This window comes from Kogia breviceps, chromosome 15 (genome assembly GCF_026419965.1).
Source record: "Kogia breviceps isolate mKogBre1 chromosome 15, mKogBre1 haplotype 1, whole genome shotgun sequence".
NCBI classification, from domain to species: domain Eukaryota; kingdom Metazoa; phylum Chordata; class Mammalia; order Artiodactyla; family Physeteridae; genus Kogia; species Kogia breviceps.
In genome coordinates this window covers 46,523,882-47,100,597 of record NC_081324.1, presented here as the reverse complement: position 1 = coordinate 47,100,597, position 576,716 = coordinate 46,523,882, and the positions used below count along the sequence as shown (strand labels likewise).

The window sequence follows — 576,716 nt, the reverse complement described above, 5'->3', positions numbered from 1 at the left end:
ACTTCCCGTTATGTATTATAACATGTTAGAATATTAAAATAATGTATTACAACACTGCATTGCAGGGTTATTATGCTATCACATTATCTTGAATTACACTATTATTTGTCCCTCCTTGTCAGAGCACACAGATATTCCAGGCAAAGCTATGTCAGTGGCAGGGGGAGGAGGGGAAGGGCGTTACACCTGTAGACTCACACTATTCCAGGAAACCCTGTTGCTTCCAGCAGCCAGGCCTTGCTGTCAGTCTGATCCACTGGGCTAAACTTCCTCCTCCCTTGTTTTCTTTCCCCCAAGTTGCTCCTTATTCTAGCTTTCGCTAACGTTCCAGTTCTTTCAGAAATATCTGTATATACTTCTCACTGCCATTTAGGATGCCTACAGACGCAAGCACCAAAACTGACCGTCTAAAAGAGTGAGGCAATTTATCTTCTGACATACCAAAAAAATCCAGATGTAGACAGCTCCATGTTTGCTTAATTCAGCAGTTCCCCGGTATCAACAAGAACGCCTCTTTCAGCCCACCTTTTGAATAAGATGGCAGCTTTGTCCTCAGAACAGCTCTCTCCTGAGCACAAAATTGTTGCCACCACTGTAGACATCAGAACTAGACAGGACAACAGCTCTTCCCAAATGTGTCTTGTTAAGAACCTTTCCCAGAAGTCCACAACCAGACCTCCTCTCAGATCTCTTAGCTAGAACTGTGTCACATGCCTCGTTCTACACCAGTCCCTGGCAACTGGTATAGCACAATCATGATTCACTTGAGTCAGCCAGAATTTACCCCGTTAGTAGTGTCCGCTAAAATACCTAACTTCTATGTAGGAATGAGATCAAACCACTTTTCGTGGTGTTCAGAGGTCCTGTATTGGCGTATTTGACGTATTTGGCCTACGAGCCTGCTTTCAAATGTCTCTGTTCATTCCATGACAATTCTCTGGGGCAAATTCTTTCCTAAGCTTATGTGTCAACTCAGCCAATATTCCCCGTTCAGTGTGGCTCTAGATAAGGAGCACTGTGTAAGCGACTGGGGTCTGAGACACCTAATTTCACTTCCCAATACCACTGGTTCAAGTTCAACCATGCTCAGATTTGGTCCCTGGACCAGCGGCAGCAGCATCACCTGGGAATTTTTTATTTTTTTTTGGCCCCATCCCAGATTAGTGACCTGAGGGTAAGACCCAGCCATGTGTGTTTTAACAAGTCTTTCAGGCGTTCCCTAAAGTTTGAGAACCACTGCACTACATACTAGCTAATGTGGCTTTAGGCAAGACATATTCTCTCTTAGGTTCACATTGTCAGTGTTTAAAATGGGGTAATAAGATCTTAGGTTAAGACTGTTAGTCTTTAAAATGGGGTCATAAGATCCCTTAAGGTGTTATTATAAAAATTAAGAAAATGTAAAGTACTTAGTACAGTGCTGGCACAAATAAACATATGTTGGCATATATTCGTGAACATAAAGCTACAAATTAATTCTTAAAATCTATATACAACCAAAGTGTGTATAAATGTATTAAATGAACTGATTATTAAACCTCATATTTTTAAATATGTACATCTGTTATTTTTATTTATTGATTTTATACCTTATTAGTAGTATATATTTTTATTATATATACCGTTCAAAAAGAAATTAGTATGAACTCCTTATAAAAATAGCAGTTTCCTGGCTGCACTACCACCACTTGGCTATATTTTAGCCAACTTTTGTTATTTATCTCCATATTACTGAATAAGATGCACAGACTTCTATTTCCTAATTTAATAATTTTAAACATTTCTTTCCTGAGGATGAGGATTTAGTTCTCTTAAGCTACCAGTTCCTATTGCTTCATCTTCCAAATGAGATGTTATCTCAGTATTTAGCTAAATCAATATTCTTTATTATTACTATGACTTTGTAAATTAGGCTTTTAAAAAAATAATTTATAGTGACAGTGTTTCTTGTGTACTTTTTCTCTTTTGGAGGCAATAACTGCTCAATATTCCAACAGCTCAACCTATCCAACAGCTCAGGAAAATTAGTATCAATAATACCTCCTACACAAATATATCAGAAATTATCAGTTCCATTTTTTTTCTAGAGAACTTTCTCCTGGCTGCTGAGATTTCTCTACCACATTCTTTCACTGGGTCGGAGGTACTCTTTCCTGACCCCCTACCTTGTCGTCTTTCTTGGCTTACTTTCAGCAGCCTCCTGACAAAGAATACAAGGGAGGCAAATGTTTCGAGTTCTTGCATGTTCACAGACATCGTCCCTTTCACATCTGATTGTCAGTTTGTGACTAGAATCGAATCCCAGGTTAGAAATCATTTTTTCATCCAAATTAGAAGGTATCATTCTAGTAGTTCCTACCTTCCAGGGTTCAGTGTCACATTTTCTCTCAGTTTACTGTATTTGCCCTCTTTTTCAGTAAGTTCTCATCTTCAGTGTTTTAATATTTAATAATGTCCCTTCATAGGAGTCTTTTTATTGATTGTAGCAGGTACTCTGTGGGCCCTTCACTGTTGGGAAGTTCTTATTTCTTTGATAATTTTCTCTCCAATTTTTTTCTGTTCTCTTTACAGACCTGTAGATATTGGATGTCCTGGCTAATATCTTAACTGTCTCACTGTTTTTATTCTATTGTGCATTTCCTTTTTTTGATCATCTAGTTTATTTTTGATTTCAGGATTTTTAAAAATCATTATTGGCTTATTAATCTCTTATCTGATATTTTTTACACATTTTAAAAAATGGTCTCCACATTGCCTGTTACCTCCAATTTTCTCCTGTCTTTTTGTTTTGGTTGGTCTTCCTGTTAGAAGCTTTCCTCAAATATCTCATGGTCCTTTGATATCTGTGTACACTGTAGAATGAGGCATAAAAATCTAATCTGATGCTCTGGGTTTTGGCCAATTTTTGAGACTAGATTTTACTTGTAAGATAATCAGGATATCAACTGGATTTTTCTTTGCAGAAACTCCAAGTGTCAATATTCTATTTCCTATAGTGTTTAGTTTCTTATTTGAAAAATCTTCCAATTTTCTACTCAGGGGTATGAGTTCCAAAAATAGATGAAGGGAGCTAGAAAAGCTGCCATTCAGTACATAAACTTAATCTCCAACACCCTCCAGAGAAATCAAGAAAATCACTCATTGAACAGAAAGTGACTAACATCTTTCTGTAGTGACCCAATTACACAAGCTCCTCTAAGACCTGGATAATATCGTGTTTCTCTTATGCATCCGAGAGTACCTGTTATGGATTGAATTGTGTTCCTCCAAAATTCATATCAAGTCCTAACCCTCAGCACTTCAGAATGTGACATTAATTAGGAATAGGGCCTTTAAAGAGGTAATTAAGGTAAGATGAGGCCTTTAGGGTGGGCCCTAATGCAATCGCCCTAATAGGCGATTAGGGATAGGAGAGACATAGAAGAGACACCAGGGATTCTTGTGCACAGAATGAAGAAAACAGCCACCTGCAAACCAAGGGGAGGAGCCTCAGAGAAACCAATCATGCCAACACCTTGATTTAGGGCTTTCAGCCCCTAAAACTGAAAATAAATCTCTTGTTTAAGCCACTCAGGCTGCAGCACTTTGTTACAGCAGCCCTAGCAAACTGATATAGTACCCACCATGCATAGAAGTTACTAATAGCATTCATTACTGAATAACCGATTTGACTAATTGGCTCATTGGTGCCCTGCCCACATGCACTCACCTACTACTCAGCAATCTCTACAAACAGCTCCCATACATGCTGAGAGCTTCCCTCAACCCCTGGAGGCCACGGGAGAGGGGCAGGCTACAGTTCATGCTCCCGGGCCCACATTCAACAAAGGGCCAGAGTGGTAGGCCAGCTTCCTCCCCTCTTAATTGAACATTTCCAGCCTGTGTCTCTCAGATGGTCCCCAGCCAAGCTGAGCAGCTTTTGACTACTGTCATCCCACAGCCAAGTCTTAAAACAGAAGGACTGCATAGGGGGAAGGAAAAAAAAAAAAAAAATCAAAGAAAAAATGCCACAACAGTTATGTATTTCAAATTATATCATCCTTTATCCCCACTACACTAACAATTCAACCTGCTGCTGCTCCAGGCTTTTTCTCTTACAGCATCAGTGGTGTCAACTGTAAAAATGGCTGCTCTCAAATCACACTTAGGTCACAAGGAAGGTTTGCATAAGGGCTTGAAAAAGAATTATAGATTTTATTATACAGTAAAATATTAAAGTTCCTACTATCTTATGCTATGAGATGTAGAAATTTAAATTTTATCAGCATAAGACATTTTGTTATACCAGTGACTCATGTCTTTTGAGGAGTTTGTGGAATGCCACTCCTCTAATAATTTGTAGCATGAAATCCTAGAGTGCTATTTAACTGTGTTTACCCCTAAAATTAGCATGATTGTTGTATAATCACATACTACAGAAAAGACACTATTAGGAAGTTTTTGGCAACAAAATGACAAAGTTCAACAGAAGTGTACAATGTGAGGATTTTAATTCCATTTTCCCTGATTCTATGATGGGCTTCAATCTAGAACTTCTCACCCCTGGTAATTCACTCTTCCCACACCTAGGTCTTAGTTTCAGTTCCTCCCAAAGCAGATTGGATGTACCGAGCTATCTGGGAAGCTAGAAGTATCCCAGCACAAGGATGAAGGGAAGAATCCAAACTTGACTGGGTTTAAATCCTCCAGAGGTGGAATATTTCAAAATGAAAACCAATTTAATTTAAAGAGATAGTTTTAAACCAGAAGAGACCAAGGTGTCTCTAAGTAACTGAATAGGTGAAGTTACACTACACAAGTAGGTTCACTAGTAGAAAATTGTAGACCGAAGTTTTTTTGTTTTTTTTTTAATCACCAATTGTGGTTTGAGACGAGCAAAAGTCTAAAGTCGTATAAGGCAGAAACAGAATCTGAGCTCTCCAAGGGCAGCGGTGCTTGCCTTCTGTTCAATGCTGTCAATGCCATGCCTAGAACACTGCCTGGGACATAGGCATCAAGGGCAGATATTGATGGGAGGGAGGGAGGGAGGGAGGGAGGGAGGGAGGATTAGGTGAGATGGGAAGGACTCCGGGTTCCCAAGAGCCTCGTTTCATTAGAAAGTTGTAAAAACAATCTTCCTGAAACCTCTCAGACATGACAAGAGCAAATTGACAATATATCCAACAGGAGAAGCAATCATTAAAAAGGTCTTGGGTATGCGAGTGCGTGTATACTATTTCTGAACAGGGAAGAAACACTTTTATTCATTCTGAAACGTGGAATATAACGTGAAAATATCTGATCAAGTATTACCGGATAAAACTTATCTTTATGAATGTTTGGAAGCTAAGTCTTTAGTCCACTAGGGCCCCACTCACTAAATTAGAACATTAACAGGTTTTCATTAGCATGCCAATTTGCAGTAGTATAAGTAAACATGTATAGAAACAAGATAGAAGCCATATATTTGGTTAAAGCACATAATTAATAAATTCTGGACTCTGAACGTGCAAAATGACCCAAGTCTTAGAAACTTAGGGACCCCTGGAGTCTGAATGCCCAGGTTTGAAACCCAACTCCACAACTTACCAGCTGAATGACCCGGTACAGGTTTCTTAACATCTCTGCAGCTCTGTTTTCTCACCTGTAAAACGGGAATTATATTAGTCTCTCATCACTAGCTTATAGTTAGGATAAGAGATTATCCACGTAAAGCATGTAGTAGATGTTTGGCACATGGAAATGAGACATGAGTCTCATTCAATGCAGGGACTTTCCCTAGTTAAGAGCAGCTCAGTTGCAACAGCTGATAATAATTTAGCATTTACATTGGGCTAGTCACCCTGCAAAGTGTTCTGCGTGTATTAACCAATTTTAAAATGTTTTACATCTCAAAATAGCCTAAAATGCCATTATTTTTTGATAGCCCATGTTGAACAAAGGACTCAAGCAATATTAGAATTTAATATGAATTGCCATTTTCAGTTTTCTCTTAGCCCTATCTTTAAAATAGTTAATTCTCTTTAAAGTACACGTAGGCAAATATATTTAACCATGGTTAAATTTAATTTTCCTAGTCTTGGACCATCATTCCAGCTAACTCTAGTCTGTTTTCCAAAATATTAAATATGACTTGCAACTTTAATTGAAAAATACTGAAAGCAAAAGAGACCCAGTGGGGCTTCCCTTCCCTGGTGGCGCAGTGGTTGAGAGTCCGCCTGCCGATGCAGGGCACCTGAGTTCGTGCCCCGGTCCGGGAGGCTCCCACATGCCGCGGAGCGGCTAGGCCCGTGAATCATGGCCGCTGGGCCTGCGCGTCCGGAGCCTGCGCTCCGCAACGAGAGAGGCCCAACAGTGGGAGGCCCGCTGTTGTGAGAGAGAGAGAAACCCAGTAGTTCACCACCAAGACCTCCTTCCAGTTAATCTATGTCAGTTGTTTTATTGTCTGATAGCCTTTAAACTTACCCAGCTGAGCCATCGTCCAGTCTAATTTCTAAACTCAAAGATTTTACCTGTAAAATGGGTGGTCTTACAGTGTTGTATGTGAGGGTCCAGTGAAAATACATTTAAACCACTTAGACTACATTACACCGTGCTAGTTTTCTTCCCTCCCCCTCCCGCCCTCCCCCTAGTCAATTGACAGTGATGTTTGTTTGGCGTGCTCGCTGGGTCTCCTAAAGAAATTGTACTTCACCATGGAATTTTTCTTCCCGTCACTAGGCTGTGGCCTAAACTAGCTGAAACCCATAGGCCAAAAAAAGGGAAAAAAAATGCAAACTCATTATAATATATCAATTTAGGTCACGACACCACATTAGAAATGTAAAAATGTGATTGGTGTTTAGTTCTGTAATTCAGAAGGATGGGTGTAACTTGTGCTGAGACAATTCCCAGCATGTCTGCCCACTCAGATTAAGAGTGAAATGTATGGTGGAAGACCTAAGGCCTAGCTCGCCTCTGGAAGACCCACTCATGCAAACATTCCTCCCCTGAGCAGGTGAAACAGGCTGCTCCAAACTCCACTCTCCCCACTCCCGTGTGGTCAGTACTCACCTTCCCCGCAGGGATGAAGAAAGCCGCAGAAGAGTCCTCACCTTCCTCCCGCACTGCGTCCTTGAAGAACCGGAAGGGCGTTCAGAGAACCGGAAGGGCGTTCAACCTCGCCTCGGCTTAACTCCTCACCTTATCAAGCCCACTGCTCTCCCCAGACTCAAGCAGCTACCCATTGGAAACACCTGGGGAGCCGGAGGCGCTAAGTGAGCCCTTGCTCCACGCCCCCGCAAGGCTGATTAATTGGCTTCAGATGTGGGCTGGGTAGAGCGATGTTTAAAAGGCAATACGATGCACGGAGAGCTGAGAATCGCTGCTTCCGAGGGCTAAGAGCCTGCACCTGATTCCACTTCTGGACTTGCCCAGGTAAGGGGGTGGTGAACCCCTTCCAGGGCCTGAGAGCGGGCTCTTGTCTAACACTTGGAAATGAATTATTGGAAGAGAAACACATACTGACAAAGCAAAAGACCTTATTGCAAAGCGGTGCTTGAGGGGAGAGCCTCAGGGTAAGAGAACCCAAGAGGAACGCTCTGCCTCCTAGGCTTGCAGTCTCGGCGTTTATGGAGGTGGGGTTAGTTTCCGGGTTGTCTCTGGCCAATAATCTTGCTCGGGCGCAAATTTAGTTCCACTCAGAGCCCTTGCTGGGGGCTCGCACCTTCTCAGTCAAGATGGATTCCAGCATTTAGTTCCACTCAGAGCCCTTGCTGGGGGCCCGCACCTTCTCAGTCAAGATGGATTCAAGCGCGAGGGTTTCTGGGAGGTAGGCCTGGCGTCATACAGGCTGGCGTCTCCTCCCTCTTTGCCCACCCCGCCCTAATTTTTTCCGGTTGATTTTGGAGGCAGCTCGTTAGTTCCATGTTCCTTTATCAGGACCTCCTCTTGTGAGACAGCTTATGCAAATGGTTATTTTCATGCCTGGCCAGGGCAGGCAATTTCAGTCAAAGATTTCCTAACAGAACTACATAGCAGATCCTCATTCAGACTAGGGAAACCTTCTGCACATCTTCCTTTTTCTTGCACTCATCCTGCAGATTCTATGCACCTACCTGGTCTCAGCGGAATGGGGGCGAGGGTTCTGTTGGGAGTTCTTCCTGCTTCGCCCGCCCTCACTAATCTCTCACCTAGATTCAGGTTCAACTCTGACAACATAATGCTAATGCAGGGGTTAATTTCATGAATTCAGCTAAACAATTCGATTTCACAGAAAGAAATCAAATCATTCCAGCCCGTTGTGTCCTGTATGTGGGCAAAAATAGAACCATTTTCTACATGACTTAGTTTTTTAACTTTTTTTTTTTTTTTTTTTTTTTCCCCCGGTGCGCGGGCCTCTCACTGTTGTGGCCTCTCCCGTTGCGGAGCACAGGCTCCGGACGCGCAGGCCCAGCGGCCGTGGCTCACGGGCCCAGCCGCTCCGCGGCATGTGGGATCTTCCCGGACCGGGGCACGAACCCGCGTCCCCTGCATCGGCAGGCGGACTCTCAACCACTGCGCCACCAGGGAAGCCCTAACTATTTTAACATAAACACCTCAGTTCTTTTTACCTAAACATAACAACTGAAAATGTCTCCCAGAGAATATTTCCCCAGATGCCAGTTTGGACAGCCCAGGCCACACATTTAAAATATTGTGAATCAGTGGATTAAATATCAGTAATAGACATTCTATTTTTTATTCACATTCTCAAAGACAATATTTGTATATTTCTCAAGCAATATCTGGGAAATAAAATGGAACAGTACATTTATTTTTTTTTTCCGAAAGAGCAGTGATTTGGTAAACAGCATTAGCTTGAAAGCAACTAGTTCTTTTTAATGCTTATCATGCTTTCCTTGTATTCAGTTTAAATGTCACACATCAGCATCTATAGGTAGGCTATTGTCAGTGACCTTTATATTATGTGGAAAAAGCACCAGGAATTTCCTTTTTTTTTTCCCCTGTATTTTCAAAGAATTGGGGGGGAAATTTCAGCCCACTCTTTCACTGCCAGCAACATTTGCAATCAGAGTCCAATGTTCCCGGTTATATGACATCACAAGTACAGTTAATAAATTTTGATGACAAACTCAACAGAACTCTGTGGATCCCTTGAGCTAACATCCAAATGCATGGGGGTGAAGGGTGGAAATCTTAGTAGGTTTTGTACTGCTTCTGCCTCTGCAGAAAATGATAACCCTAACCTAGGGTCCTGTGAATTCATGAATAATACAAAAGAAGCATTTATGTCTAAACAAACTTGTGTCCTAAAGTGTTTTTTTATATTTACAATATTATCTTTATTGAAATTATATACAATAATGGATTAATTCCAGACTATAAATTAGAAGTAATTTGTCACCTAATATGGAATAAATATTACAGAACTACAAATAACTGAAAAAAAACTAATAACTTCCCCATTTCAGTGGACATTTGTCATGCTTTTTGCCATCCAATTTCTTTTTAACATCCCTCTTTCTATTGAGAACGTTCTCATGAGAATGTTCTAGACTCATTTCTGATTTTCTACAACTCGAATCAAATATCCCTCACATTTTAGCCTGTTTTTCAGATATATGATCAGAGTCATGTTTTATAGTATGGGACACAGATTATTCATTATACCATTCACCTCATATATAATATTTTGAAAATTTTATATTTTTATTATAGCTGACAGGTTTTGGCATTAAGTTTGTTCCATCCTCCTTTTACTTTTTTTTCTGCAAAAGTGTGCATTGAACTTTTCCTTGATGTTTGGTAGAATTAACCAGTGTAACTATCTGGGCCTGAAGTTTTATTCGGAGAGTTTTCCTTTTGGTCTCTTTTGGTGAATTTACTATATGCCCTTGAAATGAATGGGTGTTCTGCATTTCTCTCAATTACTGAAAGAGTGGTGTAGCAGTCTTCTGTTATGGTTGTGGAATTGTCTATTTCTCCCTTTAATTCTTTTATTTTGATTATTCATGTAATTCTTCATGTAATTTTGGTAGGCACACACACAATTTATGTTATTTCCTCATGAATTATGCCTTTTATGATTACTAAGTGTTGCTCTTTATTTCTAGTATCACCCTTTGTATTGAAGTCAATTTCATTCTAAAGTGTTTTTTTTAAAAGTGTGTGTATATACACATATATTTATATGATGAATTTACCCTTCATTGTAAACTAACAACAAAAGATGGTAGATAATTAAATGCTAACGTTTCAAACTGGTTGCTTATGTTTTGGATTACTTACTTCGTAGTGTTAGCATTTAAATGGTCGGCTTTGAAGTTAAACAGCCATTAAGATGCATCGGGGAGTTCTCCGTTTTTTTGCAGCGATTGTTTTCATCTGGCTGGCTATGGGCTCAACAAAATGGCAGAGATGGGGTTTACATAGCAAAGGCTATTTTTGTTAGTGGGAGGGATGAAACCTTTTCTTCCAAATAAATAAATAAGAGGGATGGTCTTGAGAGACTAGCATGTGGGAAAAGCTAAATCTTCTGTCCCCCTTCCCCACCAGCCTTGAAATTTCCATTGTTATTCCCTCTTTCCCTTGAAGATTTCAATGCAAATGTTTTAGTTCCCAAGCCTTTGCCTTGTATATTGCTCACAGCATCTCAGCCCCCTTTCAAAAGGATTCCTTGGATACTGAGCCAACTGTCTATAAAATTCATTATTCTGGACTCTCTGGGGTTAATACCCAAATCCTCTCCCATGGCAGTACAAGTCAGAAGAGGAATGGAGGGGAAAAATTACATGAACATTCCTGAAGGCATTGTCTATTGAAAAGAGGGCAATAATTAAGCGATAATGTGAAAGGAGAGAGGACATTCTCACAGGATAATGGTCTCCCGCTGCTGCAAGAATGTGGGGCAAAGCCAGCCCCGTTTATGGAAAATAAATGCCACAGTGAGGGAGGTTAAGACATTTACTTTCAAATCAGAGAAGCCAATCCCTTGGCAGAGTCCTATGATTCCAAATTATCAAAACTGAATCACTTTATCCAATAGCTATTTGTGCAGAAGGGTGCATACTTATGTCATTAGTAGCCTGCAGAGTTAGAGGCCCTCTCATTCAGAGGGGGTGGGGGGAAGAAATAGCTAGCTAGCTAGATAAAATATTGGTTCTGTCTTCAGCTGGTTAAGAGAGGTACAAATACAGCAAAATTGTTAACAAGGTCTTCATTAGGCTGTGCTCCGAGTGATTCCAACTACTTAAGATTAGTCTGCATCCTATAGAAACTTCCTAAGAGCAACACCCTTTCCTTTGCTGAATAAGAATACAATTGCTCCAGAGCAGGAAGCTGAAGGATGAAGGATCTGGTAGGGTTAGGGAGGAGCAATCTTCGTAGTGGAAATATTTTAGGGCAAGTGGGCCCTTTCAACACCCTCAGATCACACAGTTTCCGGAATGAATTCCAAAGGAATTGCAAGGTTGTTTCAAATGACTATAAATGAAACCCAGATTGTGACATGGTTGATTAAGTGTTTTCGGCCATCAGTGGAATGGCACATCAATTTACTGCTTAAAAATCAAACATTCAGGGGCTTCCCTGGTGGCGCAGTGGTTGAGAGTCCGCCTGCCGATGCAGGGGACATGGGTTCATGCCCCGGTCCGGGAGGATCCCACATGCCGCGGAGCGGCTGGGCCCATGAGCCATGGCCGCTGAGCCTGTGCATCCGGAGCCTGTGCTCCGCAAAAAAAAAAAAAAAAAAAAAAGTTTCAAATAAATGATGCACAAGTGTTTGTTTGTTTTTGCGGTTCACGGGCCTCTCACTGCTGTGGCCTCTCCCGTTGCGGAGCGCAGGCTCCGGACGCGCAGGCTCCGCGGCCATGGCCCACGCGCCCAGCCGCTCCACGGCATGTGGGATCCTCCGGACCGGGGCACGAACCCGTGTCCCCTGCATTGGCAGGCGGACTCTCAATCACTGCGCCACCAGGGAAGCCCGATGCACAAGTTTTATTCAGTCTGTCAGAGGATCATAGTCAATATCACTAGTTCTGCACTCGTGTGACATTACATAATAGCATTCACCATAAACAAAGTTGAAAAGTTACATAAAGACAACAAATATTTGGTATCATCAGATGTCACTGGACACATAAGTATGAACAAGGTACCCTCAAGATATTTGTAGCACATGGAATAGAGAAGGAAAACTACCTACTTTTTATCAAAAATAAAGGAAGTGTGGTAATCCAATAGACAGAAATACAATGAGGACCCAGGATGGATCAATAAATTCTAGATAATAAAATCATGGACAGCTTCATGGAGAAGTATATGGCTGCCAGAAACATGATGAAATCAGGACCATAACACTGTTTAAAACCCCCAATGGCTTCCCATATCATTCAATGTAAAAAGCCAAAGTCTATCCTGTAACCTACAAAGTCCTAGTTAACTTCTCTGAGAGTATCTCCTACCCCTTTCTTGTCATTCATTCCACATACACTTGCCTCTTTACTGCTCCTAGAAAGTGACAGGCACAGTGCTGCCTCAGGGCCTTTACATATGCATTTCCCTCTGCCTGAAATATGCTTGCCCCAGGTATCCACATCCTCAACGCTCCCTACATCACTCTTTCAGGTTTTTTGTTTTGTTTTGTTGACAATTGAACTATTTTTTAATTTTTTATACAATCTTGAAATGTTACTTTCCATTTACAGTTATTACAAAATATTGGATATATTCCCTGTGTTGTACAGTACAGCCTTGGTAGGAAATGGGGAGGGGGAGGTACTCTTTCAGGTCTTAAATGTTCCCCTTTTCAGCAAGACCTTGCTAGGCCACCATTCTTTTTTTTTTAATGTTTGTTTTTGCTGTTGTTTTGCTTGTTTGTTTGGGGTTTTTTTCTTGTTTTTTTCATTTGTTTGTTTTGTTTTTTTGTGGCCACACCATGGGGCACGCAGGATCTTAGTTCCCCGACCAGAGATCAAACCCACGGCCCCTGCAGTGGAAGCATGGAGTCCTAAACACAGGACCTGCAGGGAAGTCCCATTAGCCAACATTCTTGAAACTAGAATTTCTCACAATTCCTCCAACATTTCTTGTTCCCCTTTCCTGCCCTTTTCTTCTCCTCACCATTTACCATATTCTAAATGACTATACATTTTGCTTATTTTCTGCTTCCCCAGTTAGAATGTGAGCCCTATAAGGGCAGAAACTTCTTTATGCTTTCTTCAGTTCGAAGAATGCCTGGTCCATAGTAGGTAATCTTAATTGAATTCTTCAATAAACAGCTTCATTGTTCTCATGTTTCTTAAGAGGATTTTATCATGGGTGCTCTAATTCTCTAACTGGCCATTTAATGCTGTTCTATAAAATTTCTCCTTGGAACATTACAGAATGTCTTTAAACAAAATGGTGTCTTCATACTATTCCATCAGACTAAAAGAGAAACTGTCTTATAATAGAAACCAATCATTGAATTTTTCCATCTGAAAAATAAAGGTGTTCAACTAATGATAATCATAATTTGACTAACAATATCAACATTTAATCAGTGCATACAATGTGCAAGGCAGATTGATCAATCAACACTTAAACGGATATTTGTGGAGTTTCTAATATAGTTAAGTCCCCTATATACGAATCACGTTGCAGACTTTCAAAAATGTGGACATGCGTTTGCATGTCCAATCACATAAGTTAGTTCACTGTTAGTTTTTGAGGCCAGGACCCGAATGCAGAACAGTACACAAAGGTTGCAGCAGCCGTTCAGAATGCAATCCAGTGCTACCATGTCATCTATGAGGAGAAAACAAGAGCTACTACCCAGACATCACTGGATCGTTTTTTCAAGAGGGTAGATAGAATTGAATCCAGCAAGGAACCAGAACGTGTGCCATCAATGTCAGGCATGAGTGAAACTGCATCTTGCCCTCCATCTCCTATTGCTGACAATCCTTCAGCTCTACCATCTCCCACCTCCTCTGCCTCCTCCAGCCAGTAACTCTTTTTGTCCGTTCACTTGATGCCAGCCCCTGTATGCCAGCTGTTGTCCTGTACTATTGTACTTTTCAAGGTACTGTACTGTAAGATTTAAAATGTGTTCTTTATTTTTTGTTTGTTTTTTATTTATTATTTGTGTAAAAAGTATTACAAACCTATTACAGTACAGTACTACTATATAGCTGACTGTGTTAGTTGGATAAGTAAGCCAACTTTGTTGGACTTACAAATAAATTGGACTTAACGAACACTCTCTCGGAATGGAACTCGTTCGTATGTAGGGGTCTTACTGTATATGCTAGCCCCTGGAAGTACACAGTGAGTAAGAAGTACACATGACTTTATTTGGCTCTTAAATCCCTCCATAATCTCATCCACTTGCTTATTCAGTCACCAAACATTTATTGAGCACCTGCAATGTGTCAGGAATGGTGAAGCGCACCCTCCCTTTTCTACAATATTTTCCTTTACTCTTGGAAGTCAGTACGATTAGCCTTCTCATTTCCTTTTAAGTGTCCAGGATGTATTCATTCCCGCAGCTATTCACTCTGTTCTCCCTGGTAATTCCTCTTTACTTGTTCAGACATTACCCCTCCTGGGAGGTGTCCCAGCTTCGTACAGTCTGGTCTCCTTTCTTTAGCTGCCTTCATCCAGATTTTACTTTAGCCCTCAACACCTCACCCCACGTGTCACCTTGCTACTCTTCTCTGAGCTTGACTTCACTTCACAATCACCTGGGAAGATGTTTTTTAAATAATAACAATTAGAATTCCAGGCAGTGACCCAAGGATCACTGATTTAGACCCAAAGTTGAAAACAAATTCAAGTAACAAATAATCGGCCTCTATTTAATAAGGATGTCGTTATCGTTTGCTCTACTTACAATGTCATCAGGTACAACAAGAGGGGATCATTCAATAAAGTGGCAATTTTCATCTTGAATATTCCTTGCCCACCAATTTAGACAACATCCAGAAAGTACTATCTAAAACCGTATTAAATGTCTGTTACACGCCTCTTCATTCCCTATTTGTAACTATAAAATAGTGAATTCTGTACTTCGTGAGTACCTCTGGTTACCTATTTCACTCACAGTTGCATTTTGGGGGGGACTATAAATATAAATAAATATATATATATATTTAAACAGAGCGGCTACAGTTCTCTTTTTAAATTTATTTATTTTATTTACATTTATTTTTGGCTGTGTTGGGTCTTCGTTGCTGCACGTCGGCTTTCTCTAGTTGTGGCGATCAGGGGCTGCGCTTCGTTGTGGTAGACAGGCTTCTCATTCTGGCGGCTTCTCTTGTTGCCGAGCACGCGCTCTAGGCACACAGGCTTCAGTAGGTGTGGCTCGCGGGCTCTAGAGCGCAGGCTCAGCAGCTGTGGCACACGGGCTTAGTTGCTCCGCAGCTTGTGGCTTCCTCCCGGACCAGGGCTCGAACCCGTGTCCCCTGCATTGGCAGGCAGATTCTTAACCACTGCGCCACCAGGGAAGACCATAAATATTTTTTAAATTAAGTAAAAGACGTGTAATAAATAGGGGCTTCAAGCTGTAAGTTGCCACCTGTCCTCCAGTGTGACAGTTTTTAGTGAAAATAATAAGAGCTCAGGGAACTTAGGACCCTGAAGTCTTAACTTTTATAGCTCTCATAAGAGTTTCTGGGTAAATAGATTTCTTTTCTGTTGAAAATGTTTTTAGAACAATTGAAAGAGAGGTCATTTTTAAAGCAATCATCACTTTTTTCAATAAATATTTGTCTTTGAACAGAGGGAATTCTAATATCCCTGGATTTCAACTATAATCTCATGACCATCATGTGATGGACTGATCAGGAAAGAGACAGAGGAAAACCAGGAAGGTGGGAGGCTTAAGGGCTGAAACTGCCTCCTGATTGTCATGTAGGAAATATGGGTTCTAATCAAAATCCTGGGTTCTAACCACACACCCCCTCATATAGTCGTATTGTGAAGATTTACAGAATATATGAGAATGTACCTAACCCTTAAAAGTTACTCAAAAGGGGCTTATTCTCTCATTTTCTCTCCATCCTATCTCGACTCTACCCACAGTCTTCTCTCTTGCAGTTCCCATTTATGAACCGTACTTGTTACCTAGGAAATGTAGACATCTGAGATACTCTTAGTATTTAAAATATGATAGGCATTCAGAAACATTATAAAACGATACATGAGTAAAACCAATTTTGATAAAAAAGAAAGCCTTTGCTGATTTACTCGGCAGTAACATGAAATAAAATATATTTTCACTTCCTCATCCGTCTCCTTCACAGAGGGGAGCGTAATCAAAGTGCTCTAATATATAATTTTTGTGCCACGGTTCCTTCACACTGCAGGGGCAGATCATGAATCCACAGAACTTCTCTGAACGTTGACATTCACTCTAGCATCTCCACATCACAAAAACTATGGAAAATGAGATCTAAACTGACATTCCCAGGTGGTTATCTATCTCAGGGTGTCTTCCACGCATTGATTCTTTCAGCAACAGAAAAATCACAAAACATTCATCTTTAAGAAGTCCAGCGCATGTGCAGTTTATTCCTGATGTGTTGGTCTATGAGATCTGACATTAAAATGGTAATTTCTCATATTCAGATAGAATACATGAAAATCATACTGTGTTACAGTACATACAAGGATTCCTAGCTGTCCTGCTTACATCTCTTACTGGAAATGTAAGGATTATGTCACCTCTTCTTAGAAAGGTCTCTGAATCTACACAGCCTTTTGGCTTTTTCAGTGAGGTTTTAAATTCTTAAACCAGAGTCCAGTCACTCTCAAATACCTACATCAGTGTCTCACCACACTGCCTGAAATTTCTGACACCCGCATCATTTTTTAGGGGCCTTTAAAAATCCTGATCATTTTAACTTGCTTTAGGCATTGGTAACTTCTTGGGAGCTATGATCGATCAGTTGATAGGATTGTTTTGTCCATATCAGTTACTTCCACAGAGAAAGCATGGTTCTGAAGGAACGGAGTGCAAAAGTTATGTAATTATATTTCAGAGGGAGAAGACGGGAGGGAGAAGCTAGGTCATCTCTGAACGGCCCTTTCGGGATGGGGAGAACACAGCAGGACAGCCTGATGGACAGATCAGAAGTCAAGCAGCTCCACAGAGTTGAAAGAGAGACTAGACTTTGCGTACTTCAAATTGTGCCCAGGCCTGAATACCTCTGCTCACCCTACACATATCTGATGTGTATTTTGTTTAAACGACCTCAGCTTCCATGAAGGCAAATGTTGACCTAAACAAACACACACTGATACGTTGTACTTTCATTCTGGAAGAACCATCATGTGGATAGCAACTGCTCGTTAAAAGATTTGGAGATTTTTTTTTATTGTTTTAAACAATATTCTGCCTGCAGCAAACCAGTAAGACGGCCACTTGTCCTATAAAATTAATTTTTGCATAAAGAGACCTAGTCTTTTGGCCTGTTACCTTTACCGCAGTCCCTCCTGGTACCAACTGCTGACTCAGGCCCACAATCCTGGAGTCCGTGCTCAGTCTTCCATAGACCACATCCAAGTCTGTGTCAAGTTCAAATGCTCTCTTCCTCAGTTTTTTTTTCTTTATTTTCATTCATGCACTCAATAAATATTTAAGGAGTGCTTACCATGTGCCTAGCACTGTTCCAAAACACTGGGATATGGCAGTGAGCAAAACAGAAGAAAGTTCTGGCTTGCACTCCAGTTGGGGCCAAAAGACAAACAAATAAGTACAATCTGGTAATTGACAGTCAAGAGGATAGGTGTGCAAGGTGGGGGTAGGAGGACAAAAGGGATGAGAAATGGAAGAATGAGGGATGACGTAGGGTCCTCAGCTTCCATGGTGACTGCTGCCAACAGGAATGGGAGACATGTCGGAGTAATCATGCTCTCAAGGCAAATGCTGGTGTAGGTCTAGAGGGGAGAGATGTAATCCAAGCAGTATAGTTCACTGTTTTGGAACCTCTTCTTTATTCTTGTAAATGATGACACAGAGACAATGGAGGGGCCCGGAAAGTGGCCTTCTTACCTAGAGCCAGGGAACTTGAGGGCTCCCTCCTGCCTCCTTTGTTCGTTGACATATTCTTTGCCAAATTCCCCAGTGGGTTCGTATCCAGATCATGTCCTCCATATTCACTGGAATAGAAAATTTTTTCTTTAAAATCCCTGCAGAAATTACTAAAAATATACATGCAAGTAAGAAAGCACAAACATTTTTTTTAATTTTAACATTTGATGGCTTGTGTCCTCCCAAAGAAATTTTTTTTTCACATGTTTACTGTAGTATAACTGCTTCACAATGTTGTATTAGTTTCTGCTGTACGGCAAAGTGAACCAGCTATATGTATACATATATCCCCATATCCCATCCCTCTTGAGCCTCCCTCTCACCCTCCCTATCCCACCCCTCTAGGTGGTCACAAAGCACCGAGCTGATCTCTCTGTGCTATGCAGCTGCTTCCCACTAGCTATCTCTTTTACATTTGGTAGTGTATATATGTCAATGCTACTGTCTCACTTCGTCCCAGCCTCCCAAGGAAATTAAATACTATCCATAACTAACTTTACTCTTTTTTTTCTTTCATTTCCAAGTGGGAAAGAAAAAAGAAATCAATTATTCCTATTTGTGGCATACTGTGATTAAACCGTGTGTTTCTAACTATGAGCTACCTAGTCAAATTGAGAAATTAAAAATGTGTTAAGTTCTCAAAGCAAAACCAACACCACAAAATTGTACCTAAGTCCCAGAGAGCAGCATCAGGAAAGGAGATGACTGGGTACATCAACAAAGGATGTGTTCTTCATAATGGATTACTGGGTGCCACACACATCAGCTGGGACTTTTCTACATGGATGCTTCTGTGGACCCTGGGGAAGGAGTATTTGGAGAGAGCTCAGCCTTGGACATTGACTAACTGATTTTCTGGCTATAAAGAAATCTGTTCTGAGCAGAGTAAGGAAAGTGGCTGAGCACAGAGGACAAAACTAGTGAGTGTACATGGAGCGTTTTTTTCTGGGTGATTACAGTAGGTTGTGTATGGAGAGTTGTGCCATGTATCTTTGTGTAGGTTGCAAGTTGCATGTGGGGGCTGAAAGGAAGCCCTCATTTTTCTAGTCACCAAGCCATTTGCTCCAGTGAGGGGGTCACACCCCACATCCACCAGGGGAGGTAATTCTGTCTAGACATTACATAGGCTATTGGAAGCGCTGTGTGTGTGTGTGTGTGTGTATGTGTGTGTGTGTGTGTGTGTGTGTGTGTGTGTGTCTTACAACACTTCCAACTCTCCCCTATTCAAACTCTGCCTTTCTCTTGGATGTTTCCACCTAGCCAGAAAGCACTCTGTAAAGTATGCATGCATTTAAAACTTAACACTTTGCTTATTCGTTCCTCAAGACAGTTTCTGTCTTTAATTCTTCTTCATTTACTGTCTCCAGCACCTGCCCCCAATTTCCACCCTACAATCTATATTCAGCCGCTCTGCTAAAACCTCAGTTTTAATCGACACCGCCCTTTCCCTTGTTACCAAATCCAAGCGCCTCTGCAAGGGTCCTTTCTTTCTGCAACACTCCACTGCCGATCAGCATCTCTTTGCCTAAATCTTTCCTCCCTGGCACTGTTCATCCTATTTGTTTCATTCCCTAGAATCACTTCTTCCCTGACCTCACTTCTGGTCTAGCTCCCTGCCTCTGGCTCCTGGAGTTCTCTATTTAGCCTTCTTCTCCACTGTCTGTCTTCTAGGAAAATGTATTTACTCCCATCATTTCAACTATCAGACTTCCAAATAGCTATCAAGAGTTCTGACTTCTCTCTTGAGTTCTGATCCCAAATATTGACTTGTATACTGGACCAACTGACAAAACCAAACTGATGCGGCTTGCAGCTGAGCCTGGCAAGGGCACTTTTCTCCAACTGGGATCAGAGCCAGAGCAGCCACAACCTCACCCCTTTTTGAAGATTCTCCAGAAAAGGAAGTTGTGAAGGAGGGAGGTAGGAAAGAAAAGATGGAGGAAGAAAGGGAGGGAGAATGATGCTCATATGGTCATCGGCTCCCACTCAGCCCTCGAAGCTTGGTTTCCTACTAAGAGCTCAAAGTTAATCTAGGAGACGTGAACTTGTCATTCTCCCATCCTTACATTTTTCTCTCTGGGCACCATGTTTATGTTAATATCAGATCATCTTTTGATTCACCTGGGTTCCAAACTCAACACAACTAGTCCCTTTCCAGTTTTACCTAACCTATATTTTTTCCATTATATCTTCTCTCCATGCTTATAGTCTTCACCTTGGTTTCAATTCCAGCTGTATCCAGCCTGGACTATTAACAGTAGTGCTGCCTAACCATCACCCCCTACCCCAACGAATCCACTCTTGTATGCCATTTTCAGAGGTCTAATCTTACTCCAAACAGTCCCTGTTTATATGGATATATTTTAATAAAGTACACAAGTTCTGAAAAGTCTCAAGACATAATTAAAACTACAATGGTTGAAAACAATATAATGAAGTTCAAAAATTTGGCAGGCAATTTCTTAAAGTAAGGTCAAGCTCTGTTTCCGGGTGCTGGCACCAAAGGGGAAGTATTATAAATATTCTTCTTTCTATTGAAGAGCATACTTTTCTTGGCTGTAAACAAGGCTGTTTAAATATTATACATAATTTATGCTAAAAAGTGTGGTTGTAAATCCTGTGGTGATCCAGAAGAGAAAGACTGGAAAAAAGCCCACCAGTGGATAGAAGATTGTGTTTGTTAGGGAAGGGAAAAGTGTACCAACTAAAGAAAGTCTCAGTAAACCAGGAAAGCATGTTATTCTGCAGAGTAAACTAGGCAAAGCTTGATGTGAGAAAAGAGAGTACAGGGAGGGGGTGTGTGTGTGTGTCCTCAGCTAAACAGAAGAGCTCTGTTTCCTCAAAATGACCAACTTTGAGTGGGAAGAAACCAAACTCAGAGTACTAAGCAGGAATTCCAGAACATAAGAAATCAATGTTAAGACTATTCTTCCTAATTAACTATGCTGGACTTTGTAAACACACTTTTCACCATTGAACTTGGCCAATGTATGGAATCTAATGACTAAATATTGAAGAGTGTCCTTAAAAAGGGGAAGGGCATGGAAGTCAGTCCTGCAAACTCCTGAGACTTCCTTCACATTCTCTGAGAATGATGCTGATCACGACAGCGCCATTTACACTGAATATAATGTGAATGGTCCCCTTGGAGTTGTGTAAGCGACTTATTAATAGGGAGTCACTTTCATGGGCCACTTTCCCATTCCCACATCCCCTACCCCCCAAAAGAACCAGGAAATGCTCCCAAGTAAACATTTGTAAAAACAGAAGCTCCCTGCTAGTGAGAGAGAAGCAGGATAGGAATCTGCAATTTTGCTTGTATTTTCCCATAAGAAGTTTTAACCATATTGGTGATCTAATATTTTATGTCCTTCTCCCAACATCCCACCTCCTTAGCCTACTGGTTCACAGTCCAGCCTCCACCTCCCACCCTCCACCCAACCCACCACACTACACCATCAATCATCTCCTTGAAGGCAATGACCATCTTACCAACCTTTGATCTGTCACTTGTGTAATATTATGTAAGTGAATGAATAAGTCAATGAGTGACGGTTCTCAAAACATGAGGTTAAAATATCAAAATATGGTACTTAATTGGACATAAAAATTATATTTGTATAAAGGTATTGCTATCCCAAATTATAAATTTCATAATTAAGTAGGAGAAGACATACACCTAACTGCATCCATTTTTCTCTACCAGATTACACCCAGCTGGCCCCTGTCTACACTTTAGCTCACGTCTCCCCAATTTCCTTCTCACTTTTTAGACCCAGCCTTTAATTCCTCCAACACTTCACAAGCTCATTGGTCTTTGTGACTCCACAGGTGATGCTTACTCTGCCCAGATATTTACCCCCTTTACCTTCTTAATACTCAGATCTCAACTCGGAGGTGATGTCCTCAGGGAGGCCATTTTGACACCTGGTTTGTTACATTCCTGAAGTCCTTCCTGTGCAAATATGCTATTAACGTATCCAGCATCAACTAAAGCTCTTTCACTATATAACCACTCACAGTACCTTATGTAGTAGATAAGTTTCCAAAAACATCGTCTAAAAATGAAATTACATTTTCCAAGTGAAGAGCATTGTCATTTCAAGGACTACATTCTTTTCTTTTTTATTGAACCTCAATTGGCGGTAGTTCTTCACTTTATGGTTCTCTGCTCTGGAATCTTTCTCTTGGTTTATTAATTATACACAAACTAGGCTTAAAAGTATTGGAGGAATAGCTATTTAAATAAATATTTAAATGAATCCTTCTGTTTTAATGAATGACACATTATTTAACCTTTGTGTAATGATTCTTTGCTAAACAACCCACACATACCTGGGATGTAATGTGCCCTTTCACTGAGAATGTTAAATCAATGTTTCATTTTTGCAATAATGACATTCAGATTCAGTTTTCCCTTTTTAAAGTTTTTTTTTTTCTCCACTCTTACATTGCCAATATTGGAATTGCCACTAACAGATTTTTCAGGAGTGAGGATGAAATGATGTGTGAGAGAAAAAAAATATGTGATAGGGAAGTTTGACAAAGTGTTTTAACTAAGCAGAGGCTGAAATTAGAAGCTGGTTATATGAGACATAGCTAAGAAGACATGACATAAAATATTCAGTGATACACTGAAACACTTCAAATAATAGCTCAGCACAAGGAAAGGTACAGGAGTTATGGTTAACTATTTTTTCCATGAAAAATAAAATAAGAATTAAAATATCAGAAACTTTCCTAATTCAAACCAGAATAATACATTCATGATTGGAACAAGGGACAGGTGAATGAGGACTTAGCCCCAACATGAACTCTGCATGCAAAAAAGCAAGAGGGACCACTGGAGAAACACTGGCATTTTTATACCTATTTCTAAAATCCTATGATCAAAAGCATTTTATTTCCTATATTAGGGAAGATTGATTCATTCACCTTTAAACTCTACCAACTCCTCAAAGAAACAAACAAAAAAAGTCATAATACATTTCACATACTTGTAGCCACAACCATGAAGAGAATGTGTCTAAGTAATTTCTTTCCATGATAGGTGACAAAAAAAATAGATGAATTTTATTTGGAGAAGGAAAAAGCAACTCAACTCAAAATATGGGCACCGAAGTCATTTATGTGGACCATATACAAAGAAGCCAGGGAAAGAGAAGAATCCGTTAAAAGGCAACCTCTTGTCTCCTACCAGGTACTGATTTATTGTCACTGCAAAGGGAGAAGCCCTGGTTGGCTTCCTATCACTACTTACTGCATCTCCCCAGGAGATTCGCATCAGCTGTCCAGGCGCTGACTTGGTCTGCACTTGTTTTATTTATAAGATCCAATGAGATTGTAGTCAAACTGATGTGACTGCAGAGTTCCTAATTCTCTTGACACACAAACACTTTGGATGTGTCTTTTTCATCAAAGACATGATCAGCCCAACTTCATGTGGTTTCTCTTTTTCTGTGTCCACGCCCCGGAGGGCAGAGTGAGCCAAGGTCATGTGATTCTACTAACGCTGGTATAATTTAGTTTGAATTTATAGGACACAAGAAACCCAAGATACAGTCTCACAAGAGCCTATTACTTTGTCGCTAAGATGACATATCTAGCTACAAATTGGAAAGTTAGTTGGCTTATATTTTGTTTGGTCCTCAACCAACCAGTATGACTGATAATTGTCACTAAAATGAATTATTTTTCCAATGCCTCACTGCATCACTTGTCTAAGTCATGAGATTTAGAAAGCCTGCCTGCTCGATGGCTGGTACCATGTGTAGTGTCTCCGTCATGCACTGAGATGCTTGGAGACCTCTAGTTTCAAATCAGTGCTAACTGCCTTAAGCCCGGGAAAAAGCTGATTAAATAGTTTCAAAGGCCAGAGCAGAAGAAAAAACTCTAAGCATCCTTGGAAAGAAAGTGTCAATACTGAGTAGCTAAATATGAATGATTCCAGTAATGCTACTTGTTAGGATTCTTAGAAGGAACAAATAACAGTTAAGTGTTATTGCTACTTGGGCTATTCCACTCCATTGGTCACAGCATGGCGTTGAAAAAGCAGAGATTCTGATTTACTACCTGAGCAGGACATGAATCTACTACATGGCCAGGGGGACATATTAAATAGTATATGTGAGCCTGACTCTCTAGCACACACTGGATGCTTCACAAATGACCCCATATATGGAAAGTCTTTCTCCCCTGTCTTCATATACAAGGAGACAGCCCTGTGTGTAACCACCCATTTGCTTTCTGAGTGTACACAGGAGGTCTGTGGGCCTCTAGCCTGCTGCCAAGGATATAGAAACAACTTGTGTCTCAGCTCTGAAGTCTCTTTTTAGAGCAGTATAAACACCTACCAGAGTCAGATCTGCATAAGCCATATAAATAAGAGATTCTTTGCTCAAACTAAATACAAACCAGATTCAAAGGATCCAGAAGAAGTATACAAAGTTAGCTAATCTGATTCAGATCCAACTAACAAATATGGTAATTGTTGGTAATACGCCTGTTATTCTTCACAACAAGCCTGTTGGGGTAGCTTTTATTATCTCCAGGTGAGAAAAGTTCATCTCACACAGTGGATAAGGTGGAAGGTACAGAGCTGAGATGCCAACCCAGAGCTGCCTGCCTCCAAAGATTTATCTTTCCATTAAGAGCTGTTGTTTCTCTCTTAAAGACAAATTGAAAAAGAAGACTGGCAGATGGGCTTCCCTGGTGGCACAGTGGTTAAGAATCCACCTGCCAATGCACGGGACATAGGTTCGAGCCCTGGTCCGGGAAGATCCCACATGCCGTGGAGCAACTAAGCCCATGCACCACAACTACTAAGCCTGTGCTCTAGAGTCCACGAGCCACAACTACTGATCCCATGTGCCACAACTACTGAAGCCTGAATGCCTAGAGCCTATGCTCCACAGCAAGAGAAGCCACCACAATGAGAAGCCCATGCACCGCAACAAAGAGTAGCCCCTGCTTGCTGCAACTAGAGAAAGCCCGCACACAGCAACAAAGACCCAATGCAGCCAAAAATAAATAAATTTAAAAAAAAAAGAAGACTGGCAGAATAATGATAGTGGTGTTAATGGAAACATTAATTACAGTTCCTGTTGCCATGATTCAAACTTATTCTCCAACCCACCTCTGTGATGATGGTGCTCAGTTTTTTTTTTTGTATTCTAATTAACATATGAAAAAAATTAAGGCCTACAAAGAGAAAATGATCTGCTGTAGTCCATGAACAAGTCACTGACAATGTTTTCACTCTGATTCCATCAATAAATCTCTCCTTACCTCAATATCCTAATTAGTAAGAGGAGATAAATGATCTCCCCTCCTCCTATGTCAATGGTCATGGAAGGAGCCAAGAAAGGAACTCAACATCCTTGTTTCTCTGTCTAAATGTTTTAACGACAAAACCATATTATATCTACATGCTTGAATTAGAGCTAGGACAGAAAAAAAAAAATCAAGAAGGGCGTGGAAAAAGCAACTCATTTTCTCCTTCTTCAAGAAAAAGAACAATGGCATTGATTCATTTGGAGGTAGAACTTTGAAAAATTCAAGAACTATGGCATTGACTGTTTAACTCTGTTTCCCACTCTGACTAGTCTGCCGCTGGCAATTTAGGGCAGACACTGCACCATAAAACATGAACCAGGATGCAGGGTGGGAGCACAGAACTGTGAGAGACGCCACACAACCTAAAATATTCAATTGCATTCTTTATTTCTGGTTCATGGAAAGGAATTGGCTGGGCGTTCTGATTACCTGGGGATTTGCTGAGACTTCTGCCAGGAGCGCTATGAACTTATTTCTAATTTACACTCCTGGACAAATCTGGAAGTTTCTGCTTCCTTCTCCCTATCCTAGAGGAACTGAGCACATATTGTGCCCATAGCAAAATCATTCAAGAAAGTTTTCATCTGTGGGTATAACTAAGCAGTGGGTATAACTATCTGGAATTTAAGAAACACAGTAGTAAGACTCACACTGGGTAGACAGTATATGATATTTTTTGGCTTCCAATTTACTCATCTGAAAAAGAATTTTAATATTGTTTTCATAAAAACAATGAAACTACTAATGAAACTGTACATAGGTCTCCAGCATGAAATGAATGCCCCTCTACCTGCCTGACGTACTCAATACACTTCGATTTAAACTTTCGGGACTCCATAATTTAACCCATTACAGCTACCTACACCCTATTTATCCTTCAGATCTCAGCTCAAGAATCATTTCCTCAGAGCAGCCGTCCTTCTCTGAATAAGCTGTCACAGTAACACATTCCTATGCTTTGTGGTCTGCTAGCCAAGTCCTAGAGCAGCAAAGGCAAGCTTCCTCCTTCATAATCACACACAGGTATCCAACACCATGTACAACACACATAAAACAGCACACACACAAACTCACTGAAACACATGTGTTCAGGCAGCTAAGCCTGATTCTATCTAGTCCCAATAGAACTCTGCAAAGTTTGATTCCACCCCCCTATCCTCCCCACACATACACAACTCCAAATCTGGATGACTGCCTTACTTAGGGGCTGGGGTGCATACGGGGTGAACATGGCTGGGTGTGTGAGGGGCATGTGTATGTTCCAGCCAGGGCTGATGCCCACCTGGAGAATTAAAAATGTAGCCTGGATCCCAGCCCCAGAAGTGGTTCTGTTTGTATAATAATATTCTAACTTAAAATTTGTTTTTACTTGAGCAAATGGTGCCTTTTTCTAATATACATAAAGACATGGGATAAAGAAGTGCCACCCAAATAGATTCAGTTCTCTCCGTCACGTCTGCTGCAACCTTGATCCTGGCTTGAACCTGATTCCATCAGCCCTTGGCTAAATCGCTCTCTCTGTTTCCACGCTTGCCTCTTTACAATCATTTTCTCTATACACAATCATTTGGAATGATTTTTTTTCAAATCAGGTTACTTAAAACTCATATCATCCCCTTACCTAAACTAGTTCAGTGGCTTTTCACCAGACTTGGAATATTATCCAAGCATTTTATGACAGCCCCTATATTGTCTGGGGCTATATAGCCCGCTATATCATACTATTCCCTCCCTCACCCCATCCCAGCTATAGCGCAGCTTCTTCTTATTCTTTAAACATACTAAGTTTGCTCCCATTTTAGGTCTTTCGGGGGACTGTTGTCTTTTCTGGAATACTGCTTCCCTGGACCTTATGTAGCTAGCTCCTTATTATTTAGGCCTAAGATTAAAAACAAAACAAAACAATAACAACAAAAGAACCCACCTCCTATCCTATCTAAAACAACCCCCGCCTCAATCACTATCACATCATATTTTATTTTCTTTATATCGATTTTCTCAGTTCAGGTTGCTATAACAAAATACCAGACACTGAGTGGCTTATAAACAACAAACATTTATGTCTTACAGTCTGGATCCTGAGAAGTCCAGGATCCTGGTGCCAGCAGATTCCATGTCTGGTAAGACCTGTTTCCTCATTGACAGCTGTTTTGTCACTGTAATCTCACATAGTGGAAGAGGGCAGGAGTGCTCTCTAGGGTCTCTTTTATAAGGGCACTGATCCCATTCATGAGGGCTCCACATGCATGACCTAGGCACCTCCCAAAAGGCCCCACCTCCTAATACCACCACACTGGGTGTGATATTGCAGCATATAAATTTTGAGGGGAACAAATAATCCATAGTAGCAATTATCACTACCTGAATTCATCTTGCCTCTTTAGTATTTATTTCCTATACCCCCTTAGTAAAATATAAGCTTCATGAGAGAGAGCTGGTCCACAATAAATATTTAATGAAAAAACAAGTGTTTGGCTCCACTAGCTCTGCTGTACACACATCTTGTAGACTTAGATAAATAGTATGCCAGCAGCCAGGATTGAGACACAAGGAGATTCATCTACCTCTTCTTTCTAAGGTTTCTCGGGTTTTTCCTTTCTTTAACCAGCAATAAAAGGCTAGAACTGAAGTCTCGAGTTCTTCTCTACATTCTGTTCTGCCACAGCCTTGGAGACATTTTTTGTTGTTGTTACTCTAAACAACATTTGCAAGGTCCAGAGCAGTGAGATAGCTTTCCCCTTTCCGTGTGGCAAAAGCATAAAGAAATTCACCCTACCAGTCCCGCTTTTCTGGAAAAAAGTCCTTCTATAGCCTACTTCAAGCCAGAGTTACTTCCCTTCCCATCCCTTAATTCCTAGCCCATCTAAAGATTTAACCTCACGCCTCTTTCCAATTCAGAAAAGACTGTATCTTACTCATATTTGTATACCCAGATGCACCATAGGAGTGAATATGTAGTAGGTGTTCTGTAATATTTATTGAAACAACTAAATATAGTTCAAAAATTAATGAGCTAAAAGAGAGAGACTAAAAAGAAAAACAAGTCCCTCCCCATAGAGGAAAAATAACTCTGTTAGATGGAATGAAATTTACTGAATCAAAATATATATAACCAGTTAGAAAAAGCCTTCCACAAGATCAAAATTACCTCCCAAAGGATATAATGAATATTTCCATATTGGAGTCACTTCAAACTATAATGAGTAATCTAAAACATGTAATTACATTAAGTCCTATAGAAATAAAAATCTGTGTTCCAAAGAAAGATGCTGGGCTTCTGATTCGAATCCATGATGGACCAGCATTCTCTGCGTTTTACTCTCCGCAAACCTCAGTTTCCACATTTGATAGCACTTACCTGTCTCCGAAGGCTGTCCGGCAGTGGATGAGCTTGTGTCTGCAATGTACATGAAGACCTTTATATGAAAGATGTTCCAGAAGGCCAAGAAATTCATCCTGGCATTTGTTTCAATTGGAAAATTCCTTCAATGATTACAGGAAAAAAGTTCCACAAATGACTCACCAGGTTTTGACCCTTTATAAATTTTAAAATCAAAAGATCTTTTAGCTTTAAAATGTAAATCTAATTATAGATAAAAGTTATAGAAAATTCTGCAGCACTGTATAAGGCCAAGGGTTCTGGTAATGGCCAGCCTTAAACACAGACATATATTATCTCTAATGGCTGTGAAAGGGGGATCATCTGCTTATTCTTTGCCATGGTTTGCAGACAAAGGGACCAGTGCTTACATCAGAGCATAATCATCACCAGCCATCCTACAGAATCCATGAAAGACACTGCAAGAAACACTACAAAGCAGATGCCTTGATTAACTCTGTCATTTATATTCTCCACTCTATTTGACTGATGGAAACAAATCTTATCTCTAAAAGATGATTGTTATGAGAAAGTTTTCCAAGTCTTCTTAGACTTCACATCGGAAGAAAAAATGCTGTCATTCTATCCTCTCCTTCTGAGCCTAATTCTCTGGAAAGAATAAAGCCATAAATCATTTAAGTGTATGTACAAAGGAGAATATTGCTTTGGTACACTGAAGATTAAAAAAAAAGTTTTTAAAATTAGCTTCTCTTCGGTTTGTATTATATAAAAGAAGATACAATAAAAGTTGTTTTTGAAATATTTTTCAAAGAATATGTTTTTCTACAAAAAGCATGCTTGCATCAAATTTTTTATTAATGATAAAAGGCAGTGGGTTAATAATAGGAAAAGCCAGATGAAGACGTGGAATCAAAATATGCTTGGATTCCATCTCTCTGACCAACCCCCCTCCACCAAAACATATGATTTTCATCAAGCTATAATGTCCCTTAGTTTCCTCATCAGTTTAAATGAGAATGTATTTGATCTAATCATTTAATAGTGTTGTTATAAAGCTTAAATAAAAATAATGTGATAATAATAAAAGCATTAGGAAAGGGGAATTTATAATATTTTTGTTTTTAAAATTTATTTATTTATAAATTTATTTATTTATTTTTAGCTGCATTGGGTCTTTGTTGCTGTGCGTGGTCTTTCTTTAGTTGCGGCGGGCAAGGGCTACTCTTCGTTGTGGCGCACGGGCTTCTCACTGTGGTGGCTTCTCTTGTTGCAGAGCATGGGCTCTAGGTGCACAGGCTCCAGTGGTTGTGGCACATGAGCTCAGTAGTTGTGGCTCGTGGACTCTAGAGCACAGGCTCAGTAGTTGTGGTGCATGGGCTTAGTTGCTCCACAGCCTGTGGGATCTTCCCAGACCAGGGCTCAAACCTGTGTCCCCTGCATTGGCAGGCAGATTCTTAACCACTGCACCACCAGGGAAGCCCTATAATATTTTAAAACAAAACATACAAATATCATGAACACTGCTGATATCTAGATCACATCGTTGAATAATTATGTCATAATGTAACAGTCAGAAAAATTATATCCAATTTCTGTTCTGTTGAAAGAAAGGAACATTTTAACTACAATTATCCTGATCCTATCTTACTTTTTGTGTTGTTCAATATTTCAGTTCTATCTTATTTTTATCCCCAAATTTGATATTATTTGTTTGACTCAGGCAATATTGGTTTAGGTTAACCTAAGGTTCACCAAATGATTTGATGAAGATTCCATTTTATGTCTCAGACCTTCCCTCAGAGACCTTCTTTCTTCTGCCTCATGAACTGCCTCTAGAGCAGTGGTTCTCCTATTGAGGACATCAAAGCACCTAGAAAGCTTGAGACAACACAGCTTACATCATACCATGGAGTTTCTGAGTCCTAAGTTTTTGGTGGGGCCCGATGTTTGCGTTTCTCATATATTCGCAAGGTGATGCTGATGTTGCTGATGACCACTTTGAGAATCACTAGATTTTGAGTGGGAGTTGGTCAGTTGTAATCCCTGTATTTGCTTGTCTGAAAAATGACTTAATTTGTCCTTTCTCTTGAAGGATTGTTGAGATGAATACACAAATCTGGGTTGTTAGGATTTTTTTTCTCTCAGCTCTGCAAAATATTATTCCATATCTGTTGGTACTGTTGACAAGTCTAATTGTTGTTTCTTAATGGGCAAACTTTTTTCTCCTCTTTGGCTGATTTTAAGATCTTCCTTTTCTTTGATAATTGGCAATTTTCCAAGCTAAGGGTTTCTTTCTGCTCTCTCTCTCCTTTCCTCCCTTCCTTTCTTCCTTCTTTCCTACCTTGGGTATGGTTTCCTTAATCTGCAGGTTCATGTCTTTCATTAGATCTGGAAAATTCTCTGCTATTATCTTCTTAAATATTGCTTTACCCCTATTCTTTCTGTCCTTATTCTTGCTGTTCAAAGAGATATTTTCTGTATCTTTGTCTCACTGGGCCACAATTTTCAAATGCATCTTCTATTTACTTGCTCCTCAAAGTATGGGCATCACCTGAGCACTTATTAGAAATGCAATCTTTTGGGTCCCAGCCCAGACCTACAGAATCAGAATCTTCATTTTAACAAGCCTCCTGAGAGACTGCCATGTACATCGAAGGTTGAGAAGCATGGCTCTGATTCACTGATTCTCTTTCTTCAGGTGTATCTAACCTGCTGCTTAACTCATTGATGAATATTATCATTTTAATGACTTTATTGTTTAGTTTATAGACTTCTGTTGGTTCTTTTTCAGACTTTCCTGACTCTATTTATAGTCTCATTTTCCTTTGTCCTGTTTTTCACTCCCTTTTTCATTTAAAAAACATTTTTAAAAGTCTATATTTTCTGTGTAATTATTCTAGTGTCTAAAGTCCTCAGGGAAAAGAGTCCACCATGGCTCTTTTCCTTGTGTTTGTCAGTGACTTTGGACTGTGAGTTTATATTTGAGTGATATGAATCTGTGGATTTGGAGGACACTGGGTTGATAGATTGTTCTTCCAGGGTGAATTTGGGTTCCACCAAGTGCCCTAAGGCAGGACAATTGAAGTCCACTTGGAATGATTTTCTTGTCTTGAGATTTTTCATAACACCCAAAGAGGGTTATTTCATCTCCAAACTTGTATGAGGAGCTCATGCCTGATTGTAGATCCTTTGGTTCAGACAAGTATCTCTGTCATTTCTTTCAGGAGGCAAATTTTTTTCTAACCAATCCCTCACTGAGGATGTGGCCCTATGAGGGTCTTTCTTTTTTTTTTTTTTTTTTTGCGGTACGCGGGCCTCTCACTGTTGTGGCCTCTCGCGTTGTGGAGTACAGGCTGCGGACGCTCAGGCTCAGCAGCCATGGCTCACGGGCCCAGCCGCTCCGTGGCATGTGGGATCTTCCCGGACTGGAGCACAAACCCGTGTCCCCTGCATCAGCAGGTGGACTCTCAACCACTGTGCCACCAGGGAAACCCCCTATGAGGGTCTTAGCTTTGTGCCAGATCTCACTTCTAACTCCCTACCTTGCAAAGATCCAAAATCTTATCTCCTGGCCTCATCAGCCAGGAGATAAACCTTATCAGCTGGCAGTGCCAATAGCCTTAAGTCCCTCATGCAGACAAATATGTTCAGGGCAGCTGTAGCATTGTGCTCATCACTCTGATCTCTATTTCATTCAGTTTTTGTCCTGGAATTTATCTGAATTTCTCCTGAGCTCAGTTTTAGTGGAAGGGAAAGAGGAGAGGAAGAAGTGAGAGGTATAGAGGGAGAGAGGAGGAGGAAGGGGAGACATGAGAGGAGAAGGAGAATGAGGGACAGAGATAAAGGAGAGGAGTAGGAATAAGGAAGAGGAAGAAAGAAGGAGAAAAAGAGGGAAGAAGGCCAAGAGAAGGAGGAGGATATAATCATCCAGCATTAGTTATTTTGTACCAGACAGAATTTTCCATTTTCATTATATTACCAAAAACTTTGCAGGAACCCTACATTATATTGAATTTATCTCTATCGTTAGACTACATGCTCTTTCACCTTTGGGCCTTCATTAATGTCTATTTAGTTTCCTAAGCTCTCCTTTACCTGGTTTATGAATGCTTTCAGGCATTCATAACCACAATGGTTTCATCAATAAATAGATTTAATTAGCTCACCTGACTGGAATCTGGAGCTAAATGACCCAGCAGGCCAGTGGTGGCCTTCCCCCAGCCACCTGACACGGAACAGGTCCAGTCACAAGACCTGACACCAGTGTCCCAATCAAGAAGGACAAGCAGAGGTCAACAATTCTGCTCCTCTTTATTAGCCCCACAGCAGATTTCCCTTTCTATCTTATCAATCAGAACATTCTCACTATATCCCTGGCTTCAGGAAAATGGTGATGTGACCCAGAGAGTGTGGATCGTGGCTGACTTACACTAAGCCTGTACAGCCTTATCTTCCCTAATTTCAAAATATCCCCATCCACCGTCTGAGCAAAAAAGTGGAATTCCCTTAAAAATGTATGTTGTCAAGTGGAGAATAATGTCTTTCTCACCCTGGAAGCTCATTGAGGTCTTTGCTAAATTGTTACTATCCCCAGACATACCAGGTCTCCTGTGACACTCTCTCTTCAGAATACTAAATTAGGTTCCCTTGTAACTTGCTTATGGGATTTTATTCTTACCCTGTGGTAACACTCTTCACACTTGACATTATTTGTGTGATGTCCCTCTTCCCTGCCAGATTGTGAACTCTATGAGTGCAAAGATCAAGACTATTTTTGTTCAGTACTTATAATACTTGTACTTACATGTATTTAGTGAATACTAAACATATATTTGTTGAAAAAAAGAACAACGGTAAAAGCAAAATACAATAGGTCTCTACCCATACTTTTATTCTCAAACTTTATGCCGAGAATCAGACCCAAATGTGCAATAGTCTACAAGACATCTCCATTCACGGATCTTCATACAGCCCTAAGATAAAACTCTCTTACAGAGGAGTACAATTTTATGATGAGATTAGCTTCTAAAGTCAACACAAAAGCTACAAAAGTGCCCTTAGGAATACATAAAGCACAGTGATATTCAGAGACACTGTCTCTCAGGTAAAACCAACCCAGCACCTAGGGCTTACTATAAAACTTTTCACAAAGCAGGTACCATAAATAGTAATTACTTATTGCATGTATGAAGTTATAGGTTTGGATGTGGTCAGGACAGCAGGGTAAACCAGAGAAAAATAATTGTATTGTCTAAAAGGAAGCATTCCAAATTCCTCACGCCTCCTAATCATGCCTGTCTAGAAAAACCTGCCGTCAGATCTAAAATGTTGATTTACATCCTAATTATGCATTTACTAAGCCCAACAACACAGCATGGATATTTTCTAGTTTTTTATTTGGACCTAAAGGATACAATCCCCATTAAAAAATTCCAAACGCAAACTACTACAGTGAAACTGCTTCCAGGCAAACAAATATACTTGGAGACAACCTGTCAATTTTGGAGACTTGTATTTAACTGTGAACACTGTCTTCTTTTACTGGAACCCACTTAAGGATCCTCTAAAGTGGTCACTTAAGAAGAGGGTATTTCCTCTTAGTGATAACTCTGTGATTTCTAACTTCTTAAGGTTCTCTTGAAAGACTGACCAAAGCTCGAGTGTTTTACTGGTTATGGCAGAGGCAGGTAGGAGATACAGCAATACATTTTTGTCAGGAAGAGCACATGGTATTCATTCAAAGTAACTAATTTAACCTGATTTTTTTCCACCATGATTGATGGAATTCTTTCATTCAGTGAATTTATGCGCTGGCACTGGGTCTAGGGAGATAAAAGAGAATAAATGGGTACAAGAGTATATCACTCTCTAGTGGGGAAGAAAGAAAATAACCTTATAGATGATAACAGCACACCAGCAGCATGCAAGAAAGAATTTTTCATTTCTTTCCCTGGTTCCACATTCATCTTAAGACACTTCTTCCATAAAATGTCTATCCTGAATCATGGCTGAGAGACACATGAGGACCATTTTCAGGCCCACCATGTAAGGACACTGTGGTTGTATACTGCACAGAGGTGTGACGTCTAGGGAGGCCATTCCCATTATGGACATTTCCTGACAAGGACAGATATGGAGGCTGAATCACAAGTGTATTAAGAGGTGTCTCCAGTCACTTCTGTCCTGTGCTTCTGCTTGAGAAGCCCAATTCCTTTCCTCTAGTTAGGCTCAAAGCTAATATGGTTGTTTCCCCTGGGTGTAAGCTCACGCCACCTTCTCAGGCCCTCCATAGAAGTCTTCCTGCTGCTGTTGGCTTTATAGGGTATGCTTGTGAGTAGGGGGGGGCGCAAGCAGGCAAGCATATAGGTACCTGTGTGTGTCTTCGGCTAATATCATTGTCTGTGGGGCTCAGGAAAACTCCCCCAGTGTAGAGCTATTTAGGTTATGCTAACTTCTTTGTTCTTCTTAATCCTATGGACCGAACAACTTCCTGTAATTCCCACATAGGTACGAGAAGCAATCATCATCCCGTTTCACTTTCACACAAACAAAACTAAACAAAAACAAGAAAACACACCTTGCCTTTTTCTTTGTACACGCTCCCTTGACAGAAGATGATGACATGACAGCAAAAACCCCCAGCATCTAACCAGCACCACCTTTTGTGCTGTGCACTTGGAAAACTCCTTTGATCTGCAGCTGTAGCTGCTATTTCCAGAGTCTGGCTCTGACTGAGGAATTCCTGGGCAGCCCAGAATTTTCACTCTGGAGAGGCCATGTCCTTCCTCATCACGGCCTGCCTGGCTGCCCCAGCAGCTACTGTGGCTTTCAGCCGGCCACGACTCCCCTGCGCCTGCCCAGTGTTCATCCATCTTTCCTGCTTGACGCTGCTTTGCTGCAGTTCACTAAAAATCAAGGAGCAGCCACAACTCTTTTACTTTCTTGCTTTTTTATCCCTCTAAGGGTGAGTTAAACACGCACAGGTAGAAACGTGAGTTTTGTTTTATAAGCACCTTTCTTGAATACACAATTTCTGTCTCCCAAGTTACCTCCCTTGACTCAGTAAAATTCTTAAAACAACAACAAAGGAAACAGCAGTGTGTAATTGTATTAACCCCCCCCCCAGGCACATAATAAAAGATCAGAAACAGATGACCTTTGTCACCTGAAGCAACACTAATTTCCACGGCTTAGATAACTACCTCATCCCCATCCAGACTGGATCCTCAATGATTAGAAATCCCAAGCCACATAAATTGCACAGCATTGGGAAATGGGAGAAAGGAGAATAACATTATCCATGACCTGGATTTGAAGGAACTTAAAACACCTTGCTTCTCGGATTTCAGGATGGCCACTGATGCATGAACCCTCCTGCAAGAGCAAAACTGTTTGAAAAACTATCCCTTTAAGGTACAGTTGATTTAGCCATAAATAAATCCTGGTGGGAACGTTCTGCTCTTTGCCAGGATGGTTAGGTGGCATGAAGTGCCTGTTCTTTCACACGGGGATATTTGATAGGCCCCAGCATTGGCTGGGAAATGTAATTTGCTCAGTGAGGCACGCCCATCCCTCTCCTCTAATTACTCCCTCCTCCTTTTACAAATGCACCAGCCCTTCGCCTCTCGGTATCCATTAGGGCTTATCTTATGCTGATAGCAAACAGTTATCAGATCGGTGATTATTTTTAATACAAAGAAAATACACAGGTCAAACAGCCAACCATGTTGGTTCAATTACAGAAATTATACGTTTCCCTCCAGGTAATTCCTAATTAAGTAATGATAAGGCTTACAAGGCTCACTGAGACTTTCCTGGATAACAGTGATCACTTAGCCTTCTTCCGTGAACCGTTTTTCTTGCTATTTCTCTTATGAGAGAAGGTTAATCTTTATCTGCAAAGTTTCAGCTGAAGGGACACTGATGCTCATCAATGTTATCACTCTGGTGAGTCTGGTTTTCATCAAGACCTTTAAAATGAATAGCCTCTGGGTTTTCTATAAACACCAAGATGCACTAATGTGAGCTATCTCTGAGTGGGTCAGGGATCGAAGCGAGTTTCCATTTCTGCCAGCCTGCCACTGTTCTTTCAATTTCTGCTCCTACCTTCGGTCTGATTTCTTAAGGTTTGTGTCCTGTAGGCAAAGGGAATAGCTATTCTTATCTCCACAGGAGTGGAGTACAGTTTGGTTCCTTCAACTAGATAACAAGCGCAGATGATTATAATTTCTCTAGATTCAAATTTAAACTTTGCTATGTAGCTAAGTGCATGATGAACACAGCTTTTTATTGCTCAACCAGAGAAAAGAGTGTCTCTACAAAGCCCCAGAAAAATGTGAATACTAAATAATGGTCTATAAGGAACATCTGTTTTTGCAAAGGAGATAGAAAGACACAAATGGTGACATAAATTGCCCTCAAATAATCCTCCGAAATTCAGTGCATCAGAGGAGACCATTTCTGTTACTGTATTCTACTAAGGAATTTTGTCAGAAGCATGTTTGGACAGGGCTTGAGTAGCAAATGAAGGGGATTGTCTGTGAGGAAAGGTGATGTGGGAAGGACCTGATCTAAATCTCTAGATACAAACCACTACCAGCTCTCCTCAAAGCTATCCGTGCCACTTTCAGCAAGTGCCTCTACTTCTGTAAGAATTTCTTTAACTAAAATAAGCCCCTACATATGAACGAGTTCCGTTCAGAGAGCGCGTTCCTAAGTCCAATTTGCTTATAAGTCCAACAAAGTTAGCCTAGGTACCTAACTAACACAATCGGCTATATAGTATTGTACTGTAATAGGTTTATAATATTTTTCACACAAATAGTACATAAAAAACAATCACAAAAAATAAAACGGTTTTAATCTTACAGTACAGTACAACCACTTGTAGAGGACGCACACACTTGACAATGTGCACCAGACACGTGAAATAACTTACGTGGTTGGACGTGTGATCGCACATTCACATCTTTGAAAATTTGCAACTTGAAGGTTCATATGTAGGGGACTTACTGTATAAAAAATATATACATATTTTCTAGGGTTGCTATAACAAAGTACCACAAACTGGGGGACTTAGCACAAATGTATTGTCTCCCATTCTGGAAGTCAGAAGTCTGAAGTCAAGATATCAGCAGGGCTGGTTTCTTCTGCAAGCTGTGAGGGAAGGGTCTGTTCCAGAACTCTCTCCTTGGCTTGTGGATGGCTGTCTTCTTGCTGTGTCTCCACATTATCTTCCCTCTATGCACGTCTGTCTCAAGTGTCCAAATTTTCTCTTTTTATAAGGACACCAGTCACATTGGATTAAGGCCCACCCTAATGACCTCATCTTAACTAATTACATCTGTAATGACCCTATTTTCCAGTAAGATCACATTCTGAAATGTGATCTTCTAGGGGATTAAGACTTCAATATATAAAATGTGGAGGGATGGATTTCAACCCATGACAGTTGGATTGGTAAAAATCTCTAAATTCCCACTCAGGTCCAAAATTGTATGGGTTTTTTTTCTTAATAATTCAGAAAAACAGACTCACAGTTGTTTTTGGAAGCCAAAAATGAGGGGTGGGTGAGACCAAATTCTATTAATTAATTACTTGTAATCGTGAAGTTATCCAGGTCATGCCTTTGCTTTTTGCCACTCTCTTTAGAGACATATAAAGTAGCCAGCAGATTCACTCACCAGTCTGTGTCCCAGCTGTCCCTTTGGGTGGCACAGGAACAGTTGTTTTTTGGTGTTTGTTTGTCTTCACCACATGGCATGCAGGATCTTAGTTCCCCAACCAGGATCGAACCTGTGCCCCTGAGAGTGGAAGCACAGAGTCTTAACTGCTGGACCACCAGGGAAGTCCCAGGAACAGCTGTTAAATGTCTGGCAGCCCTGGCCTTCCTCTGCCATCCTATACCCCAGGTCAGAACCTGTCACTGCTGCTCTAAAAGACCAGAGACTTTATTTAATTTAATTTATTTTTTTACTAACCTTGAATCGTGTTCCTAGATGTTTTTATTGTGTGTGCATTTTTTCTTGAGCTCCAGAAACCAAAGCAGGCTTGTAAAGCACACAGTAGTGGGTCATCTAACACTGTCTGGTGGTGTTGTTAAGCTTTACATTGTGCAACTACTTGCTCTACTCTGAGCCTGAGTGCAGTAGAAGCTTCTGTAACTTTCACTTATTACCTGAGTGTGTGCAAAGTATTATGTATCTAAAACATATACACTCTAGGTGTTTTTTTTTTTTAATAATGGCTATTCTCATTTTTTTTAAACATCTTTATTGGAGTATACACTCTAGGTGTTTTAATAGTTGGTGTGGTCAGATGGGGAGGGGTTGAGATGCTTTCCTAGCTAAATAGAGGCACTGGTGAGGAAGTAACTTAGAATTGACCTTTGGTTCATCTCCTTTCAAAATGTATCTGTCCTATGGGCTTCCCTGGTGGCGCAGTGGTTGAGAATCCGCCTGCCGATGCAGGGGACACGGGTTTGTGCCCCGGTCCAGGAAGATCCCACATGCCGCGGAGCGGCTGGGCCCGTGAGCCATGGCCGCTGAGCCTGCGCGTCCAGAGCCTGTGCTCCGCAACGGGAGAGGCCACAGCAGTGAGAGGCCCGCGTACCGCAAAACAAAACAAAACAAACAAAATGTATCTGTCCTAGAAGTGCTGAAGCATGTTATTTTAAGAGAGGTTTTTGGTATTATTAAAAGAATATATCTTTCAATGGAATTTGGTAGTATACCCAAGTTCCTCAAAAAGAAAATTAAGGCTTTTTTATACAGGCTGAGCCAGACTCAAAATCATCAACATATCTTTATTCTGTTCAGAGTCTACCACAAAGAAGACCTAGGTAGGGAAAAGACATAAACAACCTGGGCGTATTTTGAATGTTCACTTTTCCTTAACGTTGGGAAATAGTTCTTACTATTCTGATAGAAAAGTTACAGTGACCCAGAAAGAATTGATATTCGCTTGATTTTTGAATGAGAAATGAAGTACCAAGACATTTCATTACAGCCATGGGTCCTAGACGCATTCTGAACATGAATTCTCTGATTGGTTTCTCTATGAGAACAAGGCTCCAGTGCCCTTCTCTGCACACTTCTGATGGAAGGGCACTGTTCCTGCCCAGAGAAAATTCCTCTAAGTGTCTTCAGTGACTCCCTGTCTGAAGATGGCTATTACAGAACCACGTCTTGAAAGAATGTTAGAAAGAAACAATTTGAGTTCTTGACAAAGTAGGGAGTAACTTTTGAATCTACAAATATTGTAGTTTTAGAGTAGAGCCCAACAGATTAATAAGTAAATCCTGTAGCTAAAGTTTAGGAAAGGAGATTATTGTATTAATAAGTAAATCCTGTAGCTAAAGTTTAGGAAAGGAGATTATTGTATTATGTTCCCTTCCAGAGATAAGATTTATAATTATGTAAAAACTGCACGTAGGATCCTTTTTAAAAGGGTATATGGATTCACACTTAGTATGCTTAGTGTTAAAGCCTATGAATGCTGAAGATGAGTGGGTTAAAAGTGTAAAGAAAATAAGTGAGGGACTTCCCTGGTGGCACAGTGGTTAAGAATCTGCCTGCCAATGCAGGGGACATGGATTTGAGCCCTGGTCCGGGAAGATCCCACATGCTGCAGAGCAACTGTGCTCCACAACTACTGAGCCTGTGTGCTAGAGCCTGTGAGCCACAACTACTGAGCCCCCATGCCACAACTACTGAAGCCCGTGTGCCTAGAGCCAGTGCTCCACAACAAGAGAAGCCCCCGCTCACTGCAACTAGAGAAAGCCCACGCGCAGCAACGAAGACCCAATGCAGCCATAAATAAAAAGAAAGAAAGAAAGAAAATAAGCGATGCATCAATATATAATCTAGTCATTTATGACATCATCTCTGAATGCAGATAAATCTATTTTAAATTTAGCCCATCTAAAACTCCAGGAAGATGATCTTCCAGCTATTCCTCAAAAACTGAAAAAATAAAATAATCAGGGTTTAAAAAAAAGTCCTACCTGATTGTCACTTTTATTTATGAAGCAATCATATTATTTCATAATTTAATAAGTACATGATCGAAGCATTGAATTTTATACTTAAAAATGGCATTAGTGGTAAAAGTATGAAATTAGAACACTCCCTAACACCATACACAAAAATAAACTCAAAATGGGTTAAAGACCTAAATGTAAGGCCAGACACTATCAAACTGTTAGAGGAAAACATAGGCAGAACACTCTATGACATAAATCACAGCAAGATCCTTTTTGATCCACCTCCTAGAGAAATGGAAATAAAAACAAAAATAAACAAATGAGACCAAATGAAACTTAAAAGCTTTTGCACAGCAAAGGATACCATATACAAGACCAAAAGACAACCCTCAGAATGGGAGAAAATAGTTGCAAATGAAGCAACTGACAAAGGATTAATCTCCAAAATTTATAAGCAACTTATGCAGCTCAATAACAAAAAAATAACCCAATCCATAAATGGGCAGAAGACCTAAACAGACATTTCTCCAAAGAAGATATACAGATTGCCAACAAACACATGAAAGAATGCTCAACATCATTAATCATTAGAAAAATGCAAATCAAAACTACAATGAGATATCATCTCACACTGGTCAGAATGGCCATCCTCAAAAAATCTAGAAACAATAAATGCTGGAGAGGGTGTGGAGAAAAGGGAACACTCTTGCACTGTTGGTGGGAATGAAAATTGATACGGCCACTCTATGAAGAACAGTATAGAGGTTCCTTAAAAAACTACAAATAGAACTACCATACGACCCAGCAATCCTACTACTGGGCATATACCCTGAGAAAACCATAATTAAAAAAGAGTCATGTACAACAATGTTCATTGCAGCTCTATTTACAATAGCCAGGACATGGAAGCAACCTAAGTGTCTACCAACAGATGAATGGCTAAAGAAGATGTGGCACATATATACAATGGAATATTACTCAGCCATAAAAAGAAATGAAATTGAGTTATTTGTAGTGAGGTGGATGGACCTGGAGTCTGTCATACAGAGTGAAGTAAGTCAAAAGGAGAAAAACAAATACCATATGCTAACACATATATATGGAATCTAAGAAAAAAAATGTCAAGAGCCTAGGGGTAGGACGGGAATAAAACACAGACCTACTAGAGCATGGACTTGAGGATACGGGGAGGGGGAAGGATAAGCTGTGACGAAGTGAGAGAGTGGCACGGACATATATACACTACCAAACATAGGGTGGATAGCTAGTGGGAAGCAGCCGCATAGCACAGGGAGATCAGCTTGGTGCTTTGTGACCACCTAGAGGGGTGGGAGACACAAGAGATATGGGAACATATGTATATGTATAACTGATTCACTTTGTTGTAAAGCAGAAACTAACACACCATTGTAAAGCAATTATACTCCAATAAAGATGTTAAAAAAAAATTTAAACCTAAAAAAAAAAAGGCATTAGTGGTCATCTAATCCTTTTGCACTTTGCAGATACTGTGTTCTTTTACAAATTGAAGGTTTGTGGCAACCCTGTGTGGAGCAAGTCTATCAGCACCATTTTTCCAACAGCATTTGTTCACTTTGTGTCTCTATGTTACATTTTGGTAATTCTCACTTTTACACTAGTATTATGTTTGTTATGGTAATCTGTGATCAGTGATCTTTGATGTTACTATAGTAATTGTTTTGGGGTACCACTAACCATGTCCGTGTAAGATAGTGAACTTAATTGATAAATGTTGTGTGTGTTCTAAGTGTTCCACCAACTAGCATTCCCCCATCTCTCTCCCTCTCCTCAGGCCTCCCTATCCCCTGAGACAAAATAATATTGAAATTAAGGCAATTAATAATCCTACAGTGGCCTCTAAGTCTTCATGTGCAAGGAAGAGTTACACGTCTCTCATTTTTAATTAAAAGCTAGAAATTATTAAACTGAGTGGGGAAGGCATGCAAAAGCTAGGCCTCTTGTGTCATTCAGTTAGCTAAGTTGTGAATGCAAAGGAAAAGTTCTTGAAGGAAATTCAAAGTGCTACTCCAGTGAACACACAAATGATAAGAAAGCAAAATGGCCTTATTGCTGATATGGAGAAAGTATGAGTGGTCTGGCTAGAAGATCAAACCAGCCACAATATTCCCTTCAGCCAAAGCCTAATCCAGAGCAAGGCCCTAATTCTCCTCAATTCTGTGAAGGCTGAGAGAGGTGAGGAAGCCACAGAAGAAAAGCTTGAAGCTAGCAGAGGTTGTTTCATGAGGTTTAAGGAAGGAAGCCATCCCCATAATATCAAAGTACAAGGTGAAGCAGCAAGTACTGATGTAGAAGCTGCAACAAGTGGTCCAGAAAATCTAGCTAAGATAATGAATGTAGGTGACTACACTCAACAACAGATTTTCAATGTAAATAAAACAGTCTTATATTGGAAGAAGATGCCATCTAGGACTTTCATAGGTAGAGAGGAGAAGTCAATGCCTGGCTTCAAAGATTCAAAGGACAGGCTCACTCTCTTGTCAGGAGGTAATGCAGCTGGTGACTTGAAGTTGAAGCCAATGCCCATTTACCATTCTGAAAATCCTAGGGCCCTGAAGAATTGTGCTCAATCTACTCTGCCTTTTCCCTATAAATGGAATAGCAAATCCTGGATGACAGCACAGCTGTTAACAACATGGTTTACTGAATATTTTAAGCCCACAATTGAGGCCAACTGCTCAGAGAAAAGACTTCTTTTAAGATATTACTGCTCACCGACAATGCACCTGGTCACCCAAGAGCTCTGATGGAGATGTACAATGAGATTCGTGTTGTTTTCATGCCTGCTAACACAACACCCATTCTGCAACCTATGGATCAAGGAGTCATTTTGACTCTCAAATCTTATTATTTAAGAAATACATTTCATGAGGCTATAGCAGCCATAAATAGTGATTCCAACCATATAATTTCATAGGCCAAATATGTTGTACTATTCTCTTGACCCTTAAAAACTATTACACCTATAGCCAAAATGGTCTTTTACCACATTCTTGACAGAGTATGATCCTTGAAGTCTGTGATCCTCAGTAGGGAATGTTTGAATGCCCCAAAAAGGATTGTGATTTTGGGGGGGAAAACTCAAAAATGCAAATACAATCTGTGATTTTGCATTAATCAGCAAATTATTTTTAATGTGATAAGAACCTCTAGATATTAGAGGCTTTTAAGTTCACACATAATTACAATGAAAACATATCTATGTTCACTTGCTAATTATTGATGGGTGTATCAAAATCATAGACATAAAATAAAGTGTGTGTGTGTACATTCCTTAGAAAAATTAGCAATTCAGTGTTCTTAAAGAGATCTAGTCAGGGCCAATCTCTATAGCATTCAAACAAAAATTCAGAATGTTTCCAAATGATCATTTTATTTATTATTTTTCTCTACCAAGAAGAATCTAGAATTTTGGTATTTTTAATATACATTGTAATTGACACCACCATTCTTCGGGGTGGTCAAAAATTTATTTTGTGATTCTCTTAACATAATCTTGGCAGGAAAAAAGTTGCCAGGTGCACCTGCAGAGAGCAGATGGCAGAACAACTCTGCGTGGGGAGAGGTCTCCATTCCCTGCATGTCTCACCCTTTCCTGGGAGCAAAGCACCAGGTGCTTCACAAGCTCCATTTATATTCCATACACTCTTCATCTTCTTTTGCTTTCAAATTTGCACAAAACTATTCCTCCCTCATTTTGTATTAATAACATCTGTTTACTCTTCTTCAGATTCATTATGGTATCCTGAGAAAAGTTAGTGGGCAAGCATGACTGAAAGGGGAAAGGGGGTCACATTGATCAGAGGATAGTGCAGGCTAGAATGGGAATGGAGAAATTTCCACTGGTTCACCACAGAACTGAGAGGGGTATGGAAGAAGTTTTAAAGGGAAAAATATTAAAGAAAAAAAAAAGTTTATTATTTCCTGTTTTTCTTCTCAGTACTTATCCTACAAGCTGAGTTCATACAAATTAATAACATTACCAACAGATAAAGTGAAGAAGGCTATAGCTACGGTCATCCCACAGGGGAGATATAGATTGTAGGCAAAATTTGAAGACTAGTAATCTCATCTCATCAAAGATATGACAATTAAAGTGGTGTATCACTAACTCTCTATTAAATTATTAGAACTTAAAAATAATCATATGCAGCCCTGTTATATACTTATGTCTCACTAGTAGCAGTTTAAGTTAGAAAGTAGAGAATGTATCTCAACATTTTTGAGATACATACATTTTTGAGATACATGAAAATCTTTTGCCAAGATTTTCAAGCTGTTGGAATGTATCCTTTAAAAAAAATTACAAAAGAAAGGATGATACCAACGTACAGCATGATATTCAGTGCAAGTTATGATGTTAATATTAAATTGGAAAATAAAAACTTATATGTCCAATAAGAGAATAGTTAAATCCATTTTAGATCACTGACTTAATAGGATACTATGCTGTTAAAATATTTCTTTAACATAATATAGTAACATGGGAATACATTTATCATACAATGTTACATAACATAAATTACCTCTTTACTGTGACTATATCAATGCAAAACTATTAAATAAAACATGAGTAAATGAAAACAGTTTGGGTATTAGAAAATTGTGATTACAGATTTTTTTTCTTTTTCCATTACTTTTTTATTATATGGTTATACAGTATTTGAAAGTTGATAATACTAATATGCTTCTCTCACAAAGCCACAGTCTAACCTTTAACAAACAATTCATTCAGTCAAAATCTTCCTGATTGTCACCGAAATTCAACAGTGTAACCAAAACAGCATATATAATAAGGAGTGTTGTTCTTTAAGGAAAACCGCCTTTCCTAGTACCTATGATTTCAGTAATAATTTCATGTTAGAATGCTATCTGTGGTAGTTAAACTGAAATAAAATAACGCAAGCAACATGCATGATTTAAAACTCAGTTTGGCTTAGCTTCTTGGGAAGCTTCACTATGGCCTTTCTTATTGACTCTGGTAACTTCCCAGATTGCAAAATATCATTAAAAAGTATAAGAAAAAAAAAAGCTATGCACATCAGGCATAACTTTGTCAAAATTAAGCTGAAAGCCCATCTGGCTCCATTGTCTTATTGAACTTATCATATTTTATAGGTAGTTGAGTTTCTTTCCTAATAATCAATCTTTCCAAAGGATGACAAGAATTACCTCACAGTAGAAGTAAACTGCTACAATTGGTCACATAAACATGACATTTTCTCTCCCAGAATTTCACTGCTTATCTAAATTTTGAACTTTTTATTTTGAAGATCTCATTTCAAAATCCCCAGGAGACCTCAAAGGATTCATTTTATCTCTACCACCACCCAACTCCAGCCACCATCACATCCCATCTTGAATCTCAGACAGCCTCCTAATGGATCATCTCACATAAACTACTTCTTACTTCAATCTGTCCTCACTTTGGAGTCAGAGTGATATTTTCGAAGCACAATTTGAATTATATTGCAATCACCACAGCCTCATCCTCTATCCTCTGCTTTTCCCTACACCTTGCCTTTTAAAACACCCCAATTGCTTCCTATTAATATGGCCTCCCAGTGCTTCCCTGATCTTGCCCCACCTACCCCTTCAGCTCATCTCACACCATCCTTTCACTGTTCTTGGTGCTTCATTCCCATTGGCCTTCTTCCATTTTCCCCAGCTATGATGATGGTCCCCTCCCCACCCCCCCAGCCCACCCCAAATCACAGCTTTTTCTCCTGCTGCTCTTACTTTGCCTGAATATTCCACGACCCCTCACGGAGTGAACTCTACTTACCATTCGGATCTCTGTTCAAGGAAGCCTTTCCTGACCCTCCAGCACAGGCCAGATCCACCACTGCACACACTCTCAGCATCCTCAACTTTTTCCTGATGCTTATCACCAGTTTATGTATTTCTGTACTTATTTGATTAATGTCTTATTCTCCACTATCTGGTAGAGCAGAGACCACATTAGATTTTGTTTATATATATATGTATATATATATATATATTTGCTGCCTCAGGTCTTAGTTGAGGCATGCAGGCTTCTCTCTAGTTGAGGCTCACAGGCTCAGTAGTTGTGCTGCAGGCTTAGTTGCCTCGCGGCATGTGTGATCTTAGTTCCCTGACCAGGGATCAAACCTGCGACCCCTGCATTGGAAGGCAGATTCTTAACCACTGGACCACTAAGGAAGTCCCCCAGATTGTCTTATTATATTGTCAGCATTCAGCAGAGTTTGGCTTATAAAGTGGGCACTAAATAAATGAATGAATGAAAGCCAAGAATAGATTATATTTTCTCTCTGCTTCTTTACTTTTCTGAGTTTTTTCACCTAAAAGCCAAAATGGTGTTCTTGCTATTTACCTAACGCAGATTTTAGGGATTGCCCTGATATTACTTTAAGTGACAGATATTGATATTATTTGCTAAGATAAAATGCTTGATATACAGTAAGTCCCCTACATACGAACAAGTTCCATTCTGAGAGCATGTTCATAAGTCCAATTTGTTCGTTAAGTCCAACAAAGTTAGGCTAGGTACCCAACTAACACAATCGGCTATATAGTACTGTACTATAAGAGGTTTATAATATTTTTCACACAAATCATACATAAAAAACAAACACAAAAAATAAAGAAAATATTTTTAATCTTACAGTACAGTACCTTGAAAAGTACAGTAGTACAGTACAACAGCTGGCATACAGGGGCTGGCATCGAGTGAACAGGCAAGAAGAGTTACTGACTGGAGGAGGCAGAGGAGGTTGGAGATGGTAGCACTGAAGTGTCGTTAGCAGTAGGAGACGGAGGGCAAGCTGCAATTTCATTCATGGCTGACGTTGATAGAACGCATGTTTGCATCTTTGAAAGTTTGCAACTTGAGGGTTCAGATGTAGGGGACTTACTGTATGTATGGTAGGCCTTCAGAAAAACTTTACTGAGCAACAGAAATATCCCTATATATCTGGCCAACAAGCCAAATATGGGCAGGGGTTAAATGTAAACATCTCAAGTTACTATAGTTCAACTATAAGAGGGAATTGGTCTAAAAACCAAAAGTAGCCTCTTTGCTTCTTATCTTCCAAGCATCCTTTGGACAAAGTGTTTGTCCCATACACCGCATGGCTAGGACACATGGGTGAAATAAGCACAACCCCTGTTCTTGAGGACCCTCTGTCTCACAAAGCTCTACAGCACCCCTATAGCACTGAAGATAACTTCCAACATTTGTAGTCATAAAATCGAAAATTTTTAATATATTCTGTTTATATAGTCTAACTTAAATGTATTCAGGTTTTACAAATAGACTGATAGCCTTTGTTTCCATGATGGGAAGAGTTTAAAAACTATCTATAAGTGCTCAATAAATTTTGGTTGAATGGACTAAATTTATCTATCTATTCATCTATTTATGTTTTATAGCAACTTTAAAGCAAAATTTTATGATCACTTTTTTCACCCTCCTCAGCTTACTTGAAGATCCTTCAAAAAGAATTGTAGGGCTTCCCTGGTGGCGCAGTGGTTGAGATTCTGCCTGCCGATGCAGGGGACACGGGTTCGTGCCCTGGTCCGGGAAGATCCCACATGCTGTGGAGCTGCTGGGCCCGTGAGCCATGGCCACGGAGCCTGTGCTCCGCAACGGGAGAGGCCACAACAGGGAGAGGCCCGCGTAGCACAAAAAAAAAAAAAAAAAAAAAAAAAAAAAAAAAAAAAAAAAAGAATTGTAGCATGGAATTGTAATGGAGGAGCGATATCTCTCAGTTGTGCTCGGGTCCACTTATGGTTATGAGAAACGTTTAGCCCAGACTGGAACATCTTAGTTGCAAATCCCCACTCCCGAGTCACTACATAACCTTCAGAAAACAAGAGACCTTGAAATGAGAGGAATGAGATTGGCAACTTCAGATTAGAAGCAAATAGCAGCAGGAGTCCAAGCCAGCCAATCAGGCATGAACTAGATCAAGTATCTAATAAAAGTTCAAGAATGAGCCACTCTACTGAGAGATGTTTCTTTTGAAATCAAATGAGGGTAACAATAATTGTACTTTCCCCAAGAGTTTTCATTTATATTTGAAGAGTGATTTAATCTGATATTAAAATGTGTTATGGAAGAAAAAAATGTTCCAGGTGTGTAGGGTGTGTGTGTGTGTGTGTGTGTGTGTGTGTGTGTGGTGTGTGTTGGTTATTCTCAACAAGCATCCAGTCACAGCTTTTCAAGAAAGTGGGAATTCAAAGAGGTTTTATTTCCAAAGCTTATTTTAAAAGTGAGAAGATTTTTGCATGTTATGTTTTTTATATAACATTCCTTGAGCTATTTATCAAGGCACAGAATTGAAGAAACATGATAACAGCTGGTACTGGCTAGGAATTACCATAGTTAATTAAAAATTAGATGTAGATACTGGCAGCTTTTGTTTCATAAGATACCTGTCCTACCCACTGAGGGAAATTTAAATTCCACTTAGTACAATCAGTACATCAATACAGAGAAGTGTGTTGTAAGCAGATACTCTGCAGGAAGACAGAAGACTATCTACGGCTGACTAGGAAAAAAGACACAGAACTATAATTATTTTTACTGAGACTATTTAAATTGTGTTGGTTTTGAATGATTATCAAAAATATGTGCTCATTTTCATATTTAGAGAATTAGGAAATGTATAGGAAATAAGATTGACTCCTAGAGCTATAACAGTACTACCAACCACTGTTAAAATGCTATCGCAGGGCTTCCCTGGTGGCGCAGTGGTTGAGAGTTCGCCTGCTGATGCAGGGGACATGGGTTCATGCCCCAGTCCAGGAAGATCCCACATGCCGCAGAGCGGCTGGGCCCGTGAGCCATGGCCGCTGAGCCTGCGCGTCCAGAGCCTGTGCTCTGCAACGGGAGAGGCCACAACAGTGAAAGGCCCGCATACTGAAAAAAAAAAAAAAATGCTATTGCATTGCCTTCCAATTTTATGTATGCATATAGACATTTAAATTTTTCTCGCAAAATTGTGATTATGATTATATTATATATTCAGATTGTGAGTAAGGGTTAAATTTAAGATTGAGTTTATGGATAGACTCAAGGTCACGTTCATTGCTATGAAAACTTTATCTTATTGCAGTAAATATCTTATGACATGTTTTTAATAGCCGTATAGTACTTAATTATATAGTTATGTTTTAAACCATTCCCCATTGTACATAGTTAGATGGTTTATATGTTTGTTTGTTTTTCTCTTATACATTGCTAGGTGTCTCTAATCATTAAGATAAATCTCTAAAAGTAGACTTTTGTGGTCAAAACCTTTAAATACCATGTAAAGGCTATTTTACATGGATTACAAAATTGTTTACAGGATTTCTGATGCTCATAAGAAATATATCAAAGGATCCATTTCTTCACAAACTAAATAAAATTGAATATTAACAATTTTATCTCTCTGCCAAATTCATGAGAAAATATAAAATTTTATTATTGTAATCTGTGTTTTTTTATATACTGAGGTTGCATGGTCTTATACATATACTTTATTTTTGTAAATTGTCATTTCATATATGATTGCTTATTTTTAATAGGGATGTTAGTATTTTTATTCATCAATATACAAATCTCAAACATAGTAATAAGTTATAAATTTTAAAATATTTCCCCAATTTTTATTTCTATTTTAATATTGTTCAGAGTGCCTTTTGACATTCATTCATGAAATAATCATTGAATTCTTGCTATGGGTTGCACACTGTTTTGAGCCCTGTGACACAGAAATGAACAAAACAGTAAAAAATCTGGCCTTTGTGAAGCTAAAACACAACAGTCAAAAATCCTGGACTTCATGAAGTTTGTATTCTAGTGGAGGGAGAAAGACAACAAACAGAAAATTAACTGATGGTGTTTGTTGTTAGAAAAGACAACAAACGGATAGAAAATTAACTGATGATGTTAGAAGATGGCAATGTTATGGATAAAAGTGATACAGAGGAGGTAAAAGATGCTAGTGATGACGACTGCAACTTTCAGTAGGGTGGTCGGGGGGGATGACGTTTGAGCAAAAACTTGAAGGGAGGGGTGGGGCTAGCCAGGCAGAAGAAATAGCAAGTGCAAAGTCAACAGATGAGATATGCCAGTTATGTTTAAGGAAGAGTACAAAAAATACTGGTGTGGCTAGAATCAGTTGAGGTTGAGACACCGTTAGAGAGGTTATAGGGACCCAGATAATGAAAAACCTAGTGCACCATTGTTAGAGCTTGGCATGCACTTTGAATGAAAAATGGATCATTGCAAAATTTTACATACATAAGTGCCATGATTTGACTTATAGGCTCATTCCGGGTGCCATATTGGAAATATGTAGAAGCAGGTACCATGGTTAGGAGGATACTGCAATAATCCAAACAAAAGACAGAATAAGGTGATACTGATTCAGAATGGTCAGACCCTAGATATACATTAGGAAAGAGTTGACAGGATTTACTCAAGGCAAGGTTTTAGAAGGTGAAAACAAGACAGTGATGACTCTAAGATTTTTGGCCTGGGCAACTAGAAGGATGGAATGGTCCTTAAGATAGTCAAGTGAAAGAAAAAAGGCCATGAGATGAGATCACTCAGAGAGTGACTGTAGGTATAAAAAAGAAGAGGAGCAAAGTCTGAGCTCTAGGGAATGACAACCAGCAGAAGAGTCTGAGAAATGGCCATTTAGGAGGAGGAAAGATAGACGATTCCTGTAATAAAGGGAAAGAGATAGTTTGAAGAGGAGAGAATAACCAATGGGGCAAATTCTATTGATTGACTGGATAAAACAGTCACTGAGATTCAGACGTGCCATGAATATAATGACATGGAAGTTGTCAATTACCTTGACAGGAAGAGTTTGAGTGCAAGCCTCCTGGAATCGGTTTGAGAGAAAAATAGGGGGAAAGGAGTTGGAAACAGCAAGCAAATACACCACTTGGGTTTAGTTTTGCTGCAAACAGGAGCAGCAGTAGCTAGAGAGGAAGCTAGATGAGAGAGAGATTTGAGATGAGAGTAATATGACTGGTTTCTATGTTGATGAGAAAGATAATTGGGGAAAAGATTCAGAATAGGGAAGATTTAGTGGAGCAACATATTGAGTTGGAAAGAAACCTCAGGATCTACTAGGTTCATGGAAGACTTGACTTTAGATAAAAATATGGATCGTTTATTCATAGTGACAGGAGGAGGGGAAAGATATGGACATAGATGCTGGTATATGGGTAGACATAGTGGTGGAAGCTTGAACGTTTCCTACTGATTGGCTTTCATTTTCCTAGTAAAACAGAAGGCAACTTCATCAGCTGAGAGTGACACATGCTTTAGTTTTTTATAAGGGCAAATCTGTTGAGCTGATTTTTGTGCGTTTTTTTGTGGGTTTTTTTTGGTGATTTCTTCCATTGCTTTTCAGTTTAGGAATCCTCTCCCCTATTGCCATCAGTTTTTAAATTTCCCCATATTTTCTTCAAGTTTTTTAATATATAAATTTTATTATTTTTTAAATTTTTAAGGGAAAAACTATCAAATAAACAAGTCTAAGTATGACACCAAATCCAGAATCCAAAAATTAATAACTGATAAACTTTACTACTTAAATATTTATGCATGGAAAAAATTTACTATAAACAAAGTTAAAAGACCAACCTAAAACTAATTCTGCATCAGCTGGGCTGCATTTGTGACTTGTAAAATGTGACAGTGTGCCAGTTTTGATCCTAGGCCTCAAGATGACATGCTTCCATGTCATCTTTTGGAACTCTGCAATCACCACGTGAACAACCCTGGGTTAGCCTCCTGAAAGATGACAGACCTCATGGAGGAGAGTCCAACTGCCCTTGCCGGGACCCAAGGCATGCGAGAGAGCCGCCCCATTATGCAGACGCATTTGCCTGTAGCCATGAGAGTGAGCCCAGCAAAGATCAGAAAAACCACCCAGCTGAGTCCAGTCTAAGTCATTAACCAGTAGACCCATGAGCTAAATAAATGGTTGTTACTGTTCTAAGCCACTGAAGTTTGGTAGGCTTGTTATGCAAAGATAACTAACTCATATACTTGTTACGAGTATTTCCAAATGTTGTTGAGAGGATAAAAGATGCTCATTGGGCTTCCCTGGTGGTGCAGTGGTTGAGAATCCGCCTGCCGATGCAGGGGACACGGGTTCATGCCCCGGTCCGGGAAGATCCCACATGCCGCGGAGCGGCTGGGCCCGTGAGCCATGGCCGCTGAGCCTGCGCGTCCGGAGCCTGTGCTCCGCAACGGGAGAGGCCACAACAGTGAGAGGCCCACCTAGCACACACATAAAAAAATTTTTTTTTAAAAAAGATGCTTATTCAGCACCCTCTCTAGTCCCCAGAAAGAGTTAATTCCATAATTATTAATAAGCAGTTAGTCAACATAAAGCTGATGTTAATTATAAGGGCAAATGTGAGCTTAAGATAATCGTTCCCAAATTGTTCTCTTCCAAGCACTAGTCTTACTACGTGTTTATGAAAAGAGGGATCTCCGTGGTGAAATAATTTTAAGAAAAGGTTCATACTACATTCTACAATTGGAGCTCCACAGTGTCCATTAGCACATAAAGCCTCTAAGAACTTTTAGGTCATGGCCTAAAACCTAGTAAATACTCAACAAATGCTCACGTATTCATATCATCATCCTTATCAACATCCTTATTATTTGCTGGCTACAGATTAAATCTGTCAGTTCAGATCCTTGTAACTTTATAGTTAATTGAGTTAATTAACTTATCTCTCAGATCCTTCCAGTCAGTTGACTTTTCATCTTAATATAGACTAAACAATAATTTTAAAATAATTTTATGAAGTTACTAAAACTCTTGATTTTGTCATTTTAGATGTTAAAAGAAAAAAAATGAACTTTTATTGGTATGGCCATGCAAGTTAGTTATACAAGGCAAATTTCTCAAAAGGGAGTTCTAAGTAAATAGATACCATTTTTATTAACAGCCTGTGAACCTAGTGTTTGGCGACACTCTTTGGAATTCTCTACTCTGGGGTGATGATGGCTAAATGGAAAATGTCACAGGTGAAATATTCTCTGCTCTTTTAAAAACTGCACAGGTAAAAGGCAAAGTTAATTATCTTACTTACCATCAAAAACATAAATAACCATGAATCAAACTTTTCAAGTAATGCTGGAAAGTCCCCTTGAAAATCCAGTTCTGATGAATGCTAGTGGCCATGCATTATAATAATGAACAGGGCAAAGAAAGGGAGAGTATTTCCTCAGAGTTTAATCCTATCTATAAATGCAATGACCTTTTTTGAAACAAACAATAACAACAGTTTTCGTTTCATGTCTTTTCATTGGGCATTTCTCATTTGTTAAATTCTTCCTTTTTGGCATTGATTCTCATTGGTTATTCAATGTTTACATTTTTTCTGCCATTTTACTTGGTAATTAATTGTTATCAATCTATTAATTTTTATCTGATAGCCATTTTCATTTTTGATCTAAGCACCAAACACTTGGCAGTCTTTACCGGTCAACAGATATAAGAAATGTCCTAAATTTTATTGTTTACCTGTTTCTCCTGCCTAAGTTGCAAGAGCTTGGAAAGCAGTTGACTTAATACACCTGGATAGTAATAATTCTGCTTATTTTGATAACATCTCCAGTCAATGTTAGTCATAGGGATTGTGGAATAAATTTATTCCCCATGTTACCCTAAACCCTTATCCTAGGCTTATTAGTTTACTAGGACTGCCATAACAACAGAAATGTATTTTCTCATAATTCTGGAGGCTAGATGTCTGAGCTCAAGCTATTGGCAAGGTTAGTTTCTCTGAAGCCTTGATCTTTGGTTTGTAGATGGTGCATCTTTACCTGTGTTTTCATGTGGTCTTCCCTCCATACTTGTCTGTGTCTAAATTTCTTCATATTAAGACACCAATCATATGGGATTAGAGCCTACCTTAATTACCCATATAAAGGCCCTATCTCCAAATAAAATCACATTCCACAGTACTGGTGATTAGGACTTTTACATACAGATTTTGAGGGGCCACAACTCTGTACATCATAACTTCCTTCTTAGTTTTCCTCCTTAACTATATTACATAAATGCTCTGTTCTCTGTCTTTAAAATAAAGACAAGGAAGCAGTTAGAACAATGCTGGAAGTACCATAAAGACTCAGTTAAGTATCAGATGATACTATTTTGGACCATCTATTACTATACTCTGGAACTGTGAAATGAAGAGTAGAGTTATCAAGGGTGGAGGAAAAACTGGAGAAAATGAAGCACAGACTGCTAAACACAAAACTAGTCGATGGCATAGTGGTTAAGAGAACAGGTTCTTGGGTCAAATTAAAATACAGCCCTGCCACTTATCAGGCATAAAACTTTATTCATTGCTTTACGTTTTAGATTGCTCATAAATCAATATTCCTCATCAAGATATTGAAAAGGTTAAATGAGATTAAGCGAGGAGAGTACCATCGAGGTCATTGGCAACCAGTGGCTGTTATCAAAATTAACCACCCCAGGCTAATAAAGAATTCACTGTATCCCCGCTTAACTCTCGTGTGCTCTCTATTTAGTCCAAAGAAGTGAATGTGACTATTTACCAAACCAAATACCGTATTATTGTCCTGAAAATGATTAGCCAAAGAAATGTACCCTTTTCACTTAGGAAGAGGAGTGATGACTCTATGAATGCACTGTCTGCAAAGAGTTCTTAGGCTTACAGCTCAGTCCTTAAGCTTTGTAGGCTATTTCTTAGATTCAGCACACAATTTCTGAAAGTCCAGCAAGTAACCTCACAAAAAAATTTAGTTGATCCAAGATTCACTCACTCAATTATTATTAATAAATAATAATTTATTATTTCACTGAAAATAATAAATTGGTCTCTAAAAGTATGTCCAGGAGACCTTCAAGATGGTGGAGGAGTAAGACATGGAGATCACCTTCCTCCCCACAAACACATCAGAAATACATCTACATGTGGAACAGCTCCTACAGAACACCTACTGAACGCCGTTAGAAGACCTCAGACCTCCTAAAAGGTAAGAAACTCCCCATGTACCTGGGTAGGGCAAAAGAAAAAAAAAAAAACAGGGACAAAAAAAATAGGGACGGGACCTGCCCCTCTAGGAGGGAGCTGTGAAGGAGGAAAGGAAGCCCCTTCACGGGAGGAGACTGCGGGTGGCGGAGGAGGGAGAAGCTTCAGAATCACGGAGGAGAGTGCAGCCACAGGGGTGCGGAGGGCAAAGCGGGGAGGTTCGCGCACAGAGGATCGGTGCCGACCAGCACTCACCAGCCCGAGAGGCTTGTCTGCTCACCCGCCAGGAAGGGCGGGGTCTGGGAGCTGGGAGCTGAGGCTTGGGCTTCGGGCTTCGGTTGGATCGCAGAGTGGCGTGAACACAGCTTGAAGGGGCTGGTGCACCACGGCTAGCCAGGAGGGAGTCCGGGAGAAGTCTGGAGCTGCTGAAGAGGCAAGAGACTTTTTCTTGCCTCTTTTGTTTCCTGGGAGCCTGTGCAGCCCGCCACTGCCAGGGTCCTGTGATCCAGGGACAACTTCCCCAGGAGAACGCACGGCGCGCCTCAGGCTGGTGCGACGTCACGCCGGCGTCTGCCGCCGCAGGCTCGCCCCGCATCCGTGACCCTCCCCCCCCCCCCACCCCCCGGTCTGAGTGAGCCAGAGCCCCTCAATTAGCCGCTCCTTTAACCCCGTCCTGTCTGGGTGAAGAACAGACGCCCTCCGCGACCTACACGCAGAGGCGGGGCCAAATCTGAAGCTGAAACCCTGGGCTGTGCGAACAAAGAAGAGAAAGGGAAGTTTCTCCCAGCAGCCTCAGGAGCTGAGGATTAAATCTCCACGATCAACTTGATGTGCCCTGCATCGGTGGAATACCTGAATAGACAACGAATCATCCCAAAATTGAGGAGGTGGACTTTGGGAGCAACTGTAGACTTGGGGTTTGCTTTCTGCAGCTAATTTGTTCCTGGCTTTATGTTTATCTTAGTTTAGTATTTAGAGTTTATTATCATTGGTAGATTTGTTTATTGATTTGGTTGCTCTCTTCCTCCTTTTTAAAAAATATATAGATTTTTTTCCCCTTTTTCTCTTTTTGTGAGTGTGTATGTGTATGCTTCTTTGTGTGATTTTGTCTGTATAACTTTGCTTTTATCATTTGTCCAAGGGTTCTCTCCGTCTTTTTTTTTAGTATAATTTTTAGCACTTGTTAGCATTGGTAGATTTGTTTTTTGGTTTGGTTGCTCTCTTCTTTCTTTTTTTCTCTCTTTTTAATTTTTCTTGTTTTTAATAATTATTTTTTATTTTAATAACATTATTTTATTTTCTTTTTGTCTCCCTTTTCTTCTGAGCCGTGTGGCAGACAGGGTATCGGTGCTCTGGCTGGGTCTCAGGCCTGTGCCTCTGAGGTGGCAGTGCCGAGTTCAGGACACTGGTCCACCAGAGACCTCCCAGCTCCACATAATATCAAACAGTGAAAGCTCTCCCAGAGATCTCCATCTCGACGCTAAGACCCAGCTCCACTCAAATACCAGTAAGCTAGAGTGCTGGACACCCTATGCCAAACAACTAGCAAGACAGGAATACAACCCCACCCATTAGCAGAGAGTCTGCTTAAAATCATAATAAGGTCACAGACACCCCAAAACAAACCACCGGATGTGGTCCTGCCCACCAGAAAGACAAGTTCCAGCCTCATCCATCAGAACACAGGCACTAGTCCCCTCCACCAGGAAGCCTACACAACCCACTGAACCAACCTTAGCAACTAGGGGCAGACACCAAAAACAACGGGAAGTACGAACCTGCAGGCTGGGAAAAGGAGACCCCAAACACAGTAAGTTAAGCAAAATGAAAAGACAGAGAAATACACAGCAGATGAAGGGTCAAGGTAAAAACCCACCAGACCAAACAAATGAAGAGGAAATCGGCAGTCTACCTGAAAAAGAATTCAGAGTAATGATAGTAAAGATGATCCAAAATCTTGGAAAAAGAATGGAGATGATACAAGAAGCATTTAACAAGGACCTAGAAGAACTAAAGAGCAAACAAACAATGATGAACAACACAATGAAATTTAAAATTCTGTAGGAATCAATAAAGAATAACTGAGGCAGAAGAACGGATAAGTGACTTGGAAGATAAAATAATGAAATAACTACTGTAGAGCAGAATAAAGGAAAAAGAATGAAAAGAATTGAGGACAGTCTGAAAAACCTCTGGGTCAACATTAAACGTAACATTTGAATTATAGGGGTCACAGATAATTGAAACTTTCCAAATATTACAAATTTTAATTTATACTAAATTTCCTTTTAAAAGTATCTTGGAATCCTTTTATTTTATTTTGTAATAGAAAGGGATGAAAGGAAAATAATATTTTGGAGTGGATATAATGAAAGCTACTACTAAGATTATCTACCATCAAAAGGGAGAGAATTGCATCTAAGTATTGTATTTTGGATGTTTTATTTGCCTCTAGATTTCTAAACACAGTAATGTCATTTGATTTTACCTAACTTCCATTGAATCGAAATGATATTTATTAACATAAATATCATTTCGATTCAATGGAAGTTAGGTAAAATCACACTATAGGCAATACAGTAGTTCTCAGAAATGTGAAATGATCCCTTTTCTTTGTGCCTAGTTGCCTTTAACAAGCTTCAATCTGCAGTTTACCCATCTTTTTAATAGTAGAGACTTTGGGGAATGAATGAAAATAACTGTGAATCTAGTGAAAGAAAAATTGGACAGGAGGTATTGAGCAATCATGTTTTATTTATTCAGTTAGCAATTCCCTTTACCAAAACTTCTCTAGACAAATGAGAGGAATTCGAATGGTTATCCAGCACATTTTCTTTGAATTTCTTTTCAGCTACGCTTGGCATTCAGCAGTGTTGTGTCACAAAGGTACATCAATTGCTCCACATCCTTAGTGTTCTGAGAACAGGGTAAGGAGCATGCGATGAAATAAATGACTCCAAAGTTACATGTTAAATTTTTATCTCTATCAGAATCTTTGAGTGTTTCCATTATCAGAAATATTATTCATTGTTAGGGGGAGAAAACGAATTCAGTGTATCTTTTCTGAAGGTGAAGAGAAGTATTCATGTTTCCTTAAATGCAGACTCTCTGTAATCATACCTATTTAAATCAGCCTTACTGAATATAGCAATGTCAGCATGTTATATTGTAAAGAAGGATAAAATTATGCATCCTACTTGCTGAATTATTAACGGTGTTTAATTTCTCCAGCATTCACTTTTGATTCAAGGGTCATAAGCAGAAATGCGTTTGCTGATTCCCAAGAACAAAAATGGAAGAATTAAGGGCTTCCCTGGTGGCTCAGTGGTTGAGAATCTGCCTGCTAATGCAGGGGACACGGGTTCGAGCCCTGGTCTGGGAGGATCCCGCATGCCACGGAGCGGCTGGGCCCGTGAGCCACAACTACTGAGCCTGCGTGTCTGGAGCCTGTGCTCCTCAGTGGGAAGGCTGTGATAGTGAGAGGCCCGCACGCCGCTATGAAGAATGGCTCCTGCTTGCCACAACTAGAGAAAGCCCGTGCACAGAAACGAAGACCTAACACAGCAAAAATAAATAAATTAATTAATAAACTCCTACCCCCAACATCTTCTTAAAATAAAAAAGGAAGAACTTTCCAATATCTATAGTCAACCATTGTCCTACCTAAGAGCCTATTTCAAACCAAGTATATTATTCAGAAAAACTTTGGGGAATGAAAAAGTTAGCCTTGAGTTTTTAATGCAGAGTGGTAGAGAAGAATTGGTGTTTTGCGGATACCAAAGAAGTGGAGCAAAATCCTTTCAAGTGCAAACAATCACAGTTTACAGATATACCTGCCACTCCAGAGTTCATCAGAAAGGGTAATCAGAATTTTATAGTGGGTTTCAATTGATACACTTAAAATGACTATTAGAGTGTTTTGTCAAGGTAGCCAAAGGCAATCCTTTCATTTCTGGCACTGGAGTTGGTTTAAGTAAAGGAATAAAAGAATAAGATGACTTAAAAAAAAAAAACAAAAACAAATAAGCCAACACATCAACAAACAATAGAACTGTCTCTTGAAAATGTAGTTTTCCATAAGAATCTTAGGTTGTGTGATTTTGTTTAACCTCTCTATTCCTGCAAGTGTATATGCAAAATGGTTCTTCTGTTTAAAAAGAGTAAAATCTGATTAATTTCAGTCAAAAGCGGGAAGGAGGGGCTTCCCTGGTGGTGCAGTGGTTGAGAGTCCGCCTGCCGATGCAGGGGACACGGGTTCGTGCCCTGGTCCGGGAAGATCCCACATGCCACGGAGCAGCTGGGCCCGTGAGCCATGGCCGCTGAGCCTGCGCGTCCGGAGCCTGTGCTCCGCAACGGGAGAGGCCGCAACAGTGAGAGGCCCGCGTAACGCAAAAAAAAAAAAAAAAAAAAAAGCGGGAAGGAGATATTGTGACCTACAGGGGCTCGAGTCTAAAGAAGGAACAGTCAGGACTTGGAGAAGTTGGGTACTAGGGTAGCTTTGACGATCTCAACAGGAGGGACCAGAGACCACCCTGTAGACTCCTAGCATGAGAATATTCAACTTCAGTCTCCTGTGCCCTTCGGTATTCTTGTTGAAATTCACATTATTGAGAGAGAACCCATAGCCCTCACTTGGGATGCGAGTCTGTCCGTGTGGTAAGCTTGGGGAGTGAGGAGTTGAAGCAGGGATGGGGAGGAGAGTGGAGGGAGAAATGACAGAGGTGTGCAGGATACCAGAGTGGCATGCCCACCAGATCACATGGAAGGAAGTAGGGCTGCTCCTCCCATGAAAGGAGAAAGCTTTCTCTAGCAGAGGGAAATATTGGCTGGACCCTGCTCCCCATCAAAAATGTAAGTAAGCTACCTGCACAGTGACAAGAGCATACTTAGTACTTGATAAACATTAATCCTAATGATATATTTGCACATACTCTGGATTCTTAGGAGGCCTAGAATAAACTAAACAAACTCAAAAATGCATTTAATTTAGAGAGTGTATTTTTTGTGTGCTGCCCCAAGTAGTCTTTTAAACATTTCCGACCTTCATTCATCTTCAGTTTCTCTACGATTCTGGAAAAAAAAAAACCAATAATTTTCTTCTGACTCAACTGGAAATGAGAGGCAAGGACTTCCTTCTGCACGAGGTCAAAGTTAGACAGAAATATACTCCATGTCATGCTCATCTTCAGCACATGAGCTGCACAAAATCCTTCTGGAATCGCTCCACTGTCAGAGGGAACTCTCATAATTTTACCCACCTGGTCAGTATCTTCCTAAGCTCATTGTCCGGCCCTTTTCAAAACCTCTCTTGGGTGCTTCCTCTGGACTGTTTACATTTGAACAGAAATAAGAATCTTAAGGAAAAAGAAGAAAACCCTGACCTTAGAATTCCAGCAACTCTCCTGAGTGGACAGGATTTGACAGCTGAAGAGTCTTGTTGATGTTCCATTGGGTTGTCCCCGTTTTGGAGACTGGGGTCTTCCCAGGAAAAAAACACTGAAACAAGCAAGAGCCTGCTCAAAGACAAGCCATTCTTCTCGCCCACAAAGGCAGTATGAGATTAAGTCCTTCCCAAGTCTTTCTGAATTGTTGATCTACCAACCCCTCCAGTCCCCATTTTCAGAGTCCCATCACCATATGACAGCCCTCACATACACTATTCGATTTGAATTCTGCTACCAGGCTACTCTGGGTCACGCCTTCTGTGTTTGTTGCCTTGTATTGTATTGTTGTTTGCTCCCTTCCTTCTTTCCTTTCTTCCTTCATCCTTCTTTCTTTTTCTTAGGCACAGAAAAATGCTATACGAAATATGGATTTAATGAGGACAGGACGCAGTAGAGTGCAACAAAATCATTTAAGGAGGTAAGATTTATAGTTTCTACATGTGAGTCAGTCACTAGCTAGCTGTGGGATGAGAACAAATCTCTAAACTTTTCTGAGCCTCTGTGTTCTCCTCTCTAAATAGAGAAGATTGTTTAAAACGAATGTCCCCCCTCCCCTGCCCCAGCCAGTTCTGTGCCAAGCGGTGTGTCAGAATGTCCTGGCTGACACTGGTGGCGGGCTGGTGTTTAAAATGATGCAAGTGCCATGTTACCCTGCCAAAGTCCAGTAAGGTCCCTTTCTGTGCTCTCTCTTAAAGAACCCCTTCACTAGTTACCACACTCGATGTGACTGATGGGATATGTTGTTTTCTTCAGGGACATGGGGGCAAAGTCAAGGCTGGGAACCACTGGTCTGGACCATCTCAAAAGTCCCTTCTGACACCAGTTCTACGTAGGTTTGAGTTGGTCACAATCTTTCATCTCTTAGGATAAATCAAGGACTCCTCTCACTCCAAGAGAAGAATATATGCCAAGGACACATAATTAAGCTTCTACACTAAGGGGTGTAGCTTTTAGAGGGGAAATGAATTACAAAGAGTACAGGACTATACTCCTTCAAAAACTGCTTTCTTCACATAGCTCTATGCTCTGCTTCTTCATCTCTCCTACGTGGCTGGTATCTAAGAGTCTTCTCTGCTTTTCGAAAATGGAGTGTAGAAAACAAATTTGTGATTATCAAGGGCGAAAGGTCGGGGGAGGGAGAAATTAGGTGTTTGGGATTAACATATACACACTATTATATATAAAATAGATAATCAACAAGGACCTACTGTATAGCACAAGGAATACTCAATATTTTGTATACTCAGTATTTTGTAATAACCTATAAGAGAAAAGAATCTGAAACAATAGATATATATGTATGTATAACTGAATCACTTTGCTCTACACCTGAAACTAACACAACAACTATATTCTGTGTAAATAAATAAATAAAAAGGAAGTGAGTGGGACCAGGAAAGAATTCAGAAAAACGAAGGCAGGAGCTAGGCTTCTCATGTCTGCTCTTAGCCAAATGGACCATTGTACTGCACCCACGGAATAATGGAATAATGCAGCTCAGCAGGGTAGGGGCCCAGCCAGGGACTCCGAGCTGAAATCCAGGTGAATATAAAGACTGTGCATCTGCCTGGTGCACATTTTCTGCTTGTATTCCCTGGCAACCTAAGGAGCCCATTAACAGCTAAACTAGTATCTGAGTCAAGGATTGAGTGTCTCAGATAACCTAGGAGACACAACATAAAAACGGAATATTAGCCGGTCCTGATTTTTAACTGTTAGAATCATGACTGGTTAAAAGTAAGAGTTTTAAAATCATGAAAAAGGGAAGTGCATCATTTCTATTTCCTGACATTATTCAGGTATTAGCATCCCTTTAAAAAAAGGCTTCAGTGGGTAAAAGAGCTTAGGATGGTTTCTCCCCTGGATAATACTTAAACAGGTCTCCAAATCTTCCATAAAAACAGGTCTGTTTAATAATAGCAAACTACTCGTTGTTCATTACTTCTTCTAACTTTTATTCATTGCTACTTTTAGGATTATAGGAAGAATTATGCTTATCTGCAACAAAGATCAGTTTGGAGAAAAACAGCATATTTGAACTTGGAAATATCTGCTTATTTAGTAAACCACTGTTTAGGAAGCAGTTAGTGTATTTGGTCTGTATTAAATATTTTTTCCTTTAAAATAATGTGTGCTGATAATCAATTAAGTCCAAATCATATTCACCTTACACCTACTATGGGTGTCATATGGTAATCAAGATATTTTGATTACCTTGAATTTAGAATATAGCAAAAGAAACAGAGTTAAAATATAGAATATCTCATGTAACTTTGGTCTTATGATAGGGGTAGGCATAAATATTTTGTAGTCACTCCAATGCTAGAAATGGCCAATCTTAGACATAAAATATAATACTTTAATGTTAAAATTCAAGTCCTTTGCACGACATACCAGATTATCTCTCATCTGGTCCATAATGACATTTCCAATGACTTCCTCTTGTTTCCATTTATAACGCAGGAATATGTGTAATTTCTAAAGATGGACTATGTTCTTTTATGCCTCCATTCATGCCTGTTTGGTTGTTTATTTGTTTATCTGTCTGTTTCCCGGTTAGACTTTGAGACCCTTGCACGGTGGCTTAATAGACCCTCATAACCCCAGCACCTGTCACAGAGCCAGGCATGTAATTGCCATCCATAAAGATTTATGAAATTAAACTGAGTTAATTGATTTATTCTCCATGAGATCTTGCAAGTAAAAATCATTGCTCAGGCTTCCTTGGTGGCGCAGTGGTTGAGAGTCCGCCTGCCGATGCAGGGGACACGGGTTCATGCCCCGGTCCGGGAAGACCCCACGTGCCACGGAGCGGCTGGGCCCGTGAGCCATGGCTGCTGAGCCTGCGCGTCCAGAGCCTGTGCTCCGCAACGGGAGAGGCCACAACAGTGAGAGGCCCGCGTACACCCAAAAACAAACAAACAAAAATATCATTTCTCAGTGCTCTCACAATATTTTATCCTTCCTATCATTTTATTCTTTCTTTTCTTTATCATGGAAACTGTAGAGGACAAGATTGACGTCATTTTTCTCTTTTCTTCTTTCACCAGCTCCTTGCACAGTGCTCACCACCTACTGGCGTCAAATATATTAATTGAATTATTTATAAGTAGACTAGGCTGATCAAACACCTTACCCAGGAATCTCAATAGATGGCATCTTAGTTATTTTTCCTAATTGCCATTTTTTTAGTGCTCCCAAAACTTCAGACACTATATTTGATGCCACATAATGTAAAGTCTTATGTAAAGGATCGTTAAGATCTACCCTAGTGAGAAAAGCAGCAAAAGTTAAAATAGTCAAGTAGTTAGAGGCTCAAATAATAAAATAAAGATATATAACAAGTGTTAGACCAAGCAACTCTTAACCAAGTTATTTTCTCAGGAATGCACTCATCAAGATTATACTTTGTAGAACTTACTTGTTGTCACAAAGACAATTTCAAGCATAAATATTGGCAAATAAGCACCATCCCCAGATTCCTCCCTTCAGTCCAACATCCTCATCTCATGAGGGTATGAGTGATATTAGAAATAAATTTTAAAATATATGTTATACTAAAAAAATTAAAAATATGTAAAATGTATGTTATGCTAGAAGCAAATATATTTAATCTAATTTTCAAGAGTTTCATAAAGTGAAATTAGAAGCCAAAATATTCAAACACAAAAAGCCCAAATCTAATCATGTCTAATTCTAATCTCCTCTCATCTAATCGTTGATGTAGGTTACTATAGAGCCAGAGTCTTCCCTGGTCTTGAATAAAGGGAATGGGACTGGATGCCAAGGATACGAGAGCAGGGACAGGCTGAACTGACTGCGGGATGGAGGAGAGCAAGGCAAACTGGGAGACAGAGAGGCAAAGAAATACATTACTTTTATTCTTTGTTACAGAAAATAGCTTTTGCTTTGAAGAAGTTGCTGCATATTTTCTGCCCCTGGCTGCCCCCATTTTCCATCACCCCACTCACCACAAAATGTATAAACATCTAAGCAGAAACAGTGAACAGAAACATTAGAATGTTACCTCTTACTTTCCACATTTTTTTTTAAATCAAAAACATACGAAATGGAATTAGCTAGCTTTTAGTGGTAGGCTTTTTGAAAGGTGGTTTTTATCTACCACTTAATTGACATAAAATCTTTTGAAACTCTGCTGATGGGTGAGCACTCCAGAATATTCCCCCCCCATCCAGTTCTAACCTTGGCACTTTACTTGGGTGATTGTCAAACCTAGGAACGGCAAAGAATATCCAGGCCTTCCTTTTTGAAACAGACTTGATACTAGCAAGCCAAGGGTCTACCTTATTTTTGTTGTGGTTGTTATTTGTCTGTTTGCTTGGTTGATTTTTATTTATGTATGTTGTTTTATCTAGTATCTGACAGTGTAACAGGTACTTGGGCACAAAGACGTGTCTTCACTCTGAGAAGCTCACAAAACCCAAGTTGTGATTCAGTGACAAAAAATACATTTTAAAACTCTATCTTCTTTCCTGTTTGGAAAAATTTCAGGCTAAACTACTGGGCTTTACAATGATTATATGGTGCTTTTCAACAAATTACTTGTGGTCTCCGTATTGAAGATATCATGATTAAATTAAGGAGGAAACATTTAGTATTCATCTGTTTTTCAGTGTGGAGGGAAAGATTCATTAGGTCATATCTATATCATCCTTTGAGCAATTTAGTAGGTAAGAAATATTTTGTTGCAATTTCATTAATCATTCATTATCATCCACATTAGAATATCCACATAAGTTGAATGTTCAAAATAAACCATTCTGGACTGAGATCAAACCATATCCATCCAGTGGTACATTCTGAAGCAAATTCTGCTTATATTCTTGTAGCAAAGCAAATTCAGCTGATCACAGCAGCATAACTTTAAAACCTACTGAATTTCACTGAAGGCTTTCTCAAATTCACTTTTGAGTCCAAACTCAGCAAGATAAATTATGTACCCAAAGGTGTTTTTCTGAGAAAATTATTAGGGAATGAAAAATAGAGGTTAGCTTGCCATGGACTCAGTGTCACTACTGTTGTCCCTTAAATTAGATTTTCACTGAGATCTGCTTCTGCTATTCCAGCCTTGGCCTTGGTACATGATGTGCCATGGAACTGCAGACAGCAGCACAAGCAATTAGATCAGCTCATGTGGGTGTGTGATTCTGTTCTAAATTTGTTAAGTTTGGACTACAAACAATATTAAATAGTAGATCATAAGCTGATTCTAAATTTGATTTCTTTAATGTACTCTATTTCATTTTATTTTCCTTTTTCTCTATTTTTTTTTGGCTGCATTGGGTCTTCGTTGCTGCGCATGGGCTTTGTCTAGTTGAGGCGAGTGGGGTCTACTCTTTGTTGAGGTGCGCAGGCTTCTCATTGTGATGGCTTCTCTAGTTGCGGAGCACAGGCTCTCGGCATGCAGGCTTCAGTAGTTGCAGCACTCGGTCTTAGTAGTTGTGGCATGTGGGCTCAGTAGTTGTGGTGCACAGGCTTCGTTGCTCTTTGGCATGTGGGATCTTCCCAGACCAGGGATCGAACCCATGTCCCCTACATTGGCAGGCAGATTCTTAACCACTTCACCACCAAGGAAGTCCCAATGTACTCTATTTCATTTTGATCTTGAGGCCTTAGTGCATCTGGGGAGTGGTTCTTGGGGGATAGGCAATTGGGTCAAGTAAGAATCACCTGGGGAATTTTTAAATCATATGAATACTCATACACGTGATTCAACCCTCCATTCCAATGCCCTAACTTTCTCCATCCCAGATGTGTGTAAGTTGAAAAAAGTCGATATGATATTTTGGATACCCAGCACCGTCCAGCATCACAAATTACAGAGATTGCTAGGCTGGGTTTATGCTGTCAAACTTGGAGCCGAAATAACATGGAGTTTCTCATTCAACAAAAATAACAAAAAAGGAAAATCTTTTTGCCCCCAACTATAGAAGAGAAAATCAAAGGGATAGGGGACACAGAATCAGGATGGCTTGTGTCCCAGCAGCTAAGAGTAGCCACTGTCCATAGCAGAATCCACACCTCTAAAGTCAGCCTAGAAACAGATGATGGTTTTAAGGGTGGAAGGTATCATCCTCTTCCCACGTATATCAGTCTTGACTGTTCCCTGAAACTACGACCAAGAAAAACTAGCACAACAAATACTGTTATTTGCAAACTGTTGCTTTATGTTATTATACCATTGGATCCTTTTCTGCTTGAAAATGGGAAAAATGTGAGCAAATATGAAAATATTCTAGTGTCCTTGAGAGACCATTTACTAAAATAGAAAAGGACCTAGAAAATGACTAGTCCTGTAATGCCTGTCTGAAACTCAGAGGTGATCACTGAGTTACCAGAATTTGGCACTTGCTTTTATTTATTAAACTTTATGAATTCATGGTGATGACTCTTTCACTGACACTTTCTTTTGGACCCAGTTTAGTGAAACTGTTAAAATTTTCAACATGAAATTAAATTACTTTTTGCCATCTTCCTGGACATGAAAAAAAAGAAATCATTTACCTAGTCCTTGAAGGCTGAACATGCTGCCATGTTTATTTCTGTATCCCACACAGCATAGATAGTTTATAGATATTTTTGAACCAAAAGAACTGCTACATTTGAAGTCTTCATACATGTATACAACACCACCCCCAACCTGCGTATAACAAAGTAGGAGAAAGCCCAGCATTACAGTCTTTTAAGATTAAAGTTGTGCTGTCCCTCATTCACTCAACAGTCTTTTATGTGCCAGTCTCAACAATGTGCCAGGCTCTTTTAGGCACTGGGGATACACAGAGAATCTCACAGTTTAATGAAAGTAAAGAGAGAAAAGATTACCTAATCTAGTGCGTAGTTTTCAATCCTCTTATTTTTATTTATCTCACATATCTGTTAATAGAACATCTATTATTTGCTTTTGTGAAACAAATACACTTTAGCAACTTGTTTGGGAGAAGATGTGATTAATTTTCTTCTTGGCCTCTGTTAGACTCCAGCAGATGTCTGGACTAGTGATCTCTGCCTGTTATGGGAGTTAGGTATGAATTTAGCAAGCAAGCTTTCCCTAATTATTACCGTGTCGCACACAGACCTGAGTCGTCGAGTGGGTATCTGAGTATTTTGACTTCTCTGCTGTGAAATAATACTGCAAGGCTTGGTCATCACAGGGTAGATTGGCATCTTTCACAAGGAGAGAGTATGCGATTTGAAATCATTTGTTGGAAAGAAGAGAATAGCTGTGCTTTTTAAGGAATAGCCTCATCAACAACTTTATGCTAAAGACCAAAGCTAGAATCCACTATTAAAGAGAAACTGAAGAGAAAAATAATCTTAAAAATATAACCCACTAATTATTTTCCCAGAAAGCACTAACTCAATATAGTAAGGACTATAACTCAGATTTATAACTTGGATTTTTTTCCTAGTTTATAGCACATATGTGCAATATCACACTAGGAATACTAAATAATATTTGATTGCCTGGAACATCTTTGATTAATTAAAGAACAAAGATTTCTCACAGTTGCTTTTCACAGACTTCAAGAACTACCTAAAAGATTCTCGGGGAGAGCAGCAAAAGCATCTGAGGTAATGAACTGATATATAGTGAGGGAAATTACAGTCCACAGTGAGAAACTCAGGTGGAATGATCTAGCACCATGCAGTGTTTGGCATGTGGGAAAAGAACAGTAAGACGGAAGGAATAATATCATTGTATAAGAAAAGTCCATGGATACACCTCAGTGTTTGAGAAGCAAAAACACAACTTGATGAAAAAAGTTGAGATAGATATGCTCAAAATATCTGCAGGCTGGTTGCCAGATCCTCTGTATCGTATGGGGATTAGGAAATCTGTTCTCACAATGGCTTCATGAAGAAAGGAAAGACCTACCCAAGGACACAGAACTGTTCTCTGGTGCTGTCTTAAACCTTCATAATCAGTCCTGTACCTTCATTTTCTGATATCATTTGCCCATCCTATCAGCCTGAAAATGTTTCAGGAGCCCTCCCAATGATGTTTATGAACACTGTTATGCTTGGTAGGTACTGCTGTCTCTTTTGAAAGACTTGTATATTCTTAAGTTTAAGGGACTTATGACTTTGGCTTTAGACCATTTGGTGAACAAATTACACCAGGATTGTAAAATGTGGTCAACGTGAATAGTCACAGCTTGTCAATAGGGTCAAATCGCATGGGACTAGAAATACTAATGTCACCATTTGTTGTGGCTTTCTGACCTACAGGCCAGTGAAATGACCTGGCCAAATGTTTCCTTGGCCAATAATGCATCTCCATGTGGTAGAACTCTTGAGTTTTCCCCAGGCTCAGACTCTACTAGAATTCAAAGTATGCATGCAATTTATTAATGCTCAATGCGTCCTGTAATGATTTTATCAATATTTTCCCATTATTTGTTATGCACTTATATCACAATAATTTTAAAACAGGTTATAAAAGCAATTCTAGTTTGTGATATAATAAATTGAGGTACAGAAAATAGAAGTGAAAACTATAATTTATATGCCAGGCACCAAGCTTGACATTTAAATATATTTTATAATTTAATATTCACAACAATCAAGAAAGTTAGGAATTATTATATCTACTTTCAAGGTGAAGAAACTCAATCCCCCAAAAAGACTATATAGCTAGCCCCAAGTAACAGAAATCACTCTTTGAGGTTATTAATAATTTTGGCCCAAATAAAATTACTCTTTGCAATTCTGAGATTGTAACTTGTACAGATACTGTTTTGTTTTTGGTTTTTTGTTGGTGGTATTAGTTTTGTTTGGTATCTACTTTATGCCTACATTTTTTAAGTATGTTTCACCAAAATTGTCTGACTCCAAAACTCCATGAAAGCCATCTGAGGAATAGATCAAGAATCAATTTGCTTTATAAAAATGTAAAGAAATGTACTTCTTGGAGGAAGTCCAATATTTTGACATCACATTTGTAGGTTCAGGGACATTTCTAGGGTCTTAGAAATCTTAGGTTTTAAGGTCTACATCATTGGTAAGAGATACAGGAAAGAGTGAATCCAAAGAGGGAGCTAAAACTGAATGACACAAAATTGCTCACAGCCTGGGGACACAGTTTATTTATTCACACACATTTATTCAGTGCTACTGAATCCCCTGAGGAAGTTTCCATTTCCTCCTTTTCTCCTTCTAGGAACTTCTCTCTTGATCAGTTTAATTCCTTGACTAAATCCAGTTCTCTGCGTAGCCCATTTCTTCTTCCCGCCCTGTTAAAAACAAGGAAGAAACAAATCTATTCACATCCCTCTAGGATCATGGCAATGGAGTTGGGTCTGTTCTCAGCAGACAATTAGAAGCAGGGCAAGTGGGCCTACGGATCAGCCATTTAGATGATGACTCACTGCCCCCCAAGGAAGAATTTACCAAACCAATTTCCTAGGAATTATTTGCCTTTTGCCCTTTTGACTAGATGGGGTAAATCAATTTCAATGAAATAATTTCAGTTAATCTTTCCTGCATAACTTGTTTTGTTGCATGGACGTGAATCTTACCAGGTCAACCCCCAAATGCTTCAGAAGTGCTTAGGCTGTCAAACCAAACTGAAATGATTTGCCCAGCCGGGGTTATACAGAGTCAGAGGCTAACCTTGGAATGAATTACCTCATTCCTAAACCAGGAATCTATCCTCTCTCACTGCCTTTTTTTTTTTTTTAAACTAATAAAATTGGTCTAGCTAATTACTGGATTAGAAAACCTAAGATTGTATGAAAACATCCCCGATGGCCACAGAGGTTAAAGGGGGAAGAGGCAGGATGCATTTGTGTGCTGATTACCATTGAAGGACAAAAGTCTTCTTGAAAATCACGTTCTTCTCTAGCAACCAGCCCTTATGATGGATGTCCACCCGTAGAGATTAAAAGGCTTCAGGGCTGCACAAATAACAATAATCAGATCAGAAACTGTTAAAAGCATAAGACAGATAAACCCAATGAGAAACCTTCAGAGGGAAGCAGATAAGCACTGCATCAGAGGGAAAAAGTCAGTGAGGCTATTCTGCTCTAAAAGCTATATTTTTTTCTCTTTAAGAGAGGCACTGATTAGAAACAGAAGCACTGATTAGAAACAGAAAATTCGCATGCATTTTAAACAAAAATGAGTCCCATGGAATGCGTATCTTCCCAGTAGACTCTTGTCCCTGGGAGTCTGGGGCTCATTTTGCGTCTAACCCTGTGTCATGGTAACCTCCCCTTATCTTTTTTAAAAAGTTGGGACGGGAAAATATACATCAGTCAGGTAAAAAAGCAAATGACTGGTGACACATGAGCAAATTTAAAATGAGGGAAGACCCGTGATTGAAATAGACTCAGATTCAAAGTTGGGCTGTGGAACAGCAACAGATAAAATGCCGATTTATTTAACATTGCCTCACCCAGGTCAAAGCTCTGGCAGGTCTTCTCTTTTATTTACCTTCTCAGAATCTTGATTGCCGAGGAAAAAAAATGAAATGATTCCCTAATGTAGATACATGTTGTATCGCCTCAACATCAACACTTGCTTTTAATACTGCCCTGAGTGACTGACTCATATCTTTAACAGCTTTATTGAGGTATAATTTACATATCATAACATTTACCCATTTTAACTGGACAATTCAATGACATCTGCTACATTAGTAGAGTTGTGTAACCATCACCACAATATTTTCTCTTTGTCTCTGGGCTTTTGCAGTTTGACTATAACTTGCCTATAGGTGTGTTTTATTTGATATGCATCCTCCTTGATATTCTCTGACACTCCTGGATCTATGGTTTCCTGTCTGCCATTAATTTTGAGAAGTTCTTGGCGCCAATATTTCTTCAAATATGTCTTCCACTCCATTCTCTCCTTCTTCTGATATTACAATTATGCGTAGTGTATGGTACTCCTTTTACAATTGCCCATGGTTCTTGCATGTTCTGCTCTGGTTTTGCTTTTTTTTTTCTCTTTGCATTTGGAAAGAAATGAAATTGGACCCTTACCTAGCACCATATACAAAAACTAACTCAAAATAGATCAAAGACCTAAATGTAAGAGCTAAAACTATAAAACTCTTAGAAGGAAAATAAATAAGGCAAAAGCTTCATGACATTGGATTTGGCCATGCCTTCTTGGATATGATGCCAAAGGCACAGGCAACAAAAGAAAAAATAGACGAATTGAACTTCATTAACATTAAAATTTTTATTTTTAATAAAAATAAAAGACATTATCAACAGAATAAAAAGTCAACCCACTTGACTTTTTGGGAGAAAATATTTGAAAATCAGATATCTGGTAAGGGGTTAATATCCAGAATTTATAGCAAATTCCTAAAACTCAACAACTAAAACCAAACAGCCCAATTCAAAATGGGCAAAGGACCTAAAGAGACACTTCTCCAAAGAAGACATCCAAATGGCCAATAAGTACATGAAAGTATGCTCAACATCACTAATAATCAGGGAAATGCAAATCAAAACTACAATAAGATATCACCTCACATCCATTAGATGGCTGCTATCATAAAAATGAAAAACATCAAGTGTTGGTGAAGATGTGGAGTAATTGGAAACTTTGTGCACTACTGGTGGAAATGTGAAATGGTGCAGCCACTTTGGAAAATGTGGCAGTTCCTCAAAAAATTAAAAGTAGAACTACCATGTGGTCCAGTAATCCCTCTTCTAGGTAAATACCCAAATGAATTGAAAGCAAGATCTCAAAGAGATATTGTTACACCCATTTTCAAAGCAGCATTATTCACAATAGCTAAAACATGAACACAGCCCAGGTGCCCATTGACACTTGACTGAATAAACAAAATGTAGTAAATAATACAATAGAATATTATTCAATCTTTAAAAAGAAAGAAATTTTGACATATGCTACAACATGGATGAAACTTCAGGTTATTAGGCTATGTGAAATAAGCCAGTCACAAAATGACAAATACTTTGTAATTTCAGTTATATGAGACACATAGAGTAGTAAAAATCATAGACAGAGAGCATAATGGCGGTTGCCAGGGGCTGGAGAGAGTGGGGAATGGAGAGTTATTGCTTAATCAACGTGGAGTTTCAGTTTCACAAAACTGAGTTTTCTATATGGATGGTGGTGATGGTTGTACAGCATTATGAATATATTTAATACATGGAACTATACACTTTAAAATAGTTAAGATGGTAAATTTTATGTCATGTATATTTTAGCACAATAGAAAAAACAACAAAAAAAGAAAAGAACAACTAGGACACTATGTGATTAAAAATTAACAGGTACTCTTTTTATAACTGCTGGAACTATGAACTGAAATAGCTTCTTTGGAAAGAAAGCTGGCATTATCTAGTTAGGTTGAAAAATGTTTATATCCTATGGTCCCCAAATTCCATTTATAAGTATATGCCCTAGGGGAAATCTTGCATTTGTGCAATAAAAGGCATACTCTAGATTGTCCCAAACAGTAGAGATTGTGATAATAAACAAAGTAAAAAGAATCCAAATGCCTATCAACTGTAGAACGGATAAATTGTTGTGTATATTCTATGATGGAATATTACACAAAAGTCATAACTGAATTATACCTATGCAAAACAAAACCAAAAATTAATAATCAAAGTTGATAAGATACTAAAGCTTATGTGGAAAAACACTAAGAGAAAAAAAACTATAAGGAAAACCACCTCTACCAGATATTGAAATAAAAAGATTCTATAATTATATGTTCAGCACACTCTGCTCTCTGCTAAAGCATCTATAATTAAACCATTATGGTACTGGTGCATGACTAGACAGAACAGTGGAATAAAATATATAGCCCTGAAATAGAATCAAATACATATAAAAATTCAGCATGTGATAAAGGTGGCATTTCAAATCACTGGGACAAGATTGACTTTAAAATAAATGGTGCCAAGATAACTGTTTAACAACTTGGAAAAAGATACAAGTAGATCTATATCTCACCCCATACACAAAAATAAACTCCAAATGGTTTAGGTACTTACATATAAAAAATTAAATCATACAAACACAAGAATAAAACATGGGTAAATGAACCTTTAACTTCAGGGTAGATGAAGGCTTTCTAATTATGACTCAAAATACAGATGCAATAAAAGAAAATATTAAGTTTGACCACATAAAAATTGAAAATTCATGTTGCACAAAATACCAAAAATAAAGTCAAAAGACAATTGAACAACTAGGAGAAATATATGTGACAGACAAAGGACTAAATTCTTAATTTATAAAGAACTCAAAAATTGAGAGACAAAGATTCAAATCTTCAGAGAAAATTCTGAAAAGACATAAATAAACAATTCAAACAAAAAAGGAAATAAAATAGTTCTGAAACATATGGGAAAATATTTAAATTAAATCATAGTGAGATATGCAAATTAACACTAAATGCAATGTAAGATCCTGGATTGGAATCTGGAACAGAAAAGAGCATTGCTGGGAAAAAATGGTGAGATCTGAAAAGGTCGGCAGTTCATATATTTTTCCAACGTTAGTTTCCCGGGTTTGATAATTGGACTATGCAAGATGGTAACTTTAGAGGAAGCTGCATGAAGATTATACTACACAGGAACTCTTTGTAGTGACTTTGTAACATTTCAGTGAGTCTAAAATCATTTCTAAATTAAAAGTTTTAAAAAACTATATATTTAGAGTCACATCATTTTGGGGAACACTGTTAAAAATCATGAGGGAATGATAAGTATAAAATATAGGCTAGTGGTAACATCTGAGGGTGACAGATGGGAAATGGATTGGGGAGGGACACTCAGGGGACTTCAGCCATAATTTTAAAATTATTGTTCTCTGAATGGACATGAATACATGAGTATTTCGTATAACAGGATTATACATTTTATATATTTGATACTTCTTTTGAATTACTGAAATATATTTAATACATGCCAATATGTGAGATTCTAGCAGAAACAGAGTTTGCATTAGAAAAAGGCTTTTTGTAGCAACTTGAAGTTGCATTGCATTAAATTAGAAGACTCCTAAAAAGGCCTTTCCACGTTACAACTTAAAGTGTTAGGTTTGCTTACTCCTCCATCTGTAGGTCCCTAATGTGAACTGGCTTGCTTTTGAATACAGTAAAATCTTGGCAATCATGCAGTTTAGTTCTGAGCTCGGTATCAGTGGAGAAAGGGAAACAGTTGGAATATTTGCCTTTGGATAGAATTTTAAGAAGAGCAAATGGAAGAGACTACTTATTGGCACATACTGAGAAAAATCCCCCTTCAGTGTGTCTCGAGATACCCAATTAAGATAAAATTAAATCATGCAAATATTGATCCAGCTAAATTTGCCAGGGGTAAGTCTTATTATCAGTCAAGTTTCTTTATATCAAATAGCAAAGAACTGTAGAAAAGCCAGAAATGTTTTATATATATTTTTAAATCAGGGGAAAAGTAACAATGGAGAAGAACATACTTCATTTCACTTTTATGACTTGCATTGGTTATCGACTTGTAGTTTTGCTTATTATGACCGATTACATGTGAAATACCAGTTTTTCCCAGGTGTTTAGCACTATCATAGGTAGTCCTTTACCCTCAAGGAGCTGGCAATTTTATTTGAATAAGATACACACAATTTAGATAATTTGAGCTAAGTGCATAAAATGGAAGGCAGAATATCGGTGAGACCTACAATGGCACATGTGCTCTGTGCGTCCTTAGAAAATCTCTATTAGAGATTTTATTGATCAAAGTAATTGGTGTTACTTTCATCACTTATTGTAATCACTCTTTTGCGGAACTTCATCCAATTGTTGTAGGAAAAGCTGTACTTAATTCCACAAGAATGTTTGAATGAATGAGCATCAATTTCCTTAGTAAGATTTTTCTTTAACGATATAGTCTCCCAAAGCAAAAATCTACCTTAAAAATTTTGCAATAGAGCAAACTCAAAAAATAAAAAGCGCTTCATAAGAAAAGTACAATTAGTCCCGAATTTGCTTAATATTGTCTTCACTGTTTATATCATTATACCAAGTTGTTGGCCATAATCTAATGGGTGTGTCTGGAAGGAAAGTGGCTGATTTATTTCAAGTCTACCAAATTTTACAAGTCTGTGTGAGTACAGTCCATGTCAAAGCATTCACCTTTGGAGGGCACATTTACTGTGATGCTGACCCTTGACCAAAACACTTTGCATTTCCTCTTTTGGAATTGCTCTCTCAGAGCTCACACGTATTCTGGGAAATCCTCAGTAGAGAAGCTTAAACCTTTGACAATGGATTCGATTTTTGAAAAGAAAGTTATGTAGAGTTCAGTATGGTTAATAAAATAGGTGATGAATCTGGCTAGTAGGATTCAGGGAGGAAAATGAGACATGATGACGAATGATGGTGACTGCTCCATGAGACATTTGAGTGGATTTTGCACAAATGGCACCTTCATTAAAATGAGCACATAAACTTCCAACGCATCTATTTTGCAGAACAGTGTTCATTTTTTGTTGCATGAGTTATGGTATTGACATTTAAACAAACAGCACTTCATAATTCCCTACAGTGGGGACTTCCCTGGTGGTCTAGTAGTAAAGAATCCGCCTTACAATGTAGGGACGTGGGTTTGATCCCTGGTCAGGGAACTAAGATCCCACATGCCATGGGGCAACTAAGCCCGCATGCCATAACTGCTGAGCTCGAGCGCTTCAACTAGAGAGCCCGCGTGCCACAAAACTGCAGAGCCCACGTGCTCGGAGCCCACACGCCACAATGAGAGAAGAGAAAACCCACGCTCCAAAACTAGGGAGAAGCCCATGTGCCGCAACGAAGAGCCCACATGCCGCAGCAACAACAAAAGATCCTGCATGCCTCAACGAAGATGCCGTGTGCTGCAACTAAGACCTGACACAGCCAAAACCAAATTAAATAAATAATAAATAAATCTTTAAAAAAAATTCCTTATAGTGCAACACTGGGGCCTGGTTAGGGTTTGCTGTCTGGTTTTGGAGGAGACTTGCACGCATCTCTGACAAAACTATTCTGTTTCTGCGAGGTTAGGGCTCTTCCCTAGAAGCCACTTCAGCACTGTCACAACCATGAAGCACTGCCTTGGGTTCCCATCTCTTCTTCTAGACCAGGTGGAGCGCAGAAGATTGAAGCAACCTTTTCTCTCTTCACAGAGTTTGCAGCCTAAACTAAAGGAAACCAGAAATCAAGACTGTTTCAGAGATGGGGTAGATGACAATGAAACCCGCAGGTCAGCAATCCCCCCAACCTACCCATTTGTTGAAATTTGATTAAAATTAAATGGAAAACATGTTCACTGAAGGAAGACGTACAGCTGAGAGACAGGTTGGGTTGGAATAAGGGATATTTTCACCCACAGAAGCTAATTGTACACACATAGGCCTCAATTTCTATCCAGAATCAGTTAGCAGACGGTTTTCCTCTTCTGTTCTGACTGCAACTTTCTTCTGTAATTTGCAGCTCGCTTCCCCCTACCAGAACCCTCCCAATGCAACCTGGCTGTCATCCCAGGGTCCCTCTCGGAGCTCAGGGCAACTGACAGCTCGAGTTAGTTGGTCATACCCTGACTTTGCTGCTTCTTCTCTGCTGAACTCTTTTCTAAAAGATCAGGCCAGGGTCTTTCCTTTAGATTTTCCTATTTCTTCCTCATTACTTTTCAGGCAATAACGGAAGAGCTGAAGTGCGTGAGCCTGAATCCCAGCCTAAGACCTTAAATAGCCTTTTGATCTACCTCACAGAAGTGTTGTGAGGATTGAATGAGTTTGTGCACTAAAGCATGGTCCAGAATAGGCTCTCAATGAATGTTAGTTATTATTATTTTTATTAACACTTTATTTTCACTGTGCTCAGCAAATACAACCTCTGTGGGCCACCTCTGTACCCTCCCCTCACTATAAGCATTCAAGGATTCAAGGTCCCACCCGCTTCGGCTTGTGAGGAGGAGGGAAAAGGAATGCCTATTACCTTCCAAGACTTTTATATCTGGAACAACCTTTATCTCTTTCTCTGTGGGGATTTTCCTCAGGCTCTTTTGTCCTCTGTTTCAGAGCTTATTTTTCCTCCCTTTTGTGTTACATTTGCTTCTATGGAGGGGGGGGTGGGTAGAGTTGCCCTATTTACGAGTAGCCATCACCATGGTAACTTGGTATTTTGATACAGGCATGAAACAATTCTGAAGGAAAAAGAAGTCCCTTATTTTTCAACTTTGGCGTGCAGATGTATGGGAATCAAAATCCTTGCCCAACATTCTATAGCTGGTTCAAATGTCAAAGCAAAGAAACAAGTTTTGTTGATGATATTTTAAATAACTATTGAGCAACCCCAGCATGCTATCAATTGAGCAGAACATTCTCACAATTAATTTCTGCCTCTTAGGCACTGACGCTTGCAGGCAACATGGCATATACTTTGGTGAATTCATTCTCTGAATGAAAAAATTGGTACCCATAGTCAGACAAAGAATTGTTGTGTTCACTCAGATTGCAAAGACGTTGAAGGCATTGAAAAGGCAGTAAAAGATGTCATTTGAAGTTTCTGGGGTATTTTCATTGTTTATTGAGAGGGAACAAGACAGAAAATTTGAAAATCAGCCTGTTCTTAATGATCAGAGGAACATGGTTGCTGTATAGATAACTTACACACTGTATGTGGAACCAGGAGCAGGCTGGTTTTGATTACTAAATGTCTACTGTGTTCAAGGCTTCCTACTACGAGCTGCTAACGTTGGTGAGTGAACAGTCACTCCTGCCTTTGACACTCTTCATTTGGTGGGGAAACAAATACTAACAATATAATGTGATGTCTCTATAAAGAGAGCTACAGTACACTATCAGAGAAGAGAAGAAAAGAAGACCCCATAGAGATGAATATTGAACTCTATTGTTTACGGCGGCCAGCAGAAGACACTAGAGGAAATAGACTCTGCCTAAATACTGGTGACACTAGTGTATAGTATCTCTCTAGAATATGAACTGCTTTTATTCCCTCTGCCAAGCAAGGGCAAACACAATCCCAACTTTGGCATAATCCAATCACCTAGCTGTTCCTAGGTCCAGGCTTGCAGACAGACCCTGTGTGAATTCCCATGCTGAATTATTTCCAGTCTGCCCAATGTACCATCTTTTTTCTCACCTTCTCTTATTTTGTTCCATCTGTCTGAATCTCCTATCTCCTCCTCTTTCAACCCTACATGCTTGCTTTGTTGACCTTTAGGCCTTAGCTTTGATGTTTCTGCCTTGGGATAACCACTGCTAATGCCTGGAATGTGCTCATCCTCCTATTTGCCACTGTAGTATTCTCCACTTCCCCTTATACTAGTACTTTGTGATTGCCTGTTTTCTGGTCTGACTCATTCAATTTCACTCACTCCTTTTTTTTTTTTTTTTTTTTTTTTTTGGTGTGGTACGCGGGCCTCTCACTGTTGTGGCCTTTCCCATTGCGGAGCATAGGCTCCGGACACGCAGGCTCTGCAGCGGCTTAGCCGCTCTGTGGCATGTGGGATCTTCCCGGACCGGGGCACGAAACTGTGTCCCCTGCATCGGCAGGCGGATTCTCAACCACTGTGCCACCAGGGAAGCCCTCACTCACTCCTTTCACTCACTTCACTAGGAAGCAATCAGTTGTTCCTTTTTGTCTTTCCAGAGCCTAACCTAACTTCTGTTGAATAGATGTACAAATGAATAAAATGAGACATTGTCTATTATAACTGCTCAACAATAGAAGAGATTACCTTGTTGCATAATAATGTTTTCTTGGATTCGTTATAGAGGATCTTCTTGCAAAATATTTTGATTTTTTTGGTCATTTAATTATTGAGTTCTAAGAGTTAAATATTTTGTGTGCAAATTCTCTGTCTAAATATGGTGAAAATATTTTCTTCAAGGTTGAAGTTTGCCTATTTATTTTCTTTATAGTGTCTTTTGATGAGCAGAATACTTTAGTTTTGATGAAGCCTAATTTATCTTTTTTTTTCTTTTGCAGTTATTGCTTTCTGTGCCTAAGTCAATGCCTGCCTGTTGTAAAAATATTTTCTTCTACTTTCCTTTATAATCTGTATAGTTTTACCATTTGTGTTTAGGTCTTTGATCCAAATCAAGTCAACTTTTATGTACAGTTTGAGGTAGGAGTCAAGGTTCTCATTTTTGCATGTGGATATCCAGATCTAGTACCATTAGCTAAGAGATTTTTCTCTCCACATTGAATTGCTTTGGCAAATTTGTTGAAAATCTATTGATTGTTGTAGGAGTATTTTGTTCCATTGATCTCTTTGGTCAATTCTGTAACAATACTATACTGACTTGATTATTATATCTTTATAGTAAGTCTTGAAGTAAAGTAGTAAAAGACCTCCCAAGTTTGCTGATATAATTATTGGTCAACTGATTAAGAATTGGCATCTGAACAATATTATCTTACAATTCATGAACATAGTATATCTCCCTATGCATGTAAGTCTTTACTTTCAGTATATTTTAGATTTTTAAGCATAGAGGTCATGAATATCATGTGTTAAATTTATATCTAGGGCATTCCCTGGTGATCCAGTGGTTAGGACTCCATGCTCTAATTGCCAAGGGCCCAGGTTCAATCTCTGGTCAGGGAACCAAAATCCCACAAGCTGAGCAGCGTGGCCAAATAAATAAATAAACAAATAAAATTTATATCTAAATCTTTTACGTTTTTGTCACATGTGTAAATAGAATTATATTTTACTTCTATTTTCCAATTGTTGCTAGTATATTAAAAAAATGAGTTTTGTACACTGATATTGTATCCTATGACCCTCCTAAATTTATTTGTGCAATTAATAGATATTTTTTAATATTCCTCAGGATAGTCTATAATACGTTATCTCTTTCTGATGTAAAGATAAAGGATAAATCACTTGGAAAGTGATCACTCTCCCAGCTCTTTCTTTTTCATGAAGAAATAGTGCAATCATAATTAAAATGGTAGAATTGACATCTATTGAGTTGTTACTGTATATACAAGATACTGTTCAAAGTACTTCATACATATTAACTCATTTAATGCTGAGAACAATGCTATGAAATATGTATGATTATTAATATCTCTATTTCCTGGTTAAGGAAATTGAAACTTAGGCAGAATAAGCTGAAGGTATTTTACAGTGTTTGTTTTTGTTACCAAGAACCTGCTCTATGGATAGAGAGTGTAATCTCTCCCCCCATACTTATTTCTGGTACCTTTGTTTTACCCACTCTTTGCTTCTTTAAAACCTTGTGTTTGCCTTTTATGCATTTCAGTTAATATCATTTTAGTAATGATAAGTTCCCTAAAATCTAATTTTTATTTATGCTTAAAAATACTGTCCAATCTTGGCAAATATTCCCTTATCTCCATTGAAATGGAGCTTCAGCTCTGCGGTGAGCTTCCATTTTTGTCCTTTTAACTGTCATACTTGCCTGTCACTAATACTAATTTTGACTAGAAGAAATAATCTTTTTCAATCATAAGAAGTAATAAGCAATTTATGTTCCCAGAACAACATTCTTCAACCTTTCTTTAGTTAGTTGTCCTCCATGTTGAATTATGTGTAATGGGAAATTGATGTGAGTTACTATGCAGTAGGGATTGATTTAGTACTACCAATCTCATTTCTTCTGGGTCCTTAGGTCCTAAGACTATCCAAATGGTGATGATAGGTCCTATCTGTTTTGGTTTATTATGTCATCAGCTGCTTAAAATTTGAAGTTTACTTTTTGTAAGAGATACAGTAAAAGTTTTTACAACCTCAGAAGATACTCTTTACCAAAACACAGGAAAGCAGTACTGTGCTGTACACAAAGAGCAATTAAATAAAGATAGCTCACTGATGTTTCAACATCTGACATCATCTTTGTTCTAGTATTAAAAACTAGTAATAGTCTTAAGTAGCTCACCATCTTGTTATAAGGAGATTTAATATACATTTAAATCAGTTAAACATTAATATTTAGTTCAATCTGCCAAGAGATGGCACACACTCAGAAACATGGAAATGGCAACCAATAAAAGGAAAATGGTTTCTTTCCCTGAGATACTTATATGAGAAAATATTATTAGCAATAATGGAAGTTAGTTATTTACATTGAGAAGGCACTAGGCCCATAAGTGCCCCTGAAGCCACACATCAAATTTGCCTGTTTTTAAAGTTCTGATTTCTGTAGTGCCTTATTCACGGTGTAATAATATCAGTCTTTGAAGTGCATCCCATAATTATACCAGCAATAACCATTTCTTTTTGTTTATAAAAATAACAGTGAAGGAGCAGCTGAAATGTAATTTCCTGGAGGAGAGATCTAAGAATTGATAGCATCTTTTTAACCCTCTTTCTATCATTTTCAAACCCCAGTTCAAAAGGTCAAGATTTCTGTTTGTGTGATTTCTAAACTATGTTGCCCCATAAAGTAATGGAATTAGCAATGATTGAAAATTGCACATCAATTTAATGAATAGCATTTAATGAATATGTGAAAATATTAAAATATAAACACACTTCAGTTATTCAGTATAGTTTAAGGGACAAGACATTTTATTTCTTCAAATTTTCTGATTACGTGAGGTTTGATCCATTTGTTCTAGAAATATGAACTAGTTCACTCACCTTATCTCATTGAATCACTTCATATTTTTAAAAATATAGACATTAACAAAATACCAGTCTTGAATTTAGAAATGAAAATATTCATTGCATGGTCAATAGTCTTTGGAAAAGTATTATAAAAAGAGAAATTTAAAGTTTCCAGCAAATCCCATAAGTGAAAGAGAGTAATTTTTCCCCCCAAATTGATTTTATTTCAAATATAAATTTTAATTCAAAATGTGATGCAAAAAGAAGTTTTGGAAAACAACTGGATAATTTAGAATTTATGTAATCTTATTTTAATAGGTGATAATAAAAATACAAATATGAAATTGCCTCTGGCTCTCTTAGTTAACAGAATAAATCTTAGTTGAATATTTATCCCTCTTAATACATATTCATATTCATGCTGTAGCCTGAAAACTCTGGGGGAAAAGTAAAGGCCTTTCAAGGTATCTAGGACACCATTGGTAAACAGATTAAAACTCATGATATCTGGCAATGTGCCTTCTTCTAGTGTCTTTTTCTCATTGCCTATGCTTATGTCCATGTGGTACCTCTGTCTCAAGGTAGGCGGGATCTTGTTTTCCCCAAATGAACCAGAATCAAATTCATATTTCATGTTAATCTGCTTATTCTAAGAAATTAATGCTACCTGTCCCACATGCAGAATAACATGTCTTTGTCTGGGTGAACTGTTAGCATAACATATGGCTTTACCCTCTTGAAATGCCATATTTATTTGGGGCTCTTACTGTATAGAGAGACCAAGTTTACTAGAGATTTTTCTACTATGTCATTATGACGGTTGATTGATATTATGTATATGAAAAATATTTAAATTAAGTTTACTTTGCCTTTTGTAAGAAATTCTTAGCCCAGAATCTTTGGGGATTATGAACCAATTAACCTTCTTTGATTTCTCTTGGACACTTCCTGGTTACCAGTTATATTTCTTAAGCCTTCTTTGGTTTTAGGTAAAAGAAAATCGTTTTAAGCAAAGAATTAAATTTAGAGCCAGGATTCAGGGGTCTCTTTTGGAACTTACAGAGGACAGTGGGGCTGGTGCTAAAGAAAGTCTGAGAAGGAGGCATAAGACTCCTGTCTCAAGGAGTCTTCTATCCCCTCTGATTTCTGTCTCTGCACAGTTGCTGGGTTAGTCCATAGTGAAGGCCAGTTCCCTTTGTTTTTCAACCCATATGATGGAAAGTGGTTATTTAATAACTCCAAGCATACATTGGCCCCATTGATAGATGAGCAAGATGGAACTGAAATCTTACTTGCAATGAATGAAATGTTTTCAGAAGTAAACTGGTATTAGCCCCATCCATTCTGGCCTGAAGGCTGAATTGTGTTGCACAGACATAACCATTCCAGTTAGAAAACACGTAAATGGTGAGGGGGGTTGGCGCCAACACAATATTTTAACTCTCAAATTCCTTACTTGGAGTTTTGACTTACAAAAGATATAGGTAAGTGGAATATTAGGTCAATCAGTTCTCTTCACTGATTTTTAGTATTTATCAATAACCAATCAGATATCATTCAAATAAACATAGAGCTTTATTTAAGAGAAAGCTAGAATTGGCTTTGTAACCAGGCCTACTGAATCCTACTCTATTGTCCAGAGATGTTAACAATATTTGCTGTTTGGAATCATATTTGGTAGCAAATCACATTATTTGCTCCTTTTTATTTTAGAAATAAATAGCGCTAGACAACAGTATTGCTGAAAATGCAAGCACATAGGTTCATATGCAGTTGTATCTCTAAAATATTGTTGACCTTGGCACTCTTCTCTGATGTAATGCGGTCATATTTGTCAGGTCAAAAGGCAGAGATGATAGATGAATTGCTGAGATCATGGTGTTGATGAAGCCAAGGTCAAAGGTAGAAGCTCTGTATGGGCCAAGATTTTTGCAGAGAGAAAATGGAAAGCCTACATCTCAAATCTCACCTATTCTTGTTGATGTATACCATTAACAGGAGGGGAAACAGTGACAATGTTAAAGAAACTTCTTACACAAAAATGCATGTCTTCCTCTGTATCTAATATCAACTTCATAGATACAGGGAAATTTTCCATTTAATCAAAGAATATCTTGGTCAAGAATAAACCCAGCAAATCCACACATTCTGGCCTTTATGGAAATAGATCCTCTTCACTTTCAACTATAAATCTAAAAAATGTAAAGAACATTGTGAATTAATTGTTTAGCCATTCCCATGACCATAAAAACATAATGTATATATATCATTCCAGAAATCTATAGCATTTTGTAAAAACTATGATTTTGCTGCAATAACTAGTGATCTGTTTTAATTTGCATAATTCCAGTTCTTAGGTTAGAAAAAAGAAGCGAGAGAAGTAAAGAGAGAGAGAGAGATTTATTACTTTAGCAGAAAAGATGTCTTGGGACCTAATATAGTGCTTTTACCTTGAGAAGTCAAACATTGTGTAACTCTATCCATCTTGGATGCCCAAAGTCTCCAAGTTTTGAAACTGACTGATGAGTCAAGGGATGTTTTGGGAAAAGCAAGCTAGAAGTGTTTGGGATTTAAACAACATGCCATTATGCCCCAGTGTATATTTTCTTAGACATTTGAAGTTTTTCTTAACTAAGTCTTTCCAAACCTGTGTAGCAGTTTACCAGACTTGTTGACTTTGATGCCACAATACATTAGCAAATGCCGATAATTTCAGGTAGCTTTGATTGAAGAGCTTGACCTATCGGGGATCCGTGTGAGTAGTTTCACTGAGATAACGTAAATTAAAGCCAGAAAAGACTCAGCTAATACACACTAAGTATTTCTCACACAATTGTGAAAGGGCAAAATGATGAATGACCTGCCCACATCCTCTTCATTTTAATAAACACATAATAGGATAAAATATACTAAAAAAGTGTGATTCCTCTATTTTACATTACTTACTATGGTAATGCCCGTGTGTGCACACAGATGTATCTCGTAAGGTCTATTTCTTTTCCTGATTCTGCCTACTTCCATTTTAGGTCTGGTTTATGCTGCTGTCTGTGTCTTTGTCCATCAAGTAAGCCAGTAGGTTGTGTCAGGTAACTCCCCATCACCTTCTGACATGATTCTGAGAGCGATCTGAGTGCCATTTATTCTCTGATGTACAGATTTCCTTTTAAGCTAGTGAAGGTTCCATTACTGCAACTAGGAGGAATAGATTTGTTTTTCTACCAGAATCAGAGTGGTCTCTTGTTTCTTTGATACTGTTGGATTTTCTTTTAGGAACCCTTTCCAATTTTAGCGTATCTCTTTCCTACCCCAAAGATCAGTTATTTTCTAAGTCAAAATCTCCCTTAAAGGGCCGTATAACAATATTCATAATACATTTTAAAAATAAAACAATCACATTAAGGGCTGAACCATCCTATTAATATTAAAGTGCATGAAATAGTTATATGAAATAGTTATATACATGTGCTTTCTTTGGTCGTTGACCACAGGACTTTATGAGAATCATTTTATTTTATTTTAATCCAATTTATTTTCCAGCTTTATTGAGATAAAATTGACACATAACATTGTATAAGTTTAAGATGTATAATATTATATGTTGACTTGATACACTTGTATATTGCAAAATGATTACCCCTTTAGCATTAGCTAATACCTTCATCAAGTCTTATAATTTCTTTTTTTGCTGTGAGAACATTTAAGTTTTACTCTTTCTAGGATAAAACATAGGATTATTAACTATAATCACCATGCTGTACAATAAATGCCCAGAATTTATTCATCTTATAACTGGAAGTTTGTACATTTTGACCAACATCTCCCATTTCCCCAACCCATCAGCACCTGTTACCCACCATTCATTCTACTGTCTGTTTTAACAAGTTGGGATTTTTGAGATTCTACAAATAAGTGAAATCATACAGTATTCGTCTTTATGTGACATTTCACTTCACATAATGCCCTCAAGGGCAATCCAGCCAATTTTGTTGCAAATGGCAGAATTTCCTTCTTTCTCATGACTGAAGAGTAGTCCATTACATATTTTTTTATCCGTTCACCTGCTGATGGGCACTTAAGTTGATTCCATATCTTGACTATTGTGTATAATGCTGCAATGAACATGGGAGCGCAGATTATCTCTTCAAGATTCTGTTTTCATTTCCTTCAGATATATACCCAGAAGTGGGATTGGTGGATCATATGGTAGTTCTATTTTTAATTATTTGAGGAACTTCCATACTGTTTTCCGCAGTGGTTGTACCAATTTACATTCCCACTAACAGTGCACAAGGGTTCTTTTTTCACCACATCCTCACCAATACTTATTATTTTGACTTTTTGATAATAGCCATTCTAACAAGGTCTGAGGTGATATTTCAGCGGGTTTTTTTGTTTTGTTTTTCTTTTTTTTTTTGCAGTACGCGGGCCTCTCACTGTAGTGGCCTCTCCCGTTGCGGAGCACAGGCTCCGGACGCGCAGGCTCAGCGGCCATGGCTCACGGGCCCAGCCGCTTCGCTGCATGTGGGATCCTCCCGGACCGGGGCATGAACCCGCGTCCCCTGCATCGGCAGGCGGACCCTCAACCACTGCACCACCAGGGAAGCCCGTCAGCGTTTTTGATTTTCATTCCCCTGATGATTAGTGACGCTGAACACCTTTCATATTCCTTTTGGCCATTTGAGTATGCTCTTTGGAAAAATGTCTATTTGGTTTCCTTGCCCACTTAGTAATCACGTTGCTTGGTATTTGCTATTGATTTTTATGAGTTCTTTATGTATTTGGATATTAACCACTTATCACAACTTTCCATAACCTAAGGCATAAAAATCTAAATTCTTCATGCTATGCAGGGCTGAGCATTATCTGAACCTGACCCCACTTCAAGCAAGCCTAATTCCTTGTCACCCCATTCTATTCTACAGTCCTGTCAAATGACTTGACCGTTCTGAAAATGAGCCTTGCCATCGCACCTTGATGCTTTTGATTATGTCGTTCCCTTCTAGAATGTTCTTTTTCTCTCCTTGGGGTTTGGGAAATTGTCCTTCCACACTCCTTTAAAGTATTGCCATGATGAAGAAACAAAGTCATATATTCTTTTTCATAGTTCCAATGCAATCAGCCTTATTTCTTCTGTGCACTTACCACCTCTTGTAGTGGCTAGTCATGTGAATCGTCTCCCTGTCGGGACAGAAGCCCCTGCAGGGCAGACCCCAAGTCTTAATTACATTTATAGACTCATGCATGGCATCGTGCTTGGACAGCATAGAGGCTCAATCTATTGGTTGTTCAACAACTAAGTATCTTTCCAGGTTAACGTACAAAGTGGAATATGTTTCTTTAATACTTTGTAGTTTTTTTGCATGACAGGAGTTGTCTCTTAAGGATAAAAAAATATTTTTTATTCCCCTCTAAAGTGTTGAATTTGACAAAACCCTTTTAAGAATGCTTCAGAAAAACCTGAACTCTTTGATTTATGTGGATGACTATATTATTCTGCTGTATTATAAACACAGTTATAATATTGGCAGAAAATAGATCATCTTGGGAAGGTCAGATAATTTTAGTTTTATGTTTTTAGTTTTACTTTGTCTTGACTGTGGAAAACTAAGCTGAAGTTATAGACTTCGTTCGCAGGCTTATTCATAATGAACAACTGCAGTGATAATCACCTGTCAAGTTTAAAAGATCAAAATTAATATTTATATACATTTACATTTGACAAAGATTTTTCATATACCATTTCTTTTTGCCTCTCACAATAGCCTTTTAAATTAAGTACACGACAGGCATAGTTATTATGCCCATGGTAGAGATAAGGATGCCAATGCTAACAAAGTTTGTGTGGTTGATATGTAGTCATGGCATTAGTAATTGGCAATTAATTTGGGGATGCTAGCTCAGGACTTCTAGCCCTAAAATCCTTCTCTTTCCACTAAACTATGTAACATCCCTGATTCCATGAATCTGGCTACTTACAAACTCCTTCTAGAAGCAGACCAATATATTCCTCACTCATTCTTTCATAGATTATATATTTTTCTTTCTTATCTCTTCTTCTCCCCTTTGGACTACTTCTGCTATTTGCCAGGAACATTAGCGGCATTAAAATTATAAGGTCAGGGCTTCCCTGGTGGCGCAGTGGTTCAGAGTCCGCCTGCCGATGCAGGGGACATGGGTTTGTGCCCCGGTGCGGGTAGACCCCACATGCTGCGGAGCGGCTGGGCCCGTGAGCCATGGCCGCTGAGCCTGCGCGTCCGGAGCCTGCGCTCCGCAACGGGAGAGGCCACAACAGTGAGAGGCCCGTGTACCACACACACAAAAAAATTTGTTCTAGAAGATGTGACTTATGTCTATTAAGAATTAATTATTTGCTCTACTTCTTTAACAAACTGTACTTTATTACCTTCTGAACATTTTCTTTATCTTGAGGAACCAAACCTCTAGGGCATTTAAAAAAATTATTTCTTTAAGCAGCATTGAACAGGGCAGTGCAATGTCATATCTAAACCTCTGTATGTATAATCTAATAGAATTTAAGGCATGCACACCAATCAACTGGTATACTAACATGTAGGTACATGCAAATTTTACCAGCTAAATTAGGATATTTGAAGGAAAGCAAAAATGTTTTTAACAAGGAATTTAAAAATTCAGGGGGCATGATATCTACAATCTGGATAGAAGGAACTCCTTTAAATTATAGAACTATACCCCTAGAGGTTTACACAAAGAAGTATCTCTGTTTGTCAGGAGAATGTTTGTGGGCCTTCTGGATCAGATGACTTTTCTTTCTGTGTATATTTGGGAATGCATCCTGCATTTCCCACCACCTTTATTTCTTGGACTTCCTCTCCTTCGATTTGGCTGTACATTAGGACCTAGTGAGTTTCCCTACAGTTTCTTCCTTGCAGGCACCAAAACAAGCACGTTAAGCCCTTGCATGTATGAGCTAATTGCTGTGGGCAAACTATGGAAGTAATAAAAATAGCTGCAATTTTAGATGTCTCCTGGGGTTTTGGTGTCCTTAAGAGCTCCATTACTTCTATTTCAATCTGTCAATCCCCACCCCCCTCTGTATCAACATTTCTGCTGTATCTTTATTTGATTTCCACAAAACACCAGAAACACACAATATGACAAACAACAAAGCAAAATCCCCAAACCCTCTTGCATGTCTTTTATGATGGAAATGGAGGGGTGGTTTATACACTACAGTGCTACAAAACTGAAGTTGAATATCAAACATCCCTCACATTAATCTTTTCCCTAATGCTATTTAATCATACATACTCTCTCATTTTTACCCCTATGCTTTTCTGACTTCCACCCCACACCACCACCCTCATTCCTCTGGATTTCAAATATGATGTTCTTTATTCGCCTCTTTTATACTTGGTCTCAACCCCAAGAAGTTATGTTCCTACACATTGCCTTATTTCCTGTAAGAGGAATTTGTATACCAGGTGGTTTAATTTTGTTTTTACTAGACCACATAATAAAATGGCTAGGTACTAAAGTTTAAAAAAGTTAATAAGCATTCATTATGGTGTGCCTCCCAGAACTTTCTTTTCTTTTTTTTTTCTTTTTTTTTTTTTTTGCGGTATGTGGGCCTCTCACTGTTGTGGCCTCTCCCGTTGCGGAGCACAGGCTCCGGACGCGCAGGCCTAGCGGCCATGGCTCACGGGCCCAGCCGCTCCGCAGCATGTGGGATCTTCCCGGACCGGGGCACGAACCCGTGTCTCCTGCATCGGCAGGCGGATTTTCAACCACTGCGCCACCAGGGAAGCCCCCAGAACTTTCTTGAGAATTGGAGAATGTAGTTCCCCAGTAGCTGAGAAAGCTGCCGACAGACAGTCTTACTGGCAGTCTTCTTTCAAGATTGCCTCTTCCAGAGAGTGCCCAGTTATCTAGGTCAAAAACCCTCCTAGGGTGCCATGCATCCAGTGATTGGCCTACGTCGGGCTGTAGAGATGCAATGTCCTTGCCTCAATTTAGAACAACTCTGAAGGACCATTGCAGGTTTATAACAGCCTGACACATCAGCTGAGGTCTTCCTTGAGACAGCATGGCAGCTCATCATCTCCTTCCTAATCTGGTTTCTTTCACTTGTTTTCCACAAACATGGATCACCAGAGCCCTCCCTGATAAACTTCCTGCATGCCAATCATCTCAGAATGTGCTTCCTTCGGAACTCATCCCGGGACATGTTCTTAATTAAGTGTTCCTCTAAGTAGTTACCAACTCTCTCAAGTCAGAAAGGACCTCTACAATACTTTTAGGCAAACCTGGACTGGTTCTTGGCTTGGGTGATTTCACATGGTAGGTTCACTTGGTCAGAGTGTGGCCTAGGGTATTTTGGGATGGGAGCCAGGCATTAGTATTTTTAAAATATTGCCAGAATTCTAGTGTAGGTAAGTTCAGGAACCACTGGCCAATAACTCTGCCACTTCAAGTCTCTCTACCTTCCTGGATGTACTTCCTTATTGAAGGAACCCTTGCTATCTCTTTGGTGTTCTTGTGTTTGATTTGGGGAATAGTTTTACTTAATGTTCATCTGCGGAGCCATGCTTTTTCAACCCTGAGATCTATGAGCGACTTCAGTGTCCTTGGCTCAGGTTATAGTTTCTTCATTTTTCAAGATCTCCATGATTTATTTATGCATTGCATCTTTTCTAGAGAACTAGTATAGTCATGTTAGAATTATGATTTGACAATAGAAGAATCAACTTAACATGCAAAAATAGTAGAAAACACCATGCATCAAAGGACAAGGGATTATTTTGTCACACTATTTACTTATTTTATCCCACCATTAAGAAGTCCATAGTTGCAATAAATTATTTAAGAAAAATAAAAATTATCAAGCAAATGAATGCTGAAACAAAAGAACAAACTAATAGCTCTATCTCTGTCCTCTCTGGGTTGTGACATCAGTAATTTCTGGGATAGCTAGGTACTAGCTTTTAATACATAAGGGAGACACATATTTGAGGCTTCAATCTATGTAGTGTCTTTCTGAAGATACATATGCTGTTCAGTTTTTCAAGTTATGAATTTAATATTTGAGACCTAACATTTATACTGCCCTTTACAGTTTACAACATATTTTCACATCAGTTATCTCATTTGACATTCTCCTGTTGTGCCGAATAATTTAATAACCTGGGTAATACTGGCATTAAGTTCTTATACAGAATGTAATCATGATTAACAAAAAGCAATTTAATGTATTTGCTGCTATGCCCTATACATCCAGTTATTAAGGTTTAATGTTGCATGATGACCTAATTTTTGAAAGATTCCTATACATGCAGTCAAAGGGCTTAAGAGGAATGGTACTATTAAGAAGGAAAATATTAGAAAGTGGATTTAGAATTAGGTGAGCCAAGCTAAAATAGATGATTCTGCTCACATAGCTCATTATTAAGTCTGAATTTATTTTGCCGAAGTCCACAAAGAAAATTTCCAAAGTAATAAAGTTTTATCTCTTTAGGATCTATCATTTCCAGTCAATTTATTCAGTTTTTAGAATTTCTGTAGTTCCAAGTTTCCTGGATGTACTTGGATGTTCTTAATCTTGGTGATTAAGGGAACAGTTGATAGGTGTTGAAGCAGTCTGGTCATTGGGTCCTGGAATCATGGACTATTTTGCTTCAGTAAATTTGACTATTAGGGCCAAATACATTATATAAAATATATTTAATGCTGCTTTTAATGAAGATAACAGAGTTTTAAAAATAGACTGCAGAAAACTGAGATTTTCTTCAACTTAAAGAGGTAAAGTCTTTTAGCAAGGTAGGTGTACACCTTGAAAGGGTGAAAGAATATGTATTATAGAATCTTAAAGTCTTTATGAAAGTTCCCACTGAACCTGGTTAATAATCTTTGAAAAAATAAGAGATAACATTGAAAATTAAAGTGAGAAAGCTTTTGAAAGTGAAAGCATTTTCTTCTCTTGTAAATTATAAAAGGACATATGGATAGGTAGATAAAGATGACTATGTCTTAATGACAGTAGATAACGATAGCTAACTTCTATGGAGTGATTACTATGATCAAGGTCACAGGCACTGTCCTCCCAACAGCCCTGTGATGTACCCCTATCTTACAGACGAGGACACGGAGAGACCAAGCAAATTATCGGAAGATATGAAGCAATTAATGGGCAGGAGCACCTGAGGTTGTTGCAGTGTTCTGGCAGGCCAGAAGTTAGTACATTGGAAAAACAAACCGGCTATGTTGGATAAAGGAACAGAATAAAAGATTCATCTTTCTTAGCTGAGAAGAAAATGAGTTTCTGCTGGTAGACTGAATGTTCCCCCAGAGCCTTGGAAACGTTACTTTGATTTCCAAAATTGCTCAGCTTACACCAGAAAATGAAACGTCTGGGCTAGAGATGACAGGTGGGTCTCGTATGAATGAATAAGAGAGACTGTTGATAGAGGCTGGGGGAGGAAGGATGCTTGGAGCAGCTTTCCAGGTCTTGGGTCAACAGGGCGCAGTGCTGTCTGCCTAGGATTGGGGAAGGGATTGATGAGTAAGAATGCTAGGACTGTACCAGTCTTGGTATAAACAGTCCGAGAAAATGACTTAGTGAGTATAAGGAACGATGAAATTTAAAAATTCCCCTCTCATCTTGGGGTCTCCGACTCCCCTCCCTCCCACATACCTCCTCCTTAATGTTCTCAGTGTGTCATAGTATATGTATGTTCCCTTGTAAAATATATGATTGATTTTAAAGATTTAGGTTGCACTAATTTAAAAGTTTAACTGAGGTATGTAAATTAAAGATATTAGACTGTCTTGATATCCCCAATGGCAATCCTGTCTGGTGCCCCTAACGTAAAGGATAGTGAGCTGCTTTTTCCTTTGTTCACTCAGCCGCGTGTTTTTCCACTCAGTGCCTGCTGCCACTGAGTGATAGAGATAGTGTCAGCTCCGGAGCCAGGCGGTTGGGCTTAAATCTTGGCCCTGCCACTTACTAGCTGAGTGTTAGTGGACAAATCATGTAACTTCTCCTCTGGCTTCTCCATCTAAAGAAACTGGGGAAAATAAAAGTGACCTTGTATACCTTAATACGTATATCATAGACTCCAAGCCATTTTGATGCTACTGCTTTATTGTTGTTATCAAAAGGCATCACTGGGGAGTTTTCACCCAACTTTAACAGACTAGGATGCTATGGGGCCGTCTCTGGACAGCCACCTGCCCCCACCCTGCCAGCCTCTCATGTCCTCTGCCTGCCCTGTTGGCAAAAAAAAAAAAAAAGAAAAAACTCTAACCTCTTAGGCCTTCTCCAAGTTCTAAAGAATAAATTTAATCAGAGATGTGAGAAAATGCAGAAACAAAGGAAAATAGTCAAGCAAGGCAAAATAATAATAGTTTAGCCATTAAACAATGGCTCCTCTTCAAGGGCTCTACATGACATTCTGAGCCATATCCTTTGAGCTGTTTTGCAGGTACTGAATCCCCCAGCAGGTGGAAGAAGTTAACTGTATGCTGCCCACAAGCATGTAGACCTCAGACCGGTTGGAACCAGAAGGACTAGCTGACCAGAGATTTATGGCTCCGATAATGTTCCAACCACAAGTGAGACATGGCGGCTACTTGGAAGTGCACGATGGAGACAATCATCTCTGAAAATAGAAGATGGTCCCCTACCCAGCCCGTAGTCCGTTCTTCTTTTCCCTATAAAATATCCAAGCAAACGTAGGGAGTGGGGAGTTGTTTCTTTGGGACATGAGTCTACCTTTCACCATGATTGCCAGCTTCCTCAATAAAGCTGTCGTTTCTTTTACCCAACACCTGTCTCTCAGTATGGGATTCCTGAGCGATGAACAGCTGAACCTGAGCTTGATAACACAGCTATAGTGCTGTCCCGCCAGCCTGGGATTCACTCAATAATTGTATGATGCTTTCTGATCTTAGAATTATTACATTGTGGGGGAAAAAATGATAAGTCTATTAGAAGTGACGAAGTAGGTAATTACTGTAAGCATTAAGTGAGCCAATATGCCAAGTGACTAAATCAGTATCTTTGCACATAAAAAGAACTCAGTATGGTTAAAATTTTCCCATGTAGTTGAGTGTGTATGTGTTTTGGGGTATATGTGAGCAACAGGTTTAGTTCAATAGGGTCTATGAGGCCATATTTTCTCCAAACACAAGAGTCACCTTCAATTTCTAAGTTCATAGGGGGACTGGGAATATAGGGCATTGATTCACTTTGACTTACTCTGAAGGTCATAGAGATCCTAGTACAGTGATATGAACTAAGTACAGAAGGTGAAAAAACCCTGGGGCAAAGGAAGAAGTTTATTTCAGCCCGTGGTTGTTGATGCCTTTATTTATACTTATGATCAAAAGGGATTTAAAGGGGAAGGTAAAAAATAATCTCATGAAACAAGAAAAACATTATTAAAATACAGTCTCAAGTAGCCCTCCAAATACAGAAGCCATTTAAAATTAAAATAAACTAAATTAGAAAATATTTTCATACAAACTGGTCATATTTCTCTTCTGACTTGGATTTTACCACAATGTTTTTACCATACACAATCAAAAACCCTGTTAGAAAAAAGCAGCAAACTCTAAAATTGTACTATGCAAACTGTATTTCCCACAAAGTAGAAACTGAAAAAATAAACTGTCGCTGATATATGTGTATTAACATACAAGATAAAGGTACCATTGTAAAACTTGAAGCTTCTTACTCAAAGTACATTAGTTGCAGAAAAAGATCAAAAAACAAATTACTGCAGCAGCTGACTGGTATCCATGCAGTAATTAAGTTCATCATGCATTCCTGAACAAATAAATACTTTTAAGAATTATCCTTGAGGTCAACATGTTGAAACTTTAAATATTGAATAAATGAATCCAATATATTAAATATATATATTGATCTAGAGTAATAGAATACCTCAAAAATATCAGCCCACCATCATGTTTCTAATTCATAAAAGCATTTCTAGTCAAGAGACCCACTCCACCCCAGCCCATTCTCCATCTATGAGTAGGCACTTAAAATAATCAGTATCACAATCCTTACATGGACATATATTTTGTTAAAACAAAAGAATAAATATATTCTTACACTTTCAAGTTGTACCTATAGTCAGCACAATCATTTGTTGTAAGAGAAATGCAGGGAATCTGAATAACTTAAAATCTGTAGATAATCTCCCACTAACTTATTTTAGCTGCTAATTTCCACCCACTGAACTCTTAATTAGACTGGCTAACAAACAGAGAAAAATGGTGATATATGAACTTTCATTACCAACCTTATAGAAATGCTCACAATCAATCAAAAAGTAGTATCTATAGTAAGACTGAATTTGCTGCCTCAAGAAAAGGAGAGTTTTATTTCTTTCCTCCTCCAAATGCCTTCTTTTTTTAAAAGTATTTATTTATTTATATTTGGCTGCATCGGGTCTTAGCTGCGACAGGTGGGATCTTCCACTGTGGCGTGCAGGCTTCTCTCTAGTTGTGGCACTGGGCTCCAGAGTGCATGGGCTCTGTAGTTGTGGCGCCAGGGCTTAGTTGCCCCGAGGCATGTGGGATCTTATTTCCCCGACCAGGGATTGAACCCGTGTCCCCCGTATTGGAAGGCTGATTCTTTTTTTTTTTTTTTGCGGGCCTCTCACTGTTGTGGCCTCTCCCGTTGCGGAGCACAGGCTCCGGACGCGCAGGCTCAGCGGCCATGGCTCACAGGCTTAGTTGCTCCGCGGCATGTGGGATCTTCCCGGACCAGGGCACGAACCCGTGTCCCCTGCATCGGCAGGCGGATTCTCAACCACTGCGCCACCAGGGAAACCCCCAAATGGCTTCTTAAAGGGGGTTAATCAACTGATATTTTCCAAGAAGAAGGGTTTTTGTTTATTGTTGAACACATGGTAGTAATACACCTGTCAGATATTTTATATTTGTATCATCTCACTAGCATCTCCTATGAGTTAAAAAAAGTGACAGTTCAGGGTAGTATGGCTTTTTTTAGGTCTTCCAGTTTTTCCTTTTAATACAAAAATGATACATTTTCCCCTCCCAATGAGGAAAAAATATGTAAATGAACAACTGTAAAGTTGCAAGGTAAAAATGAGAGTGGAAAGAGACCTGTTTTTTTAATGCCTTTACTGTTTTCATACCATAGGGGTCAATCAGTTCACATGCCATTGGTCTGGAGATACCATGAAGAGCAGTGTGAACTATTAGTGGAGTTTCACCTCATATGCCCAGTTCACTGAGGTCACCTCTACAAATACATGATTGGAGGTTACTGGTTGCAGAGATGGTTAATTGTAAAAACCAAATCAAGACCAAATTGTAAGAACTATTATCAAGACTGATGTTTTGACCCATCCTCTTTTATAGTGCCTGTTTGAAAATGGCAGTAAAACAAATTTAAATTTGTATGTTGGTTGCAAGGATATAAAAGGCAAAATTATTCAAAAATCCTTAACAATAAAGAGATGGACCAAGCTATATCAAGCAAATGCTAAAACAAAACCAATAGTAAAAGGAAGACAGGTTTGGCTACATGAAGGACAGACAAAATGGAATTTAGGGCCCAAAACACTAAAAGTTGTCCATCAAGATGTTTCCCACTGATGAAAGCTAAAAACAAAACTAGAGGATAGAACAGGTTTAAGCACACATCAATATGGCCTGACATACAGAAATCCAAAATGCTACAGAAACTGATAAGTCAAAAGTAAGTAAAACACTAAATACTTGAAGAATAAAAGAAACAGGTTTAGAAAAATGTGTACCCTGTAATTAAGTGAATAAATATTCTATATCAATAAATCAAAAAGCTAGCTATTTGAACAGAAAAATAGACACTTTAAACTACTCTGCTGAAGGAAAAAGGAAAACAAAGTAAAAGACAGAAAAAAAAGGATACATAACTTTAGATATGAAACATTTTAAAAATCCTATATGGAACTTTCTATCAATAATTTTTTAAAATGTTAGCTAGACACTTTTTTGGAAGATGTAAATTGTGAAAATTGGTCAAAAAGAAGCATAATGTCTCATACACCAGTTTCTACTGGGAAAAGCCTATCCCCACAATGGTAAAATTGTAGAATTCTAACAAATTTTCATGAATAGATAATCCCAGTTTATATAAACTATCTCAGAGCACAGAAAAAATGGCAGTCTTCCTAATTCTTTATTGAGGCTAGAGTAAATCTAGGGTTAACATTGAGCAAGAATAGTGGAAAAATATAAAAGTACAAAAAATTACATGTAATTTAAAAGTCCTAAGTAAAATGGCAGCAAATCAAATATGTCAGTCTGTTAAAAGAATAACATTATGACCAAGTAGGGTTTATTCCAAAAAAGTTTGATTCAATATTAGAAAACCTAATGGCATATTTCTCTGTATTAATGGATTAATATTTCAGTATCTCTGTGGATGAAGGAAATGCATCTTATAAAATTCAACATGTACACTCATAAAATCTCAAAGTAAGCTAGCTATACCATGAAATATACATATACCTATAGTAAATGTTATACAGAATGATGAAATATACAAAACTGTCCTATAGATAAAAATAATAAAAGCTATGATTGACATTACTACTAGCTATACAGGAAATGAACTTAGTATTGATTTTGGAATAAGGAAAAACCTCATTGTAAGCAAAAATGATTATCTATCAGAAAAATCCAAGAGAATCACTAAAAAGCTATTAGAAATAACACAAGAGTAAAATGACAGAAACAAGAAAAATAAAGTGGATAAATTTCCAATACAGCAGTAAAAGAATCATTTGAAAAAAATGCTGCAAAAGTAGATTGCACTAATGAAGCAAAAATTATAAAACAGTGTAATAAAATGAGATGCTTAATAAAACTCTATATATGATCAGAAAAGCGTGGGATTATAGTATTGGATGGGAGAATAGAGAAGCTATTAACTCTTCACAGCTCTATAAAATTTCCAAGAAAATTTGTTATGGAACTTGACAAAATTTTCTAAAATTAATGTACAAGAGAAAGATTAAGAATATAGAAAATTTTGATTAGAAGAAACAACTGTGTGGACTGGCTTGTCAGAAATGACATTCTAGTATAAAGATCTAGTAATGTGCAGGGATTAAGTAAATGATCAGAATAGTCTAGAAATAATCATACACTTCTATGGGAATTGTGTATATGATAAAGGTGGGTTATGATTGGCTTAACAAATGGTGTTTGGAAAACAGACCATGTTATCTAGAAAGTTATTTAATTTATTTATTTATTTTTGGCTGCGTTGGGTCTTCATTAACGTGCTCAGGCTTTCTCTAGTTGCAGTGAGCGGGGGGGGGGAGGGGGGGGCTACTCTTGGTTGCTGTGCGCAGGCTTTTTTGTGTGTGTGTGTGTGGTACACGGGCCTCTCACTGCTGTGGCCTCTCCCGTTGCGGAGCACAGGCTCCGGACGCACAGGCTCAGCGGCCATGGCTCACGGGCCCAGCCGCTCTGCGGCACGTGGGATCTTCCCGGACCGGGGCACGAACCCGTATCCCCTGCATCGGCAGGCAGACTCTCAACCACTGCGCCACCAGGGAAGCCCGGTGCGCGGGCTTCTCATTACGGTGGCTTCGCTTGTTGCGGCGTCCGGGCTCTAGAGCGCAGGCTCAGTAGTTGTGGCGCATGGGCTTGGTTGCTCCGCAGCATGTGGGAGCTTCCCGGACCAGGGCTTGAACCCATGTCCCCTGCATTGGCAGGCGGATTCTTAACCACTGTGCCACCAGTGAAGGCCCTAGAGAGGATTTTAAAAGTTAGATTTCTACCTCATACAAAATAATTATCAGGTAAATTAAAGAGCTAAATAAGTGCAAAACCATAAAAAACAGAAAACAACATAGGATAATAATTTTATAATTTGGAAGTGAGAAGACCCTCTCAAAAATCTACGGTTGAAAATACTGACAGAGTAAACCACATAAATCAAGTGTTTGTCAGTAAAACACCACAGACAAATTTACAAGACTAGCAAAAGACCGGGAAAAAAAATGCAGGTAACAAGTTCTTACTAATCAATTGGAAAAAGCCAAGTAATTCAATAGGGAAATAAAAATAGGCAATTCAAAGAAACACAAATGGCTAATAAACGTAAGAAAAACATCACCAACCCATCTCATTAGTAATCAGGAAAGTCATAATTAGCATGAGTTTATCTTATGTTGTGTATCATATTGGCAAAATTTTTAAACACGTGTAATGTCCCAGACTGTTGAAGATGAGGATCTATAGATTTTTATATACAGTGTTGTTGGGAGTGTCAATTGGTGTAGTGTTTATTAGGGCATTTTGGTCATGCTTCATTAAAATTTAAAATGCAGACATTTTTGTCATGGAAAATAACCCACTTCACAGAGATTCTAGCACTTTGTATGCAAGTTTTTTATTGGCAATGTTGCAGAAGTGATCCAAATCACTAGAAAAGACCTAGAAAAACATGTTTCTGGATGGGGTCCATAAACCAAGTTCATAAATATAGTCTTCAAGGTTTTATTACATTACATGGTTATAGTCATTTTACAGCGTATTTGAAACTAGCATTGTGGCCTGACTCAAAGGCTACCTTCCAAACAAAAAAGAAAAAGGTCTTGGCTAGATTATCTTACATTTTGTGGTTACTATTTTGAGCAGCATAAAATCCTTTTGCCAAAGAAGGAAGTTGCTGGCTTTTAGAAAGCCTCATCATCTTTTAGCTAAAAGGCACTTTGAAGTAACATTAAAACACTTAGAATTTTAGCCATATTTAATTAACTACTCTTCACATTCTTTAATCTAGCAATTCCACCTCCAAGCATCTAACATGCAAAGAGACAGGCAGAAGGGTGTTAACTGATTGCAGCATTGTTTGTAGTAGTGAAAAAGTTGGAAACACCCAATTACTTAGGACAGGGGTCCCCAAGCCTTTGGCCGAGGACCGGTACCGATCCACGGCCTGTTAGGAACCGGACCACACAGCAGGAGGTGAGCGGCGAGTGGGCAAGTGAATCTTCATCTGTGTTTACAGGTGATCCCTATCGCTCGCATTACCATGTTGAGTTCCACCGGCATTAGATTCTCATAGGAGAATCTATGTGAACTGTGCATGCAAGGGATCTAGGTTGCGCGCTCCTTATGAGACTCTAATGCCTGATGATCTGAGGTGGAGCTGAGGCAGTGATGCTAGCGCTGGGGAGTGGCTGCAAATACAGATTATCATTAGCAGACAGATCTGACTGCACAGAGACCATAATAAATCAATTGCTTGCAGACTCACATCAAAACCCTATCAGTGAGTGGGAAGTGAAAACGAGCTCAGGGCTCACACTGATTCTGCATTATGGTGAGTTGTATAATTATTTCATTATATATGACAATGTAATCATAATAGAAATAAAGTGCACAATAAATGTAACACGCTTGAATCGTCCCCAAACCATCCTCCACCCCATTCGTGGAAAAATTGTCTCCCATGAAACTGGTCCCTGGTGCCAAAAAGGTTGGGGACCGCTGACATGGGAAAGTGTTAAACTCTATGTGCATATTAAGGTATACTATATGTAGCAATTAAAAAGAATGAAGTAGATATGTACACTAATATGGAAAAATTTCCAAGATTCATTCCTAGTGAAAAAGACAAATTACAGAAAATACATAATGTACAATCCCACTTTCATGAAAACAAAATAAAATCTTTATGGAAATGTATGTGTAAAAATGCTTTTTTGGAAAAGACTAGAAATTACATATTAAATAGCTAAATAGATGTTCCTCCTGTATCAAGGCAGGGGGCTTCTACTTTCTGTTTCCTGTTTTTTTTAAATTTGAAGACGTATTTTCACAAAGGAAATATAGTCACGAATTGCTCCCGCAAAAAAGGGACGTTTTGAAAAATACTATGTTTACATTTACTGATTGTGTATATATAAAATGCTTATTTATTAGTGCTTAAAATATATATATATATGTGTGTGTGTGTGTGTATACATATATATATATATATATACACACAAGCATACCTCAGAGATATTGAGGGTTCGGTTACAGACCACTACAATAAAGTGAATATTGCTATAGTGTCACACAAATGTTTTCTGGTTTCCTGGTGCATAAAAAAGTTATGTTTACACCATACTGTAGTCTACTAGGTAGGCATCAGCATTATGTCTCAAAAAATGCACTTACCTTAATTAAAAAATATTTTATTGCTAAAAAAATGCTAACCATCATCTGAGGCTTCAGTGAGTAATAATCTTTTTTGCTGGTGGAGGGTTTATAATATTGCAAGAATTACCAAAATGTGACACAGAAACAAGAAGTTATGCAAATGCTGTTGTAAAAATGGCATGATAGATGTGCTCCACACAGGGTTGCCACAAACCTTCATTTTGTAAAAAAAATGCAGTATCTGCAAAGTGCAATAAAGCAAAGGGCAATAGAACAATGTATGACTGTGTTAGAGATAGTCTGTGACTGAACATCAACCATAAGAAAGTAATTGGGGGACTTCCCTGGTGGCACAGTGGTTAAGAATCCACCTGCCAATGCAGGGGACACGAGTTTGATCCCTGGTCTGGGAAGATGTCACATGCCGTGGGGCAACTAAGCCTGTGCACCACAACTACTGAAGCCCGCACGCCTAGAGCCCGTGCTCCGCAACAAGAGAAGCCACTGCAATAAGAAGCCCGCTCACCGCAAGGAAGAGTAGTCCCCGCTCACTGCAATTAGAGAAAGCCCATGCGCATTAAGGAAGATCCAACACAGCCAAAAATAAATAAAATTTAAAAAAAGAAAGTAATAATGATTGTTTACCTGAGTGCTGCGAATTTTAAATGTTGCAACACTTGAATTTAAGAAGCTAGTTCAGTTTTCATTTGGAGGTACAGCAGCACAGAGGCGCAGTCTAAAAATCCATTAAAAAAAAGACTATTCCAATTAGCAAATTTAGTAAGTTTCATTATGAAAATTCCCAGAGGCAAGGTCTGGCATTTAATCATTAGAAAATTAACAAGAAAATATTGCTTACAGAGTGAATCAATAGAAAAGTAAATTTCACTGTCTAATATAAAATTATCTTTAAGTTAAGCAAAACACCACATGGAGTTAATTAGAGGAGGTATATTGTGTAAGTTTTTTTCAAAGTGTACAACATAAGCATATGTAGTGAGATAACGATCATGAGGGATTCAGGAAAACAGAGTGAGAATTTTTTCAAGTCTCTTAAAATCCATTTATGAATCATAGTATGACACTGAACAGTTTGACAAAATTGAGTAAGGTGGTTTCGCTTTTCTGTCCTCTGTGACTACATCAGGCTACTGCTGTACTATATGCTTGAAATTTGTTAAGAGAGTAGATCTTAAGTGTTCTCACCACACATACACAAAAAGGGAAACTATGTGAGGTGATAGATTCATTAAATAACGATTGTGGAAATCATTTCACAACGTATATGTATATCAAGTCATCACATTGTACACTTCAAATATACAAAATTTTGTCAGTTATACCTCTTTAATAAAGCTGGGGAAAAAAAAGGTCCAGTCAATGAATAGAAGTCAAACCAAAGTGTATTTCACTAGGTACATCAAACAATGGCTTCAACAGATTGCCTGGGAATTCCTGGAATCCGCTGCAGTTTCCAGGGCCAGCTCTATCCCTTTTTAGTGAGCTTTTCTTTATATCGGTGCTCTAGTGGGAAAGGTCCATTGGAGTCAGTTGTAACCACAAGCACGAGTAGAAGGGCATAAAGGATGTTAAGAATGACACAAAGTTCACTGAACTTAAGGATGTGATTTGTATACCACCTTCAGTGTAGTCTATTCTTGTGTCGCCCGATGTTTTTCTTCTGTGATGAGAAGGTCCACAGTGGTTCTCTCTGCTGCCCACTGGACACGGCTGCCACGCTAAGGGTTTCAGTGGTGAACAGTGCAAGAACTAATACACGCTTTTGTACTACGGTTCTCAACGCAACTCCAGGACCTGGATCTTTGCAACATTCAAAGCAGCTCAAGTAGAAAAGAAAAAGTTCAAACCAGTCACCAGATCCAAAATTAGCATTTTATTCAGAACGCTGGGGTCAGAGGTGTATCATTTATATTCTGGTACACAATACAGAGGCAAAGCTGTTGTCAGAAGTCTCTCCAGTTTAAAAGCTTTTTTTTTTCATTTTTTTAAAAAAAACACACACTTTAGTAGTGCCACCAGTGTCAGGCCACCCCTTTCATTTCTTATGTTTCCTTTTTTTTTTTTGGTACAAATTATGTAAAACATTTGTGCTAAGAACTTTTCTCCCTCCCCAAACAAAAATGAAAATAAAAAATAAAAAAAATAAAAAAATTAAAAATTGAGTATTCTAGCTACAGCTCAACAACTGAATCAAATGTCACTTTGTTTTGTAAATACTTTATCCATAACGAAAGATATAAACATGCAAAAAACCTGAATCCAGTCCAAATAATACATACACGTGTTCTGAAGTTTCTGCACTTCTCCATAGACTATGCCAATAAAACATTATGTACACATACCATTTTTACAGTGAAGTGGAAAAAATACAGTAAATAAAAAAGTGTACATGGATTAAGACCAAAATGTGTCTAACATTCTAGTTTATGAAAAAATTCAATTTTGCTACAAATTGGTGATACGAAAACTCCCTTTATTTGCAACCAGCTGCATAAGTTTTAAGATTTTAGTGGAAAAAAAAAACAAACTAAAGTCTAAATCTAGAAGTAATGTACATTTTCCAATCTCATGGTCTCATCCCCCAAGATAATAAAATTGCTCCATGAGTGGTTTTGTCTCTTTAATTCCGTATTTTTAATAAAAGCAAATGCATTGTAACAAAAGCTTGTCGAAGCATATCATGGTTTAACTTACTGCTCCCACCACAAAATATTTTGTCTTTTACTTATCGTTTCAGAAATCAGTACCATTAAAGCCTTAAACATAAAACTAATTCCAATCTGAAAAAGGTACAAAAAGGCACATAAAATCCCAGTGCTTCTGTACTGTAAAATTCAAGTGTAACTGAGCTCAGTGTCTTTCCAAACAGTATTGGATCACTGATATTCCCTCTGAGCCCAAACTGGTTTACAGCCTCTGCCAAAGCCTCCAGCAAGCACTGTGCTAGTAGACTACAAAGTTCAAGCCTAGCTTCTGAATGCTTTTTGGGAATATCAGTTGAAATTGTTTGTACTTGTCCAAAAGCGAAGTTCACCCTGAAGTTCAGTCATCACCTCCACCGTACATGTCGGCTAGTTTCTTGAAGCGGGGCCCCCAGTCGTTCAGGTAATCATAGTCCTGGTCGCCTCCACTACTGGAGGAGTTAAGGGAGCTCAAGGAGCCGGCCGTGGAACCACTGCCTTCATAGTCAAACACTAAGAGGGAGTCATACGGTGGAGCTGTGGGATCGTTGTCAGCAGCTTTAAGGCCCTGCAGTTTTGGAAGACAAGGAAAGGATGAAGAGAGGGTTGCGATTAGCAAATCCACAAGCAGACGCTAGTGGTCCCGTGGCATCAAACACTTGTTTTTAAGTTTCCAACTGCAGACCACCACATTTGCAACCCAGAGAAACTGGGGTTATCACCACGTTTGAAAGTTAGACAAAAACTAACTGTTGTCTTTCCTCTGCAAAGAAAGAACCCTCAGGAGTCTAGCTCCGCGAGGCCGAAACATACCATGGGACAGGGTTCTTTGGAGAATGCGTTTGACAGGTGACAGAAATGAATGGTCAAATGCCTGAAGCTGTGAGGGGAAGATCTTAAATGAAGTCTGGTAATGCATTCCTGTAACAGTACATCGGGCAAGACCAGTTTTGAATAATTACTGGAAGAGTAAGTCACATGAAATAATACAGAAGGCTATGAAATCGTGTGGTACGTGGACCCTAATCTATGTAGGGTCAGTCAGAGGATTCTGGCAACAAACTGGCTTAAAAGGAATTATAGGCAAGGCAAAAAGAGAGGGACATAGAAATGGGTGCCATATGATCCTTGCCCTCTGTAAGCGTACAGTCTAGCATAACAGACATTATTGTAGTATGAAATAAGTGATAAATAAGTACCAAAACTATGAAGTCTAGACAAAACTCATCAGAATGCTGAAAACAAAGTTCAATCGGCAATGAGAGCTACGTGTCCAAGGAGGAAGTGGCGTTCTATTTGACACAAATTTGGAAGGATGTCAAAGGAAGAAAGAAGACGGGCCAGATGTGATTACAATACAAGGAAAGTTATTCACTAAATCATTTATGTTCTCAACAGAACATAAAATGTGAAATTAATTGATAAATTGTGATCAGGTATTATTTGTTAAGAACGGAGTGACTTCTAGCTCCCACAGGCTTTAGAAACGTCATGAACCAATATCAATACGTATAAACACTGGGAAAGAGGATCCTGCCAATGTAAAATAAGATGTATATACATGGCTCTTAAAAAGAACTGGAAAAACAAGAATCAATGAAATGCTTATCAATAAACTTAACTCCTGCAAAAAGATGCTTTTTCTATACATAACTCATGTATCTGAAGCTCTTGTAATTCATAATTATGCTCTACAAAACTTTAAAGATTTAATACTATGTCTTTTTGCCACATACTAAGTATTTTTTATACTAAAAATACTGTTTTTTTTTCTCTAATTTTTTCCCACTTCCATTCTAGTAAGTCCAAGATATACCAATGTTAGTCTCCAAACAATCATTCTCTTTTCCCACAACTCTTAGATGTAGACATAGAAAATGGACTTGAGGACACAGGATGGGAGGGGAAAGCTGGGACGAAGTGCCAGTAGCATCGACATATATACATTACCGAATGTAAAATAGCTAGTGGGAAGCAGCCGCATAGCACAGGGAGATCAGATCGGTGCTGTGTGACCACCTAGAGGGGTGGGATAGGAAGGATGGGAGGGAGGCTCAAGAGGGAGGGGATATGGGGATATATGTATGCATATAGCTGATTCACTTTGGTATACAACAGAAACTAACACAGTATTGTGAAGCAATTATACTCCAATAAAGACCTATAAAAAAATGCCAGGGGCTTCCCTGGTGGCGCAGTGGTTGAGAGTCCGCCTGCCGATGCAGGGGACATGGGTTCGTGCCCCGGTCCGGGAAGATCTCACATGCCGCGGAGCGGCTGGGCCCGTGAGCCATGGCCGCTGAGCCTGCGCGTCCGGAGCCTGTGCTCCGCAACGGGAGAGGCCATAACAGTGAGAGGCCCGCGTACCGCAGAAAAAAAAAAAAAAAAAAAAAAAAAAGCAAAAAGCCAGTGGGCTTATGGTGGCTTCACTTATCCAAGACGTGATGAACTGTCCATCTTTAGATCAATCCTTCCAATCCACATGTGTTTTATGAGTACATATATGTTTTTTATCAGTAGAAAGGAGGAGGAAGAGGGAAAAGAGCACGAAAATTAAGGTCGGAGTCAGTACACGTAGTGGTTAAGAGCTCAGACTCTGGGGCGACACTTTGGCTCCAAGTTCCACCAGCTTCATTTCCTCATCTGCAACTGTAATCGCAGTAATACGATCATTATGGAGACCAAATAAAATAAATGGACCCAAGGGCTCACCACAGTGTCTGGCACTTGTTAGAGCTCAAGGAGTATTAGTGAATTTTTTTTTTTTTTTTTTTTTTTTTTTACTTTTAAGGTTAGAGAAAAAAAATCTTGCTTTGGAATTTGAAAAAAAAGAAAAATAGATGTGAAGACATAGCATTTTAGAAACAAAATGGCAGCTGCTTGACTTCAATCAACAACCAGAAAGAAAAGTACACCCTACTGCTTCCCCATCCCAAAGTCTGTCTCACCAACAATCCTAACCTTTAATTAAACACCACTGTTCCTCTTCTCAGGTAGACTGTTTATAACCCAGACATGCCTGTGTAAAGTAAAATAAAACAAGTCTTCCTTGCACTACTTCAGTATATAAAACACAACTAATTTTAGATAGGAGTTTCTTGATCATATTTACAGAATAATCTACAGGGCAATTCTGTTAAGATGGAGAACTGCAAACTCCCAATTTCTCAAAATTCCTAATTCCTTTTTGTGGTAGATTGTGTTACTGTCCTCAGTGATTCACCATCCTCTCCCTGTGGGTGGATCACATGCCCGCAGCACCACAAGTGCCACTCTGGAGCCAGCTGACTTCCCTAACCCACTGTCAGGCTTGGCTACCCAACTGGCGTTGGCCAATGAATGGAAGCAGCTGCGTGGAGGAGACTCGAAGAGTCTAACATGCTTCCACCAGTCCCCTCGCCTTTCCCCCTCTGCCAGGAGAAGAGCCTGCCCCAGAGGAAAGTTTTCCTTCTGCCTGGATCCCGAAATACAGAAGATATGTGAATCACGGCATCAGCACCAAACTGGAAATAGGGAAAGGTGAAGACTAAGATGAACTTGAAAGGGTCAATGGCAGGGCATCATGTGTGCCTGGATTCCCTGGAGATGAAAGCCGTGGCCCGTGTTTCCTGTGACTTAAAATAAATGCTAGAAGCTCCCTGGTCTTCACCGGTGTGTTAAAGGGCCCAAGACTCTTCAACAAATGTCTACACCATCTAATTAATTTCCTTAAAACAAATATAACACTGGTGATAATCCAGTTCCATACTCATTTTTTTCTTAAAAAATTTTTCTATCTCCTGCCCTGACTTTCTGGTCATTCTGATAGTTGTTGAATCTATGTTTTACTTCTTTTTTAAAAAGGGGTTAAGGCTATAAAACCCTTGAGAGGTCACTGTGCTAGCCAGAACATCAAACACTGCCTCAGCTTTTGATCATTACAAAAGAGCAAAGCCCAGTGAACTTTTCAAGAATTCTCAGGCAAGAGCCATCTTTCTTGGCTGAAGGTTAAGAACTTTAAGTCCCCTCCACTTGGAGAGCACTGATTTTTATCCGAGAATAAAATATGACTTTTCCGGCTGAGGCATTATATAAATTCCCGGTACTATTTGGGTAATTCTACAAAGATCATAGTCAAGTCCTGAGAAACTGATGGTGGCAGGCCGGCAACCAGGGTGAACCTACAGATAAATTCGGGAGTGGGAGGTGGGGCACAGGAGCTCTGGTCCTCCCTTATGGGATTCCTTTATTTGTACGTGTGGACACCGCTTCACATGAGGTGTGACACACTGTTGCCAAATTTACAAGCTAACTGCACGTGTTTCTCTCTCCCTACCTGGGTTTGACGAAATCTAGAAGAGGGTGTGCTTGTTTCACCTTTCCTGGAGAGGCAGAGCTTGAACTCTGGATAAATCTGAACTAGTTTCCATAGTGAACTGCCTCTGTCAAATCAAAGAGCTGTGGCTCTGGCTGAATTCTTGCTGAGCTTATATTTATAGACTTCTGATCCCATGCTTTATGGATGGAGACATGCTTTTATAGGGACTATAAAAAACCCACATTCTTGGGTGAGGGAACTCACGAAGGATGTAAGAGGAAAGAGGTCCTATTGATCCCTTACATTCAGTCCTCTATTGTCTCAAATCCACTGCCTTAGTTCAGGTCATCATTATATCCTGCCTGGACCACAGCAAAGGCCTGACTGGTCTCCCTGTCTCCGGGACTATTCCTGCTTTTTTTTTTTGGGGGGGGGGGCGTTGTGCAGCTTGTGGGATCTTAGTTCCCAGACTAGGGATGGAACCCAGGCCCTTGGTAGTGAGAGCGCAGGGCCTTGATCACTGGACTGCCAGGGAATTCCGTATTCCTGCTTCTTACTTACTAACTACTATTCGTTCCTTTCTCAGACGTTATTTGATTATTTGATGTCACATCCTCCCCACCCCAAGTAAAACTGTCTGATTGCTATCCCCTACAGCAGTGTTTCCAAAATAAGGGAGGAGTTCCCCTGGGTGTATGCAAGATGATTTTTAATTGGTGCACAAGCACTTTAAAACGATTATTTTTATTTTAAAAAAAGTTACAATTGATTAAAAGTTTAATAAGTACATCATATATGAAGTTTGCAGACATGGAAAAAACTAGGTGTGACTCAGATGCCTGATGCCTGATGTTAGGGTAAGCAACAGGATGAAGTCAATACCCTCTGAGGGGGCTTCCCTGGTGGCGCAGTGGTTGAGAGCCCGCCTGCCGATGCAGGGGACACGGGTTCGTGCCCCGGTCCGGGAAGATCCCACATGCCGCGGAGCGGCTGGGCCCGTGAGCCATGGCCGCTGAGCCTGCGCGTGCTGAGCCTGCGCGTCCGGAGCCTGTGCTCCGCAACGGGAAAGGCCACAACAGTGAGAGGTCCGCGTACCACACAAAACAAAACAACCCTAATCTGTTCACCTACCTTTTCTGTTGCAACTCTTCTCAATTCCAGCAACCATAACTGAATTATTCACTAAATTATTCACCAAAATCTCCCAAAACCTAAAAAAGTTATGTTCTTAGTGTATCTCCATGTTATTTACACATTCATTTCCTGCTAGCTGAAATGTGATTCCTTTTGTTTAAAATGTCCCATCTCATATTTTTTCATTTAATTTCCATCCATCCACTGTTTAAAGCCCATTAAAAATGTCACTTCTGCTGCCTGAATTTTCCCCTAACCATGACCGAGAGTAATTCCTGTGGTCTCTCTGGTCCTCTTTACTTTTATTGCCATGTTTTGGTTACACTAGATCGTGACATCCCTTTCTGCTGAGGTGGTGTTGTATTCATTTCATATCCTGCTGTCCAAAACACTGCTTGACATCCACTAAGTATTCTAGATGGTAACTTTGTACTGTTGTCCTGGGCTTAATTTTTTTCTCCTCAGCACCTCGTTCATGTTTATATCTTTACCTTTCAGAAGCTAGGATTTAGGTTTAAAATATCTGCAGACATAAAAGTATACCATGATCACATGACAGTGGAATTCTATGACTTATCAACGCCAACATTACTATGTCTCTTTCTGGGAAATTCATTTTACTGAGAGCATTTTTTTTTTTTTTTTTTGGAAAGGAGAGGTTTCTATCTGGTTTTTGTTTTTGTTTTTGTTTTGTTTTTTTGCGGTACGCGGGCCTCTCACTGTTGTGGCCTCTCCCATTGCGGAGCACAGGCTCCGGACGCGCAGGCTCAGCGGCCATGGCTCACCGCCCCAGCCGCTCCGCGGCATGTGGGATCTTCCTGGCCCGGGGCACGAAGCCGTGTCCCCTGCATCGGCAGGCGGACTCTCAACCACTGCACCACCAGGGAAGCCCCTTCTATCTGTTTTATTTACAGTTATAGGGCAGCAGAAAGTTTTCACTCCTGAATAGTAACTTGTAATGATAATACAATACTAATAATAATTAAGAGATTTTGTTATGCAACAGTCACTATACCAAGGACTTTACATGGATTTTATTATTCATTCCTCACTGCCATCTTAATAGAAGGGCCTATTATCATCCCCATTTTATGAATAAGAAAACTAGAAATCCAAGTGGTTACATCCAAGGACCTTGACCTTGTACAAGGTAACAGGCACCTGGATTTGAACTAAAACGCCTAACTCTTGTAGGAGAGGACAAAGATATTTTTAAAAGAACATGTTAAATTTAATTAATAGGAAAAAAAGGCAAAATTTTTAAACTTCAGGAGTTTTAAACAAAGTATTCCAGGAGCACCTTCCATAAGTTTTTAAATAATATTTATCAAAAGTCAGTCCTTTAATAGAAATATGCCCTTAGTTTTTAGATTCCTGAGATAAAGAAATATACAGAATTAGTATCGTTATTGGAGGTATGCTAATATCTACTGTCAGGCTGAGATTAAATGACATTGTTTCAACTTTTCACCATCTGAAGGTCTTGTTTAAAAACCTCAAAATAGAATGAAATTTTGTGTTTAAAATTCAAAAATGTGTGATTTGTTTTACTCTACCTACCAGTCTGGAAACGTTATCATTTTTGAGATTTATTATTTAAATAAACAAACTAGAAAATTTTCTCATGCGTTTACCTATTACTTACACCTATAAACACACTCCAATTATAATCACCGCTATATTCTTCTTCCTTTGGAACATTCGGTACTATGCTAAACCAAATAAAACCTGGAGACAAAGAAATCTGTTTGTATTTTAAATGTATTTATAAAATGTGCTTGAGTTCTTTCTAGGTGACTTCAACCACTTTTAAAACTTTACCTGTATTTATTTTTATCTGTCCAATTATAGAAAGATACTGTACAAGTCTTAATGTGTGTCTTAGGTGGAAGAATCTACACAGTGAGTCTGAATGTAATCTCTGATTTAGGCCTTTGAACAGTTTGATCTCTTTGGACTTTTCCACAGACCTGACCATCACATCCCTCGACCCTCTTTTTAGTTGTTTTCTGTGACACCTGAAATGCCTTAGACTTTCTTTTTCCTGTGTCCAAAAGTAGTGCATTTCTAGGTATAGATTTTGGGTTCCCCTTTCTACTCCATATTCCTCTGCCTTACAATCACATTCAATTTCAAGGATTCAGTAGCCATTTGGGGAATCACTTCCAAATGTGATCCTTTTGTCCATTCATGTACTCACCAAACCAGTGTGCCCCACAATGATTCCCCAGGGATACACCTCTTCCCCTGGACCACAGGAGGGCCCTGAGGGGAGGAAGAAGGGATGCGTGGGATAGGAGTCATGGAGGGAGGCGAGTTCTAGGTACATTGGGATGTTGCAGGATGGCGCCCACCCATACTCTATGTCCCTGACCCTTCTTGGCCTGGTAAAGACTTAACTAATATCTAGAAAAAGGGCAAAGGACACTCCAGGCAGGAAAAATACTGTGGGAACTGGTGCTGGCATGGAATCACAAGCAGAGAAGAAATTACAAGTAGAGGTCTCTGTTGCTGGCCTGTAGGATGCAGGTAGGGGAGGGGCCTGAGATGAAGCCAGCCCACCTAATAAGAACCAGATCTAATGGGTGTCCTGTGCCTGGCAAAGTAAGAGTTCAGATACTGGAACGTTTGCCTGGTACAGAGATCACGCTAGCTGCAGCTCAGGGAACTCACACAGAGAGAATCTATGTCTAATGTCTTATCTACACATCACTGGCACAGGATGTACACACCATAGATATTCAGTAGTTATCTGCTAAATGAATAATCCTTAACCAAGCTCAAGATGATTTCCAAATGAGCCATTTCTAACAAATGCAGACAATTTTCAAATTATGAATGGGTTGTATTCTGGAAGTTAATCTTCAAGTCAGTTGTTCAGAACAAACTTCTTCATATATGTATTCACGCATGTTTGCTACGACCTCCAGCCACTTTACAGACTGTGTACCTGGGCGCTGTTTTAGGAAAAGGCGATTCCAAATGGAAATTCCTACTGTGTACCTTTTCCTGCTGTGGCAATAGAAGAGTTGGGTAACTGAACCTTACTAACTAGATACTTTCCTCTCTCTACTGAAGAAAATCCAGTCATGTTAAAAAAAAAAAAAATGAGTGAACACACCAGACACAAACTGAAGGTACACACAAAACACACAGCTTGGAACAGCCAATATCCTCACTTCCTGAATGTAATCAGCACCAGTGAGAGTGAAAGCCTCCAGACATGGGCCCCAGTGAATCCCAGCCAAATGCAGATGGGTAATGCTCATGGCTGCATGCCCTACACACCTGCCACAGTCTTTGAATTCCTTGAAACAACAGAATCTAAGAGTTACACAACATGTTAGATGCCTAGGTTACACAAAGAAGAACGGGAAATAGCCCCCATTTCAGAGAGAATGGACTCACTCATAAGGAAGGAATAAATACTAACAGTGACACCCCATGGTGAGGGCTACTACCCAGGGAGAGTCTTGTAACCTTCCCAGGGGTATCAAAGGGGCTTCACAGAGAAGGGGCGCTTGAGTTGAATCTGAAGGCTAAATGAGTGTCTCACTGAAGGTCAAGAAGGAAGGGCTTTGCCAAAGTTATAGTTAAACCTGTGATGCTTTTGAGGAACTACAAATAGTTCAGGGCGCTGCAGCACAGAAAGGGAATGTGGAGGGAAGAGAGGGCAGGAATCAGATTACAAACAGCCTTAGAAATGACCCTTAGTGCTCGAATTTTATCACGAGAAAGGAGTGTCCTGGATGGGATGGAAGCCCACAGAACAGTGACACTTCAGGGTCTGGCAGAAACATTCAGGTAAGTATTTGCTGAATTACACCAAAGCCAGAATTCTTGCTTGAAAAAGGTCCAGTGCCTACACCTACAGTCAAAGGCTCACTATATCTTGAAACCTGACAACCACAGGAATAAATAAAAAATTTCTTGTAATGACGAAAGCTAAATTAGAAGTAAAATCATCAGGCACTCTCACATATTCAAAAATATCTAGTTATATACATATATATATATACACAAATATATTATATTTTATATAATACATATATATTTATTTTATATAATATATATATTATATTTATATCATATATATTCCTGCTAATTCCCCTAACCAGGCCTATATGTATACAAGTAATCTGGAAAAGTTGGGGCATATTTCTGTACATAAAGGAGTTACGAGCATCCTGTTTTTGCCTTCTATCAGCTTCTAAATCTTGTCTACTACAAATTAACCTATTACTAATTTAACAGAAGTGAACAGATAAGTTCAAAAAGTAGCATGTATTTTAGGAATAGATAGTAATGAATATTGTAAAGACAGATAAGCTAATTTTGTTTCAAAACTTTTCCTACAAACTATAAGAGCATCTAAAAATCTAAGGTAGATTGATTATGTAGATGTAATATATGACTATTTCAAGGAAGCCCAGGAAATGAGTCTTATCTGCAGGGGACTGAAGGCAATATATACAACAGATGCTTTCCACTCGTAAGGCACTGAGACCAATTCTAATCTTGGAGATTCTAAGAGGGAGGATCTGGCCAGAGAACACGGGCCCTGCCGTATATTCACGATCAATATCAATATGTATCATTCTCTTATACTAACAATAAAAATTCAAAAGAAGAATCGCAGTAAAACTATAGACATGATCAAAAGAAGCAGTATAAATCATCTGACTTCAAAACTTAAGGATTCAGTGTAGCAGAACTCTTGGTCAGTAATGAAATAAGAGAATGCCATAATAATTTTGACAGTGGAAATCATATCTGTTATATTCAACAGAGAATTAGCTGCCTCTTGCAGAAGCTCTTAAAACTCTTCAACTAGACAAGTATTTACATCACTTACATAATATTTAATTTAGCTGCTCTTCCTGCTAATCTCATTTGATGGACCTCTCGTTGTGGGGTAGGCACTGAATTCTCACCATTTGTGGCATTCAAAGGGTACAGTGTGAGGAAAATGAAAGTGAACTCTTATTACACGTATCAGTGCTAATAAATGAAATTAGAATTCACTATAATATCGTTAGCCTATTCATTAATTGTAATCTAGGGAAAACATCCTTTTGGAGAGAGTGTGACTGATACTGATAATATATACTGATGTCATTTACAAATGCAGAATATTAGTTGATCCCTCTCTTTTGGGCTGACCAAAGCCATCTCATCTGTTCTCTGTTACTGAAGCCACATTTCCTTTTGCATAAAGATAAAGTTAGGAAAAAGAATTGTGTTTTAATGAACTACATAGCTGTATTCCCAGCAAGTTGTGGTCTCCACGGTCCTAACTGTTAGCATAAAATAAACACCCTTATAAAAAAAAGTGAGTCTCTCTTTGCACCTCATTAATAAAGTCACCGATGTCCCCAGGGTGCGGGGCTGCAGATCGAACCGGGTACTGGGGCTCAGCGTGGATGGGTCTCTCATCCAACCGTCGGATTCCGACTGGCTTGATGGCATCCGGCTCCACGGTATCAGGCTGCTGAAGCTGGCTCAAATCATAGTCCTGCAAGAGACAACACCAACACCCCATGGGAGATGGGCATTAAGATGGAAAGTTACAACCTCTGTTTTTAAACTCATACCCAGAATGCAGAGAAATGAATGAAATTTAACATAATGGAAAAGTTGCCACTAGGAGCTTTTCATGTTATGATTAAATATTTCTTTCACGCAGCTCTTTCTTCTGTGTTTTTCATTTCGACAGTCTGTGCGCCATCTGCTTTCCTATGTTCCTCATCAGTTTCCAATGGGAAACAGCAGTGAGATGAGGTCCCACTACAAAGTGACTAAAAAACCGACTAGAAAATATAGTTGTACCATAGAAGTAAAAGTACTAGCTTAATGTTGATGGGGTTCAGGACAGGCTACCCCAAACTATGGCATCGTGGCATATTAAATAGCTGAAGCTCAAGCATTCATTCTTTCCCAAAACGGCAGAAGCAGGAACGTCACTCTGACTCTTCCCACCTCACCCTTCTTCCCTGAAACAGGTCATAACGTTCCCATGTGAAAAGCCCCCTCCTGAACCAGGAGGAGGAAAGTTCTCTTCATCATCAGAGTCTAGGATTTGGGACCTAGAACTCTGCACAAACCTTTTTTTAATGATAAAAGAATTACGTGTTTATGATATAAAACTCAGAAAACAAAAAAAGTTATAAAGAAAGCAATCTCATCTGTAATTCTGCAATGCAGCGGTCATATTTGGGTGTGTTTTATTACTATAATGAAATGTTATTTAAAAAAAAATTTTTTATAAGAGTATAGTTGATTTACAATGTTGTGTTAGTTTCCAAGTGAATCAGTTATATATATATATATATATATATATATATATATATATATATATATATACACATATATATATACATATATCCACTCTTTTCTAGATTCTTTTCCCATATAGGCCATTACAGAGTATTGAGTAGAGTTCCTTGTTCTATACAGTAGGTCCTTATTAGTTATCTATTTTATTATATACAGTAGTGTGTATGTCAATCCCAATCTCCCAATTTATCCCTCCCCCCTTACCCCTGATAGCCATAAGTTTGTTTTCTACATCTGTAACTCTATTTCTTTTTTGTAGATAAGTTCATTTGTACCCTTTTTTTTAGATTCCACATATAAATGATATCATATGATATTTGTCTTTCTCTGTCTGACTTACTTCACTCAATATGGCAATCTCTAGGTCCATCCATGTCGCTGCAAATGGTATTATTTCTTTTTCTTTTTCTTTGTATGGCAAACCTTCTTAAACTAACCCTTAACTTCCTAGTTACTTCACCATTTACTACTCTTAGCCTAAACCCTTTGTCTTGTCCATTCTTTACAAGTTTACTGTTTCTTTGTCTAAAGGGTATAAACTCTTCTTGCTCTGATCACTTCTTCAGGTCTTCATTCTCTTGTGAAGGCCCCCAAGTACAGGTAAAAGTTCCATCAAAGGTGTGCACTCTTCTCTTGTTAATCTGTCTTTGTTGGTTTAATTTTCAGACCCAGCCAGGGACCTGAGGAGGGTCGAGAAAACTTTTTCCTCCCCTACAATGTTACATTGCTTTCATATTAAACAAAAATTGTTGCAAGTGTATTTTCCTTTACTTAGAGGAAGGCATTAGTTCATCAAGGTTTCAAAACCACTTCACTCCTCCCTCCATTCAGTGGTCTAGAGCAGGGGTCCCCAACCCCCAGGGCACAGACCAGGCCACACAGTAGGAGGTGAGCGGCAGGTGAGCGAGTGAAGCTGCATCTGTATTTACAGCTGCTCCGTCGCTCGCATTACCATCTGAGCTCCGCCTCCTGTCAGCAGTATGGTGAGTTGTATAATCTTTCATTATATATTACAATGTAATAAAAAAAATAGAAATAAAGTGCACAATGAATATAATGCACTTGAATCATCCCCCAAACCATCACCCCATCCCACCCTGGTCCGTGGAAAAATTGTCTTCCACAAAACCGGTCCCTGGTGCCAAAAAGGATGGGGACCGCTGATCTAGAGTCTGCAAATTATTGTTGGTGGGTCCAGTCTGATCTGTGGCCTGTTTTTCTTGAAGAATGGCTTTTACATTTTTAAAGGATTATTTAAAACAACAGTAACAATAAAGAAGACAAAGAATATTCTACGGAGACTATACGTGACCCCCAAAGCCTTGCTATCTAGCTCTTTAAAGAAAGAGTTGTGCAACCTCTGGCCCAGAGGTAAGAAGCCAGGGAGTGTGGATTCTCTTCTGGTGCAGTCCTGTGGGAATGTCTTGGAAATGCAGCCTGTCCACTTTGAGGGGCAGAGAAGAACTTGGGAAGAACGATGTTCTGGGCATTGGTTGGATCTTCAGAACTATTTTCAGCTTTAGCATCAGCCAGCTGGACAGGAATGTCCAAAGACACTAACTATAATGTGGAAATATATCAAAAATTTTAGGTTTGGGCAAATACTTTATAGTTTTCAAACCTCTAAATTCTGGTGATATAAAACGTCACATCCCCAGCTTCACTGAAATTCTCTAATTTACTGTTGATATTTACAGAAAGTACAGATTTTCTGGTACTCTTTTTAGTTCAGGCTTCATCTCTGTCTGAAACCAGCTCAAAACTGTTTACAGTTATCTCTATAGTGGTTTTGATTCATTTGATGCTTGAATATTTACCATGTTCTGGCAATGCTCGAGATCCTTTACATATGTTCGCTCATTTAATGCTCTGAACAACACTGTCCTCATTTAAGAATTGAGGAAACTGAGTCTCAAATCACCCATGTCATCTGTCGATGGCTCCAGATCTACTGAGACACAGAGACAGGCTCTGACTCCAAATGGATTAGACTCCAAAGCCTAGCTCCTGGCGCAGGCATCTGGGAGGGTGAGTCAAGTCCCAGCTACAAGGTTGGATGGATGAGGGAGAAGGGGCAGGAATGTGAGAATGATTAAAACAACAAAGGAGTCACTGACATTCAACCCACTATGTATCAGGAGCTATACCAGCCTCCTGTAAGTGTCTTCTCACTGATACTTTCTCCTTTCTTCTTTCTGAAGAATGCTCTATTACCATAATTTTAGATGAAGAAACAGACTCGGAAAGGTTGAGTAACTTGTCCAAGGTCACACAGCTGGTATTCGATTGACATGAGAATCAAAATCAGGTGTGTCTGACTTCCAAATGTCAATCTAAAACAGAGCTCTGTTCATTGACACGCCCTAGTTGTTCCGACAACCCTTCTCTAAACAACTCTTTACCAACAAGGGCTTCAACTAAGCTAACGAGTGAAGGCACTCAGGAAAAGCTCCTCCTCTGAGGGATGGACAAGGTGATACGGGAGGGGAGGCAGGCACACAGAGTAGGACAAGCCAGAGTGAGATGTACGATTGGTACATCGCCAAGTATAAAATGCTCAGAGAGGGAAAGAGCGCGTTAGGTTCGAACCTTGAACGACACATGGGTTTGGGAGAAAGGACCATTCTGGGGGAATCAACAGCATGAGCAAAGGCATGGGGAGGCTGTCTCCTTTTGTGAGGGCAGAGTATTTCAAAGCACACAAACAAAACTTGAGTGAAAACACCTTGCACACATGGGCTCCATTTAAAATTTTTTAGGACGTGTGAGTTATTTATGGACTATCTTAAAGCAGAGCCACATAATGGTATGACAGACGGGAAAGCCTTTGAAATGTTAAAATGTTATACAAAATAAAAAGAGGGATTCATTTAGAGAATTCTGAATGCTTACACATGAAGAAGCATCGTTTTCCAGACGATGTTTAATTACATAACTATCAAGCTTAATAGAGGGGCTTAACCACGAGTAAGCTTGTCTTCTGACAATGATGGAAGCTTTTTGTAGAAAGGGAAAAACAGACTCGAAGTACAGGGATGATGACAGTTAATAAATATTTTTACACCGAGGGTGAAAAATGCTCTATTAGAAGTCTCAATTACATGAAATTAAGTAATTGAATCTTATGCTGGAGGACTGTCTTTAACCTGGTGACACATTCCTTGACCGTCCTCAGTATATCGCGACAACTCCATATAAGAATACAGAGTGATTTCTTTGGCATAACTGGAGCCACGAGAGGCATGGGATGTTTCTTACGTGGAAAGGACTAGTCCACCCCCATTTCTTATACAGCTCCCACTATATCCAAAGGTTCCAAGCAGAAATGCATTATGTTTGGTTGACAGTGTTGAAAAAATTTTCTAATAAGTTGTCAACACACAGACTTTGGGATATTTTACCTGAAAACAGGAAGATGTGGTGTAAAACCAGGCTTAACTTCTGACACAGCAATCTGTTACAGCTGAGAGCATCTACCTCCTTTGGACAAGGACAGACTGTCCACCTGGCCTGCTTCACTTATTAGTGTATACATGCATCAGCATATTCATTTACAGATTCTTACCTTTCTTTCGATAGCCCTTTCCTACTATCTTAAGAACCAGAGCAGGAAGTCTAAAGATGTCTGTGGTCAATATGTCAGGCCCATAGAAAGTGCTCACTAAAAATGTGTTGAATAAAAGTCTCAGGGATGATATTCACGCCAGATGTGTGCACAAGAGCAAGAAATGTGCTTTGGATCACATGACACGCCATGGCAGTAATTCACAATGGGGAGGACGGGAAAAAGACCCTGGGTCCCATTGCTGAGACTCTTTGCCATGGTGAGTACCTCCCCCTCCATGATGCAAACGTGTCATGTTCCTCAGACACACTGATATCTAAAAAGGAGGCACAAAACCACTGATTTACAGGAAACTAGAATTTGGGTTAAAACACGCGGCTTAACTTTTCTCTGTGATGGTTTCGCTTGTCTATTGCAAATACGGGATATGAAAATACGATGGTCGTATGAAGTGGGCAGAAGTGTCTTCAGATCACAGAGACGGGTTTTTCTGTCCACATCCATCTGTGCTATATGGCAGAGTCCTGACCTGAGGGTCCAATTTTAAGCCTTTTGATAAGGGGTCACTCTATGTGAAATTATACATCCTAAATTATATATCTTTATAATCCCATGATGCTTTACTTAAACACACAAATTACAGCATGTAGGAGAAGAATTCTAAAGAGAATTACAGAGACTGAAAACATTCTCAGGGTCACTGGGTTCATGGCCTTACTTCTGAAGATTAGAAAGAACCCAGAAGAAATCTTTATTTGGTTCCTAAAACTCTCCAGAGAAAAAGTGGATATGAAAATTCTCTTATGATTGTCAACCTTACTTTGTCAACATTAACTTCCCAGAGAAATCCAGTTTTCAAATGAAGGCCATGGAAAATCTTATTTTAACTAACATTTGAAATATGTGTTATTTGACAATGATCTTGAGACGCAGGCATGGAATTAGAGTTTTTAAATATTAACATTGCAAGTAACTGAAAACACTTCTCTTTGGCTCTATGATTTAAAATGTCTTAAAGGTGATACAATTCTGGGAGAGTCAGTAAGAAGTTAGTCAGCAGCTTTAACTCTGGTTCTGCCTTTCCTTATTAAATTCCACTGACTTGCAATGATTTATAATTGGTTCAGAAAATGATACCACGAATCGACCTGAAGGCATTTGGTTACGTTTAAATAAAATAAAATGCTGCTTCATTATAAAGTGAAATTCTAGATTCCCAGGCAAAAATTTCAGAAAGCTCTGTGGCTGGCAGAAGCTACAGAATTGTGCAATTACATCTGTTTTAGAGAGCGATGAAAATATTCATTTACCGTTTCATGAGTATCTAAAGAGAGCTTACTGGGTGCCTGATGCCATTTTTAGCTCTGAGAGTGTGAAAGAAGGAAACCAGCCTTTACCTGGTGCCCATCATCTGTCAGGAGTTACCTTAGGTGCCTCCTTATGTGATATCTCAGACGCTCCAAGCAAAATCCTGCCAAGAGAGTGTTGTTCTATCCCATTGATTCCCGTAACTTGGAGAGGTTAATGATTTGCCCAAGATCATGGACTCAGTTAAACAGTGTGGAAGGAGCAAACAGAGACCACCAGAGCAAGCAAAATAACAACTAAAAAAAGCTGTATCTTCATATATAGAGAACAGACGAGATCGGGCGCGTTCAGGGTGGTATGGCCGTAGACAAGAACAGACCTGTGGTTGTCAAGGGCGGGGTGGGGTGAGGGAGGGAAGGACTGGGAGTTTGGGATTAGCAGATGCAAACTATTACATATAAGACGGATAAACAACAAGGTCCCACTATATAGCACAAGGAACTATATTCAATACCCTGTGATAAACCATAATGGAAAAGAATATGAAAAAGAATATATATTTGTATACCTGAGTCACTTCGCTGTACAGGAGAAATTAAACGCAACATTGTAAATTAACTATACTTCAAAAAAAAGGCCGTACCTTGTTGCCTGGGCCAGTGAAGAAAGGGACAGAAGAGTTTGCTGAAGGGGGGAAAATGAGGGGCTTTAAGAGCCAGAAGGGAAGTTCAAGGTGGTTATGCTAACTAGGCACTGGAATCCAGAACTCTGGTCTGTGCAGAGCTGGTTAAAGCCTCACTTTTAGTCAGAAAGGAGTTTTCACTTGGGGGTCAACAACAGTCTGTCACGTGAGGGATGGGGAGGGCTCTCAAACTTCCTGGTCCTTTCTCAACCTCCACCGGTGAGAACCAGGGACGGAACACAAGAGCCAGTTTGGCTGGTTGGTGCAAGTGGAAAATGTTCCTTTTATAGTAGCAAAGGCAAGTAACTTTCAAATTCCCATATAGATAAGGTAAATATTTTTAATGTTTCAAGACTGAGTGAGAGAAATAAAACTACTAACATGAAAGTAAATGGACAAAATTCTCAAGGGAAAAAAAAAACGTACCCGATACCTTTTTCTTTTTCTTCCCTGTGGCACAGGTAAGAAACCCTTCAGTCAGACACAAAAAGGAAATGGGAGATGGAAAAGGAGAACAGTATTACCTCCCTCTATATAGCTCCTGGCGTTAAAATAATTGAATAAAACAGCGATAAGGTGTCAACACATTACTATACAGCTGCTGACAGGTAAGTTGAATATACTTGCACGCTTTATGTAAATTACATTACAACCTGATTTTCTTCCCCAGTGAGGTATAGTTATGACGGTAACTATTTACACAGGGGAATTGATGTGGAAAACGAGGTTGATTCTAGGGATTAAGAAAGCCCCCAAAACAAAAGATTTGCTAACAGCTTTTCTGGTTTAAATCATAAGCCGAATAGAAATAAGATAACTTGGAGACTTAATATATAGATGAAGGTCCCCCATTCTCTGTTTTCATCTACGTTTTCATCTCACTGGAGAGCCACTTTACCACTCCCCACAGTGGGAGGCAGGTGAATCTCCACTAAACAACACATCCATTGCTTCTGCTTCCATGGTTTACTGTTCATGCTGCCCTGTCACAGCTTCTTTTAAAATTCTGTTTTTGAGAATGAGCACATTCTCTGGTGCAAAATTGTGGTTCTGCTTCAGAAACTGGCACTGTTGAAATTTTATCCCAACTTATTTCCCATGGTAAAATGATGGCACGTTCGTTTGGAAACAAATGCAGCAAATATAATGCAATTCAATTTGGTTCAACAAAGACTTTCTGAAGAGTCTCTTGGGCCATAGACTCGGTTACTGACCTCATAGAGCTTTTAGTCTAGTGTCTTTTAAAAGGACACATTTAAAGCTAATATAAATTTAACGTAATAGATAAAACTGTTACAAAAATATGGAAAGTGAAGGTGTAAGGAGCTGTGAAAGAGGTGCTGCTGAAAGAAATAAGGATATGGATACACAAAGCATTTCTAGCAGAGTAACAGGGCTTCAGAAAGATGATGCTCCTCTCAAAATGTGAGATTTTTTTTTTTTTAATTTATTTTTTTTGTGTGGTACGCGGGCCTCTCCCATTGCGGAGCACAGGCTCCGACGCGCGGGCTCAAGCGGCCATGGCTCACCGGCCCAGCTGCTCTGCGGCACATGGGATCTTCCCGGACCGGGGCACGAACCCGCGCCCCCTGCATCGGCAGGCGGACTCTCAACCACTGAGCCACCAGGGAAGCCCTTGAGATTTATTTTTTATCCTAATGTTTGTAATTTCCCATTCTTTCCATGTAATTCAGTTACAGCCCTATAAACATGGACATGTTTTCTTAACTCTTTCAAGCACTGTGGGTCTTGGGAGACAAAAAGTATAGCTTTCCGAATGCATCTTCAGTAATACATTCTCACCCCAAGCTCCAACTTCTCCTTACATAAAACAAAAACGTCACCACCCTGAAAAGGTCAAAGTTATTCTATCTTAGCGTGACCTATTATTCTATCTTGGAGGAAATCTAAAGATAGGTAATAAAGTAATGGCAGTATTTGGTTGGGAATATGGTGACAGCATCAAAATCCTTCACTAGTTTATGTCACGTTGTTTTGGAATTTCCTAAAGAGATATAGTCTTTGTTTTAAGATAAATTTACAGATGAAATCAATATAGAAAAGGGAGTATTGTATTGTGATTTTTAAAAATGGATTCTGAAATCAGAGCATCTGGATTCAAATCCTGGCTCTACCCTATCGATCTGGGTGACCTTGGGCAGATTACATAAATTTCCTGTGCTAACCTTCAGAGTATTCAACCTTTGGACAAAAGAGTGAATGAAGACTTCATTAATGGAAAGAAGTCTATAGCAGGGATCAACTTTTCCTGTAAGACCTGATAGTAAATATTTCAGGCTTTTTGGGCCATAGAGTCTCTGTCAAAATACCTCAACTCTGCTGCTGCTGTGTAACAGTAGCTATAGGCAGTACATAAGCTGTGGACATGACACAAGGCCACACAAAGTGGAATTTTTATAAAGTTCCAATACAACTTTATAAAAATAGGCAACTGGTAGATTTGGCCAACTGGTAGAAGTCTGGCATATACCACTTAGTATCTTAGCTATTTTTTACATCCTGGAACACATACTTGGCATACAAATCTTTATCTCTGTATTGCTGGGTAACCTTCCATTCCTCTAAAACTAAATGTAATAAACTTAAAATCAGCCAGGAAGAATAAACATTAAGATGAATTACATAAAATATTGTGTTAATTTACGTGAAGTGATCAGGAGAGTAAATAAAGAAGTCATGTGCAAATCAAGTGCACATTAAAAATACTGAATGCCCAGTAGGGAATGGGTACCAACCAGTTCAGAGCATATGTTGTCTGTAGCCTACCAGTGAGTCACCGGGTCATGAGGGTTTTTGAAAACAGCATGAAAAGAAAGGGATGGCAGTGTGCTAACCCAAATTCCTGGTGAAACTTTCCTCTTGTGAAATCAGTGTCACTCTTTCAATAGCTAATATATACTGGTGTTTGCAGGTGGGTATAAATGGATGAAGAACTTGGGAACATATTTAAAAGAGTGTGCTTTGGCCAACAATGAAAATGTGGAAAGTGGTCTCCACAGCTGTGTCCAGAGTCAGCCATCTGCTAGCTTGTTTATAAAGCAGAATGATTTTGTAAAGCAGTTATTTCGAAGAATCAAATATACCAGTTTCATTCTCTGCTTGAGTCAGAGGGTCAGGCTTGGTTGCCCACACTGGGGCTGGTTCCTGAGATTGGTGGGTAATCTTTAGAGACCGTCTGGGCTCAAGCAGAGATCCCTGGTCTCAGGGAAGTGGCTGGTTTGGCCTCCAGGTGCTTTCTTGTACCTGTGCCTCATCCTTCTGTCTAGGTATCCAGTGTGGATTTTAGAGTTTAGTACCTGTTGCCCAGATTGTATCTCAGGTCTTTTAATAACTTGGCTGCTCAGATTGCTTTTCCAGAGTCTACATTTGTCAGTGTCAAAATGTGCTCAATTTTGCAAGCCATGCTTAACGAATTAATTGGGTCTTACCCTTTGCCTGTTCTAAAGCCAGATTACCAGTGGTCACCTAATAAGCTGAGGCTGAGCACCCAGTCTCACTGTTTCTACCGAGTAACACCTGCCTGCAACAGACAAGCAAGAGTAAATAAAACGTCTTTCACGTGACCTCCACCCCTGCGCATAAGAGCTGGGCCTCTCAAGTCACATGCACCTGGGTTTGAAAACTGGACTAATGGCAATATCTACTGCGTAGGGTTGTTGGGGTTATAGAAGATTATAAGAGACGTGTGAACTGAGAGCAGAGCCCAGTGCCTGACACGGGACAAGTATGTAATGAAACACTGGCTATGAATCTGATCATCATTTCCTGAAGCCATCACAGATTTCAAAAAATGAAAGTGAAGTTATCAGGCTGTAATGGTTCGATTAACCCTGTAGAAAGACTTGCAAACTAAGAGATTCTGGAAGAGGGCCCAATGCACAAACATTCTATGAGTGCCTGAGAGGTGCCAATTGTCCTAGATACTGGAATAAAAAAATGAATGTGACAAGTCCCTGCTCTCACGAGCTTTAAGGTCAGGACCAGGGCTGCACACAAGATCTCAAAATAGAGGCAGACACGGGATATGCTGTGGGAGCACGCAGCAGAGACACTTGATTCAGCCTGCGACCCTGAGAGATGTCTCGAGATGGAATCTTGGGGGCTGAATAGAGTTAGGTAGGGAAAGACTGTGGACTAAGCCATAAAAGTGTGAAACAGCATGAGACAGGTTAGATGTATAGGAAGTTCAATTCTACTGCGGTTTAAAATGCAAGGTGGAGCATCAATGAGAGGAAAAACTGAGTCATCAACCCGCTGTCCCCCTTCCTCAAAGCCAAACCCTGAGTCACAGGAACTGTGGGTTCTTTCCCCATCTCAGGCACTTCAACTCTTGTTAAATGTGCTTTCTGTGTCATGGAGATGCTGGGGATCTGATCTACTTAAATACTGAGACTAATTTCTAGAAATCACATAAGACATTAATTTCATTGAAAAAAATAAAAAAGCCAGTTGACACTCATACATCAGTCACATCTGGATCTTGTGGGTTTTGGAATCCCTGCCCACTAAAAAGAGCTCCTGGCATGACTCCTTTTATCCTTAAATATGTGAGTCCTTTCACGTGCAAGTGCTGGGCCTCGACCAAGAAGACCTTAGTGTCCCCCGGGGCGGCGCAGGGGCAGTGCTCTCCAGGCGGGGGACAGCTGCTCTCCCTGGATTTGGGTGAGCCCGACACACAGTGTCCCGTGTTCCTGCTGGACCTCCTGTGTCTCCTCTGTGTCCAGGGACCCACTTTTTTCTGACACATCTGGATGGGTCAGATCGATGCTCTTGATCTAGCGGTGGGTAGTTACTGCGAGAAAGCATGTTCTCACAGAACCTCAGAGAGAGTCTCTAAACTCGGGTACCTAACCAGGGTGGCAAGAGCCTTCCAGCTGGTCACCAAACCCATTTATTCTCCTCTCAAGGCAGGAGTGGAAGTGATGTGTCTCATTTCCGGGCCTGGCCCATGAAAATCTCCCACAAATCATCCTTCCTGCCCTTCTGTCACCCAGTGACACATGTGGGTATGGCTAGGGTGAACTTGGAAGCCACATGTGGAAGATGGAGGAGTCACTGGCGCTCTAAGTCCCTGAGTGACCGCGTGGAAGGGCACACGCTTTCTCTCCCCATTCCAAACTCCCATGACGCGAAACCCAATTACGGCCAAGCAAGCAAGAAATAAACTTCAGTGAGGCTTCGGTCACTGAAGTCTTAGAGCTTGTTACAGCAGCTAGCCTATTTTAACTAAGAGATCTGCCTAAATATATTTGTGGCTAATTCCCTTTCTTTCTCTTTTTCAAAAACCAACACGACAGGAAACTATCCCATGGTTTCAGAGCACTGTAGTACCTCCTACCCATAGGAATTTGGTTTTTTTCATCCACAGCATAATAATTATTATAGAGTTGAATCAGAGTCTGCAAAAAGGGGTATCTACAAAGGATAGGCGGATAACATAAATCCATAAAGCTGGCCTGGTATGGAAAAAAGGAAACCCAACAATTACTGGTACGCGCTTGCTGCTTAAAGAAGATGTCCCTGTTTAGTTTCCAACAATCACTGCCATGTCAGAATGCAGGCCATCTTTCCTTTGTGTGTGTGTGTGTGTGTGTGTGTGTGTGTGTGTGTGTGTGTGTGTGTGTGTGTGTATGTGTGTGTTTGTGGTACGCGGGCCTCTCACTGTTGTGGCCTCTCCCGTTGCGGAGCACAGGCTCCGGACGCGCAGGCTCAGCGGCCATGGCTCACCGGCCCAGCCGCTCCGCGGCATGTGGGATCTTCCCGGACCGGGGCACGAACCCGTGTCCTCTGCATCGGTAGGCGTGTTCTCAACCACTGCGCCACCAGGGAAGCCCATCTTTCCATTTTTTGAGAGGACAGGAAGAGCCAGAATTTTTTTATGTGAATTTTTGTCAGTTTTTAAACTCTGCCAGCTGAATAAAACACAGCCGTGGGCTTTTCATGAACAGACGCCCCCTGTGTCTGAACTGTGACTTTCAAGTGATCCAGAATCCAGCTTTCTGACATAGCCCCAAACCATCAGGGCTGGTAGCAAGTACCTTCTCAGAGAGCTCAGAACCATCTCTAGTGCAAAAGAAACTAGCCCAGAGCATGTCTCTAAGACTTCAGGAACCAAATTTGGGCATTCCGAGAGTCCCCATCGGCCTGGAATGTGAAGCCTGCTGAGTCCAAGAGGTGCTGGGCCTTGGGGCAAGAGACTGAGAAGCAAACAGCTTATTCGCCAATTGTGAGGCTATGCTCAAAAGCAGCAGTAGGTATGGGAATTCAGAGTGGTACCCAGTGGATAACAAGGGCTGAGAATCCCAAGAGTGACCCAGAGCAAACCAATGTGGCGTCTTCACGCAGCTATTCACACTCTCCGTCAGCATCAGCTCTGACCAGCATCAGCGTTAAACTCAAAGAGTTGACTCTGCTTGCACAGATGACAAGCCTGCTCCCTTACTGCTACCCTTGTTCCCCTGAACCACCAGCTGTGGTCCTAAGGCTCCCAGCGTCCACTGACTGTCACTGGAGAAACCTCCGAATGTGCGTAGCAGCACCTTCTTTCATAGACCCAGAGCCCCCAAACAGTCCAAGGCCTCGGGAACGGAAAATCTTTCAAGTTAAATTTTAAGAGCAGAGAAAACTACTGTAGATCCCGGAGCCTACTTCAAGGAGGGGACGGGCTTCTTCTGATAAATTCAGATGACATTCTGAAAGGCACTGTTTTCATTGCCAGGCTGAGCTTGAGCTTTGCCAAGGAAGGTACCATCTTCTTTGGGCTCAGGCCTACTGGGATTTAATTCCCACCTTCACTACTTTCTAACAGTGGGGACCTTCTCTGCTGGACTGGGGGAGGGTCAAATGAAATTATGGATATAAAGCACTTAGTACAGGTATTCAGTACAGTGCCTAATACCTGGGTTACCACACACACCCCGCCCCCCAACCATAGCTTCTGCTGTTATTATGGAGAATGAAGCTGTATAGTGTCAAGAGATTTAGGCAGAGGTTGTTTAAAGACAGCACTAGTGAGTATTATAGACATAATACCCATTCAGTATATGTTTGTTTAATATAACAGTAATCGTAATGAAGTCTAAGCTCTAAAGAGCAGGAGGCTAACAGTTTCTGTTTCCCATCCTGGGGCTAAAAGGGGATGGTTCCAGGAGAAGTGAACTATCAGGTGATTACATTGTACATTCACCCATATTTTATTAGTGATGCTGATATGGAAGGAACTAGATACAAAGATCATGAAAAGGGATACAGTGTCTGCAACCAGCTCCACTGACCAAAAGGGCACTGAAGGACATTTACTAATGAGGATAATTAAACATGACTTGATAACCACCCAAAACCCCCCCTGATCACGGCAGCGAAGCAGATAAAGAAGGGACCTCACCCTCTGAAAAGAGACTGGGCATTATACTGAGTCTGTCCAACTGCCAACAGCACTGTGAGGAAATAATGGTTGTGTTCAGAACACATCTAATGCCAGTTTCAAAGACGGGCCCAACCTAGTCACATGACAATGGAAACCAGAGCAGAATATCCACACGCACCAAGAAAAGTCTACTGTACACAAGACAAAAGATGTGGAGGTGTTTTTTGGTTTTGTTTGTTTTGTTTTTCTTTTCTTAGGCCTATATTTTTAGCTATTTTGTCAAAGAAACTAGCAACCTGTGTTTTGGCACAGAACTTAAACAGAGATGCTAATCAACAGCAGGGAAGATAAAGGCTCCCTTGTAAAGGACTGTTTTACTTTGTTTTCTTTCTAATCAGTTAGCTCCTTAAGGATACTTCCTCTGCGCAGGAAGAATAAGAATTTTGGCTAAGACAGCTTTAGGCTATGCATCATAGCCTCCTGGCGACAGCTGCTGCAGACCTGCCTTTCCCTGTAGCCACAACCCTCCACCAACTAGCTAAACTGACCTCTGAGATCTAACCATCTTTGAAAGCTGATGATTCTGAAAGACTGTCTGGCGGAGACGTCCAGCAGACCACAGCCTGATCATGACAAGCTGTCTGTTTCCTGTGGCACAGTCTCCACCCACATCTGGAGGTAACACCCATACTCTGTAAAATACCAGCTACGTGTAATAAAAATCGACCAAAACTTGTCTAGAATGTAACATGGCACCAGTTCCATTTCCGAGGCTCACTCTTGTAAAAACATAATGCCTTCAAAAAAAAACAATAAAAAAATATGAGCCGAAGTCTGTTGCTAAAAAGGCTTAATGCATGCTTCAAAGAAATAGAATTTCTAACAGGGAGCCACATGTGAATTATGGACAACAGTATACTTCACAAAACTGAACTTCTCAGGAACTGGCTATGATTTTAAGATTAAAAAGCAATGGCATCTTGTTTAGAACATGGAGATGCATTTGGCATAAATTCACTTAGAAAGTAAGAGTATTAAATAAAGTGTTTCTTTTTCTTAAGGAAAAAAAGTAAATGATAAAATCCATCCAAAACTTTAAAATAGAAATCTTGATGAATTCTATTGGAGAAAATATCCTAACAGATAGGGAGATATATTAGAAAGCTCTAGTAATGAAAACAGCATGGTATTGGCCTAAGAATAGACAAATAGGACAACTAGTACAGCACAGAGCATCTGGAAGCCACCCCACAGGTCCACACATATATAACCACCTGCTTTATGACAAACGAACCCCTTCAATGCAATGGAGATGGGTTATCTTTTTAGTAAACAGTGCTGGATAGCTAGCTAGGAAGAAAACAAAAGAGACCCCTGATCTATATCTTTTTTTAAAAAATTGGAGTATAATTGCTTTATAATGCTGTGTTAGTTTCTGCTGTACAATGAAGTGAATCAGCTATATGTATATCTATATCCCCTCCCTCTTAGACCTCCCTCCACCCCCATCCTACCCAATTAGGTCGTCACAGAGCACCGAGCTGAGCTTCCTGTGCTATATAGCAGGTTTCCACTAGCTAGCTATTTCACACATGGTAGTGTATTTATGTCAAGCCTAATCTCCCAATTTGTCCTACCCCCCCTTCCCCCTCTGTGTCCATATGTCTGTTCTCTACGTCTGCTCCTCTATTCCTGCCCTGCAAATAGGTTCATCTGTACCATTTTTCTAGATTCCACAAATATGCATTAATATACGATATTTGTTTTTCTCTTTCTGGCTTACTTACACTACATGAATAATCCATTACAGATGGATCACAGGCTTAATATAATAGGTAAAACCATAAAGCTTCAAGAAGGCAAGAGTTTTTTGGGGGGTGGGGCATTCATTAACTCAGGGAGACAAAGTTTTCTTAAATAGGTATAAATGTACTAACCATAATGGAAAAAACTGATAAATTAGACTTCATTAAAATGAAAAACTTCTTTTCATCATAAGGTACCACTAAAAGAATAAAAAAGCAAGCTACAGGATAGAAGATATTTATAATACTTTATGCAACAAAGAACTGATATCCATAGTTTATAAGGCCCTCCTACAAATCAATAAGAAAAAGACAAACAACCCAATAGAAAAGTAAACAAATAAGCTGAACAGACACTTCACAGAGAAGATATCAAAATGGCAAGTAAGTCAGTAGGAACATCCCAATTAAATCATAATGAGGCATATACCAACAGAGTGGCTAAAATTTTGAAAGACTGAAAAAACCCAAGGGCTAGTGAGGGTGTAGGGAAATTGGAAGTCTCATATGCCGCTGTGGTCGGGGGAGTGTGAACTGGTACAATCACTTCGGAAAACTGGCAGGATTGTACTGAGGGCTGCGCATATATGCATATTCTAGGACCTAGAAATTCAATCCCTGAACACATACCAGCAGAAATGTGCCAAAACACAGGCATAAGAACATTCATAGCAGTTTTATTCATAATAACTCAGCTGGATCAACTCAAATGCCAAGTGTAGTAGGATGGATAAATAAAATGTGGTCAATTCTCACAACACAACAGTATTTGGCAATGACAAGAAATGAACTACTTCTAAATGTAGCATGGATGAATCTTACAGATAAAATATTGAGTAAAGGAAGCCAGGCAGGAAAAGTACCTACTGTCTGACATCCATTTTTATGATGAAATCCAAAACCAGGTAATGCCCATCTATGGTGATAGAAGTAAAAAATGCTTGTCACTTTTGACACAGGGCCTACCACCTGACAGGGGGGTAACACAGTAAGTTTCTGGGGTAATGGAGACACACTTTGTTGATGTGAGTGATGATTATACTCTTAAACAGGGAGGACGCCTTCTGCTTCCGGTTGGGATAGAGAAAGGCATGAGATTATCATTTACACTCTAATGCTAAGAACAAGCCAGGTATGTTACTAAATCACAGATTTCTGAGAACATAAGAGAGCTAAAAACATAATGAGATCTAACTGAATGAAAATAGAGAAACCAGCAAGCCCCTTCTAGGAGAAAGAAGACCCATAACTGCTCTTATCCGCCCCCGGAGGAAGAGTGAGAAGAGTCATTCAATGGTAAAAGGACAGATCGCCCTGACTCTGAAGGAAACTTTAGTGGCCAGGAGTGGATATAGGCTTGATGGAGTCACATCCTTGGGGAGCCTGTACCTACCACCGGCTCCTTCCCATAGGCCTTTACCTAGTGCACAAAGTGGGGGTCCACTGAAGGGTGGGTGCAGGGCCACAGATCTGTCATACTAAGGAGGGAGTTTGGATTTGATAATTTCCAAAGAGCAGATGGGGTGTGCATCCAGAGACCGGACACTCATGAGGAGGCTGCCGCAGGTCAGTGATGCTTCTGACCTAAGTGAAGGCAGTGGCCTGGATGATGGTGAAAGTGAACGGATTTCATGAACCACTTTCGAGGCAGAGGAGACAGAACCTTCGGTGTAGCCTTCCTATGCTGCATATTTTATTCCGCTATTATGAGGTAAAAGCTCGAGTGAATAAAAAACCCGTTATCTAATTTTGTCACAATTTTCTCTAATGAGAACCACAAATGGGAGTCACAACAGGATCAGAGAATGGGTGGAGGCTCTTGATCTAGACTAAACTGCCATCAGAGAACCAAGAGGCAACAGAAAGACGCCACAGGAAGACCAGCACTATTTCAATAAAGAAATGAGCCACTAGGGTCCGTGAGCCACAACTACTGAGCCTGCAGGTCCGGAGCCTGTGCTCCGCAACAAGAGAGGCCGCGATAGTGAGAGGCCCGCGCACCGCAATGAAGAGCGGCCCCCGCTTGCCATAACTAGAGAAAGCCCTCGCACAGAAATGAAGACCCAACACAGCAAAAAAAAAAAAAAAAAAAAAAAAAAGTGTCTCTTAAAAAAAAAAAAAAAGAAATGAGCCACTGAGGTCAATCCCGAGCAAATTCCAGAAGTCTTTGGACTATCAAGAAAGCGGGTAGGAAGCGACACATTCGTGCCCAAGAGTTGATCTGGGAGCAGAGAAAATTTCCTGGGTCAGGTAAAGAAGAGGTTGAAGATTGATGATAGCAATTTAAATAAATCTTGCAATAGGTAAGTTTTACCATTTGATTTCAAGCATCAATCTAAGTGGACACAGTCAGTAATGGAAGTAAGTCTTTCCTAAAATAACTACAACAATAAAATTTCATTAAATAACTTCGTAAAGGAATTGGAAGGGAGGAGAAAAAGCCAGATCAGTTGACATCAAGTACCCTGGTCCAGACCCTCGGATGCTGAGAAATATCTTGGTTCTTGATTCTATGCAGCATCCAGTCATGACTGGTATCCTTCTAGTTGTTACTATTTTTACCGAAGCTTCACTGAGTTGGGTTTAGGTTTACGCCTAGAAAATTATGCACAATGACATGAAAAATAAAATGCTGAAAGAAGAAGATTTATGAGATAATGTGATCAGTATAACGTTTGGTGTTCTTGAACATGGCTCAGGAAAGTGAAAGGACAGATTAATGAGGGATTAAGCCAAACATGAATTTTAATATCCAAAGACATTTGTAAGCAAGAAACCCTGGTGTGTATTTATAGAGCCACTTTAATTAGTCAGTATTCAATACAGCTTTACACATGAGTCAAGTTTTCAACAGATTTAAAATACACATCTCTTCTAAATGAGAGAGTTGAGGTATTGTAAACCAAGCATGGAATCGGGAATTGGAAGATTCGGGCTTGAGTTCTGACTCTGCCAGTTACAGACTTGGAGAGCAAATCACAAAACCGGTTCAAATGGAAAATGGAAAAGTCTGATGGACTGCCACAAAGACGAAACACAACAATGGGTGTGAATGTGCTTTGTAAAACAAAAAGTGATGTATTAGTTATTTCCTCAAAGGAGTAAATAAGAGAAAGAGAACACGTTCAGAAATTTGCTTGAATTAATTTTTCAAGTTAGCAGTCCTATCACTAATGTCTACGTATATACTCTGCAGACAGAGTATTTTGAATTTACTGATAATGATCCAAGACTCAAGGATTCTGGGTTCTTTACCGGACTACTACCCCCAACACTTGCATTAGTATATGGAAGTGAGAGCTATCCAATGTATCTAAGAAATACCTCTCACAGTGACTGCTCATGGATTATACTCATACCTTCCAGATAATTTCAAAAGGAACTATATATTGATAACTATATAGTTAGCTTAGGCTGTAGCATCAGACAGACCTGGATTCAAATCCTACCTCTGTCACTTCGTAGTTGTATGAATTTATAGACTCCAACAATCCCTAGAATCTGTTTGCTAGCACAAAAGTGGAAATAGTCACAATACAGTACACGGCTTTCAAAGATTTAAGAGGTAACGGCATTTAATGTGCTTAGCAGAATGCCTGGTATGTAGTACAGACCTTGAAAGTGTTAGTTATAATGAGATCTAAAATGTTGCTTCCCAGCAGATAAAATTCTTCATTTTCCACCTATTGGTCCTTCCCATCCTTGAACAGGGATGCAGTTCCTCATGTACACACAGAAGCTCATGTTACTCTATAACCAGTCAGGAGCTCAACATTTATTAAGCAACTACTATAAGCCAGGTACCATGACAGACATCACGGGTACAGAGGTAAACTAGATATTGTCTCTATCTGCAAATATTTCTCAAGAATGTAAGACTCTTGGGAATTCCCTAGCAGTCCAGTGGTTAGGACTCTGCACTTTCCCTGCCAGGGCCCGGGTTCAATCCTTGGTTGGGGAACTAAGATCCTGCAAGCCATGTGCAGTGTGGCCAAAAAGAAAAAAAAGTAAGACTCTTGAGGGCAAATCTTTGTTGGCTCTGCCCACCTCTGTTTCCCCAATGATTAAAATAGTGCCTAGATTATTGAATGTGCTTGGTAAACGTTTATGAAATGAATAGTCTGTGCTTTTTCTGCCATATTGATAAATATCCAAATTCCAACATAGAAACTACTTTTACTTTTATTTTGGATATGCAATGAAGAAAAACTGTAAAGAAAAACATTTTTATCAGTATGGATATAATTAGTATTAGGTGTCAATCCTGGGCTCCTTGAATCAATGTTAATGATCTTCTCACAAAATAAAAACAATGACATTTGGCACTTTGGAAAAAAAAAAAAAAATCAATAAGCAGCACAGGTTGGAAAGAATTCACCAAGTGTCTGATAATGTGATAAAGGAAAAGAAACTTGATCCCATTCTTTTACTCTATGTATTAATATTTTCCCCACTACTTTAATTTTAAGATGATAAAATTTCACTTAGAGATTTAAAGATTTAAAACACTGCTCACCTGGTCTTCTTCTCCTCCACCTTCTTCGTCATATTTTAAAATATTATCTCTTACATCGTCTTCTGGATCAATTAAAAGTTGCTTGGCCTGGCGTTCCTTATCCCGACGTTTCATCCATACTACGAACATCAGAACGAGGACTAGGCAGAACGAGAGTAAAGACGTACAGTATTGCAATTTTAAAAACCTGACCTGTCTAACCACAGACTTCAACATTAAAAATTTATACTTACATGGCTGGAAAACTTGTAATGCATCTTCTACTCTGTTACCTATTTCTGGCCTCACATGACCAGAGACAAGACAAAGCAGAGACCCTGAGCGCTAGGTTTAGAGTGTGAGGACCTGGGTTCTGCAAACTGGTGCCCTGTGAACTCACTGAGTGGATGTCTGTCCTCAGTTTTACCATCTACAAATAGGGACAAAAACTATTTCTGTCTTTTACTTTGTCTTGCCAGAGGATAGGATATGCTTAATATAATGGCTTGTAAATTTCAGAACAGCAAACGACAGTAAGTGAAATAGTCCCTCATTATTTAATTGCTGCCTCATTCCAGTTGATCCATCATCATTCTACTCCCCAAATCAGAGAGAAGGGCACTTGTCAAGGACAGGACGTGATTGCCAAGATGCCTTTGGTAGTACACTAGACCTGGATCAGCGACTTGATCTTGAGGATTTTTGACTCCCAAGGGCCTGGGTCTTTCTACCACACTATTGTGCTTTTCCCTTTCCGATTCAACTGCATGTTTCAGGTAAGAAGGCCAGGGGATTAGTTTGAGCACTGAAATAACATTAGGCGTTCATGCTTTACATTTCTGTGCCAGGATCAGAATCATAAATTTTCCAGTGCGTTGATGTTAAAATCAGCATTGATTCATTTTTCTTCAAAGTGGCTTGAGTCACTTCTTCATGCCACAATCCATCAGCTCTAGGTCTTTCTTGATAAGGTTGGCGTACATGCCCCACGTTAGTTGAAACTGAAGCATATCCTTAAGGGTACATCTAGTGCACATTCCTTCTAAAATCTGGGGCTATCAGTTTACATCCTGAAGCAAAAGATTGAATGACTCTAGTCGAGCACATTTCTATTATTGGCCATAAAAGTAAATATCCTCCTTTTAAAGCCAGATACATGATCTCATTTGCCATTGTTCCAGGACTAAATCTAGCAAGTGGATTATTAGTGTAGCATGTAGGTTTCAAATTATAGTCAAAGTAGTCTCCACATAGGAAGTAAAAAATGCTTAGCCTTCTACAGTAATTGCTTAGAAAAAAAGGGACAGGATTCTAAATTACTAGAACACTTGCAAACGGAGGAAACATAAAAGAAACGGCCAACATTTTCAAGAAAGTGATTGGTGCGTAGCACAATCGCACAGTAAACTAAGTTTTGCTGCTATTCAACAATACAACACAGGGTTCAGGCAATTTATTCTCTTAACCTGCATGCTTACAAGTGGTTCCTAAAGTGCTTTCCAGTGGTTAATTCCTTGCATTCCACTGAACCAAAGACTGCAAAGTATTTTAAAAAGGAGCAATTCCTTAATCTAGACTTGCTCTAAAGACAGACAGTTTATTGAGCTGTGCAATCATTTCTATTATCCAATGTGCTATATGAAGTACAATCTCTCACTATTTTACACAGCCCGTCAAAAACAAATACCTTGATCCTTGCATGACTGGAGAAGGTTGCTGACTGCACTTTATATGAAGGAAAGCCAAGGAAAGCAATATACTTATTTTCCGAAATCACCAACTACGTGCCATGAATTCAGACTCGAATCCTAAGAGAAGGGCTCCAACTGAGCACTGTCTAATATTTTTCTATGAAAAGAGTTTGCTACAGCTCCCCGAGCGATCAGCATCAGAAAACTGCGACAGGGCACGAAAGAGGTAGGCCGGCTGGGTTTGCTGCAAACATGTAAGTGCTTGCAAGGATGCTCAGGGCTTTTCTCATTCTCAAGTGGGAGTGGCTGCAAGAAAATGCTCAGAGGTGGAAGTGAGTCGTTAGTTTAACAATGAAAGGTGACAATAGAAAGTTACTTTGCTAAACATCCTAGAAGCAACAAGAATTACACCTAAGAGAGAGGAAAGTACTCACTGAGCAGGATGACGATGCAGAGCAGGATTGCGATGATGGCGCCCGTGCCCAGCCCTGCTCCCACAATTCTATCCACATCTGTGCAGTCCCCGTTGGAGTCACACTGGCAAACCTTCACGCGAAGGATGGAAATATTTGACTTGGGAGGATTACCCGAATCTGTGATTATGATTGGAACTTCATATATCCCGGCTTCAAGAAATTTTATCTTTAAATTGAGCTGAGCAAAATCACCTATACAAAAAAGGGAAAAATACAGTCTGATAGTTCATACATTATACGATTCAAAAACACATGGCATTTTCCAGAACGTATTCCTCCCCAATGGTACATATAAAGCAGATTTCAACAATCCTGCACTGTCAAGTTTTTTTTTTTTTTTTTTTTTTTTTTTTTTTTTTTTTTGTCATTAAGGGCTTCTAATATCTTATTTAAACATTAAGTAGCTTTTAAAATACATTTAAGGGGAAGATAATAAAGCACTTAAAATGAACTTTTCATGCCAGGTCAAAGCCTCTCAACTGCACATATATTCAAATAATGAACCTGTTCTCACCATTAAGCCGAGTGATGGTCCAATTTCTCTTAATAGTCACTGGAGACAAAGGAAGATCAAAAGCAAATGGTCCAGCGTTTGGATCAATGTCATAGTCAAGTGCTGTGATGTTAATTGAATTGGGGTCCGGAGTTTCGCAAGTCTCTGCCTCTTGAGGTAGCACTTGAGGGGCATTGTCGTTAATATCAAGTAAATAGATTTGCAGTGTTCCCGTTCCACTCATAGGAGGGATTCCTTAAAAGGGAGAAAAAAACCACAAACGGAAGCTGAACAATTCTTTCCCTTGAGACTCACGGTGAAACTGTATGTTCCCAGCCTGCTTGCCCCTATCACTGCGTAACCTTGGAAGAATGTAGTTGCCACAGCCTCTCGGCAGACTGTTTTTCGTACAAGGCCACTTCATGCCTCTTTTGCAGGATGACCCTTGTGCTGCCCCCGCTGGGGCTGCGGGCGGTGAGGGCGGTAACAAGGCGCATGCGCACGCCTCTGGGCCGGCCAAGGGTGATCCGGCGCCCTCGCCGTCCTTACTCTGGGCCCCGTGCACATCGCGCTCCTCTAGGCACCGGGGGGATGTAAGAGAAGCAGAACCCCGGGCTCATGATCTCATGGGCCCTACTCTCTGAGGGAGAACCAAGCCATGTGCGCAAAAGAACCCGAGAATGCTTTTCAAGCTCAGACACTGCTCTGAAATATCGAAATGGTCTACAGACAAGTGATATGGACCCACAGACCTCATCCTGGGGAGGAGCCCATGGAGAAGAGACGTGGTATTTACTGATCAACCAACTACCTCCTTGAGAAAGTATTAGGTTGCTCCCTATACATTATTTCATTGTCATCCTACGAAGTAGGTTTAAACAGACAGGCACCGAAGTTTCTGTAAACTGGTCGTGGTCGCACCCTCTTAGAAGTGGTAGGGTTGCTAGTAAAGACTGGTCTGCCTGACCCCAAATCCATTCTCATTCCACTATAAAATGCGGTCTCTGTACTTATCACTTGTGAAAATTTAGACTGGTGATTTGGACTCTGCTGTGTTATAAATATTTATAAATAAATATAAAACAAATATGTAAAATGGAATGAAAACATTATTATATAAACATAATATTAATTAAATATATAAGACAATTACATTTAATTATATAATTTTTATATATTATATAAATCTAATATAATAGAAATATAGGAATTTTCTAAATAAGGCTGAATATTGAAACCCAGAGGTTTAAGTGACCTGCCCAAGGTCATGAAACTAGGAAGGTGCACACATACACTCCTCAGGAGGGGACGAGGAGAAATCTCCACGGACCTCTCTAAGGAGTACGGATGGCTCTGAGAGAAGGGAGGTTAAGGTGGAGCGGTAGGATGGCTGTTCACCATATTCTAATAGCACCAGAACCACTATGATTCTTTGTAGTTTCACATTTATTATCACATTTAATATTATTTGACGGTCATAACAACTTCATAGAATAGCAAGCAGCAAAAACAACAATCAATAATGAAACAAAGGCACAGAGACTATAATAGCTTGTCCAATTATTAAGGAGCAGAACTGGGGCTCTAAATCCAGCCTTGTGATTTAAAGTCAAGTGCATTTGCAAAGCATCACAGCTACACAGATTTAACTGCTCACTTCTTCTCTCTTGTATCAAACACCCTTTCAAGTGGAAAACAATCCACCTTGGTGAATGAAAAATCTGGTTGTAACTCACAACCAACATATATACATATAATTTTATAGCTCTTTAAATCTCAACATAATGGTGCAAGATATATTACTTTAAGTTTCACTGTGGAGAAAGCTACCACTTAACATACGGCGAGACGATATACAACAGACACGAATGCTGTGCTTTGATGTGAAATGGCAGAAGAGGTTCCTGCCAAGTTTCAATTTTAAATATTTGAACAGTAGGTCTCATATTAGAAAGGATAAGAAATATTGCTTTGGCCCTGTCACCTTGTAGATTTCTGACAGATAATGATCTCAATGAATCTTATTATACAGGATTTGGAAAGGTTCTTTGAAACTGTTCTTATCAAAAATGTTGATATGCAACGTTTTTCAAACTGCATATCTTGGCCACCAAATAGAAAAGCCTACTATTTTTATTAGATGCTAACATTCATAGTCCAACATTAAAATGATTTTAAAAGATGGTCATGATTCAGTTTTAAAACTATTAACACATACAGAAATGTTTACTGGAGTGTTTAGTTTGTGCCAGGCACTGTTTTAAAACCTTTACATGTCCAAGCCTTGTTATCTTTCCCCGTACGCGGTGAGTTATATACTGCTACCATTATCCCTATTTAACAGAAAAAGGAAATGGACAGATGTAAAACCTTGTTGCCAGTCCTGCAGCTAGAAAATGATAGAACTGGAGTCTGGACCCTGGGGGTCAGGTGGAACTTCAAAGCTTCACTCTTCAACCATGTCATATTGAGAGCTGAAACAAGTCCAACTCCAGTTTAACGTGAGTCATTTTCATCTTACATATCTAAAAAAAAAGTGCTCTCTATTAATAGCAGCCATTTAGAATCCAGCAGAGACCCAGAAATAAAAAAGATGCTAAACTATATGTTTATGCTTTTCAAAACCAACACACTAAAGCTCAAGTACTCAATTATTTCAATTTAGGCATGAAATTTCGAGTTTCCTAGCCTATGGCAGCCTAGGGGTAGGGAACTGGAAGGAGGAAAAATGCTAGATACAGACAAACTGATGGCAACAAACACCTTGTTGACTAGAAGAAACATAAAAAGACCACCTCAAAAACCACAGTGTCTGGGCCACTGAGGCATCAAGGTGCAGCAGGGCAGAAAAACCACAAAGGCTTGTGATCACACTACTAGGCAACCACGGAGGGTATAAGGACATTGGGGGAACATTCATTACAGAAGACAGGGCATGTATCACAGAAAGCCCAGTGGAAATGGAAAATAGAAATTGGGGCCTTAGAGGAATGAAGGTCAGTTTTCTAGACAATTGGGTTTTGTAGAAAACTTCATTTCCTGATGATGCATTTGTGATAAGGCTCTATGCTCTTAGCAACATCCAGGGTAATACAGTGACTATATTTAATTACGTACCATTGTCAGAAGCAAGGAAAGTAGCGTTATATATATTATTTTTCACATTTGGAGATTCTCTGTCCAAAACAGCAATTGTAGTTATCTGCCCATTCACAGGATCTATTTTTAGCCAGTTGGCAGCATCAGATAATTTTGTGTATCTACAAAATGAATGCACAACACATTTAATATTTTTGACATGACACTTAAAAAATAAAGCCTATTTTTCAGGTTTGGTCCCAGATGAAACCAGTGCGTTAACTTGCATTTTTGTAGATGATGGTTGGACATGCAGCTGTAATGCGGGAAAGCATTTCTGTGGCAGTGGTTTGGGGAGGTACATGAAGGTTGTGTGCTGCGTGGGCAGGCGCACAGGAAACATTGCATAGGTGTTCCAGGGGAAAGACGAGAAGCCCAGTCTCCCTACTGCAGGTTGGGGTTAAGGGGGATTTGACAGATCTGATTTTAAGCTGTTATCTAGTTCATAGGATAGCAACGGTGCAGAAAAACTAGCTCAAATATATCTTCTAAGTGAGCAGGAGCCCTAATGTATAGGGCTTAAGAGAAATTTTAATAGAAGTTAAATTTTCTATCACAGAACACTCCTAAAACATTTACCACCTTATCATGGTGGAGATGTGGTCACAGTGGGGAGGACCTCCCCCCCCAAATTCCCATTCCTCCTAGGATCTCCCCACCTGGGCCGAGCCTCAGAACTACACCCTTCAAGGCAAGTCCCATGGTCTGAGCAGATTTATCTGTATCAGCTTAACATCCTTTTTAATTTGGGGTGGGGATAAGCTTTTCTAGCTTGGGAAACCAATAGACAAATTGGAAAACATATCCTATGTTTTGAGATGTAAAAATTTGCAGGAGTCCAGTATACCTGTTCACTAGCTATTTCTCTATCTTGGTTCCAATGTATAGAGAAATGAAGAAGATACACAGTTATTTATCTGTTAGCAACAGTTCTGAAAGAAGTTAAATAAAATGTGAGCTAATTTTAAAAATTACCATCACCAGTGATGGATAATAGTCATGTGGAGTATGCTCTGCCAACCATCTACTCCCTCATTAGGAAGGATAAATTAGACTTTGCTGAGGCTGGAAATCTTTACAGATATGTTTTGCAAGTCCTATAACCACTGTACAGGTGAGGGATGAAAATAATTAGCTCTTATATCTTGGTGTTGGCATGAGTTTTCTTTTCCTCCTGATGTGTGGGGAAGAGATAAATGTTATAAGCTTCTGAGACTCCCCTATTTACTCACAGGAGAAACTTTATGTGATGGCTGGCATAAAAGCACAGGCTAAATTATTACAAAAGATTTTTAAAAAGGAAAGAGGACAGAAGAAAAGAGGCTGAAAACTTATTTCTTTAAATAATACATGAGTAGATCCATCTTATATTTCTGATATACTCATGGATCCACTGAAGAAACGGCATCAAAGAATTCAAAATAATCTTGTAATAAGGAGTTTGGGTGCTAATGAAAATTTCTCACTCAAATGGTGAACAGATTTTGTGCACAGCATAGAACAGAACGTAAATTACAAAATGGCATTTGATACCTAATGTTTTGCTGCATATATCGATCTGGGTCCTGAGCAGTGAACGTTGTTAACATGGTACCGGCGTGAAGACCTTCTTCTTGGCGAATGATCTTAGGATTTGGGGCAAAATAAGGGTTTTCATTCACATCAATAACTGTGACAGACACAGTTGCAGTTGACTGAGGTGGGTGCTGAATACCCTTGGCTAATGGCACTTGATTTTCTGCAGCGACAGTAAGGACATACATCCTATTTGTTTCAAAGTCGATTGGCTGGAAAAATAAAAAGAATGTTTTTAAAGGAGAAACCATATTATTGCAGGAAATAAGAATATTTGCATTCTGCAGTTTATCCTTCTAGCAACTCCATTTCTAAAACATTAATTTTTCATTCACTACACCATAGATTCCTCTCAAATTTCTGGAAAATATGCATTAGCATGGCCATTGACTGAAACATTTATCGCAATTTAACCTACTTATGTAAGAAATTTATATATCTTGGGCATTTCAAAGATTTATGTTCACAAAATAATGCTTATTACTATTGCACACTGCATTTATTTAGCTACATCTAACAACTTAGTTATTCTTCAGAACAGCACTGTTGACCAAAAATAAAAAAATACTAAATAATCTGGGATCAAGTGAGAACATGATGGTGTAGATTGTACTCTCAAACATTGGTACAAAAACCACTCCTCATTCAGGAAAGCTTTTACCAGTCTGTGATGAAGTGGACAAAACAAAAACTAGAAAATGTGATTTTTTTTCTCATAAAGCTAAACTTACTCTATTTAAAAGTATCATTCATAATTTGAAGTATACATTTCAGAGTACACACACATATACACCTTGAATAAACAGTAGTGTTTGTAGGTAGAAGGACTTTTATTTTTTCCTTAGTTAGCAAACTAAAAACTTTATTATTTCTGGCTGTTTTCCAAAATAATTTTGGGGATTTTACTGGTCTGTACAAATCCCAAATCTAAGAATGCCACTCTAGATAAAGGCAATGCGCAAATAACCTTAATGTAAATATTAACTTCCAGAGTTCCACTGAATCCCATTGTCAATAGAAAAGTTACCAGGAGTCAAGGGACCAGACTGGACTTTCCCTCTTAATTTCCCTGATCATCTTCTAGCTGAGGTGCAGATAAGCATTACTGTGCATAACAGTATGAAAAAAAGAGCTTGGAGAGCTCTCAGGCCATCCTGGAGAGTCTAAGAAGGACCAAGGGGACCACCTCCTCAACTCTTCAGAGTTTCTTCCCTCTCGCTCTACAATCCCCAGTTCAACTTCCCTTTCTGAATTATTCTCAACAAGACGGCAAAGAAGCCAGGAAAGAAGACAATTCTTTTGAGTAAGCGCATTAGCTCCCTGAAACATCCCTGACAACATTTACTTATGCTAAGACCTTTAATGGGTATTAAGCTTATTTGTCCCACAGAACAACACTGAGACTTAGGTACCAGTTATCTCTTCACTCTGTGTAAGAACCTGAGGCTTTAAAAAACCTGCCATGTTGTCACCACTACAAAGCGCACAGCTGGGATTCGAACACAGAGGGTGGTGCTGTCACTATGCTGTGTTCAGAGAATTTCCCACTCCCACCTCAAGGGGGAGATTACCATTCTACTCATGCACATATAACATTCTTGGCAACGGAGCCCTTGGTACACCTTTCTCTGTAAGACCAACATTCAGGTTCCCTTACGAATCAAGAATGTTGGGATGTGAGGCAAAGAAGCAGCTCTCTTCCCTGGGTGGCTAAAAAGAGATGATCACTTCATTTTTTTTTTGGTGATACGTGGGCCTCTCACTGTTGTGGCCTCTCCCCATCGCGGAGCACAGGCTCCGGACACGCAGGCTCAGTGGCCATGGCTCACGGGCCCAGCCGCTCCGCAGCATGTGGGATCTTCCCGGACTGGGGCACGAACCCGTGTCCCCTGCGCCACCAGGGAAGCCCAGATGATCACTTCAAAGAGCTCTTCCATCTGTTAGCACCATCTATTTGTTACCCTTGAAGTTAACATCCCTTTTACTTCTGGCGCTCAGCTTTGTCTTTTGACAATTAAGGATCAGAAGAAACAATTTCTTAAAGTCTTGAAAATAGCACTTAAAAATAGCAATGTAGGGACTTCCCTGGTGGCACAGTGGTTGACCTCCGCCTGCCAATGCAGGGGATGTGGGCTCGAGCCCTGGTCCGGGAAGATCCCACATGCCGCAGAGCAACTAATCCCGTGTACCACAACCACGGAGCCTGTGCTCTAGAGCCCACGAGCCACAACTGCTGGGGCCAGTGCGCCTGGAGCCCGTGCTCCACGATGGGGGAGGCCACTGTAATGAGAAGCCCGTGCGCCATGGCAGGGAGTGGCCCCCGCTCGCTGCAACTGGAGAAAGCCCATGTGCAGCAACAAAGACCCAACGCAGCCAAAATTAAATTTAAAAATTTAGGGCTTCCCTGGTGGCGCAGTGGTTGAGAGTCCGCCTGCCGATGCAGGGGACGCGGGTTCGTGCCCTGGTCCGGGAGGATCCCACGTGCCGCGGAGCGGCTGGGCCCGTGGGCCATGGCCGCTGAGCCTGCGCGTCCGGAGCCTGTGCTTCGCAACGGGAGAGGCCACAGCAGTGAGAGGCCCGCATATAAAAAAAAAAAAAAAAAAAAAAAAAAAATTTAAAAAAACACAAAAGGAAATGCAAGCTTATACTTAAAAAAAAAACAGCAATGTAAATTCAAAACCTTTTAAGAGCACAGGCCCTCTCCTTGCCTACATTCACCCTGTTTTACGTCTGTGATATTTTCTGGTTTGTTCCCTGAGCCAATACTCTAATAGCAACCTGTAGACATAAGAATAGTACGTGTGGGGCATCCTTCTTAATAGCTATCAATTGGCCATCAAAAATCCATGATGTGACATATCATTAACACATCCATGGCACTGACAGCACTGTTGAGGGCTGTCCTGTCTTCACTGTTAAAACTCCCCGATGGGGCTTCCCTGGTGGCCAGTGGTTGGGAGTCCGCCTGCCGATGCAGGGGACGTGGGTTCGTGCCCCGGTCCGGGAGGATCCCGCGTGCCGCGGAGAGGCTGGGCCCGTGGGCCACGGCCGCTGGGCCTGCGCGTCTGGAGCCTGTGCTCCGCAATGGGAGAGGCCACAGCGGTGAGAGGCCCGCGTACCGCAAAAACAAAACAAAACAAAACTCCCCGATGACTGAAAAACAATCATATTCCAGGGATAAAGTGAGACTATCTCTGTTGGCCTCGGCATAAGTGAAAAATAACAAACGTGATTCCTCCAAATACATTAACTCAGATTCAGAGATGTTCAAAAGAAAAAAGTCCTGAGATTCAATAACAAACTAAGGGGTAGGTGGCATATATGGGTTGCTGCAGAGTGGCCATCAGAGAGACCATCGCACTTACTTTTACTACGGTGACTAAGCCATCGTTACTGTTGGGGTCGGTCTGAATGGCAAAGCGCCCGGCGGGGTCCCCACCGCTGATTCTGTAGACGGCGTTCCAGGCTGGCGTGTGGGGCTGATCCTTATCTGTCACAGTTAGATTAGCAACTATGATATCTACCCTGTTTTCAGGGACTTCGCCATAGAACTATAAGAAAAGACAAAGCTCAGTCAGAGGAGCGACAGGCACCGCCGAAGGACAGTGTGTCTTGATGACCATGCTGCCCTGATTTTACCACCCCATTAAATCTTTATTATCCACACTAAACGAGGAGATTAGTAATGCAGGTAATCACAGCATTTATGTTTGACTTTAAAAATACTATAACTTTTTTTGGCCCTCAATTTTTTTTTTTGACATTATGTTACAGTTTCATTAATATTAAAATAAGCATCCTTCTGTGAGTATCTGGGTGATTAATGGTGGGGGGGAGTGGGTAGGAGGAAAGTACTTGTCTGAAGGAAGTCATTTTACTCAAGAGATCATAATTATATGCTGACAAAGTAGCATCTATCAGTCACGTGGTTCGTGCACCTGAAGATATTTATAAATATTTTGTTATAACAGCATAAAGTCTTTTTAGGGCATTTCTTCCAGGCAGCATGTTTTAACAACTTTATCAGTGGACTTGGAGAGAGCAAAAAAACAAATTACTTCCGTGCCTTACTTAAAACCCTGGTGTAAGTGACAGGAAACTTAGGAGTCAGTAGCCATTCTACAATGAGAAGAATGAAGCAAGTTCCAGCTCTGTTTAATGCATTTATTATTCATGACAAAACTTCTCAGTAATGGGCCACAGGCCTAGACTTCTGTGAGTGACAGTCTGTACTTACTGTCATTGCAGTAAACTCTGGAGGATTGTCATTGACATCTGTCACCGTGATGACAGCCGTGGCTGTGTTTGAAAGGCCATATGTGGGATTGCCTTCCATGTCTGTAGCTTGAATTATTAACGTATACTGTTGCACTTTCTAAAAAGACAAAGATAACAACCTAAATGAAACGAATTCCTCAAGAAGACATAACAGTTGTTCTGTAAATGGCTCTTGATTACACACGGAAAGCATAGCATTATTCACTCTGATTAACAGGACTCAAAATTTCCCAAGTGGAGTTTACTTTAACTTGTGAAGCGCAGGTCTGGTCCTTGTCTAGAGAGATTTAACTAAATGTTTTCGCCTCTACTGGCGGAAGGGAAAGCGTGGCAGATGTGTGAAATTCACTGCGAAGCTGAAACTTCCATCTGGTCTCAACCTTTCTTTTTCTTCTGAACTTCTCAACACTGTCATCAAGCATTCAAGTCATGTGGTTTGTATTTACTTTCTCATACGTTAATTTCTACTTGGTTTAGGATACTGAAAACAATAAAGAAACTTGAGAGAGAAGAAAGCATATATAATTCATAAAGTATATATGCTTTCCTTTTATAAATCCTTACAGATGTTCTTTCTATTCTAACAAGATTGATACAGTAATTTTCTCCTAATTTCCATTAGTGGCTACTATTTACAACTATAGAGGAGAGAGACATTGTTAAATGAAGTCAAAACCAGAATAAAGGGTTTATGTCAATATCCTTCATTTTGTAACACAGTAGGTATTTCATAGTTGCATACTCAGTGGACTGCTATTTGGGCATAACACTCACAGGGCCCACAGACCTATAATGAATATGGATACATTTTCATATAGATGGTTAATATCAAATAGGCATCACTGCTTTCAAATTCCAGACTGAAGTTTTTAAAGGGGAGCCATATTCAGCTGTAATGTATCTAAGAGAAAAATCTTGAGATCATCTGAGATGTCTACAGCACTAGCTGATGAAATTCTGTATTAGGAAAACCTAAACAAGATACCTGAAATCATTAGAAATCTCTGTGGAAATTGGCACAGATAAAAAATATAGATCATTGAAAAATGTTAAAACATCCTGAACAACAAAACTCACTTCTTCATACAAAAATAAACAGGCACTGCAAAGAGTAGTTTTCTCTAATTTTAAATACAGCCAACATTATGAATGGTCACTCTTGAGGGATTTCTGGAGCTTAGAGAGAACAGACACAAATTGTAGCTTTTGCTTTAGTTGTTAGTGGGAAAGGCAAGGCAAAGAAAGGGGTAGGAGGGAAAGTCAAACCTCACACATTCAATTTTTAGTGTCTGTCCACCAAGTTGCCAATCTCTAGCAGTTATTTCAGTTCCTTTTCCTTTGTCTTCAAAAAAAAACACCCATTTCTTTGATTGGAAAAAAAAAGAAACAAAGGAATAGTGCTGGTTGAGCCATTTTAATTTTTCTTAACCCATAACCCCTCACCATAATGCTTACATAGGCTAAAATATTTCTCAATGATTTCCATTCCCAATCAAGAGTGTCATTTCAGCTTAATGCTCTCACAGTTAACAAGAGAATTTTGTAGGGCATTCAATTCAGCCTCCCAGCTGAAAATCATGAAAAATAAAAATTTTTTATGACTTTGAAATGCCATTTTTGTTGGCTGCTATTTGCAGAAACAGATGAACATTCTCAAAAAAGAAAAAAAATGGAAATTTTTACAGAAGATAAAAAATGTACATAGGTATTATCTGGAGATATGGTTCTTTGTTAATGTCTACTTTACAGTGATCTTTGGAATTATATAAGCATAATATGTACAATTTTCCACTGAGCTGAAATATTGGGATCAGTAGCTAATACTTGAAATTTCCTATTGCTTCAAGCCAGTCTTCAGATATCTAAGTTACAAAAGAACACTGTTATTTCTAAAATGCAGTGTTTCTTCGAGTAAAGAAAAATACCAACTTGGTAAATAATATAATCTCCAATTTTAAGTGCCTGATTGGTAAAATGCTTTTACATTTAGTAAAGAAGTCATCACAGTCTATGTTTTAGACAACCCAACTATTTAGAGCTTCTTGCCTAATTTAGTCACTTGGCATCTGGTTCTGAATGACTGACATTTAGATTTCAAAAGGATTTGACTTCCTACCCTCATAGTTTCGCATCTGATCAAGGGGACTTTGCTTAAAGACATTTCCTTGCTTTCTGTTCTAGAAAGGACAAAGTCTCAACCCCTCTGCTTGCTGTCAATACTTCCATCTCTGTGACTCACCTTTCTCACCAAAGCTCTCACCTTCCATTCACTGACCCCATACCTTGAGCTGTTTCTATTTATCTTCCAATGCCTATCGCATCCCTGCGCCACTGCATTTGGCATTTTCCTCTGCCTGAATCAGTCGTTCTTAACCGGAGTGATTTTGCCCTACATCTCCCCCAGGGGATATTTGTCAATAACCTGAGACATTTCCGGTTGTCACAACTGGGTAGTGCTACTGACGTCTCATGGGTAGAGACCATAACAGATGCTACTAAACACCTATGATGCACAGGACAGGCTCCCACAAGAGAGACTTACCCTGTCCAAACTGTCAACAGAGCCGAGGTTGAGAAACCCTGGCCCAGAATACCCTTCCCCCTTTATCTGAGCCTAGCAAACACGAAGCTTAACGTCATCTCAGAGATGACTTCTGAAAGTCCTTGAGGAAGAGCTGTTTGCCTACTCAGGACACACCTCTATCACTGTTTCTAGTTTCCGAGGCTGTTATCAGTCCATCTGTCTGTCCTCCCCAGCTACATACACACGTGCCCACACCCCTTCCCAGGGCCATTGCTTTGCAGATGTTTATGTCCCTGGCATATAGTGTAATGCCTGACACAGCATAAGCAAGGGACAAATGCTTTTCAAGCTGTAGCTGGTGGATGAATGTATGGGAAACCTTGGGCCTTGCATTATATTATAAAAATCATTTCAGGTTTGGGAAAAAACATCTCCTTATTTACATGGCGAGCTATCATTTATTCATTAAAACATATATACTGGGAGCATAAACTAGCTCACTGATTCCCAAACCGCTAAACTGATTCATATACCATCTTCCCAATTCTGCTGTATCCTCATATTTCTACACCATGAGTCACTTACTATTTATCTTGACGTGAACTCCCTTTTAAAAAACAATATGGTAAACGTACCGTAAATGGAAAACTAGCATCACCTGCCATGAATATAACTCTAAAACTAGACACAATACAATGCCTGTGCTCTGGCAGTCTCTACTTGATGGAGTAGCATCTAAACGACTTGGGCTCTGGTTGTCCCTAGAGGCTTCCCTACGTATATCAGTTAAAACCATTATACTTGCGTGCCACACTTTTGAAACTAGAGCACTGAACTGGAGTGCTCGAACTGAACGAAGAGGTGAGAACATTCAGTCATCCATCTGGCACACATTTAATGAATGTCTACTAGATGCCAGGCAGTGTAGTGTTTACCTGGACAAGATAATGAACAAAACCAGAGATGGCTTTGCTGCCATTAAGTGAAAGAGACAAATACGAATGGGTCACAGGGCCAAATGTGCAATGCAACCATAGTGAGAGTAGGAAGAAGTGATGAGAGGAACCCTTTCATAGGGTGCCTTCAACCAGTCCTCCAAGCCTGGAGGGAGGAATGAAAGCAAGACACATTTTGGGGGTAGACTGAGAGGAACTTGACGGCTAAATCAATCAGTGGATGGAAGGCAGGGCACAGGAAAGGGAGGTATAGACCATGATCTTGGGAAACTGGGGAGGTAGCACACTGATCACATGAAATAGAAAATTCCTCACGAAGCACAGATTTAGGGAGATGGTAGGTTTGCTTTTGATGCATCGAGTTCAAGGATGGACAAGTAAGGAATAATGTCTGAGAACTTGGGAGGGAAGTGCAGGTTTGCGACTCTGTTCAAATTCTTAAACGCAAAACCCCAGTTCCCTCATCTATGAAATGGGCCTGACAGCGCTATCTACCTTGTAAGTTTGTGGGCTAAACAATTTTTTTGAATGGTTACTGTATACCGGGGCATTGTTCTAAGGGCCTTGATAATTAAAAAAATAACATTTATTGCGAAGGAGCACTAACTATGAGCTACACTATACATTGTGTCTCATTTAGTCCTCAAAATAAACCTATAAGGCAGGTGGACTGTTTTCATCCCCATTTTACAGAGGAGGAAACCAAGGCTTAGGGAGCCAGGGAAGCTTGCCCACTGACACTGAGTCATAAGCAGCTGAGAAAAGATTTGAATCCAGGTCTCTCTGAGTCCAGAGACTGTACCATGAATTGTTGCGCTGTATGAGTGCCCTCCAAGCAAGTAGGAATATATGCATGGCCTGAGTGAATCCTGAGTGGGGGAAGGAGGCGGAAAGCCAGATTCCAAGGAGACCAGGAAAAGGTAGGAGTGAGAGGTGAGTATGGGCTGCCCTTCTTAGGAGTCTGGTGTTGACAAGAAGAAAATCGAATAACTTGAACTTTTCTTCCGGGTTCCTGTTCAAGGTGAAAAGAAGAAGAGCACATGAACCTCAAGGAATTTTGGGAGTTAGAAGGCAGATATGATGTCCATGTAACACGGTCTCTGTGTATCTGGAGGAACACACGCCACTGTGTGTGCCCTGGGGAGGGGCTGAGGACCAGCTCTTGGAGAGGGAGGATTAGCCTGCTCTATAGAGAGATGGGACAGAAATCTTCAGGCAGGGGAAACAAAAGACAGAGAAGAAGAGAAAAGTTCCGATCTGTACAAGGACTGACATGTGGCCGTATGGGTGGAGGGCATCACTGGCTCCTTAGCAGGACGTAAGGAATTCTAGGAGCTTGGACTAAAGAAGGCTTTGAGACCAGTGTCCTAGAGGGTCTGGAGCGCCACGTTAAAGAGCTCTGACTTCATGCTGTGGGCTGTGGATTATGAAGGAACCAGTGGGGTTTGTAGGAGGGAACCTGCAGAGGAGGGAAGACCAAGACCACAGAAAACAGGAGAACATTCCTTCAGGAGAGAACACAGAATTGAGGGCACGAGTAAACGTATTATTTGGTGTGGAAAACAGGAAGCATAATTCTTTCTTCATCATGAGAAAAATTATGATGAGGAGTCAAAGTGATGGTGATGATCCACTGGGTGCCGAGAATGGATTTATGATGGCAGCAGGGAAAATGAGAGTTAGTATGTATTGGACACTGTCCTAAACGCTTTCTGCCTTGCGTTACGTCATCCTTACAACCGTCCCATGGAGTAGATGTAATATCATCACCCCCATTTACAGATGGGGGAGCTGAGGTTTCAGGTTAATACACTGAAGGTCAAACAGCCCATCACAGGCAAAGCCAGAATTATTCAAACCTAGTGAAGCAGAGGGTAACTCATCTGTAGTCCTGACTGAAAAGGGCAGGAGATGGACATATAAACTGTATAGTACAGGGAACTATATTCAATACCCTGTAATCAACCATAATGGAAAAGAACATGAAAAAGAATATTTTATAAAACTGATAAAAAGGATATACGTAAAACGGAATCACTTTGCAGTACAGCAGAAATCCACATAACATTGTAAATCAACTATACTTCAATAAAATAAATTTTTAAAAATGTATTTAGAAAACCAAAAAAAAAAAAAAAAAAAAAGAAATCAGGTGGAGATTAAACAATCGAAGACTGGCAGGTATGGTGGGTATAGCTTTAGGCCTGGAAAAACCCCAAGAATTGGAATTTTTTTAAACCTGGAGATGAAAGGTAACTAAAAAGCTGAATCTCAGTAAGCATTTCAGTGATTAGGAATCACTTAAAGGTGTCATCCATCCTCCACTCGACATAAAGAAAATTGTGAATTCTAATAGAAATAAAAGCATCTCCTGCCTGCACGGAGGCCCGGAGAAGTCAGAATAATGTACCCCTGGCCTCAGGCAGAATTACCATAAACCATCCAAGATAGATACATATTCCCCATGTTAAATGACTTTTAGGAAAGGAAGGTTTTCTATAATTTTCCCTAGTAACTCATTGCTGTGTTTAATAATTTCACTGTTAAGGAGCAATTTCTTATACTGTATCTAACCCATGATTCACCAGTTTTGAATTCACGTCCACATTCATTTCATGGGGTCGTGGATAGCTGCTTCCATTCACCGCAAGACATACTTACCCAGAGTATAGCCTGACTTCCGACTTTCACCCTCTAAACTAAATACAGTCTCTTTGATTTTTTAAATACAGTTGGTTTGCTTTGGCAAAACTATCTTTCATTCTCTATGCCTCTTGCTTTTCATAAAACAGTGAGGCTAAATGTGATAGGAGTATTACCGTATGAAAACAAGATGAAGTCCAATTTCTGTATCCCACAATGAGAGTGTGAAATGAAAGAGAAATATTAGCTTTGGAAGATGAGCCATACCTACTTAGTATGTGAGTAGCCTGGCACTCAAGAGACAATATTAAAAAATATACCATATTCTCATATAAAATATAGCATTCATGCTGAATTTACTGACATTTAAGAATAGTATTTCATACAGTAATGGAAGAGGTGTAAAGACATACATGTTTCAAATATCACTGAACTAAATGCACTACTGCAAAAACTAAATTTCAACAATCTCTGGTGCAAAACATTCCTAGAGGAAGAATTGTTGACACGTGGGAATTAATAAGCACAATGTAATAGCCATACACGTAACTCCTAAGTAAGGTCTCAGCTCAGTTGTGAATTAAGTAATCTTGACTGGCTCATATTACTTTATTTAAGTGTTGCCAGCACTATCCTGCGTATATAATGAATCGCAATAGTAATGTTTTCTTCAATCCAATTCAAGTGGATGCTACTTACTCAGGCAAATAAAGCATCATAAAAACCAACTCCTAAAATCCTTGTCAATAATATTTATTATGGTAGGTCTAATGGTTGGTTCCTTTTGACACACATAATATGAGGTCTTCTCACTATAAAAGCTGGCTCAGCCAGAAATCTACAAGCACGGATCTCTATGAGTTGGCACCTGGATAATTCACTCACACAGTGATTACCCATGGTTACTAATGACCTTGAGACTCTCTAAGGAAATGGTCAGAACAGAATAGAGAGAGGGTGTAAAAAAATCTGTGAGGGCTAGAGTTTTCAGGAAAGGATATAAGCAGGGTTTGAATGGCAGCGTGAAGAATTGGAAGGTTCAAGATCAAGAAAAATGGGCAAGACATTCCTGGCAGAAGGAATCATGTGAACAAAACAAAGCAGGGTGCCGGAGCATGGTGGGCTCAGGTCTGTCACAGCGAGATGACCCATCTGGAATGACTGAAATACCTATTCCCTCTCAGCCTGTGATACTACATAATAGTTCAATACTGTCAAGATCTTATGCCTTTGCAACAAAATATTAGGCCAGAAATGTGTTTCTCTGCATCTACAACTTTAAAGGCTTGTCCAGAATGAATGCCATTCTGAATGGCAATAATGCCATTAACCTGTTAAATAAGTTAATCTTAGAGTTAAAGGGAAGGAGATCAACTCTTCTGCACTAAATCAGGAGGCCACAAAAAACCTCATCATACAAGTTATTTGTAGGCTCTTAGAAATATGAATGTTAAAAATTATCCTAAATTTATGTATACTTTATTTGGGCATGATTTTTCTCTTAATTCCTCACCAAAACCTTTGAATATGAGGGAAAACAGAAAATGCCAAGAACGGTAAAAATTAGATGCCAGAGGGTTATTGGCATAACTTAGTCAATGATCACATTAAATATTACATGGACCAGCAATGATTTATCCAGTATACCTAGATCATTTGACCAACTTGAAGTCCTGTAGAAAGAAGTACAACAGATTTCTTCGTGACCGTGAGCATTGTGGGTAATCTTGCGGAGATGTTATTACCTGGAGGCAAACTGTATGTGACCCTGGGCACTTCTAAGATTACAAACAAATTCAAATACAGATGCCGGTTGGCTTACCTCTCTGTCTAGTCCAGCTGCCACTGTGATAATGTCCCCAGTCTCGTTGTTGATTGTAAACATGTTGGGCGAAGGGCTGCTTGGTGCCTGGGACAGGATTCTGTACCTCAACATCCCATTGAGGGCATTTGGATCATCAGCATCAATCGCAGTGACCGTCATCACATACGTTCCTGGACAGAGCAGACATGGAAAATGAATGGTCACACTTCATGTCAGGGTCTCCCAGACGGAAGGCATATTTACCTTCTCCATCAATCTTCATTCCACTTTTTCAAAGCAACATGTAATCATTTAGACTTGATTAAAAACACTACTGATAAGAACAGTACTCAATTCAAAAAATACTGAACATGGTTGAGATGCTTGAAAGGACAATTAGTCTTTTCTAAATTTACATGTATAACGACTCAATGTTTCCATATACTTAGAAGACAAATTCACTGTATGATTCAAAGAAAGAATCCCTTTAGACATTCACTGATATAAAATGCAAATAATAAGTAACAGAGATGCCATCTGAAACTTCTTTTATGGCCACCAATGCCTTCCCTCTGCCGTATTTTTTCCGTTATGCAGTAACATCTAAAATGACATGCTGGGCATGATTCTCCCCAATGCCTAAGTCACTTTCTGAAAGTAAGCCAGCTGCGTAAGGACACACACTCCATTTACTGAGGTCGTGAGGAATCATTCCATGCGTGACTGTTTTGGTACATTCAACAGGGAGTTTTGCATTGTGGTTCATTATTTCCTAGGAGATTAAGAGAACATTGTAACAAACTCAGGGACTTCAATTTACTAGGTATTGTGGAAAGGAAGTCTACAAAGCACCAGGATCAAATAAATTCCAAGTAGCTAGACAAACTGTGCAATTGAGAAGTAGAGAGAAAAGTAGTTACTATTAAAGACGGTTTGTTCTGTGATCTTTATAAGAACTGGATTATAAAATAAAATGTTCCATCTCCACCCTATCATCTTTGTAAGTACCCTATGGTCAGTTCTAGTTTAGAGCCTTTACTGTTGCTGTTCCCTCTACAGGTTACATTTTTTTGCCCCAGAATTAACTAAGGCTTGTTCACATAATTCAAATCTCTTTTCAGAGCTTGTCCCTCTAAACAAGACACCCTATTTGATTATATGCCAACTTTGATTATTTTTTCCCCAAAACTTTACTGCACATTTACTTGCTTGTTTGCCTTTTACATTTCTCCTCTACTAGATTTTAAGCTCCAGCAGGGCACAACTGACTTGTCACTGCTGTAGCCACAGTGCCAGAGCACTGCCTGGCACACAGCATGTGCTCTATAAACATTTGTTGAATGAATGAATTGTTAAAACAAACAAAAAAAATGTTTTGGAATCTTGAACCAAATACTGCTTACAATTCTGCATCTTAGTTTAACTTACAATATTGCATCTTAGTTTAACTCAAGATTCATGACATTATCAAACCTTGCCTAGAAGGATGTTTTCAAACTTACAGAACACTGCTGGACATCGACTCATGAAATGTCTTTATGTCTCCTGATCATTGACAGTCATTTATTTATGGGAGGGATTTATGGAAATTCATGGTCAGATGCGTAATAAATATATTGTAATGGTTTATTTTTGACAATTTTTATGAAACAATACTTTTGATAAAATTAGAAATAATAGAGGAAAAAAGAGAATGAATGATTTTGTAAAAGATCAAAAACCTTCCTCAGGCAAAAAAGCACAACGTTTATTTATCCTTAGAATATATGTAAAAGCCTTGTGTTTTAGTCAGGATATGTTTAACATGCTTTGATTTTTTTTTTTCCTGTATTTTAAAATACTGACGAACGCGACTCTGAAATGTGACTCAGAGCCACAGATGGTTGAACTTCCGGCACAGCCCCTGTCTTCCCACCCAGCTGCCTGCACACCCCACTCTTCTGAGGATACAGACAAGTGTATCTGGACCAGGAAAAGTGCCAGTTTAAGGCATAGTTGGCTATATCTATAAATTGGCTTATGCAAATCCGGTATAGATGACGAAGGAAACGCATAGCGTAAGTTTAAATGTCAAGGCTTTCTTGCACACAAAATATTAAACTATAATTAATTAAGTCTCTCTAAATACCCAAACATCTCAGGAAAGCTGGCGAAATGTTTCCTTTTACCATCTCTATCCCAACTGATTTTCTTGTCCACAAGTTTTCCAAACTCAAGAGGCCTTTCTGGCCTTGGTATTCCACTGTGACTGAAGTTTACAGGGTTTTCAGTACAAGAATCTAAAATCTTGGTCAAATATCACTTCACAATGGCGAGAGGCTTTCTGGCAACTGCTCTTTCTAGGCTAGGTCACTTTCCATGACACTAGTTTCAATGCAAGGGCTGCAGGAGACATTAGGGTCACCCTGAAAGTAAGTATCTTGTGCAGCTAGAGAACTGCCACCTCAGCTGTCACCAAGCCCCCTCTCTGCTTTTGGTTTTGCCCCACTGCCTGGTCCTAGGAACGCCACGTGTTTTAAGACACTCCAGTTGTTTTTGGTGCTGCTATGACTAATAAGATAAAATCTACGCTTTACAAACAGAAAGCCCCTGGTCTTCCAGTGCTCCCTTTCTATCTGCATCGCCTTTATCAACCTTAGCAGAATCAAACGATTGTATAGATTTTACAGTCTAGTCAGATACTGTAGCATATATTTTTTCAAAGGTGGAAAAAGTTATTGTGGGCAGTAGAGGGGTATTTTTCTGTTTTCTCTCTTCAATCTGTTTTTCCCTAAGTTACCTTCCTTTTTGCCTAAGAGCAGCATGAATGAAAGAAAATGACACAAAAGGCTCAAGTGATTTCTCCCTATCTTGCTTATATCCGTGTTGGATTACATTGCATTTCCTCAAGCAATCTCCAAATTATGATCTTTGAACTTACCAGGCTTTGATCCCTCAGGAACCGTCCCATTCCAAACCTGGTGTAAGAACTCAGGTCTGTTATCATTCATGTCAATAACATTGATGACAATGTCAATCGGGTTCTCCACTTGGTTTCCATTAATATCCACTGCATGGGCCCTCAACTGCAAGAGTAATTAGAAAACAAAACAATTTAACAGATTTAGGTCTCGAGTGAGAAGATAAAAGACAACATACCCACGCTACCAAAACAGCACAGATGGACCGAAAACCAAAAGCTATTCGCCCCATCAAAAAAAAAAAAAAAAAGGAATTCCCTGGACGAGCTTTCACTGCCAAGGGCACGGGTTCGATCGGAGAACTAAGGTCCCACAAGCAGCGTGGTATGGCCAAAGGGGAAAAAAAAAAGCTATTTGTCCCATCAAAATTTAAGTTAGCCCAACTCTATATAATTAGGGGAGATGGAGCAACAAAAGGTCACCACTTGTTATCTGCTAGGCACCCTGCTCAGAGCTCTATGGATTTTACTTCATTTAATATATATACAAAAGAGTGAGGTAGAAACAAAGCCACATTTGAAGGTAAGGAAATTGAGCTTCAGAAAAGCTAAGTAACTTTACTCTGTTTATTGACAGAGCCCCTGTCCAAAGCCAGTTCTGTCCAGCTCCCAAATCCTTTTGCTAAGTCCGTACAAGAGTCAGGGTAATTAAAAATGTGGTACTGGCCTAGAATAGTCATAGAGAACAAGAGAAAAGGAGAGGATCTAGAAAGAATTAAGTGTGTACAAGGAATTTTGACTCTTTTTTAATTGTAAAAGTCACTCACTCATAAATATTAAAAGTACATAAGACAGTTGTTCCTCTCCCAAGGTTGAGTTCTCAGTATTATAGGTATTTTTCTAGAAATTTTATCTTTTTCTTTTTTTTTAAACAAATATAATCACTCAGCTACTCTTGGCAAAATATCTTCAGAATCTTTTCATCCGGAACATAGAAAACCATTTCAATCTTTTCAAAAGCTATGTACTGTTCCACTGAATTGTTTCTTTTAAAGAGAATGCTTCTATGATTTTCCTGTTAAGTATGATGCCGGCTGCTGGTTTCTGTCGGATATGTTTTATCAACCTAAAGAATCATCAACATATCCTTTTTTTAATTTAGAGGTTAACACATGAAACAATGTAAATTTTATTACACTGGCCTTTTCAACACCTACAGAAAGAATCCCTTTTTCCCTTGACTTATTTAATATATTACATTACATTAAGAGATTCTTAATAATGAACTATCCTGGCCATTCTATAATTAATTCTATTTTGTTATGGATATTGCTCATTTATGTGCAAGTACTGAGAATCTGGAGATCAAGCATTTACCCTGAAATTGACCTGAAAATATTTATTTCCTGAATTTTAACCACAGAAGTTCAGATAGTGAGAATTCGTACAGAAGAGATATTTAGAATTTTTGATATTGATATTATTTGTATTCATAAATTAGAAACTAGTCTAATTAAGGACTGGTCTATTGTGTGCTGCCTTTATTAAGTTTTCCTATTAATGTGATGTTGTTTTTGTGAAAGGCTTGCAAGTTTTACTTCTTTATGTTTTAGAACAATATAAAAAGCATTAGAATTATGTGCTCCTTAAGGATTTTAGAAGAACTGGTTGATAGAACAATCAAGGCCTTTGGGAGGACGGATACTCCGGATTTAAAACATTTTTAGTTTTTTTTATGCTTATTTGCCTGTTTATATCCAGGGGAGTCTTGCTCTACCACATATCAATATTTTAATAATTTTCAAAACTTTAATAATCTTAAAAGTTTGTACAAGTGCAAAAATTCAACAAATATATTAATGAGAAAAATAAGAGTCTAAAAACAAACACATGCATAGGTGGAGTAAAAAGTATGGAATGACATGCTAAATCAATGGGAATACTAATTCAATAAATGGTGTTGGGATAACTGCACTGGCTGTAAAGGAAAAACAAAATGGATCTATATCCCTTTCTTCTTTTACTAAACTAAACTCCACAGAGGTTGAACATTTAGAGGCAAAAATAAATAAATAAAACTGATAAAATAGAGGAAATTAGCATCTTGGAGCAGGAAAAACCTTTATAACTTTGGAAAGCCAGAATGCCTGATAAAATTAAAACAACAACAACAAACATCACCATGTAAAAACTATAAGTTATAGTAAGGTAAAAACTATAAACAAAGTTTAAAAACAAACAACAAAAGGGTAAATATATGACAAATCATGTACTAAAAACGCTAGTAGATAAAAGGTTCTTAAAAGTACAGAAAAAGGGCTTCCCTGGTGGCGCGGTGGTTGAGAGTCCGCCTGCCGATGCAGAGGACACGGGTTCATGCCCTGGTCCGGGAAGATCCCACATACCGCGGGGCGGCTGGGCCCGTGAGCCATGGCCGCTGAGCCTGCGCGTCCGGAGCCTGCGCTCCGCAATGGGAGAGGCCACAATAGTGAGAGGCCCGTGTACCGCAAAAAAAAAAAAAAAAAAAGTACAGAAAAAGATAAACAACCCCCCGCCCAAATTCAACATAAGACAGGAGTAAGGATATCATGATATTCAACATATGCAACTTAAAACATCAAGATAATTCTTTTACCAATAGTACTGGCAATAAATAAATAATGCCTGGAATTGATAATGGAGTGGAAAGTATCTACTATATAGTGGGAAGGTAGTGCAACACAATACAACTATTCTAGAGAACAATTTCACTATATTTATCAAAATAATTCCAATTTTAGGAAATTTTTCCAAGGATATAATGCGAAAATGTATTGTGATGTTGTCACATTATTTATACAGTAGTTGTAAAACAAAACTGAAAGAACTAAATTACCCAAATATCTACCAGTAGGTAATTACTTAAAATTATCTTAGAGCAATCCAAAATGATGATATAAATAGTGATTTATTGACATGGAAAGATGCTAAATCTTATGATTGCTAAGTGACAAAAGCTGGTTTCAGAGAATGATCCCAACTTCAAAACAATACATTTATGAATCTATGCACAGAGAAATATCTTACAGAATATCACCAAAGTTAGGAAGAAAAAAAAAGAAAAGAAAATGGTTAGTTTTATGTACTGGGATTTCAAATTCTTTTCACTTTCTTATTAATACTGTATTATTTGAAAATTTTCATTTCTGTATTATTTGAAAAGTTTTTACAATGTGCCAATATTCTTTTCTAAGAGAAAATGATACTTTCATTAACAGTTTTAGTAATTCATATAGAGATTGGAGAAGTAATAAAGATCAATTTAGGTTTCTATATTAAATGCATGAAAAAATTGTTGAAATCCTGTTCCAGAAAAATGTGTAAGCATGGCTAGAAAAAAATGAAAGAAAAATGCTCTCTGGAATTTAGACTTTAATATTGGGTAATTCTTGAGTTTTAAAATACTCATTACAATATTACTTTTAAATCATTTTCAAATGAATACGTATATTAAAAAAATATGAACATATAACTATATACAAAAGCTGTTATAACTTAATAGGAAAATGAATAAAATAGAAAAATAACACAAAAATTAGCATAAGAAATATAACTAGATAATATATCTAAGAAAAGATTGCTCAGACTGACAGATTGATGAAACCAAGTATTGGCAGGGTTATGTGGAAAAGGGAAATCTTAATTTCCAGTAGGCAGATCAAAATGGCACATCTTTCTGGAGTTAATATGACCGACAAATAACAAAACAAAAATGTGCTATACATTTTCTGTGACTCTAATGGTAATAATAATACCAGCAGAAACAGATAAATCGACAAACATAAATGTATATTAATAAGAAACTGCTATTAAAATGATAGTTTATATCTTCAATGAATACTATACAGCCATTAAAAATGTTGTGATCTTTATATAATTTATATGAAATAGTTTTGACCCCTTTCATGTAAATTTGTTCTTATAAATTCTTAGCCACGTATCCGAAGGCAAGTATCAGCGTGTAAACAATAATATGATTTTAAGCAGTTTTAGTTTTTTCTTTGGCCTTGTTTGTTTTTTACCATGAGCATTCATCAATTTTATGAAAAAAGTAAACTTATTTAAAATAAATTGAAAAGGCTACAAGTACTTTTCTGGTGTTAGAATGCTCAGGATCAAAGCTTTAAGACTGATGTGAGGGCTTCCCTGGTGGCGCAGTGGTTGAGAATCCGCCTGCCGATGCAGGAGACACGGGTTCGTGCCCTGGTCCGGGAAGATCCCACATGCTGCGGAGCAACTAAGCCCGTGAGCCATGGCCGCTGGGCCTGTGCGTCCGGAGCCTGTGCTCCGCAACGGGAGAGGCCACAACAGTGAGAGGCCCGCATACCGCAAAAAAAAAAAAAAAAAAAAAAAAAAAAAGACTGATGTGAGAGGCAAATGTTAAACCCTGCACATATTTGGAAGAGTATTAATACAGAGAATTATCAGCTGGCTGAAATCTTACATGAAACCGGGCTATGAGCTCGCGATCCAGAGGCTTGGTCACTGACAGCTGACCTGAGATGGGGTTGATAATGAAGATACCAGTTGGAGGCTGGTCGGCTCCCGGCCCAGTTACGCTGTACCGTAGAGAGAGGTTTTTATCTCTATCGGACCTGATCTGAGGGTCAAGAAGACAATCACATTAAACAAGGGACTAAATAAGCTCATTATCAGAGACAGGGCATGCCACACCTCATGGTCTCTTCCAGTTACAAAGGTATACCATCTCTTCCCAGAAAACCCTTGATGCTCTGCCTGCCCTGCTCCTTTTTCTTGCTTCTGGGTGATGGGCTTCAAAAAGAGATGTCACCTATCACCAGAAAGACTGGGGACAATGTTAACATCTAAAAGAACACACACTAGGAGCAGTGCAAAAGTCAAAACTAAGGCGCATCAGTTTTTAAACAGAATCAAAGTTTCTCCTGGGAATCTGGAGGTTAGAATATTTAACCCAGTAAAAGGTGTCCAATTGAATGAAGATAAAAATTGTTTACTTTTGCATGAGTTAGGATAAGAAATCATTGTCTAACCATAGTGTAAAAGAACCTCACATGGGAACTCTAAGATTATGGTTGAGCCTGGAAGTGAGATTCCTGTACTTGCATCGGGCTGATGTTTTTCACTGCAACCAAAGCTTCCCATGTTATTTTAAGGTGGCACCTAATACTCCAAGTACTTTGTTAATAACAAAGCATGCAAGAAATGATTTTATAATATATTTCTATCACTCTTAAAATTTATACCCATTATAGGCTCACTGCCTTCTCCTCCAAATACAACAATTCCCGGAAAAATAAGGTTACAGATGAATGGTCATAGGAACAGGCTATAAAAAGGGAGGAAGGAGAACAGTACAGAGAAAGGGCCAGTTCAGCAGTACTATTTGGAGGTGATGATACGAGATATTTGTGTATTAGGTAAATACCTTTAATCCAGTAACAGAATCCAGTTTTTGTTTTGTTTTGTTTTTTTAGCTAAGGCAAAATTCTTTTCTCATTCTCCATTAAAGTAGAGACACAGAAAACACCTCGATTTGGGGGCTATGTCTTTCATTGTTAAACTGAATTATAACGCATGTTACCATAGACTATACAACACAAATAAATGACTTATTAAAAAACACAGCTTTCTGTATGTATCTATTGGAATGTTAAATTAATCCTATACAGAAACATTTACTTTCTACTAGATGGGAATACAATGTCTTCGTCTTCTTTTCTTTTTGTAATAAATAAAAGGTTGCTCATTTTACTAAACATGTAGAGATATCTGTCATTTTGTTCTCTGGGTCTGATGATATGCATTTAGAGTAACTGGAGAAAAATCTCACTCGTCAGCTCTGAAAGCCTATGTTTTTGCACAGCCCCAGGGAGTCTGTTAATGGTATCAGAGGTCATTTTTTATTTCTTTAAAAAACTCTCAAACACACTTGGTACTGGCATTTTTAGCAATGATTGCCCCTTTATTTTTTCTTTGGCCCAAAAGCTATTTGTAGAGGGCAAAGATCATCACGGGGAGTGCAGATTTCAGACACGGAAGCTAAGGTGTGTGGGAAGGGGTACGGTGTGGGTGTGAAGCATGTTGGAGCTAAGGCGTATGTATTCAGACACTGAACAAACTTTATCATCCATGAAATATAGGGCCGACCCACAGAGTGCTCTATCTATAAATAATCTGAGGTAATGAAAAAATGGAGAAGAGACTGTTTACAACACTATAGACATTTCATCAATACAAAACAAAATATGTTTTAGTACATACATGTCGTAAACTCTACCTTGTGAAAAAGAGACAAAAGCACTTCTAACATACACTTGACACATGCCATGGAGATCAGTGAAATTGTGCCACCCTACCCTGACAAGTTCTTGAGGAAAAGGCCCTCTGGAGTTTTCTGGCAAGTTGATTGGAGGGATAACCCAGTCTCTCTTCTGCCTTTGTAGGTAGCCATTGTGCTTAGTCAATTGTCTTGGGAATACTATTTCTTCAATTTCTCGTGATTCCTTTGCATTAAAATACAAGAAGACATTCCTGAGTACTAGGAAAACATTTTCTGAAAGTACATCAATATCAATGGATACCTGTAAGCATAGGAATCATGGTTTATTATGAACAAGAAAATAGGTCTGGAGGCCTTCTCCTCGTTCCCCTATTAAAATAATAGAAAACACCGTAAAATTGTGGGTGACAGTGTTCACTGAAAAATTGAATTCCAAAAAATTTATTATGTGGCACAGCTGTGTAAACTATTTGCAGTTTCTATAAGCCATCTTAGATAGTAGTTAATATTGAGCAAAATTTAATAGTACCCTTTTATACATTTCTCATTAGTTTAAACCATAGTTCAGGTAATGTGCTACTGTGTACGTTAAATTTAGATCTTGATGTGCTAAAATATAATTTGGATTTCAAAAGAAGTTTAATACATACTGCTAAGGAACGTCTCAAATATTTATGACCCTATTAAATCCCACAGAATTAATGCTGTACTTATTCTAAACCTGTGTCAGCCATGATGGATGCTGTAGATGACCCACTTTGCACATGGGGTATTAATCTCTGCTGGGTGTCAACATTTTCTTTTGTTTCTCCCTATGTCTGTAGACATTTTAGCCATTAGACCTTGCTGCTTCAATGCAAAGATCCAAGCTGGTTTGCTGGAACACAGCGAATCATCAACAACAACCAAAGCATCTTTTCACTCAGTTACCAGTTCCTTACTTTATAGTACCCAAATGACATGATTTCCCCCTAACAGTTAATAGATTAACAAATTACATTTCACATAATGAAAGTCCAACATTGGTATAAGAGAAAAAATATCTTTTTCTCTAATATTTATTCATATTTGATTATGGCTGTGTATATCACATTTACAATTAAATACCAGAAAAGAATGTGTGTATTCTTATCTCCCACAGTACAATAAATATACAAAATGTAATAGTCATAGTTCATAAAATCATGGACTTGAGATTACATTAATCAACTCAAAGGACTAGAATATTCAGAACTAATAATGTTATCATAACTTTACTGAAGAAGTTAACTTTTCTATTTAAAATTCTTAAAATAGTGCCTTACACAAAATAAGTGCTCAATAAATATTGAACTGAATTGAACTTTACCTTGTTAGAAATGTATCTTATTTATTTTATCTTGGCTTATAGCAGCTTCCACCAGAGGGAGTATATTATTCCTAAATGTCATGTCGGTAGTATAAATAATTCATACTCCCCAATTTAATTATTAAGAGACAAGACAAAAACCCAATACTGCTTGACAGAAATGCTTTCCTTCTACTACCATAAATCTGTATTTCTCATCTAATAAATTTGGCTGGTGACGTCTAACAAACAATTGTTTATTTTGTGGTTAAATTTAACACCTTATAAAGCTTCTATGAAATTTAAAACAAATGACTACTTCTAATTTAAATTAGGTTAATACAGTTTAGGATTGCTGATAATACATTTTGTCTAAGCATCTTATAAGGTTAAAAACAGCAAAATATTATTGTAGCAAATGAAGCTGATACAAAGTCAAATAGTGGCCACCCATTAACATTTCTGATCTGCAGACATAACTCCATCCAAAGCCATACTTGGATACTCTACCTTCACTGAATCCTCAGGTAAGGTTGGTTTGAGGCTCAATTTTACTGCCACTTGCCACTTTTCCTGAGTCTCTTTGTCTTGAGCATATATCAGGAACTTTGAGTGCTCAGAGGAGAGGGGAAAGCTTCTCACGGCATACACCACGCCATCTTCATCCACCTTAAAATCTGCTGGTTCGCTGCTTTCATACTGTACTTTTCTTTTCCCGTTGCAGTTGCTAAACTTCACTGCAAAAACATAAGACTAATTATACCACCAAGGCAAAAACAACTGTTCATCTAAAGCTATATCCTGATTAGGTTAAAAATAAAATGTAGCAACATGAAACACAAAAATTTTATTTTTACATTATTAAATTTTCATTAAAATTTTTTTTAAAGTTACACCACTCCATTTACAGTTATTCCAAATATTAGCTATATTCCCCGTGTTGTACAGAACATCCCTATAGTCTATGTTACATCCAATCATTTGTAACTCCCACCTTCACTCCTGTATTGCCCCTCCCCCCTTCCCCCCACTGGTAACCACTAGTTTGTTCTCTATATTTGTGAGTCTGCTTCTTTTTTGTTTCATTCACTAGTTTGTGGTATTTTTTAGATTCCACATATAAGTGATATCATATAGTATTTGTCTTTCTCTGTCTGACTTATTTCACTTAGCATAGTCCCCTCCAAGTCCATCCATGTTGCTGCAAGTGGTAAAACTTCATTCTTTTTTATGGCTGAGTAGTATTCCATTGTGTGTGTTTTATATATATATATATATATATATATATATATACACACACCACATCTTTAGCCATTCATATGATGATGAACACTTAGGTTGTTGGGTTGTGAAAGAAAATGAATTAACATTTGTTGAATGCTAGGCACTGAAAAAGACACTTAAGGTTATTTACTTTAACCTTAAGAATAACCACCCAAAGTAGGAATCATTTTATCTGTTCTACAGATGGGGAAGAAAATTTAGAAAGCCACCAATGCTCCATGCTGTTTGACTCTTAGTGGTTGTCTGCCCTACAAGAGCACAAAGGGATCTAACTCAACTTATGACTCAAGTCTTAAACTTTTAATAGACAATGAAAGTAAAGTAAAAGAGGCTTGATAGATGCTTGGGAAGAGAGTAATGCCACATTTAGATCTCTGAAAGTACCAAAGTAACTAGCATATTAAAAAGGAGTTCTTCATTTGGAGCATAGCTTGAATGTCCCACAGAGGGGAGGAGCTGAGTCCCTCATGGGCTAATGAGAGTGTGTGGTAAATGAGAAAAATTCACACTCACTGTTACTGCCACTGACTTCAGCTAATTTGGTACTCAGCTTACGTATTTGGATTCAGGTGTCAGAAAGATGCAGGCTAGGAAAGATAGAGGCCTTTGAAAAAATGTATTAGCAAAGAAGGAAAAAATGTGCCTTTTCCTACAAAGGGTCACTGCACATCCTATGAATGAGAAATGGGTGATCCCAGAGAGTCTGACATCAGAGAAAACACGTGGGAGGAAATTGCATAATGGTCAGGTACTTAAAATTGTTTCGCTTTTCTAATACCTCTGCCCCCACTGGTTTAATATTTGTTATTAAATTGTTCTGGGTTTTTTAAACAACTGGTAGTTTTCATTTGCTTTAATATTAAAATAAGTAGCATTTGGGGCATTACTCAATTTTAAAGAAAGGTCTTGTATTACATAATTCCCTTTGTACATTCAAACAGTGGAATCAACACCTCAACTCAAAGTCCATTGCCAAATGAAAAAGTTCTCCTTAGTGAAGTACCAATCCTGACTTCATCCTATGGTTGCAATTTAATGCACAAAATATGCCTGGTTCACATGCTTAATCAATAATTACCAGGTTTTACTGTTTTCAAGTCATGAAAATTAAAAAGCTTATTAATTTCAATGAGTGTTATGGACTGAATTCTGTGCCCCCAAATTCACAGGCTGAAGCCCTAATTCCCAGTACCTTAGAATATAAGTATATTAGGAGATACGGTTTTTAAAGAGGTAATTAAGGTAAATGAGGTCATATGGCTGGGCCCTCATCCAATATGACTGGTGTCGTATAAGATGAGGAAATTTGGGGCTTCCCTGGTGGCGCAGTGGTTTGGAGTCTGCCTGCCAATGCAGGGAACGCGAGTTCGCACCCTGGTCTGGGAAGATCCCACATGCCGCGGAGCAACTGGGCCCGAGGGCCACAATTACTGAGCCTGCGTGTCTGGAGCCTGTGCTCCGCAACAAGAGGCCGCGATAGTGAGAGGCCCACACACCGCGATGAAGAGTGGCCCCCGCTCGCTACAACTAGAGAAAGCCCTCGCACAGAAACGAAGACCCAACACAGCCATAAATAAATTTTTTTAAAAAAAGAGAGGAAATTTGGACATAGATGCACATGTACATAGAGGAAAGACCATTGTACGGACTGAGGAAAAGATGGCCATCTGCAAGTCAAAGAGAAAGGTCTCAAGGAAACCCAAACCTGCTGGCCCCTTGATTTCAGACTTCCAGCCTTCCAGAACTGTGAGAAAATAAATTTCTGTCATTTAAACCACCCACTCTGTAGTCTAATAAATGGATAATACACGAATTCCATTTGTTAACCATTGGTCAGTGTTTATTGTGTGTTGTTTTGTTCACTTATGACTTAGATGCACCATGAATATTTTCTCAAAATTGACCAGATTCACTTCTGCCCTAGCACCAAGCACTGAAACTTACTTAGGAGAAGGTTTTTACAGAAACATAGAAATTAATAGAAAAATGTGGAAAACCGCTATGCTATAGAATCTTAGTTACAGCACTAATACATATTTATAATTTATGTAATATATTTATTTACCATTTATGGACTTTCAAAATGGTTTTCAGGAGGACTACGGCAAAATATGTTTACCAAAAAACCTGGTTAAAAATAAAAAGGAGAGTGGACAGAAGCACTTGAAAGGGAGAAAGAGATAGTCAAGGGACACGGTAAAATTAAGATTAGATTTAAATTTTAAATTTGAAGATGAGGAAGGCAAACATCATAGTTATATATGACTTGTGAGGAGAAATATATAGTTCACTGGAACCAAGCTGTTTCTGTTATTAACATACTTTCCTAATGGATAGTAGGTAAATAATTCTGAGTAATATAATAAGATTTTCAACCTTTATTTTCCAAAATATGAAGCAGTTTGATCATTTTTTAATGTATAGGTTTTTAAGAAAAGGTGATGATACATTTATTTTAAATTAAAATGCATGCTTAGCAGTGAAACTATTCTGTATGATACTGTGATGGCAGATACATGACAGTATGCGTTTGTCAAAACTCATGGACTGAGCAACACAAAGAGTGAATCCTAAAGTAAAATTAAGGACTTTACAGTAATGTATCATTATTGGTTGTAACAAATGTGCCACATTACTGCAAGACGTTAATAACAGGGAAAACTATGGGGTGGGGTGGATATGGAACTCTTCACTTGGTGCTCAATTTTTCTGTAAACTTAGAATTGTTCTAAAAACTAAAGTCTATTAATAATTTAAAAAATACTTCCTTTAGGGGAACTAGCTATATTATTAGGTATTTAAAAGGAGTAGATAGTTGTCAATATCCTGTCTCTCCCAAACATGAGTTCCAGTGAATTGCCCCAACGTGGTATTAGCTGGAACTGGATAATATAACTGAATCAATAACTTTACATGAACACCCTATGTATGGAGATACTGAGTGTAGTTTCATGAAGTATAATATTTTACCAGACATGTAATAAAGTTGAAATTCCGTTATTTTAAAAACAATCGAACTCAACTTGAAATTTTTTTTCTGACAATCTTCTTTACATTAGAACATTAATTTTGCTTAAGTGCTCAAATAACTTGGAGTAGAAACTGCAGAATTTCAAAACATAGGAGAAAAGGAAATAAATTGCCTTAGACAACTGAAAAAACAAACTTGATCCACTGGATCATTCAAATTTAAAATAACTCTACACACAATTAAATGTTTGTGCCTAAAAACATCATCATATTAAACAAGAAATTTATTATTAGAGCCATTGCATAGTTTACATATAATATGTAGTTACTGTGTTCTAGCCTAGATAAAACTTTGTTAACATGATTAATATGAAATTAAACACCAGTGAAATAATTATTTTAAAGTACTTTTGACTCTTAAAGCAATACCTCAAATTAATGTTGACCATAAAACCATAATATCCTTATAAAATATTAACGGCAAACCACGGATCTTATATATTAAATGTATTAGCAGTTGATAGCACTACATAAACCACAGAAATGAAAATGTGCAAATACACACATACAGTTTATAATTTTTGCCTAAGTAAAACATCACCCATATTTAGAAACAATTATGAGAGAACAGTGTAAAATAGTTTTGTGCCTAAATATCCCTTTGGCTTTTTTATTGTATTTTTTTCCCACATTAATTGCTATTTCTGAAGGCATACTGGGAAAACAGAAATAGTTTCACAGTGTTAACAGACATTCTCCTTCTATGGGGACAGGGCAATATTTATTAAGGAGCTAGCTATCTATTAGTGAAGAAGTGATAGGGAGGAAGGTAGAGAACTGTCTCAACTTTAAGGATTTCATGGTGTTTTTACTTACGGATTCCAATGGAGAAAGGTTACCAAGTGCAGGTTTGCTCATAAATCTGCTTAGATATTCTTTGCTTACTCTAGGCCCTTTCTGAGTTTCAATTTGAGGAACAATTTTTCCTAGAACCATTTAGGGTCCACCAATCCTTTTCACACATGCACAATAGGATACACTAGAGACAGTTTGTAAAGTTCCATATGGACCTTGGTGGAAAAAGTCATTACATTTTCTCTATAGCATGTAATTATGATAAGAAAAATGAAATACAGAGTTTTAGGAAACATACTGACTATTAAATACACATAAAACTTCCATACAAAAAAATTTTAAAAAAATCTTTAATAAGAAATTTGAGCTTATTTGCATGAAGTGCCTTTTTAATAACAAGTTTTATGACACAGACATCAAATGCTTGATAATTACCACCAAGGCGAACTTTATTCACAAAAGCTGGTGGTAGCAAATGGGTAGCACAGAGTTCATCACTTTTTCTCCAACTGACAGAAAGTTCTTTCTTGTCATGAATCATGAGGGATACACTGATTAAATTTCTTGGTCCTTCTTTTTCTTAATTGACAAATACAATGTTGAAATTCTTGTGGAAATGCAAAAGTTTTCATATTTTTTCATTTTAAGTATTTTAAAATAAAGATAAAACTTTGACTTCAAACATATATAGGTATTGCTCTAACAGTCATTAATTTTTCCTTAGGATTTAAAATGTAACACCAACTAAATATCACAAATGAATCATTATCCTTTTTCCAAAGCTGAACTTTGCTTCAAATCCATAAGCTCGGTGAGTATGTGTAATATTATTTACATGGCCTTTGCGATTTTCAATTAAGTTCATTCAGGTGCTCCAAAATGTCAGTTAAGTAGGCTATTTTTTTCAAGCGAATAACTCTCCTTCAACAAATCTGCAGTGAACAACATTCAAACACACTCACACTCCATTTTTCTATTAGCTAATAAACTCTTGCAAAAAAAGTGTCCTTTGGACAGCTTGGGCACTTTGGTATATATCAGCAAATATGGTTTTCTAATCCCTAATCTTTGCATAAAGCTGTTGCCATTTATTTTCATAATATCAATTTATGTGGTTTTAAGATTTATGAGCAAACCTTTATATACAAGAGTTTCTAGGTGAGTAAAACTAACGTAGAATCATGGGGCTCTCAGATTAAACTCCTGATGTTTATATCTTCATACCATTTATAGCCATTATACCTTCACGCCATATGGCCAGAGCATCAGGCTTATTTAATATTTGTTTAAAAACTTGCTTTAAAGTGTTCATTTGGGTCTTTGAATATATGATTTACAAAAGTTTGTCTTCCTTTTTTTTCCAAAATGAATAATGCTCTTCAAGGATTCTAACGACTGCTATTAACCAGCATATTTATTAATTCCTTAAAGTCATCAACATGCAATGATCATCCTTTTGATCTAATGATCTTTTTGATTAGTGCTGTCACTATGATGTGTAACGTGCCAACAGTACCTCTCGTGAGCGTATTATTCAAAAGTGGCTCCTTTTCTATTTCTTCTACTTCCTTGGTTTCCAGTATAGCATTGCTGATACATATATAGGCTGGTAAACTACGAAATTCTGCCTTTGTGTGAGGCATTTTGGCCTAAGGCATTAAGTGTAAAATCCCATAAATGGCTTTTAGAGCTTGATCATGTAGTGCTATACTCAATCTCATAAAGGAATTTCCTTACTTTCTGCTTAAGAGAATCCAAAATTTCTTCTGCCTAAATTGGTTGTTTTGGGGTACAGTGACCACAAAATTAGTCCTGCATGTAGCTTCACTTGCATCAAATAAAACCTTTAGACCAAGTGTGAGAATAATTATAAGGACTCATGAATTCCAATTTGAGGGAAAACATTTGAAGGGGTTTTTGTAACTGAAGTCTTTCCATTTTCCACTGGGTTGGGAAAGTAAACATAATGTAAAATGAAATCTAAAGACAAAAGAGACTGCAGGCATGTATAGCTTCAGAAAATCTATCTGTAAATAATATATAATATACATATAATATATAAATAGTAAACTATAAGTAATATTGTCCTATAATATACGAATGAATATTATAAATATTACAACTATAAAATAAATATATTTCAGGTCTTCTGCACTGTTAAAACATTTAAATATAAGGCATATGAAAAGCTTGGAAAATTAAACATACTGTAATCTAAATTGGAATACTGAATATTAATTTTCACTTAATTTAATAATTGAAAGTCTTAAAAATGTACAAAATATAATCATTATTTACAGTTCTGGATAATCGAAAAATATTTTGAAAGCAATCCATTTCTGCAACTTACAGTCCTGTTTAGTAATTTAGTAAATTTTATGCCCAGAAAAACCAATCAATTTAATTCTAAGGAATTTGTTTCCAAAAACCTATATAAATTTAACATAATAGAGACATTTTAATTTAAAAAAACACACAAAAATTAACTATTGGTTTCCATCAAGAAAAGATTTTGACTGTTAACTTTAAAATCCAACAGAAATAAAGGAAAAAAAGCAAAAGAAGAAAGTGGAAAAAAGAAAAAGAAGGAGTGAAGAAGAAATAAACAACTGAGAAATCTAACAAAGTTAATAATTCTCTGGTACCTGACAAAAACATAAAAAGATAAAATTTATATATACCTTCTCTTTTAGAATTAAATGGAGAAAAGTATGAGCAAAAGATGCAAGCTAATTAAATTGAAAGAATAATAAAAGTAACATTTGCATAAAATTTTCACTTAGGATAAACACACTGATATAAAAACAATGATCAGGTGGACTGGGGGGCTTCAGGGGGAAAGGGGACATTTGGTGCTCACTCCATGTGCGGCGAGTACTTGGTCAATGAAAAAATCTGGGGAGATGCTATGTGGAGACTTGGGTCTATGCAAGTCTTAGCAAAAGAGAAAAATAATAAAAACTTTCAGGAAGTTTTTACAGAAAGCCATGAAAGAGCATTCAAATGTAATTTTCACTATTGTGAGTTAACTTACTGACCTGTTTTATAATAAAAATGCCTTCACATTTTTAACAGTATAAAAAAGTTCAACCATGAGTATCTACAGCACACTTATATCCCATTCTTGGCAATCTGGTTGGGAAACACTGATCTATTTTGCCGTACTGCTGAAATATTAATGCTTCACTTGGCATTGTGAATGATGACCAATAATTTCAGTTTTTCTCCTCTTTCTAAACATTCAGAAAGATGACACTTCTCATCTCCTTGGCCTTCAGCATGACCAAGTGGCTTACTTTGGCCAATAAAATCTGGGGATTGAAGTCACACATATCACTTCCCAGCAGCAGCATTTAAAAGTTGATACCCTTTACAGCCAGACAAAACTATAATTCAAAAACATACACATACCCCTATGTCCACAGCAGCACTATTCACAATAACTAAGACACAGAAACAACCTAAATGTCCATTGAGAGAGTAATGGATAAAGGAGATGTGATACATATATACAATGGAATACTACTCAGCCATAAAAAAGAAGTAAATAATGCCATTTGCAGCAGCATGGATGAAACTAGAGATTATCATACTAAGTGAAGTAAGTCAAAAAGAGAAAGACAAATACCTTGAGATATCACTTGCATGTGGAATCTAAAATATGACACAAATGAACTTCTTTATAAAACTTGCAGACATAGAGAACAGACTTGTGATTGCCAGGGGCAGCAGGGAGAGGGGTGTTGGGAAGGGATGGACTGGGAGTCTGGGGTTAGTAGATGCATGGAGAATGGATGGACAACAAGGTCCTACTGTATAGCACAGGGAACTATATTGAATGTTCTGGGATAAACCATAATGGAAAAGAATATAAAAAAGAATATATATATATATATATATATATATATATATATATATATATATATATATATATAGTGAGAGAGAGAGAGAGAGAGAGAGAGAGAGAGAGAGATTAAAAAAAAAAAAAGTTGATGCCCTCTTTCCCTGCAGTGGCAATTAAGAAAGGACATGTTAAATGCAGATAATAACAGGATCTAACAGGATCGAACCCCCAGGGGTGAGTGAGCCCGGCCATGGAGAACCGCCCTGGAGAGTCTCCTGCTTCCACTGAGGACTTCTTCTCAGGAAGGGGAAATTGACATTTTTTATGTTAAGCACAGAAGAAGAATGGGGGTAATTGTTTCGGCAGCACATCCTAGCCTATCATGATAAGGTCTCAACTTGAGTGACCTAAATCCCTCTCACTGCAGCAGAATTAGGATGAAGTGTCTATGAAATGAAATATATCAGAATCAAACTTATTGTAGATCAAATTAATACAACTAAAATATTTCTTATTACTAAAAGCCTTCGTATTTCCCCACCAAAAGCAAGAGGTTTTTATTACAATGTTCTCTAAAATGTTATAAAATCTAGAGAAGCTGTTATTTCATTTTCTTTCCAGGGCAAGTCATGTAGTATTTAACTAATATCTATATACAAGTTGCCACAAATAAAAGAAAGGAATAAACAGCTATGATATTCTTTGTGAAATTGAAAAAAATCAAAACAAGCAGTAGGGATGATAATGATTATGACATTCAAAATATGAAATTTAGATTTTCAATTGTCCAAATAATGCTATGCATATAATGTCATATATTAAATCTTTGGAAAAGCGGTAAGATTATTACATTCTCCCTTATATGCAATTCTAGTAACTCAAAAAATTTAAACTGTTCTTCTGTTCTTCACTTCATTGATATTCTTCCTCCAGGCATCTCTGTTTCATGAAATTCAATGGAAACCCTTTCTTTTGACAGAATCCAGCTAAAAATATATAAAATGATCAGTGTTCAGGCAGAATTATTCTTTTTTTTTTTGCAGAATGTGCCCATTAACAAATTACATTGAAATATCACTACCTCTAATTAATTAAATTACTCTGACAGAACACAGGTTGTGTGGAAGCTCTTTTTCCCAAATGTATGATTATTAGTCTCTGAAGTCTGATGCAATTTAGTTAGCTTCATGTTTCAGGCTACTTATGTCAACAAAGAAGGATCCTAATTCCTAAGTTTTGTGACAGGTTTTTGTTAATTTTTAAAGAAAATACAGTTCTCCTAATAAACTTTGCTGAAAAAAGAAATTCTTGCTAGGTGGAGTTTTCAAGTACACCACTAGAAAGGAAAAAACAAAACTAAACTAATCTTGTGTTTAAATCAATTTCAACAATGTGGCTTAAAAATGTGCCACAGAGACCAGAAAGAGGGAAATGTCTCCCCAGAATGCCCAACTTACTAAGACATGGGTATACCGAGGAACAAAAGGATGTTATACATTTTATAAAATTTGAATAAAAGAAAGAGGTACATAGGACATAATGTTCATTAAGCAACTCAGTCCTACAGTATGACATGATATCACATGAACGGAAATTAAAGTCCGTTGAACTATTAAACTATTAAATCCCAAATTATTTGCTGATAGTAAAGTTACAAAACAGAAAGGATAAGATTTTCATCCCAAACACTTAAAACAATTTACGAAATATTTATTCCTTTACTCGATTTTAGAGAAAAATATCCTTGTCATATATGAAGAAATGACAATGTACTGATATATAAAACAGCTCTTGAAAATCTGCCATAATACATAACTCATAATTTAAAAGCTGAGTTCCCGGGGCTTCCCTGGTGGCGCAGTGGTTGAGAATCCGCCTGCCGATGCAGAAGACACGGGTTCGTGCCCTGGTCCGGGAGGATCCCACATGCCGCGGAGCAGCTAAGCCCGTGAGCCATGGCCGCTAGGCCTGCGCGTCCGGAGCCTGTGCTCCGCAACGGGAGAGGCCACAACAGTGAGAGGCCCGCATACCGCAAAAAAAAAAAAAAAAAAAAAAAAAAAAAAAAAAAAAAGCTGAGTTCCCAACTATTACTGCCAAATTCCCCCAAAAGAAACATTGGCTCACTAGCTACTGGAAAGAACTTTGCAAAGAGCAAAGTTGGACTTTCTACAGAAAACAAACTAAAAATGTAACAAAAGCAACACCAAAACCCACAATATTACATGCGTTATTTCTAAAGGCTGTCTACATTTTTCGGAACATGCGCAACATGATGTGTATTAAGTATTTAATATATGTCGGATTCCATAAAAATGTCATCAATGTTACTATGTCTTTCACAGAGCCTATGAAGTTGCTCAAAGTAATTATATGAAGTCCCTAAGTTGCCAATGAAATTTAAGTAGTAAAAGCAATGAACAAATTCTAATGTAAATTCAATTAGGGTTGTTAGTTGGTAAACATCACCGTATAACCTTGGGAAAAACATGGCCTCCATCTTTTTATTGTCTCGGTAGACCAGTTTCCAACTTTTTGAAGAATTATTGTATAAACGCTAGAAAGCTGCTCTAGTAGCATGAATGTATTCTTCCAACAACCTAACCGGACAGTATTTCTTAGTACTTACTCTGATCTACTGCAGATAGTCACAAGAAAAACAAGGGTAAGTAATCTATGACATATAATTAAAAAAAATGGGCTATGATTTTAATGCATCAATATAATAGTAGTAAAGGGCTATTTCAAGATTATTTGGTTTTATGCAAATGCATAAATACTTGAGTAATACTCTTTTAAATGTCAATTACTTATTTATATTTAGAAATTATATTTTATGCTTATTAAATTTGTATTATAATGCCCAGAATTGCAGTCATTTCAAAATGCTGTCATTGGTTTAAAAGAACCAACCAAACAACAAAAAAATAAAACAAAAAATCCTCTTCAAAAGTGTTCCCCTCCCTTCTATCACAGCCTGAAATGAACATCTACCTCTGAACACACCAACTCAGCAATCCAAACTGCTGGGCAAAAATCTGCTGCTTCAACTGACAATAAAAAGCCTTCTACTCATTAATGGGTTGACATGCCCTCTTGGAGAAATGATTACACTTCTATTTCACCATTCTCCTTAATTATATCAAAGTGCATGGGATGAATGGTCACACACTGTAATATTACGGCCATCTCATGTATGCTCCACACTGTGATTTATCTGAAAACACCTTAGGTGCAAGAGTGTTCTGCCTGGGGACATTATTCTCACCCCCGCTTTTCCAAATGACACTATGGCACTTAGTCCAGCTCTTAGGTAAACTTATGAAGGGTCAGGGTATCTCTAAGTTTTACAGAGATAAAGATTTTGCACGTTTGATTTACCCCATGAATACACAGGCATGTATTAAAGGATTTTCACTACATTAACCAAGAGGATGTCAAGGCAAGTACTCTGTGTACATACTATTTACTCCCAACTCAACCAATTCTCAGTCTGCATGTGTTAGCTACAATAAATTGAGTTAGGCTAAAACAATATCCTTATCCCGTCCTTATAAGTAGATGCATTAAGCAGACCAGTTGGAATTCCATCTTTTTGCCTAAAAGCCCCAGCAATACTAATGTTTTAGGATAATATACTAAAAGCCCTATCTTTAAAAAAGTAACTTAGACATTTGACTTCCAGCGTCATTAAAATGAATTAAAACAACAGATGTAAATAATTGAGACAAAGACAGAAAAACATACACCTAAACAGGAATGATGAAAGATCTATTAAATGTGAATTTTTCATCTTAAAAAATCCCATTTTTAAAAAAAGAGGGATATAAAAACCAAGAACAAATAGAAATGCAAGGTATGAAGGAGACTTCTGGATAGCATGGCATGGCACAGTTGGGTCATGTTTTTGATGGACCACTTTGCTCCAAACAGGCAGCAATGATGAAGTATAAAGAGTTTTTAAAAAGAGAGAGACAAAACCTAGCCACACTCAAAAACAAAATAAACTTCTCTGTGGACCAGAAATGAACTTAATGTAAATTGCCACCTGGATAGGAAGCAGACAGGAACAACTGGAAGTTCAGCTTCTGTTGGGTTAAGGGGCTTGAAGGTCAGAAGACATAGGGCACAGCATCTAGGTTTCCATTTGACACCAGGGAATGGGCTGGGACTGGGCTCAGGGTGGTTTTGTGCAAGGGCAGAATGAGAGATGAAAACAAAAATTCCACGATCCCAAATCATCATACATCAAACAATCTAATACTAAGGACAGCCAATGAAATCAACAATCAGAACCTAACACACTCCAAATGAATGTAATTTCATGGAACATTCCTCTGGTTCGCTCTACCCCACTGGCCGCTCCTTCTCCAATTCTGTAAGATGCCTCAAGCTTCAGCCCGGGATCTTCACTTCTTTCCATTCTCACCCTAGGTGATTTCAACCAGATCCAAGGTTTTAAAAACCACCTACACAAAGAAGACTGTTGAGAAAGTATATATAAACCTTGACTGTTCCCTCCAGCTCTAGACTCCTATATCCAATTGCCTACTTGCCACCTCCATTTGGACATCGAATAGGCAACTCAAACTGAACAGGTTCCAAAGCCAACTCTTGATTCACTTCTGCCCCCAATCCCTCAACAAACGCCATGGTGAACAGTTTCACCCTTCACCCAAATGCTCTGACTACAAGACTAGGAGTTGAGCTTGACCCCTGTCTTATTCCAAAAGGAATGTATTTGAAAGTTCTGTCAGCTCTACTTTCAAAATATATCCCCATTTCTCATCACCCCCATGGCACCAGCCATTATCTGGGTTGAATTACAGCTGGAGCCTCCGACTTGCCTATGACTCCCACTCTCTGTGACAACTAGAGTGGCCTTTGAAAAACATAAATTAAATCATGCTCAGAGGCTTCCTATCACACCACGAAGAACAAAATCCTTATCAAAAGCCCTTGGCCCTGCAACTTCTTCCTCCTTTCCTCTTGGAGCTCATTGGGCAGCCACAGTCACGTAGGCGGTCTGGTGATTCCTCCAACAAGCCACACTGATTCCTGCCCCAGACCCTTTTCCATATATTTGAAATATTACACAACGCAGGAGAGAGGAGAGGAAAGAATAAGAGAGGAAGCAAGAAAACTTGGACAACAGGCAGGCAGGAGATTGATTAATTAATTGATAATTAATCAATTAATTGATTAATCAGTTGCCCAGGTAAAAGACCACTAGGTTAATTTTAGTCTTTTTAGCCTTTATAGATAAAGTTACCTTTCCTAAATTTTTCCAACTTGCTTCCTTTCTTTTTTTTTTTTTTCATGTCACTGATAGCAATACATGATTAGAGTTGACTTTTTCCAATCAAACCAGATAATGAATAAAAGGAATGCAAGACTCTCTTTTTATTTATTACCTGGGTTGACTAGGGATGAGTAACAGGAATCATCGAACACATAGGGGAGGAGCACAGCATACCATGCATCTTAATAAGAGCTACGCAAATAGAGAGGTGGCAAACAAAAGTGTTTTGATGTTTGCAGCCTAGTCATTGGCCTAATGAGCAAAACGTGTAGCCATGGCTGGGATGCCACAGACCACCCAGAGTCTGTGCTCTACTGTACTACATGACCCCCCAAACAATGGTGGTTTGAAAACTTGCAGGAGGAATGAACAAATTCCAACCAGCTCCTCAACAGTGAAGAATAAGGCAAACAACAACAGTCTAGTGGTGAGCTAGTGTTCATTCATGTATGCATGAAGTCTCCTGAAAATTGGGGACCATTAAGAATGAGCATAAAGCAACTTGTGGGTTTCAGCATCTTAACCACCAACCATAACCTGCTTCAATGAGAAGGTGGATAGCATAGCTCTTTTTTCTTTTTTTAACTTAAAAAAAAAATTGAAGTATAGTTGATTTACAATGTTGTGTTAATTTCTGCTGTACAGCAAAATGACTCAGTTATACATATATATACACATTCTTTTTTATATTCCTTGGATGACTCGATATAAAGAAACGAAAGACAAAGGTGGGGATTCCACCCTCTTCCTCAGATCCAACAGTACTAGTTAATAACATCATATGAACTTATTTTGTATGTTTGTGTGAATCCACCTATCTGTCTACTTAGTGCTGTACTCTGAATAAGTAGTAACTACAGAGTAGGTGGTCAACTTACAGAGTAACTCAGCATGTACAGAGTAAGCAGTCAACTAATACTCTCACTACTACTGTTTCCAAGTCCAGAGTTGAGAGTTTAGAATGTTTGTGATATGTCTCATTTAAATATCACCTACAATGATATAAATACTTTCATGTACTTATCTTTTCCTATTCTTTTTTTTTTTTTTTTTTTTTTTTTGTGGTACGCGGGCCTCTCACTGTTGTGGCCTCTCCCATTGCGGAGCGCAGGCTCCGGACGCACAGGCTCAGCGGCCATGGCTCACGGGCCCAGCCGCTCTGCGGCATGTGGGATCTTCCCGGACCGGGGCACGAACCCGTGTCCCCTGCATCGGCAGGCGGATTCTCAACCACTGCGCCACCAGGGAAGCCCCTATTCTTTCTTTAGTTGCCCATCTTTATACATAGGGAAACAGAAGGCCACAGAGTGTAAGTTCCCTCATCACATTGAGAGCGTGGCCACTGCTGCCCGAAATTCTTGGGGGGCATCCTAAGAAGCATCCATTACATCTCAGGACGAAGGTTGATTTCCATTTCTCCCCGAACAGCCCAATCTCAATGAAAATTAACCAAATGATTCCTTGTGTGCCATTTAAGATGAATACTGAAATGAAGATAACAAGATCCTTAATCTCTAGGAGTTTAAAATTAGGAGGAAAGGACTTCAATGACTAACAGTAAAGTAGAACAATATATAGCAAGATGGGCTAAACCAAAGCTTTTGACAATTACAACCGAAGGGAGAAAGGGGATCACTAAAGATGTAGTGAAGTGGCAGCCGACTTCTGATCTGAGCAGAGAAGGATGAACAGGACTCCGATAGGCTGTGAGAGGACAGGCGAGAGGTGGTGGCTTCAGCATGATCGAGGCATGGCAGTCTGGCAGTGATGGTTCCTTCGCAGAGGCATCAGTGTTTATGGAAAGAGTGGTGTCTGGATCAGCTCAACGGCTCCTCGCTCAATGCCTTTTGTTAAGGATGAGTATCTGTAAAGAATCTTTGGCTAGGGCAAATTTGTTTGGCAAGGAGTTTTGGGGACATATTATCTTTGTGGGGGAGGGAGTTTTATGGGCTAAAGGCTTTACTGAGAGAAGCAGTCTCCAGGTAGACTGAAATCCATTCAGCTGAAAGAAGAAATGTCAACAGAGGTACAAACGAACAATCTAATCACTGATGCACATGAAATTGGTTCACAGAATTCAGAGGCAGTGTGTGTGTATACCATGCCTATGTGACAGTAGGATTCAGTGTTAAAATTTAAATGCTATTCTAGTTTTTAAAAAAGGCTTAGCATTTCCCCTTTTCCGGAGCCCATGGGTGACCTCTTAACATGAGGAAGACCATGAGTGGCATTTTTTAAACATGGGAATTATTCAAAAATACACAATATAATATGCAAGATGTGATTATAAAGAAATAGGACTGATTCCGCAAGTCACACAGAAAAATCAGACTCATTATACAACAAGCACGCCTTGAATAAATTATAGCCCAAACAACAGGGGCACTAAATATGCACTTTAATTTGGAGTACAGTACAGAAGTAACTTCAGTTTCTAATCAGATGAATTATTCATAAAGCTAAAAGATACTAAGAAAAAAAACCACTGCTTGTATAAAGGCCAACTCTAATCTAATGTATTTTATAAGTAATCTCCACTAAAACACTCATTTTATACTCAATTGAACCATACCCTCAACTAGTCTGACGTAGTGTACTTTTTCTCTGAATAAGAAGGAACTGAATTGATGATGAGATTTTTTTTCTTATCATTTTGCTATTGTTAGTAAAAAATAAAGAGAAGAGAGGACACAAGTCAGTAAATTCAGTTCTGGTTGCGGTCCCACTGAGGCCCAATAATCCTCTAAACAGCTTTGGATCTTCATTTTTTATGGGAAAGTCTCACTGGAAGACTGCTAATATCTTTTACAGCACTAAAAATAGGCATACACATATTCTAAAATTCAATATCATAACAAATCCCTGAGTGAATATTACCACTGAACGTGATACTCGTTGTTTTTTGGTTGTTTTGTGTTGATTGTTGTTGAGTAAGTTTTAAGTAAAAGACAATGGCTTCTCCAAGACAAAAAGCAAAGGACTACTCCTACAGGAATAAAATCATTTTAAATGCATTGTTCTCTAGTTATTAAAAGCTATCAAATCCCAGAGCAAAGTTAAAATCTAAGTATCACATTCCATGTAACCATGGATGAAAGGGCAGCAACAGCTAGAGTGATCGAAATCATGACAATGATTCAATGGTCACTCTTCCTTTCAAGAGATTAACAAATTACATAGGCATTAATGAATTGTACTTCATAATCTGGTTGCTTTCTTTTTGCTAGAATTTGTATGTCAACAGGAAAAGTAAAAGAAGCTTATTCTGTTTGAAACACAACTCTTCCTCTGATAGACCAATCACCTTCTTTGCATGAACAGATTTCAGTCATTTCTGTACTGGGGTGTCACAATGAGTATACGTCTTTGAAGGCAAAAGATACAACCAATATTTCAAGTTCCGAATTCTATTCCTCACTCCCTTTAAAAATAATGAATGTCAATGAGAAGAGGTAAAGCCTGAACTTCTTTAGAAGACATTTCTTTAGAACAGTTCTTTAGAAATACTTCTCTGGAAATAAAAACTCTGGAAGATAAAAATATGCATTCAAGACAACTAAAGATGTGATCCATGATTTCTCCTAAGTTTGCAATTTTGATAGCATAAATGCTTCTCAGGAAAGATAAATTGAGGACCTACAAAGTTCCTTGGGAGGAGATTATATGGCAAGAAAACCAATATGACTATTTCAAGATGAAGTAAAATAGGTGCTCCTTTAACGTTTACATGACGTATTTTCTTTTAAAAGTTTCCAATAAAATAAACTCAGTATTTGTTATAAAGGAGACATTCTTTATTCAGTTCTTATCATGATGGCCATACAAAAACATTCTGCTGCAAGTTTTGGTTTCTAATGAGTAGCATTCTTTTTCTTTCAGGCTCAAAGTCAATTTCTTTAAACTGCTTGTTTTATATGCACACACCACCTTTTGATAATTCTTTCATGGATCACAGTTTAGCCTTTAAAACAAGCAACTTTGTTGAATATCTTATTATTTTTCTAGGCGTTTTCAAATCCCTTGATGTCTGGCAAATTTTTACAAAATTAATGAGGTTAACCTTGATTTCTCAGACTTGCAGAGTTACTTTAGGTTGACAGAGATCTCTTATTTTAAAGATGACTCATAGTCAAGGACTTTTAAATTTGACTTTATTTTGAGGAAGATCTACTAAACTCAAAGTAGATCTTAAGTAAGAGAAGTATGCAACACATTCTTAATCTTAAACACATTTAGGCAACTAAATACAGGTTAATCCTGCTTCAAATAAATTAGATTTGTAAAAATATAGACATCTGAACTAACATGTAAAGGGACTTTAATAATGTTTTTCTATTTATAAGATTCCTTTTTATAGCTGCCTGATATACTATTTTCTTACTCCTTTTCCCATGTCTGAACGTGTCTGTCCTCCTGTAAGGAAGGAGCTGAAATCTAAACGTAAACATGGCAAGTGTTCTACCATCAAGGAAGTCACAGTCTCATCTAAATATTTCTCTAGCAAATCATGTGATTTAAGATGAAGATCTACGTAGTGGGGATAAGGGAAATTAGGCCACAAAATCAAAAAGCTGAGGGTGACATTTAAAAACATGTTTAAATATAGTATTGCAAAAGGGATAAAGTTTGCCGCAAAAACATGTGGCTTGTAAACTTTTCATTTACTTGCAGTTTGCAGGAAAATGTCTACTACATACAGAAAGGGACCAACAGAGTCTGTTGCCAAGTATCAGCTGCTGGATTTGAAGATGTGCAATTCTCTATTCTTACAGCACTAAGGAAGGCAAAGGAGAAATACGGCTTTTAAGCATTCCCTCCTTAAACTACCACCCCTGCCCCACAGAATACATGTGCACAGGATTTTTGTGATTATGCGGGTTTTTTTTTTTTTTTTTTTTTGGCTGTGTTGGGTCTTCGCTGCTGCTCTCAGGCTTTCTCTAGTTGCTGCGAGCGCGGGCTGCTCTTCGTTGCGGTGCACGGGCTTCTCATTGCAGTGGCTTCTCGTTTCGGAGCACAGGCTCTGGTGCACGGGCTTCAATAGTTGTGGCTCATGGGCTTAGCTGCTCCCAGGCATGTGGGATCTTCCTGGACCAGGGCTTGAACCCGTGTCCTGTGCATTGGCAAGTGGATTCTTACCCACTGCACCACCAGGGAAGTCCCTGTGATTATGTTTTAATTTGATTTTTAGAATCACAGATAATTCATAGCATCACTGACTTCTTTTTTTTAAAATATAAAATATGCTTTGTATATAAGCCTTCTCATTTTATGCTACTTTGTTTTCTGGTTCAACCAAATCACTGTTAGTGAGAATGAATAAGGCAATTTCTGTTACCTGAAAGGAAAACGTAGGATTCTGCTCGGTTCTTTAATTTATCCATGAAGATACACACATAGCACTTTAATAAAAACATGCCATTGAATTTCCATTTCCCATAATTCCTTCTGCTTAGTGAACAAAGTCATAATAGGTATGTCAGAATAAAAACAGGGATAAAGTTCTTTCGAGCGGGCGGAAATGCTTCTGAAGCTTTTATAACTGGAATACTGACCGTCAGCAAAAAAGAAAGATTGGGTGGCTCAACAGGGTCCACATTACATCTGATTCACTGATCCCTTTCAAATTCTTGCCCCCAACCTCGGTGCAACACAAAACCCTCCTGAGCTCTGCCGGTCCTTTTGTCTGTTTGCAAAACAAAATACAACAGAATAAATTCTTGGGGGTGGGGGTAGGGGTCGGGGAAAACAGCTTTTCTCTTTGGACAAATCTCTCCCTTTGGGTTCTCTTAAGATGAGTGTTCTACCTAGTTTTGTCAGCTAGTCCCTCTCCGTCACCTGTTACTTAGCAATTCGTTAAGTAAAAAATATCTTTAGGGCTTCCCTGGTGGCGCGGTGGTTGAGAGTCCGCCTGACGATGCAGGGGACGCGGGTTCGTGCCCCGGTCCGGGAAGATCCCACATGCCGCGGAGCTGCTGGGCCCGTGAGCCATGGCTGCTGAGCCTGCGCGTCTGGAGCCTGTGCTCCGCAACGGGAGAGGCCACATCACTGAGAGGCTCGCGTAACGCAAAAAAACCAAAAAAAAAAAAAACAAAAAATAAAACAAAACAAAAAAAACTCTGTAGCTCTCATAGCTTTCTGCAAAGAAGCAACTTGGATGAGAGGCCAATAATGAACGTGCTTTGCGTACCCAGCAGCGCTCAAAGTGCTTCTAAGATCATTAAGGCTGGTAAGGACTCGTTGGTTTTGTACCCAGAATTGGGTATGAATCCAAGATTAAATGTCAAAATGAGTGTGTCAGAGACTACTTGTTAAAATACAAAATTTCATAATTAGAGAAATGCACTCTATGCTCTAAATGCACCTAAAAGGAAAGATGCTCAAAGTGTAAAACATGCCTACAAATAATTTCGCTAATGGGTAGACACAAGATTCTTAAGTGCTTTTTCTCTCAGATTGCTACAGACTTTAAACGTTCCAAAAAAACTTTATAAGGTTTTCAGATAGGGTTCTCTCGCGTGAAGGCGGAACTACTTTTAACAATGGCTAGTCAGATGTTGTCTTGTTCTGAAACATCCCCCTTTCAACAATTAACTTTCCAGTTCATACCATATGCTAAATAGTTGAGTATAGTGTGAGAGTACTGTGGGAACCAGTGAGGAAGTCTACAGAAGTATTTTGGGACAATTGTGAACCTTGGAGGATTTGGGAAGGTGAGACTAGGAAGAAAAGGAATTCTGGTAGGTAACTGAAATAAGCCAGAGCAGAGGGAAAAAGGCTTACAACATACCCAAGGAAAGGCAAAAGCTAACCACTGCTTGAAATATCAAGTTAGTATAGGGACAGAGTGGAACATACACCTACAGATTTAGTATAGACAAACTGTAGAGCCCTTGTAAAAATTTGGGAGAAAGATGCTGAAGATTTTTGGGCAGGGAAAGCGCAAGTAGTGTCTTGGGACAAATGACCTAACTTAAACACACAGGCTGGGATTAGAGTGAAAAGCCAAAGACATTTTACTGAAGAGATCAGTGTTTGAGCATGAACTAGGGACCCGAGGCAGTGATGGCAACAGGAATCCCAAAGAAGAAATACAGATTCAAAGAAGTGGTGAAAAAAGAATCCATAGGAACAGAAGACTAATTAGATGTAAGGAGGAGAAACGGATAGGAAGGAAACATAAGGAATCAAAAAGGATTCCAATGTTTTGCGTCTAGCTGACTGTTTAAAAAGAGGAGTGGAGGGCTTCCCTGGTGGCGCAGTGATTGAGAGTCCGCCTGCCGATGCAGAGGACATGGGTTTGTGCCCCGGTCCGGGAAGATCCCACGTGACGCGGAGCAGCTGGGCCCCCCCAAAAAAGAGGAGTGGAAATGGGCTAAATTTGAGGGAGGAAATAGTTTTAGGAAAGACTGCTTTCCACAACTGCTGATTTAATTTAGCATTAAAAATATATATACGAATCATGCATCTTCTGAATGCCTGACATGGGGCTAGGTGGAAGGAATTCATAAATTACCATACAGACCTTATCTGAAGGAGCTCCCAGTTTGATTAGAGAGACAGAGCGACAGACACACAAATCGTGCACTCAGCCGAAGTCACAGGGATGGGGTGAAACCTTTCAGGGAGAGTCATGTCTAATCTAAAATTTTCCTGCTGCGGTGATCTTGTTTAGTTGTCTAGTTGACAGAAAACACCTGAGAGCCATCTCATCCGCAGACATCTCTTCAAAAAGATAAAAACTTATTGAGTCAAGCTTTTGTCTTTTTTTCCACCTTATAAAATCTCTTCCCTTCTTTACTCCTGGACCTTTGGTAATTTGTGTTTTTCTCCTCTGCACCGTATTCTAACTTGCTACTACCTTTTTCAAACGTAAAACTCACAAAATTCAATTCTTAAGAGCTCCAATGCTGGTGCGAATTATTGCCAACAACACTTGAGTACCTACTGAATGTAAAATAGTTCTCAGCTTTTGTAACTCTTAGGCAGGCTTGGCAACTTTTTCCGAGCCTAAAAATCTTTGGAAGGATTAATGATCATTGAGCCATGTATGCTCCATCTCCGGTGTTGTACACAGGGTGGCAGCGGCCTCTAAGAATCATTCTTTAAGTTCTTGGTCCCTTGCTTAATGCTCTACCAGATTTATGGCTTGGGTCTCATGTCACAAAGAACCCCTTCATTTCTCTCCCTTCCACAGTCACTGAAAGTTATCTCTGGTGAGGCCACAACCTATACTGCATGAACCCAGTCCGACATGTGAGGATTCTGAGGCTCAGGGGAGGGCAGGAACATATGATGCATGGGATGGCAGGTGTTTGAGGTCAGGGCACATGAGCACTTTGGTCCCCTTCACTTGGCTGCATTCTTCTAGTGTTCCTTCCAATCTGCTCTTGGATGGGGGAGATTGGCGCTGACATTTCAGTGATTCCCAGACATGACCCTAATGGTACCTGACGACTCACTCCAGGCTGAGTAGGCAGCAACTCATATTTCCATTTTACAAATGAATTCATTAAAGCTCAGGGAGATGAAGCAACCTGCCGGAGGTCCCACGACTGTAAAAGAGAACAAACTGCCATTATTCGGGACCAAATGAACTACAAATAATGGTAGGTTTCCAGCTCACATTTAGCTGATGGCTTGTTAAATGACCTATTTTCTGCTCTATCAGTGCCAAGTCAGGATTTCACAGTCTGTATCATGTGGTTTTTTTTGGTCAAATCGAGGTTCTTCTCACGACTAATTTGTAAGGATAATTTCCTTCCAATTGTACTAGTTGTAGGGATAAGCAATTCCCCCAAATTTAGTCTTGTGTGACTATAGAACAGATCTTGGTATTTTACAGTGACACCGCAAACACAAAGGAAGCAAAGTTAAAGTAAGTCAACATTCATGGTGCAAAAAAAGGAGAGTATTAGACAACCAACAATGAGTCAATGTCTTTTAAACTACACTCTGATGATGATACATGCTTTACTATTGTCATGACTGACCAGCAATGCCCAAAATAGAAGCAAAGCCTTTTTTGACTAATTGAGCACAAATAAAAGTTGCAAATAGTTTTTATTATGATAATACCTTACGATGGTGTCACCAAAGAACAAATATCTATTTCCTTAGTTGGAGCCGGTGATGCTTATTGAACATTGACTAAGCATTTGTGCCCAGGGCCTTGGAGTTAAGTGTCCAAGCAAGTGTGTGTCATGCTGTGGTCCTTTCCACTTGCTCTGCTTTACAGCTAAGACACTGCTGTTTAGCAAAGGGAATTATATCAGCTGTACTGTCTGATTAAGATAATAATAGGACCACTACCCTACAGCTATATAGCGCGTGAACAGCTACAAAACTGCCTTCACAGAAGCAGAGAGTAAATTATGATTTCTGCTAGGGCAGTCCTCCAAAAATGTGACGCCAATGGCAAAATAATTAACTCATTTCCCAGTAGCTAAAATTCCATGAGGAACAGAGCATGGTAATTTTCTTAGGTCAATGCCCTGAAAAACACTGCGTTCCTAAGATCTGCACTCAACACAAAAATTCTTAGTTTTACCTCCTGTTAACAGAAGTGTCAGAAACAAGGTCATCCATAGGTTGCAAAATTGATAACTGCTTGAAAAACATCAGATGCAGAAAGCAGAGGAAACAGTATAAAGGAGAAGTTGAACTGACACAGTCCAGCTGAGCTTTGAAGTGGAATTCTGCAAACACTCACTACAGTGGATACCCTACTAAGTGCAGCAGTATTAAACACAGAACACCAAGATGGGGAACTCCAGTCCTGGCCTCCAGAGACTCACAGGATAGTGAAAGAAAAACAAAGACCAAGGATTCTAGCTCATCATTCTCATATTGAAAGACCTTTGGTCCATTGATTCAGTGATTATGCCAGACACACTACATACACTATCTCATTTAATCCTAAAAACAACTCTAAAAGGTAGATGCTATCTTAGAGATGAAAAGAAAAAGAAGAAAGAAAACAAGTTACAGGGAGATAAAGTACCAGGTCCAAGGTCACACGGTGGGTGGAACTAGCATTTGAACATGGCTGTGTGATTCCAAAGCCTGGTATGCTTTTTCAAAAATACCTCACTGCCTTTCAATTTTGGGAGAGGAGTCCATAGTAAGCACAAGTGGAGAGTAAAAACATAAGCCTTGCCATGAATCAATATATTTATGAATAAAACTATCTTCCCCTTAGAAACCACACTAGATTACACATTTATAAAATAATGAAATCCTATCATTTGATACATTCGTGAAACAATCTCTCTTAATTGGCATGTTCATAAAAGTGGTTTCCTGCTGTGAAAATAAGGTATCCACAGGCACCTGGGCTTCATAAATCTTTCTGACTTTTCTTAAAAAAAAAAATCACAATTCATTTAATTTCTCACTGGAATCACACATCGAGTTTTATATGAAATAAGAAGAATGGATTTCTACTGAGTACTTCTTGCTTTAATCAAAGCCTGAATCAGACCCAAGACTCACCAGGCAAAGTGAAAAAAATGGACAGTCAGCAGGCATCTGTGTGTTTTCAATGGATAAGTGTCCATGACAACAGGAAAAAATGCCACAGCAGTGCAAGCAACGCTGTTAGCAGGCTCAAAGAGATTAGGAATAGAATTAGCTTAGAGATCAATCCACCTCTTTCCTTTCCTTCTTAGAGATGAATCATTCTCAGCAGAATTAAGAAGCACTGCAGAAACAAGGACCTGCCTCCGCATCACTTTTATACCTGTTCCTGAACTGATAGAGAGCCTGTGTGCTAAGTGCTGTCCATCTGGCACTTTTTAACAATCCTACACTTAACATATTTCCTTGTAATTCGTAAGCAAATTATAAAGTTCCCAATAACCGTAAGAATGGATGAAATGAAAATGTGTGTAATACACAAAGGTATACCATTTTATCAAAATGTTTCCAATTACCTTAAGTATATAACCCTGATTTCACTTAAATACAATTTTTCCATTCATTGGCCTTATTGAGGTATAACTGGTGAATAAAACTTTAAGATATTTAAAGCATACATTGTGATGATTTGATATACGTGTACATTGTGAAGATTCCTCTCATCTAGTTAATTAACACATCTATCACCTCACTATTTTATATGTGTGTATATATATTTATTTTTTCATGAGGACCTTTAAGTTCTACTGTTTTAGTAAAACTCAAATACACAATATAGTGTTATCAACTATAGTCACCATGTTACACATTAAATCCTCAGACTTTATTCATCTTATAGCTGAAAGCTTTTTAAAATATAATTTATTGATGAAACAAATGAATTAATACCAAGAAATGATTTTCTCTTTAAATAGTTGTTCTTAGGTTTCGTTACACCCCTTTGTAGTTACAACTGAGAAACAGCTGTATACTAGGAGGGCAATCATCATCATAAAAACAGGAAATATGAAAGCCGTAGCTGGTATATTTGAAACACCAAATTGTTAATAAGCACTTTGTTATTAACAATATATGTGCTTGTATATTTTACTAATACATTTTGTTAAATTTTTTTGACTGTATGTATAAAGGAAACAAAATTCTGAACATTGTATTTAGACCGATTGATTTTTTTTCTGTTGATTCACAGACAAGATTTTGTTTTTATAATAGCCAATAATATAGCATTGGAATTACTAAAATAGTGCTTTATTATTTTACTTTAAGTGTACTCTAAGTTAGAGGTTCTTTGGTAATTCCATGATTAACCTGCCTCAGATGACATCTAAGGTGATCTGTTTGATACTAAAATCCACTCTTTATATAATGGTATTATAGTTGGTGTATCTCCATTGATGGCCTGACATTACACACCCAAAGCATATACACATCTTAAACTTTGATAAATTCTGTTGTATTCTTCATGTTGAAAATAAGTAGACAAATCACCTCACTTTAACATGTCATAAAATCATTCATTCATTTAACAATTACTTATTTTTCATTGAGGTATAGTTGACTTACAATGTTGTGTTAGTTTCAGGTGTACAGCAAAGTGATTCAGTTATATATATATATATATATATATATATATATATATATATATATATATATATATATATGCCTTTTCAGATTCTTTTCCCTTATGGGTTATTACAAAATAGTGGAGTTCCCTGTGCTACAGTAGGCCCTTGTTGGTTATCTATATTATATAGAGTAGGGTGTATATGTTAATCCCAAACTCCTAGTTTATCCCTCTCCCCTTTGGTAACCCTCAGTTTGTTTTCCGTCTGTGGGTCTACTTCTGTTTTGTATATAAGTTCATTTGGATAATTTTTTTAATTAATTAATTAATTAATTAATTATTTTTTGCGGTACGCGGGCCTCTCACTGTTGTGGCCTCTCCCTTTGCGGAGCACCAGGCTCCGGACGCGCAGGCTCAGCGGCCATGGCTCACAGGCCTAGCCGCTCTGCGGCATGTGGGATCTTCCCGGACCGGGGCACGAGCCTGTGTCCCCTGCAACGGCCGGCGGACTCTCAACCACTGAGCCACCAGGGAAGCCCGAGATTTGTGATTTTTAAGGGCACTTAAATAAGTTCTTTAGTGGCAGTGAGTTTGCATTACATTTCATGTCACTTCTAACTTTAAGACTTTTCCTTATGAAAGGAGCTGGAGAGGCCAGGTTTCCAAGTGAATGATCTCAAGTGACAGGATCGGCACTGAGGAACCACCCCCAGCTAGACTGTGCACCTCTTTTTCAGCTTCTTGAAATTTTGAACAGAGAAACAGAAACCCAGGGCCCTGCAGATAGCATGTTAATTTCCGGCTGAACCCTGGAGGGGAAATTCCACAAACTGCTCCACTTCTTGGTTGTTAACCTCTTACTTTGTTTCTGGGAGACTTTCTTGGGATTCTTCCAATAAACAATCCTTCTTGCTTAAGTTGGTTTCTGTTATTTGTAACCAAAAGAACATTAATATTATCAGGTTGGACACTAAGTTCGTTTGGGTTTTCCCATAACATCTTACAGAAAAAACCCAGACGAACTTTTTGGCCAACCCAATATATCCCTTTTCACTGGTTCATTTTGTATCCTTATTTGAATTCATTTCCTTTTTTCTAATTACCCTGCTAAAGACTTTCACTGTTCCCTACTGCCAATAAGATAAAATCAAATCTGCCAACATTCTGATATTCTCTGTATGGCTCTCCAATAAGCTTTCAAATCCATGTCCAAGTGCACACATAGCCTGTCACCACTTCCATCCCTTTCTTCCCATTCTTCCTAAAACAAAATAATGGAAAAGACAGTGAACATAATTTTTTTTTAAATAAATTTATTTATTTATTTTTATTTTTGGCTGCCTTGGGTCTTTGTTGCTGTGCGCGGGTTTTTCTCTAGTTGCTGCGAGTGGGGGTTACTCTTCGTTGCGGTGCGCGGGCTTCTCATTGGGTGGCTTCTCTTGTTGCAGAGCACGGGCTCTAGGTGCACGGGCTTCAGTAGTTGCAGCACGCGGGCTTCAGTAGTTGTGGCACTTGGGCAGTGAACATAGTTTTAATGATATATGTTTGGCTTCAATGCTGGACCTGCTAATTATTAGATGTGGAAGTTTGCACAAGATTTCTCACCTCTCTAAAACACAGTTACCCTTTAATAAAGTAAGGATAATCATATCTTGTTCCTAGAGTTATACTAAAGATGAAAAAGAATATATATATATATAAATAAGTAGCGCAGGGTCTAGCATATAGAATGTTCCCAATAAATGACAGCCATTTTATTTCATTATGACAAATCTATATCTTTAACCCCAAGCCCTTTCTTGAGATTCAGAGCCACAGATTTAAGGGTCTCTAAGACCTTTCCATGTAGACAGACCTCAAATTTCAAATTCAATCTATCCAAAAGAAAAATTAACATCTGCATTCCTTTCAATCTGGGTTCTGGTACATCCCTTACTTTGAAGAATGAAGGATACCATCATCCATCAGTCACCTAGCCACAAGTCGAATCATCTTAAAACTCTTTCCTCATCCCACTCGAACCTCACCCTGTAAAATTTACCCCCTTAACATCTCTCAAATCCGTCCTCTCCCCTTCTCCGGGCAGAAAGATCTTCTATGCCTCTCACCAGGCTTCCAACAATAGCTTCCTATCTGATATGCTTGGCCTTTGCAGTGCTCACCAAATGTACCCTCCCAACAGCTAATGAAGATGTCTTTCTAAAATTCAAAGCAGATTAAGTTTAAATCTATTAATAGCTCTCCACTGATTAGAGAATAAAGATGTACTCTTTGGACTGTTACACATGTCCTTGACAAGGCGGCCATGGCCTAGAGTTAATTCTCTCATTCTCTCATCATGCCTTGTTAGTGAACTCTGCTCCAATCACATCTACTTGCTTACAGTTTCTGGACCACAGCAGCCTGTTCCTGCTGGTCCATCTGAGTGGAACGTCCTTCCTTCAGCACCGTGGCAAGTGGCAATGCATCTTTTGAGGGTCATTTCCTTTATGAAGCCTCAGCAGATATAGCCCTCCCACACATTTGTGCTCCAACTGTAACCAGTTGCAAACGTAACCTTAAATACTTCCATCATAGCACTCACACTTGTATTTAATTTGTTTGTGTACTTATTTTTCCAAACTGAAAGGGCAGAGCTGTGCCTTTTTCCTTTAGGGTCACTGATGATCAGCTCAGGTCTGGCCCATTACAGGCCCGTAATATATGCTCCCTGAATGAAGGTAACAAACAGAAAGAGACAGCTAAGGAATTTAAAATTTGAATTTCAAGAATGAAAAGCAAAGTTCAGAGTATGTTTTGGAGTCTGAAGACACTCAGCATCTCACAGGACCCACAATAATACAGAATATCATTACTGCTCACAATTATGATTTCTACTAATTAAGAAGACATTCCATCATAGCTAGTCAGAATACCCTATTTAAGGTAACCACGTGTGTGATGAAGCTGACATGTTATTCCAAAAGGGGCTGAGTCAAGTGTGCATTTTTGTAAGATGGCTATTGCCCCTTAAATGACAATTTGAGAGACTTATAAATGTCTTCTGGTCTAAATAATTTCAATGTGGTGCATTACTGAGCAACACCAGAAAACAGCTTACTAGTGTCTAGTAATTTGAGACCATCTCCTATATTATTAGGAAATTTAGGCAACTTTAGTGTAAAGTTGCATAACTTCCTTAACGGGTACTAAAAGTTTTAGAAGAAAACAAGAAGATAGAAATGCACTGGGGGAAACTGTTTGATAGCTGATTAAATTAGAGAATTACTTCTTTAAAAAATGTTGATAAATATGCAATAATAAAACATTAAGAAAATAGGCAAAGATGTGGTCAGAAATCAAAAAGAAAAAAAAATCAGTATTTTTTGACATAAGGTGATTCCAGGAAGGGAAGTAAAGAGAACTAACAATTTAGAAGAAACTCTTACATTCCTGAATCAAATTATGTTGTAATATAAGACTCGGTGCTGAGAAAAACACTCTGCAAATTTACAGAATGCATCCTAGATAACAGATCTTCTACATATTGTCACAGATCAGAATAAAATTGATATAATTTATCCATCAGTTTCAACCTACTCAATCAAAAAATCTAAAGGAAATGAATGGACATTTTAATAGACTTTAAGAGCACTATCCATTCTAAGTTTAATAAACCGTTGAAAAATAATTGTTCAGACTTATCCAATGAACTTCCCTGGAAGCAAAACATCATAATTTTGCATTTAAGATTTCACTTCTGTTGAACTGGAATAATGGATGAAAGTGACAGGAGCCATGACCGATTAAGCAGAAGTAAATTTCTCCTTTTAAAGCTGCCTTAAAGGCAGGTACACGACATTACCTTTGTGAAATCTAGTGGAGGGTTGGGAAAGGAAGACGCTGAATTTCAAGAAGCAGGCATTACTGGGATGTGTGAGAAACCAAATGATTGTATTTGATGGGATTCCTAGAGGGATTCCTTTACCCTTCAGATCTTCTATGGCTTGTGATCTGCCATGCTCCAGGTAGTTCACAAACGAATTACCATCACTTCCAGAAGAAGTGGATTCTCAACTGTAGGAAAGGCAGCTGAGTGAAAAAGCACTAAGAGATTTAAATACCTAGAAGCTTGCTAGAAGCCAAGAAGAAATGAGATACTGATAAAGGTTCAATATCTGTCATAGAAAGCCTTGACCCTCTATATTCATTGCTGAGCAAGAAAACATGTCAAAATACTCTGCATTTTACATCCCAAGATATTTTAAGACCAGAGGGTAAGATTGGCCTCCCAAGCACTCAGCCAATAAACTGTAATACTTATGATTATCCTTTTAAAATAAAAAAATTAAAACTTGCCTTCTAAAGCCAGGCTAGACTTCAGTTCCATAATTATCAGTTAAGGTAAAATCGAGTTTTCATCTGATTATTTAAGTTCTCATTACAAAACATTTTATTTATTTATTTATTTATTTATTTTAAATTATTTTTGGCTGCATTGGGTCTTTGTTGTTGCATGTGGGCTTTCTCTAGTTGCAGCGAATGGGGGTTACTCTTCATTGTGGTGCATGGGCTTCTCATTGTGGTGGCTTCTCTTGTTGCAGGGCACGGGTTCTAGGTGCATGGGCTTCAGTAGTTGTGGCACACGGGCTCAGTAGTTGTGGCGTATGGGCTTAGCTGCTCCGCGGCATCTGGGATCTTCCTGGACCAGGGATTGAACCCATGTCTCCTGCACTGACAGGTGGATTCTTAACTAATGCACCACCAGGGAAGTCCCACAAAAGATTTCAGATTGACTAACCAGCTCATTTCCATATGCAGAATAATGCTTTGGTGAGTTTGAAATGTGGGTTTTTTTTTTTTTACCTTTATTTAGTGTCCAACGCCAAAACATAAAAGGGGAGGGGAGCTGAAATAAAATTTCCTGTTACCCTTTTGCTCCACCTCTCTGCTTCTCACTTGACATGATGGTCAAAGATTTTATCATGTTAAACATATACACAGAAACAACCCTGACAAAATATGCGTCACGTGGTGATAGATAATTCCAGTTGTCATAAAGAGTAACTGAATTTGATATGTAATGTGGGTCTAGTGTCCCCAAAGCATACAAAGTGGGAAACAAGAGACTGACGTTAACATTTTTTTTTGCATTTCTTCAAAACTACAGTGTTACTAATGACGCTATTTCCCAGCCTACGTGGAGGTGTTTCTATTTAATACATCGGAAGCACGATACTCAGGGACGTGAATTTGAATGGAAGGAAAAAACGCGGAACCCCTAACTAAAATGGCAGCAGTCTCTCTACTTCAGAAGAGGCAAACGCTGCCAGCAAAAACAACAAACGCAATTTCTGTTGAAACAATAACGGCAGAGCATGAAAGAGCAGCCTGCCATCAGACATTGGGAGTTTGATTTTCATCAATGGCAGGTGAAACAGCCCTCTCCTCCCACTTCTGTACGGGGAAAAAGAGAAGACAGACAATATTATCTGCGTGCAAGCAGAAAGACAAACCTTGCCAGTCCACTTGCCCACTCCAGCATGAAATCCCCAGCAGCCTCTGACGCCCCTTTAGGCACTATTTTTTCCCCTGAACCCATCTGATGCTCCTAGTTATTGTACATTTAGAGGGAAACACAGTTCTTTTTAAAAAGATTCTGCTGGTGTCACATCATAGATGGGAAAAGTTTTCAACCGGAGGGCTCATGACTGATTTGTTTGGGGTCATGTGGAGGTACACGGAAAAGTCTGAAAGAAGCAGCATGCATTTTAAAAGTCCCTTCTGTGATGTCTACACAAAAACGTGCCGTGGGCATGTGGTCCTTGTGCCAAAACAACAGTCGCTAGTTGCTTTACAGCTATTTCCAATTCACCTGTTACAATGCTAAACAAGCTCCTGAAACTCTACTTTCAGTGAGAGATGAAACTCTTCACACAGAGATGAAATGAACAGTACAAACACACACTGCGGTAGGACTGAAGGGCAAGTTAGATGGAGTAATGCAGATTGATAAAACAGAAAACATCTTCAGCTAGATGCGATCATTAATGATACCACAGAAGCACCAACGTGCTTTACAATTTTTATATGCATGTGTTCATTGGGCATAGTGTACTGACCAGAAGGATGCTGAGGGACTAGATTAACTCATCACGGAATAACATCCATGACAAGGCCACACGTACATTCATTGTCAAAAAGTAAACAACCAACAACACAAAACCTTTTCAGCCATATCCTGCAGACCTGTTCACTGCTTTTAGAAACTTTCAATACAATGTAACCAGATGCAATTAATAATAATGACAGATGATGATAATCATTTTAATCGTTTGAATTACTAGACAGGAAATATTCAGTCGTTTCTTCCCCTGCTATGGGCAGAATATTACTTTCCCATTCCATTGATATTGGGCTTGAATCTGTGTCTTGCTTTGGCCACGGGGATGTTTCAAGCCAATGCTTGAAACGCGCTTCCACTGAGGGGGGCCTGCCTTCTTGGTGGATGCCATCACGCTGCAGAGGAACATGATCTGGCTGCCCACTGAGTTCAGGAGGATGAAGGGACTGTGGAGCAGATAGAAACTCAGTCTGCAGCTTGTATCCAAGCCCAGCCTGGAGCAGCTGAGCCTTACCCAGTCCACAAATGCATGAGCAGGAATAATGATCGCCGTGCCTGCTGCTGAGTTTTGCAGTGGTCTGTTATGCAGCATTATTTTGGCAAGAGCTCACTAAGATAATAGTACTAATAATGATATGATTAACATATCATCATAAATAGTGTCTATATGTTAAATAATGGTATAGGGTGAAATAAAAATATAGAGATTTCGTTACTGCTGACAGAATATAGTTTAAAGCCTTAATCAAATTGGACCTTCTTAGTTTTAACCCCCTCCAACCCTCCACGTTCATGTTAAGTAGCTGCTGCCATTTCTTAAATACGAGGTTTCAGCCTCAGCGTCTCAGGCACTAAAGCAGTCACTTTCTGTTCATTTGACTCTTAAAACAATTCCCGTAATGTAACTTTATTCCCCTTCTGATAAGGGAATCAAAACTCACAGAGGTTAAGTAACTTAGACCACGGAGCTAATAGGCTGCAGCTCTCGATTTCAAGTAGGTGCATCCTTAATACTTACCATATTTCAGTAAAGTTTTTTTCTATTTAAGAATGTTTAAAGGAGGAACAAGCTGACTCCACAGAGGAGATATAATGTCTTTTTCATTTTTGTTGTTCTGTAGGGACTCATCTGGCACTGAAATAGCTCTCCCATTCCCACCCCCAGATGGTCCACTTGACAAGGAGAGGCCTCTGGGGATGCCTGAAAGCTCTCTTCTTGTAAAGGAGAAGTACAGCCTAGAAAATTCCTAAGATAGCCATAAGTTTTAGCTCAAGAGGATACTTAAGTTTACTTCTTTTCATCTATGATCATTAAGTTAGCTCAGTCTTGATAAGGGCTACTTATACATACATACTAAGAACTGAAAAGAAAACAATTCTTTCAAACAATTTTCCTTCCCCATTTCTAAATCTTATGCATATTATTAAAGAACAGATAACAATGAATATTATCCTATGAATGGTAGCTTTTAAAAGATTCTGATGCAGAGACTCAGTCCTTCTAAGCATTATACTAAATTATCATTAAATTCCTGTTGCTCATAAAATTCCTGTTTTATCAGATATATTTCCTAATATTTCAGGGTGGTCAGGCTATTTCATAGTAGTGGAAACTAAAGGATAGCTAACATGACACTGGGTAAAGAGCTTTCAAAACTTTAAGATGTAGGAAAACTAGATATTATGTTAGGAGTAAAAATGACCTTGCGAAGATACCAAATGAACTAAAAATAACACTTGCCTAATTGATAGGATGACATTATCTCTACAGTCAGTAATATCAGGCTTGCAACTAAAAATGTCTGCTCATCCTAAGAAATGAAGTCTATAAAGTAAACGGAGGTAATTGCACGTAAGATGACAGATTCTATGTCAGAATCGTTCTAATACCTATCAGGAATGCTTGACTTTTAAAAAATTAAGATTTTAGTGCTCAAGATTTTTAATAACAAAAATTTAATTCTTTGCTGCAAATGAACCATACTCAAAAATGCTTCCTACTAACTGTAGAATTGCCCTTACCCTGGTACAAGATTCTTTATGACTACGTTTCCTAGCACACAGTCTGTATCAGGCCTGCTAGGAATGCCTGTGTCTCTAGGAAAACAAACTGTATGAATCAATGTGGTAAATACTTACTGGTATATATTTTTCTATGGACTCACTATGTAATAATGATAATTATATCATGACATTAATTTTAATTGGGAATAACTGTAAAATATACAAAAAGAGAGAATGCACAATGAACTCATACCAATCACCCAGAGTGGACAATTATCAGAATTTTGCCGTATGTGTCTCTTCTGTCTCTTTTGTTGTCACTGCTTAAGTATTTTAGAGCAAATCCTTGATCCCATTGGTATCTGTCTCAAAAAATGTGAACACTTTCTTACAGAATCACAATGCCATGACAGCCCTAATATAGTCAATGATAACTGTTTGGCATCATGGAATAACCAGTCTATGAAGTTCAAAGCAAGTTTGTTTTCCCATCATAGTCTATTTCTCAAGGAAAATTACTTGTATTTCCCAGCACTACAATACTTTTCCAAAAGGAACATTGAAGAAATGAAAAAGTAATTAGACAAGTCATAATTTCCATTTTCAATTTATAACACATGGAAAGTAATTTGTGTAAGGGATGTATGACTAAGAGAAGACATAGTATCAATATGTATATCAAACTTGTAATTAAACAAAGGGGGAGAAATCATTACTTGAATGTTAGTTTATATTTAGTCTGTAACAACAGCGAATGAAAAATTGTATTTAAACTTCTCAGAGTTCATTGTCATTAAAAAGCCCACGGAAGTGAACTCTGAAGAACATCCTTTCTTAAGTTAATTTAAATAAAAAACTAACATCATATTTAAGAGTTTGCTTCTCTATAGGGTCTTACTCATATTTGTTTGGAAACTGTAGAGAGGTGGTTTCAAGTGATTAGATAGTGCCTTAACTTCAGTGTTGCAAATACATCAAAAGAAAAGAAAAGGAAACCAGCATGGGAAAAAGGCAGAAACTGGCAAAGGACAGAAAGTGAAAATATCTGCTATGACCAGGTGGCCAGGTGTTCTCCAAGGGCTTCTGCTTTTTGGACACCAAGAAATAGATCATTGATATAATAAATGCTGAAGAGAGTGTGGAGAAAAAGGAACCCTCCTACACTGTTGGTGGGAATGTAAATTGGTGCAGCCACTATGGAGAACAGTATGGAGGTTCCTTAAAACACTAAAAATAGAGTTGCCATATGACCCAGCAATCCCACTCCTGGGCATATATCTGGAGAAAACTCTAACTCGAAAAGATACATGCACCCCAATGTTCACAGCAGTATTATTTACAACAGCCAAGACATGGAAGCAACTGAAGTGTCCATCGACAGATAACTGGATAAAGAAGATGTGGTACATATATACAATGGAATACTACTCAGTCATAAAAAAGAATGAAATAATGCCATTTGCAGCAACATGGATGGGCCTAGAGTATCATACTAAGTGAAGTAAGCCAGACAGAGAAAGACAAACATCGTATGATATCACTTGTATGTGGAATGTAAAATATGATACAAATGAACTTATTTACAAAACAGAAATAGACTCGCAGACATAGAAAACAAATTTATGGTCACCAAAGAGGAAAGGGGGTGGGGGAGGGATAAATTAGGAGTTTGGGATTAGCAGATACAAACTTCTAATATATATAACATAGATAAACAACAAGGTCCTACTGTATATAGCGCAGGGAACTATAGTCAATATCCTGTAATAAACCATAATGGAAAAGACAATGAAAAAGAATATATATATGGGCTAGATCACTGAAACTAGCTAACTTGTTTTTTGAACAAGAAAAGAAATCAGTCCCTCTCCTCAGATCACTAAAACATTATATTCTGTGTGTTATGGGCTGAATTTTGTCCCTACCCCCCAAATTCATAAGTTGAAGCTCTAACCATCAATACCTTAGAATATGAGGAATTTAAAGAAGTAATGAAGGTAAAATGAAGTCACATGGGCAGGTCCTAATCCAGTATGACTGGAGTCCTTATAAGTAGAGGAAATTTGGACACAGATAGGCACATACACTGAGAAAAGATCACGTGAGGACATGGCAGGAAGGTGGCCACCTGTAAGCCAAAGAGAGAGGCCTCAGCAAAAACTAAACCTGCCAATAACTTGATCTTGGACTTTTTAGCCTCCAGAACTGTGAGAAGGTAACTTTCTGTTGTTTAAGCCCCCCAGCCTGTAGTATTTTGTTATGACAACCTAAGCAAACGAATATACTATGTAATGCCGAAAACTCTAAAACTTAAGTCACCAACTTCATTCATAATCAGGCAAGTCAGTATTACTTTAATTTTTTAATAAGTATTAAACATTTTGTAAAGATATTAATATGTATCATATCTCAAAGTGAACTGTAATTCATTACAATTACCAAATATTCAGTCAGGAATCGAATTTCCCTGTCATGTATATACATATGTATGCGTATATACATACACATTTGCATGTAGATGTGTTTCTTTCACATATAGACTTTATGTGTATTTGTATGTCTATTATAAACTTTCACACACACATACACATTTATTTGAATCAGATTCTGGTGAGACTGGCTCCTTTAATTTATAAGTTCTCCATCCCCTTTTTCCTTTTAAGTTTTTTGCTGTTGCTGAAGAAACCAGATCATTTGGGCTACAGCATTTCCCCACAATCTAGATCTTGCTGATTGTAATTCTATAATGTCATGTAACATGATCCTCTGCCCTCTGTGTTTCTTACAAGCTGACAGATCTAGAAGCTCGATCAAATCCAGGCTTATTAATTATTTTTTTGGTCAGGGGAGGCTAGTTCACAGATGATGTGTATTCTTATAAGAAGCAAACAACAGATTTTCTTTCTTTTAGTCATTGGTGATCTTTGCCCAGAAACACTATTTCAATAAGAGATGCAAAATGGTGATGATCGATTTCTGTAGTTCCTTCTTCATGTATTAGCTGCAATACTTCTATAAAAAGGAACTTACTCTCACCATCTATTCATATATAGGGCTACCATGAAATCAAGCATTATAGAAAAAAACAAGATAAATACTTTATTATTTCCTGTTATTTAACAATTTTCAAATCAGTGACCAAAATGGGTTAGTTTTTTTTTTTTTCCACTGCAGTCATTAACCTTGTTCATGCCAAAGCTGACCCAACTTGGGGAAACTTTTTGATAAGAGATAAGACTAGTAATCGTTGATAGTTGTGTTGCTGTGTGGTAGGGCAACAAGATATTCCAGGTCATCCCATATACTTGTGGACAAAGAATGTCACCTGCCATATCAGTAAACAAAGGATGTTGCAGCCATCAAGCCATCAGCCCCTGCAGCCTCAGCTGTGCAACCTGAGGGGATTCAGGATGGAGGAAATCAGGATACTGGCCTTAGATAATCAAGGTGCAAATCAAAGAAATGATTTCATTTCTAGATTCTTGCATCTTCCCATACATAGAAAAGCACTAAATTCATTAACTTGAGGTGTCTGGTTTTCTTTAATTAACAGTAATCTTTTGATGTTCCAACTACTGGTTTCGGTTGCAAAACATCCTATATCCTGGCTTCTCCCTTACCTCTTCCGAACAGTCCCTCAGAGCTATCTGAGAGGCTGACTCCCGGGCTTAAGTCCTCAGTATGTCCACTGAATAACACATAATTCTCAACCAAGGTTGTGCATCTTTTTCAGTCGACACACTTCTTGCCATTCACCTGGAATCAGCCATTTCTTCAAAGAGGTTCCTTCTGGTGAATCTCAACGTGGACCCCAGGGGAACTCATGGCTACTAGAAGGATGATCATTGTTTTCAGGTATTTTAAAGGACAGATTTAAGAAATAAACATTTTAAAGATGAATTCATTTTGATACCTCTGACTTGATTGAGGGTATCAGGATTTTTACTCAATCACATTAATCTTACACCTTCCTTCTCCCAATCAAAAACATGGTCACTTACTTGCTTTACCCCACAATTACACACACACCAGTTTCCAAAACTAACACTGCTACCAAATATGATTGTGAGAACATTTAAAATTTCTTTGCCTCTTTTGTTAGACCTTAGAGTATAATCCACTGAGGATATCGAGTCAAACTTCTGTGTCTTAGTATCATTTGAAATGATTTGTCTCTGACTGCTTAGACCAGAAACTAGATATACAGTTGAGGTGTATTTATTTCATCTGCAATGGTTGTCTTCAGTTTATTGATTTTGTTTTATACTTATGTAAAATATGGACACATTTCCAGAGTCAAATCCACAAAACACCCCCCTTAAATAAGCAGTAGCACTGTTTATTTAAGTACACTTTCCTGGGCAGGGCTGTTTTCACTTAACATTTTATCTAAGAGATCTCTCCACAGCAGTTTATAGACAGCTCGCATTCCTTTTATAGTACTTGTTGCTCAGGTGGATGTACTATAATCTATTCAACCAGTACCCAACTCAGAGTCATTTGGTTTGTTCCTGTCTTTAAATTTTACAAACAGCTGCAATGAACAGCCTTATTTTTTGCAATAAGTTTGTGAGATATTGAATCTTTTTTCTAGCCACTTATTTCTCTTTTAACTTTAAAAAGTGGCTAACGTTGTTTCTAAAGGAAGGGAATATAATGGAATAGGATAGACTCCTGGCAACTTTTCATGCACCTGTCCACTAAATGAAAGGATCTAGCGATGTTTCCAACAAAAACTATAGAACATTCAACTAACTGACAGCGATTTATAATCTAATATACTCAACTTGAGTCAATAATAGAGTCTCAGTTTTGGGTGTCTTCATTATTTTTACAGCATACTATAGATGAAAACTTTTATAATTCCTAGGCTTTTTAAAAAACAGCTCTTGATACTGCCAATCAGGTAATCCACACCATGCAGTTGAGAAATGCAAATTGGTACCACATTAACATGAAATCAGGCGGCTGCGTATATGAAAACTTTCCAAATTTTAATGGTACAACATTAAGGAAAAAAATGGAATGAAACATCACAAATCGTGAAATGCATGTTTTATAAAAGCCTAACAGGCTCCCAAATGGTTCAGACTATATTATAATATCATAAAAAAACAAGCAGGGCTTTAAAAAGCAGCTACTGCCTCTTAAGCCAGTCATTTCAAGGGTGATTTTCTAAAAAAATAAAAGCATATAGCTTTGTAAAATTCTATTTATTTCATAAAAAAGGACTTGGACAAAAATCACATCCCCAAATTATTATAGGGCGACAGCAACGTTGATATCGTTTTCTTGCATTTCGAATCTCAACCATTTTACTGAACATCTCATTACTACTATAACACAGTCACTACCTGGTGTCAAAGAAAAAAAGAAAAGAAAAGTGGGCAGGGAGTCAAGAACCAGCAACAGAGGAAGAGTACACAGACCAAAGGCAGAAGAACACCCCATTGTTTTGGGGGATGGGAGGAGAAGCAGTCTTTCTCATCTGGAGGAGAGAGAAATGGGGACCCCTGGCAAGTTATTTATGGGGGCACACACCCAGCACAACAGCAGAGCCCTCTCACCCGCCGTATGGAGCAGGAAAGCATCATTAACACACCCTAATAAAAACTTTGCACAAGGGTTCCTTTCTCATCTGCATGCAAAACTAAATGTCAGCAGGAGGCCTATAGCTTCAGGAAGCCGTAAAGGGAAGCTTGAACCCAGTAATGATCTGTAGCGGGGTGTCTATGGAGACAAATTCCCCTGGCTGGGGTAGATCTGACAGCGGAACTGTGTATATGTAAAACTTCACATCATTTAAGCTACACGTCCCTGGGATTTGTAGACAAAGTATCCTCTTTCATGCTTCAAAAAGCATTAATAGGCTTTTCTACATTTTTTTTCCTAAAGGAGCTTCCTATTATTACTGGTAACCATCTATATTCTCCAATCTTCAAAAATCGCTAGCAGCACATTATACTGCATACAACCAGCCCCAATTTATTCTATCATTAAGGCCGACTTAAGCAAAGGAAAAAGTAATACAATATTTATTGCCTGCCTGAGAGGTGTTAACAGCCAAAACAAGTTAAAATATATGCCGTCCTTCATTTATTTCTCCAGACGTGTCTGGATGAGAAACATCTGGAAATCTCTTAAAACTATGAATTCCTCAAAGTGGGAAGGGAGCGGGGAGAGCGAGAGGTTCTTTCTCCTGTCTCAAAAGGAGCTTCACCTCTGAATCTAGCATTTGTATGGAAGTGATCCCTGGGAATTAGAACAGTTTTCCCCATTCTTTTTCTTTTACTGGCTTCCTAAAGTAGAAATTTTTCCATGAAGTACCAGCCAGAGCTTATGGGGATATACCAGAGTGTACTGAAGTAGAGAATAGGAGGAGAGGAAGGAAGGGGGAGGGAGAGAGAGAGAGACACACACACACACACACACACAGGGAGGGGGTGAGGAAGGGGGGAAGAAAAAAAGAGAAAGAAAGAAAGAAGGACTGAAATAGAGACTAAAATAGAAAAACAGGGATGAATGTAACTAGCCACCTCTCCTAGTTCTGAACTTCCTGAAGAGATCTCAGAAGAAAGAGACCTGAATCTCTCAAGGCTCCAGTAATTTTGGTGATTCATTTCTCTCATTTTAAGTAAATGTTCCCTCCATTTCATATTTTGTACTTTTGTTAAACAGGGCTGAAGGTTTCTGAATACATCTGGCTTGGTTTCCACATTCATTTATTCTTTTTCTTTTTTTCAAACCATTTACTAGAAATGTTTTCAGATTACAACCTGGTTTCTCGTCCCCTCGGAGGAGACTCTGGAATAAATCCCAACAAATCCCATCACTCAGGGCCTGAAAGTGAGGGGCCTTGAACTTCCAGCTTCCTTAGCTTCCTGATAAACCTGCCTCTGCTCTCTCCTACTCCCTTGGCATGGCCTGTTCAAGAACCATGAATTTTCAGGTCCCTCCCTTCCCAGCAGCTGCCTACCATCATCAGATTTCTCAGACCCAAGAACGTCACAAGTGGTGTTGTGCTACAACTCAAGTGCTATGCTCGGTGGCCAACTAAAAAAACTATAAATTACCGCGACCACCCCCGTTTGTAGCTCATTTCAGCATGCCTCAGTCCCTCTTGTAAAGGGAGCTCTTGGGAGAAGAGTCAGAAACTCAGTCACCAAGGGGTTTATCTCCTATTGACACTTCACTGTTCAGAGAGGTAATAAGATATAAGCCAAGATCCAAACCAGGGCCCCAATTCTATTAGGAATCACAATTGATAATCTATGCAACGTAACACCCAGATATCAGGATGCAGGTAATAGGCTGATTAAGGAGTATTCAAAACAATGCTTTAATTACAGAAGATGTATTACTCAAAAAGGCGCTCAAATTGTATGTTAAGAAGAATCCCTCCCAGAGCAAATGTCATAGAGAAATCTTCTGAAAGGACTGCTATTTTCAACTATAAATGCTTCCATCTCCTAATATGGAAGAAGGATTACTGTTCTACATTCTCAGACACTGGCTCAAGTGCTAAGAATGCTGGCTACACTGATAATTCCGTTATTGTCAACTTCCAAGGAAATCCATGGTCACTTGCTATCGAACTGGTTCCTTGTTTTCCCAGAGGGCTGACATGATAAGAGCTATTACATCAACATCTTCTCCATGTAGTCATTGTCATTGTCATTGTCATCAGCAGCAGCATCACCATCCTGTCCAATTCTACAATATTAAATTCGGCAGGAGACCATAAGCCAGGGTATCTTAGAGGAAGACCTAGTCAGTCCCCTGGGTAATGAGGTGATGAATGACTCAGAAAAGCAGGACAACCACCAGCATTCATTTCTTGTAGGCAACGCCAGACTCGAATGCCGGGGGTTTGAAAAAGATCGCAAAATTAAATTTCACTCTCCCTAGGCTCTGATGATTATTCCTTAAGATACATAGTAAATCTGAGGAAGAAGGCCTCTTGGGGCTTTCTGGTTAAAGTGGGGGTGGGAGGTGATAGGGTTTGGGGCTACACCCCCCGCCCCACTTTCCCTATTTGTTCATCAAATATCTGAGAGCCTGCTAGTGTCAAGATTGGCATGTCAATTTCTGCCACAACTCTCTATGATAACCGTTTGAAGAGTACTTAATCACTGTCTTTAAAAGAATTATTCTTAAATTCAAAATGTTTATCTGAAAAGCTAGAACTCAACTGGATTGAACTGGACGGCCTATTTCAACTGCACACAGGAAAAAGACGAGACTTAGCCAAAGCAGATAATTACAAAATATAAAATAATTTTATTTTCAAAACTAGTTACAGATGAACTTCAAAACTGCAGATATTTCATGAAGAGAAACACTGCTTTTACATGACTGAAAGTAAAACTTGGATTCCTAATCAGAGTATTTTTAGATTTGAAGGTTGCCACCTTTAGAGCAAGAGTTCGAACAAAGGCTCTTGTGTTTAATGCATCAACAGTTTTCAGAATAATTCTTGATAGCAATGCATGGGATTGTATTGACAACCCCCTTTTTCCAAATAGACCCCTTTCACTTTTCAAAGGCTAAACTCTCCTTTTCTGACTGCCTATCAAACAGACAAGCATGTAATTAAAACCGTTTTACTAATTCTCTTTTCAGTTTAGGTGCCACTGAAAGGCTGGTACTACTCTACTGTTTGAATAATGATTTCTATTATAGTCAAGTTGAATCTGAATGGTGCAAAGGATAAGTTTTACCACTGGATCAGATGGAAAAAAAAATTTAACCTGTAAGTTAAAAAAATGTGTATTGTCAGAATCTGAAATCCACAATACGAGTGCACCGAGCATTCCAAAGACTCAACTCTTGCAGCATTTGCATACATGCTCCTCCAGTATGAAAGAACTGACAAAGCCCCAAACTGTAAAAGCCCAAAGTAAATTTCAAGTAACACTTGAAATAAAAGCCCTAAAGTAAAAGCATTATAGAAATTTAGTTTTCTACTTGAATCTTTCTTCTCATAAACAAACAAACCTACAAAAACAGAACCTCATAAACTGGAAGGGAAAACAAACTCTATAAATGTACTAACAAATAGATTGCATGGATTTATATACTTCCTGGCAATGGTAATAACTAGAAATTTATTTTAAAAATTCACAGAACCTGAAAGCAAATATTGGTAAACTCATATTGAATATGCAGTATATATATTCTTGTGTTTGTGGTTTTGGTTTTGTTTGTTCTTTGTTTATTTCCAGTGACACTGACTAATTTTTTCATACCTTTATTGAGATATAATTCACATATTATACAATTTACCCATTTAAAGTATGCAATTCAATGGCCTTTAGTATATTCACAGAGCTGTACTTCCATTACCACAATTTTTTTTAATCCAAAAAGAAACTCTGCCCCTCTTAGCTATCACCTCCCTTACCACCCCCCATCTCAACTCCCTACTACCGAACGATAGGTACCCACTGATCTACTCTCTGTCTCTATAGATCTACCTATTTTTTAGATATACATGGAACATATGGCCCTTCCTGACTGGCTTCTTTCATTTAGTATAATGTTCTCAAGATTCATCCAGGTTGTAGAATGTAACAGAACCTCATTTCTTTTTATGGCTGAAAAATATTATTTTAGACAGCTATGCCATATTTTATGTACCCATTCATCAGCTGATGAACATCTGGGTTACTTCCAATTGACTACTTTTAAAAATAATAACTCTTATCTAGTTATACTTTCTTGACTAAATATACTCATCCTATCAAGCTCTACAAAGCATCCTCTCCGCAAAGTAAAATAATTTACTTTCCGTTCAAGATTATGGTCAAAAGTACTAAATGTCCCTGAGAGTCCAGTTGTAATAGTTAAAAGCAAGGCTCACCACCTTATATGGGCCTCAATTTTCTCATTTATGAAATGATGGATTATCTAGTTATGGTGAAATAAAAATTATTTCTGAGTTTCAAGTATAAGGAATCTAGAAATTGATTCTCTGCCAAGGATTTCATTGGCTAAATCCATCCAGAAACAGAGGGCAAAGAAGCCCAATGGTGTAGCCCATACAGGCCAGCCTCCTGGGGCAGAGAGCCGACCTGGAGGAACAAAGAAAAGATCCCTGGTCCCCTAGCACTTCACACAGTGTTTCAAATTTTGAAAGCTAAGAGCAAAAGAGGAAAAAAAATACCAGAGTTGCTTGCTCTAAATTGTCAACATTATGAGCAAGTATGGTGGTTATTTATAAACACAAAGAATGTTCCAGAGAGTCCAAATGATAAGTAGTCAGTGTGCATTTCTGAAGCGCCAAGTAAGCGAAATTAACAAATGCATACACACAAACACTCATAATGTCACTATCAAGACCACTCTGAACAATCTGAGAAGGAACACTCAGATAAATGTTCTTAACCAGCACAAAACTTATCAACAAATTAAAAATAAACCGAATTTACTCATACAGCCGATAATGCAGACACTTGGTATTAAAAGCAGAAGAAGTGTCAACAGCATGACCAAAATAGCTTCAGTAAGCCTTGTGGCAAGGTTATGACACCTAATGTTCATACATGAATATAATGACATTAGCCACTATCACTCAGTTGCAGCAGCTTTAAGAATAAACTTGGTCTTAAAAAGGCTGACAAGAAATGCCCTCCAGCTAAAGAAGAGCTGTAGAGCCAACTCATCATGGTGAACTAGATTCCATTAACTAGTGACTAATTTGACACAACCTGATAGGCACCAGGCTATCAATAGTGAAAAGCTATTCAAGCTGAGATCTGCTTAATAACATGAGAAACTGAGGTTAAATAAAAGGACAAGTCATTCCCTACCATATAATAAACCATCTTTATTCTTTCTCTCTCTCTCTCTCTCTCTCTCTCTCTCTCGCTATTTTTGGAGAACAGTCATATATTACTCAAGGAGCATATTCCTGGATTCTCCCTTAACCAAGACTATGCCTGGTAAATGACTGAGCTATTTCTGTTTACCATATGAAATAGAACCACCATGATATCTCATTCAGCTCAACCGTTTTGAAATTGTAGTAATCTTGACACATTTTTTACTTGGGGAGATGCACATTATTTCAGAATTTATGCAAAGAATTTTCTACATATCTTAATATTACAGTAAGTATTTTCAATTTTGGAAATTCGATAACACTGACACTGTAATGTTACCCTTTGCTTGTCTTGTTAATCTAGAATTTGACATGCTTCTTCAAAATTTTTCGAGGTAACAATCTGAAAATATCTATATGATTATTCTCTAAGTGGTAAAAAGAGTCAATTTTTTCTGAACCTCCAATATTATTCCCAGGCAATGGAAACTGAATTTCATTCTTCCCGAAGGAACTACCCTCCTCATTTTGTCCTCCGTCTATAATAGTAACGCCATGTTTTTTCACTCCAAGTTTCAAGTGTCCAGAACCAAGAGACCCAGTGACAACCAACTCATCTTAACGCTACTTTCCAGGACACCTTCCAGGTGGACTGCCTTAAGCATTCCTCTCTGAAATCTTGAGAATAAAAGACAACATTTGATATCTCACCTAAAGATGAGCAGTACCCAGTCCCTGGGCTTCCACAAGCTTATTTGATACCTGTTAGTACAGCACACACACACAAGGAATAAGATGCCCCACCGGAATGTGAGGTACATGAAGGCATGGACCATGTTTCGTGTGATGGTGGAGTTGCCCCCATAATGAGCCTGAGCTGTGTTCAGTGCTGACCATCCAACTTATCTGGATGCATCTGGGGGAATGACTTACCTCGTCCTCCACCTCACTTTGAAAAACCCTGAAGGTTCCACTTCCCTGGAGTCTATAAAAAAATGTGATACACAAGCAGCCTCCCAACCGAGAATAATGCAAAAAGTGAAGGTCTACTTTCAGGCCTCCAGTGCATCCACAGCCACGAGACGCCCAGGAGGTGAGATGGGCTCAGGAGGATAAGAAACACGGTGACTAGCCAGACAGCTAACCTGATCTGCACAGGATCAGAGATGGGAAAATTGGGGTGTGGTTGGGGGATACAGCTTTGAATTAGGCAAGAACTCTGCAGGTCAAGAAAATGTACACACACTCTATTATCTATCTATCTATCTATCTATCTATCACCTTCTCTGTATATGGCACCTTGCCAAGAGTAAACGTTGCTTAGGAAGTATAGTATCTGCAGCTATTGTTCTGCCCTCTTAACAACCCTAACTGCAAGTACTGCCTTCATAATTTACAAAGTGCTTTCATAGTAATTATCTTTTTTGAGTCCTATTACCAACCAAGGAGGTAGGTGTAATTACCCTCCTTATTGCTAAGGCTGGGAAAAGTGCATAAAAGTTGCTAAGGTTCTTGTGGGGTGGAGTAGAGGCGGACTGCAGTCGGGGGTCATTCCATCCTGCATCAGGAGACAACTCCACAAGCCCAGGGAGCAGCCAGGGCCGAAATGCAGAGGGCAAAGCGCGGAGCCAGTGCATCTGGGAAGAGAACACCACTAGTCCAGCCTCTCTTCTGAAGCTGGACACCTCACTAGATCAATCCTACAAAAGAAAAACTGCTTGACTTTCTCTGATGCACGCAAGAGCCTTCTGGAACATCTACTGTGGGTGGATCACCGAGAAGCCAGTATGCCTGGTCCCAGCTCTCACGGAGCTCCCTGGCCTAACTGGAGACAACCAAGTGTAAACAAGTAATTAAACATCCTTAAGATAAATGTTTCAGCATTTATCAGACAGCATAGGTAGAGAGGCGAAATTTCAGGAAATGGTAAAAAAGCATGCCACACCGCTAATTACGAGCAATACATTAGTGGTTGGATTCAGATTAAATTACAACTAGATTTTACGTATTTATTATTCATGAGACATTCTGTTTTTCAATTATATTTTTTCCTCTTCCACATTAGCCCACCCATTTTTAAGCCTCCAGCATTAACTTGATTTCCCACCAATAATTCAAAGATAATGACTTGTGTCTTGGTTCTGTCTGCATGGATCTTCCTCTGATAATCTGGAGAGAAAATGATGTGTATCTCCCCTCTTTTCAGACAGTGGCCTTAGGGATTTTATTCATCGTGGGGGCAGGGCCTTAGCTTTTCTGACAGATTTAAGGAACAGGAAGACAGAAATCCAGAACTGAACAAATCTGTTAAACTCATTTTCTTGCAGGGTTTTCTGCCAATTTTTGCTCCCTCCCTCCCCACCCCTTTTTCCCCCTTCCTTTAAGTAGGAGGAAGAAGCTGGGAAAATATATTATTTCCCAGTTCCTGAAGGGACAGAAAAAAAAGTGCTAGTGAGCAAAAAAGCAGGTGTGTACAAGCTGGAAGGTCATCTCTGCTCTGAGCAAAAATTCAGGTGTGTACAAGTTGGAAGGTCATCTCTGCTCCCTGGAGAATGAAGCAGGAAGTTCACAAGGGCAAGTGAGTGAATGAAAGAAACGGAGATGGGGGGCACAGAGGGACATCTGTCCAAAACTGTAACTCCATCATCAATGCCTACAGCAGAACCCTGAGGACAGGAGGCCACCTCAGCCTTCCTGGGACTGCAGGACCCTGGCCCACCCTACCCTTCTCACCCCTTATCTTCCCATTAGTTCAAAAGCAGGCAAATAATTAAACCTCTTTTATTGCTAAATAAGAAACCGCCCGGCATTCTGAAAAGCCGGCATGCATTTTCTTAATCAGCAACCAACCCAAGTAATTTTGTTTATAAGCTACTTAAGATAAATCCTGCCACTTAAAAATTCGAGATGAGCCTTTCTCCCCTCACTCCTTCTCACCTTGGGGGCTTCACTAATAAACCTAAGGGTGGCAAGAATGCTGCCTATGGTAGTTCCACCATCATTAGAAAAAGGGACGGGACTTCCTTGGTGGTGCAGTGGTTGGGAATCCGCCTGCCAATGCAGGGGACATGGGTTCGAGCCCTGGTCCGGGAAGATCCCACATGCTGCAGAGCAACTAAGCCCATGCGCCACAACTACTGAGCCTGCACTCCAGAGCCCACAAGCTGCAACTACTGAGCTAGAGTGCTGCAACTACCAAAGTCCGCGCGCCTAGAGCCCGTGCTCCGCAAAAAGAGAAGCCACCGCAACAAGAAGCCCCTGCACCGCAATGAAGAGTAGCCCCCGCTCGCCGCAACTAGAGAAAGCCCGCACGCAGCAATGAAGACCCAACGCAGCCAAAAAATGTAATTAAAAAAAGAAAGAAAAAAAAGAGACTAGTTTTATGAGACTTTTTTTACTTTTAACTTTTTATTTCGTATTGGAGTATAGCCGATTAACAATGTTGTGATAGTTGCAGGTGCACAGCAAAGTGACTCAGCCATACATATACATGTGTCTATTCTCCACAAGGCTCCTCTCCCATCCAGGCTGCCACATAACATTGAGCAGAGTTCCCTGTGCTATACAGTAGGTCCTTGTTGGTTATCCTTTTAAAATATAGCACTGTGTACATGTATGGGACTTTCTCACACAATTCCTCTTCTAAGATCCTAGAAATTCAGTAGACAATAGGGATAATGATATTGCTTTTGATAAGGCCACCAATGACTGCTTAACTGCCCAAGTCAACAACTCTGTAGAGAGCTTGTCTTGAAAGATGCAGTCAGATTTGACACCGTCAATCCCTTATACCCTCTGCCCTGAACCTTCACCCTCCCACCCCTAACCTAGCTCTTGGTTATCATTTTCTCCTGTTCCTCTCCCACTTTTGTGCCTTTTTCTTATCTCTTCCTTGTCCTCTCTCTTGAGTGTGACAGTGCCCCAGGGCCCCCTGGTTGAATCTTCTTGAAATGGTATAGAGCACTTTGGCCTGTCCAAGCTAATGACCCAGCTAGCCCCAGGCTAGCTTTATATGACCACCATACTGCATGCTTTCCAGCTTCTGAGCAGCGTCCGCATCCACGTGGCTCTCTCTTTCCTTTGCTCAACCTTGGAGACTCAACCTGGCATGAATCTTCTCCATCCTCAACACAATTTGGGATCATGACTTGTTAGCTGCCTGTCTGACTCACTAGTTCCACCAGGTCAGGGACTCCATCCCTCTAGTTACCCATACTACTGCTCCAGAACTTAGCAAGTAACCAATGAAGAGTTCTGAGTAACAGAACAGAAGAGAAGGTCATATCTAAATGACAGAGACCAAAACCAAAACAAAACAATAATTTTCCATGAAACTTTTACATGTAACATGGGGAGGCTTTCTGAACTTTAGGATATATTCATCATCACAATGTATTATCTTTCAAACAGAAGTAATCTATTAAAAGACCTTAAATAGCACATCTTCTCTGTCCACTCCTCTGTCGATGGACATTTAGGTTGCTTCCAAGGCTTGGCTATTGTAAATAGTGCCGCAATGAACACTGGGGTGCATGTATGTTTTTGAATTAGAATTTACAATGGAATACCATTAAAAAAGTCATTAAAAAAGAATGAAATAATGCCATTTGTAGCCACATAGATGGACCTAGAGAGTATCATACTAAGTGAAGTAAGTCACACAGAAAAAGACAAATATTATATGATATCACTTATATGTGGAATTTAAAATATGATACAAATGAACTTATTTACAGACAGACTCACAGACAAGGTTACCAAAGGGGAAAGGGGGTGGAGGGAGGGATAAATTAGGAGTTTGGGATTAGCAGATACAAACTACTATATACAAAATAGATAAACAACAAAGTCCTACTGTATAGCACAAACTATATTCAATATCTTGTAATCATCTATAATGGAAAAAATGTGAAAAAGAATACATATATATGTGTAACTGAATCACTTTGCTGTACACCAGAAACTAACACAACATTGTAAATTAACTATACTTCAATTTTTTAAAAGGTCCTTACTTGTTTGCACCCAAGGCAATAATTTCTGCTCTATGCAAAGTAATATTTGAACATGAGTGGTATCATAAATTCAAAATAAAAAATCCATCAATGTTCAAAAGCATATGAACTCTAGTTAGATTCATGGGTACAGTTATGTGCGTGTGTGTGCCTATACACACCTACATGCATACTCACACATACACACACCTAGAGTTCCTATTACTGTCTGCGCTACCAGTATACTAATTGTCAATAATCTCACATACATTATACAGATGGTGACACAGAGCGTTTTTTTTTTTTTTTTTTAATAATCACTTTACAGATGCATATAAGCCAGAGGGTACTGCAAGAATATCAATGAGAATCATTATGCCCTGTAATTTGGATTACATTTCCTTCAGTTCTCTAGTGTAAACAAGTCTTCTTCCAAATAGCCCTATTAGTAAATGAAATATTTACCACACTGATAAATTTGCCACAAAAATTTGCTGACCCAAAATGTTTAACGTTGAGAACTTCATTTCATAAGGCATTTATTTCATATCCTTTGTCAAGGTTTACATGCAACAGAGGCCTTTAAAAAGCTTACTAGGACTGTTTTCTAATGACGTTTTTTAAGTTTTTATTTTTAAAAAAATCAGTATAAATATAAGATCTCTTAGTTGATTGTTTTTCTTTGAAAAATAAAAATCAAGCTCCTGAAGCACTAGAAAATGAAGACATTACTTTAAAATCTGCTTTTAAAGCTGACCCTGACAATGAGTCTTTAAATCTTTACATTTTTTTAAGGTGGGGGGTGACTGTTATTAAATGGGTGACCTTGAGCCTTCTTACCTTACCAAAGGTAGATGACAGTGCCACTCTGCTGAGATTCTTGTAAAGATTATAATGCATGGGAAGCATTTGACTTGGTACCTGGTACATTGGAAAGTACCCCATATATATTTATAGAATTAGTAAAGAAATGAAGCTACTGTGGGAGTATTACAGGCTCTAGAATGAAAGTCCCTGGGTGCAAAATCATTTGCTACCAGTCATGTGACCTTGGGAGGCCTTTACTCAATATGTCCAAGATTCAGTGTCCTTATCTACAGAAGAGGGTGAACAAGATGACCTGGCTCCCAGGGTTGCTGCAGGATTCAATAAGATGGTACTTATAAAGAGCTTAGCACAGCACCTAGCCATTCAGCCTCTTATTATTTCCACTGTATTAATTTCATTTAGCAGGGGCAGCAGATGTGCCCAAAGAATTCTGGGAAACTAAAAATTCTCACTCTACAAGGATTTTTAAAATTAGATATTGGTTTTTATTCACCAAGTTAGCAAGAGTATTTGATGCCCACTTGTATCCACATGTACAAAGAGGTACAAAGCAGTCATGGGAAGGTGGACTTGATATGTATAGGATACTGTCTTGTCAAGCAAAGGTCAAACGATGCCATGCCATGCTGTACGAAGCTTTGAAATCATCTGAACGAGGAAAGCAGTGAGGGAAGTTGGCTGCCATATGACACATGCATATATGAGAACACTGAACCCATTAGCGTAACATAGACACATTTTGTGTAATGCTTGTTTCAACAAAACATCATCATCCATGACACTGAATTAACACTCTAACTCCACTTTTAATGACTTTTCAGTTTGCTGGTGTGGTTTAAAATTACTTTGCCTTTATGAGAGATGTATTATAAGAAAGGCTTAACTAGTTTCATATTTTGCATGTTATAACTAACATGATAGAATTTAAATCGTCTGTGAAAGAGGCCCTTTTTAAAATTCCAAGCTTGAGAAAAGCTGTTTTTAGGGAATGCATTGATTAGTTCATCAGATCTCTCACAAAATTATACCCAAACATCTTTGCCAATCTCTGATAGGTGAAAAAGCAAAGGGCTGCGAAAATTAAATGAGATGATGCATGAGAAGTACTCTATACGGTACCTATCTCCTGTTCTTTAATAAAGTTTTGTCATTATCATTACCATCATTATCGTAATCATCAGTCATCATGATCTATAGACTCATCTATTCATCTTTCACTTTAAGAAGGAAACCTGGGTGCTATTTGTATTAAATAGCCAAATTGGCAATAAATGTTCATTTTATCTTTCCTATTTTAGATAGTTACTGTTTTCTGGTACATTGGCCACATTTTTGTTCTAAGTATGTTCAAACTGGGAAAAACCAACAACTGAGTAACAACATTTTATTCTGCTTGTGAAAAGCAGAAGTCATAATCTTGGAATAAATATTAAATGAATAAATTACATCAGAGATTTCAGAATCTTCAAATTGACTAAAAATGTAAATTTATAAAGGAAGATGTTATCAAACTAGAAATTAAAACAAGATTGATATGTCCTCTAGTAAAGGAAATCACCAGTACAAGGACATCCAAAAATTCCTGCTTCCGTTACACTAAAGCCTTCTAACAGAGTGCTGTCTGAAAACCCAGAAAGATCATCATCTTTTAACTTCCTCTAAAATTCAACAGAAAAAAATTAAAAGGAATTGCAAACATCTATCGTGTTTTAAAAGAAAAGGAACAGTGGTTATCACTAATATTTATTCTCCCATAAAGTGGAAGCTTTGTAAAATTCTAGATCTAAATCAAACCTGTGGCCATTGCAAGGGAGGCACTACTTGGTTATCAAGTTCAAAACTGATGAGGTTGGGCTTCCCTGGTGGCGCAATGGTTGAGAATCCGCCTGCCGATGCAGGGAACACGGGTTCGTGCCCCGGTCCGGGAAGATCCCACGTGCCGCGGAGCGGCTGCGCCCGTGAGCCATGGCTGCTGAGCCTGCGCGTCTGGAGCCTGTGCTCCACAACGGGAGAGGCCACAACAGTGAGAGGCCCGCGTACCACAAAAAAACAAAAAACTGATGAGGCTCTGTTCAGAGAACACAAAGTTGGATGTAAGCTTTGTTACCAGGAGACATCCACGCCGTGGCATATATACTTAACTACTTGCAAAATGTCCTTGCATACAGAATACATTACATTCCTTTTGCATTTCCAGTTGACATGAAAACACAGTTTTCAAAAGATCTTGGAATGTGCTTTCCAAGACCTACTCTGTGCCCCAGAACCCTCCAGATTAACTCAAAGGATTCTCCAGAGCTGAAAGAACTTTCCAGGTCATCTTAAGCTCCCTGTCTTGGGCAAACACTACACTTATTCAATTCGTACAAGGAAAGTAGTGATGCTCACATATAAATGAGATGGAGGATTATTAATAAATTTCTGGATTCACTAATGTCTTGAAAAAAAAAAGGAGTGGGCTTCCCTGGTGGTGCAGTGGTTAAGAATCCACCTGCCAATGCATGGGACAAGGGTTCAAGCCCTGGTTAGGGAAGTTCCCACATGCCCCAGAGCAACTAAACCTGTGTGCTACAACTACAGAGCCTGCGCTCTAGAGCCCGCGAGCCACAACTACTGAAGCCCGCGTGCGTAGATCCCGTGCTCTGCAACAAGAGAAGCCACCGCAATGAGAAGCCCGCGCACCGCAACGAAGAGTAGCCGCCGCTTGCTGCAACTAGAGAAAGCCTGCGCGCAGCAAGGAAGACCCAACGCAGCTAAAAATAAATAAATAAATAAAATACATAAATTAAAAAAAAAAAAAGAGGAGTATCTATATTTCAGCAACAGGAAAGGTAGAGTGTTGAGGAAGAACTTAAGGAAAGGTAGGTTGAGGTGGTAGGGGCAATCGCTGGTGACTAACTGGGAAACTGGGGTAAGGGAGTGGAATGATGTTATCTCCAACATCAGAACGAAGTGCTTCCTCATCTTACCAGCCTGCCTCACCTCCTGAGCCTCCCCTTCCTCACATCTAATACCCAAGCTACACTAAATTCTCCCTTCCAGTACAGTAAGTCCCCTACATATGAATGAGTTCCATTCCAAGAGCGTGTTTGTTAAGTCCAATTTGCTCGTATGTCCAACAAAGTTAGCCTAGGTACCCAACTAACACAATCGGCTACATAGTACTGTACTGTAATAGGTTTATAATACTCTTTACACAAATGATACATAAAAAGCAAACACAAAAAATATAGAAAATATTTTTAATCTTACAGTACAGTACCTTGAAAAGTACAGTAGTACAGTACAACAGCTAGTGCTTCTTAGCAGTACCGGCTAAGTCACGGCTGCTTTTACACTTACTTCCAGACATCCTGGGCTTGAAATAAAGATGCTGTACTGTTGTATTCTATACAGTACTGTACAGTAAAGTACACAAAAGCACAGCCACTTGTAGAGGATGCACACACGTGACAATGTATGCCAGACACATGAACTAACTCATGTGATTGGACTTGCGAATGCATGTTCACATTTTTGAAAGTTTGCAACTTGAAGGTTCACGTGTAGGGGACTTACTGTACCGTGTTCTTTCAAGCACTCATGCATTTGCACGTGGAGTCTTTCTGCCTGAAATACCTTTCTCCAGCAGAAAAACTCCTACTTATCTTTCAAGACTCTAGGAAAACATTTTCACACATCCACAGCTTTCTGTGCCCTTTCCCCAGCAGTTTCATCCCTGTCTTTGTGTGTGTGTGTGTGTGTGTGTGTGTGTGTGTGTGTGTGTGTGTGTGTGTGGTACGCGGGCCTCTCACTGTTGTGGCGTCTCCGGTTGTGGAGCACAGGCTTAGTGGCCATGGCTCACGGGCCCAGCCGCTCCGCGGCATGTGGGATCTTCCCGGACCGGGGCACGAACCCGTGTCCCCCGCATCGGCAGGTGGACTCGCAACCACTGCGCCACCAGGGAAGCCCCATCCCTGTCTTTTATGACTCCAAAGCCCACTGCTCAGTCTTCCATTGTGAGCGTGCTTATTACACACAGGGCTGAGCAACCAAATCTGGGATAACTTAGAATGGGAATTTCCTCTGGACACTCAAAACTTCAGTCTGCCACATACGAATCAGAGAGTAGAGCCCACCTTGAACTGTACTTGTTTACCTGGTTTTACTAGTGGACTTGCAGTTCCTCAAGCCTATAAGAATGCTTCTTATTTATCTTTGCATCTAGCAACATGGTTAAGTGCTCAAAAAATATTTTCTAAGTAAATAATGAAAATAATCTAACATTTAGCTATTTAAATTAAGATTCCTTCTTACACATAATTTTCAACTTTTAGGCTGTGTTTTTTTTTTCAGTAGACACTTGGCTTAATTTCTCAAAGTAAAGCTTGTAGTTAAAAAGTAATTCACGGGCTATCCTGGTGGTGCAGTGGTTGAGAGTCCGCCTGCCAATGCAGGGAACATGGGTTCGTGCCCCGGTCAGGGAAGATCCCACATGCCGCTGAGCGGCTGGGCCCGTGAGCCATGGCCGCTGGGCCTGCGCATCCGGAGCCTTTGCTCTGCAACGGGAGAGGCTACAACAGTGAGAGGTCCGCGTACCGCCAAAAAAAACAAACAAAAAAAGTAATCCACCTCCTCCTCCTCCTCCTCCTCCATGGGTGGGGATGGGCCATATTTCTCATCCACTGAATATATTATAAAAAACCTTGTTCTCTAATCATTCCTTCTATTCCTTTCATTTCTCCATTAATTCTTAAAATATGGCAACCTGGCAAGAAAATAAATATTATTTACAAGTGAGGCATAGTAAAAGGTTTACATTATTTCCAATCTTGTGTGGGTCCTTCCTGTCTGTATACAAATACATATTCAGCTGTATTGGGGTCTCTCCCATCATTTGCTGTTCTATAGCTCTGTGCGTTCCCTTGATGCAAATTATCCTGCTTTTTAAGAGATCATGGCTTTAAATTCCATAATCCCAATGAATATTTTTTCCTTTGTAGGAACAATTTACTTTAAAAAAAGGATGCTCTGGTCAATGGTTTAAAGTGGTAAAGATTCCCAATTCCAGTTCTGTTATCAGGTCAGAGGCAAGATGACACATACCTGAGAAGGGGAGAGCTCTGTCAACAGGACACAGTCCTCAAAACCACAGCCCTGCATTGTTAGACCAAGGCCCTATGACTGAGACTTTAATTCTAGCAGATACAGTGGGTAACCTCTATAAAACGTGAATTATTTTTTCCAGAGAAAATGTGTCATATGATCACACAGACTTAACTGATTTTTAAAACCGGGCCCGTTATTTTCTACGTTAAAAAAAATAAAATTTTAGCAAAGAGAAACAGGAGGTCAGAAAAACATCTTTCTACATCTAACATGTAAACTGAAATTCTCTAGAATGAATTTACCCAGAGTCTGATTCAGGGACCCTGAGGAGTTTTCAGTGACTAATGACAGATTCCTCGGGGCTGATATTCAAAAGAGAAAGAATATTCTGGTAATTAATTTACCAGAAGGTGGAGAAAAGACAAGGCCCTGAAGGCAAAGAAAAAAACCCAAAAAGACAGCTGCTATAAGGCCAAAGAGAAATTAGCCATGAATATTGAAGGTCACTACCTGAAATCTAACGCAAGCCCAGAGGCCTCTCAGGGATATTCTAAAAACCATGAATAACACCAGAATCTAATACCAGAATACAGAAATCTCTGTTTTCATTTCCTATTTAATAAGGCAACTTGAAATAGCCCATTCCTATTGAAAAAGAAATTAAAATTCCACAGAAGTTACACTAAGACACAAGTTTACAATGCAAACTGGTTGATTTTTGCTGTAAAGATGCCTCACTTTCTAAATTTTGAAATTGTCAGACAATACCGCATAAATTTAATAATCAGGTCTTTCAAAACTTAACAGCACAAGACAACAAAGGAAAAGGAAATACTTTAAAAAAAATCTGACACCTTTGATTATCAAAGAATGGGGAAACAAATTACCACAAGTTTTAATACAGTTTAAAAAGTTATTTTGTTTGTATAATACTCACAGCTCATTTGTGAAATCATGCTCATGTTAAATTTAAAACAATGACCAACCTAATTTAAGTATTATACAGTAAATTGAGAAAGATGCATTTCTCCTGCACACTGTCAACTAAGATACCTGAGCACCTAAGATATTCCACACCTGGTAATAAATACCAAGAAAGATATTTAACGATAATCAAAAGGGTCGTGGCTCGTATGTAAATCATTTTTCCAGTAATGCAGATTTCCTATAAGCTCAGCAGCCACTAACTCCTGGAAAGCACAGCTGAGCCTACCTCAGTAGGCTAGGAATGCTTTTTTAAGCATTCCTTCCACTTTGAATGTCTTCTTATCCCAAAGTAGCTTTGTGATCAAGGGTAAGTGACTAAGCTCTGAGACTTGGGCTCCTGGTTGAGAAAAGGCTGTTAGAAGGCTTACCATCCACAAAGGGCCTAGCAGGACCTCTTATAGACCACTGGAGTCACTTACACTTCCCCTCATCATTCTAGATCAGCTCTAGATGCTATTCGTCCATCTAGGTCAGGATAATCTCTCCTTTCCTGGATTCCTTTAACTCTAACAATTTACATTTAATTGCTTTTAAATTATTTACTCAAATTACTAATTTTCCCCAGGTATATTTTTATTCCATTAGGACAGGTCCCTTTTATATCCTGAAGTACTTCATAAAGTACTAGTCAAGATAAATATTCACTGAAGCCCAGAGTGGAGCCATTTAAAACATTTTTTAGGCAAACAGCTTATACCTAGATATTAAAATTAACTTTTAGGGAACGTTTTAAAATTACAAGGAACCCCTCACAAACGGGCTATTTTTAAAGTTTTTTTTATAAACCAGCTGTAATATTTTATCTGCTAAGGCGTTTTTGCAAGTTGCAGTATTGTAAATCTTACTTCTTAGACCATCCTACAGAAGTAATTTACTCTCTATTATATGAGTAAAGCACAACATTCATTGTATTATTTCACCTATCATGTGTAACAATGCTTCCTGGATGGTTCATAAGGCTTCAGGACGGTTCATAAGACTTTGCTGAATAATGATTACGTCGCATCTGTAAAATTAATTATTTTCTACGCTACAAGCATCAGCCCATGTCAGCATGGTTAAACTTAGTTAGCTTAGTGGCTGTGGAACCTCACATATAATTTAACATTAAGGTAATGAAATATATGTGAATAATGTTTGCCAAAGGTGAAACATTTTAGAACAGGGCATTTCATTTGATCAAAATGCACAGCATATGCAGGTCAGAAAGCGAGAGGTTCATATTTTCTTCATTGCCATCTCTTAAACAGTACCTTTTTCTCTAACAGCTCCTCACATAACATATTCAAGTTCAAAATTAAGTTTATAGTTTGGTAAAAAAAATCTTGCTGTGAACTATTTGCAAGATTATTGTACCCAAATGTCTGATCCAAATATTTTCTACGTATTACTATAAGGAACACAGCTACCTCAGGGTTGGTTTTTTTTTTAAGTTTTAAAATTGGCAACCAATCCTTTTAGGCTTGGTTGCATTTCTTCTCTGGAGACTTCTTCATAACCTAAGTCGATTCGAACTAGCCACAGTGATCAAATTCCTATGAAGTATCTTTGTCACATTAAAGATTTTAAGAGGCACCCCCATCTAGAAATTAATTTCCTTTTTTTCCTACAAACTGTTCGAAGATTCACAAAGCAATTCCTATCATTTCATTAATCCTATTTTATATTAGATTATGAAATGGGTGCATTACACATGTTGTTTTAGGACCACACAGCTGTTCCTTAAATTATTGTTTTCTTAATTGTACTTCAGCTTTAGTTTCTTGAATCTAATGCAAACACACTTTAAATTTTTTTTCATTATTTAGGACTCAAGGTAAAAGAACAGGAAAAATACTGTCAATACCCACAGGCGAGAGTGAGAGTCTTCTCTGAAGGGGAGGACTGGTCTGAACCACCTGGAAGGTTCCTTCCCACCCTGGTCTATGACCACAGGAGTAGGGTTTGTTCTTCTTCACACTGGACAAAACTAAAAGGCGCTAAAAATACTTCGGAGCAGCCTAAAAGCAAGTTACAATTTATGCCACCCCAAGCAGAAAAGAATGCTGATATGAAATTTCCTGCCTATGAACCTCCTAGGGGAGAAGTTCTAGAAAAGACGTGTGCTGTTGTTGATCTGTTTGTAAAGCCATTCCTTCAATTAGCTCCTGGAGACATAGAGAGTATAATTAAGTAACTAAAGATAACATCCCCCAAGAAACTCATTTTCAACATCAGGACAAAGCCTACAGCAGTATCTTGCCTAAATCTTATATTTTATCATCCCTGTCCACCTCTGCCTGAGGTGGTCATGAACAGACAAAGAGTCAAAAGTCACGAGACACATAGAAGACTAAGAATTTGAAAAGAAAGGGCTTTGATCCAACAGAAACCTGGGTAATCTATAGTTTTAAGCACAAGCACTGTTGTACCAGGAAAAAAAATGTGGATCACATTTACTCGAGTAGAAAACAGCAAGAAAAAAAAACAACTGTTGTAAAAACTCTTTCAAACAAACTGAAAGAATCATGAATTATTAAGAGCTGGAAAAGACCTTAAAGATCATTTTCTGGCAGAGGAAATTAAGACCCCAGAGATAAGTGACTCACTCAAGGTTACGAAGCTGGTTAGTTGCTGAACAAGAACCAGAACCCAGATTTCCTTATTTTCAGGCCTACGTTTACTCACCAAGTCCCCAGCCCCCTGAAGCTTGATTTCAACATGTTCTCTCATTCCTCAAAGGTATGACAAATTTAAGGCCGGCTGAAAATATACATACACACACTATAGTCAAATGAATTAAAACCATGATTTTCCTTAAGGCAAATGGAAACAGGCACAGATATTGCAACGTCAGGGTGGGCAATAATCACTGTCCTAAATTCAGTGTTTGGAGAACACGTTAGGTTGGTTCTGTGACCAACTCCTCACATCTACATTTTTACATGGGGGTGAGAAGGTACATATTTTGGTTTAGTTAGCTCCCCAGCTGCCTCGCAGAGTACAGCAGAGAGCAATTTTGCAGAATTTAGAGAGCTGTCTCCAGCTGGGTTCACATACAATCTGCAGCCTGTCCTGGGTAGCCAGTAAACAAATCAGCCATGAAGACTTTTGTCTGACAAATTCCAATTACCAAATACCAACGGTACATGACTCAGGGCTGGCAGCTAGCATAAATGAATCCTATTTATTTAATTCTCTGTATACCTCTTAGTCTCTGAGCTTTTACAAATATCAAAGGCAGTACCCACACTTTCTCTGTTGACTGAAAACTAGCAAGCAATATTGAAGACAGAATTCAACCCCTTACTCAGAATTCTAAGGACAGCAATGGGGTGGATTCAGCAAAAGAGTCACTGAGCTCTAACACACCACGGAAAGGACTTCTATGTTTCCTCCTTTGTTGTTTCTTCATTATTTTGCTTTCCCAGAAGACTCGAGAGTACCAAATGATGACAGGAAGAATCACCAACACTTCAGGGCTTGCTTTTTGTGTCTTCATCTGTGGTCAAGCATCTGAGAAACGGCCAGAGAATCTCCCTGTGTTTACCTGCTTTCTCCAAGCCACTATCAACACATTTCAGAGAAGAAAGGGTACTGAGAAGCCATGGCGTGTGCCCGCACACAAACACACGCACACACACAGACATCACGATCCCCATATCTAAGCCCCAGGCCGCCCTTACTAGGTTACTGATCAGCTATATGATTGTTTGTTCCATTTTGGCCTGATCTTTCAACCTCATCCACCCAGCAAAACTTGAAAACTGGGATCACTATAGCAAAGCACCATCTCACCCAGATGCAGGAAGCTGAGAGTTTCTGGAAAAAAATCTTGCAACTCTGCATCTCCTTCAATGCATGCCTTGAGTCCTAATTGGGTAACCAGTAGGCATGAAGTTTTTGATAACATTTTTTTCTCCCCCTCCTTCAGGGACCATACTGAACCTTCACTAAACTCCCGCCCAACCAACGGGTGACTTGACTTTACCTCTTACTCTCCTGGGAAGATGGAGGCCACCAGTCATGGTCAAAGTTCAATTCCCCACTCTTCTACCTATAAAGCTATCAGCATTCACACCCATTCCCAACTCCAGGATTACAGCTGGAAGTTCTCTTCCTATTGGTGACTAGCCTTCCAACTTTGTCCTTGACCCTGATTTCACCTAGAGACATAGGTCACACCCCCCCCTTCCTTTTTTCAACTACTCTTTTTACACTTTCCTGTATGCAGGCCATAAAGCTTGTTCCAAAATGACCATTTTTCTCTCCAGGCTAATCACTACACTTTCCAGGCTCTACTTGGCAGTCCCTTTCTTCCGTGCCGCCCACCTCCCACCACAGCTCATGCAAACGGACAGACACACGCACCCCACAACTCAAGCGTACTGAGAAAAGGAACTGTGCTGCCCGGCAATCACAGCATGGCCTCTACGTGTTTCACCCTGATTCTCTGAACAGGCTTGATTTTCCATCTCAGGCACCTCAATTTCCCACCCGCCCCTTGAATCTTAATATCCTGGGAGCATCATTCCCAACTCACGGCTCTTCTCACTCATCCCGAATGATTCCATCCACTACAGTATGGTATCAACAACCAGCTCCCTCCTGGGCACTTCTAGATCTGAACCTATTTGCCCGGACTTAACCACCGTCTTCAGAAAACCATGTTCAGTGAGGTACTCGGCACTGACTGACATTACCATGTTCATGGGCATCTTGATCTGAGAGAACTTTCTTCCAAGTCTGGTCCTGTACTCGCTATCCATAGTAATCCTCGAATCCCTCCTGCCTAACACTGTGTTTGGGACTTAATACGTACTTAATGTGCTGAATGAATGAACTAATTACGTCTAACATTATAACTTCCTATAAAATTAGCATTAGAGTCATGTGAACTCATAGCATGAGAGTCAACAGCGTAGGACACAGGATATAAACTCCTACTGTGCCCATCTTCTCAAAGGGGAATGAAAATATTATCCACCAGGAAGCGTGTTTACCACTGTATTATAAACTTGTTTTAGGAACTAATGACATTTAGTGACCAGACCATAGGACCTTTGAGACCCTGTTAATTTCTGCCCAACACAAGGGAGAAGCTCAACTTTCTAGCAGGCAGAAACAGCGAGGCTAAATTTGCTCTGGAACAACCTGGTTCGCCATTGAGAAGTTGATGCAATTAAGAATGTGTTTATACATTTCTAAAGAAAGGATTAATGGGGTTACTATTTTCTTAGCCTAATGAAGTAGCTTTTCAGTTCCAGAATTACCCTACAGTCCTTTCCAACACCAGAATTTTGTACTTCTCCAGTTATTGTTAAGCTTAAACAATTTCTCTCCTTCTGTTTAACTCCTTAAGTCTCCTGGTCAAACTATGCTAATTTCCTTGATTTATTAAGCCTTCATTGTTTTTAAGTTAAAAGGTCCATTTACTTATCATTCAATCACGGTTGAGGCCTTTCATTTCCCACTGAGAACAGACTGTGTACCCAACAAAAATCTTCAGAGTGGAATCAGGAATGGATAAGAAGAACAAATTTCCTGGGTCAGCCTCACATCCTGTCAAAATCAGGACTCCATGAGCTCTGTGGGAGCATTGACCACGGCTCTAAATAGTATATGAATCTGGACAATTACAAATGTATGTTTTTGCTTTTTGCTCATACACAAGCCCTACTAGGGGATCGCCTCAAGTTGAATGGCTCCTGTGTTCAGTCTGGGTTTCCCAGACCATGCCCTCATCTCATTAGAATTTCTGTATCCTCTGGTCTTGCAGAGTTCCCTTTACCTTCTTTTGTATCAGACAAAAGATGGTAATTTACGTCTAATTAACGGAACTGAGTCATAATGAGTTCTCTTCTCTTAGACAGCATTTGAATGTCCAAAATAAACAGCGAGATTGGGCTTTTTAGACTCCCTCCAGTTTAAAGTTTTCTAACACAATACTCTTATTCAGGCCTTCTACTTTGCATACAGTCAGAGGGCTGGAGGTTATCCACATTGTGAAATTCTTTGGCTAGTGATGCCCTGAGTGATTTCATATTTTCTGCTGAGCAGCTCTGTAAACAGTCAAGCTAAGGATTGCATTCTTTTTATGCCTCTTCCTTATACTCTGAAATGCTAGCTTTTGCCTGTTGATTAATTTGATAGCATTCTTTATGAGATCAATTTCCTTGAGAAAGATACAAAGGACAGGATGAAAGAGAAGTTTGATGCAAAACACACAAAGGGCTGTGCATCTGTGTGAAGAGAAGCTCAGGGAAGCATAAAGTGTTTCTCCCCATGCCATCAGGAGAGACAAAGATGGAATGATGTAAACACAACAAGCCTGCCTGAAGAAAGCAGAGCACATGTGCTAACAGAAACAGTAATCGGGTTAAAGGACTAAAAGCATCTTCTTGCTCTCTCACATGCCAGGGTATTTTATACCACCCTCTACACATGCCTGCATGCCAACACAAACAAACCACAAACTCATGCCCTCCTGCAATGACACCATTTGGACACAGTGAGTTTTTACTCCTGGGACTGTCTTCATCCAATCTTTTTACTACATTGGGTTAAAAAGTAAAAAAAAAATAAAATAAAATAACAATCTTTCTTTCTTTCTACACCTCAAATACCTCAATACCCAAATATATACTCCTTGGACATAATATTGTTATATTTTGAAAAGTGTGGCAAGGCCACTTAGCTGTCATCATCTCCTGCTGAAATACATATTTTTCCACTGCTCCAATCGTAAAAACAGCAAGAAAACAGAGCAAAAAATAATGCTGACCAGACTTTTACCATGGGAGCCCTGGGACAGGGAAATTATAGCTGTGTTACAATACAAGGCCAGGGAAATCCAGGCTAGTGATTTGTATTGTTTGTCTCCTCATCTTTTTTTCCCCCTCAGAGGGGGTAGAATATAAACTTTACAAACACTAGCTCCTCAGTGGACATGCTTGGTTCGTTCAAAACGAAAAGATGACTCTTTGGTAACTAGACTCCTCAGTGAAAATGATAAACCAGACAGTAGGTCAGAGAAAATGAAATACTACCTTGATCAATTAGGCTTAATGGATGAGAAGCAACTAAGTTATATGGCTAAATTGACAAAAATAGGTTAAAGAAAAAAGAGACTGTTTCACTTCAAATTAAGGTATATTTTTTTTTTCTTTTTTTATGGGGTGGGGGGTGTAGACTGGTATTCAAAAAGTGAATTGCATTTTTGAGTTGTATAAGCAAAAATCACTCTGGGCACTTTTAAGCAACTGCCCTTACCCAGTGAGACTGAAAATCTAGTATCAGAAATAAGACATGTGAGCCCTGAACATACAAATGGGTTTGAGAGTTAATTTACAAATCTGACTCTTGAACCACAGTTTTTATTTCAAACTAAATTGGGAATCATAGGGATGTCTCCAAGATAGCTCAGAGAATCCTTTCTAACCTAGAATCCTTTCTAAAATAGTGAATTACCAGCACAAGGCACCTCATGTACTTGAATGCATGCAGACCCTGACAGTGATGGGGCAGGAAATGTCCTTTCTGGGTGTAGGTCTGTCCTAGAGGGGTCTAGTGAGCTGGGTACCTCCTAAAATAGCAGATAAAGTTCCCAGCTCCAGCAGCGTCCCCAGTGGTTGGGAAGGGTTCCTAGGGGGTTGAAGGAGGTTTCCATGGCAGCCACCTTGCCAGCAAGTCAAGTGTTTCTAAACTGGGGGCTCTCTGTACATACCAAAAGATAATAAGGATACAAAACAGTGTAAGTGCGAACCGAGTGGAAGCAGAGCCTGCGTAGTGTGAGAGAAAGCAAGAGGTTTATGCTGGGTGTCAGGTAAAGACTACAGTGCAAATTCAAAGGGAAACCAAAGGTGACTTGAAGAAAATTATTATACAGACTATTATACTTAAGTATAATTTATAATAGCGATTCTAAAAGAGTTTTATAAACAAATAAAAACCTACTTAGTTTTATTCATTTTATTCATTATTATTTATGTGGCTTAGTTTTATTCATTTCTTCTTTCTCATAACTGAATATACATTGAATAGAAAAGAGAAAGAAGGAGAGTTTGACAACAGATTAAAAGGATGTTCCCTTTACTTGCAGTAGAAACAAACCTCCTAAAAACCTAAACGCCAAACAAGCTTCTCTGACTCTAAGCCGAATAAGGACACAATGCACTGATAACTTTCTGGAAGAAAGATTTTAGGACTTCAAATAAAGGAGTCAGAAACCACAAAATAATTACCACGGAAAAATCAAACAATAATATTCAGTTACCACTTAGAAAGAATAACCAATTGCACACATTTCTTCACATTATAATTATATAATCTTCACATCACAATTATTCTCATTGTCAACAGCATTTCCTAAAATGTGAGAAGTTTAAATGGTTGTACCTCTCTGTTTACAAGAATATCTGTTTTTTCACAATCTTCTTCCTAAAAAGCCTATAAATTGATGGTCTGTAAAGAGAGTCATGCTTCAATTATTATTATTTAATAAAGTTAATTATTTAAAAATTTTAAATAATGTAAAACAATGTCCACTGCAATTTCGTTCAGGCCCAATAATCTTTCTAAAGCAAATGGTTATATCTAATTTATCAATTTCCTATTTGGTTATATCTATAATTGTTTTTTAAAAGAAAAATTGGGGGAAGTAAGGTTAGCTGAAACCAGGTCTTTTTCTGAGAGATACAATCAGCAACAAATATTTTTTTGTCACATACCACCTAACAGTGTATGACAGGTGCCAGGAACACAGGCAGGAAACAAGACAGAGCCCCATGCCTGTCCCACTGGAGCTGTCCACACTTTGGATCTGTGTTTAGCAGACAGAGACCCTTCAAACCCACTGTAAATTGTGTTTTTATAAACTTTTTGATTTTATCCTTTTAGTAAATCTTTGAGGTTTCAGTGATAAGAAACTAAAGTGTAGAGAGCAACTTTCAAAAAATTATTGGCTGCCATAGCTATAACGGTCTTAGAGATCAATGAGGCTGCTCCTTTCCTTTTGGAATATAAGTTCTAATGTTTAATTTATAAACACAAGTACACAAAACACAGAACTGACTTCCTCCCACATATTAGTAATGTTCTTTTTAGCATCTGTGGACTAAGATAATCATGAAAGAACTATTTTGAATTCAATATGCTTTTAAACGGATGCATATTGCAATTATCTCAATTGCATCTTAATTCATTTGAAGAATAGTGGCAAACGTGTGGTATTCATATGGATTTGTGTATTGGGCAATGATTCTGAGGTCCCTAAAATGAAAGAGCCAAAAATCTCATCCACCTCCCTCATGTCACCACTGAAGGACAACTGAGGGCCAGAAATGATGGAACTATCTTGCCAAGGTCACACTCCCGTGAGCAGGATAGTTAACTTGACAACGCTGAGATCTACTAGCTTCCACTCAGGTAAAGATCTATAAACCCTGCTCCGGTGCTACCCACAATCTTCCTTCCAAAGAGGACATTTCTCCTTTACCTTTACAGAATTCAGAAGTCAACACTGTGTATATATTCTACTGCATTCCAGTACACTCTTGGAAATGCTCTACAAGATTTTCTCCTTCCAATCTTGTGGTAGATAATAACTTAACAAAACCTAAAATATAACTTCAGGGCAAAAGACAAATTTTCTTTTACTGTACTGTAGAATGTTGCATCTATCATGGCCTAAAATCACCCAGAAGCCAGTATAATATTTCTAATGCCACTTTCTGGATTGGGGAAGAAAAGAAAAGTCCATTTATTCCTTCTCACTCTGCTTACAACTAGAACATTGAGATAATAGAGATTAAGCCTTAAATTTCTACCTCGAATAGTGGTAGAACCACAAGAGGACTGAAAAAGCATTTGTCGCTACAAGCTAATATCTAATATGTTAGTCCTTTGGGCAGTTTACATTGATTTTGCATTTAATTGCATAGGTAGACTTTCCCATATTTTCCAGGACAAAGCTGTAAAAATGACAGAATCTAGATATACTCTGATATGAAGCCACAAGAAGAAAGTAAACTTAAGAGTACTAATTTCTGTAATACCTACATGATAGCAAAAAAGTTGTTTTTGTTTTTCCTACTAGAAATCAACAATTAAGGATCATAAACCAAATTGAGAGCAGAGGTGATAAAACTGTATTCTTCCCTTTCCCTCTTTTTTCTCCCATTATTCTTTAATTACTTTGTGAAAATGGCAAATGAAAAATGCCCCCTGACACTTAGTTGCCTTTCACCTACTCTGTAACTAAGTGGGTTTAATTCCCTCTAGTTCAGTTAGCCAGAGACTTTGTCTTTCAGTCTGTCTGGCAGATATTTCACAATTCTTTCAATGTGTTTTTGTAAATTGGGGAAGAAAAAAACAAGTTATTAATTTAAACCATCAAAGAAGATAAAATAATACTGTGATGGGAATGGAGCAATTAATCCTAATGATTAACGCAAATTATTTTTCAAAGTATATCTTTCCTCAAGCTTCACAGAAAAAGATACTTTAAAGACAACGTACTGATCAGCTCTCTGAAGGAGCTGCCATTGGAAAATTAACAAAATACGAATGGTTTTAGGACACTCTCCAAGGGGCTGTGAGGAAGCGACATTAAATAAAACTTTGTTTCCAAAGGAAAATGATAGATTTTTTTATTTTTATTTTTTGCGGTACGCGGGCCTCTCACTGCTGTGGCCTCTCCCGTTGCGGAGCACAGGCTCCGGACGTGCAGGCTCAGCGGCCATGGCTTACGAGGCCTAGCTGCTCCGCGGCATGTGGGATCTTCCCGGACCGGGGCACGAACCCGCATCCCCTGCATCGGCAGGCGGACTCTCAACCACTGAGCCACCAGGGAAGCCCGATAGATTGGTTTTTGTCAGTTGATTAACTGAGCTTGAAACAAGGCCCCCTGTATTAGCTTGCTAGGGCTGCCTAGCAAAGTACCACAGACTTGGTGGCTAACAACAGACATTTATTTTCTCACAATTCTGGAGGCTGGAAGTCTGAGATCAAGGTGCAGGCAGGGTTGACTTCTAATGAGGCCTCTCTGCTTGGCTTATGGATGTCCATCTTCTCCCTCTGTCTTTACGTGGTCTTCCCTCTGGGTACGTCTGTGTCCTGAACTCCTCTTGTAAGGACTCAGGTCACATCGGATTAGGGCTCACCCTGATGACCTCATTTTGACTTAATTACCTCTGGAAAGACCTACTCTCCAAATACAGTCATTTTTAGAGGTACTGTAGGTTCAATATATGAATTTGGAGGGGGACAAATTCAGCCTGAAACATCCCCACTAACCAAAACTTAACCCTCTTCATTTCTGTGTAATTCTCAGCCCAGCATTGTTTATCTCCAAGGCCAAGGAAAGAAGACTGTGGGAAAGTCAGGAAAATCACTGACCATGACGCCAAACCAACAACGGTCAGTGCTAGTCGTGGTCTAACCTTAGCCTTTTTATAACTGAAGAAATGATTATTTTTTGTGTATAAATTTGGAATGGTTATGATCAAACCAACATAAATAAGTTAGAGGAAGAGTTGGACACACACATTTTATTTGCTAACACTCAGAAGCCCAAGGTGAGGCATTCAATCCAATTGTCAAAATTCTTTCAACTTCCCTATCTCAAGAAATAGGAATAAAATATTGATCAGAGGAGAACAAAACAAAACAAAAAACCAAAAGCATGAAAATTGTAAAAGCCTTACAAAAACTAAGCAGTTGAAAATCCTAATACAGAAATATTATTTTTGTCAGAGACCATATCTTCAAGGAAACCACAGCGAGGCAAAATCTATAACCCAGGGTGGCACAAAATCACACTTCTAGTATTTATTTCTAATTTTATTTACATTCCATAGAATGTATGGAATTATAGGAGAAAGACAAAATCACAGAAATCTTCACATCTTTCCCCTCATTTTAACAGTAAAGGATGAGGTCCATCAAAAAGAAATTTTCTCGACAACCAAGTGGAATCATTCAATACTCAAGCCGAGGCCACCGCCCTACATCTAAGTTACATCTCTTTCCAAAGACAACCAATGAATCTGAATACTTTTCATATTGTTGAACAAATCACAATTGTAGGTAACATTGAACTGTCACCTCTGTCATTCTGAAGGACTTGTTCAAAAAGATTGTGACAACAGAGTTGTTTGCCTTTTCATAAGTCACCACTTTCACCTTTGAAAATACTGTTGATGATGTTATAAATCCCATTTTCCAGAAAAAAAATACATAAACATATAAAATTTGGCATTTCAGAAAAATCAAATACTCCCCTAAAAAGTGCTCAAGAAGTAAAACTTCTGACATGGATCAGAAACAAAGCCCAAGTTAGAGGATTTTAACTGGAGTTTTCTGCCCCTGAGCCCTTATCTTAACTGGAAGAGTTTCCATGTAATAAAGTAATAAGGTGGGAGTTCAAAGTTTTTGGAATTCAGTAAAGAGATACTATAGAGTTTCAAAGGTTTCTTTCTGCCCTTTACTCCATTCTAATCCCATATGGAGGCCACTGTTAGCTGTGTCTGGTGTGATTAAGAAAAATATGTCTTTATCTTTTAAAGTCTAAGCAAAGTTAAAAAAAAACAAAAAAGGCAAAACAAAACATTCGATTGTTCTTGAAAACAAAAAAGCACTTGACAAAGTTCAGACAAAACACTGTGAAAAACACTAATACTGCCAGCGGGTTGCATGACTAATACAATTTCCTTGACATAGTCTATTTCATTCTTTTACATATTATACAGAATATTGAAAAACTAAAACTCAAAACCCAGTAGTAGTTTGTTCATGTCTTTGTCACAAAGAGAACTTTAACTAAAGTCCCCAAACTTCAACCCCACTTTTTAAAAAGCAGACAGCATACACGGGAAGCATTTTTGGAGGAACACATAGGATGATGAGAGATGGGGTAGCATATGAGCACAGACTGCCCTAAAGGCCAACTGGACACACTGTCACAGCCCACAAATGAGCAAACCTAAGTTATTCTTGCATCTGATTAAAAACTCTTGGCTCAAATATGCAAAGAGGTGCCTAAAGTTCTTCATTATATTTCTTAAGAAATATATCCTTCTACATTTCCGAAATATTTTCCTTTTGAAATAAAAATCTCAGCTAGCCTGAAGTCACCACCGGTTTGCAGTTCGGCTTCCCCAGCTGTAAAAAGGAGTTTTAAATAGATGATTTCTAAGATCTCTCCCAGCTCTAAATGCTACATTTCGAGGACTTGAAGTTTTTAATGAATGAGTGTGGGGACTTATAGCTGGCCAGGCCAATTTAATTAAAAGTTCATCAAGTTTGGGAAAATAACCTTTGACGAATTTATAGCATGTTATTACATAATTTTTCCAATACTTCCTGATCATTGCTGCTTTAAAAACGTGTCTCAACTCATATTTTCTAGTGATTAAGACCCTTTTAAGCTCTAAAATCAGACTTGTAAATTACCTAGGGACCCAGGTTTTCCCTCTGTAAATAGTCTGGCCAGACTTCAGGCACCAGGGCTTTCTCATCTTTATATACTCTGTGCCCAATAAATCTTAGGGAAGCACTCAGACATCCAATAAATACTTGCTGAATTAATGAACAAACTTAGGAGGAACTGCATTGTTATGTGTTAGGCGTGGGGAATTAAAAAAAAAAAAGGAAGAATCTGACTATGGGTTTCCACCTCCCAGGAAGCATCCGGAACAGGGAACACAGACACATAAAAAAGAATTACGACGTACTGAGATTAAGTCCCACAAATGGAGAGTGTACATGAGGTATAATAACAACAGAAAAGGGATGAACAAATTGGTATGAGGCCTAAGAGGTGATTACTGTGAATAACTGGGTGCATTCCAAAGTCAGAAAATAAACTATATGGGAATTATGTCCTTTGTACTAGCTCTGCTTCTTTTACGGGTTATTATGAGGGGGGTTCAGACATGTATTTATTCCTTAGTCTGGATCCAAAGGAAAACCCAATAACATAAGGTGCAGTTCCCTCTGTACCACTAGGTCTGTAAACGTACACGTTAGAGACTTTAAATTTTACGTACATAAAAAGTATATGGGGGCTTCCCTGGTGGCGCAGTGGTTGAGAGTCCGCCTGCCGATGCAGGGGACACGGGTTCGTGCCCTGGTCCAGAAAGATCCCACACGCCGCGGAGCGGCTGGGCCCGTGAGCCATGGCCACTGAGCCTGCACGTCAGCTGCCTGTGCTCTGCAATGGGAGAGGCCACAACAGTAAGAGGCCCACGTACAGGAAAAAAAAAAAAAAAAAAAGTATATGGAATAGCTCCATAAAAAATGGAATGACCTTAATTGTGGCAAAGAAAAGGCTCCACTGGGCAAGTATTTGGGTAAAAATTATGAATAATGATTTTACACAAAATTCCAACAGTAAATACTATTAGAAAAAGGTCTATCCTTGCTAGAAGTCAAAGATACATAAATTAAAGCAAACTTGAGAGGCCATTTTATGGCCGCTAAGGAAGCAAGATTCTTTTTTTAAAAAATAACACACATAACACACGATGATGGGGTAACTATTGTAAAGAATACTATTAATTAACAACACGTTTTTGGAAAGCAGTATGAAAATACATGAGAAAAGCAATGAAACAGCTCCAAGTAATTCCACTCCTAGTAATATATGCTCTAAAAATATACCACAAGAAATAAAAAAGATGTGAGCATTAAGTTGTTCATTTGGCGTTATCTGTAATAATCAAAAAGTGGAACAAAATCCAAAATGATCAAATTAGGGGAAAATGTTAACAAATTAAAATATAGCGACACAATCTAATATTACTTATTCAATAATTTACGATCTCAAAGGCACTGCAGAAATAAACCGAAAATTCTGATATGAAGAAATGTGCAAACTATGAAATGCCACATGTACTTTGTAAATAAGAAGTAAATGGCATAAATCAACATTTGTTCTCTTGTAGCAGCAATGCTTAAAATAAATGATAAGCTAGACACGCTCACTACTCAAGAAAAATCATATGCAAAATTAAACATCTGCCAATGTAGTAGAGGCATGCAAATTTATAGCATTAGATAATTTTTCCCATTAACATAAGTCATCTTTCAATGTCTAGAGCACATGTCACCTCTTTCAGCCACCAATTCTCACAGCAGAAAGTAACATTTACTCCAACCTCTATATTTCCAGTGTATTCACCTCAGATTCCTCCTAAGGCATTAATCAGGATCTCCCTTGCAGCAGAGGGTCTATGTGTACTTGTTCTGACTTGCGGGGCCGGGGAGGGAGTGATACCCCTTCTGCGCTTACACACCTGCATCTACAAAGAACAGATGTGTGATTCTTGCTTCCTGAATATAGAGATCTCTAACAGGGCTAGAAAAAAGAAATCAAAGAGGGGTTGTAAATGGAGGTAAACAGTCTGGGTTCTCCTCCATACCTATGGGTTATAACATTCAGAAGAAAATAAAGCTATGTAGTTTGGTTCTTTTTTGGAAAGGAACTTATTTATTTATTATTTATTTATTTATATTGATGTATCGTAGATTTACAATATGTTCGTTTCTGGTGTACAGCAAACTGACTCGGTTATACATATATATTCTTTTCCATTATGGTTTATTATAGGATATTGACTATAATTCCCTGTTCTATACAGTAGGACCTCGTTGTTTATCCATTCTATATGTAATAGTTTTTATCTGTTAATCCCAAACTCCTAATCCATCCCTCCCCCCATTCCCCAGTTTGTTTCTTTTTAAAATCTTGAATTCACATTAAAATATTCAAACCAGTCTCCAACTGTATCAATACAAAGGGAAGGTTGGACTAAAAAACCCTAAGGGCTCCTGCAAGTGCATTTTTATCTAATCTGCAATTCTCTCCGTCTAAAATACACTGCACTGCAATTTAAATATATTAGAAAACAGTTGCTACAAATGGCCACTGAAATGAAAGATAAAAATAACTTTTATAATTTTTTCAAAATCCCAAAAAAGTTTTCAAAATTTGATAAAAATGGATAGTTCTTTTTGTTAATTTCCTTTTTATAGAAAAGAATACATTAGAAAGATCACAAAGGAATTTTACAAACAGCAAAATTCTCAATGTGCATACCCCGTGTTCCAAAATTTCATTTGCAGAAAATTTATCCTGAGGAAATAATCATGTACATGATAAAGATTAAGCTACAAGGATGTTTATTCCAGAATTGCATACAACAGCAAAAAGTTGGGGGGGAGGGTTAGTTACTGCTCTATAAAAAGACTTTTATTAAATAAACTGACAACTCATCTGCATACTGTATTGCTAGAGACATTAAAAAAACACCGAAGAATATTTAATGACACAGGAAAATATTCAAAATACACCATTATGGAAAAACGCACAAATGTACAGTGGAAGTTAATTTTTGAAAAGTGAAAAAACAAAAACGTTGATTCTTGTTATTCTCTGTAGTTATGTTCTATGAAATCGCTTCAAACACTGATTTAGTGAATATTTAATTATTGCTCCTAAGAGAAATTCAGAGTTAGGGTCCTGCACACCTCTGGTCATAACATTAATGTCAACTAATCAATACATAACTTTGTGGTATGTGTATTTCTGCTTAAAGACACTTATTAAACATATATTGATAATTCATTAACGTTGAGCTCACGGCTAATGGCACTATAGCACACGCCTGAATGAAGCTTGTCTGACACACCTATTTTCTCCAAAACGCACATCACAGCCTTCTTGCACTTAGGAACACTAGATAGCACTTCAGTACTATGCCTGTGAGTACAAGAAAATCACCAACAAAAAGTGCAACTAAACAGACTGTAAGAAGGACACCTGTTTACAGGATGAGGACTGAAACAAAGCAGAGTGTTGCCTTGCTCAGTATCAGCAGGGAAAGTGTGTGTTAGGTGACAAATTTTTGCCACGCTGCACTTGGCTGTGAATGACCTTGAGAGGGCTGCAAGTACTGATTAGGGGGTTACAAATAAATTTTAGGGAGGAGGTGAGTTCACAAGTACAGAATCCATGAATAACAAGGATTTACTGTCCATATACAGTGTCATAGGGGAGAACTACATGGATAAACTAGGAACAGAAGTCTCTCCATGTCACAGCCAACAAGGTCTGTCACGAGGGATATTTATTTTCTTCTCTTTGCTCATCTGCTGTTTCAAAGTAAACTTACCATACTTCAATTGTTTTTAGAAAGTACACGATTATCAATTCAAATTTTCTAGAGCAAATGTTAACTTTTTGACTAGGGGAAGAAAATGATTACTAATAAAATCCTCTAAATTATGGTGTTTCCATAATATTTTCAGAACTCCCTTCATACCATTAAACATTTTGTAATATTGAGAGTTACTTAACATTAATGATGTCCCCTAAACATTGACAGTGTCTGTTCTGTAGGAATTAAAAGGAATGCAGGTCAAGAAAATGTTATGACCCTATGGTGAAAATACCAGATTAAGAGAAAATGAACTCAAGTTATTTATATATAATAAATAACTTTTAAAATATTGATGTTGTATCTCATTTTTTGCGTTTGTAGTCATACTAATAAGTTTATTATCAGTTGGAAGATTTCATTGAACAATTTTTCATCAATTAAAATCTGAAAAGTTATTATCAACACAGTGAAAATAAAGGCAATTGGCAAGAATCCATTAGAAAGAAGCTCATTAAGGGCAGAACTCACCAAAACCAAAATAACTTAGAGTGATGAGAAGATAAATATTAGGTATAAATAAAGATATATAAAAACAAAATTAAATATAAATATTAAATACCATGAGGACAGGGGGAAAAAAGAGGCCATGGAAATTTAAGGAAAACTGAGAGGCAATGAGATATTAAGGGAAGCAAATAGCAAGTAAAATGAATGGTGTGCAATTTCAGAGAAGAGACAGGTTTAGATCCTTTTGAGTACCTTTGAGTACATTCAAAGGTAGGAATAACCTTTGGCTTGGTCCATATTTTAAATGGAAGGTTCAAAGAATATTATATTTCAACAAACATCTCTGAAATTATGGCTTTTCAACCAGCAAAAACAGAAGTATTTCCAGATTTACAAAATAGAAACTTATGATTCTTTAACTTCTATAATGAACAGTCATTCATTTATCCATCCATCAATATTTATTGAGCACTGGTGTTTGTATTCTTCTGAGCACTGTACAGACACCATGTGTGATGTGGAAATTTTGTGTCAACTTGACTGGGCCACAGGTTGCCCAGGTATTTGGTAAAACATTACTCTGGGTGCTTCTGTAAGGGTGTTTTTGGATGAAATTGAATTAAACGGGTAGACTGAGTAAAGCAGATTGCCCTCCCTAATGTGGGTAGACCTCATCTAATCAGTTGAAGCCTGAATAGAACAAAAAACGCTAATCCTCCCCTCCAAGTAAAAGAGAATCCCTCCTGCCTGACTGCCTTTGAACTTGGACATCACTTTTTCCTGCTTTGGGACTTGGAACTGAAACATTGAATTTTCCTGGGCCTTGAGCCTATGGCCTTCAGGCCAGAACTACACCACCAGCTCTCCTGGGTCTCCAGCTTGTAGACCTTGGGACTTAGCCTCCATAACCACCTGAGCCAATTCCTTATAATAAATCATATATAAGGGTTTCTCTAGAATACCCTTAGTAATACAGTAACATACCGTGCTAGACTACCATGGTATATACGAGCAAGACAGAGGGCCTGAGTTTCTCCAAATCTGGTATATGACACAATGTCTCTGGTCTTCAGCCTAGCCTGGCAGACTCTTCAACCATGAGACAATCCAATGTTATGCATATTTAAGACTATGTATCATGTAAGCATATTTTAAAAATTTCTAAAAAAACCTAAAAACTTTTTGTTGGAACTTAAAGGACTACAATTATTACACTCTCTACAGTTATTATGGTAAATTTGAGATGCTAGCTCAAGACAGGCCACCGCATGGCAATGACATGTGCTTCACCTAGCTGACACTTTACAACCCTGTCTGTCCCACTGAGCAAGAAGGTCTGAATGCGAGTAAGATAAACTCCACTAAGAGGGGTAAACTGGAATTCACTCAGACACATGTTTTTTATTTTTATTTTTATTTTTATTTTTTTTTTTGCGGTATGCGGGCCTCTCACTGTTGTGGCCTCTCCCGTTGTGGAGCACAGGCTCCGGACGCGCAGGCTCGGCGGCCATGGCTCACGGGCCTAGCCGCTCCGCGGCATGTGGGATCTTCCCGGACCAGGGCACGAACCCGTGTCTCCTGCATTGGTAGGCGGATTCTCAACCACTGCGCCACCAGGGAAGCCCCCAGACACATGTTTTAAAAAAGGGAAACTTTGTAAAATTTGTTAACAAGTATTACTATCATATTACTTATGGCACTTCATATCTGATTCTAGGACCTCCGAGTGGAGGATTCACCATGGTGATTTGGATTATAAAACATAATAGTTCACCTCTAACACAGCTGTTGCTAATGTCTAGAATTCATGCGAATGATTTAAATAACTCTCCAGTTACACTATACCTAGAAAACCTCAGTAGGCTGCTTCCCACTTAATATTTTTTATGTCCAAACTTCTGTTCGAGAATATTCAAGAGCTTCCCATGTTCCCATTTTCAGCTACAGACATAGCTGCTACCTCCCTGGCAGTGTCATCTGAGCCCTGGAGCTATTTATACGACCCTCCTGACTACACAACTTATTTTCATCTCCCATAATGAAGTTAGTGGTGAGTTTTCCCGCCTCTCAAAGCCATCTGCAGCTGTATGCATTTCTTTAACAGCACCCTCTTAACTTAAATTTCTCCAAAAGCCACCTGGAGACTTGACTGTACCCACACCTGTGATGTATAAACAAATATACCACAACACATTTCAGAATTTAATCTCACCCAGCTTATTTAATACCCACGTGCAATTTTGAGTAAAACATTATGTTTACCAGAAATAGCAGTTCTTGGGGACTCAGTTTTAAAAAGAGAAAGAATTGATTAAAGGACAGGAATAAACTTCTCTGGAATCCAGGAAAGCAAACACAATAGCTCACAAAATCTGCCCTAAGTATCAAAGGGTTTCTAATTTCCTTGATTGCTTAAGAAGGCTTCCAAATACGCAAAAGTAAAAAAATAAAATTACTTCACCCTACCAAGACTCCCTACTTTGGTCTTAATGAATATCCTATCAAAGCCAAAATTAGCCACTCGTGCACCTGTTTCAGGTTTTCTCTGCCCTCTCCATTTCCACCTACTTCTCTTCCTGTTTCTCAAACTGCTCAAGAGGGAGCCAGTGATGGACATGCAGTGTGAGAAGCTGATACATGTTTCCCTTTCCCTCGGCCACCTGCACAGAAAGGCCCCCCGCCCCCCAGTCTTAGCAACTCCATGGGAGGGGCTGAAACCACTTCTACTATGAAACTGGCCTGTGTCCTCGTTTCCCAGTAAGAAGAGAAAGTAAAAGTGAGTGGTTCCTCCCTCTCTTTGGGGGAAACTGTGATGTTTTCCATAAACCAAGAAATCATGAGTGAATTTTTGTAGAAAAAAAACCCTTATTTTTTGTAACTTTATTAAATGGAGAATTGAAACCCCAAGTGTTTGGAATTGATGGACTGCAAAATGCCTAAAGAATTAAGAAATGATGAAAAATTTCAAGCATAGCCTAGGTATTCTGATACAACTCTGCAGAATCATTTCTTGAAATGTTTTCTTTGGTTTTGTTCTGTTTGAACTAGAAATACTGGGTACACTACCATAGACCCCAATCTCTGCTTTCTGGTTCTATATATCCAGCCCGGCAGTCAAGGCTGTGGAACTTTATGCAGGACAAGAGGCCCATTCCCACAGAGTATCCATTAGTGAGTGACAGTAGCTGGTACCTTGGGGAAGGGCGGTGGCAGAGCAGATTATTATTTGTTTTTTAATGAATATGTAAATTACTCTCTTGCCTGTTTAAGAGTTTAGGCATTTTAATGTAAAGTAAACATAGAAAATCCTAAAACTTATCTTGCGGTTTGAAGCCAGTTATTGTCATTAGAGGCCTTATTTATTTGGCTTATTTGTGGGAGAGGTGGCAGGGGGTTAGGGTTGTGGCCCAAAACTACTTATCTGAGAAATGGAAATTAGAAGGAACTGTAAAGTATAAAAAGAGGCTATTAATAACTACTGAGCAATGCTAATTACCTAAGAATGCCTAAACATTGCAATTCGAAACTGGCTTTCAGATTATAAAAAAATTTAGAGTGTACATGTTTAGTCAGGAAAAATACATAAATATGTACAATGGAGCTGATTACAATCATCAAAACACAATTTGCCTAGAAAGAGCACCCTGTTTTCACTAGTTACTTAATAGGTACTTGTAGGTAAGTAATCAATGAACAGCCAGTTAAGAAATAAATGAAGTAATATAAGTAAGCATCTTAAGCCCAACTGATAAACTATTACATATTTATAAATGCCAAAAAAAAAAATTAACAGGATTTTAAAATGCAATTAAAAGTTTTGGGCTCTATAATATGAAAAAAGGCTGCACATGTGAATATCAATGGCCCAATAGAAGTTGGAGTAGCACTTTTTTGGCAAACTCCACCAGCTGTGGCCAGTGGCACTAAACTCTTGCTATACTTTGATGCCAACTGGCTGTGCCTTTTTTTCTGTCTGGCCCTCTAAGAAAACAATCACTGTTAACTCCAGTTGGTTATGTTATTGATTTTGGTTATTTAAACAGATTTATGATGAAAGAATACTATAAATAATGTTTTCACAGTTTCTGTTGGCTCTGTACCAAATATGACCGTGAAAATATTGGATTGGCCAAAAAGTTCATTCGGATTTTTCCGTAAGATCTTATGGAAAAACCCAAACGACCTTTTCAGCCAACCCAATATTTACCACAAATCTATGCACTAAAAGATTCCTCAAGCATTTGCGTCTGAAGAAATTAACTAAAACAAAAGTAATTAAATATGCACAGGTAGCTGTTCTATACAATAAAATTCAGTTACCTCAAAGTTGAAATTATAACTCTTAGTATATTGAAACTAAGGGTCATAAACAGATGATAATTAATTCTCATTTTTCTTCAAACATTTTTGTAAAAACCAGGAAGTAATCCAAGAATTTAAACTAGTTGTTTTACACAGTATCCCTATTCCTCCCCACTATCTTATGGAGGTTTTACTAAGGAGCAAAAGTCCTAAAACTGGGTCATGAAAATAAATAAAATTATCCTCACCCAAATTAACTTATTCTTATTCTTGCAATTAATTCACAAGTTGAATTAAACATACTTTAATACAAATAAAAGCATTTAACTACCTAAACATATATGTGGATGCAAAAACTAATTCACCATAATGAAGTATACTGAAAATAAAATTCACCACCCTCCAGCTTCACACCATAATATTTTGCAGTTATAGTATATTTATTGGAGAGAATTTTTCATGGTAAAAATACCTGACCTGGAGCCAAAAGTTCAGGGTTACAGTCTTTTTTACACAGCTCTTCAGCTGTGTGTCCTTGGGCAAGTCATTTAATATCTCTGGACCTCATTTCCTTCCACTGTAAATTGAGAAGGTTGTGGCTGAAAAGCTCTAAAGTTCCATCCTGTTCTAATAATCTATGAATCTGTGAGAGAGAAAGTTCATAAATATTCCATAATCTTCCTTTTACCAAAATGTTACTTCCAAATATAGGTAACCTTTCATGACACAAAGCAAATGTTATGACAAGGTACTGTTCAATTAATGCAAATTTTTCAGTTACTATTTAAAACAATTCAAAAATAGAGCAGACTCTATCAAGATGTTGTGATTTCGGATATTTCAGAACACAACATAGGGATCACATGCCAATCAAAATAAATCTGAATGAAGCAAACTATTAAGTATGAATTTTATTCATACTATTAAGTATGAATACTTCCAGATTCCTTCTATCCTTTTCAAAGTAAGACTTTCAGAAGAAGAAATACAGTAAGCCTCAATTAAACGGAAGCCATCAATTTTATACATTTAAATTTTAAAAAAAATTCTTTTTACTCTAATCTTAGAGGAAAAGTTCTATCTGACATCAGAACAAATTCGTATCTGTCATTCAACAAACCTTTTACTCTTTCCTCTAACTTCTGGGGCATGGCCGTGTCACAGAACTCTAAAATGAAAATTCAAATTCACAAAAGTATTCACCCAGGTCAATGCACAGTCCTTAATTAAAAATATAATCACATTCATTATTGGTGTTATAATAAATAGCCGAAGTCTCCTAATGCGTTTTATAAAAATGTTTAAAAATAAAGCTTGAATAGAACTAGGTTCCTGGTTAACCCCTACATGACTATAACGAACCAGGAAAAACTGTGTAGATTAGTTAATTGAGGACCTGCCATAAAAGCAGTAACTGGATGTTGTAATAAATGGGAAATGAGTAGAATGCATTCTCTTGAGTAATATCCTCATGCTATTACCTCCCTCAAAGGGCTTATTCACAAGTTCTCTGCTCTGAGATTATGAATGTGAGATTCTTGAAAATGTTTATTTCCTGCCAGCAGTCAGTCACCATGAGCAAACATGGGGTTGGAAAGTGTTATCTGTATCTTATGAGCATCAACCTACTGGGTTTTTTCTTCTTCCCAGATAGGTGGTTTGAATTTAATTTTTTATCTGAGAAAGAAAAAACTATCTATAGAAATTATCCACTAAAGTTATAAATTTATAGATATGATTTTTTTTAAATCATGTAACTTATAAGTACTCACCAGTGAGGAAGTCCACAAGATGAGCTAGTTATCTGTTTCTGAGATTCAGAGCATCTGTCTCATTTCATAGACTCTTGTTTCTGGCTTAACTAAACTATTCTTTATAAACTATTTACCTATAGAATAAGTATCTTATATATCAGCTTTTAAAAAAATCAAATTCAAGTCCTTAAAATAATTTATAATTTAGATTTAGCTTGTCTAACTGTATTAATTATATTCTTGGTCGCATGAGACAATTATTTTTTTTACAGTTCATTTAGCTACACAAATGTTTAGTGAAAATTATTTTGGATGTAAATAGAAAAATCAAAATTACATACAAAGAGGGACTAATTAGAAATGTGCACACGCACACACACAAAAAACTAAGCATTCATTACCAATTCCCTGACAAATATTTTCTGAGATGGTGAAAAACTTGGACAGTAAAATTGGAAAACCCCACAAGTCTGACAATTAAAAGTAGAGAAAACTAGAGTATGCTATTACAGTACATTTGCTGGAGTTAATGTCTCATAAAAATCTAGTACCATTTTAGACTATAAAATCAAAGCTCATCAGGAATAATATATTATCTGAAGGAAAACACCTAAAACTTAAAAATGAACCTAGACACATATTCTACAACACCCCAATACCTACATATGTTATGTTTAAAACGTTGAAAAATTAGTTGGTTCTTGGTGTGACAGTTAAGTCTAGAATGAGAGCTGGTATGCATATTAACGCAGAAACCGTGGAATCTGTGATATATTATAATATCTAAGAGTGCAGGAACACTATTTTCTAAGGCCTTAAGATGACACAAGACTAAGTAAGAAAAAGCCCCATGTAAAGAACTAGAAGAACTGAATAAATGACTTCATAGGAGTATAATATTGTTACAAGCCTTGCATTTACAAGTGGAACTCATTCCCCTAACACTTAAGAGTTAAAAATAAGCATATTAGAGTTCTTCTCTACTGTATATAAGAATGGGTCAATAAAACAAAGAGGGTTGCAGAGAAGAAGGCAGAAGGTCAGAAAGGCAGTTGTCAAAAGAAATACGATTCCCTTTGGGAAACAAAGGAAGTAAAAGTTTTTATGCATTTTAATTAGCCTGCTTGCAAAAAAACAAACAAACAAAAAACAGGTGAAGACTACTAATTATCACCTTCCAGCCCCAAAACACTTTGGAGTCTAGCAAAAAGAAAGGAAAGGGGGTGAAAAAAAAAAAAAAGAAAAGCAGCCTCTAACTGGAGGCCATTAAAAAAAATTATATATATATATATATATATATATATCAAGGCTTCCTCCAGCTACTAACAAGATTTATCTTCAAAGAACTTTCTTGTTTATAATACAAATCTTCCCCTGTGTTTCAAATTAAACCCAATTATCTGGTGAACAGTTTCCATAATAAAACCTGGTAGACAGAGGAAGCATTTCCATTTTTTCCCCCTCCATTTGATAGCCTGCAGGTTCCAAGAAGTGAAAACCATTCTTTCTTATCCCATTAGTACATAGGTGTTGAGAGAGGGCATGGAAACCCTGGAAAGATAAAAAGTGAAATCATTTTCCTTAGATCAGGTTTTTGAGACAACTTCCAAAGACCTGAAAAAGTACTGAAAACTCCCAGTTGCTTTGATCCATAAATTTAAAAACTACTATGGGAAACATAACATTCTACTGAAAAGCATCATTAACTCTTTCTGGTCCATGGCATCTACAGTCATTGGTGTATCTAGTCATTGCTGAAGGACGAACTACAAATTCTCAAAGAAACAGATCCATCCGTTGAGATAGCAAACAGATGAAATGCAATCATAGACCCTTGAATCCTGACCAATTCTCACTCATCCCAATAGACTGGGGCTCAACTTTTAACCAAGCGGCTGCTGTTAGACACATTTGTGTCCCTTTACCAGTCAAACACAACATCCATTCAACGAGGAATTTCAGAAAAATCAAGTTTATTCTATACCCTCAAAATCCATTTGTGCGTGCCTGATATACACAAACCTCAATTATAAAATTACAAACTCTGGTTTATTCCATGGTAATATTTTGCATTAGGCAGATGACATACCAGAAGGTTTTAACTGGCCATTTTCTGTTGATGTGAACTCTGCTTTGCAAAAACATAAAGGGGTACTTTAAAAAAAACAGGTCATGGTTAGAACAGAACAGCTTTCCCAAAATTTTCTTGACCTTAACTAGAAGCAAGAAATGTCTAAACAAATTTGAAATGCTTCCCTCTCTTCCTAGTCTATAGAATTCCATTTACCTGATCTGTGAAGAAATGAGAATAATGAAACCCAAGACCAGTCATCCCTCAACAGGTTCTGTCCATGTTGAACATTAAATAATACTTTGACAACAGGGCAGCGCCTTCTCCAGTACTAAAAGCAGTCTGACTAATCTTATTCAAGCAGCATCTGAACCATGGCCACCATGCAGTGGGAAAATAATTCGACTGCTAACGACATAAATACTGCATCTACAAACTCCTATGATTGGAGCTAATAAGGGTCAAAAGAGAAAGTTTGTTCTTGAAATGCCCGATACAAATTAAGAAAACTTCCCATAGAAAAAAAGATTCCTAGGCTGCAAAATAAATAAATTTTGGTAGATAGATCTGTGACCTTAAGTAGCCTTTAGTGTTAAGTTTTAACACTTATGACAGAAGGAAGTTTTGCCAATTTACAAAAGAAATGACAAATAAATAAATAATGGAGTGCCATCTAAGTTTAACTGGGGGGAATGCCTTTATCTGTACATATTTAGAAATAAAGAGTCATGCTTTCTTCCTCCTCATGGTTCATGAAAGATTTAAGGAGAAAGGTTTACTGAGCATAATGAAAACTTAAAGTGGAACTCTTTGGCCGTGTCTCCTTCTATTTTATTTATTTGTTTAATTGAAGTAGAGTTGATTTACAATGGTGTGTTAGTTTCCATGTCTCCTTCTAAGTATTATCATAATAAATAATATGAGAAGCTAACTATGGAATGATCATACAAATAAGACATTTTGCAATCTTAGTCCCCCAAACTGGGGAATGATTTATTATTGCAGATTTCAATACCATGCAAGACAGAAGCAAGTCTTCCTTCAAGGTGATTTCACAAATAGCTGGTGTCAAAATCTCTTTGACACTTTCCCCTACTACTTTGCAATATGAAACTCTAAAAACAAAAACCAAAAAAATCCCCCAGACTTTCATGTCTAGAGAAGCAGATCAGAAAGAAAGCATTCTTTACTGTTTATAAAATTATGTATTCTTATTATCATTAAAAGTACATAGATAGTGTCAACACTTACAGGGGGTTGTTAATTCCTCTTTCATACGTCAAAGCTGTATTTTCAAAAATGCTAGTTAATACACACTATTCCCTTCCTTTTTTGAATGATCAGCCAAGAATTTACATACTATCCTTCTGGAGAAAATCCTTTTTGACAGAAGGAATTATCATGGCAGGAGTATACAAAAACAGGGCCATGTGCTGTCCTTTCTTGAGATAAGAGGTGAAAGGCAATCAACCTTTTGGAGTTGACTGTCTTTCCGAATTATGAACTTGGTGTTGCCCATGCGAGCATATGAAATGAGAACACCCTCACGCTGGACTAGTTACATGCGGGACCTCTGCTGTTATCATGACTGCGATGCACTGTCGTCTGGTAAATCCTGCTTTGTTTTCCTTTTTGTTTTTTAATTTTCTTTTTTTTTTTTTTTTTTTTTTTTGCGGTATGTGGGCCTCTCACTGTTGTGGCCTCTCCCGTTGTGGAGCACAGGCTCCGGACGCACAGGCTCAGCGACCATGGCTCACGGGCCCAGCCGCTCCGCGGCATGTGGGATCCTTCCGGACCGGGGCACGAACCCGTGTCCCCTGCATCGGCAGGCGGATTCTCAACCACTGCACCACCAGGGAAGCCCTGTTTTTTAATTTTTAAAGAAAAAGAATTGTTTTTGATGTGGACCATTTTTAAAGTCTTTACTGAATTTGTTACAATATCACTTCCGCTTTAATTTTTAAAGTCTTTACTGAATTTGTTACAATATCACTTCCGCTTTATGTTTTGGTTTTTTGGCCCCGAGGCATGTGGGATCTTAGCTCCCCGACCAGGGATCAAACCCGCACGCCCTGCATTGGAAGGCAAAGTCTTAACCACTGGACCGCCAGGGAAGTCCCCCCTGCTTTGTTTTAGTTCCAGCCAAAGACTAACAGAAAACAGCGTCTCCCTACATGGGACCCTCTATCAGCCACATTCCTTAACCACATCAACTGTTTCTTGAAAATAAATCTTTGCCTCTGTTCCCCAATACTTAAAGGTCTGCACTGCCAGCTAGTGGCCTGACCCCCTAAGCAACAGTAGGGGTTATTTGGAGATGGTGAGCTTACATGCTATTCAGGAGCCAAAGGTATACAGAGGATGACTTTCTGCTACCAGATAAAGCAGTGATGACCATGAAGTAAGTGTGGGACATAAGTGCTAAAGTGAACCTGTTACTACTGCATCAAGAGTCCAAAAGAGAAAGATGCCCAGGCCTCTGTAGGCTGCAGCTGAAACTGAAGCCAGAGAGAGGTGGCCAGGCTTGGCCAAGGGCACCCAGCTGGCTACAGAATGCAAATCTCTATTCTCCAAATCGTGGGTTCTCTTCACCCAGCCACACTGCCTCCACTGTCCAATTCAGAGACGCAGCAGGACTGAAGGTAAATCAAGCTGAACTGGGTTGGTAGAGAAATTAAAGAAGAGGATGAAGAAAGAACACGCCCATCTGACAGTGGGCACCGAATCAGGTGCCTTCTTGCTCACCGTTGTAACAGAGTTCTTATCAGTTCTTCTATCAACTCCTAAGGCTGACCTTCAGTGGCTCACCTGGCCTACTTACAGGCCTTGGAAAAAGGCAAGACAGATACGGCCAGGGAAGAAAACAACAGAGCGGGACTTCTATCACCAAATCTCAAAGCCCAACAGCCTGGCCTCGGCTTCAGTGCCCCCTCCCCACCCTGACCGAGATGAAGGTGCTCAGAGCGCATGAGGCGCGTACACATCGTGTACGCAAGTCTCTCCTCCCCACCCAGGCGAGAGAATCTCCCGTTCCTTCTTTTCTCTTCGGTTTCAGCTGTAATTTGAATGTTACTTAACATAACCTTGAAATAGAAGTGGCTTTTTAAAAGATTGGAAACATATGCATTTGAGGTAATGACATTGTCCACATTAAAAAAAGAAATAACTCTTGTGCTATAATTTGTGGGAGCGCAAAAACATCTTAGGAATCATCTAACCAGGACCTATCATTTTATAAATGAAGTAACTGAGGATCAGAGAGCAGGTGTTGCTTCTTCGAAATTAAGAAAACAGATGTCTGGATCTGCCTGAAACTTTCTGAGTGAGAAGAGTCAAATGCCGCAGAAAGAACACTAAACTGAAGTGTCAGCAATTCAAAGTTTGGTTTAACCTATGCTATTCATTAGCATGGAGACTTGAAAGAAGGCGTTTACCTTCTTCAAACCGGGTTTACTAATATGCAACTTGGAAAGATTAAGAGCTTGAAACAGACAATCTCTAAAGTTTATTTCCGCCCACCCCCCAGATCTAAAGTTCTATGATTCAGTTCCAAACTCAACAAGAGTAGATAACAAGAATAAAGTAAACAACAAGAATAACAATAGTAAATAGCTTAAGGGCATTGCAGTGATTGCTTTCAAAATTTTAAGCTCACCAGGTTATACAAGTGTACACTTATTTTTGTATATATTTTCTTTCCTAGCTTCTGTCACAGAGAAAGAGTTTTATATCTACAAAACTAGAAAGACAGTTTGACCTTAGCATTTAAGGGCAGCAGACAATGACCCTGACAAACAGTTAGTGGATAAGAGATATATTTAGCATTTAAGAAATGCACTATCAGTACACTGAACGTATTTGGAGTCTTTCGTCATCAGGAGATAGAGCATGAAATCATGTCTGTGTTACTACCCAACCACTCGTTAAATCTATTCCACTACAAATGCAAGACGCTATGTCTCCAGGGCTGGTTTGTTTCATGTTTCAGCTCTACAGCCACAGACAAATTCACTGATCCAAAATAAAACCTTCTGACTTGCTGCACTCCTGTCCTCAGATGGGTTAGTGATGTCTCTGCCCGCAGAATTCCACACCAGGCTCTTAATGAGGAGAAGAGCATTCCAGGCTGCTCTCAGTAGAGAGGACACCAAATGGCCAGTGAAAAGGCCAGACCCAAATTCCTTTGAAGGAGGCACCGAGGTGACAGATTCAACAAAAGGCTATGAAGTTCATGTAGAATTTCATGAAAGCTTCAAAGGCTCTTAAAAGAAATTACCAGGCTGGTTTGAAAAAAAAAAAAAAAAAAGAAAGTTTCTTAAGACTACATTGTATTGCTTACTTGGTCATCTTTTATAAGAAATCATGTATGTGACGTCTTATAAATGTCCTCTAATTGGTCACTCAAAATTTATTTAATTTAATGTATCTATTTTATAAATTTATTTATTTATGGCTGCCTTGGGTCTTCGTTGCTGCGCACGGGCTTTCTCTAGGTGAGGTGAGTGGGGGCTACTCTTCATTGCGGTGCGAGTGCTTCTCACTGCAGTGGCTTCTCTTGTTGCAGAGCATAGGCTCTAGGTGTGCGGGCTTCAGTAGTTGAGGCACATAGTCTCAGTAGTTGTGGCTTGTGGGCTCTAGAGCGTAGTCTCAGTAGTTGCGGTGCACAGGCTTAGTTGCTCCACAGCATGTGGGATCTTCCCAGACCAGGGCTCAAACCCGTGTCCCCTGCACTGGCAGGAAGATTCCTAACCACTGCGCCACCAGGGAAGCCCCTCAAAATTTATTTTAAAAGAAGAACAAAAAAACTTCCTGAGGATCTCAGCCCACATTCAAGTAGCAGATTTACAAACACAAACAAGCAGATCAAAGTGCAGTCTAAGAACCCTTATCTTTGCAGGCTGGCAAGCAAACAAGGCCCAGCCATTGAAAGGGTATCCACTAATTCTCTTAAGGAAGAAAGTCAAAGGCATAGAGACAACACAGGGAAGGAAATCAAGGGGGCCAAATCTGTGGAACAACAAAAAAATTTTTAAAATATATTTGTCTGTTTTGCTAAAATTTAAGAATACTAGAGGAGTGGGTAAAAGTATAGGGAAGCATTCATATAATATGAAGACAGTAAACATTCTTTCCACACCATCTACATTTATCAGGCCCTGAGTAAAATATTGAATCTGGGTGCTAAGGTGCAAATAAACTAAATAGATTCTGGAGCAGTGCTGCCCAGTGGGAATATTATATGAGTTGCATGTGTAATTTTACAGCTTCCAATAGTCAGTTTTTAAAAAAAGAAGGTATAGGGCTTCCCTGGTGGCGCAGTGGTTGAGAGTCCGCCTGCCGATGTAGGGGACATGGGTTCGTGCCCCGGTCCGGGAGGATCCCACGTGCCGTGGAGCGGCTAGGCCCGTGAGCCATGGCCACAGAGCCTATGTGTCCGGAGCCTGTGCTCTGCAACGGGAGAGGCTGCAACAGTGAGAGGCCCGCATACCGCAAAAAAAAACAACAAAAAAAGAAGGTATAAAAGAAGCAAGTGAATTTAATTTTAATAGTAGATTTTATTTCACCCAACATATCCAAAACACTATCATATTAAAATGTAATCAAAAAAGGAGACGTTTTATATTCCTTTTTTTGTACTCAGTCTTCAAAAAAGTAGCCACATTACAATGTCCAGTAGCCACATCTGGGCTGCTGGCCACCATATTAAACAGAACGTTTAAATACACACATAGTTGATTGTCTGAAATTCAGAAGTGGCAAAATACTGTTGTAAGCCAGGAGAAGGAAGAAAAACAAGATGAAAAAAAGGCACATGTTCACCAAAGATGTGGCACAAAATTCTCTGCTGCCTGAGAAGGGAAGGCAAGATAGAGATAGATTAGGAATACATGAAATATGAACGATTTAAACTTAGACATCAGAGAGAACTTCATAGCAATTGGGAATGAAACATCCCTAGTGCAGACATTTATACAGATCTTCTTCCTCAGAATACTGTATAAAATGAGCATGATTTTTAAAAATAACTTAGGATTAGCTCTGAAAAAAGGACAGGGAATATGGAATACTACTGCTATCCATTCCATCAAGCTTTTCATGATGATTCCTAGTGTATATAAAGTTACCTTCCATAAAAGACTGAGTGATTTATACAAACTCTAAGGAGGCATAATGAAGATATGCATTTACCTTTTAAAAAACCTAAGGAAAAATGACAGTATCTTGAAAAGGACAAAGGAAAAAGACAATGTAAAACATGAGCAGTCATTTGGAAAGAAATCGGGTTCCATAGTATTTCGTAGTGTCATCCTCTACTCCAACAATTAAGATGTTACGTGGGACAAGAGAACCGGTCCTAAAATATTTCCAATTTAACCCAGGCCTATATGCACACACCACTAATTATTTTTCTCACTGATCCTCCAACATACAATTAGTACAAAAACATGAGATGAAATAAGAAAAAAAATAAGCAATTAAGTTCTCCATATCTGGATTACTTAAGTTTTTATTTGAATTTATTTCTAAATTTAACTGACAATTGATGAGCAATAAAATCAGCTTTACTTTCATTTAAATTGTATTCTTTTCCTCTTCTTTCTATGCCATGTAGCTGTCAAAGATGGTTTTGAAAAATGACTCATATTAAAGCTGTAGATCAATGTTATCATCATCTAAATCTGATGTCAGTAAAATACTTAGGTTACTATGTCATGAGAGGTTTTAGTTATGGGGCATCTAAAATTGTGAGGCTTTGAATCAGTTATTAATATGCCATAACCTCAGGCACATTGCAAACTTTGGCTCAACCTGTCCATCTTCTACAAAAAAACCCCAAAACATTTGTAATATCCTCTATCTAAATTGTAGGCTGTCTTCATAATGGAAACAAATATTGGAAAAATATTTTACAAGAAACAGTATTAAGGTTTAGCTTCCGTCTGTCAACAATTTTTTAGGCTCCCCCAGTTCTCAACCATTTTCCTGCCCAGCCCACCAGAGGGGTATGACACATGCCTAATAATAACCAGGAGGTCCTAAGCGGTGACTCAGTGATGTCAAAGGAGTAGGTCCATTCTCACTCCTGGAAGATGTATCTTGCCTATTGAAACTCAATGAGTTAAGAACCCTGGAGTGCCAGGTGTCTTCAGCCTTTACTTGAAGGCTGGGAACCAAAGTGATACCCTGGAAAGAACTGGGTTTACCTAGAGTGCTGGCTCCTGGCTGTAGCGGTGGCTGAAGGAGTTTATGGGAAATAGTCCTGACAAACAGTCCCCTACCCACAGGTGCCACAGTGATGACTTCCACAAGACCTGCCATGTGGGAAGGGGGCATGAGTCATATCACTTTCATTCCTGCCTCATTCTTCAAACCTTCCAAACTGGAAGATGCACGAATGTCCCCAGCATGAATCACCGTGCTCTTCTGGGTCTGACCTCTTCAGGACCCATTTGTGACTGGAAGCGGAAATCAAATGAGGCAACCCCTAAGGATTCTCAAACACAGGCCAGTGTTTCCTACTGGCTCGTGACAAAACTTCCCACTGGTCCCCATATCTTTCTCAGGGAATTTCCTGATGTCAGGGCCCCTGGCTACCCAATCATGAAGATCAACAGGGCCCTCATCAGAACCACACCAGAACCACCACAACAACTGTACTGACCATTTCCAGTCTGCCTAGAATACTCCAAAATCAAGTAACAGATGTTAAAATTATTACCTCCATTTATACAAACATGCCTATGTGAGTTCGAATTTTTACAATGATTTTTTTTCAGTGACGGAGTAAGTGGTGCATCTGAACTCCACTTCACCTTCTATGATCTTTTCCAGATCTGTCAAACGTGTATCCAGAAAACAAGTAAACTCAATAAATCTCATAAAATTTTAATACTGCATTTGTATTAGGTCAGCTTAAGTTTCCCACACTATCCTTCCTTGAGAAGCCTTATCCTTTATTCAGACATTTCGGGTGTTAAATGATGGTAATAATTGTTTAATGCAATGACTCTCAACTCTGGGTGATTCTGCCCTACAACAGGTAACACTGGCTGGTTTTAGAGGTATTTTTGATTGTCACCAAAATACTGAGGCATCTAATGGGTAGAGGTCAGGGATGCTGCAAAACACAGTACAATGCCCAGGACAGTTGCACACATCAAAGAATTATTTGGTCTAAAATGTGAACAGTGCTGAGGTTGAGAACCCGGGGTGAAAGCCTTCACTAGGCAAGTTTTTTTTTGAAATTTTACTTATTTTTTAATCCAAATGACCTGGAATTGCCAAGCTAAAACGGACAACTTGTTAGGGAGAGACCACTGGTTGACAGAGTTTAATAATCAAAGAATTTTTATACTAGAGAACTTTGAAGCCTGAGCATCTATAAGACTGAAGGTGATCACAGATGATACATTTACATAATGTTTTTTTAAATATGGTGGTTTTATATTTTATGTATTTTTATTTATTTATTTATTTTTGGTTGCAGTGGGTCTTCATTGCTGTGCGCGGGCTTCTCATTGCGGTGGTTTCTCTTGTTGTGAAGCACAGGCACTGGGCTCGTGAGCTTCAGTAGTTGTGGCCCATGGGCTCAATAGTTGTGGCTCACAGGCTCTAGAGCACAGGCTCAGCAGTTGGGGCCACAGGGTTAGCTGCTGCTCTGCGGCATGTGGGATCTTCCCAGACCAGGGATCGAACCTGTGTCCCCTGCATTGGCAGGAGGATTTGTAACCACTACGCACCAGGGAAATCCTGCATAATGTTTTAAATTTTACTGATTACTTTAACTTGTTTTCTGATCAAACTCTATGTACATTTCGAACGCCCTTTTACGAACAATTTCGGATCACACCACACAGATTTTAGCTTAATACAAAGCAAAGTTTCTCAAAAAAATAACTATTTCAGTAGCAAGTGGGTTCCTTATCACTGTAAGATTTTACATGGAGAGTGAATGACCATACATGTGCCTATTTTAGAAAGAACTCCCAAAAGGCCAGAGGATTAAACAAGATGATACCAAAGGTCATTGACATTCAAGGTTTGTCTCTAAGACCAGTCAAGAGCAAAGACTATGGGTTTCACACTTTTCCAAACAACTCTTTCATTTGTTAATAGTTTCCAAGCTATTTCCCTATTGGCCTTTGATCCTGAGCTCAGAATCAATGTGATACAACAGACACTCGATCTTTGAACCACTAGAAGTCTGAACTGACTTCCTGAAACTGAACCAGCCCTTACTAAAGGGAACTGAAAAAGTTCATACAGGCATGCTCCAAAGGAATAGTTGCTTGTTTTATGTAATAAGTACCTGTCTTAGGAATGAAGTGGGAAGAATCAGTATTTCATCTTTTTAAAAGCTAGATTACTTAAATTTTGTAGGTGGGGTAGGGTTCATTAAACAGCTTCATCTCCCACAACTGTGTCCGCAATCTGGTTTTTGTACTCTCCCTCCCTCACAAATTACAATGTGTCTGAAACAAATCTTCTAACTTTTGAAGTTTGAAGAGTGGCTTGTTTATCTCACTCATTTTTCTTCATACTGATATTGAATATTCCCTTCAAATTAAAATTGACTCTTACTACACAAAGGGGAAGCAATGACACATGAACAGAAAGCCACACCTACTTGTGAAAACTAAACTGTTCTAAATAAGATTGAGACTGGAAATACCAACCTCAAATTAAGTGAACTAAATCCATATGGCCAGACATGTGATCCAAGGGGAATATGGATAAAGGAAAAAATATACAACAGGGACAAATGTTCACAAGCAGCAGATCAGACAACCAGAGCCTGGGCATCCTCTCGTCTGTAAAGGATACACAACTGGCACGGCTGCCCACACCAGGTGCACACCCACAGCTTCACTTGTGAACTAGTTCAAAGAGATTTTATGTAAGTCCTCCTTGATCACAGGAGGAAGAGGCTTCATGCTATCACCCAGGGACCAGAGCTTAACTTCACTAGGTCACAAATTTTACTAAGGAAGAATTTAAGCTATCAAGAAAAGTGTGGGGCTTCCCTGGTGGTGCAGTGGTTGAGAGTCTGCCTGCCGATGCAGGGGACACGGGATCCCACATGCCGCGGAGCGGCTGGGCATGTGAGCCATGGCCGCTGAGCCTGCACGTCCGGAGCCTGTGCTCCGCAACGGGAGAGGCCACAAGAGTGAGAGGCCCGCGTACCACAAAAAAAAAAAAAAAAAAAAAAAAGGAAAGTGTGTATCTTTAAGGTCAGATGAATTGCACATATCTATGCACAAATCCTGCTTTGCAGAAAGTGGCTTTAAAAACTGCTGACTTTTTGTTTTATTTTATGTTAACTTTAAGATAAAAGTAACCAGTAAAATGAAAATCACAGACCTGAGAGAAATCTTAGTGATCACATAGTGCAAGCCCTGCAGTTTACGAATAAGAAAACAGGCTGACCCTGAAGCCCAAATTTCCTGACTCCTAGACTGTGGCTCTAGCTAATAGCTTAGGTTGCCTGTCATCTAAATACTATGTACCGTCCCGGGGAAAAATTAAGAGTTTTCACATACCCCAACCTAAGTGCTTGATCTGACTTAATTTATTAAAAATCAAAACAAAGATTAGTGATGTGATATCTCCATCTTTACTTAAATCTTCTCTGTCCTCCGCTATGTGTAGGGCAACAGAGACATTTTCCTTTTCTGTTTGCCCCCGTTGAGTTTTGTGTTTTCCCCATGATATGATTTGTACCGTAAAACAGAATCTTTCAAGATTTGTCTTTATGATAATTAATATCCACTTATATCTACATGAAAGGACAGAGAATAGACTGAGTTTGAAAGAAGAGTGAGAAATGAAAGGACAGAAGTGCAAATAGGAAAAATAGAATAAGGAACAAATGCTAATTTTGCCACAAATGTACTGATGCATCTTTATAGCCAAGCAAAGTGTTCCATGTTCTACTATATATGACTTTTAGTAACATCATTATTGGTCCTCACTGTTCTAATATAATCAAAGAAAATAATCAAAAATTTCAAAAGAATACTGCTAAAAAGAACAAGGTCCAAAGTTCTCATTAAAGAGAATAACAAAAACAAAGATAAAACTAGGTGACTAGTTCTTTGTTATTTTTTTAAACATAAATTATCCCTTCCCCCCTCCCCCTATGGTGACCATAAATTTGTTTTCTATGTCTGTGAGTCTATTTCTGTTTTGTAAGTAAGTTCATTTGTATCATTTTTTAGATTCCATATATTACTAATATCATATGATACTTGTCTTTCCTTTGATTTCCTTCACTTACCTCTAGGTCCATCCATGTTGCTGCAAATGGCATTATTTAGTTCTTTTTATGGCTGAGTATGTTATTGTTTCATAATACATTTAGGGTCTGATGAGTGTGTGTGTGCTAATTTCAGGACGAAAGCAATATGAAGGTCATTCCAGGTTTTGTTGCGTATGGGATTTTAAGAATCAAACCCAAGTGCACCTAAGAGAGGCTTAGCCAGTATACCTTAATGGTTATCGATGCATTCCATCAATTTGTATTAAAATTAGCCTCTAATTTCTTAAGATTGTTCATTCTAAAAAATCCAGAAGTTATAGTGTGATTAAATGGGAAATATTAATATCTGAATTGCCTAAGAAAGGAGAAGAATATGCATAACTACTAGCTAAAAGTATATTTGTTATGCTAAAAAAAAGAACTTTTTGAATCCTGAAAATTCACGAATTAAATAGACATACATAAAGTTGCTTTCCTTGCTCCCTGACATGACCAATTGACTACAGTGGGGGCAACTTCATAATATATTAGAAAATTGAAAACCAAAAACAAATCCAAGGAACAGAAAGAACCTGAACCTTCAAAAGATATTTCCCACGATAGCAACCAGGTCTAAAATGGATTGTGTTCAGGGTATACGGTACAGAGCAGACTCTGAGTGAATGGAATGAGGAAGAAGACACTTTTGGGGCAATTATGCCTGTGATTTTCACCAGATACAGCCATGATCGTCAAGGCCAGTTTTTCACAGGGATGTGGAGACAACTGTGAACACCTTAATGCTAAAGCCTATGTCCCATGCATTTTCCATCTCATGTAGTACCTGGTACAGGACCTCCACTTAGGAGAGCTTAACAAAGAACCGAAATAAATGAACTAACAGAACAGCATTCAGGAAGTCATCAGACACAGGCCAGCCCTAACCTGCTGGGAAACAAATGGGCCTCCAGCAGCAATTCAGTGCCACCCACTACACAAACATTCAATAAATGATCTATAATAATGCAAATAGAAAGAATGACATTACTGCAATTTAGATACAAAAACTCTACTGTGCCCTAGGACAGAAACTGTAATCCTATATTTATTCTTACCGTCTTCCAAAGTAACAGAACTTTTAGCTGGGCGCGCAGCAGCTCAGAATAAAGTTATTTCCCTGCCTTCCTTCAGGTGGTTGTGCTTCCTATGAAACCTCTGGCCAACAGGATGTGAGGGTCAGTGATGTGTGCAACTCCCAGATCATGCCTTGAAACAAAAGGGTATGCTCTCCCTTCCTGCTGCTTGGCCTGTAAACTTGACTATGAGCCATCTTGGACTGTGCAAATGAGGGTGACACTTTGGAAGGCAAAACAGTGACAAAGGAGCCAGTTTATCAAGCAAAGTCACCCTACCTCCCCTGAATGTACAGTGGCAACTTCCAAATGGCTACATGTGAGGGAAATAAACTTCCTTCCTTTTAAGTTATTGTTATTTCTAGCTCCTGTTTCACACAGCCAAATTTGTATCTTACGTAATTCATAAACCAAGTGAACAAAACCCACACTTTTTAATTATCCCTAAGTATTCCGTCTAAATTATATTACACACACACATGCGCACACACACGACTGAAACGATACACACAGACACACTTATATGTATGTATCATACATCTGTGTCTTATACATATATGTGTGTATGGGCCCCAGTCATTTTCGGATGGAATATTTTGCTGACAGGCCTAACATATTTCTTTTTTCTCTTTTTTTTTTTTTTTCGGTACGCGGGCCTCTCACCGTTGTGGCCTCTCCCATTGCGAAGCACAGGCTCCGTACGCGCAGGCTCAGCGGCCACGGCTCACGGGCCCAGCCACTCCACGGCATGTGGGATCTTCCCGGACTGGGGCACGAACCCGTGTCCCCTGCATCGGCAGGCGGAGTCTCAACCACTGCGCCACCAGGGAAGCCCTAACGTATTTCTTAAACTTCCTCTCCCTAATGCTTTTGTCTGGATTAGATGCTTTCAAATATGACTAGTCAAGAACTTGAGCAAAGAAATGACAGGATATTCCAACACAGAAAAGCTACAGATTTTGATACATAAGTTGTATACATTAGTTTTCTCCAGAAAGTTTTTGCTGTTACATAGTCATAGGTATAAAGCAAATACATGCTTGTCTCTGACCAAAATTGACATTGCATCCAACAGGACATAGGTAGACAGGCTGTGTGTACTGAAAAGACATGACCGTAAGAAAGAAGACAGATGAGCAGTACTACAAAAGTGACAGATATAAAAGGAAGGCATGGTTTATGCCCGAGTCAGACAGAAAACCTATGGTACTCCATCGACCCCATCTATCCTGTCCTAAATTGTAAACCTAAGAGTGAAACAACAGTGCTGAAGACATAGAGACACAACATAGAATGGTCATCCCTAGACACAGACATCACCCATCCTATCAAAAGTCGTCTTCTTGTTTTTATTTCCTTTGATAACAATTTCCTGATTTGAAAATTAAATTGTTTGGCAAGGGTTTCAGCCCTTCTCAAGGGAAAGTCCCTTTGGCCACAGGTGTAAGCTGTTACTCATGGAATTTGACTCTATCCACAGGCACTGGGACAGCTTACCGTTAACAGGATCATTACAAGTCAAGGACAAACAGAGAAATCCATGGAAACCACAGTGAAACACTAATGTTATTCTTCTGTGCAGTTTCGCAAAAGTATCCAGTACTTAGAATATGTTTTACTCAGTAACCAGCTTTCAATCAACTAAAATGACCACAAGAAATCCTCAGCCTACTGGTTACCCAGGGGTGAAGGGTCAATAGAAAACACTTAAATAAACTAAATTGTCCAGCACATTACAAATAACATGTGAAAGCATGGGAATGTCTTCTTAAAGAAACACATATTTTCATCTTAACCGCTCAATTTAAACTACTCTCAAGGGCCTCAAAGGCTGCCCATTCACCAAATGCAACCTTTTCATTATGTCTCATTTTTCTTGGCCTCCCTATAGTATTTTAACTCCTCGGTCATTCCTTCATTCTTGACATTTTCTTTGTCCTTCATTTACGTTGTACTGGTTTCTCTCCTAACCTCCTTCAGCTCCACGTTTGGATCCCACGATGCAGTCCAAGGCATACTCTCTTCTCTAGATTCTAGGCTTTAAAGCACCAACTGTAACTAACTAGATAGATTAGATTCTCGAACCTCTCTCCCCCAGCTCCAAGTAAACCCAAGCCACACTATTGGATGTCCTCTCCTCAGTTATCTTTCCAATGATCAGAATTCTTTATCCTCTTTCATTAATCCAACAGAAATCTACTGAGTATTGACTGTGTGCCCGGGATTAGGGTTACCAAGAAACAAGGTCGCTGTTGCGCCATAAAATAAAACCACACTCACACTGGCGTGATGAAGCATGAAAGGTTCAACGGAACCACACATCCTTTGCTCAGCAGAACCACAGGTGCTAGAAAAGGAGGGTGGTCTTCCCTGTTCACCCTTGAAATTTGGTCTTGGTGCTTCCTTATTTTCATCAGACGTACCAGCAGTCTTCTAGTTACTCATACTTATTCACACATCTTGAAAGTCTTAGGCTAGGCTCCCTTCTCCTCCCGGTACCCCCTACCCAACAAATGCCAAGCAGAAAATCCCAGTTGGTTTCATCAAATTCATGCTTCTGTTTTAAGGCCAACCTCCAAGGCCATGTCCACAGCAAGCCTTTCCCAACCACCACAGACACAAGGAATCACTCCTTCATGGATCCCCTAACATTTCAACTGTCTGCCGTTGTGCTCAGCTCCACTATTTGATGAAAAGCTCAGAGAAAGCAAAACTGTTTCTATCCACATATGCGCTACAGCCGTGGTCCCGAACCTTCTGGCACCAGGGACCGGTTTCGTGGAAGACAATTTTTCCACAGACGGGTTGTTGGGGGGGCGGGCTGGTTCAGGCAGTAGTGTGAGTGATGGGGGGCGATGGGGAGCGGCAGGTGAAGCTTTGCCCGCCGCTCACCTCCTGCTGTGCGGCCTGGTTCTTAACAGGCCACAGACCGGGAATGCTCCGCGGCCCCGGGGGGGTTGGGGACCCCTGTGGTACAGTATTCGTGCACAGCAGGTGCTCAGAGGTGCTGCCTTTTCTCCAGGTAGGTTTTTTATTTCCTATCTCACCCTGGCACTTATTATTGAGTATGTTCACAGTCTCATTTTACTCTGTGAGCAAAGTCAGCATAAATTAAGTTAGTTAAATTGTGGTTTACTGTTTTAATTCATGGACCCCATGGAAGCAGGGCAGGGCTCATCTAGGCCCAGTGCAAAATTCCTTGCCAGTCTAAAATTCTAATCTTTTCTTCGATCTTATAAAATATGGTTAAGGAGAAATTGTCAATATGAAGACTTCTAATTATAAAACACTGAGGGGACTTCCCTGGCAGTCCAGTGGTAAAGACTCCGCGCTTTCACTGCCGAGGGCCCAGGGAACTAAGATCCCAGGGAACAGGCTGATTGGCGGGGCCAAAAAAAAAATAAAATAAAAATAAACACTGAGAAATAAACAGTTTTAATTCAATATCCTATAAGGTGATTCCTCCAAACGTTCTTACACACAACTCTTTTAGCACACTCGAAGTCATGTACTTCATTCTTGCCTAAGAATATAAACATGAGCTTAAAACATTTCGTATAATAGAAACTAGAAAATAAAAAAATCTCCAGTGGGTCTCATATTAATGACTTAGCTGCCATATGAAAAACAAGTAATTTCTAATAAATAGGACTACCTTTATTGAGATAGACTATGCCAAGCAAGAACAATCTCAACATTTTTAGGTCATGCTGAAAGTTTGTAAAAAATATATGAAAGATGTAAGCAGCCAACAAGATGACGAATTGTGTTTTAGAACTTTATATAAGGGACCAATTTTCAGGCTTCAGTTCTGCCTGCATATCTTTTTTGTGTGTGGTACGCGGGCCTCTCGCTGTTGTGGCCTCTCCCGTTGCAGAGCACAGGCTCCGGACGCGCAGGCTCAGCGGCCATGGCTCACGGGCCCGGCCGCTCCGCGGCATGTGGGATCTTCCCGGGCCGGGGCACGAACCCGTGTGCCCTGCATCGGCAGGCGGACTCTCAACCACTGCGCCACCAGGGAAGCCCCTGCCTGCATATCTTGATGCAAAAGTTAGAAAACGGATATCCCAAATGCCCTAAAACACTGTTCCAAATATAAAAATATTTTTAAAGTTAAGATGAAAACCGCTTAAAAGTCTCACTAAGAGCAAATCCTGAACAAACCACAGAAACTCAAAAGAAAGTACAATAGATTCCAATTTGTTGTATTCCTGCTGCAAATGAATCTATACAAAAATTACAGTTGACAGATCACTTCTCTGATAATCCACAGACTTTTCACAAGCATGCAGCTAATCTGTGGGCATACTTTCATAAAAAGAAGTATTTTATTCCAAGCCATTTAGCAGTAGTCATCTTACATGATTAAGTCATAGATATTACTGAAGCAGTATTTTGCTGACACTAATTTTTCTCTCTGGAATCACATGATTTCTCTTCACGCCTTCATTATTATAGGAGACACGTCTTTAGATAGACTGGGGAGTGCGCTTGGTGGAGCTCGTCCGGAGGGCGCTCAAAAGCGCTGCCCAGTCCAGAATAATAAGAAAAAACCTCTACCATAATTTTGATTGTGCTTTAGAAAAGAAAAACAGACACCTCCCTGGCCTGACCGGAATGCTTGGAAAGAAGCTGGAACGCAGACTTCATTACACTGTATTGATCTCACTAAATAAAGCGTTCGGAATGTATTGATCAGCTCGGATTAAAGCCCTGACTGTTCTGGCACCATGTGAAGGCCGGTTCACTGAAGAAGGAGAAACAGAAAGCACTTTTGTTCTCCGCAGCCACAGAGCAGCGTTTTCCACTAAGTAGTAGATTAACATGATTAAAATAATAGACAGCATTCAGTTAGAGAAGAGGCAGGGAGATACAACTTGTATTCAATTCAAACATTTCTCAGCTTTAAAAAGGATGTCAATAATAAGTTAAAGGTAAAACGACTTTAAAAAGAGGAATATCTTCTTTGCAGACTTTAAGCAGAAAGGCAATTGTCTCCTCAAGACAGTTGTTCAATACAGTGGAAAGCCCCCAATTATGTCTGTAGTGATATTTTTAAAATTTAAATCTGCAGCAGCTTTCTCTTTGCCCTTGTCATTTTTCAACATGACTGTGAATTGATGCATTCACATGATCACGTGCATCACAAGGAGGAGTAAATCCAAGATTAATTTTAAGGTTCGTTTTGTACATCTGCTCATTTTCATCTGGAAGGACATGATTTTCTTTAGTCAAACTCAATTTTCATTCAAAATGCCGGAATATGCTGCGAACTGATCTTATTACAATAAAACATCGCTGTCAAGGAGTAAATATACACCCCTTTATCCTGGTTTTCAGAACACAGGCCAAGCATGCGTTTCCAAATTTCGTTAGTGTCTGTCTTTACATTTTCAAATTCTCGATTTTAAAACAAATAAACGAAAAACCTGTTTTTCTAAACTTCAGCCAAAGGAATATTTCTGAGAAGTTCTTCCACCTTCGCTTCCAAATTCAACGGGTTAAGTACTTTGATCCACTGCCATATTTATTCATTATTATCATCTATATTTACTACTCCAATATTACCATATTTAAAAGACAGGAAGACAATGATTTAGTACTAAATCACTGCATTCATCTCCTCCTTATCTCTTAGGTCTTTTCAACCTCACTGACCAATAATGATTAAAGGATAACTCATTTAAAAAATAAAGTAATTGGTTGTAGTTCAGAGGAGGGTGGTATCGGTGGGGAAATCTAGCCCCGGAACTGGATTCAAACTTGAATGCAATCCAAATCCCGGTTCAGCCACTAAAGGGCTGTGCAGTGCCGTACCTTAGGCGAGTTGCTATGCTTTTCAGTTTCAGTATTATGGAGTATACACTGCCTACTCACGGGGTTGGTTCTGAAATTTTAAGACAGTTATTTGAAAACAGTATTAGATACAAGTATGAGTTATTTTAAAAATTGCCTGGGGTTTAGATTCTAATATCTTTATGTCCACTTTGTCAGGAGAACGCCATAGCTGTGACGCAGATGGGAAGCAGGAGGGAGAGACTTCTACTTTAATATTTATGTTTCAGACTATGAAGTGTGAGAAAACTGACCTCTGAAGGTCGAGAAGCCAGAAACCCAGCACATGACTGCCCAGCCATCGATTAATTTAACCAATATTTACAAAGTACCTAGAATGAATAAAGTAGCTGCCCTTGCTCAATTAATACACTGAATACAAAAACTAGTATCAGCCAGCAGTGACTCCAAGAAGACAAGAGGTGGAAGAGAGTAAGACTCAAAATAAAAATTAATTTTCGTCTTCAAAAGGAGGTCAAGATTAAGTGGAAATACACTGAGGAGAGAGAGGAATGAGGAACTCAACCCAAACACTTGTTTTATAAGAATGGACTTATCTACCCTAACATATTAAATGCAAATTAACTTGATTTCTGAAAATCAAGGATGAAAAGGAAGGTGTAGAAGATAAAGAACCCTCAATCATCATAATGAACATTTATGTAGCATTTACTATGGGCAGGCATTGTTCTAAGCAGTTTATAAATATTAACTCGTTTATTATTGATCCTAACAGGTTTGCAAAATAAGGACTGTTATTGTCTTCAGTATTTGAAGGAAGCTGAAGGGGCTACATCTCAGATACAGTTATGACCTACAACTCACAGCTCCTGATTACAAAATACATATGTTTACCATTTCAGAAATATTTGGGAGTGTAGAAAATATGCAAGATGGTGTCATCATTCTCCTTAATTTGAACTGAAGATAGTATGGAAAATGAAAAACATGAAAATTTACCTTAAGTAGAGTATTTTTACAGGAAAAGAGATGAAGTCTACAGTTAACTGCATTGTTTAAACACTTAGAACTGCTCAGACCGACAGCACAAGGGTTCACATATAAAGAAAAACGCTTAATAAAATGACATTGTTAAAAGGTCATACATTGTTATTCTAGAGGAAATATCCAGACACTATGCTTTTAAAACTGTACAATTGTTTATTTTTATTTTGAAGACTGCTATCATTCATTGAAAAATGGACCATGATATCCATGACTGTTGGCTTAATTATACACTATCCTCAAGTGGATGAGATAAAACTTAAACAGAATAATAGGGGGAGAAAATATGACTACATAATAAACTTTTAAAAATCAAAATGAATCATTTCTTTAAAATATAGAGCAGTGTATACATACACTAGCCTTAGAGAGATGGCATGTAGCCTTTTGATAAAATATGGAATCTTTCAAATACTAGCTAGGTGCTTGTGCAAACTCTTTAGCTTTTCCGAATCTGTTTACTCAATCCCTTTCAAATATATATAAAATTTACCCTACTGGTTGTTAAGATAATTAAGCTAAACAACATGTGTAAGCCCCTAACACATACATAAATATAAAACACAGAGGGCTTCTAATCTCTCGTCTACAAATAATTACCTTTGAAAAAAATTTTAATATTGAGTACATCGCTCCAATTTTCTGATCTCCTGAAAAAAGAGAATGAGTGAGTGAAATCCATCATTGATTTCAAATATTACTGAGTGTGCTGTGCTTGGCACAGGAGATAAAGATGTGAATAAGGCACAGGCCAGCCTGGCAGAACTGCAAAGCTAGCATGAAAAAGTGACTTCCAACTTCCTAGAATTGCAAGGTGGACAGAGGGGGCTAGCAGGTTCCGGAGAGAAAGATCAGCACCTGCAAAGATATGGCAACGTGATCCAACCTGCAACCAGCACCTGCAAAGATATGGCAACGTGATCCAACCTGCAACCAGGACCCATCAATAATAGTTCCCTATGACGGGGCCCAGAATGTCCACAAGGGCCGTGGGGCAAAGTAACTGCAGAGGCGAGTTTCAGGGCCAGATCCTGCAGGTGAAGGCCTTTCATGGTACACTAGGCATCTAGACTTTGTCCTCACAGCACTGCTGGCCCATGTAGACCCATGGTGAGTTCTTAGGCAGGCGACAGACACAATACCCATTCTGTATACAGAATTCCAGCAGCAGTATGAAATATAACTTGGAGAGGAATTTTTATTATAAAAAAAGATAAACATTGTGTTACTTATTAAATCATCTTCTTTTGCATAGAAAAAGAATGACTGTGAAGTCATCCAATCCACCAAGCTGATACAGAAGAAATAAGATGAAAATCTGTAGGGCTTTCCCCCCAGTTCCCATGGCAGCAGTTTTGGATTTGGCTGATGGATTCAAATTTTGAGTGGCTTGGAAATTTATAAGTTTGCCCCTAATCATAGCCAATTCAAATTCTGGTAGCCAGAGGGACAAGTTCTTCAAGCCTTATCTGAAATCTGGGAAGCAGCCATCAGTACAAGGCCCTGAGGTGAAGGAAAAATATTCTTTAGTGAGCAATGGTCAAACCAATTTACCTATTCACACACACATATGAGATTTTATTTAATGTTATTAAAATAATGCTGATTCTACTTTTTAATAAGGAAAATAATCTTTTAAAAAAGCAGAGCACTAAGGCTGACTAAAATACAGTAATTTAAGCCATGCCAAAAAAAAACAAAACTCTACAAACATATATAATTAGGTCTGAAAAAAGTGGGGTTTATTATGGTTGGAAGCAGAGTTGCCCTATGTATACAAGACCTTCAAGGCTTGTATTTTAGTACGAACTTAATTAGAAAATTCTTTCATCAAGGAACAAAAACGTGTGTCATTTCCCCTTTCATTTCATATAAACACATGAACTCAGCGAACTGTATGGTTAACATATTGTGAAGCTCTACGTGCTTAGGCATCAAAGGGCATGGGTATCACTGGCCAAAGGTGATGGTGGTCAAATATTTTGCAAAGCCGAACTATTACCTATTAACTTGTAACCTTAAAAATATGCGCAGTTGGGCTTCCCTGGTGGCGTAGTGGTGGAGAGTCCGCCTGCCGATGCAGGGGACACGGGTTCGTGCCGCGGTCCGGGAAGATCCCACGTGCCGCTCCGCGGCTGGGCCCGTGAGCCGTGGCCGCTGAGCCTGCGCGTCCGGAGCCTGTGCTCCGCAACGGGAGAGGCCACAACTGTGAGAGGCCCGCGTACCGTAAAAAAAAAAAAAAAAAAAAAAAAAAAAAAAAAAAAATATATATATATATATATATATATATATATATATGCACAGTGACAAACATTTGAGTTAATGAATGAAAAGATAAACAAGTGACTGATGATGAGTAGGCTGCCATCCTGGAACACTGCTGATGTTTCCAGGACATGTGACTAAAGGAAACAGTGAAACATTGTGGTCAGTAGGCCATGAACAACTACGAGGAGTTCACGGTAACTGGTTATCACACTTCTGATGTACTTTAATAATGTTATCATGAAATTCCTTGTCAGTTTTACTTTTGGTTTTTCTGTAATCAAATGTAAAATTAAAACTAATTAATAGTTGCTGAAAAACTTTTAAAATTATAAGTTTTATAATCTTATCACCTATGTAATTTCCTAAATTATGCATCAACAATTCTGTGTTTATGAAATAAGTGTGTACCCAAAATATCAGACGCACGTATATTTATTTCTCATATATTTAGCTACCCTCCAAAGAACCTTGATAGTTAACCTACAGTATTCAAAGTTTTATTCTCTAATATGTTTCAATGGCATGAGTTAAGGAACTCACTGAACACTGGGTTTAGCATTAAGCCCGTTATTAATGAGGCTACCTCCCAAAGAAGGACACAAAAACACAGTAAATAGAAGGGGCTTTACCACATGTTCAATACATGCCCTATTTATTTGGCTCTTGTAGATACACCAGTGGTACAAGCCAAAGCCTATCTGAATTGCTGTTTTGCTTATATTTGAAAGTAAATTTGTAAACTAATTTCAGATGCAGCCAACAATGGACAGGTCACACTCATAACCTCTAATAACATCAGACCTTCATATACAGGTTTCAGGACTCTAGGGTTCAGTTGGTATCCTAGCCAACTCAAAACAATTAGGCATCATATATTATGTGATTTTTGCCCCTTCTATACACAAACAGAACTTAGAATTGCCTTTGTGTGATCTGTTTATTAGCTACTCCACTGAAAATTGTAATTTGCCTTTCAAAACATCAAGTCCAAAGTTGACACATTCCTAAGGCTAAGTTATTTTTCTCTGAAAACGAATTTGCTTCCATCACTTTAGCATTTTAAAATTACAGCTGTAAACATTTTAAACTCACAAACAAAACATAACTACCTGTGTATAAAAATCTATCCATGATTTAAATAAATATGCTTTAATTATCAAAAAATATGTGAAAGAAGATGGCCTTGATTCCTTTGGTAAACATAAACCAAAGATAAACTATCAAAACTTTCTTGTTCTTAATGAAAGTTCAGCTTCTGATTTGCAAATCAGATGAATACCAGTGAGACTCTAGTCCTGGCCACAACTTGGAAAATAAAATTTATTAACTTATAGAAAATGAATGAGGAAGGACCTCCCTGGTGGTCCAGTGGTAAAGAATCCACCTTCCAATGCAGGGGACGTGGGTTCGATCCCTGGTCGGGGAACTAAGATCCCATGTGCCGCAGGGCGACTAAGCCTGCGCGCCACAACTATTGAGTTCTCCTGCCTCAACTAGAGCCTGTGTGCCACAAACTACAGAGCCACGCGTCTGGACCCCACACGCCGCAACTAGAGAGCAGCCTGCACGCCACAAGGAGGAGCCTGTGTCGCAACGAAAGATCCCACATGCCTCAACGAAGGTCCTGCATGCCACAACTAAGACCTGATGCAGCAAAAAAAATTTGTTTTTAATAAAATAAATATAAGAAGAAAGAATGACGACTCTATATGTCAGCAGTTGTAATTTATATAACTTTCTTATTACCTATTTTTAGGAAATCTAGAACTACATAAGATAGGTGTTATTAGGTTAAAAAGCCATACTTTTGGAATAATTCAGCTTTAAGCATAGTGTCTCTTCTCTGCTACATCCTTCGCAGAATAAGGAACCTCTCTTTTCATTTGTAAAATAGATATACAATCACAGCGCTCACACCTAACAGATGATTGTAAAGCAAATGGGTGGTAATTCAAACACACAAAAAAACCTTTCATATCTAGCACACAGTGTTCAATAAATAAATACTAGTTAGAAGCATTATGACCACTTTGGAATGGCATTAGCACTAATAGAGTGACCGTGGGCATGGGTAAGTCATGGCAGGTCATTGGAGGACCACTTCTGCTGGAGTCTGGGACTGAGTACTCCCTCCATGCTAGAAAGCAGGGCGAATACACTGCTTTTCAAAGTACAGATAACGACAGATTATCGGTATAATTTGGAATGGAATGGAAAATGCAGTACATCTCAGTCAAGGGTAAGTGTACCTGTTTTGTGAAATACATATATACAGGATCATAAAATGTATTTCTGACATCTCCCAGTCATAGCAATTTGAAAACCAGTGCCCTAAAAGACATGGGTATACACCCACCCCACACAGGGCATCTGTGAAGTAATGACACCAAGCCTAGCTGGGGTCTGTATAGCAGAATTAATTGGCAACAGTCCTGAGAAAACAGAGAGCATCACAGCAGCTGAGCATGCCTCTTCCAGCAAGCCCTGCAGGAGAAGATTTGGGCTCCATCTCCAGGGACTAAAGTCTAAAATTATGTTACCTCCATTGGGGCCCTGAGAGCTGTAATTCTGCCAAGACTTTCCAAAGTGGAGTTCCACTGTGAGGGCAATAAGCCCTCTTTAAAGCAGTTGAGAAGAAGAGTGAAAGGATTAAATTTCCATGGGAGGCTGAGACTTCAGTAATCCCCAATTTTGATGAACCCCCTTTAAGAGTTAACTAAAAATTTAGAATCAGGCACATATCTGAGCACACATACTCATCTATTCAATGGAATCTTTATTTTTAAAAACGTCTCTTTTACACCATGTCCTCAGCTAACCAGACATATAACCAAAACAACAGTTCCAAAAATCTGAGAAAGCAAATGTCATTTTGGACCCACAGATACCATATAACTACACAAAAAAGCTCAAATAACATATTCTAAGGTCTACAGTGTTTGAAAGGGATGATTTCCTTTCAAGTTTCTTCTTTCCTTTTCACAAATCTAGAATTGTATATCTTTTCTTTTTCAAAAATACTAAAACTTATGTTTAGTAAATACTAAATTTTATGCTAAGAACTTGCTATAGACTGAATATTTGTGGCTCCCCCAAAATTCGTATGTCGAAACCTATTCCCTGATATGATGGCATTTGGAGGTGGGACTTTTGGAGGTGATCAGCTTATGCGGGTGGAGCCCCCATGATGGGATTAGTGTCCTTATGAAAAGAAAAAAAAACAAATAACAATGAGCTCCCCTGCCCTTTCCACCATGTGAGGACCCCATGAGAAGACAGCTGTCTGTGAACCAGGAAGCAGGCCCTCAATGTATCAGCCAGAGTCTAGATCTTGGACTTCCCAGTCTCCAGAGCAGTGAGAAATAAATTTCTATTGTGTGTAAGTCTACAGTACTCTGTTACAGCAGCCCTAAAGAACTCAGACAGAAACCAAAGGAAAAAATTTCTTGGATAGTGAATTTCCTTTCAATTTTTAACAATCCAACACTCTGAATGACATTTGCATCCTTACTTTGTAAGAAAAGAGGCCATAGGGTGAAGACGACCATAGCAAGGTTCCTATGCAAGCACCCTGAGGATTTTTAATGACAATCCCTTACTTCACTTCTAGGCAAGTTACAGGAATACTTTGATAGAGTCTTCACATAGCACATCAGTAACTGCCATGGTGACTTTCTATTAAGATCTGACCTAGAAAAAGCCCTTAACTTTTCTTACTGCACTTTTCTATCTTACAATACATTCTTGTAAGAAAATCAAAATATTTTGGAAGAGATTTAGAAAAAAAAAAAAAAAAAGGTCCATTTAGAGAGAGAGAGAAAAAATAAGGATACAGTAGAGAAGAAATTGTTCCCAAAGCAGTTTTTTTGTGTCCTAAAACAGTGAGACCCTACAGCTTACTCAAAATTTCCTTTTACCCAAATACTTTTCTTTTTTTTTGGTGGGGGGAAGCAGGCCTCTCACTGTTGTGGCCTCTCCCATTGCGGAGCACAGGCTCCGGACGCACAGGCTCAGCGGCCATGGCTCATGGGCCCAGCCGCTCCGCGGTATGTGGAATCTTTCCGGACCAGGGCACAGACACGTGTCTACTGCATTGGCAGGCGGACTCGCAACCACTGCGCCACCAGGGAAGCCCTACCCAAATACTTTTCATCAATTCACAAGCTAGCATTCCATTTACATCTTTCAAAATTGCTAAAGACTTCACTTTTCTTTTAATTTCCATACTATTCCCTGCAACAGATGATACTCTCCTTGACCTCATTTCCTATTTCTCGTAAATCTCCAAACTTTTGTTCACACTCATTTAATCTATCAGCTAGAGCTACGGCCAGGATTTGGCAGGTGTTGTGTCAGGCCCCTAGGATAACGGGTAAATAAGTGACCTGTCCCACCACACAGAGCTGACCACCATCTCAAGCCCTCAACAGAAAAGCACAGACCCCTGATCAAAGAAGCACCTTTCTTATCTCTGTCCTGATACTTCCCCTTCCTGGCCATAACCTGGTAAACCAGTTAAACCTCCCCCCGCAGGTGGAGAAGGAGCAAAATCTCCCTAAACTTGACATCATTGGTCCAAAGGTTTCCACTGCGGTCCTCGGAATAAGGCTATGATGCCTCTTCCCTAAAACTGGAGGCGGGTTAAGCTTCTCCTAAAGCTAAGAACTGCACAGTAATTGAGGAATGAATCGCAGGGAAGGCTGCCATGATGTCCACCATGCCACTGATTCACACAAATCATTCTTCACGTACTGTTTATAGCTTTTAAAGTCAGCTTCATCCATATGGTCCTCTCCAGAATCCGTAATTACCTAATTCTCCTTCCCATCTCTGGATGACTCCCACCTCAACAGCTAACTCAATCCCTCACTCTGGAACTCAAGGATCTTTAAGACTTTGTCCGATCAGTCCACATTCTGGGGGCCTGTTCTCCAGTAAAAATCTTCCTTCCATGTCCATCTGATCTCAGACACACACCCCTTATTCTATGTCACCTCCTTATCTATCCAAACTGCCACTCTCCAAAGTGTTGCTCAATCACCTCCTCCAATACCTCATCCCTGCTGGATCTGGTCCCTCACTGACCTGACTTTTCAGCACACCCTATGGAGGCAGTACAGTCCATCAGGAAGAGCACAGGAGTAGACATCCCACAGACCCAGACTCAACCCCCGGTTCCACCACTTGCTAATGGTATACCTCAGGGAAGTCACTTTAAAACTGTTTACATCTGAATTTCCTTACATGGAAACACAGGTAAAGATGAAACTTAACTTCTATAAGGACCTGGAACATACAGTCACTTGATAAATTAAAAATCTATTATTATTGGACCATGAAATCTCTTGTTTTTACAGTCTTCTTTTGCTGTCTAGAGCTCGCATATGCTAGATCTTCAATTAACTACAAGTATTCTGGGCAAACAAGAGGATTCATCTCTCTATCTGTGCCCAACGAGCTGTATCTGGCAAAACCAAGATGCTGCTTCATGAGGGCTACCTGTGTCTTCTATCATCTCCCATAGAAATGAATTTCTATTTCTTAAGTAGAAAACATTCAGGGCGTAGAGTATGCTGAGTAGATGGTGATGACACACCACAAAAACAAACAAATAAGCAAACAACAACAACAAAAAACCCTAAAACACACCTAAGTTGCTGAGAACCCATTAGAGTTCAGAAAGGTGGGGCAATTGGACCAAATGACTCAGATGATCTCACTAGGGAACTGAGCAAGGTTTTGTGGTCATTCTTATAAAAGAACGGATGAGGGCTTCCCTGGTGGCGCAGTGGTTGAGGGTCTGCCTGCCAATGCAGGGGACGCGGGTTCGCGCCCCGGTCTGGGAAGATCCCACATGCAGCGGAGCGCTGGGCCCGTGAGCCATGGCCGCTGAGCCTGCACGTCCAGAACCTGTGCTCCGCAACGGGAGAGACCACAACAGTGAAAGGCCCGCGTACCACCAAAAAAAAAAAGAACGGATGAGAAAATGAACTTGCACCTTGTCTGGCAACACAGATTTTAAAACCCCAGACAAGCAAGTAAGTACTGGCACGTGGGGGGTGAGAGCGTTGAAGGGGCACAAAATGTTCCATCCGAAGCAGCCTTTCTGAGCAGCACTGCCCTCATGAGCTGGAGGGGAAGGACTCTGTACAAGGGACAGAAATCAGAAGACAATATCCAGACCACATCCAGCCACTCATTACTCTTATGATTCCAAGTGAATCACCTCACCTCCGTGAACTCACTTTCATCATGTGAGCATAGAAATGTTCCCCTCTCCGCACCCGCGGGCCCCATCCTAGCTGTCCCTCGGAGTTTGGGGCAGCCAAAATAACATTTATGAAATTTCTCAAGAAGTATAAGATGCTATGCAAATATAATACACTTATAAATAACCAATCTGAATGCAGAAGGTAAGGCGATTCTTACAAATTTCAATGTAGCATTGCCCAAATGTGCATGCTGCAACCACCAGACATTATACATCAATAATCAGCAAAACAGAGGATGCATCCTGTTCTCAATTGCTTAGTTTATTTAAATGGTTGCTTGGAAAATAATAAATTATGATTATTATTTGAGATAGGGTAAGCAATTAGGGCATTTAAATATAAAACTACTAAACTTCTGAGAATGTGGCACTAATAGGAATTGAGAATTCACGCTATCTACTGATTTGCTAATCATTAGTAAAGTGACAATACCATACTGGGGCTTTATCAATTTGAGTGGTTAGTGTGAGATCACCTCATAAGGGAACATCTTCCTACAATATAAATGCAGCAAGATGCTTTAATAAATGTCTTCTACATCGACAGAACAGATGACAAGTCAACAAAAGATGCTACAGCGAATCAAAGTGACTGAACTGAAGGAATAATTACATATATGCATAATGTGAAAATCTGCAGGGTTTAATTTCACAAAGGAATTAGGAGAACAAATATTCAGCTCTGTCGAATTTTCTCGCCAGTCATTTCATTAAGGTGGCCCATTATTTCTGCCCTTTAAAACCACACAGAAATGCTGCAAAGAAACATTTATAATTTAAATAATTACCACAAATTGGGACTATTTTCCCCGCTACCACAACTAATAAGTGTGATCTGGGCACTGGCATTTTCCAAAGCAATGCAGACTGACTTCCTTACCCAGAAGAAAAAACAAATTTTTTTTTTTTTTTTTTTTTTTCCGGTGTGCGGGCCTCTCACTGTTGTGGCCTCTCCCGTTGCAGAGCACAGGCTCCGGACGCGCAGGCTCAGCGGCCATGGCTCACGGGCCCAGCCGCTCAGCGGCATGTGGGATCTTCCCGGACCGGGGCACGAACCCACGTCCCCCGCATCGGCAGGCGGACTCTCAACCACTGCGCCACCAGGGAAGCCCCAAATATTTGTTGAATAAATGTTGGGAACACAAATACTCCCCAGGCTCTGAGAATTTCCAAATCAACATTTTGTTAAATTCATAATACCTTAATCTGAGGACACTTAATTTGAAGTGAAATTCTGAAATAAAAGACAAAAGTAATAATGAACTAGCCCTTGTTTGTAGGGTTTGAAAATGCTGTTCAAGAAAGTGCTCAATATAGTCAAGGGCTAACAGGAAAGGAGAACTTCCAGAAAGCCAGTTGATGTCAGAGGAAAATCAAATGTAGTCTATTGGGTGCTTCCCCTCCGATAGAGATGCCCTGGGTTAGACCAAGACATCAGCAAGTGAATGAAGGGGCCAGGAAAGAGGCAATTTCAACCCTAGGAATTAGAATTTATGGGCCATTTCCTTTGATGTAACTCTTTTTCTACCAGGTAAGTGAAGAATCTTAGTCTCGATTTATTAGCACTTTTTTAGAACTTAACAGTCTCCTCATCTGGTAAAATAAATATTCAGATGTTTAAAAAAACCAAAAATATAATAATAGTGGACACAGATACGTTTGGATTGTAAACATGAACCAAGGTTTCATCAATATCTATTTTAGATGCTGATCCAAAGCTGTCCAAACAAAGACAAGAAAGTAGGCTTCTACATAATAAAGCACTCGAGAAGAGGTGATGTACAACCTTCAAAGTATAACACCTCTAAAGATCCATCTGATCTGTGTTTCTGTCATGTAAATACACACTAAGGGCCAACTGTGTAAGTCAGGCGGAAGACCACCTTTATTAGAATCACTTGGATTTCATCGGTAAAAACCAGAATGTCTAAAAACCAATCATATTGGTTAAAAAAAAAAAAAGTTAAGAGAACTCTGGAAGAGTAATTTCCTGTACTTTTTAACATAGACACTACAAACAAAAGTTACACTCGAAAGAATAAAAGCATATAAAGAGTGCAGAGCCATGTAACAGTCATTACAAGGCAGCGCAATTAAAATTTGATGGATTTGTATGTTACAGGGATACCTCCTCATAGGCTGGAAACCTTACACAGAGGAGAAACGATGCACCATCACAAAGACTGGCTGGCTGCTACAGTGAGGCTCAGAGGAAGCACGTGCCAGTGCAAAGACACACGTCTTCAACAGTGGTTGGCATTCTCAATTTCACTCTTGAAAAAACAGCGTATGATGATGATTCGCTTTGGGGGAAAAAATGAACCCCAAAGACATTTCCCCCCCCAAATAACAGCAAGCTAAAACATCCACAAAGGGAAACTAGTCCACATTGAAGAAAGAAAAATAATAGAATGAGGTATCAGTGACTTTCCCCGTAAAAGTGAGCAAACCCCTACTAGGGTGGCTCTATAAAAGATTCAATGAGGAACAATTAAAAAAGCAAACTTTAGAATCCTGCAGAGACAGCGTTCAAAACACAAAGTTACTGAAGGCCAAAAATAAAAAAACACCAAAAAAAACCAGTGCTCACATCTCCAAATGCAATAAAAGGTGCATCTCTGTTCTATGTTCTGTCAACTTAGGGGATAACCATCTATTGAGGTAAAAGTCCTCAAGATGAAATGGAGACTTTGTAACACCCATAGATGTGCTTTAATAAGATATGTGCATTCTCGAAAATAGATAGTTTTTATTTTCCGTTAAAATGAAGGAAATTCATTTTTCAGCAGGAACGTCAAACAGTAGTAACTGGCGTGATCTAAATCCCCTCTTATTTATACTACACGTATCTGCAATGGGCCTTTTCTCCACTGCCTGACATGGAGAAATCCTATTTTAAGAAAATCATAAACCATGAATTCAAATAAAATCTTAACATGTGTCTCGAAGTTGCTGTAGGCTGAAACTCATCCACCACTTTTTGGTCATTTAACAATTTAAAGAGTGTGTGAGTGTGTGTGTGTGTATGCTGTACTCCATCAACTCGGCATCTTATGTCATCTAAAATGTAGAGATGTTATCATATGCCCCTTCGTTCAAATGAGGATTTAAAAGAAATACTGAGGGCTTCCCTGGTGGCGCAGTGGTTGAGAATCCGCCTGCCGATGCAGGGGATACGGGTTCGTGCCCCGGTCCGGGAAGATCCCACATGCCGCGGAGCGGCTGGGCCCGTGAGCCATGGCCGCTGAGCCTGCGCGTCCGGAGCCTGTGCCCCGCAACGGGAGAGGCCACAACAGTGAGAGGCCCGCGTACCACAAAAAAAAAAAAAAAAAAGAAAGACTGGCATAGATTCCTGGGGCTTCTATGTGTCTAGGTTGCCAGTTGGGGTCTCCAGATGGTGTTGAAGCTAGGGCCTTTTTGAAAAAAAAAAAAAAAAAAATCTACGTATAGGTTTAACATTTGAGTTCAAAAATCACTTTTTTAAAGTGCAAGACAGTAAGCAGATCGAGTTCAAAAATCATTTTTTTAAAGTGCAAGATGGTAAGCAGTTCATCTGAAAAACACCCATGAGTGTTCGTTAACCACAGTCTTAACAGGAGCCAACAGAAGGATGCAGCAGTGCGCAATGCTAAGTCCACCTTGGGCTGCACTAGTGTGGCATCCGCATCAAAGGCGAGAAGGACACCTTGGCAGCACAGGCAGGATACAGAAGGTATGCGTTCAGTCCTGGAGGGAAGCTCCGTTTCCTCTGTTTGAAAGGAAAGAGTAAACCAGAATGTTCACACACCATGGAAGAAACTGATGTTCAGCCTGCAGCAGAGATTTAAGGAGCCAAGGTGATTATGCTCAGGTATTTGAAGGATCTCCCAGTGTAAGTTTCCGCTGCAAGGATTTTGCCCATCTTGTGACCAGCATTGCCCTGTTCCTTGAAAAGGACCTGACATGTGATGAACGATCAAAAGTACTCGTTGAACAAAAAATGATGAAATGCATTACCTCAGAGCATAAGAGAACACCCTCGCTGCTCTGTGCGGTGCTAAATGACGAAACAGGCACCAGTGGGTAAAATCTTTAGGAACATATGCTTCAGTTAAACTTTTTCAGAAATCACTTTTTAACAGTAAGAGCTCTCCAACGATGGAGCAGATTCTGTAAAGGAGTGATCCCTCCTGTGGGGGGAGGGAAGAGCAATGGTATTCTTGCAGAAACTGGATAACCATCTGTCAAGGATGCGACAACGATGAAAACACTGTTTACATCATTGAACACCACAAGGGTTTCATTTTTATCCTAGCTGCCATTTCTGTACAGCAAACCTTCTGCTGACATAAAATCATCAAGCTGAAAGGAAGGATTTTAAAACCCTTTTAGGAGTAACTCAACAAAATGGGCTAGAGTGGTGCCCAAATGCAGGTACATAAGAACATCTGTGGAGCTCATCATAAGTACAGATTTCTAAGTCCCACATGATCTCATTTTTTTTAGTCCACTCCATGAGATTGCCCTGTAATTGTCTCCTCTCTTCTGCACCATCACTTTCCCTCCCTACTGGAGTCTTTGCATCAACATGCAAACATGTTACTCCCATTCTTAAAAGCTATTCTCGGGACTTCCCTGGTGGCGCAGTGGTTAAGAATCCACCTGCCAATGCAGGGGACACGGTACAAGCCCTGGTCCGGGAAGATCCCACATGCCGCCGAGCAACTAAGCCCATCTGCCACAACTACTGAGCCTGCACTCTAGAACCCACGAGCCACAGCTAATGAGCCCATGTGCCACAACTACTGAAGCTCGAGTGCCTAGAGCCCGTGCTCCGCAACAAGAGAAGCCACCGCAATGCGAAGCCCGCGCACCACGACAAAGAGTAGCCCCTGCTCGCCACAGCTAGAGAAAGCCCGCATGCAGCAACAAAGACCCCAAAAACAGCCAAAAATAAAGAATAAATAAATTTTAAAATAAACAAATAAAGTATACAATTCAATTCAAAAAACAAACAAACAAAAAACATCCTTGGGTGGGAGAGGGTAGGAGTGGAAGTTTGGTATTAGCAGATGCAAACGATTACATATAGGATGGATAAACAACAAGGTCCTACTGTAAAGCTCAGGGAACTATATTCAATATCCTGTGATAAACCATAATGGAAAAGAATATGAAAAAGAATGTATATATGTATAACTGAGTCACTTTGCTGTACAGCAGTAATTAACACAACGTTGTAATTCAACTTCACTTCAATTAAAAAAAAAAAAAAAAACCAACATCTGGTTGACCCTGCTTCCCTCTCCAACCTCCACCCAATCTCTCTCCTTCCTTCTAAAGGAAAACTCAATCTGTAGCCAGCTTCCTTCCTCCACCTGACTGTGGAATACACCTGAGCCAAAGACGTCCAGCTACCACCATGCTGCGAAATCCACGGTGAATTCTCAGTCCGCATCTGAGCTAACCAGTCAGTAGCATTTGGCACAGGTGGCCACTCCCTCCCTGTGAAACACTCCTTCATTTGCCTTTGAAGACACCACATCCTACTGAGTTTTCCCCTAACTCCCTGGTCACTCTTTCTCAGTCTCCATTCCTCCTCTTTTCTTCCTTTTGAGTCATATCTTTAAAATAAGAAATCATAACTGTAAAGGGATGAAAATGTCCCTGCATACAATTTTAACAGCCATATATCCCAAATATTTGAGACCCTGGTCAAAAAACTATCTAAATTTTAGAGGAAATGCCCATTATCGTGCTGATAAAGGCATAAAACCTATCTTTGGGGTTTTTTTAAAATTTTATTTTATTGAAGTAGAGTTGATTTACAATGTAAACTTATTTTTTTATTTTTTAATTTTTTGTATTGGAGTATAATTGCTTTACAATGTTGTGTTAGTTTCTGCTGTACAATGAAGTGAATCGGCTATATGTATACTTATGTCCCCTCCCTCTTGGACCTCCCTTCCCACCCCACCCCACCCATCTAGGTCATCAAAGAGCAAGGTGAACCTATCTTCAGGGCAGGAATAGAAACGCAGACATAGAGAACTAGAGAACGGACCTGTGGACACAGGGGGCAAAGGGGAGGGTTGGATGAACTGGAAGATTAGGTTTGACATAAATACACTACCATGTGTAACAGACAGCTAGTGGGAACCTGCTGTTGTGTTCATTTCTACTGTACAGCAAAGTGATTCAGTTATACATATATGTATCTCTCTATATACATTCTTTTTCATATTCTTTTCCATTATGGTTTATCATAGGATATTGAATATAGTTCCCTGTGCTATACAGTAGGACCTTGTTGTTTATCTCCATACCACCTCTTAATCCTGACTTCCTAACCCTGGAGTGCTCAAAGGCACCATACGAAACCATTTCTTTCTCTCTTTGGTTTTCTCCTCCTCACACTTAGTGAAAATCCTCTTATGATTTCACCCTGGGTCATGGCTTTCCTTCATACACTTAGGACTCCCCACTCTACAGCCCAGCCCACTCCACTAGACCTCAAACCCACAACTAAATATCTTCTTACCTATCTTTGATATTCATCTCCACACACTCAAACCAAGTCCCCGATCGTTCCCATCACAGTGACTAATGTCCTACCCAGGGTTCAGACCAAATATCACGGAGTCATCCTTGACCCCTCTTTTCTCAGAACCAATCCATCAAATCTTGTCAGCTCTACTGCCAAAACATATTCCGAGAACAAAGTTGGACATCTATCTCACACTGCATACAAAAATTAACTCAAAATGGGTCAGTGATCTAAATAGAAGAGCTAAAATCATAAAAATCTTAGAAGAAAACACAGGAATAAATCTTTATGACCTTGGATTTTACAATGGATTCTTAGATGTGACACCAAAAGCAAGAGCAATAAGAGGAAAAACAGGTAAGTTGCACCTCGTCAAAGTTAGAAACTTTTTGCGTAAAAGAACATTATCAAGAAAATGAAAAGACAGCCTCGAGAATGGGAGAAATACTTACAAATCATCTATCTGATAAGGGTCTAGTATCCAGAATACATAAAAACTTTTACAACTCAAACATGAAAACCAAACAATTAAAAAATGGGCAAAGGACCTTTCTTTAAAGAAGATATACCAATGATACACATGAGAAGATTCTCAACATTATTAGTCGTTCGGGAAATGCAAATCACAACCACAAAGAGGTACCACTTCATACTCACTAGGATGGTCACTATCAAAATAAACAGAAAATCACAAGTTTTGGTGAGAATGCTGAACAGCTGGAACCCTTGCATAGTGCTGGTGGGAATGCAAAATGATTCAGCTGCTGTGGAGAACAGTTTGTCAGTTCCTCAAAAAGTTAAACACAGAATTACCATATGATCTCTTAATTCCATTCCCAGGTATATACCCAAAAGAACTGAAAAAAGGTACTCAAAAAAGTATATGTATACCCATGTTCAAACCAGCCCTATTCACAACAGCCAAAAGGTGTTAAGATCCCAAATGTCCATCAATTAATGATGGGTAAACAAATTGTAAACTATATACACATATACATACGTACAATGGAATACTATTCAGTCGTAAGACGGAACGAAGTACATATGATGCATGCTACAATCTGGATGAACCTCCAAAACATGCTAAAGTGAAAAAAGCCAGACACAAAAGATCTGTGGAACTGAAGAGGATTTGGGAGAAAATGCTTAATGGATAAGGAGTTTTACTTAGAAGTGGTAAAAATTATTTGGAACTAGGTAGAGGTGGTGCTTACAAAACACCAAAAGGCACTAAATTCCATTGAATGGTTCACTTTCCAATGGTTAATTTTATGTTATGTAAATTTCACTTCAATAAATTATTTTTTTACTATTCATAGTCCACCCCCTTTTCTTACCTCTACAACTACTACCTTGGTTCAAGCCACTGTCTTCTCTCACCTAGATTATCACTAGCCTCCTACTTTGTCTCCTCTTCCCCTCATATCCCGTTTGGAGTTTTTCTCAACACAACAGCCAGAATAATACTATTTTGTCAGTCAGATCATATCTTTCCTCTGCTGAAAGCCTTGTGATAGCTTTTTACCTCCTTGTGGTCAAAGCCTACATCCTCAGGGTGGTCTACAGGACCCCACACAACGTGGCCTGCCGCTGCTCCAGCCTCATCTGACTTTACCCCTTACTACTCTACCCCTTCCACTCTCCATGTCTTGTCACATGGAGGCTCTTTGCTGCTCCTTCAACATTTCAGACACAATCCTGCCCCAGGGCCTTTGCACTTGCTGTTTGCTGTTATTTCAAATGTTCCTCTCCCAGTTATCTATAGCTCTTGGACCATGTGCAACATCAATTCTTATTCAAATGTCTCCGATGCAATGACACCTCCCCGACCATCCTATTTAAACAACAAAACCACACATTCTCCCTATTTCCCTTCTCTGCATTATTTTTCACCATAGCATCTAGCATAAAGTAAATTTTACTTATTTATTGTGTTTATTTTCTACTCTCCACCAGATGCTTACTAGACAAGCTAAAAGGACAGACCGAGAGGGGCTCCCTGATCTTAGGAGGACAGATTTTTAAACCGTTCAGTGTCTGCTTGCTGATACGTTTGCACAGGTGAGGTGTGACTTACTTTCTTTATCAGAGATCTGGCTGCTAGTTTGTGAGACGGCAGACCTCAGTTACTCCAAATTACTGAAGGCTATGTATAACTGCAAAAGAACTTTAAAAAAAAAAAAAGAGAGACCAACCAAACTGGCTCACCTTGGTTTGCAGCATTGCATTAAGAAACCTGGACCTAAAATACATCACATTGAAAGGGATATAAAAAATTCCAAGTCTTAAATAAAGTCTAAATGATTACGATGAAAACAAGGATGAAATTTCTTAGTTCTTATGTTGATCTTATTACATCCTTAATAGTTCTTTAAAAAATAAATGCCACAAGGTATTAAAAAAAAGTTCTCCACCCCTGAGAATCTTTATTTCATTTGTAACTCCTAAGAGCCTATCGTCAATAATCAAGAGAACAATCTCAGTTCTTAACACATTTTCCCACAATCAACTGGGAATCAGTAACGTGTAAAGGGCTGCCCAACGGTATAAACAAGATGTTTAGAAACCTACCTTTTAAATATCTTAAAACATTTACACATTCAATAACAACAAAAAAGGATTTATCAAGATATAAAAAAAACACACGAATTTAAACAAAAGCCAAGGTTTCCTGACGTATTCATACAAGCCTGGAACACAGCAGAACCGCTTAAAATATAGATGACTTCCCAATTCAGTAATGTGCAACATAGACAAGCACTTATATTACTAAAGAAGTAGTGCAGTTGTATAGTCCTACTAGATAATAAAAAAAATTTCAGTACTGGTATCTAAAGATACCATATGACAGCTTCCTCTCAGCATGTTAATGCAGACGAGCCTCAATCAGTAAGTAAACTAATCTAAATCAAATTCCATCTCGTTGAAAATAATCATCATGGGCCGCCCAGAGTTGGTGAGTCTGAATGCATTACTGAAGAGCTTCTTGGTAATTGCAGGTTGCTATTTATGTTGACCAGAGTTGGAGGAGTTTACTTAGCGAGATGTCTAAGCATGCAGACCACCAATGCAAAACACACAGGAAAATCACTCTTCACATCCAGCCTAAAAACAGTTTAGATGCTCTCTGCTGATATTGCAGCATGGTTATTTCCTAGTGTCAGATACACTGCTGGTGACAGAATGAAAATTTATGATTGCAGTTATTTTATTTCAAGTAATGTGCTCCCACAGATTTTTTTCTAGTTCAGTGGAGTGTTAAGTTAAATATTCAAGACTAAATATTATTTTCTAAAGCCCTAAATGTTTCTGCTTGCAAACAGGTATGCACAAAATACTCATAGCGACAATCAATGAGAGATATTTTTTAATCATAGGGGGGTTTGTTTGCCTTAGAGTCACCAATTCCCAAATGCGTCTAGTAACACACAAACCATGGTGTTAAGTGGGAAATAAAGAAGACCAACTCTAAGATAAACTTGTCACGAGACACATGGACAGGCAGGCTAGCTCTCACTCTTCCCTGTGTTATTATTACATAATGGCTTTTTATCATCATCATCATCACTAAATTAGGTATCAGAAACCTGGGTTCTAATTCCAGATCTATAGTTAACAATCTAAAGAACTGTACAGTCATGGGAAAAGCCTATTATGTCTCTGAACTTCAATTTGCTTACCTGTAAAATGAGAGGGTTGGCAAGAAATGCTTTTAAAACAAAATAGAAAAATGCAAGGTAAAAATGATGACCTAACATATTAAAAATTGATCTTAATTTACAAAAGGCAAACAGAGAATACCACACGATAAAAAAGGAATGTTTTTCACCTGAGGGGAAGTAGGGAAATGAAAAACATTGTAAAATTCAATGGTAATGAGGATGGAGAAAAGAACTAACATACTTTCAGCCCTTCAGAGAAGAGTTCTACAAAAATGCAAAAAGAAAAAAAATACACTCTCCATTCCCTTTGGTCTATTAATTTTACTTTTGAACACAAATCCCCAAAGAAAATATCTCTCAAGAAAAATCAGAGTTCGCTAAAAATGAATCTCCACAGCAGCACAATATGTAAGAGAAAAAACTGGAAACCACCTGTAAGTGCAAAAATAGAGGCACAGTTAAGTAAAATCTGGTTTTGCTAACAAAATGGAACAGAGGCCTAGATAATCATTTTTTTTGAAGTACTGACCTCTTTTCAAAAGAGTGGAAATATTCAACATGATATAATATGAAATGTGAAGGTTTATCACAAAATACATTTGCCCTCTTTATGATTTTACCAAAAACTCACTGATGAAAACCGTAAGAGAAATTGGAGGCATAGCACTAGCTCATTGGGTCCAGTCTTTCTATGAAATTCATTACAACAGCAGAAAATAGAAGGGGAGGATGGGGAGAAGAGGATACTCTTTAGACTAGAGCCCGCCTTTCTAACATGATTATAACACGGTCTCTCTCTATCCAATGCTTGATGTTTTTCAAGCACCTTCACAAAGATTGTGACTTCACTGTTTGAAAAAGAATCAGCTTTCACGGCACTTATACACCCAAATGTTAAACTTTTGTACAAAGTCTAGTGTACCAGGAACGTACACTATGAAACCATCCTATACATACGGTTGGACTACTGTCCTCCTTTCCCCAAATGTCATCAGTGGGAAATTAAAGGAAGCATCAAGAGTTAGGAGTCATGACTTCAACAGGTTTTTAGACTCTAATGTCAACCTTAATATGGTAGAACCTGCCATGAGGCCAATGCCTTGGAAAACTGTTGCATATTTCTTATGCACAACTACTTCTTTCCTTGAACACTGTATGTAAATCATAAAACCATGGCAAAAGTGATCACTCTGGTTGGCCTTGCAATAGATTCCGCTCAGCTTTAGAATATACATGGTGAATGGACTTAGCGCAGAACGTAGAATTCGTGAATATAATTATGGTATGGTATTTATTTGGGTTCAGTGGACACACCCAACTTTGGATTATCATCTCACTAGAAACTCCAAAAAGACAGAAAAGGTAAAAAAAAATAACTAGAATTCTTCTAAGTAACAATTCTCCCAAATAAATATAACGGGTGACAACACTCTTGTAAAAAGGAATGTTGATGTTTCACAAAAGCCCTCCTCCTTCCAAAAATAAGAGTTTTTTTCTAGGAATCAATACTATGAACTTTATGTTTCACACATTGAGATGCTGGTGTTCTTTAACATATTCTATGACTGATAAGGAAAAAAAATAATGGTGTGTCAGGAGAGAAACAGTTTTATCAAAAAGGCTAAAAGATAAAAATGCTAATAACTGGGCCTACAGAAAGCATAGAAATTCTACCAGAGACTGTCATACACACTCCCCTCAGAGATGGCTAGAGCACAAAGTCAGAAGTATTTTCAATCTTTTGTATTTACAAGTCTAGCGAAGTCCCAAGTTTCTAGGTTATATTAAAACGACACTGGCAATCAGCTGTGTCTGGTTTCTACAGTCACCAGCATTATCTAATAACTAAAAAACAGGCTCTCATTTTCAAAACTATTCAGCATGCCAATGTATTTCATCTTAAATCAATGGCTTCTAGAGACAGACCACGTGTTTATTTGTAACCAGCAAATTTCAACAAGCTTTTAGAAGAAGAAAGTAGGAAAAGGAATTATCCATTTAAAAATGTATCTCAAAAATAAAATGAAAAAAAATGCAACAAATTCCACTGACATTTTTGCTCCGCTTGAATTATTCTTTAGAATCATATCGATACATTTTTTCAGCATTCAAATAATATTTAAGGTCACATAGATCCTAGGATGCCACGTAATAATTTACAGATTTAAAGAAAATGACAAATGTGCATAACTCTTAGGCTTGTATTAAGTAAAAAAGAAATCCACACACTTTGATTTGAATTAAACCTCCATCACATCAACCATTAACCACTAGATGAGATAGCAATTCAGCATTGAGACAGACTGATTTAACATTTACTCATTAAAATACCATGTGATGAGGCAGGGATGGGAGGATGTCTTTAAATAAAAGATCAACTTCAGAAAGATCACATAGGCGTAAGCAAATCACAATCAGAACAGAAATGAAAATAAAAGATAACCTGCACCACAGATGCTTAGTAGGGTCCATTTACATTTCAAAGTCCTCTGTCTATGGTATTCTTAGGTATGGTACCACTAAGGTTTGTCAGAGCTACAGAGACACTTCAAGTAAGGCTGTGTGGTAGAGCCCTGTGTAAATTAATTAGTTGAGGTCGCTCAGATTTTCTAAAAGCAACTGTCTAAAACAGGCTCAGGGAGATGCACGATTAGTGGGAAATTAGAACCTAAATACAACTTCTTAACCAATTTTTCTTGCTTTCCTATTTCAATGACATTTTGTGTAATGATAAATAAGTCCATGAAAATATTACTACCCCCAATTTTATTTGTTTTCAATTAGAGGTAACAGAAGGGACTGTGAATTTTGCTTTTGATTTCAAGTTTTATTTCAGATTTAATTTAGACTTATTGGCAAGAGTTTTCATACAGTAACTATGATGACCTTGATCCATAGTTAGATAGGAGATGACTCTATATTGGAAATTCACATATATTATGACTAAAGCAGCTACCTAGTAATTTCTATAAACAATGGCATAATAAAAATATGGATTTCATGCTCCTGTCTTGAGACTTTACCTGCTAAATGTGTTCATTATAATTTTGCTAAATATTAAAGTTTGACATGTCTCAGCAGATAATATTATAGCCATTTCTTTGATTCAAAATACTAAGTAGATGATAGCTGTAAATAATTTTTAAAAGCAGTAGAATCAGATATTTGGTAAATAAGATTTTTCAACATAAGTAAAATGTAGGCAGAAAATTGTAAAAATTAATTGTGTGATGCTTTCCACTGTAAACGAAAAATGAAAGCTCTGATGTTTTCAAGAGATCGGGAGCCTTCCAGTTATGTACATAAGAGATTCGTGAGCTCTTCTGTAATCCTAAAATAAAGTCCCTACAGTTTTATTATAGGGACAGGAAAAATTCACTTATTGTACAGTAGAGATCATTTAGAGACTTTTTTAACTGCAGCGTGGAACAGTGTTTGAAGAGCACAGACGCTGTGTGTACAAATGTATCTTTTGAGATCCTACCATTGAGAAGAGGCTGTCCTTCGAGCACATCCTGGGACAAGACTGCACTGTAAACATCTTCAGGAAATCCAGTCTTGCATAATGCGATCTCACCAGAAGCCTCCGCAGACGCCTGCAACACAAGGAAAAAAATGTGTGCGGTGATTGCCACCTCCTTCAACCGAGAAACATCCCACTTGGCATAAAGCCTTGCTTTTCCCACTATTTTGTACAAATAACCCCTTTGTTTTCAGAGTGGTTGCTATTAGAGTGTAGAGGTCAAAGGGTTAATCTTTTTGATAACTAGGGTAGAAGAAACAAATCCCACTTGTCCAGTAAAATCTAAATAATGCACATTCCAGGTTCTTCTAAGGACTGAACATTTCCATTAAAATGGTCATTGTGAATGAAAAACTCTCAAGTGAAGCAGGAGGTGGGGGGACAGCCTGAGAGTTTTGAGGCTCCACAAATCACCTTCGCTAACTTAACTTCACAAGAAACATGTATAAGTTTGAGTATATTGATTTTTATATTCTCATCTAATTCTCTATGAAGTTTGTTTCCGTATACCCTTGAAATAAAAAAAAAAAATTGCAATATACTTACTGCAGGATATAGAGTGTCTTATACCAAGTAAAACCAGCCAATCGAAAGTATATATTTCTCTAGACTCATAGACAGATAGAAAACAAACTTATGGTTACCAAAGGGGAAAGGCAGGGGAAGGATAAATTAGGAGTTTGGGATTAACAGATACACACTATTATATATAAAATAGATAAAAAACAAGGACCTACTGTATGGCACAGGGAACTATATTCAATATCTTCTAATAGAATCTGAAAAAGAATATATATATGTATATATGTGTGTGTATATATATATATATATATATATATATATATATAAAACTGATCACTTTGCTGTACACCTGAAACTAACACAACATTTTAAGTCAACTATACTTCAATTAAAAAAAAAATGTGTATCTTTCTCTAATTTGATCAAGGGCAAGAACACATTAAAAATGTAAATAAAAATTAATAGAATTATGTTTCCATTTTATACTTAAAAATGAGAAAGTCACTATCTCTTGCCATGTTCTTCTGTCTCATCACATACACAGCTAACTGCCCAGTAGGCTGAAATCTCCATCATACCAAGTGCTATCCACCTGCCGCCACCACCGTCCCCACCCCAAGTTAATTTCCCTACTTCCTACTGACATCATCACAGGATGATTAAGCCTCAGTAGAACTCATGCAGCATTTATGTTAATTATAAAAATCTTTACTTGGCCCTGATGGAGAAATTGGGACGAAGGAGACAGGGATGCCCCAGAAATAGGGAGACCTCAAAACAGTTGTCTGAATGAAGACATACAGCACAGCTTCACAACTGAAGGACTTCCTGGATGATGCATGGGAAGTATTGCAAATATTGAAGTTGTAAGAATCCAGACTAATCTAGTATTTAAAGGATTCTTTTCAGATCCGAGAAAATCAAGAGAAAAGGACATTTGGATTTTGTTAAATCTCACACAGTATCAAATCTCAAAAACATATTTGGAGCAACAATGAGATATTAGGTCAGACCCATCAAATTAGCAAACAATATTAAGTCTGTTATGGGCAAGAAAAGATTGTCTCAAGTCAAGGATACAGAGCAATCAACCCCCTTACACAAGTATCACCTTGGAGTGCAATTTGGAAAATCCTAGTAAAGGTAAAAGTAGAAATATCCTACATTGCAGGTATATTCCCTGGGAAACTCTCCCATGGGCCCTCCAGTCAACATGTGCAGCAATGTTCACTGCAGCATGGTTGTAACTGCAGGACCTAGAAACTACCTAAATGCCCATCAGTAGGAGAAATGGACCAATAATTTTCACTTAGTCAAAAAAAAAAGAAGAAAAAAAAAGCATTAACGTGGAAGAATTGGAGCTACATCTATCCACGAGGTTCCATCTCAAAACAAATACTCAGTTTCTTTAACTTTCATGTAAGGTTGAAAGAGAAATTTAATTATAAATCAACCTAGGAACAACTATTATCTTTAGTAAGTTCAAAAATCTATTCATACGACATTCCACATTCAGATTGGCAACAAGGTGCACTGCAGTCTAAATCCTGCAAACAAAACCCCCAAATCCAAAGCATGATTGATGACTGTTTCTTACATATAAGGTATGAATGCAAAGGCTAATGTACAACATACATATGTAGTAAGAGTATAAAAATGTACAAAGGAGTGATAAGCACCAAATTTAGGAGAGTCGCTACCCCAGCGGAAGGTGAGTCAGGAAAAGCATCAGGAAGAATCCTACAGGTAGCTTTGATTTTATTTGTCATAATTCATTTCTTCCTAAAAGAATCTAAAGCAAACAGGGTAAAATGTGAAGGTGTGCACAGACATGTGGGTGCAAAGTATATCATTCCCTGTATACCCTGACTGCTCTACATATTTCAAAGTGAGAAAGAGAAAATCGCTAGGACTCTCTGAGAAGTAAGAACTAGGGCCTCCAACAGCCATTGAGTTTGAGACACAGGGTGATATTTTGCTATTTGCCAGCTGCAAACATCCAGGCATTTACACTGGCCCTGGCACAGAGCAAGCGCTTCTAGTTAGCTTTTAGCTAACTAAAACAAAGGGAAGTCCCAAGTTCACCATATAAGTTGGACCAATGTGTTCTAAATCTGTGTCCCAGTGACAGGTTAGGGGTCAAGGGGCCTTTTTACCTCCAGCCTTCTGGCTACAGAGGGGAGCCATGGTGGGGATCCAACCCCAAGAGGTAAATGGGAACGGAGCTCCGAGGGGGCAGCAGGCCAGAGACAAACAAGGGTCACATTCCATCCTGTGGGTGGTAGGGTTAGGGCAGTGTGTGGTTTTCTAGGTGAACTCTCAGAGGGCAATGAAATCTACAGACTAGAGGAAAACTGTCATCTCTTCTTTAACTCCACTCCTAGTGTCTTGTTTTCTCGTGGATCTGCCCTAAGGGAGAGGAATAAGCAGCAACGTGCTCCCCACCCGAACCCACAGGAATAGGATTTCAAGGTCACATCAAGTCCATCCGTAACACGGTGAATGTTCATCTCTGAGCTTCCGTCTCCGCCTTATCTCAGAAAAGGGAACTTCAGTCCCCCTTCTCCTTATCAAGGAAAAGAGTATCTACTACCCGCATAGGGTGGCTATGAGAATTCCTGAAACCGTGTTTGTAAAGCACATCTCTAACAAATGCTGACTCCCAATATTAAACAGCCATGGGCGTCCTGTAATACTTTATGAGATTTTCATATTTTTAAACAACTGAAACTTTTCTGAAGTGTTCTTCCCCAAGACAAAATGGATCCACAAAATAACATGTTATTATTATTCTATAATGTGTTTTCTTAAAAACAGGCTCAATAAAAGTATTCAAGTACGTATTTCTCCCTATTAATTTATTATTAATTTCCCCTCTTAATATTCAGTCCAGGAATAACAAAATTAACGTGTTCCTAAAGCAAACAGGAAGCACTGAAATGAATACAATCTCCAAACAGGTCTTTTGTAGATGCGTGGATATCTCATCTAATGCTCACAGCAACCTTACAAAACGGGCTGCGACTAAGTCTGGGATCATGCGAGACCCCCGGAGCTGGTGACGCAACCCATCCAGGGAAGCCAACTCCAACTCATGAAGCCTCTAGTGCCAACAGCTTTTTGGACATTGAAAGTTTTGTAGTCCCACCCATAATGCTTCAACATTCTCCAACATTCATTCTCAACCCGGGGTGGTACTGCCCCCTCAGGGGACATCTGGCAACATCTGGACACATCTGTCATTGAAACTGGAAGAGGGGATGCCACTGGCTTTTAGTGGCCAGAGGCCAGGCATGCTGCCAACCATTATACAATGTCCAGGACAGCCCCTACCACAGAGAATTATCCAGCCCCAGATGTCAATAGGGCCAATGGTGTGACACCCTATTCCACAGCGACCCAGAAAACCAGTGACCACTACCCTTAACACCAGCAGTGTAGAGCTCACTATCTATCCCAACAGCCCACGAAACTCTTACTGGAACGTTCTCCTTTTCCGAAAGCCCAAAGCCAGCTCCTGTGGCTTCCCCCCCACACACACTAACTCATCACTATGGTGACCAGGAGGAGGGCTCCAGCAGTTCAAAGAGAGGAAACCTCCTCTCAAAAATTCCGTGTACAAGGAGGGGGCAGTGAATCGCATGCATTTTCCTAACGTGAATAATGTAGGGCTCAGCACCCGTTCCGTAAAGGGCCAGAGAGTGAATATTTGAGGCTTTTCAGGTCACAGGGTCTCCACTGAACCTACTCGGCTCTGCTTCCCAAGTGCAAAAGTGGGCAATCAGTAGATGAATAAACATGGCTCTGTTCATTCAAATAAAACTTCATTCACGGACATCAAAATTGAAATTTCATATAATTTTCAAGGGTCAAAAGTTATTATTATTCTTACGATTTTTAAAAAAGCATTTAAAAATGTGAAAAAGACTCTTGGCCATACAAACTCAGGCACCAGGACTGAAGTGTGTGGATCCCTGGAATAGGATGCTAAGTTTTCTAAGACACTGCCATCTCGCTTAATTCTCACAATAGCCCCCGAGGGGACTGTAATTATCCGAATTTTACAAATAAGCAAACAGATTCTCCCTCAGAGGTGAATACCCAAGACCTCACCTCCAGGGAGAGGAAAAGGCAAGATTCTAATCCTCTATTCTTGCCAAGTAGTACAAATAATTACAATTCATTGCAGAAACATGTTATTAAGTGTCCACCTGCCACCGGGAAACAGAAGGAAACACAGCCCTGCACTTAGGCGGTTCAAGGCTTCAAGTGAGAGCAAAATAGAGATAATTGCAATAGAAAGTAGCAATAAGAAGTAAAGGGATGCAGAGGGCATGGGGAGAGCCCAGGGCAGGGATCTGGGGGCCTCCCAAGACGAGCCCAGGAGGAGTCAGGCAGTGGGGGGCAGGGAAGCCACCCCAGGCGGTCACTGCTTGAGCCAGAACAAGGCAGCAAGAAACAGCACACTGCCTGGGGAATTACAATGAGTTCAGTGTCACGGGAGTCCAGGAAGCAAGGCAGAGAGTCAAAAGTTGAGGCTGGAGAGTTAGACAGCGTTAGATCATAGATGGCTGGGGGCTTGGGGTTATCCTGTTGGCTGTGGGGAGCCAGGCACACGTTTTCAGCACAGGCAGATTCTGTCTGATAGAGAATTCTCTGATGCTTCGTGGGAAATGTGCGTGTTTTGTTGGGGGGCAACAAGTGACAGGTTGGCGACAAGTTAGGGCACAGACTTGAATCAGGCAGGGGCTGCAGGAATGAGAAAGGGGCAGTTGTATCAATATGCAGACAGTTAAAATTGATTCCTCGGCAGGGACTCGAGTGGAAGGGAGGGAAGGGAGGGAGGGAGGAAGGAGGTTTTGCCTACGCTGAGTGGCCGTGGTCACGAGTGGCACAAACTAAGAAAGATAATTGCAAAATTATAACATCAGGAACCAAGTGCTAAAGCAGCAGAATGGGATGATAAATCTGCCTGTAGAAATCAAAGAAGACTCCATAGCTGCAGTGACACGTAGGCTCTGCCTTTAAAGATGATTAAAATTTTGCCAGGAGAAAGAGGAGGACGTGGAAAAGGGCATCCCAGGCAAAAGGTACAGCAGAGACAAAGGCCCTGTTGATTTATATTGAGCATGCAGTCAACCCAAACAACCCAGGTCTTTTTTACCAGGCAACTGTTAAGTAGTGGCTTCCAGTATCTTTGCTCTGACTTGGGGCCCTGAGGGGTAGCAATTACATTGAACTCTCCAAGACTTGATCTCGATAAATTAATAATCCCATCCAGATTTAGTCATTCCTCCCGGCTGTCTGGATCACCCCAATGTCTTCATAATGGTGCTACTCAGATGCTAAAGACGGGGCATGGCACATGCCCAGACATGGCCCTTCCCACTGACTCAGCGCCATAAACCAGGCTCTTAAGAGGGACAGCCCAGACTTTCAACACGCCAGACTGCCTGAGTTTGGATCCTGCCCATCACTTACTATCTGTGAGACCTCAGAAGTCCCAATTTCCCCATGTGTACAATATATATACTGAGACAGCACCCACACACGGGGCGGGTGTGAGGATTCAACGAGATCACATGTGTAAAGCACGAAGAATAGTGTCTGGCACATGGTTATTCAGTGTACTAGCCCTGAGTAATATCAGTACTGATACTACGATGAAAACATGATTCTAACTCGTACACCTGTCCTAAAGCTCCGTCATTCTCAACTTACTCAGCATAGCAAGGAATCTGGGACATTCAGCAAAAATTCTGATTCCTGGGTCCCAACCCAAGACTCACTAACACAGAATCTTAAGAGCTGTGGTGGATAAATCAATATGTTTAACAAGTGCCCGTGCAGCACTGGTCAGCCACACATCCAACCTAATACCTCCATCTCCCCAAACCTTTCTGAACTCCAGATATGGGCATGCCTGCCTTTCCGCCCCGGTCTCCAAGTTGAATAACTTTGCCAACAAAAGGGAATAAAGAAACAATTATTTTTTTCTGTTCTGAACAATTCCACGCTGTCTCCTTGTTGTTACTGTGTACGTCTGAAAATGCAAATTGCAAGCCAACCTTTCCTCATTACTGGCTGGAGAATTCTGCCCCAGGTCAGCATGGGGCCCTCTATTCTTTGTTTGAACACCACATTTTCTGGATTTGGCTTTTCTTTTAATTGGGACATGAACCCATCCCCAGTCCATTAGTAATTCCCCTGTTCTCCACAATTCTTCCAAGATGAAAGCAGTGGGCAAGTCCTCCTGGCCCACCAGGATGAAATTCACGCTGGCCAGAGCGTCCCAATTCATTTAGTGCTGCTCTGCCTGCTCAATACAATCAGCTCACCTATCTTGAGTTTCAATTTCCTCTTACAAGTATTTGCTCTACTCTTCTCAGGCTGAAGATCGACCTCCTTGTCTAAAAAGGACAGAAGCATAATGGGAGCAGGAGGAGTTCTGCGGGCCTGTTAGGATTGGTCTATCTGTTCTGGTTCTGAACCCACAGTGACATCGCTTTTTATTCTCGTTCTAATTTTCCCATAGTCTCAGTACCACGAGCTTTCAAGCTGAGTCCCCTACTCTTTGAGGTTCCTATTACCGTGATTCTTTTTTATAGTCTTCCTTGGGCACTGGCTCTGCTTTCCAATTTCCTCCAAGTCACTCCTGAATCCAAGCTCTTAAAATATTCCACCGAAGCCAGAGTGGACCTTTCCATCCCCCTCTTCCTCCTGATCAAGATCATTCATGGTGACTGGCTCAACGTTTTACATCTGAAAGCGGCCCAAACCTAATGGAAACTTCCTCTTTTCTTTCTGGCTCTGAAGACAGCCTACCTAAAACCTAGGCTCTGCTGATTATCATAAACTCTTTAAATTTAATCAACTGAATGTTTGGGTTTCCCCACCCCACCCCCAAACATCTATCTCTTCCTTTTTTCCCTTTCAGATGGTCAGAATCTACTAACAATTAAAGTACTGAGAAGGTAGGTGATCAAATGCAGTCCACAAAGCTGGAAAACTCTTTTTGCTTTATATGTCTGTTCCCCTTATTCTTTACGGAAACAAAGGCAGGAATGTGTATAGCAGTTAAGACCGGGGCCTCCAAGCAAACCTGCTAGGTTTAAACCTAGGTTTAAATCCTGGCTCCCCTCTGGCTACCTATGTGACCTTGACAAGCTTTATAAATTCATCTGTGCCTCTACCTCTTCCATAATAATAATAATATGGAGAAGAAGGGGGGGAGTGGGGGAGGAGAAGAAGAAGAGTAGTACTGGTCTCATAGGCTTGCTATGAAGCAAAGCAACAACACCCGATTCACCATAAGACAGGGGTTAGCTATTGTCATGATATTGTTGGGGGTTTTTTGTGAAGACTTTCATCTCTTTGCTACATAAATACCCGATAAATATTTTTAAAGAATTTTGTGAAATAGGAATACTGAAAAGAAACCAAGGTGTTGCACTGTTGGTGGGTATGTAAATAGATACAGCCACTATGGAGAACAGTATGGAGGTTCCTTAAAAAACTACAAATAGAATTACCATACAACCCAGCAAGCCCACTACTGGGCATATACTCAGAGAAAACCATAATTCAAAAAGACATGCACCCTCAATGTTCACTGCAGCACTATTTACAATAGCCAGGTCATGGAAACAAACTAAATGCCCATCGACAGAGGAATGGATAAAGAAGATGTGGTACATATATACAATGGAATATTACTCAGCCATAAAAAGGAAAGAAATTGGGTCAGTTGTAGAAACGTGGATGGATCTAGAGACTGTCATACAGAGTGAAATAAGTCAGAAAGAGAAAAACAAATATCATATATTAACACATATATGTGGAATCTAGAAAAATCGTACAGATGAACCCGTTTGCAGGGCAGAAATAGAGACACAGAAGTAGAGAACGAACGTATGGACACCAAGGGTGGGAAGTGGAGGGGGGTGGGGGTGGGGGTGTGATGAATTAGGAGATTGGGATTGACATGTATACAGTGATACATATAAAACAGATAACTAATAAGAACCTGCTGTATAAAAATTAAAAAAAAAGAAAGAAAGAAACCAAGGTGACAAAGAATAAAACTTCATTCACAAACATGTACAAAAGAAAACAAGTGAAATTCCTTTCATAACAGTTGATGTGTGGGTGTGGGTGGGTAGCAGTGGGGGGGCAGCTCTGATGATGCTTTTATTATGCCTGTATGTCTTCCAAACAATATAAGCAAATATAAGCAATTGGTGAAGACACTTTTAAAGCAGTTAGTGGGGTACATGGTAATAGAATAATGGAACCCTTCAAGACCAATTCTGCATGACTAATTTTTTTTTAATGTTTAAATCCAATTTATCACCAAACATTTGCCAGATTCTCTACATTTCACAGGATTCCATCCATGATGTGGGAGGCTATGTTAAGAAGATTATTCAAGAACTAGTGCCACTCTTTAAAGATCTTTCTCTGCATAAGTCATGCCACTGATGACACTTTGAATTTCATATCCCTGGAAATATGCTTGAAATGTGCAGAAGTTTAACCCTGGACTTTGATATTTTTGTTTTGTCACGTACTGTCCTGGAGGGAGAGCACAGCGTTTTGAACGGGTTAACTCTTTCTTGCCTTCATAATACAACCTAGACCACCTTAAGTGCAGGGGTCACACTGCCCCGTGACCCACCTTGTGTCCATCTTTATTTCAATTCTGTTATTAGTACGGGTCCTTGAATATCTCTGGTATCAGTAACTTTATTTTTTTCTGATTTTCATTTCTTTTAATCAAGTAAGGACAAAGAAAATAGTCAAACAGTGGTGTTGATGCTGGTCCAGGAACCTGACAACTGTGCCGACCTTGAACTCTGAGCTGGAAGACAGCACTGCAGTACAAATGCTTGACAGACAAAAATCAGAGTGCCTTATCGGAGATGCAGTTTAGAGTGTGGACTTCTCAGGAGCTGAACCTATCAGACGCTAGGACCATATACAAACATGCAGCAAGTCAAGTCCACAGAGGTCTGTGCAGTCACTGATCTCTTCAGCTCCTGTGAGGGGAGGCTTCCTAGGCATCAAGACTTTGTGGAATGGAGTCTCAAAAGATAGACAGGAGTTTACAATAAGCGTCTGGATGTTTAACATCAGGGGTAGCAACACTACACCTATAGATTGACTTGGCTTATAAAAGTATAACACAATCATGAGACAGTGGCTCAGGCAGTTTATGCAATTAAACTGCCACTGAAAGTTCCAGAAGTGCCTACAGCAATTCCAGTAGACGTGGCCAATCCTGCCTTTGATTGATTTTGCCCCATCAACTCATTACACTCAGCAGAGATTGCAACATGCTTTTACACAAGGTTCAAAATGTCATCAAGTAGTAGAGTACGTAGCATCAGACTGCAGTTATAATCAACTTGGAAATTAATTTAACTAAATACACTGAATATTGGTGATTGCTAATATTTATTGAGTGCCTAGGAACAGTGCTACGATGCTTTCCATGCATATATCTCAACAATCTTCACAACAACCCTACAAGGTAGGTACTATTACTAGTGCTATTTCGTAGGCAAGGAAGCAAACTGAAGGGAAATCGCCATGGGTCATTTAGCTAGTCAATTTAGGGATGATATTCAAATCTACACCAAAAGGCTTTGGGGACCACTGTTAGACACTGCCCCATCTCACACACACAGACACACATGCACACACACACACACACACACACACACACACACACACACACCAAAAAAAAAAAACCATCAGGAAGCATCCTCAGACATTGGCTAAGGGCTGGAAATTGTCCTATAAGAATTAAGACCAAGTGACAAATCTACCTGCTGCCATTGTGAATTTTTTCCTAAAATATGATTCTCAAATATGATTGTGATATATGTTAACAGAATAATTACAATGTTTCTGTTCACCATGTGAAAAAAAACGGAGAGAAGACATCAGGTCAAACTTTCATAAACATCTTGTTTCTTAAATCACCCGACTCCCGCCCTATCCCGCCTCCACCATAGTGAACTCCAAACTCTTCCAGAAGCACACATGGAAAATTATCAGTAAATACCCACCATGGTGAGTATATTCATTTTCAGTAGGTGATATATCAATGAGGGCATAATTACAGCCTGTGATAGACTCTTTGTGCACTTTATGTACCCCACACTCCTTGGTCTTCATGTACAATTAGGTCCATTTCATAAAACCTGGAACATGATTTTACTTTTTAAAAATGGTTACCAATGCTTCTAGTCCCTGTAACTCTGATTTAATTTGAATAGCTGGCCACGGTGATGATTTATCTAATTCTGAGTCCTTGATGAGATAATTATCAAGACAATTACACCATTATTCTTGTGAGAAAATCACATTCACAGCACAGCCTCCAGATATGTGCTGCCATGAAGAGGGCTCTGTCAATAACATCAGAGTTCCAAGCCATTCCTGAACCTGCTCCCAAAGCAGCACCCTGCCCGGCGGTGTTCTAGGTTAAGCCATGAAGAAGCCAGAGCACCAGCCCTGCATGCTAACCCACAGGTTACAGGGCTAATTCACCAGTTCCAGGTTCAACTCGGGGGTGGTGGTGGCTGAAGACTAGCATTTCTTCCACCTATGGTTATCTTGAGTAGTTTAAGTCTGGCATTTGGACAATTGCACTGTATAACCTGTAGAGGGGGGAGTGCATCTTCCCTTCTCGAAGCTTCTTTCCGTGTGGAAGGAACTCTGCTTTTCTAATACTCTCATCTGTTTCCACTCCACCTCTCAGTCAGACTCTGAACAGCAGTTCTCAAAGTGTGGTCTCGGGATCCCTATGGGTCCCCACGATCCTTCCAGGGGAACTGAAAAGGCAAAACTACTTCCATAATATAACAATATTCTTATCCTTTCCACTCGCATTCTCTCACGAGTGTCAGTGGAGTTTTCCAAAGGGTGAGGGATGTGTCATACCTTCACAGAGTAAACTCAGAAGCAGATACAGGAAACCCACTGTCTTCTATTAAGTCAGACATGGAGATGTGCAAAAATACAAAAGCACAATGCTACTCTTCCTACTAATTTCGTTGTTCTGCTTTGGAAAATACAGTTATTTTTCATAAAAACTGGTATTTGTGTTACATAATGGGTTTAATACTTTTAAATGAATTAAATCAATACCATACAATTTCCTCAATTTAATTTCTAATATGCTAAACAACGGTAGATATTACCCACATTACAGAAGCTCATTAGGGCCCTTAATGATTTTTAAGAGTGTAAAAGGGCCCTGAAACCAAGAAATGTGTGAACTGCTACCCTAGAGAGAAGAGAGATGAACTGAACTTATCTGAAGGCTGAATTCGAAATAACAATCTCGGCACCTGGTGCCGGGCTCTGCCCCCTGCTCCTCCCACCTGGGAGTCGCAGGCCCACAGAGAACAAGCATGGTGATCTCATTATCCACGCTGGGAGCTCACCGATCCCCTGCAGCACTTGTAGGTGGGGGGGCCGCACCACCTGCAACTGAGTGAGCTTGTCTATGGAATTCTGGGGTTCCATATTGCCAATAGACAAGCCCACGGATAAAGGCCATGCCTTCCAGCCCAGATCTCACCAGAACCATGGTGAGATTTTCCTTTCCTAACTGTTGACTCTTATGGCTTTTATTTCACTCTGTTCAGAACCTGGTTCACGGAGGAGAGGTCCCATTTATTGGGCCCCTTCAAAGACTTAGGCATTTGGTGTACTCTCTGGAGACTTTGAGAAATAATAAAAAAAAGGAATCCAGTGTTGGGGAAGCAAACAGTCCCAGAGGTACTGGGGCTCTGGGCAGGGGAGAAAGGTGCTCTTCTAGGGCCCTGCCCATTTTTCAACTTGGTGGTTTGTAGTCTTGATTGTGCAGTGTGGTGGGTTTTTATAGTTGGGCAGGTAGCTTTTAACATCAAGAGGCTTTAGTTCCTAAACCACAGGGTATTTTGATCTTGATGTGTGACCACAACTTATTCTCTAGGTTATTCTCTAGGAAAGTGCTTGTTTACAGAGGTAGGGCCCAGAGCAAAGACGATGGACTTCAGGGAAGGCCATGGACCAAAGAGACAGGCCACGCGGTGACCTCAGCCAAATAGCAAAGGCCTTTGGGTGAGGGCTGTAGCAGCATGGCCTTGGTAAAGGTCTGAGGCAACTCAGGACTCCTGGGGTTGCCCGTGAATGAGCAGAGACAGCTGAGGCACAGAAAAAGGGGATTATTTCAACATCTCCTGCCTAAAGACTAGTGAGCAGAACAATATTTGCTATTTTTAAATGGCAGTGAATTCAAGAGCCCTGTGGAGGGTCTCACTTCAAATTATGAATGACAGGTCTAGGAGGGCAGCACTGGATTGTCTGCCTCTAATTCTACTCTGCACTCGGGGGCCAAAGAAGGCACATCTTGGCTTCTTGTAACCTTACCACAGGCTCAGGGGCCAGCCTCCACCAAGCAGTCTGGACTGATCTTTATAAACTAAGGAGAAATCTTCCCCTGCAGATGGCCTTCTTTGGCCAAAGCAACCCCACAGCAAGTGGTGAGAGACAGAAAACACCTGCTCCCAAGACACTGCATCCCCCGGTCATCTACCCAACAGAGCCCACACTGGGGACAGTGGCGGACTGACAGCCTCAAGGGACTCACAGGGGAAGGCCAGGTAGAAGGTTTAAATGTGCTGGTTGCAAATCAAAGTTCATCTGGGAGAGGCTCCCTGTGGGAGGTTAAATTTAGCATTCTGTATTTATCTGGGGGGAGGGGACCCACCTATGCCTTCTGGGTTTTCTTTCAGGAAGCTGGCATTTGAGATACTGCCACCTATGTGCAAGGTTCAGAAATACCCCCGGTGGCGATCCCCATCTTTTCGGAGGTGCCCTTCCTTCTCGCCCAGCATATTCTGTCTCTGTAAGTCTCCATTTCCTCTTTGACCTCTGTGTTTAGTTCAAAGGTCACGACTTACAGACAAGAGGCTTAGCCCCATTAGCATTGGAGAAAGACTCAACCAGGGAAGGTTCTTGCCACCCATGGTGAGTCCTTCCCTCAGATGTTACCGGCTTCCGATCATGGTCTTTGGGACATTTAAGAACAGACTCTGGGGTCATAATGTCGCCTAAAAAAACTTTCCTAGGATCAGGATCGGTTTGCTTTCCAACTTTGTAGGCTGCACAACTACAGGCATACGCAGCTTTATTGCACTCTGCAGATATTGATTTTCTTTTTTACGGTGTGCATTGTCAGATGACGGTTAGCATTTTTTAGCAATAAAGTCTTTTTTGATGAAGGCATGTACATTGCGTTTGTAGACATAATGCTATTGCACACTTAAAAGACCACAGTATAGTGTACACATAACTTTTATATGCACTAGGAAACCAAAAAATTTGTGACTCCATTTACTACGGTATTTGCTTTATCACAGTGTTCTGGAATCTAACACACAGCATCTCCAAGATGTGCCCGCGCTGCTGTGACCATCTTGCGTGCCGCATTAGGTTTGAGGACTCTTTATAAAGTAAAGCTATTGATTGTCCAAGACTTCATGAAGTTGGGAGCAAGACTGTCCTGAGAGAGTCCATCTTTCCCTCTGAGGGTGATTGCCACTCTTCGTGATGAGCACACACTCAATGGGTAAGAACATAATAAACTCAATGGTTAATTGAAACTCTGCGGAAGGTTTAGTGGAACCCTTACTCCCTCCTTCCATATAGAGCTACACGAGCAATGTCCCACCTCCACCCACCCCCCAACCTCTGTCAACCTTTCTGGTCAGTTTGGATAGAATGACTGGGCACACAGAGCCTGGTCCCTTCCTCACCTCTTTTCTGTTGGGAGCCCAGCCTCCTTCCACAGTGCAAATGTTGCTATACTGTAGATGACCTTAAAACAGCAGGATCCCTAGGTGGGAAGCTGGCTCTCATCCAGCACCATTAAAGATGGAAGGTGGGTGTAGGGGGAGGGGAATTAATTCAGCGACCATATGTATGTTCTACCCTCGTCTTTCTCAGTAATAAAGATTGTACTGTGGTTCTCTATCTGCTGACTCTTTTGTCTTATTCATCCAGAACTTAGATGGATAAGAAGCACTGTTTATTAGGCCTCTTCAAAGACACCAAAATTACCAACAAGGTCTCAACATTACTGAATACTCAAAGGCCAAGGCTGAAGATCAAAAAGAAGCCAGGCCAAATAACATCCTTAGACCACCAGCAGGGCCACAAGACCACTAGGATGGCTGGACACAGAGGGTCTGAGAGCAGACAACCAAGTCTCTTCAAGTGCTAAGGGAAGCCCAAGTCCTGGGAACAGAGAATCACATGTGCCTATGCATTGCTGGGTGTCTACAGTTCAGGACCAAGCCGGCTTGAGGTCAGGAAAAACAGGGCAATTCACAGCACTGTCAACCAATCATCAGTTACCTGCATCTCTTAAAATCACCACTAGGGGTTGTTTGGCCAGAGACAGAAATCACCTACTTCCACAGCAGCCTAGCCTAATACTGGCTCAGTGTTAGATTTCTCCATTCATAAGGCCAAAGGTTGCTCCCTGGAATTGAGATCCTTGAAGTCCTCATTCTAGAGTCCAAATTCTCCTCCAGGCTGCAATCCTACAAAATCTTGAATAGAAAGACTTATCTTGCTCCCACTGGGTCAGCTCTTGGAGATTTCCAAGGACCTGATTGTTACCAGGGAGGAAGAAATACTCAAACCCTGGGAGGTTCCTAGCGGTGTGCCTTTGGGTGAATGGGTTAAGCCAGACTTTTGTAGAATATATGATGATAATGATGCCGATTTATCTCAGGACCCTGAGGTGAGGATTACATAAGACAATGCAGGCAGCTTGCTTGGCCTGGCACATAGTAAGCACTCCACAAATAATAGATTTAATCAGGAGGCAGCTTTCCAGAAGGCTCACACTCCTTGGAAAGATACTATACAAACCATGACTAAAAATGTTAGGCAAAGAGAATTGGCAACAAATAGCAAGGCCAAGCTACAGACGAGTTACAAACTTCATTCCATGCACAAGGGCTCTGCAGACACACAAGGAAGATAAAAGGCCAGAACATATATAAAAACAGTCTCCACCATGTTAGTAACCAAAAGAATACAAATTGAAACCAAAAAGAGATACCATTATGCAATCCACCAGGTCGTTAAAAATGTTAAAGCTTGGGCTTCCCTGGTGGCGCAGTGGTTGAGAATCCGCCTGCCGATGCAGGGGACACGGGTTCGTGCCCTGGTCCGGGAAGATCCCACATGCCGCGGAGCAACTAAGCCCGTGAGCCATGGCCGCTAGGCCTGCGCGTCCGGAGCCTGTGCTCCGCAACGGGAGAGGCCACAGCAGTGAGAGGCCCGCATACCGCAAAAAAAAAAAAAAAAAAAAAAAAAAAAATGTTAAAGCTTAACTAGAATATGTATACTAAGATTATGGAAAAAGAAAAGTATGTACATGGTACTGGTGGACCAGTTTGAGAACAACTCTTGCAGTAGCTGGTAAAGAAGAACAGGCACATAACTTGTAACCCAGCAATCCTACTCCTTGGGACATTCCCCAGAGCAGATCAGCATTCCATCACTGGGAGCTTGCTGGAGATTTACTGAATCAGGAGCTCAGGGGATCGGGCCAGGAATTTATGTTTAATGAGCTTTAGGTGATTTTTATATAAGCTAAAATTTGGGAAATGCAGCCCTAGAGTATCCCTGGCACTTATGACCAGGTGGCATGTACAGGAATGTCTGCAGCAGCAAAATTCTGAAACCAGACACACAGTCCATCAGCAATAAACTGAATAAGTAAATTGTACCGTATTTATAGCATGCAGTGCTCTACAGCAGTGAAAATGCATACATTATAGCTACACGACTCAGTTGAATGAATCTTATGGACATAATACTGAGAAAAAGGAATCACAAAAAATATATATATATACATATCTGTGTATATATACACACATATACATACATACACACAAATACATGGTACATTTATACATATATGCATGATATATACACGTTTATATAAACATCTCTCTATATACATTTACACATATATAAAAGGAATATATACATAGATGATAAAACTATACAGAAAATCGATGAATAATTATCACAAAAATGAAGATAACAGTTACGTCTGGGAGGAAGGGGGGAAATGTGAACAGTACTCTGGAGACTTTCAAGGCACTGGTTAATATTCTATTTCTCAACCTGTCTGGTAGTTGTATGGACATATTTTGTAAACTTTAATTATTGTTTAAACTGCATATATGCTTTATATACTCCTCTACATGTACCACATTTTACAATGGAAAAAGCTGTTTTAAAAAGTCTATCTTGCCTTAATTTTTTTACCTGCTTTCAAATAAATATCAAACCTAGGAACACAGGCTCCGACATCAGGCTGCTGGCATTTGAATCCTAGCTCCATCACTTAACAAAATAACTTTGGGGGCTTCCCTGGTGGCGCAGTGGTTGAGAGTTCGCCTGCCGATGCAGGGGACACGGGTTCGTGCCCCGGTCCGGGAAGATCCCACATGCCGCGGGGCGGCTGGGCCCTTGAGCCATGGCCGCTGAGCCTGCGCATCCAGAGCCTGTGCTGCACAACGGGAGAGGCCACAACAGTGAGAGGCCCACGTACCGCAAAAAAAAAAAAAAAAAAAACTTTGGGCACCTCAGTTTAACCTATCTGTACTTTGGTATCCTCATACATAATTGAGTACAATTTCTTTGCGAATTAAATGAGTTAATACATGTAAAGTACTTTGAACAGTGTCCGGCACATAGTAATTACTCAAAAATAATGCAATATTATTAAGATAGAATGAAACTAAGTTAAATGTAACATTTCCTGCATCTAATCATCAATAAATCATCAACATCTACAAGAACAATGAATCTACCTTCACCGTGTTTTTGCAGATTCTGTACTGGCATCGACCAGTATGATAAGACTACCCTTAACCCTCTCCTCTCTGCTGGGTCCTCATGATCATGTTAAAAACATTCAGAGACTAAGTAACCTACTCTGGTTCCATGCTAGTCTCAAAACAACACACACACACACACACACACACACACACTCACACGCATGCTTGTGTCCATAAAGGAACATTAAAGAATTAAATCACAGAAGCAAAGAGACAGACCTAGGAAGACACCAGAATAGCTCCTGTTTGATTACCTGTAATTCCCAAATCAAATTGCTGACAGAATGACACTCCATATATATTCATCCCTTTCCCTAATTGTATCAGCCTAGACAACATCTGTTAGAATTGAAGGAGGAATGTTAAAATATGCGCCCTTCAATTGTGGCTTCCGCATGCCGTCTAAGGGGCACTGGCAGCATTCCATGCAGAGGGACAAGTTATCCCCCTGGAACACTGAACACAGAACAGAGCTTTGAACGTATCAAGGACTCAAACTTATTCAAATAATTAAATTACCCCTTGATTATGTTTGTGTAAAACGAGGGTAATGATTATACCCCCAGATCTTCAGTTAAGGATCTTACATCTTGTTTACCATATGAAAGCACTTTTCTAAATGATGTATATACATTAACCCACCTACTCTTCCTAACAACCTTATGACAGATACCACTTATTACCCCCATTTTACAAACGGACATCCTGTGGGATAGAAACGCCACACATGCTATCCAAGTTCACACAACAGCCAAGTGTCAAAACCAGGGCCCCAAACAGGTCATCCTGCTCCAGAGCCAACATTCTTAACCATTGTGCACACTGCCTCGCTAGGCAATCAGCAAAACTGGAGAGAGAAAAACGGACATCCAAAAGCCTATGGCAATCTGTACTTAATAGAGGAAGCATTTGTTTAGAAAAACCAGAAGTTTTTTTTTGATAAATGACAGCTACCCCTATGTTAAGACCTCCTACTTCATACCAAATACAAAAGTAAATTTCAGATAAGCGAAATATCTCAATGTGGAAATATAAAGAGGTAAATACACTTTGATACAGCATGATGTTTGAGAGGACTGTGTTTGGAGGTGGACAGTCTCAATTTATATCTTGGCATACCCACCAAAGTAGTATTCCAGAAATACACCATATGTATATATATTTAATTTATTATATATAATTTACTCCAACATATACAACTTATATATAATATATAATACATATTACATGTTATTATGTATATTATTATATATTATTTATTTTAATTATGAAGAACCAAGACTTCAGAAAATAAGATATCAGAGTCTTGATGATTCTTAAAAAATCCATTACATACACAAACACTACAAAAAGTAACCTCACTGTTTTCCAAAATGCTTTTATTCTAGGCCATAAAATGTTATAAGCTATCTACACATAATCCGTTGTTATCTACATTCAAATATACCACTATCCCCCTTTCAAACAAAGCTTCATTGAGACAGCCTCAAATAAAGGGAAAGACCATAAACCAAATCATGGATTTAATTCAGTTTCATTTACAAGGCTCTTAGCTATAAATCAGTTGGTAAATTAAATCAATGGTTATGCGATTCTCCCCAAATGTTCTTAGCTATCTGTCAAACAAAAAAGACAGAACTGTAAATAAAATTTAATGCTGAAAACACAAACACTGTATGTAAACAATTGCTTTTATGGTAGAAAACTATGTGTAAGGGCGAAACACAAGTGAAATACCAATTAGGTATCAATAAGCTAAAACCACACAAGAGTACAATCTTTCTAAATATTGTAAAGTCCACTCATGTACAAACATAAATAAATTAGAGCTGCCTTGAAAAAAAACAGACCCTTGGTGGGCCATTACCTCTGGATATGGATTCCTTAGTCCTCATCTTTATGCATGGAATCCTCCACCTAGATTCTAGCTCTACTCAACATGTATTATAAATGGAGAGAAAGGCCCTCAGAAAGAAAGCTTAGGACAAGCATGGCGCTCTGCATCCTTCATGGCAACCTCTCAGATATTCAAAAAAGCTACACAAACACAAAAGAGGATCAACTATACCCAACGCTGCACTGACCAGCCGGAATACTAGCAGTTTGTGGTATTGTAACCCCCAACTTAACCTTTTTAAAATTAAAAACAAATCTTGATACTATGTATAAAACAGATAATTAATGAGAACATACTGTATAGCACAGGGGCCTCTATTTAACGCACTGTGGTGACCTAGATGGGAAAGAAATCCAAAAAGGGGATAAATATATATGTATGGCTGATCCATTTTGCTGTACAGTAGAAACTAACACCACGTTGCAAAGCAACTATAGTCCAATAAAAATTAATTAAAAACAAATCTGGGTAGGGCCTCATTGAGAAATGGGTCACTAGGAAGCTCAGAGAAGGTATTAAGAAGCATCACTGAAAAGATTAGTCTTAACACCCAAACCTTCTGCTTTAAGACTTCAAGTCAAAAAGATATTTAGTGCTTTGTCTCCATCCTCTTTCTGATATAGGAAAGGGCAAGAAAAGCTATACCTCACTAAATTCCAAATGTCTTTGGTTTTTGGTGAAACAATATTGCCAATTTACCAGAACTAAAGAAGAAGATATCTAGGTAGGAAATCCACAAAAGGTGTTTCGTGGTTTGACACCATAAACACTGAAGTGACCTTTAGCTGCAATGAAACAGCCTGTTTTTATTTTTGTTTTTAACTCAGTTTTCACCTTCCTTAATCCCCCAGATCCTTCTATAGAGTCCATGAGCCTTTCCTAATTTTGTGACTATTAAAAAATATATGATACAAATATACAGATGATTCTACAAACTGAGTGAAAGATGCCAGCTACAAAACGGCATACAGTGTATGACTTCATTAAGTATGGGAACAAGCTAAACTGATATATGCTATTAGAAGTCAAGTAAATAGTTACCATTGAAGAGACGGCTAAAATTGGAGAGGGTACCCCTGGGATGCTGGAAATGCTGTGTCTTGACTGGGTGCTGATTAAATACTATGATCAATTAATGAACACTCAACAGGCTATCCACTTATACGCACACTGTCCCATATACATTTGATACTTTCATATAGAGTGAGTGTGTGTGTGTGTGTGTGTGTGTGTGTGTGTGTGTGTGTGAAATTTAAATTTTGAATTTCCTGAAATATAATATGAGAAGCAAGACATGAGAACCCAATCTTGGAGTTGCTCTTGTGGGGGTGTATACCAAAGGAGCTGTGAAAGACTAACATTTTGGTTGCACAAAACACACTTTTCTTTACTAACTGGACCAGAAAGCCATAAAGAACGAACTGCAGACTTTGAACTGTTGTGTTAACCAATTAAGACAACCAAAGAAAAAAAATTAAAGTAGTCACAGCCTCTGATTTATTAAAGATTTGTGTTAAGCATAGGGATTAAATCATAGACTTTAACTTAGTAACTTTAATGTTTTTTAAGTGATTTATTTCAGAGTTCACTTAACAGCTCCCCAACCAACTAAGAGACATTTTGTTTGCTATTATAGTCAAGCCAAGTGTATCCACCCACCAACGATAGGTCAAGTTACAAACAAAATAGTTCTAGGCTTTCTGGGCAACAAACAAATCAGCGTGTACTCAGTCACGCCACAAAACAGTCACACAAAAACCTGTTGTAGATGTGGACGTATATATTTTTTAAAGATGTCAACTGATTTCATTTGTGGGAGAAGTAATTCAAATTATTCAAACAGGGAAAATGTGCCATTAAAATATTTTAACACAATGATTGAATTTACTTTTACAGAAAAGAACACTGAAAAAACACAGTTTCAAAAAAAAAAAAAACCCAAAAAACAAAAACAACCATGTGTAGCCAGAGGCTTTCTTGGCTCTTAGAAAGTATTTTAAATTCCAGGATTCACACACGAACAATTATTTTTTGAGTACTTACCAACACATTATTTGTTGATCAAGACAATTTGAAGAACATCATAAAACTGATTATGAATCATTTACCTAAGATTTTTTTTCTTCTTTCTCTAAGGGAACATATTAAAAAAAAGAATGAAAATCTTAACCAAGCATTAAATTTTGGTTTCAGATGCCAAAATAAATCAAACTATTTAAGGTCAAAATTAAATAGAGAATGTAAGTCAAAAGTTAACTACTTTACAAAAACCTTATAAACTCAATAGTGAGGAATTGAAATTTCCCTCTAATTCGATATTCATTCCCTGAATATCATATTAAAAGGGTCCCAGCCTGGTGGAGGAAAAACACCTTGGGCCTTGCAGTCAGGCTTAACTCTGCTATAACCAGATATGGTTCTACTATGGATTCTCACAATAAATACTCAGACTGTCTGACTCCCTCTTTGATAGTCTCTAAAATGGAAATAAAACCACCTATGTTACAAGGTTATAGAAATAATTAACTGAGGTAACATGTTAGTTTCCTTCCCTGCACTTAAACTTATTTCATTTTTAAGGTTTAATACTATCAGACGTTGGTTTTAAAAAAAAATTGAAGAGATGACAGCAAATATCTAAAGTTCCAAATAGTTTTATCTAGCGTGTGTGCTCTTCTGACTTATATGAATGACCTACTAATTATTACTCAAAATTAAAAAAATTGTGAAATGTCTTAGAACTGCATATGGGAAAAAAACCACTGAAAGGGCATTCCTTAGAATCCTTACTGGAAGCAGTAATAAGAATTTCGATACTTCTTTTTTTAATGTGTGAATTGTCATTTATATTTTAACCAATTTTATTGTGGTATAATTTACATACAATAAAATGCATCCGTTTAAGAGTATAGTTCAATGAGTTTCAAAAATTATACATTCACCTAACCACCACCATCAAGATCTAGAGCATTCCTGTCACCCCCAAAATTCCCTCATGCCCCTTTGGAACCAATCTCTTGTCTCCATCCATATCCTGCCCCAGAAACCACTAAACTATTTCCTGTCCCTAAAATTTAGATTTCCCTTTGCCAGAATTTTACAAATTTTTATATTTAATGAAACAGAAGAAAGTTGAATAAACTCAAAATTTATTTTAATAATGAGGATAAAGAGAGTCATTTCACATTTCTAGTTCCAATAATTTCCGGAATAATAAAGATTCCAAATTATGATCCTTTAATTTTTTTTTTTTTTTTTACTAATTCCTTAATCCACCAAAACACTAAATTATTTACAGAATGGGGGCGGGGAAACTCCACATGAATGTTTTAAATTATGACGGTCAAGTACAATTTTTTAAAAAACACAAAAACCAACATTAAAACTAAGACCATAAAAAATAAAACTATATGGTCGTATATAAGTATGCTATGGCCAAGTTAATTTTTAAAATTAACATAAAAAACAATATTAAAATAACAATATATAGTAGTACAGAAGTACACTATTACTCCAGGGTTTATTTATTTATTTTTAGTATAGGTAGGTATATTTTGCAAAAGAAAATCTAAGAACAGATCATGGATCAAATACTTCTCCAAGTTACTCGATTATGAATGCCATATTATATTTATAATAACACCTCCTTTTAAATGACTCAAGCTGTTTTAAAAGCATTACACCACTAATTCTCCCAATGCTACCTGAGAAAGTTAAATATCTTACTTAATTGAGGCTGTAGACCAAAACATCCAATTCTGATACTAAACATTCTTCTGCATCTCAAGTTCTAGGTACCAGTAAGGTCCACTTTAGACTACCTTTTCACTATCAGAACAGGTGAAAAATTAAATATTCAATCAGTCAAGAGAATGTTAAGAAATATCTTAATGTTTTAACCAACTAGTATAACATCTCGGGCACAGATAACTCAGCACAGTGTGGTCATTCCATGATACAACATGGAAACTATCTATTACATAACTACCCATTAAATTGAGCCAATCTTCCTTGGAGTTACTTATAAGCTCAGCCTGCTACAGGTTGTTCTCAACCCAACTTTAGGATGTTCTAGTGTTAGTGTAGGTCATCTTTATCTTATTTCTACTCTCCTTGATTTTCTGTTCTTCAGTTATAGCTTCTCTCTGTGGTCTATGTCTAATTTCTCTTCATTCCCTTGAAATCCCACTGATGATTTTGGCTGTCCTTCCCTGAAGCTTTTCTAGGTAGATACCTAGTGATTATGCCAAAATATTAGGTGGTTTAACAATAATTTTCTTGAACTGGAAGTAGAACTGAAATGTTTTGTTCCACACAGCAGGGGTTCTCAAATCTGACTGCACATTACTCCAGAATTTATTAAATCAGTCCCTACTGGACTTTCAGAGAACATCTAATCTGGTCTTTTGTAATTATAAACAATGCTTCAATGCCTAATGTGTAAATATATACATCATGAATACAGACATATCTGTAAAAATGACTAGAGAAGAACTTGCTAGGTCAAGAGGCCATATTCTTTTTTTAAAAAGAACTATTTTTTATTGTTAATTTACAATGTTGTGTTAGTTTCAGGTATACAGCAAGGTGATTCAGTTAAACATACATACATATATATATGTATATAAGTTCTTCTTCAGATTCTTTTCCTTAATAGGTTATTACAAGCTACTGAATATAGCTCCCTGTGCTATATAGTAAGTCCTTGTTGTTTATCTATTTTATACATAGTGGTGTGTATATGTTAATCCCAAACTCCTAATTTATCTCTCCCCCCTTTTGCCTTTGGTAACCATAAGTTTGTTTTCTATGTCTGTGAGTCTATTTCTGTTTTGCAAATAAGTTCAATTGCATTTTTTTTTAGATTCCACATATAAGTGATATCATGTATTTGTCTTTCTGACTTATTTCACTTAATATCATAATCTCTAGGTCCATCCAAAAGAGCTATATTCTTAATGCTGAATGATATCCTATCATATATGATAAACTATTGTCAATAGCCCTCAAAAATCATACTCTATCACTCTGAATACCTGAAAATCCCTGCATTTCAGGTTAGTTATTAAAGTCATTCCAAAGTCTTTGAAAAGGAATCATTTTGGGATATTTTAAGCAGCCCCAAGAGTCACAGAACTAGAAAGTCCCTTAGAGATCAACTAATCCAACCAGGCCCAAGGTTTCATTATTGAGGAAAATGAGGTCAGCAGAGTTTATGAGACTAAACTACATCTGGACCGGATTAGAATCCAGGCTTTCTGCCCTTGACACTAGCTCTTGACCTTGACACTATGTAGGGCAGCTCACTTGCACAGAACAAAATTATTATACTCTTTGTGCCCAAATCACCTTGGATGACACACACAAAGTTATCAATTAACTATCAATTGACAGTTCATGCCAAATTGTGGTAAATGTTGCAGGGAACACATGTAGATAGCAGTCCTCAACATAGGTACTGCGTATATATATATGCAACCCAAGAGCCTGGGTGCTGTAAGTACAGTTGGAAGCTCAGACAAGGAAGTACACTGGGTCCTAAAGAGGGGTAAGACAGAAAAACTGAGCCGTATTTACACATAATCTAAAATAGAGCTTAAAAACTCGATTGTAACACAAATCATAATCTTTAAGTTCAAATTTTTCAAAAGGTCCCATTTAGATCTTGAATTCGCCTTCTGCCTACTTTAAACTCATCACTTGGCATATGAAGAAGATGTAGCTCTTACTACAATATTTATCTGTATATACTTCCTCCCTGGCATGAATAGGTTTAATTTAAAACTTAACTACATTTAGTTAAATACACAACGACTAGCATCCGCTCAAATTAACTGGCATAATTTACTGAAAACTTCAAACAAAAATAAATTTGTAGAAGGAAAAAACAGAAATGTGAGGCGTAATGATTTGTTGGTACAAATTATGTTTCAGCTTAAAGTTCTTAACCCAACTTGAAAATAGATTCTAGAAGGTGTACTCATGGCAGATGTGAAATAATTACTGAAATAACAAAACAAATTCCAAATCTATCATATTTTTTAAATGGCTGATGAAATTCACCACAAGTCTGTGCAGTGCTTAAACTTGATTAATTTTTGTATTTGAGCCAAAAGAGCAAATTTGAATAATGTTAACTTGGGCAAAACCATAGAGAGTACATACAAACACTACACTTCTTAAATAACAGCTGATTTTTTTTTCTAAAATCACTCTTCTAACTTGAGACTATCCCTTTGAAAACACAGTGGGGATCAGGATTTTTTTGAAGGCGTTTTAAAGCAAGATTAACTGTTGCTTTAAGTCTTGACGTTTCGCAATTAATAACCCTAAAGCTTAATGAGGCACAACAGATTTAAGAGTTGAAGATTTTTAATGAAAACGGAAATTAAGGACAGTTTGGTGCAATACACTGTCACCAAAATAATCTGTTCCAAGAAGAACTTAGTCTCTACATGTAAAAAATACAAACTAAAAAAGAATTTCCCCTTAAAATCTCAGTTCAAACTTTTAGAAGAAGGTCAGGGTAGACTCTGATGAAGGTATGAAAATCTACTTTGTAAGTAAATTTTGAACTTGCAATTAAGGCCTAAAAAATTATATATAATTTTAATTAATATATATATATAATTTTAAAATATGCTTATAATATTTTAGGATACACAAATTATTTTTCAAATCACACCTAGAACATGTGCAATGCACCACCTGTTAGTAATGGCCACATGCCACAAGTTTAAAGAAGGGCAGAGACACATAAGTGGAATAAACTGTGAACACCAACTATGCTAATTCTCCTTACTTTCATAGGAACTTGTTAAAAAGTTGTTGAAAATCAAATAAACATGGTGAATACATATATGGTCTATACTTAAAATGATTATTGTATCCTAGATTTTCCACATTCTAAAACAAAGCTTTTTTTTACATTTCACGTGTTGAATATTAATGCCTTGAAAGTCTATACTTAATAGGTGAAAATCACATATGGTTTGTGCATCTTTTTTCATACATCCTCATCCAGGGCTGAAAGCAGAACCAAAGTAATAAGACTAAGAATCTAGAATATCTGTGAACCTTAAGGAGGTGTCCTTGATGCTTCATAACCCATACAAACATACTTAAATTAGAACAATGCAGCTATGCAATTAAAAGGTGAACTAGAAAAACAAAGCAGGCTTCTAATCTATTCATTACTGGATGGGTAGTAAAAGTAAAATTGGTTTTTATTCCTGATGATAAATCTATTTAAGGATTTGAAAGTCACTTGTATAATTTAAAAGGAAAACTTGTCATAACTTTGTGATATCCCTTGATCAGTGAAGTTTAATGCTCAAATTCTGCTTTTTTAAAAATAGGACAATGCTAATGTCTCAAGCTAAAATGAGGAAGAATAGAGAAAATCTTAAAGCTGAATATCATAATATGCAAAATTGACTAGAATTATGTAAATCTAGGTAACAGAATAACTCAACTAGTAAAAATTCTCTCAAAGTGAAAAAAAAGAAGTGTTCCAAGTAAAAGAACACTTCAGTTAATTAAAGACATAAAGTCCTTTTGAATATTCAATTATTCTTCTTTAACTGGTCTGAAAAAATAAGGTGGCTCCGTAACTACACTAATAACCTACTCATTCTCTTTTCTAAAACTCGTGACTCCTTAGTCTGGCCTGAAAACAAATGAATAAACAAACAAACAAAAACCTAGACTTTTAATAGCAGATGACTGCAGAGGGGCCATTTTCACCTTGCAGATAGATCTGTGTTATTCTGGTGTGTAAAGCAGACCATTAGCACAAAGTCATTTCCAATCTCAGTGTGTACAATCCACAAGGTGCACTTAACCCTAAAACTCATGTTGCATAAACTGCTCTGCTTCCACTTCTAATGACCTTGCAAATCACTCAATGTTATTGCTTGACTCGAACCTGTGAATAAGCCAAACAACTTGATGACAACGTTTTAATCTCCCCTTTCCTCAAGGTTTATAAAAGTCAACATGACATTGGCTTGGAAGAAACTGAGAAAGAACATACAATGGAAAAGGGAAGGGCGTGATTTGACGTTTATAAATGATATATTTTTTAAATGCTTAAGGAAATAAAAGAAAATGACCTACAAAATCCACACCTGGTTTCAAGGCAGATGACTCAGAGGAAATGAGATTGCTCCAGTGGTACACCCTTTAGTCCCATGTTATTAGCGACCAACAAACGTCTCCTCCTGTCCTAACTTCACTGCACAGTATTCAATTAAAACTTACTTTCAGATCGAAAAGTTGGTGAGCATACCATCCACTGTTGGACTCACACTCTTAGGACTTATAAGTTGCCTGTAAATAAGTCAGACCATGCCATGATATCCAAAACATAATGTTTTTTAAAGTGAGATTTGTTTAATCTATGACATATATATTTTTTTAAATCTGATGTCCACAGGGTTAAGTTTATCTTGCTTTCCCCTTAACTTCAAACACTTGAAGTAGCACTTTTCTCCTTCTTCCCCATTCAGCCTAACCTCTTCAATAAACCCCATTTTAAAAGAAGAAACAATAAATGAAGTGACAGGAGGTGAAAGAATGAGTGTGCGCTCCAAGAATAAAGGGCGGTTTTATAACAGGAGGTACTTTTGTTAGCAAGTGACTGGCAGGTCTCCTCCCCCAAGTTAGGAGAAATTCCATCCACTCCCCAAAAGTGTAGAGGCCAAAATGTCTTAACAGTTTTGAAACCCCCCGAGTCAGGAGAGAGAATGGGGGCGGGGGGGGGGCGGACTGCCGAATGGGGGAAGGGGAGAGAAAAAGACCAGCTGGAGATGATAAGAACAAAAGGAGAAACCCAAGAAAGGAGAAAGGAACGGCGGGACCCGGGCGGCCCGGGAGTCAGTGGGAGGGAGAAAGCCGGAAAGTAGGAGAGCTGGACCCCGGGGAGGAGAGCGCGGAGCCGGCGCACCATGGACAGGGCTCGGCGCAGCCGCGGCCCACACCCCTCTAGGGGGTGGCGCGAGGGAGTGTGAGAGACCGCGGGCGCCAGCCCGATCCAGCCCCCGGCGCCCGCGGCCGGAGCGCGCCAGGCCCTGACTCACGCAGACCACAGAGAGGGGCGATCCGCACCATCTGTCCCTGCCCCGGTCGCAGCGGCACTTCCAAGCCGCGCCCGCACTTTTTGGAGCGGCCACCGGCCGGCCACCCCTAGCCGTCGGCGGTGCGCTGGGGGCCCTTTGGGCGGATTCCCCTGAAGATCCGGCCCTACAGTGAAGGCGGACACGCCCCTCTCTCGCAGCTGCTTGGGGCCCCCGCCGCTGGCGGGGGCAGACTCGCGACCCCCGCCCGGACCCCGCCCAGCGCGGGTGTCGCAGCCGCGGCGCGTGGCGTAGCTTCACAAGACCCGACTGGCCAGCCGGGAGGGGCCTCGGTATATCCTCCGGGCGGACGCCGCGGGAAAGTTGGGCGCTCGGCCGGGCTGGGGATCGGCGGCGCGGAGTGGGGAGGGAGGCTGTGACCAGCCTGGAGCAGGTGCTTCCTGCCGCGGAGGAGCCTCCTGGTACCGACAGCAGGGAAAGGCTGTCTGGCGCTCTCCCGAAGGCATGAAAAGTGCGGAAGCTCCCGGTAAAGGCGCCCCCAGGACGCACGCAGGGCAGAGGCAGCCGGACAGGAGAAAAATAATAGCCGAGTAACGGAACTTCTCCCAGCCCGGCGGGATAAGGGGCGTGCGGGGCCAGGGGCTGGGTGCGGAGGCGCCGACCCGCGTAGACTCTTCGGGGCTAGGGGGCGAGGTTTTCTTTTCAGGTAGGACCGACTCAAAAAAACATTGTGAGGGCAGGAAAACAAAAAATAAGAAGCAACTCTAAGCTGCGGTAAAGACAATAGGACGGTGGAGCCCTCGGGCACCGGGAGGCGCGCGGGTGCCAGGGTGAGGTGGGGTGGAGGCAAGTCCCGTAACTAAGATACCAGAGTGAGAATTCCTACTGCAAACTCGCGACCCATCCCTGCAGAAATAAACAAACAAACAAACAAAAAATGGAGCAAAGTTCAATGCTAAGGGCGAGAAGCGCAGAAAACTGCAAAACCGGAGTGCTATCCTACCTCACCTTTCTGCTGCCTAGGGACGGCCCCCCCACCCCGCGAGCTCGCCTGACCCCGCAGGAGCAGAGGGGGCCCGCGATCGGTCCCTTCGGGACCCGCCAAGAGAGGCGCGGGAGACCGGCTGGCTCCGGCAGCCCTGCCCTTGCGCCCTACCCAAGCCTAGTGTCTGCGCAGCTCCCGGCCGCGCGGTGCGGCAACTCCCTTCCCGGGTGCGCAGCCGGGCCCCGCAGCGGCGCGGGGAACAAAGGGACCCGGCGCCGCCCGCCCCACCCCGCCCGCGGCCCGGCCCGCGGGGACCGCCGCGTACCTGAAGCAGGGCCGCCAGCAGCGGCAGCAGGGTCCGCGGCGCTCCCACTATCCGGCACATGGAGGCGGAGAGGGGCCGAGCGAGGAGCCGGAGGCGGCGGCGGCGGCAGCAGCGGCGGCAGCACCAACAGCGGCGCGGAGAGACGGCTCCAGGCAGTTTCCACCCCCTTCCCTTCCCCTCCCCACCCCACCCCCTTCGCCGCTGCTCCCCGCTCCCCACCAATGGAGAGAGAGCTGATGACAAATAGCGGGCCGCGGAGTCCGCGGGACTCGCAACACGAGTAATAAAACAGACCGAGAGATCAAGGAGCTGGGGAGGGGGCGGGGGAGAAGGCGGGCTTGCGCGTGAGGGTGTCAGTGTGAGTGTGTGTGTGTGTGTGTCTGTGTGTGTGTGTGTGGCCGCGGTGGCAGCGCCGGCTGCTCTGCTCTGCCCAAAGCGCAGCGGAAGCCAGGAGGGATGCAGGCGGCGGGGACCTTGGCCGGTGGAGGATGCGGAGGTGGAAGAAGAGCGGCTGGCACTCCCCAGGAGCTCCGCAACGCGAGGTTTCGGTCTCGGGGTTTTGCTTCCTCCGGGTCCCCTCTCCAGGGCCGCTCGGCACGACGAAGACGGCGGCGAGGGCGCTTCGGGCCGTGAGCGCTGCGCCCACAAAGGGCAGCTGTCCCGCCGCCCCCGCTGCGTGTGGGCTGAGGACCCCTCTGGGCTCCCCTTTCCGGTCCCTGGGAGAGTTGGAGACTGTTCTCTGGCCTCGGCCCGCGGGGGTGAGGCCAGGGGCCGGCGCGGCCGCTCCCGCCGCGGCTCCGTCCCGCTTAGCTGCCGCCGCGGCTGCCCCTGCTGCTTCCCGCCCGCCGGGAACCCGCCCTCCGCGATTCTCGCCCCGCGCCGCTCACTCGCGCGCGCCGCCCCAACCCCCGCCGCCGCCGCCGCCTGCGCGCCCCGCTCGTCCTCCGCGAGCGCGACCAGGGCGAGCTGCCGCCGCCGCTCTCCCCGCGCTCGCCCGCCCCGCGAGCTGCCTGGCTGCGCAGCCCGCTCCCCGCTCGGATCTCCTCCAGCCGCCGCCGCCGCCCTCGCCCCCGCCTCCCTCCTCCGCCGAGCTTCCCCGCCCGCGTCGTGGCCAATCGGAGGCCACCAAGCTGCAGCGGTAGCCGGCCGGATCCGATGCAGCCGCCCGCCCCCGCCCAGCCGAAGCGCCCCATTTTTGCTGCAGCCAGCGGGGGGTCGCCGGAGGGAGGCCTGGGGTGCGCAGAGCACCGCCCCGGCAGGTGGAGGGGCTTCGGGAAAGAAAAGAACTTGCGCAGGAACTTGATTGGTGGCGGGTTCATTTGTGGACCGCGAAGGGGAATCAGAGATTAGGCTTTGGAGAGGGAATGCCTTCTCCGTCGCCTCACGCACGCTTCTCTTTCTGTTCTGTTTTTCTGGGCCGGGGCCGACACAGCAAACTGGCGACGCAGGCAAAGCCCATCCTGGCCATTGTTGTCTGCGGCGCTCGCCGCGAGCCACCTGCGGGCCTGGAGTGGGGAGGCCCCGTGGCTTCTCTCGGGCGGGCGCACGCACCTCTCCCTCCTTTGCGGATGTGCTGGAACAGCCCAAGTTTGTGTGTGATTGTTTTGTTGTTTTTCCCTCTGGGGGGTTGAGAGTGCGTGTTATTTTATTTGAAATCTCCCGTTGTCTCTTTCTACTCGTTAGTGATACTGTTCACAATTTTTAGCAAACGGTCTAAGGGACTTTGACTCCCTCCGTACACCACCCTCAATAACAACAAAAGAAAGGAAAGAAAGAAAGAGAAAGAGGGAAACGACATAAAACCAGAACTTGCCGTGAAAATAGGATTATCTGAGACATGAATGGCTGATTCAGAGTTCGCACCAAGTAAAGGTTATTTGCTTCCTCCTTTTAAGGCATGAACTTGGAGTGATTCACAAAAAGTGAGAGACTTTACAAGTTTGGGTCACAAGCATTTGTGGAATGGAGGGAAGGGTGAGGAGCAATTGATTTTGGCGAGGTATTAAGTTTTAGTCAGAACTTTTTTTTTTAAGGTTTTTCAGGTAAATAAAAATACGGGTTTTTTTCTATGCGTTTCAGCGCTTCGGAGGTCATCGAACTTCGTTACGGTTAATGTACATTACTCTTTTGCTTCGGGTAACTGAAGTATTAAGATTATTTGAATTTGAGTTTCAGGATACTGATCATTTAAGAACTTGATAATGAATCTCTAAAAATCAAGTACTAATTTCTTTGACATAAGTGATGCAGCTTTTAATAATGTACTGTCGCTAGCTAGGCTTTTAAAAATTCAATATTCATAGGGAAGTTTATGCAATTTTAATTAAAACATAATATTGTAGGCCTTTTTAAAATGAAACTCAAAATTTTTTCCTGGATTTTCTTTTCAAAAGAATAAGGAAGGTCATGTTAATTAAACTTAAAGACAAAAGGCCCCACTTGTTCTTTCTCTTCTTTCTTTGCTAGATATTATTGTCATACTATGGCTGATTGGCCTAAAATTACTCCTTGCAATAGGGTACTTATAAATTCCACTTTCAATGAGTCATGCATAATAGTAAAACACTTAGTAGCAATATGGGGATCTCCTTTGTTGTATTCCAAAGTGGAATTTATAGAGCCCATCTCTATGCCTAAGAATTAAGCTGTGATCCTGGACTTGAGGCTTTAGTTACATCCTCACCACTCCCAGCAATATACACTGATGTTTACTGCCATTCTGATTAATGTAAAGGTAGAAGAGATTTCAGCATGGATAACTATTGCTTGTTAGTATTATTTGCTTGAAGCTTTAAACACCATGACCCTTATAAATTAAACTCTTATTATGACTTCAAAAACTGCTTTGGACTGCTTGTCAGTCAGCTAATTCTCTGACTCCAGTAGTTTTCAATCAGACAGGTAAGCATTGGCAGCATTTTATTTTTTTACTTTTTTATTTTATGTCCAACTTCCATGCCTGTCACTCTTCAGTGATTATGGACTGCTTTGGAATCTTGCCTGAGTTTAACCTGGTCACGTGGTCAGCCGAACCTTGCTAATCAGCCTTTGATCACAAGAAGGGATAGCCTAGTCTCAAATCAACTTATTGGAGACTTGTGCATCCATTTGATGCTAATGAAAGTAGATCTAGTGCTGACTTTGACACCCAACACAAATGGTACTTCCATTGCACCATTCTAAAGGTAATCTAATGGGGCCTTTCATTTCTCTGGGCAAGTGGTGACCCAACTGTCAGGATTTCAGCTTCTCCTCAAGGCATTGCCAGTCTGAAGACTTCCTATCAGCTTGCACAGCTCCAGGGCTGCAGGGGCTTAGGCAGTGACCCAGAGAAACAGCTTGATTGTGAGGGAAGGGGGGAAAGAGGGGGAAAACAAGAAAATAATAATTAAAACTAAGGCTGGACTCATAACACTGAAAATCAGCCTAATCCCTTGATTTCTGACCTAGGCGCTGCTGCCAATTTACTACAAGAGGTCTGCAAATGAATCCCTGCATCAAACATTACAGACAGACTGAATAAATGACGCCTCTTGCACGCATGGCAAGTTTTCATATGCATGTCAATGCCATGATGATTCCTTTTTAAACGTTCATTTCAAAGAAAAGTCATGATAACTTTTTGTTCTGGTGTGTATTCTCAAACAGGAGATGCTAAACATACATTGCGTGAATGTTTTTCTAAAAGGATCCTGTCTTTGGAAAGAAATGCAAACAGTAGTTGTCAAGTCTGCACACACACCCCTCCCAGCCGCACACACCTCTGGGGCAGGGCACACACTAGTCTTGGCCTCTGACACCCAGCTGAGTGTCCCCAAATGTTAACTCAAGACCCTCCTCCACGCTTCCCCCTTTCTCTCCCTGTCTCCCAGGGCAAGCTGGGATTATCCCTTGTCCCTTAGGAAGTGGCCGTCACATTTGCAGGTTCCTCCCCAGCCAGCTTTAGTCTGTTAAAACTGACCTTCCCTGGGTTCATAGGCCTTTTAGAGTCATGGACTGTTGTAAATGAAACGTAAAGGTGGTCTGTGCAACTTCCTCATTTTACAGGAACACTGGGGCTTAAAGACGTACAGAAGGCTACCAGCTGGCAAGTAAAGAACCCTGGCTGGGACTCAGTCTTACTCCCAGTCTCCCCTACGGAGTCTCTTTTAACATTAGAAAAATTCACCTATGTGGAATGAGGATGGATTAAAAACCAGAAAAGGAAAATTTAATGTTGCTGGGGATTTGTCTAGTATTTCTCTCAGGTATTTTGCTCTTCAAAGTATGTGTGATTGGAGATGTAAGTCTGCGTTTCCTTTCACTGGTCTCCGTTCTCAGGTGCCTTTCTCAGTGCGATCATCTCACGGGACTTAGTGTGATTCTGGCATTTCAAGAGTCATATCTCTGATATAACCTATAGCCAAGTGCAAGCCAGCCGCTCATCTGATCCTCACCGAGAGAAGTCATGATCTGTTCCAATACTAGGAGAAAAACCTGGCTTTTAAAAAAACAATCCACTCTAGTTTGGAAATATTATTTACCTTTCTTTTTTTTAGTATTTGAAAATGAAACTCAAAGTGTTTATGGAAAATATCAACAGATTTATCACTTGAAGTATATACAGTCAAGGAAGTGAGAAAATGAGTTAGTTATACATTTGCATGATGAGGGAAGTTATTCACAAGCAGCCCCTGTATTAGGAGGAGCGCCACCAAATCCCTTTCTGGAAGGTAGAAGGGTGTAATAAACAGATGATGGATTTGAATTCAGGTAGACTTAGCTCCATGAACTTGGGTGAGTTTCTGAACATTTCTGAGGTTCTTTTTCCCTCTCTCCCAAATGTGGATAATATACCAGTATTTCTTAAGAAAGCCTGATATGAACACAGAGCAACACAGTAGGAGCTTAGCTTTTTATCTGTACATGTATGAAGTATGATTATTTCCATTGAGGATTTGGAGCCGAGTTACTCAGGAATCTCAGTGAATGTTCCTCTCACCTCTTCCAGTTCTGTCTGCAATTGAAAAAAAAAAAAAAGCTGACACTTTTAATCAGAGTTTTATTCGGGAGGCTCAAATTTTACAGAACAACCCAAAATCTCTCATGTAGATCGTAATGGCTCTGTAAGTAACACACAGGCTGATAAAAGTAATAAAAAATTCGGTGGCTTTGTAAGATGCATAAAAACAAATCTGAGAATATGAAAGTATTCATAGGAACAATATAGTCAGTGTTAATATATTGATTTCATACAGGAAAACTAATTCATTTTTGAATTATCTTAGAAGTTGATAATAGCAAGACCAGGACTACAATGCATTTTGCTCAGAGCCTTTCTCCTGTGAACCTGGCTCTTGAAAGTTCTCGAACCACTTTCTGCCTACTCATTCCCAGAGTCCAGGTTTCCTAGTTGATTTCATGAGTCCTGCTTGAAGATCACCTATATTTGAGAAAATATGATTTGCATGTTATTCAAGAAATCTACCTTCTACAGCAGAAGCGTGAGTATTTATGGGGCACCACTTTGGATTATTTAAAAGTCAGACGGCCTATTTCTCAAGCTAAACGTCTCTTCAGAAAATAAAACAGGGCTTCCCTGGTGGCGCAGTGGTTGAGAATCCGCTTGCCGATGCAGGAGACACGGGTTCGTGCCCTGGTCCAGGAAGATCCCACATGCCGCGGAGCAACTAAGCCCGTGAGCCATGGCTGCTAGGCCTGCGCGTCCGGAGCCTGTGCTCCACAACGGGAGAGGCCACAACAGTGAGAGGCCCGCATACCGCAAAAAAAAAAAAAAAAAAGAAAAAAAAAGAAAAGAAAACAAATCATACTGAAGACTCTGGTAACGTTTAGTGGTGCCAAGCTTTTGCCCTCATGTCCTTTTAAAAGCAAAGTTCTGCTTTCTGGAAAGTTCTGAAATACAACTGTCAGTGTTTAGACGATAGTGAGACATTTTTAGTATCTAAACTTATATTGACTGTACCCTTTCCTCCAGTGAAAATAGAGGCAGTTGATAAAGTATTTATTAAACTGTGGATACCTGTGTTCTCTTCCCAGGTCAATGGCTGGCTGAATAATCTTAAACAAGCCACTTCATTTCTTTACATGTTTTTTCATCTGTAGAAGAGAAATAATTCCACTTTCCTCAAAAAATGCTGAGAGGACTAAGAAAAGGATGTCAATAAAGCCTATTTAGTTCTTTAGAGAGAAGTTCTAGAGAAATACATGGAATTCTTTAAGGCTGTGGATTCAGCTATCACAAGAGGAATGATGAACTGGTTCCAAAAGTTAAGTCACATTTTAATGATATGGCATAACCAACAAGCCACCAAGTGCTTATTAAATCTTTCTCCTTTTAAATTTTCATTTATCCACAAAATTTAAAAATGACATATTTAGCTTTCTGTTACAAAAGCAACACATGTTCATGCATAGATACTTGAGAAAATTATGTTCTTATGTGCACCATGGTCATTCACAGATGATTCAGAGTTGATTCTTTATATTACAGCGTTCTGTGGAAAGATACAATCTGAGATTTCCTTTTAAACAGTGAATGCAAAATATCAACCATAGTCCCATTTATCACAGAATTTATAATGTATGTCACTGTGATTCATTCTTTACATAGCTCAAAAGAGCTGAGTGATATCACAAATAAGCATTATCCTTCTGGGAAGTCTATTATTTTGAGTCATCCCTGAGAAAGGTTTTTCAAAAACGAGTTTGCAGGAGATGGCAATGTTCTCACTGCTGAAGTTGTTAGGATGGCCAATAAAAAACACGTATTTGCATTTCAAAATGAATTTCTCCAAGCCACATGAAATTTCAGACTCTTTTGAGGATCCCTAGGACACCTGATGTCTTCAGTTGAGGGAAGAGTTCTTTAAGGAGTCTGATCATCGGGGCTCTGAGGGAAGGGGTGAGAAGAGGCAGGGACAAATGGACACAAGTGAACATCAGAAGAAGGCAGGGACTAAAGAAAGTACCTGAGGTTTGTGCTCTCTAATGAGGGAAGGGGCTCGTATGTGGATAGAACTTGGACTATGGCCAAACTACAGGATAGGGACAAGGTCATAATCCTAGTAATTGTTCAGTAAACATTTGCTCAGTTTTTGCAACAAAAAAAAACACAGGACGTGGAATTTGGACAAGAGCGTGCGGACAGCCTTTTGGCATCTAGAATAGATAGGAAGGGCCACACAACAGGGCAACTGATAAGTAACAGTCCATCCATGGCAGTGCAGTCTGTCCTCTCCCAGAATTTGCACATCTCTTAATAAGGGCAAGTCGTCACCGCTGCCAGTTAGAAAGTTTCACTCAGACGCTTGCTAGTGGGGTTGTGAGCTGCTAACTCTCAACTCTTAAATTGTTTGCCTCAACAAATATTAAAACCCTGTTTACACTTCAAAAATTCTCCTCTTGAGTTATTTTTGTAAAGGTGGAAATGACGTAAAATGACTTTTTGGGTTTTTTTGTTTGTTTTTAAGTCAAAAAGAAGCACTATTCGTTAGTGAGGTAGTATAAGCTTTAACTAAAGAAGACATGTTGGCTTCTTTTATTTATTTTTTTCCTTCATTTTCTGGAACTTCTGTTTTTTAGAACTTCACAGATTAATCCTTAGTTTTCTTATCTCTCTCACCTCCCCCATCCTGCAATTTCTTTCTCTCTTTTAAATAAATTTCCTGGAAGATTTCTTTAGCTCTCTCTTCCAGCCTTGCTGTTGAAAAGTTGATCATGTTTTTAATTTCCAAGAGCTTTTGGTTGTCTGATAGTTTCTTTCCTAGAAACTTGCTCTTGTTTCATGGATGTGAGAGTTTTTCTTATCGCTTCACATATTGTTTAAACGTTGTCTTCTGCTTACTGGATTACCTTGATTTCTTCTCTGTTGCTTTTCTTGCAGGGTTTATTGTTGTCTCTGTCTTTGATGTTAGAGAGACTTTCTTGGGGATAATGTTCAGTATGCAGAATTTCACTTAATCCTCCCACATTTTGATAAGCCACCTTACCCTGCCTCAGTTTTCCCTGGGTCATGAGTTCAGAGTCTTCTAATGTCTGCCCCACACAAGTGTATAAAGAGTCTCCCCAGCTGGGACAGACTCTTGCCACACTGCACTCTGCTGCTGGCTTGACCTTACTTATCTCTGTCCAGATTTAATCTGTAACTTATTGCTTGACAGAGAAAAGAAGAAGCCCTCGGTTTTTCTGGAGGTTGGATGATTGCTCATATTTTCCCCTGTCTAAGTTGGTCATCTATCCCATCCCAAGGATGAGATACACATTAGTCTCAAGGGAGGCCCATGTCCATGGCAGCAGCTTAGAACTCCCACTGGGACCCAGCCCCTCCTCCAATTAATTAAGGACACCCCCATTCTCCATGTTTTAAGAGAAATAGTGTCACCTCCACAAATTACCTAGTCCCAAATCATTGTTTTAGCCCCTACAGTTTTCAACTTAAAAAAATATAAGTGCTCTATCCTCAACGTACATAATAGTTATGAAAACTATTTTTAAGGTTTTACCACATGCTGTTGAAGCAATTCATGGGTGTGTATTCACCTAATGTGTTCACTTGCTTTCTCACTAGCTAAAACAATGCAGAATGAAGTACTTATCTATATAATATGGCTAGATTCATGATTCCAGTAGACAATAATAAGATATAAATTTACAGCATTGGTAATCCAAACCTGAAATTTAAAGTAGATGAGAAAGAAGTATCTCATTAACTAATGTGTGTGTGTGTGTATATATATATATATATATATATATATATATATATATATATGTATATATATTAGTACAATTGTCTTCAACTATTTTTTTTTCTGGTGTTTTCATACTATATGTGGGTGCTAAAATGTCCTAGAAAAAAAATATTTCATTGGGGGAGGTGAACCCTATAAATGTATGTGAATCAATAGGTGCTTTTACCTTAACTTGCCCCCCAAAATATTGTGACATGTTCCTGGTGGGGACAGTCATTACTACTTTCCCCACTAACATGCCTGGTGCTGAGAATCACTGACTGAATATTTACTTGCTCTTCACTCTCACTTAGTATAAACCTTCTATTGGGTTGGCCAAAAAGTTCATTTGGGTTTTCTGTAACATCTTTCGGAAAACCTGAATGAAACTTTTGGTCAACCCAATATTTCTTCGAAGTCTTATGAGGTCGAATTTCATCATCTTGCTAATCAACAGGGTACCATCACTTCACCTTATAGGGATTTATAAAGATTTTAGCCACATGATGATTGCAAGCTTGGAATTCAGAGGGGTCTTAGCATCCATTTAACAGATGCATAGAAATCATTCACCATTTCACCAGAAGATTTTTATTTCCAGATAATCAGTTCTAAGAAATATATCTCTCCTGCTGAGAGTATCTGGTTTACCTTTCATTAGAATTGGGTAGGAAACCACTTATTAGTAATAACGAATTTATTTACATATGGGAGGAAAAAGCTGGTTTTTAATAATAAAGGAAATAATTACTCTTAAAATGACTTTTTAAAAGACTGTGCAGATTGGAGAACTCCTCTGAGTGAGAACAAACTACAAGAACAAAACTACCAATCAATTTCTTTTACCCTTAGCTCTAAGGAGGACAGGTCAACTTAGAGCAGCTCTGTACAGACTATAGAGTTTATGGGGAAAGAAACAGTGGGACAAGGAACACGCTGGCGGGGAGGGAGAACCATGGTAAGCAGGAACACAGACGATGAAGACTCTAGAGAGATTTTTCTACTCCATGTGCCTGGCAAAAGCTAGCGATGAATGGATGATGAGTTCATATAGTTCCTGCCTGAGGAAATCAGGATCAGAATAAGGAGGAAATTCTTTAGTTTGGTCAGTGGAGCCTAGAAAAACTAACCCAAGACCCGGACTAAAACCTTAAAGGCGTTCCTCTGTGGTACATATCTTTTTTCCTGTTTTTTTTGTTTGTCAATTTTTAAAACTCACAAAATCAATCAAGTTGCTTGCACATGATGTACACCTTTAAGGAATCCTTTGGCATTCCTCTGTGTCCTGCAGTTCAGACTACTGACAGCATCTCCTATAATCAATATAGCAAAATCAGATTATTATGAAAGTTAAAGTAAAAATATATTTGCTATTTTGAGTTTCCCAAAGTTAATGTTAAAAATCTTCACTAACAGTAAAAAAGACGTGATCCTCCACAACATTGCATTTATTGTAAACACCAATATCATAATTAATATTCTTCCAGAACGAAAATTCCTAACTCTTTGTGCAAAATTTTGAACATAAAAATAAATAGAAAAGACAGTCCTCAGAATGGGAGAAAATATTTGCAAGTGAAGCAACTGACAATTAATCTCCAAAATATACAAGCAGCTCATGCAGCTCAATATCAAAAAACCAAACAATCCAATCCAAAAATGGGCAGAAGACCTAAATAGACATTTCTCCAAAGAAGATATACAGATTGCCAACAAACACGTGAAAGGAAGCTCAACATCACTAATCATTAGAGAAATGCAAATCAAAACTACAATGAGGTATCACCTCACACCAGTCAGAATGGCCATCATCAAAAAATCTACAAACAATAAATGCTGAAGAGGTTGTGGAGAAAAGGGAACCCTCTTGCACTGTTGGTGGGAATGTAAATTGATACAGCCGCTATGGAGAACAGTATGGAGGTTCCTAAAAAAACTAAAAATAGAACTACCATATGACCCAGCAATCCCACTAGTGGGCATATACCCTGAGAAAACCATAATTCAAAGAGAGACATGTACCACAGTGTTCACTGCAGCACTATTTACAATAGACAGGACATGGAAGCAACCTAAGTGTCCATCGACAGATGACTGGATAAAGAAGATGTGGCACATATATACAATCGAATATTGCTCAGCCATAAGAAGAAATGAAACTGAACTATTTGTAGTGAGGTGGATGGACCTAGAGTCTGTCATACAGAGTGAAGTAAGTCAGAAAGAGAAAAATACCATATGCTAACACATATATATGGAATCTAAAAAAAAAAAAAAAAAGGTTCTGATGAACCTAGGGGGACGGGTAAGCTGGGACGAAGTGAGAGAGTAGACTTGACATATACACACTACCAAATGTAAAATGGATAGCTGGTGGGAAGCAGCCTCATAGCACAGGAAGATTAGTTCGGTGCTTTGTGACCACCTAGAGGTGTGAGATAGGGAGGGTGGGAGGGAGACACAAGAGGGAGGGGATATGGGGATATATGTATACATATAGCTGATTCACTTTGTTGTAAAGCAGAAACGAACACAACATTGTAAAGCAATTATACTCCAATAAAGATGTTAATAAATAAATAAATAAATATTTTGTAACCTTAGTTACCATTTCCCAACTTCTGTTTTTGTTTAAAATTGCTTTTGACCACATTTGTCTTCACTAAACATTTCTCCACCTTTGTTCTCCTTTGAATCAAAACCTATAGCTAATATAATTTCTTAGCTCTCTGTGATCGATGCTATCTTTAAAAATCTGTATTTCTTCTGAGTCAGCTTACAATATCTTAAAAACAAGCAAGCAAGAAAAAACAAATGAGGAGGGGGTAAGTGGGGAGGAAAGAACAAAAGGATGCTCAGCTATCACACTGTTGACTTTTTTAATGTTTTGTTTAAATGTCTAACTTTAAAAATGGAAGTGGAGTGGCCTTGCTCTTTGAACCGGCCATTAGGAGGTGCTCATACTTTAGAACGGACTCTTCCAAACCTTTAAGGCTAGTATAGTTTTTATGTTTTGTAGAACTGATCTTTAATTTTAGAAATTTTCTTTCCCTTGAACTTACCACTTGTAAAAATTGTCAAGCAGACAGCGCTGGAAACTGAAGTCATCAAACTTGTCCATAAAACAAATGTTTTTGTGGCATCTCTCACCACAGAATACCAGATAAATCCATCAGGTTCAAAGAAAAACATGTATTTGAGAAAGAACAACTTCTCAGCTACTTTACCTTCAGAGGGATGTAGTTGATGTTGATTGGTGTAGAGCAGGGGTCTTCAGGAAGTCTCCCCTGGGGCTGTATCTACTTTTGTAAAACAGAAGGGTGTATTTGTATCCTGAACATGCCTCCAGAGTAGATTCTACTTTCCTAATGCAGTTTCACAGCTATTTATTATGGACACCATGCAGACTGTTAACTACCCATTTTGCTTCCATCATTGCTGCTTTTTATTTGCTGTTACAGACCCGAACTGGCAACTTGACAAGCGTTAGGTGCAAACATGAACATGCATGGAACAAAGGAGACTAAAGAACAAGTAAAGCCACCAGAAAACCTGGAAGGTTTTCATTGCCTCTGAGGCAGTGTTTGGAGGATAATAAAGGATTTTAGGCTGGGTATTTGTAATAGAGATTCTTGTTAAGGGGTTATAGGTGTCGGTACAAGTACTGAAATTTTACAGTGCTGTGAATTACTTAACTGGTTGAACAATGGCTTCAGTAATTTTGTATCAATTATCAAGTTCCATGTGACAATCAAACATTGATACTAAACATTATTATTTTTTAAATGTCCACATTGAAGAAACCCAATGCACAAACTTTTAAAATTGTACAACTGATCAGATAGAGAGCTAATTTTTTTTTTTTTCTTGCCCATGCCGAGTGGCTTGTGGGATCTCAGTTCCCCTATCAGGGCTTGAACCTGTGCCCTCAGCAGTGAAAGCACAGTGTCCTAATCACTGGACTGCCAGGAAATTCCCATAGAGAGCTAATTTTTTAAAATTATTATTACTAGGAGTTAACGCCTGGCAAATAGGAATATGTATCTTACTTTCATACCTTTGGCACTCAACTCATAAATGAGTCTAATGAGTCTGAAGCTCAGGCTTTTTTTTAGCCATCATCGCATAATGTAGATCATGACACCTACTGGCAGTTTAAGGTTTTGCACCCTAGTTCCATAAGACACTCAAGCCCTTGTTACTTAAGATAAAGATATTTTAAATGTGTGCTTATGTTATGAGTCAACATTAAACTTTACTGGGAAAAATTATATCTTGGAGCATGACTATCAGTTTGGATAGGCTAAATTATGCTGTGCTAACAAACTTCCTAAAACTCAATGGCTTAAATTAACAAAGATTTAATTCTTGCACACACTATGGCTGTTGCAGATTATTAATGATGCAAAGTGCGAAGTGAAGATTGAAAGTAAATGCCACCTCCAACCCCACAGTTAATTACTAGCCTGCTGTCCCAAGGATAGTCACTAAAGACTTGAGATATATATATATTTTTTATATTCATTGATCAGGATCTTACTGATTTGCATCAGTTCCACACCACTTTAATTGATGTGGCTTTATAATAAACTAACTATTTGAGAAGACTTACCTTTCCCTCTTATTATTCTTTTTTTAAAAAATTACTGATTATTCTCACCTGATTGTTTTCCATACAGTTTAGTATTATTTTAAATGACTCCAAGTCATATTTGATTTTTATTTGAACAGCATTAGCTACCAATTAATTTGACAATAATTTTATCTGTGAAATAGTCTTCCCATAAGAATTATTTATATCTCTCAAAAATATTTGTAATGTTCTTCATATGTTAAATGTGTTTTTATTGAAGTAGACTCTTGGGATTTTATATTTTTGTTGCAACAATGAGTGAAATTTCTTTATATACTTTTATTTCTACATTTGCTATTACCTGCATACGGACATGCTATTGTTTTTTTGTATTTTTCCCTTGTAATAAATGAAATAATTGTATAGATTTTCCATAGGATGTCATTTTGGATTTTCTTTAAATGAATCATTGTTCTTTATGTCTTTTTATTTATCTCTTGGCTCTGGGTCATGTCTTCTAGCATTGACCAAAACCTTCTGATAAGGATGTTAGACATCATTATTGTTTTTTTCCACATTTAATGCCAATCTTCCTTGGGTTTAACTGTTAGAAATGTGTGAAAGCAACTATTTTTAATCATGTTGATAGCATACTGGATGCTATGGGTGTTCTCAATAATTGTGATCATTGAATTTTTTCAGTGACTTGCTCAAAAATTATGATGTTTATGTTTTTCTTAATTGACCTAATATTTTAATGATTTATGATGATAACGTGAGTAATACTGATTCTTTTTGCATTCCTGAGATAAATTATACTTGATAATTTTTTTTTTTTTTTTTTTTTTTTTTTTTTTTTTTTTTTTTTTTGTGGTACGCGGGCCTCTCACTGTTGTGGCCTCTCCCGTTGCGGAGCACAGGCTCCGGCCGCGCAGGCTCAGCGGCCACGGCTCACGGGCCCAGCCGCTCCGCAGCATATGGGATCTTCCCGGACCGGGGCACGAACCCGTGTCCCCTGCATCGGCAGGCGGATTCTCAACCACTGCGCCACCAGGGAAGCCCGATAATTTTTTATGTAGTGTCAAGTTCCAAGATTTTATTTATGATTTTTAAAATTCATATTCATTTGGAGATACGTTGGCTTTTTTCTTATATTGATATCCTCAGCAAAATTTGGTATTTATTTCTAAAAGTATTATTATGTTGTGTTTATTACATAATTTTATTTAACATTTGCTAATGTTATTAGACATTTGCTTTTATTCTATTTTTTAAAAAAAATTTGGATCTATTTATTTCCTATTAATTAATTTTGTCACCCAATTCTTCCTTTTTAAAAATTGATCTTATTTTCTTTTTCTAAAATTTTGGTTGGATTCTTCACAACACACAGAAAAATATTTATATTTATGAATTTACTTTTGCACCACCTTTGCTTTAACAGTTTTGTATATTACTCTTTATCTCTTCCTTGGTTCAGTAGTTTTTAGAAAGGTGTGTTTTCATTTCTAAGTGGTTGAACCTTGTTTTCAGTAACAAAAAAGTTTATATTTTCATTCCATTGTTGTCAGTTAATGTGGTGTATTGTTTTGGTTTCTTTGGATTACTGACTTTGCTTTTGGTCTGGTATCAATTGACATAGGTACTTTTTGCATCTTTTACATGAAGAAAGTTACCGGCAATGTCAAGAACTGTGAAAGGTTGGGATGTTGCCCTACTTGATAGCTGACAAGTTAGCTTCCAGGCCTATATGAATGTTTGGGGAAGACATGCCGTTCCTGAGTCAGAGAGAAAGGATTCTATTACTCGCGGCAGTAGCCAGAATGTTATCATATTTGTGTCAGTTCCTCACACTGTGATTTCCATAGGAGCAGGTGAAGAGGGTCAGGTGATACCTCCACACACAGTGGATATTTACAGGAGAGGAACCCTGATCTTAGAGAACCTGATTTTTTTTTTTTTTTGCGGTACGCGGGCCTTCGCTGTTGTGGCCTCTCCCGTTGCGGAGCACAGGCTCCGAATGCGCAGGCTCAGCGGCCATGGCTCACGGGCCCAGCCGCTCCACGGTATGTGGGATCTTCTCGGACCGGGGCACGAACCCGTGTCCCCTGCATCGGCAGGCGGACTCCCAACCACTGCGCCACCAGGGAAGCCCGAGAACCTGATCTTTTTAATAAAAGGCAGTAAGCATGCCTCTCCTTTGTTCTGGAAGGACACTGTCTCTATCTTACAAGACTTTAAGCAAGCCAACACTTTGATTCAGTGGGAGATATTCTCTCTCTCTTCCAAGGTTATTTCCTATAAAAGCAGCCTTGGAAAGATAGCCTGGGACAAAGGCATCCAGTGCCTCTGCTCAAAAGATGTGCAGAAAGGCAAGACTGCCATAGAGAATTATCCCCCAACAGAAAAGCAGAGAATAGGGGATTCCCTGGTGGCGCAGTGGTTGAGAGTCCGCCTGCCGATGCAGGGGACGCGGGTTCGAGCCCCGGTCCGGGAAGATCCCACATGCCGCGGAGCGGCTGGGCCCGTGAGCCATGGCCGCTGAGCCTGCGCTCCGCAACGGGAGAAGCCACAACAGTGAGAGGCCCGCGTACCACAAAAAAAAAAAAGCAGAGGATAAATGTTATGCTATAAAGCAATTCTACCTTATTCAGATGTCTTAAATTTTCATAATATAGACACTGATATAAAAATAGAGATATTTCATATGTCTATCTATCGTCCTTTGATGTTTAACAGGATAGATAGATAAGGTTGTGTGGTTAAAACATCATTTCCTATATTTTTAATACTTTTATGTGTTTTAAGCTGTTAAGCTTTAGGTACTCAGTATTGTTATTTTTTACTGTTTGTGGTTTTGTCAATATATAACAACGCTTTTTTTTTTTTTTTTTTTTTTGTGGTACGCAGGCCTCTCGCTGCTGTGGCATCTCGCGTTGTGGAGCGCAGGCTCCGGACGCGCAGGCCCAGCGGCCATGGCTCACGGGCCCAGCCGCTCCATGGCACGTGAGATCCTCCCGGACCGGGGCACGAACCCGCGTCCCCTGCATCGGCAGGCGGACTCTCAAGCACTGCGGCACCAGGGAAGCCCTATAACAACGCTTTTAAGTCCCATTTGTGTAAGTTGCCACCTCGGCTGTAATTTGAATTATTATTTAAATCTCTCTTAAAAGTAATAAATCACTGTATTATTCAATCAGATACATTTTGCCTTTTAAGAGGGAAGTTTATACTATACTCATTAATTTTGTTGGTCTGACTTAGATAATTTTATCTGGATTTTGTTTGCTTACCATTTGGCCTCTGTTCTACAGGCTATTTTGTTTATTTTTATATTCTTGGTGTTTTAGAAAGCAGACTTCCTGTGCTTAATTCTGTTAAGTGGCTATCTCATAATAATTAACATATATTCATAACTATTTGTTTATTAATCAAAATAGCAACAAAGAGGCTCTTGTTTATTAATTGTGTTTCCTTTATCCATATCTTCTCCCTTCCCAGTCTTCAATAATTAATCCAGTTATGTAAACTTTTTCATCAATATAGCTACATAGTCCTCGTTTGGAGAAATTGGAATTTCTAAGCTGTTGCATTTTATTACCCTAATAATGCAAATGATTTTGTGTTTTCAGCATTAGCTTTATTCTCTATAGTCATATTTTGCAACAGCTGCTGGAACACTACCATCACAGGTCAAAGGCCGCAAAAAATGGCCCTAAACTCTTCAGTTTCTCTGTGCTGTGGAGCCAAGGTGGAAGTGAAGCAGAATTCCAGTGGGTCTAGGCAGCCAGCTCAAGGGAATGAAGTTGACCCCTTTGCAAACAGGGGCAGAATGATGAGGAAGTAAGGGAAGCTAAGAGTTCCCCTCTGCAGATGTCAGAGTTCATGACATGCTTCCCAGAGCCCTAGGAATGATCTTCTCTTTTTCCCTTATCCAAAGTTTCTGTGGGGAGTTATGTCCTTATCTGTTCCCCATTCCTTTCTTTTCACCTCTCTGCTTCTTCTTTATATTTCCAGTATCATTTCACTCACTACCAACCTCAAACTTCATTGTCTAATAAGTGTACATTTTAAAGTAACCCAAATGTATGGGAGTACTTGTCTTATTCTGCTCTAGCTGCCATAACAAAATACTATAGACTGGGTGGCTTAAACAACAGAAATCTATTTCCTCACAGTTCTAGTGGCTGGAAGAGAGCAAGGTGCAAACCTGGCTGGGTTCTGGGGAGAGCTCTTTTCCTGGTTTGCAGGTGGCCTTCTTGCTGTGTGCTCTCATGGCCTTTCCTTGGTGTGTGCCCTTGGAGAAAGAGTGACAGCTCTCTCTTCTTGTAAGACCACCAATCTTATTGGGTAAGGACCCCACCCCATGACTTTATTTAACCATAATTATTTAAAAGTCCTATCATTTTAGGCGTTAGAGTTTCAACATACGAATTTAAGGGGAGACACGTAACAGCATTATAAACCCTCAAGACCTTCATTTATGCTATAATCTGGGCTTAAAAGTCCTCCCCGTTTTTTCTTAAAGGACCAAGTTGCCTTCTTCTTTCAAGACTAGTTCAGGATCATCCCCTCCGGGAAGCCCTGATAGAATCCCTTGGTGGCTACAAGCTCTGATGCTATATGTTCCTTCCCTGTGAATAGCTCTGCCTTGTTTGTTAGTGTTGGACTAGCTCCTTTTACCATAAACTCTTCAAGGCCAGAAATGATTTCTTATTTGCCTTGGTGCATTGGGCAGTGTCTAGCTCAGTATAAGCCTGTAATCAATGCTGGATAAACTTAAAGCACAGATACTAGACCATCTGTGTTGAATGAGGCATGTAGAAATCTTAGGAGAGACAAAGAGGAGGAATGGTTGGTGAGGAGGGCGGGTGTGGTACTCTGTAGGGGCAGGAGCCCAGCCCTGGGCGACTGAGCACTGCAACTTCCTGCTTGACCACCGGGACATCTTGGGTGCTGGTAAGGGACCCACAAGTTTTCCACCTGGTGATGACATTCCAAGCCCCTTTCAGAAATGAACGTTTTGTGAATTAGTAAAAATTGCCACAAAGGGTACTAGTCTGCAGTCTAGCATCTGGGAAAATCAGCTGCATAGCTAAGTTGCCCGGAGGACATATACTTCATAAAGTGGTAGAAATCAGTATAGCAAAACCGTCAGAGATCTTTAGGGAATAATATTAATCTCCCCATGCAGTCTTTTTTTCATAAAATCGCTTTGCAGTAAAGAAGGCCTTGTGGTGATAAGCATGTCCTTTATAGGTTAAATGGGGATCAGTGACCCGTAAATTTAGCTAGAAAATAATAATACATTTTTAACTCTAGTCTGATCAGAAAGATTTAATGTGCCTTTTAAGAATATAAAGATGGAAAAATTATCGCCAGCCAAATTATTTCCAGCATCACTTTGCATGCTATACATATGCATCACAGGAAAAGGGAAAGTTTGGGGGTCAAATGTTTTAGCCAGAGTATTTTCTCTCTCTCAGAAACATACTGTACCCAAACTACATTCTCTTTCCGATTTAAAAATAATATGAGACCTTTAATCAACAGATTTTTCACAAGATGCTAAACATTTGGGGTGAAAGGAAATGTACTTCCATTCTCTTAACAGAACTGCTCTCTTAGTTGTTGGCATAGATTTATTTTTGAAGCTTGAACTGCTTGCTAAGTTCCCAATTAGAAGCTTATGCTTTTATATTTCATTTTACTGCCATAAATATCTCATCTTGATTCATTTTTTAAAGCCGATTACCTAAAGAAAATAATATCTTTAAGAAAGGGCCGGAGAAACAGACTCACAGACTTAGAGAAAGAACTTATGGTTACTAGGAGGGCAGGGCTGCAGAGGAGGGATAGATAGGGAGTTTGGGATTGACATGTACACATTGCTATATTGAAAAGAGATAACCAAACAAGAACCTACTGTATAGCACAGGGAACTCTGCTCAATATTCTGTACTAACCTAAATGGGAAAAGAATTTGAAAAAGAATAGATATATGTATATGTATAACTGAATCACTTTGCTGTACGCCTGAAACTAACACAACATTGTAAATCAACTATACTCCAATATAAAATAAAAATTAAAAATAAATAGTGGTGATGATTGCACAACTCTCCAAAGAGACTAAAAACTACTGAATTACACACTTTAAAGGGTGAATTCTATAGTGTGTGAATTATATCTCAATAAAGCCATGACTTAAAAAAATTTTTTAAAAAACAAAAAAAACAAAGGGGATACATTTGTTTACATTATAGAGAAATTTTTAAAAATCAACTATTAGTCTATACTTTGTTAAATAAACCTGTATATAGTTTATAATTAACATCATTAAGAGTTTTTCTACAGCTGGTGAGTCTTCTGAGTGTGTTGATTACTACTTTTGAATTTAAGTGAATTCTTTTGCTTTAGTTCTTTTTTTCTTGAAATTGAAATACTAAATAAATGTAAAGGCCGGTGGGTCAGAAGACTGCTCTCAGCTCAGGCAACAATTTAAGCCAGATAGTGAATTGGATTTTGTTGACATAAGAAGAGTTGCAATTGTGGTTTTCATTTTGCAAATGAAAAGCACCAACTTCTCCAAAAGTTCTTGTCATAATGTTAGTTACATTGACGCTACATTCTTGTAATGCATCTGAGAGATGATTTTAATCATTTCCTAAATAGAGGATTAAGAAAAAAAGATTCAGGTGCAGCTAGGCATTCTTTTCTGAAGTGTTATAGTAATGACAAAAGGCTAGGGTATTTAGAAATATTTCAGACTATGAATGGATGCCCTGGAAAAATTGCCTTCATTGACAACTGAGTTAATTATAGTAGTTCTGTTATTCAAAGCCCTATTATTTGGCTGTAAAAAAAATCATTGTAGGTTAAAAATGGACTCACATTAGCTTCGCTGTAGGTGTAGTATTTTATGTAGTTTTTTACAGAAAGGCTTGATTCTTTTCAAAATTCACTAAATACAAACACTCTAAAACTATGTACACTCAAAATAGTATTCTGTGACATAAAATCACAGAATTATTTTAGATACCGTAATATATTTATTTCAGATTTTTAAAACAACTTTTGTAAGAATGAGCATGACCATAGTAGAAATACATGAGTTATACACATTTGAATTTGCATTTTGTAAGTTACGTTTAAGAGAGTGTTAGCGGATCTATGTCTTTAGTTTTCCACGCAGCTCTCCCGGAGACCAGAATGTGGCTATCATGGAGTCCTTCGACTTTAACAGAGATCCTTTCTCTATAACTAATTCAACGCATGGCTATATGGGTAATTTTGAACAAGTGGATCTTTCTCCAACCTGAAAGGCTGCCAGGAGGGAGAGTGAGTGAGAAAAAGAGGGTTTCAAAGGAGTCACAGAGAACCACAAAGTAATCACGAAGCACCACTGTATTGCCACAATCTCCTTACAGAAGTGCATTGAGAGGTGGTGATATAGAAAAGGAGAGGACGCATCGTTATAATAAAATACTCTATAATACCTGGGACAACAGTTGGAAATGATTTTGTCATCAAACAGAGTGCCCGAAACTGTAGAAACTTTGCCTATGTTTCCCGTGAGGAATTTTTAAAAAACTGTTAGAGTACCCATGCCCCATTATTTTACAGACTTTCACAGAGCAGTGAAATATGAAATACAGAAGACTAGAAATGTAAAATAGGAAATGCAACTGTAACCTTTATATATCACATTTAATGGGAAAAAAGAACCTTTTAGCCAAAGACTACATTATACAAGTGTATAAATTATGATGAGTTACTTAGTTACTCTAAATTTAGATATGACTATTTTATTGAATCCAAAGTGTGGGAATAAATCATTAAAGAGGATTTAGTCCTCCAGCCCTGTGATGTCCTGACAAATGGAATATATTTTGGGTCATATCATAGATCTAGTACCATAGTAAATGGAGGAAAATTTGATTTTGCAAATGTCAGTGGAAACATTTTAATAGTACTGATAAAATGAACAATTCCAATGAATTAAAACAATATCATTGAATACTTGATGGTGCTATTGTTGTTGAATGCAGAAAGAAAGAGAGTGGAGTAGAAAGAAAGCCCAGCAAATAATGATGGGGAATAGGGTAAGAATTGATTGTTGAGAATAAAGCAAAAACTCTATTATAAAAGGGCTTTTAGGCCATAAGAGTGACTTGTTTCTATGAGAATAAAGCAAAAACTCTATTATAAAAGGGTTTTTAGGCCATAAGAGTGACTTGTTTCTAAGTCTAGAGCTTTATGCTGCTTAAATATTTCTTGCCAAAGATAAGGAATGATGCCAGATCTCAGACCAGGCTGAACCCACAAATGGGGACTGCATTTTTAATATGAATCTCGTTATTATGTAAATTAGGCTGAGTGTAAGTGATAGGCTAAAAATAAAGTCTAATGCAAGAGTCAAAACCAGGTCAGGGATGGCTTGGAATTCACTCATTCATTATCAAGCATTGTATATGTACATGGAAATATGAGTTTTAGAGTAAAGACTTGTCTAAAATTATGTTAAAAGGGATCTGTTGAAAGAACCCAAGGAAGTAAATGATGTGTTAGAAGGAGTATTTTATGTAGTTTAGTAGCAGGATTTTAGTGTGAAATGATTAGCATCAGGTAGTATACTTAGGAAGTTATTACAGTGTTTCAAATTAAGGTGTGCTGTGCTAATATCTTAACATTTTAATTAGTGAGTTTGCTTTTCTACACATCCTTATACTTCCTCTATTCAGTCAGAGGTATTATTGATTGTTTAAAGGAAAATGAGGAGTATTAAGGCAAAGATGCAAAGAACCAATCAGTGCTAAGGCTTTGAGACAGAAAACAGATTTTGAAACTTTTTAAGGGCCAATAAAATTGCAAGTTAAGGTTTTCAATGATAAAAGTGGACCTTATTAGAGAAAACAGTGATTTATATAAAGAGGATGGATCCTATCAAAAATGGTCAGTTTGGAAGTCTGTGTCTAACCAGGATTTTTTTTTTTCTTTCCATAAGAAGCACAGATAAAAAACAAAACACTTCCTGACTGTGGAGGAGAAAGAGCAATGAGATAAAGAAAAAGCCGAATAAATTATGGCTCAGGAGCCTGAGAATTGGGTGTTCCCCCGTTCCCTCTCCTAAGATCAATCACTAATGAGTCAAGATGATGGAAACCCCACTGATGTTTGGGGAATTCCAGGGAAGAGATGCATGGCCCAGTTTTCAGAAAGAGTAGGAAGGTCTCAAGTTTTAGAGTAGCTCTGTGTTGAGCATGGAACCCAAGCTATAAAGTAGAAATGGCTGGAGAAGAGCACGTAAGAATATTGTGAGGTCTGAATAGGCACAGAAGTAGAGAGGAGCAGACCAGGCGAGTCTAAGGAGGAAGGAGAATGAACACAGAGGTGGCCCATAAGCAGAGAAAGGCATTTCAGTTATGCATGCAGTGAGCTGGGTGCCACAAAACCAAAGACCAGTAATGATCATACATCTCATCAGAGGCCAAGGTGGATGGCTGCTGATGAATTTGGACCAGTGCTTCCCAAAGGTGAGTACATATCAGAATCACCTGGAGGTCTGTTAGAAGGCAGATTCCTGGGTCCCTCATCTAGAGTTTCTGATTCAGTAGGTCCGTGTGGGATGGACCCCAACGATTGGCATTTCTAACAAGTCCCTGGGTGGCACTGATGTTGCTGGTTGAGAACCTCACTTTGAAAAACACTATTCTAGATCAAATGTCTTTCCCTCAAACTTAAGATGGTATATACACCCCTGAACACACACATGCACACTCAAAATTTAGATGGCCCCTGGAGAGATGTGTAAGAGAAAGAGAAGGGGACACATTCTGATAGCCTGAGAAATTACCCAAAAGAGCATGAGTTTACACCCAAAAGACAAAGTAATCACAAATCTGAGTGTGCCTTGATTTCCACATAAAATTCACAGTCATTAGCAGAAATCAGGGCTTGGGTGCTAAATTCATTGCAGACGTAGAGAAGTAAAGAAATTTACCATTTGCACACCTAAATTTCGCTACCGTGAAAATTAGTGCCCAGTCTCCTAGCATTTAGTACAAACTTTGGACTGAGATTTAAATACAAATTCAAGACTCCTGGAGAGGAAACATTCAGAAAGGATGTTTGGGTCCTTGGTTAGAGTGAAGCTTTTTTAGACGACATTTGGTTTTTTAACCCACCTAGAAGTCAGATGTTTCCGTAGCCCCGGTACCACCTACCACTGTTCTGCTACTTATCCTCTGGGCCTTGTCAGAGAACAGAGAAAATAGGAGCTACGTCTGAGAGGACAGCCCCTCCGAGAGCTACAAGAACACAAGAGCTACAAGAATACAAGAGCACACAGATGTTCTGGGCAGAACATCTGTGTGCTCAGGAACACAGTCACCGTCCTCCATCTGGGCCCCTGCTCGCACAGACTTAGTGCCCCATTAGTGACTTGTTTGGTTCAGCCTCCAGTGGAGGGGGATCCTCTCCTTTCAAGGGTCCAGAGGAACATGTAAGAGCTGGTCAGATGGCAGTGAAACGGAGTTCAGCCAGCTGGTAGGACTTGTCTCTTCAATTGCACACTGGTTTAGTTTACAGTCTGACCGTACACCTTTGCTTCTTTGCATTTTCCCTTTTCAGACAAGAGCTGTGTCAGTGATTTAGAGCTCACCAAGCTGAGTGCGCATTTGTGAGATTTAGCTGAAATGAATCTATTCTGTGTTACCTAATATCCCCCAGACCCTCAGCCTCTGGAAGTCAACTTTCTCTTTGATACTTTCATACAATCACGTGAGCTTCCATTTCAAGTCATCGATGGAAAACCAGTGCCTTCCCCAGTATCTCTAAGGATTCTTCAATAGGTGTAGGGTATATGTGCCTGAATACATGGTGTTGTCTATACCACCTACTCTGATCTCTGTATCGCTGTTTTGTTGTCACCTATAGTTGTTTTGTTTTATCTGTATACTGAGCAGTCTTCACTTCTCAAGTTTTATCCCAAACACAGACAAAACATCATGTAGACATTTCCAAAAGCACCACTAATCCAGTCATTTATACTTTTTTTTCTTTTTAACTGAGCAACTACTACATGCCAGGTGATGTTCTTGTCCTTGGATACAGCACTGAAAAAAAACAGAGGAGTGTCCCATGGTGATTTCTACAATGTATTTAGATTTTCCCGAATGTAGGAGGTTAAAGGATGACAGTTGCACCAGGGGACAGTAACAGCTAACCCCTGCATATCAGTATCAGGTATCATGATTTCTAAGCCACAGGGATTCCCTTTATGAAGACCCTCACCTTATGCTATGTGGTTGACTCGTGCTCTCACTGTCTGTAGAAGTCCTTCTTCATCTTCTCTTTCCCTCATGTCCAAGGGCTCCTGTAAAACTTTTCTCTCTTGAGCTACCAAAAGAAAATGGAAAATCAATGTTAAAAGATAAAACAAGGTCATTTAGCTTCCTCTGGTCATTTTAGTAACTTCATAACCAAAAGTGTCCCAGGACAGTGTTTGCTCAAACAGAAGAGCGAAGTATCTTGGATTGGATTCATCAGAGGTTAAGAGAAGCCTACAGAGACCTTCTTTCCGTCTTGGAAAATGCAACCCATCACATCAATGTAGTGGATCAACGAAGTGTCCTATACAACAGCAGACTGATTAAGCTCTGTGGGTTAGATTATGACAGAGGGCAGATGGTTGGCCTAGTCCTGAGTCCAAGTAGACTGAAGATATACTGCTGCCCTATTAGGGGAAATCAAATCTCTTTGCTGTGCTTTTTTTTTTTTTTCCCCTGATAACATGTTGAAAAAGCATTTGCCTGATCAATAGCCTCATACCAGAGCTCAGTGATGTGTTGATTTACTCCAAAAAAGACACTATATATGGAAAAGCAGCTGCAATTGGAGTTACTTCCTGATTATGTTTGCGATAATCCACTGGCTTTCCCTAAGGCCATCTATTTCCAGCCCTGGTCAAATAGATCCATTAAATATAAATATGATAGGAATCCTACATCTGTATTGTTCTAGTCTTGTTTTGATGGCGTGGATCTGTGCCATCCTTCAATTTAGTTGACAATTTGGAAGGGGTAAGCAGTTCCAGGGGCTAATAATCATTCCTTCCTAATATCCCATGCCTCAAAGAACCAATGTGGATGTTCTGGCATTGGCAGAGCATATCTTTGTCATGCATTCAAAAAGTGAGGCAATTACCTCATTTTATATAATGCACAGTCACTCTGGTTGATGACTATTGGTTCCTCTGAGGAATCTCTAGGAAAGTTTACAGTTTATTATTTTGGCAAAAACACAGGGTACTTTTTCAAAAGAACCTGGCGTACTTTTCATTTCAGGGACTCTGAGTTTAGAAATTGAGGGAGAGGCCATGACTCTCTGTTGTGCCAAAAACCTGAAAATGAGATCTAGAATGTTTTAAATCATAAAAATCAAGTAGTTCTATTTCAGTCCAGGGGACACTAAGATCTATTGAATTGGCCCAAAAGTTCATTCGGGTTTTTCTGTAAGATGTTACGGAAAACGTACGTACTTTTTGGCCAACACAATATTTGCCTCCACCTGTGATTCCTGTGGCTTAAGGCTTTATTTTTTTAATTTTTTGTTTTGTGGTACGTGGGCCTCTCACTGTTGTGACCTCTCCCATTGTGGAGCACAGACTCCGGACGCACAGGCTCAGTGGCCGTGGCTCATGGGCCCAGCCGCTCCGCGGCATGTGGGATCTTCTCAGACCGGGGCACGAACCCGTGTCCCCTGCATCGGCAGGTGGATTCTCAACCACTGCACCACCAGGGAAGCTCATGGCATTTTGATCACTGTTTAGCCTGCTGCCCACTTGTGAATCATGTCCACTTGTCTCTGGCTTTCAAGCCTCAGCACAGCCTCTCGGATTCTGCCTCTCTCTGGAATCCCATTATCCTGCACTGAATTTAGGAAGCCCATTTGAATGGAGTTCCTCCCTATAGTCATGCATGGCCTCATTTGATGTTTCTTCGTGCTCTGATGGAGGAATGTCCTTAGAATTCATCTAAGTAGCACAGTGACGGGGTGAGTAGCAGGTCATACTTGATGAATCAGCACTAACATTTCTATCTTTCTCTGTATAACTTCATCTATGTTATACCCTGGGAATCCTTGCACCTCAATTTCATTTAGCCTTGGCCACCACGGAGCCAGGTTTCAGTCTACTGACCAAGTAATCTGATGAGCCACAATTGTGCATCCAAACATCAAACAAACATCTTTAATCTATTATTATATCTACGAAAATGTAATTATGTTAATAAATGTGACTTAATTCAATTGTTTCTGTCTCCCTGTACTAGGACCCTCAGAATCCATTTGTAGCATTTCTCCCCAGCTTTCCACCAATGTAAATTAGCAAAATCTTCCAGTTCTTTTTATGGATAAGCTACCCCCCTCCCAAGTCAGACTTTGTTCCAATTCTCCTGTGATCTCATTGTAGTGATGGGTCTGGAAGCAATGCAAGGTAATGAGACACATCTTGTGGAGAATCAGCAACTCCAAGCAAAATATTGGGTGGGCCAAAAAATTCCTTCGGATTTTTTTTTTTTTTTTTTTTTCTTTTTGAGGTACGCAGGCCTCTCACTGTTGTGGCTTCTCCCGTTGCGGAGCGCAGGCTCTGGACGCGCAGGCTCAGCGGCCATGGCTCACGGGCCCAGCCGCTCCGCGGCATGTGGGATCTTCCCGGACCGGGGCACGAACCCGCGTCCCCTGCATCGGCAGGTGGAATCTCAACCACCGCGCCACCAGGGAAGCCCCCTTCGGTTTTTAAGTAAAAATAAAAGACACGTTTTTCATTTTCACCAAGAACTTTATTGAACAATGTATTTACCGTTTTGTTCCACTATCTTCTGCCATTTTTCCGGCAACTTCATAATTTCATCTTCCCAAAACTTTTAATCTTTTTGAGTAAAGAACTGTTCCAGGTGAATTTTACAGTCTTCCAGGGAATTGCAATTTGTTCCATTAAGAGAATTTTGTAAAGACCGAAATAAATGGAAATCTGAAGGTGAAATGTCTGGCGAATACGGCAGATGAATCACAACTTCCCAGCCAAGCTGTAACAGTTTTTGCCTGGTCGTCAAAGAAACATGCGATCTTGCATTATCCTGATGGAAGATTATGTGTTTTCTGTTGACTAATTCCGGATGTTTTTCTTCGAGTGCTGCTTTCAGTTGGTTTAATTGGGAGCAGTACTTGTTGGAATTAATCTTTTGGTTTTCCGGAAGGAGCTCATAATAGAGGACTCCCTTCCAATCCCACCATATACACAACATCACCTTCTTTGGATGAAGACCGGCCTGTGGTGTGGTTGGTGGTGGTTCATTTCACTTGCCCCACGATCTCTTCTGTTCCACATTATTGTACAGTGTCCACTTTTCATCGCCCGTCACAATTTGTTTTAAAAACGGAACTTTTTAATTATGTTTCAGTAGAGAATCGCGTGCGGAAATACGGTCAAGAAGGTTTTTTTTGCTTAACTTTTGTGGAATCCAAACATCAAAGTGATTAACATGACCAAGGTGGTGCAGATGATTTTCAACACTTGATTTAGATATTCTGAGTATTTTGGCTATCTCCCGCGTGGTATAACATTGACTGTTCTCGATTAACGTCTCAATTTGATCACTGTCAACTTCAACTCGTCTACCTGACCATGGAGCATTCGTCCAGCAAGACACCTCCGGCATGAAACTTTGCAAACCACTTTTGATATGTTCAGTCACAGAACCTTCTCCATACACTGCACAAATCCTTTTCTACGTTTCAGTTGCATTTTTACCTTTCTTGAAATAATAAAGCATATAAATATGCTTATATAATATAAATAATAAATATAATATAATAATAAAGCTGAAAATGTTGCTTGTTTTCTTCCATCTTCAATATTAAAATGGCTACACAAAAATTCACCAGTTTTGATAAATGTTTTTAAAATGCACACTGATACTACAGCTGTCACAATACAATCTAACAAAATCATTTCGAATGAAGTTAAAGACAACTAAGTGCTACAAGAGCCAGCTTATGCAAAAAACAAACTTTTAAACCAAGCCAGTAACTGCCTCAAATGCAGCCCTGTAGGTTCTTCAGATGGGGATGAGGGCTCCTTCTACTTTCAAGGTGGTTCAGTGGAATTTGGAGGCTCAAATCCATCAGAATGCACCCCAAATCTCCACTTTTCCCCAATATGTACCCTAACTTTCACATAAGATACCAAGCAAGGCTGTGAGTTCAATGTGCTTTGTAATTCTTCCATATGCATCATAGGGCTATGAGCCTAGTCTTCCAAATACATTAGTCATGCATTTGGCTACAAGGACAAGACAAACTTTAGGAAGCTCTTTTGTTTTCTGATCATGCTTTAAGCTAAAAATGTAAAACCCTGAGCTTGTCAATTTCTCTTTGTAGGAAGACGTATTGCCATGTCCATCGACAGATGAATGGATAAAGAAGATACACAATGGAATATTACTCAGCCATAAATAGAATGAAATAATGTCATCTGCAGCAACGTGGATGGACCTAGAGATGATCATACTAAATGAAGTAAGTCAGAAAGAGAAAGGCAAATATCATATGATATTGTTTATATGTTGAATCTAAAATATGACACAAATGAACTTATCTACGAAACAGAAACAGACTCCCAGACATAGAGAACAGACTTGCGATTGCCAAGGGAGTGGGTAGTGGAGGGAAGGATTGAGACTTTGGGATTAGCAGAGGCAGATTATTATATATAGAATGGATAAACGATAAGGTCCTACTACTGGGAACTATATTCAATATCCTGTGATAAACGATAATGGAAAGGAATATGAAAAAAAGTATATATATATATATATATATAATGGAATCACTTTGCTGTACAGCAGATATTAACACAACATTGTAAATCAGCTATACTTCAATAAAATAAATTGTAAAAAATAAAGAAGTATTGCAGTCAGAAGTAGATAGGTTGCTCCATAGTCCTTCTGATCATCAACTGCAACAGAATGCTTTATTATAGTGACCACTTTGCATCCCAAGTCCTCGTCTTCAGTAGGCACTTCATTTCAGGCAACTACAGTGATGTGTTAACGATTATTTTAAAATCTTTGACTATAACGGATCATGGCAATGAGGTTATTTTATCTCCTAACTTAACCAGGCACTTCTCATTTTCAAAGTCTATTTTTTTAAAATAAATTAGTTTATTTATTTATTTTTGGCTGTGTTGGGTCTTCGTTGCTGCGCACGGACTTTCTCTAGTTGCGGCGAGTGGGGGCTGCTCTTCATTGTGATGTGCGGGCTTCTCATTGCGGTGGCTTCTTGTTGCAGAGCACGGGCTCTAGGCGCGGGGGCTTCAGTAGTTGTGGTGCGTGGGCTCAGTAGTTGTGGCTCACAGGCTCAGTGTTTGTGGCACACGGGCTTAGTTGCTCCACGGTATGTGGGATCTTCCCGGACCGGGGCATGAACCCGTGTCCCCTACATTGGCAGACGGATTGTTAACCACTGTGCCACCAGGGAAGCCCTCAAAGTCTATTTTTTGAGACCACCTTCAGAACCAAATATTTTCTCAGAAAGTTCAGCCTGAATAAGGACAGCTCCTTGAATTATTTCAAGCAGGAGAGAATTTAGTGGAGGGCATTAGAAACTGTCCTAACTGCTAGAATGCCTGGGGAACCCAAGGTCATGGAAGATCTCTCTTAACTCTCAGTTTACTACTGCCTTACAGAGGGGTAGGGGATTTCAAAAGCCGTGGAAAACTATTAGTAATGATCACAGTTTCCTACAATACCAAAGTACGCAATTCACTAGGAATTACCTGGAGGTCACTGCAAAACCTCCAAATCTGCTGAAGACCAAGTTTCTACTCATAACTGACATAGAGTAATTATATGAATACTGCTTTCTCTTTTGAACCTTTCAGATCTCTCACAAATGCTGCTTATTGGTAAAATGCAACCTGGAATCCACTGGCAAGGGATTCTGAGAAATTAATTCCTTAATGGCCAGGCTTCTAGCCACTGAAAATAGGGGGAGGTCTAGATGGGAGGGGCAGTGCTGGGTTGCACACACAGCACAAACAACATAATGAGCCTTTCTGACACAGTCTATGAATTTGATTTTTTTATGACTTTGTACACAAAGAGATAAAGATATTTATGTATTTATGTCTTTACTTACATGCTACACTATGGATATTGATTAAAATGTTCATGGTTCAACTAACACAGAGCAAGAACCATCGGTGCCTACACGCATTAATTCTAAGGTTGATTTTTGCGAACATTATTTTGTGATTGGGGGAAGAAAAACACAGAAAGAATCACATCTTGTCTGATTACAGTGATGTAGAAAAAAAAAAAACAGTTTCATGTATGGCAAACAATAACAAAAAGCAAGAACAATGTAATACAGCTACAGTTTTTTTCAAAGTTTAATTATATCCTTTAAAAATGAAAGCCATATAACAGAATAAAGAAATAAATATTTGAATAAAAACAGAATAAGTCCTCAGCATCCCCAAGTAAAATCTTATTTTTGTTGTTGTTTATATCAGTGAGATAGGGTATATGTTGGATGAATATAACCTGAAAGTGAATTAGTCAAGATGGGTCATGGCTCCCATTCCATTCTTCCATCCCTAGGAAACGTAAGATTGAAATATTTATATTAGTAACAAAACTAAATCGTTTAATGATATTGTCACAATCCCTAGTGTACTTAATATGTATGGCTGTTTTTATAGTTTATAATCTTTAAATCTGTATGATATCAACTAACACAGTGCCTGGACAGAGTAGGTACCAAATACATATTTGTTGAATTAATAAAAAAGAATGCAGACTGTACATTTTAAAGATTATACAAACAATGGTAAACAGACATCCTAATGCTCTTCAACACTGGGGTAGAAATCAAGAAAGAGGCAGTTAATTTTAGCTGCCACGAGTCAGTTCATTGTGTGAAGTTGGGAAAATCATTTCAGAACTGTGTGCCTTATTTATTTTCATTATAAGGTGCTCTCCTGCCTACTCTGCAGAAACACCTGAGATAATTACTTTGCTTTGAGCTCTTTGGAGGAAACGTGAACTATAAAGTTACAATGTATATTGATGACAATGCTAGACTTTTGTAGTAGTAAACAAACATGCATTTCTTTATATATTAATGAGGTTGCATTGTTAACTAAATCTGATTAACTTAATATAAGAAAACATTTAGATTATAACAAAATTTCAAAGGTATTAAGTCTAGATTTAGGAGATTGTTCATGTATTCAACAAAGTCTCCCTAAGTAGACATGAAGCCTGTTTATTTTGGCTTTTGCTTTCACAGTTCTATGTGTCTTGCCCAGACCCCAATTCTGCTGTGGGCTGTAAGAATAATGTCGCTGTTCCAAAATAGACAGCCTTTTAACCCATCAGATAAAGAACAACTTTTGCTCCAAAGGGCCTCTACTTCTGCAACCTCTCAACCTCTTGGTAGAGCTGAGATGGTCTAACAGAGATCTTTCCTCCTCCCTAAGGATCTTATCATATAAATATTATTTCAAAATACTCAATAATGTTTAAAAATTATTAAATAACTTTTTAGATTGACTTCCATCATCATCTCCTTTAAACTTGTGTTCAGTGAGAAAAACTCTTACCTCCTTAATAGTCCAGTTGAAAACTTCGTCACTTCCATGACTTTTACAATCAATCTTAAGCTCAAAAAAAAAAAAAAAAAGATCCACAAGTTCCTCTTAATTACTAAAGTCTGAAATTAGAATTCATACCACACATAAAATTCAAAACTCTCAAACTCAAAATGTCCCCTTTCTCCCAGCGAGGACCTGTTAACAGCTGGTACCCTGTTGATGAAGGAAGACATGGTCAGCATTTTCTTTCTTTCCAACATCCTCCTCTTCCACTTTGCTGACTTGGTTTCTGATCAGTCAGGGCGTTGATCAAAGAGTGGCTGGGAAATTCTTACTTTATTCTCTCTTCTCTGACTCTTTCCGCAGTTGGTAGGAATCTGGCTCAGCTTCTCTGTCCTAAGGACTGCTCATCCTTTAGGGGACCCTTCTTTGCTGGGCTGAGTAGGACCTACCCCGTGCTCTCATCTGTGTATATGGTCTGCTTTTTGCCCAAGGAAAATATATCTCATTTGCTCAACGTAGCAGGAAACTATCCTACTCTCCCACTGAGGAAGAAATTTTTGTGTGGGCACAAAAGTCAGACACAGCTTACCGTGCCCCTCAATTGCAGGGTACACATATCAGGATTTCCCAGTGATTTGTTTGAAGCCCCTTTTGCTAAGATTGAGATGAGCAGTCAATTCCCCCACCCCAACCCCTGCCAACCTCTCTCTGGGGAGAAATGGGACTCATGACACTTCAACAACTCTCTCCTTTTATGCCCTCTCTTCTATTGAGTTTGAATTACACTACAAGTTTCAAGTATTTATTTAAATGTTTACTGAAAATATGTATCTTTGTCTGACACCTCGTTGTAGAGGCGTCATTCATATCTGCTAATTTTGGTGTCACAATAAAATTCTGGTTTAACATTCTGTTGTACTCCTGTGCGCTAGCACAGAGGGATCCCTTTCTCTTAATGTTTTACAGATACATGGAGGACTAAGGAAAGTTTTGGATGCTTAAAGGAGAAGCTGCTTATGTATCCATGTGTATTATTTCCCTGAAGATAAAGTCACACATTTTTGGTTATCGACTGTCTTTTTGGAATTAGTGACTCTATCTGGGACCATTAGAAGATTCTTACAGCTTTCCTGTCTGCCAAGATTGAAGGGATGGAAGAAAGCCTCTGTCCACTGGTTTGGAATTCCAGGGTTGGGGATGGCATCAGCCACTTTCAGGGCCCTGAAGGAGGGAGAATTCCATGTGTTTCTTCTCTTTGCTCTTCCTGGCTTCATCCTTTACTGTTTGAAAATCTGGTTAAGCCTAGACTTTCTTTGAAACCTGGTGAGTGACTGAATGCACAAAATCTCAGGTGCTTTATTTACTCTCTGTAGTGGGATCAAAAAGGAATGAAGCTATTTATTCTTAGTTATTTTCTGGAATGCTCACCTTTTGGCACAAAGGTGTTCATTGGTGGGGGAGAGAAGTGCAAGGAGTAGGTGAGGAGGCCACCTCCAAATTGACAGTCAGGGCTGCTTTAAGGGACTCTATCTAGATCTGCTCAGATAGGAAGGAACTTTGCTTCACTGTAACAATTTTGTGGGATGACCTAAAGCAGACTGTCGGCTTAGGTGACAGACGCTGTGAGGACACGCAAATAGTTAGCTCAATGTATCCCCATTTCCCAGTGGGATGAGAAATCAGAGGATGAACTGCTCTCAGGACACACCATGTGCTGGGTCAGTAATTCTTCTCTCTTGTCTTGGGAAATAGAAAACACACCTACCGATTTCAGCCAGGTTCTGGATGAATGGGTCAGCCCACCCCGCTGCTTCAGTTAGGATGCTTTCGGTTGCAACTAAGTGGCTTAAATACGAAAGGGGATGTATTGTGCCATGTAACTAAAATGTTTGGGTGTGGAGGAGAATTCAGGCAAGGTCTTGCTTCTCTCTGACCCTTCTGGATCCCCCCTCTGCAATGAGTTGGCATGATTGAAAAGACTACTAGCACCAACTAGGGCTTCACGTTTCCTTATTCGTGTCCACAGAAGAAAATAACCGATTGGATCACCTTAGACCACATGTCCACCCATCCTGTATGACTGTTGCAAGAGATATGTATTATCCTATTTAGTGAAGACTAGTTTCGGGTTGTTCCAAGTTGTACTCTCAGCCAAAATTCATGGCTACTTCCCAGTGGAGTAGAGAGACAACTGCCTTGCTTGATAATTCCCAATCAATGGGGAGATATATTTTTTTTTTTAATAAAGTAAGGAACTATACCCTAGATTGCCTCAAAGTCTCTGAGACTCCTCTCTCAGACACTCAGGTTATCTCCTGTTTAAGATGTCCCAATAACTGATCTTTATTTCCTCATGTACCTGGGGGCATGGAGCTCAGATACACTGCAATTTGGCCGGGCAAGGCTTGGACTGGAATAATTTTCCCTGTGGTTTTATAATAATTCTTTGTTCCTTTCAAAAACATTGATTTGATCCAAGATTCAGTGTTAATAGAGATTTTATATCAGTTTTATGTGTACATGTCAATTATTTAATGATTATGACAAAAATCCTAAGCAATAGAATCTTTAGCTGGTTTTTTTGCCTGATTGTAGTTACTTTAATTTTAACTCAGTACACTTCTTACAAAGCCTGTGGATGTGGTTACATGGAATTGTTTCTTAGACCATATTACCTATAAGTACAAGTAACCTATTTTGTTTGGCTTAGACTAATTTGGTTTTAATTAATTGTTTGCTTTAAACAGGTACCTGTGGTAGCTATTAGGCCTGGTATTGACCTGGCTTTATATAAATGAAATTATTATTATGATTTCTAACCATGGCAATGTGTGTTTTATTCTAAGAATACTAGAAACTGAAATATGTATTCAGGTTTTCAGCTAGCTATTAATTTTAATGATATAAAATATAATAATTGAACCTTGTTCCAATGATATAATTGAAAATAAAGCATTTCTTTAAAATTGTCAGGGTTCTTGTTTTTTAAGGCTGGGTTCTCCAAAAAATGACCCTCCTTATTTTCATAAAGACATTTTCTTGAGAAAATCAGGGAAATTTGCTTGTTTAATTTTTTGACATCCCAGATTTTGTTGATCTGATTTTTCTAAACTTTTCTTATTTTTCACATTGGCTACAAGTCAATATGACAGCACATATTACTGGAGGAAAAAGAAAACAAAGATTAAGTCCACCAGAGCATTTCTAAGCTACAATGGAGTACAACAGAGACAGAGTGAATTTAATGTAGGCAAATGTAATCAGCCACAGTATAAGAAAGCTTAATTTATTATATCCTTAGTGAGAAACAAAATCTAAGCCTAAAGATCATTATAACTGTGACATGAAGAACAAATTAAAACAAGCAAACAAACAAAACCCATTTTACAACAGATTATTCCTCAGAAAAACCCAATAGATTAAAGTTTGTGGCCATCAATAGTCCTTTTCCCCTTGAACGTGACACCACGTATTACTCATGAATCTTGAACTCAAGTCAAATCCTATACACTCCACTTTTGCATTCATTTGTGGTGTCATCAATGCATTTTTACCAGTTCATCTAGAAGTTAAATTTATTTATTATTTTGTTCAATATTTATTTCCATTGGTTCCATACTGTGGCACATTGTCACTAGAGAAATATATGGTGATATCTGTGAGGAAGGAAGGGACAATTAATTAATCTGGGATTGGAGAGAACCTTGTGCCTTTAATATTAATGTTGAAAACTCACCTGATGTCATAATTTAATAGCCTGTCAATCCTCATATATTCTACTGAGCTTCTGTTAGTGAACAGTTCCTTGGGCCAGAAATTGTGGTAGGTCCTACACATAAATGGCTTTATTCAACCCTCACAAGAACCCTGATGGCTCAGTAGGTATCTATTTTATAGATTAGACAATGGAAGATTAAAAGATTAAACAATATTTTTCATCTTATATATGCAGGGTGGGATTGGAGTTAAAAGCCAAGTACCTTTAATTACAAAATCTATACTTTTTCTCTGACACTTTGCTATTTCTTTCTAGTTATATTATTCTTTTAAAGTAGATTATCAGTTAGACTTTTCCATCCTTAGTTTATGCATGGCCATACAATCAGATTTTCCATAACCCAGAATAGATTTGCAGACTAGCTAAGGTTAAGACCTAGCTAAGAATTGGATTGTGTGATATTTCATTGATTGGAATATGCTCATTTGTTCACATTTTAGCATCTTTGAATTCAGGATGGCCTTATAATTGATGATAAGGGAGTATTTTTCATGGTTTGATTATGATAGTTTAATTTTTCTTTCTTAATGGCATTTAAATTAATGGTGTGCTTTCAATTGACAGTTCCTTAGATTACATGAAATATGGTACTTAGCTCTTCAATGAAGAGAAATTAGGCAAAACAGCGTAATCCTGATTCATGCCCAGGTCCACTCCATGCCGTTCCCTCAACAGGGCTGGGGAAAAAAGGTGCTCTGTTTAGAGATGGGGTAAATTTTTAGTCTTACCTCTCACTGCCATTGTTATCCATTTACTTTCCACATGGGCCGGTTCTACCAATGGAATTTCTTTTTTTAAATTTTTTTATTTTATTGAAGTATAGTTGATTTACAATGTTGTGTTAATTTCTTTAGTACAACAAAGTGACTAAGTTATACATATATATATTCTTTTCCATTGTGGTTTATCACAGGATATTGAATACAGTGCTTGTGCTATATAGTAGGACCCTGCTGTTTATCCATCCTGTATATAACAGTTTGCATCTGCTAATCCCAAACTCCCAATCCTTCTCTCCCCCACCCCCTCTCCCCGTTGGCAACCACAATCTGTTCTCCATGTCTGTGAGCCTGTTTCTGTTTCGTAGATATGTTCATTTGTGTCATATTTTAGATTCCACACATAAGTGATATCATATGGCAATTGTCTTTCTCTTTCCGAGTTACTTCACTTAGTATGGTAATCTCTAGGTCTATCTATGTTGCTGCAAATGGAATTATTTCATTCTTTTTAATGGCTGGGTAATATTCCATTGACAGTGGCATTTCTGCTCCTTCTTCAAAATTTCCCCAGATAATTGGAAAAATGATGTTAATTCTATAATTATTTCAAGTTATCTATATTCTTTTCCTTCTTCTTTTTTTAGTCATGTTAACTAAGAACGCTTTTTATTAAGAGTTCTTTCCATAATTTCTTTAACATATAAATAAAAATAGAATTTTTTGGCTATGCACTATATTTGTAGGATTTATATGCATATGTAGGATTTTAAGTGATTATTATATAAACTGTTTATTCTTGTTGCTTCCTTGTTACTGTCCATTTGTATATAAAGATATCAGAATTTTTCCATTATGTAAATTTCCACTATTACTAAAGGGCTTAGCGAGCTGTTGAAACGGAAACAATTTTTGTTGTTGTGTGAAGCGTGATCCATTTTGAAGCCTCTCCAAAGCCCTGTCCCCTTCCTTTACCACTTCCAAAAATCTTTCACTAATGCCCCTAGGAGAAATTGATCTTTTCATCCTCAGAACATCTTCATAGTTTATGTTTTAGAGAAGTCTCTCTTATGTAAAATGGGGGATAATGACATTACCTACCTGTCTTCTTTATAGGATAAGTTAGTTAATACATACAAAGCTTAAAACAAATGTCTGGCACCAAAGAAGCTTAATAACTATTTGCTATTATTAGAAGTCATTTGATCTATATCATAAACTGCCACTCTAGTCTTTTTTTCTGGGTATTTTACAGATCATAAATTCCTAGAAGGCAAAGTCTATGTTGTATGCTGCTTGGTATCCCTTTTAATGCTTAAAATTGTGCCTTGTGTATTCTGAAAAACCCATTTTTAAAAATTGTTGGACAAAACTCCCCATTCAGCACCCTCCCTGATTGGATCTGTAAGGCTTACCCGATACTTGTGGGAACCAAGTTGTGTAGATCTCCCCATTTAAAGTTGGTATAGTGGAAATAAAGTAGGCTTTGGACTCAGACTAACTTGAATTAAATCCCAGGTGCCTTTTACTTTGACACTGGCAGTCACTTAGAACTCTGAGCCCCAGTCTGCTTTTGTAAAAAATGAGTAATATTTACCCTATGTGGTGGAATTTAAGTTATAATAATGTATGTAAAGTACCTAGCCCAATGCCTGAAATATAGTAGGCGTTCCATAAATAGTAACTATTTCTAATTATTATTGTTGCTATTAAAATTATTACCTTTAGCAGATTACTTAATACCATTAAATCTCAATTTTTTGATTTATAAATGGAGCTAACATTGCATTATTTATAGAACTAAAAAGAGAATTAAGTTATATACATAAAGTTCTTATTAAAATGTCTTCACAGAATAGGTGTTCCATGAATGATTTTTATCCCTCATTCTCCCACTTGCTTTCTCACATCTTATTGCATGATACAAGGAAGGAGCGATTTCCTTGTTCTTTTAAAAGAGATATTTCCAAAAGTTCCCTACTCTTGAGCCTGTTGTGCTGTTGTGGAAACTAGCGAAATGAAAGCCTAAGGACTTTGGATTCTTTAGGTTAGAAAAGTTTAGGAAACATTTGGAATAACCTTGACCCATCTCCCATCACCATTACCATGGAGCACTCTGTAATTTCCCATGGGTGTCTGCAGTCTTAGATTTACAATGGTGTAGAGAGAATTGACCCTTCAGCTCTTATATATGGTATTCCTAAGGAGTCCATTATGTAGTTTCTATATTTGTTCCTCAAGGGTTTTATTGTTTTTTAGAGTTCTGGTTCCTTTGTCTGAACAAAATGAAAAGATCTTAAAACAAAAACAGAAACAGAGTGATGGACCATTTTCCTAACTTTCTGAAGGAGAAGCTCTAGGAAAAATCCTAGATGCTGTGTTTCTATAAAATTCCCCAAATAAGATGAGAAAGCTTGTATCAGTCTGCAGTCTTCAAGACTTGCCCTGGGGCACCACTGTTACAGAGGACAGAATTTTATATTGATGGCATAATTTGTCAGTAAATCATTATTATTATCTCCTTATTAAAAGATCAGAATTCAGAGCACAATTGTCATGGCTGTCAGCTTGGCCATGAAGTCATTAGCGATACTACAGTCCAATTACAGTTGTGTTTATTTCTTCACTGATTGGAACATGGCCATTTCAGAGGATGTGAAAACACTAAGGTACCTGTAAACTGAGTGGGGCTGGTAGGAGTCTCCCACATTCAGGAACACGATCGTCAGTGTGTCCATTTCAGACCACATGGCAGGATCATTGTAAACTTTTAATATTTTATGTGCCACCCGTGTCCTAAGAAGCACAGTGTGTGATATACCGATACAGTAAAAAGCTCTACCTAGAACCATAACAGCAGTGAATTTCTTTTCTGTATTCTGCTTTAGGAAGAAAGAAGCAAAACAATGAAATAAACCAATATCTGGTCAGTTCAGATTCAGTGCTCAATATACTACAGCATATTTACCTCAATAACAATTCATACTGACCCCCAGGCACTGCAAAGTCATCAATCATAAAAGAAATATTAAATTAGCCTAAGTATACTGTACTTAGCAAGGCCGTAAAGTGAACTAATGCATTTTGCAAAGATTTTTTCAGCTACTTAGATTGAAGCAAAACAGGTTTTTCTTTTTAACCCCTTGGTTACCCAGGAAAATTCTGTTCATGAGAAGTTAAGAGAACTCTATGCTTGAGAAGTTAATGGTTCCCTAATCATACACATGATTGCTAAAATGGGTCTTGCTGGGATTTTTAATTTTACCAGCAGGTATAATATACATTATGGAATGTAAAAAAAAATGTCCAAGATGGGCTCATCTTGAAGCATTCATTATGATGCCCCTAAGTCATATTTGGATACTGAGGAGAATGTCAAATGTCCAACTCCAGCATCAGTGCTGCTGTCGTCAGGAGAGGGGCCATCATTAGAGAAAGGTAACCCCGGTGCCCTATGAACCCTTGCAGAGAGAATATAATTAATCACTCCCAACTGTCCCAACCTTGCATTTGTCGTTCCTGACTTAAGTGGGATGTACTTACCATTTATCTTCATTACTGCCCAGCAACATTAATAAAAATCATCTTAAGATCTGAGCATAGAATCACTTCCTAGAGATTCCAGTTTAATTTGGGAATGTCTAAATGGAGGGAAACATCCTTTCTCTGTCTTTGAGAAATGAGTTGGTTTTCTGTGATGCCCAGCTATGGCAATAAACAAAGATGATGCAGATGTGAAAGCTCACAGCCAGTCCTTCCATTGATTACCTCCAGACATTAATTTTCCATCTAATTGCTTTGGTTGGCACTTTCACCTCCAGCGGCATTTACATATGCCTACAGATCTGTTTGATCACAACTCTTGGGTTCTGAATTATTTAATATCCAGTTTTAGAAATGTTGTCCTTCATACTCTATCCAGAATTTCTGCAGAGGAATAAATATAATGTGATATTTAATAAAGTGAACATCTTAAACCACAGATCTCCTTAATAGGTTACTATCTTTGTAATCCTGAATTATTTCCTTTGTTCATAAAACAAGCGCTTAGGTAAAATCGAAATCACAAAACACTTTGACATTCCATCTGGCTTTAAGGAGCATCAGAACACATTATACATAAAATATGATAAAAATGTATTTGTCTCATGAAACTATGGCTTTTCAAAAATTTTATTCTTTCTGCAATCTTATGATTTTTTAATTCTTATCTGTTACTTTATACATTTTAAAAACAGTCCATACCAGCCTTTTTTTTCTCCTTCAAATAAATGCTGAATTTTATCTCAGATTGAATACATAACACTGGCTAGTTCTTTCAGCATGTGTGGGCATGAGCCTCAGACAGGTTAGATGTACCAAAACAACATCTTAGCTGGGCAGATGCCATCTCCTCAGCTGCCTTGCTCTCCCTCCAAAACTACTTAATGTCATTTTAATGGCACAATTAACTGTTAGTTTCATGATTTCCTCTACTTAGTGGTGACATGACATTATATTCATTCAGTATTTTCCAAAAGGGAAAGCTCTGAGGAAAGCATATGGTATTAGTCTCTAGGCCAGTTCTTATGAATCAATTTGCAAAAGGCTTTCCCCTCTTTTCTAATAACTGTGTCTTTTAATGGGGGTATCAACTATCTTATCAAATGTTAACTTATCTTTTCTAGCTAATTTTTTTCTAGCTTTCAAAACAATAATCACAACCTTCATAGTCATAAATGCACATCTAATACACACACATTGAATTCTAATATATGTAAATACATATATGCATATATACACATTAAGCCAGAGCTATCAAAAGTTTAGATACGTTGAGAAAGCCGAGTGGCTTTAGATCTCTAAGTGACTATAATTTGCACAAATATGACCAGTTCTCACATTGATCTAGGCCAGTTTTCACATGGAGCTAGCCACTAAAGTGACTGCTTCACAGAGAAATTTAATGGAGATGTATCTAAAGAATTTGTTGAATATTTTCAGACAAACAATCGTCTTTTTTGCCTGTTGAAGCTACTTCAGTCTGAGTTCTCAAAATAATGTTTAAACTCTTTATTCTACTATTCCTTGTACACAGCCTCGTATATTAATCAGTCTGCTTTGATGGTCCTTTGAGAATGGTACCTTAATGTGTATTTAAGTACAATAAATAAACTTGACATTTATAGGAATAAAGGAAATGGATATAAGTTGAGCTGGAAAATGTAGTCTGTAGCTTAGCAGCCATGTGTCTAGCAAAAACACAAAGGAAGTTTCTACTGTTTAAAAGAAGAAAGGGAGACTAGTACTTAGAGACAAAGGCTGTGTGCTGTGATCCATGGCTGTGCCCCTACCCCCATCTGCCTTGGGCACCCTTCTTCCCATAGACACCACATCGTCCTTGTCCCAAGTAAGAATGACCTAAGTCCCATCCAGTAAACTGCATCCAACTCAAAGTCCAGGATCTCTGAGTGATGTACCAACAGGCTTGGAAGTGGCTCCTAGATGCCCAATGACCCATAAAAAAGTCATTTTTCTACCTCCCATGTCACACCCAGTAAAAAATAATGGAATACGATCAGAATAGCCCCAATAAAATTTTTCATTCGGAAAATGGAAGATGGGGAAAAACACAGAACTCACTGGTCCATAGCAGTAGTGAAATTCTGTAGGTCAGAAGGCCATGGAGAAAGTTCCTTGTTGAAACCCTGGATCCAGGCTCCGTCAGGAACTGCTTTGTTCATTGTCTTCATTGGCTCCCAGATTTGCTTTTTTAGGATGTTTTTTTCTGACTTAGATTTTGAAGGAAATCGCATTCACAAAGGAGAGAAACTATAGGCCAGAGTGGCAAAAGCTTTAGAGGGTAATTTACGGACCCCCTCACCCCACCCAGGCCTCTTAACCTGCTGTGTAAGAAAGCAGGCTGTGAAAGCTGTGTGACCCCAGAAAGGCATAATTTTGTTTTTGGCTGTACCGCGTGGCATGCGGGATCTTAGTTCCCCAACCAGGGATCAAACCTGTGCTCCTTGCAGTGGAAACGTGGATTCTTAACCACTGGACCATCAGGGAAGTCCCAGAAAGGCATAATTTTTAATGCCAACTTCTCTCCAACATGCAGACTTTTAGTCAAATGTTTCTAGTCAGAATCACTAGGGTCAAAGATCTCTCCTTCTCTTGTTTCTTGATATATGCTCATTGATTGATTGATTTCTGTTCATGACCATCTAGTGGTTTCTCTCAAGCTACCACTCGCCACCTGGAGGCCATTTGAAACAACTGGCAACTTTCATCTGCTTTTGCCACCGCCTGGCTCACCTTTGAGAACACTTAACCCAAGCCTCTGGAGAAAGGCTCTGTGCATCAACCTTATCTCCTGATATTTGGGGAACAGAGGCATTGGCTTTTCCAACCCAGCCCTGCCCCCAAATTCCTGGACGTTGAGCTAATTGAGAGAGAACTTCCTTTAGCAGAACTTTCTTTGGTTCTCTGCTTGTGACATGGGAAGTGGTTAATCCCCGCTGGAATGCTCTCTTTTTCAGTACGTTACTGCCTGGCATTGGCGGTAAGTGCACCAGCACCCTGTTGGTTTCTAAGTATGTTCCCATAGAGCTGCGGTCTTAGTCGACAAAGGGTCTGCTCTCAAGTTCTCATGGGAAGCAGTTTTACTACATTTTGACTATGGCACGACAAGGGTCACCAGCCTTCTGATCTGACCATTACACCATTTCCACATATTTGAAGTTTCAGTTAGGGCACCCCCAATTGTCCGTATCAAGTTTTGTATTAGAGCATAGACTATGACATTCTAACAGAAAACCAAAGTTCTCAGATAAGATGGAATGTTCTCTTTCTCATCTGAACAGTTCAGAGGCAGGAAGATATAAAGGCAAGGAGGGATTTTGTTCTGGAAGATCACCCGCAGCCCACCCCTACGTGTGGTTACATGGCTTCCATTTCTCTGTCATCCAGCAGAGAGGGGAAAGGAAAGAACAGCATTGTGAGAGAAATGTGATCTGGGAGTTGCCCACGTTGTTTTGCACTTGCTTTCTTGTCCCAGCCCCAACAAAATGCCATGCACTGGTACAAGGGAATTGTAGCCTTTAGCTGATTGGCTATGACTGTGCACTTCTATGGGGGAGGGGGTCCATTATGGAAAGGATGAAGGGGAGAATAGATATGGGGGAAGAATGAGCACATAACTAATCATTTTATAGAAGGTATTTTAAAAAGTTGACTCTTGATTCTTAATTTTTCTAATTTCTACATTCTGCATTTAATACACTTTTGTTAATAATTAAATTAGACCCTAAGATAATAAGCTCTATACTTACTTGAGTGTTTGGGGGATGTATTTACACACACAAAAATATTAACCTAACTATCCCATTTTGCATTGTACACACAGTTAACTAAGGATTAACTAAATATAAAAACTAAAAATATAAAAAAGTAAACTTAGGAAAAATTTTCATGATCTTGAGTTAGGTATAAATTTCTTAGATATAAAACCAAAAGCACAAGTTTTAAAAGAAAGAAAAGATAATTTAGACTTTGTTAAGATGTGATCTTCGAAAGACACTGTTAAGAGAAGAAAAAGACAAGCTACAGATTGGAAGAAAATATTTGCAAAACACATCTGATAAAGAATTTCTATCTAGAATATATAAATAACTCTTTAAACTCAATAATAAGAAAACAACGACCCAATAAAAAATGGATAAAAGATTTAAACAGACACTTCATTTCACGAAAGGAGATACACAGATGGCAGATAAGTGCATAAAGTGATGGTCATCATCATTAGCCATTAGGGAATTATAAATAAAAACTACAATGAGATACCATTACACACCTATTAGATAAAATTGCTAAGGTTAAGACTGACCATACCAAGTATTAGTGAGGACGTTGGAACAACAGAAACGGTCATGCACTGCTGGCGGGAACGTAAAATGGTACAATCATTTTGAAAACCAGTTTGGCCGTTTCTTAAGATGTTAATAATATACCCATCATATAATTAAGCCATTCTACTCCTATGTATTTGTCCAAGATAAATAAAAATATATGTCTACACAACGATTTGTCCACAAATGGTCATAGCAGCTTTATTTTTTATAGCCCCAAATTGGAAAAACAATTGCAAATGCCCATCAATAGATGAATGGATAAATAAACTGTAGTATATTAATATAACAGAACACTATCAGCTATTACAAAATGAACTATTGCTATGCCACAGCATGGATAACACTCAAATTGATTATGATGAGTAGAAGAATCTAGAACAAAGAGTGCATTATTTCATTTGTATTCATTATATTCATTTATATTGTTTCATTTATATATAATTCTAGAAAATGCTAGTGAACCTATGGTGACAGAAAGAAGGTAATTGAAAGGACTTCCCTGGCTGTCCAGTGGTTAAGACTTTGCCTTCCAGTGCAGGGGGTGCAGGTTCGATCCCTTGTCGGAGAGCTAAGATCCCACATGCCTCGTGGCCAAGGAACCAAGACATAAAACAGAAGCAGTATTGTAACAAATTCAATAAAAGACTTTAAAAAATGGTCCACATCAAAAAAATCTTAAAAAAACAATCAAAAAAAGAAGGTAATTGATGATAAGAGAATGAGTAGGAGAGATTGGAAGGGTGGGAGTGAGGGATTTCAAGGAGTCTGAGGAAACTTCTGGGTGTGAGAGATATATTATTTTGAGTGTGGTGATGATTTCATAGGTGTATACAGAAGGCAAAACTTGTCAAAACGTACGTTTTAAGAATGTGTAGTTTATCGTATGCTTTTATTTCTCAATATAACTGGTAAAATTAAAATAAACATTTAAATAGTGTCTTTATTAAGTTCTTATGGTTCATAATCTAAGCAGAAGTCCTATGTATGATAACCTAAATATTAGATTTTAATGAAACTATTAAGAATAGTTTTGTTTGTAACTCCTTGTTATAAAGGTTGACCACTGCATTTCTTTTAACATATTTTACATGTTATCAAGCTAAAAAAGGGCACACAAGCACTCATTTTCAAAAAGTATTTTAAGTCTACAAAACGATGCATGTATCATTTAAGATAATTGTTAACTGAAGTGAAAGTATATTTATTCAAAGCTGCCAAGGTCACACAAATAAGTTTAAAATAACAACAAAAATGTCTTTTTGCTTTTATAGGTATTATCACCTCTCCCATTAGATTTGGTGCCATTATATATTCTACCTTAAATTTTTATGTTTCTTTACATTTTAGATTAAATCTTTAAATACTTAACAAGTCTATATGGCCCAGAATGAACTATTTTGATATTGCCTATTAACTTTAAATCTGAGTTTCTTCCACTGAGTCTTGCTCCTTAGACACATTCATTAAAAATATATATATTCAAAAGAACTTGTTTAACAATTTAAGATAATTTTTTTTTTTTTTTTTTTTTGCGGTATGCGGCCCTCTCACTGTTGTGGCCTCTCCCGTTGCGGAGCACAGGCTCCGGACGCGCAGGCTCAGCGGCCATGGCTCACGGGCCCAGCCGCTCCGCGGCATGTGGGATCTTCCCGGACCGGGTCACGAACCCATGCGCCCTCCATCGGCAGGCAGATTCTCAACCACTACGCCACCAGGGAAGCCCCGCTTTTTTTTTTTTGTTACTTTTTAAAAACTTCTTTATTAAGCACTTGTGATTATGAGTTCTGGGAATATAAGCTGTGAGCCGTAGCCTTACTTTTAGATATTTGTCTTCCTGTTAGCGAGAAAAGGCAATGACACACACCTGAAGGTGGAAGTTAGTGGAGGGGAATGGAGGGTGGATGGCCTGTTGCTATGGATACTGCAGATGCTGGAAGGTGCAGTGGAGTCAGACACTACAGTGGTCGTTTATCAAGAATGTAGTTCATTTTCATCATCCCGAGTCAAATAGTGTTATGTTTACAGTGATCATATCCAATGACTTTATTGATTTTAAAAAGTAATCACTTTACTAGTTTCCTGTCTTCCTGAAACTTATTGTTTGTAAAAAGTCAAAGGGCCTATAATTTGATTTCTCAAAATAGCCATTAGAATAAAAATTAGATTTACAGAGGCCTTTTTCCTAAAGAAACCACCCATCCTCGTTTCTGTTGGACTGTCCCAGTTTGACCTGCACTCACTTCTTTCAGTAATCATTAAAAAGTCATGTGGCCTTGGAAAAATTATTTAACCTCTCTGAGCCTTACTTTCCTCATAGGGGTAGAGCTGCTTTGAGAAATAAATGAGATAATTGATATACCATAGTGCCCAGTCTATAATAATGGCCAAATTAATTAAAGTAATACTCTTTCCACTATCTTTAATTATCCTGAGTCAAGTAGTTATTGTTTAGTACAATTGAACACCATTTTTTACAATGAAGAAATATTTTACATAAATGTTATTTTAGTTGTTAAGGTCATATGTTACCATCAGACCAACAGTTTAGTGTATTTACCACTCAGTGGTCTTCATTATTACAAATTAAATTAAGCTACTCACAGTGATTGACTGAGAAGGCCAATCTTTTGGATGTAAATAATGAGTGATAGGGGTTGGATATAATCTTTCTAGATTTCTTGCTTTCTAGAAGGCCTCATTTGGAAGCTGAGACTGCTGTATCAGCCTCCCTGAGACAGACGGATTGCAGGCTTTTGCTGATTTAACGTTAGCTTCTGTTATCTTGATATGTTGGTTTTATATTTAGGAGCCATATATTTATTTATTTACTTATTTATTTAACCTCTTTATTGGAGTATAATTGCTTTACAATGTTGTGTTAGTTTTTGCTGTACAACAAAGTGAATCAGCTATACATATACATATATTCCCATATCCCCTTCCTCTTGCATCTCCCTCCCACCCTCCCTATCCCACCCCTCTAGGTGGTCACAAAGCACCGAGTTGATCTCCCTATGCTATGCAGCTGCTTCCCACTAGCTATTTTACATTTGGTAGTGTATATATGTCAGTGCAACTCTCTCACTTCGTCCCATCTTACACTTCCCCCTCCCTGTGTCCTTAAGTCCATTCTCTAAGTCTATGTCTTTATTCCTGTCCTGCCCCTAGGTTCATCAGAACCTTTTTTTTTTTTTTTTTTTTTAGATTCCATATATATGTGTAAGCATTCAATATTTGGTTTTCTCTTTCTGACTTACTTCACTTTGTATGACAGACTCTAGATCCATCTACCTCACTACAAATAACTCAATTTCATTTCTTTTTATGGCTGAGTAATATTCCACTGTATATATGTGCCACATCTTCTTTATCCATTCATCTATCGATGAACACTTAGTTTGCTTCCATGTCCTGGCTATTGTAAATACAGCTGCAATGAACATTGTGGTACATGACTCTTTTTGAATTATGGTTTTCTCAGGGTATATGCCCAGTAGTGGGATTGCTGGGTCATATGGTAGTTCTATTTTTAGCTTTTTAAGGAACCTCCATACTGTTCTCCATAATGGCTATATCAATTTACATTCCCACCAATAGTGCAAGAGGGTTCCCTTTTAGGAGACATATATTTAAATCTTTCAGAACAATCTCTGTTTCCAATGTGCTGTCCCATTTTACCCCCTCAGGTACACTTGGACTTATTATAGGACATGTTATGCTTTTTGGTTTTGAATGTGTTGACAGAACTCAACTTTTCTGGCTTTATCATTGCTCCACATTATGACCTTGTTCCTGGATTCAAGATCATAATGATACTCTTTGCTTTGAGCCTTGACTTGATTTCCTATTTCAGTTTCTTCATTTAATTTGCTTTGATTAATTTCTTTGGAGTATATATATTATTACTATTACATTATAGTATGAGCAAGTTCATAACCTAATTTGTGAATAGTGTGTCTTTTTTTGGTGAAGATTTGAAAAATATGCCAAAATATCTTGAAGAAACCTCAGGAAGCTCCATGAAAACATAAAGAAGGTACAGTCAAAGATCAAAATAGTCATTTGAATTTCCATGAGAGAGTCAATTATTTTGTGAAACTAGTCATTTAATTTCTTGCAAAAATCCCTAAAGATTTTTAAGCAGGCAGTCCCACCAAAAGCATGTCAACCCGTACTTTCCTTGAAGTTCACTCATCATTTAATAAAATACCATACCTAAATATTCCATCATGGGGATGAGAAATTAGATCTGGAAATTCTTGGGTTCAGTGAGTTAATATTTTTAATGATCTAAAAATTACCTACCATTTAGGTCTTAACATTTGTGATTGACTAAGAAACAACTAGGTCAGCCCTTGAGTTTTCATTTTAATTGGTACTAGTGGCTGATTTTATTTATTATATTATATTTTATTTATTATAATTAATTGGGTGTACCACATGGCAATATAAACCAGCAATTGGACCTACATCTAATATGACATTGCATTTAGTCAATGCCATTTAATTACCATCTATTATATGCTCCACATTGATTGTAGAGCTGGGACTAAAAAGACACTAGGAATAAGACACTGTTCCTAAATTCAGGAGACTCACATGCCAGATAATAAACTAGTTGACGACCTATTTGGAAAAGCAATCATGCTATTCAATGGGAAAGGCCATTATTTAGATTTGCATAACTTCAACAGAATAATTATTTGACTAAATGTTCATTATTCATTTTTAACTGGTTGCCTTGGCAATGTGACCAGATAACCTAAGAGAGCTGAAAACAATGCAAGTGTTTTGTTTTGGTCCATTCTTTTCCCATCCTCCAGGTATAGCCTTACTGTTGATAAAGAGAAGTTATTGAAGCAGTTTAGTTAAGAAGTGATGATTGAATGATCCAGAGTGGTAGCACAAAGAGAAGAGCAGGCAAGATTAAGATAAATGTTAGAAGAAGAGATGTTGAAATTTCCTGACTGATGGGCTATGGAGCTGAGGAAAGTTAATTCTGAGATGTTCATTAGACATCCAAAGGAAATTGAAGAGGTAGTTAAATATAGAAATCTTAGCCTCTAGGAGAGAGGTGAGGTCTGGAAATGGATAGGTAATCATGTTCTTGTTGAGACACTTTTGCTTAATAAGGCTGATGTCCATGCTAAACTTAAAGTGAGTGTGTTTCACTATTTGAAGGTTGTGGGTTAAGCAGACATTCAAGTTGATAGATTGGCTAGGAGGGTGAGCCTCAGAGTCAGACATTATTCAGACCAAGTTTTGCTTCATATTTTCTGTGTAGCCTGAAGACTTTTAAAAATTAAGTTGTATTGGAGTATAGTTGATTTACAGTGTTGTGTTGATTTCTGCTATACAGCAAAGTGAATCAGCTATACATATACATATATCCACTCTTTTTTAGGTTCTTTTCCTATATAGGTCATTACAGAGTATTAGGTAGAGTTCCCTGTGCTATAATGTAGGTTCTTATTAGTTATCTATTTTATATATAGCAGTGTGTTTATGTCAATCCCAATCTCCCAATTTATCCCTCCCCCCCACTTTCCCCCTTGGTAACCATAGGTTTGTTTTCTACATCTGTGACTTCTATTTCTGTTTGACCTTGAAGACTTAATCACTCTAAATCTCAGTATCCTCCTCTGGTGATGAGATATTATCGTATTTGTGTGGTTTAAATGAAATAATGCATGTAAGCACTTAGTACAGTGTTAAGTATATGGTACTCACTCAGTAATTAAAATAACAGTAATCTAAGGTGAAAGCATTAAGTATGTAGGTCTTTAAAGGGTAATAAATACAAAGAAAAGCACTTGTTTATAGTGGTTAAATTAAATGGGATTGTTTTGCATTTAAAAAGTGTCAGGAAAAATTGTGAAAGATTAAGAAATGGGCCAAAACATTATTTCTGGGCACTCTCTACCCTTCTAGGTTAGCTCCACCTTTGTCTATGAGTATTTTATAGCTGTTAAGTTGTAGGAAAATTAATAATACAAAATGATTCTTGTCCATGGAAATGCCAATGAATTTTGCCCCATGGAGATGTACTCTACATGTAAATTCATTTCAGCATTCGTGATGGCCTTTATATGTGCATCTTTTGAATTCTTCTTTGAACTGGCTGCAACATCTTACTGGTTCCCCTATAAACTAATAAATTAAATAAGATCTTGAACATCTGTTCAGTTTATATTTGCATGAGAATTATGACTTAAAAAAATCCTTTAACAAAAGTAAAAAATAATTTTTATCTATCACCCTTTAATTTGATGATGAAAAATTGTTAGTAATATAGATATAAAAAGAGAAGTTACAAAATTATTTAATTAGAAGGAGGGGTGTAGGTACATACTTTGATAAATGTTATTGGACCTGGACCATATTTCCATTATGATAAAACATTAGTCACACCTTAAAATGCTTTAAGCAATGTTTCCTGAATGTGTCCTGTGGAACATGAATATATTATAAAATGTTTATAGATGTTGTGGAAAAAAAATAAAAGAATTTCAACTTCAAATTAGCTTGGGAAAAGACTAGAATAATCGAAGTTAAATAGATTTCTTTACTACAGATCTTCTCAGTCTTTCCTAAGTTAAATGCATTGTTAATTTCTGAGAAAGAGAGAGAGGGAGACTTATAAGGCTGTAAAAACCTTTTCTTCTTTCTATTTTTTTAATATCTATTGATATTTACATTTCTCAAGGCACAAATTTAAACAAATCAATTTGTTTAAAACCTGATTTAAAGAAAGGCTTGTGAAATTTCCAGTAACAAAAGGATAGGGACAGTCTAACAGGAGAGAAGAGGTGAGGTGGAATTGTTCTCCCAGTCATCTGGTTTCTGAGGTCCTCCTTCCTCTGTTCTGGAAGGGTTGGCTCTCTCTCTCAGTGGGTCTCAGCTGTAGCACAGCAGTGGCAGGAACTGGCCATTGGAATCTTTCTATTTATGGGGTCACCTGGGTGCAGCCGTGACTCTCTTCACAGTGGCAGGGCACAGTCAACACCACAGACCTTTTAAAACATGCTGTTAAAGGACCTCATGCTCTTACATTTCTAAATCTAACATTTGTGTCTAAATTCAAATTGCTCTGTTATAGATAAGTTGTAACACTTGCTTAATATTTAAAGCCCCCATGCTGCAAGTAATTTAGAGAAGAGTTTGATGACCAAAGAAAGAAAGTGAGACAGTGGTATTTGATATGAGGGCCTAAGCCCTAAAATCTATCCCCAAATCTCTACAGCACATCAGGAAAAAAAGAAAAAATCCCATCTCGTGGGGGCTCATATAAGTCTCCCGCATTGTACTGTAGTACTTTCAGAGATCTTTATTGAAATCATTCATATGATAAATCCAAAATGTGTTTTAGTGTTCTGTTTTTTCAGTGATTAAAAAAAAACCTTTTATCATGGTATTAAAGCAAAAGAGATATATCATTATAAAAGAATAAATGAAGTAGGCATGATTTCCTCGTTAATGCAATGCTCAAAATGATATATCTCTGGGTTTAGCACTAACTGAAGGGGTTGTGGAATGTATAAGAAAAATGTAGGGGAGGCTTTTTTCACTTAGAGAAACATCTAGTCTGACTGAAGATTTAATAATATAAGTAACAAGAAAAGAAACAGTTGGGCTTCCCTGGTGGTGCAGTGGTTAAGAATTCACCTGCCAATTCAGGGGACGTGGGTTCGAGCCCTGGTCTGGGAAGATTCCACATGCTGCAGAGCAACTAAGCCCGTGTGCCACAACTACTGAGCCTGCGCTCTAGAGCCTGTGAGCCACAACTACTGAGCCCGTGTGCCACAACTAATGAAGCCTGCTCATCTAGAGTCCGCGCTCCGCAACAAGAGAAGACACCACGATGAGAAGCCTGCGCACCTCAATGAAGAGTAGCCCCACTCACCGCAACTAGAGAAAGCCCGCGCACAGTAATGAAGACCCAACGCAGCCAAAAATAAATAAATAACTTTATAAAAAAAAAAAGATTGAAAAACAACACAACAGAGAATGTAAACAAGTGAGAAGTGTGAATATTGTAAGTGTACATGCATGTGAGAAAGGCATCTGTGTAGGTTGGAAGAGGGAGAACGGAAATGATGAATTTTAAAAGAAGAAAGTTTCAGGGATATCAATCCAGGTAGGTGACTTAACACGTGTGTGGAGTAGGAGGAGGGAAGCAGAGAAAAAAAATAAAAAAATAAAAGAGGGTGTTTCTGTAACTAAAGGTTCATGCTGAGGCAAAATAGCAAGTAATCAGGATAAGATGTAGTGAAGTCAGATAAGAAATTTTGACATAGATTCTTATTTTAATAAGCCACTCAACTTTATGGATCTTTTGATAAATGTCAATTAAATACTTTGTAAGTTTTCATCAACAATAGGCACATGTAGAACTTCTACTATATGCAGAGTTTGGAGCTTATAGTACCTAAAAGCATCGTTTCATAATTTTTTCGTGTTTGAAAGAAAAGCATAGTAAAGTCCTAGTTGATAGTTTTAGATCACTTTATATTTATCATACATCATAAAATGTGGGATTCACAATCTATGTGGTAGTACAGTGTAACTTGCATAAACACTGATTTATATAGTATATAATAGGGTATAGTGTAGAATAGAAAAGGAGACAAAGATAAAAATAATTATTAAAAACTGAAATTTAGACTGCTCAGGGTATAAGCTTCCCCTTGTCCAAACACTGGAGAAATGTTTGGGTCCTTTTGTGTGGACCCAAAAACTTGCCTCTTTCAGGGTATTAGAATAGCATGTTAATTACAGTTTCACTGAGTTAAACTACAAGAATTGTTTAGATATATATTAAACTCTTTGCACACTTGATCATCATAATATTGTTCCTAATTGAAAGTGACAAACGTATTTAAAGATTCTATGTTTATTAATTCCTTATTGCATAAATTCGCAAGCTAGAATCCGTTTTCAAAAATTACTCCAAATGCCATTTTTTCCTATTTCCTACTTTGAACATTCTCTAGCAAAAAGAGGTAAAAAAAAAAAAAAGAGGTTAAAACAGGTATTTATTTTAAACATTTCTGGTAGATCTCTGTTCAGTCTTCCATGTAAACAATATGGCTTGTTGGCTTCAATGGACATTGGTTGCACTGACTATATTAGTTCATTGTCAGCTCTACTGATGGAAAGAAAAATAGCTCTGTGATTAGTTTCAAGCTAGGCAGTGAGTTAAATTACCGAAACATTTAAAATAAATTACCCCCAAAATAATCAGTTTCCTGATTATTTGGTTTCTAGGATTTAGCTCTACTTTGGGATAGTATAAAATAGAGTGAAGTCATTAAGTTTTGCAAATATCTCTTAGTGGAACAGTGAGAATTTTGTTTTCCTTCGTGTAACCTCAGAATTGGAAAATACAGTCGCGTTGAAACTTGAAGCTGATGATGACTACATAGTCCTTAATTACAGGTATATTAATGATCGTCACACCACGGCTCTACTTTAAGAGGGCTTAGGGAAGGAAGAGGAAAGAACATATGGCTTCTCAGATCAAGATCGTCAATCAGTATGTTCTTGGATTGACAAGAAATGGTTTTAGCAAATGATACATCTGTATTATCCAGCATTCTCATAATTCTTTTCACCATTGAACTACGTATAGGCCCCTGTTGTCTGGGAACTCTAAACCTGAAAGGTAATAGGCCTCGTTTTCCACAAACACAGATTTAGTGTTAAAAACATCATGGCAATAGGGCAGCAGCAGGAAACAAATGCAATTAGCAAAGGAAGCATGGGTAAAACAGTTAAACCCATAATTTTTATGCATTAGCTCAATGATTCATTTCAAATTTAGCTTTTCAATTTATGTCTCCAGGTGTCCTCTATCTCATATCTACATCTATTTTTTTTCATGGAATTATGTGTCATTGGAACAGCTGAAAAAATAAGATCTCACCCTCCCAAATTGTTTGCAACCTCAAAGAGCATAATACAGTGTCATTTTTATATAGAAAGTTCTGTCTTTTTACCCTCAGGAGCAGTTTTTAGATTTTTGACACATTATTACTATTTTGGGTCTTACATAAAACCTATCATTTGAGGGGTTTGCAATGTGCTGCCACATTAACTTTATAATAGTATTTTGGGATCACGATTACTATTATCACTTAACAGAAAGAACGTAATGCTTGTGATTTCCTTGAGAATTAGTGCTCCGTAAATGACCAGATTCTACGGGGTCTGATGATCAGTTATTTATTGAAACACCATATTCTCCCAATTTATTATTCTACCAACTAGAACATGGTAGCTTTTCTTAGACAGATAGGCTAGATAACAGTAAAATTAAATAATAATATACAAGATATTGCTATCTCTACCTACTCTGGAACATACTAAAACAAACAAAATTATTTGCCTCTCAACTACTAATAATATCAAGTTATTGTTCTGGATCTCCAAAGGGGCACAGAAATCTTCTCAAATATGTATTCTGAATCCTCAAGATTTCTTTTATGTGTAGATTATTGAATTATAAGTATTTTGAAACTAATTCTTACTTTACATTTCATTTTATTTACTGTATCTTTTCAACCTCCACTTTGTTGAAATTCACCGAGGCAGCATCTTCTGTCTCCTGCTTTCCTACTTTTAAGTCTCTATGATATCGTGGGAGTGCTCACATCTTCTCCAGAGATCACTATATAATGAGTATTGTCAAAATTTGTAACATAATAACTGAAAAAGTACCTCTGTAAAAGCCCCCTCCTGTTCTAGAAGTGATGAAGGGCGGCCACCATATGCCAAATGAGTGTGTGTCTTAGTTTAGCTTCCAAGTAGTTTTTGATCATTTCTTAGGCTATTTTACAGATGTTGGCATTACTCAACATGTCCTGCTGATATCTCAGATCCGTCAGTGGCAGCACAAAGAGATTATTAAAATCTCTCATAGAAATATAATAAAAGTATTTCTGCTTTAGAAAAAAATGCAAGGTGGATCTAAATACCAGCCATGCTCTTCCTATTTAATTACAAATTTTTGAGAAAAAGAAAAGAGAGATACTTTGGGATTATGTCAAGAGTCATGAAAATAGAATAAAATTTTAAACATTATTATTTTCTTTATGTACATCTTTTGAGAATAAATGGCACAGTTCCTTTCATAGGTATTTTTTAAAGTACTATCTATGGTGCTGTAAAAGTATTAAACACATATTACTTACAATAGTGTGTTGTAAATAACTTTAAGGTAACTTCAATATTAGATTGTTTGTTAACGGTAAAATAGCAAGAAACTAGTAGAAAACAATGTATACCAACCCAGCTAACGTGATAGAGCATATGCTTAGATATTACCACTTCTACTTATAAGAATTGTTTTTATATTTAAAATTTGATATTGTCCTTTTCCCATTACAATCAAGCAAATACCTTCATGAGTACTTTAAGAAAAAATCATAATAGATGTGTTTAAATTCATATTTTCATCGTGTAATTTTTCTTTGTATTATTTGAAAGGAAAACAATCATCAGAGCCAGCATTTTTTTTTTTTTTTTTTGTGGTACGCGGGCCTTTCACTGTTGTGGCCTCTCCCGTTGCGGAGCACAGGCTCCGGACGCGCAGGCTCAGCCGCCATGGCTCACGGGCCTAGCTGCTCCGCGGCATGTGGCATCTTCCCAGACTGGGGCACGAATCCGTGTCCCCTGCATCGGCAAGCGGACTCTCAACCACTGCGCCACCAAGGAAGCCCAGAGCCAGCATTTTAAAATCACATTTTATGTCCTAGGCATTGTGCTTTTTACACGGTACTCCTCATTTCATCTGACCACAGTCTACTTTGACACGTTTGGTATTACCATTCCTATTTTACAAATGAGATACTTGTCCAAAGTTACATGGAAGTTAAACAACTTATCTGAGAAAACAGAGTAAGTGATGGAGAGTGATTCAAAATCTGGTCTGATTCTGAAGACTATGTTCTTTCCCCTATTCAATCAAATAGGCGTAGTATTTTCAATACACAGTTTTCTCAGCACTATTTCAGAACTGTGTCTCTACAAGACAATGCTTCTTTCTCCAGTGCTACAAGAGAAGTAGTATAGCATGCAATGAAAGAGGAATGATTTTAAAAGCTAAATTTAGAAACTCAGGATATTCTGATTTGTTGCTTGAAAAGCTGTAACTTGATTTTAGTCCATCAACCATTAATAGGATAAAACCATACAAAAGATTAAAGACTTTGATGGATTGAAACTAGGAAACTGAATTAAAGTATTGAATATTTAAACATCTGGTTCATGGATTTAGTTTTTCTCTATGTCTAGAGCTGTTCTTCATCTATATATGAAGCATATATTTTATATGTTGAAACTCTGAGGCCATCCCCCAAGAATATGTGCAGTAGGAAGGGTCATGGGAGATGGCAGGGAATAGGAGGTATGAGAGAATATTTTTTTAAGATATTTTTGCCCTGTCATTTTTCATTTTTTTAACATTGTTTTAGTATAACACTCTCCAAATATCTCATTTCTTCCAAAATATGTTTAAAAATCCAAATGCACTCTACATTTCAAGCTATTGTTTTACCAAAACTTTACTTTGGATTTAATAGGGGCCATATGCTTAGTTTCATAGAAGCCATTAAAAACACAGCACATACTTTAAGACTGATAGTTTTCTTTTTTAAAAAAAGGAGAGTGCATGAGATTCAAAAGAAAGATATGTTCTCTAAAAATATTATTATCCCATCTGGGTCTGTAGAGAGTAAGGTGATTTGATTTTGGAATGTATCTTTAGAGAATAGGTAGTAAGACATCAATCTCTATTTTTAGAAAGCTAACTTTTTCTGTATGCCACATTTGTTTCCACTTTACAAATTTACTCTATTGACATCTCCTCCTTCTCTTCCTCTTCCTAATCAAATATTTATTAATCGTTAATTTTTTGCATGGAAATATGAAGAATAAGATCCAATCTCTAATTTGTTATGATTTAACATCTGGTTGCAAAGACAGGGCATTTACAATCCAGGTAAATAATAATTTAAGGTAGTGTGTCTTAAGAGCTATAACATGCATGGCAACCATGTGGACTGAGGCTGCCCTTTTCTCTCTTGTGCTCCAGGTAGACATTGATAATCAATCATGATACTTTCCTTCTGTGTATGGATGTGGGGAAGAGTGAATGTTCCTTCGTACTGAACTCTAGGTTGGTGTTACCTGTGAATTAGCATTTTCATTCAAGATGCAACCTATTTGTTATTCCTGTACTATGGGAATGGTACAGGGATATGATACAAATTCCGAGGAAAGAGCAGTCAGGGAAATGCCTACTGGAGAAATAAGTTTTGAGCTTGTACTCAAAAGATTAATAAGACATAAATTAATAGAACAAGAGAGCAGGGCATTCTAAATTAGCAAACAGATGGGAGCAAAAAAACAGAGGTGTTCTCACTTGAGATGTATAATGGAATAGTCAGGAAACAAATGAGACTGGTAGCATGACGAAGGTTGGAAAGACTAGAGGATGCCTAGCTAAAGAGATAGAATTTCACCTTGTTGCCATATATCCCTTAGAGAGAGTTCTGTGCCAGAGATATGGGAATCATCAATAGAAAATAATAATTTTAGATGTGTAGATGACATCACACAGGGAGATGTATAGAGTAAGAAAAGATTATCAGCCTTTGAAGAAAAAAAAGAGAGAACCCTGTAAAGGAGCAACAACCAGGAGATTAGCCGGTCACAAAGGTGAGAGAGGGCTTCCAGAAGGAAGGAGTGGTCAGTGGTATCAAGAGATGCTCAGAGACCCTGAAGATGAAGACTGAGAAGAATTGTTGAATTTCACAACAAAGCAAGCAGTACAATTTTGGTGGGAAAGTGGACAGAGTAATGATAGTGGAATAATGGCTCTGGAGGTGGGGTGAAGAGCAAATGCCAAACTTTAGAAGAACCTGAAAAGAGGAAGCTTAGATAATCCTTTTAAGAAGGAACGATATAGAATGGTAACCAGGAGACAAGGGCTTTGCTTGTCGACTTCCTTGTTGATAAACATGAAAGACGCTTTAGCATATATAAATGATGGAAGGGAGCCAGTAAGGAAGAGGAGGATGAAAATATGGAGTAATGAATAATTGATAGGACCCTGAGCAGGTGGGAAGCTTTGAGATCTAACACAAAAGTGGAAGGTAGATACATAAATAGGAATGGGAAGAATAAAGGCAAAAAATTTTTAACTCTTACAAATGCATAGGCTATGTCAAGCTTTGTAAACTCCCCAATTTGGATCTCTGCCACATATACCACCCCTGCATTTTAGACCTATAAATTTGTTTGTTTATTTATTTATTTATTTATGATGCACCAGATCTTAGTTGCAGCATGCGGCATCTTCCTTGTGGTATGTTTTTAGTTGTGGCATGTGGGATATTTAGTTGCGGCATGCTGACTTCTTAGTTGCGGCATGCATGTGGGATCTAGTTCCCTGATCAGGGATCGAACCGAGGCCCCCTCCCTTGGGAGCATGGAGTCTTACCCACTGGACCACCAGGGAGGGCACCGCCATTAATTTTTATATCCACAGTGCCCAGTACACTTCCTGGTACATTTTCAATTTAATTAAATTGAATCTGCCAACGATGTGCAGGATAAATTAGAGGAAAGGGTGGGGAAGAAACTGAATGTAGAGATGTCAGGAAGCCATAAGTGTTTCCTATTCATGTCTGTATTTTCATATGCAAGTCTAATCAGAAGTATATCCAGAAAAAAGTAAACTTTATTAAATCAAATTGTTGGTGTTATTATTTAGCAGGTTTTTCCTCCTTGGAAGTCTTTACTACAATGATCAGGTATAGTCCATCCATTTGAAAAATATAACAATACATGAATGAGTTTTATCTCAATCTTATTAAGATGATAAAAGAATCTTATTAAGATGAGAATGAACTAAAACTCAGGAGTTGAGAACCATAGATACTTTGCCATATAGTAAACCTAAGCATAATTATTTACAATATAATACAAATAACATACTATTTATTTCTGATATAAATTTCAAATTCCTCTCCCTGAGGAACCAGTGATAACACTTGGACAGGTATGATCTAAAGAATGATTTTTTTCCCAACACTTTTCATTCTCTGGCAAATTCTACTTATCTTTTTCTCTGCTGCTCAATATTCATTTTCCATGTGGGTTTGTGGTAGAATCTCCCTTTCTTGATTCAGGGCCATTTTCACTACTTACAGAAAATTCTTAGTCTTTGCCTATCTGGGATCACTAAGTTCACTTTAAATACTGAGTTTTAATCAATGGGGGCTTTTAAGGAGGTGTCATCTCTCAACTACGCTCTGTAAAATGCCAGCCCTAATTCCTCATTATCTTGAAATGGTTTCTTTTTCTGCCGACATGATTTTCTAGTATGTTGGGTTTTGCTCCTGGGCCCTTGATTGCTCAGAGGAGAAGGGGTTTTATCTTGCACATGCTTTTGCAGCAAGATTAACACTCTGAGAGGAGTCTGAGCTGCAAACAGTTTCGTCAAGGTCAGAAATAAGGACTTCTTGCTCTATCCTGTTTAACTCCCTTAACTACCGCCTTTCCTCATTCTCCACCTAGCAGATTGTAAATATCACTGTTTAATTTCAGTGTAAAACACAGTCCTTGCCTGATCATTTACATTTATGAATAACCCATATGGTTATATGGGAACAATAATACAAAAATAGGAACAATTTTTAAAAAAGGAAATGAATTTAGTTTGTTGGAAAAAAGAAAATTCTAATAAAGTATGTTGAAGACATGATAAAATTTTCTATATAATCTTTAGATGAAATCTCTATAATAATGACTATAAAGCAGAAAGAGATTCCCCTGCCTTTACCCCTGTTATCTTCTTGTCTTTTCAGGAGGTGCTGCCTCTAGGGAGAAGGGCATGGGTAAGGGAGTTAATATTTCATGATTACCTTTTGTGTACAAGATAGCTGTATGTATTAGCCACCTCATTTTTAACTTTCACAAAAATTCTATTACTTTTAGTATCCATATTTTACAGGGGAGAAAAAAAGGGGGATCTGAGAGCTTAAGTAATAGTCTTCAAAAGTACATAATAAATATTTATTAAAGTTTATTACCTTAGCATGGTCAGTGAGACAAGCATAATCCCTGTCCTCCCAGAGAAAATAAATGAGCAGAGGAAAAAAAAAAAAAGTTGTTTTCCAGGGAGGTACAGCCATGTATAAAGAATTTTACAGTATTAGTAAAAAATGAGCAAAAAAAAGGAAAATAGTGTTTTGGATCCCAAAGAACTTAGAGAAGGATATTTGGAATAGTTGGATAAGCCCAAGGCAGGAAAATTGCTATGATCACAGTATCCTGGACTAATTGTTGCAGAGGTGGGTGATGTATGTGAAGACTGACTAGGGTGAGTCCATGGCAGGGATGCCTAATGCCTTGGTACCAGAATATTAGAGAGCTGGTATTTGAATCCAGATCTATCTTATCCCAAGCCTCCACTCTTTCACTATATCACATTACATTCATATATTAAATGATAGATATGTAAGAGCAGAGCTCAGGCTCATAGACATGAAGATACTCCAAAAGCTTTCTGGAAATCTCTTTTACACCAATTCGGAAGCAAAACAGGGACCAAATTGTAAGGTCTGAAACATTGACCTTCAATATCCCATTCTTCATTTTGTAACCCCTTCTCAGTCTTCTTCCTACCTCCTCGGTTTTGCTTTACCAGCTCGGTGTCCCAGGGTCTCACGTACCAGGTATGACCTAGACGGAAATTAGAAATTTAAGTTATTTCCAAGACAGGCTATTCAAGTTTCCCACTAAAACAAAACTGCATTGTCTTATCATTTTAAGAAATACATTCCAATGTATCCAAAGGAATGTGTTAGTGGGGCAACTAGAAGACATTTTCTGTGTAACCCAAAGCCATCATTTCAAAAGTTCAGGGGGAGGTGCCAGCAACATTGGGCCAGAGATTAAGAAAATATGAGTGTTGCTACACAAACCTTGAAATTCCCCTCAAATTCTAATGTTTAAGAAGATATCTTATTTGCCTCTGCTTAAACCAGAAACCTGGGGTAACAGAGAAGTCCAGAGTGGGGGACAGGGCTGGAGAAATGACTTCAGCCTCAGAGAGTGACACAAGATACTGATCCTGGCATTTTCTTATCCTATACTCTATACATATATTTGCATGTATTTGCCTAATTTTGTATAGGGTATGGGGAAGCTGGAAGAGATTGGATATAGGATCCAGATGTTCTCTGTTAGACTATTTGTTCAAATTTGACTTGGATTAGTAATTATAAAATGACCGTAATAACTGGTCCTGTGCCTCCTGTCAACTGATGGGTACATCAGTCCATTTGCTGGTGGGCAGGAAGCCACGTCCCTGCAATCACCACTAACAACCCTTCAGTTGGTTCCAGGGGAGTAGTGCTGATTAAATTGGTCACATCTACACTTAGTTTATTATTCATTTTTTTTCTTCTTTAACATCTTTATTAGAGTATAATTGCTTTACAATGTTGTGCCAGTTTCTGCTTTATAACAAAGTGAATCAGTTATACACATACATATGTCCCCATATCTCCTCCCTCTTGCATCTCCCTCCCTCCCACCCTCCCTATCCCACCCCTCTAGGTGGTCACACAGCACCGAGCTGATCTCCCTGTGCCATGCGGCTGCTTCCCCCTAGCTATCCACCCTATGTTTGGTAATGTATATATGTCCATGCCACTCTCTCACTTCGTCTCCATTTAGTTTTTAAATCAGTCAATCCACTTGCTGTTGGGAATGCTTGGATGATGATTGCTTACATACTATCAGTTTTTAAGGTATAAAGAGGATTTGAATTTTTAGTAACTGTCCATTTAACACTTTCATGCTAAATTTTTATTAAAAGGGATGATTTTGACAAAGATATTCATTTTAATCAATCATAATTTTGTGGCTCTCATTACTGGGTACAATATATATTATATTTCCATTATCACAGTTTGTAACTAGGAACAAATTTACCCTGCCACAGATCAAAGGTGATTATCGTTTCAACATTTCCAGCAAAATACAGTTGTTAGTAAAAACATGGTTATGAGGACAAATAGCTCTGGGAAATGCTGAGATATAAAAATTTATAAAAATTTCTTTTATAAAAATAAGAGAAATTGTATTTCTTTTATAAAAATAAAAGAAATTGTCTCTTTTATAAAAATAAAAGAAATTGTATTTCTTTTATAAAAATTTCTTTTATACAAATTTCTCAACCCTAAAACTTTTAAAAGCCTTTAATATGCTAATACAAGTTTGGAGTCCCTAAGAGGGCATTATAGGATGCTGAGTTCTCCAAACCTGTTTGACTACAGCAATCCTTTTTAATAGAACATCTTATCAGACCACCAAAGTGAAAACACTTTGGAGAGTGCTGAATTAAGCATCCAGCCAGCCAGCTTCCAGTCACCTCAAGAGTGCTGGCAGACCCCTGCATGCCTTAGTTGCTTGGAAAACATTTAAACAATAGTTCAGTTTCTAAAATGTTTCTTTTCTCTGAATATACCTGAGATCCAGGTTCTTGGCAAAATCATGAAATTGGCCATATTTGCCTTTGGTATGTTCTCGCCATTGTTCATAGTGCTTTTCTCTATCATAATTAGTTTCCTTGCTGGCCACAACTTGTCTCTTGGCATCACATGTTCTTTTTAAAAATTATTTTTAATTTTTTAAATTTAATTTTTAAATTTTTATTATTTATTTATTTATATGTTCTTATTCTTGCTTCAGAATGTCCAGAGTCACCCACTGACACCCTTTCCTGGTATTTCTTCCCATTGGGGTACATCATGCAGGATGTAAATGCCCGCTTCCCCCCTCATCACAGTTTGCTTCTGCTGCATTCCATGGCAGCCCAGGCCTCTTTTAGCTGCCAGGTGTCACAAAACCTGTTCTGTGGTGATGTGCTCATGACTGATAAATAGCTTAAAAGTGGGCATGGCGAAGAGGAGCCAGGGACATTTGTGTTTATGCTTTAATAAAAACGGATGGGATTTCAGAGACTTCAGCAGGGTGAGGGGTGCTTTTGGTTACTGAGATCTGAAGACATCCCTCAATAAACACGACAGAAATGCATGGTCTGAAGAATGGCAGAACTCTATTGTTTTGAAAATATCTAATTTTATAAGTCTAAGACAAATTGGGATTATAATCAAATACCTTAAAAAAATCTGTTTCATTAAGTATTGAAATATCTATGAGAATCTAATTGTAAAGGAATGTCCCAGCAAACAAAGAAGTACCTGAAGAAGACAAAACACAGGAGAAAATACTATATTTTGCTAAAAAGGTTTAATTTCAGAAAATGTTTGAAAAGTTAGGATCAAATAAAAATAGAAAAGTTTATATGTATTCAGATTGCATATATAATCGTCAAACTGACTTGAATATGCAAATATTTTATGCTGAAACATCTGTCAAGCTATAAACCAATACCTCAAGATGACTTTCTAGTTGGCCTCAGATTCGAGTTATACTGTCTAGCTAAGCGAGATATCCCAAACTAAATTACCTCCTGGATGTTTTTTGACTTAATAATGACATGAAATGTAATAACAGGCTCAGTAGGGCCAGAATATTTAGTGTCTAACAATATTACCTTTTTATCACTTTGGTCTTAAACATCCATCTAGGAAAACATATCAGGAGATAGTTATAAATCCTCTAAAAATAATGCCCCTAAATTGCTCACACTGGAAATAACTTTATGTTCCAAAGTTCTAATGGATTGCTTTGCTTCATTTTGTTTTCAAAAAACAATTTTATTTAAAGAAAAAATTCAAGATTACTAAAAGTCTCTTTTATCCTATATATATACATTCACTTTCTTCAAAGAAATGAATGTTTAAAAAGAAATGAATTCATTAAAGATAGAAATATAAGAAACAATCCTGTATTTATATGGTATATAAGTAAAAACCATAATTAATTAATTAATTAATATGTATAGGTTTGCTCATCTTAAGTATTCTCATATTAAATGGGTTTATTAGTCCTTTTTAAATTATCAGTGACCCTCCTAGTAAAGTGGTTTACTTGAAGAATTTTTACATTTCTGTTGTTCAGGTTATGAGCTGAGATTTCAGGGACTTTAGCAGGTGGGAGATATACCTGTTATTCCCCAAAATGTCAATGAATTTCTACTCAGAATTTTAACTTTAGAGACGCATGCTACTAATATGTGGCCATTTTAAAGCATTGTTAGCATGATACCAAAATGCCACGCTTGTTAGCAGACATTTTTCACTTTGTAGTCTCCTCCCCCAGTGCTTAAAAAAAATTGTATCATTTCAGTTATGACACTGCTTTGTAATTTTTTTCGAAACATACACGTACATTTCTTTCTTCTGTGACCAACATCCATCTTCATCTCCAGTGCCAAGCACAGTTCCTGGCACACAGTGTTGCATTCATAACAATGGATGTGGCAGCAGTTCTTGTGAAAGAATCATGACTTGGAATGTCATCTGAAATATTCTGTGCAAATAGGTGTCATTTCAAATTATGGCAATAATGTTCATAGTCTAAATTCATCCTGAGTCTAACACATCACAGATAACTAGATTGAACTTCAAACTCCATCTAAAAAAGATTTTTCTTTATGTTCCTTCTGTGAAAAGAGTACCAACAAATAATTCCTTATTTTCTCAATTTCATCTTCCCCCTTTTATCTTTTCCCATTTGGTCAGTCAATTACCAGCATAAAGTATAATTAATGTCTTACATGTATACATTGCTTTACAGTTTACACTATATGTCAATGCCTATTATTTCATTTAATCCTGACCATGAAGGAGGTGAGGCAGGTTTAATGTCTTGATTTGACAGTGGGAAAAACTAACCTGCAGCATTGCTGTCATATCCAAAAGTCACAGTGGAAGGTGTTCAATGTCCCCCAGTACCCAGTTCCTCCTTCTGTACAAAGAGAATTGTTGTTATCTTGCAGGACTTAAATGTCCACTTCCCCATCATCACAGTTTGCTTCTACTGCGTTCCATGGCAGCCCAGCCCTCTGTTAGCTGCCAGGTGTCACAGAACCTGTTCTATGCTAACGTGTTCACAACTGATAAATAGCTTAAAGGTGGGCATGGCTAAAAGGAGCCAAGAACATGTGTGTTTAAACTTTAATAAAAATGAATGCGTCTTTTAGCTAGAATTTCAGAGACTTCAGCGGGGTAGGAAGTATTTTTGGTCACTGAGATTGGAAGACTCCCTCAGTAAATATCACAAACATGCATGGTCTGAACAATGGCAGAATTCAGAATCTTGGTGTGTGGCTGCCCAGTTAATGGCTACGTTTTCCAGCTTTACTTACAGCTGAGCATAGTCATGTGACTAAAGTTCTGTTCAATGGAAAGAAAGTAGACATGATGGGTTCAATTTCTTAGTCATATTTTTATCATGAAAAGATGCCTTCTTCTCTTCCTTTCTCTTTTTTGATGGCTGGAATGTGAAATTGCCATCTTGCATTATATGGGCAATGGTAAAGCCCTACAGACGCCAGAGCAATAAGATGGAAAGACGCTTAACCCCACATGACCTCATGGAGCGGAGACACTACCTCATCAGCTCAGATTTTATGTGTGAGAGAAATAAACTCTTATCTTTTAAAAGACATTATCATTTCGTGTCTCATTTAGAGCAGCTAAGCTCATATATAACTGAAATGGTAACTGAACAGAAGAAGCATTTTTAATGAGTCAAGTATTTGTTATGATGCTTTGTACATACAGGCTCATTTTTGTACAGTTGTTCATATCCTATCAATCTGAGAGCTCCCCATATATGGGAAGTATGTTTTGGAATGAACTGCCTTATGTCTTTTTATTTTCATACTAATTGAAAAAATGTTAATTTTTGTGTCTTATGAAGTAAAATAGTGAGGGGGTCTTCCTAATATGTTCCTAGTCTATAGCTTCTCAAAATTTTATATTTTTAGACATTTTCTTCACCTTCATTTATTACACTTCTTTCAGAATCTAACATTTAGGACAAAAGGTGTGCTTGTGCTGGTACTCCTTTTGTCTTATTCTTTTATGTTTACTGTGACTACTGTCTGGTTTGAAAAGTAGTAGAGAGAATTTATTGGACTTTTCCCTCTCAGCACAGAACAAGGAGTAATCAAACATGACTATTTGGGCAGGATTATTGTGATATGAGTATCCACCATCACAGTGCCGGTAATTTGCTGGAAGACTTAAGTTAGCAAATAAAAATTGAATTTTTGTGGGCTCAGAGCAGTCACATATTGGACAATCTTTTTAATAATCTTAAAGCCTAGAAGTTTCTTAGTTCAATAGTTTTTCTGGAAACAAAAGCAATCTTTTCGCTAATTTACATATTTTAAACCAGGTAGAAATGTGTTTGACAGCTTGATATTTCTTTTGCTTTGCAAGGTTAAACTCTAAGTTTTATGTAGATTTGTGTTATACCTCGGAAACAGACTCAGTCATCGAGAACATGTTTTATTTTGGTTCATTAAAATAGTATTCTTTCTTTAGTTGTAAATGTGGGATTTTTATAAATAAATAAAAATTGGATAGATATGTTTTGGATGTCTATTTTTTTCTTAAATCTACAGATAATTAGTATGGTGTTAAAAACCCATACAACTTTTCAGGAAAAAGAGGATAAGTTCTGAAAAAAAGGTTTATAATTGGCATTATAGCTCAAATTAAAGGATTTAGTTTACTTAGTAGTGGACATTATTTAAAATTTATCTGACCTTTCAGCTATATTCTTATTTAATGGAAGGATGTTCTAATTCTTCATTATTCCACAGTAATATGTAATTTCCTTTGAGGTTGTATTCCTTCGGAAGTAAATCCAGGCTTTTATTACAAGACCACATCCTCCCTCTCCTTTTTTGTCTGTGCTATAATATTTAGTCTTACAGATTTCCCTCTGCTATGACTGATTGGTAATCCACGACATTTAGAACTGACAAAGAATTCTAAATCAGTCATTATTTTTTTTACTTTATTGGAACTTAGCACAACCTGTGGAAATGTGCAGGTAGAAAATAGATATGCTTCAAGAATAAAGATCCCTCTTTTGATTTTAAGAAAACTTGAATATTGTATTGTGATTATTTAGACTTGATATAATTCATACATTTTAAGCAGTTTAAGGAAACAGTCTGATACTGCAACAGAAAAATGTACATATCTAAATACAAAACAGGTTTCTTAGTTTCTTCTGGTTTCAGAGTTTTATTGTTTTGTTAGTCACTTTATCCTCTTTCTTTTTTTCCCCCCAAGGTATTAGTCTCAAATCTTTCATTGCTAATCTAATCCCCAAACTACTTTTTAAAAATTCAACAGCTTTATTGAGGTGTAATTGATATACAAAACCTGCATGTATTTAAAACCTGCATGTGTATAATTTGATGAGTTTAGACATATGCAAATATCTGTGAGACCATCACCACAGTCAAAGTAGTAGACTTAGCCAGTACTTCCCAAAGTGTTCCTGCATCACTCCCTTTTTAAAATTTTATTATTTTTTAGTTAAATTTTTTAAAATTGAAATATAGTTGATTTACAATGTTGTGTTAGTTTCAGGTATACAGCAAAGTGATTCAGTTATATATATATATATATATATATGTATATATGTTCTTTTTCAGATTCTTTTCCCTTATAGGTTATTACAAAATATTGACTCTATTTCCCATACAGTGGGTCTTTGTAGATTATCTATTTTATATATAGTAGTGTGTATATGTTAATCCCAACCTCCTAATTTATCCCTCCCTCCTTTCCCCCTTGGTAACCATAAGTTTATTTTCTATGTGTATGAGTCTCTTTCTGTTTTGTAAATGTAAGACATGGAAGCAAGCTAAATGTCCATTGACAGATGAATGGCTAAAGAAGATATGGCATACATATAAAATGGGATATTACTCAGCCATAAAAAAGAATGAAATAATGCCATTTGCAGCAACATGGATGGACCTCATCATACTAAGTGAAGTAAGTCAGACAGAGAAAGCCAAATATCATACAATATCGCTTATATGTGGAATCTGAAAAAAAAAGGATACAAATAAACTCTTTTATTGATAGGAACATTTAACATGAGCTCCACCCTCTTAAATTTTGAAGGGCACGATACTGTATGGTTGACTGTAGGCACTGGGTTGTACAGCAGATCTCTAGAACTTTCCTCTTGCATAACTGAAACTTTATACCCATTGAACAGCAGTTCCCCATTTCCTCCTCCCCCATAGCCACCAGCAACCAACATTCAATTCTGGGCTTCTATGAATTTGACCATTTTGGATACCTCATGATAAGTGAAATATGCAGTGTTTGTTCTTCTATGACTGGCTTATTTCAATGAGCATAATATCATGCAGGTTCATCCATATTGTAGAAAATGACAGGATTTCTGTCTTTTTAAAGACTGAATAATATTCCATGGTGCAGATGCATACTGTATTTTCTTTATCCATTCATCTGTTGGATACTTGGATTGTTTCCATATCTTGGCTCTTGTGAATAATGCTGATTTTTACTCATTAGATTGTTTTCAGTTCACTTATCATTGAATAAAACATGGATTTGGATACTCTCCTTGCTATACAAAATGTGTCTGGAGGACCAGCAGCTTAGGAATCACCTGGGAACTCTCTAGAGAAGCAGAATCTCAACCCTATCGCAGACCCCCAGGTGACTGGTATTTAATTTTGAGAAGTGCTGCTCAAAAAGACAAGCCATCAGACTTGAGCCTGAGTGTGTGCTTGTGTATACCTTTAAGTGGGGATGTTATATTTGTTAATAGAAGTGTCAATTATCTTTGTTTTCCTGCTATAATAACTAACTTCAATTTATAATCAATAAGATCACATATGAATTGACCTATACAATTGATCCACCGCTGTTCATACTCTTGAATTGAAAATAATCAGAACTCTCCTAATACTCGTTCCTCAGCTATTAGCCACACTTCACGGGGTTTCTGATTCCCCATAACTGTGTCCTTTGTGGAAAAAAAAATTCCCTATTAGCGTCCATTTGGAAAGACTGCAGGTTGCTAACACACCCTGCGGCAGTGCATACTTTACATTTGGAAAAACGAAACAAGCTTAAATTAGGTTACTTTCCTTGCCTCCGTACACTTTCAGCTTTAAATAATCAAGGGTTTTCGGTCCAAGCTATCTGCTTTTAGGGCAGCACAGTAGAGCTGCTCTGGAGGCAAGACGTCCTGGGTTATCTGTGCTTCTGGAAGTTACATCATATAGTTCCAGCATAGCCTAGTCTTTCTCATTTGGACAGACTGGGGCAAATGCCATTTAATTTTGCCAGTATGACCATATAAAGACTCAACGTGATAACTATGAATTTTATTTGTTAATTTTTTGGCAACATTTTAAAATGATAAAAAAAACTTGATGAGTTGAATTGGTGACTTGTTTGAATCCATCAAAATTACAGAATTTCAGAACAAATACAAATAACATCTTTCAAGTGCTGTTCTTCCCTTACCAGAAACAATGTTGTTTCAAATAAATTTTAAACGTTGTATTTTAAACGAATTATTACATATCCATAACACAATCAAATACTGCAGAAGAAATTTGCCCACGATGAATTGCAACTGCTTTCTACCTTTTCCATCTAAACCTTAAGTGCAATTCTCCAAAGACAAACTATTTTCTGTAAATTGTTTTGTTTTTATTTGTTTCCTCTATAACTCTAGATATTATACTTGCCTATTGCTTGAATAAAATTTAGACAATATTTATTGACTCAGGGATATGAAAGATGAGTATTTTTTTCACACTAACTCTTTCCTTCTCTCTAAATCTTAATATATACTTTTTTATTTTTACTCCTCTTGGATAAGTTTATATATATACATGCATTTCATTTTTAAAATATTAATTAATTTAGTTATTCTTGGCTACATTGGGGCTTCGTTGCTGTGCGCGGGCTTTCTCTAGTTGAGGTGAGCAGGGGGTACTCTGTTGCGGTGTGCGGGATTTTCATTGTCATGGCTTCTCTTGTTGCGGAGCATGGACTCTAGGCGCACGGGCTTCAGTAGTTGTGGCACATGGGATCAGTAGTTGTGGCTTGTGGGCTCTAGAGCTCGAGCTCAGTAGTTGTGGCGCACGGGCTTAGGTGCTCCGCAGCATGTGGGATCTTCCTGGGCCAGGGCTCGAACCTGTGTCCCCTGTATTGGCAGGTGGATTCTTAACCACTGCACCACCAGGGAAGCTCTATACATGCATTTCTAGTTCCTGACTTAACAATTTTTGATAGTATCTCTTAGGTTTCCACTTGTTAAATAAAAATCTTGGCTTAATCTTTTCTTCTTCCTTTTTTACTGCTTCTCTCCCCCCATTCTCTAATTCAACATTCTGTCAGTTACACTTTTACTTTGTCAAGGTTGTTGATATTTACTTTATATACTGAACCACAAGCAGGTCTTGAGAGCTTTGGCCATAGTTGACAAAATATTTAAATACCCATAATCAGCATGTAGGTATTGGTCATCAGCATATGATCATCAAAATATTGTTAGTGTGGAGTCAGGTAGTTGCTAAGATTACATTTTCTTCTCCCCTAAGTATAGTAACATTTGAACGAAAGTGTTCTCATTAACACTGTCCAATAGATTCTCTTTACTTTTATCCTACCAGTTGCTTGAAATCACACCATAGTTTAATTGGCTCTATAAAGTACCATTAATTGATTGGGTCTCTCTGTGTGTGTTATTGTTTTTTCTTTCATTTGTTATTCTTGCACAATATGCCTTTATCCCAAGCTCAACATTTTTAGCATCTTTATTATACACTATATACTCTATCAAGTGGGCTTCTTTTCCCCAACCACAGATGACTCTTGTAGAATTTGTCCATCCCTCAGTCCTGCTTGAATCCTGCAGCACAACAGTTAGCTTGGAACTTTCCTTATTTATCTTGGGTGGACACCTTGCTATCTCACTCTGTCTCTGTTTCTGTCTGTCTTTTGCTTTATTCCCTTATTTGTTGTAGTGAACTCTCAGTAATATTCCAAAACATTGTACATAAAATGTATACTTTTTGAGTATGTCAGAAATTTTCTTCATTCTGTCTTTACAGATGATCAGTATCTGGGCTTAGTATAGAATTCTACACTGAAAACTATTTTGAAAGCAATATATTTTTTAAATTTTTCAACAACTGGTGTTTCCACTACAAAGTCAGATGATAATTGGCTTGTTTGATTCCTCTTTGGGAGCTTGCAAGGTCATCTTTTTCTTCTTGATGACATAACACCTCTGGATATTTGTGTGTGCGTGTGTGTCTGTGTGTGTGTGTGTGTGTGTGTGTGTATATGTTATTTATTTATTTATTTTTGGCTGCGTTGGTTCTTCACTGCTATGCACGGGCTTTCTCTAGTTATGGTGAGCAGGGGCTACTCTTCATTGTCGTGCGTGGGCTTCTCATTGTGGTTGTTTCTCTTGCTGTGGACCATGGGCTCTAGGGGCACAAGCTTCAGTAGTTGTGTCACGCGGCCTTCTGTAGTGTGGCTTGCAGGCTCTAGAATGCAGGCTCAGTAGTTGTGGCTCACAGGCTTAGTTGCTCCGCGGCACGTGGGATCTTCCCGGACCAGGGCTTGAACCTGTGTCCCCTGCATTGGCAGGCAGAGTCTTAACCACTGTGCCACCGGGGAAGCTCCGATGTGTGTATGTTATTAATTTAGACTTATTGTATTGTGCTATAGATCTTATTTTATTTCTTTTTCTCTCAATACTCTGTTTTTTAGATTGCAACATGTTGCTGTACATATATCAACTTCTACATACACAAATCTCCTCATAGAGAATTTAGGCTTTAGGTATAGGCAGAGAAAGGTGCCAGAGAGAAGAGAGAGATACTGCCTGAAATTGAGGCCACGTAGCCTAAATAGTGCCAAGAGGTAGAGCCAAAGTAAATCCTGAAAACTCAGCTTGAACCCTGGGTCAAGCCAGGTTTAGAGAGACCTACAACTAGACTATTCAGTTATTTGACCTAATACATTCTCCATTTGCTAAATACAGTTTGCACTGGATTTCTGTCATGAACACCTGAGGAGTCCTGACAAACAGGTACCTAACCCTGTATAACACAAACATAAAGGAACCGAATGCATCTGGGTTTAAAATAATATGTACACAATATTGTTGTTTTACCTCGGTTGCTAAGTAAAGATGATAATCTCTTATTGCCTACCTCTTACATTATGGCTTATATATTTCTTGGAAAACATTATTCTATTTTAACATAATTTAAAAATGTTTTAAATACATTCTCAAATATATATGCATGTGTTTATGTTCCACAATCCTATTAAGGGAAAAAAAGTGTGTCTCACTTGTGGTCATCTCCTTAACTCATGGCAAAAACTGAGGTGTTTATATCATATGCATTTAACATATTATTTATTTATTTATTTATTTATTTATTTTTGCGGTACGCGGGCCTCTCACTGCTGTGGCCTCTCCCGTTGCGGAGCACAGGCTCCGGACGCACAGGCCCAGCGGCCATGGTTCACGGGCCCAGCCGCTCCGCGGCATGTGGGATCTTCCCGGACCGGGGCACGAACCCATGTCCCCTGCATCGGCAGGCGGACCCTCAACCACTGCGCCACCAGGGAAGCCCTACTTCTTTTTTTTCCAAAACCTGATGACTACTCTAAGCAAAATAACCATGTAACCATCTTCAAAGTCAAAGTTAATCTTTGATTTTATATGTGTATGTATCACCAAGAATATCTAAGATATTTAGGAAGGAGAAGGTAGGGTTGCTTTAGTAAATGCCATGCTTTCCATCAAGTCTGTACTGAATTCATTTTCTATACAGAATGTCCTATGTAATTAGAGGTTTTAGTCTTTCAGAAAGAAGAAAGGTATTAGTCACCTGCCATCCCTGAAATCTTTCACTCTATTTTGAATGTTGGTTTTATTTCTTTTTACATTTATGATTTTTGAATTAATACTGCTTTTCTCTGTGCTTATCAATGCTTCAATAACCTTATATTCTAGCATATCTACATATTCATAACTGGGGGGTATGTCCCTTTACAGACATTGCTGCTTAGTCATTTAGGGATGGAATTGCCCATATATCTTGCTACTTATTGCTAACATATACTTTTTAAGTGTGCCTACTTTGATTATGCAAAAGCACTTCAGAATTTGTCTGTACACAGGATGGCATCTGATGATGACGATTATTTAATGCAATTGTAGTTTATCCTTTTCCCAATAACTGTTGTATGACTTTCCAATATTTTGAATTTTGGATATGGTGTCATTTCATATTTTCATGTTAATATCTTTCAATTTATACGCTCTGCTACATAAGTATATGGTATTCTGGAATAACTGTTGTCTGAGACATCTAAAGCAAAGATAGGCCAGTGTGGGCTTCCCTGGTGGCGCAGTGGTTGAGAGTCCGCCTGCCGATGCAGGGGACACAGGTTCGTGCCCCGGTCCGGTAGGATCCCACATGCCGCGGAGCAGCTGGGCCCGTGAGCCATGGCCGCTGAGCCTGCGTGTCAGGAACCTGCGCTCCACAACGGGAGAGGCAACAACAGTGAGAGGCCCGCGTACCGAAAAAAACCATAAAGACAAGGCCAGTGTGGTGACTCTAACTGCAAACCCTACGACATATTCATTCTGGCCCATCTCCTGTAGGGAGCATGAACGCGGTGGCCTACAATATTCACTGATCCTGTCATCCCTTGATTTTTTATTTTTTCCCCCTTATGCTTAGGATTCACTATAAAAGGACTTGACCTTTTATTGAAATTAACTATCCATGGTAAGTGTCAGAAACTGACCAAAGGATATAGTGTACAACACAGGGAATATAGCCAATATTTTATCATAACCATAAATGGAGTCAAACCTTTAAAAATTGTGCATCACTATATTGCATACCTGTAACTTATATAATATTGTATATCAGCAATACTTCAATTTTTTAAAAAGCCTACTGTTTTTTTCTTTATTTTTTTAGTGCTGAATGCTAAATACTATATCAAGATGATATAGTATGCTTTGTGGTTTTGCCCCCCAAAGGGGTATATACTATCTTATTTTGTTTGTTTGTTTTTTTTGTTTGTTTGTTTTTTGTTTTTTGCCGTATGCAGGCCTCTCACTGTTGTGGCCTCTCCCGTTGCGGAGCACAGGCTCTGGACGCTCAGGCCTAGCGGCCATGGCTCACGGGCTTAGTTGCTCCGCGGCATGTGGGATCTTCCCGGACCAGGGCACGAACCCGTGTCTCCTGCATCGGCAGGCGGATTCTCAACCACTGCGCCACCAGGGAAGCCCTTTAAATTTTTTTTTTTTGGTATGCGGGCCTCTCACTGTTGTGGCCTTTCCTGTTGCGGAGCACAGGCTCCAGACGCACAGGCTCAGCGGCCATGGCTCACGGGCCCAGCCGCTCCGCGGCATGTGGGATCTTCCCAGACCGGGGCACGAACCCATGTCCCCTGCGCCGGCAGGCGGATTCTCAACCACTGCGCCACCAGGGAAGCCCTATACTATCTTTTAAATTAATGTCACTGTGTTTCCAATTAGGTTCAGATTTTTCACTCACTTTTTCATCCTTTAGGAAAGTTACAATTCAGAAAGAATCAGAGTGAGACAGGCAATGTAATGAATGGGAGAAGGCAGAGTGAATCTTGCACCCAGTCAGGGTCTTCTACTTGATTCTCTGAATCCTCGCTCTTTCAGCATGAAAACTTTATCAGTTTAATAGGGTGTTCTCCAAAAGGGGAAGGAAAGTGGTGTTGCCACTTCATTGTCTGCAAAGCATGGGGGCCCTTTCACCACCATTTTATGAGTTCACGATTTTTTGTTATTTTTACCTGTTACCTCCTTTGCCTGAAAATTACTCATTCCTCCTTTTCACCTAGTTGAAATCCTAGTCATAGCTGAGGCCTTGTTAATATACAACTTCCCTTTAGAGACATCTCTTACCTTTGATGCTTATACGGGTCTAACATTCACTGAATCCTCACAGGTAAGAGTTAATAAGGTTAGTATTAAATTTTCCTGAATTGTTCATATGTAGTTGATTCAGACAGCATATAAGTTCCAGAAGAATATGGAGGTTACTCTTTATTTCTGCTAGTGCCTAGCAAAACACTGAACACAGAGTAGGTTCTTAATATATTGATTTCTTATAATTTTAATCAACTTTTATGAATATGCAACACTATGAGGGAGATAAACATCTGCAGTTTTCTCTGTTTCAGTGAAGAGAAAACTTTGGGTTCAGAGAATAGTCTAACACTTAATGACCTTTAGAAACATTAGAGCCAACATAAGTTACTCTAAGTTTTAGCTCATTTTGTTAGCTGAGTTATGTAATTGATTTATAACACTAGTAGGCTTATTTTACAGAAATAAAAATTGCACTGCCTTGTTATACAACATAAAAATATCTGGTCAACTAACTTTAGTCAAATCACTAATTGGAGTTCCTGAGCTTCTTATTTCTTTGCAGATAACAAAGCCATGCAACTTGTTTCTTTCTATTTTCACTTTTAAAATATTCTAGGAGATAATCAATTGTTGTGTCACTCGCCTTACTTCACGTATTAAAAAATGACTGCGGTAACTATTACCCACTGTGAAATTTAGTTTCTACTGCTTAGAAGTTTGAAAAGGCTTTATCTATTTATCAAACTTCAACGACTTCTATTGGTCATTTAAATTAACTTACAATGTATTTCTTACCGTTGAAATATGCTTTAAGCATTTCCTTTCCATAGTTTACAGTTAAGGTTGTATTGCAGTATCATTTGGAATAATAAGATTTTTAAAAAATGAAGACTGTATGCTTGCCCTTACCATCTTCTGACTCTATCAGGCAGTGCAATGGAATGCAAGTGGCATTTGTTGGAATTGGACAGATCTGGATGTGAAACCTAGCTCACAGCCAACAGAGGTTACTGCTTGGTTTCTGGTCCAGCCTGTTTGATTCATGAATTGCTTGTTTTGGCCTCTGGTCCTGTTGACCTCTAGGCTTATCCTACTGGTCACCTCTGCAGGTATTTACCCTTCGGCCCATCTATTCCTCACTACATCCCATGCCTTAGTGCAGCCACCATGTTTTTGCCCATAGTGCTTTTCTAGGCACTTGAGTTAAATGTGCTGTCTTTGTCTCTGACTCTTCAGTTTATAATCGGGCTGAAAAATGTTGTGGAAAGGTTAGCAACGTGCTAAGGAAATTAAATTAAAGTATTTATATGAAAGTATTAAAGTATTTATATTATATAAACATTAGTTCAGACAGAAAGGAACATGACCCAGACTAAAATCTTCATGCTCTCGAAGTGTTTTATTTCCTTGTACAGTCTTTAAAAGTTAATTTCAGATCACAGTGGTGCTCCCAAGCATAATTTGAAATATTTCAAGTTATAACCATAATAGCTGGCAGCCTGATGTATAAGAAAAAATGATCTGACCTCACAAATATGCTATTCTTAACCAATATAACCGATATTACATTTACGAGGCTTAATTGAAGAAGTGGCTAGATAGATTGGATAGAAAAGGACTTGAGGATATGGGGAAGGGGAAGGGTAAGCTGTGACAAAGTGAGAGAGTGGCTTGGACATATATACACTACCAAACGTAGGGTGGATAGCTAGTGGGAAGCAGCCGCACGGCACAGGGAGATCAGCTCGGTGCTTTGTGACCACCTAGAGGGGTGGGATAGGGAGGGTGGGAGGGAGGGAGATGCAAGAGGGAGGGGATATGGGGATATATGTATATGTATAACTGATTCACCTTGTTATAAAGCAGCAACTGACACACCATTGTAAAGCAATTATACTCCAATAAAGATGTTAAAAAAAAAAAAGAAAAATGAAGTAATGACATCTAAGGAAGTCTCTCAAATCAGCTCATCCATACATCTCATTAAAATCTCTGTTCTGGTTAGAATGTTGAGAGCGAGGACAGGCTTTGGTTCACCACACACGATTCATTCACTGAAGACAAGCAAACGGGAAAGCTGATGTACCCCTTAGGGTGGCCATTGGGCCTGCCAGAAAAAACATCCCTACAGAAAATGACCTGGCATGTCTTTTCTCATTGTCCCTACACCTACAAAGGATTTACATTAAGAATAAGGCAAAGAAAAGCGTATAACAGAGGAGATTATATAGAAAGATAAAGGTTCCGGAAATGACAATGAAGATCATGTGATATTTTAGTGGCATAATACTTTTAGAAGGAGGAGAGAAAGTGATTGAAGATAGTCCTTCTGACAGCTATTTGTATTTAGTTTATCCTGGTCTTATGCACAAGCTTTGGACAAAATTCATTTTGACAAGTTTAAGAGCGCTAGGATATAAAATACTGACTGCAGCATTTACTTCTCGGACAAGTCAACAAACGATGGCACTTTTCACTCTTCCTCACTGCCTAAGTAAATGGTAGTATAGTTGATAAAGTAATAACTCAGTATAGGGCTATTTCTCTGAAGGATAGATCGTCTCCAGTTGAACACCTTTGACACCGTGCATTTTTATTGCGATTTTGAGAACTAATCACAGAATACATGATATATTTCATATATATATGTATATATACACACATGTACAAATACATGCACACATATGTCTTTCCAGGACAACTGTTTGGCAATATGCTATTTGAGGACAGCTAGTTTAAAAATTCTATTTTAAAAGATTTTTAAAAATATTTTATTAAAAGTTGTACATAATATGTACATAAATATGTACATACAGAAAGCTGTACATATTTAGTGTACACAATTGGATGAGTCTGGAGAGAAGTATACATCCATAAATCCATCACCAGTCTATGCCATAAACATATCCGTAAGCTCCAAAAGTTTCCTTCTTCCCTCTTTAATTATTATTATCATTATTATTTATATGAAAAGTTGTTCAACATAAGATCTACCCTCTTAGAAAAATCTTAAGTATACAACAGTATTAACTATAAGAACTATGCTGTTCAGTAGACCTCCAGGACTTGTCTAACCAAAACTTGTGCCCTTTGATAATCCCTCCCCGTTTCCCCCTATGCCAATGTGTTTTACATTTCGTACCCTTGTATAATCTTCTTACCTTGGATGTGAGTAAGGCCTATGACTTGGTTCTAAACAATGGAATATGACAAAGGTGACTAGATGAATGTTATTACATGTATACAGTTATTTTAAATAAGATTGTAATGTCCATCTTGTTAGGAGACTCTCTGCTGTCTTTGAAGAAGCCTGCTGCCATGTTCTTTATTTATTCAGTTTTTAATTTTATTGAAGTTTAGTTGATTTACAATGTAGTGTTAATTTCTGCTGTACAGCAAAGTGATTCAGTTATACATATATATATTCTTTTTCATATTATTTTCCATTATGGTTTCTCACAGGATAATGAGTATAGTTCCCTGTGCTATACAGTAGGACCTTGTTGTTTATGCGTCCTATATACTATACTAGTTTGCATCTGCATCCTGTATACTATACTGCTTTGCATCTACTAATCCTAAACTCTCAATCCTGCTGCCATGTTCTGAGCAGCCATAGGGAAGGAGCAATATAGTACAGAACTTACGGCAGCTCTGGCCAACAGCTATCAAGAAACTGAAACCCTTATGTTGAATTCTGCCCACAGTCACATGACCTGGGAATCAGACCCCTCGCCAGGGGAGCTTCTGATGAGAACTCAGCCCTTGCTGATGCCTTGATGACAGACTTGCCAAGGATCCAGCTAAGCTATGCCTGGACACCTACTTCACAGAAAGTTTGAGGTGATAAATGTGTGTCATTTTAAGCAGCTGAACTTATGTTGGTAATGCTACACAGTAATAGGTAACTAATCCAGTTTTAATATCTGGAACATAGTGTTTTAGCTGGATCTGTAGAAACAAGGTACAACAAATTGAATGGCTTAAACAATAGAAATTTATCCTCTCACAGTTCTGAAAGTTAGAAGTTCAAGATCTTAACTTGCTTATTTGCAAAAACTTTATTCCCAAATAAAGTCACATTCACAAGTACTGGGGGGAGGGTAAAACTATAGTGTCTTTTGAGGAGACATGATTCAACCTGTAACAGTGAATACTGCTGTAACAATGTCTAAAAATATGGTAATGGCTTTGGATTCAGTCAGTGGGAAGACTGAAAGGATTTTGAGGACTATGATAAAAAAGCCTAAATTGCATTTAGTAGAAATCTGGAATTTGAGGGCACTTCCAGTGAGGGCTTCAAAGAAAGTAAGGAACATGTTATTAGAAACTTGTGATGGGGGAATCCACATTATGTAAAAGCTTAATGAAATTCACTTGTAATTATGTGGAAAAACATATATAAGTAATGAACTTGTTTATCTAAATAAGGAGATATCCAAGCAAAGTGTTGAAAGTACTGACTGTTCTTGCTGCTTATAGTAAAATGTGAGAAGAGAGATACTTTGAAGGAAGACTTGCTAAGCAAAAAGGAACCAGGTCTAGGTGATTTAAAATTGTTTTAGCCTCTCAAGATGGCAAGAGATTTTACAGTTAATTAATAACTTCTGAGCAGTCAGCAACCATCAGGAAAGAGATACTCTCGCCTTAACTGCAAGGAATGTATAAACTTGAAATGACTGGGACCTGCCACATGGAGAGAGCCTATCCAAAAAGCATGACAACACAGTCAAAGCAGAATTGTGGAATAAAGAGGTGATCAATGATAAAACAGTTAAATCCCTGAATTTGGCCACAGTTGTTTTATTTTTGCATTTGTGAATCAACAAATAGTGTGAGCTGGGCTTCTGTCATGTAAATATTGAGTAGAATGACTAAAATCAAACAAAAGTAAATAAAAGGCCAGTGAAAATCATCATAATAAAGCTGTGTGTGTGTGTGTGTGTGTGTGTGTGTGTGTGTGTGTGTAGGTTGATAAAAATAAAAATATAAAGTACAGAATACTAATTGCACTTCATAATATGAAATTTCTGCCCAGCAAAATACAGTTGGGAATAGAGTAATTATAACTGGAGCCAACATACAACTCCTTTTTCTGAGAGTAAAGAGAAGACTTAAGTAATTGGAGAAAGTTACGGCAATATTCTCAATATCCTCAAATTTTGTACAATGAAAGCCTAAGACATGGGTGGACCAGGTACACAACTGGGACTGCAACACCTAGTAGGTAGGTAAGTCTTTCCCTACCAATATTCTAATACTATGGTAGCACTGCTGAAAGACACAAGTCATTTCTCATCTTCTCTTAACAAAATTTTTGCTGTTCTTAGTGTTGAATATTGGCATTTATCATGTTCTAATATAAATGAATGACTCCAGACTTGGGAGTCAGGGGGAAGATTAAAAGTAGACCCTAGGAGAGACAATGACTTTTCCATAATATGACTAAAAAAGAGGGACAACATAGAACTGGATGTGCCAAAGAAGAGACAGTAACTTGGGGCTTGCAAAAGACAATGAATGTTTTAGAATTCTCTAGTCAATCTGAATTAAGTTCCTTGGTAATTTCTCTTTCTTAAAGCCCAAATTAACTTTCAAGAATAACTTTTCCCCCCAGAAATTATTCACATGACAGCTGGTAATACCCCCAGTGATAGAACAATTGTACATGGTCATCAGAAACTGACCCAACCATGAGGTGGGTTGGCGGTTCCCAAGTGCAGCAAACAATGCAAACACCTGGCCCAGGCTTTGCACGCAAAATTTTAGTTCTGAGTTCTTAGTTCTGTATTTGGGTTATTAGTTCTATGTGTGCATATAGGTTGGTATCACCAGTTACTTGATTTCATATGGGAAAGTTTTAATGAAAAGCATTCCTTTCTAAAACCATGTCCATCAACAGATGAATGGATAAAGAAGATGTGGCACATATATACAATGGAATATTACTCAGCCATAAAAAGAAATGAAACTGAGTTATTTGTAATGAGGTGGATAGACCTGGAGTCTGTCATACAGAGTGAAGTAAGTCAGAAGGAGAAAAACAAATACTGTATGCTAACACATATATATGGAATCTAAGAAAAAAAATGTCATGAAGAGACTAGGGGTAGGACGGGAATAAAACACAGACCTACTAGAGCATGGACTTGAGGATATGGGGAGGGGGAAGGGTAAGCTGTGACGAAGTGAGAGAGTGGCATGGACATATATACACTACTAAATATAAAAGAGATAGCTAGTGGGAAGCAGCCGCATAGCACAGGGAGATCAGCTCAGTGCTGTGTGATCACCTAGAGGGGTGGGATAGGGAGGGTGGGAGAGAGGGAGACGCACAAGGGAGGGAATATGGGAACATATGTATATGTATAAATGATTCACTTTGTTATAAAGCAGAAACTAGCACACCATTGTAAAACAGTTATACTCCAATAAAGATGTTAAAAAAAAATAAAGGCTTAAGGTATTCGGTATACGGTACTTCCTTCTCCCCTCCGTTCCCAGCCCCTAGGAATACTCTATTAGATTGTCCCTCTTTAGAGAAATAGAAATTGGCTATGAAAATAGACATGTTGTACAAACTAACAAATTATCATATAAGATTCAACAAATGTTTATAATTTTAATGTTAATTTTATTTAAAATGTTAGACTCGCTGTTCAGTAAGAAATTTAGAAAAAATCTATTCTAACCTATTTTAGTCTAGTGTCTTTAACAAAACCCTGATTTTCTGTCATGCTATTTCCAAGAAATACTCTTCAGCTTGTTATTCTGTGAAAGATTTGCAATATCTTTTGTATTTAATATCTTGCTGCTTTTTTATTCTAAAGCGGTGGCCTCTTTTTTTTTTCTGTACGTGGGCCTCTCACTGTTGTGGCCTCTCCCGTTGCGGAGCACAGGCTCCGGACGCGCAGGCTCAGCGGCCATGGCTCACGGGCCCAGCCGCTCCGCGGCACGTGGGATCTTCCCAGACCGGGGCACGAACCCGTGTCCCCTGCATCGGCAGGCGGATTCTCAACCACTGCGCCACCAGGGAAGCCTGCGGTGGCCTCTTTTTCAACTTAATAAAGAAAATTGAAGAAAAAATCCACAAGGAAAGTCATTATCCTAGGTTGGAATCAATACTATCATTGCTATTCAAAGGCAAGAATTAATCAGATATTAGCTTGCAGCCAAGGAAACCGTTTTGTTTATAATGGAAGGAAACAAAAGCCAAAGGCAGGTAATGCATTACGACCTGAAAGAAGCACAAGGGGAAAAGAATAGGATCACTCTTACCAGTTACTTTTTACTTTCACTTGACACATTTGAACTATTGTACTTCTAAATTATAGCAGATAGATATATTGCAGGCCATCAATCAATCAATATATTGTTAAAGCATGTGAATCTTGATAAAGTGTCATCTTATTTATTCCATACTAAATACTGGATTTTATTTTATCCATATTGGAGTATGAATATTTCCAGCTTCTAAAAATAACTTGGTCTTGTTACCTTGTTCATTAATTTGTGTTCATTCAATAAATATTCATTGAGTGCATAGTATATGCAATCATTTGGGTCGTCTTCTATATGCTGAATATACAGTAGTGAATAAAATAGAAAACCCTGCAGTGCTAATGGAGCCTGGATTCTAATGTTCCCAAATATAACCAATTTTCTCGATAGCTTAGGTTCAATGAAAAATGTTCAGGTCATTTTTTCTCTTTGTGTCTGACTCAAAATCAATTATTCTTACAGGTGCTCCAAATTGTTAAACAGATTGGGATCCAGATTTTGACCACTTATTGTCCCTGAACCTTTGAGCTGTGGATTTCTTTTACCTAAATCTTTTGCTATGTTTTTATATTACTGTTTCTTCTACTCTCTACTCCTTTCCTCCTAGACTCAACCACATCACCATTTGAATATATATATATATATATATATATATATATATATATATATATATAGCACATCTTTTAAAAAAAATTCCATTTGTTTGCTTATTTATTTATTTATGGCTGCACTGCACAGCTTGAGGGATTATAGTTCCCCAAACAGGGATCAAACCTGGGCCCTCAGTGGCAAAAGCCTGGAGTTCTAACCGCTGGACCACCAGGGAATTCCCATATAGCACATCTTTATCTGTTCATCTGTGGACAGACATTTGGGTTGCTTTCATATCTTGGCTATTGTGACTAATGATACAATAAACATGGGACTATAGATACTTAGTCTGTATCTGGTTTTCATTTCCTTTAGATATATACCCAGAAGTGGGATTACTGGATCGTATTGTAGTTCTATTTTTAACTTTTCGAAGAAACTTCATACTGTTTTCTATAGTGGCTGTACAATTTACATTCCCACCGACAGAAGTGAAACATTTCTTGTCAAGTGAGATAAAATTTTTCTGAAAGTTGGAGGCAGTTAACTAGTGACAAAAATTGTGACCTTCAATGGAAATGTGCCTCAGAGAGCCAATAGCCTTTCAAACAATTTCTGAGAACAAATCAATAGTGAGGACACTAGTATGGTTACATTTTACTACATTATGTGGTCTGAATGATTTATTAGTGTATATATTAGTGTATATACAGTGCAGTTGAGAAGACAAGGTCCCTCCAGAGAGCTTTGCTGCATGTCAAAGATCCAATGAACTTGACCTCATTACTCCTCAAAATCACCGTATATCACAAGGATTGTTCTTTTCCCTTCAGAGATAAGAAAACCCTGACACAGAGAGTTTGAATAAATTGCTCAAGGTCACACAATAAGCAAGCAGTGGAATCAGAGTTTGAGCCCAGTTCCATACGATTCCAGTTATCCCAAGTTTACAAAGTTATGAAAGATCCACAAATTGAAGAATATTAGCATCTAAGGGGCAGTCACAAGGCAAATATAATGCGATACTTTTCACAAGTTACACAAGCAATATCTAAGGGAGTGATTATCACATTGCTCTTTAAATCCCATGGTTTCAGTGATAAATCTTCCAAAAAACAAGGAATTCAATTTCTTGAGAAAACAGTTCACCTTTTCCTATATGATGTGCTCTGTGCTTTTGAACAATTGTGTTTGAAAAAATAATGAATTCCACTCCACATAATTTGAAAACCACTGGTCTAGCCTGGGGGAGAAAAATTGACATTCCAAAGTCGGAAACACTGGATTAAACAAGGGAAGAAGTTTTCCTGAAAGAAGTTATGTAATTTTCAAAGTTCACTTTGAACACAATGTCAAATGAAATCCTTGAGAAAGAGTGGAACTGAGGACAAAGAAGGAACACTGTTAAGTTACATGGAGGCTCTAACTCTGGGCATTAGTGCTTGTGTTGCAGACCATGTTTTCCATTTTTGTAAGGTAATAGCTGCTAGAGATAGAGGTAGCGATGTATTTGGAAAACATTACAAAAGTGAGTACGTCAAAGTGATTTAAGAGGGAATATTATGTCCAGGTGAAGTGCCGCGTACCAAGAGAAGTGGAATCAAAGTGAAGCATATGATTAAACCTGGCTGAAGTACTTTGACAGAGCTAATCAAAAAAGACAGTCTAGCAAAGCCAGCTAAGTACTTCTTGCTCATCCTTTCTCTGAGATTTTGGGATGTTTTGAATTTTCATCTATGTGACTTGTGAGCTCATGTTGGTCCTAAGCATTCCAGATAAAATATCACTTACAGATTTTAGTTTATAGATGAATTAACTGCTGATCGAATAGTTTCTGGGAAAGCATCAATCAATGAAGGTAACATGGCCACCCTCTGCAGTACGTGTACTTCTTAAAGCCATCGTCTTCTAGAGGTGACAGAATAATTGCATTCGTGTTGTATACCTATCAAAGAATGAGAAAAATTGTCAGGCTGATGATTTTTCATATCACATTTCATTGTGTATTTCTTGACAAATTATTATAATCATTATTTACATTTCCAAATAGACCTTTTGAAAAATAACAACAGGGTGTTCTAACAAATGACAAAATATGATTCAACTTATTCCTGCTAAATTATGAGCCTCTCGGGTCTTTGATCATGTTTTATTTATCTTTGCCTTGACCCCAGGACACAGAAGTCATTCAATAATTTTTGCTGAAATGTATCAGCAATAGGTAGACATATATATCAACTTTTCATAAATTTAGTGATAGTGGAAATAAAGCCCATCAAAATGGTGTCAGTTAATTAGGATGATGACTTCGTAAAAGTGGAGGATTGTGGGAGGAGAAAATTAAAGGCAGAACAGGCCTTGGAGTTAGTTCTTTAGTTAAAATTCTTGCTCTGTTATTTATTGGCTATGAAATATTGGGCTAATTACTTCATCTTGAAGCTTTAGTTTCCCATCCATAAAGCAGGATAAAATAAGACCAGTTTCATAGGGTTGTGGAAAATATATTACAATAATGTACATAAACTAGGATAGTACCTTTCCTTTGGTTAATTATAGTTTAAGAATAGTTAAGAATAGCTTAAGAAAAAATGCATTAAAACTCTCAAAAGGCTGACTTAAATGTTTGCATATTTATCTTATATTACTGGTGTGACTTAATTCCTTTGCTCCACGCCCACCTTTGCTGCACATGGAATGCTACACAAACCCTGCTTCACTATAATAGTATGCAAATGAGAAAACATATGCAAATGAAAGCCCCAGTAATTAGAAGTTGGGCCTCAGGGGCTCTAGTATTTCTGCCTTTGAGGAAAGTCTGGGGAAAAGTTTGAGAGGATTTTGTGCCACAAACGAAGCCCTGAGGTCAGGGAAGGGAAGCATTTGACTTATGTATGTAAGATTCTAATCTCAAGCTTACTTCTGGATCCTGCAGACCTGACCAAGTCAGGGAAGGTAAAAACCAATGAAGCTTTACTAGTTTGACTTTTCAGTATTGCTGCTTAGAAGAAACACCTAGGAACCAGAATGCGAGGGCTGAGCAAAAGCAGAGGTTTCTCACGTCCTGTGAAGCTTGGCCTGCGTTCAAGGCCAAGTAGGCTCACCCTCGGTGATCACACTCCCTGGGTTCCTACCGCCTCTAAAGGGTGGGTTGATGAAGGTGGAGGTGGGCAGGGAGAGGATCATAGGGTGTCGACAAATGGAGCATCGCATTACCCTGTGTATGAGCAAGTCACAACACAGCCACAGAAGTACATGTCCCAAAGGCTCGTGACTTCCCTCTGATGAGTCAAAGGGTAACACCACATGCTGAAACAGACATACTCCAGTATGTCAGTAGATTATCACAAGAGAAGTTGATTTTGCATTCGTGTGAAGTCCAATTGGAGGTAGGGGGGATGAAGCAGGGTGGTTATGGGCTTGGCAATCAGATTGCCTCTGTTCAACTCCTGCCTCACCATAGACTAAATCTGTGACCTTGATTAATCTCTCTAGGCTTTGACTTTCTAACCTGTAAAAGTAATAATTTTATATTATGATGCCAGGATAATGTAGCTTAAATAGGAGTGAAATAATGATAGGATCTAGGTTATAGAAAGGTGACTACTAAACAAGATAATTCATGAAAAGGATTTAAACTGTAATTAACACATAATAAACATTCAATGCATGTTAGCTATGATAGTGTTCGTTAGAATAGACAATTGCATTTTTAACCTTTTTCTATGATGCCAATATTTCTGTACTTTTGTTATTACTTAGCTCCATTTGTAGGTAGGAATTGCTCTATCTTAAACTAAAATAATGTCCAGGAATAGATTTTTAGCAACCTGTACATTGTGTCTACTGCAATGACTGTCTTTTATTGTCCTTCCTACTTCCCTCATCAGTGACACACAGTGTGAAGACTCTCTTAGGGAAAATAGCGCAGGGAACACTAATTAACACAATTATTTAACACCTCACCTCCTCTTTCTAAAGGGCAGGCATCTGCCTCCTCATTCCTCATGCTGGAAGCTGTAACTTCCTTTTCTTTCTTTTTTTTTAAACATCTTTATTGGAGTATAATTGCTTTACAATGGTGTGTTAGTTTCTGCTTTATAACAAAGTGAATCAGTTATACATATACACATTCCCATATCTCTTCCCCCTTGCCTCTCCCTCCCACCCTCCTTATCCCACCCCTCTAGGTGGTCACAAAGCACTGAGCTGATCTCCCTGTGCTATGCGGCTGCTTCCAACTAGCTATCTCTTTTACGTTTGGTAGTGTATATATGTCCATGCCACTCTCTCACTTCGTCACAGCTTACCCTCCCCTCCCCATGTCCTCAAGTCCATTCTCTAGTAGGTCTGTGTCTTTATTCCCGTCTTACCCCTAGGTTCTTCATGACCTTTTTTTTTTTTGTCCTTAGGTTCCATATATATGTGTTAGCATACTCAACAGATGAATGGATAAAGAAGACGTGGCACATATATATATACAATGGAATATTACTCAGCCATAAAAAGGAACGAAATTGAGTTATTTGTAGTGAGGTGGATGGACCTAGAGTCTGTCATACAGAGTGAAATAAGTCAGAAAGAGAAAAACTTCCTTTTCTTTTGATGTTGATCTTAATCATAGTTCACTCGTGGGTGTATGTTCAAGGGTAAGGATTAACTTTTATTCAATTTAATGTGACAAATATTTATTGAGACCTACTATGTGTCAGCTAATATTCTAGGAACACATCAATAAACAAAACAAAGATTCCTGTCACTGTGGAGTTTATATTCTAGGAGGAGGAGGTGCCTGATAATAAGCAAGATAATGTAAAAAATAAACAATGTAATATGCTAGGAGATGAAATATGCAAAGGAATGAAGCAAATGTAGAATCAGGGAAAGAGGATGTGGAGCAAAGGATGGGAGTTGGTTGTGATTTTGCATCCATTGTTCTGGTTGAGAAGGTGATGGTTGAGCTAAGACTTGACGAACGTAAAAGAGTTACTCAGGTCACTGAGGGAAGAGGGTTCCTGATAGAGGTAATAGCTTGTGCAAAGGCCTTGCGAACACATGCATGACTACCCTATAAATTTATTGTGAGGGTTAAACAATCCCCAAGGTCATCGAAATCCTTGTGGTAGAACTGGAGATGTGCTGCCCAGTTCCTTTTTCAAGGAAGGACTTGCTGCCCATGGTGGAGAGTGGTTGGCAGGCAGACTCCAGCTGTGCATTCTTTTCAGCTACGGAGAGTCATCTACTCAACATCCCATCCTTCAAGACAGTTTGCATCTGGAGCTGAGTGGTATAAAGGCTCACCCACTTTGGCTCAGTGAGGGACCCAGTGATGGGCTCCCTGCCAGGCTGGCTGAGGTCTTATTGGGAGAAAGATCTCTCTTCCCTCAGTCCCATCCTGCTTCCTTCCTTTCCTTTCAAAGGTTTTGATCTTCCAGGGAACACAATCTGCGACAGCATCAAATTAAGCTTATTATTAATTATTACAACATGGATTAGCTCTAAAAATCCATAACTTTTAGGAGGAAGAATTACATGGTAGGAAGATCATAGACTGAATTACAGCTCTCGTCATTAACTAACTGTGCTCTTTGACAAGTTTCTTAAACTCTTTAATCCTTAATTGCCTCACTGGGAAAATTGGACTAATAATTACAACTCCCTTGATTTTTGTGTGAATTCAGTTATATGATAAATATATAAGGTTCTGTGAGTGTCTTGAACACAGTTATTTGCCACAGTATAATTATTCATGTACTCTTCCCATGATACTAGCTTATGTATATGCTGTGATTAATTTTTTGAACTTTATATTATGTATAACATACATGACGAATAAACAGAAATCCATAAAGGAATTTTACAAGGCGAACAGATCCATTTCATCAGAGTCCAGACCAGTATCCAGACCAAGAGAACATTACTCAGGCTTTGGAAGCCAACCTCAGGTCTCTTTCTAGTCACTGGCTCAGCAAAGGTAATACCAGGGATTAATTCCCCCATTTTTGACTTATATAAAAATGGAATCAAACAATATGCATTCTTTTGTGTCTGCCTTCTTTTGCTTAGGCTATGTTTGTTAGATTCACCCACGTTATTATATATAGTTGTAGTACATTTATTTTGTGGTTCAAAACCTGAGAAGCTTCCTGGGTGAAATCTGAAATTGACCCCCATACACAGAGGGTAAGGAGAACTAAAAAAAAGAAGCAGGTCACCCCAGATAGGTGGGTGCCAGCTTTAATAAGCAAGGGAAATTATATACGAGGCTTGTCTTGATGGCTACAAAATAAGTATATATCTGCATCCACCTGCCAGAGTCTTAAAAATTTATTTAGAGACCTTAACTGGATTCAGATACATATTCAATTCAGATGGTCTCAACAACACCTTACTTTCTCAATGCTATGTCCTAGAAATAGCTCCTAGTGTGGGAATGGTGGGTAGAAAGTACATTCTAAGGATGGGGAGGGGGTGAGGAGTCTCTGATTGCCTGGATCCAGCTCACAGGTCAACCAGTCATGTCCTCTTGATGACATCCTTCAACCTTTTCATTACTGTGTAATACTCCACCTTGGGAATGTCCTACCATGTATTTGTGCCTGTTTTGCTGATAAGCATTTGGGGCTATCGCAAGCATTGCTGTAATGAATATTCTTATACTCATCCGTTTTGGAGAGTGAATGTATGCATTTCTCCAGGATATTGTCTAGAAGTGAAATTGCGAATTGTAAAGTAGGTATATGCCTAGTAGATATGACCAAACAGTTTTCTAAACTCAGTATGTCAATTTGCCCTCCTGTGTGAGTGTATGCAATTTCTGGTTTCTCTGAATTCTTGCCAACCCTGGACAGTGTTAAAAACTTTTTAGTTATTCTGGTGGGGGTGTACTGGTGTCATATTGTGGTTTTAATTTGCATTTCCTGAAGACTAATGAAGTTAACCAACTATCTATCTACCTATGTATTTATATTTTAAAATTTTTATTTATTGTTTTTATTGAAATATACTTGACATACATTATGTTATTTTTCAGATGTGCTACATAGTGATTTGACATTTGCATATATTATGAAATTATCACCACGATAAGGCTAGTAACCACCTGTACTTATACAAAGTTATTACAATATTATTGACCATATTCCTTGTGCTGTATATTACCTCCCTGTGGCTTATTTATTTTATAATGGGAGGTTTGCATTTCTTAATCTCCTTTGCCTATTTTGCCCACCCCTCCCCACCCCATAGCAACCACCTGTTTATCCTCTGTATCTATGAGTCTGTTTTTGTTTTTTTAGGTTCTACATATAAGTGAGATCATATGGTATTTGTATTTCTCCTTTTCATTTATTTCACTTAGCATAATACCTTCTACATCTATCCATGTTGTCACAAATGACAAGATTTCATTTTTTAATGGCTGAATAATACTCCATTTTATTTACATACCACATCTTCTTTATCCATTCATATATTGATGAACACATAGGTTGCTTCCATTATCTTGGCTACTGTAAATAATACTGCAATAAACATTGGAGTGAATATATATTTTTAAAAAATTTAATTAATTAATTAATTTTTGGCTGTGTTGAGTCTTTGTTGCTGTGCTTGGGCTTTCTCTAGTTGCGGAGAGCAGGGGCTACTCTTCGTTGCAATGCACAGGCTTCTCATTGTGGTGGCTTCTCTTGTTGTGGAGCACAGGCTCTAGGTGTGTAGGCTTCAGTAGTTGTGGCACGCAGGCTCAGTAGTTGTGGTTCGTGAGCTCTAGAGCTCAGGATCAGTAGCCGTGGCACACGGGCTTAGTTGCTCCAGGGCATGTGGGATCTTCCCAGACCAGGGCTTAAACCCATGTCGTCTGCATTGGCAGGCGGATTCTTAACCCTTGTGCCACCAGGGAAGTCCCATGAATATATCTTTTTGAATTAGTATTTTTGTTTTCTTCAGGTATATCTAAAAGTGAAATTTCTGGATCATATATGAATATGGATCTCCACATCCTTGCCAACACGTGCTATTTGTTTTCTTTTTTAAAAAAAAACTATTTTATTTGTTTATTTTTGACTGTATTGGGTCTTTGTTGCTGCATGTGGGCTTTCTCTGTTGCGGTGAGTGGGGGCTACTCTCGTTGCCATGCATGGGCTTCTCGTTGTGGTGACTTCTCTTGTTGTGGAGCACGGGTTCTAGACACGTGGGCTTCCGTAGTTGTGGCACATGGGCTCTAGAGTGCAGGCTCAGTAGTTGTGGCACACAGGCTTAGTTGCTCCGCAGCATGTGGGATCTTCCTGGACCAGGGCTCGAACCCATGTTGCCTACATTGGCAGGCAGATTCTTAACTGCCGCACCACCAGGGAAGTCCTATTAGTTGTCTTTTGATTATATTACAAAGCTAAAGTAATCAAAATAGTATGATACTGGCACAAAAACAGACATATAGAGAGCCCAGAAATAAACTCAGACTTATATGGTCAATTAAACTATGTCAAAGGAAGCAAGAATATTCAATGGGGAAAAAATTGCCTCTTTAATAAATGGTGTTGGAAAAACTGGACAGCTACATAATAAAGAATCAAACTGGACTACTTTCTTTCACCAAATACAAAAACAAATTCAAAATGTAAGACTTGAATGTAAGACCTGAAACCATAACACTTTTAGAAGAATACATAGGCATCAGTCTTTTTATTTTGTTTCCCTTGCCTGAGGAGACAGGCAATATGTATTGCCTATTATTGGTGAGACAATATATATTGCCTGTCTTCTCAGGCAAAGGAAACAAAATTAAAAAAATAAACAAATTGGACTACATCAAACTTAAAAGATTTTAATCTGATAGGAAACTATCAATGAAATGAAAAGACAGCCTTCTGAATGGGAGAAAATATTTGCAAAGGATATATCTGATAAAGGGTTAATATCCAAAATATACAAAGAACTCATAAAACACAATATCAAAAAAACAACCCAATTAAAAAATGGGCAGAGGTCCTGAATAGATATTTTTCCAAAGAAACCATACAGATGGCTAATAGGCACATGAAAAGATGCTCAACATCACAAATTTACAGGGAAATGCAAATGAAAACCATAATTAGATACCACCTCACACCTGTCAGAATGCCTATCATGAAGTTAAACAACTTTAATATACATATTGACCATTTGTATCCTCTTTTATAAAGTTTTCATTTAATTCCTTTGTCCATTTTTTCCCCTGTCATATATGTTGTCTTTCTCTTAATGTTTTTAGGAGTTCATATTCTGGATATAAGTCCTCTATTTAATATATGGGTTAGAAACTTCTCCTTTATGGTTTGCCTCCTTTTTTCCTTAAGTGTGTCTTTTGTTAAATACAAGTTCTGAATCTTAATTTAATACATTTTAGCATCTTTGTTAAGTGACTTTTATGTCTTATTTAAGAATTCTTTCCTTATGCTAATGTCATTAACTGTTTTTCGATATTTCCTCTTGAAACATTTTACTTTTCACATTAAGATCTTTAATCCATCTGAAATTGCTGTAATGTTAATTACGGGTCAAAGCACTTAAAATATGCATATCCAACTGACACACTTAATGAAAAACCTTTCCTTCTCCCACTGCACTGCAAAACCACGTTTGTCATACATAAATCAATCATTCATATACATGTAGGTTATGTTTTTTGATTGATCTCTTCCAATTTTCCATTTGTCTATCTTTGTAACAATAACACTTCATATTGTGTAATATATTTGGTATTGTAAATCCTTCAGTTTTTATTTTATTTCTTTTTGAAAATTTGCCTTGGCTATTCCTGGCCTGCTGCATTTCCATACAAATTAAATGACAACAATAAGAACCAAAACAAAAGCTGCTAGGATTTTGATTGAGATTGCATGAAATCTATAGAGTATTTGGAGAATACTTACATTTCTGAATTATTGAGTATTTTATTCCATAAATATGCTCTATCTCTCTAGATATTTAGGCCTTTAGTTTCACTTAATAATGTTTTCTAGTTTTCTGTGTAGCAGTCTTACACATTTAAAAAATTTGATTTATACTTGAGTATTTGATATTTTTGGTGCAATGATAAGTAATATCAGTTTCTAAAATGCAATTTCCTATTTCTTCATTGTTGGTTCATAGAAACACAACTAATGTATATATTGATTTTATGTTCAGTGAATTGGAATAATCAGTTATTAATTCTAATAGAGTGCCTGTGTATTTTTTTAGATTTCTAGCTACATAATCATATCTTCTGCAAACAATAAAAGTTCTCTTTTTTCTTTTCCAGTTCAAATCCCGCCCCCCCCCCTTTTTTTTTCTGGTACGCGGGCCTCTCACCGTTTCGGCCTCTCCCATTGCGGAGCACCCGCTCCGGATGTGCAGGGTCAGCAGCCATGGCTCACGGGCCCAGCCGCTCCGCGGCATGTGGGATCCTCCCGGACCGGGGCATGAACCTGCGTCCCCCACATCAGCAGGCGGACTCCCAACCACTGCACCACCAGGGAAGCCCAAATCCCTTTTAATGAGTTTTTTCTTATTTCATTTCACTGGCAAGTACTTTCAGTGCATTGTTGAATTTAAATAGTATCCTTAAATTAAATGAACATCCTTCATTCACTCCCAGTCTCATGGAGGAAGAATTATTTCACTGCTAAATGTGATGTTTCTATAGGAGATTTGGTAGCTACTTATCAGATTAAGGAAGGTCTCCTCTATTTCTATTTTGCTCAGAGTTTTGATCATGAAGGGGGTGTTGAATTCAATTAAATCCATAATATATTTTATTCTTTATTCTGTTGATGTTCAAAAAATTATTCATGTCATCCAAATTACAATCTTTATTGGTATAAAATTACTTACAATATAACTTGCAGACTGTCCAGAATTTGTAATGATTTCTCTTTTTAAATTCCTGATATTGGTAATGTGTGTTTTCTCTACCCTTAATTTGACATGCCTTGCTATGACTCCATCAATTTTATTAGTATTTTCAAAAAACCAACTTTTGGCTTTGTTGATTTTTTATATTGCATGCTTTTAAAAATTTTAATTAATTCGTGTCTGCATTTTTGATATTTCTAAAATTTACTTTCTTAACTTACTTGTTTTGTTTTATTTTCTTAAAATAAAAGCTTCAGTCATTTATTTTTAGACTTTTTCTTTTCTAATGCATAAATTTCTCTTTGGACATGGCTTTAGCTGCATCTCACAAGTTTTGATATGATGTATCTTCATTATCATTCTGTTCAAAATATTTTCTAATTTCTTTTCTGATTTCTGCTTTGACTTGTGCATTAATTAGAGGTGTGCATTTTAATTTTTAGAAATTAGAGATTTTATAATTGTTTATGTTATTGAATTCCTAGCTCATCTCTACTGTGGTCAGAAAGAATATTCAGGATGATTTGACTCCTTTGATGTTTGTTGATGCTTTTTTTATGTCAGCATGTGGTTAGTTTTGGTAAATATTCCACATGCCTGTGAAGAGATAGGAGTGTTACTGTTGAGTGCACTATTTTATATGTGCTAGTTAGATCAACTTTGTTAAATTTGTTGTTTAGATTGGTTATATTCTTCTAATGTTTTAATTTTTTTCCTACTAGTTATGGAGAAAACTATGTTAATGTCTTTTGCGGATTAACCCATTTCTCCTTTTAATTCTATGATGCCTGCTTTGCTTATTTTGAAGATACGTTATTGGGAACATATAATTTAATATTCTGATATCTTCTTGTTGGACTGACTTTTAATCATTTTGAAATATCCTTTTAACTTTAATCTCTAACAACGTTTCTTGCCTTCAGGCCTACTTTGTCTGATATTAGTTTATCTAAACCAGCTAAAACAATTTTTTTGTTTACTTTTGTGAGGTGTTGTATATTTTCTTCAGTTCTTTTACTTTAGTCTTTCTATGTTGTTATATTTAACGTGCACCTTGCAAACTACCATATAGTTCATTTCTATTCAGCCTAACACTTAATCTCTGATTATTAAGCTTAACATTATTTAGCACATATGCATTTAATGTAATAAAGACCATCTATCATGTTATTATTCCTTTACTGTTTAGCTCATCGCTTTTATGATCCTGTTCCTCTTCTTTCTTGACCTCATTTTGTGTAATCAAAACATTCAAAATGCTTGGATTATTTTACTTTTTTTTTCCTTCTAATAACTTGTTAAATGGATATTTAAAATCTTTTATTTGTACTTTTTTCTGGCTACTCTGGAGATTTCAATATGCATCCTTGTCATATTATAAACTAAGTCCAATTTTAATTTTGAACACTCCCCACTAGTTCTAAAACATTGGTGTTCTTTTATTCTATTTAAACTCCTCACAGCATTTGCATTACTTAGACACATAATGTCCCATAAAAATATATGTAATTCTGTAAGTCAATACAGATATTGTCTTTTATAGTCAATATTTCTTTTAATTTAGTCACATATTTACCCTTTCTGGTCTGCTTCATTCTTTCCTGGTTTTGTTTTGTTTGGTCTAGGGAAATCTTTCTTTTGAAGAACCCCCTGCCACCACGTTTAGTTGTCTGTTGGCAATAAATACTCTCATTAAACAGAAAGATGTAAACCATATTTATTTAATGTTTAAAGAATATTTTGGTGTGTTCAGAGTTATAGGTTAGCATTTATTTTCATTCAACACTTAGATGTCATTCCATTGTCTTCTCTTTGGAGACATTTTATTGTTGAGAAGTTGATTACTGTTGAAAGTAATCCGTCAGTCTTATTGCTGTTCTTTGAAGATTATTGTCTGCTTTAAAGATTTTACTCTTTTAATTACGTGCTTAGCAGTTTTACCAAGATGAGCCTACATGTGTTTTCTTTGTATTTATCCTACTAGGAGCTTGCTGAGCTTTGTGATTTTGTATGTTTCTTTTATATGATTTTTTTAAATGCTTGGTTATTATTTCTACAGTAATTGTTTTACCCTTTTCCTTCTCAATTCTTTTTTATACTCTAATTTTATAAATATTATATTTTCTACTCTGCCCGCATGTCCTGTAGGCTCTCTTCCATTATCATTAATTTCTCTCTGTGTTTCAGTTTTGATTTTTTAAATTTGTTTTGAGTTTACTCAAAATGTATCCTGCTGTGTTCAAACTGCTATTGAACCTATATTTTGAGCTCCTAATTTCAGATATTTTTTAAGTTATGGAAATCCCATTGTTACTTTTTTTTATAACTTCTGATTCTTCCTCATAATCCTTCATCTTTCATCATTTTTTCCATCATTTCCTCTACTTTCTTGAACTCTGAAGTTATTCTTTTCAGCTTGTTCCAACACTGGCCAATGTGTGGGTCTGCTTCTACAGTATGACTTTTCTCAAAATTGTCCCTTAGCATATCAGTGCTCTGGGTCACTTATAAATAAGACTAAATGATCTCTGTGAAGCTATAATGGCTCTTAAAAGTTTTATTCTTTACAACTCAATTAAGTGTTGTCTGGTTCACGTTATTGCATACCTATCCTTCAAGGCATTGCCAGGGACTGAGACACCTACAGAAACACATCTTGGCCTTTGTAGAGATTATAATCAAATTAACAAGAGAAAACAACGTACGTAAAATATTTTCAAATGATTAAGTGTTAAATTGTGTGATAGTAACCATAAGAGTAATAGTTAAGCAAAAAGAGGCATTTGTTTGGACTGCAGTAACAGCAGAGATTGCAGTAGTAGTCTGGAGAGAGAACCCAATTCTTACATAATATCTGGCAATATAATTTACACAGAACTGTACTGAGAGTAAATTGTCCCTTTTCAAAATCCAGAATAGATCTCTTATTATCACAAGAGAACAGTTGCTGATGACATTAGGTTCTTAAACATTCTAATAAATATTTCTGACTTTTAGACTTCTAATCTAAAATTTGATGTTAATATTGATGTTAAGTTTGAAGCCATATTGGGGTTCCAGATGCCCCTGGTTCTATCTCTTTTTCCATGCCTGTCACTAGCTCTTTGTCTTCATGTGTCTGCCTTTTTAGAACCAGAATGTGATTAAATTAATCGGTTTAAAAATACACTGTGTGTCATGCTGTGAATATTGGGTTTAAATACAATTGCAGTAGGTTGCACTAATTAATTGGTTTTTATTTTACAAGATTAGAGTTAAGGATGCTTGAACATAATATGTAAATTTATGCAGAATGTGTAAATCAGTATTTTGATTCAAGCATCCTGTCACAAAGGAAAAAAAATGAATGTAAAAAATATGATGTAAACTGGATTTATTTATCCTATGGGTTGAGTGATTACCTAAGCAACACTAAATGGGGGCTGGGTTGGGTGGGGCTGATGTGTAGGGAAGATGAACTTAGAAACCTAGAACTGGGAAAATTCAAAGTTAACTTATTTCAATAGTCATATAGTTCAAATGATTAAAGGTAGGGGAAAAGGTATTCATCAATAAAAGCTTTACTGAGTTGGCTTTGAAGAACCTGTATTTAAACCTAGACTGATAGTTCCTCTTTCTATTGCTTTGTATGCCTTTGCTCAGCCAGCATTTAATAAGCTGCTATAGTATACCTCGTACTTGTGATAAGATTAGAGATAGGCAAACTAACAGAACACAATCTTTCTTCTTGAGATTCTCCCAATTTGGGAGGTATACATGTGCACACAATTATTCTGTATTGTGATAATAAAGCTAATTAATCCCAGGGTTGCTGACAGTTCTGGTTTGAAGTGATACTTTATCCGTTCCTAGAAATAATGCTAGTAATCAAGAGGGATCTCTACTTGATTAGCTAAGAATACATTCAGTGATAAGTAACAGAAAAACCACTAAAGTGGTTTAAACAAATAAGAGTTTTCTCACACTACAGAAACATTCTAAAGCAGTGGTCAATGGCATTAGGTCAGTGGCTCAATAACTAGTATCAATAGTTAATAATAAGTCAGTGCTTAAATCCCTAAGGTTTTTTATTTTCTTGTTTTTTTACCTTCATGGTCCAAGATGGCTGCTCCAGCCTCAGCCACCAATTCTGCTTCAAGGCAGAAGGAATGAAAGAAGGAGAAAGGGGAAAAGAGCATTATCTTTAATAATTTTGCTTTTGTATTCAGGAGTAGAGGCCCTTCTCTCTTGGTCAGACTTCCCATTACATCTATTTGTCAGCCCCAGGACACATTATCAAGTTTAAAACAATCACAGGCGGCAAGAACAATGCTACTGCAGATGATGATCAGGTCATGATTTGTGCCTTGGGACTGGTGTCCATACTCTTTCAGATAAAGATCTCCCTTAACCTGCTCTAAACCTTTTTTTTTTTTTTAATCAGGAAAAAGAGGGATAGTACTGACTTTTATATAAGAAAATGTTATGGTTACCAGGCGATAAGGGTGGGGAGGGATAAATTGGGAGATTGGGATTGACATATACACACTACTATATATAAAATAGATAACTAATTGGAACCTGCTATATAACACAGGGAACTCTACTCAATAATCTGTAATGGTCTATATGGGAAAAGAATCTAAAAAAGAGTGGATATATGTATATGTATAACTGATTCACATTGCTGTACACCAGAAACTAACACAACATTGTAAATCAACTATACTCCAGTAAAAATTTTTAAAAATAATAATAATAAAAAAGAAAATGACTGTGTTTTCCACAACTTTCACCCTTTAAAGAATATTAATAGAAGTAGCTTTATAACCCACAGCAACATTTCTTAAGACTCCCTTTCATCATTTTTCCTGTTCTTCGGCCTCCTCAGAATCACACGGTTGCTCCAAAGCCTTTCTCTTTGTCCCTCAGTCTCAGATTCCCATCAAAACCCAACTCTCTCTTTGCTGACACCCAACGCTGCTCTCCTTGACAAGTCCGCAAATTCCCTTCCTCTCTCTCACCTACGCAGCCATACTGATATCTTCTATTCACATAATCTTTTCTTCCACTAGATAATTCTACTACTGTTTCCTTCTCAGAAGCCTTATTTGATGTTCCCAACTGAGCAAGGACCACAGAGGAATATAATCAGCTCCTAAACTCTTGACTGCCTTCCTCAAGAAATTCAACCTGTCACTTAAATTCTGCACTAGAAAAGGATGATCGAACAACTAATAAGAAGGTATCTTTTTTCTTTAGAAAGGGAGAAGAACAAGAGGGAAAGAGAGAGGAAAAGCAAGGACTACTTATATATAAATAATTTTGCTCTGGTTACATGATAAATTCTGTAACAGATGTTTGAATGAATATTGATTAGTCAGCACAGAGAATAAAATGGTACATTGAGAGAATGGATGACAGATTCTTTTGGAGTTAAGAAATGAAATGGGTTCCAGGGAATATGGCAAAGGAGGAGGTAAGGTTCGGTCAAATCTGGAACAAAATTATGGGATAAAATATGGAAAGATAATTTGCATACTTTCCTCTCTAAATTTATTTCCCCTTCCTTTTTTTTTTTGTGGTACGCGGTCCTCTCACTGTTGTGGCCTCTCCCGTTGCGGAGCACAGGCTCCGGACGCGCAGGCTCAGCGGCCATGGCTCACGGGCCCAGCCACTCCGCGGCATGTGGGATCTTCCCGGACCGGGGCACAAACCCGTGTCCCCTGCATCGACAGGCGGACTCTCAACCACTGCGCCACCAGGGAAGCCCTCCCTTCCTGTTTTATTTTATTTTATTTTATTTTATTTTTATTTTTATTTTTTTTTTGCGGTACGCGGGCCTCTCACTGTTGTGGCCTCTCCCGTTGCGGAGCACAGGCTCCGGACGCGCAGGCTCAGCGGCCACGGCTCACGGGCCCAGCCGCTCCGCGGCACGTGGGATCTTCCCGGACCGGGGCACGAACCCGCGTCCCCTGCATCGGCAGGCGGACTCTCAACCACTGCGCCACCAGGGAAGCCCTATTTTATTTTTTATTTCAACCACTCAGTATTTCCAACTTTGTTTTCTCATTAATCTTACTCAGTCTATACACTTTTATCCTCACACACACAAATATAGACTTAATAAAACTTCCTCTGCTCATTTCACCTCTCCCTATACCAGTTCTTAATGAGATCTTTTTACATCAAAGGGCTTTGTCGTAAAAGGCAGAATAATTGCATAATTTGCCTGTGTTTCCTGTATTCCACACTTTGAAATACACCCCCTCTTAATCAGTGAAGTATATGCATTTAATTTTGACTCTGTGACGGCATGATGTCTTCATGGTTACCTGGTTTATAACCCTTCCAGTGAAGGTGTCGATTTTGTAGGAATTTCTGACTGAGTTTTGTTAGAATCTGACTTCAGTGACGGTTCAAGAAGTCTTCAACGAGGACTTAATTAATTTATTCATGCATGAAGTCATCTCACGAATACTGAAGAGTTCTAACAAATATATTGAATTTGTTGGACTCAATATAGAAGCAGCAGAAGACATTTTCCCCATGGCCCATTCCAACCCCATCTGTAGACTAGAGATTTCCTGCTCCATGAATGAAATGTCAGGGAGGTCACACAGATCTTCTCATCATGCTGAGATTTTAAAAAAAAGCCTCTGGGCCTTCCCTGGTGGCGCAGTGGTTGAGAGTCCGCCTGCCGATGCAGGGGACGCGGGTTTGTGCCCCGGTCCGGGAAGATCCCACATGCCGCGGAGCGGCTGGGCCCGTGAGCCATGGCCGCTGAGCCTGCGCGTCCGGAGCCTGTGCTCGGCAGCGGGAGAGGCCACAACAGTGAGAGGCCCGCGTACCGCAAAAAAAAAAAAAAAAAAAAAACCCCTCTGATTATCTTTTGAATCAAGAATAACATCCTAGAGATCAATGTGTTTGGTTCCATGTCATAATTAAAACTCTGAAACTTAGTTCCTGGTGGCCCCCAAAGGAGAGTTGTGGGTAGAGAATAGCAGAGGAATCGCATACTCATGCCTTGGGCTTCTTTTGCCTTTGTGTGTTTCAGAAGATTTCTTTGATAAGTAGCTTTAATTGAAAGTCTCCAGAACGTGGCTTATACTTGGCTTCTGGTTTGCCATTTATCACACCCTACCTCCATCTACCTCCTTTCCTTTTCGGGGTGTCAAAGGCCCTCTAAAATTCTATTGGCTCTTGGGAAGAAAACTTAATGAACCTCCTTCTTGCCATCTGCGAAAGTGCAGTTTGCTCCCAGTTTAGCCCTCTAATTCTCTCTTTGGCCAGGCAGGTGACTGTGGCAATGCATCATCTATTTGGTAATTATCAGGCATGTGTCAGATGCCACACCTTAGGACCTTCCAAACTCCAGAGGACACATACACATAACACACTCTTTAGGTGGTTCCCTTAAAGCTCCTCTCTTTCTTTTGAGGTGAAGACGAAGCACCTCCTCCATGGTCCCCACAACTCACTCCAAAGAATGGATGCCCTCCTGGCAGAGGCTGGAGGTCTTTGACCTGGTGGGGAGTGCTGCGTAGATGAGGACCATGGTTAAATGCCGCAAGTATGGTTTGCCCGAGAAGCCTGACACTGTGTACTGGAACACGGCAGCTCTTGTCACTTACTGTTTTCGCCTAAGCATGCAGGGTCTCAGACTAATCTGAATTGCTCTTTGACACCCTCTTTGTTTATGTCTATATGTTAGGAACTATGTCTGACATTGGAGCCTTCCTTTTAAGGGGTTCAATCAGACATCTCAAGAGATAATAAAAACACAAGTCAGAAAGGATTGAATTGTGGGAGACTGGACACTTCTCAGGGGCAGTCCTTGACCATGGGGGATGGAAGCCAACAGATACATGTTACACTTCTCCTGTGGGAGACAGTCCCCAGACCCTCAAAGAAAACACATGCACTTAAGCCTTTGTGGCAGGCTTTGATATCAGAGAGACCTAGGCTGAGACAAGTACAGAGAAGAGAGAGTAGAGGAAGAACAACTAGCTTTAGAAACTAAGGTATTACTTGGAAATAATTAGATGACATCATGAGTACTCTTTGTATACAGATTCACTAATGAGTTAACTTGTAAATAATTCTGGAAATAATGTACACAGGACTGGCTACCTAATCTGTGAGGTCAGTGAAAAATGAAAATGGGGGGCCCATTTTATGAGAATTATTAAAAATTCATTCCAAGTTGGTGACAACAGAGCCTTAAACCAAGTATGGGCTCCTTTAACTGCCGAGTCCTGTGCAATCACACTGGTCACACGCTCTTGAAACTGGCCCTGAATGCCTACATGGGTTTTCATTATAACTCCTAATCCAACTGACTAGGAACTAGTAAAACATGTATAATTACCTCTTTCTTATTGTTCTACTGGACCTGACCATATTGTACTTTTAGTGAGCTCCATTCTGTCTTCCCTGGATGGACTGCAATATACTTTTGTGCAGGCTGCAGCAGTGCGTTGTTTAGAGAAGCTCGGACTCCCTGTCCTACTCAGTGGCCAGAAACTTCCGCTGCTGTTTTTCTTTCCAAGATCACTACCTTTACAACTGTCTTTTGAGTGTCTGCTAAATCCAAGTCCCTAGGCTAGGCACAGGGATAAAAAGATTCCTGCACTCAGGAACTTACAAAGGAGTAAAGAAAATGGCTAAATAATCAGAGAATTATAAGACGTACTTAGACAGAAGCACACGGGAGCAACCTAACCTATCTTTCTGGGTGAATTTTCTGTTCTCCACTTCACCAGAACTATGATTCATAAGGAATAAATCTGAGATTGTGCTCCAGGACCTCAATCACTTTTCGCCCTTTGCCTTTTTCTTGTACATTGTACAGCAGCATCTAATTTCAACAATAAAGTTATACTTAGGATCTACATTTTTCTCCAAATACCTCATCGGTTTCACCCTTTGTGAGAAGTTCACTCATCTAGCCCCCCAGTGCTCAAATAATTTCATAGAGCCCTCTTTTAAAGAAATTCTAATTTTTGTAAATTAAGGCAAGAAAGATATCTTGTTAGAATACTTAGTACCATGCTGTATCTTACCTGTGATTCCTTAGGAAATACTGATTTATCACAGAGTATGTGGCTATCTCTGGGCTAAACTTGGGTAAAAAATTCTTTTTCAAATAAAATCTCTATAATTTCCTTGGAAATTATAAAATTATAAAAATATATAATTGAAATATTTAAATATAAAAATAATATAGAACAAGTCATCATCAAATTAGTAGTACATATGAAAACTGTAGTTAGAATTCAAACTATGAGTAAATGCTTGCAGGCTTCTAGAGTAGGGGAAATACCCATTATTAATTAGACACGAGGGCTATAACTTTACTTATGTTTTACAAAGAAACTCCACATGGCCTTTTCTTAGACAGTCAATTCACTTCAGATGAGGGCGTTAGTTGGCTGTGACAAATAAAACAAACCCAAGGTTAATAATGTTTAGTACTGAGGTTTTAGTTAGGTTTCAATATTTTAAATTCAATCTGTCTTGTCATTTTCCAGTCCATTTGGTAACAGCATGTAGGAAACAAGAAAGCTTTTTTTTTTTTTTTTAAACCAAGACTAGTGACCCAAGGTGTTATTGTGATAAGGACACTCTGGTTCTGTATGGGGAAAAATGCACTTCACAGCTCACAAATCCATTTACTTAGGATACTTTCTCCTGGTAGAATTCTACAGTTTCAAATCACTGATATGTAGGTGCTTCTACTGTCCGTTGGGGGATCAGCAGCTAAATGATAACTTATCTTGTTGAAATTGTTTTTGTACCCATTCACTAAAACTTGTAGTGAATAAGCACTTAACTAGTTCACTTGCTACAGTTCTTTTGGAAGATTTAATTGGTTATTTGATGCCTGAAGGACTTTTGGAAAGACGTAAAAGACCCAAAAAGATTCAGAAGAAAAGGCTATTTTATGTTTGTTGGTTGAGTTTGGGTGGAATCAAACCCTTTTTTGCTTCCATTTTTGTGCATCTAGTTTGTTAGTGTGAGAGAAACATAACGCTTCTAAAAGCACTGTCCAATTACCACCTGATTGGAAATGTAAAATTAATAAATATGAAAGAGTAGCAAACAATAAAAGATTATCTGTTTAAAATACAACTGATTTTTGTTAATCTTCCTCTCCTCAAAAGAAGTAGTCCCCACATTGATAGCCAAGTTTTGTATATAAGTTCACCAGAATTCATTGATCAGTTGAGTCTGCAGTGGGAAGGGGCAATTTCCTGAAGGATGGTATCTGAGAAGATGACCATAAGTAGATAGAAAGGATGCTAGAGGATGAGGACTGGGAAGAACTTCCAAGCTAAGGAAGTCACAGGAGCAAAGACTTGATCTGAAAGTGAGCAACTATGCTCTTACAATGGGGAGGAATGGCATGTGACTAGAGCAGAGACTGCTTATTTTAGATTCCCAGGAAGGAGGTCAAGGTGAAGGACAGACTAAGAAAGGCCAAGGGTCACACTTAGATTGATTCATGGGTCTTTGTGTTTATATCTTATGCATTGGAGGAGCATTGGGAATTATTGAGCGCTAGAGTGGCCTGGTGATATTTTATTTTAGAAGAACTGTTTGGGCCACCTGATCTGATGGGGAAGATGTAGGTTGGGTAGCAGTCTTCAAAATGGGTTATTAGTATCCTTGAGGTTCCATGGATACCTTTCAAGGGCATGGTTCTAAGGAAACTAATTTCTAAATTCTCAACGTTCATTTTTATTTTTCTGAAAATTGATCTGTGGTTGAGACGCCATGCAGGTTTTCACCATGACCCTTCTCCTACTTTTAAAACAAAACAGGTTTCCTCTTACCAGTCCAGAATCTCATTCTGGTGTACTGCTCTTGGGCGAAAAAACGTCCTGCATGTCAAATAAGGAGACAATCTGAAATATTGTTGTTGATGTTAAGAAAGTGAGAGCCACTAATGAAGGACCTGGTAAGAAATCCTTTACAGGACAAATGATTTCCAATGCATTTCTTCAACAAAATGTAAAGAACCTACCCAGGTTGACACTTGATTAATTATTAATTTTGATTTTGATTAGGTGTGTGGTTTTACATAAAACTTGGAGGAAGTTTAAATAATTGAGTGATGTTACTACAGGAAAAAAGAAGAATTTTTATTCCCAACTACTAATTTACTTGAACAAGGCTGCCTAATACTTACTTCCACAAATGGGTAAAAAGACTAGAATTGATATAGAACTGCGTCTTATTCTAGCAGTAATTAATAAGTATTCACAGATACTGAAATAATTTTTAAAAAGTTTCATCTCTTTCATTTCTGGTAATATTTTACATTGTATGCTTACTAATTATTGATCAAAATATCAGATGTATTTATGTTGGTTTAATAAATTATATACTAATTATCAAAATATTAATTTAATTAAAATATTTAGAATCTTAGTTGTCCTCGAAAATAGAAATATATGGATGGGTTACCAACACTAAACTTCGTGCATAAAAATATGTCACATAAAGTTAAACTTTTACAGTGAAATGAAATTGAAGAGAAAAAATGGTGTAAAAAACAGTTGGGTCATGTACTTTTAAAATGGATATTGAAGGGTATCAAATTGATATGGTAATTTTCCACTGGATATATTTAAATGAACCAGTTTTTTTTAAACAAGTCAACACAATTTGCTAGAAATTACATCCTTTGCTTGAAGATATGTAGAAAAGTTTTAGATGGCAACTTAAAAACATGAGAGAGCTGTATGCCTGTTAAAAATTATTTTTTGAAGTATGTGAGCAAGATATTTGGAAGGGCTTGTCCTAAAAATTCATTTGCATATTACACACATTGTTTTCACTCAGCTTGTATGTTTTCCATTGTTAAAAGTAATGTTATCTGAAAATGCCCATATTCACTTTTTGCACAAGATTTAGAAAACATCAATTATTGTACTGAGTGGCAACAGGTAAAGGAGGCCGATGGAGTTGCAGGTTACTAAGTAGGAGGGCAGGACAAGGAGAGGAGCTAGAGTGAGGGACACAAGGGGATTGCAATGACTATTTCTGTGCTTATTATTCAACACTTTCCATTTATTGTCCTTTTCAGTTATTAGTCACTCCATGTTTTTATATTTTATCTCCCAAACTAAATGCTTTGCTTTTTGAGAACCTCCTCTTTGTCATATATATATATATTTTTTCTTTTTCTTTTTTTCTAAACAATAGTCCGTGGCACACAATTGTATACAACATTTATTTATTTATTTATTTATTTAAATCCCACCTCATTTCAGGAAGACTGCCAAAATTGGTGATTGATGGAGGACTTAAAGAAGATGGTAGAGTCAAAACTAATACCCTGATCTTGAACAAACAAGCTGAGGATGATGATTGTATTATTAAAAAGAGAGAGGCACAGGATGGACAGCTTATTTGAATGTATTGAATTTGAAGTGAGCTTAAGGTCAGGGCTGCAGTTGATCTAAGAGACCTCTCAGTAAATTGAAAAGGTTCTTCCTTTGGGTCAGCTCCTTCTGGGTCAATTAATTACACTTTTATTTGAATTTAAAAGCACCTTTTCTTCAGGTACATGTAGGCCCACGTCAAGGCTCAAGTTTAGCAAGAAAAGTCATCTCTGCATTCCTGTGGATCAAGAGTCTTTGTACGGTGCACTGACTGCACAACTGTGCTTGCCCCTCTGCCTGAGACAGGTAATTAATAGTTAACTCAAATTTATCAATATATATTTGCTTGGTTCTAAACAAGAAAACTTTATTCTGGCCCCAAAGTATGTTAAGTTGTACAGTAATTTTAGATGGGATCATGTGTAGGGATTTCCTGCTGAATTCATGTTAACATCTCTGTTCAACTCAAGTAAATTCTAGTTGACAAGTTAGGGAACTTCATAGATATGCCTGCCTCCAAATAGATACAGTATATATTTTATCACCATGCCACAAACTCCTTTTTTCCTTTCCTCTTGCTCTGCCTAAAATTCACACTATCAAATCAAAACTGTTTTGATTTGACAAATGCTAGGGTATTACTTATGAAATGCCATGATTAAACAACACATATTTTCTCAGGAAAAGAAGGGTGATATCATAAATTAGTTTATTTATCTGTGAAAGGATTGTTCTTTAAGGAGTCTGATCCTGAGCAATGGAGAAAAGACATTTATTCATTTATCTGTTCATTCAGCCATCATTCTATATTTTATATTTTAGGCATTGTCATTGGTGTCAGAAAAAAAAATATCTTTCTTTCTTCTTGAGGCACTCAAGCCAGTGAAAGAGAAAGACATTTGCAGTAAAAATAGAATACAATATTTGTATATCTTTCACAGAGGAATATATACAAAGCATTGTAGCATGGAATAAAAGCTAGGAAAAGCCAATTCTGCTGGATGAGGAAGACTTCATGAAAGAAAACACTACCTGTGTTTGTTATGGACTGAATGTTTGTGTCCCTCTCCCTGCTCTGAAAATTCATACATTGAAATCCTAATTCCTAATGCGATGGTATTTGGAGGTGGCTCTTTGGGGAGGTGATTAGGGTTAGATTATGCCATGAGAGTGAGGCTCTCACGATGGGGTCAGTGGCCTTACAGGATGAGGAAGAGAGACCTCTCTCTCCATGTGTACTTACTGAGGAAAGGCCATGAGAAGACACAGTGAGGAGGTGGCCGTCTGCAAGCCAGGTAGAGAGCCCTCACCAGAACCCGACCATGCTGGCATGACGATCTCAGACTTCCAGCCTCTACAGCTGAGAGAAAATAAATGTCTTTTGTCAGGAATAAAGACATAGATGCAGAGAATGGACTTGAAGACACAGGGAGGGGGAAGGGTAATCTGGGATGAAGTGAGAGGGTGGCATGGACATATATACACTACCCAGTGTAAAATAGATAGCTAGTGGGAAGCAGCTGCATAGCACAGGGAGATCAGCTTGGTGCTTTGCAACCACCTAGAGGGGTGGGATAGGGAGGGTGGGAGGGAGACGCAAGAGTGAGGGGATATGGGGATATCTGTATACGTATAGCTGATTCACTTTGTTATACAGCAGAAACTAACACAACATTGTAAAGCAATTATACTCCAGTAAAGATGTTAAAAAAATAAAATAAATGCCTTTTGTTTAAGCCACACAATCTCTTGTATTTTCTTATAGCAACCAGAGCTAAGACAGAGTTGAACTTAAAGAATACAGAGGAGTTTTCTCTTGGACTGTGTGCTGGTTTCTTCCATGTGACCCTGTGGAGCTGCTCTCCACTCTTCCCCATCTTGCTCTCTGCTCCACAAACCCTTGATGGCCTAATTCTACAGGTGTCCCTTGTTTGTGCTCTAACTTTCCATTCGTGAGCCCTAGAAGGAGATGTGAGGGAGGGCAGGGAATGAGGTTGTGGTATTTATTCCAAGGGCTTCCTCCTGACAGAATTGCCGCTGGCTGCCTGTCTCTTAATTAAAGGTAGCTACTTCCCTTAAGATGATAGATCTCCAGGATCCTCTCCTTCTGGATTCAGGATACTGCTCCCTATCTTTGTTTCTTTGGGTGTAGGGATGGTAACCTTCCCCACCCCATCGCTAGCCCCAGAGAACTGCATTACCTCTTCTGGTTTGTCTACACTCTGCCCAAATATTTGCAAATAGTCCTTTTATTAAGCCCAACTCCAAGCATCCTAATTTGAGAGCACTGTCTGTGGCCTGCTGGGACCCTAACTGATACAGACTGTAAATTGTGTGAGGATGTATCTAACTCACCCAGTAACTGTTAGTTACTTTTAATATTGCATTACTATAATGCCTTGAAATGTAAGAAATATTTTTTTTCTTCCAATATTGCCTATTATCGCTTTGCCATTCGCAATTAGAGCAGTTAAGCTGGTGATTTCATTTCTTCATGGACAGGTTTGTTACAGCCATAGGCAGAGAAAAAAACCTTTGGGGTAGAAAATGAATAGACTCCAAAGGACTCAAGGCCTAGAAAAAACTCTGATTAGTCGGACTAGATAAAGTTGAGGAGAAAGATTCATGGGGTCTGAGCTGGTGGGTCCCTCAGAAGGGACATTGCACCTTCCCCCAGTTCTCACCTCCAGAAGGGTTAAGTCTTGGAAGGAGAGGGTGGGCAGAGCCTCTGCAGAGTACCTTGTGCATCCACATGCAGACACAGTTATACTCAGGGACGTGACAAGACCCCAGAGAAGAAATCACTATCTGGGGGATGCTGGCAGAAATACCAGACTGTCTCATAGTTTCAAGAGTGAGGCAGAAGTAGCAGAATAAATACTTGAGTGACCAAGGAGAGCGTGGAGCTAGCATGGAGTTCCCAGGACTGCCCGAGTGATGACCAAGGGCTAGATGAAGACAGTACCGTTATCAGGGATGCAAGGACAGCCGATAAAGATCACTGAACAACAGCCCCTTCCCAGCACTTGGGTGCAATGTGAGTGTTTCAGAACTGACACAGCCCCAAGAGGATGGTAAAAGGGAGATGGATTCATGCATTGATTGATAGTAAGTTTTCACTCCCCAGAAACATGGAGGTCAAAAAAGAAAAATAATTTTAGTTATACTAAAATGCTTTATTTCTTGCTTGCCCAAGATTGTGGGCACTGAGTCATAGGTACTTTGCATTATTAATATTATTATTACTGTTATTAATGAGGTGAGCAGGGGCGGAGAATCCTCTAGGCAGAGGTAGTGTGTTCTGAGGTGAAGAGGTCTGAGAACGTGTAACCCTGTCAGGGAACTGCCGGTGTGTGGAGTTGGACGGGGGAGAAGTAGACAATGAGGGTAGACTGAAAGTAGGGCATCATGTTAAGAATAGCAATAACCACTTGCCAAGTGATTTCTATGTGGGAGGGAGGCTCTCTGCTAGTCACCATAAATTAATTATTGCATTTAATGCCTCCAGGTAATCCTCATTTTACGGAGAGAAACCAAAGCTGGAGAAGTCGGATCAGTGTAAAAGACACACAGCTAGTAAGTGCAGAAACCAGCCTGTAAGCCCAGGAGAGGGCAAGTCTAAAACCCAAGCTCTGAGCCCCCGCCCAGACTTACCTTCTCAGGAGACAACAGGCAGTCGTGCCCCAGACTTGGAATTTTCATGAAGTATACAAAAGAAAAAAGATGTACAAAGATGGTGCTGTGGTGAGATTTGTGCTTTTAAAAGAACATTCTGTTAACAGTGGGGAGAAAAATTGCAGAGGTGCAGGACTAGAGGCAGGAAGACCAATTTGGAGTCTTTATGATGGGTCAAGTGAGGAGTGCCAGGACATGAAAGGTCACGAGTTAAGGAAGTGACAGAGGTAACAGACAGTACACGGCAGCCCAAGGTGACCTTGGGATGAGTGGCTGCTACAGATAAAGAAGATGCAAGCAATTCCCAGGTTTCTGGCGTGTGTTATTACAGAAGCAACAGCTTTGTACTTGCTTGTGAATAATAATCACAGTAAAAAATATGTCACCATTTTACTGTGATAGTTATAAAAGAGACAGGAAGTGCCTTTCAAGGAAGAGGTAACCTTTGCAAATGGAGAGAATTGGGACTTCCAGTGATAAGAGAGGGACAAAGAAGAAGACAGAAGAAATCATGACAAATGGGGAGACAGATATGTCAGAGATTTATTTCCTAGTATGTTTCAAGTAGTTTTCTTTAAACAACTTTGAACTACATGCACAATTTATTGGTGCTTCTTTAAATATAAATTATGATAAGATTTGTCAAAGGAACGCTGCATGCAAGAAAATGTATTGGAGAAAGTGGAAAAGGGCATAAGCCGCTTTGCTGGTTCATGTGACAATAGTTAGTTAGTTTCCAATTATTTTAGAATTGTGACTACCACGTTCCAATTCATACCTAAACCCATAGTGAAACCAGGCTTTTTCTTAGAGGGAGAGTAGAGATAGTTAACAATGACACATCATACCTGAGATGCTCTTGGATATACACAGATTCAGGGAGATACTGCTGAATAAATCTGAGGGCAGGCATGTGAATTCTATTTGTTCCTAGAATATCAGCAGTGTAATAGTTCTCACACTGACCATCTATTATGGGTCAAAGACTGTGTTATCGACTTATATACATTATCTTTGACCCTCCCAACATCTTTGAAAACTAGGTATTATTCCCATTTTACAGAGGAGAAAATTGAAACTCAGGGAGACCTATACTTAGTAGGCATTGAAATTAGAATTCAACCCCAATTCTCCCAAATCAAAATTCTCATCTTTCTCTTTTATGTTACATTTTTACTATAGCAGTAAGCTGCAGCATACATTCACTGTGCTAAAAGAGGGATGGATTTGTCATAAAAGATGTAAATCTCAAATTATTTTGTGATTCTGAATATTTTCTGGTTTCAAAAGAGAAGAACATTCTGTGAAAGAATGAAGCACACGTACTCTTTTTATATTTCCCTTTCCCACGGCAGGAGACTCTGCATCTGGTAATACAGAAAAAAAAAAAAAAATCCCCAAAATGGAAAGGAATAGGATGACAGAGGCAATGCAGATGATTTGCCTAGATCTGCTCTGTTGTTGTTCCATCTAATGGATTTAGCTCCAAACTTTCCTTTTGAACTTGATACTATGCTACAAGTTCAAAACAGCTGTGTTTCTTATTTATTTAGGTCTCCAAAAGTAGAATATTGGGTTGTTTTTGGAATTGACAGAAATTCCATAGCATCCATGATAAACATTTCGGTTTCTTGGTTCCAAGAAGCCAAGAGACCGAAAATATATGCTTTAAGCAGATTTTGAGCCAAAATGATTTTAAGGCAAAATGATGCCCTTAGCCTACAAATTTCATAAACCAATGGAATAGTTCTGAATTCTAGGCTCTGTTTTTGAGTTTTGACCCTCATCTGGAAACCATTTGTTCTAAACTACATAAAGGAACCTATTTTAAACATAATTTAGGTTCAATGTATAAGTTCAAGTCTAGCTTGCAAAAGTTTTCTGAATGATAGAGTATTGAATTTTGCTCTCTCTCTAAAAAAATAGCTGTGGTCAAATCCTTTTTTTTAATCATAAAAAGGCTGGTATGAAAGCCTTTGTATGGCAGTGACACAAGGGAGGTTATTAGCTATGTTTTTGATGACTTTTTTTTCATGATCCTAGTGACATTACTTGTGTGACAGAGACTGCTTGAAGCATATTATTGGGTTGCAACACTCAATTTCTCGGATCAGAGGGGACAGAGGGGCAGGGGGGAAGTGGGCAAGAGCTGCTCTCAGGAGTCAGAGTGTGTAGGAAGGCAAGCTGAGGTCTTAACCAGGGAACTGAAGGAGTGAGAAGCTTTTCTTCTCAATTCCTTCTTCACTCACGTTTAAGTAACTCATACATATCAAATGTTGTTCTATGTACATACATATGTACACATCTATCCTATCTATCTATCCATCCTTCTATATATCACGTGGTATTATTTCATTTGGGGTCATTTTGCCTAAAATGTTAAGGCTTTTTACAAAGATAAAATACAACACAATAATAAGCCTCCACACCACCCACCAAATTTCTATCACAAAATTCCCATAGCATTCTTGCTGCACATTTTAAAGTTTGATGGTCCCCAAATTTTTGACTGATACTCTCCTGCACCAGTTTTCATAAATGGGATTCTTGTCTTTATGTGAGCAGAAAGCATAAAAAAGATGAGCAGACATGCACACACACTTGCTGTGAAATGTGCTTGATGATGAAACTCAATCTGAGCAGATACTGTGATACAAAGAGGTGGGATGCAAAAAGTAAGGGACCCTCAGAATATGTGGCTTTTTTTTTTTTTTTTTTTCGATACGCGGGCCTCTCACTGTTGTGGCCTCTCCCGTTGCGGCGCACAGGCTCCGGACGCACAGGCTCAGAGGCCATGGCTCACGGGCCCAGCCGCTCCGCGGCATGTGGGATCTTCCCGGACCGGGGCACGAACCCGTGTTCCCTGCATCAGCAGGCGGATTCTCAACCACTGCACCACCAGGGAAGCCCTGTGGCTTTAATGGAAGGGGCTAGCAAAGCCAGAAAAGAATTATGAATGTGTCTTCAAATCACTACTGCGATAGTTTGATTAAGTTGGCAAATTCCTGATATTCAGGGACAAGTCCTCCTTTAGAATTAAAAAATCCACATGTTAAAACACTCGAGCATGTAGTACGTTTAAGCTCGATGGAGAAAGTTTTGCAATGCTGGTAATCTGTGTTGTTTTGGAAAATAATGAAGCTGAAAAAACTTCTCTCTGTGCTACTTCAAACATCTCGTTAAATCATCTTTTCAGAATAATCATGGAAATTTGTGTAATCTGCCTGATATTAAGAGTGCATGATTTTTTTGTATGGTACCCAAGAAATGAAGCACGTACCTCTTAGTAACCATCAATAGAAATTGTCTGTTTCATTTCTTATGCAATGATGAGAAAGGATCTTAAACTGTCTAAAATATGTCTTTCCAATACAATCTGATATGAGAGAGATCAATAGAAAGGGATTTTAAAGATCAGGGAACAGTTTTGGTGTTAAAAAAACTGGCAATAGCAACTATTTCCTGGTAATGGACCCAATTTATCTTTCTTGAAAAGTGACAACCAGACACTATTACAGGGCAAAGGAACTTCAACGAATCTTTAAAATTTGCTGTTTGTGACCGAGTAGTTTTTCCATGCAGAAAAAAACAAGAATATTGCCCAGGTGGAATTAACGTCATGGACTGTGGGATATACATATTAAGTAGGGTTACAATTAGTGTGTGGTCATAATAATGGATTGATTTGAATTAGAAGCTTTAATTTGACAAGTAAATATCTGGGGCTGATTGGCAACAAGTATGTATTTAACTTTAACCTTGAATTGAGCTTGATGGCAAATAAACAGAAAAAAAAAAACAGAACAAGAGAAAGAAAAGTGGAGGCAAAAGAAGGCTTGGATAAAGGTTTGGAGAATGGAGAATGACAGATAACAGCGGAGAATCCAGAGTAGACTTGTGGAACAAAAGGTGGATAGAAAAAGATGGCTAGAAGGAAAAAAGGAAAAAAAAGGCCAGAAAGAAGGGTCTATGTTTTTACTGCTATATTTTTACTCCCTTTGGTCTCCCTTTCTTCTTTCTACTTTTCCATTTTTTGAATCAGTTACTATTCTTTTCATTAGCTCTGCTGTGGTGGCCTGAGAGGCTGGTAGGATTTGCCCGGCTAAAACTATTGATGCATAATACATTATATGGAATAATATTCTTACTGTCCTTTGAGCCTTGAGTTTATTATCACTGGAGTACTTCGATAGCGTTAAGCTACATGATAGACACTGAGAAACTCTGCAAGCATTGCATATGGTTGTATAGGTCTGTTTGTGTATTTACAGAGGTAGCTGAGCTCCCAACTCCTAATAAGGGCAAAATCCTATAAAATCAAGCTGTGTTTCTTTCTGTTTAAATGCTGTGTCTAACTACATGTACTCTCCATCTATTAGTAAAAGCAAATATATGCAATTATATAGCACAAATGAAGATTTTGAATTATACAAGCTAAATCACACATCGGTCTCCCTTTATTCTACTCATAAGTGAGGGTATGTACTCATCAAAGATTAATACTAGCTGTGACTTTTTTTCTGCCAAATGTATGTAGCATTTCCATACTAATGGTACTCCCATTAATATGGAAGTGCTACATACATTTGATGTAGCCCAAGTGATGCCCAAGCCCTGTCCTTGAGAAGCTGTTGCCAACAGTATTGTAATTGATTAGAAAATATCAAAATGTTTGAAAAGAGATTGTTGAAATGGATGAAACTGTGTAAAAATGCTAAGAGAAAAAAACCAGAGATTGTCATGAATTAAAGTGATACAAAGTTAGCAATAAGAAATCAGTAAATCAAAGTAAATTAAAAATAAAATAATTTAAATGAGCAAAAATTAAGTCATCAAAATTGTATAGTGTTTTATTATGGTGAATAAAAAGAAGCTTTTTCATTGCATACATCAGGAATTCATTAAAGGAATGTTGAATTGTTTGATTATGCTTGATGGCTTTGTGTTCATCTACCTACTCTTTTGCAACTTGCTTTTAAAAATTATGCATATATTTTCATGCTAATTGGCTTGGGTATGGGATGCAGTTACAGTTAAGGAATAAAGTGAGGGAAATAGTCCTCAAAGGACAGAAACTCTGTCCTTTATCCAGGGTAAAATAATTACTTAACACAGCGGGTGATAGGATTAAGTCACCAGAGAAACAAACTCTAGTTTCAGGATCTGGAACCTACTTTCTAAGAGCTAATCAATGACCAAGCAAAATAAATAGCTTAAACTAAAAAAACAAATTTTATAATGTCTCTTATGAATGAACCCTTTAATCCATTTCTTCTTTTTTTCCCTCCATTTTATTATGTGCTTTTTCACAATTTTGTCGATGTCTTTTATTGAGGATTTAAGATGTTTGAGGTGGAGAGTCATGAAGGAAGGCATTAAATTTTGTTTCTGAGTTTCATAATCCAAGAAATGTAGAGGGCTTTATGCATGCTCAAGGTAACAGTTTTCTCTTCTGCATTTTGACTGAAAGTGGCCAACCATAGTCTAACTAGGGTAAATAAATGGATAAGGGTGGAAAAGGCATTTATTTTACAGTATTATGTGTTTTTGAACATGTATTTAAAAAATCCTAATTAGTAGGCTTCTTGGTCCTACTCTCTATTGAAAGACACTCTGCCATTATCTCTATCCATTGGTCAGTTACCAAATTGAGGACCTTAGCCTTGTTTTATAGAATCCTTAATAGGAATTAAAATGTCAACAATATAATTTTTTGATAGAAACATGCATTCATAAAAATGAATTTATTTCTGAAAATCAATTCTAAAGTCATAATCTCTGAATATTTCAGACTGAGACTCAAGATAATCAATATCACCAACACTGGAGAGTATCCATAGCATACAGGCTCTGAGTTCCCTCAGAGGTAAGTCCTGCTATGAAATAAAACAGTGCTTCTCAAATGTTGATGTGCATACAAGTCACTAGAAATCTTGTTGAAATGCAGATTTGAATTCAGTTGATCTGAGGTAAGGCCTGTAATTCTTCATTCCTAACAAGTTCCCAGGTGATGCTGCAAGTCTGAGTTCCACACTTCATATAACAAAGGAATAAAGACATTACAGTTTGACTGTCCTAATGGAGAGAAGCAGATGAATAGTCCAAAGTTCATTCATAAATGGCTTTAGAATATTCTTTTGTACTTATCTGGTTGTGAATTTATATTACATTTAAAAAATTTAGTGCACTTTAATTGAAACATTGTAAGGAACAACTATAAAGACTTTGGAAACCCTAGAATGTGGCAATAATCCCTTCATTCTCTCCTAATAACTGCAATTTTTTTTTTTTTTTTGAGAGACAATATAATCAATTTACATGCTGGTTCTTGACAAGGTAGAGTTGCTTTATTTTTCTCTTGGCATTTTTTTCCTCCTGATTTCCTTTTTAGTATGCATTTAAGTTCCTACCTTTGGGAAGGGGTGTGTTGGATTGTTTGTACTCTATACATTTTCTTATAGAAGTAATGTTAAAATTATTGACAGATTCCCAAGGCAATACAGAAAAAAATATTTGGTCTATATGATATAAGACTATGTAAAGTAGATTATAGGCTGTGAGAGTAGGGAGTTTTGTAGAAGTAGAGCAGAGGAAAAGGAAGAGGAGGAAGAAAATGGGAGGTTGCTGCTCTGCAAGGTTGCTGCTCTGCAAAGCCAAACTGTAATGAAATTTTGAAATGGCACCGAGTCATTTTCAAATATTCATCTATCTTTCCATTTTAGCCCTTTCCTCATGATCCCCTATGCTTCATGCATTCAAATTACCTAAACCCTTATCAAAATGGGAGATGCACTGGGCCCCATGTAGGGTGCACAGAATGTGCTGTGCACACCTCCAGGGCATAACATTTCCTGCAACTGAGCAACATGCATCAGAATCACCTAGAGATACTTGTTTGAATGCAAATTCCTGTACCTACCTCAAACCTACTGATTTAGAATCTCTGGGGTGGGACTAAACACTTCTCATTTCTCCACCATCTAGAATTTGATGTTACATGTTTGAAAGTATGAGGACCACTCGTCTACATTTTGCACGGTTATCCAGGCCTGTTCTACGGCATACTCTGCAGTTATTCCGCAGCTCCCACAAATGAAAAATCAAATTTCTCTAACAAAGCTTGCTGAGGTGTTGGTGAATGGACAGACTTACGATATTCTCAAAGATATTTGGATTTTAAAAAAGAATTATTGGGCTTCCCTGGTGGCACAGTGGTTGAGAGTCCACCTGCCGATGCAGGGGACACGGGTTCGTGCCCCGGTCCGGGAAGATCCCACATGCCGCGGAGCGGCTGGGCCCGTGAGCCATGGCCGCTGAGCCTGAGCGTCCGGAGCCTGTGCTCCGCAACGGGAGAGGCCACAACAGTGAGAGGCCCGTGTTCCGGAAAAAAAAAAAAAAAGAATTACTGTTAACTAAAATGCAATTCTATTTGGCAAAATTTTAGGCATCGGGATAAGGTGAAATCAAGTGGACAGGATATTTATAACTGAGATTTGCCTCTGGAGTAAAACCTTCAAAGATGTTTCTCAAAAGAGAAACAACTTCCTCTCTTTCTTATGAACCTAAAGATTCCCTAAATAGTTACAAGCCCCCTATGCCCACCCATCCACATACCATCATGTATAGTTATACAGAGATTTGGGGGCGGAAGCCGCCATTTTTGTGGATGATTTATAAATTCTGTGATGGTACATAAGGACTGAGTGGTTTCGTGATATTTTCCAGGTGACTAAACCAGGGTGGAGAAAGGAAGTAGCAATATCCCTGTTCCACACGTATTTACTGCTGAGTCCTTCCCGTGGAACACGTCAACAAAACATTTGACGGAATTAACAGCACAATGTGGCTAGTCTTATTAGCTTCTTTCTTTCTTTTTTCTTTCGGAAGGCTGTTTGTTGGAATGAGTTTAGGTTAGCTATGTAAAATATACTCAGTTAATTGAGAGCGAATTATAGTTATAACTTTATATAGAGTGAGGACAGGTCTGAGGTTGAGATGAAAAATCACAGACCTTAAAAGTCTAACTTTGATTCCAGCTAGGGCTCCACACACACAGATATTCTCCTTTTAGTCTTTATTCATTTCCTCTTCTCCCTCTTCATCTGCAAAATGGTAAAGTAATAACTACTGGGCAGCAGTGTTCTTGGCGAGTAATCAATGTTTTTCCCAAGATGAAAAAATATTTTGTATGTAGAATGAACAGTATTACTTTAATTTTAACCACATGCTCTGCATAAAATAGGTCATTAGGCAAAAAGTTTTTTCCTTAAGAGTAGAATATGGTAAGTAGCAGTGGAAATGCACACTTTTACGGACACAGTGATATTAGAAGTTGAATATCTGCTATAGTAAATCTCCTCACACACTTAACAAACAGCATGAGGTTTAGGTGTTTGTTTTTTCGAGAACAGATTTTGCTAGTTTTAGGGAAGGGTGGATGAGGACTACCAAGCTCACTGATGGCTGACTCTTCCACGAGTGGAAGGGACTTAGCAGGGGGAAGAAAAGACAATGTGAAGATAAAAGAGTCCAGTTCCTTCCTAAAGTCCTTGTCAAACTTATAGGGCCCCCGAGTCTTCCAGCTAACTCATATTTGACCCTAAGTTGTGTCGTAGCTGTGAGACAAGACTCAGAATTCCCGGAGGTAAGAGGTTGATACTTCCTTCCTTCAACCTTCCAGACATAACACATATGGTCCTTTAAAACCTAGAGTGATCTATCTAAAAACAAACAAACAAAAAACTAAGAAAGTTAATAATTTGCTTCAAAATCTCCTTGAAATAGGCTGGGGATAACTGGAGGATTGGATTGTACGGGAGGGAAGTTGATTAAAGGCAAGTCAAGGATCTGACCAGGAGTTTTGTTTGGTCTTCAGTGCATGTGGCTATTTAAACTAAAATTGATCACAGTTGAATAAAATTAAAAGTACACTTTCTCAGTCATTCTGGCACATTCCAAGAGCTCAATAGCCACATGTGGCTAATGGTTACTGTATCAAATGTACAGATATAAAACATGTCCTTCATTGCCGAAAGCTCTACTGGCCAGCACTGGACTAGATTTTCACAGACCAAATAGCCCACCAGGAAAGGTCTTTCTGCCCTGAACAGACCTCACCTCTGACCTGGTGCCCATACTTACTTCTCTTTTTTTTTTTTTTTTTTTTTTTTTTTTGTGGTACGCGGGCCTCTCACTGTTGTGGCCTCTCCCGTTGCGGAGCACAGGCTCCGGACGCGCAGGCTCAGCAGCCATGGGTCACGGGCCCAGCCGCTCCGCGTCATGTGGGATCTTCCCAGACTGGGGCACAAACCCTTGTCCCCTACATCGGCAGGCGGATTCTCAACCACTGCACCACCAGGGAAGCCCCACTTCTCTTTTTAAAGTCATGTTACCACTGTATCTACAGAGTCCTTACTGGTCACTTATCATTTTATCACCTTAAAGGAGATAGAGTGAAATACAGCAGATATTCCTGATCAGATAGAATAAAGTATTGGGATTTGTACTGAGATATGATTGCCATGTTTTTTCTTTTACTGGTGTATTGAAATATAAGCACACAGGTTCCAAACTTTAGGAATCCCCCAAACCAGCAGTATGAATCTACATTTGAAATGGGGGTCCCAAACACCAGACTGATCATGGTAATAGGAGCTTCTCTAATCAACCTATCAGCAATGCAGGCAAGTAAGCAAGCAAACACTGAACACACAATTATTTGTCTAGCAATGTTGGGGCACAATGGAGACAGAAGACAAGATTTGGTCTTTATTCAAGGTATTCATATGAGTCTGAGGAACAGTTACCTGAGTAGAAAAAAAAAAAAAAAGGGATTAAGTTACATACAAACTTAAATGGGTGCTCTAGAGTTTTTACTTTAGATAGGAAAAGGCACCTGCCCAAAGCTTCAGGTCTCTTCTTTGGTGAGGTTGATGGCAACCAGGTGGAATTGAGTGTAGATATGCCAGAAGGCTTGAGCTTAGGTGGAGGGTAGAGGTAGAGGGTGAGCGACAGCAGATTTTGACAGTTTTTTTCTTTTTAAAAACACAGAAATTCTTTCTTGAGGCAGTTGGTAACAACACTCAGATGCTGGATCTGATGTGTAGCATAAGATCTTTTTAACTTTTTTTTTTTTTAACTTTTAACATTTTAACTTTATCTTTCAGTGTTTACAGAAACACTGAAAGATAGCTTTCCCACTGGACAAAATTCTTTGTCTGTATTCCTCAGGCTTTTCGATAATTGAAAAAACAACCAATCAACTAACTTTCCAACTTTAGATCAAATGCGAGGAAATCAATGATGTTCAATTGGAGAATGAGAGGTCCCTAAGTCATATAGTTATCTGTTTTTGCAGAAAAATAGATGCCAGTATAGAATTATCACCACTCTGGCATATATGAAGGAAAAAGAAAACAAAGTAAAGCCTATGAAGAGATTTCACAGCAAAAAGAAAGGATAAATAATACATACATAATAAATAAGTAGATACATATTTCATTGTAGTTATATCTATAAAATTTTGAAACCAATCATTTTATAAAACATTATACATATGACAATACAGAAAAGAGATGACATAAGGTGATAGAGATGAAAAAAATGTGTGGGCCAAGAGATATAAAGTAATATAAAGGTTAAGTACAATAAATAAAAATGTTATAAAATTTATTAAAAAGTGGAAATAAATTTTTTACCTGTTGTAGACAAAGTAAAGAATAGGACTGACATGGCAGAAGATCAAAAATTACATAAAAGATTAACTTAAGATGTTGCCTAAAATGCATAGGACAGCAAAAAGAGGTGCAAACAATTAATGGAAGGATGATAAACACAAAAAATAAACAATGAAATATGGAAACTTGTTGTTTTCCTAAAGAAGTATCATAACAAATGACCTAAAGGAAAATGCAAAAATATTATGAGAGAAAACACCCAGGATAAACTTACTCTGTAAACTCATATGGCCAGTGAGTTGTCAAATTTAAACGAAAAGGAACTGAATGTAAACACATTCTGATAAAAGTCTGTACATTTAAAAATAAAAAAGAAACTACAGGGCTTCCCTGGTGGCGCAGTGGTTGGGAGTCCGCCTGCCGATGCAGGGGACACGGGTTCGTGCCCTGGTCCGGGAGGATCCCACATGCCGCGGAGCGGCTGGGCCCGTGAGCCATGGCCGCTGAGCCTGCGCGTCCGGAGCCTGTGCTCCGCAACGGGAGAGGCCACAACAGTGAGGCCCGCATACCACAAAAAAAAAAAAAAAAAAAAAAAAGAAACTACAAGCATCTAGGATGAAGGAAAAAAAAAACTAAATACAATGAAAGAAAAAATACCTGGGTTTCAAACTTTTCCAAAACTTATAAAGAAGAGAAAACAACAGAACAAGATCTATCACAGAATTTTCCAACACTTTTGCAGCATGGCCCCAGAGGAGTGAAATGTGGCATGTTTAGTGCTCGGGGCTGTTTGCAGTCAGGTGACTAGTGTGGTAAACCTACTGCCAAGGCGTTTGCTCAGCCACCCTCAGGCTGAGGGGGTTCCCATCCTGCTACCATTCCTAAACCCATTCTTGACATAAGGGATTTTAAGGGAAAAGGTTGTGATGTAAGAGATCTGGACCCAGTCAAGTTGGAAAATTGCAAAATTACTATAACAAACTTGTAATGATAAAATAGTTTAAAAATGATAATCAAGGTTTAAGTACTGATTCTTAAAAAAATGAAAGCACGGAAAGGCAGAAGTGGAATAAAAAAGTTTGGTAATTTTTCTCATTCTACATTGAAGAGGTCAGGATAGACCCTTAAAATACTAATCTTCATAAATAAAGATATTTGAAGTTTAATATTTTAAAAATGCAAGCTTAACAGTTATGAAACAAAAACAGGATGTTTACCTTTAAAATGAAAAGGAAAAAATTAAATATAGTATAATGTAAAGGAAGCACAATAAATCAAAAGCATGAAACTAGATTAAAGAAGACCAGACATATTAATCATGAAAATACATTTAAATACTTTGAAATTTTCTATTAATAGGCAAATCTCAGACTGTGTGCAAATATCAAAACACAGATGTCATTGGCAGCATAATTTTGCTATTAAAAAGCTCAAAATCATTCAGAAGAGAGAGAAAATTTTAAACACCATATAAATCAAATACATATGTATATTTAAAAATAAGAAAAACTGGAAAAGAAAAAGAATTAACATATGAATTCAGATGCTAGGAAAATAATAAAACTAAAGAAAATAGAATGAATTAATAAAATTAAAGACAGGAATTAACGAAGCATCGCTGAATTTTGTTTTTATTCTGTCTTCATTGTGTATCAGGGCTTAGAGGACAAACATGGGTCAACCGTCGCTAGCCACTCATCTGCTCTCCTCTGTGTGAACCACCTCTGTAGGAGATTCTAAATTTAGCTCAAGAGATCAGGCTCAAAAAGGGAAAAGAAAAATGCCACGGCCTCATCGGCACTCCCGCTGTCTCCCTATCTTTTGAAAGCAACAAGTGACGTCACCCAGCACTCACCTGCGCATGACAGTTTTCAGCCGGGACCACTCACCTGCGCATGACAGTTGCGAGCAGGAGCCTGAAGGCTCTGCTGGGGGAAACTGCTAGCTCTGCCAAAGCTTTTTTTCTTTCCCGCATGAAAGGCCAGCTGGCTCCTGGATACAGATGTGGAATTACAGCACGTGTCGAGGACTAAGCACAAGCCTTTCTAACAATGCTTTTTAACAATGTTACAGAGCCGTTCCTTGCTTCACTGCACGTTTTTTTCAGACATTCAAAAGTGGTTCTAGAACTCCAGAAATGTGAGTATCAAGTCCTGAGTGCTCACACACCACCTGGGAGCCTCCTGCCTCAGACAAGGGCCTGGACAAACCTGTCTCTCCCTTGAAGTCTTGAGACTGGAAACCTTCAGAAGGTTGCAGGTGTGTGCGGAGTTGATATTTCCATATCAACACCAGGGGTGTTGACCTCCATCAAGGTCAAGTTATCCAGCTTGGCGCGTGTCACCCGTTGTCTCACTAAGCTGTCGGCAGACGCCTGGAGCTTGGCTAGCGAGTGTCCAGATCTCATTTCCTTTCGGGTTGTTGCCTGAAACCTTATTTAGCAGGAGTTTGGTAAGTTCCCCTGGAGTAAGGACTAGGTATGGGGGGAACGTTTCTTCCTTTCCTTCATGATCCTTCATCTTCTCCAACTTTTCTGTGTCCGTCCACTCGGGAGGAAGCAGCCGGCTCTTCTTGGGTTCGGGTTGATTGCCCGCCACAGAGGCACCTGCACGGGGGAGCCAGGGCGGAAAGGCCCCAGGTCGCCCCCAATGAGGTAGATCTTGTCCAGGCTGAAGTTCGGGATAATGGGGGCCAGCTCCTTCTCAGCCACAAACTCCAAGTTCTTGGCGGCGCCAGCGGTAGGCCTGGAACTCGCCCTCAGCTCCCAGGAAAATGCGCAGTGGTGGCTGCTTTCCTGCCACCTTCCCGCCACGGTGCAGGACCCGCCCCCTGAACTATTTTTAGAGTTATTTTATCCCTAAAACTAACAGCTGATGCTTTTAAAGTAAAATAGATTTAACGTTGGCAAGTCTGATTTAGTGAAATATGGAATACATCTATTTTAAATCAGAAATTGGAGTTGTTTTAGTTATCAATATTGAAGTGATTAAAACATTTAAAAAGTGGGTAAATTGCGTGGCAACAAATGGAAAAATCCAGAAAAGTGGATATTTTTCTAGAAACTATATGCAAGAAGTTGAAAAGATCATGTGTACATGAACAATAAAAAGAATAGACGATAATTCAATTTTTTAAAAAATAACAGGGGGTAAACTTTTGTCATTAAAGAATCACAAACTCCAAAAGCCTTAAAAAATGACTGGCAAATTTAATCTAATAAAAAATTTAAGACTTCTACTAAAATATCTCAAAAATAAAGAACAGGAGAAAATGTTGGCTACACATCAATAGATAATGGATAAATATTCATAAATATAAAGAGCAACTATGGATCTAAAGGAAAAAGATAAACAGATAAATAGGAAAACAAATAATGGATATGAACAGGCAATTCATTATTTTTTAATTAATTAATTAATTTATTTATTTGTGGCTGCATTGGGTCTTTGTTGCTGCGCGCGGGCTTTCTCTAGTTGCGGTGAGCTGGGGCTACTCTTCGTTGCGGGACGCCGGCTTCTCCTTGCGGTGGCTTCTCTTGTTGCAGAGCACAGGCTCTAGGCACGTGGCCTTCAGTAGCTGTGGCACGTGGGCTCAGTAGTGGTGGGTCACGAGCTCTAGAGTGCAGGCTCAGTAGTTGTGGTGCACGGGCTTAGTTGCCCTGTGGCATGTGGGATCTTCCTGGACTAGGGCTTGAACCTGTGTCCCCTGCTTTGGCAGACGGATTCTTAACCACTGCGCCACCAAGGAAGTCCCAATTTATTGTTGAAGATACACAAATGGTTGATAAACATATGAAAATTATTACACTTCTAAATGCAAATTAAAATAATAAAGACACTTTTCTTCCATAAGGTTGACAAATTTGAAGTAATTGATAAGAATTATTTTTGGCCAGAATGTGAGCAAACACTGTTGATGGGAAATAAATTGCTGAAGTCTTTGATAATGGACAGAAATTTTATGTAAAGACATCACTGGATTGGTATTTGCCTGTGTATGTGAGTGTGTGTGTGTATACACATATACATATGTATATATAATTATATACATGTATATACATAGGTCTCATATATAACATACAAAAACATATACCTATGTATATGTATTTTGCATTTATATGAACTTGTGGAAAGTAGAATTCACCTTGTGATTTCCTCTGAGAAAAGGAACAGGGGCTGATGTAGTGGTAAATGAGGCTTTCACGTTATGCTTCATATACTAGGTGTTTGCCTCATTTGTTTTGTTGTGTTTTTTAACAAAGAGAAATATAAATTATTACTTATTTAAGTAAAAATATAACTTCTTGCAAAAGAAGGAGTGGAGGTGATTTGTATTCTAAAGGCACAGAGAAATCATTTCAAGTATATCCCATGGATATTTTGGTTATGAAGTAGATAGCTGTGGAATATTCTATTGATTAAATTGGTTAGCAGAATAAAAATTTTTGGACTGCCTCACGATGACTTGAAAGAGCCTAAAGCTGTGGTGCATTTTCCCCAGTCATTAAAACTCTTTGTATATTTAATTTAAAATTACTACCTAACATTAGGTAATATTTCTCTGTCATTCAATTTTAAGTTTCTTACAATTTGCCTTTTAAAAACCTCCAGCCGTGAAGGGTCATTTTTGTGTGTACATTTGTTGCCATGTCTATTTATTTTTCAGATTGAAACACTATAGCCTGTAAGCTCCCGCACCCCACGTTTCAAAGCCGTGTATTTTCTTAGGCTATTAGAAAGATGTTCTTATGGAGAGCTCCTTGGACTGAGAATTTCCTTTCTGTTTTTATGTGAAATACTCAAAAAAAGGCCTTTCTGTAGTTGCTTTTCTGTCTTTTATAGATGTGTGTAGATCAGAAATATTTTCTGTCTTCAACTGCATTCTTCAACCCTGAGTCATGTAGGCCTGTCAGATTCAGCCTTGTAATTTTGCCTTTATACTACTTTTCACAACTAGCATTCTTTGGGCACCTCTACGCTCTCTCTGAAGCTTCACTCTCTTTTTTACACTCAGTGTTCCTGCTCCACTCACCTTAGCATGTATTTCCAATAGTGTTCCCTGAGAGTAAAGTTTTTCACTTCTGAAAGTGAGTATTTGCTCTGAATGTCTCGGGAGCCTACACTGACAAAGCTGTGTTTGATCTTCTCACATTCAGAAGCTCTGTTTGCTCTCTGTGAAACTTGGATCCTCTAAGGACATTTAGGTTGTTCCCAGATCCTTTAGTCCCTGCTTGCATAGGGTTATCTCGTTTTGGTTGTGATTATTTTGGAGTAAGATTTGGTTCTCATGGCTTGTGGTATACGTGGGTATCACTCTTTGACTCCTCCGTGCTCCAACCAGTTGTCATGCTATGCAGGGCACACAGCTCTTGGTGTTGGGGCTACACTCGTGCCTGTCCTGAAGTTCATGGGGATTCCTTGTTCCTAGTTTTGTAGAGGATATTGTCCACAGTTTTGTTTGTTTTGTCTTCTTTAACACTCCTGATTTATTATTGAGGAGGGTTTTGGGGAATATTTTAAAAACTATACTGTACATACTATATACTATACATCATCACACTGCACAGTTGCTGGTTTATTTGATATCAGGGGGCTCCAACTTTTGTTTATGTAGTGAAATCTATCAGTATTTTCATCACCAGCTTATTTAGAAATAAGCTGGTTTATTTATTTAGAAAATAAGGGTATTTTGATATTTTAATTTTAGCTCATGTCTTAGCTTTTTTGGAATGTAGCATTGATTGTTGATTTTCTTTCTCCCACTACTTAAAAGGCCATGTGAGGGTGGTGATACTGTCTTATTCATCTCTGTGTTCACATCACCTGGCACCTACAAACAAATGCTTGTTGGAAAAAAATGAATAAAATTTTTATAATTCATTTTTATTACTGTAATTCAATTAAGTTTGCATTCTTGGTCCACCTATGTAAACTTCTCGTACTTACCTCTTCATACCTCTAATTTTTTTTTTTTTTTTTTTTTTTTTGGTACGCGGGCGTCTCGCTGTTGTGGTCTCTCCCGTTGCGGAGCACAGGCTCCGGACGCGCAGGCTCAGCGGCCATGGCTCACGGGCCCAGCCGCTCCGCGGCATGTGGGATCTTCCCGGACCGGGGCACGAACCCGTGTCCCCTGCATCGGCAGGTGGACTCTCAACCACTGTGCCACCAGGGAAGCCCCATACTTCTAAATTTCTACCCTCTCCTTTTCTGCTCTCTTTTTTCTCCTTATTAGGTGTATTACTATCATGTTATATCTTTTTTTTTTTCATTTGCGTCCTTAAAATCTTTTATTGTTTTCCTGCTGCTTATAGGATAAGGTCAGATCCCCCTTGCATGGCAACTCAGTCCTCCCTGATCTGGCCTAGCCTGTGCCTGCGCCTGCCTCTGGCCCATCCAATCTTCCCTGACCCTCCATCCGGTCACGGTGCTTGCATCGTCTGGAAAGCAACACATTCTTTCTGTATGTTCCTGCTTTAAATTTTTACTTGTTTATCTCCTGTTTACCTCCATTGTCTTCCTGTGGAAATAGCATAAATACCCCTCCCCTTCATACTCTTAAGTGAGTATTGCCCTTTCAGGTCAGAGAATATTGTCATTTTTTTTTTTTGAGATTAAGTTTTTAATTAAAAAAATTTAAAAAACATCTTTATTAGAGTATAATTGCTTTACAATGGTGTGTTAGTTTCTGCTTTATAACAAAGTGAATCAGTTATACATATGTCCCCATATGTCTTCCCTCTTGCGTCTCCCTCCCACCCTCCCTATCCCACCCCTCTAGGTGGTCAGAAAGCACTGAGCTGATCTCCCTGTGCTGGCTGCTTCCCACTAGCTATCTATTTTACATTTGGTAGTGTATATGTCCATGCCACTCTCTTACTTCGCCACAGCTTACCCTTCCACCTCCCCATATTCTCAAGGCAGTGCTCTAGTAGGTCTGCATCTTTATTCCTGTCTTGCCCCCTAGGTTCTTCTGACCATTTTCTTCCTTTTTAAAAAATATTCCATATATATGTTTTAGCAAATGATATTTGTTTTTCTCTTTCTGACTTACTTCACTCTGTATGACAGTCTCTAGGTCCATCCACCTGACTACAAATAATTCAGTTTCGTCAGAACCTTTTTTTTTTTTTACATCTTTATTGAAGTATAATTGCTTTACCATGGTGTGTTAGTTTCTGCTTTATAACAAAGTGAGTCAGCTATATATATACATATATCCCCATATCTCCTCCATCTTGCGTCTCCTCCCACCCTCCCTATCCCACCCCTCTAGGTGGTCACAAAGCACCAAGCTGATCTCCCTGTGCTATGCGGCTGCTTCCCACTAGCTATCTATTTTACGTTTGGTAGTGTATATATGTCCATATCATGTTGCATCTCACTTATCTTGTTTATTTTGTCTCTACATCCTCACTGCTGACAGGAATGTGAGCTTCCTGAAGGCAGGAATTTTACCTGTTTTCTTCACTGCTATATACCTAACATCTAGAGAAGTATCTGGCAAAGAATAGATATTCAATAAATAATTCTTGGGCTGATTTTCTTCCTTAAGAATGAACTTTCATAATCCTCAGTCTTACACCTGTGAGGTGTTATCAGTTGAAATCAGGGAATTTCTAGCTTTTCAGAAACATTGCTGGAATTAATGAAAAAATGAGAAGTGAGATCATATATTTTTATAAGCATATCTAATTAAAAGAAAACTCATTAATTATAAAAAGAAATTTTGTATCATTTGCAAAATGTTAAATTATTTTAACAGAAATGCTCTAAGTTTAAAAATGAAGATGTTAATTTTTCCTTACAGTACCACTTGGTTTACTGCCTGCTTTTGGAAAATGATTGACCATAATAGTTTTCTTTTTTTTTGTACTCAAGTGTTTTATTAAATGTTTCATTGGGTGAACATATCATAAGCATGTTAAAAGATTCCCATGTTATGATAAAATATATTTTATTTGGTTTTAGCAAGCAATGCATATCTATTGCCTGTTTTTTCTTCTGTCGTGTACAACTGTACGTGCAAGTTCCTTGAGGCTGGTATTGTGTTGTAATAGCTTTTCTGTCCATGGCAGCTGGCTTAGAAACAGTTTATAGTATGTGCTTATTAAAAGTTTATGAAAGAAATTAATCTCCATTATAAGTCCTTGATATTACCCATGTTTTAAATGGATTGAAGTCAGTGATTTAGCCAATCTCTTTATTTGAGCTAAAATGAAATGTTGCAAAGTTACACTAATGATGGTGGCCATGAAAATACAACTATCAGATCTCCAGCTGGGGGAGCATAATTGACTGACAGCACTAGCAGCTGCCCCTCTGGCCCCCGCCCCCATCATGTTTGCCTTGAGACCATACTTCCTGGTGGGCTGCTTCCAGCCAATGACTGACATAGTGGGGGTACTAAGGCAGCCCCTTCCTATGAGATATAGAACTCCTTTTATGGGTTGACTTGAGGAGTCCCCATCAACCTTGCTGAAACTTTTGAAACTGTGTTGCAGTTGGAAACGCCTTCTACCCAATCATCTTCCCTTGTCTTTCTTTTCACAGGTGTCAGACCTGCATCTCGCTCCCCACCCAATAAATCTTTTGCACATATAACCCCATCTTGTCAGCACATCTGAATTCATACAGAATGCTCACTAACAGTTTCTTTTCTCTTCCTAGATAGGTCACATGAATGTACAACACAATGCACATTTGATACACAAACTGATATTTAACTTAGCTCCATTGTTATGTGGTTTACAGCTTATACCAAATAATCATAGAGGCATAACAGTGTAGAAAGATAACATCTGTGTCTAAATCATCCCTGACACCAGTATACTATCTTTGATGGAAAAATTGGCACAAAAACAGGAAATGTCAATCCAGCCATCTAGTCAAATACTATTGCTGCGGTTCAATGATAAGAGATTTCTCAGGCTACTTGAAGGTGAAATTGAAAGGGCTTAAGCTTTAGAATAAGAAATATGAATTCATAGGGAATTATGTACATGGCAGAAATCCTGAGGCTTCATGGAGTGACCAGTAAATTAATTAATTAATTAATCAAAATGTATTTTTCCAAATATCATCTTATGAAACCATCTGACCTAGTCTGAAGTATAATGACCCCATTTCTTAGACCTTCTTATAAATTCTTAATTAAATTAGTTGAGAGAGTAATGAGATTAACGACAACTAAGACTTACAGCAGGATTTCTTTTATATAGATTGTGACTTTTCTGATATGTCAAATAGGAAAAAAAACCTGAATTCATACTAAATATTCTTTTCTTTCACATTTATTTCACTTGGCATTATTTATATAAAAAGGAAACAAACACACAAGATTTTAAAAACCCTATAAAACAAATAAGCAAAATAACTCCTTTGGGCTTCCCTGGTGGCGCAGTGGTTGAGAGTCCGCCTGCCAATGCAGGGGACGCGGGTTCGTGCCCCGGTCCGGGAAGATCCCACGTGCCGCGGAGCGGCTGGGCCCGTGAGCCATGGCCGCTGAGCCTGCGCGTCCGGAGCCTGTGCTCCGCAATGGGAGAGGCCACGGCAGTGAGAGGCCCGCGTACCACAAAAAAAAAAAAAAAAAAAAAAACTCCTTTGGATCCTTTTATTTTATAAATTCAACCTTTGAAAGTGTAAAAATAAGCCACAGTGAATATGAATTTCCTTATCGTTTTCTCGTTTTTTGAACCTCAGTCTCAAATGGCTTCTTATTTTGGAGTGGAGGTGAACATCGGATGTGTTGAAGCTAACTATAAATGCTAGGTGAGATTTATCAACCTATGGAGTGACCATATCCTTAGGGTGCAATTGTGTGGTGAGCCTGTGTGGTTTGAAATCTATCTTCAGTGATTTGGATACGGCCCCACCTCGGCACTGGGACACATCACCTGCCCACCGTAGGGAGTGATCAGAGTTGCATTGCCAGGTATTGTCAGGCCCAGGCTGATGGCATCCTCCTGCTCTAGGGGTAGTGTTGAGAGGCAGTTCCATTTCAGTAAATAATTGAAGCAAATGGTTAACAAAAGGAGAAAATCTGGTTTACTTTACCGCTCACAGTGGACTTCTCTACACCCAGGTTTCAGCTGCTTAGCTTGCAGAAATGAGACAAGTCACTCTTTGTAGAGGAAGCACCTACAGAAAGTGGGAGTGGGTGGGATATTGACATGTAAGAGAGAAAAAGGAGGTGTGACAAAGTGTTTTGTTAAGCCTGGAGCATTTGACAGGCTCAGAGGCTATGGCAATCAACAAGCTCTCCTTCCACAATCAGTAGACAGCCATCTTCTTTCTCCTCGGCCAGATACATAACCTTCTTAATGAAATAGGAATTTATTGGTCATACATTCTCTTGTCTAGTCAATAACAGGTCTTTATCTGCTAGTTGTTCCAAGTTCCATCCAGTTTCCCTTTGCTTTCCAATATATGTTGTCCCCACTATCCACTTCTGTTTGATTATAGCCATTTCTGCTCTGACTGTAATTTTTCTGCTGATGAAATTAACCTTTTACTCCAAACAGTGTGTCCTAGTGACAACGCACCAGCTCTCTTTATTTCTTCACCACTTGTTTTTATATGTTTTCTTCCTATCTTGTGAAGCTGACAAGAATTTCTATTTATAAATGAAACCTACTTGGTTGCATGACTTGAACTACTGTCAAGTTCTGACTCTAATTTGGACATCATGCATGAGGGAAATGTATGTTATATTTTGTACAAATCTGAGTTGTGCTGCAGTGCAATGGTAGAGCATGAGAACTAATTGGGGAGAGGTTAGGATAGTGAAGCAAAGCTATGAAATGCTACTGTTGCTGATGAAAACAGGTATTTCATTCCTTTATTAAAATGATGCTCTTCTTACTTTTAAAACAGGTAATAGAAGTGGAATAGCCTCTAGCAACCTCCTTTGCCTCTCACTCCTTTAACATTTAAACATCCTGTGCTTCTGTAATGGATGACAAAGCCTATTACCTGGCACAAAACAGGAAAGGCAGGACTTCAAATTATGAACAGGTTTATTTTCTCCTAAAAACCTGCCTCTTCAACATTGAGAAATATGCCTACTCATTCTTCATGGTGCTCATATCTGGCATAGATGCATAGATTTTTTTTTTTTTTTTTGCGGTACTCGGGCCTCTCACTGTTGTGGCCTCTCTCGTTGCGGAGCACAGGCTCCGGACGCACAGGCTCAGCGGCCATGGCTCACGGGCCCAGCCGCTCTGCGGCATGTGGGATCTTCCTGGACCGGGGCACGAACCCTTGTCCCCTGCATGGGCAGGCGGACTCTCAACTACTGCGCCACCAGGGAAGCCGTTGCATTGATCTTTAAAACACAACTCCTCTTGCTAGAGTTTTCTTAAAGGAAAGTATAAAGAATGACACGTGAGATAATGCCCTAGATTGCTTTTCTATGTAGCAGGAGCCAGCCTGCTGTTGAGTTTTGGCTGCAGTATGGTTAAGTCTGCTTGCTTTCAATTATTCAAACCCATTAATGTTTTTCATGCCAAGTTGGATAGGTTTGTATTTTTATTTTTCCCATTCTGAATGAGGCTCTTCGGATGAACTGTATCATCCCTAGGCTACTGCATGGGAAGGTAGCTTCTAATACCTTTTAAAGAGTTCATCTACTTCAAAGCAAGGAGTCTCTTCTTGTTGCTTACTAGATCACCCTACCCTTTTTGCCTCTTGACTTGCAGCAACCCGTGCTAGGGGCTCTCACCCACTGATGCCATAGTCAGTAGATTTTCTTTTAGAAAGAAGAGTATTACCTACAGTAAGCTCCTTTTCGAAGAAGTAATTTCATGGGTCACAATCTATTAGCTGACAAAGTATAAACAAAAAAAGAAAAAGAAAAAATAAAATCAAGAATTGATTAGTTGATTTAGACCCCAGCAGGCTGTACTGCTGTTCTGTGTGTATTCCCCGCGCCAGCCAAAACCTCTGCTAACCCACATTTGTTATTTATTTATTTTCACCCCGAAGCGCTAGCACTGATTGCAACAATTGAGTGACTTGGATGGCAAGGTGAACTGTGAAATAACAAAGTCTCTGTCTAGCTGGTCATGTGGATAATACCGAATAGTGCCAGCCAGCCTGTGGCTATGTCAGCTGAGCTATCCAGAAACATTTTTTTCTCTCATTGATTTTTAAAAAAATTTCTATAAAACTAGGATTGGGACCCAGCAGGTTTGGAATGATGCCAGCATCCCGTGGAGTCAGAATAAAAGGCCGAGAATAGGAAGTATATTGACACAATTTATTGGACAAAGTGCAGTAGAGGTGACAACAAGCTACTAAGGTGTTTGCTCTGTGAAGGCTTTTTAGGACAAGAGATTTGGGACAATGAACTGCAAATGGAAATGGTGGTCAGGGTCAAAAGAAGTCTCTTTCAGCTCCTTTTGATAGAACAACTACTTTTGATTGCTGGGTAGAATAAAATCTTGGCATTCTCTGTTAATTTCTTTATGCTGTTAATTGCTAAAACCTATTCAAAATAGCAGAATTTCCAGCTGTTGTCTTTGAATGAAATGACCTTAGGAAACAGAATTAATTGTCGTATTCTTCCTTTGCATCCATGATAGTTCCACATAAAAATGAAAGACCTCAGAATATGTTCTCTTCTTTGCAAAATACCTTAAAATATGCCTTACGAATAGTATAACATGTAATACCTAAGCTACTCTGGCGGCCTTATAAAGGGTTTTGTAAGTAAACATATCTCATGTTATATTAAATAGATGTAGCTAAAAGTCTTGCACTGTCTCCTGATCCAACTCATGCCGCCTCCCCACACAGCAATGTGTAAATTTAAGAATCCATATGACTTCCCTGGAAAAGCTCCCATAAGGACATTTGGCCAGATATTTCCTGGTGAGCAAACCTTCTTCTGCGTGTACATTGGGAACTTTGAGAAAAGCACAGATATAAAACAAATATTTGGGGAGTGTTTAGTTAAGAAAACAGTGATCATGGAACCCCAGCACATGTTAACAAAGAACAAGTCATGGAAACAACATCTAGTTTACCTTTTTATTATAGATAATGGGGCAGATAAATTACATCCTAGTTGGGCAGAGTATATGATCCAAAGTGTCAGTTTAGCCTTTTGAGCAAAAAGAATATACAAGTATTAAGAAAAGTCTAGCTGGTTGAATGATCATAGCCTAATAGTAGTGATTAATGGATTAATAAACCAGAGGGGACCTATAAAGCTATTTAATTCAAAACTGTTTTTTTCTAACCCAGTTAGGTATTTTTTAGTGATAAGTTCAATGCTTATCAAATTTTCAGGTGATTTATAGTTAAATGCTAGATAAAATTAGTATGTTTAGAAACATTTCTATAAGGAAAAGTTTGATTGAAATTAATAAAATTAAATGAACAGAGATGGTGTAAAGTTCTACATTTAGGAAAAAATAATAATTGCCTGAGGTCAGGATTCAGGGGACCTTCCATAGCAGGTATAGTATTTGTGAAAAAGTCCTTTAGGTTTTATCTACATGGAAGATTCATATAAACTATCAGTGTGATGTGTCTGCCAGAAAGGCCAGTGCAATCACAGAAGTGGTAGAAGGGCTAAAGGGACATAGGTATCCATATAAGCTCAACTGCACACATGTAGAATCCCTTTGTCACAGTCAAAGGGACACAGACGAGTTAGAAATTATTCCAAGGCATGCAGAGTGAGTTATAAGAAATTTAAAACTCTTTCACTATTTATTTACTCATTTAACACTAATAATGTTTCCTAGTACCTATTATCGCCAACCTCAATGTCAAGTATCCTTTTGTAATCATTGCTTTAATTGTCATCACAACCCCTTGACATGTAGTTCTTATATTCATTATCATTTCATAGATGAGGAAACTGAGACTTAGAGTGGTTAAATGATTTTCTCAAAGTCACTGAAATACTATGTGGTAAAGCTGGAAATTTATCTGACTCCGGTGTCCCTTGCTTTAATCACAAAAAGAACGCTACTCCCTTCCATGGTTACTTCAGAGTGTAATGCAGGGCTGTACATTCAAGGTGCAATATACTCTGGTCCCAACTCACCTTTCCAGATGACTCCTTGCTATATCCTTCGATACGTCCACTGCTCCAGCCCAGCCATATGAATGTTCTGCTTTGTCTCAGCCCCTGTCCTTTGATCTTGCTGTTTGCTCAACCTGGAATAGCATCTTGCCTTGGCATTCCTGCTTAACTCCAACTTAAATGTGAATTTCTTTTTTTTTTTTTTTTTTTTTTTTTTTTTTTTTTTTTTGCGGTATGCGGGCCTCTCACTGTTGTGGCCTCTCCCGTTGCGGAGCACAGGCTCCGGACGCACAGGCTCAGCGGCCATGGCTCACGGGCTTAGTTGCTCCGCGGCATGTGGGATCTTCCCGGACCAGGGCACGAACCCGTGTCTCCTGCATCGGCAGGCGGATTCTCAACCACTGCGCCACCAGGGAAGCCCTAAATGTGAATTTCTTTATGAGGTCTCCTGACTCCTTAAAATAAGTGAAACAATCCCTCCTCTAAACCTCCACAGTTTTAAAATACATACCTTTTACAACTAATAATACTTTTCTTCTAATACTCTTTTTTGTACATCCTTTAACTCTAATAAATAGTAAGCAGATTGACAACAATGGCTACGCCTTTGCCTTGTTTCTCAAAGGCATCAGCTTAGGCTTGTGGCTTACACCTATTAGTGGTTCAATAAGTATTTATTGAATGAAAGAGTAACATGGATGATTGTGGTGGGTGGCCTGGGGAGAGAATACTCTCAAGAATATCACGAAGAATTCTGTTAGGTGAGATACCTATTGAAATACAGGTTGCTGTCTATTAAGTTGATCTGAAATCTGAGAAATGTTGGGGGTGGGACGTTATTTAGTGCTTGTATTCCAATGGAATTGTCTTTCAATAGAATAAAATTTCATCTCATTTTGTCTAACATAACTGGGCCTATTTGGAAGCAGTTTGAGTCAGACTGGGGAAATCTAGAATTGGGAGTTTAGGTTATCTTGAACTGGGAGTTGAGGTGTCAATTTTGGGGATTGTCCTTATCTTAGAAAGCGTAAGTGGACTTCCCTGGTGGCGCAGTGGTTAAGAATCCGCCTACCAATGTAGGGGACACGGGTTCGAGCCCTGGTCCGGGAAGATCCCACATGACGTGGAGCAGCTAAGCCCATGTGCCGCAGCTACTAAGTCTGTGCTCTATAGACCGCGAGCCACAACTACCGAAGCCCGCGTGCCTAGAGCCCGTGCTCCACAATGAAGAGCAGCCCCCACTCACTGCAACCAGAGAAAGCCCGCACGCAGCAACAAAGACCCAACACAGCCAAAAATAAGATAAATAAAATAAATACATTTATTTTTAAAAAAGAAAGCATAAGTTGGCAGACGTGGTGGGGCTGGAGGAAGTGACAGATTTCCAAGTACATGCATGATGAGATATGAGCACAGAAACTAAATCTCAAACTTGGCTACTAAACCAAATGGAAAAGATGCCTTTTGCATGTGACAAATCAAGCTGGAAGAAGAATCCAAGATTTACGGTATCCAACCAGGAAAGGATTTTCATATATTCACTGTGTAACATAGGGTAAGACCATAGGTTTTGAGTGTCTGGGTTTAATTCCCAGTTCTGCTACTTCCTAACCATGTGACCTTGAACAACCTACATAATTTCTCTGAGGTTTATTTTCCTCACTTGTAAAATGAGAATAGGAATTTGTACTGACTTCATAAGGACTATACACATTAATGTACGTAAATTGCTTAGCACAATACCTTGCGCATAGTAAGGGCTGCATAACTTTTAGCTATTGTATTATTATTTATCTATATGTGTTTTGAGTGGCATATTTTTGGTAATAAGGCATTAATGATATGTCCAGGTTAAAAATATCTGCAGTCACTTTTTTGAGTGTATTGTGGCTCGGTTGTTACTAGCATCATGACCTCAAACAAGTCAACAAAACACTATGGCACAGTTTTCTTCACCTATAAAATGAACATATTAACTTTCATATGTACTCTTAGTATTGTCTTAAGAATCAAAAAATATGATGCTTGGGACGTGTTTTTTAATCTGAACAATGCTACAGAATGGAAAATGTTTAATCATTCAACAGATAGCTATTGAGCCCCTTGTATGGATTCAGACTGCAGAGGAGATAAAGGGAAAGCATCTGAGGACCCTAGGGGGGCTTGTTGGGTGCTGGGGGGACAGCTTCCCTGTGGTCTCCCAAGGCTGTCTGTGGTAGCATGACTCTGATTTGGCCTTTCACCTTCTGTATATTGTCAGCTCATACATAGGGAATCCATTTCTCTAGCCAAAGGTGCACATTATCAAAGCTCCTGAGACTAATTTATGAAATCAGAATGCCAACTTATTACTCCACAATAAGAAAACACAACTGCCATGCAGCCTGGAATCAGCACTCAGGCACGTCTGTTACATTTTATCATCAGCAGAACTACAGAGGAAGCCAAGCTATAGCTAGAAGGGTTTGGGTGTAAATCTGGAACTTGAATCACAGGAAGTAGAAGCTTTGAAGGTTGACCTAACGCAGCGAAACTTCACAGTACCGCAAAGGGGCTACAACACCTGAAAACGCTCAGCTAAGGTTGCCTCTTCCTGGGGGTTATTTTATTTATTTATTTATTCCTTGTTTTTGCTGACATGGCTGACTAGTCTTTTCCCCTGAAGGATGCTTAACAAGTGAGCTAATAGAAGATAAAAAGAAACTATCTGCTGTTAACATCTCCTTTCCCACTTACAACTCAGGAAAGAGAGGCCAGCATTGTAGAACCAAATGTAAATTATCCTATGCTACTTCTTGTCCCCTAGGGGAAAGTTCACATTGAGGGGAGATAAGGGAGAGCCAGGCTAAAGGGAAAAAAAGGGAGGTGAGGGACTTCCCTGGCGGTCCAGTGGTTAAGAATCCGTGCTTCCTCTGCAGGGGGCACGGGTTCGATCCCTGGTCGGGGAACTAAGATCCCACATGCTGCTTGGTGCGGCCAAAACCAAACCAAAACAAACAAACAAAAAGGAGTGAGGAAGGATGAGGGATTGAGTGGAGGAGTTCTGAGGGGCCTCTACCCTGGACCCTGGGTGGACAATCGGGGGTGCATGTTGGGTACCTGGGATGGGGTCCTATGCAGCCTCCTAAGAGGATAAAGAGGCGGTGTGACACAGGGATGCCTACGGTCTGAACATTAACCGCTGAGACCTCGAGACTGACGGTGAAAGATTTCTGTGGCCAGGCTTAGTATGGAAATAGAAGGCTGCTCTGCAAGCTCAGATGGTATCAACAGTGTCCTAAGTAGACTGGAGAGTAGGGCATACCTGAATGTTCTAGTTTATCTAAAACCCCTGGGGAAATTCCCTGGCATTCCAGTGGTTAGGACTCCATGCTTTCACTGTCGAGGGCCCAGGTTCAATCCCTGGTCTGGGAACTAAGATCCCACAAGCTGCTCAGTGTGGCCAAAAAAGTAAAACCCCTGGGACTCTCTCATGATCTTAGAGAAGTGGAGAGCTCCATTCCCCCACAACAAATTACTAATAGCTAATTTTCAGTCAACCAGATATGTGCATGTTCGACAAGGCTCAGAGTTGATTGGTCTGATTTTGAACTAAAAAGATGTATTCACTTCTATCTTTTCTTGATTTTAAATCTCAGTCTAAGAGGGCAGCCTTTATTTTATTTCCCAATTCTTTGGAGAAACCTTCTTGTAGAATACATGTACTGAAAACACAGAGGGAAAATCCCCAGTCCTGCCATCCAGGAAAGCACTGTCTTCTGGGGATGACGTACAGATAGATATGTCATTGGGTCATGAGGATACTACTGTTAAATGTCATTGCAGAAATTATGTGTAGGGTACATAGAAGTTCCTATTTCAGAGCTGGGTGGGAAGAAGGGGGCAAGTCATCGAAGGCCCCCCAAGAAGAAGATGCCCTAATCCTTGTTTTAGGCAGAGAGTAGGTCATGAGTATGTTTCTGGAGGAGGCCACATTTGACCTTTTTCAAAGAAAGAAGTGGAAATGACTTACTCGGAGAAGGAATTTGCATGTAGAAATTCCACTGGGTTTGAGGCAGTGCAAACATTTTGGAAGCGTCTAATTTGAATGAATAAAATCTCTGCAAATATGTATGAAAATGACATTTCCTCAGTGAGTTGTTTATTATAGTGATTTTATTTTTCTTTTGCAGGGTCTATCCATATTCTCTTATCCAGACAACCAGCTGACCAAAGGTAGATAATCATGAGATGACTGGCCTGTATTATGCATGTTGTTTCTGATTAGGAAGCTGTCTATAGTCACTTGATCCCTTAGAAGTCTTGAACCTAAAATATTGTTTTCTTAGCAAAGCACTAAAGATCTGAGCCAATCAAAGCACTTTAAGGATATAATTTACTTACCTGTTAGAATGTAGTGAAATAATTCTTTGTAATCATTATTTATTGATCCACGGCTTTATCTCCCTTTATTGTTCTATCTGTTGGAAGAACTTGTAAAAATATAAAACAGTGAAGTGACGCAGAACCTGAAAATTAACTTTGAATCTTCTGGGTTCTGTTTTGAAACATTTTCCCTTCTTTTATAATGTCTTTTGAGTTGATGATGTTGATTTTATTTCTTCAGTACTACTTATTTGTTCACTTATTCAAATTGTATATTGCTGAAAAACCAAAGGCTTAAGAAAAAGTTTGATGGGTAAGCATTAAAAATTGCAGAAGTTAGTGAAGATGAAATGATCCACTTAGAAATAGTCAGGGGAGGGATGTAATTACAGAGGAGCTGATGAGATGGCAAAGATGCAGTATTTGATGAGGTCTTATGGCTGTTTAGTTGGCTCTCAGATGACCAGATATTTAAAAACTTTGTAGTTGAAAGCTAGTAAGAAGAGCACAGGATGAAGATAGAAGTGTGGCATGTACCCGTGATATACTCAGACTATTAGAAGGTCCAGACAGAGCTAGAAAGTACTTTAGAAAAATGCTAAGAAAAATATAAAAGATGCACTTAAGTTCTGTTTGGAACAAGAAAAAATGCTCTACTTATATTTTTGTCTTCTTGGTCAAGAAGACCATGGTTTTATGTCTCTGAGTGCATAAAAGCTAGTTCCTTTGCCAGGACAGCTCCTGCACTGAGCATTTTACCTAAAACACAGCCTATGTTCTCTCTGATTCCTTTTTGTTCTCCTCTTACTGGTATTAAGTTAAATTCATGAAAATGTACCTCAGAGACAGACTGAATTCAGGGCAATTAGAGATTTCAAGTCTGAGAATTCTTTGCAATTAGCCTATCAGGTATGATACACAGAAGTAACTATGGTAGAGCATGGGGACCAGTGTGGGCCAGAGACGTGAGGGGGAAAGTACAAGATGAGGAGGGTCACATCCTCAAGCATCCTTGGCCAAGGGTTTCTCCAATTCTCCAGGGAGGAAGGAGTGTTTACACAACCATTTGTGAATAAATGAGTGGTTTTTTTTGTTTTTTTTTAGTACTTTTACATGCAATTCATGTCTATGAACAGTAGACTTGTCCACTTAAAGTTAAGTCAATAGAAATGGTGTCTCCCTCAAAGTAGTCTATGGCATTTCTCTTAGAGTGGTCTATGGTAAAATAAATTAGGAGAATCTTGGATTATATGAAGTTATATAAATTTGTGTGTGAGACTGCGTGTCTAAGGGATTTCAGTATATTAATAGGAGCATTTTCCAAATGTATTTTTCATAAAAACCCTGTCAATTATTTCTTGTGATTAGAATTCAGTGGAGTTCACTTTGGGAAATATAGGTAAAGGTACAACATTTGAATTAAAATTTCTCAGAAATTGTTAACATCTTAATGTAGTACATGTAATAAAGGAAAACTCAAAGTATACAAAATATTATTTAATTCTTTAACAAATTACATGTATTTTATTTTATTTATTTATTTTTATTTTTTTTTGCGGTATGCGGGCCTCTCACTGTCGTGGCCTCTCCCGTTGTGGAGCACAGGCTCCGGACGCGCAGGCTCAGCGGCCATGGTTCACGGGCCCAGCCGCTCCGCGGCATGTGGGATCCTCCCGGACTGGGGCACGAACCCCCGTCCCCTGCATCGGCAGGCGGACTCTCAACCACTGCGCCACCAGGGAAGCCCAAATTACATATATTTTATAGAAAAAAAATGTAAAATGCTATTTTTTTGGAACTATTGACTGTGAAATAACTTGGCTTCACTTTCAACCAAAAGTAGGAGAGAGCTGTTTATTGCATTAAGAAAAGTGTTTGAAGAAAATATGGTTCCTTTTATTAGATAGAAAGGGGTAAATTGCACAAAGAAAGACGTTTTCTTGTTTGATTTGAATATCACGTTTTATTTCTGCTAAGTCATTCCAGTGGCTGGTGTCTATTACAGATGAAGTACCACAGTGCCTTTCTGGCCTGGGGAATTCTGAGAAAAACAGTCTGTAACACTCTTCCCACTGTGATGTTTTACAGAAATAGTGAGACAGACTCAGGGAGACAAACATACACACAATATGCAAACAAACAGCTATACACACATACAAGCCTACACTTATTTTGAAACACACATATTTTAAATATAAATAGTGTATTGTATAGAATGGGGACATTAAATTTCATTTAACTCCCTCCCCAACCTTTTTTTCTGAATTTATAAAATCCCAGTTAAAGAGCTCTCTCAGGCAACACTGTACATTGTGGGAAGGACTTGAATGGGGCTGACTTCACTGATTTATTGGTCTGTTTTGACTTCTGGAATGAATAGTCACCATATATACCCCCTTCACAGAGTTAAGCCTGAAATGGGTATTTATCTGTGTCTGGACTTGCAATCCTTAGATAGACTCAGTCTGGTTTCAAATATTACTTACAATTTCATGTGTTATTAACAATAATGGAATAGTAAAGTACCTGACGTGTTATGATTTGATGTAGATTTCATCCTTTTCCCTCTTTTAGGATCCTAAACAAACCTTTCTCTTTAACTTTTAGAAAATGCTTTGTTACTTGTTGAGCACTGATCACTGGTCCTGGCTCTCACGGAAAAAATGCCAACATTGCCCTGGTTTGTGGAGTGTTTTCTGGAAGCACCTTTGATAATGTCAGAAATGAGGTCATACTGTTTCTGGGAAGAAAGTGTTTTTCATGAACTTACGTTTCTTCTTCCATAAGGCACTGATAATGGCAGAAAACAAGTCCTTGTCAAAGGTAAGACTTTGTAAAACTAAAAATTTTATAATAGTTGAATATGTTTTTAAAAAGCAGAAATTTTGAGAGAGTCTCATTAAGGTAGTTTCAGCTTTGTTTCAAATCAATTGCTAAAGTAATTGGTGATGCCCTTTCAAAAAGTATGCACTGTTTAACATGGTTCATCACTTTCCAGAGAAGGCAAAGGCAAAGTATAGTCGTTTTTTGTTTTTTTGAGTGTCTCATAATTGTAATTTACACATACGAATCCCACAGGCATATGTCACCAACAGATGGTATTTATTAAAAATCCACATGCATTCTTGGATGGTTTAAGTGTCCTTCTGCTTGAAGGCAAAGAAATGGATTAGATGACCTGTCAAGGTCATTCTACTTAACTTTCAAGAGTATGATCTGGAACTGTCCCACTGCTTCAAATGGGTTTATTTTAAATATAGGTCCAGGTTGAGTGTGTTTGCTGCAAGTGACACTATATACAACTTGAATCAGACTAATAGAAAAAGCACAATGTATTGACTCGCTTATAAAAGGGTGTGGTTGGTGTTGGCATTAGAGACAACTGAATTCAGAGACTGGAATGCGTAAAGTCGGCTTTTCCTCTTTCTTCTCTGCTTCTCTCTGTGGAGCGCCCATTCTCTCATCAGCAGATAGACTTGGCAGGGAACATGGGTTCAGTAACGGAAGTCTCAGTTACCAAAGAGAAAATACGTCTTTGCAGCCAGCTCTGATTAGGAATCTTGGGCGAGATTTTATTTGTCCCGGAGCAATCCATATAGCCAGATGTTGAAGTTTTAGGATTGGCTTTCCTGGGTCATGGGTCTTTCACTGCCCAGGATTAAGAAAGACAAAAGGAGATTTCTAGGATCTTGAGACTGCCCCACCCAGCCTCCAAGCCAATGGCTTCACCATTACAAATGGTCCAGAGACAGTCTTAAGAAGATTGTAACTAAAACTGAATATTCACTTTTTCCTAAGAGTTTATCAGGATCAATATCTTCATGCTGTACTTATTCTTGATCTCAGTCTTCACCAGAAGTCCAGACCCCTCAAGACATATGTGGTTACCTTTATACACCTCCATTTGGCTCTAGACATCCTGTAATCTGATATAATCTACACACCTCCCTAGTTACCATCATTCTTCCTCTCTCCTCTCCATACCCCCACTGTCTATACATGCACCGTGCTTTCTGGAACTCAGGTTCTTTTATCGGTAAAATTGTGTGTCATCTTTAACCTCTCTAAATACTCCTTTTCCCTTCTGGTTTTATTGAAACCTAACTTTCACTTGAGGATGTTGGATTCCTCTACAGCCTTACAGCCTGTTTAAAAAAATTTTTTTTCTCTCTTTTTCACGCCCCATATAACACGATGCCTAGAGATGGTGTAAATGTCCTTTTTTCTTTTATCACCATTCAAGTTCATTTAGCCCTTCATTCCCCTAAAACCTGAGCTGTTTCAATTGCAGTGCCCCTCCTTGTTGCAGTATTTACCAAGTGCCTGGTAACTCTGCCTTATTTATTAGCAGTTTAAACATGATTCTTATTTTTTTTCACCACCACCCTCCTACCTTTCTTCTGGTGACTTCAGCATCAGTTAGATAACCCAGTCCACAGTCTGGCTTTTCACGTCCATGAGCTGCTCACTTCCAATGATCATTTCCTCAACACCAACTCAGGTATCCAACCCCTTGGAGGTACTCTACAGATTTTCATTTTGATAAGTGCACCCGATTCTCTCTTATAAGCAACCCACTGTAACCTCAGCATTTTCTGTTTTTCTAGCTTATTAAGTCTAGTATCACCTGCTTCTGTAATTATTTAGCCTGTAAAGATTTTCCAATCATTTGACTCTATTATCCTATCATGTTTTTTTGTCATTGGTATCCTTCACATCCTCAGTATCTCTCCTTAGTTTAGATTCTACAATTCATATGAAATTTACTTCCTTCCCTATAACTTCAATTCCAGTATTCCTCTCTCCCACCCTGTACTCACAGGCAAAACCTCAACCTTGTTAAGCTCATCTCTCTGCCTACTCTATGCTTGTTCTGGAGAAGCTAAATGTTGCTGAAGAACAACACGCAAATATGTTCATTTGTTTCACCTAAATTTATGACAATATATCTCAAGTAAGTTTCAGGGGTTCTTGGCAATCTTATCATACTTTCCTGTCGATTTGCTGTCCCACCATTAAAAAGAATGATGCCATTTTTTTTCTTCTCAAAGTCCCTTTACTCATCCGCAACTAATTATTTCATTTTGTTTTTCGTGGAGAGAGAAAATTAAAAAGAGTTACCTTATCTTGCCTCCATCAAATCAAGTAAGCAACTTGCATCTGCACTGCCATCTTCTGCATTGCAGCTGCACGTACCATCTTGTCTTCTGCTTGTAACGGATGCTATGTTGCACTCCTCAGATCTACCTCTCAGGATTAAGGTACTTCTTTCTCCAGTCTGGAGTAAAAACTCACCTCTCTCTTGCCCAAAGCAAGAGAGGTGGCACCTGGAGTGGTCTGAGGAGACAGAATCTAAACTGAGATTTTGGAACTGAATTGCCACCAGCCACTTGCAATGAGGACCAGTGAAGACCTCATCACTGGTGGTAGGAAAAGCATGGAAATCTCTTGGCACATTGCAGTGGCGCAACTGTTAACAATTTTCATTCATGATGAGCTGGAATGGGATGGAAGAAAATTCATCAGTGGGGCAATATCTCAGGTACTTTAGAAGGTTGGAAGAGGTAGTAATTATAAGGATTATAGAGTTTGATTGTTGTTGCTGGGAGTAATTGATGCATTCAATAAAAATAATTAATGGCTAAGTGTGGAAGCAAGGGGACCTTCTGAGAAGCATATGAAGAAACTCTAATCTCCTGCAGACAGAGGGTAAAAGAGCTGAGGACCAGGCCCAGGACCTAATTATAAGAGCAACAGAGCTCACAAGAAAGTTGATTTCTCAGTTCTGGCAAGTCTTATGCCAAAGTCACGGCCCTTGTTGGAAAAACTGGAACCCTGATACTTTGGACAGAGACATCTGGACTGATGTCCTGGAAAACATTATAACTCAAGATTTTCATGAACCATGTGTACTTGTAGTAGTGCTTCATGTCTCCTGTTCCCACTTGCTTGAAGATGATGAAAACCTCTGCTCTGCAAAATGGGACATGTTCCCATCCCCACCTTTAGAGTATGACCCTTCCCCTCTCCTTCAGGCCACCAGAACAGTAACGAGAGTGAAGTCACAGAATGAACTGGTCAGAGAGATGAAACGCTGAGCCTGTAAGGGGAGGAAAAGTGCTATTCCAATAAACAGCTGAAGGACCTAGCCAAAATACACTGTCAGGAATCTAAAGATATTTCTAGGACTGGATTATGAGAGTACTAGAACAAGAGGACCATTAAAGAAAGTTGGATAAAGAAGAGTTTGTTGATATGAAGCACTAACACTGGAATATTTAATTACCTGGCAAGGGCCCTGGAGCTAACATGATGCGGCTTTGGCTCTTGAAATCTTGAAGAAAGCAATGGCCCATTCTAAGTGTGATAAAAATGCCAGAACTCTTGCAGAAAATGGTAGAAGAAGGCTCAAAAAACTCAAATAAGTGAGGCTGAGAATCTCTCCAGATGGCTGTATTTAAAGGGAGAGGACACTGTCAGCCAGCATCGCCAGGCATGCATTAGTCCAAGGGGCACTTGCATCACTGAGAAGGTAGGTAGTAGCCATCTTCTACAAGCCAGGACTGAGAGTAGGGGATGGTCTTACAGAATTGAGCTCACGGATAGCAAAAGGAGTCATCAGATTCTCAAAATAACAGAGACCCAGTGACAGCATGTAACCATCAGAGGCAGGGTTTCCCTGGATATAGATTTGGGGATGGAAAACTTAGGGTAGAAGGTTTATTTCTTTGCTAATTGTCTATCCACCACTGTGTTATAAGATACTTTGGGGCAGGGAATTGCCTGCCTCCTTCACTCGTATATCTTCAAGTACAGAAAATATTGCTGGACTCATAAAAGGCTTCCAACAAATATTTGGAAATCAGGTTATTCTAAAAGAGTGGGAGTGCGGGGGGGGGGCAGATATAGGAGCCCTGATGCTGGAGTCCTTGTGAGATTCTTTTAAAAAATTAATTAATTAATTTATTTTTGGCTGTGTTGGGTCTTTGTTGCTGCGCACGGGCTTTCGCTAGCTGCGGCGAGTGGGGGCTACTTTTTGTTGCCATGTGCGGGCTTCTCCTTGCGGTGGCTTCTCTTGTTGTAGAGCACAGGCTCTGGGCACGTGGGTTTCAGTAGTTGTGGCACACGGGCTCAGCAGTTGTGGCTCACGGGCTGTAGAGCGCAGGCTCAGTAGTTGTGGTGCACGGGCTTAGTTGCTCCGCGGCATGTGGGATCTTCCCTGAGCAGGGCTTGAACCCGTGTCCCCTGCATTGGCAGGCGGATTCTTAACCACTGCGCCACCAGGGTAGTCCTCCTTGTGAGATCGTTGGCAACTCAGATTTGTAATTTCCATGATATGTTTTGAACAGTTTAAAAAGTGACTGTGGACCTTTAAAAATTAAAAGTAGATTTTGAAATTATAACCCTTAATAAAGTCATCTATTTCAATGTTGAAGTGTAAAAACATTTACCTAAGTTTTATGTAAGCTCTTTATTGAGAGGTATAGTTCCTGAACAGACAGCCAGAAGTAAATCTTTCCCCGTGCTGCAAGCACAGCCATTGTGAGAAGGGAGGAGGGTGGTCATGATCATTTTTGTTCCAGTTAAGAAAATGAAGCCTTGAAAATTAGGGAAGAAAGTGTTGAGTTAGCTGGATGCATTTCCTGGTGAAAAAGTGTAGGGAAATTTAAACCAGTATCTTCCAAACTATGTTCCTGAGAACATGAATTTTGTGAGTGGCTAATGCATGTTCTTTGTTCAAAAGGGTTTATAGCTGTAACTAAGATCAAGAAACACTGCCGTAGTATTTTGCGTGTTATGTACGAGATGGAAGCACACATATTAACTATTTGACTTTCAAAAAAGAGTATAACATTCAAAAAAGATTATATTTCCAATGAGTAGCATGATTTCCTGTAACTCATGATTTTATTAAAGAATTAGGGAAAAGAAAATTTAAGATTATGACAAGAAGAACTAAGACTAAATATAAAATAAAATAATTGAACCTAGACTTTTGAGATTTTTTAATATCTTGTTTTAAATAATTTTCAAGAGTTGAAATACTTAGTGTTTCTGATATTTCCCAGCTTCTGTTCTAGGCACTGTCAGAGATATAGAAATCGATTATTATGTGGTTTCCCCTTTGAAGGATATTGCACTTTATTAATTTAGCAGTGATTTTTAATTTCTGTGAGCCAAATGATCAAGAAAAGCATCATTTATAATATTTACTAGAATATGTGCTAATGAAATCATAGTCATAATTATTGTGAGTTATCATACACAAAAATAGTCCTTCGGGCAACAGTGACCAGTAATCAGACACTATTGTCACCTACATATCAGTTCGCTGAAACTTTTGACATAGTAATTAAAACAAAAATAATCTTGTTCATAATCGCCATTCATGTCTTTAAAATGTTCACAAATGTCATTTAAGCCCTTCCAGTAAGGTAAAAAATAAGGAAAAGTCATCAAGTGAAAGAATTTGCTTCTGGCAAACTCAGTCAACCCGGTTTGGTACTGTTTTACCAGCCACAGGTCTGGGAAATGTACATGGTCCTACCTCCCTTTGCTCCTCCACAAACGTGTTCAGATTGTTTGTTTCCGTCAAGATATGAATTATAGAAGAGTGTAATACACTGCCTGTTCTTGGGGATTTTCATTCATAATGGATTAACTTTTTGAGAGAATGGTCAAATTTCTATATGAATCAATGGATGAAGAAGGTATTGGAGAGGACCCACCTAAAATCACATCATGTAAGCACTTTCTTTGATGTGTAAGTCAATCCTACCCCTCATGGCATGCATTCTAAGTTCACATTGAATTGATTTTCATTAACCTGAGTCTTGAGATGGAGTGGATTTTGCTGTGGGTCCTGTCTTATAAAACACTGATTCACCTTAAACATCTCAGAGTAGAAAATTTTATAGGGTAGCACTGCAGAGAGCCAAGTAACTAGTAGCTAGGCAACCAGAAGCAACTGTAAGAAAAGAAAATTTGGAAATGGCCAAGCAAGTGTTATCTGTGTATTATTTGGTATTAAGAGATTAAAAAGTATTATCCTGTATTTATTAGTAAAACTTGCTTGTGATACTCAGTGTCTTTCACATATACCTTTACATGAAATTTATTATATCAGTTTATCTTCTATCAGGCTTATTTTTGATTGCCTGGGGGCTCTTTTTGAGAATTCACTTAGCTGCTTGGCTCAGTCTACCTTGATAAGAACTATAAATTATTGTATTTTAAGCGCTATCAACCTAAGAGTGAAGCACTGGACATGATGGGACCATGAAGCATCTGCCTCTTGGTGGTCAGTGCAGCTAAGTTCCTGGGGATGACAGAGGCTAACAGCATATTCAGCACTTGGTTCATTGAAGTCAGCTGCATCTCCTGAGTCAAGGAGAAGGAAGTCCAGGTGGCTGGAATCCAATACACTAGTGGGCACCATTTTCCTGAAAGCAAGACATCCAACCTACCTCTTCAGGTCACATGAGCTATACTCTAGTGTTTTATTTCAGGCTGTTTTGTTTGCTAGTAACATTAAACCAATTCAAACTAGTGGAGATAAGAACATCTGGGTGTCTACAAACCTGGGGAGAGGAATAACACTAGATGTTTGAAACAGTCAAACATTATTCTAATATCCTTGCCATACTATGCTGTTTGACTCATTTTTCCCTTTCATCACAAATCCCTTTTGTCTACTTCTTTACTCAATGGCACCAGCCTATGACAGCTCCCCTCCTCTTCATCATATAAACCAGATTTGAGTTCTTCAGTCCCAGTTGCAAAATTTTCGACCAAGGACTCATACGGGCCCATCTAGGGTCAAGGGTTCACTTCTGAATCAATGAACTATGACCAGAGCATGAGGTCACAAAAGGTATGCAAGCTTCCACAGGAATCATAGTGTATGTGCATCCGTGTGAATGGAATCCCCACAGGCAAGTGTGAAAAAGAAAAAGCAATTGGCATCCACTGTACCTTGCTACCTCACAATATTCTTTAGATAAAGATGAGTCATCTCATTTTATTCTCTCTAAGAAAAGTAATAGCTGCCCCAGCCAGGGATATGTTATGCAGAGTATAACTGCCTTGCAAGGGAATTTGTTTTCATTTCCCCCATCAAGTTTAAAGTGACTCTTTCTATGGAAAGAAATATTTCCCTTTTCATCGAAGACAGTGACTAACAATGGAAAATAATTGCAGCCAACAGAGCAAAGGAACACATACAAAAGCAACAGAGAGGTTCAAGCCATAATTATCCATTCCTGCACTTACAAACAACTATCAAGCCTAAGCAAATTTTATATAAGCAAAGTTTGTATTGCAGAGAAGACTGGACCCTAAGGCAGAAAAGCAGTATTTATGAACACAGAAGAACATCCCAGGTGGTTTAGAACTTAGCCACGTGATGGAATATTTTACTTTCTACTTTTAGCAAGGAATTGAAAGTTGTTATAAAAACATTCAGTGTATTCCTTATAATTCCCTTTGTATAAGTAGGCATAAAAATGTATATGGTTCTCAAAAGAGCGTGGGGTAAACTCTTCCTGAAACTTTATTTTGCAATACTCAAAACATCACAATTTAAAGACCCACTCTAGGTACAATTCATTATTGATACCTAAATTAATTTAATCAGATCAACTATGAAGTCCAAAATTCTGGTGCCTGTGTAAATTTAGGAAGAATTCTTCCTCCATAGATATGGTTTAAAGAACTTTATTTTTACTTGGGAATGCTACAATCTAGACTAAATTAGACAACTTTCCTTTTTGACTATGGAGAGTGGCTAGAGAAAGTTTGCCCACAAAGAAGTGATTTGGGATATGTTTTAGATGGAATGCCTCTCCACCATGGCCATGTGATCTCAATTATATAATTACAAGTGTAATCTCGGACAAAGATAATTATACATGTTAGAAGTTTCTTTGAACCTCTGTACTTTGGTTTTGTTAAAACTAGGTAACATGTAAAGACTACTCAAGTATATTGAGGTTATGGACAAATAATAACTTGCTCATGTTTTAACCTATATATTTCTTTAGAGTGTGGTCACTTGGTAAAACAGACATGCAAGTGCAGTAATGACATAAACACAGCATTCCAACATCGAAGGTTAATCATTTGCCTAGAGTAAAGGGTAAAAGTTATGTTTAAAAAAAGCCAATTTGCCATGTAAATCTGGGGTACAAATGTTCAGCTTCCATTCAAGTCACCAATATTCAAATAACGTTACTCCACCTCCCCTCTTTGGAGGGTCTGCCTAAAATACTTTCTCCGTGTTCACTTAGCGCTTCATCAAGACAAAGACATGTGTAATCCAACTGAACACTAAAACATTTGTTAACACTTACATAACAACAACAAAAATGACAAATATATGTCAAGGAGGAATAATACATTAAAGTTTTGTTTCTTTTATGTTCAACTAGGGTAGGCATAGATTAACAAAATTAATCACATTGATTTTTAATTTTAATTTTATTTCATCCTTTTTCATCCTCCAACCCTTTGTGTCAATTTATCCCACAATGCCTGTCTATAATTTTATTATCAGATCAAAATCTATTTTGGTTAAAGATTTTGTAATGTATTTTGGCCCCTATGACTCGAGGTCAAATCTACTTTCAGAGAATGTGGCTAAAAGCATGTCAACTCTCAATTACTTTGGTTCCTAAAGATGGGGCATCCTTTGTGTCTCAAACTATTTACTCCCTCAATGTTGGATGCAAACTTTTCCTCAAAGGCATTTGAAGTCCAATTATGGGTCTACTCTGATTTCTTATAGCCACATGTTTTCCTTTTCTTCAGCCATTCCTTAGGAGGAATATCTTGGAGAGGTTATTCTATCTTGTCCTTTATCCATTTTCCTTGCCTCTCATGCCCTAAATATTCCAGAAATCCAGAAAGCATCCTCTGTTGCCTTCTCTCCTCTGTATTCTCAGTGGCATTATTTGATATTCTGCATTGCCTATCATGTCAACAAAACTCAGAATTTGTTTCTCAAATATATTTCACTGTCCTTTTAAAACAAAAGAAAGTATATTTTCAATACCCAATCTCAATCTACATTGTTATTATGATGAGTTTTCCCCACAAAAGCACAGACTTTCAATGTGAGAGCTGCCTGTTTCATTACCAAGAAGATTGTATTGAACATTTTATATATTTAAATGATAATGATCTTTGTGTAAAGGACTACTTAGTTTAAAATAATTTAGACCAGGGAGTATGATTGCCTTCAATATACTAAGATTCTGCTTATTGCCGAGAGAAACAATTACACTTCAAAAGCACACTCTCTAGTTACTTTATGAATTGAAGTGTAAAATGCTTGGATTGTAGCTTGCCATTCTTTGAAATCTAGGCTTTTCCATTTAAAATACGTTTGGTTTGCTTTTTCTTAGGTTGGCACTCTGGCAGAATCCTGCATTAGAAACAGCCATCTCTTTGGAGATATAGATTATAGATCATGTTAAAATATGTTTGCTGTTGACATCCTTTTGGCTTAAATTGGTGGCACGTTTAGTGGAAGTTTAGTGTTTCAGAAGTTTCTTAAAATGATTTTGACAGGAGAAAAATGGTGCCATAAATATTATTAGAATGAAACATTTTTTCAGGCATTAATGTATTTCACTTCTTGACTACAGAGGTAAAAGAATGTGGAATAGTAGAATGATGGTTGTTAAATTTTGCACAATGGTTGGACCACTGCAGATTTAAATCAAGATGGGACTCACACAGAGTTTGCAGAATTTTCCATCAAATCTAAGAACGGTTTCATTATGTGGAAGGTCTCTGAAAGGAAAATATTAGTTTTAGAAAACTCCAGAGCATGTTGGCTCCTCTAAATAAATATTTTTTAAAATTTAAGTTTAATATTAGCTTCCTGAATATTCCTCTCTCTACCAGAAATGGAGGAAAATTTCCCCTTTGGGGAGAAATTTCTACAGATGTCTCATCTTAAGGGTATCTGTGAACAAGAGCTATCCCATGACCAGCTAAGTAATAGAGAGATCTCTTTCAAGAATGTTCTAACATTAATGAGCCCACACTAAATAAATATGATGCCTCTTTTTTATGAGTGTCCTTCAACTATCATTAGAAGCTTCAAGATTTACTGGGGTATTTGGGAAGCTATACAATGATGACATGGCCTTTCTCTAAAGTTTTAAAATTTATATCTTTCACCACCATAAATTAAGTTACTCTAATCTTTGTCTTTGGTTTGTCAAAATGAAATGGTCATTTGTAGAAATGGTTATTTCTACAGAGCTAGTTAAACATGATTACTTGACTAGCACTGTAGAAAGAATTCAAGTATCAGATAGAATAGTCTCTATGTTATCATCAAACCTGATATCCTGTTATTATATAATTAAAGCCACAAGTTTGTCAATATCAAACACATCCACTGCTTCCTTCAATCTGCAACCTGAAACTAAAGCCAGAATTTTAAGTCACAAAGACATCCCTGATAGCATGTGGGACATTTTCAAAGCTGTGCCATGGGATTTAAGGAGCACTGCTTCCATTAATCTTGCTGAAAGTCTCATGACTAAATTCCTATGCTTTGCTTTTAAGATTTGCTCAAAAATGTCTCAGCATACAAAGTACGGACAAGTTATTCATTACAGCTTTTACTTTACAGCATTCTGAAACTATTTCTAAGTAATTTAGCACCGACTTTCCTCTTCTACAAAAGATCATAAAATACTTTCTGCCTAAGTGAAAGATTTGCTTTTTGATAACATGAACTTTCACAAAGAGTGAAAACTAGTTTTTACACTGAGCTTGACTGAAAAAAAAAAACAGTGGTAAAGATGAAAGAAACTACAGCAGGTCTATTCATTTTTTTTTTTTTTACCAAAAAATGATAGAAGTTTAGAATTTTTTATTGCTTAGAATAGATAGATAGATTAGGTATTGCAAATACCAAGTTTAATAAGACGGAGTAGTTCATGGTCTAGTTGAGGAAATAGGGAGATGGAAACATAAAGCATAGTAGAGACATGTAACAAGGAAGAGGAACCCTGGGAATTGTAAAGATCTGAGGTATACAGAGTCATCTAAGGTTTTGCATTATAGCGTTCGTTGGGTAGTGTAGGACATAAAGCAAAAATGTTATAAAGTCAGATTTAGAGGGCTTTGTAATCAATGATAAGTTGCATTTCATTTTATAGGGAATATATGATCAAATCAAGAATTGAGAGAGAGAATTTAGGAGATCTCATGAATGAAAGGTAGACAACAAAGGCAGAGAGATCAGTAAGGAGCCTATTCCAAGAGCAAGTAGAGATGAAACAAATATGAACGAAAGAATCGCCAGTGATAATTCAGAGAAACTGGTTGAAGGAACTGACTGGAGATGGAAGAAAGAGGAGTCCAGAATTACTGGGGTTTTTAGCATATTGGGTTGAGATATGGTAGAAAATAGAAGAAGTAGCCTCAAATTGAGGCAGAAGATAATGATTTCTGCTTGGTTATGAGAAGCTAGAGCTCTGTGAAGTTTGTGAATAATTGTTGAGTGAGTTTGGGGGCTGTAGATAACAGATTTTGAGACATCAGTTCATAAATGATGGGGTTGATGAGCCCATCTGGAGAAATGTTAAAAAATAAAGAGAGCAAATGAAAAGGAGATTGATTGGAGAATCGTGCTGGCGGCTGATGTTAGAAAAGCAATCAGGAAAGGAGATGGAGAAAAGAGGTTAAAGAGATAAGAGAGCCAGGAAAAGCTTTTCTAGAGGAGCTTTATCATTAAAACTATGGAGAAATGTCACCAGGGGCCCAAGGGGCAAAGTAGTTGAGGAGGATGAAGCCTGTAGCTTTGGTAATTATGAAGTCATTGATATTTTTACAGAGAGTGTTTTCAGCAGAGTGGTGGGGACAAGACCTGCAGGTCATTTGGGAACGATCTGGATATAAATGATGAGAGCTTTGGGTAGGTGGAGGGAGCTAATATAGACTTACTTTCATAGATGTTTGGAAACAGAACCAAGAAGATACATGAGGTAGTGTCTTGAAAAGGCACATGTTGAAAGATGCTGTGTGAAGGAAGAGAGACCTGAGAGTGTTTGAATGATTATACTGGGGAGTCCAGTGGAGAGAGAAAACCCTTAGGAAAGAAATTTGATATTTCAGTCTGTTCAACCTTTAAGAAATTGTTGAATTCGATTCCCCCACCCCACCTTCCTCAATATACTGTCATGCATAGGATGATTTGGGTCATAATAACTGCTCAGAGAGTTACCTGTATCAGTCAGGATAGGCTATTTTTTGCTGCAAAAACAACCCCTCTCCCCTTAGAGTTTCAATAAAATAAAGTTTAGTTCTTGTTTTGCATCATGTTTTGTTTTTGTGTGTGGGTTGATAAAGGCATTCGTAACATTTATTCAGGGATCCAAAGTGACAGAGGCACAATCTTGGTAAGTACTCTTATAATTACTACTGTGGGACAAAGGGGGTACTGTGAATGTCACACAGGTTCTTAAAGCTTTCACATGGAAGTGACATATGTTACTTCTGCTCATATTTCATTGGCCAAGCTAGTCACATAGCCATCCGAGTTCAAGTGGTCAGGGGCGGGCAACCCCACCAGATGTCTGTAAGGAGAACCAGCAATGCTGCGGGCATTTGTAATGATTGCAACACTACATTAAAAGCTTGAAAGGGAACTGTAGCATTCAGAGAAGATGGATGAGGGAGCAAAGTGTGTTGAATTAACTACATTTTCCAATGCTATTATGCTTCTTGAAATGCATATAATGTCGAAATCATCTCATAGGAACACCTGTGCAAGGGACTTTTTCGTAATTGTTTCTGAATGCTTCTAATAAAATGAGACAATTAGCCTTCTCTAATGTATTAGTTATGATTAGTTTCATCTGCATGTGACAAGAAAAATATATAACAGTGGCAGATAAAAGATACAATTATTTTTTTCTTATGTAAAAGTCTGGATAAGAGGTCCAGGACTTCCATGTTCATCAAGGGCCAGATTTCTTCTACTTAGTTTCTTCATCATCTTCAACTTCCATTTTGACTTCCATTTTGTGGTCCAAGATGCCTGTTTCAACTTCAGCCATCTCATCTGTATACCAGCAGCAGGGTACTTCCTAAAAGTTTCACCACCACCTCTGAATATATTGAATTGGCTGGAACTTAGATGCTCACATGAAAGCTGGTCTATGCGATCTTTATTCTGGGGGCCCATGTGCTCAATTAACATTTGGGAGTTCGATTTCTAAGAAGAGGAGAATGATATCACATGACTGCCCATTTTACATACTTCATCATGCCTGTGTGGAGGGTCCTCCTTTTAGATTTGTGGTTTCCTCCTGTTTTTAGCAATCCTTATCATAGCCAGGAATCAAGGACTCCACGTTCCACATCAGAAAGGTAACGACTCACTAGGAATACATCTATTTTTGGAGCTAGATTACCTTCTCTAGCCTCTTATTTAGAGTGGAGCAGCACTTTGAGAGAGAATGAGTATCAGTATAGGTTTTGGTGCATTTTATGGCCACCTACTAGCTTTATGTAATTCACAATTCATGGTGGGAAGTGAGAGTGGGATTGAAAAAAATTTGGCCAATATTTTCAACTGGCTATGAGTTTAACAATGTCCTGTACAGAACTGGGCTCCATGTGGAGTCCCTGCCATAGACCTCCAAAGAGTTAGTGAGATTTGGATAGTGATAGAGATTCTTCATTTTTGCTTCACGTCCATTATGGGAGATGTAAGATGGAACAGATTTTGTAGCCAAAAGAAAGAAGAGATAAAGTGCATGGAACTTCAAAAGCAGGAGAGGTTGGCAGCTGCATTTGACCCAGCATTAGACCTGGCACAGATTTCAGGAAACAGTAGAGATCTTTTGCTTTATACTTTTGTTTTTCATGTGTTCCTTTTTACAGCCTTTCCACTTCATACACCAGATGTTGAACTTACATTATTGTTGTGTTGGTAGTAGTAACACAAATTTAAATTATAGGAGAGTGTATTGTTCAAGTTGCAGATGAGATAAACCTTGCCAAATATGCATGAATTAAACATCCAGTAGTCCAGGGCTTGATGGAGTTCTGAGTCAGGAAAAGAGGGTGGTTAGGAAACTGTGACGGCTGGGATTCCTGAGAAGATCGGGTACCCCTTCTGTTGTTTTGTACTTTACAATAGAATAATGATGGAAAGCAGGAAAAAAAAATCTAAAGCTGTAGATGTACATCTAATTAAGAATTGGATCATAGTCTTATTTAAGTCATAAGATAGTAGAAGATGTATTAAATTGATGCTAAGTATAGGAAAAAAAGCAAAAATAAACAATTCTTATTTTCCAATTAATATTTCATTCACCCCTCATCATCTTTAAATCTCATATAACATTATAAATCCCTTTTACAATTAAATACAACTTATTTTACTCCAAAGTTTGTTCAAGTTTTCACTGTTATGGTTTATATGATAAAATTCAATATCGATTTTTTTCTTTTGGTATTCCTGACCAACTCAAATCCTTTTTATAATCTCATGGCCTTTTCAGCAACTTTATCTGGATGTTAAATAGCCCTTGTTTCTGACAAATAAAAATAAATTAAGAAAAGGTCTTACAACTTGACCCTGAATCTGATACACTACCATCTATTTTTGTTACTTTAAGAAATTTATGTGGCACTGTCTATATCACCAAAAAACATTTGAAAGTAAGATTTTATTATAGGGTATCAAACCATCTTTTAAAGTTCAAGGACATATAGCCTTAGCATATTGATTTATCCACAGCTTATGTTTGTTTTAAGTGGATATGCGTTAATAAAACATAACTGTGGTTTATCCCAAATCTCATCTTTTTCCTTCATACAGAAGAGAAGCAAAGCAATCAATTATTTTATATAGTTGTTAGTAGAGGGAAAACAGATCAGTTATATTACTATATCATATTTGTAAGAAGTCCCTTGACAAGAAATTTTGCACCAAAATTGATAGCACACTGTGTATAGTAGGTTATAATCTCTAGTGAAGGAAGTATGGATAAAATCAAACAATACTCAAAGGATGCTACATTGCAGAATGATATCAAGTGCCATATTCTGCTTCCACATTTTTAGCACAACTGATTTAGGTATATGTACCTGTTAGCAACAGGATAGCACAGTAAACTGACCAAGTGACTCTGAAAGGAAATATTAGCAAGTGACTAGAATGCAGATGAAAATTTATTCAGTGATGAGAATAAAATATGACATATCCCTAGCAAATTGTGCTTTCTATATGTGTTTGCATATGTGTATACAAGTTTGAATGTTGTGGCTGGTTTTTTTTGTTTTGTTTTTTTTTTTTTCAGTACGCGGGCCTCTCACTCTTGTGGCCTCTCCCGTTGCAGAGCACAGGCTCCGGACGCACAGGCTCAGCAGCCATGGCTCACGGGCCCAGCCGCTCTGCGGCATGTGAGATCTTCCCGGACCAGGGTACGAACCCATGTCCCCTGCATTGGCAGGTGGACTCTCAACCACTGTGCCACCAGGGAAGCCCGTGACTGGCATTTTTAATAAACCTCAAAGTAAGTTAAAAAAAATACTAAAATTTCAAAAGAGTCCTGAACTCTAAGACACAGTAACTTTGGTGTCAACATTTCCACAGATTTTGTATGAACAGGAGGAATTTCTGGCTCTTAATAAGAATGAACTGAATCTCTGCTCTCCTTTGCTCTCTCTTTTGAATTAATTGGCTTTGGCTTGCCAAAATCACAGTGCAGACCATAAAGAATGAAAGGGCTTGACATGTACTGTGTTTTCTCCACTGCATTAATTGAGCTATAAATGAGATTTTGGTCAATCAAATAAAACATGTTGCCCAGAGCACACGGAGAGAAGCACCAGAGAGAGTCAAATGCTTAGCAATACGAGGTATGTGAACACAACTTACAGCTTCTCCCATAAATCAATTCAAGTAAAGTATGGTGTGTACTCCCTGTTGATCTAGTCCCTTAAGTCATTTTACAAATTCTTGGGCACACATAAAAGAATAAATTTCAAGAGCTCAGTGTGTTTTTCTTCCCCTAAACATGGCGCTCTCAAACACTACTCTTGACACAATTCATTGTGATTTCAGTATCCATGTAGAATGTCTCTCCAATACGCTGGACTCTCAATTCTTTGATCTTCTCTCCTAAGATCTTGTCCACCAACGACTTCCTTCCTCCCCTCACACTTATGCTTATACCCTTGGTCTTAGCATTTCCCATAAATGTGACTCCAATTCTAATTTTAAGTATCCTACCTTCAAATTACCACCTATTTTTCCAGCTCACTTCCTCTGGTGCCCTTACTTCACCAATCTTTTTTTTCTTCTCATTGGGACTTATAACACATGGATTTTCACTTGTCTTCCCTCCCTTCACGTCTTCATTCCTCTCTTCCCAGCTTCCATTGCGTGGTCAATTGTCATCACTCCCTTGCACAGATGTTTGACGTCCTTGACCTTCTCTCATTCCCTCCTTCTCTCGTTTCTTCACACTCATCTCAATTCTGGTTAAATCCCACTCTCTGCTTACTCCATGGGTCCCCTCCATGGCTCAATGTGTTTGGAGGAAAAGACATACCTTGGTGACTCATCTCACTTAAAATTCTTGATTGCTGGCACAGTTGGAATCGTGGAATCAAGAATCACACTGTGCACCCCTCGCCCATTCCCTCTTCCTCTCTCCTGGGAAACTGCTGCACACTTTCCCATCTCCACAAACCCCCAACACCTCTTCCCTTTCCTCCCTCTCTCACCTGATAACCTTTCTCACTTCAGTGAAAGGACAGTGCTCCATCAACACTCTACCTCCTTCACGTTGCTAACTCTGTTGGCTATTTCTCAGTTGATCCACATGATAACTCCCTTCTCCTTGAAGCACTCTCTTCACTTGACTTCCAGGACACAACATTCTCCTTGTTTTCCTTCAGCCTTGCTGACCACTTCTCAGTCACCTTAGTAAGTAACACTTCACCTCCAGTCTTTTAACATTTGAATGCTCAGGACTCAGTCCACAGACCTCTTTTCTTTTCTGCTTTCATTCATTCCTTTGTTAATGTCATCCAGTCTCATGGCTATAAACACCAACTGCTGCTGATGACTTCTATGTTTATTGTTCTAAACTGGATGTTTCCCAAAATTCCAGGCTTTGTATCTACTTGCTCACTTGGATTTTTCCCTTGAATACAGATAGGCATGCCAGTCTTTTTCTTTTTTTTGTCTCTTCTACTTTTATTGATATATAAATGACATATGACACTGTATAAGTTTAAGGTGTACGGCATAATGATTGGATTTACATGCACCATGAAATGATTACCACAATGTTAAGTAAACATCCATCGTCCCGTATAGATACAAAATTAAAGAGAAGAATTGTTTCCGTGGGATGAGAACTCTTAGGATTTATTCTCTTAACAACTTTCATTAATAACATAGAGCAGTTTTAATTATATTTGTCATGTTCTACATTACATCCCTAGTACTTATTTATCTTATAACTGGAAGTTTGTACCTTTTGACTACTTCCTCCAATCCCCCACCCCCAACTACAGATGCAATCTTGTTTTCTATGAGTTTGTTTTGTAAATATAATTGATCTATAACTCTATGTTAGTTCCCAGTACAACACATAGTTATCTGGTATTTCTATACATTTCAAAATGGTCATCGTGATAAATCTCATTACCATATGTCACCGTACAAAGATATTACATGATTATTAACTACATTCCTTATTTAAATATGAACTGTACATTTCACATCCATGACTCATTTGCTTTCTGACTGGAGGATTGTACCTCTTAATCTCCCTCATCCATTTTTTCCTCCCTTCCACCAACTCCCCTTCCCTCTGGCAACCACCTGTTTGTTCTCTGTATCTGTAACTCAGTTTCTGTTGTGTTTGTTCATTTGTTTTGTTTTTCAATTTCACATATAAGTGAAATCATGCAGTATTTGTTTTTCTCTGTCTGACATTTCACTTAGTATAATACCTTCTAGGTTATACCCATGTTGTCACAAATGGCAAGATTTCATTTTTTATGGCTGAGCAATATTCCATCATATATATATATGTATATGTATATACTATATCTTCTTTATCAATTCATCTATCGATGGGCATTTAGGTTGCTTCCATACCTTTTTATTGTAAATAATGCTTCAATGAACATAGGGGTTACATATATCTTTTCTAATTAGTGTTTTTATTTCTCAGGTAAATACCCAAGAGTAGAATTGCTGGATCATAGGATGGTTCTATTTTTAAATTTTGAGGAAACTCCATACTGTTTTCCATAGTGGTTGCATCAATTTACATTCCCACCAATAGTGCATGAGGGTTTCCTTTTATCCACGTCTTCAAACACTTTTTATTTGCTGTCTTTTTGATAATAGTCATTCTGACAGTTGTGAGGTGATATGTCATTGTGGTTTTGATTTTCATTTCCCTGATAATTAGTGATGTTGAGCATCTTTTCATGTTGTTGTTGGCCATCTGCATGTCCTCTTTCAGGTTCTCTGCCCATTTTTTAATCAGGTTTTTATTTTTTTGATGTTGAACTGTATAAGTTCTTTGTATATTTTGGATATTAACCCCTTATTGGGTGTAGTTTTTGCAAATATCTTTTCCCATTCAGTAGGCAGCCTTTTCATTTTGTTGACAGTTTCCTTTGCTGTGCAAAGCTTTTTAGTTTAATGTAGTCCCATTTGTTTATTTTTGCTTTTGTTTCTCTTCTCTGAGGAGACAGATCCAAAAAATATATTGCTAAAACCAATGTCAAATAGCATACTGTCTGTGTTTTCTTCTATAAGTTTTATAGTATTCAGGCTTACATTTAGGTATTTAATCCATTTTGAGTTTATTTTTGTATATTGTGTTAGAGAATGTTCTAATTTCATTCTTTTACATGTAGCTGTCCAGTTTTCCCAGCACAGCTTATTGAAGACTGTCTTTTCTCCCTTGTCTATTCTTGCCTCCTTTGCCATAGATTGATTGACCATAAGTGTGTGGGTTTATTTCTGGGCTCTCTATTCTGTTCCATTGATCTGTGTGTCTGTCTTGGTGCCAATACCATACCATTTTGATTACTGTAACTTGTAGGATATTTTGAAATCAGGGATTGTGATACCTCTGGCTTTGTTCTTCTTTCTCAAAATTGTTTTGGCTATTCAGGGTCTTTTGTGTTTCCATACAGAGTTTAGAGATATTTATTCTGGTTCTGTGAAAATTGCCATTGGTATTTTGATAGGAATTGCATTGAATCTGTAGATTGCCTTGGGGTAGTATGGTTGATTTAACAATATTAATTTTTTCAATCCATGAACACAGTATATCTTTCCATCTGTTTGTACTGTTTTCAGTTTTTTTCATCAGTGTCTTATAGTTTTCTGAGTATAGGTCTTTTACCTCCTTAGATTTATTCCTAGGTATTTTCTTTTAATGCTATTTTATATAGGATTTGCTTAAATTCTCTTTCTGATTGTTCATTGTTAGTGTATAGAAATGCAACAAATTTCTGTATATTAATTTTGTATCCTGCACTTTACTGAATTCATTGATGAGTTCTAGTAGTTTTTTGGTGGAAACTTTAGGATATTCTATGTATAGTGTCATGTCATCTGCAAACAGGAACAGTTTTACTACTTCCTTTCTAATTTGGATTCCTTTTATTTCTTTTTATTGTCTGATTGCTGTCACTAGGACTTCCAATATTATATTAAATAAAAATGGTGAGAGTGGGCATCCTTGTCTTGTTACTGATCCTAGAAGAAATGCTTTTAGCTTTTTGCTGTTGAGTATGATGTTAGCTGTGAGCTTGTCATATATGGCCATTATTATGTTGAGATATGTTCCCTCTATACCCACTTTGTGGACAGTTTTATTATTATATTTTTAAATCATAAATGGCTGTTGAATTTTGTCGGAAGCTTTTTCTCCATCTATTGAGATCATCATATGATTTTTATTCTTCAATTTCTTAATGTGGTAGATTGCCTTGATTGATCTGCAGATATTGAACAATCCTTGTACCCATGGGATAAATCTCACTTGATTGTGGTGTGTGATCCTTTTAATATATTATTGAATTTGATTTGCTAATCTTTTGTTAAGTATTTCTGCATCTATGTTCATCATATTGGCCTGTAATTTTTGTGTGTGTGATATCTTTGGTTTGGGTACAAGTGATACTCGTAGAATGAGCCTTATGTAGGAGACATCCTATGAGGCCCAGCAGTGCATGCCCCTCTGGTCACCAGAGCTATATGCTCTAGGGCTGCCCTCTATGCAGGCTGCGTGGGCCCTTGTGTTATGGCAGACTGTCTACAGTGGGTGTGTTGGTGGGTATGTCTGATCCCTGGTCCAGTTGGTTGCCAGGCTTGCCTAGTACAGTGGCTTCTGGCCACTGGTGGGTGGGGTTGGAACTGATATGGCTGGTTGCATGGCCCAAGGAACCCTGGTCCTAGAGCCTGTCCCCTGGTGGGTGGGGCCAGGTCACGAGGCAGCTGGCTGTGGGCCCCAGGGGTCCCCACTTCTTTTCTGATGTAATCTCCTACCAATCTCCCCCTCATCCATTTTGCTGCAGCCACACCAGCTCCCTTGCTGTTCTTGTAATACACAGGCATGTGTCTGCCTCAGGGTCATTTACAGCCTTTTGCTGTTCCTTTTGCCTGGGAAGTTCATTCCTTCTACCTCTTGTAGATCTTTCTTTAAAGGTCAGTGAAAGTCACCTTGAGCAATTTGGATTCTTCCTCAAATACCTCATGACCTATTGACCCTCTATTTTTCTCCAAAACACTTACATCTTCTAATATATGTGTTTGTTTACTTATTTGTTTATTTATATCTGTTCAGTTTATTTACTTATTTATTTATATTTGTTCAGTTCCCCCCCTTAGAATGCAAGTTCTATGGGAATTGGGACTTTTCCTTTTTGTGTATTTGTTTGGTTTCAGTGATCTATCCCCAACACCTAGGGAAATACATAAATAGCAGCTTCTCCAAAACATTTATTGAACTAATTAATTAATTAATAAGATCAATTCTAATGTTAGTGTGTATATGATCTTGGGGAAAATACTTTAAATATTACAGCCCTTTTGGAAAACAGTAAGTTTGACTGTGTTAACCTAGGTCTATGGCATCCAAATATGGAAATCCATGTTAAAATTTTAGGGCCACCTTGTTGTTGAAGGCAAAGAAAAACTTCTGGGTTTTCTGTATTTTTGTAGAAAGGATCTCCTGTGCACTCTTGATGACAATTTCTGTGCTGCTTTTTATAATTTCTGTGCTGCTGTTTTTAAAAACGCCTTGCAGTGTTTTTATAGAGCAATGTTTCCAGTCAGAAACCTGCTAACAAACAACATCTCTTTAATTGAACCTCCTTGTTTTCACCAAGGACGAATTAAATGCCCAAGTTCAGGCAGCTGGCAGCTCTGGGACAAGGATTCAAGACCTCCTACTGTTTCTTTTTAGCTGTTTTAATTGTAACTGATTCCTCCATCAAATTTAAGGAAAAGTTAGACCCATTCAGCTCAGAACTCTAAGGGCAGACAAAGAAAATCAGTTCTTAGGGAAGTGATTAGGTGATGCTGGCTTGTCCCTATCTGGGTGTGGAGTGGGAATAATATTATTCTGATCCACCAAGTCACTGGTCAGCAGTAGCAGACTAAGGCTTTTAATTGCACAAACCAAACAGACCTTATGAGAAGAGAGACAATTTTTTCTTAAATCATCTGTCTTGCTGTGACACTTTCCTTATAATTTGCTCTTCTCCTGTTTACAGACTTGTTCTCATTAGCCCTGTTGTCCTCCTCCACATCCTTACTTCTGGACCACTTGTGTTCGTGCACATGAAATCAGAGGCAGCCTCTTGCCCTCCAGAGCTGTCTCTTTTCTACTTTTCATCTTGGAAGGTCTTGGTGCTCGGGGCACAGTTTGCCGGAGGGCTTTGCCTAGTTCCAGCTCACTTTCAGAGGCAAAAAAAGATGTTCTCTTGGGTATTTATTTCTCCCAAATGGCATTATTCCTCATATTGCCACACACTAATAAAAAAAAATCCTAAAATATTGAGATTCATTGTCTGCAGAATACAAAAATGGAGAAATCCTTTCTATGGGTCTTTTAGTGCTCAGGTAGACCCTGGCATTTGATTGCCAGCTGTTTTTATTTTGTCTGCCTTGAGATCCTTGAGCTGTTGAAAATTGTTAACACTTCTCTGCCTTTAGGCTGGAAAGGATTCCTGTCCTATCTCTGCCTCTACTGAGCCCTGTAGACTGTTTCATTCTTCCTTCTCTGTTACATTTGATTTGGGACACTCGTCTTTGGCACCTAAATCGCTACATCACAGACTCTCTAGGGGACCAAATTCTATTATTTGTAGCATCAATCAACTATCTCATGGGAGCCCTCCATATTGTACAGCTTGGTTTATTTTATGCAGGACAAAAGAAAGTCACAAAATTTCAGAAATACCGACATTAAAACTTTCATTAAAAGAATTCACCAGGATTATCTGATTTCACACTACTCTCTCTTCAACAGCCTTTTCTGTCCTAGGTCTCACCCACAGGGCTCTCACCATCCTTAGGGATTTCCTACGAGGTATTTCATATGGACCTGCTGGCTAACAAGAGATAGCTTACCTCTCTGCTTTCTCCAGTTAAAACACCAGATTTTAAAATTCATTCCATGCTATGAAGACTTTATCACCTTCCAAGGTGACAATTAGCTAATTTGTTATCAAACAACTCATTTGTGCTAATAAAAGGAAGCCACAGGAGATAGATTCTTGCACTCAGGGCCCTGAAGACCTCCTTGAGTAACAAGTGCATTTTAGTGAAAATCTTTCAGTCACCATGCCCTGCTTTTTTTTGTCAGAACTAAAATTGGAGTTAATAGATAAAATAATAGTTTTTAGTATATATTCAACACTTTCTAACTGTTGAGCTCTGTGTTAAATGCTTTATATCATTTGTTTTTGAAAAAAAAACCATCACAGTTACTCTAGAGGGATAACAACCATTCTAAAAGTCATTTTACTAATGAAAAACGAGATTAAGCGATTAAGTAACTAGCCCAGGGTCACAAAAGGAGTTTGGTACAACATAGCTTTTAATCCTCATAATTACCCAGTTGGCTGGTGCAGAGAATTTAAATACTTCTCCATGTGTCACAAAACCAGTAAGTAGCAGATCTGACACTCAAAGTGAATCTTCTGACTTAAGATACTTTGGATTCTTCTGTGATATCTATGTCTTTATTACATCATACTGACCTTGTGGAAAGTATTAAAGTACTTTGAAATCTGTTTAAAAGATGAGAAGTTCGTATCAGGTGTCTAATGCCACAGTAATGCTGTGTAACACTCAGCCGCATCGGTTATATACACACAACAACTGTTTATATTTGTCTCATGAGGCTGAGGGGGCTAGCTGATCCCGGCTGGGTTGGCTTACTTGTCTGCAGTCAGTTGTGGGCCTGACTGGGCTAGCTCATGCGTCTGGAGGTTGGCTGCCTGCTGGCAGACCTAGATAGCCTCCTCTGGAATGACTTCAGTGACTCTCACTATTCTAACTTGGGAATATTCTCGTGGAAATCTTAGAGCAGCAGGGAGCAGAAAAGCCCAGTCATGCAAGCACTTTTCAACCTTCTGCTTGTGTTATATTTGGTAAGATCCATTGGCCAAACCAAATCACATGGCCAGAGTCAGAGTAGGAGAGCCCTGCAGAGTTTATGGTGAAGGTTATGGATACGTGGAAAGGTGAAGAATTGTGTCATTTTTTGTAAACTACGCCAAGGTCTAGGAAATTTTTAGCAAAAACAGAAAAGGAACCCAGTATCCTCTGAGGTTCTCTCTTCAAGCAATTTACACTCTAAAGAAAAAGAAAGAGTAACATTTTCTTTGCTTTATTGTCCAGTTTTTATATTACATATTGCCTAGTCAATCAAGGTCTAGGAGTCCCATTGATTAAAAACTGAACATGTGATATCTGGTGACATACATGGATTCATACTCTGAATTCTGAACCATAAAGTACACATCACATTTGAGTAGTGCCAAAGCAATGATGCCTGAATTTATAATTCTCTTTCAGATAGAGTGTTGGCCTAACTCACTTAGCACCTAGTGATTTTGTGGTTTAGAAGTTTGTTTTTTGGAATATGATGAAGCTGTTCTTTCTGAGTGAAGCTCCATGGGGAGAGGTGGATAAACACATAAAGCTTCTGAAAGCCATCCCAGACCCCTCGAAGTCAGCCCTCAGCTTAATGTCTGGGTCAGAAGTATAACAAAGTTAGTTTTGGTAATTATTCATGAGTTTTCAGAGACTCATGATCAACATTCCCAACCTGGATTTGGTCCAATGCAACTTTATGAGGCTAAATTCTAAGCAGCATCAAAATACATGAGAATAAAAAGCTCAGCCTGGAGAACTGAGGCTTACAACGGGTTATACGTAAGGTTTTTTGTAGGAGCAATTAACCGTGTTTTATTTCTTTGATTTACCAAAACACGAAGGCATTCAAAATCACTCAGTCTTTTTCCTTAATTCATGGGAACATAACAGTAAAGCAAATACACACAGGTGAAGTGCTCTGAAGCTAAATGAAATATGTAGGCTTGCTGTGCAAATCACTTACACAAATCATTAGTTCTAAAAACTTTTATTTCCCCACAACAATATTGTAGACTATATTCTCATCTGTCGCATCTGTTCTTCATATCCTCGTTTCTAGTTATTTCTTCTTTCCTCTGTAATTCTTCATGTCACTTGAGTGATACTCTTCCAATGGGCATTATGTCAATATCTGAAAGGGGTTCTAGGCTTCAGGTATAAAAGGGGGGATCTGGGGAGAGGGGAGGGTGAGGCCTCTTGGAAACGAATGTTTGCCTTAACCCTCCCACATACACTCACTGTTTTCCATGTGTGCCCTTACAGGCCTGTCTGTCATCACTGTGGATCTCAAACAATATTACGAGAAAAATGACTTTGTCTTCAATTTTTTTTTTTTAACCTTGTGCTTTTCTCTTTTATCCATATTTTAGGTCACCATAACGTTCTTTAGACTAGATTTATTAGAGTTAGAACTGGAGCCCAGGTCTATTTTGGAGGAAGAAGCCACAGAAGTTAGTGATGGATGTTAAATGAGGAGTCGTGGGGGAAGGAGAGGAATCAAATACGCCTCTTCACTTTCTAAAATAGACAAAAGGAGGGACGGAAATATCATTTACTGAGATTAAAAAAAACTTAGGAGGGGTGGATTTTGGCAAGAATATCAAATGTCCAGTTTAAGATATGTTAGACTTGAAATTATTTAGAATGGAAATGTCAAAAAGGGAGATTGAATACTAAGGTCTGGTGTCCAGACACGAGCTCTGACCACTTTATACCAAGATGGAGGTATCACTTTTTAAAACGTTCCTCTTTTATATATGACCAAATTATTTTCAGTAATAGTTCTGACATGAAGCAGTTAATAAAAATAACCAGAAAAAGTATAGGGAAACATTTCTTATCGAGTATTTGTATTTCTAGTACACAAAAAGAAAAAGTAATGGAACAATACTTTTTAATTACATTAAAGTATCTTGAGAAAGGTAGAATAAATTATACCTACCTATTGTTTTGCAAACATAATGGATAATGACATTACAGTTTCTGTTTTTGAACCTTTTGTAAATTTCTCAAAGGTTTTATGAAAATATGTGTCTTTATCACATAGGTTTCATTCAGTAACTAGGAGAGCAAAATTTGTCAATATATCTTCCCCCCTAGATAATTGAAGAATTATTTTTATTCATTTTATTTTCACAAAACTCCTTTCACATGAAGCAAAAGATATACAAGGAGAACTTTAAATATAATGATAAGATGGGGTAGATTCATAAACATCGCATTTCATAATAAATTCCAGAAATTACAATAATGTTCATGTCTGTTTCTTCCGGATTGATTCTAGTGGTTTTGAAATATTTCTGCAGTTGAAAACCTGCAAGTCTGAATTAAAACATCAAGTGGTCACATAGAATGACAGAACTGAAATAACTAAAGTTCTGTTTCTTCATCTTTATAATTACTGTGCTATCACTGTTTATGTGGAATCTACTATTTAAAAGCAGGAATATGTTGTACCATTGGATTTGGAGAGTGTATGAATCAAGCTCAAACTGTTGTTAACCTTTTTGAAATTAATCTTGAAACTGATGTGTCTAGGTGACTCTAGGTACATCAGGGGCTGACTGTGTAAGAGTTTCCCCAGTTAATTTCCATTAGAATATACTCTTTATTAAAGGGTATGAAATTAAAATGTACTAGTTTGAAGCTTACACATACATTATTGAAAATCAACAATCATCATAGCAATTGTTTAGAACTTAATCCATCAAGTTTTGTTGGTTTGTTTTTTTCAGAGAGGAGTATTTTATCACTGATGTTTAAAATTTCCAGCAAATGGTGCTAAATAGCTGATTATTAGTCTGTTTTGTAATTATCAAGCAAATCATCTCTTTATTGTCTGCATGGGGGCAAATTCTCTGCTGCCACAGTTTTGGTTTGTCACTGGATTGCTAATGTAAATTTAGGGGTTAACAAACAATAGATAGTATTTAAACTCTGTGGGTGTGATAGGAATTTTACAAGGGGAAGTTTTTAGTGAGAACAAAAGAAGCCTAGAACAGAATCATGAGGATCTCAAAGTTTAGTAGCAAGATGGAGAAAAAGACCAGAAAAGAGTGACTGGAGAAATAAAATAAATATCAATAGAGAGGGTTATCACTGAAACCAAGAAAATCGAGTATTTCAAGAAGGAAGAAGTGGTCATATCTGTGAGATTCAGATGAAAAATCAAATAGGAGGACAGTTGAAGAAATAACCATGGGCTTCCCTGGTGGCGCAGTGGTTGAGAGGCCGCCTGCCGATGCAGGGGACACGGGTTCGTGCCCCGGTCCGGAAAGATCCCATGTGACGTGGAGCGGCTGGACCCATGAGCCACGGCCGCTGAGCCTGCGCTCCACAGCGGGAGAGGCCACAACAGTGAGAGGCCCGCGTACCACAAAAAAAAAAAAAAAAAAAAAAAGAAATAACCATGAATTTGCAACATGGAGGCAACTGATAACTTTAGGAAGAGCAGTTTCATTAGAATATTAAAATTAAAATGTGTTTAAGTATAAACAAACTGTAGTCTCTGGTTGGACACCTAGAAATCCCAGTGAATTAACAAAATGGAAATTGTTGGAAACAGATAATTCTTGTTCATTTAACAAGATCATCACACAGAAAATCAACACACAAAATTCTACAGCTTTGTCATGCAACAATACCAATTAGAAAATGTGATGAAAAAAATCTATTAACAGCTACCTAATACATAGGTATAAACGTAGCAAGAAATATGCAATACATGTACAAAGAGATATATAAAATTTAACCAAAGAACGTAAAAGAAGACTAGAACAAATGGGGCAAAATATTATATTCTTGGATGGGAAAGCATAATGTCATAACGTTCTCAAGTCTCCTCAAATTAATCTGTGGGTTCAAAGCAATACAACACCAACATCCTGACAGGATGTTTTTGTTTTGTTTTCTTAAAGTGATTCTGAAGTACATCTGGAATATAAAATATGGAAAATATCCATTACGTATTTGAAACAGTACAATCATAAGAGACATGCTCCTAGCAGATATCAACTTATACTATAAAGCTACTATAATAAAAAATGGTTTTCTTGGCACAGGAATAATAAAAATAAAAAATAAAAATAAAATAATAAAATTGACCAGTGCAACATAATAAAGACTCTGGGAAGAGACTTAATATATCTATAGAAATTTAATGTGTGGTTAAGTGAGTACTTCAAATCATTTCTGAAAGGAAGGTGTGTCTGACACCACTGGAGCACTGCCCTACATCCTCTTGGCTTGACCTCTGATTGCAGCCCGGTGCTGGGGCACTGTTCTGCACAGGTTTTGACCTCCTTGCTATCAGCTCCCCATAATAAGTATGTGCTGAGTATCTCTTGCTTCCTGTCCTGGAGCTTCTCTGATAGTCCCACGTGAGCACACTTGACCGTGATCCACGCCACATGAAGACGGATGGGAGTTAGTGAATGAATTCTTCTCTCTTTTGAGATTCAATTGAGTCACATGTTGTAAAGCACCTCAGAATGTCCCTCACTGGGTACCTAGTCCCCTGAAGCTGTGGCACACTGGATAATACTTGAATTGACTTTCAGTCCTTCTCTGTTGACCCCCATCCCTTACTCCTGCTCCTTGAGAAGACACTCTCAAAAAGTAGATAACCTCTGTTCCAGACTCTGCTTTTGGGAGGAACCCAGACTAAATCAGATGGACCATGTAGTCAATGGTGTTGAGAAACTGCCCCATAGGAAAAAGAATAAAGATGTATCTCTATACATCAACAAATTCCACAAATGTTAAAAAGTTAAATGTAACAATAAAACCAAAGAAAACATGAAAGTATTTGAAAACACTACCCAAGTGGAGGCCCACTCTTCCACTTCCATTTTCTCCTGTGCATCTTTTAGCCTCTTTGTCAATGTGTTTTCATTTGTTCTGTCATTCAGGTATTTGTCAAAATATCTTGCTTGCTAAAGGGTTCTTCTCAGTTTTAGTATTGTTACAGATTTATTATCATCTATATATCTTCCTTGTATTGCAGTTGGATTTGGGGTAGGCAGCTGAAATAAATGCAGGTTTTTAGTCTGTCATTTGAACCCATAATATTTTCAATTTTGCATTAGTTATATCTTTTGTTAACAACATAAAGCTGTATTAAAAAGTCTAATATGAGAGCCTCTGACAAGTAGAATTGTATCAAACTATGACTATTTCTATTCACTAATTAAGCTATTTTCAGTTGTCCTGCTGAGACAAAAATGTCTCCCAATATTTCACAGTCTTTATTATAGTATTTTAGAGCTGGTAGGTTCTAAGAGATCATTGAGTCCCTGGATAGCCAGCTTATGGCTTTATGACCAAATTAGTCTATGCTTCCCTGAGAGTCTGTTTTAAAAGTTACATGAATTATCATTCATGTGCTAGTAGGCTAGCAGTTCCTAACAATCTACTAATACCTAATTAAATTAAATAGTAAGTAATAATTATTATGTGGTTTAATACAGTGTAATAAATTTTATAAAGAACTTATGAAAAATTAAATAGACCTGCAAAAACCACCACATACATTTGGCTGATGCTTTAATTTTACGTAAAAGTCTACGCTAAGCAAGTATACTCAAGGCTCATCATTACGTAAGTTCATATGGTTTACATTTACCTAGATATCTGTTTAAGTGGCTTGTCTTTAAACATTTTATATTCCTAATATGTAATCCAAACACTTCATTTAAAATTAGTCAACCTTGTGGCCTTGAAAGCAAAGGATTTCTCTCAGATCTCACTTGTAGACCTGTTTTAAGGTTCTCATTTTCTCAACTAGAAAAAAAAAATTAGGAAAATTTATTTCTTTCTTTATCTAGATATAGATGATTTTGAGTGTTAAGTGAGTAATATTTAATTAAATAGGGAAAGGCATAGGACAATTTAGGCTACAAAGTTTAACTTTTCTTATATATTGATATTTTAAAAATTATTATAGAGTCAAAAGAAGTTGCAATGATAGTACAGATGGAGCCCCAAGACCTTTTATCCAGTTTTCTCCAATGCCTACTTCTTGCATAACAATGGTACAATATCAAAACCAGGAAATTGACATTAGTATATTGTGTAGTCATAGTTCTATGTCATTTTTTCACATGTGCAGATTTGTGCAACGACCAATACAGTCAAGAAAGAGAACTATTCCCTCACCATGAGTATCTCCCTTGAGTTACTCCTTTACACTCATCCCCCCCTTCTCACCCTACCAACTTTCCTTAACCATACCTAACCTCTGACACACCCCTAATCTGCTCTCCATATCCATAATATTATCACTTTGAGCATATTACTCAAATGGAATCACATAAGAGGTGACATTTTGAGATTGGCTTTTTAAACTCAGTGCTTAAGAACCATCCAAGTTGTTGCATGTATCAAAAGTTCTTTTTATTTATTTGATTTTTCCTTGGTATGGCTCTTTTAATCCCATGGTATGGATGTACCACTGTTTGACCATTCATTCATTGAAGGATATTTTTGTTTTTCCAGTTTGGTGGCTCTTGCAAATAAAGTTGTTATGAATAGTCATGTACAGGTTTTGTGTGGATATAAGTTTTCATTTCTTTGGGATAAATGCCCAGGAAGGAGACTTCTGTGTTATATGGAAGTGTATGATTAGTTTTTTTTTTTTTTTTTTAAGGAAACTTCTTATCTACTTTCTGTACTACATTGCTATTAGTGATAGGTGAGAAATTCATTTTCTCAGACTTTTTGCCAATATTCGGTATTGTCACTATGTTTTATTTTAGCTGTTCTGATAGGAGTGTAGTCATATCTCAGTATAGTCATATCTCATATTCACTTTGCATTTCCCTGATGGCTGGGGATGTTGAACAATTTTTCATGTACTCATCTTTCTATCTATAAATCCTGTTCTGGGAAATGTCTCATTATATCTTTTGTCCATTTTCTAACTGGATTATTATTATTTCTAATTGTTGAGTCTTGAGAGTACTTAAAAGCTTTTAGATATGAGTCCTTTGTTAGAAATGTGGTTCGTAAATATTTTCTCCCAGTTTGTGGTTTGTTACAAGTTACACCTTTCACTCTTTTAACAGAGTCTTTTACAATGCAAAAATATTTTAATTTTGATAGTGTGCAACTTACTAATTGTTTTTTGGGTGAAGTCTAAGAATTCTTCTCCAAGTCATAGGTCCTGAACATTTTCTCCTATATTTTTCTTCTAAAAGTTTTATAGTTTTATGTTTAATATTTAAATCTATGATTCATTCACGTTAGTTTTTGTATAAGGTGTGAGTTTTAGATTAAGCCTTAAATTTTTGGCTATGAACACTCAACTGCTCTACTCCCATTTGTTGAAAAGACTATCCTTACTCCATTGAATTGTTCTGTATTTTTCTTAAAAGTCAATTGACAGTATTTTTGGATTATTTCAGGGTTCCCTATTCTGTTCCATTGATCTAAATGTTTGTTCTTCTGCTAATAATCTCACCATCTTGATTAGTGTAGCTAATAAGTCTTGAAATTGGGTGGACCAATATCTTACCATTTTCTTTTTCTTTTTAAAAATTGTTTTAGCTATTCTATCTAGCTCCTCTTCCCTTCCATACATTTTACAATAATCTTGCATATATCTCAAAAAATCTTGCTGATATTTTGATAGGAATTGAAGCAAACCTGTTTATCTATTTAGGGAGAATTGGCATTTTTACTATGTTCAGTCTTCCAATCTATGAACATGCTATGTCTTTCCATTTATTTAAATCTTCTTTGATTTCATTTATTAAAATTTTGTAGTTTTCAGCATATAAGCCCTGCACATGTTCTATTTGATGCACACTTTTTCTTTCTCTCTCTCTCTCTTTCTTAGCTATTGTAAATGGTACTCTTTTGGTTTCCATTTCCATTGCTAGTAAATAGACACAATTGATATTTGTATGTTGATCTTATAAATTAACATATCACACTGCTAATTTCACTCAGTTTTATGTATGCCTCATGGCAACTACAAAGCAAAAACTTATAGTAGATACACAAAAGATAAAGAGAAGGAATCAAAGGATACAACCATAGACCACCATCAAATCACAAAAGACAGTAAAAGAGGAAAAAAGGAACTAAAAATCAACCAGGAAACAATTAGGAAGATGGTAATAGTAAATCCATAACAATGAATAATTACTATTAATGTGGATTAAACCCTCTAATCAAAAGAGATAGAGTGGATGAATGGATAAAAAACCAAGACCCAGCTATATTCTGCTTATAAGAGACTAACTTGAGATTTAAGGACACATACATACTGACAGTGAAGGGATGGAAAAAGATATCCCAGGCAAATGGAAATAAAAAGTTATCAGGGGTAGCCATATTTATATCAGACAAAATAGACTTTACGTAAAAAACTGTAACAAGAGACAAAGAAGGTCATTAGATAATGATAAAGGGATCAGTTTATCAAGAGGATATAACAGTCATAAATATATTTGCACACAACATTGGAACACCTAAATATACTAGGCAAATATTAACAGATCTGCAGTGAGAAATAGATAGTAATGTAACAATTGAGAGGACTTCAGTACCTCACTTTCAATAATGAATAGGTCATCTAGACAAAAATCAGTAAGGGAATATTGGGCTTTAACTAGATTTGGACCAAATAAACCTAATGAATGTATACAGAATATTTCCAAACAAAAACAATAGAATACACCTTCTTCTTAAGCCTACACAGAATACTCTCCAGTATAGATTACATGTTATGTTTCAAAACGAGTCAACAAATTTAAGAAGGTTGGAATCATATCAAGGTCTTTTCTGACCGCAATGGTATGAAACTAGAAATCAGTAATAGGAGGAGGGCTTCCCTGGTGGCGCAGTGGTTGAGAGTCCGCCTGCCGATGCAGGGACACGGGTTTGTGCCCTGGTCCGGGAAGATCCCACATGCTGCGGAGCGGCTGGGCCCATGAGCCATGGCCACTGAGCCTGCACGTCCAGAGCCTGCTCTCCACAACGGGAGAGGCCACAACATTGAGAGGCCCGAGTACTGCAAAAACCCAAAACAACAACAACAACAAAATAATAGGAGGAAAAGTGGAAAATTCACAAATATGTGGAAATTAAACAACACACTCCTGACCAACCAATGGATCAAAGAAGAAATCAAAGGAGAATCAAAAAATATCTTTAAATAAATGAAAGTGGAAGCACAACATATCAAAACCCATGGGATGCATCAAAAGCAGTTCTAAGAGGGAAGTTTATTGCATAAACGCCAACATTAAGAAAAAAATCGCACATGAACAACTTAACTTTACACCTAAAGGAACTAGAAATAGAAGAACAAAGTAAGCCCAAAGTTATCAGATGGAAGGAAATAACAAATATCAGAGCAGATGTTGGTCAAAGGGTACAAACTTTCATTTATGAGATGCATATGTTCTGGAGATCTAATGAACAGCATGGTAACTGTAGTTAATAGTAGTGTATTGTATACTTGAAATCTGCTAGGAGAAATAGCTTAAGCATTCTCACCCCCCACACACAAAATAGTAACTGTGTGAGGTGATACGTGTGTTAATTAATTTGATTGTGGTAATCATTTCACAATATACTATATGCTTATCAAATCATTATGTTGTACACTTTAAATATATACAATTTAATTTGTCAATTATACCTCAATAAATCTGGAGAAATGTTTTAAAAATTAAAAATGTAAAATTTTTATTTGATTATTTTTTTGCTGAGACTTTCTATTTTCCATATGTTTCAAACATATTTGTAATTGATTGTTGAAGCATTTTGTGATGGCAACTTTCAAATTCTTATTAGGTAATTAATAACCTGCATCATATTGGTACTGGTATCTGTTGATTGGCTTTTCTCTTCCAGATTGAGATTTTTCCTGGTTCTTGGTATGAAAAGTAATTTTTGGCCGAAACCTGGACAGTTTGGGAATTATGTTGTGTGACAGATTCTGTTACAGCAGGCTTTTTCTGGTACTGCTCTTGAAGAGGTAGAGGGATATCATCTCCATCTCTTTACTGCCGCATGGGCGTGAAGTCCAGGTTGCCTACTTAGCCTCCGTTTATAACCTGGGGAAGGGAAGTCTGCTCATTATTGCTGGATGCCTGCAGTTGTTCAGGGTCTCCACGAGGTCTACTGATATCACACTGGCGGAGAGGTGCACGGGTGCCTTGTCTTTGCTCCCCATGTAACCTCCTGGGACACTGGTGGGGGATGGCCTCTTTATAGTTGGGTGGTTATAAAAGTCCAGACTCTCTAAGAGTTCTCTGGCTCCACCCCAGCATGCAGGGGACGGGGTGCCTCATTACCATCAGGTGGGGGTACAAGTCCAGGCTCTCCATGTGCCGTCCATTGACACTGTGGGCTCTTCATTACCCCCTGGGGGATGAAATTTCCAGCCCTTGGCTTTCACTCATACCCTAGCAGAGGAGTGATGGTGCTTCATTATAACCTGGTGAAGTGGGAGTCTAGTCTAGTGGTGGGTGGAGTGGAGGCAGAGTTTTTTCTGTGGTATTTGTTTAGAATAGAGTAGATTTTGTCTCAAGTTTTTGGTCATGCTAAGTTGCCTTTTTACTGGTCCTTTGAACAGAGAGAACAAGCTTTCTTCAGGCTTCTTTTGTCTGTGCCTATTGGCATTTCTGTTTGCCCTTTCCTCCAGCATTTAGTCTCACATATAGGCAAAAAGAAAACAAAGAATTCACTGCTATGTTGTTCCTTGAATTCCCAGATCCTTAGCTGGTCTGCCTTTTTCTCTTCATTTTTCATAGTCTTCTGTATGTTTTAAATGTAATATCCAGGGGTTTAAACTGTACTTAGAAGGAGGCAGAAGTCTTACATGATGTATATGAATTATTAACAATCCAGAAAATAACAGCCAGAGAGTTATGATCATCTATATAATTTAAAATATTTCCTGTTTCTCTTTGTTTGCTAATAATGTTGCCCATATAATCACACAGAGAAGGAAAAACAAGTGAACAGAAGCCAAACTAAAATACTCAATAACTTAAAAAAATTAGAACTAGCTTACAACAGGGCATTGTTTATGGACTGAGCCAACAGGAATTCTCAGCCTCTTCTTGCTCCTTAGAATTTAGATACTCACTTTTACAGCCTCTCCTGCAGGTAAGTTTTGGCTAATGTGACATAAATACTGATGGGATCTTCTGGGACAGCTTTAGATTTTCTGGGTAATAGAGGCTAGGTACAGTTAGTTCTACCTATTTTCCCCTTTCTTTTTTTCTCTCTAATGGGCCATAGCCGCCATTTTGCAACCTTGGAAAATGTCAAGAAATCCCAGAGATTCCGTAACTTACATCAGTGATTGATAAGCTTTTTCTGTAAAATCCAGGATTTTAGGTTTTGTAGGCTGTGCCATCTCTGCCACAAACAGTTCTGCTCTCCTATTGTGAATGTATTCACACACAATATTTGAATGAATGGATATGGTTGTGTGCCAATAAAACTTTATTTACTAATATAGATGGTGAGCCAAATTTAGCCAATGGATCTAGTTTGCCCATTCCTGCTTTATATCCTTCAGCGGCTGAAAAAGTGTCAGCAACTTGTCTAAGTCTGTACTCCTTATAATGGGAAGAAGATAAAGGTGCATTTGGTTAAGTCATTGTAGTTGGAGTTTCTTTCTTGTAGCTGAAACTATTGCTTATCCCAAGCCTATATAGAATACCTCCAAGTTTCCCACTAGTGTCCTTGTGAAGATAAGAAATGTTGAAATTCACGACACAGAAAATTAAAAGCAACCTTTCCGAAGAGTTTCATTAAACAAATGATGGCCCACTCAGACATTTTCCACTTCAAAAAATAGCAGCAGCATCTCCCAGGAACAAAGTCAAAAGATATTTTGTCCTTATCCATCCACCTGTCCCTGTCCCGGGTAATCTAAGTAAATTATAAAACCAGACAACTCTACTTTTATAGCATGGATACTCTTCCTGTAATAATCAGGGTTCTTTTTCTGTCTCTACTTTCTCCCACCCAGAAAGAAGCAAAAAAACAAAAAAACAGACACACAAGTTCTCCATCCAGTGGAAAATTATAACTTCCAAAAAGCAATGGGACAAGTGAAAGATGCTGCAGGTTTGTATAGGAAGGCTTACTGTTTGTGTTTTCCATTCTAGGGATGGTGTGCTGTCCCTAAATGTACTGAGCTCTCATCAAAAACATTACCATTACCAAAACCCTGAGATAGAGCTTTACAATGGTCAACTAGCAAACATATTTTTAAGAGTCTAATAATATTCAATGTTGGTAAGGATATAGGAAGATTGTCCCGTTACTTCTAGATGAGTAAATTCGCATCATTTAAAACAAATAACAATTTAGTACTGTATATACAATTTCTGAAGGATTCATATATTTTAATCCATTGATTCTGCTTATAGGAAACTTTCTTATGGAAAAAAGTCACTGTGCAAACAAAGCTTTGTGTATAAAGAGTTCACTGTAACATGAGCTCAATATTAAAAATTAGAAATAAGTATATATTCAACAATAGACAAATGACTAAATTCAGTATGATATATTCATGAAAAGGAATATCTTGAAACCACTTAAAAACTTTTTCAGTAACAAAGGAAATGCTTAAAGTATGATGTTAAATGGAAAAAGCAGAACATAGGTCTGTGGTAGTAAGCTATTCTGCTTTTACCTTGCACATTTTTTGTGCTGTTGCTCTAAATTTGGTTTTTATTCTATTGTGATTGCACTCTCAAACATGATCTCTCTCTATATATTTCTCTCCATATTTTCCACAGATACTCATGCATCTATCTACATAAAATAAATACAAGAAATTACAGCCATGTGTAAGCAGTGCTTTTTGTTGTGATTATATGTGATTGTCATTTCTTTTCCTAAAATTTGTGTTTTCTTAATTTCGTGTAATGAGCAGACATCAGGAAAATCATTTTAAATTCAATGAAAATCATGACTTAAAACTATTCTGCACGTATGACAAAATGTAGCTTGTTAGACAGTAGCAAATCTCCATTCTATTTATATGTCTTCTAGACAGCTAAACATTTTTATTCACAGAGAACAAGTTCTTGACTTTGTACCTTAGAACTTTTCTCTTAATTCGCTATCCCTCTTCTCTCAGATTGTAAGGTCAGATGGAGGGGAGTGAGAAAAGCTTCCTCTTGATATAACTTCCTCTCCATCAAGTTTAAAAAATATCCCAATATCATCCATAATAGGTGCACTGTTTAGAATCACACATACTGAAGTGTTGCTTTACACTCTTGCCCATTACTTTTTCCCCAAAATAAGTCCAGGAATAGGTCCAGAGAATAGGAGTTAAAACCTAAATAAGCTTCAAAGAGTAAGATTTTAAAATCTTAGAGCTGCTATCTTTGGAAGTAATTCACTCATTCCTTTATAAATTAAAAATATATTTTGATAACTATTAATTTCTTTATATGATGGTAGAGGATGATATAAAGATGAAACAAATATGTTCTCCTATCCCAGTATAGCTTACAATCTAAAAGTAGAGAAAAGTATTCTGAATGAGTAAACAGAATATACTTAGACAATGAAATACACAGAAGAGGAATAATGAAAAGCTATAAGACCCATAATGCCATATACAAAAATTAACTCAAAATAGATCAAAGATCTAAATGTTAAGGCCTACAGCTATAAGAAGAAGACATAGGGCAGGGGCTTCACAACATCAGATTTAGCAATACTTTCCAGAATAGGACACCAAAGCTATAGGCAGCAAAAGAAAAAGTAGACAAATTTGACTTCTTGAAAATTAAAAAAAGTATGCATCAAAAGACAATATCATAGAGTAAAAAGGCAACCCAAGGAATGAGAGAAAATATTTGCAAATCATGTATCTGATAAGGGATTAATGACTTGAATAGACTTTTCTCCAAGGCAGATATACCTATTACCAATAAGCACATGAAAAAATGCTTAACATCACTAATCATAAGGGAAATGTAAATCAAGACTCAATGAGATTATAATTCACGCCTATTAGGATGACTACTATCAAAAAAGAAAAAAAGAAAAAAAACCACCCCCATACCAAAACAAAACCAGAAAATGACAGGTATTGCTGAGGATATGGAGAAATTGGAACCCTTGTTCACTATTGGTGGGGATGTAAAATGGTACAGCCACTGTGGAAGACAGTACAGTGGTTCCTCAAAAAATTAAAATCAGAATTACCATATGATCCAACAATTCTACTTCTGGGTATATACCCAAAGAATTGAAATCAGGGTCTCAAAGAGATATCTGTACAACCTTGTTTATAGCAGCATTATTCACAGTTGCTAAAATGTGGAAGCAAGCCAAATGGTCCATCAATTGATGAATGGATAAACAAAATGTGTCATATACATAAACAGAATACTATTCAGCCTTAAAAATTAAGGAAATTCTGACACATGCTACAACGTGAATGACCCTTGAGGACATGGCTAAGTGAAATAAGCCAGTCACAAAAAGACAAATAGTGTATGATTCCACATATATGAGGTACTTAGAATAGTCAAAATCATAGAGAAAATAGAATGGTGCTTGCCAGGAGCAGGAATAAGGAGCTATTGTTGAAAGGGTATAGAGTTTCAGTTTTTCAAGATGAAAAGAGTTCTGGAGATGGATTGTGGTGATGGTTGCGCAACATTATAAATGTATTTGATACCACTGAGCTGTACACTTAAAAATAGTTTTAAGATAGTTGAATTTTATATTATATATTTTACCACAATCAAAAAATAGCAAAACATTATGTCTTTAGAAAATCAAATGAATATATACTCAAAACTCTCTAATATGTATTATATAAAAATAAATAAGATAGTAAACATTAGGAAAAAATAGTTTGATTAAGCCGATCTTTAATAAGAGAAAGTAAATTTTAGCACCTTGAAAGCATTTAAAAAGGTAGATTATAGTAGCTCAGAGAGGCATGTACTTATGCAAATGTCAAGACAGAAAACTGGCTCGCTTTTTCTCACACACCACAATCTCCGACGCCGTTTATCTCCTTCCCCAAATAATGGCAAAATGAAATATCTGGTTAAAATATGAGAGTATACAATAGTCATATTTTAATCAACAGCCTATTTGTTAGCATTAAATGTACATAAAGATTATAGGAGAAGTAGAACAGGATTATTAGCGATATGGAAATATAGATGCAACCAACTGAAATTGCTGATATTGGATAGTTTTTGACCTATAAAAATGGCATTTTCATATGGTTCATTTTAATAGATATTTGACTCCTAAAAAGCAACTAGAACTCTGAAAAGACATCTCTAAATGAGGTGCTTGACTATATAAAGTGTATTGAATGAACAAAGTCTATTTTTTTTTTAAACCTGTTGATGTGTAACTGGGGCTCCACACGGTGTAACTTTAACATGTATGATATCTCTTAAGTTCCCACAACTACTCTTAAATTATTCAGGCATTTTTAGGCATGGAGATCATCAATGTCTACTAAAACTAATTTGCTGCTTCTTCGCTGCATCCGGACATTTTGATTCCTATTATTGCACAACATATCAATTTGATGGGCTTGTAATTTTGCTGATAACATTATAATAATAAATTGCTCATTTGTGTATTATATTGTTATTCAGCCTGGCCTAGCTCTTGGAAAACTAGAATGTAAGAGTCTGGTTTAAATTCTTATCCATTTTCATCATAACATAGCAGATTTCTTTTATGCCTGCCATATACATTTAGATACAGGGACATGTTTGGGAAATGTCAGTTGGTTTGCTGTTCTTGGTATAACAATATTGCTTGATATAACTATTTAATGTATATAACTGGGTTTGGTGATGGATTGAGTTGTACCATGGTGTCACAATTCTTGATCTTTGTAATGGGCTTTATTCTTTGGATCATTTAATTTTGTTAGGCAGGCATGTTTTATTTCTTAATGACAAAAAGAGAGCATGCTCATCTCTAACAACTCTTCCTTCTAGTACCCTCTCTCCACCTTCATCCTCTGTAACAGTTGAAGCACTAAATCTAATCTTTTGCATTTGACGAAAGATTTTCCTTCTTTTTATTTAGGGGCCTCTTTTGTCTTTCTGATTTTTAAATGATGTGCAGTCAGACTTGGTTAATCTGAATGCAAAATCCATTTTAGAATGAAATAGAAATCAGTATAGCAAGGCAAGGGGGTACGTGCAGGAAAAGGTTGAAAAGCTGAATCACTTTCATCATGACACTAAGATAAATATTTTTCTTCATAACAGCGCATTTATTGTATGTTGTTCCTTACATCAATTCAAGATTTCTGAACCTCAGCCCTTGACATTTTGGGCCAGATAATTCTTGTTTCTGGCAGCTGTCCTGTGCACTGTGGGATATTTAGCAACTTCCCTGGCCTCAGATACCAGGGGAACCCATACCCTAGTTGTCTCAAACATTGCCAGATATCTCCTGGGCGCCAAAATTGCTCCAAGTTGAGAACTACTGCTGTAACCCCTCTAAAACCTTGATTTAGCTATAGGCAGCCAGAATAAATAAATCACAAATTTACATTCCTCGTGTTTCAAAATCAATTAACTGCTAGTGAAAGGACTCAAAATGCTACACAGGACTGTACTTGGCAACTGGTAATAGGCTCAAAGGGATCTCAATATGGTGTCATGAAGATTGGAAGGTGCCTTTTTTACATGTTAGCACCTAATAAATGCCACACACTGAAAAGATGGCTAGTAAAAAGGGCTTATTACTGGATGCTCATCAAGTACAAATATAACTATAATTTTGATAAGCATATTATTCACTAAAAACCTTTATTTGAATTTTTAAATAGTTACCAATGGATAGGAACTGTGTTTCTGTTATTTCAGTCACTAAAACTACTATTTATCATACACACAAAGTGCTGTGATAGATGTGGGAAGAGAGACAAAAATTGACACATCATCTATTACTGGCAGATATACACAGCCGAGGCCTCTACAGCCCCAGACTCAGGCCAAGCCCTTTACCTTGGAGCAGGAATCTCAGTTTACTTCACAGGAATAACCCTACCAGCTGCCCATTCCTTGTACGTATTTACACCCCATCTTTATGTATACGCATATACATAAAGATGTATATGTATATGTGTATGATGTATGTGTTGGTATATATTTAAGTGATAGCATAAACAAATTTCCCCCAAAATAAAAGTGAACAGAACAAATATTATTAACTCTTCTCCTCTTTTTGGTAGGGTGAGTTGTGAGGAAAATCCTTTTGTTTATACCGAGCAGGATGGTATAAATGAGAAAATGAGAAATGAGAAAACTTGAGAGAGAGGATATAATGATACATAGGAGAAAATTTATAATGAAGAAGATTTGTGTGGAAGAGGATTGATAAGACATAAAGAGCCAGGAGGGTGTGAGGCAAAGACTTTGGAGGTATTTGGAGGGAGGGACTGCTGCTGAGAACTGTGACATTTTGAATTTTTAGGAAATCAATCTGTCTTAATAGGAAATTTCAACACAATTATTAATAATGTCAATTTTAAAAATATTGAAGTATATTTGACTTATAATGTTCTGTTAGTTTCAGGTGTACTGCAAAGTGATTCAGATATATACGTGTGTGTGTATATATATATATATATATATATATATATACACATATATATACACATATATATATTTTTTCAGATTCTTTTCCATTACAGGTTATTCCAAGAGACTGAATATAGTTCTCTGTGCTATACAGTAGGTCCTTGTTGTTTATCTGTTTATATGGAGTAGTGTGTATCTGTCCATCCGAAACTCCTAATTTATCCCCCCCTCCCCCTCCACTTTCCCCTTTGGTAACCATAAGTTTCTTTTCTATGTCTGTGAGTCTGTTTCTGTTTTGTAATTGTCAGTTATTTAATAGTCAGACAGAAAACAATTAGTAAAGAGTCACTGACAATCACCATTGGTGCGGTAGGTTCACCTAGTAATCCAGCTCTCTCAGCCCCTTTACAGGGACCCTCAACATCCCTGCAAAAAAATAATGGGAGCAAGTAGAAAAGTTGTCTCCAGAACTGGTACCAAGAACCTCCCTTTATTTCATTTGACCCCATAGCTTCTTACTCTTATTTACCCTTCTTATCTGACACACACACACGTTAACTTTTGATAACTACCTTGGACTCTCAGATATGATGAAGCATTTAATTGGACATGCTTCTTCAGTTCATTCCCTGAGACATGAAGAAATCCTGGTAATTCCAAGTAAAAAGCACTCCTCTTTCATGCTGACTTAGGAAACTGAGGTTACTAATAACAAACTTCTAATTTTTTTTCTGGGAGAAAGATATTTTAATTAATTAATTAATTAAATTTATTATTTTAACATCTTTATTGGAGTATAATTGCTTTACAATGGTGTGTTAGTTTCTGCTTTACAACAAAGTGAGTCAGTTATATATATACACATATCCCCATATCTCTTCCCTCTTGCATCTCCCTCCCTCCCACCCTCCCTATCCCACCCCTCTAGGTGGTCACAAAGCACCGAGCTGATCTCACTGTGCTACGTGGCTGCTTCCCACTAGCTAACTCTTTTACATTTGGTAGTGTATATATGCCCATGCCACTCTATCACTTTGTCCCAGCTTACCTTTCCCCCTCCCCGTGTCCTCAAGTCCATGAGCTATTTTAGATACAGTTATTTAGGATCTGATCCACAAAGTGCAAATAGCACATGAAATCCTTATAACTGTAAAATTAATGTTATTTTTCCCATACACACTCATGTACTATTCAAGATTCTTTTGGTTTTAAGTAACAGAAATGGAACTGGAACTAGTCTAAGTAGAGCAAACAAACAAATGAAAGATAGGGGTCATGGGAGGGGTTTATTAGCTCATGTAACTGAATTAAAAATCCATTGGTAGATGGCTTCAAGCACTAGTAGATACAACGGTTCATGATATTTTCAGAACTCTCTCTCTTTCTCTATTTTCCTTTCTCAAACACAATCTTTTCATATAGCAAACAATCGCCATTATCAATCCAAGATTTACATCTTATGAGTTTACTAAATTGCAAGCACCAAAAAGGATTCTTTGCTACAAAACAGAAACTAACTGCATAACTTATATAAAGAAGAAAAAATAAATTTATTGGAAGAATATTTAGTAGTCTGCCAAATTGGGGGGGGGGCGGACTAGAGAACTGATCTAGATAAATGGGCATAAGTTACAGAGGCTAAGCCGCCATCAGTCTTTCCCTACTACTGCTGACTTTTCTAGCACTGGACAATAGAGTATTGACTCAGTAGTTCCTGTTCTCCAAACTAAACCACAAAAATCTCTAAATATTTCTGGACAGCAGCAGCAGATTGGAATAATCCAGATGCTAGGCCTGTGTCTTAACTGCCAGAGAGCAGATAAAGAGATGTTGTTCCCCCTTCAGATTTCACGAATGGTTCCTGCCTTTAAACATAATCCACCTAATGAGGATTCCATCCAACTAGGAAATATTTTCAAAGGCCACGTAGCAGAAGCTGACAAATATCCATTAAAGTCTATCCTTTTAGTAAAGAGGAAGGGAAAATCAGTTTGATTGTTTAAATATATATATGACAGATCAGAGAAGGAAATATAGTAAGGCATTACTTACTTGTCTCAACTGTTTTTGAGATTGGAACTCCTAAAGTTCTCTTCTGTAATACACTTCATGTCTCATTTTACTTTAACTAGTAACTCAGCTTTTGGAGTTAAGTTCTTTATCCAGTGTGGTGAATAGACCATAGTCTCTGAGGTATGGCAGCCTCTTACTTGTATGGGATTGCTGTAGTTTTCCATTCATGGTTACTGCTGAACATGGTAATATAAGGAGTTGTCTCAGGCAATCTCTTGATTTCATTCATACATCTTCTTTCTTCCACTATAAAGTTGCAATGTTTGTTTTCCAGCTGATTGTCAATAACCATAGCCCTAGAAGCAATATAATCTTCTCGTTGCCTTATCTCTCAGTGGACTAACAGGTCTAATAGTCTCAGCTTTCAATCTGATGCAACCATTGGTGAGCTGTGTTCTCTCCAAACTAGAGCTTTCTTTAAGTCTTCTATATGTCATTCCATTATTCTATAAGACCATCTATTTTTGTCTGATTTTTATGTGAAACCAATGAATCCTTGGACTACCAGCCCAAAATATTTACTTATTTTGCTATGCATTGACTTCTTGATCATAAGCAATTCTGTTAGCATAAAATGATGGCATAGAAGGCAAATGAAAAGATTACAGCTGGTATGGCTTGCAGAATGATAAAATCCAAATTAGAATCCATTTCTATTCTAGTGCTGACAAATTGCTTCCCTCTAAGGTAGAAAGCATTGAAGGCAATGAGCTTGTCCCTAGGTGTCTGGTTGTTCTTAGGCAGGGGATTCAAGTTTGGTCACTGATGCTGTGTATTAGGCTCTCACTGGAGTGGTACACAAGTCGGATTATAAGATAGGATTCGTATGTTGTTGAACCAAGTCCAGCCAACATATTTTTATGAGCTTCTTGGAAGCTTTTTAATTAACTTCATATCTGCTTAAGATAGCTGATGTAAGTCTCTGGTTTACTATCAAGAATCCCCAGTATCTCAGCAACTTGTTTCCCAGAATGACATAAAATAATACCTCTCTTGCTCTCCACGAAGAGAGACAGGGCCTTGCTTTCCAACAATTTCCACACAATGGGGGATGGTTCTAAAACGGGAAGTGTGTTCAGATGGTCAGAAACTAAATCTGTTTCCTATGGCTGCTGTGGCAAATTACCCCAAACCAGATGTTTTAAAACAACACAAATTTACCCCTTTATGGTTCTGGCGGTCAGAAGTCCAAAATCAGTTTCACTGTGCTAAAGTCAAGATGTCAGCCGGTCTGATTTCTTCTGAAGACATTGTGGGGAAAATCCATTTCTTTGCCTTTCCAGCTTCTATTGGCTGCTGGTGTTCTTTGGCTTGTGGTTCCTTCCTCCATCTTCAAAGCACATCACTCCAAACTTTATTTCCTTTGTCATATGACCTTTTCTCTGCCTCTCTCTTATGTCTTTGTGGCCATTATTCAGCTTCCCACAGAAATAGATTCTACTCCAAGGGAAAATGAAAAACAAAACAAAACAAAACAAAAAACCCTCCAAAATAAAAGAGGCCACCCCCCAGAAGAACTTTGAAAGGCTTGAGTCACAGGTCCATCTCTGAATCTAGAGGTGGGTTGAGGACAGTCCTATCCAATTCACATAGAATTAATCTCCCCCAGGAAATGGCTACAATTTATGAAGCATTTGAAGCATATGACGTGATATGTGCCTGTCACCATGCTAAAAATGATTCTTGGATTATGTCATTTAATCCTTATAATTATCTTACTATTATGGAACAATAATTATCTATATTTTGTAGATGAGAAAACTGAGGCACAGAGAAGTATTGATAAATTACTGGTAACAAAGTCACAGAGAAGTGGGATATGTATCCAAGAATTTTAATTCCAGAGTCTGAATGCTTAACCTTGAAGTAATGCTGGGTTAAAAATTAGGGGCATACACAATTTAAAGATCTCTACCACCATCCATGAGCATGGTATCATTCTGTTGTCACAGACTGAGTTTTCCAGAAGCAGATGATGTGATGGAGTTTGGAGCAGAAGATGTTTATTATCAACATCTGTGAAAGTTAGGGGTAGGGAGCAGATTTGGTCAGAAGAAGTCAAATTCTGATACAGGTTTGATAAAGCCTTGGTCAACACAATGAGGATCTGGAGCAAATTCTGCCCATCAGAGGGTCCTGCATTGTCTTAATTATAGCTGGGCCTTAATACCCTCACCTCACTCAGTCAATGACTTGGCTGCTCTGGGAAGGGCATGACCCCAGGCAAGGTGGCTCTTAGCAGCTAAGACAGACTTTCAAAGAGCCAACATCTGGGCGGTCTGCTGACCTCAATTCTTGCAGCTGGACAGAGAGTCCTCTCTTAGAGGGAGATCTGGGGTAGAGGCAAATCTTTGTGCTCACCACACATGTCATTTAGACCAGTTTTCAACCTTGACCATATATTAGAATCACGTGGGGAACACTTGAAAAATACCAGGGTCATACCCTAGTCTAATTAAATCAAAATCTCTAAAGTAGGATATAACATCAGTTTTTAATAGAATGTCCAAGGTGATTCTAATGTGCGACCAGGACTGAGAATCATTGATAGAGAGCAAGGTTGAGAAAGTAGGTAATTTTTTGGAACTTCCAAAAATAAGATGGAAAAAATTTACCTTTAAAAGCCACTGAGTTGTTGAGAAATTCATTCATGATAAGGGCATATTTTAATTCATTTTACTATAACTAGTGTTCATATGCACATATATAATTAGAAAGAAACACATACACACACACGTACACAAACACATAACTTCATATAACTTTTGCTTAAGTATTTCAGAATCCCCCCAAGCCTGCTCATATGGTGTTGAAAAGAAGACGGTTTTTATCCTTTTGGTCTTTTAATAGCTATTGCTGAAAAACTTATTTCTTCAGCACCATAGAATCTCAGATGGATGAATTTCCAATTATCTATTTATAAATGAAATTCTGACCTCGCTACTGGAAAGGTCACGCCTAGTGTGATCTCTCAGCCATATGGCTGAGAAAATGAAGCAGTAAGTTTATTCTTCTGAGATACATGTTGATGCCTCCGCTAATTAGTCTTCTCTGAATTTATGTCACTGTTATTGGAAGACATGAGACAGAAAAATCTATAGTATTTAGTTAATAATGTAACAATTTACTTTGAAATGGAGCCAGGTAGACCAACTGGTAATCTTAATTAGGAGAGAGATGGGTAAAATCTTATAATGCTGAATTGCACAGATTAACCACAATTGTTTTCACTTGAAGTGGAATAATTTTATAGCCAAGATTTAATTTGTTTATAATTGTAATAGTTATTTTAATAAAAATTCCTAATTATATTTTACTGGGGTTCCTGGCTCTGCTTCTACATTTTCTCTTTCTCATGGTCAAGATCACTTTCATGTGTATTCATAGATTTAATCCTAACTCAGACTTTGGAACCAGTTCTGATTTAAAGACCAAGGTGACTCTGAAAGACTTTAGTCAGAAAATTTCTGGTTTAGCACTGTTACTGTAATGCTGGTCTTGGTAGATAATATGCCTTTTCTCCTTGAACCCTTAACTTTGTCTCCATTGTCTAATACCAGTCCTTCGAGATGCCAAGAGTGTACTTGGATTTGCTGTGACAGCCGGATACTTGAATCTTTGAAACCTTTTGTAAGCATCAGCCCATTTCCTATTTGGAGTAAGAATACTGAATCTTGGTCTTAGCACTGACATTTAGCAAATACAATTGTTTTGTTCTTTTTTTTTTCTTGTCTTCCTTTTTTTCTAATAAGTGGATATATGGGGTTTGATGATGCATCTGCAGTCTCCTGTTTCTGAGCGTCTTTCCATCTTCTGCATAATATTTTCTTGCTCTCACAGTTTGACCAACATAGAAGGTTTTTTGGAAATGCTACCAGTTTTAATAAGTACTATGTACTTTCCAAATCTTTAGCCTTATCTTAATATAACTCCAGTCTTTAAACACCATTCTCCCCTGCCTTAGAATTTTACTTAGATGTTATATATAGGAGCAGATTTTAAATCTCAAATGTAGTATTAGAAATGTTAATATACATGTAATGGTTAACCCTATTTATAACATAATATGAATGATGGATAAGGAACAAAAAGAGTTGAAGAAAGGGGTCAGGGTCATTATGTTCTAAGGTAGACTGTGGGCTGTTAATAGATTGCTATAGCTAAATCATCAAGTATGGAACAGCAGTCATTTACTGCCTATGACTAGTAGGTGGTTGGCAAGAGAGGTGAAAAGTATATGTTTTGCATGGGTCAAGCTTCTTTCAAAGTTCTGTGCCTATTTTGGTGTTACTAAGTGAAAGGGGTTATGTCCATATTTCCCTTTCATACTGGGGTAATGGTATGGTTCATGTCATATAGAATATGTATTATGTAGGTCATATATACTATAAAATACTGACATATATCTCTGGACCAAAAAAAAAAAATAGTAGTCTGTGTGAGAAACATTCTATAGCCTGAATGTTGAAATGACTTATGAAAAAATAAAGAACCCTTGAAATAGAAATGGAAATACGCCTAGGAAAATATTGGGGAAAATTAAGTTCACATGGGTAGTGTACATAAACCGTTAACTTTTCTAACATTGGATCCTGTAACTTCTCCTTCAAGGGTTGTCTCTAGAATAAAGTTTTTAGTCTGACCTTTAAGTCCATCAGTGACATGATGTAAACTTAATATCTCTAAGTATTTATGTTCTTGCTTTTTCTCACTTGGGGTTTTGAGAGAACTAAAAGCTTTAGATGAAAACATATATATCCACACAAATATGTATATACGTATACATATACATATGTATGCTGATATGTATGTATGATCTATTTATATCTATCTATCCATCATCTATCTATCCATCTATATATTTAACACACACTAGTCAAAGACCGCCAGGAACATGTCTCTACTGAAAGTTGTGTTTATCGGTGCTTCTTGCAATAAGAGAGACTACACAACATGGGGAACCAAAGAAGGGGTGTTAGGAAGGCTTAGGCTTCCTAACACCTTCCTATAGGATTAGACTTTGTGTTAGGATTTTGATGGTCTAGTGAAGCTTTGGTTGGGTGCTCTCAGAAAATGGGGGCAATTCTATCAATTGTTATCTTAATATGTTTTATCTGGGATGCAACAGGAACAGAGTGAAGCTAACACACCATTTGGTAAGGAAACAGCAGTCACTGATGTTAGCTGGGGGAATGCCATGTTTGATCATTTTCATGATTTGTTTTTTCACTGTTTGATCATTTTTTGTTTGTCTGTTTGATCTTGTTTTATCTGTGCTCAGACATGACCATGAAGTGGTCTTGTCTGTGTCTGCTCCAGGTCACAGAGAGGTCTTCTTCGACGCTGGTGTTCTGTGAAATTGTTTATGTTCAGTAGGAAAAGCCAGGGACTGGCTGACTGACAGCTGTCCGGGCTCCTTTTCTTTCTCTCTCTCCAAATATATGTATTGATACATGTGTATCTAACCATATATAGGATCATCTATTGTGTTATTTTCATGTTGAATTTGTATTTGTGTTTATAATAATATTAGCACCAAGAAGGACTACCTTAAATGTTGAAAGGAAATTATAAGAGAAATCGGGTTAATATATAAATCATGTAATAGGATCAACAATTACTAGTTAATGTCTTTGTGTGCTCTATAAGCAAGTGTATCCTGGTGGTTTGGGCATAGACGAAGAGTGGGAGAACTGAGTTTTCACAAGGCATATGGTAATATACAGACATGACAAATTCAGAAGGACCTGGGCTCTAACTTTTTCATATTTTGAGCAGTGATTTACTTGCAAATATATCATTCATTACATTGCATTAATGTTCTTGCTATGAATTTTACTGGTTTGGTAGTTTTTAATGTAGTTTATAGAAGTTTTAATTTTATATTTAGGTAAGAACTATAACAGGAGGTACTTAAACTGGTATTGTGATATGTATATATGCATTATAGTAAAATAATAAGAATTAGTTAGCCCTGTGGCTATGAGAATTTTTCCTTTTAAATATTTCTGAACTCAAGTTGGATTAGACCACTAGATGACTTGCCTTCACGTCAATACATCTGTGCTTTCTATTTTACATATTTTCTAGTGTGATTAAAAAAAAAAAATTCTACCTGAATGAACTTCCTTTCATCTCTATCTCTTGCAATCTTACACATTCTCCAAGGCTTATCACAAATGTCACCTGTCTCATCAGTTTAGTGGAATTTAACCCTTCCTTCTCTGTGCTCTTATATCTCCAAAGTGAAAATAAAACACTTGTCCACATATTCCATTGAACTCTATTTATGTGGGTAACAGTCCTCTAGCTTGTAAGCTCCTTAAGGGTAAGAAGTTCCATAATAGTGATACTTTCCCCATATTTTTAATGTAAGTTTTGGCACAGAAAATTCACCAAATAAACATTATTTTGCCTAAAATTAAAGTGAGTAAATATCTGAAAATTACTAGAATTTTATGAAAAGTTGCAGACATCAGAGTATTAATTTTGACATGAAAAACGTCAAGGTGATTTCATAAACATGTGAGAATATAATAAAATAAAGGAAAAATGTGCCCTTTATTTGCCATTATAGTAATAATTATTTTTATTATAACAAACACATATTGTAAGCTTGCTATATATGTCAGGAATCTTGTAAGAACTTAGTATGTAAAAACTCATTTAAGGGCTTCCCTGGTGGCGCAGTGATTGAGAGTCCGCCTGCCGATGCAGGGGACGCGGGTTCGTGCCCCAGTCTAGGAGGATCCCACATGCCGTGGAGCGGCTGGGCCCGTGAGCCATGGCCACTGAGCCTGCGCTTCTGGAGCCTGTGCTCCACAACGGGAGAGGCCACAACAGTGAGAGGCCCGCGTACTGCAAAAAAAAAAAAAACAACAAAGAAAAAAAAAACATTTAATTTCTAAATCAATCCTATGAGGTAGAAATAATTATTATCCCCATTTTACAGATGAGAAAACAGAGGCACAGTAAGGTTAAGTAGCTCACCCACGGTTACATACTTACTAAGAGTGAAGTCAGTTTCCAAATCTAGTTTTGGCTCCACAGTCAATGGCTTAATTAAAGAAATTAAATAACTGGTGAAAATATGAAATCTATATGGATGTAAATTTACTTTCAAATGTCAAAGATATCTGGATCTGGAAATGATTTCAAGGGCATATTGTGGACTCTTTTTAGGGTATCTGGAAATAGATGACCAGGGAAATTCTTACTCAGAACTACATTGTAAAGCTTATCTATGTGTTATAGTTTCTTGAAAATTAAGGCATTTAATGTTTCTACACATTTCCTACTTGACTATTTTAGAAAAATAATTATGACATTCAATTACAATAAATATTCAAAGATTTTCCTCTGCAATGAATTTGAAAGCCCCAAATGTTTAATCCTGTGTCACACAGTTAGAGGTCATTATCAGTCCCTACCAGCTCATAAATGAGTTCTCTTTGATGGAATTTTATAACACCATTTCTAGTTATGTGGAAATCCTATCTATTCACAGTAAGAATCTAAAGCTTTATTCTAATAAATTGCAGCAAATATACTGGAGGAGAAATTTTACAGTGTTTTTTCTCCAGATCCCATATAGATGACAAACATTTAAAAGGCTGTAATTGTATTAGACACTTCAATTATTAATTGACAAAAATGTTCCAAAAAAGGTGATAAAGACCTTATTATGTTTGACCTGTGACACAATTTTGCTCAGTTTAAAAAATGATTTGTTTCTGTGTTATGTTCAATAAATTGCAGATGACTCATATTCATCAAAATAAGCTTAACTGTCATATAATAGGGAAATAGGCCAGATCGTTTTTGAAATGCCCAAATCAAGAGCAAATGAAGCTTATGGAATGCCCCTCTTATGTACCAAATCATACATGAATGCATAAATTCACTTGTGATTTAAAAACAGAGCTACAAATCAAGATATCACTGAGGAAATAAAAAAATACCTAGAAACAAATGACAATGAAAACATAGTGACCCAAAACCTATGGGATGCAGCAAAAGCAGTTCTAAGAGGGAAGTTTATAGCTATACAAGCCTAACTTAAGAAACAAGAAACATCTCAAATAAACAACCCAACCTTACACCTAAAGCAATTAGAGAAAGAAGAACAAAAAACCCCTAAAGTTAGCAGAAGGAAAGAAATCATAAAGAACAGATCAGAAATAAATGAAAAAGAAATGAAGGAAATGATAGCAAAGATCAAAACTAAAAGCTTGTTCTTTGAGAAGATAAACAAAATTGATAAACCATTAGCCATACTTATCAAGAAAAAAGGAGAAGACTCAAATCAATAGAATTAGAATGAAAAAGTAACAACTGACACTGCAGAAATACAAAGGATCATGAGAGATTACTACAAGCAACTATATGCCAATAGAATGGACAACCTGGAAGAAATGGACAAATTCTTAGAAATGTACAACCTTCTATGACTGAAATAGGAAGAAATAGGAAAAATATGACCAGACCAATCACAGGCACTGAAATTGAAACTGTGATTAAAAATCTTCCAACAAACAAAAGCCCAGGACCAGATGGCTTCACAGCTGAATTCTATCAAACATTTAGAGAAGAGCTAACACCTATCCTTCTCAAACTCTTCCAAAATATAGCAGGGGGAGGAACACTCCCAAACTCATTCTACGAGGCCACCATCACTCTGATACCAAAACCAGACAAAGAGGTTACAAAGAAAGAAAACTACAGGCCAATATCACTGATGAACATAGATGCAAAAATCCTCAACAAAATACTAGCAAACAGAATCCAACAGCACATTAAAAGGATCATACACTATGATCAAGTGGGGTTTATCCTAGGAATGCAAGGATTCTTCAACATATGCAAATCAATCAATGTGATACACCATATTAACAAATTGAAGGAGAAAAACCATATGATCATCTCAATAGATGCAGAGAAAGCTTTCGACAAAATTCAACACCCATTTATGATAAAAACCCTCCAGAAAGTAGGCATAGAGGGAACTTTCCTCCACATAATAAAGGCCGCATATGGCAAACCCACAGCCAACATCATCCTCAATGGTGAAAAACTGAAACCATTTCCACTAAGATCAGGAACAAGACAAGGTTGCCCACTCTCACCACTCTTATTCAACATAGTTTTGGAAGTTTTAGCTACAGCAATCAGAGAAGAAAAATAAATAAAAGGAATACAAATCAGAAAAGAAGAAGTAAAGCTGTCACTGTTTGCAGATGACATGATACTATACATAGAGAATCCTAAAGATGCTACCAGAAAACTACTAGAGCTAATCAATGAATTTAGTAAAGTAGCAGGGTACAAAATTAATGCACAGAAATCTCTTGCATTCCTATACACTAATGATGAAAAATATGAAAGTGAAATTAAGAAAATACTCCCATATACTATTGCAACAAAAAGAATAAAATATCTAGGAATAAACCTACCTAAGGAGGCAAAAGACCTGTGTGCAGAAAATTATAAGAAACTGATGAAAGAAATTAAAGATGATACAAATAGACGGAGAGATATACCATGTTCTTGGATTGGAGGAATCAATGTTGTGAAAATGACTATACTACCCAAAGCAATCTACAATTCAATGCCATCCCTATCAAACTACCAATGGCAATTTTCACAGAACTAGAACAAAAAGTTTCACAATTTGTATGGAAACACAAAAGACCCCGAATAGCCAAAGCAATCTTGAGAAAGAAAGTGGAGCTGGAGGAATCAGGCTCCCTGACTTCAGACTATACTACAAAGCTACTGTTATCAAGGCAGTATGGTACTGGCACAACAACAGAAATACAGATCAATGTAACAGGATAGAAAGCCCAGAGATAAATCCATGCACATATGGTCATCTTATCTTTGATAAAGGAGGCAAGAATATACAGTGGAGAAAAGACAGCCTCTTCAATAAGTGGTACTGGGAAAACTGGACAGCTACATGTAAAAGAATGAAATTAGAACACTCCCTAACACCATACACAAAAATAAACTCAAAATGGATTAAAGACCTAAATGTAAGGCCAGACACTATCAAACTCTTAGAGGAAAATATAGGCAGAACACTCTATGACATAAATCACAGCAAGATCCTTTTTGACCCACCTCCTAGAGAAATGGAAATCAAAACAGAAATAAACAAATGGGACCTAATGAAACTTAAAAGCTTTTGCACAGCAAAGGAAACCATAAACAAGACAAAAAGACAACCCTCAGAATGGGAAAAAATATTTGCAAATGAAGCAACTGACAAAGGATTAATCTGCAAAACATACAAGCAACTCATGCAGCTCAATATCAAAAAAGCAAACAACCCAATCCAAAAATGGGCAGAAGACCTAAGTGGACATTTCTCCAAAGAAGATATACAGATTACCAACAAACACATTAAAGAATGCTCAACATCATTAATCATTAGAGAAATGCAAATCAAAACTGCAATGAGATATCATCTCACAGTGATCAGAATGGCCATCATCAAAAAGTCTAGAAATAATAAATGCTGGAGAGGGTGTGGAGAAAAGGGAACCCTCTTGCACTGCTGGGAATGTAAATTGATACAGCCACTATGGAGAACAGTATGGAGGTTCCTTAAAAAACTCAAAATAGAACTACCATACGACCCAGCAATCCCACTACTGGGCATATACCCTGAGAAAACCATAATTCAAAAAGAGTCATGTACCACAATGTTCATTGCAGCTCTATTTACAATAGCCAGGACATGGAAGCAAACTAAGTGTTCATCGATAGATGAATGGATAAAGAAGATGTGGCACATATATACAGTGGAATATTACTCAACCATAAAAAGGAAAGAAACTGAGTTATTTGTAGTGAGGTGGATGGACCTAGAGACTGTCATACAGAGTGAAGTAAGTCAGAAAGAGAAAAACCAATACAGTATGCTAACACATATATATGGAATCTAAAAAAAGAAAAAAAAAATGGTCAGAAGAACCTAGGGGCACGACGGGAATAAAGACGCAGACCTACTAGAGAATGGACTCGAGGATATGTGGAGTGGGAAGGGTAAGCTGGGACAAAGTGAGAGAGTGGCATGGACATATATTCACTACCAAACGTAAAATAGATAGCTTGTGGGTACCAGCTGCATAGCACAGGGATATCAGCTTGGTGCTTTGTGACCACCTAGAGGGGTGGGATAAGGAGGGTGGGAGGGAGAGAGATGCAAGAGGGAAGAGATATGGGGACATATGTATATGTATAACTGATTCAGTTTGTTATAAAGCAGAAAGTGACACACCATTCTAAAGCAATTATACTGTAATAAAGATGTTAAAAAGAAATAAAAATAAAAATAAAAACAGAGCTACAATTAGAGAAAGTTGAGTTCCCAGAAACATATCAATAACTGGCTTATGGACACATTAGTCATAACTGACGGGATAATTTAAAGAACCAATAGATACGAGTAATCTCTTCAGAAAGTAGGCCAACTCTAATTTACATAGTGAAGCTGCTAGAGTTAAATACTTCTTCTAGTTGGAATCTAATGATATTCAAATCTAGCATCCTCAAAAGCATTAAAGTAGAATATTAGCCTTCAATTGTTATGAAAATATAAGGTTTGGATTTGTTGTTCATTTTTTTCCCTATAGCCATTTATCTAAATTTGCAATCATCACAAATATTTAAGATTTTCTCCAAATTTTAAATAACTATCCTTGAATAAACATTTTGGGCAAAAAAATGAGACTTAGTAAAGTTACTTGCCCAATGCCATGTGATTAATTATTTGATATATGAACTAGAACTCAAGCCTCCTGGTTTTTTGGAATGTGCTACTGCTACGGCAGCACATGCCTACAAATTTATAGACATGATGAAGGCTCCTGTAAGTAGGATAGTGTTTAAATTGGGAGAGTGTTTTCAGTTTAGCGTAACTAACTGAGTACTTCTTTATTTCTAATCCATTTTCAGACCCCACTGAAATAAAGAAAACATAGAAATATAAACTGAATTCAATGAAGAGAATAGTAAGAGGATCGATCAGCAAATGGGTTATTTCAACACATTTTTGGAAGTTAGAAAGAACATGGAAGAGTGTTAATGGAGAAAACACATCAGAGTCCAGAATAGTCTAGAGGAGACTACAGTAACAATTGGAACTTACCTGCTGTTAGAAGCATTGCAAAGCTTTAGGAAATAATTGTGGTAGAGAACGGGATTTAAAAAATAAAGGAATTCATTGAAATTCTTTATATAGAAATATTGATTCCTTTATAATCCAGAGATTTACCAGGCATCCCACAAACAACGTTTTGGCACTATATCTAAAAATAATTTGGGGGATAGTTAAGACCTCTAGAGTGTTTGCTGTGCTTCACAAAGTAGAGCCTTCTTCATTCTGGCATCTGAGGGTCGACACATCTGATACTGTCTCCTAGTCTTACCCTAAGTTGAAACTTACTAATGAGATTCTATGCAGACCCTCCAGAAATGTTTGCCATTCAGAGGGAAGAATTATACGGACACCTACCATTTTACCTAGTAGCAGAGGGTTCTTACACTCTCAATTTTTTTTTTTTTTTTGCGGTATGCGGGCCTCTCACTGTTGTGGCCTCTCCCGTTGCGGAGCACAGGCGCCGGACGCGCAGGCCCAGCGGCCATGGCTCACGGGCTTAGTTGCTCCGGGGCATGTGGGATCTTCCCGGACTGGGGCACGAACCCGTATCCCCTGCATCGGCAGGCGGATTCTCAACCACTGCGCCACCAGGGAAGCCCCACTCTCAGTTTTAATTCTTATATATTGGGGAACCAACAATCACGTGTTGAAGTCTGGGTTTCCCATAAGCCAACACTGAGAGTATTGTGCAGGACGTTCATGAGGGAGAGGTCTTGGGATCAACATCTGTAAGGTAGGGAGAGGTGGTAGAATTGGGTAAAGGGACAAATGGTGCTACGATCCATTTACCACAAGCATACAGCTGACCCTACAGGGGACTTTGAAGCTGAGATAGTCCTTCAAAGGTTTTGGAGAAAGGGCTCTGAGGGTTTATGTTCCATTGTTGATTAAACTTTGCATGCTAGCTGTCCTAAGAAAAGCACATGACAGTCGGTTAAATGGAACACCCAGCTGAGGCAATTCAAGTAGTGGACTGAAAGCTGAGAGGGGTCAGCTGACAACTATCTCAGTAGCTGGGGGAATAAATCATTTAATCCTGCAGGGGAAATATGATTGACATACCATAGCATACTCTACACCACATATGAAGGAGGAAACAGTCAGTGTGAAATAGGAAGAAAAAAAGTTTAATAAATGGAAAACTACCCTGCAGAAAAAAAAATCAATTTGTGAAATAGAAGGGGGAAAAAAAAAAAAACCCACAACAGTTCATGAGATGCAACAGACTGTTATATCAGTAAAGCTAGAACTGGATAATTTTAAAAGCTGCATTAGAACAAGAAAGAGTTCTTACAGATTAAAAGATAATATGACAATAAATATAAAAATTCAATCAAAAATTGTGGAGCCTAAGTTAAGCAAATCTGTAAGAATGTAGAGCAAAAATCAAGAGGCCAAAAGCAGGTGAATAGGTGAATAGTCACTATAACAATCAACTCGAAAGAGTACAGGAAGCTTCAGGGAATGGAACATTGGACTCAAAGAGAGAGACATAAAATCCTAGTACACTAAGTGTTTATTAATAACTAAATAGTTATTAATAATATAAACTGTTTATTGGATTTTAGATTATACAGCCAATTTAGGACTAAGCACAGAAAGTTTAACGTTTTAGAATGAGAGGTGAATGTTAAAAACCTTAATAATATAAAAGTTAGAGCATGACTGACTGAGGTGGCATGTATGTTTGGGCATTGAACATGAGCTGAAAGAGGCTAAGGAAAGACAGGGAGACCAATCACATTTTACATCATTTTCCATAGATGGGAGTGTCAAGTTTGTGATTCAATTTCACCCAAACTTACAAGCTAAGTTAGCTTATTACTATTTTACAGATGCGGGCAGAAGACCCAGGGCTACTGGGTCAGAGCCAAAGGACATATTACCCACAGCACACCAAGCAGAGTGAGCATCTTGTCTCAGTCAGTTTTTCTTTCCTCCCCAGTGCCACATAGATGGATCTCGCAGGATGCCGTGCACACAGTGGGTTTGCATAACACGTGAGGGACACCGAGCTTGGTGAACCCCCATCTTTTAAAGCAGGCATTAAGCAAGACTGCTTTTTGCCCCAGAGGTGACACTACCTCATCCCTCAAGGTTGTTCACTGCAAGTGCAGCCTTGGTAAAGAGCAGTCAGGGCCTTGCCTTCTTGGCTTATCCAGCAGAAGAGTGCAACATGAGAAACCCATGGAAGACTTTCTCTCCCAACAAGGAGTCAAGATACTAATTGGCAGTAAGGAAACAGAAAATAGAAGTAGAAACCTATCAGTGAAAGTTCCAAAAGTAAACAATAGAATAACTCAAAATAAAATGTAACTCTCAAAGAGTAGGAAAAGGAAGAAATCAAATTATTTCATGATTGCAAATTAATAAATGTGGTCTACAGTTAACAAATCTGGAAAAAGTAATAAAACTTATGATTTAGAGAAGTAGAGGCAGCCATCAAAAAGAACTAAAACATAAATATTTAAGGGAGATTGATTTCAGAGTGAGTTGAAGATGTGAATGAGGGGGGTGGGTTTTGTCATGTTTTATTAGTTCTTAACATGGCCATGTATTTGTCTGTGTGTGTATATATATTTTCTTGAATGTTAGACTTGATATGCTTTTAAGTAATTTCAGGAAGTAATACTAGAAACACCATCTCCAGTCAATTACAAAGACAACTAAACTTGTGAATGGCCAAAGTCAGAACATTCAAGATGTTGAAATTAACAGAATGAAGTAGTAGTTTAGGAGAGAGAGGAAAATTTTATATTCAGTTAGTTGAGACTCTACTTTCATTAAAATTAGAAGACAATTTAAAAAGTTAATTTGGCAAGTGTTTCTTGCTTGTCTCTGTGCCAGACAGTGCACTTGGTGACAAAAGTACAAGATGAATCTTCCTCTGATGGAACTCCCAGGTGAATAGGGAAAGAAAGGCACATAAACTAATAATTATAATATATCATATTAATTTCAATATCTAATTTTCAAGTTTGATGTTTTTTGTTGATTGTCCATTTGTCTTTTAAAGTAAACGTATGCAACCTCAAATCCAGTTTTCTTCTTTCCATAAGAAAGAAGTATAAAACATTCTAATGCTAAATTTGGCTTTGTAAACCTTCAGTTCTTAGGAAACTGGGTAGAATATTGCTTTGAAAAAAAAATCTGCTCATTTCCATTTTATTTTTCTTAACCTTAATTGTCTCCTTTCATTCTGGATAAATGAAAAGATTAATTCTCAGACATTCCTAAAGCTTTTCTGGGCTTTAAATTAGATCAAGTTGAGAGTTTTCTTCCTTATTACACTACTTCTTCCCTGCTGGCATAAAGTCTCTTGTCAATGTCACTTGTCTACAGCATGTGTTATTTGTCTTCTCAATTAAATTGAGAATTCCTTATGCTTATCACTCAACAAATTAAGAAAATATCTGGGATTTAAAATGCTCATTGTCATAAAAATATGTATGAATACTATTAAGCAAATATTGCCATATTTAATGAATATTTCAACAATTGGAAATAAGGAAGCTTATTAAGAAGCAACAATCTTAGGAAATTATATTACAACGTGATAAGGGTACTATCTATTAAATTACATATTTAAATGCAGTAAAAGTATTTCTGTATAATTGTTATACATTAGAAATTCTAGGTTACTAGAGAAGCTAGTGAGATAATTTGGTTGTCACATGAATTCTCATTGATTAATTACTGAAATCAATACAAGTAACCCTATATATGCCTACACAAAACTTTTCCAGCACCATCTTAAATTTATTCAATTAATATAACAATAGTGGGACATGAAAATATTAAGTAAATGTTAAGGAAAAAAAAAGGGCAGGATATAAATTGTATGTACTTTACTACTGTGACCATGCAAATAATATATTTATGCATATAAACAAACATTGAGAATACATAATATGAAGAGTTGTGTTGTATAGTATTAAAATTGGTGACTTTTTTTAGATTTACTAAACTGTCTATAATGTTATATTACCTTTCTTGATAAAATTGAAGGGTTTGTTACAGAACACTACATCATGTGAGCTTTGTTTTTAGGGAAAATCTCTCTCTCTCACATCAGTCAAAGTGTGGGGAGGGTATTATTTCTTTTGATTTATGGAGCAGAATGCATGTGGTAGAAATTTTTAGCTCTTTAGACAATTCTACATTTTTGTAGTTAAAAACTTACGAAGTGCAACAAGCTTTGGGTAATATCTTAGCTGCTTCTATTATGTCCCCCAGTGATCCTCTCCTGCTGATATTTACACCCTTGTGTAGTCCCCTCCCATATTGAATCAGAAGTGGCTGGTGTGACCAATGGAACACAGTGAACATGACACCAGTATAACTTCTGAGGCAAGATCATAAAAGGCATTACAGCTTCTGCCTTGGTCTCCTGGATCACGTGTTTTGGGGAAAGCCAGGAACCATACTGTGACACTCGAGCAGCCATGTGTAAAAGCCCAGGTGGATAGAAACTGAGGTCTCTGTCCAAAAATCAGCATCAACCAAGTTGATGGGCCAAGTGAGGGAGCCACCTGCGCAGCATATCCTGCAGTTTCACTCAAGCTTCAGATGGCCCTAGTCCTAACCAGTCTCTGATTTCAATCTCTTGAGAGACATTGAGCCAGAACCTGCCACTGAACCGCCCCTGCCCACCACCTGTTGAATTCCTGACCCACAGAACCTGTGAGAGATAATGAGTGATTACTGTTTTTAAGCCACTAAGTTTTAGGGTAATTTGTTTTGCAGCAAAAATAACTACAACAAAGGAGCTCTGCGCTGCCTTTTAGATGCCCCTGAAATGAGATGTGACCAACAAATGTCTTCTGAAACAGTAGGGGAATTCTTAGACATGATTTGTTTGAGCTGGCCCTGGAGTGTCCACGATGATGACTTCTCTTATCATTGACCACCTGATGCACTCCATTACTCATTCTGGAATTACTGGGAAGCAGAGTCCTAATGTATCAGTATAACAGAAAGGTAGCACACAAATAGGTAGGCATTTTCTGACTGACTCTAAATATTTCATAATTGAATAAATCAAATACTTTAGCACAGCCATTGTGTTAGTCAAGCCTTTAGATTTTTTTCTACATAAATTATGAGAAACAGGATTTTCTTTTTGTCCTTTAGAGGCACGGTTCTTCAGAGCTACAAAGCAGTACATGGATGAACATTATGTACAATTTAGATCATTCAGAAATAAGATTTCTTTGTCTGAGCAAGAGATTCTTTGGGAGAAAGGAAGGATGATTCATCAATGCCAGCTAAAAAAATTTCCAGACCTAATATTAAAAATGAATAATTATGAGATAATAAATGATAAAAGGAAGTCTAATAGTTCATAAAATGATGATATTTAAATGTAATTTATATTGATGTAATCTAGCTATCTGAAAAATGTAATTTGGGGGCATAGGTTCAAAAGGCAGATTTCAAATCTTTAGTTTGTTAATATCAGTACTGTGAATTCACTGAAATGGAAAGTTACAGAAAATGTAAATGTAAAGAAATGTGATTTTTGCTATATAACCTTAGAAACTAAAAGTGAGAGGAGCTACTTTTATGTTTATGTCTAATGGAGAAAATAAAAGGAAGCAGGAAGCTACCTGAATTTCTTTTGTGATGCTGAGGTAAAGAGGAATGCTGGCACCCTCTTATCATTTAAGGGCTGCTAGTCTGTTAACTTTTCAGGAGCAAACTGACGTTGATTGCTTCAGAAATGTATCTTCTATGTTGTCCCCAGCTCCATTCAAATTCGTTGTTTTATTTTACACTTGTTTGCTAAGATGTGCTCTGAAGGATTCATCAATGTCTTTCCTATGCCAAAAACCAGATGGGAAAACCAATAGCTAAACAACAAGACATTTTGGCCTATGAGTACCTATTGGAAAACTACCCAAATAATGATTGTGGCTCGAGGCAGCTCAACTTGCTACTTCAGAGATTTATATTATTATGACCCAACTTCAATCAGCCGCTCTGGCGTTGACCTACATTTACAGTGTCTCCACCATGTACTTCCGATAGGGTAACCAAGACTGTAATAATATTTGAATTCCTTGATTGTAATGAATGAGCCAACCACTTGGGGAAATTTAGTAATCACCCAGTCTAAATCAACATCCTTGCTTCCATTTCGGAATTAGATAGACTTCCCATATGGAGCAACCTGAATTATAAGATAAAGTGGGCATTGGGATTCTTAAAAAATGCTTTTGATAGTTAGTTTTCAATAATTGCACATCTTTCGACTAGAAGCCTTGGAGATAGCAAAGCAGCATCCCAAGTGTCCTTGATGTGATGCAGTTTTTTTCCCCCCTCTGTGTCTTGTCATCTGGTTACTAAAGCAGTGTTGCCTGTATTTCAGTTTCACAACTTCTCCATGAAAGCAGCTCCTCCAACCTTTGCCTGTGCTCTTTCACTAGAGTGTAAAGACCATACTCCAGGTCTCGATTTAAGCCAGGTCAGTCAGTGTTTTGAATGGATATCGAACCATCCACTCCATCCTTCTGTATCCTTCCCTTCCATTCCTTACCAGAGATTCTCCAAGCAATCCCATTTCTTCCTTTTCTTTCAGCAAAAATGTCCCAAGCAAATTGATGATCGGTACACGTATCTTCTGTTACATCAGCTATTCCGAGATAAGTCTGATTCTGAGTTTATGTTCAAGTGGAGCATTTAAGATTCATAGAGTTGAAAAGCAATGTCAATGTTAGATGTCTTCTTCACCTCTCCCCTCCTCCCTTACCCCTCCCCCTTCCTCCTCCTCCTTCTCCTTCTTTCTCTTTCTCCTTCTTCTAGCATGTGGTCAATTGGAAATTATTTCCACAACTTGTATTTGACAATATCATAGAGGTGAGTTAGAAACGGGACAAATCATACTGTGGGTCTTCTGCTCTTGATCTTTTTCAATAAATAATGCTGAATAAAATAAACAAGGGAGAAGAAGAATCACAAAATCAGAGGCAACCTATAGCCTAGAAGGTGTATGTGAAAGGGTATAAAAATGATACTGAGAGGCTGCCATTCCCAACACTTCTGTAATATTGGAAATTAAACTCTGGATTTATGGACTGGAACCACTTTACCATGTAGTGAAATCTTCTCCTGTAATAGTGGATGAATATAAGGGTCAGAGAAGCTGTTGTATCTCCTAAATCAGAATCATGTTTTCCTCTCTCCTACAAGCTGGATAACAAACAATTTTAATATAAATAAATATTTATTAAGTGCTTATTTATGTTGATTATTTCTGAGTGCTCTGCATACATTAATGACCCTCCTTTTTGACTGCACTGTGTTTAGATTTTAACTCTGTTATTATATAGATAATAGGAGGTTTATTTGTTAGTATGCAGGTTGGGTTGTTGTAATACGTAGGCAAAAAATGTATATAGATTTTATTTTTACTCATACAAGTTCTGATCTAGAGTTGAGAAGTTCTGCTTGACCTGATTCTTTGGAGACCCAATTTCCTTTCATCCTACTGTTCTTCCATTCCCTAGAGTACTGGTTAAAACTGGGCCCTACCATGTCCATGTTCTATTTCGTGTAAAAGAAAGAAGATAAGCAGTGGAGGATAAGCAATTTCTTCTCTATAGATGATGAGGAAGTTTTACACATCACTTCTTTAGAATTCCATTGGTTAGAACCTAGATACATAGTCACAGTCAGCTTCAAGGGAGGATAGGAATTTCAGTCTTTAGCTGGGTCTTCAGGATATATAATGAAACTATGTTACCATGGAAGGAGGGGAGGCATTCTATTAGGAAAATGAGCTATCCCATAACATGTATATGAAAATGGATGCTTTGGCTAAGACTCTAAAATTATAGATACCTTTGTTATCTATGATCCATGAGTTGTGAAACAGGCTGCCCTGTAAAATATACACAACACAGATAGCCAAAGCTATTTAGAGGCCTCCTGAAGTTCTCACTCATATTAAGGGCATAAGGATTTATGTGTTAGGAATTAAAGAAGGATTTGTGAGGACTATTTCGTTTAAGACCCCTGTGTTGTGAAATCTTAAGAGGGTGGTTGTATATTGCTGCTAACTCCTGACCCCAAGGCTTGTGAAATGGACTTCAACGAGGCTAGAGAGCATCACACTTGTCTTTTATTGTTTTGGGGAACATAGTGAACTTCCACCTTAAGTGTGTAAAGACTAAAGATCTCTGTGTACACTGTGGGCTTGTCCAGAGAAATGTGGTGTCTACAGCCTAAAGGTGATCCATGCCTGAAGAAAAGATTGGCCAAGGCTCTGGGCAGCAAGCTTGCCTGGAAAGACTGAGAGACTTGAGCTGAGCAAAGCTGAAGGTTTTCCAGGTTAAGAGGTGCTGAGGAAGGAACAGGTAACCACCCAGAACACAGCTGCCTCTGCCTTGGTCAGGGGGACATCAAAGTTCTGTGCCAACACCCCAAAGGACTCCAGAAAACCCTGATCAGGCAAAGCTGAGTTTATTAAACTTATTGCAGCACGAGAGGATACCATCTTGCCAGAATCTTAATATTGTCTCTAAAACGGAAAGTTGGAGAAGGGAATATATGTGAGAGCCAAGCTGGATGATTTTAAGGCAGCTGCTACCTGAGGTTGGGCAGATATAATAGCTTTAGATTGGAGAGCAGAGCAAGAAGAGCATCATAAAGCAAATCTTGATGTGCAAACTGTATATTGGAATCTCCTTGATGTGTAATCTGTGTTAATTGGCTTAGCTTCCTGGGACTAAGAACTGTATGGAGAAACAGCTAAATAACTTTTGCTTTGTCTTAGTATTTTTCACAAAGGGACTGGAAATTCATATCAATTCTGAGGAAGTGCAAGTGAAAGATAGGCAGAAATGGGGTTAAATCCAAAGAACCCACTAAACACGCACAAGAGAAAGAGTACACTTCAAACATTTTATCAATTTCTGAGAGCAGTGACAGTAGATTACATGAAAGTGTCCCTTGATTGAGAGGTCCTAAGGAAGGAGGAGTCAAGCTCAAGCACAAGTTGAGAAAAGACCCACGACTGTCCCCTCTGTCTCCAGCTGCAGACTTCCTGATTATCCCAGGGCCATATTAGTTATATAAAATTGTAACACTAAATTAATTTTTATCATTGTGACTCTTAAATAGAACTAGTCTTTATTAAATAGATCTAGCTTTTATAATTGTGAAATTGAAGCAGTATTTTGTGTCCAAAAAAGTGATCAGAAAGGTAGTGGGGCTGATTTAGTTTCCATCCAAAGTTAGAAAAAAAAATGACTTCAATAGCACTGTGGAGAGAGAGACAAAAAAAAAAGAAAAAGAAAAAAGAAAAACAATAACAAAACAAAAGCAAAAAACAAACACACACATACACAGAAAAAGGATGAATGGAATGGTTACATATGGTTCTAACTGTATTGTGATTTTTGTGTGCCTTCTTTACTAGATTCATGAACCATCAAGTCTTATATACCTGTGTGTGGAGAGAAGAGACGAGTGATGATGTGAAAAGTGGGGACAATTGTTGAATAGTCTTCACCTGGTTATGTCATCTGTCAGTGTCAGGTCTTTTGCCCTTTGCTGTCTCTCTAAGATACTGTCAATATTCCCTGTAGCATCAGAGAACTTCCTTAAATGAGAGTAATTATTTCAGGTTGGTGAATCCTAGGAAAAGCAGTGCTTATAACTCAATCAGTCTAATTTATGGTTTTCTTTGGATCAAATACACTTTCTAATGTATTGTCCTCAATATGCCAAATCATATCATTAAATATCTCTCTTTTTGTGTGTAAGTGGATGATACATAGAGATGTACAGAGCCTTATGCTGGCTGATATATGAGTAATATACAGTAATTGTTCTACTTTTTAAACCTTAGTACTGCTTTCCCCATGCTGAATATTTGAGAACCAACTGGACAGCTATTTTGATACATCAGGCCAAATCTAGACAATATCTGTCAACCTAGTGTGTTCCAGATTGAAGAGAGTTTCCAAAGGAGAGGAGGCTGGAATCCAGAAACAGAGATTACTTTATCCATCAGTGACATTGTATACACCTCTGGGAAGACTCCTCATTCTCTATTGCTTACTTTCTACGTTTATAACATGGACAATTATTGCCTCCTGGTAAAAACTTTGAACCTTGTAAGGAAAGACTACCTTCTTAATGTTTTCTTCTCCCCGCCCTGGGGAAAAAAGAGCTGGGGTTTGGAACTTTCTTTTTTCCTCTCATTTTGATAAATTTTCTTCAGAACTAAACTATTTATTTTGTGTTATGCACTTCTTAGTTATAGAAAATGAAGGAAAGCAGGGTAAGGAAGAACTGGCTAGAGAAACTAATCAAATTATCTGTCCCTGATTTAATTTATAACAAATTTTTATTACCATGAACGCCATACTCTTTTAACCTTCCATGGTTAAATCATTCATTTATCTGGGAGGTATTTTTTAACTCCAGGGGATTTTTCTTTCCCCAAACATTAAGTATGGGATTACACCTTTAGATTGAGCTAAATGGTAAAAGATGTTTGTAATACTAAGAGATATAACTAGGAAAAAGCACACACACACACACACACACACACACACACACACACACACACAATATTCCTCTACATTATTTAAATTTAAGTTTGCAGTCACTTTTTCTGGAGATGAAGCAGAAAGAATATAAGCCGTGCTGCCAGGTAAAGCAGCTGAGCTGAATCCAGCAGCCACTTATTACTTAGTGAATTTAAACATTTATGTTCTCTATCTGTAAATTTGGGATAATAATGCTTACCTGTGGTCTTGTGAAAATTAAATGGGAAAGTGAACGTGAAGGAGCGTTGCTTGCTCTTGGAGCTCATGGGAAGCACTTGGCAAATGATCCTTCCCTTTCTTTCCTTTCTTACCAGAATAATTGATTTTCCTTTCAGTTGACTAATCGGTCTAATTGAAACAGTTTAATTATAGGATTTATAATTTTATGTACTCCTGATTGTTTATTTTACCTTTCATTTCCCCCTAGTAATTTGTCTCTCAAAATAGTTTATAATTCCTTGTTAAACCTTTGGAATAATTAAAAAGTATAAATTACTTCAGGTGCTTTTGTAAAGTGTGTGTGAGTGTGTGTGTGTGTGTGTGTGTGTGTGAGTTGTGTGTTTTAGATTAATTCATATATTTAAGCCAGAGGCAGGTGACCTTGCTGCAGAGGAGATAAGAGGAAAGATTGCTTGGGAAAGCTTGCTACCTGTATCCTTCAGCTCCATGTGTGAGTGTCCATCATGATGGTAAATGGGGATACTATCTTTCAGTTAGCTCCTGTGTGCAACGCATCTTATAATATAAAATATAAAAAAGAGTTATGTTACATTTGGGTGCCCAAAGGAAAACAAAAAAAGCAAAAACTATCATATTACACCCCATATTTCAAATTTGAAAAACTAATTATAGGGCACATCTTTTTTTCCTGCTTCAAAACGTACATAAAAAAAAAATAAATAAATAAAAAAAAAAAAAAAAAAAAAAAAAAAACGTACATAAATTCCTTACAGGCTAGTTTGAGAAATGGCTGATCATTCTCATTTAATAGGACCAAGTGAGAAGGGTTATGATGGGCCCTGAAGGACAGCAGATGAGAGCACTGTGGCCTGACCTGGGCTGGGCCTGCCATTCCCTCTCAAATAGATCTGGCTTTTTTAAAAAAAACATCTTTTTTTTTTTTTTTTTTTTTTTTTACCACTCCAAGATTATTTTTTAATCCTCCTATTTTTTAATCCACTGGGAAATTATTATGATGTATGGATTGAGGTAGGGATCAAACTTTACTTTAAAAAAAACATCTTTATTGGAGTATAATTGCTTTACAATGTTGTGTTAGTTTCTGCTTTATAACAAGGTGAATTAGCTATATGTATTCATACATCCCCATATCCCCTCCCTCTTGCGTCTCCCTCCCACCCTCCCTGTCCCACCCCTCTAGGTGGTCACAAAGCACCGAGGTGATCTCCCTGTGCTATGTGGCTGCTTCCCACTGGCTATCTATTTTACATTTGGTAGTGTATATATGTCCGTGCCACTCTCTCACTTCTTCCCAGCTTACCCTTCCCCCTCCCCGTGTCCTCAAGTCCATTCTCTACATCTGCATCTTTATTCCTGTCCTGCCCCTAGGTTCTTCAGAACCATTTTTTTCTTTTTTTTCTTTAAGATTCCATATATATGTGTTAGCATACAGTATTTATTTTTCTCTTTCTGAGTTACTTCACTCTGTATGACAGTCTCTAGTTCCATCCACCTCACTACAAACTCAATTTCCTTTCTTTTTATGGCTGAGTAATATTCCATTGTATATATGTGGATCTGGCTTTTTTAGATACAGATTCTGAAACCTTAATATCTCTAGAACTTTCATTCTTGGACTGAGCAGCCCCAGAGATGTTCTCTACTCTGTGAGTTGGCTGACTAAAACTACATATGTTAATTATAAAACACATTTTAAAAGACATTGTCTAATGTATTACATAATGATTGTATATCTATATGAAGATTATTAATATGATTTATATCAAACATACTTTTCCCTATCCATCCCACTAACTTCAACTAAAATCCCTGGACATTATAGTTGACCTTTGAACAACGCAGGTATTAGGGGTGCTGACCCCCACACAACCACAAATCTGAGAACTACCAGCTTTGCCTCAAAAATAAAAGAATTGATAAATGACTCACCTAAGCGCAGGAAGCTGAACAGTCTGGATAGAATCAGTACTCAAACCCTAGTTCTTTTGCTTCCACGTATTGGGATCTCTAATTGAACACAAACTTTTCCCCACACTTAGTTAATTTAAAGATCGGTGAAATGAAAGTGCAGGTACTGTATTTATTGGAAAAAATCCACTTATAAGTGGACCTGTGTGGTTCAAACCTGGGTTGTCCAAAGGTCACCTGTTTATATAAAACAAAGTAAGTAAACTCTGAAATATGGAGAAAAGAAGGAAAACTGACTGTCGACCTCAGAATCCAAGAAACGAAATGGTGATGTGTTCCCTGGATTTTCTTTTTGTCTCATATGTCTAAGACTTGGACTTGAAGAAGCTAGTGACCCAGAGGGCCAATGGGCACAGACCAAAAAAGACTCAACAAAAGCCTCCTCTCTGTCAAGCCAAAGGACCAGGATGGAGGCAGTCTAACAAGGTGGAAAAAATTTCAAACAACTCCATAGATATAAATTTGACCACTTTGATGAAATGGACAAATTCTTTGACAACCACAAACTCCCACAGCTCACCAATATGAAATAGGTCATTTAAATAGTAATATAATTATTAAGGAGATTGAATTCATAATTTTAAAACTCCCAACTCCATAGTAAGGCCTAGATGGTTTCACTGTTAATTCTAATGAATGTGTAAAAAAACGTAACACCAATTTTACAGAGTTTCTCTCAGAAATTAGAAAAGGAGGGAACACTTCCCAATGTGTTTTATGAAGCTAGCATTACCTTGATACCAAACCAGACAAAGAAAGTTAAGAAAAGAGAGAACTACAGACCAATAACCATAATGAATATAGATGCAAAAATTCTTAACAAAATATTACTGAATAGAATTCAACAATATATAAAATAATTATACACCATTACCAAGTGGGTTTTTTTCCAGGTATGCAAGACTGGTTAAATCAATGTAACCCACCGTAATAGACTAAGAAAGAAAAAATACATGCTCATATTAATAGATGCAGAAAAGCATTTGTCAAAACCTGATACCACTTCATAATTAACAATAAGAATATAGAAGAATTTCAGCTTGATAAAGAGCATCTACAAAAAACTACGGGTGATGTTGTACATAATGATGAAAGACTGAATGTTTTGCCCAGGAGATCAGGAACAAGGTAAAGTTGTCATCTTGGACTTGAAAAATATAACCCGTAAGAGAAAAAATGATAAATTTAATCTCATTAAAACATTTGCTCTGAGAAAGACACTGTTAAGAAGATGAAAAGATAAGCTACAGAGTAGGAGAAAATATTTTCAATCCACATATCCAGCAAAGGACTAGTATCTAGAACTCTCAAAACTGAACAGTAGAAAAACAAAGACTCCAATTAGAAAATGGGTGAAAAACACAAAGAATTTCATGAAAAAGGATCTAAGTATGGCAAATAGACACATGAAAAGTGACTCAATATCACTAGCTATCAAGAAATGCAAATTAAAACCACATTGAGATATTAAAACTTACCTATCATTATGGCAAAAATTTTTTTAAAAAGTGACAACACCAAATGCTGATGACGATATGTGCTGCTTGTGGCAATGTAAGCTGGTACGACCACACTGGAAATCACTTGACAGTTAAAAAAAACCACCAAACTCAACATGCAACCACTATCTGACCCATCAGTTGCATTCTTGGTAATTTATCCCAAGCAATGAAACCTTAAGTTTATTCAAAAATCTGTTTACAGTCATTTATAACAGCTTTCTTTGTAATAGCCCCAAGCTGGAAACCAAATGTCAACTCCAAAAGATTAAGTACTTTAATTTATTCCATAATATTAATTTATATATTAATGTAATTTACATAATATTCTTGAAATAACAGAATGTAGAACTGACCAGTACAAAGCGTTAAGGATTGGGTGCAAGTGGAAGGGAAGTGGGTGTGAGTATAAAAGGGCAACGTGAGGGTTCCTTGTGGTGATGGAAAAGTTCTGGACTATGATTGTACCAGTGCTAATATCCTGGTTGTGATATTGTACTATAGTTTTGAAAGACTTAACCGTTGAGGGAAATTGGGTGAAGTGTGCACAGGATCTCTCATTATTTCTCACAATTGTATATTGAAGGGGGAAAAAAACCCCACAGTCTTTCTGTGAGTCTTTCTTTACTCTCACACAAAACACTTCAGTTTGACACTTCTAGGAACCAAATATCTGGGTTTTTTTTCTCCCACCAAGCAATACTCTTTGATGCCAACCGGGTATCCTACAATTGAACTCTGTGATAAGACTATCTGCCTGGAGATAGTGTCAGATCCCACTGGTTAATGGCTCAGTCCTCCGAGACTGCCCCGCCTCCAGTCTCAGATGCCAGGTTGTCACCTGTGCTTCTGATCAATTTCAGAGGCTCTAATGACCCCTTCCTTGGGTTTGAATGATTTGCTAGAGCTGCTCACAGAACTCAGGAAAACAATTTACTAATGTTTACCAGTTTATTATAAATGGATATAATAAATGATACAGACGCACATCCAGATGGAAAAGATGCATAGGGCAAGGTACATGGGAAGGGGCATGGAGCTTCCCTGCCCTCTCTGGGTGTGCCACTCTCCCAGCACCAACTCTCTGAACCCTGGACTTTTGGGAGGCTTCATCACATAGACATGATCGACCATTAACTCCATTTTCAGCCCTTCCCCAAGAGAATGGGGGAATTGGGATCAAATTTCCAAGCTTCTAGCCATGGCTTTGTCATTCTGGTGACTAGCCTTCATACAGGAGCGATCCGGTAGCTTACCCAGAGTCACCTCTTTAGGACAAAATACATTCCTGTCACCCAGGAAATTACAAAGGTTTAAGGAGCCCTGTGTTAGGAATGCGGGTCAAAGACCAAATATTAGAACAAAAGGTGCTCCTAGTGTTCTTATCACTTAGGAAATCACAAGGGTTTCAGGAGCTCCGTGCCAGAAGCCGGGGGCAGAGATTAATATATATTTTCCATCATCTCAAGCATACGAATCTACCATTCTCTCAGATAAACGGTTTAATTAAAATGATTTTAAGTGGCTTATATATGTGTGTACCTCTAGATACATGATACTAACATGATTTATATTATATCTTTGTTTATTAACATAGGTACTCCTTGTTTCCTGCAAGTTTTGTGTAACAATGAGTTTCAGGAAGGGGGAAAGTTAACATTAAAAACAAAGGTCTAAGAATTCAAGATTCAAGTCAGTATTCAAATTCTAATGACTACAATCATCTAATCGTTACTATTTAAGGTTTCAAACACAAGTGAAGCAGGTGTCTTTAAGTCAAGCCAGAACTATGTAGGGTTATGTGTCCTTAGGTAACTCCTTTTACATTTTGGTGGAACACTGTTAAGTATCTATAATAACACATTGCATTGATATTCCAATTTTACAGGTTATAAGAGTCTGTCAATTCCATTCTCTTTTTATTTTCACAAGAATTACAGGTAGTTGGTAGGGCATATATTATTACCCTCAGTTTTTTTTCCAAGAAATAAAATGGTAAGTCAGAGTGTTTAAATGAACTTGCCCACGTAGCTGTGGTTAATAAGAACAGGAACTTGAATTTTGTCTTTGAAGAAGTTCTTTCTGCATGACACTGCATCAAAATTTTAACTGCCTTTTGCTCTTGTCTCCTCACACATAATAGTAATTTTTTTAGACTGGAAAGAGTGTGAATCTGTTCCTTCCTGAGAGGTGCCACTTTTAATATAGTAACGTTCTCCTTTCTTTAAGCATGATAAGGTCTGCTCTGACTATCTATAAATTTTCTTCAATCTTAGTTCATGAGATATGGTGAGTCAGTTCTTCCCAACCCAGGGCATTTAAAGCAACCAGTGAGTTCTATTAAAGAAATCAGAACCAGAGGAGTCATGTAATCTTATTTAATACACTTTTTAGATAGCAGTTAGTATTTCTGAGGGGAAAAAGTGAGTCTAATTTTGAACTAAATGGATTCCATTGAAAGAAACGTAACATTGCCCCTCACAAATAAGATGACCAATTTTACTCAAAACTTTGAACCAAAAGGCTTTTCCCCCATCATGGAAGGATATTTCCCCCATAAATAAAACAATAAAGAACTGTTGGTACCAACTGACACAACTGGATAAAATACCTACTAACTTAACTTGACCAAACTCAGATTAAGCTTCTTACCTTCCCACAAGCCTCTTAACTTTGACTGACACTCAGCCTGAGCCAGCGCTGGAATGTGGAACAACTCCCACTTAACAGACTTTTAAATTGTTGCCAGGAAAGATATTAACTGCTTGACTCTTTGGTCATACCACTGGCTCATCCCACGCCCCCATATCACGTTCTTTCAAGCCTAGTTTACCCCTCAGCATAAAAAGCAACTTCCGGGCTTCCCTGGTGGCACAGTGGTTGAGAGTCCGCCTGCCAATACAGGGGACACGGGTTCGATCCCTGGTCCAGGAGGGTCCCACATGCCATGGAGCAACTGAGCCCGTGCGCCACAATTACCGAGCCTGTGCTCTAGAGCCAGCGAGCCACAACTACTGAGCCCGCATGACACAACTGCTGAAGCCTACATGCCTAGAGCCCATGCTCTGCAACAGGAGAGGCCACCGCAATGAGAAGCCCACTCACAGCAACGAAGACCCAATGCAGCCAAAAATAAATAAATAAAATAAATAAATTTATTTAAAAAACCCCCAAAACAAACAAACAACTTCCTTCTGCCTGACCTCAGAGATTCTTGCAGCTCCTACTGTCAAAGCATTATCTTTATTGTAATAGTCTCCCTCCTCTATGGCAATAAACGTTTGTAATAAAGTCTCTCCTTATCTAAGTCCAGATTTGTTTTTAATGGACAGTGGACAGTGGTAAGGGGAAAAAAAAGAATGTTGAGACACCCAGGAATGATGAAGGACGGGCAGCCATTAACATTCCTAGGCCAGAAGGGGCAGGGTGAGGAAACTGGAACCTGCTTGAGAGCTACTGATGTGGAAGGGGATGTGATGATGTGATTTCTTTTATGTTAGAAATCCTACTCATCTTGTGTGAAACTTACAGGATGTACACTGTGTTAAGCTATGTTAAGTAGTTCAAAATAGAGTCACAGTGGCCAATATGAACTTCCGTATTAGTCGTTTTGAGTCACCTCCTGTAGGACTGCAAGGGTCTTAGAGGGATAAACTAAGAATGTTACCTTAGATTTTAGGAATTGGATGGGCGGCTTACATCACTGGAACAGAAAGAGCAACTGATAGAGCCAAGACCCCCTCCCTTGGGGTAACTATTACTCCTTGAAAAGAGACCACTAAGCAGAGTGACTTAAAGACTCTTTGCTGGAGGAACGGTCTCTGAGCTGCTAAGAGCTGGTCCAGATTGCTGCTGGAGGCCCTGTAGGAGCAGAGGCCGACTTCCCACTCACTTTTGTTTGGAGACCAGTTGCTGAACTGAAGACCCCTGCCCTGCTGAGATGCCTCCTTCCCAGACTTCTCCTTGGAATGGTTCGTTACCCCCTTTCCCTACTTTGACTAATCTGTGTTGTGTGCTGATTGTGTGCAGTAAACAGAGTGATATGTGAATTAAATATAGGCTATGTTTTGTATTTCTCCAATCCCTTGATTCTTACCTACCCTTCCTGCTGGATCCTATGACAAACAGGCGGCCACTCCACAAGGGTTTTGCTATAGAAGGATGCAATTCTGTCAAATCCAGTGTGACACAGAGGGAGAGGAAGGACTAATACCTCATTCTCTTCCCTCCTCCTACTTCTTGATGGTGCTCCCAGCCTAAAACAGGCAAAAGCTAAAGAACAATGGGCTGAATGACGTAGTTCTAGAGGTTAACTAGGACTATGGAAGGTGCTCTATTCTCCTTTTCAGTGTCTGTAAGAAATTTCAGGCAAGTTTATGTGATTATCCCTCTGGCAGAAATGATCAAAACTTGAAGGATGGATCTATATACCTCATTCATGCTAAATTGGTTATTTTTGTTTTGTTTTGTTTTGCTTGAAGAACACATCCATGTTATGAGTAATGAATAAAACATGAAAATATTTTGAATATATTCAGGAGAGACTTGAAATACTAGAGAGATGGTCTTCATAATTATTTTCTCCTAATCAAATCTCATAAGCATTTCTTCCAAATAAACCACTTTTCAGGTTAATAATATGGTTCATTTAGAACAAAAACATACATTAGGAAGAGTTTCAGGTGGTTTCTTGAAAAAAACTTCCGTATGAAATCTGGTAAAGATAGTATGAGAAACAAAACCCATAGCTTGCTCTGTCTTGTAAAATAGATGCAAAAGGTGTAAATTAAATATTTGCGAGTAGAATCTAGCGGTGTATCAAAAGACCATGACCAAGTAGGATTTATTTTAGAAATTCAGTTATCAAGTAAAACATCAGTATACTTCATTTCAATAAAAATACTAGTAGAGAAAATTATATAATCATGACAGTTGTAATAAAGCATTTAATAGCAATCAGCAACCATTCTTAATGAAATCTCCAAGAAAAATAGAAAGAGAAGTAAACTTGTAAAATATAACATATATTATCATATTTTAGATATATAAGAAAATTCCTATAGCAAACAGCACTCTTTTTTTTTGGCCATGTGGCATGTGGGATTCTAGTTCCCCGACCAGAGATCAAACCCATGCCCCCTGCATTGGAAGCATGGAGTCCCAACCACTGGACCGCCAGGGAAGTCCTGCAAATATCATTCTTAAATGCTAAGACCATTCCATTAAAACCTGAAAGAGGATATGGATGCTATCACTAATACCATTCAACACTGTTTGGGGTGATTGAAACAGTTGATATAAACAAGGAAGAAGTGTTCAAATTGTTTTACTTTCTTTTTTTTCTTTTTTTGTTGATATAATTGTACACTCAAAAAATCAAATAGAATCTAGCCAAAATTATCTAGAATTATCAAAGGAATTTGGGGAAACTGATGGACACACGATCAATATGAAAATCAAGAGCGTTCTCTCTATTATAAATAACTAATAACAGAAAGGGGAAAACTATTTCACACACAATAACAATGAATGCTATAAGATACATAGGAATAAATTTGAAAAGAATGGTACCATATAAATATGAAGAGAGTCTATGAATCCTATTGAAGTACATGAAGTAAAATAATAGTAGCAAACACAGAGTGCTTCTTATGAACCAGTTTTATCCTTATTTTTCGATACCCAGACTCCTATGAAGCAGATGATGTTATTATTCCTATTTTAAAGAAGAGAAAATAAAAATACAGATAGGCAGCATATCTTGCTAAGGGTCACACAGCTAAGTGTCAGAGTCAGAAATTGAATCCAGAGGGACTGATCCAAGATTCATGCCCTTAATCATTAAACAACACTGCCTCTGTCTGGCTTAAGGGGACATATCATCTTGAATGGGAAGTCAATATTATGATAATATCAAATCTTAAATTCACACATAAATATAATATTTCTTGAATAGGGTGACTTAATAAGATAAATCAATTCTCAAAATTTATGTGTAAATATAAGGTATGGAATCTTTGGAGGGAGGCACATTGGATAAAATGATTGTAAATTCATATGGAAAAAAAATACCTAAAAGCCAATAAAAGGTTATTTTGTTTTAAAGGAAGAGTGAAGATGCCTGAAAACAGTTACTAAACTATGCTTGTAGGTGCTTACACAAGCTTCCTGCTAACCTTCAAGAACAGGCAAAGGAATTCTCCCTTAACTGGTGCAACACAGAGGGAATGGAGTTTTTTATGTATTATTTAGGTATTGGGCTGCTGGGCTTGTCAGATTCTTATTCCAAATTGTATCAAGGGTGAAAGTGCCACTATAATATTTCTAGAAAAATGTATATCTTGAAAAACACACCTCAATGAAAAATATTTGAACATCTCTTGTGTTAATTGACAAGACCTGTCTACATATACAGACAGAAAATGTGAAGATTTGTTCTAAAATGCCTCTGGCCTTTGTAGTGTGGACTCATGATTAGGGTCTTGCAAATCCTTATTCATTGTCCCTTAGGTATGGATACTTGATTAGGGTATTTCAAATGTTAACTAAAAGCCTCTAGGGTGTAGATTAAATTAATACATATTTATATTATGCTGTCTACACTGAAGTATTTTAAAGTAAGTTACAGACAATGAGACTAGACAGCTATTATGAGAAATTGTAAGAAATAATCTATATGTTCACTTTATTTTATATATTTTAAAAATAAATTTATTTATTTTATTTATTTTGGGCTGTATTGGGTCTTTGTTGCTGCATGTGGTATTTCCCTAGTTGTGGTGTGCAGGCTTATTGTGGTGGCTTCCCTTGTTGCGGAGCACGGGCTCTAGGCACACAGGCTTCAGTAGTTGTGGCGTGTGGGCTTCAGTAGTTGTGGTTTGCAGGCTCTAGAGCGCAGGCTCAGTAGTTGTGGTGTACGGGCTTAGTTACTCCACAGCATGTGAGATATTCCCCGACCAGGGCTCGAACCCGTGTCCCCTTCATTGGCAGGCAGATTCTTAACCACTGCGCCACCAGGGAAGCCCTGCATGTTCACTTTATATATGCTTTATAGTGAGTTCTAAATTAAATAGCATTAATTAGTTAATTAAAATATTCAGATACGTGTCTAAAATTCTAATATAAAGTAACGTTACAATGTGATATGCTGTGAACTACCAATAGATCCTCTCTAGAGTATTGGTGAAAACATCTACCCACAAGTGAGATACCTTGGTCTTGGTTATACACTTAGTCCTTTGGCTCGAGTCCTCCTGTGCCTCCAAATTATGTACTGATTGTCTTATTCTCCAGGTCACATTGTCACAGCTTAATTTTTCTGGAATACAGACTGAGACAGATTAATGTGTAGGGCATTTATTAGGAAGAGCTCCTGGGATCAGCACTGGTGGAAGGGAAGAGAAGGATGCAGAATCTGTTAGAGAGAGAAGTGGAACCGTAGCTGAGTCGATGGGGAGCTTTGGAACTGAGATGGCCCAAGAGTTGTCTTGAGTTGATGTTAGGGGACTGGTGATTGGACGGAGCTGCCTCTGGAAGAAGAATAGACCTTGATCAAAGCATTTTTCTTCATCTGAAGCAGTCCCCAAAGAGGGCTGACAGCTGAGACATGCCTTCTGACAACAGTGTCGGCAGTTTGGGGACACACTGACCAACATGAGCTGTTGTTAATATTAGGGTTGAGTACTAATTCTAGACTACTATCAGTCTCTGTTTATAGTTCTCTACTGTTCAGAAGGTAGAAATTCAATGGGAAGCATAGTCATGAACTCTATGTGTTCCTATGTGAAAGGGAAGAGATCCATCCTAGTTCTGGTACATAGGCCCATCATTTCTGAAAATTTGCCTTTGGATCCTTCCTGGGTCAGCCTAGGAATTTCTTCCCTATGGAAAGTTGAAGACAGTTCTTTGACAAATATAATAACTCTCAGTCTGATTAGTCTCTGCTGCCCAGAAGCTCACTTCACTGCCCAGAAACTCGCAATGATTATTTCCAATAGCTTTTCAGAAAGAGTAGGTACTTTTCTTAATATTTCTCTGGGATTTTGCTGTTAAATTGTTTAAACCACACTAGATGTAGGCTCACTTTACAATTGTAACACTAATATGAGTATACAGTTTCAAAGTTTTGCTTTCAAATATAAAAAGGAAGAATGTAAAAAAAATGTAAAAAAATGGAAGAATGTAAAAAAAAATTTCTTTTCTGAATTTCCAAGGCCATTAGTCAACTAGCCCAAAATAAATTTGCCAGATGACCTCTCTGCCAAATTATTTTGAAGTGGATTCACTTAAATCTCAGGACCAGTCATTTAAGTCACAATTTGTGTGTGTCCAAGTTGCAGGACTGGAGGTGAATTGGGCCCAGGAGTAGAGTTGCCAGATAAAATACAGGATGCCCAGTTAAATCTGAATTTCAGATAAACCACACTACTTTTATTATTATTATTTTTTTTTTAGTGTAAGTGTGCTTCACCCAGTATTTGGGGCATACTTATAGTAAAAAGAAAAGATTTTATCTGCTATTTAAATTCAACAGTGCTTTCTGTATTTTTACTTGCAAAATCTAGCGACACTACTCAGAAGTCTCCTACAAGGCAGTTCCTTGTTCTTGAACCTGGCTTCTGTCTTTGCAGTGCTCTCTGAATTACCTTGTTCTGTATTCATGAAGTACAGGGAAAGTGTCTCAACAAGATGTTGGCCTCTGTGATTTGGCTTTTGTCTAAATTTCCAGCCCATCTTTAGCAGCCGTTCAGCTGAGACCATAACCCTCTCCATGACCTTCCTTGCCAATTTTTTTTTTTTTTTTTTTTTTGTGGCACGCGGGCGTCTCACTGTTGTGGCCTCTCCCATTGCAGAGCACAGGCTCCGGACATGCAGGCTCAGCGGCCATGGCTCACGGGCCCAGTCGCTCCGCAGCATGTGGGATCCTCCCGGACCGGGGCACGAACCCGTGTGCCCTGCATCGGCAGGTGGACTCTCAACCGCTGCGCCACCAGGTAAGCCCCCTTGCCAATTTTTAAATAAAATATATAGTTATCAAAAATGCTTTGTATAATTGACTTTCTTTTGACAATAAGTAAAAGCATATGATTTTATGTTTGGCCTCACCAGGTTAAACTGCAAACAGCCCTTGTGGGTACTGCAGTCAAAGGCAGTAGGAAACCTGAGGATGTAAATCATGAGGTGGTCATGGAAATTTTGGTGAGGGTTTTGATTTCTCCAGTCAATTGACATTGGTTACTCTATAAACCAAAACATTGGTAGGGCTTCCACTGACTTTCTGGTTAAATTTTAGCACAATACATAATCCATGAATGGGCTCATACTAATGAGTGTAATCTTGCCTGTGACCCCTAAATCCTCCATTACTTTGTAGATTACTAATGAGATCAAGACACCTCTTAATATTTTACCAGCAAGGAGGCCTGTGGAACGAAATAGCTCATTGTAAATGAAGTTGGAAAATTATCTACAGTGTGATGTAGTTGTCAAACTACATTTTTAAACATTTTCCCTCAGATAAATAGTGAGAAAATTTCTAGACTGTGAAAATATTTCTACATTGCAAGTTATTTGAAGTATAAAATAAAAAGAAAGCTATTTGTAAATATTTTCAAATGAAATATGCATTTCCAAATGTTAACATGATGATCAAAAAAATCTCAGAATGTTTCACAGATATTTTGAAAATCCTTCATGTACAGAAAACGGGTCTATTTGTGTATATTTATGCATGGATAGATATATGTGATTTATTTTTATCACTATCTATCTATCTATCCATCCATCCATCCATTCATCCATCCATCATCTATCTCTATGTAGTTACTTATCTTCACTTAGAAAAAAGCTAGAAGATCACTCAAGAAGAATATTTCTGAAATTAGGGGAAATTTGTATTCTCTTCTTTATAATTGTGTCTATTTTCTACCTTTTCTAGAATAAACCTATTTTAGTTGTCTGATTATAAAAAGATAATCAATATTCACCGGACTAAACTAGACTAAGAAGTTGTTTTTTTGTTTTTTGCGGTGCGCGGGCCCCTCACCGCTTTGACCTCTCCCGTTGCGGAGCACAGGCTCCGGACGCGCAGGCTCAGCGGCCATGGCTCACGGGCCCAGCCGCTCCGCGGCATGTGGGACCCTCCCGGACCGGGGCACGAACCCGTGTCTCCTGCACCGGCAGGCAGACTCTCAACCACTGCGCCACCAGGGAAGCCCAAGAAGTATATTTTTATTAAGAGCATTTTTTATTCTAACACTGTTCAATGTCATCAAAGATATTTTCTCAACTAACACTCATTCCTTCATTTAGTCATCCAATAAAGATTTTTAATATGACAACTATATGCTAAGTATGTTGCTAGGTAAAGTTGGTAAAAGATGGGTAAGATATCATTCCTACTTTCAAAGACATAATCTAGAACAAGGGAGGTTAGTCATGCAAAGAGAAAAACTATCATACTACACACTGAGTACCAACATTTGGACAGAATTAGATGAATATTAAAGAAGTTTCAACCAAGCCAACTGGGAGTAACTGGGGAGGTTTCTAGGAGGAAGAGACACTCAAGTGAGGCCCAGAGAACATTCTAGGCCTCACATCTGGAGGACAGACATTTTAGGAAGAGAGATGTATGATTGTTAAGGCTTGGAATTAGTTGTTTATTCAATGTCCTTTTGGACAATTAGGCATTTCTATACTTCACTACTTTAAATGTCATGAATATCTTCAAAGCTAAATCTTTGTGCACATCTATTCTTATTTCTTGGTAGAAGGAGAATTCTAGAAGTAAAATTGCACAGTTAATTGTTTCTGAATATTCTTAAGGCCGCAAATACAATTTGCCAAATTACAATTACAATGATTGTATTGATTCACACTCCCAGCTACAAGGAGTGAAAAAAATAACTAAGCATAAAATTCAAGTAGAGAGTAAAATAAAATAAGCCAAAATAAATTAGGATAAAATTCATAGCATAAAATTAACTTAAAATAGATGAAAATTGTGAAGAAGAAAGTGGGAAAAGCAAATATATAAAAGTATTGAGGTGACAACAGATCTAGCCAAAAAAATAAAGAGGAAAATAATACACCAGTTTCTTAACATTTAGGTTTTATATAGGCTGTGGTGCTATCCACTTGTTGTCTTTTATGACCTAGCCCCTACATAGTTTTTACATTTAAGACTATTTTATTTTTTTAGGGCAGTTTTAAATCCACAGCAGAGTTAAAAGGAAGGTACAGAAATTTCCCGCCTACCCCTGCCCCACAGGTGTGCAGCCTGCCATTATCAACATCCCCTGCCAGAGCGGTACATTTGTTGCAACTGATGACCCTACATTAACACAGTCACAATCATCACCAGTCTATAGCTTATGTCATGGTTCACTCTCAGTGCTGTACATACCATTGGTTTGAACAAAAGTATAATGACATGCATCCATCTTTATAGTATCATTCAGAGTATTTTTACTGCTTGGAAAATCCCCTGAGTTCTACCTATTCATCCTTCCTAAACATGTTTTTTTAAGGATGTCTTTTTGACTCTGAAATCCTTCAGAACTTAACTTGGGTCATGAATGCTCATTGTCCCCCAAACATTTGTTGATTGATTCATATTGATGACATATTCATAAGTAATTTTACAGCTCGTCACCTTCCACTCAACTTCTTTTTCCCAATTGTGGCTTCATATGTAAGATCTTCCACTTATCATACCGTATATTAACCAGGACTCTCTGTGCTTGGTTTAATATAATAAGTAGCACAAGAGAGAGCGAAACAGGAGAGTGTAATTATTATGATGATGAAATTTGATGACAGAATTGAGTTTGAGTCCAAGTTATGCCACTTACAAATAGTGTGGCTTGGTTAAAATACTGAAACTCTCAATTGTAAATAAGATCTAATTTTAATACCCGCCACATTGCTTTGTTATGAGGAACATGTTAGGTAATGTATGTTAAGCAGTGCTTCACATATATAACATGCTTAATGAATGTTAGCAATTACTCTTATCTACCAGATTTCCCAAAGCCATAATACAACCTCTTTGCCTTCCCATCACTTTCCATTCCCATGTCAAGAATACTAGCCTCTTCTGGTCACTGTAATTAATGCATTATTGCTGTTACCTTATCTCAATTCCTTGAACAGCTGTTCCAAATAACCTCTTCCTCAAGCCTCCAAATTCTATTTACTCAGGGGTTTAATTTTCTCCCCATTTTACAGAAAACCAGGGCTAGCTGGTGTGAATTTCCTTATTTATTCTGGTTTTCACCTTAACATATGTCAAGTGCGATATCTTAAGAAATGATCTTTCACCATCTTGTGACTCAGTTTTCATATACATACTTATTTTTATAAAGCAAGCACAGCAGTGAGTTTTGTTTCAACTCAGTCAGAAGATGACAGACAACCATGAGGAAAGATGTCTTCTCAAGGAGAGCCTTTAGAGTGACCACAAAAGATACAAAGAGAGGTTTTTACCTTTGTCATTCAGTATAGTCAGGCTAGCTCCACACTAGAAGTGAAAAATGGTCTCATGCTGTTGTGCTTTTAGAGGCTGTAAAACATACCACTTTACTCAAAATAACTCCTATTCTGCACATGATGGTCTGAAATTCCCATCGTCCTAAAGGGGATTAAATCACAGTGTTGGGGATAATTTTTAATAAAGAGTCATCTCGAAAAGGTAATTACATTGAATAGGCATCGGAAGCATTAGTTTATTGGGTTTGCTAGCTGATTATTTTATTTATTTATTTTATTTATTTATTTATTTATTTATTTATTTATTTATTTATTTATTTATTTATTTATTTATTTATTTATTTAGTGGTATGTGGGCCTCTCACTGTTGTGGCCTCTCCCGTTGCGGAGCACAGGCTCCGGACGCGCAGGCTCAGCGGCCATGGCTCACGGGCCCAGCCGCTCCGCGGCATGTGGGATCTTCCCGGACCGGGGCACGAACCCGTGTCCCCTGCATCGGCAGGGGGATTCTCAATCACTGCGCCACCAGGGAAGCCCTAGCTGATTATTTTACTCCTTTATCAAGCTGGGTCTAAGAGTAAGAGAAAGGGGTAGATCACTTTGGGGGTAAATATGTACAATTTTGAGAGATAAGCAGACATATGGAAAAAGAGACAGGTGGTCACAAATTTTCATGGCTTTGCTACTTTACCTGTGAAACATCTGGAATATAGATTTATAACAACCATAAATGCAACAACATCGAAATTATCCAACACATTTAGAATTTAAAAGGTTTCTTTGAGAACCTCATCAATTGTGTTCATTTACTCTTCTTGCAAGACTGCGAGGACAATGTTTGTCTTGTTCAGTGCAATATTTCCACTAATTTTTGACATATAGAAAATCGCAATAGATATTTATTGACTAATAGGAGTGAGATGAAATGAGAAATGCTATTTTCCCTCCTTTCTCATTTCTGATAATTTTTCCATAATAACCTAACTTTGTGAACAAATCCAGTTATTTTCTGCCAGCTGATGTTCCCTGTCTCCTTGATTATTGCTCCAGTGAACCCAAGGAAGCATTCACACTGGCATAGTAGCTGTCTGATTTCCATGGTCACTCAGGGCTTCTCCCTTACTATAGTCCTCACACCACTCTGGTCTCTTGCTAGTCTGCTCTCTCTCCCATTCCAGATTCTTCTTGAAACTTCAAATCAGGTCATTTTTATTCTCCTGATTAAAACAATTATTTGCTTTTAAGATTATTCACCATAGGGGCTTCCCTGGTGGCGCAGTGGTTGAGAGTCCTCCTGCCGATGCAGGGGACGTCGGTTCGTGCCCCGGTCCGGGAGGATCCCACATGCCGCGGAGCGGTTGGGCCTGTGAGCCATGGCTGCTGAGCCTGCACGTCCGGAGCCTGTGCTGCGCAACGGGAGAGGCCACAACAGTGGGAGGCCCGCATACCACACACACACACAAAAAAGATTATTCACCATAAGGTGAAAGCTGCTTAACTTGGCACTTAACAAATTTCATGTGTGGTATCATGTAATCTTACATATATATTCTTTATTCCAGTTACACTGAACCCTAAACTTCACACAATCTGCTCATTTACCTTGATTCCCACTTTCCTCCTGGATTTTACCCTACTTAATTCTATTCATTCTTTAAACTCAGTTTAACTTATGTTGGTAATAATATATGTATTGTTATTTGGAATCTATATCTATTGTAAAATAGACTAGAGCAAGTTATCTTGAACGTTATTTTGGGGGACCAAGATTTTCAATATAAGACCAAAGTCAAACAAGTATTAAAAAAATCAAAGAATTTAAGTACAAACTCTGCAATTTTAAATTAGAATTGGAAAGATTAGTACAAATTTATGATACATTTCCCTCCTTTGAAAAACACATATTTTCTAATTTTATATAGTGAAAACATCTGGAAGCAATGACAACTCAGTAGCCATGAGTATTCATAAATAAAAGGAAACTAAGATCCTTGTATAAATGCCTGATTCTAGCTGAGATGGAATTTCAGTGAATCTAAAAAGCTTAAGCTGCAGGACTTTTCTCTTGCATGAGCCCTTTTCAAGTCCTTGGAAGGCGCCCTTGTAATGAGCGCTCGTGGTCATACTTTGTTTTTAATTGCAAAATACTCAAAAATAAGATATTTTAAATTGCAATTAGTTCCACTCTGATTTTCCCTTTGTCATAATTCTTCTTGTGTTGGGTGGCTTTGGATTGGCCGTGGGCAGTTTGGAGATCATGCTAACAGAAATTTGAGTAGAGATATATTCAGTGGAATATACTTATGTAGTTTATAGTCCCTTCCAAATATAGTGACATTATTGTTAACTGTCTTGAGGTGGGATATACTTGTCCCCACCCCCAATACTCAGTGTCATAAGGAGAAGGTGAAAGACTGAGGTCATGAGGATATGAACATGTTCTAGTGCCCATGACACCATGTGAATAGTGAGGAGAAGCAAAATTGGAGATGGACAGAGTCAGAAACTAACTGTGGAAATTCCAAATATTACAGTGTAATTTAGACTGAAACTTGATGGTGGTTTCCCCCAATTTAATAGCAATCCTTAATCACCATCAGCATTATCACATTTTATTCAACCACTATAGAGGAAAGACGGGATTAACTTTCCATACTCATGTCAGAAAATTGTTGAAGAATTCAGGCAAAATGTAGGAAAAAGTATTACAGAGGTGTTGGAATAATTAATCAAAATATGTCTTTTTACTGGATTTTGCAACATTTGTAAGGTGTCTACTTTTAGAACATTGTAGTTTGCTGTGATTTGTTTTGTCGTTCTAAACACTTACTTTTGTATTTCGTTTTGTATTAATAATTTTGCATTTTTTCTGAAATTGCATATAATCTGCCTCTCAAAATCTGGATCCATGTGATAGCAAATCTGAAGCAGGAAATATACAAAGTAATCCCAGGCCAGATTGTTGTGCTAGAAAGCATGTAAGCAATCCAACACTGACACTGCAACCTGCTTGAAGAGCTCCTGCTGGCCTAGGTGGGATCATAGTCAAAATGACTTCAGCTGATTAAAGCACGTTGTATACACGTGCTTTTTATATATATATATATAATATATATATATATATATATATTTTTATATATATAAAATCATGATAGAAAATAAGAGAGACACACACAACACGACACTCATTGGACATATTGCACCAACTCCTTACTAAGAAAATTGATGCTAAGAGGTGTAGAGGAGGAAAAAGTTTTCCTCAACTTTCTTGGGGTCCCTGGCTGAGTCTGAAAATTAAACTGACAGAACAGATCAACACCAGAAAAGCATATAAATTTGTTTAATATAAGTTTTATGTGACATGGGAGCTTTCATAAGGAAATGTAGGGCAGAAGAAACAGACCTGAGGGTTTTAATGCTGGATTTGGTGAAGAGTGGGCAGTCATGGAGGAATATGATAGGTCAAGGCTTATGAAGTAAGTGTAGTAAAATGGGGGGGAAACTTAGCAAATCCTGTTAATTAGGATTCTTTTTGGCATCCCTTTGTCTTCAGAGATAAGAATGCTTCTTTTCTGTGGGTATAGGGAGGAAACCTCTCACATGAGGCTTCTATGTCCTGTCTCAGGGGAGACGGGTAGGAGGAACATCAAAGTGACCCTCCTGTTTCTGCCACTTTCTCAAACTCCTTCAGTAGAAAATGTTCAATATCCAAGATGCCATATTTGGGGTTAGTATATCCTGAACCCCATCAGAGGAAATCCTTAAGCACTGATTTTGCCTTTCCCATGTGAAAATTATTTCAGAGATAACGATAGTGTAAGGGAAAGTCCTACACATAAAAATCCCATCTACTAACAGTAGAAGGAATAATAGGATGAGAAAAATTGCCATTTTGTATTGAAATAATTAATCCATTCAATGGCAGTCATCATTTGATAATAAAGAAAATGGGTGAAAGTTGATGAGGGACATTTCAAATTGGGAGATGTTAGCACTGTTGTGCCATGGTAGCCTTTCCTCACATGTCAGCAATGTGCTTTTCTCAGAAAGGGGTTTTTTTAAGCTCAGGCTTCCTTCAAGCTTTTCCCATTTCTACTGTATCTTGTATGACTGGATCAGAGTTTCTTCTTAGTTTTCTGAGTCTATGAAGGGTTCCTTATTTTCTTTTTCTCTCTCTCTCTCTCTTTTTTTTTTTTCTTTTCAGTTGATAGGAACATGGATGAAAATAGGAGTTTTATGAATGTTTAAGTCAAAATCAGATGTGAAATTAAATTTAATCTTTAATATTTTTTCACTTTTAAAAACCTGTTAGCAGTGCTAATTTCTCAGCTAGAAGTAGTCTTAAATACACTATCTTTTAATTCGTAATTGCACATATGTAGCTATACTATTTTTTCTTTTACACGTTATTTCCAAACAGCTTTCTTTAAATCACATTTTATGATGCATAACCTGTGAATCAAAATAAAGAAGTTGTATTATGCTTACTATCTTATTACTTGAAACAAACATAGATGATATCTATAAGGAGACTATGTGTTTTTTTCAACATGACAGCATTTGTTAAAATATAACAGTTTTAAATGCTGTTAATTTCCTCCATTAATTTTCCACAATTAGTTGAGCTAATTTAGCTTTGGCATGGAGAATCATGTGTTAATAGCTGGCTCAACTCCTTTAAGGAATTTCATAGACGGTCCCTCTGAACATAGCAATCTCAAGAGAATTGTTTAAGAATAGGAAGGCTCCATTTCCATCCTGAGAGTCTCACTTAGCCTAGTCTAGCCCTGGCCTCATAGCAATGTTATTCCTTTTTCTCCTGAAGGACAGTCACTCCACTAACTTTGAATTCAGGCTTTTAGAGATAATTATAGCCTAGAGCAAATAAAAGTCTTTGAGAGAACTACTGGAATAACTGGGCAATCTCAGACACAACTTGTGGGTTCTTGCTAGGGAATAACCAAACATAAGGAAAAGGAAGTGAAGTCATGTATGGTTTATTGGTTTATGCATTGGGAGTGGGTCTCAAGTTAACTACTTTTCGATAAAGACTAGAAACTTTTTGGTATTTGACAGAAAAGCAAAACAACACACACACACACACACACAACCTCATACAAACTTTAAAATCTACCATATATACCCCTGTAAAACAAATTTAATAAGTAAAAATCAAACCATGCTGCCCCGGTTAAGAGTATACAGTAAGGCATGAGATAAACTCAGTTTCAAGGCTGATTTCTACCACTAATATGGCAAGTTCTGTTTACTCATGTAAGCTCCGTATCCTTATTTTTGAGATATGGATGATAATATCGATGACTCCATAGAGGTAGTGGGATGTGCCAATGAGATAATGCATACTTGGTTACACAGTCAGCAACCAATAAAGGGTAGCTATCATTTTAATTATTATTTTCATGGTAAAACAGCATAAGCCACTAGTGACTTCCTGCTAATAAGGGGAAGAACATTTTGGATGGGTTTCCACAGTATTTGCAGTTTTCCTGATTATACAGTTGCTTGGGATGTTTATTCAAAGTACAGATTCCTGACCACACACTGGACCCCTTGAATCTAAGTAATCAGGAAACTGGCAAGAGTATTTTGAATATGTATTTAACAAACACATTGGGTGGTTCTTATTGTCAGAATGTCTTTGGAAGTAGTACTAGTTTATTTAGACTGGAAATTGATTGACTAAGTGATTATCTACTTCCTATACTTGGTTAAAAACAACTTTCGGCATTAAAACAAATCACAGACCATGACCACATTCTATGAATTCCAACTTATTTCAATTCCCACATTTTGGACACATATTTTCTTCAAAGTTGTATTTCTCAATTTGACAGAAGCTGTGGGTAGAATTACAGGGGAGAAGGAGAGAAAAGTGAAGGGAATTCAGGAATCAAAGACAGAAAAATTCAGAGGGTCAGAAAAGTGACAGTTTTGCCATAAAATATATTTATTATCCTTTATTCTCTAGTCCAATTCAAATTCCATGACTTCCTCCACATGGCTAACTATTTTTATGTGTTTAATTTGTCTTTATTACATGTGTTCTTGCAAAATGTTCATTGTTTTATGTGCAAGCTTTGTGTAAGTAGTGTTGTGATATACATTTTCTTCTGTCTTACATTTTTCGCGAAAATAATGTGTTCTTAAGATTCATCTGCCTGCCACGTGTGCATCAACTTTTCTTATAATTGAAATGTAATGCATTCTATATGCTCATCCACTTAATATAATATATCCAGGTTACTCCAGATTCCTTCCCAGCACAAACAATGCTATGTATACCTCTGAGCGGCCTGTGGGGTAAATTTGGGATATGAACGTACCTTATGAATGTTAAGTCATAAGGGTTGGTGTGTATTGTCTTAAACCATGTGCCAGCTTGCTGTCTGGTGTGACTGCCCCAGCCTACACTTCCAGCAGGGCAGGATACCTTCTATAGCTGCAAATTCCAATCAACACTTATTTTCCATTGTTTTGAATATTTGCCAGTGATATCTTGTTGTTGTCTTAATTTGCATTTTCCTGAGTATTACTGACTCCCTTCATGAGACGGTTAGTTTTCAGTAGTTTTGTTTCAGAAAAGTGCATGTTGATATCCTTTTGCTGAGTAATTTACACTGGAATCTGATAGCAACGTCTTGCTTTCAAAGAAGGTGAAGTGGGCATTTTTTTTTGATAAATTTACTTATATATTTATTTTTGGCTGTGTTGGGTCTTTGTTGCTGCGCGCTTGCTTTTTCTAGTTGCGGTGAGCGGGGGCTACTTTTCATTGTGATGCGCAGGCTTCTCATTGCGGTGGCTTCTCTTGTGGAGCTCTGGCTCTAGGTGCGTGGGCTTCAGTAGTTGTGGCACTTGGGCTCAGTAGTTGTGGCGCATGGGCTTAGTTGCTCCGCGGCATGTGGGATCTTCCCAGACCAGGGCTCGAACTCATGTCCCCTGCACTGGCAGGCGGATTCTTAACCACTGTGCCACCAGGGAAGCCCACGGTGGGCATTTTTAAAGACTGTTTTCGCAAGGTGCAGTATCTCTTTTTCCTATTGACATTTACATCTGAGATACTTATATAACCTAGTTTGTAAAAGTTCTTTCTCAGAGAGCTGTAAAGTTGAAAGAAGAGATTGTATGAGTACAGAAAGTGCTTCAGGCATCTATCTCCTGGAAAAAATAATGAAGAATGGAAGGGAATATGTAAGGTAGGGTCCCATTAGAGGCGGTGAAGCCAGGGAAGAGTAAAAGTATTTTAACTATATTTGATCACCCCTAGGATGCCTCGCAGCATGAATGACTTGTGCTATCACAGGAACAGGATTAAGTATGAAAGTGCAAGAAAAAAATGCACTCTGCCATGGTTACCCCACTCCTGTCAACTTTTAAAAGTGTTTTTGGAGTTTCCCATTAAGTAAGAAATAACTTAAAATAATTGAAAAGGGCTTCAAAATGGTTTGGGGGAGATTATAAATAACTAAAATTAATCTCAGCATGTCTTTCCAGCCTGTTTTGTAGTCTACTGACCAAGAAAGGACACTAATCCACTATTTTGTCAACTTTCTTGCTTTCATCCATCTGTTGTCTTATATGAATTCTCTGTGCATACTTATTCATTTACCAAGCATTGCCAATTTTGCAACTCTACATGTTTTCCAATTTGACTTCTCCTCTCTATTTGTGCCACCGTTGCTCCCGTTCAGGACCTTATGTTATCCCTTGTCCGAAATAGCTTCTGCTTCAGGTTCCAAAACCTGTCTCCAGTCCTGTCTCCCTCAAATATACTCCAGAATGTTGCCACTGGGTGGCAGCTAGAATGCAAACATGTTGCTTTCTTCTCCAAACTTTTACAGTGGCTGCTTGTTCTCAGCATAGGGCACAGACACCCTCAAATGAAAGGTGGACCTTCTGAGTCGTCGCTCCTTCCTCCTCGCCACTGTTCCTCTCACTTTATGCTAGCATAGCGCAGTTGATTTCAGCTCCCTGGAAACACCAGCCTGTCTCTTGCTCCTGAGTCTTTGCTCGCCCTGTGCTCTCTGCCTTGCTGGCCCTCTTCCCTCCTCTTAATCTCAACTGAGACTCAGTCGCCGGGGATTCGTTGCTGGTCCTTCTTTCCTCTCAGGCTGAGCTAAGTATTCTTCTATGGTATTCTCAAAGCACCCATGAAAATTTCAGTCTGATGTAACATCAGATAGATTTTTGTTACATCTATCTGATGCTCTGGTGTAAGTGTTCTTGAGCTAGGGAAATATGATTATTTCCCAATAATCATGTTTGGACTTTTTTTTTTTTTTTTACCATGCAATAAAACCTTTATTAACATTTTGAAGAGGTTCAGCTATTACTGAAACTATTTGAAATTGGGGCAAATAGCTAGAGTGCAGAGTGATACCATCATTGGGCATATGATGCCCAAGTGTTCTTTTTTTTTGATACGCGGGCCTCTCACTGTTGTGGCCTCTCCCGTTGCGGAGCACAGGCTCCGGACGCGCAGGCTCAGCGGCCATGGCTCATGGGCCCAGCCGCTCTACGACACGTGGGATCTTCCCGGACCGGGGCACGAACCTGTGTCCCCTGCATCGGCAGGTGGACCCTCAACCACTGCGCCACCAGGGAGGCCCCCAAGTGTTCTTGAGCAAGGGAAGTATGATTTAGTTCTCTTTAAGTAGGCAGTAAAAATACTATTTTAAGGACAGGTGGCAGAACTCCGCTGAGGAAGAGAGTGGTTTTGGATTAACAAAACACCTTGACGGTTGAGAGGATGTGAAGAACAGGAATGCCTAGTATTCAATTTTACATCTTTTATTGTACTGTCCAACAATAGAATTGCCTTGTGTTGTTTTAGATCTTCAGTAAAGCATACTAATCACACAATCTTGAGCTGGTAAACTTTGTGAAATAAATGAATTAGAGGGTGTTCAGAGCAATATTATGTGGAAAGGAGGATGTCCCCGAGAGGGGCAAAATGCAGAGAACATATCAAGAATTCACTGGAAGCAGTAACTGGTTGTCCTGGAGAAAGAGAAACTCTAAGAATTTCCAGAAATATAGAGAGCATTTGTTAGATTTCTTACTTGTAAGTAATTTGATGTCTGAGCCAAGTTTCGCTTAAGAGGCAAGGAAAAGGATGGCCAACTGGGAGACTTGGACAAACTATATTTAATAATATGGGAAAGTAAAACGTTAAATGGAAAATAGCAGAAAACAGAACAGCATAGGTAGGATGTCCTAAAAATAGTCTACATCTATGCATCAAAAAGGAATATGACAAAATATTAACAACATGTGTCTCTGGCTGCTATATTTTATTTACTTTTTTATGCTTTTCTATAGTTGTCTTATTTAATAAAATGACTAAATACTGTTTTTTATTATGAGGGAAATTTTTTGAGTAAAAATTATACTGTCATTGATGGTTTGACATACAAAAGATCACATGTCAAGTACCAATTGCTGGTGTCCGTCTTCCCTATTTTTTTTTTTTAGCACTTGGAAAAATGTTTTTGCTTAATCAAAATAGAATTGGGCAAAGTTTAGGGAGCATTTACCACTCTACTTCTCCCAAATTGGCCTTTTGCCCTTGTCTAAATCTGACTTTAGGCAAACTAGGAGAAGGATTTCTTTGGTGCTATTCTCAAACCTCTTTTCGAAATCTGTCTCCTTCATTTCAAAATCCCTTCAAGTGCCTTGAGTCTCCATACCAGTTTCTCCTTTCCTGTGGTGTCCAGTGGCATTTCTTATTCTCCATTACAATGACTTTGCTCCTATTTGCCTCTAGGGAAAAAATTATTTAATTAGCGTCTCATTCCCTCGGCATTTTGTGCTGCTGGAGACAAAGGAATTTGGACAAATAAATCCTTGGTAACCTGTTACTTCTCTTCTTTAAGTCATCTTTTAATGGAGTCCTCTTCTATCTCACCATCTCCACGTGGTCTAATATGTCATGTTGATTTTGCTTAAGAATTATCTCTCAAACCTGTGGCCTGTTCTCTAGGCACTGCATTCAGGGTCTTATTATCGTTTCCTTTAGCTCTTCCAAAGCCTGCTAGCTGGTCTCCTTGTCTTGAAATGTTTTCCTTCTATTTTCATTATCCAAGTAGCCCCTAGAATTATCTTTACGTAGTACAGATAAGATTATCACATCCCCTTTCTTTAAAAAAAAAAACAACTTTGATGATGCAATGGCATGTTCAGAAATATTGTTCTTGAATATAGTCCAAACCTCTTAGCATGTCACATAAGACTTTTTTGATTTGTTCCAGGTGTACTTCCCTGGTATCAGCTTTTGCCATTTTCTCTTACTCCCTATGACTCCCCAGACATTTTGTTTTCCACATCCACCGTATGTGCTAACCATCTGCCAGGTATGACTCACCACTGCACCTTCCTGCATAATTCCTGTTCATTCTTCAAAACCCAGGCCATCTCGTGTATGCCCTGTGTGCAGTTCTCTCTCACCCACCACTCTCTCTGCCATGTGAACACAGCACTTTCCCCTTAATCTCTGACAGTACCCAGAGCATGGCATTGCAATTGTTTACTAATGTATCTGTCTCACCATTTCCTGAGGTCGTGGAAGATCTACATCTTGTCACCTTGTGAGTTACAGAGCCAACGTATAGTAGTTTCCAAATAAATGGTTGAGGAATGAGATAACATAAATGAGATCGAGTTAAAGTGCAGAATTGTTTAGGAAGATCCTTCTCAGGCTAATCCAATATGGCATCCAGATTGAGGGTTTAGTTTAACACATCTAGACCCCTGGCCCAGATTATGGTGGGTTCAGTTTTAATACACCTGAGAAGGGTTGAAGTAGTTCTGAGCTGTGATATTTCAGGCTTTTTGTGATAAATGGTCAATATGTCCAGTCAAATCCAAGATCCTTGCTACCACCTATTTACTGATAGAACTCCTTAGGAGGTCTTACCATGGTTAAGCTCATTAGGGTTCAGGCGATCAATCATCTAAGTAAAGCTTCCAGGGTGGTCACAAACCAGAGACGGTGCCCTGAAATCTTCTGTATCATATTGTCACCTCTGGAGCAAGTCCTCAACTGCTCCACTGTCTCCAGCAAGAAAGGCCCAGCCTCTCAGAAGCCACGCTTGCAAAAGCTCATCCCAAGGGTCCTGGGACTAAGGATAGCCTAGATTCCCTAACAATACTTTTGAATCCTTGCTTGGAGAAGTAGACTGTCATTAGACACCTCCACAGTCAGGACAGCACAGCTGGTGGCAGCAGCAGTTTTGCTCATGTGTTCCAAGCTCTTGTGACAGTGCTCTTTTCCCCAATTCCACTAATCTCAAGGTTTAAAAACCAGTTTACAGAAAGTCTGCACCATTTCTGGAATAATATGTAGAGAGGATTCCCCAAAAAAGAGGAAACAAAAACTGACATATATTAAGTACCTCAGAGGCATGAACTATTTCATATTACATTAAAACATGTGTTTTGTTTGATGAAATGCAGACCATCCCTGCCTTCTGTGATGCCTTGCTTATAGCATGCTCTTTGTACTGTAATGATGTGATCCAAACAACTAGTTATTTTGAGAATAATAATGACTCCACCGAGTAAGTGGCAAGAAACAGCCTACTGTTAAGAGTATTTTTCTTTAATAGGAGACAGTGCCCTTAAATAATCAAAAGGAATATTCTTGAATTTTCACAGGAAATTTTGAAAAATATTTTAAGATAGGGGTATGGGATTGAGATACAAACTACTATGTATTGATATAAAATAGATAAGCAACAAAGATATACAGTATAGCATGTGGAAATATAGTTATTATTTTGTAATAACTTTAAATGGTGTATAATCTATAAAAATATTGGATCACTGTATTTTATACCTGAAACTAATATAATATTGTAAATCAACTATACTTCAGTTTTTAAAAGTGTAGGGAAAAGTAAGAAAATAAAGATAAGAACCCAGCTTTGTTCAATAATTTTATGTGCTCGTCTATGTATGATCAAGGTATAATATCTTGCTTAAATTAACCACTCATTAATCTTAACGTAAGAGTGGCAATAGAATACATTTAATACTTTGTTGATTCTTCACTCTGTAAACACTGGGTGTTTTTTAGTTTTCTGCAGTGTATGTGTTCACTTGCACAATTATATAATAAAGATTTAGACATATTTTTAAAATAATTAAAAAAATATCTTTTCCTAAAAAACTTTGAGAATAGAGTGGAACAATGCCTGTGTCAAGTTCACACATGAGGAAACTGAAGTAAGAAAAACTCAAGCAACTCATGGAAGCCCACGCATGTAATTTGTGTCTAAGAACCAGAAACCAGTGCTACTGAATTCTTATCCAGAGGACAATAATCTACTTTCTTTTAGCCAGGAATAGGAGTTTGAGTTGCTGAAACAGTTTGTCAGTATGGATATAATCTTGTAGTAATGTTTCATTTCCATCAACAGAAAAAAGGAATAGAAAATATTATTTTTTTCCTGGAAATTTACGTCTCTCTTGTCGCTTGTTGTCATCCTTCCTTAGCAGACATATGGTTACTCTGGTGGGTTTTTGTCTTGAGTGTCTGAGTCCGCTGGGGGATTGACTGAGTTCTTCCTGTCTTTGATTTGTACTATTTGAGGAACAAGAGATCAACGTAATGCTCTGAAATCAAAGCCGCTAAGAAAATCAGAAATTAAGCCAAATTCTCCTGGGAATAATTGAAAATGATTGACTTTCCAATATTTCTATTCAAATTATAAAGTTTTTTTTGGTTATTATTTCACTCATACAATCATTCAAGGAGGGCAGAGCAGGTATTGTATGTGCATATATATTAAAGGATATGAGGAAAAGAAAAATGAATAGAGTTCACATTCTGAGATTTTTTTACCCCGTGTTTTAAAAAATTGTTGTTGTATTTTCTTTCTATAAGATGTTTTTCCAGCTGGCCAATAAAGTCCATTATCAAAGTTCTAATGGTAGAAAATGAAAACATAGTAATGATTTTGATCTAATCATAAATGAAAACTGAAGCATAGAGAATTCCCCCAAATTTGAGGTTCACCAAAGCTGTCAGTAATAAATCTGGGAAAAACCTCGGGATTTCTGACTTCTAATTCACTCTTACCCAGAGGGCATAATATATTTCCTGACATGTTAACAAGAATTCTCACTGGGTCCTAAATATCAACCTTACAAAGCAAATAAAAGAGAGCAATTTGCAGGCAGATATAAAAAATCAATTTTGCTTAGAAAAGTTCTTCTGAAATAAACCAATCAGAAGGAGAAATGATGCCTTAGTTTGGGAGGTTGATAGCAGAGCGGGGAATGGTGTTGTATTACCTGGAGTTCCAGGGAGGTCTCTGCATGAATGAAATGATGACCATTTGAGTTTGATTTTAAGAGTCTATTGTCTGGGGACTTCCCTGGTGGTCCAGTGGTTGAGACTCCCCCTTTCCAATGCAGGAAGCCTAACTTTGATCCCTGGTCAGGGAACTAGATCCCACAGGCCACAACTAAAGATCCCGCATGCTGCAACTAAATATCCCTTATGCTACAACTAAGACCCAGAGCAGTCAAATAATAAATAAATAATTTTTTTAAAAAAAGAGTCTATTGTCTGATGAGGACATTGGGCTCTGTGTTTGATTCCCCTGAAAAAAAGCCTTTGTCCTGACATTCTGGAGCCGCTGGTTTTTTAACATTTCTTCTTAGAGCTGCCTCGATAAGGGGTCAGCCTCAGCCTGGTTGCCTTATATTTCTCTTTGCAACCAAGATCACAGTCATTAAGAAATATAAGAGAATTAAGGGCATTGCATTTAGACTGCAAAGCCAGTTTCCAGATCTACGTTTTTAAAAAAATTATTTTATTTATTTATTTATTTTTGGCCGCATTGGGTCTCGTTGCTGCGCTTGGGCTTTCTCTAGTTGCAGCAAGTGGGAGCTAATCTTCATTGCAGTACGTGTGCTTCCCGCTGTGGTGGCTTTGCTTGTTCCGGAGCACAGGCTCTAGACACACGGGCTTTGGTAGTTGCAGTATGTGGCCTCAGTAGTTGTGGCGCACGGGCTTAGTTGCTCCGCGGCATGTGGGATCTTCCTGGACCAGGGATCGAACCTGTGTCCCCTGCCTTGGCAGGTGGATTCTTAACCACTGCGCCACCAGGGAAGTCCCTTCAGATTTAATTTTAACATTTTCAATTACTCAGAACATTGTTTACTTCTAAGTAGCAAAGTAAAAATGCCACTGGAGGAAATAGGAGATGCTAAGAGCTCCTTCAGTGTGACTGGAAGTCGCTGACAATCCATACAAAGCACTGGTTTTGCTTGAGAATGACTTAGCCATTTTTAGCTGTTTCTGCTCTTTGGTGGAGTGGGTGAGGTACCCTTCTCTTTCTAGTCATGTGCTGGAGCAGCTCAGAGTTCAGGCGAGTCCGTTCTAGCCGATTCGCTGCCAGGGATGCGGATGCAGTTGGACAATTTCTGAGCTTTCCAGCCCTTTGGGCCTATTACTGAAGGAAAAGATCCTGCTTTTTTTTTTTTTTTTTGCTTCAAAGTCTTACAGATGCCCTTGGATAGACTTCAGATAAGCAGGAATCAAATCTGAGGAACTTTTGAAGTTTGCTCGTTAGTCCACTCAAAGAAAAAAGGCAATTTCCATATGAAATTGGGTGTCATTTTGCAGCCATGTTATACTGAAAATCTTGTGTCTAGCAGATTTCAAGCTGTCAATCTTTGTAACTCCCTGAGAAGAGCTTAGTAGTGGTGCCCCAGAAATGGGTGGAGTTAGGGACTTTACCCCGAGTAATGAAAGCCCATTGTAGGAGGACTTTCATAACAGAATTTAAAAGCCTTTTAAAGCCCAGCACCTCCACGGCTAATTGCTAGGCAAGGCATTACCATCAGAGGCTCAGACTGCTCTTTAAAAGGTTTTTAAATGATGGTGTGAGGAAATAAAGCCCTGTCATCTGAAAGCTTTTTTCAAGTGTGTTCTTCTTCCTTATGCTAGAAGCAGCAGTCTGAACTTAGCACATAATGACACTGTGAATAGTTGGTGAGTGTCTGATGCTGGAGGGAGGAACGATGAGTAAGGGCGAAAGTGAATGGGTCTTTCTTTGCATTGTGTGTAGCTTGCATTAAAGTGAAAAGGAAGACTTCTGTAGAGAGCACGGAGAGTAGAAACCAGAGGTCAGCTTTCTCCTTACTTCTTTGCTCAAGGGAAGACAGAGGATGCTATGATCTCTTAAGGAAAATACAAAATATAACTCTAGAAAAGAGAGCCCTCAATAATAAGGGAAAATATTTGCGCATCTATTCTAGAATAATCATTTGAATGATATACCATTATGTATTTTTATAAAGTAATTTTTATGGCACAGTTTTTTTGTTTTATTTTTTTAATGAAGTATTCAAATAACAGCTAAAGGATTGGGGTCCTGGATTAGTTACCACATTAAATTACCCATCCAAAGATTCCAATAGATCCAAATATTTTTCATTATCATTTACTTATGATAATTGTCATCATGAAGACAAACTCTTCCTTTTAATAAACATTATTTCCCAGTATACTCAAAGTTTTGTTCTTTAGTCTGGCACCACCTTTAATCTTGTGATTCGGTTTGAATCGCTCAACCTAGAAAATTGAAGGATGGTCCACAGGGCAGAAAGTGACAATGTTTTGAAATATGTCTTATTCTTATTCTAAGGCAGATGCAGACAATGATACAGTGTATGATACAGCATACACTGACGGGCATGCTATTCAAAGTGGCATTAATTATTTAATCTATTCTTAATGATGCACTATTTCTTGTAAATTACAGTTTCTATTTTATGCAGACTATTAAATATTGCTAACGATTTTTCCTTTTGGAAAATATAACACACTAAGACATTTATTGTATTTATTCCTTATATCCCAAATGTCTAAAAAATATCTTTGAAGTGACATAATAAAAAATACAATAATGCAATTTAAATAAAAATAAGAATATTATTGAAATATAAAATTGGAGAGGATCAATGTAATGCTGTAGGCTATTAGTTTCTGCAGTTAAGTATTAAATTTAGCTATGTGATTCCCAGCCATTAGAGGCAAAAAGGGAATTTAGGATTTTCTTCTGATGTATGACAAAGATTTCTTTTCAAGCAACTAAAAAATAACGATTAAGTGGTTTATGGGTAGGCCTTATGACCTTTCACTCCATTAGAATTCCAGACTAGGATCAGGAATGCAAAGAAAATGTCTGATTTCTCTGTAACAAAGAAATTTTTGAAAAATCAGTTTGTTTTTTTCTTAGTCACATCTGCTATTTTAGAGGCATGAAGGCCAGTTGAGCTAGGAATTCTGTTCAGGGAATATTGAGATTTGGGGCTACTGTCTTTAAGCTATTGAAAAAGACAACATACCTCAACAAAATAAAACACACAAAATAAACAAGGAAATGCTGTAGATTGAAATTTTTTCTTCTTAGTATGCTGCATTTTTTAAAAAGTGTATATTAATTGAGCATTATAGACACAAGGGAACTCTGGTTTTGCTAATCTCCAGGGTGAGGTTTAATCTGAAATCTAAATACATTCGCTCTGGTAAATAGAATAACTTGAATCTTCTTAATATGAACTTTCTACAAGTGCCCAGTGGACTCCTCTAAGCAATTGTCACTGTGTAAATTACATTAGCCCAATCAGTCTAATACCATCTACTAAAAATCAGAATATGTTGTTCTTGGTGAAAAGGGCACACACTCCTATACAGTGAAGTACGGAGAAGTGCTCAGTGGAGACCAGAGGTAAAGTGTACTCACTTTGGGGCACTGTTTGAATAGAGTGAACACTGTTGTTTCAAGTCTTAGTCAAATAATTTCTCCAATTAGGAGATTCAAGATTACTCTGCTGTAGATAAGTCAGATTTTTGAAGACTAAAAAGATCCTCCTATACTAGTCTGGTTGGTGACTTCATTTTAAAAAACAAAAACAAGTCTGCTTCCATTTCATACCAAAGTCTGGCTATTCTGACTCTCCTGGATCATCATTTCTAGTTTTCAAAGTGAAGGTCAGAATCTCCTGTCATGTAGGAAGGAATGATAGAGATCTGGGGAATCACAGTGTAATCAATTTGGTTCAAGCCTTTTGTATTTTCTCATTGACTAAGATACCATCTTCTCAGTTAAATGACCATGATTAATTCTTTAGCCACCTCTGGTTGAGTGGAAAGTGCCCCTACATTTTCTTTTGTCTATTGGAGATTATAAAATAGAACTGATTTCTTCTATCCATATATATGCTGTCTTATTTTATTTTGTCACTGAAGACTCATAAAGAAGTCAGATTTGTAGACAATGTCTACTGTTTATCCACCACTGTTCATGTTGCAGAAAACTATGCCCAACAAAATCGGTCTGCAGAAAAAACACAGTAAATGCCTCGATAGGCATTTCTAGACATCAGACTATTGTGTGAGTGGAATAAAACATTCTTTGTCCTGTGCACCCTTCATTCTCATTTTTGTTTTTAATAAGACAGAACAAGCTCTTAGTAACGAGCTCCTCGCCCTAGCATGCCCTTCAGATTATTGGGGGAGGCAGTTCAACAATGAGTTTATTTTTGTAATTAAAAAATTTTTATTGACGTCTGGTTGATCTGCAAGCGTAGAGTTTAGAATCAGAAAGTTTCTTTTTTTTTTTTAGAATCAGAAAATATTGATTCTGTTATTTACTAGCTTGTGTGGCCAGAGGAAATATACTTGAACTCCTTCTCAATCTTTGCATATCTTAAGTGGAATAACAATTTGCACCTTGAAGTTTTGCTGTATTAAATAAGATAATGTGTATAAAATATTTAGTATCTGTAGCAAGTATTCAAATACAAAATACAATAGGTTTTATCGAGTTTTTTTCCTAGCTTTCCATAAAATTAATCAAGTAGACTAATAATATAAGAATAATACCTTGGAATATGTATTAATATCTGGACGAGTAAACAGCAAACTGAAAACAGTGACTTCCTCTGAGAAGTGGCCTTGAGGAGTATGTTTGGAGGGGAGAGGGTATTTGCTTTGTCTCATGTTCCAATTTTCTACAATGAGAACGCAGGTTGGTATAATTTGTGCATACAAGTGTACAATAAAAAAAAATCACAGAAATATATCATATAATTTTAATGCCAAAATAATAGATGCATTAGAAAAGTCTAGATCTGGTGTATGTTTTTATTTGCTAAAAGGTGAGCAGCTGGGAATGCACGGGCCAAATGTACAAGTGTTTCTTAGACTACTGATTTTCTTTATTATGCATTGCACAGTTCCATTACTTCCTAAGCTGAAGATGGTGTCATAATGCACATGTAACTACCTTTCATTTGCCATAGAAGAGAAGTAAAAAGTAAATGCTTTTGGAGTAACATTACATTTCAGTGACATTATTGGTTAAAATATAGTTTCTGATGGTAAGTCTATTACAAGAAATTTTAAGGAAATAAGCATGTGAAAGTGTGAAACATTGACTTTTTTATATTGGTTTTTAATTTATTTTTAAACTACGGTAAAATATATAACAAAATTTACCATATTCATCATTTTAAAATGTAGAATCAAGTGGCAATCATTATATTCATAATGTTGTGTAACCATCACCACTATTTCTAAAGTCGTGTAACAATTAAGCAGTAACTTCCCATTTACCCTCCTCTCAGGTTCTGAAAATCTCTCATCTTTCTGTCATTACGAATTTAGCTATTTTAGTTCATCTAAGTGGAATCGTGAAATATTTGTCCTGTTGTACATGCCACAGACTAGACACCTTAAACGATAGACTTTTTTTTTTTTCCCCACAACTCTGTAAGCTGGAAGTCCAAGATCACGGTGCCAGCAGGGTTGATTTCTGGTGAGACTTCTCTCCCCAGCTTTGTAGAGGTCACATTTTCGTTGGGCCATCTCATGGCCTTTTTTCTGTGCTTATACGTGGAGAGAGACAGAATGAGAGAGAGAGAGAGAAAGATCACTCTGGAGCCTCTTCCTCTTCTTATGAGAACTTAGTTTTGTCAGATTAAAACTTCACTCTTGGGCTTCCCTGGTGGCGCAGTGGTTGAGAGTCCGCCTGCCAATGCAGGGGACACGGGTTCGTGCCCCGGTCCGGGAGGATCCCACATGCCGCGGAGCGGCTGGGCCCGTGAGCCATGGCCGCTGAGCCTGCGCGTCCGGAGCCTGTGCTCCGCAATGGGAGAGGCCACAACAGTGAGAGGCCCACATACCACACACAAAAAAAAAGCCCTCCAAAACAAAAACAAAAAACACCTCACTCTTATGATCTCACTTAACCTAATTACCTCCTTAAAGACTCTGTCTCCAAATATAGTCAAATTACAGTTTGGACTTCAACATATGAATTTGGGGGGGAGGGGGATATAATTTAGTCCAGAACAGGGAAATGAGAAAAAATAATATCTGACCAGATTGATATTTTTTAGCTATTTTGTTGGAAATCTATCAACATGACCATTGAAATTAAGGCACCATTCTTTTCTTCACAGTAATATGCAAAACGGACACTCATAATGATCACTCTATGTTTGACTTTAGTTCTCTTATCCACTTCTTGTCTCTCACCTCTCCCTTCTGAGGCAAATCTGACTCCAGGCCCTGAGTTGTGCACCAGCAGTTTTGGATATCATCATTTGAGATTATATTTTCTTTATTTTTTATGTTAAAGAAGATTGACAAATTTGTGTCACTTTTTTCTCCTTTTTATATATTTCTTAAAGGCTCTCCCCTTTAAAGTATACATATTTGTACATCTTCTATTTGTCTGTCTATTTATCATCTATCCAGCTACTCATGTGTACATGTGTCCATCCATCCATTCATCAGGCACTGCCATGTAGGGTTGTGTGGCGAAAAAAAAAACCCCAAACCAAAATTCTCCCTGGTGCAGGGCTAAGGGATGCTGTAACCCAGACCAAATGCCGTGCCAAGCTGTCAGCCCACGTCCACCAAGATCTTTTTCTTTGCACAATGGGACTGCGTGTTTAAATTTTCCTCTAAGGGAGGGCCTAGGAAAGTGGAGTTCTAGAGGGAAAATTCTTAAAAGAGAAAGAAACAGAGATAAAAAGGTTTTTGGGGTTCTTTTGAGGGGGAGTTCATTTGTTTGTTTATTTACTTTTTCAACATACAAGAAAAATTTTGAGATTTTTAAAGGATAATATCATACTGTATACCTTAGAATTTTATGTCCCAAAACAGCATTAATTTGTAATAGGATTTTCCTACTTTACTAGTGTGTGGTCTTTTTTTTTTTTTTTTAAGTTTCGAATCCTTTATTTGTAGGTACTCCTTGAGTTAAGCGGTCACTCTACCCACATTATTATAGGAAGCTTTTCCCCTCCTGTGTCATGTCTATTGACCTGACTGCCTACTACATGGACAGAATATATGCAGGATCAGAATTTGGACTCTATCTTCTTGGAACCTCAGTTCCAGGAGTCAATCTTAAGAACAGAAAGCAAGTTGAACAGGAGGAGCTCGGTGCAGCGACAGCAGTGTGAAGACCATAGCGCCATATCAGGAGGCGGGCATGGTCTCTCTTCTTTAATTATAGGCTATGGGTCCTTAAGATATGGGAGCTATTTCCATCCAGAAAGTTTTGTATTATATTCATATTTTTGAAACAATTCCTCATTTCATAGTTTCTCTCATTGTTTTATTTGGCAAATATGATATTCCCCTAGTGTGAAGCTTCATTGTCACATAAAAGAAAAATGATTCTTTTGAGTATTATCCACAAATTCAAAAGTCATGTTGGATAAACTCCTAAAATAAACATCTCTTTTAGAGGTACTTGATAGGATTTTAAATGAAAACTATGTGTTTGATTTGCCATTTCTAATTAAGCAGAATATTTTCCTGTGTGACATCATTAAAGGAGTGATACAGATTATGCTGCCTTCTAAATGATCTTCAGTCAATATAGTCTGAGCGATCCATGTGTAGAGGTGATCCTTTCCAGCAATTTCCTTATGAAAGGGGAATGGACGTGTACCTTGACTCATTACATATAATCTGTTGAATTCAGGCAAGTGAATTTCTTCCAGTTTGTTTCAGAACTGATTCATCTTTATCTGCATGGTTTTAGTGCCATATGTGAACGTTAGGTCTCTTTAAAAAATGATGGGGGATAATAAATGCTTTAGGAATTTGTTTTGCCAAAGTGAACTAACGGCAGAGGAACATATGGTGAAATATATTTTTAATTACTTTTCAACAATGTTAAATGTTTTTCCTTTGTTTTCATATTTAATGTTCTTGATCAAGCTTACTGAAGAGTCTTCTCAGAAAGAACAAAGCATTTTGCATAATAACACATGACTAATTTTATGGGCAATATATATATATCATTATAGGTAAGCATCATTTTTACTGTAGGAGTCTTAGAACTTTTTTTTTATGATTCTTTACATCTTCAAATGGAGAATACTTCTCTTTCCCTCCCTTAAATTAAGAGAGTGCCATCATTAAAATTTCCCATTCTGTTGTGATTTTTTTTTTTTAATCAGCAAGGACTCAGAGATGATTTGGCTGTTTCAGGTTAAGGCTAGCTTAAACACAAAGAGGATATTGGATGCCCGAGCTTAAAGATTTAATTGTTTAACCGCAGGCAGCTCAGAGAAGCTATGGCTTGTAGAACATATGTTGATGGGCTGGCACACTTGGAACTCTCAATTTTAGTGGTAAATGATATCTCTGCTTAGGTTCATGTCACAAAATAAATCAACTTTTATTGTATGTAAATAGTTATGTACACATTAGAGATTAAGGTGAGACTAGCTTTTCCATTACCATAGATAATCTCCCACAGGCCATCTTTGTTTCTTCTGGAGACCTCAAGATTATGCCTGCACACTTGCCTTTGCCATTTCCATTATTAAAGAAAAAGAAACATAGCACAGTATGCCCAATGCTTCTTTGTTTGTCCTTCTGTTTATTGCTGCTTTGGAGTGTCACTTAGTTTCCAGGAATTGAAAATAGCTTATTATCAGAAATGATGAAGAAAAAAGATGTCATCTATAATTGTTAGCTCAGGGTATTTGCTGTCTCTTTTAATGAAAAATAGGTACACACAGAAAAAAGGATAAAGTAACACTTTTCTGGAATTCAAACTCTATGGAAGATGATATTTTCACATCTGGATGACCCAAATGAGAAAAATTTATGGAGGAGGAGTTCTGACATATGATTGAAAGACACTCAAAGCATCTGAATCAACAGCAAACTGACTTATAAAAACAAAAGAAAATCTACGGCTGGCATCTGTATTAAAAACGTGGTACGGTGTAATTCAGGAGATGCCACCTGGGTCACAGATCCATACTTAGTTTTCCTTCTCTTGACCAATCACGTGAGGTAATATTTTCTGGTTGAGAAGATTTGCATTCCCTCTCTTTGCCTGGCGCAGGCAGCTCTGCAAACAGCTGCCGAAGGGTCAGTCTCCTGATCTAGAAATCAAAACTCTGTAGAGGGCTTCCCTGGTGGCGCAGTGGTTGAGAGTCCGCCTGCCGATGCAGGGCACACGGGTTCGTGTCCCGGTCCGGGAAGATCCCACATGCCGCGGGGCGGCTGGGCCCGTGAGCCATGGCCGCTGAGCCTGCGCGTCCGGAGCCTGTGCTCCGCAACGGGAGAGGCCACCACAGTGAGAGGCCCGCGTACCGCCAAAACAAAAAACAAACAAAAAAAACTGTGTAGACCTTAGTCATACCGCAACCTTGACTGTCCGCCAACTAGGTATGATAAGTTGGATAAAGTTTCCCATCATTTTTCTACTGAGAGAAGCATCCAGACGTAGAAACAGTGCTTGAGATTCCTGTAGCAGAATATTAAAACCATTCAACTGGAAAGAGATTTTCCTCACGAAATTCTAATGTTTGCACCTCATGGCTTGGAAAACCAGATTACATTCAACCCCACTGTGAACATCAGGTGTCCTGAGGTGTTTCCCACTGGCTACAGTTGGCCTTCTGAGTTGACTCTCGGAATGGTCTGCCAGCCCATTAAAGCAATGCTGAAGGCACAAAAAGCTGAAGAAGCATCTCTCACTCGGAAAATGTTGAGACCATTTTTTTTAGCAATAAATAAAATGTAAAAAAGTAAACCAGAGCTGTATTAAGGTGTTTTAAGTTTTTTTTTTTTTTTTTTTTTTTTCCTCCCTCTTCTCTCTGCAGGGATCCTAATCCCAAGCTGAGATACACAAATGTTTCGGTCTTCTGGCTTCACTGCCACCTTGGGCACTCCACTGATGAGGCTCCATTGCATTTCCTATTTCCTGGGCGTGAGTGTGTGTGTGTGTGTGTGTGAGTGTGAGTGTGTGCCTTGCGAAGCTTCCCCAGCTTCCTCACCTGAGGTTATGGGGTGTCTGCTGCTTTCACACTAAAGGCAACTGGCTTCTCTCTTGCTGGAGGGAGACAATAGCTTCCCCCATAACAGTGTGAGAACACTGAGTTTAGAGTCGCAGGGGAACTTGAAAGTAGGAAATCAACCCTCTCTTCAAATATCTTCTGTTTCTTAATGTGTTTCTTTGACATACAACTTGAAAGGGAAGTTGAATAGTTGCCATGGGCCTTTTATTCCTTCATTCCTCTTCGGGTTCCAAGCTTGGCTAGGAGCTTTTGATTATGGTACTTTTCAAACGGTTTTGAGTACGCTGTCTGAAGGCCTCTGCACATTTTCCAGCTGTTGTGTGCGGCTTCCTTTGGCACTTCCTCTCTCTAATCATTTCTGGCACTGCCTGCCTCTTGTTCCGTGCTGCTACCAGAAATAGCCCACTTAACAGCTGGCCTCTGAGGAACAAGACTGCTGATGATCTTGCCATATGACATCTATCCTGCAGGTAGGAGACATCGTTCTGGCAGCTTTGAGTCATGCAGGAATGGGTTATGTGACACCACGAACCTGTACTTGGTCTAAAGCCCAACCAACTGAAACTGGCCCTCAGAACATTCTAAAGAACAATTTCTGAGCTCTTTTTGGCTCCAGGAAGTGGTGATGAACATCACAATTCACCTGTAAAAAATTGCTGCAGACTCCAGTGTAGATGAAATCAGAGAAATTAATTTTTGCTCATCTCCAGACAAGCAACAGAGAGTCTTCAAAATGAATGTTGGGAAGCGAAGGTGAGAATATCTTTTTAAAATCTTTTGACTCTTCACTATGGTTCCATGTAAATCTATGGATATGCTCAATGGAACTGAATTTCAAAGGGAATTTAAGCAAATGGGATCTCCCCAAGATATCAAAGCCTTTTGGTTTATCAGCTTTAAAACACACCGGCCACTTTTCATTCTCATCTGTCTCAGACTATGCTTTCTGTAGGATATTAGATCTATAAGTTATTTTGCCAGATGCTGCACAGCTACCATGGAAAGTGAGTAATGGAAACTTTCTAATTCAAAATGGACTGCCTTACAGGCAGTAGAACATGTTGTTTCTTTTTGGAAGTCATATATAGAGGGAATTCTGACCAAATGTTAAAGAGACCTGCTCTTTGCTTAACTGCCACCTCTATAAAAAAAAAAAAAAAAAAAAACAATAAACACTTCAGCCACCATCATCACCATCACACCCTCCATCACCACCCTCATCTCACAAATTACCCACAATGCTGCACTGGAAGGATCTTCGACCACATCTCTGGGTACCATTTGCCAGAAGTCTGACTTTTGTTGTCTCTAATTAAATTAATTGCTTAGAAGTCTTAGAAATGGCCTGTTTTAAAAAACTCATTGGAAAATGAGAAACAAAGTTCCATTCAGATTTCATTTCCAGTTCAGAAGTAGGAGAAAATGTCCCATTATTCCAGTGTGCTGCATTTTCTGGTCTAAAAACAGAGTCTCCAGCAATGCCCATGGCTGGATAGTACAGAGTGTGAATTTTAAATGTTGCTATCCACTCGGATACCCAGAGGACCCAGTCAAGGCCCAGCAGGAGTTGGCTTGGCACTGAATGTTGGACAGTAAAATGCACACAGTGGCAACTGAACCTTGGGCAGTTTTGAAGCCACTGAGATGTGTCCTGGTTGTTTTTAAGGTTTATAATTTGCAGTAAGAGGAATTCTAGTGTTTTCTGGCTCAGTTTAATTACCAAATTGATGTGGGAAATACAAATGAGGATACTAGGAATAGGAGGGAAATGTCTTTCAGAATAACACTGGCAATGAATTGAAGTCTGCAACTTTTGATTTTTAACAGTAGATGTTTGTTCAGGATAGTAGTGTTGCCAGAGGGAGAATATACATGAAACTCCCATCATGAGAAAACCCCTCACCAGAACAAGTACAAAATAAAGAGCTACTGACATGGGATGTCAGGACGGAGTGGAGAAGGCACAGCAGGCAATATGGAAAGCTATTTGGTTTTTAAGTTATTTTCCTATGTCTTCTTCTAGTGTGCCCTCTATATGGTTTAACCATGAAAATAAACTTTAGACCACATGAACATGGCATAGCATTCAGAAAACAGAACTAAAATAGAAATCTGATATTAAATGTGAACTGTATCTATATGACACCACAGCAAATTATCATTTCCATGAAAATCTGTATAAAATCAGTTACATGCCACATGTAGCACAAAATGAAAAAAAAAATGTTTAAAAGATGGCTATTTTAATACCACCCTGATACAGTCCTGAGGGAAATTTAACCTTCTCTGAGACAGCTTTCTAGTGTCCTTCATTCTGATCTTGATGGAAATTTGTTGGTGAAAAAAATATCATTATCTGGTGCAGGAAAATGGTTGCCAGGCCTAAACTTAATGATATGGAGGGCTCTAAGAGTGGGTGAAAATGGTCAGGGAGTGGTTTTAATAAGTGTGAGTGCAGTTAAGAAAAATATTGTAGACTGAATAAAATTTCCAAATGCTTAATGATTTTAGCAAGCTTTTTACAAGGTTGACATAGACAGCTGCAATTATCTGTCCCTTACCACATTGTGGCCTGAAAGTGAATGCACTTTCTTAATTGGATGAACGTTTATATTCAGAGCTTTCTTAAAGGACTTGCTTCATTTTTAAATTTTAATTCAAAACCAGAGTGTTCTCTGCTATCAGTTATTATGTGAGCTGCAAAATCAAGGCATATCTATTTCAAGGGCATGTGAAGCTGCCTATGCCTGCTTTCTCTTTCCTCTTGCATGTCACCATCCCAAGTAGATGTTTTAAAAGCCAAGGAAATACAATGAAATGAACGTCTTAAATATAGAATACAGATAGAATCTCTCCCCAAACACCCAACCCCTCCTCCCTGCCTTTTCTCTAGTCTAGAAATCTTTCATCAGTCAACCCCAGATTAAGGTGGGCAGCTATTTATACTGTCACTCATGAATTTTTAGGTGAGGGAAACACCCTCTTAGTGTGAAAAGGGATGACAAAGGTGCAAAGAAGAGATGTCTCCTAATTAGATATATGCAGAAATATATCTCACTGTGAATAACATTTCTAGGGAAAATAAAGACCCATTAAGAACTATCTGTGGTGAAACCAAGTAATAGATGTTTAAGAACAAGATTTTAGATTTCTTTAGTGAAATCTGTATTGAATCCAGCTATTGAAACAACTTGATTAATCATAAAAAGAATATTTCTCCTCCAATATTATCCTTTCATATACGTGTTCTCAGAAGACTAATTTCAGACCATTTTTCTGGGAACTGTGCTGTCTTGGAGAGATACTTCTGAAAGGATTCTTCTGCGAAGTATTTTCTTTCTATATGCCAAAGCACAGGTGGAATAGAGAGATGGTTTACATAAAATTTAAAGTGAGCCAAGACAAGACATTTTAGAGAAAACATCTAATTTGGAAACTTATGGGTATAAACATTAAAGTTATTCTAATAAGACTGGGAAATGAAAAAAAACAGGAAAAAAAATATTATAGTATCATTTTGGTTCTCCTCTTACTTTTGATTTGCAGCTGGTTTCCTGGAGGAATAATCACAATTACCGTAAAATACTTATGAATGTACCTAAAATGCAATTGACTGCGTCACACTTTCTTATTATTTTGGGTATCTACACAAAATTTTGCTTTATTGATGTACCACAACTTATTTACCCAATTCCCTATTCCTGGACAAAGAGTTGCTTCCAATTTTTCATAATCATAAATGCTACTGTGAAAAACACAGCAAAGAACACTGCCCTAGAATACATAATTTTTTTTAGTGGGCTTATTTTATTTTTATTTTATTTATTTTTGACCATGTCATGTGGCTTGAGGGATCTTAGTTCCCCGACCAGGGATTGAACCCATGCCGCCTGCAGTGGAGGCACAGAATACTAACCACTGGACCGCCAGGGAATTCCCTAGAATTCAAAATTTTTGATTCAAATTATTTTATGGAAATGTGACATTGGACAACTCACTTAATCCCCTTAATTATTTCACTTCTAAATAAAAACAATGATCCTTCCTTTACCAGAGTTGTGGTGAAGATCCAGTATGTAGCTATATATGACTACTCTTTAAAAATTATGATTTAGTGAAATAAATATATTTGTCTCTAGAATAAATCTCTAGGATGACCCATCTAGGATAAGGTTTATTGTATGAGAATAGGATATTGTGGGCATGAGCTTTTAAGTTTTAATGAGTTGTAGGGTTCTCTGCTCACTCAAAATTAGAATTACTCAAGAACAGTAACTGACTAAGTTTAGAACTCATTGGCAGGTAAAGCCAGGTTGCTTACCTTCACTGATTATGGCTTTATCCTAGAGCCACCAGTAGTTTGGAGGATAAGACCTTGCAGAATGATAAGACCTTACAGGTACATATCACTTTATTATTGCATTTTTTACTTGCATTATCTCAGTCATTTTTATGATCTTGTGCAGAAATTTTGGATATTATGCTAATTTCACATAAAACAAAGAAACTAAGGCTCAGAATAACTTTTGTATATAAATTCACAGAGTTAAGGAGTGGTACAGATGAAGCTTAAACTCAAGACTTAATTTTTTATTCCAGGCTACCACATGGAAGAGAGAGAATCCAAAGTGATGGTGTAATAAGTAAATTTTGACATTTTTCTAAGTTATTTTTATGAGACAGAGTGCACTGATATTACAACACAGACAATCCCCAACACAAATGCACATATAGTCCTGTTCCCTTTAGAAATTTCGTAAATCAACATTTTCAATTTTTATATCTTTAGAACATACATGCAGAGACATTCTGAAAACACAAATGCTCACTATTTCTTTTAAGAACCTAGTGAATAAAAAATTTCAATTTTTCTATCTATTCAATTTAAGGTATAAAAGTGGTCATTGCTGTTTTAATTGAGTTCCTAATGATGCTGAACATATTTTCATAAATCATTGATGAGTTATATTTTTAGGTAAATCACCTCACCACTAATATTCTTTATTAGTTATTTACTGTTATGTAGCAAATTACTCCCAAATTTAGCAGCTAAAAGCAAGACAATGATCTCAGAGAGTCTCTGGATCAAAATTATACGCACAGGTTGTATGAATGCTTTAGGTCAAGGCCTTTCATAAGGTTAGCAGTCAAGTCTTCAGTTACAGTCTAATCTGAAGACTCACCTGGATCTGCACCCAAGTTCTGTCAGGCCTCAGCCCCTTACCATGTGTGCTCTTTGCAGAGTTGTCTCATGATGTGCTGGTTGGCTTCCTCAAGGGTGAGCGACTTTGAGACTAAAAGTGACCAAGTTTCATACATAGAGACACAGATGTAGAGAACAAACGTATGGATACCAATGAGGGAAAGTGGGGTGGTGGTGGTGGTGGTGGTATGAATTGGGAGATTGGGATTGACATATATACACTAATATGTATAAAATAGAAAACTAATAAGAACCTGCTGTATAAAAAATAAATAAAATAAAATTCAAAACCAAAAATAGACCACACGTATAAAAAATAAATACATAAATAAAAGTACCCAAGGTGGAAGCCACTGTCTTTTTCTAATTTATCTGAGAAATGAGATCTATCACTTTTGCTATATTTCATTCATGAGAAAGGAGTCATTACATACAGTCCCTCCTCAGGGAGAGGATTGCCAAGGGCATGAATAACAGAAAATGGCATTATTGAGAGCTTTCTTAGAGGCAGCTCACCACATATCCTTTGACCATTTTTCTATTTTTTATTGTCATGGAAGAAGTATTTATGTACTAAAGTCCTTATATATTATGTCTACCTACTTTTATAATATATATTGCATAGTATTCCCATTTTTTCAATATACCTTTTAGATTATCTTTCTTCCTTCTTTCCCTTTCTCCTGCCCTCCTACCCTTACTTCTTTTTTCTTTCCTTTTATCTTCCCTTCCCTTCTTCCTCCCCCCACCTTCCTTCCTCTCCCACCCTCTATCCTTCCTTCCTTCTTTCTTTCTTGGAAGAAAGAAGAAAGAAATTGTGTGGTCAACTATTTTTAATGATCTCTCATAGATTCAAGTTTTAAATCATGGGTCAATCTTGTAGTATAGGTTGATTTTTATTTAAAAAAGAAAATAATCTTGAAATTGTCTCCACTAACAAAATATTTTGATAACTCTTATGGTTTATTACTGAAACATAATATATAATATAGACCCAGTGGTAGTTACAATTATTAAGATTTCCACAACTGTATTTGTTAAATTTATCAGAACTGTTAAATTCTGTTCCAGTTTATTTTCAGTAATTAACATATTCTTGGAATGAAATAGGGACACATTTGGAAGCTTCTGTCACATGAAGGGAAAAACTGTCAGGTGAAAATAAAAAATAAGCTTGTATTTTCTCTGTAAAAGTTAAATTGAGGTCAATGGCATTAAAACTTTTCAGTTAACTCTTAAAATAGCTTTATAAATACATAAGTAATTTTAAAATGGAATAGGCTCCCTGTTATGAAAGAAAATTTTTTCTCAATGAGAATTATTTATCAGTGAAGGTATAGAAACAGAATCTTGATTGGGGCAGGAGATTGAACAAGGTGATTACCATACTCTCTTAATGAGCTAACACATGTCTAATAACATCTAACATTTGAAGTCTTGGCTGGCAAACTTCACAAGACAAAGTCATTCATGGTTTTCTTCACTTCATAATCGGAAAATCATTTTTACCGAGAATGAGACTAATATCACTTTAAATGTGTCAGTTCAAATTTTCATTTTCTTTCCCTGAAAAATGAAGGAAATAACGTTTACTTAAAATATTTGTTGAAGATTAAATGAATTCAAATTTTCTCAAATTTCTTACAAATTTCCAGGACCAAAATAAGCCTGTGTGGGTTTTCCCAGGTTTGGCATTGGACCAGATGAAGTACATGCCTAGAGCAGCCAGAAACATGCAGCCGAAAGAAAGAATCTTGTATATGTGTTTTCTCCGTAAGACATATCGTAGCCTTCCTGTGCTTAGGAATACTAGACCACGCTTCAGTCCTGTGCTTGGGGGGCATCTGAAATAGTGAACTCACTAACAAAAAGAACAGAAATGCAAAAAGCATGACACTAAATCGATGGCCAGAACGACATTTGTTTGCAATAGGAGAACTGAAACAAGGTGTCACTTTGTTCAACCTCACAACCTGGGAGGGTGCACATCAGGTGACAAGTTTTTCACCACTGTTGATTATTTTACATCTTCAAATGATAGAGAGTGTGCTGTCATGATTGACTTTGGGGTTATGAATAAATTTTATCATGTAGGCAAATTTTCAAGTATGAAATCCATGAAGAATGACATGAACTTATATATATGAACTTATATAACACAAATGACATTTTGGTTGACCAAAAATAAAATGTGATCAGGGACTTGATCACCCTCAAGCATTTCACAAATATTATTTACAGCAATCAACTGAGGAATCTTATTATTCATATATTATAGAGGGTGAGATTGTAATTCAGTAACTTTACGGATGTAAAGTAAATGAAAAGCCAGGTTTTGAATACTGGGCTCTGACTCTGAAGCTAGTGATCTTTCTGCTATTCCATGCCACGAGACTTTAATAGTAAAGTTGGTTGACCACATATGATTATCAGGCTTACTTGTAAAGTCAATCAAACCATCAGATTCTGACTGTCATAATTCTTAATGATAAATGTAGCAATTAGGGCGGAAGTTTCTCATGTGTCAATAAGTCCATGCCTGTGACAATTGCTACCAAAGAGGTGAATCCAGTATACTCCCCTCTCCCCTTTTCTACACTCATCCTCTTCCTCATTCCATCCTTGTTGTCTGAGCTATACTGTGGCTACTATTAAATTACTTTCCACAGCATTTCGTTTATTTGGACATGTCATAAGGTCTGTTGATTTAGATTTTTCTAATTTATGTAGATGATTATATTCATGAAAAATGCAATAGCGTTTTGGTTTTTTTAAAATTTTATTTATTTATTTATTGGCTGCATTGGGTCTTTGCTGCTGCGCGTGGACTTTCTCTAGTTGTGGTGAGTAAGGGCTACTCTTCATTGCGGTGCACAGGCTTCTCATTGCAGTGGCTTTTCTTGTTGTAGAGCACAGGCTCTAGGCATGGCACACGGGCTCAGTAGTTGTGGCTCGCGCGCTCTAGAGGGCGGGCTCAGTAGTTGTAGTGCACAGGCTTAGTTGCTTCGTGGCCTGTGGGATCTTCCTGGGAGCAGGGATCAAACCCATGTCCCTTGCATTGGCAGGCGGATTCTTAACCACTGTGCCACCAGGGAAGTCCCACGATAGCGTTTTAACTGTAATACTGATTTGACAGTTGCATAATTATGAAATGGAAGTTTTCAGAACAAAAGTTGACTTGCTCTACTATTTCTAACGCCTTTGCTGTTTCTATTACTGTTAATAGCATAACATTTAAAACAGTGAAGTTTACAGAAAAAACAAAGCACATTCTTTGTTTTTTGGTTTTTCACCTTGAGAAATTCAAAGGGTACAGAAATATGATTTTAGAGAAAATGTTGCATAAGGATAATGATCTGTATCACACTTGAAAGTAGATGACTTTTCCTTGGGTCTTATGCAGGGGAAGGAAGGAGTAGGTAAGAGATAACTTAGGAAAACAGTTCATGGAAATGAAGGGGAGATATGGCCCTCCCCCATCATAGAATGATCCTTTCTATAATATGCAATCCAGGGATGTTATCAGTGAGTTATCTGCCATTGATTTCCTTCTTAGGAAATCACCAGAATATTATGTAATTTTTATTTGTGATGAAGAAACTATAATTATCATCCTATAGTCTAACATTGTGAAAATATTTGTAAAGATAGCAAGACGCTTATCATTGTTGTTCTACAACATATCACAGCAAATACATCTTGGGTATAAATGAGTGAAGATTTTTTTCGCTTGATGGAAATGTCTAAGACTGTATGGGACTCAGTATGAGTGAATGAGCATAAAAGAGCGTGTCTTGAACAAAGAGCAACTGCCTCCCCCATGTTCTTGCCTGAACTTGCCCTGCTTGCCAAGAAATATAGAACATAAATCTGTTTTTACAGCATCCCTTTATATCTTCCAGATGTATTTCCAATCACTGTTACATAGATATTCATTGTAGATGTAAGATGTTATAACTTAATGTAAGCTGTTAC

The 576,716-nt window shown here is 38.4% G+C and overlaps 1 protein-coding gene, 1 long non-coding RNA gene and 1 pseudogene across 3 annotated transcripts; 1 reads left to right on the top strand and 2 right to left on the bottom strand.

Moving 5' to 3' along the window:
• Positions 1-103,805: 103,805 nt before the first annotated feature.
• Positions 103,806-320,622, bottom strand: CDH2 (cadherin 2). The gene is made up of 16 exons (XM_059039741.2): positions 319,769-320,622; positions 289,999-290,110; positions 166,253-166,479; positions 164,492-164,638; positions 162,598-162,753; positions 158,136-158,280; positions 155,234-155,406; positions 147,248-147,385; positions 146,376-146,561; positions 142,969-143,222; positions 141,415-141,557; positions 138,319-138,552; positions 137,763-137,996; positions 135,659-135,798; positions 115,410-115,574; positions 103,806-105,196 (listed from the first exon to the last, which is right to left on the bottom strand). Exons 1-16 carry the CDS (start codon positions 319,826-319,828, stop codon positions 104,990-104,992), a joined length of 2,721 nt encoding a protein of 906 aa, XP_058895724.1. The 5' UTR covers positions 319,829-320,622; the 3' UTR covers positions 103,806-104,989.
• An 84-nt stretch (positions 320,623-320,706) lies between these two features.
• On the top strand, positions 320,707-354,699 carry LOC136792646 (uncharacterized). 2 transcript variants are annotated; one of them, XR_010836733.1, is made up of 4 exons: positions 320,707-321,640; positions 335,978-336,186; positions 348,512-348,649; positions 352,670-354,693. It is a non-coding gene; the product is annotated as an uncharacterized lncRNA (long non-coding RNA). The 2 variants fall into 2 exon arrangements; XR_010836732.1 differs by lacking the exon at positions 320,707-321,640 and adding an exon at positions 323,219-323,312 and having other exon boundaries at positions 352,670-354,699.
• Positions 354,700-442,649: 87,950 nt separating this feature from the next.
• Positions 442,650-446,499, bottom strand: LOC131742158 (DNA replication complex GINS protein PSF2 pseudogene; annotated as a pseudogene).
• Between the last annotated feature and the right edge of the window lie 130,217 nt (positions 446,500-576,716).

Coding starts and splice junctions, on each gene's coding strand:
- CDH2 (XM_059039741.2), bottom strand. CDS start 319,828: ATGTGCCGGATAGTGGGAGCGCCGCGGACCCTGCTGCCGCTGCTGGCG. Junction 166,480..289,998: donor AGGACAGCCTCTTCTCAATG/GTAGGATCTCAA, acceptor ATGTTTTTGCAG/TGAAGTTTAGCAACTGCAAC. Junction 137,997..138,318: donor GACCATCACTCGGCTTAATG/GTGAGAACAGGT, acceptor TTTTTTGTATAG/GTGATTTTGCTCAGCTCAAT.